Raw genomic sequence first — 570,915 nt, 5'->3', positions numbered from 1 at the left:
ATCCCACTCCACCCTATGACCCCCTTCTGACCCCATCCCATCCCCATCACCCCATGACTCCCACCGCAGTGACACAGCTCACTCTTGGGGTCCTGGCCAGGGTGACAACACACACAGGACCCTGCCTGGATCCCCCATTTTCCACCTGTTTTCCCCCTTCCCCACCTCCCATGGGAAGCGGTTCCCCTGCTGACAGCCACAGGGAGGTTTTGGGGTCCTGTGTGGGGTTGCGACCTGTCCTGGCCCTCAGTGCCGAGAGGGAGAATTCACCACGAGGGGCTGCTTGGGGTTGGGGGACCACAAGGATGCGGGGCTGGACCTCTTGGGATGTGCTGCAGCCACCCCAACACCGCTGGGGCTGCTCCCCCCCGCACCTATATGTCCCCTCCTCAGATGTTCAGTGGTGCCCAAGTCCCTGATTTTGGGGCATTTTGGTGCTGCCAGTCCCCAGGGCGGCTGGGAGCTCTGTCTGTAGGGCAGCACGCAGCTGGGTGTGTCCCCCCCCCCACGGCACCGCCATCTGGGCAGCCCCCGGCACCATCTGCAGGCAGCACCTCGCTGCTCGCCACCCCGCCGCGGCGCTCCCTGCCCCAGAAACCTGCCCCAGAAACCCGCTGCAGCTCCCGGCCACCTTCCCTGCAGCTCCTGGTAGGAGTGGGATCTCGGGAGAGGGTTTCGGGGCCAGCCACGGCTGTACTTTGCCCTGTGCTCAGCCTCCAGCATGTCCCGTGTCCGTGTCCGTACCACCTCCTCCTCCTTTGGTGCAGAAGGATTTGGCTTCCCAAGCCCTGGCCATGTGCAGAGACCGAGCTGCAGACAATTTGGGGTGGCTGACCGATCCCAATTCCCTGGGGGCTGCAGGACCTGGGCTGACATCCCCACGGGGCTTGGCAGGGCGGCGAGTGCCAGGGCTGCTGCGGCACCCCGACATCCTGGGCATGGGGCCCAACGGGGCCAGCTGTGCCCTGGAGAGCTGGGCTGCTCACTTAAGGTAAAAAAGGGAGGAAAATGGCAAAGTTAGAGCCAAGAAGCAGAAGTTTCTGCTTTGGACACGGCGTCACTCGAGGAGATGAGCAGTGGAGAAGCAAGTGGCCAAGCCGGCACCGTTCCCCCGTGCGCTGGGAGCTGTGTCCGTGGGGAAGGGGGGCTACTGAGGGGCTACCGGGGGCCAGATGGAGGTGCCAAAAAACTTCAAGATGGCCCAGAGGTGGGGTGGGGAGACTCGCCTCTCCCCACAAAGCTGCTCCTGGGGAGATCCTCCCCGTCGGCACCGCCGCGTGCAGCGAGACGCGGCAGCCTCGTTTACTCCGCGACTTCAGGGGGCCCGAGTTACCCGAGCACGAAATTTCTGAACGGAGCACACGGGGAAATTGCTTATTCACACTTGAATAACTTAAAAATGGCTGAGCAAATTTTGCTTAAACTTTCCCCGAGAACTTCCCTCGGAGCCAAGCCGCGCCTGGCAAATTTCAGCCCCAAAAGGGATTTAGTGCAGAAAAGGACGAGGAACTGGAGCTGGGGGGGAGAGCACGGGCGCGGGGAGGATGCTGGCTGTGACCCCCTCTCCCCATGTATGCTGTAATTAATGAGCTCCCATGGGGCTGGTGCCTTTGAGTGGCTTCTCCCCAGGGTGCAGGAGGGTGCTGTGGTCCCAGGTGGGGGCTGAGGATTTTGGGGCATGGCCCGCAGCGGGGCTGGCAGCTGGACGAGCCGAGGGTCCCTGATCTCCGCCTCTGCATCACAGCCGGAGGGTGCCGGCCTCAGGAGCAGCACTGGCAGGGCTCCTCGTGCTGCACAATAGGAAATAACTGTGGTGGCTGCGTGGAATTTGCTGGCGGAGGCTGGCTCTGCTGTGCCAGCCGCCCGAGTGACGCAACGACACCGCGCCGAGGACAGCGGTGCCGCGGTCCCCGGGTGCCAGGCACGCTGTCACCGCTGGCAGAGGCGCACCCGTGGGTGTGTGGAGAAGCCCGGGCATCTGCCAGCCCCGTGTCATCCCCGTGCCCGTGTCGCTGGCCCTCCTGTCCCTGCTGGCGTGGGCTGAACGAGGCCCCGGAGGTGCACGCGGGCTGGAGCTGCACGCCCTGCCCTGGTGCGCCCAACCGCCGGCACTCGCTTCATTTGCATGGAGCAACCTCAGCTCCGAGTTAATAAGGAGAAGGCGATTAGGGAACAATTATTCCTCTTTTCTCAGAAGATCTAAGGGGCACCAAATGAAAAGCGCCCGGCAGGAGTTTTAAAACAAACAGACGGGCGTACATTCCTCGCCACGCGGCCAGCCCGGGGAGGGCACCGCCAGGAGATAGCGTGGCTGCCAGGAGCGAGTGCGTGCTTGAAGGGGAGGCAGTGGGGGGGAGAAAACCCTGCCTGAGCCCCCCGTAACTGGGAAGAGGGGGGCTGTGGGAAGCCGGGCTGAGAGCATCATCCCCGTTTTGGGGCCAGGTGATGCACAGTGGGGTGACACGAGCTGCGCTGGGGTCCCCTTTGCGCCGTTCCCATCACAAGTGGCACCTCCATGCGGCTGCCCCGGGGTTCCCACTGCCACCCCCAGCACCCCGGGGGGGCCCCGTTCCCAGGGCAGGGAGGGCCGCCCCGTGCCAGCTCGCCCAGCCGGCGTCTCCCGCCGGGTCAGGGCCGGCTCCAGCCTGTCTCCTTCCCAGGCTGCCTGGGTGCTCGCCCCTCCGGGCGCTCCTCCCCGTGCCGTGCGGCGCTGCCCGCGGGGTGGATGGGGCGGGATGAGGTGCTATGGGGTGCTATGGGACACAATGGGGTGCTGTGGGGTGGGATGGGGCAGCCGGCACTGCTGGTGGCAGCCCGGTTTAGAGGCCGTCTCCCGCCGCTCCCCATCCCCACTTCAAAACCCTCTCCCGTCCCACCCACATCCACCACCCCGCACCTCTGGCAAGCTTCAGGATGCAGTTAAACACTTCAGCACTTAAAATTTCAGGTGCTAATTGCTTAGTAATGAAAACTTTAATCACAGGGCAATTAAAACCTTAAGTAGCTGTGGGAGATCCATTCCATGTCAACAAAGAAGAGCACTCGCTCTCCCTCACCGCCCCCAGCACCGGGGGCCAGCCGCCGGTCCCCAGCAGCCCCCACCCGGGCACCCCAAATTGCCCCCAGCCCACAGAGAGCAGGAGGTGGCTGAGGAACTTCCAGTCACCGCCGTAAAAAAAAAAACCAACAACTTAAAACCCCATCTAATTTCGGATTAAGCGCCATATGAAAGGGTTTTGTTATTTTAAATCTCCTACTTTCCAAATTCCCAGGATTAAAATTCTCGGCGTTTATTTTAACCGCATACATTTGCAGACAAATCGCTGCTCCCCGCGCAAGGAGTTGGAAGCAGGCTTAGGAGGCGAAGCCCAGCCGCAAGCTCCGGGCGTTGGAATTGCTGCAAGCGCTCGCGAGCCCGCTTCGCCGGCACACGCTGGCGGCACAGCCCCGCCACATTTCCTGCACGGGGGAAAAGGGCTGAGCCCTCCAAGGGCTGGGAGCATCACGGGGAGGAAGGGGGGCTGCCAACCTGGCTCCGGAGCTGGGCGCCGTGCGGAGGATGAGCCCTTGGGAAGTCCCAGCAGGGTTGGTGCGTAATGGGGCCGCGCAGAGCAGTGGGGCGCACACTGCGGGGTTCCCGGTGCCGCTGTCCCCTTCTGTATGGTGGTGCTGGGAAATGCTACAGCAGAAAAAAATAAATATTGTGTTGGTTCCCTGTGCCCCCTCCCTGCTGCTCTGCACACCAGGCGTGAAAGGGAAAGGAGCCACCAGGCCTTGTGTGGCTCCTCCAAGGCAGCACGGCACCGGGGGACCCAGGGGAGAAGGCTGCGGGGTGGGGGCCCAGCCCCAGCTGCCAGGGGGTGTGCGAAACGTGGGCGCCTGCGGGCAGCAGCGTGCCCCCCGCTATCAAACGCAGCATCAGCGTCTGGCAAATGTCACACCCAGCCGGGAGGTCGCTTCCCTCCTCTCTCCCCTCGCCCCTTCCCTGCTGCCAGCGCCCACGCAGCCTCCCAGCCCTGCCTCAGGACCCCCTCAGCCCCCTGCTCCCAAGGTGATTTGGGGCCAGGGGCAGCCCATGGGGCGGGGGGGGCTTCTGGGCCCCACACCCACGGTGTGACCCCTCTCCCTCCCCACACCAGCCCTGGGGGTACCCGGCCCTGCCCCGCATCCCACCTGGAGCATCCCTCGCCCGAAGCCGCTCCGGATGCTGCGCCTCCCGTCACCATGGCAACCCCCATCCTCGCCGGGTTGCCATGGCTCCCCGGCCCCGGCGCTTCGGGTCCCCAGGGGCTGCCCCAGCACAGGGATGCTCCACAGGGCCTGGGACCACCGGGGTGAGCCGGGGCCAGGCCAAGGGCTGGAGGCTCCTTGGTGCCACCAGGGACAGGCTCGGTGACCACCCAGCAGCTTGGGGGGCTGGCGGGGATGGAGTCACCTGCTGGCATCACTCAGGGCAGGATGATTGCATCACTTTGTGGGCCACTTCCCAAACTTGTCTCCTTTCTGCCTGGGGTTTCTGTGCTCTGTGCAGCCCCCCTGGCCCCGCAGGTCGTGGCAGTGGGCAGGCACACCTTGTGTTGGTGGCACGGGGCACACACGAGCCCTGCCCTGCATGCTGCCACCCCCTGCCCGCTGTCCTCTCGATAAACCAGCTCACCCCTGCGTGCAGCGTGGACTCAATGTTTGGGAAACCTCAGCACGGGGCTCCCGGGGCTGCACTTGCTGCACCGGGGTTGCGGCTGCGCTCAGCAGCAGCGCGAGGAGCCGGAGGGCTCCAGGCGAGCTGCGCTAAATAAACACAGCAACCGTGAGAAAAAGGCAGCCAGGAATAAATAGTTGAACAAAATAATAAGCCGAAGGAATAAACAAAGCGGGGACTTGCCCGGGCACGGCCCGAGCCTCCGACTTAACGCTTCCAAGCCGGGCTCCAGCCCAGCCCCAGCTCCCCGCGGGCGGTGGAGCCCAGCCCGCTGGCAGCGCCCCGCCGGGCGCACCCCGGCCCCCCTCTGGCCAAAGGGATCCCCCTGCTGCTGCCTCCCTGGGGGCACCATGAGGATGCAGGGGGCCGGGCTCCCCCACATTGCTTGGGGAGGTGCCAAGGAGCCCATCCTGATGGGGTTGCGTCTTCTTCCCCCGTTTTTGGCTGGGCAGGGCTGAGCCCAGGCTTTGCCATCGCTTCCCAACGGGGCTGGATCCAGCCCCAGACCTGCTTTGCCGTTGCCCTTTCTCACACTGGGGTCAAGGCAGCCATGTGGCCTCCATCCCAAATCTCCCCAGGGAACCCCACAGCCTGGAGGGAGGGAGCGGGGCGCACCAGGGGATGCAGGGGCTTGGGGCGCAGCACCCTGTCCCCCCCCACCACAAAGCTCCTTTCAAGCTCTCCGCGGGGCCCTGACACTTCACCTCCCTCCCTCGCAAGACGGCACCCAGCCGTGCACGGGCAGGGAACAAAGGGACGCGGGTTAAAGTAGCTAGTTATTTTAAGAGCCTGCACTGGCAGTAATGGGCAAAAAAGAAGGAGAAAAAAAAAAAAAAAGAAAACCAGAATAAGCGACAAAAGAGCGCTCCCCATACATACTTTCACAGCAGTGCTCTGCTGCGTTCAGTGTAAAATCTGTGGCAGGCAGTGGGGGGAAGAAAATACACTCAGATAAAAGGAAAACGATGCAAATCAAATCCAGTGCATCAGCCCTGGGGAGGGCCGGCCAGCAGCGTGGCACCGGGGTGTCCGCACGGAGCAGACGGGCTCTCGGGCAGGGTGGTTCTGCACGAACTTTGTTGGGTGTGGGTTCCCCAGCACTCAGCACATGGGTTCGGCTCCCCAACCTGGATGGATGAGCACAGGACACCCCTCTGTCCCCTGGCACAGGGCTGGAGGTTGCCAAGCGAGCGCCGTTTGATCTTTGCCTCCGCGTGTCAGGAGCCTGGCTTCTCCCGGCCGCTTCCCCAACTGGAGGCTGCGAGTCCAGGGCTTGCTGCAGAGAGACCAACAACATCAGCCTTGTGAGAGCCATCTTCCTAAAAAGAGCCAGGCACAGCTCTGCTCTCTCCACCACGTGCCTGCCTCTCCCACCGCGGGAGCCATCCCCATCGCTGGCAGCAGCAAGCGCCTTTGCTAGACCGAAAGCTACCAGGGCTGGCTCTTTGCGCTTCCCTGCACCTTTATATTGGGGAAAGAAAAAAAGAAAAAGCAGCCGTGAGGAATGCAGGAGGCTTTCCTTCCACAGCCTGTGGCTGGGTGACCCCCCTGTGGCCCTGGCTGCCACCCCCGTGGCAGGACGAGGAGGGGATGGGGCGCAGGAGGATGCGCCTGCCCCATGCCTGCCTGCCAAGGGAGAGGCATCAGGGAAAGCAGGCGGGCAGAGGCACCCATCCTGCATCTGCACCCGGTGTCTGCACATTATTCTTGGTCCTGAAATGTCCCCAGGCCAAGAGTTGGTGGCCCCGGTGCTGGATCCTGGAGGGTGGCTGGAGAAGTGCCCTTGCTCGCCCCTTGTGGAGTCCTGAATCTCCTCCACACCGTGCCCAGCACCATCCTCACCTCACCAGCCTCAATGTGTGGGCTGGTCCCATGCAGGATGGGGACAGGGACTGGGGAGGGGACACTCACCTTGGCACCTGCAGAGCCCCCCGATGGTATCCTGAAGGCAAAGGACCGGAGGGTCCGGGACACACAGCACCCCTGCGCAGGATTTGGGGACAGACCCCCAGGGTGCTGCAGGTGCAGCCACGGATGCCCCACGTCCCCCTCAGCCCCTTGGCCTCCAGCAGAGCATTCGGGAGGGAGGTCAAGCATTTTCTTCTCTCTCCCCCCTCCCTCTCCAAGATGAAGAATTTAATTTTAGTTTTTACAGCTCCTCCTAGGTGGATAAATCCCTTCCTGGCGAGTCCAAGCCCTGGAAAATCTTGTGAATCTAACGCTGGCCCTTCTGGCAGTTACTGCAGCAATTCCTGTTTCTCTCCAGCCGCACTCTGTAAAGTTTTATAGTTTCCTGGTTGTAGCTGCGAGGCCCCAGCCGTGCCGAGGAGGGTGGCGGGGGGAGCGCAGGAAGCGGGAGGCCGCGGAGCTGCGGCCAGGTGGGACGGCCCCGGCACGCTCAGCCACGAGCACCGGGTCCCTTGTGGGCTTCTCCAGGTGGCACCGACCTCTGTGCAGGACCTCAGCCTGTCGTGGCTGTCACCCCGTCCCCAGCAGGATGCAGCCAGTGCCACGAAGGTGCCGTGGGATGCTCCGGGGAACGCCGCCCGGTGCCTGCCTGGGGAGCGCGGCACAGCCGCCGGCGTCGCAGCCCGCTGGGTGCGAGCGGGGCCCCGTGGTGGGAGCCGGCGCTCCTGCGAGACTGCTCCCTAATGAAAGGCAGCTTGCTATCTGCTTTCTATCAGCTCCACGCTGCTCCAGCGCCCGGGGGGATGAAGAACATCGAGGGCAAGCCGTGCCACGGCACCGCGCATCGCCTCGCTCCGCTCCCGCCACTCGTGTGCGCGTCCCTGGAGGGGTGAGGTGGCACTTACCAGGTGGCAGAACAGGGCACGGCGGTGCTCCTGCTGGGAATGACTCCATCCAACCGTGGGACATCGTATTTTTCCAGCCAAGTGATGGAAGAGCTCACTGCCTGTGCCCCCCGCAGCACGAGACCTGCCCGCCCAGCGCACCGCTACCTCTGGTGGGAATGTTGCCCATGGCACCTCGCTCCCCTGGGAAGCTGGGACCTAACAGCCTCCAAATCACTCTTTTTTTTTTTTTTCTTTTCCCCCCCAGGCTTTGCTAGATATAGTAGTTTTGATGGAAAATTGTACCCACCTGCCAGGTCAGGGGTGACAGGACAGCAGGGAGCTGCTCCGCGCGCCGCCACAGTTGAAAATCCCGGTCGGTGTCGGGCTATATTAGGAAAGCAATGGGGAAGGCGAGCGCGAATATTATAATGCCAGCAGCTCCATTAAAGCTCACGGTCTGCCTTTGAGTGCTGAAGTCGCCGTGCTCCGTTCCGGCTGCTGTGCCTCCAAAAGGATGCGGCAAAAATAGCCCAGAGACAGGCGGTGAGCGTGCCTGGCAGGGAAGTGTGATTTCTGTGGGAAAAGGAGAGGATTAGCGCAGAGAGGCGAAAAAAGAGAGGGGAAATGACAGTGGTGTGTAGGTGTAGAGCCCCACACCACGGGGGCATCCCACAGGAGCCACGGGATCACTGCACGGAGCTGCAGGAATTGTGGCATCGCTGCTGCTGACCCCGCGCCAGGGCTTTCCGGCACATCCCCAGGCTCGGATTCATCACCTGGGGACCAGAGGGTGCTGTGGTTTTAGGGGCACCCCTGGGTGCTGGGGCACGAGCAGGACGTGGGGATGAGGATGCTGCCACACAGGGAAACCTCTGCCAGGCTTCCTGCAGCAGCCAGCACGGGATGTCCCCGTCCCCACCGCCAGCGCCGCGGGACGTCACGGGTCACCGAGCAGCAGCGGGACCTCCCTCACCCCTCACGCCCTTCCCAGAAGTGAGGGGAGGGGGGGAGGCAGCGAGGGGGGCTGTAAACCCTGCATTACCGCTAATTAAGCACTTGGCTGTCACGGCGGCTTCCCAACACGCCCGTCTCTCTGACACTTTTACTATTTGGGGAAATGGCGTCTCGGGCCTTTGATGAACTCGCTATGAAGTTGAAAGGAGCTCGTGGCGCGGTGCCAGGGCCTTCTGCAATTGTCTGTGGGATCGGGATGGGAAATGACCCATTTATTAAAAAAAAAAAAAAAAAAAAAAAAAAAAAGGCAAGGTGATAAATCAGAGCTGGGAACCCAGAGCTGCTGACCCCACAGCTGGGGGGCAGGATATGCCGGGCCAGGCTCTGACGCACCCATGGGTGCCCTTGCCCAGACCAGCGGGCACAGGTACCCCATGCTGGGGTCCACCTACTTGTGCCCTCCTCTCCATGGAAGCCAGCACCCCCATCCCAGCCCCTATAGCCCCCAAACCCCTCCATCCACCTTTCCTGCCAGCGGTGACCCCGTGCCCCTGCCCGGTGCCACCATAAGGCAGTGCTCTCCCTGCATCCCAGCCTCAGCTCTCCCTAACACTACCAACGCGTGCGTGCGTGCACATACACAGATATGTATTCATTTTCTCCCCCCTGCATTGTGTTTCTCATCAATTATTCACCTCTCATGAAATAGGAATGAAAACAGATTGCAAGATGCTGGCCGCGGTCTTGGAGGAAGGAAACCAGCCCGAGGGTTTCCCACAACAGCTCCTGGGCTCGGGGCGAGACGCGGCACCTGGCCACCAGGCACCCGGTGTCAGGGCGCCCCCGAGAACGAGACCCCAATTTGAGGGAGGCTCCGGAGCCCCTCGGGGTGGTTTCCTGTATTCCTGCAGCTCCTTCCTGAGCATTCTCCCTGTTTCCCCACACCCCTGGGCACATTCCCATCCTCTCCCCCACCTCCTCCCCTGGGGCACGCACCCCCACCAGCCCCGGTGCCGCAGCCCCACACTGCACTTGCCTTTTAAGATAGCCCTGTTCTTTCCCCTTTTCACCTTGATATTTTAACATCTGCTCCCTCTCTTCCATTTTTAAGAGCTTGTCAGGAAGGCAGGGCAGGAGCAGGTCCCTATTTGTGACTTTTCAGCCTCTGACCACGCTGCCCTGTGCCCATCCTTGCCCTCCCCGTGCTGCTTTGCGCAGCGGTACCGCGATGTTCCCACCGCCTCGCTCCATGCTCCCTGCCCATTGTAATCTTTTCTTTGCTCTTTTGACCATCAGCATATATTGAATAAGGGCTCTTAATTGAGCTGTCTGCATTGACATGTTGGGCTTGTACTTAGTGGCTATAATTAATTTAGGACAATATATGTGAATTATCTTGATTAGTCTATCCAAATGCATCATCTTGCACGGGCCCATGGTGAATGTCATATATCTTTGTGCAATCCATTCCTGCCGCGGCGGAGTCCTCCAGCCTTAACTAACCTAAATATGTCACGTTTTTTGCTAACACGCTGCCTTCTCCACATCATTAATGAGCGTAATAAACCACGCCGACGCGAACCCTCAGCCGCCGGCTTGGCCCCATGATAACCTCTCACCAGGGCGAGCACCGACGCTGCTCCTGCAGGCAGGAGGTGGGAACTGGGACCTGGGGAGGTGGGACCACGCTGGGCAATGCTGGGATGGGGGCAGATCCATGTGGGGGATGCCGCTGAGAGCTCCCCCACCTCGCTATGGGGTCAGTCCGTGGAGAAGCCAGCCCAGGGGGGCAGCACGGGGACTTTTGGCTGCGTGGCGGCACCTCCACATCTCTCACCAATTTCCTTGTGGGATCTTTCCACAGCCAAGGAAAGGCACCGGGGGGTCTGCTCCAGCTTGGGATGCCCCAGTAGTGCTGGGAGGTGGCCGAGCTGTTTCCAGGTGGGTGCTCAGAGGGCCAAAGCCAAGCCTCCTGCCCCAGCCCCAGGAGTGCCGGCTGTGGATCCACCACCGGGCAGGTTGCACACAGCAGGCGTGCAGCAGCTTGACACAGAGGAGCTGGTGCTGGCTCCAGGGCAGGCCTTTTTTTTTTTTTAAATAAAAAAAGAGGCTGTGCACATCGCCGCCGAGGCCTCCTTTGATAGCTGCACTACAAACGCGCACACAAACAAACAAACCAACCCGTCAGATATCACCGAGGCAGAAAAAAAAAATAAAAATACAATTACAGGGCTCAGGTTTCCAGGATCAATCTCACCCTCGTGCTTTGCAGACACCTGAAGCCGGGAGCTGGTTAAGGCTGCATCCATCTGCGGGTCGCTTTGGATCGCCCAGGTGGTGCAGAGGCATTCACCCAGTGCAATGTGCTCGGAGATGGAGGAGAACAAGTGGCCCCAGCACCCGTCCGTGCAGAGGGGAGATGTGGCACACGAGCCCTGACCTTGCCCAAACAACCACAAGCGGTCGGATCCTGTTTGGGACAGCCCGAGCAGCACTGGGGAGATGTTTAGGCTAAGTCCTCGGCATTCAGCCCCAGGAATTTAACCCCGCTGGTTCTGATTATGGCTCGACAAGTTCAGTTTCCATCCCAGACCACCGTTTTTGCCCACTTAAGAGCGCTCATGGTCACCTCTGACCCCCCGGCAAGGTTTATTGCTGCAGCCCACAAGGAAGCAGCCGCATCGGCGGCCTCATAAACCTCAGGGCCACGGAGGGCTGGTCCCAGCAAATAAAACCCCTGCAGATGCCCTCAGCCCCCGTGCACTCCCTGGGGTCCCCTAGGGCCACCCAGTGGCCCCTGCCCCTCGCAGGACCTCCCGTGGGCACCCGGAGCGGTGCCACTCGATGGCACGGTGCCCAGGGAGCCACGAGGGAGGCTCACCCAACCATCAGGAGCAGGGTGGGGACAAAGTGACCCCCGTACTCCCATGGGGACACCCCTCACCTGTGTGGGACCAGGGGGGCACTGCTCACAGCGGGTTTGGTTCAGCCATGCGTAGGTTGGGTGCTGTTCCCCACTCCACGTGTACCTTAATCACAGCCACGGGAAAGCTCTCTGCTGGGCAGGCTGCAGCCCTCCTCCTCCTCCTGGTGTTTGTCCCAGTTGCCAACACCTAGAGGAGAACAGAGGGGAGATAACCTGAGGGTGGGCAAGCCCCTTCCCCACTCTGGGCGTCCCACAGCTGACCCTACTTGCACCCTTTTGGTTGCAAACCTCCCCAGGAGGATCCCAGCTGAGCCACATTCCCCCCCTCCCCTGCTGCTCCCCATCCCCATGGGCACAGGACAGGGACGCTCTGGGGGCACGGGTGGCCCTGGGGACCCTCTCCCCAGGGACCCAGCGCTGGCACTGACACTCGAGACACTTCAAAAGGACGCAGCCAAAGCCCCCGGGAGCAGACTGCCTGCGAGGCTGCTGGCGCCGTCCCCAGACGGGCTCCTCGGCTGCGCGGGTCCGAGGAGGGCTGCGAACGCTCTCCTTTCTATTTACATTACCAGGAATGCATAAAACGGGGAGGGGGGAGGCTGGGGAGGGGGGGTATTGGCTGATTGTTCCCAGGATCCCCTTGTCAGAAACCCCTCCCTGCTCCGTTAGTGTCTCTTGATATATGGCTTGCATTAGGGGATGAAAGTGAGGCATAGCTTGGGGTTTTGGCACGACAAACCCCATTAAACTCTCTCTGGGAAAATGAGTCCAAAAAAGCGTTTCGGGGGGTTGAGTCACTGACGGAGCTGCGAGAGGTATTTATACACGCGGGGCCCGCGCCTCCAACAGCCCAGCCCCAGTCCCAGATGGGGCAGGCGTGGGGATGGGGGCACGCAGCGGCCCTGGGGACCCCACCTCACCTGCCACAACCCTTAATAGCAAGGCAGACCCCTCCATCCCTCCAGGGTGCTGACCCCAAACCCAGGCACCCCACCACCAAGTGGAAATTTGGGGCTGGGGGTTTCCTGGGTGGGCCGGGAGGGGACTTCGCTTTGAAGTCAGGGTGAGGTTTGGGGGCAGGAGCTGCTGGATAAGCCTCTCCCTGCCCCACAGCTGGGAAAGCTGAGCCATGCGGGGAGGAGGAAGAGGAGGAGGAGGAAGGTCAGCGCAGCCCCCAGCCCTTTTGCAAGTCCCTGCCAGCACAGAGGGGTGCAGAGCACAGCCACCTGCCTGCAGCGCCCTGGCCACCTCGCAGGTGATGTGCTGCAGGGCGAGGGGTGGCCAAAAAAAACAGCCAAAAAATCCCCACAGAGGCCAAGCAGGGGTCAAAGCAGCAGCAGGGGCAGCTGAGCACAGCGTGGGGAAACACAAAGCCCAAAGCAGCAGCAGGAGGAGCAGAGGACCCCGGTTCCCCTCCTGCCCTGCGGCTCACCCAGAGCTGCAGCCGTGCCAATGCTCGTGGCCGGTTTCCCTATGAAGGGACCAGGAATTTGCTGGGGAATGGGGTGATGGCACAGCGGGGGGGAGGCACAGCATCTGCCTTCATGGTGAGCAGCACAGAAAGCTGTGGGTGAGCCCTGGTCCCCCCGCTCTGCCACCCTGGTACCCAAAGGGGCTCGGAGCACACTGCCCGGTGCCATGGCACGGCACAGCCTTGGAGAGGAGGGGGCAGCCATCAAAAAGGAGAAGCGAGGCCCTGGAAGATGTCCAGCTCTCTTTTAATTAACCTGAACAAGCCAGAGCTTAAGTTTCCGAGCCAAGCCAGAGTCTCCCCATTAGGAGAAGCCTGCAGTACCTTGCAGTAATTTAATAACTCCTCTTCAGAACTCTCTAATAGCAGCGCTGCGGAACGGCTCCAAACCCTCTGGTCTCCCTGCCTTCCCGCAATCAGGTTACCTTTATTGCTTCATGCTAATATTAACAGAGATACCAGCGCTAATGCCTCACCTCAAGCTCAGCTGGCGGGGAAGGGTCTGGCACGGCCAAGGAGGAAACCAAGCGGCACATGGTGTGGACAGGCTGGCTCCTCGGCACCCCCAAACACAAGCTGTAATCCTGCAGGGCTGGAAAATGCCCAAACTCCCAGCTGGGGGCATTGCCCCTGCTGCTTATAAGGGTCCCCAGCCCCTCATTGCCTGCAGGTGGCTGCTGTGGGGCTCTGGTCTCTGCCCCTGAATCACCCAGCTGGGGCTGATGTCCCACAGGGGCTGCCCCAGCCCTGCCTGGTTTGCCCTGATTTTGGGAGGGGGCTGTGTTTTGGGTGCCTCTGGCACCGCCAGCCTGCTGGCCTGGGTGGCAAGGGGCAAAGCTGTCCCCGATGCCACAAGCACAAGGCTGCCCTGGGGACAGCAAGTTGGAGGGGGTCATGCAGGGCCCCTGATGCTGCCAGTGTGGGGTCCTGCCAGAGCAGCAACGTTCTGCTTTATGGGATGGGAAACTGCTGCCCATGGGATGCAGACAGCCTGTTATGGTGCACAGGGGCAGGATGGGCTGCTCGGGGGCACGGCTGGCACAGGGCATGCTCCAAAACCCACTGGTGGCTGCCTGTCCCCATGTGGTGATCCCTCGGGCATCTCCCCGCCTCGCTCCCCAAACCCAGCACGGAGCTGAGTGTTGGTGTGAGCTCTCAGCCGCTGCTAATACCTTCTTTGCTATTTTTAGTCCATCAGCACCGTGCCGTTGGTTTCAGCATTATTTTTTTTTTTCATTTTCCCCAGTAAATTCCAAATCTCTTCCCTCTTTCGCCTTCTATTCCGGGATCCTGCCTGTACCGTTCCTCTTTGATCTGCAGTGATGCCAAGAGTGTTTTGAAACTAAGTATAGCGCATCCCTCGAATTTCTTGCACCTAGCAGAGCAGTAATATCCTCAAAGAGCTCTGGCTGAACACCTGGCCCTCCTCGGCCCTGTCCTCAGCCTGGTCCTGGGCATCCTCCCCGCCCCAGCGCTCAGCGGGCACGTGGCCCAGGCTGTGCCTTGCTGCCAGGGTCTGGAAGTTGCTGTCAGTCTTATTTTACAGATCAGAGGCTGAAAAGGGCAGCTAGGAGCAAAGAGGGCTAATGTTGCCTTTTTTTTTTTTTTTTTCCCCAAAGTCGCCTGAATGCAGCCTCTAATTCTGCAGCTGCAAAACGATTGCGGATAAAAATAATAGTATTTAGGACCTCAAAATCACCCATTTCCCAACGCAGCCAGGTAACCAGACGGCTAAGTTCTGTCGTTTGCGACTCGCAGCGGATTGCAAGGGCAAAGATCTGAAGGCTGCTCTTAAATTCGTCCCCAAAATGTCTAGCGCTCAGTACACAAATACTGTAACAAATTAATGTCAGATGCTACCCTCGGTATAATTAGACGGGATTTAGAGTGGCAGAGCCAGCAAATTGCTACAATTTACATGAAGCCTCTACCCAGAATCCTGCACCAACCACTGGTTCGTCGCCACTAAAAATTAATTAATGGCTTGGAGGCTACCCAGGGCTCAGTCTGTTGGGCCACGATGATCCCGGGTGAGATCGGGGGAACTTTGCACTGCTCAGCCCCAGGTTTGGTTCCCGAGGGTGCACGTGGCCACGTGGAGCCTGGGCTGTGCCAGCTCCTCGGGGTGCCCGCGAGGCCACAGGTCGCAGCGTGCTGGTTAACAAATCCTTTTCTTCCTTTCCCAAACACGCAGTATGAATTAAAAATAAAAATAAATAAAAAAAAATCCCTCGCTCCCCAGTTGTCATTAAAGGATAAAACTGATCTGGGCTATCTACGCCAAGCTCTCGCAGCGCCGGGTGCGCGAGCGGTGTGGGTCTGCTGCAAAATGGAACCAGCTCGTAGCCCCACATTTCAGGAAATGTCTCATCCAACTAACCTCATATTTTTCCCACAAACTCCCCTCGAGCTGTAAAGCACATCTGGATAATTTTAGGCAGAAAGGGATTTTCCCAGAAAGTTGGAGGGGGAGGGCAGGGGAGGAGAGGGGCTGCCTATATTTGGAAACCTCTTTTAAGCGCGGAGACCCCGTCGTGGCTCAGCCTCGCGGGGAGATGCTGAGCGCTGCGGCCCGGCGTCGAGGATGGATGGAGACTCGTGCCTGGGAGCAGTTCTTGCCACAGGTGGGTTTTGCTCCCCACACCTGTTTTTCTGGGAAAAATAAAAATGTGGGGGAAGGAACCCCATGAAACCTGGAGATTTGGTCCGGCGGCACTGGGGCAGCGCGGCACACGGCATTGCTCGAAAGCAACACAATGGTGAAAAAAAAAAACAACCAACAATAAAAAAACCTTCAAAACGTTTCTAAAAGACAAAAAGCCCTGAAGGCCCCCGGGCCAGCCAAGCAGAGCTTGGCGGAGCCAGCATTAAGGGTAAGAGGAGGCAGCTCATCAAGGCCTTATTAGCACAGGAACTGCAGAGCGCAAATTAATGCGATAGACTCCGGCTCGTCCCAGCCATACGGGAGAGCGCCGCGTGCACAGCTACACCGAGCGGTTTAATCAACTCGGAAGGCAATTTGTTCTCTCCCTGTTTATAACCTTGACAAGCTAGCGGGTTATTTTTAAGCACACCAGCAAGTGCTCCCTCCTCCAAAGGCAATTCCCAGCCCCTTGCTGGCCGCACACAAACCACCGCCGAGCCGGTAAGCGGCCACTGCCCCAAATCCCCCTCCGACTGCCTGTCCTGCTGCCCCTTAGCTCCAGCCACTTCTGCAAACATCCTGGGGCCAAGGGCAGGCAGCGAGGTCGGATCCTGTCCTGGAGGAATCAGCGGGGAAATCCCAGGGGCTGTAGGGTGGTGGGAGCAGGAAGGAGGCACGGGGTGGAGGCTGCTGGAGCTGCTCAAACGCATCCAGCACAGCTTGTGCAGCCCTGGGTCAGGTCTCACCACCGTGGGCACAGCCCAGTGCCACAGGGCAACGTGACATGCTGATGCTATTGCCCTGGGTGCGTGCTCTCACCCCATTTGCCTTGCTTTTTCTTACAGGGAAGGTCAGAGCAGCTGAGCCAGGCTGAAAAATCTGCAAGCGTACAGCGCGCTAAGTGAGGAAGGCACGATGCTTCCCCTGAGGGCGGGCGAGTAATTGAGGGGAACCGTGTTTTAGTGACATTGCTCTCTCTGCCTAATCCCTTCCCCCCAGGAGGGCTGTCCCCGTGCCTGGAGCTGGCTGGGAAGGGGGGCTGGAGGAGATGGCAGGAAGGATGCACAGCCCCACTCCGCAGCACCAGCTCTCTGCCACCCAGCCCAGTTTTTTGGCATTTGTGTGATCTCCCCATGGAGGAAACCAGATGATGGGAAAGCCTGGACCCCGTTTTTTTTGTTGGTTCACCATAGCAGGAGCTCAAGGTCACCCGGGCACCGCTGTTGGAGCGTGGACCCAGGTTTGGACCAACGCAGCATCCCTCCTCACTGCATCCCTCCCTGCCCTGTGCTCGCCCTGCACTTCTCTGCTGCCCCCCCCTTGGCACCACGGTGCTCATCCTTCTTTCTAGAGGCAAACTGGATGGCTACAGTCAGAAAGCAGCGACCTGGCAAGCCGAGAGCAGGCACAGCTGCCTCTGAAGTGCTCCGTGTCCTAGGGCGCCGGGTGGTGTTTGCTTTGGCCAGCCGCTGCCCTGCGCTGCGCCAGCAGCTGCTTGGCTTTGCTACCGATAAGGCGATTAGCAGCAAATTGGTTAATGCCTTCCCCGAGAGCAGCACGCACGGCCACCCCGTGCTCGGGTCACCAGGGGGGCTGGAGAGGGCCTGGGGGGGACACGGAGCCGTGGGCACCAAGCGGGGCTTTGGGGTGACAAAGCCGAGCAGGGAGCGGGCACCCTCCTTGTTTTTATTTGTATTTTTAAAGAAAACAAACCAAACGAACGGGAAAATGGCTTGGGGTTTGGGTCTGCCTGCTGGTTTTCAAGGCAGGGGATTCCCCGTTCTTCTGCCCCAGCGATGCTAAGGTTCAGCGCCTGTGCTTCCAGCTGATTTAAAGCAACGCTCGAGTTTATAGAGAATTAGTGAGATGAAGGAACATTATTTTTCTTTATTAGGTTAAAGGGTAAGTAAATACAATCAATCTAGTCATGTATCACACGATGTCAGCAGCTTCCCACCTCAGCCAGAAAATTACTGGCTCCTAAGTGGATTGTGGAATTACATTCATAACTGCAAAACCCACATCTACACGTACGCGTTTCAGGGAAGAAGCGAAGGGTCACCGCATCACATCATCATCACAAACACGTTACCTCTGGGCCGACTCAATCAGCAGCCAAAGCCGGGCCGTGGGGGAACCGGAGGGAGATGCCACCCATGCAGATGTGGCACCAGAGCCCAGCCTGGCCCCGCAGAGCAGCCCTGAGGCTGGCGATCCTCCTGCTGCAGGAGGGCACGGGGCACAGCCACCTCTGATGGGAGCTGTGGGATGGCCCAGGAGGGTCTGGGTTTGCAGTCTGAACTTCCAAGGGAAGGCACCTCCTTGTCCCCCGTCCCTCAGCTGCCCACATCCTGCTCCCCTCTCCATCCCTGCTCAGCCCCAGTGGCCCATGGCCAGTTGGGAGCGATGGGAGCAGGGCTAGAGTGCTGGATTCCCTGTCCGACAGGATGAGAGCTTTCCTCTTGGTGTTCAGCGGCCACAGGAGAGGGGCAGTTTGTACGGTGCCAGGCTGTTGGCATGGCTAAATGTAGACCTGTGGTCCCCTCACACAGGCAGGAACAAGGACAGGACTGGATCACTCCCCTCAGCACCACCAGGCTGGGGTTCTGCAGCTCCATGGCCCCAACTTTGTCTCCTCGTCACATCAGAGAGACAAACCCCAAGGCAAAATCCTTACGTGACGCTCATCAAGGTCCCTCGGGCTGCAAGAGCACGAGGAGGGAGGTGACCTGGGCAAGCTGCGCTGTCCTTGTGCACAAGGCTATTCCCTCCCCAAAGCACAGCAGCATCCAAAATCCACCGGTGAGCAGGGCAGGTGGTGATGCTGCCCTGAGCCACGGCAGCTGGTGGCCAGGAGAGGAACGGGGGTGACGTGTGCCCAGCCTCAGCAGGTGGGGACGATGCATGCAGCTCCTGCACCATCACACCTCCATCGTGCGCTGCTCCCAGGGCAGTTCTCCACCCATCTGCTGCGAAGAAACAGGAAGAAAGGGTGAGGGATGGTGAGATTAAGCAGGACCCGCTGCTGGATGCTGGTCGTGTTCTCTGTGTTTGCTCACACTTGCTGCTAGCAGCTCGAGCGCACCAACACAAGGCGATGGTGCCCAGCCCAACGTGCCAGGGGCACACGCAGAAGGGGCCACAGGCAGCACAGCCCCCGGCTGGAAGCAGGACCTCCTCCTCCTGAACTTTCGGTCAACCCGCCACACCCCAAATACCCTTAAATAAACCCCCCAAAAACGGCGCCTGGTTTGGCATCGGGGCACAGGCACACGGCGAGCTCGTGGCACCAGAGGCTGCCGGCGCCCGTGCTGCCTCCGTGCAGCTGGAGCCCGCGCCGATTGATCTCCCTCCTGAATTCTGAATGAACCAACTTTCTCCCAGAATAAATAACAATCGCATGAAAGTTATTTTAGGGCTGGTCTCAGTCGTCGGAGTTTCCGCGCCTGCCGAGGCCCATCACATTGTTTTCTGCTGCTTTCCTTGGCACGGCCCCAACCCAGGGTTCAGAAGTTATTACTATAAAAGTCAAATTGCTTTGAGAGGGGAGGCAGGGTCGGGAGAGAGCGGGAATGGGACTGCTGGAGGGGCTCCAGCCTGGGATGGCTGAGAGCTGTGCAGGGTCGGAGCCGTCCCCGCCGCTCTCGGGAGCCCCGTGCCTGGCCCTGGGCCAGCGGCAACGCATGGCTCCGGGTGTAGGGACACACGGCACGGCCGCTGCTCGGGGTCCTGGGGGGCCCCAGGCTTGTAGCCCAGCTCCTGGCCCCTTGAGAGCCCCTTCCCCTCCTGCCCTCACTCCCAAGCCCCTCCAACCTGTCCCTTGGTGTAGCACTGGTTAGTTCTCCACCGACAGCACAAATCTCTTTCCTGCCTTGGCACCGAGCGCTGCCTCAAGCCCCGAGGCACGCACGTTTTATTTCCCTCCTGAAACATCCTGTTCCAGCGTTTGCCACTGAGGCTCTGGTTAAATCCTGGCCATCCCGAAAACAAGCGTCCCGCCCCTCCGAGCAGCGTGCTTGGCTGCAGGAAACCTCGTGGCGAGGCACCAGCCCTGTCCCACAGCGAGCAGCTTCTCCCTCCGTGCTGCAGGACCTCAGGGGTGACCATGGCACGGGGCATCCCCATGGCTTTGGGGGGCTGCTGCTCTCCCACTTCACTATCTCTACTCACTTTCAACCTCGACTTTATGCTTTTTTTTTTTTTTTTTCCTTTCTCAAAATAATTTCCAGCAAACAACCACGCTGATGCATCCGTGCGACCTCACTGGGACGCAGCCTGGTCTCTCCTTCCCTCCAGACCACGTTATTTTTATTATTCCCATTACTTCAGGCCGACATCACAGCAATGACCAGGAGGCCTCCACTGTGCCAGCCCCTCCATCCCTCACCGCAAGCTGCCCGCCCCGGGCTCCCAGCCCGAAATCAGCACCGTGAAGCCCCTCTCACAGCCTGGAGACGAGACGCAGCGCCGCTTTGATACCTGCAGCTGCTGCGCCTGGAGCAAAATCATCAAACACGGGTACTCACTCAGCAAGAGGAAGCAGAGGCCGGCAGCGCTGGGGACAGCGAGCAGCAAGAGTCACCCAGGAGAGCTCCGTGACAGCAGGATGAGACCTGTGGGGAGGACACCGTGGTGGCAGGGATGGTCCCCTGGTGAAGGGATGCTCCGTGGGCACCGCAGGGACGCGATTTGGATACCGTAGGGATGCCCCATGGGTATCACAGGGATGCCCCGTGGGCACCACAAAGCCCTTGCAGGCTCCATCGCACCAGGGGGCGGCCGCAGAGGGGGTGGAAGGAAGAAACCAGAGTCTCAGGACTCAGATTTTGAGCAGAGCCCGTGGGGTGCAGGCTTCCAGGGCCATTTTCACCCAGCGAATGTTGCAATTAATTTGCGAAGGAAGTGGCTCAGCATTAGGAAACCCCGCGGGCAGACCCCGCACCCGGGGGCGCACGGTGCATTATTTTCTCATTTAAAAATGATCGCAGGCGGGCAGGGGAGGGGAGGGAAGGGCTGGGGCTGCTCCCCCCGGGCTGGCACTAACAGGGAGCCGGGGGGGCCAGGATGGGGGGAGGTGGCTCTGGAGGGGCAGGCGCGTTTGGAGGGAGAGGGAGCAGAAATTAACCTTGGAAAGCGTTCAAATTAGGCTGTGTAATAAGAGAACCACTTCTCTGGGTAAATTTGTTAGGATTAGGGCTCACTGAGCTGTTGAGGAGAATTCGGCGTGGCTCAGAGCCAGCACAAAATGAAGCTCCTGGCTTGGTCGGCTGCGGGAAAGTCCAGGCTAATGGGCTTTGGTTCAAACTTTGATAGGAAAAAAATCCAGGAACAAAGGCACTAATTCTTCCAAAAGCCCCAAAATCTCAGTTTATACATTTCTGTTTATGTTCATTCATAATAGATATACACAGCTGTTCTTATCATTCATATTCAAATTCCATATGCATCTTTAGCATTTATTACTCCTGCCTTAAAATGATAAAAAATAAAAAAAAGGAAGGAAAAAAAAGAGAAGAGGAGCCCCGTGGAAGATAAAACCCAACCTGCCTCTCAGCATCTCTGGGTCCGAGCTGTGACTCCCTGTCCTTGCACCAGGATTGGGGGCCGGAGAGGATCCCACTGCCAGCCCGGCTGCTCCCATGGTTTTGGGATGTGTTTGGGGCTTTTTGTTGCCACTCGTAGCTTTTGCTGGCTGGTGGGTGCTGGTGTGTCTGAGCACAGCACCCAGAACACCTGCGAGGACACCAAGTTTCTGTAACTGTCCCGACTGTCCAGCAGCTGTAAGCTAAAAAAAAATATTAAAATATTTGTGGTTTCACTTCATTTGGTCTTTTTGTTTTAAAAGGTTTTCTGTCCAGCGGTCTGGAGGCTCTCTTCACTTCCTTTATTTATCCCTGGACTCCAGGCTAAAGAACAAAAGAAGACATTTAAATCTGGATATCTCACAGGATATTTGCATCTTTAAACACTTACTTCTCGATCCCCAAAGGTTGCTCTAACAGACAAACCGAGTGCTGTTGCTAAAGCTCATTAGCACGAGCGAGCAGCGGGGACGCAGACACTGCAGACACTCCAAGCATTGTCATTAGGTTTCAGAGTTAATCCTGCTGAGAAGTTCCCGTCTAACTGGAGCTGTTGCTCTGCGCTGTAAACCCGAGGAAAGGGCACTGCTGGCTTCTCCTCCCATCTCTCCCACCTGCATCTGGTTGAAATATCCTTTTTTTCGGGGTCTCCTCTCTTACCTACGGCTGCAGAGCGCAGCGGAGGAGCCTGCAGGGAGGAGGACAGGGTGGTGCCAGCACCTGCCCTGAGCCACCCCATCACCCAGAGCACAGATTTAGTGTCTGGACGGGGACACTGCCCCACACCTGTGTGTCCCCTCCTTGCACAGCCCCACTAGATGTCTGAGCCATGATGGGAGGCACCGTCCCAGGGCCAAGGGACCCCCTCTGGGCTGCGCAGGGGGGTGGAACCCGGGATCACCCGGCCGCCTTTCATTTAACAAACAAACACACCAGGACCTGGAAGCAATAAATCCAGAGCCTGGACTACAAAACCAAACACGGAGGCAGCTCCCCCTTCAAACCTCTCTCTCCCTGCTGCGAGGGAGAGGAAGATGATGGCCACACAGCCAGCCAGGGGACACGGACACCATTCCCTCCTGCAACCCCTCCTGGCTGTGGGAATCCCGGTGAGCAGCTGGGAGGCTTTGACGTGGCACAATTGGGGTGCTCTGAACACAAACGTGGCCTCAGACAGCTCGCAGCACTGATTATTTTGGGTCACCATAGCAGGGATGTGCAGGGCATCCTCATGAGCCCCAGGGTGAGTGGGGCTCCCTCGCTCCTCCCCACCCCAAACCTGTGCTGGAGGAGGACAGCAGCGAGGCCATACAACCCATGATGGGAAATACAAGGTGTTAGCGGGGATCCCTGGTGTGAGTCCCGATCCCCGAGGCTTCTCTTTGGCCCCTGTCCCCCTCCCTGCCCTCTCCAGCCCCTCTCACCTGGCTGCAGCCTGTGCGGGGTCTCCGCTCGCAGCCGGGGAAGCCGCAGCCGCTTCTGCTGGCAGCCTGGGATCCGCCTGCTCCTTCCAGCAGCCGGGCAAGCCGCTGTTTGTAAAACAAAGGTGGAGACATCAAATGGAAAGGGTGAGTCAGAGAAAAAGTTCAAAAAAAAAAAAAGAAAAAAGAAAAAAGGGGGGAGCGCAGGGAGCGGGCTCGCAGCCGCCGGCAGGCAGGGAGCTGCCGCGCTCCCACCTGCCCGCAGCACGGCCCCGCTTCAACGCGGGGAGATCCAGCAGGCAGAGAGGAGCAGGGCTTAGCGGGAGGGGAGATGGCTGCCGATAAGCCAACGTGTGAACTCCCGGCTTTAAATTAACTAATGGCTTCAGATGATGCCGATAGTCTGCAGGGGATGGGGAGGAGTGATTTATGGGGGAAGATTAAGCGGACTAATTAGGGCAGCCTCACCGCTTCGGAGCTTCCCAGCCCGGCCGGGGCTGTGTGAGGGAGGACGTCCCGTGCCCATGCAGCCGACGCAGGAGGGCGGCCGGTCCCCAGGCAGCTCCTGACCCCAAAACCACCCTCATCTCCACAAGGTTTTGGGCACGTGCTCACCATCAGGATGCTGCCACGTGCTTTACCCAGGAGGCACAGGATGGGGGACCTCGACTCCCCCAAAACAGGATGGTTTCTGCAGGGGGTACAAGCTCAGCAGTATTGTACCACGGCTCTGCCAGCTCCCAGCTGTGTGCACCAGCATAACCAGTGGCTCCCAGTGGCCGGGCAGGCACTGAGCTCCAGCAGCGTGGCACTGCCGCACCGCTCGCACGTGTGACGAGCTGCTGCAGTCTCAGGCAGGAGAGCTTTTCATCGCCTTATGGGAAAGCGCCTGCAGTTCCCTTTTTCCAGGAGTCCTGGATATAATAAAAAGGCCTCCTCGGGCTTCAAAGCGGGAGGATTTTCACTGCTTCCTGGGCCGAGAACAAAGCAGCATTGAGCACGGCCAGCAGCCCTTGTCTCTGCCCCTTGATGTGCATCAGCTACCCCGACCCCGGGGCTCGGCGACAGCACGGAGAGCTGGGGCTGCAGGGCACTGCGAGGTGGCACGGATGGAGGTGGGTTCACGCGGAGCTGGAGCACTTTGGGATGGATTTGTCTCCCCCAAATCGCCCAGGTTTGACCAGAAGTGTCCAGGACAAGCGGCTCCGTGGGTTTCTCCCTGCCCGGAGCTGCCGGTGTCACCGCCACAGCCGCCGGCGCGGTACCTGCCAGACAAAGGGCTGCCGATGCAGTGAGTAATGCGATTTTCAGCAGGGATTGTGTGCATGACTGTGTAAATAACACAGTTAGAGGTACCATGAAACCAGCTGTTTTCATGTTAAAATGGAAATTTAATAGAGTAACAAGCGGGGGTTGCTGGGGATGCAGCACGTGCTGCCTGCAGGAGCACACACGAGCCCACAGCTCAGCACCGGGGCACGAGATCCCGGCCCCATCACACCTCAGGGTGGGGGGGGGCTTCCCCCTGCTCCAGGCGCCCACGTGGAGCCAGAGCCCTGGGTTTATGCTGCTCCCCCCAGCACTGTGATACGCCGGGGATGGACAGGCAGCCGGGGACATTTCCCAGACCCCTTCTGCAGAACAGAAGTCCCTTGTCACTGCTATCAGCACGGGGCTCCTGCAGGGTGGGGGACAGGATGCTCTGAGCCTGTACCCAGCCTCCCCCTGGAGCTGCTGGGCTCTCCCCGCCTCTGAGCACTGCAGGAAGAAAAGGGGGCCTGCCTGCAGACCCCCCTGGCCTCCAGGTGAGGACCCCTCCTGCCGGGCTGCTCCCCCCATCTTGCTCTGACGTGAACACAAAGCAAGTTGTGGGGCTGAGCCCCAAGAGCCCCTGCTGCGTCCAGCCGCTCTCCATCCCGTGCCACCAGCCCACGCTGCCATCCCGCACCAGTTTCCCCGGTAACAGGAGGCCTTCACATTTGCACGGAGCCGGAGGCAGGAAAGTTCATATAGAAAGGAAAAAGAAAAAAATAAAGGAGAAGAAAAAAAAATCAGGAGGAAACAATCTGCATAGCTCGCTGCAAAACCCACCTGGGGGAGCTTCCTCTCCCAGCACCCTTCCAGGTGGCACCGGTGTGGCTCCGTGCAGGGAAAGGTGGAGCTGGGGACAGATTTATCGAGGGGCCCCGGTGGCACCGTCCTGTTCCTGGCTGCTCCCCTCCGCAGCACGGGCTCAGCATTACCAGCACCGCTCCGCCAAGGCCGCCCGGGACCTGCTCGAGCAATGCCAAACGTCACTCGCAAGCAATTACTCACTGCACAATATTTTCGTTTCCCCAAACCATTAATGAATTATTTAGGCATCTCCAGCGGTCGCAGCGAGGCTGATGAAGCACCGCTCCCCCTGGGCTGGCAGCGGGGGCAGCCTCGGTGCTTGCTGGGGAGTGGGAAGCAGATTTTGGGAGAGCATCCCAGCGCTCTGCACCCGAGCATGGCCGTGGCACCACAGGGCTCGCCACTACGCTGCTGGGAAAAATAAGGCTGCCTCTCCCTGCGTGGGCTGCCCCGGACAGAAGTGGGAGCTTTTTTTTTTTTTTTTCCCAGAGCTGGAGGAGCGGCGTTCACCTGCTCCATCCCCACTGCCTCCCCCGGTGCTTCCCTCCCCCCGCAGCCCCAGCTCGACGTGCTCCAGGCACCTGGCTGATGCCAAAACCGCGGAGACAGTCAGCGCTGATTTGTAGCGAGGGAAGGTAATCCGCGGCTGGAACAAAACAGCAGGGCAAGGCACGGGCGAGCCTTGGCTATCTGCTAACGAACACAGGGCTGGGGTGTCTGGGGCCGTGCTTGGTTTTGGAGAATGCCTCTGCTGTGGCGAGCAGGGCGCAGCGGCCCCGGTGCACGGGAGCTCTGCTCGCTGCTGATGTTGGCTGTGGAGGCTGGCTGGGGGAGCGCCAACCCCAAACAAAGCAACCCGCCAGCAGGCAGCAGGGCTCGAGGTGCCTTATCGACTCCGACCGGCTTCCCGGCAGCCCAAACACCTGCGCCGAGGCCCTGCAGCATCCCGTGCTGTAGCTAACGTGCGCGCCGATGCAGCTCTCCCTGAGCTCTGGGCACAAAGCTGCTCCCGAGTCCGGGCGCTGGGCACGCAGCGAGTCCTCCTTCCTACTGCAAGAAGGGATTTTAAAACCTACAGATAAGCACATGGGGATGAAAGCGCTAAGAGAACTTCAGAGGAGCACTGGAGTCCCTTTCTAAAATTACCCTTCCCTGCTGGAAAAGCACACAACGAGCAAGAAATAGTCCCTCTGCAGAGGTGGACACAACGCCCCGTGTTTAGAGCATATGGGAACGGTGACGGCAGAGCTGGTGACCCGGCGTCACCCCGTTTGTGCCAGGAAGCTGTCTGAGAGCTAAAGATGACTGCGTTTTAAAGCCCAAATCCCCGTTAAGGGCCGGGAAGCCCCGTTCCAATCTCTCCCTTTCCTGTTGGCTTTGCAGGTTGCTGGCGCAGAGGGGAAAATCCTGGCCCCACAGAATGACAGAGGAGGCCCCGGGGCTTTCAGCTCATCCGTAAAGCCTCCCCTCCCTCCTCCTCCCTCCGCTCTCACGCCGAGTTTACAACCTCCGCCTCAAATGCGGCTCCAGGCTCATCCTGGCCAGGCTCCAGGCTGCACGGGGCAGGGGCAGCCTCGATGGCCACCGCAGCCCCCCTGGGGCCCCCACACCGCTCACCCCAGGTCTCGCAGCCTCCGTGCCTTCGCCCCAGCCTGGCTTCCACGTGGCTCCAATTACCTCTGCGGAGGGAGATGCGGCAGCACTGCCCTCCTGCCGCTTCCGACAGCAACCCGCCAGGGCAAATCGCCCCTCGCAGCACCCTGCTGATCCCCGAGGATCTGCTCCAAGCCACCAGCTGCTTCCAAATCCCAAACATCCGACCCCTCCTGCTCCTGGCCTCGGGGCTCTCCCCAGCCTGCCCACCCTGCAGCATCCCCAGCACTCCTGGTCCTGCCTCCAGCTGTCCCCATACCCACAAGGATCCAGAGCTGGTCTGAGACAAAGATTCGCCCCTCTGGAGGTTTTTCTGGTGTTTCCTGTCCCCGTGCAGCCTCCCTGGCCACCCCTCCAGCAGCAGGGGGCTGAGCCCCATGCCCAACCACCCCAGGAAAACGCTCAGCCCCTTGCGCCTGCCGCTGAATCCAGAGGAGCACCTCGCCTGGGCTTGATTGTTTGAGCAATTAGGCCTTTTCCGCAGCGTATGGCTGTGCCCTCGCTGGTTTTTCTGATGTTACAGTGATGAAAGCCGAGATGAGACCCAGAGGGGAGGACCCCCCTGCAAGAAGCAGGGGGAGCGCAGCCATCGCCACATCTCCGCCTCCCCCCGTCCCCAGCTCCGCGCATGCAGCGGGGGCCTCCTGGCCACGGCGCCTCCAACCAGAGGAACGCCTTTCCGTGTGTGTCAGGGGCTGCTCTCCTCATGTTTATTTCCCTTTGCAGCGTGGGCAATTTCCCCTTCCCACACAGGCAGCGGCGGCCCCGTGGCCGTACTGGAGGGGCTGGGGCCGTCCCTTTCCCTGCGTGCCGGCGGGGATGGTCTGGGATGGGCGAGAGCGGCCGTACCTCGGCATGCAGCGCACCGCCTCGCCTGCAGGAAACATATGTCACCAGTTAAACAGATCGTGAAAGCTTCAATCACTTCCTTATGGCGCACCAACAGCCGGCATCCCCAGCCCCACGCTCTCCCCTCTCCCATCGCCGGGTCCGGTGCTCGCCCCGGTGTGGGGATACCGGGGTCCCTGCCCCAAGAAATGGGGTGGCCCCACGCAGCCTGGAGAGGAGCTGGAGGTGAATATCCAGGAGGAAAAGCAGGTTTTTGGCCCTGCTTTGTGGCCTCCCCATGAGGAAGCTGGGGGCTGTGGTTGGGTCCCCCCTCCCCGCCCCGTGCACCCCACCCCAGGGGCTGGCGCTGGCGGCCGGGCCGGCTGCCCAAGGGGGTGGGTGTCGAGGAGACGATGCCTCATCACCACGGCTCTGCTCTCCCCGTGGGCTGGAGGTTGCTTTTTTTGGAAGGGAGGCAAGCAGGAGAGCTCACGTGGGCTGCAGCGATGAGACCGGTGGCGGCCGCCGACGCCGCTGTGATTGCGGAGCGTGTGCCAAAGAGCTCGCCTGGCCTCCACCACCATCCTGCCTGGCCTGGGGGCTCCCCCGGCCTCCCCACAGCACCTCTCCACCAGGACAGAGGGAGTTACTTGACAATAACACCTTCCTTATGCGCCTGGAACAGCCAGCCAAAATCCCAGGCCTTTCCTGGTCTTGCGTTTCAGCGAACTCCCGGCACCCTGATGAAAGGGCGGGACGAGAAGTCCGTGTTATTTCTGCAAATGCAAATACCTGCAGAGAGCCCCGCCTGCTGCAGGCACCGCGGAGGATGTGGGCAGGCTGGTGCCGTGTCTGCGTGTCTCTCACCCATCCCGAGCTCTGCGCATCCAGCTGTCACCACCCCGAGCCCAGGACTGCTCCTCCACCTCGGGTTTCGAAGCTGCTCTGCTCCTGCCCCAAGCAGCAGGAGGAGTCTCGCAGCCCTCTCCCACCCCTGCTCATCCAGCCTGCACCCTCCCATGTCACAGGGCAGGATGAGGACCCAGTGGAGTGGTCTTATGGGGTTGTCCCATCCCTGCCCCAGCACCACGTGGGATGAGTGCAGCCCCTGGGGACACAGCTGGGACACCCACGGGGCACCCCACACAGATATCACCAAGGGCAGGCTCCCAGTGCCTTGCCTCCAAAAACCTTTTGGGGTTGGGACCATCCCTCCCTCCTCACCCACCCACCCACAGCTCCCATCCCCCCAAATTTACCAACGCTTAAAAATATTTTACACCCCCCCGTAAAATCACACACGTTTAAAACCAGTTAGGGCCTGAAATATGCTTTAAGATGTTGTCCAATTTGTAAGCATCATAAAAACCTGAAATAAGTTATCTGGGAAATAACCACAAGGAAATTACAGACCCGACATGCAGCTGAGGAGCCGTGACCCTGCTGGAGCACCCAACTTGCCCTGCAACCACCACAACCAGCGGCTGACAGGGCTGCCGGGGCTTTCAGGGATGGGATTTTAGCCATCAAACAAGGCCATAACCCCGGAGAGCTTTACAGCAGTCGTTATGTGCCTCACCTCCCACCGCCAGAGCTTGGTTTTGCGCTGAGGGCACACTTGTCACCCACAGCACGGTCACCCTGCACCCTGCTGCAGCGGGGACCCCACGGGTACCAGGTGGTGCAGGAGCAAGGGATGAAGGGCACGGCACGGACCAGGTTTCCTGCTGCTCCTGGACCTGCCCATGAGCAGGGAAGGAAGCACAGCTCGTCCTGACAGGGGTTTTCCCCAAAACTGCTACCCAGATCTAGCCACGCAACAGGGGATCCTGCCCGTGCAAGCCTTTCCCGCCTCCTGCAGAGCCACACCAGGGCTCAGTCTCATCCTCTGAGCTTTATTAGCACAGACAAGGGTTGGTGAAGGAGGCTGCGGACCCTCAGCAGCACAAAGCACCAGCCAGCAGACAGGGGGGCTGCTACCTGCAGAGCCCCCTCCAATTCCTCTCTGCGATGCGCCGCCGCCTTCAACACCCCACCATTTTCTCCATCTTGCTTCACTTTCAGAAAATGAGAGCACCCTGCTCCATCTCTGCTTCCCCTGCACACCCCTTCTTCTTCCTGCCAGCCTCCACGGAGCCTCCATCCGCCTCCAGAAGGCAGAAACAGAGCAGAGCGGGACACCATGGGCTCCCGGCCACCCAGACCCTCAGCTCTCCCCCACCTCCAGGTGGCACGGAGCTGCACAAGAGGCCGCCGTGAAATTAAACCACTCGAGGAAGACGCAGAGCAGCACCCAGGAGCGAGCCAGCCCTGGCACGGCGGGAGAAGCCGGCCGCCTTCCCCGTGTTTGCGCTCCCCATCTGTCTCCAATGCAAGGCAGGAGCCCAGCATGGAAACCCGCTGATTCTTTCCAGAGCTGCAAAACGCAGCTTTTTTCATCCCAAGGACGCAGGCTGCTCTGCACGCTGCCCTCCTGCCTCCCCAAACTCCTACCAGATTTCACGCCCAGCCTTCAAAGGGAAGGAGCCCGAGCAGCATCCCTGGCAGGCGGCACCGTGGGGACCGGCCGAGCCCCTGGGTCCCCAGGGACCGTCGGGCCACCAGCCCCCGGGGCAGGGCGGCACGTTCCCAGCCCACAAAGGTGTTAACGAAGGCCGACTGAGCAGGCTTCGGCTGAGCTGCTGGCAGGGAATCAGAGAGCCCAGGTCTGTTCTGCTGCCAGGTTATCAGTGGATCCATCAAGCGATGCCTGCAAGACGCCAAATCTATCAGCTCTCCCATATGGATGCCATCCACGCCGAGCCATTTCCTGCCTAATCGGTATCAGGCCCGCTCCTCCCTCCCCAGCGCTGCTCTTAACAGCCTGCTGGAACTCTGCAAATGTTTTACAACAGGTAAAAAAAAGTAAAAAAACGCACCAAACACGTACCCTGTGCCCTAAACTGCCCCAAGGGCTTGGCTGGGCACCATCCCTACAACAACTGGGAAGCAGGATGACACCCTCGGGGCCCAGTGCTCCTTCACAGCCCGGATCTTCACTATGGCCCTACAAAAAGCCCTTGGGTGCTGGGGGTCTCACAGGCATCCCCCAGCAGGGATGCAGATGGGCTGGGACACGGGCTGGACCCTAAACCTCCCCAGCCAGGGCGTGCCATATTTACCCTGGAGTGCGCGGCACAGGGGAGGTTACCTTGCAAAGGTTTCTGTGCCTGATAGCCTGGGATTATTTTGGCTTTCATGTGGTCTCTAATGAAAGGGAGTCTGGAACAGATGCAGATTTGAAAGAAAAGAGGAGGAGGAGGAGGAAATTTCTTAGCATAGGGTTTCGGTTCCCCTGCCTATAAACAGTGCTGACAGCGAGAGGCGGCAGTGATAAACACCAAGATAAGATCCCAGCTAGACAGGTAATTTGGTGCAAGAGGTTTGTCTGGAGAAGCCCGGGCAGAAGTCGCCGCTCGCTGTTTGGAGCACACAAGGGCTGGAGCCCCAGCGGGGTGCGGTGCTGGGAGCTCCCCCCACGGCAGGGGGCTGGAGCCCCGGGGCCGATCGCCCCGCTTGGCGGCTGCCCAGGGCTCCCCCGAGCTCCCACCGCCCTCGGCGCTCCCCCGCCTCCCCAAAAGCATTTCACTTCCTCCTCTGATGAGCTGTCACATATTCTTAAAGTTAAATGTCTTCACAAGCGCTCGCTGTTCGGGGAAATAATTCCTCCTCTTTAAAGATTCATGGATATTGGTGTTGGAGAGAAAACAGCGTTTTCCCCTTTCTCGTGGTCAGAAATCACTGCGGGGTGGAATTGTTTCTGATAACAATAAATAGTGCCACGGCCCCGGGATCATTCCATCAGCAGCACAATTTCCACAGGTCTCAGGAAAGGGAGTGTAAATCCTACCGCCGTGAATAAGGAGTGTAAATGGTTCGGCGCAGGAGCAGCACGTATAAATTGTGCAGGACTTTATAAAAGCCGCAGAAATACAGCCCTGCCGCTCCGGCGGCGTAAACCTTACACAACAGCGAAAATGATTCATGGGCGCGAAGCGGCATTAATCACGCTGCGGCGGGTGGAACAGGTTCCTGCCCCGTACCTTAACAGAGCCAGAGCAGCTGCGGCCGGGATCTTATCGGCCCCATCCTCCTCCTCCTCCTCCTCTCGCCGTGGCGTGACTCGACCTGCCCGCATCGCCGGCGCGATGGGAACGGCAGGGGCAGGAGCTGCAGAAGCACGGATGAAGGTTTCTTTTCAACCCGCTGCAGCTAGCAGGGACAGCAGGGAGAGACCTATTATTTCCAGGTGATAACAATGAAGGATTTCTACAAAGAGAAACGCCAAAAAAAAAAATAATAATAATGAAAAAGAGTAGAGATTGCACCAGGCTGTCCAGCACAAAGCTGCTGGAGTTCAAAGGGAAACACCCAAAGGCTCCGGCGGCTCTTACTCGAGGAATGACCCAGCTGCCAACAAAAGAGCCCGCGATGGAAATTGCCTGCTCAACAGCAGACGTACGGGCGCGTCTCTTTTTAAGGCTGCTAGGATTGAATCGGCGGTTATAGATGAAGGTGCTCTAAGAAGCTGAATTTTAAAACACGTAAATTAACTAAGTAAGAGGGGGGCGATCCATCCCGGCTTCCTGAAAGGAAGTTCATGTCTCTAATCTACTAGGATGCTTTCTCCCGTCGTCAGAAGAGTGAAGTAAGGAGAACTACTTGACATAATGTGTTTGGGGTTTCAAAGCCCTCTGACAAGGTCCCTACGAGAGGCTATTAAAGAAATTAAGCGTTTGTAGAGCAAATGGAAAAAGTAATTCTAGAGGTCGGAAACAAAGAGGGAAATCAACGTGTGTTAATAACGGCGACATTGCAGAAGGGTACGGCATTAACGGGGAGGCTCCCCAAGTTTCTGTGCTCATACCGGTGGTTAAAGAGATGCATTAATGATCTGGAAAAGGAGAATGAAAAATGTCATGAGAAAATCTGGCAGAGGACCCAAATTACATAGAGTATTCAGAACAAGAGAAGACTACAGGGAACTTCAAAAGGACCGAAGGGAGCTTGATGAATGGGCCAGTCAATGGCAGATGAAATCCAAAGTAGACAAATGCAGAGCCATGCACGCTGCAAGGAACAATCCCAACTAATTCAAACAAAATGTGGAAACGCATAAGGAGCAGGATAGATAAGCAGTGGAAATACTGCAGCGCCGATACCTCGACACTGTGAGCCCCGCTTCCTTTGCCTTGAGCCCCCCGGCATCGACACATGGGCGGGGGAGACCCTGCCCCTCATCAGGTACAAAAAAAAGACTGAGAAGGTTTGAGACCGAGCAGCTCCTCCAGCAGGAATTGCAGAGCAAAAGCCCATTTTTGAGGGCTGGGATCGCCCTTGGAGAGGAGCCCTCGCTGTAACCCACAGGGAGAGCCCGGCCAGGCTCTCACCCAGCCCAACACCACCCCGAGAGGCAAACCCCACTCCTCCCTCCCCCGGGATCCACCATCCCCGAGGCCAGTGGCTCCCGCTGGTGGGAAGTCCCAGGCAGGGCCAGGCCTGACGGGATGCACCGGTCTGGTGAGGATGGAGCCGTGCCCGGCCCTGCTGCCATCTCCTCGGGCTCCTCCCCGGCACAGCTAAAAGCAGAGGAGGGAAGGAGGAGCTGAGGATGGCTTTGAGAGCCTCAGGGGAGCTCCACATGCAGGGGAGAGGGGCTGTAACACCAAGCAGGCAGCTCAGGGAGAACAGAGGCCTCGTGAAGAGCCGTGGCACAAAAGCAGTGGAAGCGGTGCTGAGGAGGCAGCGCGTGGGGAGAGCGTTGCTGCCGCACACAAACACGAGCCGAGATGCCCAAAGGGCCCCGCTGGGCTTCTCCCGGCCACTCGCAGCTTTGCCGATAGCTCCTTTTCCACAAATAAATCCAATATTTATTTCCAACAAGTGGCTGGCGGGAGGTAGAGGAAGGAAAGACACTTATTGAATAATTGTGCAACCCTCAAGAAAAGCCATAAATTACCCTGCTCTATCTGTCACTATAATTTCCAGCCGGAGTCCTAATGAATCTTTCCCAACAATAGTGTAAGGACAGGTCTGAAAATGTATTGAACCGGCTAAGCACTTGGGTAAGCAAAGCGGAGGCATTAATAACAGCCACGAGCCACCACAAGCCACAGCGGGACCGAGCATCCCAGGCCGCCTTTGCTCCGTGGCCTGGCACGGAGAGGGGCTGCCGGGGAGGTCACTGGCCTGCTCCTGCCCAAAATAGAGACCAGAGGCTCAACTGGTCCAAATTTTGTGGTAATTATAGGCGAGAAAACTTGGCAGCAGAAAGCCATTGCTCATGGAAAGCCGTGAGGTACTCCGCTGAATGGGCAGGAGGGAAACAAAAGCTTTGCTGGAGGCTGGGCTCGTAGTTTTAGCCCATAAAGACAGAGTGAGAGGTTTGTTATAAGAAAACCATGTCTCACCTCCAGGTTTCAGTCCAGCATATGGCAGATAAAAACAGGCAATTTTTTTTTTTTTAATAACAAAACACCATAAAAAAGTACTTCTGGAGACTGCTTCTCCAAAAAGCTTTTTTTTTATCCTTCCAACTCTCCCAGCAACCAGCATCACAGAAGGTTAAAAGCCGTTCAGATGGTGGCAAGCCCCAGCTCACACAGTCACCGTGCTCCAGACCAAGACCTTCACACTGCCTGCTTCTATTACTAACCTCAGTCCTTCAGAGAACGATGTGTGCTGTAATCTCCAGCTCCACCACCGAACCCAAGGCAAACGCTGCCAATTACCCACAGTTTCACAGGCCCCAGCCGCTCGCCCTGCAAGGCGCAGGCACACGGGCACAGCGATGCCCACGCACGGCCCTGGGGGGTCCCCAACAACCTCAGCTGGGTGCTGCCCTGCACCCCCCCGGCACACTGCATGTTTTCACTTCATATTTCACATTTGCACTCAGCTGCTGTTCCCACAGCGAGGATTTACTGCCGCTGGGCTTGCAGTCAGCCCTCCACCGCGTATCGCACGATGCCATCTACAAACAGCCAGAGAGGCTCTCGCTGGTGCTTACAGAACCCCCATTACTCTGATATCCAAGTACTCCACAAACATTAATGGATTTAAGCCTACAAAAGCTGGATGAGGCAGGGGAGAGTTATTACTCCTGTTTACAGACGAGCTGACCGGCTCACCCAAAATTCGCAGCACAGTCTGCAGCACAGCAGGCACCAGGAGGTGGTTTCTCCTCTCCCGGATTAGCATCCTAATACCGATTCCGCCCTCCCCTCCCAGTTCCCATGAACAGCCTTCCTCTGCAGAGATTTCGGCTTTTTTTTTTTTTTTTTTTTTTGCCTGCCCAGCCCCATCAGCAGGGCTCCAGAGGCACGGGGTAGGACGTGCCCCAGCGGGGAAGGGGCTCCCGCGGGAAGCCTTGGCCTCTCCGGAGCCGGCAGATTAACGTTTCAACCGGGCTCGGTGTGACATTTTCATTCGGTTTGACAAACTAAACGTTTGAGTTTGCAAATGTCAAAGTATTTCCATCAAAAATGTCGACAGCAAAGCCTGACATTTCTTAATCTTTTTTTTTGTTCCCCTTCTGTGAACATTTTTGATATTTCAGCTTCCTGTCTTGATCTGAGAGGGAAAACACATCGCAATTTTTGACCAGTTTGAGCAATTACATATCTTTAACCTAAGCCGGTAGCCAGGCCCTGGGAGCTGTTGCTGCCAGGAGGAGATACTGCTGGTAGCACCATGCAGCCCCTATCTCCACAGAGCAGTCCAGAGCCCCACGTCCCCCAGCGTGCCAAAAAGCAAGCTGCTGGAGCATCCACGCACATCCTACCAGCTCTCCAAACTCCATCCACAGCCGTGCTCGGCTTCCCTTGGATCATCCCGGACCACGTCCCCGGGGACCAGGGAAGGGGCTTCCCACCTCCTCCCGTGCATTAGTGAGAGGAGGAACAGGAAAGTCGATGCAGCAGAGCACGTACCATGCAGAAATCTATAGTCAGCTGCATTTTGATACAGTCCCCAAAGTACCTAATTATGCAGCTCAGATTTCTCCCTGCTCCTCATTCCGGTGATAGCTCACCCTGAATCTTTATCAGGCCTCCAGGCTCCGCAGACATAAAGGAGACATTTGCTTCTCCCATTTTCCCAGCAGGACACGAGAGCGAGGGTAGAAGGGCGATGTCCTGCTCCCGTCAGGCTTGCAGAAAGCGGTGTTGGGGTAGGCATCTGAGTGCACGTAACACCTCGATAAATGGCTGGCTTCCCTGAGGTGCCTGGGCTCTGGTGGGGAGGGTGGTATGGAGCCAAGCAGCTGTAGCAGCACAGGAACACGCTCCAAGGGGGTCTTAGAGGGATTTGGGAAAGGGAGAGCGTGCCTGAAAAATTGCAGCAGAGCAAGAGCTAATTGCCAAGATTAACAGGCTCCAACAAGTGAAGGGTGAGCACTTGAAGCATGAAGTGTCGACAGAGACGTGAGCCCACGCAGCCAGGACAGGCGGACACAGAGCAGGGCAGAGCTCTTTGGGAACTTTTTTCCCCTGAAGTGCCCCGGGGAGCACGGCTGAGCTGCTTTGCATCCACGTGGGCGGACTCGAGGGAGCGCAGAGCCGAAGAAGGGAACCACACCGCCCTGCACAGCACTGATTGCCCTGTGGTGGGTCCAGGACACACAAGTTGAGACCCTGATGGAGAAGCACCAGCAAGGAGCCATGCCCTGAGCCATGCCACAGCTCAGCCTGGCTGGTCCCCAACACCAGCGTTGCCCATGGTGCGTCCAAGTCCTAGAAATGCTACTTGAGGTTTGGGACTGGCCACCTAATGGAGGGGCTGGCCCAAGCCAGCAGGAGGGAGCAGACAGCAGGGCGCAGGTGGATGCCTGCCTGGAAAACTAGGGCCAGCTGCAAGAAAAATAAATAAAACCAGCCAGCTCTGAAGCTCAGCCAGCCCAGGGACACATTAACTGCACAGCCAGGAGAGTTGTGAAGTGGCTGCATGAATCAGACAGCTTAAGAGATGGATGAACACCGTGGCTGGGAGAATTTGTCAGTGCTTAAATTAAATGAGGATGGACATGGAGGTACTCCAGCTTTGGCAGAAACACCTGGGACTGCATACCTAGCACAAGGCACAGGATGGTGGTGAGCTGCAAGAGGAGAGGAACTGCCTAAGGGTGAAGGACAAAAGTGCTGCCATCGCCTATCTAGCTGCTAGCCAGGGTCGCACCCCAATCCAGGAGGCAGATCTGCAGCAAGATGCTGCTGGGAGGAGAGGGGAGATGGACAGGAGCAGCCTGGGAGCACGGGGCAGGTTGCAGAGCATACACTGGCCTCAAAACAGCAAAACTGGCAGCAAAGGTGTCTGGGGAAAAGCGGGGATGAGGAAGGAAAACCCAAAGGAGAAGCTGCAGGGAGTGTCTGCTCTGTGAAGCAGCACCAGCAGGAGTGCAGAAAGAAGTGCCTGGCCCTGCATGGAACAATAAAAGCTCCCAAACACCATTTTAAGGGATGGGCTCTGCTCACACAAGCCATAATTGTCATTAATGACCCACAGAAGAAACCTGCCACACGTCTTTCCAGTGGGAGCAGCACCTCTATGCCCCAGAGGTGAGGTGTCCACGGCCCTGCGATCCCACGGCCCTCCAATTTAAAATTCGAGAAAAAGGGAGAGAGAAACCCTTGCACATGGCTTGGTAAGGCGGGGGTGTGTTGGAGGATAATGATGAGACTCACACCAGATCCCAGAGAAAATAAGAGGTAAAGCAAAGCCTGGTTTCCCCAGCTGGCCTGCTGCACGGCGTGGGACACACGCTCCTCCTTACGAGCACATCCCCCCCAAATCAGGTTTGGGGCAGGCATGATTAATGAAAGAGAGAAAAAAAACTTCTAACAAATATTATTTGCAAACATATCATTCAGCCAGCTCCGTTTCTAGGTTACACAGCTGACAATTTTGTAATGCAGAAAGAGAAAAAGATCAAAACCAGCCGACATGTCAAGCAACATAAGCCACAGAAGACAAAACACAGGGAAAAAAGACCGGTTTTCAAAGAGGAAGGAGAAGGAAAACATTAAACCATGGGGCGCCCCGAGATCTCCACCAAAACCAGAGCTGTTTCCCTCTCTTCCGAGCAAAGTGATAAAAGTTTTCAGAGCTGTTTTCGGTGGTTGACACAGGGCAGCGAGCTCTCGCCTGGCCAAGTCACGGTGTGGTGCAAGCACTGGTTAACCACGGCCTGTCCTGGGGACATTTCGGGCTATTCGTGCACCAGAAACGGCTGGAATGAAGCAAAAAATGAGGTGAGGAGGAAAATCCCTGAGCATCACTGCAGATATACCCACAGATGTATCTGTACACTGTGCAGCAGCTTTTAGAGCCCAACCCAAACACCACAGGCTACACAAAGGGCAGGACAGAAAATGCTGCGGTATAAACCTGTCCTCACATCGGGGCCTGGTGCCTCTCCCAAAGATAGGCTTCAGCCAAACAAATTACGGAGCTCAACGCGGGGATAACCGGATGAAGTTTAATGGCCTGTAATGTGCAGGAGGTCAGGCTAAGCGATCTCCTCATTTCTTCTGGCCTTAAAGCCTGCGGACACGTGAATAAATCACGGGGATGCTTGCTTAGCTCCAGTGCCCAGCCTGGAACCAAGAAGCGACGCAGCCAGAGATGGGGCTGGGCTGCAAGGGGGGCCAAAAGATGGGAGAGAGAAGGCTCTGTCACCTTGCACACCCATGCACAGACAGGGAATTAAACCCCAAAGCCACTGATTAAATACTGTGATTTTCGCACAGGGTGCGACTGAGCTGGGAGCAGGCAGAGGGGAGGAATTGCCGGAGCCAAGCACTTTACAGGACTAAGGGACAAAAGGGACGATGCAGCTGTTTTTGGGGGAGCATCCCCCTTGGGACAGGGCTCCACAGGGGGCACAGCACAGCATTATTTCCCACCCCCGGGGGAAGAAGCCCCGCTGCCAAAGAGAGCATCCTCGGGCAGGCCGGGGCTGGCAGCAGCTGAAGGGTGGCAAAGGAGCGCCGATAAAACGTTACGGGGAATACGAAAGGATTTTCAAAGACGTCAGGGAAAAGGAGCGCTAGCGAGACAGAAGGATGATAATAAATGAGAAAGGGGCTGGGAGGAATGAAGAGCTTTAAAATGGCTGTTGCTGAATTGCTTCTTTAAATTACTCTTTAAGGCGATAACTAAAGAGAAGAGGCACGGTCAATTAGGAAGTAATGAAGACCTTGTAAATACACTTACTGATAAAAAGCACGTAGGGGAACGCTTGACAAACCGAACGTACACAAATCAGCCGGGGCGAGCAACATGCGTTTTGAATTATTAAGGGAATTCGCTAACAAACTTGGTGAGCCTCCGCCACTTAAAAACCCACCACCATCAACAACACAAAATCGCAGCCGGCCAGATTCAGAGCTGGCGTAACAAATCAATAGAGGGCTCGGGGGGGACTGGCGGGGAAGGAAATAAATACAAAGCGAAATTAGAAGGAAAAAAGGTGAGACTGAAAAAGGAGAATGACAATTAGTAGCCAGGAAATTAATTTCATCCACCAGGCACGGAACGACACAAAAATCAGGGATTAAGGAAAAGGCATTTGCTCGCTCCTGGAGGAGAGCAGAGCCACAAGTGATGAAGAAAAAGAATTTGTTAAGGGTGAACCACGGTGGTCAGACTGACAGGTACTTGGAGGGCACTGCTGCAGGAGGGACAGGCAAAACCCAGCAGCATTTCACCCTGAGCCTCGGGGAGCTTTCCTGGAGGAATTAAATTGCCGTGGAGCCCGCCCGGCAGTCTCAGGAGCCTGCACTAGGCCTGGTCCTGATGAGCATTAATGACCACAAAGATAAATGGCAAAGTAATTGCATTTACAGATGATGCTGAATTTAGGTCACGCTGAGACCAGAAGTGATGCAAAAGGAGCCAGGAAGTTCTGAAACATGGAGGGAAGCAGGAAAACAGCTGAAAAGGGGGCTTGAGGGAGGCGCCCGAAGCAGCAGCAGGTAATGGGGGGGAGCTGAGGCTCAGGACAGCCCAGGGGCAGCCCCAAGCCATGGTTTGGATGGGATTTCTGTGCACCTGCCCTGTGCTCCCAGCACCCCAAGAGGTATCAGGGCCCGCAGCCACATCGGGATGCGGGGTTTGCTGGGCAATTTGCAAGCATGAGAACATCACTCGCTGTCCCACCCAGAGGTTTTGGGGCAGAAAGGGTGGTTCTGGGGACCAGGAGCAAGCTAGAGCCCCAGGCAGCAGGGGCCAGCCAGGGCGATGCCTTACACCTCGGCCACCCCGTGCCATAGGGATGCTCTGGGAAAGGGCACAGACATTTGTCCTGCGTGGGAGGGAGCTGCCAGCCCCCGACAGCACAGGGAAACAGAAAGGAGCCCCGCAGGGCGGGTGTTATTTGGGAGAGCTGTCAGAGCCCGCACCGCCGGGGCACTGCTGCTTCTCATCCGCCTGATGGAAGCTGACGTTGTGTGAACCTTCCCGAGCAAACCCAAATTATTTTAATTTCTAAATCCAAACAGCTCCAATTATATCATTTCCCCTGTGCAAAGCCGGGTAATGCTCTCCCTCTGCTTCCCTGGCAGGGCTGGTGCAGCGGGCAGCACGGGGGGCTCAGGAGTTCGCATCCCCCCCCAGGCACAGACCCCGGCAGGTGGGGTGAGGGTTTAAACACACAGAGGGGACTCCCCCGGTTCAGTTTCACACATCTCAGAAAAAATCGGGCTTTTTGAAGAAGTCAGTGTCTGCCAGGTGAGCTCCTCTCCACAGCAGAGGTTTTTATTCACCCCCCTTTTTGCTCAGAGGCAGCCCGTGCACAGGCTCGGGGTGGGATCTCACTTGGAGGAGGAGCAACAGCCAAATTGTTAGTTACAGAAATAGAGGGGGAGAGAAAGAGCGAGTTGAGGAAACATTTCCTAAAGAGCCCTGATTAACTAATTAACTGAGTTTCTTCCTGCACCAGCCTTTCCCTCACAGCTTTGGTGCCATCCATTTGCAGAGGGTACACGCACTAACACTTAACATATCATAATTGTAATTATACACCTACAGCTGCTGTCAGTAATTTTTTTTTTTCCTCCCATAAGCAGCCCCCCCTCTTTTCCCTAGGGCTGTGAGTGCTCTTCTTCCACTGTACACCATTGCTTTACCTGCAGCCGAGCCACCCCCAGCCCCCAGTGCAACACCTTCATAACCAACCTGCTCTGGTGGGGACTGGCTGTCCCAGATGTCCCAGACCTTCTACAACACCAACCCTGGTGCCACCACTTTCTCCTCTAGCAGCTCTCCCTCCCTACTTTTTATCACCTCCCATCCCACCCCAGCACCACCTGGCTCAGCACCCTGCCTGGGCACACCTGGGGATGGGGGGGGCTCGTTTGTTCTTGCTCCCACCTTGAACCCCTCTGCAGCTGTCGGGGGAACCGCAGGAACCACAGCTCTGCAGCTCCAGCTCCCTCCTAGGCTTCACCACCACCACAGGACATTGCTCCAGTGTCCGAAATGCCCTCCCAAACCCTGCCATTTCTGGTTCAAATTCCCAGCCCCTTATCATATTACAAAGTAACCAGGGTGCTTCTGCACTCCTCCAAGCTTGGACACCTTTTATTCTCATTACAGGGGTCCGTGCCTCTTTCCCACTTCTCTATCTCCAAGTTAAAAGCTAATTAATTACTGTTGACTTTCCCAGCAGATGTTCTCGCTTCGGCGCCGGTAGGAAACGCGGTGATTTGTGACCCGCAGGGCTGGGATCGGGGGCGGTGAAGGAGTGGGGAGCAGAGCGTGGGGCTGCGGGAGGAAGCCGTGCCCGGCCAGCCCCACTGCTGGACCCGGAGAGAAAGTGGCTGCCTGTGAGAGCGGCACCGCTTGTTTTTCTTGGAAAGAAGCAAAATCCTCAGATAGGGGTAAAATCCTGATTCCACAGAAAATTAAGCAGTGTGGATTTCAGTCGGGTCTGGTCAGAGGTTTATTTCCCCTCGTACAAGAAACCTCTCATAAATCACTGCTCTCTCCAAGGGCTTTTCAAAGCGGTGATGCAAAACAGAGCTGCACTGTCCGCGGAAGGCTCGCCGGCCCCGAAGAGCGCCGGGGAAGTGGGAAGAGGCGGGCGGCCATCTCCACAGCTGCCTCCGCTGTCCCTGCTGCTTGTGAAATGCCAGCAAAGGGCGAGCAGGGATGAGGAATAAATGGATGCCGAGAGGAGGAGATGGGTGGCAGCGATGGGTCTGCATGCTGCGTGCCCCGTGGCAGGGATGTGGCAACAGTGCTTGCTGGAGGGGTGCCGTGGGGATGGTGGGCATGGGGATCCCAGTGGGCATGGGCATCCCGATGGGCTTGGACAGGTCCCGATGGGCATGGGCATCCCGATGGGCATGGGCATCTTGAGGGGCATGGGCATCCCGATGGGCATTGGCAGCTCCCAGCTGGGGCTGGCATCTCCACCGCTGCCTCTGCTCTGCCAGAGCCGTGTTGCAGCACCCTTTGGGGATGCAGGGCTCTGAAGTCCCTGCCAACAGGGTGCACGTCGAAGGCACTTCTACAAAAAAACGCTTCCAAAAACGCAGACGAGCAGCGAAGCTCCTGGCCTAACAGCCGTGGAAATCCCTCTGATGATTACAGTGACTTTCTAATATCAACAGAAACCTCTGTGCTAATGAAATGCACTGAAGCTAAGCAGCCGTGGAAATGCCAGTGTAAAGGAGAAAGGCCACCAAATGGGCACTAATGGAAACCCAAATCCCCAGAACTAACAGGCCGTGCTCGGAGGAGAATGTCAGGAGCAGGGCCCTCCTGTGCCATCACCCCGCGCGGTGCCGGGACCTCTCCTGCTTCCACTGCTCCTCCCTGGGGGACAGCGGGTGTTTGGATGAGCAGGAGCTCTGGGGACAGAAAGTGGGGAAAAAACAGGGGTTTGGCATTCAACACCAGCACTGCTGAGGTGCTTTTCCATCCCGGGAACTCCATGCCCTGCATGGCATGGGCCTTGTGTTTTCTCTGGCAGCAGCAGCAGGCTGGGCACACGGCTGCAATACCCCACTCTCTCCCCACCCCAGCTATCAGGACAGGCCAGGTGTCCTCGCTCAGCCCTGGAAATTGTGTCTTGCTGGGGAGGGAGAGGCAAACGACGGCCCCGGACCTGCTCAGGCTCTGTCCTTCCTCCCCTGCTCAGGCTGCAAAGGGCTGGTGGTTTGGGCAAGCAGGGTGCTGTGTGCTGGACTGCATCTGTCCCACTGCCCCCGCTAATTGCATTAAAAACCTCGTGTTAGGGTGATGATAAAGGCACAGGGACTGTCAGTGGGGACGCTCCCAGCTTGACTCATTGCAAAAAACGCCGCTGCTGATAGGGTCCCCTTTTAAATAACAAGCTTCGGATTCTTCTGGCTTTATAAAATTCCTTTTAAAAGAGAAATTACAAAAGCTCTTCGGTTGCTTTGATCATCTCTAAGTGTCCTTTCCAGTGAGGGAGAGAGAGAGAGACACCAGCTCGGGCAGACATTAGCTCTGCCCCTCGGAGGATGTGAGGCTGGCACCACTGCGGCCCCCGAAACACAGCCCGGGATGAAAACCTGGTGGAGGGAGAAGCCACCCCATAGACCGGCACCACAGGGCTTTGTTGGTGAGCTGCTGCACAAGGTCACTTCCAAAACCCTCCCCAGGAACAGCTTCCCTGCAGCCCCGCACCTCCTTCGGCTTAAAACCCGCGGCCCCACCAGTTCCAACTGGTTTGGCTTTTTTTGTCTGTGCACGGAGAGGCAGAATTTGTAGGGAGGGAGCGGCAGCTGGATATATCCTAATGAACCCTGATTCCTAGCAAAGCCTTTAATAGTATCTCTGTCTTGTGGTATCTTGCTTGAAAAATTAATTCAGCTTGGTTTGGATATGAGCCTTTTCACGGTGGCTGAGAACAGGCTGAAGGGTCGGGAACAAAAGGGAACAATAACATCTGAGCTGGAAGGCGCCGCGCAGCCCCAGCAAGGACCGATGTTGGGCCTGGCTTTATCTAACACCTCCAATTAATTATCTCGGCAAGGGAACAACCAGCACCCTAATTAAGCCTTCAGGTGACACTGCAGCGAACAGGCACCAGGCAGCGGGGAGGGAGCTGGGCGCTTCGGGAGGGGGGACCTGGGGCATAGCATTTTGTGGTGGGCTCATCCAATGTGTAAAAGTCTTCATACCCCAAAATCGACTCGATGCATGCTGTCGTGCCTTCAGGTCCCCATTGGAGCAGGAAAACCAAGCTGCCCAAGGCACGGGCAGCAGAAAAGTGCCTCCTTCTCCCTCCCGCTGCATCCAGCCCCTGCCATGGGGTGCGTTTGGTGCTCAGCGCAGACACAGCCACGGTCCTAACCAGCAGCTCCGGGGATGTTAACAAAGGGACCAAGCGCAGAAACTTCTGGACAAAAAGTTAATTAACTAAAAAAGCAAGGCTTCCAGAGGAAGTTACATAAACATCTGGGGGGAAAAAATAAACATGCGGAATATTTCCAAGAGTATTAGAGAGAGCCGTAAGTATTTCAGCCTAGAAATGAGAAGTTAATCTTGCAAACATAAAGATTTAAGTTCCTTTGCAGTTCATTCATTTTACAACAGAACCCCAGACATCTGAAAATGAAAATAAAACCCTCCAACAACAACCGTAACTCCAAGTCTTTCTTTTTCTTCTTTCCTGGTCGTCCTGTCCCTGGGTGAGCAGAGGTTGGGTGGAGGCAGCTCCTGGGAGGCTTTGCATGAATTGGGCTGTGAGGAGCGGGGCTGCATTGCTTGGGGACAATGAGCACCGCTGTCACCCTCTGTGCCATCTCCCCCCGGCTCTGCTGCTGCCCAGAGACCGAATTTTGCCTCTTGCAGGATGTTTTTAGTGCTCTGCAGCTAATAAAACAGCAGCCACCAATTCCCGCTTCCCTGCCTTTTTAGTGCTCGGGCTATCGTTCCCCTTTCACATCCTGTGTGTTTATTTTTCCCTACTGTTTAGATTAGCTTTAACTTTAGGTGGACGCCAGGCTTTTGTCAAGGAAAAAAGCAATCCCACGAGCAGTCAGATCTAACAGCCTCTCGCAACAGCCTCTAAATATTTCACGGCGCGAGGCTGCTCGGCTCGCAGGGCAGAGGCTCAGACCTTGGCTCATCCCCGCTCCCCGCCTCCTCCCACCTCCGCAGGCAGTCATGCCTGAGCACAAATACCCGCACCTTCCCTCGCTGCAAACACGGCCACAGCTCCCCGCCGGGACAAACTCCGGCCCCGGGGCGGCGAACCCGGCCTCCCCGTCCCTCGGCGGGGGGATCGGAGCACGAGGAGAACCGCTGCCTCCAATTAATCAAGAGCAAAGCCCCAGCGCAGCCAAGGAGAGCTCAGATTTATCTCCCGCCTGCCTGACTTGGCTCCTCTCCCCAAACATTTGGCAGCGGCGGCTGAGACGCGGCGGCTGGCGGAAACCCGCAGCGCGGCGGGGAGCGTCCGCCGGGGCTGGAGCCGGCGCGAGGAACCTGCTGAGGGTCCCCGCGGTGGGACGGGGACATGGGGGCACCCGGGGGCACGAGGCGCCCTGCCAGCCAGGGGAGGGATGGAGGGATCCGTGCCACGGGTGGAGATGGGTGAGAGAAAAAGGGAGAGCGGCGAGGGCAGAGCAGGGAGGAAGGAGAGGTGGAATAGGCGCCGGGAGCAGGGAGAGGTGAAGGAGCACGTGGGTTTGGTGCTGCCCGGGCAGGCCTGGCACGGTGAGCAAGCCGACACAGTCCGCTGCTCCATCCCCTGTGTGTGCCAAGAGAAACAGGATATTGCACGTCGTTTGTAAATGCAGCCGGGGCATCAAAGCTGCGCTCGCCTCCAGCCCTGCTCTCCGTCCCATCCTGCGGCTCTGGGGGAAGACCCCAGGGACAGGGCACTGCGGGATGGAGGGCACCGGGGTTTTGGAGGCTCCTTCGCTGCTGGAGCTGGCGGCACAGCAGGCAGGGCCCTCTGGGGCTGGGTGCCCAGGCCAGGCACAAGCTGTTGGGTGCCCTCCTGCACCGAGCCCGTGGGGAGCCGGAGCTGCCTTGGCCCCGCCACTTCAAAGCTGCGAAGGGAACATAATGATGTGCGAAACGCCGGGCTGCCAGGGCCCCGCGTCCGGCCCCGGCTTTCCTTTTAAGTAAATAATGCTGTCTAACGAGAGGGTTTAATTGTGTCACACTAATTCCACGTGAAAGGAGACAAGATTGAGCACGTGCGCAGTCACCGCGGGTGCAGGACCCCAGCCCGCGGCGTGTCCCCCGCACGGCGGTGGCCCGGTCACCGCTGTTCTGCCACGGGATTTTTCAGCCCGGCTGCATGCTGCTGAGACTGCTCTGGAGATAAGGGGCAAGCGGCGGAGCCGTCTGTGCATTCCTGTGTGCTTGCACATGGGAAGGCGGTGGAGAAGTCCTGGGTGCCCAACCCATGGGACATCCACATCCAGCACCAGGACTCGCAGTGCCCGGGGTACAGCCGTGTCCCCGGGGAGGGCAGGGTGCCCCCAACACAGCCCCAAGGCCGAGTAGAGCCACAAGCATCCCCCGGCTCCTGCCTCACAGCTTTTCCAGAGCAGCTAATATCCAAGCTGCTTTCATCTGCTTCTGTTTCTTAAACTGGATTAAAAGGAAAAAGAGCATGAAGAACAGAAACGCGTCCTCGCGACCGGCTCTCAGAGGAGCTGGCAAGGCTTCCTCGCTCCGTGGAAGAGCTGGGTGAGCAGGGAAATGGAGAACTTGCTGCTTGCCCTGCAGCCTGGCAGAGGGTGCAGCTAGAGCTGTGGGGCTCAGGATGCAGCCCCCTGAGCTGAGCTGTACAATTTGGGCAGCCTCTTCCAACACCAAAAATGTGCCGCTGCTGCTCTGGCTGCAGGTCCCCCGAGCTGCCCCCAAGCTGTGTCCAACCAAGCTGAGCTGGAGCAGCACATTGCTGCTCCACGACCAATAACCCCAGCAAAGGAGGGATAGCAAGGGATAACAGAGCACGGGATGTCCCCTGTGAGCCCCAGTCTCATGACAGGATGTTTTAGAGCAGCAATTCCCCACTCCCGCTCCCATGGCAGCATCACTCATCCCACCACATCCCCCTTGCACCACCACGCAATGCTCCTGGGTGGCTTCAGCCAGGATTATTTCTGAGGATTAGTGTCTGGTTGTTGTCTCCAGGCTGCCTGACCCCACTCCCCACACTCAGCTCCCGGTCCCCCAGCCTCCAGGCACGACCTCAGCCATCAGACATGCACGGCATGGAGCAAACACCTGTGCTCGCGGCGCTCCTGGCCCTGGCAGCCTCTTTCCAGGACATAAACCCTTGTTTTTTAAGGCTGTTTTCTCACCGGGCAGATGAAATAAAGCAATGATTAAAAGAAAAAGTAGGAAAATAAATCGCACCATGTGCAGTCGTTTGGACACCCCAGATGGCTTATCAGCGGGGTTTGACTTTCAGGTCTCCAGCACAGATGGCTGGGGGAAGAGCCACTGCCCTCTGTGGACAGCAGTCCTGGCCCCCCCCAGCCCCTGCCGTGCTGCTGCTCGGGGGTCAGGGCCATGGTGCAGCCCCAGGGGCTCACATTTCCCATCACGGTGTGGCCAGCAGAGGCTCCTCCTCGATGCCGTGTTGGCTTGAACATCGCACCCGCGCTTCTGTGTGCTACGTCTTGGGCAGCTCGTTTTGTACCCAGCGATGCCGAAAAATGATACGCAGCTGAGGCAGGCAGCAGGCCATGAAAAGATGCACTGGTTGGGCTCAGGCAGGGGGCACAGGGAGTTGCACCCAGGATTTAGGCTGCCGGTGGTCCCTGGGTGGTGTCAGTGCCACCCGAATGCAGTGAGGACTTGGGACAGTGCCTCCAGGACGGGTGGCGTGTGATGGTGGTGGCTCCCCTGAGGACGCACTGAGCAGGAGAGCAGCTGCCTTGCTGTGCTGTGAGCCGGGGCTGCGGTCCCATGCAGGGCGAGGTGGGAGGCCCTACAATTAATTAATTAATTAAGCAAAGGGCCAGCGGTTATTGCTGCAGGACAATGGGCATGGAAGGCACAACACCGTGCCATCCCGCTCCCCTGGGCGAGTGGCACCGGCCCCTCTGGATCGTGGTTTGGGGACACAGGGCAGGCCAGAGGTGGCTGGCAGCCACATGCACCCGGTGCTCACCCCCATCTCGCCCTCCCTGCCTCCTCCTCCTCCCAGATACAAGTTCTAATTTGGAGCAGAACCTCCTCGCAGCGCAGGCTGCATCTGTCTTTGCCTGCAACCGCCAGACACGTCGGCGCAGTGGCATCGGCACGAGAGAGCAGCAATAATCATTAGCGCTGGGACCGAGGGGACTCCGCGCTGGCAGTGATGTAGCATTTCCATTAGGAGCCTCATGCTGCTCTATTACTACGGCATTAGCAGCAGCAGCAGCAGCAGCAGCACCGCGGCAGCCGTGGGAGCGGGAGAGGATGCGGCTGCTGCGGGGAACAGCCCCGCAAACCGTCCCCACGTTGTCCCCAGGACACACGGTGACACCCGTGGCATGGGGGCGTGGGGTCTGTCCCCCATCACAGCCAGGTCACGCCATGGCACGGAGGGGTCTTTGGCGTTTGGGTTTGTTTTCCTTTTAGTTTTTATTTTTTTTGTACTCGGAGCTCTCTGGTTTTTATTGTAAAGCTCCAAACTTTCCCTCCCGGTTCCCTGCGTGCAACAACATTTCCAACCCTCCCCTCCTTGGAGACTCCCAAAGGCTCCAGGAAGAGGGAGGTTTGTGATAAACAGATGGGAAATGGGGAAAATAGTCAAACAAAGAGAGGAATGAGAAGGAGAAGAGAACAAGGTGCAGATTCCTGGCTGTTCGGGGTGGGAGGGGGAAGCGAGAGGATTATTACGTTAGGAGCAGCTTCAAACTCCCAATTCTCAGGGCACGAAACCTGCACAATTTAAAGTAGTCAAAACAAACCCTTTGCCGCTATTTATACTTTAGCTGCCTGCAGGCGGCAAAACCTTGACTCCATATTCCAGGCCTAATAGATTCCAGGTGTTTTCCAATAAACTCCCCTCCTCCAGCGAGAAGCCCCAACAAGCTCCCGGCACCTTTCGGCCCCTCCGAGCGGCCGGAGGGAAGGGGCAGCTCATCCCAAATCCCCATCTCCTCCTCCCCACGACATCGGGGTGACATCCCCTGCTGTCCCCTGCCCCGGCCGCAGCACAAAGGGTGAGATCCGAGCAGAGGGTCTCCTTTAGCGGGATGCTGCGGGGCACAGGCTTTCCCCTGGCACTGCCCGGCTGAGCGCCCCGCCAAGCCTCAGCCCTGCCCGCGGCACCGCTCGGGGAGGACGCGAGCACCCTGCCGAGCTGGAAACTCCCTGCTTCAAAGCAGCCCAGGAGAAGGGCTCGGCGCAACGCAGCTGAGCCGGTGGCACAGGTCCGGCAGAGGCTGCGCGCTGGCACGGCGGCGGCTCTGTTTTGTGCTTTGTGGGGGGCTGCGGGTGAGCCCTCCCCAACCAAAACCAGGCTGCTGCAGGCTCAGAGCCACCCAAACCTTCCCCTCTGTCCCCAGGTGTCCCTGTCCCTCGGTGCCTGCTTTTCAGCCCCTCTGCTCCGGAGAGGTCGGTGGCACAGCCCTGCTTCTGCTCGCCCCTCCTGCCTGGCTGACGGTGCCTTGAACAGAGCAGCTGCTGCTCCCCAGGTGTGTGCGCAGCTCCCCAGGCCCGTGTGCTTCAGGAATTGCTTGTCCGGGATCAGCTCAGCCCCAGGCACCTCGCCAGGGGTGCCCAGCTCTAGCAGGAGGAGCTGGAGCGCAGGCACAGGCAGCCAGCCACAGGCACGCCGCGCGCCCCGCTCTCCACCTCCGAGAGCAGCGTGTGTGAGAGCGCCGGGAACAGCTTTTGTTTTATTCATCTCTCAAAGCCAGAGGAGGCCGCAGGCATTAGCACTGCCTCGCACGTGGTGGGGAAAGCTCCCCCTCGGCTCCTGGATCAGGCGCAGGGAATTAGACCTCAGCATCTGAGCAACACCCACAGGTTTAGGGACCCCATCCCCGAAGGACCCACAGCATCTCCTTGCTGCAGCGGTTAATTCGGCTCCCAAATAAATATTTGTGTCTGAATTCATTTTTTTTTTCCCCTTTGAAACCTCCAGCTGTGGCATCCTGCTTTACCTGCTTAGCTGGAGAAGCCTCTGCTATCAGATATCTTCCCCTGGTGCAGCTCAGGTCTCCTCCCCTTTGATCAACTGATTGGGATCCTTAAATTTCTCACGGTAAGCAGGTCTGGCAGCTCGGCCCCGCCACGTACCTCAGCCTGTTCCCGATCCTGTTACTGCTTTCCAATACCCCTTGCAGGAACGAGGTCACCAGCACCGGGTCTGGAGCTCTCGGCAGCAAAACCTCCCCCTGCGAGGGAAGGATCGAGCCCCTCGGAGCCACATCGAGTGGAATAAATAAAATGCAGCCACAGAGACAAATAGTTTTCAGGCACTGTGTTGGCATTTTGGCCTGATGACTGATTAGTCTAAAATGGAGTCTCGTTACGGATTCATGGGTGTCGATCAGATCGGGTCGTTAGCTCCAGCACCCTGACCCGTGATCAGCAATCCGGAGCTGCTGGGGGTGGATTAAAGGCTCGGCTGGAGCAGGGAGCAGGCAGCGGGAGGTGGCAGGGCACGGGCAGGGAGGAAAAGCAGCGAGAGCAGGGTTAGGGAAGCCGTCGCCACCGTGATGAGGGGAGCGCAGCGCGGTCACCAAAGCTGCTGCAGCCCCAGCACGGATTTGCTCTGCGGCTGTCAGGGGAAGCCCAGCAAAGACAGCCCAAGGAGATGTTGCCTGTCATTTTGCTGTCATTTTCCTCAGGAACTTATCCCATGACATAGTGCCCGTCACTCCACAGCACCTTCCCCTCAAGCATCCCTCAGTGCCTTGGGCAGGGACCTGGGACACCTGCAGCAGTGTCACTTCACCCGAGGAGAAGGAGAAGCAGGCAGCAGACCTGTGTCCTGCTGGTGACAGCCCCCGGCAGGGCCAACTCGGTGCCTGGCTCCAGCCCTGGGGCCAGACCCTCCCCGCCAGCCCCGCGCCGCTGCCCAGGGGAGCCGCAGCCCCAGCGCCCGCCATCCGCTCTCCAGCTGTCGGATGTCCACTGATTAATTTGGCCTGGGATTAATTAAGGAGCAGCCAGAGCACGTGGTGCTGGCGGAGGGGCCGGGGTGACCCCTCCCTGCGGTGGCACGCTGGGGTCGGCGACCTCTGCGGCCACGGTCACCGCCAGCCAGGCTCTGACCCCACAACTACTGGGCTCATCTATAGTGCCATGGGGATGTGGCCACATTTGGCCACGCTACAGCCACGCTAGTGAGAGAGGTTTGGGGAACAAAAGCCAAGATTTTGGCAGAATTAGTAGTGATGCCAGACTCTGAGCAAAATCTGTAGCAGGATGTGCTGTGCTGTGCTCACAGGGCAGAAATGCAGGTGAAGCCCCCATGCTCTATGTGCTGGCACCCACCTGGCGGTGCTCAGCCTTTCCCTGCCTCCCCAGCAGGAGGACAGCACCCCTTTTTGTGCTCCCCCTGCAGCTGGGAGCTGCTGGAAGACGGATTTGTAGCCGTGGTGTTTCCAGGAGAAGCTGGCAGTGCCTCACTCATGGTGCAGGTGACCGCCCGTCCCCTGAGTGCTCTTGGCACAGCCTCATCCCCTGGGGGAGCACCCAGAGGGCTCAGACCCCATTGGGAACCCCATGCCCAGCTGCGAGGGGACACCAGCCACCAAGTGCCAAGCCCCTGGCCCTGTTTTCTCGGGGGCTCATGGCCATGGAGGGCCCACACTGCTGGTGGTCCCCAGCCCAGCGGGCAGCCCCCGCGGGGCGGCAGCGGGAGGTATCGCTTACAGGAGGCAGGCGCCCGCTCCTGCGCAGAGCCAGCGCCGCTCGGAAGGGAAGAAGGAAAAGAGGGGGAAAAACAAATCTCCACCATAGGGAAGATTTGCTCCGATTCCCCAGCTGGGGCGTTATTACCACTATTGCAAGAGATCCGTGTCAGAGTTTTACAAAGAAAAACTACCAGGAGAAATACATAACCTTTTCTTAACATCAGCAGCTCAATTAGCTAATGACAGCAAAGCATTCTCCAGTGTCACCAATCCCGCTCGCCAAGAGGAGGTGGGGGCGAGGGGGCTGCCGTGTATTTATACAGCTGCACCAGGCGCTTGGCTGGGGCTGGCTACTTGCTCTTTATCTCTGGAAGGATCTCGCCCTCCCTTCCACACGCGTGCGCGCACACATGCTTTCGAGAAGAAAGCTCCACTCTGCATGAGAAGGTTAACAAATACCAGACTGCCTCTAAAAATACCTCCCCAATCGATGCCTAGCGTAAGCCATCCCAGAATGCCAAAAGCTGCAAGAAAAGCCATTTGTTCCCCGTAGGATCGCCCCTCCCGGCTGCGGAGCCCACCGGGCGCTCCAAGCTCATCGCGGTCGTGTATCCATCCATCCCACCTGGCTGTCTCTAAAAGGCTGGTCCCTCTCCTGCTACTCAAACAAATGCCTCCGTATTAAAGCATTTGTCTGTGTCGATTGATTCAATATTGAGACGCGACTTGTAGCCACTTGTATCTAAATAGAATCTAAATTATTATTATGGCTCCATAGTCGCAGCTTCTTCAGCGTCGCCCCTCATCTTGCCAGCTCCGCTCTGCTCTAATTGCCTTCAGCGCACTGAAAACATGAGCACGTACAATTTGCAGGGAAGAAATTATCATCAAATCTCCTTTCAGATCTTGCTAAATGCTGTTGTGTTTATTCATTCACCCCGAGATTGCTCCCGGGGCAGATAGCAGCAGGCAGGCTAATAGCAGGCAGATAGCACGCGCTTCTGATCGGAGGCCAAGAGGAACAGGCGGCGGAGGGAAGCCCATGGCCGCGCGCACCGCAGGGGCAGCCCCGAGCTGCAGCTGGCAAGGGAAGGCCGGTGGGTTTAGCGAGTGGTGAGCACCCTCCAGCTCCATCCCCACGCACCGGTCATGGCCCCAGGGAGCTGTTTTTGGGGGGCGGGATGCAGAAACGCTGCAGCATCACCGCCACGGCGTGGCTTGCTGGCAGAGCATCTCTCCAGCCGGCGCTTGGCAGGCGCCCGGCGCGCCGGGCAGTGTTGGCAGCAGCCCCAGGAACGGGGCACCGGCCCAGGCTGCCCATAAATCATCCGCAGTGTGTGTGTCCCTGGGCTCTGACCTCGGCGGGGCCGAGATTAATGGACTATCCGTTTAACCCCACTAGCCCCTAACTAGCCGTGAAGCGCAGGAACAGCTTCCCAACGGCACCGGTGGGAACAGCCCCGCTCTGTGGGTGGCTGGCGCGGAGAGCCCCTCTGCTTCGGAGAGAAGCTGCCTGGGAAAGTCATTGTTTCCGAGCAGGGGGCAGCAGATCTGCCACTTTTCCCGTGTGCAGGACATTTTTCATAATTACGAGGAAGAGCTCAGTCACAACGGCTCAACACAGCTGCAATTAATACCCAGCCTGCTGCTGGCTCTCGCAGCCGGCCCCTGCTCCACCTTTGGTTAGGGAGGTGACGGCATCTCCCCATGGTGTCCCCGTGCTCATGGCACCAGATATGGGCCAGGAGCCCCTACAGACAGTGCCAGCCATCCCATGGGGGCACCCAGATTTCATGGGGAGATGGGAAGCAAACACACGTGGCTTCATCCCTGCACTCCAGCTTGCAATGAGCAGCTCCCCGTGTGCTGTCCCTGCCACCCTGCTGCACTTTACAGCAGGAAAAGGGATGGAGGGGAGAGAGGGGGTGTCCTCTCTTGGGGTTACTGCAAACCCCAAGGTGGGGAACCACAAAATTTTACCCAGTTTCAGCCTTCCTAGGCTCAGCTTGCAGCTCGTTTTCATTCTAGCTGAAACACCTTTGGGTTTTTGAGACCACTGCCCCAGCAACAGCTGAAAGCACTGATGGGGGTGAATGCAGCGCTGGGCAGGACATCAGCCCTGCTCCTGCAGATGAGGAACGGAGAGGAGCTGTGCTTAACGCCTCAGCTTCTTCCACAGCCTCTGAAACACCTGGAGCATCACATCCACATGGCATAGCCAGCATCCCTTGGGATGCAGGCAGTCAGGGGAGCAGGGCAGCTCCCTCCTGCGCACCCAGGGCTGCCCAGCTGGGAACACGCTGCTCAGTGTTTCAATATTGTTATACTGGAAAATGGAGAATAAATATGAATGAATTCAATATTAACCGTGCGAGATAGTATGCCGTATATTCACACGGTTAAGTAAAAGAGAGTAAATGGAAATCTTTATCACTATAGACTGCTGAATATTAATAGTTATTGTTTGAGTCGCTGCAGCGTGGAAAAGTCAATTATAACCTAAGTGTAAAAGCGTCCTGAATTATAGATAAACTAGGCAAGGAGAGAGACGAATCTTCACCACACAATACAAAAACCTTGATATAAGAAGAAATAAATGTGATAAGAACTTTAAAACAGTAACTGTCGAAACGCAGCAAATGATTCTTTGTATTATTTAATGCTGTGTATAAACCGGATTCTCTAAAGGGTTAAATGCCTGCATGTTAAACATTTGCTTTATTTCTGCAGCCTACACGGAGACACAGGCAATGGAGGGGAACTAACATGTTTGCATCTTCAGCAGGAAAGCCAGAATTTTCCAAACAGCTCTACACCCACAGCGGGGCTGGGGTTTTCCAGCACCCTTTTGAGGACCAAAACAAACGGTCAGGTTTCCGCGTGTTTCCAGGAACAGAGAGCAGAAAACACAAGGGCAAGCCTCCTGCCAGCCCCACAGCACACGATACCCGAGGAGCTCGGGGACGAGCCAGGCGATCCCATGGCCCTGCAAAGGGCCAGCATCCATCCGTCACCCCAAACGGAGCTTCCTACACCACATTAACCCCACGTGCGATCACTCCCAGGCGGTGCCAAGTGACCCATCCCTGGGTTACAGCAGGAATAACAAGAGCAGGTTTCCAGAGCAAGGAGGTTTGAGCCGACACCAAAGGCAGCACGCTTCCTAACCAACAATCCATCCCTCCCGCTCCCACCCCGGCCAACGCCGGGTCAGGATTTCGCAACCCTCATGGTTTAAACAAACATCTCCGCAGGCCGGCAGCCCACGGCCACATTGCTTGGCCCTGGCGGAGTTTATCCCTCGCCTCTCGTGCCCCAGCGCTGCTGTCCCGGAGGGGCAGGAGTGGCCGCTGCCCTCCCCGAGCCTGCCTGCGCTCACCCGGCCCCACTGCTGAGGTTGCACAACGATTTCCATTAGAAGCCATAATTAAGGTCAAAAAGTATTTCTATTACAACCCTGCTTTCCTCACTCGGAGCTTCCTGAAAAAAAAAAAAGAAAAAAAAAATCTCCTTTTGCTCTAATTTTTTCCATGCTCTGAGCCCGGAGGCAAATTGGGATTTAATGTTTAAATTAAGCCCATCGAGGAGCATCTGCAAGCCGCGCGTTGCCCTGCTCCCGCGACTGCTCCCCTCTCACGGCTGTGGAGCTGGGCTGCACGGCCAGCCTGGAGCAGTGTCCTGCTCCGGAACAGGGGCTTCCTTCCATCCGAGCCGAGCAGAAAGCTGATTAATATTAAGCTGATTAATATGGGGCCATTGTTTAGGGATACCCCACGGAGCGTTTATATTAATCCCACTCCTGCACTGCGCTGCGACACCGCACACCACACCCGCGTGCGGATATTAGTGCAGGCGCTTTGGAGAGCCTGAATATTAAAACCATTTAAAAATAATAACAGGCAGAGTGGTGGCCGCAGCCAAGATCCCAGCTGCCGCGGCCGAGGGAGCACGTCCCCTGCCATACAATGAGCTAACGTCTTCGCTCAACCCCCTTCACCTTCCGCAGCCAAAAGATGAACCAGCGCAGAAACAATTTTGTCTCGGAGAGGCGAGGGAGGCTTTGGTCTGGCAGATCCCCTGCGGCTCCGAGCAGGTCCCGCAGCGCTGAGGGGCAGGGGAAGCGCTGTGGGAAACATGCTGTCATCGCGGGCAGGCATTTGGGGAGATCCTATCGCGTCGGCAGGGACACGGGGCTCGCTGCAATTAGCGTAATTTCCTTGAGGAATCTAAGAAAACACCGGTTCCCCAAATCTGCTGAAATTCCTACCCTGCCAGAAATGCAGGTTAGCCGCAGCCACCCCGGCCGGCCGGCACCTCCAGAGCACCTCTGCTTGCAGACAGAACTTGTGACTCATTAAAGCAACAAATACGAACAAGATCGATATCGCCCTCCTGCACTACTCCGAGCACTATTGGCCTGCAAAAAATCATCTGATCCAAGCCGGGAAAGAGGGGAGCCCCGGGGAAACGGGCTCTGGCGCAAGACCCTCAGGTACTCTGCCCGTGCCGAGCAAACGTGAGGTTGTGCAGAGGCGCAGGGGCGTTTTTGGAGGGGTCTCTACCCAACGGTGGTTTCTCGCCCCAGGAGGCTGCTCAGGGGTCTCGGGCTGTGCGCAGGGACGGGGAGCAGGGCAGCCTGCTCTCGTGTGCATTAATCGCCTCCGTCTGCTCGCCATACGGGCTGCCGCCGCGGCCCCGGCAGGGAGAGGAATGCTTTTGTTTGCCGAGCGCACTTGGCAGCCGGAAGGGATCGCTGGAAAGCGAAGCGGGCACTTAACGAGCCGCGTCCTTCCAGGATAATTAAAGCGAGACCCAGAAAGCGAGGCTGCTCTCCGTGTGCCCGCAAAGCGGGCCAGACGCTGCCCTCGCCGCCCCTGAGCCGGGGGCTCCAGGGCGGGCAGAGGCTGTGGATGGCACCGGGGCTGCTGGTGGGCTCCTGCCCCGTCCCTGGCTATGTGAGCTCAGGGCTGAGCTGCCCCCAGCCCCGGGGAGCCGCAGAGAGACACCCCGGCCCATCACAGACCGACGGCAGCCGCCGTGCAACAAGCTCCCCCTTCCTCCTCCCCAGCCTTCCGACGCCGGGTCACCTTCAGTCAGGAGGAAAGCTGCATTTTTGGCAGCAGTCCCCAGAAAAAAAAAAAAAAAGGGAGAAGAGGCCCGAGTTTTGCTGCTGGCACGCTGCCTGTCCCCCGGCACGGCCGCTCATCCTCAGCAGCGGCCCAGCAGCCCCAGGACAGACTCACAGCCAGCTTTCACCCCGGCTTCCCCGGCACGCGTGTGCTGCCAGCAGACGAGTCTGTGGGACATACACAAAGCCACAAATCTCCCCCAAACCCCGCTGCATGAACCGTGTGGGTGCTGGTTTTGGTGAGCAGCTGAGGGCTGATCCAGCAGGCATCAGCATCCCCCTCTGTGCAGCATCCTTCCATGCAGCACCCCTTCCCCACGGGGCACCCCCTTTGCACGGGACACCCCCTCTGCATGGGATACCCCCTCCGAACAGGGCCAGCAGCCGCGGCAAGCAGGCTTGGCAGGACCCGTCGTGTCAGATCAGCATCTAATCACCGCACGGGGGGGAGCAGCCAAGCCGGGGACAGAGGGGTGAAAGGGCAATGGCTGATTCACAAACCACCCAGCCACCAGAACAAAATTCCCCTTCTAACAAGGCATGGAGCAAACAAATTATCTTTGTTGTTAGGAAATCTGTAAGCACTTATCGTTATAATTACCATCTGTGGTTTTGCGATTCAGGTAAAGTAGCAGCAGCAGCTCTGATACGGGTTAGGCGCAGCCCCGCGGGCTGCTAATCAAAACCAACCCGTTTGCCTTCAGGTTGAAGATGATGTCAAACTTGATTGAACGTCCACCTTTGATGGCTTTACCTGAGACCTAACAACATCTGCGTCTTACTCACAGTAGCTCTGAAAGGTGATACGTGTGGAGGAGCAAAGCCGCCTGCCATCCGCGCCCAGAAAGGGAGACGCGAGCTCCAACCAAAACATCAGAGCTTCAGGAATCAATAAAACGCTTTTTTTTTAAAAAAAAAATAATAATAATAAAAAAAAAAGTGTAAACAACAGAGTCTGAAGCCCAAAGAGTTGGTCAGAAGATTTATATGCAGCTTAGTTCAAATTTCTGTAATCTATTTAAATTAATAGCCACGTCCCATGCTAAATTGCTTCCAGAGACCAACAGCTTCCAGGTTATTTCATTCCTTGCAAGAGACGCGCAGAGGGGGACCTTGCTGCGGGCTCGGGGACATGGCACAACCCCTTCTCTGAAGGTTGAAGGGCACGCAAGGATGCGGTGGCAAGACGAAAAGGTCCCCATGAGCTGCCTCCTGGCAGAGGATCCTGATGGGAAGCAGGTCTGGGGTGTCTGCACCCAACTATTTGCTGCGTTCAGGCCACAGAAGCATCCTGTGCAGCCCCGTCCCCATCTAGGAGGGAGGCTGTCCTCCCCCTGCCCCATGCCGGGGTGTTATTTGGGGTTGCCCAACATTTTCCATGCTAAGATCCCCCACCCATTCCTAATAACCGCACCGGCGTTCAGCTGGCATTTTCAAAAATAAAAAGAAATCCCCCGGAGCGGAGGGCACAACCCAGGCTGGGAAGGTTTCCGCCAACTTGCAGATTGAGGTTCTGGAAAATGAAGATGGCCAAATTGAGAAACTGCCGCGGCCATTCCAAGGAGCAGCTCGGCTGCCTCCACGTTTGCGGCAGAGCGCTGCATCTCCCCGGGGAGCCGCAGCGATTTTCCCAGTGATAATTCTTCCGAGTTGTGCAATATTTCAAACTCCTGAAACACCCGTGCTAAGCCTGCGTTTGTTCGCTGGGGTCTCGGGGGGTTTGTCTGAGCAAGCCATATCCAAAATTAGGGGTGTGGGGGGGGGGGCTGAGCTCTCTGTTCTCACACCTTTTAGTGTGGGGGGACCTCGCGCTGCCTGATGTGCACCCTGCAGGGCACGAAGGAGGAGGAAAACCACATGGAAGCACAGGGAAAGGGAATAAGGTGTGGAAATGAGCCTGGGGAGGAGCGAGTGCTCATCAGCAGCTGCCCCAAGGACGGGGCTCAGCACCGGGGCTGGAGCACGGTGTCCTCAGCCCGCCGTGGGGCAGAGATGTTCTCCAGCAACACCTCGTGCTGGTGGCAGAAGGAAACATTTAAGTCCCCGGGAGCAAAACGCCTGGCTGCAGCTGGTGCAACCTGCACAAAATGGAGTGAGCTAGAGAGGATTGGGAGCTGTACCCGGTGTTCACCCTGAGCCTACTCGGTGCCTGCAAAAGGTGCTCACAGAAGTGATTTAGGAAGGCGGGAGCTTCCTCCTCCCTCTCGCCATCACACATTTGGTATTTCCACACGAAATCCCACCTGAGGAGGGGCAGATTTCCACCCATTCTCCCCACAGCATCCCGCTTTGGCAGAAACCAAGCCCCAGAGACCGACAGCCCCGAGAGCTGAGAGCTCTGAAATCTCCTGGAAAGCATTGCACAACCCAGCGCTGTTGCAACACGCTCGGGGTATAACAAACAAGGTGCTCGGCATACCTGCAATACCATCGCTCTGCCCCGCGCCACCGCCACCCACGTGCAGGACGCTTCCCTCGGCTGGCCTCAAGCTGCCTCCGAGCCTCCAACGTGAGGCCGAGAGCTGGGCCTCGCTGTCCTCCTGCTCCCCATCCCCATGGGGTCTCTGTTTGGGGAGGGAGGTAACAACCCGGGGACAATGGCACGGCGTGGATTTAGTGCAGCACAAGGCGCTCACCTGGGGGAAATGTTGGCTGAGGTTTCACCGACACGATTCCTCTGCTCTCATGCAAACGGTGGCCCAGCTCTCCCTGCACCCCCACCTGCCTGGGGGTGCTGGGGCTGGAGAAGCCCCGCATCCAAAACCATCCCTCTCCCCGTGCCGGGGAGCCGGCAGCCACAAGCACAACCGAGCTTCTTGCACGAGGACGGAGAGGTTCCCCCCTCCCGGCACAGCTGCTCTAAATAAACCACGTCCCGCTGATTATCATCTGAGGGCGATATTTTAACCGCAAACTATTATTGCTGCTCGCCCTTTGTGGAAGCAGGCAGGTGCAGGAGGCACTTGGCACTGGGGCAGAATCGATGGGCAGGGGGACGGAGGCACGGAGAAACGCCGCTGCTCTCCGCATCGGGGAACCTGGAGGTGTCCTGCAGGGACATCCCTCCTCACCTCCCTGTCCTCCCTCTCACACTTCCCAGGCTGATCCTGCTTCAGCTTCAGAGAAACCTTCGCCTCCTGCTTCTCTCCAGAGCAAATCCTTGCTTTTTCCCCTCCTGGGGGTGGGGGATGCAAACGCTCGACTTGCTCGGGATTTATCCTGCTCTAACCTGCGCCAGGCACCTCGGCGGAGGCAAGGCAGGTAAAGCAGATGCTTTGGCAGCCCGGCACATCGCTGTTAGCAATTTAAGGGGAAAAGGGAGGTTTTGGGGATGGACTGATGGATGGAGAGCGTGGTCTGGCAGCCGGTCAGCATCACGCTCCCGCTTCCACAGACCCAGACACCGGCAAGTTTGTTCCTGGAAATATTTGTGAAATGTAGGCAGCTCTTTTTAACAGCTCCCACATGACACAACTGAAAAAAAAAAAAAAAAAAAAGCCACCAGACTGTCAGAGTCTCCCTCAATCCAATATCGTCCTAATGCTGAGCAGCAGCAGCAGCACAGGAAGGTGGATTTGCAGCAAAGGCACAAGGCGAAGACACCAAATCCCCCGGGCTTTGGTCCCAGCTCCTCCACGTGCCTGCGCTCAGCCCCACCTCCTTGTGCCTCAGTTTCCCCTAATCCTCTCTCAGACATTTCTGGGCAACCCAGGGGATGAAGTTCAGCCCCCGGAGGAGCTGCTCCAGGGAGCACAATGGGGTGTGTGCTCCCAAAGCCCCTCTGCGCGCCGGGTGGCATCTCCCCGTTCAGCTCAGCCTCTCACAGCTCCCGTTTGGAGCTGCTGATACCTTGATGTTTCCAATATTTTGATACTGTAAAACAGCCCCATCTGATGTGGAGTCATTAATACATAATAAATGAGACCCTAGCATGGCGCTTTGACAGCCACAGTTTTTCAGAAGAAAACGACTCTTCTGAACAGATTTGAAAACCCAAACAAGCTTTCCTGGCAGCTGCCAGAGACGGGGATTTTTGGAGGTTTCGCCGGCTCGCGAGGCTTCCAGGGGTGCCTTTGCTGCGTTTGCCACGGAGCCATCTGCCTCCAAACCTCTTCAAAGGCACGAGCACATCGCCTGAGAAAAGGAGACCGAGCTGCACCATTTTCCCAGACTGAAATCTTCATCTATTGCCCAACACGCCTCCCAATGGCACCGCCCGGCTCGCAGCACCGAATTCCTGCCGTGCAGAAGGCGGCTCTGGTTTCAGCCCTCGCCTGCCTCCTGCAACCGGGGCTGGGGCAAACCCTGCCTCCTTCTCCTCCTCCTCCTCCTCCTCCTCTTCTTCCTCCGTGGGCACAAGGGCTTTTCTTGCCTTTCCCCTTGAGCATTTCCCAAGGGGCTCGGGGAGTGGGTGGGCGGCAGCATCACGGCTCGGAGGGGCCCCAGGGGGGTCAGGGTTGTTGTTTTTTTTCAGTGCATGGGATGAGGCCTGGGTTTGGTCTGCAGGCTGACACTTATTTTCGGCTCTTCCCCCCAGGCGAGCTCCTTGCGCAGCACAGACGTCGGGAAAGGCAGATCTTCCCGAATCATCTCACACCTGCTCCGCAAAGCTGCTCTCCATCCGACACACGCAGGCTGTTTGCAAGCTCTGCATATGTTTGCGTAACCTCGGGTTTTTGGCCGGAAACCAGGCTTTTCGGGAGGATTTCTCAGGCTTTCAAAACCTATCGTGGTGCCGGGGCCGTGAGTATGCGCGCGCTCACCGCACAACGTGACGGGGAAGGAGCCGCGGCTGGAGGGAAGGGGAGATGGGCCCGGCCAAGCTGCAAGAGCAGAGTTTTTGGGATCACACCTCGCTTTTTCCTCCCCGGAGATATTTTCTTTCAAACATCATAAAAAGGTATTGGATATTCTTTCAAAGATGCCCAGGAGAGCGAGCAGAAGGGAAGGCAGCCTGCACCGTGGCTCTGTGGATAACTGATTGCTTTGCTCATTTTGGTCTGACCCAGAACAAATATGTTTCATTTTTCCAATGAGCTGGTAAAAAAATACAGTCCCCTTACTTCTAGTTTACTTAGAGCTTGTTTTTTTTTTTTTCTTTTTTCTCATTTTATTCCCTTTTTAATACAGAGCAATTTCAGAACAAAAAGCCAAAATAGCAACTTGAAAATCACTTTTTAGTGTTTACTTATTCTTGTCAATACGATTTGCCCCGCTCGGCCTGATTCCACCAATCATTTCGGTCACCTTGGAAGACTTTTTGGACCCTTCCCTGCTGGCTGCAGCCACCCTGCCCAGCTGTGGTCCTGAGCACATCCCAGCCAGGATGCGATGGCACCGGGGCAGCAGCGCCAGCACCTCCCATCCCATCCCATCCCATCCCATCCCATCCCATCCCATCCCATCCCATCCCATCCCAGCATGCTGGGACTCGGCTCGCTGCTCGCCTCGACGCCGTTTCCCTAGCGAAAGACGCTCTCAGACTGCAGCAGAGACGCCGTTTGCCAAAATATTTGACAACACGAAGCGCTGCTTGGCGGGGCGCCAGGAGCCCCGTTTGAAAAGTGAAATTCGGCATGCTCCGGCCCCAGGAGCGGTTCCCACGCAGCCAGGGAGGGCGATGGCAGCGCCCGGGGCCATGGCAGAGGGCCCACCGCCTGCTTGCCACACCGAGGGTGGGCACCCCCGGGGCAGGGATGCGGTGGCCGTGCCTTGCAGGCTGCATCTCCCCTGCATGGGTTTCAGGGTGAGGGTGCTGCTAGGAGCCAGCCACCCCCCAGCAGGGCACGGAGAAGTGGGCTGAGATGGAGCACAGCTCCTGGGCAGCCTGCCCTCCTCCAGCACAGCTCCGTGCCCCAAAGCGGGCTGCGGCACAGCTGAGGCTCTGGGCTTGTTCAGTGCTCTGGGCATCCAGCACCAAAGCTCTCTGCTCGCTCACAGGTGGCTCGGGAGGGCTGAGCCAGGCTGGGAAACAGTCCTGGTGCCACATGGATTTGTGGGCCCCATCTGGGAGCCGTGCACCATCTGCCCTCCTCGCTGCAGCTTTCATGGGCCACCCACCCACCAAAAACAGGGGCTCAGCCAAGGAGCCGCAGCGTGCACGGGTGCAGCTGACCCGGCCAGAGAGCTGAGAAACACTGATTTTACAGGCAAAAGTGCCTGCTCCTTGCCTCAGCTTCTGTCCCTGCCGTCCCGTTTGCAGATGCTGGGGGAAACGTGAGGAGCAGGAGGCGAGGTTGCATGGGAAGAAAACCCCTCGCGTCACTAAAAAAAAAAGATGAGGTGGCTCCGAGTGGGAGCAGGGAGAAGAAAGGCCAGGGCACAGCGACACAGCTCGTTTGGCTTGTAACTCGGTCAGGATTTAATGCCGGGTAAATCTGACGGCGCACTCCTCGCTGCGTGGACCTCATCTTTCTTCCTGCGCCGTAAAGTGCTGAGCACACATCAGGGTGCTGTAAAACTAACCCAGAATAAAAAATAAGGTCTTCCAAGACGAAAGACTAATGCCTTCTGCTCCGCACAGGCAGAGGTGCACTACAGGTAGGCAGCGTATCTGGGAAGCTTCCCCGCCCTGCCTGCGCTTCCAAATCCTGCCCTGGCCACGCAGGGGGCTGGGGACACGTGGGGAGGCTGGGGCTGGGTCCTCTGCCATTTACTTCACCAATGCTTCACCCTTTTGCCAAAAAGGGAGAACAACAAAATCAAAGAGCAAGAGGCTGCAGGAAATACAGATAGCAAAGTGCTGGGCAGCATCCCCGGCAGCAGCAGCACGCGTCCAAGATCTCCAAATCCCGGTGCAGAAAGACGGCGCTTCTGGAAGGAGGTAGCGGGAGAGAGGAAAGTCTTCTCTGAGATCCCCGAAGCATTAATCCCAGATTTGAGCTATGAAGTAGAGCGTTAAGATGGAAAAAAGCCCAACCCTTTGCCAGTATGCTGATGTTCATGAAAAGAATAAATATCTGGAAGGAGACTGCCTGTTATTACTGGAATAACGCAATCACAAAGGAACACACCGCAAACAATTACAGTGGAACTAAGAGGGATGGACGCTGGCTCTGTACGCAATTAGGCACAGCTATGAGTCAGGGAAACGAACATTTTCTAGAAACACTGCACTTCTCCTCAGCACAGAAACCGCCTCCTGGATGGCAGGATAAAGTTTAAAGAAAAAAAAAATAATAAGAAAGAAAAAAGGGAGCAGAAATCTGCAGTATCATAACAGAAATCACAGATCAATGCGTTTGCCCTAGGAAATGAACAGATACACATCAGGACTTGGCAGCTGAAGGAGTCTCCCAAACGAAGCAGAAACAGCTCAAAAGGAAAGGAACAAAAACAGAAAGAGAGAGCGAGGGGGGGGGAGAGAGAGAGAGAGAGAGGGAAGGCGGCGCGGGCTCCGGAGCAGACACCATCAATCTGCACGCGCGGAGCAGGAGGCAGCGGTACCTGCCTCCCGGCCGGCCAGGGCTGCACACGCGAGGAGGGAGGACAAACAGGCCTGAGAAAATACAGACGATTTGCTTCCAAGGGCCTTTTCTTGCCAAAATTTACAGGCCTGCAGTTCTCAGTTAATAGATGGAGCTCCCCTTAGAGCTCCTAATGGAAGAGGCTGAAATGAAAACCACCCGCTCCCCGCGGGAGGAGGGGGGGCCAAGCGCACAGCCTGAGCGAATGTGTTCTGCATCATCTCTGCCGGGACAGGGCCCGGACACCTCATCACACGCCCCGAGATAACGAGCTATGTGGAAGTGGGAATGCGGATTTTTAAATTAAAAAAGAAGAAGAAACCGCCCAGCGCAGAGGGATAATCGCCGGGAAGAGCGCAAAGGAAAGTTTCCCCTGGGCAAAGCTGTGCAGTGGGCAGGGGATGCCCTGGGCAGGGGCTGTGGCCGTGCCCATGGCTGCAGCAGGGCATGTGCTGCCCATCCGCAGGGGCTACCTGGGCACGCACAGCACTTGCCCGGTGGCCACCCCAACGCGCTGGAATCGCCAGCTCTGTCCTGCTGGAGACCGCTGGCGGGGCTGTGCAGGCTGGCAGGCAGCAAACAGCACGGCGCCGCAAACAGGGGCTCCGACAGCTATTAAACACAACAGGCAGCAAACTCCTCAATCGATATTCTGGATGCGCGACCTAACCCTCACCATAAATCACTCCGATAACGCGGAGAGCGCAATCCTCGCGGACCCGGCGAGGTGCCGCGCAGCTCCGCGGGCAGCGCTCGGTGCAAGCCGTGCAATTAGCGGGGTGACGTGTTTGCAGCTCAGCCGCACGTGCCGTGTGGTGTCAGCCCCATCCCAAACAGCCCGACCCCAAAGAGCCCAGCAGCATCAGCTGCCTGCAGGTTTTGTGAGCCTCACGGCCGGTCCCGTCCCCAGCACCGCTGGGCAGCCGAGGGAAGGGGACAGGGATGGATGGAGCAGCCCAGCGCTCGGCTTCCAGCGGATAAAGTGGCCGTAAACCTGATTTATCTGCTAAGCCACAGGAGGGTAAGCGAGCTCCTGCCTAAGCAGGGACATCCAGCCCGTGCCCCAGGGAAAGTCCGGGTGTAACGCAGCAGCGAACCCGCTCGAGGGCACGCCGTACAGTAGAGAGGAGCCCACAACCCTACATACAGTACGGTGCGTGCATATTTAATGTATTTGCTTGGCAGATGGAATAACTTTGTTAACAGACTATTTAAATTCCTGAGGGGGTACCTGTAACTATTAGAAATTGATTTTATGAGCCTGTTATACAAACATCACTCTTCAAGGTCTAAAGCATATTGAAATTCTTCCTGTTCTCTCTCAAACAGATGGTGCTAGGAATTTTTCTGAACCTACTCGTATTCATAAATACTACCCTCCAATCCCTCTTGCAAGACAGAAACGATCCTAATTAGAATGGCGAGCCCTCACCATCTTTTCCTCATCACACAGTTCCCATAAAACCACTCCAGAATAGGAAGGTTTTGGCAAACCCTTCCCTAGGCGAGCAACTGCGAGTATTCCTGTACGGTTGTGTCACAATTAGAATAATAAATAATATTTAAAAAAAAGCACCCTGTGACAGATTAAAGGGCTTGCGGGACTGATTTCCAAGGAAAAAATTGAGGGGCTTGCTCTGTTGAGCTTGGCTGGGTGCAGCTGGGAGCATCGGGCTCAGGGAGCTGGGCAGGGGGCACTGGGGGCTTGCACCCCTCCGGGAGCTCACTTTTGGGGTTTTGCAGCATGAGGGCAGCTCGGAGCACCTCTGGGTGCAACCTGCATGAAGCTGCTCAGCAGGGCTTCAGCCAGCAGTGAGACGCTGCTCACTGCGAGATCTTTTAGGGCTGGCAACAGATTCATGTAACCCAGCAGGCAGATTTCTTGGGTGATGAAATTAATTTTGAACTCGGTGGAAGTGGAGGTAGTTGAGGGCTCCCATTCGGGGGACAGAAACAATGCGCCATGCGATAAGGTGCCCGGCCTCGCAGTGTGAATAGCAGCTCCGCAGCTCAGATAGGCCACCGGATATTTTTTTTATTCTGCTGCCATTCATGAACAACCCCGAGCTCAAATACGGTCATAAAGAGCATTCACTGAATGGAAAAAAAAAAAAAAAATCATTAAAAATTGCGGTCTCTTCCTGGACAACCCAGTAACAGAAAGTGCTAGCTACATTTGTCGAGTAAATTGCTTGCAGGGAATAGTTTTACTAGCTCTAAATGGGGTGGAATTAAGCAAAGGGAAACGAATGCCAAGCGCACAAATATTTCTGGGTGTGAGGTAGGAGGCGCGGACCAGCCCCTCCGGGGCCGTGCAGACCCCAACAAAAAGCTGTGCCCTGACCCCTGGCACATGGGCCTGCCGTGCACCCCACGGATTTTGGGCTGCTGGGCCTCAGCTTGGCACTTCCAGGTCTCAGCAGCAGAGGGCAGGGGCTGGCCACAGAGTCAGCATCTGGGGCCACCAGGCCGGGCAAGCGGGCAGGAGAAATTGGGGGACCCCTGACAGCAGCCTCAGCTGGGCATCCCCCATCAGTCCCAGATTTTGCTGGATTGCTCAGCTTTTGGGTGTCACTCACATGGAGAGGAGCAGAGCTTGCAGGAAGGCACCATCCTTATTTATTTCAGCTAAACAAAATGATCCTGGTGGTTCTCCCCTGCCCCAATGCCCCCAGTCCCTCCGGCTGGGCCCAGCCTAGGGTTAACCAGGGACACGCCGCGGCACCGGCAGCAGGCTGAGCTCTCCAACAGCTATTTGCTGAGCGCTCCGGGGAAGGCGAGGGAAGAGGGTCTCATTAAAAGAGAGGAAAAGCAAAAAAAAAATCCTCCAATGATTTGCTCTTTCCATCTGCTCTCCTATTTGGTCAGCTCATGCAGCGGGAGCTATCGTGGGCTGAGGGCTGCTCCCTGCTAAGTGGATGCTGTGAGGACATTTCATAAGCTCCACGCTCCGCAGAGATGCCTGGGTGACAGGGCTGTGCTCCTAGCAAGGCACAGAAAAAAAAAAAAATCTTAAAAATATTAAAATCAGGGACAACAGCAAGCACCACACTCCCAGACCCACTTCTGGAAGGCTCCTGACCCCAGCACCTCTAGGGCACGCCTGGGTGCGCCCGGTGAGGTACCCCAGGGACTCCCCATGCTTTGTCCCGTGGGTGGAAGGCATCTGCGAGGCTCCTGGGGAGAAACCTGGCGAAGAGAAGAGCCTGCCATGCCCCCGGGGTGATGGTGCATAGCAAATTACCGCAGACAGGAGGCTGTAATGCAATCCAGCAGCAGCAAGGCAAGCCAGCATCACTCCTGGCTGAGTGCACAAACGCGCGTGCCACGGAGCAGGGAGGTGACAAACCGTCCCTCTGCGGGGGGACACGGAGGTCCGGAGCCAGTGTAGTCCCCATCCCACCCTGCTGTCCCTGCAGGGACAGTGGGCACAGCCTGACACAGAGGCTGGGTGCAGAGGAGGCATTGCTCATTGCCTCAGGTAATTTGGGGTCTGCCCTGGCTGCCTCTCTGGGTAGCTCAGGTGGCTTTAGGGAGATGGAGAACCCACATAGCCAAGGCAAAAACTGGCAGGAGGGGGACTTGGATGCCCACAGTGGAAACATTTCAGGGGCTTCACATCCAAGAAACACCCTGTTTTGCAAAAACGACCCACCACAAGCCACATCCTGCCCGGCTGCCTCAAATATCTGGCTCACAGCCAGACAAAAGCAGGGCTGAAATGGTCAGTCTGGCCCCAAAGCTCATTTTTGCCCTGGCTGGGCAAGGAGACACGGCTGCAAGCTTAGCCCCATGGGCTGCCACCAGGTTTCCCCGAGCAAGGGTGGCTGGGGAAGACCATGCAAAGCCAGGGTAAAAGAAAACCTGGACCCCAAAACCTCCCCAAAACCAGGAGTGGTGGCAGGGGATGCAGCGTGCAGAGGGTGACCAAGATGAGAAGAGCACCCAGGCCCCTTCTGCATCAGCTCTGAGGCAGGGAGAGGCAAGCACGGAGCATTTCCATCACGCCGGCACGGCAATTACAGAATCAGCCAAATGGTTAAAGAGGCTGGAGGGTTTGATTTAAATAAATAATAATAATTTAGCTTCCAAATTGCTCCCACATTGAGGTGCTTCAGGCTTTGCGCAATGCAATAAAAGCCATCTCAAAAAAAAAATAAAAAATAACAACAACAAAAAGCATACTAAAATGTTATCAGAAAAACACTACTCATTAAAATTAACAATTAAAACAAATTAGAAAGGCTCTACTGACACGGAGGGGGAGGGAGAGCATCCAAACGAGGAAAAATGCCTGGTAATTTTTAGTCACTGATAAGTAAAATAATGGTCTCATTTAGTACTGATTACCTAGAATTATTTAATTTTACTTCAAATTATTCAATTTTTGGTTGAAGTTACCTAGTAATTTTTAATTACCGATACATAATGCAATGACGAATGGCTCTTATTTACCCCTGTCTGCACGGAGGAGTGCAGGAAATCAATAGGCATTCCTGGCAAATTATCCGGTGGCTGGCTGAAATGATAGCAGCCGTCCCCCATCAGCGGGAACTGCCGGGGCTGGGCACAGTGTCGGGAACACCCCGGGGTCTGTAGGAGAGAGGAGGAGTTGCCAGAGAAGCTTTGGGGCAGGCTGGAAGCCCCAACCTAGAGAGGCGGCTTTTGGGGGTATTTTTTGGGGAGCGATGGGATCGGGGCCGGGAGCAAAGGAGCCCACCCCTCTGTGCGCAGGAAAGCAGGATTCAGGCCATTTTTAGCAAAGAGCAGGCTCTGCCACAGATTCTTGGCTGTATCATTGATTTTTCCTCCTAATGGAAACAACCTGCAGGACTGAAAATATTTGCAAACTGCTCAGGTCAGAGGAGGGAACAGCAATAACAACACGGGCGGAGGGGAGGCTTTCCCAGGGCAAAGCCGTGCTGTGCCCCTTCCCCGACGTCTCTAGGATGTTTTCTTTTCCCCGGGCATGCTGCCGATCTTTTTATTTGTTTTTTGTCCTCAAGCAGCAGCAGCATTCCCTGGGTATTCGCCCCACGTGGACCAGCCTCATTTGTTAAAGAAATGAGGATGGAAGGGGTCAGAGGAAGAGGAAGCGACGCGGGGGCAGCAGGACGAGCGCCCCCGGCTCCATCCTTAAGCTGTGCGTGGCTCCAAAGGATCAAAACTCACCTCCTCACCTGCTGGAGAGCTGCCACGGCTTTTGTCAGAGCCAGGGCTGCTCCATCAGCATGCGGGGAGGCAGGGCCAGAGCTCAAAGTGGTCTCGATAAAGCGGTGGTGGAGCCAGGAAAAACAGGGGAGCGCTCAGCAGCACCAGCGCGCCTCGAGCCAGCAAACACCGGGGGCGGGGGGGATGCCTAAATAAATACAAGGGAAAGCTGGCGAGGTGGCTGCTCACAGAGCAGGGCTTGGGTTGTAATGAACACAGGCTGGACGCAAGGCAGGAGAGCTGCACTGCAGCAGAAAAAAAAAAAAAAAGATTAAAAAAAGAACATTGTTCTGAGATAAGAGCAGCATCTCGCCTCCAGCGTCCTCCCCAGCCCCGCTGCGGTCTCGGCGCAGAAGATGCCCAGCTCTGGGCACTGGTGTGTGGCAAAGGTGGGAAATAAACAACGAGAGCACGGCCGAGGATGGGGAGGTGTGCCAGAGGCCTGGCGAACCTGATCTGTTGGGAGATGCTGCGGGCACCCAGCTGCTGCAGGAGGGAGGCGTCTGCTCCCAGCAGGGAGCAAGAGGCTGGAGCTGCGCTGAGCAGAACCCCGGTTTTGGTGCAAGGAGAGGCTCTGCATAACAAATCCCTGGTTGAGGAGTCTGTCTCTGTCCCAGAGGGCTGTGAAAGCTCCAGCGAACACCCACCAGGAGCAGCTGGGACCAGGCTGAAGCCCCAGGAGCCACCGCCACTCCGCGCAGAGCTGGGGAGGGGATGGGGAGCATCCCCTCACCCATCCCCAAAGCTTCGGTCACATCAGCACCCACTCACCCTGCCCATCGCACCCGGGAGAGCTCAGCCACGTGGCAGAGCTGAGGGCTGTCAGTGGTTGCTCTTTTTTTTTTTTCCCATTATTTAAATGAAAGGAACAACTGTGAATCACATGGTAAAAATCCCTAGCTCTCCTCTCCAGCTTGCAGATAGGAGCCCTACGACTGTTCCTGTTGGAAATTCCCATCCATGCACTGGCAGGAAAGGATTGGGGTCTGTGCCAAAACACATTCATCCCTTTCCAAGACTTCCCTGAGCCCCCGTGCGCTCCCCTGGCCACCTTGGTGCCCGCCGAGGGCCTGACTCAGGCTCCCCCAACACCCACCAGGTGCCACCTCCATGTGGCTGGGATGTGCCTCCTGCCTCCTTCCCTGCACTGCACGGCCTCACCACACGCAGCGTGGTGTTTGGGGGCAGCCAGGCCACCACACTGCCCTTGGGTACACGACACCCAGGCCAGGGAGCCCTGCGCCAGGCTAAGTCACTGCAGCAGCTCCTGTCCCGTGGGGTTCAGGCACCTTACTGCAGCGGAGGTGCTGGAAAGAGTCAGCAGTGGAGGATTTTGAGCCATCAGGATTTTTTTTTAGGAGCCTGGAGACAAAGCTGGATAAAAAGGAGGAAGGCAGAGGCATTACCCACATGGTTTTATCTGATCTGGCACCAAAACCTGCTATTGCCTCCATTTCCCTGTCTTGAGGAGGATTTTTTTTTTTTTAAATGTACACAGCTACAAATCACTCCTTCCAGTTTAAGTGTCAAATTAAATCAAGACAAACGCTCCCCTGTTCCACACTTCCTCCAGCCCTCGGCTGGGCCCTGTGGCCCTTTCCCAAACCTCCCATCGCCTGGCACAGCCCCAAGCCCTCACCCCGGGGACACCTTCAGCCCCAGCTCCCCATCCCCTCCGCACGCCGTCCTGCAAGCCCTCTCCCCATCAAGGAAACCAAGGACTTTTTGCACAAGGGGGCTCGCTGTCAGGCTGCTAAATCTCATCCCCAGCAGACATCAGGGGAAGCTGGAGCTCCCCTCGGCACCCAGCTGGCTCCGCATCGGGGCCGGATGCTCGCGGGGATGCTTTGTGGCCACGGCTGAATCCGAAGGCAGAAAATGGGTGAGAAACTCATTTTTACACCAACGCGTGATTAATGCGTGGAACTCATCGCCCTAAGATACGGCGAGGCAGAGAGTTTTGTAAGATTTTAAAGAAGATCCGACATTTATGTGGCTAATAAAAGTTTCTGCAGCTCCATGAGTCAAGGTAGATAAAAGGAAGATGCCTAGAGGGGAGATAAGGCCATGTGCTTCGGAGCATGAGCTAATGACTAATAGCAAAAGACAAAGAAGAAAGCACCCCTGGGAGGCTGGGTTTTTCCTGTGTACCAGGTGTTTGCTTGTACCTTCTCTGAAGGTCCTGGCACATGTTACTGCAAGATAGGATCCGTGATGAGCTGCATCCCATGCTCGCCTCAGGACAGCAACTCCCCTCCTCCTCAATTTCTACGTGTTGTTTTGGTTTTAAATTAGACCCAGATCTCTTCAAGCCCCAAGAAGCCTTTATCATTAATCCTCCTGACACACGGCCTGACCACATGCACTGGAAAGCATCGCTCGGGGCTGGCCGGGCTCCAAGAAGAGGGGACCCGGCGCTGACTCTCGGGGGCCCCCCCGGATGCTGACACTGCAGGTTATTACACACACTCACAGTGCCCGCTCCGGCCACCCTCAGCCCAGCACCTCGTTGCATGGAAAACCTTTGTCTGAGCAAGAGCACGGGATTTCCCTCGCAGCCCTACGCCCCGCGCAGCACCGCTGCCGCACCAGGCACGCCGCTTCTCCCCCCTCCTCCTTTGAAGCCCCCTGCGTTTGCAGGCAGACGTGGAGCTGCTGTTGGCCGCCTGCCTGCGTGCGTTTCATGCCTCGCTCTCACATCCCGTACCTTTGCAGAGTTTACATGATCTCAGCCCAGTCCTCCCCCAGCTTGTCTGCGGGCTCTGTCCTGCCTCTCCGGTGCACACAGCTCCCTTTGTACATCCTCCAAGGTGCTCAGGTCAGGGCGAGACCTGCCCAGGACCTTTCCTTCCATCCAACCACCAGCTCTGGGGCTGCTTACACCCACCAGGAGCCTCACCTTGATGCTTGAGGACCCTCAGCTGTGAGGTGGACATCACTGCTGCTGATCGCTCCCCTTTGAGCTCACAAACACCCCTTTCAAGGCTGATTCCTCCCCAAAGACATCAAGCAACCGTTGTGTTTCCCCAGCTTGAGCTATGAGGAACCTGCAGGGCCTTTCCATTCCCACCCCAAAATCCTCACCCACCCCAGCTGGGGCACCCAGCTTGCACATCCCCATCCTCCAGGGATGCCCACCTCCTCGGGGCAGGAGGTGAGCGTGGCACGATGCAGCTCGCCCACCTGCAGCACCCTGACCCCACGCTCCCCACCACTCATCAGTGCCTCTCCTGGTGACATCCGTCATCTTCTGACAGAGCTTCAGCCTCCTTAATTTGAGGCCAAGAGATCTCTGGGGAAAAAACTGCTTGTTCTTGTAATTGCACATTTACACGGCAGCCCCAGCCAGGGCACACACACCCAGGAGTGGGGAGCCAAGTACCCAGCCTCAGAGGCCCCCAGCTCAAAATCTCCTCTCTGCAATCAACTGAGCAGCCACAGAGTAGCACTGACACTGCCTGGTTGAAGGACACAAGCACCAAAAAAAAGACAGAAACCCCCCAAAATAACGCCTTTACCTTATGCAGCTCACACCATCAGAAAAACCCAACCTGGTCGTGCCTGGTCCTTAAAAAGGCTCAGCTGGGGCTGGGAGGGGGGACACAGCTGGGGGCCGAGGGGCTGAGGAGTGCCAGGGTGGCTGGGTTGCCTGTAACCACAGGTGTTTGCAGTGAGCACAATGCTGATAGAGCAGAAAGATCCATGCGTATTAATTTGGGGTTTATTATAAAGCTCTTCTCCCCCTCCTGCTCTCTTAAAAAAAAAAAAAAAATAAAAAAAAATAAAAAAATAAACAAACACAAACACCATCAACAAAATAACCCAACATTTAGCTTCAAAGGCCACTCTGTGGGACCTCTGGGCACCCCACTCGTGGTCCCATGCGTGGCCGTGGCCTTGCTGCCCTCTTCAGGGCATCTCCACCCTGGGGCCGCGGCCCCTCGCGGGGCACGGGCTGGGGGAGGAAAGGCAGGAGCCGAGCTGGGGAGGACTTTCCACAGCACGATCCAGGAATTAAAAAAGCTGAACAGATTTTACGTATTAAGGCTACAACCCTTGAGTGAAACATTAATGACTATTTACTTGAGAGGCTGCGGGTGTTATGCTGGGAAGTTTTCCCCTCCGCAGATGCTTGGGGTAGCAGCAGCCGTGGGACCGTGGGGCTGTCCCCAGCGTGTCCCTGCCGTGGGGATGAATTACAGAGGGTGGTGAGGGCTGGGAGGAAACCTCCAGGTGTGTCTGTGGCTCTCCGTGCCATGGTCCCCATGACTTGCCACCAGCCAGCGTGGCACTGCCCAACCCATCCCTCCTCCCCATGGCATCCCTCCTGTGGGTGACCCTGGGGGAATTAGGCATTAATGGAGAAAAATACATCCCCTAATCAAAAAATTATATGATCAGGTTTGTGCCCTGTGAGCCCAGGAACCTGATGGGCTTTAAATCCTCACATTTAGCTCCTGACCATGGGGAGCAGCTCCCACTCTGCTGTTGGAGGGGAAAAGAGAGCTAGAGCCCTCTGCCAAATGGAGATAGCCCTGCTCCTCTGCTGGGGGGGATCTGCATGGCTTTTCCTGGGTGGGCGACAAACCCCAGGAACCCCAGGAACCCCAAGCCTCACATCTCTGCAGCATCCCCCCTCTGCCACCCCCGGACCCAGCCCCAACCTGGTTGGGGTACGGATGGAGGAAGTTGGACCCGGTTTGCAGGGGCCGTCCTGTGGTTTCCCCCATCCCAGGCAGCACTCCCGGATCTCCGACTCAGTGCATTGCTTGGGGGGAACTGGAAAACCCAGGCTCTGGGTCAGCAGATTTTTGCTGGGGGGAAAAAAAGAAAAGAAAAGGAGATGGTTTGGCTGGCTCTAGATGTGCTTCCTGCAGCGAGAAACTCCGAGAAATCCCAGGGGGGCTCAAGGAGCTATTCTGCACCAATTTTTGGATTGCTCTTCTCCATCCAGGGCTCTTCCCTTTCCACGCTGGTTCCCGTTGCCATCCATCCGTGTCGGTGGGCCGTGCCGGCCCCGCCACGCACCGTGGACCTGGTGACGTCTCCTGTGGTTTCCAAAGTTACGACCACCTGAAATTGTGTTTAGATGAGAATAGCAGCTTTCATTAACGTGTAACACGTCCCCTGTGTGCCCAGAAAGCTCGGAAAGCAGAAGAAAAATTAAAAGCCATAATGTATTTTTTATTCTTATTGATTTTTAAGCCTATCTCATTTTGGGGACCTGGCTCGTAATTTTTGAGCACTTGTGGGATAGCGTAAGTTCCCGTGGCCTCACGGTGGGATTGTACAAAGACTTTTCCCCGTGTTTTATTTTTCAGTAACCTTGATAGCTAAACCCAGTCTCGTGGAGAAACGATTTTAATATTCAGGCTGACAAAAATAATTACTTTTCAGCATCATGGGGCAAACCAACTGATGGGGCCGCAGAAAACTCCCTGTCACCGGAGCCAGCGCGGGCAGGCTGCTCGGGACAGCTCTCCACTGGTACCCGACCCCAAATCTCTCCTGTTTTTCCTTTTTGCCTACATTTATTGCACTGCCCTGTATTAAATGGGTGGGAAGGCTGGGGGCCCCAGGATTCAAGGACATCCCCTGCCGTGGTGTTGTGGCTCGGCCAGCTGTGCAGGTGAGGACGCAGGATCAGGGCACTCGCCATCAGCTCCACGTGCACAGCCCGGCTTGGGGAGCCGTGCTTTAATCAAGGCTTCGGGATCCTTCCTTCGGCTGCCCGGGGCGGGGGGGATTTTAACTCTAAACACATTAGCGTGCGAGATTGAAAGGTAAGGCGTCCTCCCGGGGCCGCCGAACAATGGAAAGGAGCCTGGCTTTCATTTGCACAAAGCACGCAGTGGGAATTTCCCTAATCAAATAAAAAGAAAATGAAAAACTCTCTCTCTCCAAAAGTTTAATTCTCTTAATTACATTAATTGGAGAAACGCAGGATCCTCCTTTGTGCGCGTTTCTGCTCTGCAGAGGAGGGGAGGCTGCAGGAAAGGGGCTGTTTGGGGGCCACCCCACACCCACCAGCAGCATCGAGTGGGGGCAGCGTGCGAAGGTCAGATGGGGACCGACACGGGGACGGAGAAGGCACAGCGGTGACGCCCTGTGCTTGTCCTCACCACAAAAAAAAAAAAGCACAGGGAAGTAATGCCTCCTCCACCTGGGGCTTGCCCCGCGCGACCCCTGCGCCGTCAGGCGACCCGCTCACGCCTGGAAAATGTAACGGGGAGTTTCTGCAGCCGCCGCCTGCTCCAGATTCCCGTCAGGTGTCGGAAGCGAGAAGCAAAGCAGAACCAAGCTGCAAAGCGATCCCCCCTCGCCCACCGCCTGCTCGGGGCATTGCGGTGGCTGGGGGCGGCACGTGGCGCCGGTGGGGCGGGCAGCGGGGCTGGGGTCCCCCAGCAGCCCCAGGTTACCCCCCCTGCCCCTCCAGGTGCTGCCCACCTGCGTGGCCCCAATTAGCACGTGGGCTCGTTTAACGCCTCTGCGGGGAGAGCGGGGAGGTGACATCATGGAGAGGGGTGGCGGGGACGGGGGGGCTGCTTCCATCCTGCTCCACACACCCGGATGGGACCCCCCGGCCCCCCAGTTCAACCCCACTGGTTTAACCCCTTTGCTGCCAGGGAGAAGCTGCAGAACCATCCTCTGTGGGGTCGGAGATGGGCGCTGCCCAGCCCCACTGCGCCACAGTGAGCCAAGCAGGGATGCTCATGAGGTGCCTTCACCGGGGAGACCAGCTCTCTGCAGCAGGGAGAGGATGAGCAGCAGCAGCATAAAAACATCGACAAGCCCTGAAAATGCTGATTTTCCAACACTGTTTGGAAACCAGTGCCTTCAGACATCTGGAGGGCTTTGTACTTGCCCCTACACCAGGCTGAAGCTAAAAAGCAGCCAGCCCCCCACACCGCTGCTCCGATTCCACAAAGAATTAATTAATAAAGGAGAAGCACTCATGGCTCTGCAAGGTGCCTTCCTCAAAGGGTCGCAGCCTGGGTCCTGGGCAGTTTTTTTGGGCACCCAAAGGGCTCCACAGGGGGTCAGCGTTTGGGTGAGCTGGAGAAGCCGAGCTCGGTGTGGGTGCAGCATCCCCTGCCACTGCCAGCTCCGCGGCGGTCAGCCAGGGGCCCTCTCCTCGCTGACACCGCAGCAGGAAAGGTGACGCTCTCCCGTATTTAATGCATAATGGGAAAAATCTGTGCTCGCTGTATACTCACTGAAAAAAAAAAAAATGTATGCAGAAGAAAGAAAATGGACACGGCCAGAACATTTGGCTGGATGTTTTCATTTGGTTACAAAAAAAAATAAAGGGGGAGGGGGGGGAAAGGAAAGAGCCACCTTTTCAAGGGGCTCACGTCTGGAAAATTCTAGCCCAAATGACATAAGAGCAATTGAAAATGGGGATTAGAAGGGAACAGAGCATGAAACCTCAAGGATGAGCCTCAGCACCCTGCCACAGCCCCACGGTGCTGCCCAGACCCCAGGGGGAGGTCAGCAGCAGGAGGCTCCCTCACTGCAGGAGGGGTCTGGGGGGTCCTCCAGGGCATCCCCCCTGCCTTTGGGAGCAGCAAGGAGCTGCCGTAAGGAGGCATAGGTGGCACGCTGCACAACCCTTCACCCAAATCCTTCACCTCCTTTTCTCTTCGCCCGTCTCAGGGCAGGGCTGAAGGCACGGCTCACGTGGAGCCAAGCGCGTTGAACTCTTTTTGTTCCGCGCTGGTTTAGCTCAGCCGGGGCAGCTTGCTGCCAGAAGTCTCCTAAGTGAATTTACTCCTGGCTTGCAGCGGGCTGCTCCGTGCCAAGAAATGCACAGGTGCAAATTAAATCAATATACCTGGCTCTCGGTCGATGGGAGGGTCTCCGTGGAAGGGTTTGCGCGGCTCTCCCCAGATTGGGGCTTTAAAGCCAGCCGAAGCCGGAGCGCTGCGGCTTCCGCTGCAAGCACACCGTGCGGCCGCGGGGCTTTCCCAGGCCAGTGCAGCTGCAGCCTCCTCTTAATGAGGGCCAAGGACACGGCGTGCAGCAGGGGAGCACTTGGTGCCTGGCTCCCGGGGGACAGGGACACGTCCCGAGCACCGGCAGCTCGCAGGGTCCCCTGCCTCCCACCCCCAGCTCTGCGCACAAGCTCTCCATCTGGTCAGGGTCGCAGCACCTGGGATCCCACCCCAGTGCAAAGCTGACCCGGCAGCACCAGCAAGCAGGAAGGTGTTCCTGTATGTGGGCAGGATGAGGCCAATCTGCCCCAGCTCCAGGCTGCTCCAGGTGGCCAGCGTTAGGTGAGGCTTGGCTGGGAAGGTGTGGCCGGCCCCATGCCCCTGGTCCCTGATTTTTCCTTCTGCTGCCACCCATGTCCTTCACGTGCCAGTCCTAATCCTCGATGAGGCAGCTGCAGGGCAGTTTGGTGCTTCCACAGAGCAGTGCTGGGGTGCGCTGGCACAGCTTCATCCTGGGGTGCTCAGCTGAACAGGACCCCATGGAGGTCCTGGGCACGGAGCGGGGAGACGCCCTGCGTCGGGGGAGCGTGCAGAGACCTCCGCTGGGAAGCAGCTCTTGGGCCAGGAGTCAATGAACCCAGCCACGGCCTCTCCACTGTTCATTTTATTGTTATCTGTGTTATTTACAGCCGCCCAGGCGGCGCCGGGACGGGACATTGCACCACCCAGGCAGAGCTGCACATCCCAGCACCGTCCCTGGCTGGGCAGCGTCGGAGGCACCCACATCAGAAACCCCCTCACGAGCACGGGGAGAAGGGCAGGATCGGTGGTGTTATTTTACTTAATTTATAACTAAATGCCCCCAGAAGAGTTTAGCCCTTATTACCGAGATGTAATGGCCTATTAAGGGAGCAACATTCCCTGGAAAGCCGCCCGGTGTCAGTGACTCCTTGCGGAGATAAGGACTTAATAATCACACGTGGAGCTATTTGGGGTGAGGACGCACGGAAACACGCAGCCTGCCCACGGCTGCGGCCCCACAGGAAGCAGCAGCGGCGTTCCCGACAACGGGAAGCCGGGCTGGGGGCTCTGCCGATGGAGGGGGAACCCCCCCACCACTTGTAAATCCCTAATTCCTCGCTAAATGCTTCGTAACAACAACACATGGAAAGTGCTGTCAGAAACCCCTCATTTTCTTTTACAGTAAAGTCATGCCCCGGGGCCAAAGAAAGGAGTAACAACAACAACAACAAAATTGCTCAATCACGGCTCAAAGCACCAATCTTCAGCATCTTTGCAGGTTCTTCGACCTGTTTTCCCACAGTCCTTGGGGCAGGGCGGAGAGCTCCAGCCCCGAGTGTCTCCTACCATTGCAATCAATTAGCTTCAAATGGTGTTTTCAGAAAAAGAGGTCCCTCCTCCCGCCCCCATTCCTCAGTGCATCATTCCTAAGTGCGATGGGCTCCTTCGCTTCCGAGTTTGTTATTGAACAGGGAACATTTTCTCAGCTAAAAGTGCGGCTGAGCGATAAGGCCCATGCAGGAACTGATAGAGACTTTGCAGATCGAATATGATGTTGTTTATTTGACTATGATGTATATTTAAAGGTCTCAGTTACAATTGGCCCCAGGCAATCTCTAATGAGCTGCAGCTGCCTGGACTCTCATTAGCTTTAATGACATCTTCTCAGTACATTTTTCTTGGGGTAAGACCTTGTCCTTTCTATGGTTGCGCGCACACTAAAACCAAGAGACATCTCACCCTAAAAGGGCAGCCAACTCAAAACAGTGGAGCAATGATAAATGATGCAAGTGCCCAGAAGAGACAAACCTTTCCTGGAAGAGTCATTGTTTATTTAAGGCAAACTAAATGTAATTTACTTTGGCACGCCTTAGAATTAGTCTGGGAGGTATTTGCGTAGAGGCTCAAAAAAATAGGTAACAAAGTCGCCGTGTGTGTTAGGCAAAGATCAATTTGCAATTTCCCTGATTTTTTGCCATTCGTCTTACTCAATGGGCAATGATCCGCGCTGCCGAGACCCGCTGCCCTCCGTGCAGAGGGAGCAGAGCAGCAGGGAGATCGGCTGGAGCAGGGCTGGTGGCACAAGCCAGGAGCACCAGCGGCAGCACCGCCGGCACCGCCGCGCTCAGCACCCCGGCACGGGCTGCACGCCCTCGGGGCTGGTGCCTCTGGTCCCTGCCCCGCTGTGCCGAGCGCCCTCCTCATTTTTTTGCTCAGCGGATGTCTTCTGGGGCTCTGCCCCTGCCGGAGCAGAGGCCTTATCCTGCCTCCATCTCTTCTTCTGAGAATTGAGGGAGCGGTCATTAATCATCCGAGCCGTCCCCTCCGTGGGTGCACAATGGCCTTCTTTATCCCGCGCTTCGACAGCCCTGACATGTACAATAACAATCAGGCTGGACGCATCTGTATTGCACCAAAGAGACTGGCTCAAAAGGTTCCTCTGCAACATTTCGGGTCATAGTTAAAATATATTGGTTTATTGTGAGGCGAGCGGTGCAGATCGTGTGGGAGATGCGTGCTGGTTTCTAGGTAGCGCTGCGGCATCTCGAAGCATCCTTCCCGCTGCGCTGCCACCCTGGCTCCTCCAGGCACGGAGCCTGCTGGGTGGGAAGGTGACGTGTGATTTTCCAGGGTGAGTTTCCATCGTGACCATTTTCTCAGGGACTGTTTCCAGTGGGGAACTTTGTCTCTTTCTCACTGAGCCACGCAGAGCTTAGGGACACCCCGTCCCAAAACGAGTGCTGCTGACAGCACGCGATGGGCAGCAAGGCACCACCCCTCCTACGCCAAAGCACCCGGCAGAGATCAGAGCGAGTTTGTATCTCCAGACTGATACCTCAAACCAGTCCTGCAGCCACAGCCAGACAGCCAGGGATTTCGCCCTCTTCGGTGAAGCAGGATGGAAATTTGCCCACGTGCTCCCAGCTGCGGACTTCTCGGGTGTGAGGACGGTTTGCAGGAGAGCAGCCCGACCTCGCGGCCGCAGATGTGCACCAAATGTCTGCGCTGCCCATGTGGAGGGGTGGGAGAGGAAAAGCCCAGGGCAGCAACCCCTGGGGAGCGGAGGGGAAGGGGGACTCCGAGGAGAGCAGGAACACAGGCTGGAAAGGCGGGGAGCCGCTTCACCCGTCCTTAGCAAGTTTAAAGCTGGGTTAGGAATTTCTAGGCCCTCCTTAAATTCCTGGGCTCCAAAACGCCTCTGAACTAGCAGAGGTATTTCTGGACAAGTTGCAGGAGCTACCAAATAACCAGGGAGCACTAAAAAAATAAAGAGAGGAGGGGGATGGGGGAAATAAAAACAGGAAGCAGGTGGGGTTTGCTTTTCCCTTTTTCTCCCCTCATTGTTTCCCTGCTTCTTGCAGGGGAAAGCTGTGTCTCCAAAGCTCAGCTTGAAAAGTTCTCCATGAAATAAAAAAACAACCGAGTTCACAAGCCCTGGGGGTCGGGGAGGGGCGCAGAGGAGCAGCGGGTCATTGCCCAGCTGCTTGGGGCTGGAACCCAAATGGGCTGCGTCCTACCCCAGCTCTGCCCTAAAAACAGTGCCCAAACCCCCAACCCTGTCCCCAGCTGCAGAGGAGCGATGGAGCTTCTCCAGCTCTTCTCCCACTGTCCAGCTCTGTGAAGCTGTCCCACAGCTGGACACAACATCCCCAGCACCAAGCAGACTGCGCCGAGGCCGGCGTGCACGCCTTGCCCTTTTGCTCTGCTCCAGGATCCTGTCCAGGATCCCGTGTTTCTGAAACACATCCTTGCTGCTGGCTGTCTGCCCTGGATTTTAGACATATATATTCATATATATTCTTTCTTTTTAATTTTCTGACGTTTCTAAGAAGCAATGCAGGAAAAAAAAAGAGAAGATTTTTTTTTTCTCCCTGATCACAGCACACAAAGAACTGGCGAGCACGCAGGCCCCGGCCCCAGCAGCTCGCCCTGGAAGCCGCGCCGTGCCGCGCCGATGGCAGCTGTTCAGGAGGGCTGCCTGGTGTTGTGAGACGTGTGCTGGGTGGTATCAACCCCTTGGCAGCTCCAGCAGGAAAAGCAGCTTTTCCCTCTGACATAAAGCGTGATCAAATCCAAACCTTTGTTATCTTCCCCCCCGGCCTCCCCTCCGCAGAGGAGCCAGGGGATGCGGGTGGTTTCGGGGGGCGCAGGCGATGCCGCCGGCTGCGGGCTGAGCTCCGACACATGCTTTCCATTTGGCCAGTTTTTGGTGCGGCGGTTTGATGTGCAATTAGGACGGGGTGAATTATTAGTTATAAATTTAGCCCCTTCTTCCTCCCCCACGTGTGAATTAGCTCTGATTTCCTTGCCGCGTTTCCATCGCTGGCAAATGTTGGCGGGGGTGAGCAGGTTTCGGGCTGCTCCCCCCGGCCACGTGGCATCGCCTCGCCGTGCCAAGCGGGGATGGCATCTTAAACACGGGGACAGCTTTTTAAACACGGGACAGCACACAACAAGGAGTGGGCAGAGGGGAGGAGGGTGGCTGAGGCAGAGCTACGCCAGCACCAGTTTGGGGGCTGCGAGCTCCTTCCCCCCAGTGCTAGCTGCGATGTTTCAGCTGGTGGGGACTCACGCCTGCACGAGCCCCTTCCTCCAGGTTGTCTTCCCCAGTCCTTCCCCAAACACAGCTCACGCTGCTGCAGAACTGGGCTCCGGCCCCAGGCCTTTCATTGTTTCCAAGGTCATTCGCTCTGCAGCGGGGCTGAAAAGCAGAATTGCCTTTCTTTCACTGTTTATGTCTACCAGATACATGCTGCTCGCTTTTTTTTTTTTCATTTGGATCCGTTTTCTGTGCTGTCCTGAGAGAAAGGAGCGAAGCAATTTTCTATTTACTGCAAAATTCCAAATGAGCAATTTTGAGGATCTGGAGATTGTCAGGGAGAGGTTACTGGACTGTGTACACGGAGGAGGAGGAGAGCAGAAGTGATAGGAGAAGCGCACGGAGCAGGAGCAGCGATGGCTAAAGCTTTTGCAGCCCCATTGCTGTCTCAAGAAACCTTTGCCTTAAACACCCAAGACTGGTAACTATTACGGGATGTGTGAGTAATTCCTAGATAATTTTTTAAGTATTTGGAAAAAAACAATGCATAATGAAAACATTACGCTATTGTCGTGATGCTGACACTCTTGGCCAGATCCTCAGCTGCTGTGAATCACGGCCTCTCCTTTGACTCGAGCAGAATTACGCCTTATTTGTCCCAGCTGAGGATGAAATGCGGCGGCCAGCCCGTGCACCGCCTTTGCCTGGCGGCTCGGAGCGTTGCTCTGCCGGGAGGGCTGGGTGGTTTGGCCGTGCTCTGCCCGTGGCCGTGCTCTGTAAGGTGAACAGAGCCAGGAGGGGAGCCCCGATCCTGGCTGCCCCAGGTCCGAGCCCATCGTGCCGGGCTTGGCGCAGCTCCCCCGGGGCAGCCGCGGTGCCAGCCCCCGGGCCGGCGCGTGGTGCTGAGCGGGGAAGCAGCCGGCTGGTGGGAGGGAGGTAAACAATAACTGGTTAGCAGTTTGCGCACATAGATTAATTTCTATATGTTTTTTTAGAACTGAGAATAATTTATTGTAATTACTGTTGGCTGAGTTTTGTTTGAAGAAGGCAGTGCCGTTTAAAAGGATTTTTGAAAGGCATTGAATTGGGAGGCAATTATTTAAAAAAAAAAAATGTTTAAGGATTATAAAAGTAATTACTGCCCTCAAGCCAGGATGTCTAATTATGTTAAACTGTGGCTTAAGACAGCACAACTTTCAGTCTCTTCCTTGGGTGGCTGGCGCTGCAGCAGCGCGCACGTGGCAGGGCTGGCGCTGGGCTGGGCGGCCACGGCAGGAGCAGGGACGTCCCCGCGTCCCCTCGGCAGCCACTCGTCCTTCAGAGAGACGCAGGGGATGAGCACAGGGCCACGAGGAAGCAGGGGAAATAGGGGGAAAGGGGAAAATCAGGAGGGCAATGGAACCAAGGGAGCGGGGGGCAGTCGCTTGCACCCCCATCACCGCAGCCTTGGGCACGATCTGGCCTGCCGCCTGCGGGGAGGAGCTGGCTCCTGCTTTGGGGAAAGGGCACGACGACCCCTCCAGGGCCTCTTCCTGCCCTGGTTTTCTCTGTTTTCCTATGGGAGCCCTTCACAAGCAGCAAAAGAGAAGTATGCGTTTATTTTTCGAGCTTGCCTTTTGACTCCAGCTCCCCTCTGTTCTTCTGCCAACGTGTGAGAAACAAGTTCAGGTTTAAAAGGCAACCTGAAATGTGCGTGCAGGCACAAAGCTGTTTTATTTTTATAACGCTGTGATTTATGGGCCAGCTTGGGGCAGGGGCGGGGAAGGGGGGGGGGGATTTCCCTCGTGATTTGGGATCGTTTGAAGGCTGCCCATCGCGAGACAAGCAGCCAGCACCCTCCGTGCCAGGGCAGGGGCAGGAGGGTGGCACAGCAGCAGGCACAAGCGGCAGAGCGCAAGGTCTCCGGTGGGCTGAGGTGGCCGGAGGCTGGTCAGGCATGCAGAAATCCCTTACAGAAATCCCCCCCCCTTCTCAGAGCCGCCCCTTCCAGCACCCAGCCCGCAGAGCACGGAGGAAGCGGTGCAGACGTCGCCGTGGCATCACACGGCTGATCACACATTGCAATTCTGAGTGCGTGTCACGGGGCTGATCCCGCTCACCCCACGCTCCCCTTCCCCGCCAGGCAGGCAGGGGCTGGGGGCGCTCCTCCAACAGCACATCTCAAACCAAATTCACCCCACTTAACCCAAACTGCCAGGCGCAATGACCCAGCAAAGGCTGTTCTGGAGGCAAGGCTGTGTCCCTGTGTCCCGCACAGCTCCGGCGGGCAGGATGCGTGCTCAGCCTGCGCTAATCGGGAGGGCTCAGGTGCCAGCAGCGGCTGCAGGCTCGGGAACTTTACCAAGCTGCAGGCTTAGCAAGGACCGGGGAGCGTGAAGAGGCACGGAGACACCGCAAGGATGAGGAATGCAGCGAGAGCCAGCAGAAAATGTCTGCTTTCTGGGAAGCAAGTGCACGGCTCGGGCAAGAGAGCAAACGAGGAGCAGCAGGGCAGTGCCCGGCATCCCGCAGGGCTGCCAGTGTCAGCGCTGCCTTTATCCTTTATCTCTGCTCCGCCACGCTACAGAGGGCAAGAGCAAGCTCAGTCCCGGCGTGGGATTGTCTTCAAGCACACAAAATTGTTTATCGTTATTATTATTATTACTAGCACTATTACTATCATTTTTCAGTCCCGCTGCCCGGTGTCTTTGGGTGATTTTCACCTTGCAGCCTGTCAGAAGGACTGGAGTGTTTTGTTTCTTTTTTTTTTTTTTTTTTTTCCTCCAAGGCACACATGGAAGCTGTTCTTGGTGGTTTGGGTCTTTTGTATTCTGCGGATTATAAAAGGTCTCTCCTGTAAGGAGTCTGGAAAAGGAAGAGCACTAATTATTATTAACTCTGCCAAAGCCAATAATATCCTTGGGTAATTATCGGTTTACCCAATTTTCCTGCGAGCCTACTGTGTAAATACTTCATTGTGAAGAGGCTATTATTTCCTCCCCGCTCCACCTAGCCGTGGCACTGATGATGGGTTCAGGCTGCTCCCTGCCATCGGGGCGGTGAATTTTGGCAGGCGCTCGCTGCCAATCGCCCATCCCAGCCATAAACCAGGACAGAGCCGATCGCCCCCTGTCCCCCCAGCCCAGCCCCGAGCTGGGGACCCAGAGCCACCTCCCGCCTGGTGGCACACACATTTTGGGGGCTGTGCGAGTGATGGGGCCGGCAGCTCTGGTGTCCCCGTGGCCGAGGTTGATCCGAGTGCTGCTCCCCTGCTGCCAGCAGGTGCGGTGGCGAGGCCGCGTGCGGTGCCGCCGGGCAGCCCGGCCGCCCTGCCTTTCATCGCCCCGCGTTTGTTTGGATTAGAGGCAGCTCTCTCGTGAATCCTTTGTTCGCTGTTTGTTATTCCACATGCACCGAGCGCTGCGCGTTCATCTTTATTAGCTCTAATTGCTTCCCCGATCTAATGGGATCTTGCTACTCGCATACAATTGAAAGGAAATGTATTCATTAAAACAATTCTCCTCCTAACTGTTGTGCAGCGCCGGTGCTGTCGGCGTGGCTCACGATGAACCTGGCCCTGCCCACCGTCGGCTGGGGCTCTGCCTGGACAGACCAGAACACAGGCAAGGCTTCGTTAAGGATTTTGGGTCAATGTGAGAGCCAGGCTGTGGGCCCAGGTGGCTCTGGGCGATGGTTGTGCTGTGGGGAGGGTCACCAAGCAGCTCAGCCGCTCACGGGCACATCCACACTCAGGCAACCAAGTGCCTGCCAGGGCTTGGCAGCCCCACGTGCGTGCGGGAGCTCCCCAGCCTCTTCCTGCTAGGGGAGGAATTCGATGAGAAAGTGGCAGAGAGAGGATGAAAGCGGGGATGCTGGAGAGAAACTGCGCAAGGAGAACGTCTCCGGTTGAAGCTGGCAATAAGGGACAGCTTCCAGCAGAAAATCAGCCGTCTTCCTAACAGCTTTGCTTCCTCCCTGGCACTCGGACCAACTTTTCCTCCTTATTTGTTTCCTCCCACTGCCGCTAGTTAGGCATCTTTAGGGAACTCTTTAATGACCCTCCTTCCTCCCGGCTGTTTACGCTCGCTCGCCCTGCCTGGCTGCAGTAGCCAAGCAACCTCCTGCCAGCGTGCTGCGAGCTCTGACCACGGCATCCCCTCACCACTCACACAATTAGCCCTTTGGTTTTCATCCGCCGTGTCCCACTCCCCTCCCGACCCCTCCAAAGGGCTGGTTCCTGCAGCACCGTCCCCTGAAATGAATCCCTTTCTACTAAAGACCCCTTCTCTGCGAGCTCTGCTCGGCCACACTCCCGGTTCCCTGTGAAAGCCACCTTCCTCCTCCTGGCATATTTATGTCATACTTTGTTAAGACCATCACGGAGGCCAGCGATGGAAAACTGGCAGTTTTAGGGCTTGCAGAGCTGTTTTACCAGAGATGGGCTGTACAGGAGCATATTGTCCTCGTGAGGGATGCCAACGTGCAGAAATTGTCCCCGTATCCAGGGCCAGGGCCGTGTCGCTGCGTGGCACGTTGCTGTCACCTCTGCGGGGTGGCTCTGTGGTCGATGAGCACACAGGATGCCCGTTTTGGCTCAGGGCAGCCCCAGATCCCCCCAGCGCAGGGACGGCCTCGCACACTTGCCGGAGCTGATCCCGGGCTGGGAGCTTCGTTTAAAATGCAAATGCCTCGGTGCTGCCTAGCAGCGCCGGCAGTAACGGGATGCGAGTTTGTGCCCACTAATAGCATCCTGCAGTACTTCTGAAGAAAGTGTCTGCTTTGTCTCCGCATTTGTCTGTCACGGAAGAACATTACCCAGGCCCAGGCTCCCATTCTATTAATACATTTGCTTAATTACGCTGTACAGAGAGAGTGCCAGGCTGGCAGACAGACTGCAGAAGCTCCGCTATCGCTGGAAGTGCTCTGCTGAAGAAGTGACATCACGGCCGGATGACATCGGCCCCGTGACACGCTCCTGCTCTCCCCCGGCTCACGAAACCCTTCTGCAGCCCCCTCTGGCCCCATCTGAGCAGTGCCCATAGCACAGACGGGGGCTGCTGTGCTGCCCCCCACCAAAAAGCCCTCACTGCACTCCCTGCTTGCCATCGGATCTGCCTGCGGGTTCTTATGGCGCTGCCCTGCCATCCAGCTCCCTCCCGTCCCCAGCAAGGGCTCTCCGTCTATCTGTGCTTCAGAAGTGCCTATCAAACCCCAAAGACAGCGCGTGAGCGAGACAGTAACCATCTGCCTCCAGGTCAAGTGGCCGTGACAGGCATCCGCTGGCCGCTGAGACGGTTCTGAGACTGCCTTCGCCGAGACTCCGGCTGACTGCAGATAGCGCTACCTGCTCCGTCGCTTTTGATTCCTCCTTGGGATGTACTTGCGAGCTGTCAGCTCCCTGAGTCACAGGGAAGGCGAGCATTCGGCTGAAATCTGTGCTCAGGCAGCACGAGAGCGATGGATGCTGTCAGTGGCGGAGGGGAGCTGTGAGCACAGTGCCAGGCTGGGGCACATTTCTCCCCGGCACGGGCAGCTTGCTCGCGCACACAGGGAAGGGGAGTCCCAGGAGGGCTCAGGCAGCACAGGGACGTGATTCAGCTGCTGGCTCCTGAAGACAGTGTGAGACCCCATCAGTAAATGCCCCATGAGATGCCTGAGAGGGATGGTGATGCCCCAAACTGTGGCCAGCGAGGGCAGCACTCCGTGCCCTGGCTCTGCCTGCCCGGTTTTTGAAGCATCACCATTTCCTTGGCCAAGCACCGGGGCAGCCTATGCCCAGCCCAGCAGCTTTCACCCCTACAAACCCCATGGCTGGGGCCATTGTTCCAGGTCCTGAGGGACACCGGAGGAGCTGCCAGGCTTGTAGGGGACGGCCGCAGGCTCTGGAAATGCCGGGCGGTGGCAGGACACCTTGTCCCCTGTTCCCAGACACGGAGGGTGGAGGGCAGGCACGCCAGAGCGAGGACAGCTCTTGCTCCGAAGAGAGAAAAATTAGATGATTATTTTTTGCCTCATTCTGCACGTAAAACTAACACTTCCTTTGAGGCAGTCCTCAAGGACTTCTCAGACCCTGACTTCATCAAAAAGGAGAAAATTTAAAAACCTAAGCCGTTCCAGCAGAGTTGGTCTCCTGAAGCTTATAAACACGAGCGAGGTTGGAGAAGGGCAGGAGAGATGGGGAATGGGGCCTGATCCTGCCAGGGGCAAGACAGGAGAAACCAGGGGGAGCAGGAAGAAGGCAAATATTAGCCAGGCAGGGGAGGAAAGGGGCATCGGGGGGAAAGGGGAGTCTGAGCCCTGTGGGGAGGGCTGCAAGCAACCGGCGGGCACACGGATCACAAGGCAACGTGGGATCAGAGGGGTGGGGACAGGCAGTGAGGTGAAGTGGGGGGACGGGGGTGGCACCCACGTTCTCAAGGCGGGCACCAGGCACCCCACAAACCCCTCCCTGCTCCCGCTGCTGTTGAAGCATCTCCCCCTCTCCCAGCAATGCGCAGACGTAGCAGTGGCTGATCCTCCTTCCTGCAGCATCTGTCGGAAACGTCTGCTGCGTCAAAGTCTTGGTGGTTTCTTTTTTTATATTTATATATATATATATTTTATTTTGGCTGCTAATGCATCTACTTTCTAAGCTTCGCTCCTTCTACAAACCTGCGTAGGATTTCGTTTGTGTTGCTTTACTATGTTTCACTGCATGCCTGTTCTTCCTACCCCTTGTCTGACACGCTCGCCCCCCACCTGCCCCCGGCAGCACGCGGCAATGCCTTGGCTGATGAACGCCGGCACTGGCGCTCGCAGATGCCTTGGGCTGGCCCCACTGCTCCTCTGCATCTCTCAGCATCCCCCAGATGAAATAATCCCCCCAAAGCTCGACAGGTTTCTGTGCCAGCAGCCCCGCTGCAGCTTAATTAACGCCCAGCTCCTGCTTGCTGCAGAGGCTTTCGCTTACCGACGGATTTCCCTAAGGCCAAATCAGCTGGAATGCTTCTTCACGCCCGCGCCTCCTCTGCCTTCCTGCTGGGAGCGGGTGCGTTTGGGGAAAACCTGGATTTAAGGCTCCTGCTGGGTACCAAGCAGGATGCCCCCACACCAGGGAGCAGCGAGGGATGGGAAACAGCGCTCCCGGCCCAGACCCTGGCTTTGCCCTCGGCTCAGTGCATCAGAAATGAGCTCTGGTACCTGCAGTGGGGGCTGCAAACGGCTGCGTGGCTGCTGCGTGGCTGGAGGTTGTACTTGTTCTCCAAAAAGATGTACAGCGAGGAATGGCTCTGAGGCTGGAGCAGGAGCAGGGAGAGCTTCCAGCAGCCAGGCTACCCAATTACCGTTTTTTTTTCTCTCCATCGAGCTTGACAATAACATTTGTGAGAAATTAAGAGAGGGCAAAGCTCTTCCCTGCTTACAGGAGGAATGAAAACCTCTCTGCCATAGGTTTCCAGATGTCATTTTATATTTTCTATAAAAGTTTATAGGGAACCCAGCTGGCCCCAGAGACGCTATCTGAGGAGCGAGCAGCAAATTGCCACTTGCAATCGCAGTCGCTCGAGCCCACGGTGCAGCTGGATGTCCCCATCCCTGTGCTGGCACGGAGTGCAGCCAGCACCATGCCGGCACCGCGCAGAGCCTGCACCGTGCGCCGGGCACCAGGCAGGAGGGGAACAGGGAGCAGGACCGGCGCCTTCTCACACTTTGTTTTGCATTTTCAGGAACACAAGTTGCCATAGGAACCAAAGCCCGGGCTCCTCATTAGCAGCCCTTGGTCTCGATGTCAGATTGAAGAAGTTGTTCCTTTGTGGTGCTGCGGGCTGCTGACACTGCTCCCGTCCCACTGCCTCCTGCCCGGCCAGGGGAGGGAGAGCCGTGCCTGGGGTGGCGGGACAGTGACATCCCCTGGTACCACGGCAGTGCCTTGCACCCCTCTCCGAACTCAAGAAGGCATCGGCCTTAATTTTCCCTCCAGCAGCACCACTGGAAGCACAAAGTGCTTCTGCTGTTGGCATCACCGTGCAGCACTACCACCGTGGCCAGCGTGCCCTTTTCACCCTCTCTCCAAAGAGGAACTACTTAAAGCATGGCATTGAACCTTTTTGTCTGTCCATCGAGGAGCTCCAAGCACTTCTCGTGCCTCCCAGGGCTCACAGCAAGGAGGAGAGGAGGGGCTGTGGGCAGCCTGTGCTCCTTGCCTGGGCAGCGAGCCTGGAAACGTGCCGTGGGGTGCTCAGCGAGGGGGAGGCTCACGCCAGGAGGGCCGGACCCGACCAAACGTCTGGAATTACATCAGCACGTGCATCGTTACCCTAGCGATGTAATGTCATCAGCTAATCCCCAAAGTGGAGTAATCTTCTGTCACTGGGACAACACCGAAGGAAAGCAAACCTGGACCACTACCTCCTCGTTTGCCCAGAACTACCTAATCCCAGAGAAGCAAGTTAATAACGCACAGCAGCTCGGTATCAGCTCGCTTTTATTAAACTCCTTGCATAACTCCTAGATTATTTTCATCCCTGCCAACTCAAGCTGCCCCGCTCAGAGCCAGCGAGAAAGGACACATCTGCAGGCGACGTTTTGTGAACAAACCTCAGGCTAAAACTCATTGCCCTCGCTCTCTGATGAATTGTTTCAAATAATGACAACATTGGTATAAAAACGAAAGGAAAACCTGGGCCAGACGCAAGCAACGTGTGTGCAGGCCAGGCTGGGGAGGACTGACTGGGAAGGGGAGCAAACATCCCTCGCAGGGTGCACCTCGGTCAGCGGATACCTGCTGCCATCCTGGCCAGCTCGCAAAGGAAATCGTCAGAGCAGAGCTGGGGATCCACAAACACAGGAGCACAGCCCCCCACAGACCGTAAATAAACACCTACAAGCGCGTGCACTCTTATTTTGCATGCCTGAAAGCTAGAAGTAATGTCTGATGCTCAGAAGAAAGGAAATATTTAGTTAAGAGAAAGAGAGAGCTGTAAGAAGGCAAGGCAAACACGGTATATTTATTTTTTATGGCATAAATGGAAAGCCCAAGCTTTCAGCTTCGCTGAATTATTTTACGGCGTATCTCTGGCAGAAATCGAAAAATCTGTTTGCATCCAGCCCCTCAATTATTGCACCTCGCTCTCCGCCGTGCCAAAATGACATCTTAAGAACTGGCAGAAAGCTTCGCCTCTGCTTCTCCCGTGCACACAGGAAGGCTGCTCCTCCCCGCTCAAAGGTGTTGGGAGATTTTGCAGCTTGGGTCAAAGCATGTTAATAAAGCAGTTGAGTCTCCATATGGTATTTTGGCACTAAAATGTCAGCTGCTTTTCAGACACTGTACTTTAATCATTTCAGACAGGCCCCTTTTAAATGGTTTGTTTAGTTTGCTTAGAGAATAATATTTGTTATTTGGTTTTTGGAATGACTAATAAATGAACTGTCTTTGCTCAGGGAGAATAATGCCACTTAAGCAAAACCTAGTACTGCAGTTCAGAGCTATTTAATAAGAAATACCTGTCAGTGTCAGAATATATTTACTCTACATTAGCTTTGAAGAATTGCAGAATTAGTTTTCCCCTTGCTAAGTTTACTTTATGTAAAATGTAACACATGAACTGTGAATATGTGGACAGCAAACAGACTGTATCAATGAATTCATCCTCCCCCGGAAAATGCTGACAGTGGCAAGAGAAACACCTCCGAACAGACAGAACTGACACCATCAAAAGCGAAACGTGACAGCTGCCAAGGATCCTTAGCCTCCTGCCTCCCCTCGCCTGCTTAAGAATCGGAATCGAATCCAAGGAAACACGCTGTAGTCTATTTATCCTCTTGTTTAATCCAAGGGGGGAAAGCATCAGCATAATTAAACGCTTTTAACCTCTCGGTTTTGATAACTCGCGATCGGGAGGCAGCGGAGGAGCTCCGCGGGGAGCCGAGCCTCCCCGACCTGCCGCGGCTCGCTCAGCCTCGCCCCAACGCCGCCGCCTCGCCCGGCCTCGCGCCCGGCCTCCCTCCGAGGGACCCACGGATGGCCCCCAGGACAATTCCAGGTCCCGGCGGCATCTGCTGCTCACCCTGAGGCAGGAGAGGCGAGGCAGAGGTCTCGTCCCACCGCGCCGTGCCACCCCGCTCCTGGTACCGACGCGGCGACGCGCTCGCTTTCACCGCCCAGGCACCGTCGCCGGCTCTCCAGCCATCTGGGGCAGCAAGCGGCGAGGCTGATGGTCGGCTGCGTGGAGAAGCGAGTTATTTGCTTAGAAACTGTCTCTGTGGCATCTTGACCATCTGGAAAGAATATGGAAATGAGACTTGTAGCGAGATGGAGCTCCTCGGTTGATAAATTAACCAGGCATCTCCAGAAGTAGGCGCAGCCGATAGAAGGCTGCATTTCCAAGCACGTACCAGCTTGCACACACGTATGTAGGTGTGAGCGTATGCAATTTCCCATCTCGCCCACACGTCTGGGTACCTAAGTCACACTCCCGCAAAGCTGCCCAGGTTTCTAAGCAAATAAAGCAAAACTTTCAGCCGTAAAATTCATGTGCGCTGGAACGAGGGCCAGACGGGGCTGGGCTGTAAAGGACCGGCTGCGGGTCCAGCACTGCACAGAGAGCAGGGCTGTGAGCACCCCGCTGTCCTGCGGGGGCTGAGCATCACAACTAGGGTGTGAGTGTGCCCCCCAGCACCCTAAAGTCCCCCCGAGGCTATGGCAGCAAGCGAGAGCCTGGTACAGAGGGGAAACAAAGCATGCAGCCTGGCACAGACGCAGGAACCTCTCAGCTCTCGTGCCAGCCCCTTACTAACCAAAATATCATGCTAGGCTGAAGTGGAGCTGGCTTCCTCGAGCGTGACTCATAGCGTTTGCTGACTGCCAGGAGAGTTCCCAGGAACTGGGGGCAGTGGGACAGAAATTACAGTCGGCCTCTGAGCACGGTAATTTGTGCCAGAGTTCAGTGGCTCCCCAGATCACCCCAAGAGAGGACAATTAGGGCTGGCTTCAAGCCAGACGCAGGTTGCTGGGAGCAGAGCACAGAGCCCCAAGTTAAGCACTGAGAGGAGGCAGCCAGCAGACTTGAGAGAAGGAGGTTGTGAAATAAGCAAGGTCCCTGAAACAGGCATCCTGCCTTTCAAATGCAAATGCCATCCCAAGGAAGGTGTTTTGCTCTGCCAGCCTCTGAGTGCTGACTTTTGATCATCTGAGCGGAGAAAACGCACCCAGGAGTGCTGGCACAGAGAAAGGCCTCTGAGGGCTGGGCTCGGAGCAGAGCGATGGCACGGGGAGATGTGCTCCCAGCGGCACACATTGGGCAAAACGCTGCTTTGTGCGTGCCAAGGGACCACGTGCATCCGCATGCCTCTGCCATGCCAAAATGCACGCGGCAAAAGGCTACCTCCTGCTAAGGAAGTGCCAAATTTCCCCATGTAGGTGGTGCACCTGGTACCTGTTCTCCCCTCAATGCCACATACAACCAGCGATGTACAACAGGGGTCAGCTGCTCCATCGCCACCTTCCTGGTGTCCCAACAAGACATTTTGCCTGATGCAAAGGTGGACGGACATCTGGCTGTCCAGCTCTAACCTGAACTTCTCATACCATGAAACACCAACGTGGGATCTAGACAAAGCAACAGCCTACCTTGCCAGCCCTGTGACAACCCCTCCGGGGGCATGGCTGCTGCTGAATTCCCAAATCATTTCTGAGCTCCACGCAGTCTCGCTCCATCTCATGGGTTCAGCACCTTCCCCCCAGCCCAGCACCTTTTTCCCATCACCTGTGGTCTTTTAACTGGGAATTATGGGCACCGTGGAGTTGGAGGTTGTCTCTGGTTGAGCCTACCAGCACAGGGCAGGGACTCCTGGTGAGGGGTTGCTGTGCCCGAGCTGTGCCAGTGGCCAGCAGACGAGTGGCTCCTTCCTTGAAGGCTCAGCCGAGTCTGACAGTCTCCTTCATGCTGGCATTAGTGATTTCTGTGTGTTGAGGGACAGCAGAAGAGCAGCAGCCAAGCATCTGTCTCCTGAGCCCATGGTGCAGACTGTTGAAGTTTTTAATGCTTTTATTGTTTTGGCCTCTACACATAGGAATTGCCTCAAGCTCAGGTGTGCCCAGATGCCTCAGAGAAACGCATGGGACCTCAGAGTGAGATTTACTGGCCACAATATTATGTAAACATTTACATACCTTAAAGTCTGTGATTGTTTTTTCTTAATTGACTGAAAAAAGGCAATGCATTAAAGCAAAACCAAAAGCTGGGAAACCGTCAGACGATTTCAGGTACTTGCGGTGCCAGCAGCGCTCAATGCCAGAGCTGGCAGGGACTCAGCCCTCTGACAGCCGAGCTGAAGCTCTTTTCCTGTGCTCGTGAGTACACCCATAGCTCGTTGCAGAAACCAAGAAATACAGGGAGACAAAACCCCTTTTACCGCGCATTCTACTCTCCAGCAGGAAATGTCTCCACCGGCTCCATCCCATGTCCTGTGCTGTGCCCGTGTCCGAGCACCGAGTCAGAGCAGAGCGAGGTGCTTTGCCATCACCACTGGTGTTTTCCCCAGCAAGGCAGTGTGGGTGGTGAGGCTTCCTGGGGCCAGCAGAGGAATCTCCCCGGCTGGTTCAGGTCCTTGGGCCCTCGACCACAGAAGGGCTCAGGCTCCCTTTCTGCCTTCCAGCGCCCTGAATGTTTTCAGGCATAGGCAAGGTCTGAGATGAGACCGTCTCCGCTTTCATCCCAGGATCACAGGCAGCAGTGCTCACTTGCGGAGGAACAAGGCCCTCTTTTTAGTTTTAACTCCCAAAGCATTTGGAGACTCTGTAAAGGCAGGAATTAACCTGTGTTTCTAGAAAGAGAGCAGAACATCTGATGCTTTTAAGCGGCGTTTTAGAGGCAGAGATGATCTTCAAAATGTTTTGACTTTCAGTTTTAAGAGAAACATTTTTCCTTTGAAATTAGCTTAATTAAAGGATCACAAAATTAATTAAAACTCAAAATGAAATGCAACGCTTTGCATCAGGTCGAATGAAATGTTTTAGCACGCTTTAAAAGGAAATCAGAGATGGTTTTCATTTCGATTAAAGAAACCCCCCTCTCCTCTCCTTCCCCAGGCTCTGGAAAGCATTTGGATCACACAGAACTGGAAAAAAAAAATACACAACAAAAAACAAATGAAAAATCCCTGACATCCAAACCCCCCTATTCCACTTCTGCTCATTGCAGCTTGCAGAGGTGAGTGGGTCTCCCTGCCCCGAAATGTTGGGGACCTGAGATTTGGATCCACTCATGCCTAGGCCCTGGCTGGGCTCGAGCCTGGGCTCTCACCAAGGGCTCTCCGTCCAGATGATGGCTTGAAGAGCTCCTCTAAAACAAGCAGCTTGTGTAAAATTAGCAGCAGACGCGGAGGGGAGCCCTTACCAGGGGGCAGAATTACCACTGCTGGCCCCAGGCGCTGCTGGTGCTGGCAGCCCCCTGCCACCCTCGATGACTGTCACCACCAGGCGCGGGGCCGCATCCTGCTGACCCACCCGTCTGTGCAAAGGCAGCCGGTCCCACGCCAGGAGCTGTCACACAAACGTCCCCCGCTTCCTCGCGCCAGGCCGTGGGCTGACACCTCTAACTTGCCGCTGTCACATAGGAGCTTTAAGTGCCTCCGATGCAGCCTTATCCTGCTGCCTGCCAGAGCTGCTGACTGAGCCGCACGTAGCTCTTGGCACCGGAAAATACGCTTTGCTCAGAGACCAAAAATTTCAGCTCGCTGTAAACATCAAGAGAGCGGCTTGCGATTAAGCCGTTGGGGTTTTACGGCATCCTGAGGATGTATAGCGCTATATAAGCGGTAACTATTTTTACTGTTGTTATTTATTACGTGGGGCTGGCTGGTGCCGGGGTCCGGGCCCCTTTGCACAGCAGGTGTTCCCATCACGAAACGCCGGTGTAATGCCGGCGAGCTTCGCACGAGCGGCATGAAAGCAGGTGGCTGCCGTGCTCCTGCTCCTTCCACAGGCTCCCGAAGGCAAGAGAAAAGAGGGGGGACACGTTTCATCCCTGGGGAGGGAGGTTAAGGCCAGACCCATAGAAGCATTCAGGTTGCCAAACACATTGGGGATAAGAGGTCTTTTGGGGTCACGCACCCTCCTCCCAAGACTGGATGTGCAGCAAAGACCAGCAGGAGAGCCAAGGCCAAACAGAGCTGGCAGCTTTGAGGAGAGAAGGGGCACAGTCCCAGCCTGGCAGCGGGTGCTCGGAGAGGCCTCCTGCCCAAAGGAACCCCGCACCGCTGCGTGCTGTCACCGCTCGGGGGGGAAGGCAGGACGAGGCTCCCCGCTCACGTTTAAGCATACAAAAACAAATAATAGAAAAAAAAAAAAAAGAAGAAGAAAAAGAAAAGTTAAAGCCGTCTGAAAACGCCTCCCTCTTTCCCAGAAGAGTGATAAAGGCTTTTTGGCAGAGCGAGGTGGTGTTTATTTTGGTTTTGTGTTGTGTTGCTGCTCTGACCCCCTCAGCTGTTGGAGCTGTTAGACGGCGAACCTGACAGCGTGATTGTTTTTACTGGACTGCGGCGCAGTTTTTAGCTTTGCAGGAGTGGTCTGGGAGCAGTTTGTGCTGATTGCTTCAGAGGGCTGCGACCGGGGCCCACGGCCCCGTCCTGCTCCGCACCCCGCGTCTCGGCCAGGCAGGGCCCGGCCCGCAGCTGGTTTGAATCATCGCGCTCTTCCCATTTCCCCGCGCAGGGCAGCGCTTGAAGATTTTCCTTTCTCTTCTGCTGAAATGTGACTCTAATTAGATGATAACAAGGCTCTGACATTTTCTAATTGTAATCCTATCCGTGCAAGGGGACGTTATTAAAACGATTAAAATTATTGATAAAGGGGAGGAAGGACACTCGGTCGGAGAACTCGATACTTGGCCTGCAGCACCAGGGGGGAGGACAGGCCTGGCTCCATCTCCGGGACAGGAGCACCCTGCACCCCAAGGGATCACCCGACTGGGCAGGGATGGGTGTGGGGAACCCCTGGTGACATTTCCCTGCTGGTTGGGACCGCTTCAAAAAGGGGGACGAGGTCAGCTGAACGAGCCTGCTGGGAATTCGCCCCATTTTGCCTGCACTGAGTAGCCACCCCATAGAGGGTGTAGGCCACAGGCAGGCCAGCTCACGGGACACAACACCATCCCCACAGGCTGAGCTCTTGTCACCACACCGACCCTCAGAAAAGGTGGTCTGGGGACAAAACGTGGTCCTAGCCTGCGGGGAGAACAAATGAGGAGCAGCTTCCTCAGGCATGAAGCTGCTAAGGAGATAGCTGGGCCCTGCTCCCTCCATGCCTGTACACACTAACGTATGAGTCCCAGTGCAAACATTTCCACTTCGCATTATGTGGCTTTTAGACACTCTTTCTGGAAGGTTTTAGCTGCATGAAAGACAGGAATTGGCATCTGGGGAGAAGCAATTGGGCTCTCATCTGCTCAGGTGAAATTAAAGGGAACCGTGCCCCTGTTCACAAGATGAGCTGGTTTATTTTTTTTTCACTTTTTAAAGCCAGGCCTCTCTCTGCAGGCACAAGTAAGAAACAGATGGGAAAAAGTCCTGCAGGCCTCAAGTTTCTACCAGGTAATGGTGAAGAGGGCAAGGTTTTAGCTTTACTGCCTTCAAAACCCTGCGAGGCAATGCAGCAGTTACATCTCATGAGGCAGGCATGCACACCCTACACCTTTTCCCCAAACCTGCCATCAGGCCCCACATACGGCAACGTGCCACAAGGCAGCAATGAGAAGCGAGGGGCATCCCAGCAAGGACCTACCTGGCAGTCCCCAAGCACCAGGGATGGACCCCTTGCTGTTCCCGATGGCATTGCTCCTGCAGGATCCCGTGGTTTTGTCCGGGGGATGCCTCAAGCCAGGCAGGGCTGATGTGGAACCAGGCAGGGAGCCGCATGGTGTGGCAGGAGGCAGATTCGAGCCAGTTTTCTTCTCCGGAAACCTCGGGGATCTCCCTTGGTGTTTCCCAGAATAACCCCACGGCTCCTCTAATTTCCTACAGCTGCTGCACACCAGCGCAGCAGCAGCCGGCGGCAGCACCCGCAGCGTCCCCAGCCCAGCCCTCAGAGGCAGCAGGGATGTCCCTGGTACATCCCCAGTGCCACAGCCCTGGGGGGTGGGGAAACCCTTACATCTGCAGGGAAAAGGCTCATTTTGTGATGCCAGAAGATAGCAATAACAATGTAAAGGGGATACAGAAACCCAGGCGTTGAATCCCATTAGCCCAGCCAGCCTGCAGGCTCTGACAGCAGCCGTCCCTGCTCCCTGAGGGCAGGGAAGATGCACAGCACTGCCATTCCCAACTCACACCTATCCCTGTGCTTCAGGATAAAACAGAGCAGGAATTTTCTGAGCAGCCAGTGACCACCAGACTGCCTGCCTGCAGCATCCACAGCCCTGCTCAGCGCGGCCTCCTCCACCTGAGAGGTGCAGAGACACTGCTGGGGGGCCAGCAGTCAGCACATGCCAGAGTACGAGGCATCTGAGACTTCTCTCCCCAGTATCTGTTCACACACAGGGTCTAACCACCAGTACACCGAGGACTGAAGACACCAGCGAGCTGCAGCACTTCTCAGAAAGTCCTTCAGTGCTTGCAAACCATTTGCAGACAACAATTTATTCATCCAATTTACACCTTATTTCTGTTCACAAGCAGATCATAGTCTCCATGAAATTGCTCATTGCTAGAAATTATGCAGCAAATATTTCAGTATACATATCTCCAGCAAATTGCCTGCAGCCAGTGCTATTTCCCTATTCACAGCCAGAAATCTGAGCTGTTTTGCTAGGACATACAGCTCCCATAGCATGGCTCGTTCCCTGTCACAGAGGTACGATGCTCTCCGATCCTGGCACCGACAGGCAGCACTCCTTAGCTTATAAATAAAAGCTCACAACAGAATCAACCTTACAGTGCAAATATTCATGATTATGAATTCGAAAATCACTTCCTATGAATAAGCCTGCACAGTTTGCATTAAAACATGCTGCTTCAGCATCATTCCTGCCAGTGTACATGTTTGCTAGAACAGCCACAGAGAGCAAACCCAAAAAGGTCACGAAGGGAAAGCGAACAAATTTATTGAGAAATTCAAACATATGTTTGGTGCTGGTTAAAAAAAAAAAAGCTGCAAAACCACAGATAGTGTCTCCATCACCCTTGGAGACTGCACTGTGCAGAGCTCGCTATGCAGGGACAGAGGTCTCAGCTAATTGAAAAATTGATTAATTTTTTATACCTAACAACTTCCATAATTTGAAGGTATTAATTTCTCTTAAAAATGTTGAAGATTTTTTGAAAAAGATTTAGAATTCGTATTGGAAACCTACAAAGGGGTTTTTAAGACGCTACCTTCTTATTTTAATAAAATGTAGTTTAGATTTTTTTTTTCCTGGAAATATCTTCATTAAATACAAGAGGAACTAAAGGGCATGCTAATATAATTCACAGACGATACTAAATTAGGATATATTGTACACGGCAGTGCGGACTGAGAAATAATACAAAGGGCCCCAGAGAGATTGGAAACCTGGGTAGAAAATAAATGAGATTCAATTTGGAAAAATGCCGTCGATGCCTCTAGGGAAAATAATTTGAAACACACGGAAACCTGGGAAGCAGGAATGGCTAACAGGGAGTTTAAAACAATAACAGAGAGAAAATTGGTCTGCAAAGCATTACGGACCCCCTCTAACGCCCGCTGGAGTCAGCGGAGGTTCCTGCTGGCTGCAGCGAGGCCTGGGGCCACGGAGGTGCCTTGCACCATGCTGATGGCAGAGGAAGCAGCAGAAGCGTCCCCAAGGACGGGCTCACCAACCGGGGCAGCCCTGGGCCAAATCCATGCGGAGGTGACCAGGCAGGGGATCAGAGAAGGGGAGTCACAGCTTGACCCCTTCTGCCCAGGAGGACAAGCCTCAGCAGCAGTGCTGGAGGCTCACCAGCCTCGCCTTCCCCACAGTTTTCTCCTATAGACATATATAGTTTGGCTACCAACTCTGTCCCTGCTAATTGCAGCAGGCGTTTGGACGTGTCCCTCTGAAATCACCATTAGAAAGATGCTTTATGGAAGAAATTCCTGATCCAAGCAAGGAATTGGCAGAACTGAAGGCCAAATGCAAATGCTCTGCTGAGCTGGGCCTGTAATGCCGGGGCACCCCGTGGGATGGATCATGACCTTGCTCAAGGCCCCTAATTCCCCTTCCCTCCACAAACACGTGCTTCCCCATCTCATTTTTGAGAAAACGAGGTGGGGAGGACTAAGCGTGAGTTTTGGCAGGGGAATGACGGGTTGCCCAGCTTTCAGCTTCACAAAGCAGGAGGGCAAACCACTGCTGGCAGGGAGGAGAAAGCACATCAGGGACAAGAGGGAGGCCTGGAGGGCTGTGGGATGGCCGAAACACAGCGGCCCCAACCCTCAGGGCTGCACCCAGCCAGCCAACTTGCAGGATGAGGACTGATCTTTTATTATTATTTGTGAAAGGGTTGGTACCATCTCCCCAGGGCACTCGCAGCTCTGCTCACCTGCCTTCTGTATTTCAAGAAGCCATCTAAGCCTATATATTCCAGATGATAAACTCTACCTAGTCATTTTCTCCTTTCCATTAAAATCATCTACACCACAAGAACTTAAAACAAAAATCAATTTCAGAGGAAACAAAGAGGAGCAGACCAAGGACTCCTACTTTCCACTGCTGTTTTTCAGCTTCTAAAAGGCACACTCCACTTATGAACCTGGGTATTGCATATATATATTTTAAAAGCTAGCAGTGCAAACACTTGTTACGGTATCCATCATTTATTCTTGACCTTACAAAAAACAGAGCTTGTCAGGTAACAGCATTTCTGACATTTTGAAGATGTTTTTTTTCACCTTTGGGACAGAAATAAAATCTTAAAACATTTTGTTGAATGAGCTTTCAGAAGCGTGGCTTTGGAGACACCTAACGAAAGGCAAGTTTTTTTCTAGATAAGGTTGAAATTACCTAAGACTTCCCAACGACCCAAAAAACTCTAAGGGAAGAGATCATTTCCTCAAAGCTTTCCAAATTAAATGCAATTGTTCCCTTCCCTGGATGAAAACTCCTGCACTGGGGTGGGGGTGACGATGGTTTTGATGGTCCTCCCCAGAGCCCCTCGCAGGCTCTTGGAGACATTCATCTCAGATCAGAGGGAACTTGTTTACTCTTTTCCAGGACTATTGATTTTTAGCCACATCCCTGAAGCAGCTTATATCTAGCTCTCACAAGAGGGGTCCTTAGGAATTAAAGATACGAACATGAGACTCGCTCTTGAAGTCCCTGGGAAACACCAGTGAGGAGGTTTGAAAAGGCATTTTCCTGCACTCGAGGACTGCCACAACACACTGACTTGCTAATCAACATCGAGCTTCAGCCAGCAAATATTTAAGGGAGAAACAAGGAGATCTTGGGAGCTGTGCCACGAATAGCACAGCAGCAACCAACTCGCAGCCTCCACTGTCTTCTCTCAGGTCACTGACAACTAGATTTTTCTTTTTTGAAGGCCTAACAAAGTGATTTGAATCAAACATTTGCATCCCTTTTTTAAAAAAAAAATATCCTGTTTCTAATTTTGAATGCAACAGCATGCATCAAAGCAAAGAATGAAATGTAATGAATTACCTAAATCAATGGAGATATGCTGCTTTCACTCAGTCTTCAGGGTGTCAGGGATGTGAGATTTTTAATGGGTTGCATAATCAGAAAGGAAGCATCCTTAACTTTATAATACAGCTAGCAGTCAGTGTCAGTCTTTAGACTGGAACAAGGCATGAATTTTTATAGTTGAATGCAAGTATTTACACATTTTATCATGCAGAAAGCTCATCTCCTCCACCAGTTTCCAGTCCAGCCATTAAGTGCAAGGCAAGGGGATTTCCACCCAGCCCAGCTCTGGACTGGGGAACCAGGGAGTCTTCCTGCCCTTGCTCTCCCAGGAAATGCAAGTCCCTGGGCAAGGATGAGAGCTACGATTTCTAGACTCGTGGAAGAAAAGAAAAGCCACACAAACCATTTCAAAAAGCTGTAGGCACCCAACCAGTAAACACACACCTCTGGTCTCTCACGTGAGTGATTTTTGGAAATCCTCTTCACAGCTACGGAGTTTCCAGATACCTGATGAAATGTGTCCTGTTGTGAGCAGAATCTGTCATGTTCACTGCCTTCTAGTCAATCACTTAGAAATGCAAAACGTGGTTTGACAAGCTTCATTTCTGAATTTACCCAGTTTTAAAGTATTGTGTATATTTTAATTGCATGCCCATCTTCATCTGAGCGCAGTTCAACAAAATGCAGCCTAAAAACCATCTAAATGTAATATTCACATTTTGAAAGTGAAAAAGCTAAGGTTTTCTATACAAAAATTGAGCTATGTAATTGCTTAAACGAGCATTCCTTTACCATATCATCCTCCCTAGTACGAAGTAGTGCCATATTTAATGCAAGCAGCTATATTTGGTTACAAATCATATTTTAGCAATTATACTACACAGCAAGAATGAACAACTCTGTAGTTTTTAATAAAATGCACATGAGAAACAGGATCTTTAATTTACATTTATTTTTATCTTGCTCGTTCATGAAAAGTCATGTTCAAAACCTACTTTGCCTTGTCTTTTCATCAGAGCAAAGCAGGGCTATGTGTGAGCTCGGCATGGCTCTGCTGGCACCCCAGCACCAGGCGACACACGACTTTCGGCCCAGCTCAGGACTGAGCTGCATCAGGAGCTCCAAACTCAGATGTTACACTTCCACAGCTTGCCAAGGGGAGAGAGCACCAATATCACAAGCTGAGAAGCCCTCTGGAATTTAGGGCCGGGAGGTACTTACACACAGCCGTTGGGAAGCGGTGCTACCACCCTCCTCGAGGGGAGCACACCCTGCTACCCGTTGCCTCCAGCAGGTTTGGCACTTGGCAGCCTGGCAGGTTTCTGCAGCTTCGCACATGACGGGACCTGGCACCTACACCTCGCAGAGACCTTGCTGTCCTATGGGCGAACCACGCAGTCCTGATACAACAGGCCCCTGAAGTCAAAATTCCTCTTTAATGCCTACCGAAGGCTCCAATTAATTCTCACTGGCAACAGACAGGCATCTTAAATTCACTGTGCTTCAGCCCTTAATTGACGGGTCTGATCATTAAGGCTAAGAGGAGGAGGAGGGAGGGAAAGAGGCAGGCAAGGGCTGAAGAATGCAAGATGACAGGGCTACCTGGGGAACAAACGAACAAATTTCCATCAAAACCGCCTTGCATCCGCCTTGCATCTCCTCCTGCCTCGGCGGTTCGTCAGATGCCGGAAAGGATCCCTGCATCAACGCGCTTAGCTCCTGCTTGAGGACAGGCAAGCCTCCTCCAGCTACCCCACGCAGCCAGTACATTAACATTTTTTAGTGAAGATGATAAACCTGGAGCAGATCAGTAACTCGAGAAGGGCATTGACTTACGCATTAGGGACTGCGGAGCAGAGCTGGCTATCAGCAGCAAGGTCAGGAGGTGCAGCATTTTCCCAAAGCGCTCCTTGAAATTCTCCAAGCCAAAGCCTTCCCCAGACCCAGATCTGCCACAACTGGGACGAGGACGCTGCAGACCTCTGTCAACCTGAGAAATCCCATCAGTGAAGTAGATGGAAAAAGGATACAAGGGCAAAGCCATCGCAGTGCAGTTCACTTTCTGTCCACTGCGTGGATTAGCATAATTAATGAAGTATTTAGAAACTTTTAGACTAGGAGGCAATGCCACCTAGTGAAGAGGAGCAGGACGGCATGTGACAGACAGGGGACATCCCCAAAGGGCTGGTGACGGGGTGGGTGTTGAGGCAGCAAGCTCCCACTGGTGCCCCTGGGCTCAGCACCAAGGCCCAGCAGCACAGGCATCTGGCACTGGTGCCTGTATTAACCCAGGCATCCTACCCTACCCCACCCCACCATCTGCACCCCTACGCCCGGCAGCTACACAAACACAAGTTCAAAGACATTTTAACCGATGAATAATTTAAAGAAAAATGCGTTTTCAGTAGGCCTTGAATTTAAATTTTCCTTCAACGAGGCCTTTTAAAGCCAGAAAATATACAGCTCAAAAATGACAGATGGCTTTAAAATTAGAGATCAGATTATACAGGAATTTATAAAGGTATTGCAGAGAAAAAGCAGCCCTGAATGGTACTAAATTTAGGCTAAAGCCCAAGCAGACACCAGCAATTAAATCAAAATTCCAAAAACTTCATGGCCCAGAGGCTGTCACAGCGCTTGGCAGTGGCTGACAGCCACAGCACAGCCCAACTGCCTAGCAGAGGGCAACTGGTTCCCATTGCTCTGAACCATTTTCCATTAAAAGATCCAAACTGAGCGCAAGTCAGACTCTCCACACAAGATATTTGATGCAGCAGTTTTTGGGGACTTTTTTTTTTTTTCTTTCCCCTAAACGAATTCCTGGTTCTGTTTAGTTATTTGCAAAACCATGTCAAGTTATGAGCCTATGACCACAAATCAGACAGAAGTAGCTACTGATGTGGTTTCTCCCCCACTACCACCAGCATTTGCCATGGTAATACAGAGCTATAAAAATAACAGTCATGATCTATAGTAAGGCAGCAGTTTGATCAGACTAAAGACTTCTGGTATGCAAGACTCCTCTACCAAAAAATGTTTCGGTCAATTTGTAAAATTGATGGGACTCCGGAGTAATCATGCCGGAGCCAAACACTTACATGTTTGATACAGAGGGATTTTCAGTGGATTTGATGGAGGGTGGAAGGAAGGGCGGTGTTTGCTTTAACGTACACATTCTTTTTGCAAGTGTGGTGCAGATTTTGCTGAGAAACGTGCAGGAACACAAGGACCAACGTGGCAGGCGACACGCAACCAGAAGACACCGTGCCTCGGTCAAGCCGTGCGCAGGGAGCCGGCGCGCAGAGCGCACGCTGCTGTGACGGTGCTTGCGTGACATCTGGTGGTCAAAAAGTACCCCAGGAGGAGCCGTGGGACTCACCGCTACACCCAGGTACCCCGCAGAGCCACAGGAAAGGCCAACAGCCCTGCCAGGAACTACGCTGGCACCCAGGTGTTCAGTTTCTAATGGATTTTCTGGTAAAATAATCAAGTAGTGATTTGGGGGAACTGAACACGTATGCTCCCTGGTTTCTAAAGAGCACCGATCCACTCCAATTACACCCCCAGCCCCTTCTAAAGACAAGCAAGTGTCTAAAAGAATGCTAGGTGGCCATAAATTTAAGGCATTGCTTTTCATTAGCCTAAAGCTTTTAGGCATTTTTAAGCTATATTTAGGTTCTAAAGGAAAAAAAAAAAAAAGTTCATCTGAACTGTGATCCAGCAGAGGACAAAACCACAAACTCTGCCAAAAATCAAGCCCTGAAGTCTGTTCTTTGCCCTTTAATAGCAGCACTTAAAGGTTGCCTCCTTATACTAATTGTGTGAGAAACAGAAGCACTTCAGTACACAGCACTGAAAGCAGATCTACAAAGACAGGTTCCTGAAAGAGAAAAGAACATACTTATTGAAGGTACACACTCGAAAACTTCTCTGTACCTCAGACTCCTTTGTTTTAAAACAAACAAAACAGAAAACCCAAAGAAGCCAGCAACTGAAAGGTGAGCTGGAGTCAACCTCATCTGTAAGAGCCTTCAGGCAGCCCTGCTGCTTGCAGCGGAGCCGGAGCACGCCTCTCTGCCTTTCAATAGGCCGGAGCTGTCAGAGAAGCTGAGGATAAATTGTCAAGTCCCGACCGTCCTAAACAAACGTGATGCTCAGCTGAATGCTGCAGTTTCTTCTTTAGCTGCAGTTGCTGCCTGCATTAAGTTGATCTAAAATGCACGGGCTCGAAGCAAGACGTACCCTCCTCTGTGCACAGCAGAGCAATTGTCCCTGCAGCAGGCATCTCTTCCCCACATTTCTCTCTCCTTAATCCCAAAGGTTTCCATAAACAAGGCAGCTCCTTGTCTGTATCAAGCTCATGTACCATAAACATGACCTGACCTACATTATCCAGTTAAATACATCTTATTTAAAGCTCAGTTTCTCCCCTGCCCTTCAGCCCCTGACACATTTAACGCAATGCAGTGCAAACAGATTTGCGATCCCTTCTCCTCCCAGCCACTTCCCCAAGCTGCCTGGAAGGAGGCTCAGGTAACCCAAGCATTAGGTAAGGTCTAGAACTGCAAGAAAGTCCCACGTCAGGAGAGATGAGATACCAGCAAAGCTGAAGGCAAACACAGAAATTAACAACAACGACAAAAAAAGCTTGTCAGAGTTTCAGGCAGGGGTGGGAGCTGCTTTGCACATGTCCTGCTTACATGCGTTCAGAGCAAACAAGTCAGTTCATTTCTCAAGATATTTCACTCCGTTTACAACAGCTTTTAGCTCTGCAGTTTGTAATATTACACGCTCTGAAAAGTAAATCCAATCCCCAAATTCTTCTAGTTGGTTACTCATAAAATCCATTAAGTTCAGGCGCAAGCAAACCAGACTCATCTCTTTCCCTCCCAATGCCTATTACATATAAATAGTAATTATTGTTCCTGGCAAGGCTCTAGTGTCTCTTATGATTTTGTACTTTAATGATCTGATTTCTTAGCACTTTCCAATGAAAGAATATATTTAACAAGCATCCATGTTTCCTCCTCCATGATAGGATTTTTAAATTATGAACGTAATAAAGACAATGATGTTGCCAGTCTCATGATTAATAGCTTAAAGAGTCATTCACTAAGCCTTCATTCCCCCCATTATCACAAATTCACAAGCTGTATGGCTTTGTAAAATTCAGTGAAGACAAGATTTAACTCCGTAGTTACATAGCTAAATCAACAAGCAATACCAGAAGGGCGTTAATTTAGTTTGATCTAGAAAAGCAATTTAAATCCTACCTGTTCTGTTGACAGATCTGTGTTTTTTTAAATGCCACCTTAGTAGAAAGTGTCTAATGCAAGATTTCCACCCTTATTTATGCAATATGTGACATCTCCAATCTTGTACGCTGTCACAGCTCAAACCACAGTAAGCTATATCACCGCGATGCTGCGGAGCAAAGAGCATCATTAGCGTACAGTTCAGAGTTATTGAACTAATAAACTGGAGAGGCTTCTCCTAATACAACAGGGATCCCAAAACAAGCTGCTACAAACATTCCCTCAACCATCACACCAGTTGCTTTTAAAATTAAAATGAAACCAAACTGCTGAAAGAAAATAGGGTTTATGGTAAAACTCAGTTTTATTACTTCACAGGAACATGGGCTTCATTTGATGCAAGAACACACCCACAAAACACAGATGTTGCTCGAAGGAGTTCGGTCTACGTCACTTCCAAAGGTTTAAGTTTTCACATTAACTTGAATAAATGCTACAGGAGATAATGCCAATCAAACCTCTGAGGAAATAAAGATAGGCTGAACATTATGCCAGAGATGCAACTCAAGGCATCAACTCTTCACAAGCCTGTCTGGCTCAGCGATCAGTGCAAGCGAAACATTCAAGATATCACCTTCACACTCAAAAGGACCAGGTAAGAATGGAGCAACAGCACATTAAACAGCACAAAGGTCCATCCTCCATTCTGCAATATCTAAAGGCTTAGCAATCGGTATTTCTCTGCCCTGCAGAATCAAGGCCACATTTTCAATTTTTGTTTGATTTATATCAGCTGCACAGTCATTCTAAGCTATAGATTAAAGCAAACAAAATGGAAACTAATCATTTATTTCCAATTGTGTTTAAGGTTTATTACAACTCAGGTAGCTTGAATTTGTCATGCATGAGATGGAGCCTTCACCAGTTCTGGGACTATTTGTATAATTCAGCACAGCGAGACAATCTCTTCCGAACAAGTCATGAAATTTAAGCATTAGCCAAACCAGTTCAGAGTGATTTATGAAATTCTGAATATCACATTAATGGAATAGCTAACAGCCATAACTACATCCACATAAATATGCCTCTCATAATAAAAACACTCTACATAGTTCTGAATGTTTTAAGAAATGGTAAAATGACTGCAGATTATGGAGCCCATCTCCTTCAAGGCATCAAAGACATTCTCAAGGAGGAGTTAATTAGTCCAGTTTCACAAGATACACCATTACAGAGTCTGAGATTCTGACGGCCTGTGATTAATTTCCACCCTACACCAACATACTTTGCTTACATTAGCTCTGTTTTCAATTTCCCCTCCTTTTTTCAGAGGCCTCTCACTGGTGTATTCACAGTTGGAGACTCGAGTTCAACTTCTCTGTACTGCCCCATAACCAACTGGAACACTTGTCGGCAAACCTCTAGATGACAAGGAAGCACACAAGAAGTACTTTCCAACATGCGTCTTTCCCCACCCTGTTCCCCGACTCACAAGGCAGCAGATTCAAATGCAAGCCCCCCTCCCCTCACACGATCTGGTGCACATATGCACTTGCTTCAAAGCATCCCTACTCCTGCTAAACACAAAGTTCACAGAAATACCGTGCTTTTATTGCTGCCACTGATAAAGGGATCGGGATTAAAGACTCTCACGTTGAGAAGACAGATTCCTACCAACCAGTTGTAGGCACCAAGTGTCAGGAAAGGACTCTATGTGGTCCAGAGCTCCACCGTATTCCCACACAATGAAAAATGTCCACGCACATGACATCTTTCATGAAAACTAAGGGGCTTCCTTGGAGGCACTGACACTCCCAGGCCAGCACACTGGCACTGCACATCTTTCAAACTTCCTTACCAACATTTTAAGTTCTGAACATAAAGGCAACTCACTTCTGCAGTTCCCTTTTGCAGGGAGTCTTGCTTGAGGACACAGCTTCACTTGCATGCATCCAAAGTTGGCACTGCTTTCCTGCCTCTTCCTGGCCAACCCATCCTCCCTCTTTGCTCATCTGGTATAAACATTCAGTGAAAAGTTTCACTGGGGCAAGTCCTCTGTCCTCTGGGCCTTTTGGCTTAGTTTTAACCCAGATCAGTTGTGCTGGTCTCACCACACTGCAGCATGAGCATTTGTGCCATTCATGTGATAGTGCGGAGAGAAGATGAGAATGGCAGCACTACCCTAAATGCTCAAGCCTAGCACACGAGACACTGCATCCCAAGCTTCAATTTTCATTGAAGTCACCCTCCACTGCTCCCAGACACTCACCCCAACAAGGTGCTGCCGTTTGTATAAGGCAACGCTTTGGAGAAACACACAGAAACCATGTGCTGTGGGGCCCTCTGCACGATACGATAGGCAAACCTATCCTTGGCCAGGCCAGGTCTTATTTATTTTTTATTTTTTTAATTTTAATTAATAAATTCCCTGATTAAGTTATCTAACCAAGAGCTAAAGGCCTTCCTCACCTTGCTAAACCAAGCCAGTCCTTGCCAGCTGCCAACCAAGGGAAGTGGGAACACACAAGGATACTGCAGAACCTCCTTCTCCAGCACAACTCAGCACGCACATGCTTCCATCCCCTGGCCTGACTGCTCTTGGCACTCCCTCATTTCTCCCTGCTCCCTCTGACAACCTAGGAGGGATTTGCACCTGGCTTTGCTCAATCCCGAATTAATCTGCAAGACAGGGAAGTCAACATGGTCTTCTTTTGTCAGAAGTCAGAGCTATGGACAGACACCGAGTCAAAGTGAATCTGTGCAACAGATGACGTTGAGCACTTAGAACAGTTTTCCCCTGGGCTCACTTCCTCAACTGGCCCAAAAACACAGCGAAGGCATTTGCTGCTGTAGCAGTCCCATACAGCAGCCTCTTCAGACAAAACGGGCTTTCTTCACACCACAGCTTAGAGATCAAGGCAAAAAAACAAAAGTCTCAAGATCCACTGTTCTCACTTATCCCTGCTCAGTGTAACAATACGGCAAAGTTCAGCGTTGGATTTACAGCCTCCATCCCCTCTGGAGCAGAACAATTTTTTTGTGTTCCTACCCACCACAAGTGCTATTATTCCCAAGCATGAGCGCTACTGAACGCAAACGAAGCTAGGGATGCTTGAGACAATCAAATAGCAGATGCAAGAGAAATGAATTAATTTATATTTGAATAAAGGAAAAAGCCAATGGGAGGTTAAAGACAACAAGATAGAAGGGAATTCATTTGAAGACAGAGCTGAAGGGAGATGCAAAATGGTACATTTCATTTCATATTGCGGAACTGAAAAATGACTCAAAGCCATCTGAGATTTAAACAGTTACAGCCAAGGATTTTATCTTAGTATCTTATCTGAGCTGTGCCTCTTCAGGGCCAGGTTTATAATTCTCCTTAATACACACACCATGGAGACTTCTGCAGCATATAGGAACATACTATCAATCTGACTGAACACCTTTGCACTTTTTATTATACAGACAAGGGCTGAAGCTTTCTTTTTGTGCAAGGGCTGCTTTTTATCTGTAGCGACAGGCTGATAATGACAGCTGGTTAAGTGTTAACAGAACAAACTTTATTAGCTACTTTAGCTATTTAAAAAAGAGGTCTCCAGAAATTAAATCTGTAGATGTTCAGCCACCCTAAAAATCATGTAGATGTTCAGCCACCCTAAAAAGTGGTAATTCGGTACTATACGGCCACATCAGGGACAACAGAATACTCAAATAGGTTCCAGCTGTTCTTTTTATGGCATTGAGTTTTTTTGATACATTCAAAGCATTATTGCATCAGAAAACATATCATGCATCTTTATGTTTCCAGACAAATTCACCTGTATTCGTCAATTTCTAGCTACATCTCAAAGGTGCACCAAATCTACAGTTTTATGGTTTAGTTGCATGCTTTGCCTATATGCATGCTGAGATAATAAATATTAAATACAGGAAAGAACATAAAAGAACCAAACTGACATAAGGAATATTATACGGCAACTCTTATGTTCTGCCAGTTAAAGAGCTTGTCAAAAAATTGAGGTAACAACAGTGGCCACACCACTCAGCTGAGAATCGCTCAAAATTCACGGAAGTTTTCAGAAATTCAAGTACACAAACACCAGCTGCAACTTGTCAGAAATGCCAGAGAAATTAGGTTGGCTGCATTTTATTAGTCTATTAGCTGGCGTTCACACAGCTCCTTGTAAATCCTTTTTCTCACTCGGGGCATATCTTCCTGGGAGAACTGAAAAGGCTGGTCTAAGGCGAGGCACTTGCAGTACTGAGGAAAAGGAAAAGGCTTGATTGAAAAAAGGACATTTACAATGTGAACAATACAGGCTACTGATTACTTTTTAAAAAGCAGTTCTCTTACCTGGAGCACAAAAACCCCACAGTCACTGTCATTTTTCTGTTGTGGAATGCACTGAAGGAAAACAAACATGAATAGACGTGTTAGATCCTTACCCATCCTTTAATTCTTTAAGTCCTGCTTCAAGTCCAAAAGCAGATTCTACGAAACAATGAAGTACATTGTTCCCAGAACCAACTGTTCTGCAGCAGCAGGAACTGGCGTTATTACTTATTCTGATCCCAACTTCTGCAAGGTGACACTCAACACCATGTTAGAACAACACCTAACATTCAGAAAAACATATCGTATAGGCCTGAAAACAAATTACAAATCTTTCTTTCAAGTTTATTTTCTTTTAGCAACCTATGCAGAACAGCTTCTCAATTAGTTTAAATAAATGTTTGTACAGCACTATCTGCTTTACACAGGATTGAACTGTAACAGCAAAGTCACACAGGTCTAGAGGAAGATTATTCTCGGCATCCATGCTACCGACAAGTGGCTTTCCTCCCCCTGCCACACCAAAGGTTCTCAAAGAACACAAAGGGCAGCACGCTGTCAGACAACAGGACTCCGCGAGGCAGTCTCAAATGATAATTTTCAACCTTTGTCACTTCGCCAGACATGCTGAATTCTGATATACAGGGCTAAGAAGTCCCACTTGCTAGTGCTGCTACGCCTCTGGAACATGAAGGGGAAAAATAATGGTTTTTCTCAACTCCCAAATCTTCCGGCTTACAGACTGCAGGAGGACAAACCCTGGCTGCACAGGGTGCGGGTGAGTGTGGAAGGGAATCGTTCTATCATCGTAGCAGCATCTAAAAATAATCCTGTGTAAAGAGGGAGTTGTTGGGAGTGTCTAGTGTGCAATGACCTGTTTTATATCTTCAGAGCCATTATGGGATGGCTACGCAAATCACATACTCCCTCATTTACACTACACACAAGTTATTCCCTTTTATTGCTGCCAGACTTTGTTTACTTGTGATCAAATGTAATGTGCTACAAACAGCCCTGGAGACCAAAGCTCTCTATCCATAACAAATATAAAATATAGGCAGCAGCAGCATTCGCCTGTTCCCTCCCTCACCAAATCCCATCCATTTAGCATAGTTCAGAACAGTCCTTTTGGGAGGAGTTAGGAAGCTGAGTCTCCAGCTCACTCTGTCCTTGACCTTCCTCCAACATCGGCACTGGCTACAGGTTTTGCTGCACAGATATTTAACTGACCAGAGATCAAGCTCAGATCACCAAGTCACTTGCAGAAAGTATTAAAGACCTGGAGGGAGTTGAATGAGTGACAGAGCTTTAATTCCCATGTGTAACCACCCGTGTAGCTCCTACCATCTTCCTTGTAGTCAGCATGAAACAATTCACTACTTATAAAAAATATATGGGTTTAGAAGCAATCTCCTAAAATCTGCCAGAAAGCCAGACTTCAGGACTCGAGGGGCTGCCATTTACCTTTGTCACAGCAGTCTGCCAACCCTGAAGAAACTCGGGGCGATTCTTCTCTTTTGCTTCAGTCAGCAAATACTTTCGAATGTTCTTTATAAAGGAAAGGGAAAAAACAAACAATAACCCACTATTATTCACCAGCTAAAAAACAGGAGGGAGACACTGACATCTTTGTTGGCATCCTTTTGACAATGAGGACAAACTTCAGGTATCATTACACATTAGGAGCTCAGCTCAGATCTGAAGACAAAGAGATCAGCACCTTCTAACTCCAAGGCTTGTTCTGGTCCATCAAGGGAGACTTTAACATCCCTCTGCCCCACTGCACGCTGGCATACTTAATCTTGGGGTAGCTGTGGCACTTGTACACAAAGTCAGAGTGCTCTCAGACATGCAGAGCTGCACCGTGCAGTCCCACACATGCTGTCTCTCGACTTACTCAGCTGACACCAAGGCCTATATTTTCAGGATGATAGCCTTTTCCTGCCCAAATTTCGGTACAAAAAGCTTTGAGTTCTGCAGCTAATCAGCAAAGCCCCAGGGAATGTTTTAGTGACATACAGGAAAAAATAGTCTGACACGAGAGAAGGAAGCAAGACAAATGAGCCTCTGGTCTTGGGTTAAGCAAATCCTTCTCCTTCTCTGTAAACAGGCTGGTGGTTTATAGCACAATTTAAACACACTCCAGCACACTGAGGTTCACCTTAATGGGTGGACCACAGAGGAATTTTGGGTATTGACCCCCTACTCCCCAGAAAGGGCAAGAAGAAAAGTGTTTCATGTTCGTAAGACAATTAAGTCAATTAAGTGCAAATGCCTTGCCCTGAGAGGGATGGGAGAGGCCACATTGCAAGGCCACGGGAGAAACTGCAGGGCTGCTGAGAGGGCCTCCTGGTTTACGCAGCACGTTCAGAAGCTAGAGAGCAGGAGGTCTCTCACTCCCCGAACAAACATCAGCTTCACCTTCAGCAAATGCCAGAAGGAAGCTCGTATCTTCATTCAGAAGTCCGAGCTGGGAACTCTCCCGGGTACAATAATTACTACTCTGCTGTAAGCCAACAACTACACACAGTTAAAAATAGAGGGCTGCTACATCAAACAAGCAATTAAGTCGACAAAATTAGCTTTTGTAAGAGGGTCATTACAATTCGCTAGTCCCAGCAAAAACTTCCTGACTGTTCTTCACAAGAAAGACTGATATTTTAACTCCAGCGTTCAGGTAGTAGCTTCAAAAGGTTGCAGGTTTATAATCAGAGGTACTCACCCTGTACTCGTGCGGACAGAGGAAAAAGGCAACACACTGTTAATAGCACAGTAACACATAAACCCCACTGGGCAGCACTATAGCATCTTCAGTCCTGTTCTCTCACCTAGGCAACCTCCTCCAAAAAAGGACCCCAGTTTGTCATTTCCTAAAGGCAAGCCCTTTTGCAGTTTAAAGAACTGCTCTTACTCTCCTCCTGACTACCTGCTTACCCACGGCCCTCGGCTTCAAGCTCCTGCTTTTGGTGGGAGTGACAAGACAGAGCAGTAAGAGGTGTGTGGACTACACAGTCAGGCTATTTACGCAATATGCAATCTGACTTCAACTCCCTGGTGTGGATTCATTCTAGGACCCCCCAAATCTGTGCTTCAGATTCCTCCTCTGCAGAGCAAGCTGATTCTCATTTCACAGACAACAGGACAGCAGACGTACTGCATTGAAAGTTTAAGAGAGAAAAGGAAAAGGGGGGTTGTTGGTTTAAGCAAACAGTTCAAACTTTGCCAACAGCTGCCACTCTTACCTCTACACAAAACTTAAAATGAATGCCTTGGGAATCATAAAATGAAATGATTCGACTGGGGATGTTCACAGTAATGAGGGACCAGTGGACTTCCAGGTGAATAGGAATTAACAGGAGAGTCTTTTTGAACAAGTCCACCTGGCAAGAAGAACAATACACATTAGAGACAATTCCAGAGGCACAACACAGCAAAGCATGCGATGAATCATACCCAGATCTCCTACCCACCCACCACCCCCTAACTGAAGCTCTTCAGTTCTCTTCCAGTACATTCCTCATGTTTCTCTCACACACAACTTATGAGCAGACACAAAAATAGTTAGAGCACAGAAAGTAGCTAAGGAGCACTGTACAGTACCAGAGCTAGTCACCACTGTGTTTGTGGCAAAAAGTCTGCTCACATTACGCTTCAACAACTGCGTTCAAGTGGGATTGCTTTTGAGTAACAATGGGAACACAGCTGAGACTCAATAGGGGTTGGTCACATATCTCGGTAACGGCATTCCTGCAGCATGAATCCCACTGGCTTCACGAGATCTGCATCCCGGGTAGGTGACACATTGTGCAGCTGTGCTGACAAGCATCCCACAAACCCAGCAGGCTGGTGGAGCTCGACTCCCTCTGCCGTGAGGCAGGCTCTGCGCCTGGTCTGAGGAACGCAGGAGAGGAGTGCTCTGGTGAGCAGAGGAAGGGAGGGGGAGAAGACAAAGTAGATCCATGCCTGCTTGAACTTCATGCCGTAGCAGATGTACCGTGGCCAAAGGCAGGCAAATGAGGGAGAAGGTCTTAAAGTACAGAACAAGCAGATCAGATACAACACCCCCCGTGTCTGTGAGGCAGATGAGCCCTTATGCTTTTGGAAGCCAGTCAAGACAGGGCCTTTCATGATCTTCCTTCTCCCAGCTCCTCTCTAAATGGTTGTCTAATTGCTGGGTTTTTGGTGGTATAGTACAGAAAATAAGCAGAAATAGAATACTGAATTAAATTAACTCACCCTGTGGAAAGATTGCCTTTTTTTTTTAAAGCACCGTGCAATTTGAACAGTACATAATTGCTGCACACTGGTACAAGGCAGGTCATTTGTAGGAAAGAAAAGTGTATTTTTTGAGTAGCAGCAGGAGGCAGAAGGCAGAAAAAGGTCTGAGCATTCACAGCAGTTACCAGCAGAGCCTTGCTCCCAACAGTGTGCTGATTGTCACAAGCATCCCTGCTCCCACCTACAGCAACTGCTTCCTGACCACACCACAGCACGCTCGGTACACAACGATCCATCATCCTCAGAGAGGAGAAGGAGATGTGAGCCAGCAGCAAGCCCGGCCCTCAAAGGAAAGCTGGAAGAAGACAGATGAACTACACCTTCTGTGATGTACAGCAACAGCAGAGCTCGGCTAAGCTCAAGAGTCCTCAAGTGGCCCTAGCTGAAGGATTGCTGCAGGCGTGCAAACCTGCAGCAGGAGAGTGGAAACAGGCAGCCAAGAGCTGGAAGAGTCTTTAATGAAGAGCCGGTGTACAGAAATGATGGTGGCAACCTGGAGTCGTGCCAGCGAGACAGCGCAGCGCCAGGTAGCTGACATAACAGCAGATCAGAGCAGGAGCATCAGTGTGCTCAGCAGCCAGGACAGACACGAGCAGGAGCTGTGGAAGCACAGCAGCTACAGGCAGAGGAGCACGTCCTTCTGGGCTCTGGCTGCCTGTGTCCCAGAAGAGCACGTTTATAGAGCCCGGAACAGTGCTCTTGCGTGTTTGAAAAGCAGAAACAAGTTCTCCTTAATTGCACATTGCAGGATGAGGCAGTCTACTTGAATCCTTCCAAGGGAAACTCTCTAGCTCTTGTCCTTGCTTTAGAGAGTCCTCAGAAATTCAAGTATGAACGTCTTTAAGTAACTGTCCTGCTCTCATCTGGTCCCTCTTCAGCTGCAACATGAACACAGGCTCTGGTTCTGGAACCTACCTTCACTTCCTGGGTTTTAGACTGCTAGAGAGAACGTTTTTTTTTTAATCCTGCAGTAATAAGTACCAATATTCAGTGTCCCTTTAAAGAGGTTTTAATAAATTATATGAATAGATTTTATATTTGGATAATGAGTTCATCTCTACCATTTCACAGATGTGTGCTATTTAAGAGCTCCTGCAGAAAGATCATACATTCAAGCGTGGTCCTTGATTAGTCTTGCCTCATCTCCCACATTAGAAAGGACAAATGTTCACAGAAAAGAGTGCTGCTCTTTGTATTAGCTACCCCAGAAAATATTACAACCCTTGATATGGTGTGGGTTCCGGAAAGCAAGGCAAATTCTGTCCTCGTTATGAAAACGACAGTATGGCTTATTAATTATTGGTCTCTATTTTCTGCTAATACCTGCATATGTTACTCAGGAGTAAAAATTTTATTTTAACCAAACAATCCGAGCTTGAGATAAATGGAAGAAGCAAAATTAAGTTTGCTCTCCAGTAGATTAGTGTACCTGGCACTGTCAGGAGCAGTAAAAGATATTTCTTGCAGCTAAATTAACAGCTTGCATGAACATACACAAAGAGATAACCTACCACCGAAGATGAAGCTATTCAAAGTACAGTTTCACAACGTAAGCAAGCCAACTTGAACAGTATCACCCTACTGAGTCTAGTGACCACAGCTCGCTTTGTACAGCTCCTTTCCAAACCCATCCTTTCCAGATAACACATTGCTCCCAGTTTCAAGTTAGTGATTCAACCCATCCCCAAAACCACAGCATTGACAACATGGAGTTAAACGATACCTTTTTAGTCCATCGTTTTACCCCATTATATCCTTTGGTAACGAGCTGTCTATGAAAAAAGCTGTTAAAGAAATGAACCTAAAAAAGAGAGAGAGGAGGAATGAGCACAGAAATCTTCATGCACAGTCATTCCCCCTCCCCCAGGAGAATTTATATAAAACAACTTGCAATGAGGCATTATTTAATGCAGGTTTTTGAAACAGAACCCCAGTAGGGACAAACAGAGGCTTTGCCAAGCCTAAACTATCGCTGTTCTTCAGCAGACAAAGAAAGCAAGCCTTCTTTCCCCATAATATATGATGTGAGTCATTGCAGCATTTGTATTTACACTTTGATATCTCCAGGCATATCATGTTTAATTTTTTTTTGTTTGGGATGGGACCGGGAGTAAAACACCAGGACAAGGAGTTAGTTTTTGTTGTTCTTTGCAGGGATTAAGGAAGAGATCATTGGGCTGGCAAAATGGGGGTGGTGAAAAAGGGAGTAACTTTGGCTTCTAGTTGCTGGAAGCTCTGAGACTCAAAAAAAAAAAAAGAAATCAAAATAAATTTCATCAAAACAGTTATGAGATTTAATCCAACAACATGGTCATTTGTATTCAACTACTATGACCAGCTCCAGACTTCAGACAAAAACTATATTGTGCTATTTAAAAGCATTTTTAAGTTAAACCACATCTGTTTTTTGAGTAACTAAAAACCTACGTTTATGGAAAAAAAAAAAGCAGACTTATGTTAAAAACAATTATTTAGCTCCAGGTTAACACTGTTATCCCCCATGCTTAGCTTCTTGCAATTACAGGAATGGATTAATACAAATGCAAAACTGCAACATCTGTTTTTGATAATTCTGCTAGTGTAGAGGTGGTAGAAGACTTGAGTTATTACTTTAAAAAAGTTAGAAAATTCAGCATCTGAAAATGCAGGCTAACAGCCATTAGCTATGCCAGCAGACTTCAAAACCACATTCTGAGGTACCAGCACAAAATCTCCCATGAGGATTTCAATTATGCACTATGAAGAAAAAGCAGACACAAGCAAACAGATACAATCTCCAATACCACAACCCTAGCGCACGCTCAGGAAGTACAGAGAATACTAATGAAGAATCACCATCACCACCAATCAAAGCAGCAACGCTCTTTCTTCTGAGCTTGAAGATTTTAAGCGTTGGGTTCTGCAGAGCTCATCTAAAAATGGCTTTGTTTGGCTCTTCCTTTGTGGTCTCACCTGAAAATTGTTCAGCTCTACCAGTAAACAGATGGCTTTTTATAATTGCCGCTGCCGCAAATTTAGTGACAGAAGAGGGGGTTGTTGTTTTCTTTTCCTTTTTTTTTTTTTTTTTTTTTTTAAGTGCCACCAACAGTTAGACACTGCCGGTGGATAGCAGTAAACACTCTGCTGAGGATGCACAAACCAGCAAGTGCTGCACGGAGCCACTCTGTGTCCGTTCCCCTTCAGCAAGCAGACGGCAGAAGCAGTTTGAGCCGCTGTGGCCCCCACAACTGCGGGGTGGATGTGCGCAGCGCATGTGCGTGGCTCAGATTCCATCGTTCATGGTCTGTCATCTCAGCAGAAATCTGTATTTAGTGGAAATTTCAGCTAAAACACCGGACTGGTGAACAAGGGCATGGATAAAGTGCTTTAGAAGCAGACAAGATGGAGACAGAAACCTTCAGGGGAGCAAGGACTGTGGGATGGGAGCAAACGGGGCACCTGCCTTCCACTGCAGGTCAGTAACATCAGGCTAGCACGGAGACCACCTGCAGAGCTAATGCAACAGATTCCTGAAACGAGTGGCAGCACTGAAAACTGTTTTAGTGCAGGGAAGGAAGAAAATTTGAACAACAGATAACAACAAATTGTAATGGAACCACTCAGACCATCACTGAGCTAAATCTCGATCCTGTACCTGAAATATTCAGCCCTTCCCTCTCAATCTCTCATTAGGCACATTCATGTAAAAACAAAAACCCTCACCTTTTCAGGGACTGCATCCATTATGAGTTCACCATACATGTTAATTATCTGCAAGAGTTAGTAAATATTTGAGTTTGTACAGAACAACTTCGTAAAACCCAAATTCACAAGTTCCCATAAAAAGCAGGGCCTTCCCCACTTAAAGCAGCAATAAGGAGCTGAGCAATTACAGTAACATTCTGCTGCAGTCTGAAGGACAAGCGCTCTGGAACTAATAGTGGTCTGCCCAGAGAGAGACTCTGTAACTGGCTGCTTGAAGTCTGCTTCAATCTGAAATGCAGTTTAATTCAATTTAAGTGTACCAGTGCATGCCCTGGGAACTACAGCCTTCTTGGGTTTTTGGCTGGGGGCCAGCTTGCTGCTTCACTCTGCTGTTCTGCTTTTCTACTATTGAGCTTGGGGCCGGGGGGAGACCCTAAAACACATGTGGGTAGCCATTATTTTCTCAAAATAGTGCGGTATCATTTCTGCAAAAGGAAGCAGCTTAGCTGTGACACCTCCTGTCTTCCAGGCTTGTAACCACGATTACTGCACTCGCCCTTATAAAAGCTGCTCCCCATGTTCTTTAATTTCTCAAGTAAGGGGAGCAGACCTATAATGTAGAAGGTGAGCAACTGACACCCTGACATAAAAGGGCTAAAAAAGGGGTAAAGAACCACGTAAACACCGAGCATCTCTGACCTGGTCATTCAGCCAGTTCTGGCCTTCCAGTGTAGCTAAATCGTCCATATCTAGCATGTGCTTATTATAGAAGACCCGGAAATTGCAAGTGGAGGTTTTTGGATGTTTTTCCCGATACTTCATGATTTCCCTGGTGATAAAAGGTTTTCTAAAACAGGATTGAAGAGGCAGAAAAAAGTAAGTCAATGTCAAGGTCATATCAAACAAACTTCTAATCCTTAAGGTGTTAGACACGGAGCACGCGGTAGCAATGCAAGCAATTTGTCCTTTATAAAGTCAAGAACGTGATACTGCTACACACCTATGGGAGAAATCTTCATTAAAGACTTCTTTTAATCTTCCCATGACATCTTTTTCACAGAGTGGAACTAAACTGCCATACTTCTTCATAACTTCATCTAGGAATCCTTTAAATACACCAGAAAAATGAAAGCACAAACATGTGAAAAAGAAAAAAAAGAAAAAAAAATGCAAGCTCTGATAAAGTAGTCACTCCCTCCTAGTATGAGCAGCAATGGTTCTGCACCCAACCAACAGACAGCATCGCACATGGTAAGTATATGTTAAAAAAGGGAAAGAAACAAGCTCAAATTGGCAACATAAATAACAGCGGGATTGGGGGGAGGAGGACAAAAATAAAGAGGCAGAAATCTGATCATTCAGCTTTTAGAGGAAAAGATCAGACCCCATTCATGCCACATACACACATATCTACATCAAACTAATTATACCAGTACTATGAAGAGAATCCAGCCCACTGCCTGTTTCAATTAGCATCTTAAATAATTTTACCACAACATGAAGAGCTATCAGTTTCTGCAACAGTTCTCATTGAAAAGCCAGTCCCTTCTCCTTATGGCATGCAGAATTACTTTCCTCAAATGCTAACAGCCCTGGTCTGCAGAGTGTTTGCAGGGTTCAGCTCCCCTGACACCAGCATTACAAACAGGAGGGACACCAGCCAGACCCCAGCAAGGCTAACTCATTCACCCCAGTGTCCTAGTGCCCTTGTTTGGGAAAGCACTGGACAACCCTAACACCAATACTAAAAGATATTAGCTGGAAATTAACCAAGAGATGAATACTGGACTTTTTTTTCCCCAAAAAAACCCTCAAACCCAACAACTAGGAAATAAATTTATCTTTTTTTTCCCCTCAGACAATACTAGAACAGCGGAGACACAAATCCCACCCAAGCATCCAAAACTAATTTTAGAATGAAAGAGAACAGAGAGCAGGATTTCAACACTTACTAGTGAAGAAGGGAATAAAAGACCAAGTTCTGCAGCTCTCTGAAAATGAACTTCCAAATGCAGCAGAGAATATGTGTTGCATGTACAGAGGGAAAGCTGGATGTGAGAACAGAGCCCAGGGAAATTGCACTAGCCCAAATTCCAGTACCCTTCTCGGGCCTGGGTGTGAGGGATAGGGTATCCCTGGGTGCTGCAGTACGTGCCTAGTTCTCTACTTACTAAGACTCTAAGGATATTTCCTGGAAACTTTCAAAGATCAGGATGGGAAGAAGCAAGATGAGAAACACCTGACAGAAAGAACTGCCAGGAGAACAGCAGTGAGGGAAGAACAAAAAAGAAAGGAGAGAGACCAAGACCAAAACACAGAGAGGCAGGAAAAGCAGTGGAGATAGAGCAAAAACTACACCTGGAGGCGTTACAGAAGGAAGGGAGGCTTGAAGGCTGAGAGCAGGCAACAAGAAAGCATCCTTCACGAGGAGATACCCTTCCCTGCAACTCTGCCACTCACTTACCTACAACTTTTATCCATTACATCTTAGTAGACTGTGACAGGAAGGGTATTTCTCACTGATTAGAAGTCTACATAAAAAGATGCACGGGACTTTTAAGTGTACATAGTTCTCTTAATACATAAAACATTAAAAAGCTGTTTGTTCATACTCACAAAAAGGATTGTTCTCATAGTTACAACTCAGAGTAGCAGAGCTCTAGGAGACCTCTAATTCTGACCTCATTTGAGCTGGTGTAACTGTGAGTAACTCAAGGAGGAAAATATGGAGTTCAGCTCTGATACAAGACCATACAATCATTGCAAAGAGGATTTACCAGAGGCCTGTTTGATACCTAACAGTACCTCAGAACGCACTAAATGCTGCTGCCCATTAACATCCATGGTCAGCTGCTACACAGGAATTCAAAACTCAAGAGCATCTACCCTAGAATGGCTGCCATGATCTTTTAGGTATGCAGTTAATTCTTAAAAACACTCCCAAACACACAAAGGAATTATGTACAGTTATATCAAAACTACAATATTTTGCAAGTTTTCAGCTGGGAGGACTAAGAAGTATGAACGTGTAGATAACACAGACCTGGTGTCAGCCCTCAGAGAAGAGCCCCCAGCTGTGAGGAAAATGGGAACCTACTTCCATTGAGAAGCTAGGTAAGAATTCTCTTAAAATTGTCAAAGAGTGAAAAAGTATAGTGCATTTGCTGGCTTTTTTGTTTCCTTCTTTTTGTTTTTCTGAAGCTATTCAGGCCTCCCACAAACAGGAACACGATGGCCTATCAGACCCCAAAACTTTAACCTTGAACTACCCTGATACAAGCTGGGTTCTTGACTGTTACAGAAGGACAACATCCCTTTTTCTGCTGGACAACCTTCAGAACTCCGTTGCAGAAGTGGTCTGCTTGCTGCGGTACCACAGTTTTTCCTCAGTTTTTTACACAATGCCTGGTCCTCGCTGGATCACGTGAAGTCAGTCACAGAGAAAACACATCCCACACTAACTTGCAGGTAAGGAAAGCTAAATCATGTTCTGAGGTCCAAAGTGTCCTTCTTCGCATTGTGCTTTAGGGATTCACTTGCACATTTGCAGGGGAGGGAAAGGCAGAGTGCTAGGCAAGGATAAAAAGGAGGGCAGAAAAATGAGAGCACGTCAAACTTGAAGCAGTCCCTTTAACACTAGCTGACACTAGCTGCAGGTTTGTGGGAATTTACAAAGCCTGCTTCTCCAAAGGAGGACTTCAGGCATCAGAAGCCTGCTGAACTTGAACACTGTACTAAAGGTAGTAGGTGGCACATCACCTTACTTTGCTACTCCTTACTATGTGCATAGTATGCTGGTATACATAGCTAAGACACCAATTGCTATTTTTACCATGATCCACGTTAGAAACTATCAAATACTGCATGCTCAGCACTGCCTAAAAAAATCCCAAAGCCTTTATACTAAGCCTCTGCTCCAGAGAGGCTAGTTCTGCCTTTTTAGAAAAATGTTCTTTAAGAAGATTCATTCAACCTACTTCACAAACAATCATGGGGAAAACCACTTGACAATGACCAATACTTGGCTCTTAAAACCTGGGTTAATGAAATTACATGAGTTAGTTTCAGACAGAGCAAAAGGTAAGTGAAAAACACCAGAAGGAAGTATTAGAACACTAAGGGTTTTCAAATACCAAGTTAGGAATAATAATTAACAACCATTAAAAAAAAAAATTGGAAGTTTCAATCCTGTATCATCTTCTGAAACCACATGATAAGAGACATGTAAAGTGTCTACCAACGATTTTCCACAAAGATTCCAATTCAATTACATTGCATTCTCTAAATGAAAAGCAGAGGCATTATCCACCTATCCCTCACAAACAGCTTATCAGATAAGCATTAATTTGGCCTTCATGCAGTTCTCCCCTCTAAAGCCTCATTTCATTGAGCGTTATGCTAAGTGCCTTTTACAATGCAAAACAAGGATCTATTTCAATAAAGGAATTAAAGCAACATGTGAACTCCACGAGGCATCCAGCAGTTTTCAGCAACTCCCGGGAGCCCAAAGATGTGTAAAAGGTATACCACAAAGCCACGTTGCCAACTGCTCGTCGGCCACCCCAGAAGCTTTCTGACTGTTCCTTTTGCCTCCCTTCTGAGTTCCTGATTTCAGTCCTGTGCTTTCCGGGGAAGGCTCCTCAAGAGGACTTTTACAGTACGGGTGATCGAGTAACTTTGCACTAAAAACGTCCAGGTTTAAGGAGCCCTCCACTTCCATTTGGCTAGAGTTGTCCTCATTTTGTGCCAGCTCCATGGAGGAAGGTCCATTTGCAAAATTGTCACTGACAGCAGAATCCTGCAAGGAGGACTGCAGCAGCAGCAGTCCTTCCACACCTATAATTTCACTTGGCTCTGCATCATCTTGACCCAAAACAGCCATTTCCTTGCCTGTCACAGAGATCAACGTGTCAGAGGAACGATCCTCTGCCAGAACCTCAGCCGTCTCCACACCAGGCAAGGTCCCTGCCTCCGGGGAGGCTCCAGCAGGCGGTGCGGGCAGCACAGCAGCAGCATCCTGCCCCGCGGATCCCGGCTCCTCAGAACCCAGCTCAGCACACGGCAACGCGTCCTGTGCACAGCAGGTCTCAGGTGCACGTACTTCCTTCTCCTCGCCTGCAGATTTGGGTGTATTATTGTTCATATCTGATAGGCTGTACCGGTTCCAAAGACGGTCACTTTTAGATTTCCAGTAGGAAAACCAACTACACAATCCGCCTTCGAAATCCCGCTGGAACGTCTCTCGATGGTCCCTTGTAACTTTCTCCACCCACCTCGGCTTGATTTTTCTCAGTTTGCAGGTTTTGCCTCTTGCTCGAAGTTCTGGGGATTTTCTAATTCTATACCGAAATTTAACCATAGAAAGTTTCTTATGCATCATAAATAAAGATCTCTTTTTTACAGTATTATGGCTAAATTTGGACCTCTTTCTGGTTGTCAAGGGGCCACAAGTTCCATTCCACTCCTTTTGCAACAGCATTTCCTTTTATAGTTGTTGAAAACTACCAGGACTGTGTTGCCCACACCATTATTGCTTTCTTCCACGCTATATACAGAGCCACCTTTCTTTACAGGTAATTCAGCACCATGCTGTGTACCACATGAGACATAATGGATATTGCCAGAGATGCTATTAAGAGTAGCGCCAGTTTCTAATTCTTTGTTCAAGGGATCTTCACTCTGAAAGGATTCATTGTTGAGTTTTCTTACCGCTTCTCCAGACGGGCTTTCAGCTCTCTGATAGGGACAGGATCTTTCTGCCCTTGGTATTTTTGTAAGGAAAGCTCTATGGGTCTACAGCAGGTTTTTGATAAATTTCTGCATTTAGATGCACATCAGGAGCCAACCTGCTTGGGAGCTCAAGAGCCTTCCTTTTGCACTGCAGGCTTCCATACAGTTTGTCGTGATTTAAGCTCACAATTAGCTGAGCACTCTGTCTTTTCTTCTTAGCTAGGAAAAATGGCCTTTGGAAGCAGCATTTCCCAAGCTCCCCAAATCCAGTGGTGCACCTTCTAGACTGGGCCAGCAACTGACTTCTTTTCAGAAGCAAATTTCTTCTGTGTTTTTTCATTTTTCTGCTGCATTATGATCTTGAAAATCAGCTGAAAGAATAAGGGAAATGAATTCAGAGTTATCTGGACTGTAACATAATAGCAAAACACCCAGGCACATTCCTCAGGCAACAAGCCTATCTAAAATTCCACCCGTCCTCCAAACACTGTCCCACGTTCCCGAGGACATTCTCACTCACAGCAAAAGAGGGAAAAAAAAAAAAAAAAGGCAATAATTTCAATGGCTCATGTGTAAACAGCCTCTCCTCATTTACCTTCCCTTGAGGTAAAGCAATAAAGAGGTAATCCCCACCCAGCCCACACTCCCAAATGTAATTTCTGACTCTGGCCTGAGGTTAAGCCTCGTTCAGTACCCACGTTGCAGAGCAGGCACAATTAACTAACTTTCCTCAAAAGGCTTTTCCAAAATACAATTCTGAAGTCCACGTTAGCCAACAAGTGCGTGCAGGTACCTGACTCCATCCCCTTGCACAAACGCTGACTTGTGCAACAAAAGCCAGCAGCACTCTGAGGACACTTGGCACACTCACACAAATCCTTCCCATAAGGGACCGGCAGGGTCCGTGCTGCCACCCCAGAAATTCTCCTGCTCTGACTCCACGAAGAAGGGCACAGCTCCCTCTTTGAAGTGGTTCTTCGGTGTTTACAGGAACAGCACGCTCCAGCAGACAGCAAAGCCATCAGCTGCTACAGCCGGGTGTATCTCTGCACTAACCAAGCAGAACTCCAGTTAATCACCTTAAAATACCCTTCCCAATAAAAACCCGCGTCTCGGCGTGTGCAGTAAGGATCTATCTCCCACTGCACGGGAGCGTAAAGCCTGCAAGGCAATATATATTCATCCTCCCTGCACGGCACCCAGTTAATAGGCTAAAAGCATTAACTCGAAGGTGGAAGTATCCCGAAGGGGAAGGCATCAGCCAGACACGCTATGGGATGGTGCATGCGAGCTGCTGCAGCCCAACCAAGTACATCGTGTCCTGTATTTTAGTACAGTTTGTGTTTTTCTCAAGTCCAGAAATGGACTTTGCCCTCCCCTCCTCTAACCCCCTGATGCTGACTTGCAGACTGTTATTACAAGTTTTTTCCATAGCCACATCTACCTCAAGCATGACATGCATGTGCTGTCTAGCTGAGAAGAAAGCAGCTTATCCATGGAAATAAAGCGTTAACACTTGGACTTAGAGGTGAATAGGAATGCCAGGCACCTGCAAAAACAGGTATTTAAAGTCAAGCTTGAGAAGCTCTTCATTTTTTCACCCTACTAATCTCATATGTAAACAGGAGGTGACAATTTTTTAGTTTGTTTATTTTTGTGGAGGGGTGGGAGGGTAACAGGAAGGCCATGGGGATAAAGGACATCATTTAGGACTCAGGTGAGGCATTCCCACCACACAAAGCAGTCAGGAGTCGCTACCTGCAACTTCATGCAGAAGCAGGCTACCTCTGCTGACAGTGATGTGATGTGCAGGACCTGGTGTGCACAGCTTCACAGTGTGAATGCTGCAATGGTGCCTAGCTCTTTTGTAACCCTGCTAATCACCACACAATTTCGTTATCATAGAAAAAATCAGGACATAACATTCCATCCAGCCCATTTTCTCACACTTGCTCTTCGAGCACTTGCTTATTACTCCACATCAGATCCAGTTCACGCCTGCCTTTACGCCACGAACTCCACACATCTGCCAATCGTGCACGTTACCTACAAAACATTCGAGTTGCCCCAGCGAGCACCCACCAAACCACGTTCTTGTGAGGACAGCTTATTCCAGTCACACTTCCCAGGTGAAGCAAACCAACCCAGTGAGATCACTGCGAACCCAACAGCGCCACGTATACGAGGGGCTCCTGCTGGCGCCGTGAGTCTCGAGCACTCCAGGAAGAGCCCAGCACATGGAGGTGCCCGTGCCACGGCTTCTCAGTCTCAGTAACACGTGCACTCACCCAGTAACATACCTGCTGGTTTTTAAGAACACTCTTGAAGGGTTTGGGGTCTCTGCATCCTTCCTTTGTCTCTCACAGCGGAGTCCAATGAGAAGCATCCCCTCCAGACACCACCTCAGATGCAGAGGCAGGCTGAGCAGCTGCTGGCTTTCTGGGCAGCTCGGGGATTACTCAGGGCCGAAATGCCTACAGCTGCCATTGTTTTACCCATGTGGGAAAAATACTCGGCTAGATCCTAGCAAAGATAAGCCCTGGCAACAAAAAGAACCTGAGGCAAACTTGCATTGTGAGGCAACAGTGGTGCCACAGGTTCAGTGCAATCAATTGCAAAAGCAATCGAAATGGCTCATTTATGTATTAGTGTCACGAAATCGAGCCTTAAATTGCAACAAAGACAGACCTCAGGGAAGCTCCTCTGCCCACCTGTTCCTCTGCTTCGCGTTATGACTGAGATTGTTAAAGAAATGCTTGACATTACAGCTCAGATGATTAAAAACATTTCATGCTTCTCTGTGATGCAGACACCAATTTCTCTACATTTAAAGCTGTGTGAAAAAGATTCTGCCTAAAAACAGGGAGAAGAGTCTGATTATGCCATTTTACACAAGCAAACTTTTCCTGCCATCCCGTCTCCTTTTTCAAACACAATCAATGTGGAGTTTGGATTCCTTTAAAGCAAGGGCCTCCGAGGAGCAGTTAATCCCAGTCCTAGGAGCTGAAACAGTTCACTTTGCTAATAGCTGTATTACTTCGAGTGACAAAAGATAATCCATCCGCAAATATTTCATTAAAAGGTGCTGCTTGACGAACATACTTTCTGTCAGTGCTACGAGAGTACTACTGATTTTACTTGGCAATGTAAACCAGCAAGGCAAAAGCACAGCTTCAAAGCGCTCTGCTAGGAAAGAAACTGAAACAAACGATGCAAGACCCAAAACAAAGCAAGCACCTCCTGAAGTTTAAGGACCTGAAGAAGTCACTTCTTTGCCTCATACACTGGCACAGGTGAAGAACCTCAGAATTCAGGACCCTTTCACCATCAGATGAGTCATTTGGCTAGGAAAAGCCACACCTTCGCTACACAGGGATGCTGCCAAGTCCATACCAGCAGAGTCTCAAATCCAGAAAATCCCCAGCTGTGTATCTTCCAAAGACAATAAGTGTAAGAAATTGACTGTCGTTAGTCCTCACCCTTTCAGCTGTGCCTGGCATACCATCTGCAAATGATTAACTGTAAAAAGGCACAATCTCTTTTGCACTACATGAGGACAATCCCGAACAGCTCCAGCTCTGTACCGATGGTGGACTCTGGTTACACACGTGCCCTGCACTCACAACTTTTAAAAACAGACTTGGGAGCCCCTCAGTACTTCAGTTTTCAGAACAGAGAATTATCCCAAAAGCTCTTGGTAAGCTACAAGAGAGCATAACTTTATGTCAACGTGACATAAAACTGGCCTAAAGCTCCCTGAACACCTGCACAAAGCGGGATGAAAGGCCCTTGATCCTACACTCGGTAACACAGATCCGTGTTACATTTTCATGAGAGCAATTAACAGCACACTCCATTTGCAACTTATATGGTTGCAGCCTCGAGTGAAATCAGATACTGGGAAGGATCCTACACGTTCACATCCTTCGGCAGTTTTAAACCTGTTGCAGTTTAACTACTAATTAATCCTTGGCAGTTTTAGAAAGTCCAGGTTTTACCTAAAAGGCACAAACACAAACAGGAAAGGCAGCCCCAGGCAGTGCTGCTCCCAGCCCTCTAACCAAAGGCTTCTCGCTGCCACCTGAAGCAGCAGAGCAGGGGAACCTTCTGTCCGTGCACACAGCTCCAGCAGCACAGCTACGAGGGGTGTAGGTGGCAGCGAGCACCAGAACGAGGCACGTGTAGCAGGTAACTCGGTCACAGGCAGCTCGCTAACTCCTGGTATTGCTATTCAAAGCATAGACAACAATTCAGAGTGTAGGCTTGTTTTGAAGAGCATCAGTAAGGTAAACAAGGCCAACAGCCTTGGGCGCGCTGCTTTGCGTGGGTACGAGTAACTCAGGCACCGCCTGCTGCCACAGGAGGCTGCAGCTCCTTCAGGCACTCCGCGAGCCCAGCTTTTCCCCGGGGAGATGTGGGGCAGGCTCTCAAGGACAGGCAATGAGCAGGAAGGAGAGCAGCCGGAGCTAGAGAGCTGCGCAAGGTGCCCTCCCTCCCCCACCGGCATCCAGCGCTGGAAAGAGAGAGAGGAAGCTGGGCAGAGCGTCTCTCGAAACCACGGCGAGGCCAGAAGTGAGCTGGTACGGTCAGGAAGCCTGAAATGGCTCAGTTACCACACGCAGAAGCAATGTGGGTTCACAGCACTGGGAACTATCCCCTCCCCGCTTTCTGTTCTGACCCGCTCAGCACATTTCGGTGACTGCTATCCAAACAGTCAGTTTTGTCCCAGAGGTGAAACGAGCTCCGGGGTAACACTCTTTGACAAAACCTAACGTATTAACGCAGGGCTGTGCAGAAGTTGCCAAAGTCCAAGCTGACCAGCTCCTGGTGGGGCAGGGCAGGGCGTGGATGGAGCTGGTGACCTGTTGTCACAGGCAGCCACCGCAAGGCTTCAGTGCTCACCGTTGGTTTGGTCTCTTCCCTTCCCTGAACCACAGCTTTCGGGAACTACCCCACAATCTCACCCAATTGGCTACACACCTGCTAAATTTATTCCTGGCAAGATTTTTTTTTCAGTTTATTTATGGCAACATCCTCCTTTAGGCAAAACTAGATTAGCGGAGATACGCATGTCAGATAAAGTAGCACTTAAGAGCAATACCGTCAAAACCCAGGATGATGAAAGAGCAAAATTAAAGAGTCCAAGGTTACTTTTGCACAAACAAGGCATGAGGACGTTTTTCATCTTCAGTTTTCAGGTGGATTTTAATGAAACATCACTCAAACCTTGTCCTCTCCTTCCTGAACACCCCTGCAAAGCAGGAGCACAGCAGCGGCTGAAATAAACCCACCAGGCTTTTTCACCCGAGCCTCGTGAAGGGGATGGGAACTGGAATTTCAGCCAAGGTCCCGGCACGTGTGTGGGGTCTCCCTGACTTTTTCCCCAAGCCTCTCCTTAAAACACACGCACATCTTTGCCAGTGTTAAAGACATCTCCCCCCGGCTTGGTGAAGAAAATGAATTTTTAGCGATGCACGGACAGGTAAGAGCGAAGGTGAGGCTTCTCCCAAGGGCGACCGGCTCCTCCTCACAGCTCCAAGCCTGGGCTGTGGACCAGAGCGGGTTTGCTGAGGCGATGGCGGCGGGGAGGGCAGGGCTGAAACTGAAGCCCGGGGGCAGGGGCCGTGCCCAGGGGCTGCCGAGGGGCCGCTACGGGATGAAACAGCCTCACCCCGAGCCCCGTCCCGCAGCCGCCCTCCTCCCCCAGCGCCCCGAGGGCTCTGCCGGGCCTCCGCCTCCCTCCCCCCCAGCACCGCGGGGCCGGCCCCAGCGCCGCGAACCCAGCGGGGCTGAGCCGCTCCGGGCTCCCCGCAGCCCGGCCTCGCCTCACCTCTGCCCGCCGGTGCCTCCCGCCGCATCCCGGCCTCCGCCACCAAGGCCTCGGCTCCCGGCTCCTGGCTCCGCTCCGCCCCGCCGGGCCCGAGCGCCCTGCGCCGGCGCCGCCGCGTCAGCCCTGCGACGGGGCGGGGGGCACGGGCGGCCGGGGAGCACCGCGCCTGCGCCCGGCCGCTGGGGCCGGGACCGGGAACAGGAACGGGGCCGGTTGGGGACCGGGAGGGACCGGGTAGGGCCCCTCAGGAAGGGCCCGGGCCCAGGTGGGGCCGCGGCCGCCTCACTCCCTGCCGCAGCTGAGGGCGGCGCTGCTGGAGGGACGCGGCCTGCAGGGTGTCCCCTCCTCAGCAGGACGCCTTAGGCGCCTTTTTTTCTTAATAATCATTGAGGTCGTCATCCTCAATGTGCTTGTGAAAAATAAAATAAAACACCATAATTTAGCGTTCTCTTATAGTTAACTCCCATCACACCATAACTTGATTCCCTTGTAGTTACACCTATTACACTGCTGAGTTTCCTTGTAGTTACTCCCACCACACCATAATTTGAGGAGTTCTCTCTCTTGTAGTTCTTCCCACCACACCGTAACATCAGGAGTTTCCTTGTAGTTACTCCCATCACACCATAACTTGATCCCCTTGTAGTTACACCTATCACACCGTTGAGTTCCTTTGTAGTTACTCCCACCACACCATAACATCAAGAGTTTCCTTGTAGTTACTCCCACCACACCATAATTTGAGGAGTTCTCTCTTTCGTAGTTCCTCCCACCACACCATAACATCAGGAGTCCCCTTGTAGCTCCTCCAGCCCTAGCAGCCTGACAAAAGTACCCAGCCTGCAACCACAGATCCTTCCCCTGGCTGTGGTGGGGGCGGTGGGATTTGTGCCCTTTCCTGGGCGCCTGCTGTGGGGCACTTCACATCTCTGCATCCCGCTTCCCCTTCCTGAAGAACGGGGAAGAACATACTGCCTGTTTTGGCTGCTGTGCTGTGTTATGAGATGTCATGAAAGCTGGAGGTGCACCAAAGCCATTTTTGCTGCTGGGCGGAGGAAGGTTGCACTTCCTCTCACTCCTCTCACTGGGTAGTCCCTTTGAGGAGAAGCTGAAGGAATTTCACCAAAAAAAAAAAAAAAGAAAAAGAAAAAGCACTGAAGCAGGGAAAATTGGGAAACAGCCACGATGCATCATTTTTGCTAAAAGTCTGTAGAACGTGAACTATTTTGTGATCATGCAGTATCCATTATGCTGTGCATTCCTCCAGGAATTGCAGTATCCAGGCCATGGGTTGTGAAATTCTATAACAAAGAAATAAAAAAAAAAGGGATATGGAAGACAATGCGGTAACGCACCAAACAGAACAGAACAGTCAGTGCCAGACTGAGAGTTGCTGGCTTTTATTTGTTTGTTTGAAAAAATGTCCAGGCCAGCTCTCTCATTAAATACCGTGCTTTCCTAAGCAACCATTTGCTCTTCCTGTACAGTAAATCCAGCCAGAGATGGGCTAAGCATTTTCAGAGCACCAGGATGAGTCCTCTGGCCTTTATGAAACACACAGTAAACTGGGTGCACAATGCAAGACTCAGGCTGTGAAGGTAAAACAGGAATATAATAAATGGAAAGAGGATTCCTCCCCCAACCCATCGCAGTGCTGCTGTGTTCTCTGGCTCTCTAATAGCACCTCTGCACTTGAGTCGTGGCCTGACCCAGGCGATCATTAGTACCGTCTACTTCAGGCACTTGAGGCACATAAATGAGAGCCCAAGTTCATGAGATCCTCTTAAAAATCATGATTTGACTTTCTAATTTTTTTCTTCTTTTACAAGCCTTCTGGTTTTGCTTGTGAGGATCAGTCTTATCAGGTTTCTGCTTCCTCCCTGTCCACGAGGGCTAGTAGCAGATCTTTAAAAACTGGAAGCTGAGATTCTCAGATGAGTAAACACTGTAAACTGCGCGCTGTAAACACTGAGGCTTTAAGGAATGCATGAAAGACATGAGACTTGTGAAAATTAATAAATAAATAAAAGGCAGACTTGGCAATGTTGACAGAAAGGACTGAATACCAACTGCATTACTGCAACATTTTTGTGGCCAAACTTGCAGCCTCAATGTTTTAATGATGGGAGACTTTACTGCATTTAACAGAAGCCTGGATTTGATTCTCTCAGAATAAAAGGGCCTTTGAACACTTTGTAAATGCAGCTTCCTGGCTTCATTGATCACTGACACAAACACCAGAACTAAATCTCCTACTTCTTGAGCTAAAGCACCAATCTTGCTAATTTGGGCAGCAGTGAGCCTGGATAGGAAGCAGCTGCTGGAAAAAGGCATGTAGCATGAGTTGAACCAGTTAGCTGCCATGCGTGTCGTGTAGCCAAGCAAGAATACAGCCAAGGTAAATCTTCATATAACCATGTTTTATTTGGAGGCTGCTAACAGTCAGTCTGAATTCACAAAAGAATGCAAACAGCCACATCAGGAAACTCAGCAAAAGACTGTTCAAACTGGTGGGGTTTTAGAAGGAAAACGAAAATTTTCTTTGTTGTCACTGCCTCCTTTTCCACTTCTGAATAGGAATAAAGTTAAGGACCACTCTTGCACATTCCATAGCTTCAAGTTGCGATGGAAAGACCATACTGGCAGAAATACCCATACATCTCAGCACATACTTGACAATAGAGACATTGGAAGGATTGTTCTTAAATTACAACAAAGCAAAAAAGCTTTTAAAAAAGGTACATTCACAGCAAGCAAACTCTAAACTGAATGCAGCTATGGACAACAGAGCATTGGCTACTCCTTGAGCCATGCTCTGGGAAGTCTGAAGTTTCTCCAGACTTTTCGATGTTAATCCTGTATCATAGCAATACAAGAGGTGTGAAGGAAGCGATACTGAAACAGAAATAACCCAGACTCCTCTGTGAGGAAACATCTTCACAACATAATCTTGTCTTTGTGCTTTCAGCCCCTGCCCAGTTGCTGAAGAGATTTTCGAGCAGTCGGAACAGCTCTGTCCCTGCTGCTGGCTCCCCCGCGGCCACCTCACATGCTCGTCCTCTGCCCTGTTTGCTCAGCTTGCCCTTCCTGTCAAGGACGAGTGCACAGCAGCTCCTGATAAAAAAAGATCACTTCAGCATATCTCAGAGGCAAATCTCCTACCATTCAAACAATGGCTTCTGTCTCACAGTTAACAAAAAGCAGTCTTTCCTTTTCCTTCAAATTAGTGGCTTAATAAAGCTTAAGCTCTCTGTCACTATCCATGTATTACATTGACTGGCATTTTTGAAACACCAAGAGGGCCTTGGCTGTGATCCCACATCACCGTTTGATAGGTGCAAACTTTACCTAAGAGGCTGTGAAATTTCCAGCAGCTCATCTCACCTACATCCCGGTTACCTGACGCAAGGGCTGGCAACCTAATGTATGCAGTAAACTCTGACTCAGATCTCCGAAGTGACTGGGTTTAAAACAAACAAACAAAAAGCAACCAACCACCATCAACAACAAAAAAACACCACTGCTTTTTCAGAGCAGCCTCCTCATAGCTGGCTTCAATCTCAGTGTGTGCTCTGTGCCTGCACAATTAATTCAAGGGAACTTCTGGCCGATGTGTGGGTGAGGGGATCTCTGACATTTCTATCATTGCAGGGTGAATGTTTCAGTTCCTCTTCTGTGACCATAACCCAATTATGTAAATACAGTTAGATTTTAGAGTAGAAAACCACTCTCACTTGTACATTTACTCTAATTTTGAATATCTGTACTTTCATAGTTACAACACTGACAAGGATTCCAGAGGGAAGGATAATCTTCTTGAAGGAGAAAGGAAGCTTAGTGATCAAGGATGACATGCATTAACACTGCTCCACAACAACCTCCTAGCCTGAACCTCCCATACCTGGCATTTCAGGACACTGCTTCACCCCACAACAGCCACCAGCACTTGTCAGTTGGAGGCTATTGCCTCTGTTGTCCAGGCTGTAGGGCAGAAAATACTTCTGTTCCTAGTCCACCTTACATACAAGTCAGAACAGCTTGGGCCACCTCCATCAGCTGCCCAGCATTGTGCTGAAGAATGAAGAGCCACAGCCCATCAGCTCAGCTGTGGATCTCTGAGTGCCCTCAAACAGGTGGGAGCTGTAAATGGGAGCAGTAAAGCTCCAAACCTTTCTTGCTGCTTGCAAAGCGAACAAGTTTCCACACCTGGTGCTTTTCAGATCTCACTCTACAGGACATGGACAGGGCTGCTTCCCTGCCCTGCAGGCATGTTTTGAAAACAAGTGGATTGAAGTCAACAGGCCCTAGAGATAACTGTAAAAGGGACTGTGCAAGTGAAAGAAAGGCGCCCTTAACAGAGTGTTTAGCTTCCGACTTGAATACTCCGTAATTATATCTTGCTGTTTGCCTGCACTGCACAGACCAGAGCTCACTGAGACCGTGGATAAACTATATTTAAACTCGCTCTTGCAGGTACCACAGGCAGTGTTGTCATGGCACCAAACCAGCGCAGGCTGCAGAGCCCACTTGTGAAACAGAAGCTGTGCAGGTGACTGCGCTGCGCTCTAGCTCACCAGGGCTGCTGCTCAGCTAACTCAAAGCTAGTCCCAGGTTCACTTCTACGTGTTTAGTTAGGCAGCGAAACCAGCTGGCAAGTTTGTTGCCTTCAGTCGCTCTTTTTCACTCCAGTACCTCTGCTCTCTCCCACCACCCCAAAGTTGTGCCAATACAACTGGAAAGCTCATTGGAAAATGAATGCTTCGGTTGATATACATGGCAGGGGGAAGCAATACCCAACAGTTCCCCTCTGGAGTTGCACAGGGACCACCGGAGGCCGGGGTAGGCAGGTCAAGGCTGGAAGGGCAGGACAGGAATCCAAACACCCTTTAACATGCACAAGTGATGCGAGTCCAAATGGTGTTGCAGAAGGAGTAAGTGTGGTTTCTTGTAGCCAACTGCCAGTATTCTTCATTAAAACATTTTGGTTGTGTTCTCTCTGAGGGCAAGATCTGGAAGACGGCTGCCTCCTGGAAGCAGTGCCGATGCACAGCACCCCACTGGTACATTTTGTCTTTTGCTTGGCAGCCAAGCATTTCTTTTGATGCTGTGTTGCCTTTCACTCATATCAGATTGTGAGGGGTTGTTTCATCAGAAACAAGAGTGAAATGGAATAAGGAATAAATTAGAAACAGGACAAAGCTGTTACTGAATTTCTTAGAACTTGAAGGAACAAGAGGCAAAAACCTCCTGCAGCAGAAATTTGATTATCAGCTTCCCCAAATGATACCATTACTGTAATTGCTAAACACTTTCTAAAGCAGTATATAGCTACAGTCATTGCAGCACTGGAGTCGTCCATGAAGAAGGATGAAGAACATGCAGTGTAGGACAGAAATGGGGACATTATTGTCACTGAAAATCATCATTATCAGGAGAGGCTGAAGAAGCTGAGACTATCTCTAATGAGGAAGAAAAGCGCTATAGGGACCTTCCTACATATTTTAAGATCAGTGGAATGGAATTGTGTTTATGCATTTTTCTTAGCCTGAAAGAATTTTAAACAACTGGGAGAGAGTAAGATGAAATGGGGAGTTCAAATGGAAATCCACAAGGATATCCATCTTTCCCAGTGTCGCATCAAGACACTGATGCAATGTCATCTGGAGCTGGTCTGTTATATCTAAGGCTTTTTGAAGCATAATGAACTTAGCTTTTTCAAATTAGTACTGACAAACAAAATAGCTGACTTATCTCTATTCAAAAATTACTCCATGGAAAGAAAATGTAAGCAATTTAGTAGGAGACTTGGCACTTACAGAAAATGTTTGTTATGACAAATTTGTTATTCAGACATCTCTCCATTTTCTGAGTTGAAGTCACAAGTAAAAGGGAAATGCTTCAACACAATCTAGAGGCCACTCCACCTTGGAAACTATCATCTCATAGAGGTGGGCATCATTTGATCTGCATATTTCAAGAGATGCAGCGGAAGACCAGACATCAGCTCATTCTATGTCTTTGATTTATTTGAAGCCAGGCAGACAGCATCCTAACCACATGGAAGGATGTAAAAGCGTTCAGGGATCATGATGATTTTGATTTCTAACCCTATCCTAAAATGCATTTCCATACGCCCTCCCCAGCCTGTTGCCATCTTTAGATTAAATATGGATATCCTCTTCCCATGGTGTCGCGTTAAAGGGGTGTAGCTGATTAACCGTTACGGGCCCGGTTGGATTCAGAGTACTGAACCAGTCGGACATTCACCAAAACTGGGGGTCCGTTCGGACATTCACCAAAAACGTAATAACCACCTGGGGGTCCGTTCAGACATTCACCAACAATGCATTAACCGTCTGGGGGTCTGGTTAGATTCAGAACACTGAACTATCACGGATAACCACCCTCACCCTAGTTGCATTAATGAGAGCTATCACAATGCAATCAAGTATGGTTTATTAGAGCAACAGATAATCAGGTTCTTTTGGATTGCCGGTGATAGTGACTATCTGCAAAAGCAAGCTAGTATGCATGAAATACACAGGTGTTACAGGTGTTCTAGGTGTGGGTTCTAGGTGTGGGTTCTAGGTGTGGGTTCTAGGTGTGGGTTCTAGGTGTGGGGTTCTAGGTGTGGGTTCTAGGTGTGGGTTCTAGGTGTGGGTTCTAGGTGTGGGTTCTAGGTGTGGGGTTCTAGGTGTGGGGTTCTAGGTGTGGGTTCTAGGTGTGGGTTCTAGGTGTGGGTTCTAGGTGTGGGTTCTAGGTGTGGGTTCTAGGTGTGGGTTCTAGGTGTGGGGTTCTAGGTGTGGGTTCTAGGTGTGGGTTCTAGGTGTGGGTTCTAGGTGTGGGTTCTAGGTGTGGGGTTCTAGGTGTGGGGTTCTAGGTGTGGGTTCTAGGTGTGGGTTCTAGGTGTGGGTTCTAGGTGTGGGTTCTAGGTGTTCTAGGTGTGCAGCCTAGAAATAAACGCGTTAAAAGGATCAAAGACTCTATAGAGATTTATAAGCAAATATTCAGATCTCACCCAAAGGCGTCCCAATGGGGGGGGAAGAGAGGCTCAGCCCGTCGACTGATCCCAGGAGTCAGGAGGTCCTAAGGATGTTGTATGTCCTTGGGATGGTATCTCCCCTGACGATGGTATCTTCCCCAACATCCCCTCTCTCTTGGGCCAATTTATATTATTTTCTATCTTTTAGGTGGAGCTTGAGTGGCTCTAGTCAAGCATATCTTAGTTATGATTGGTGTAAAGTTTTCCCGTTTCCGTTTAAAGTAATAGGCTCCGAGAAATTCAGAGCGCATGCTCAGTGAGGGGTGGTCGCACCTTGGAGGCGGGTAGCTTTTGGGATGGAGGTGTGTTTTGGTATTATAATGATATTATAATGAGCAAAAAGTACACTAGGGTACAGCATTTGTCAAAACATGACAGGTCTTTGGCTTAGGGTGGCAAAAAGTGCAGCTTTGTGCACAATAACAATCGAGGCCCCACCTGATTACAGAGCCTAGCCGTGGTGTCTCCACTCCACTCTACGCTCCGTGGTGTTCCTTAGAGCTAGCACACCAAGTTTCCCCAGCGCGATAGCATCTAAGGTTGGGAGCCTAGGGAATGCTCAGATAATGCAGTTATGCCCTACCCTGAAAGCCTCTTCAATGCTGTACCTTTTCCTTAAAAGTGTGAATGTTAGTTTTATTTTCCTAGTTACTTGAGGCATTTACACCACACATGGCTCACCTGCACAAACAAACCTTTGTCTTCACACCTTCCCTGTAGTTGCTTGGGATTCTTGAAGGGCAGGTTCCTCTGCCTTTTATCATTACTCAGAAGTTCTCAAAATTTATTCCCATCAATCTGTCAAGGGAAGCATACTCAGATGAGAAATTTCAAGCTATACCTCCTTCCTTTTCCTCCTGCCTATCCTTCCTGGACAGTCTGTACATATAAACTAGCATTAACTAGCTGAAGCCTTCAAAATGCAAGTTCAAGTCTCTAATAAAACTTATCCCCTTCACTCTGAAGCTGAGTGAGTTGCAGAGCCTCCGGAAAGATAAGGAGACTGATGGAGTTTTTCAAACTATGCATCCCTTTGATCCCTTCTCCAGTATGAAAAAAAAATATTTAAAGTTCTCCATCCTGGATTTCATTACTCACAGAAAGACATGGAAGTGCAATTATTCCTTATTCATCAACAACTACCCACCAACCCTAGCTCCTAGCTAGACTGTTCTAGCTACTTTAAAACATGGTTTTGCAATTTCCATTTCCAGATTGCCCTGGCAGGTATGACTGTGACTTTGCAAACAGCTACAGCTGTGTGTGCTAATTGCTTTCCTCTAAATTATTTATGAGACTCTTTTGACGGATGGGAATTCTCAGAACAGCATGCGATAACCATTGGCAGTGGACTCCTGAACTAGTGGGAACTCCATCACCTGCCGAGGTGCAGAAAAGCCAGCTGTTAGCAGACACTGCGTCCCTGACAGCATGTGCACCGAACTGCAGGGTCAAGCTCTACCTGCTTTCATCTCCTTTTCCAATAACTGCTCAATGGGAAATTTATGTGTAAGCATTACATCTGCACGTAACGCACACCCTTTACTTTTGGGATTAGATCAGAGAATACCAGAGACTGCCTAATTTAGATAAGGCAGAATATAGAGTGTCAATGACCTGCAGAAGACAATCCATTTCAGTAAAGAGGGCTTTTCAAGCTCTGGTCCCAGATGCGGTAGGGGTCTGTAAAATGCAAGTAGGAAAGCTAGAAATCAATAGACTTCTATTCACCACATATGGGATAGCAGCTTTACCAGATTTTTTTTTTTACACAATACATCAACTGAAATAGAATAGCAAACACTACTACCACTGCTACAGAAAAGAGTACAAAATGTATATCACGAGCCACCACTTACCACTGCTTTTTTCCTGAAGGGCTTATCACTGCTGTCCAGCGAAAAACTATTCAAAAAGCTATGTCTAAAGGTAACCATAAGCCCTGTCAGTTAAATAAAAAAACTTCTGTTACAGAGACCAGTAAATTATATCAGTATTTTTCTCTTCCTCTACACATAAGAATAAGTGACAGGGTAGATGTAGTCCGCACCCAGGTTGGCTAGAAGAAGAACTTAATGACTTGAGTTGCAGGAGCATGACAAGGAGCAGCCAGAAGAATGAGGCAAACCAGCCTGTGTTAGAATTGCTGCTCACTATTGCTGTTTTTATTACCTTCCCAGGAGGATATAAATGTTGCTTGGTGAGCAACCAATGTGGCATCTTCATGAGCTTCACAGCTGTGTTTAAGAACTAAATTTAAGCAAGATCCCCAGCCAAACTGTAGGTGAAATTGTGTGACAGGTCTTTGCCTAAGCAGTATTTTACCCTGCCCTTCCCACAAATTTTCACCTCTGTGCTCATTTATTCTACATATTCCTGAAGATTCACACTGTTTTCTGTACAGAAGTCTACTGACCTCAGACACAAGGATACAGACAGGAGAGAGAGGACAACAAAGAGAGGCTGTGTTCTCCTTGGAGATCAGATGCCATTTCAGAGTCAGGTCAGGTATTCCTCAGGCACTGCTCAGTGCAGCACGGATAGAACCTGAATCACCATGGGAGATGTGCAGAGGATGGCACATCATAATCCAGCTGCACGTAAAGTCAGGAGGAGAGAGACAGGGCAGGATGTGTGGCTGTGCTAAGAACACCTGGAGTTTTTTTTTTGACTCCCTTTCTCCCATGCTGTGGAGCTTCGGCTGTGTCCCACCCAGTGGCTGGCACTTGGGATTTAAAATGTCCCAGCTTCTAAGCCTGCTCCCCCCAAAAGATGGGCCACATGGACTCCTCGTGCTCACAATGAAACAGCAGAATGGTGATAAGAAAACGAGTCCTCTGCAGAAGAAGAGGAAAGGGGGAGGAAGCTGATGTTCCCAGCCACTTATCACAGATGAAAAAGGAGACAGGACAGAAGGTATTTGTCTGGATCTGACACAGACTAACGGCATGGCACAGGTAAGGCTAGGAAGTCATTCATGCCTCATTTCACCCACCTGTAAATTATTCCTCCCCCTTCATCCCCACGGGTGTATCATTACGATTGCTCAATTAATTAGCAGTTTAAAAGAGCTCCAAGACATTCGATGGAAAAGAAGGAATTTTTTGTATTTCTGCTTCTCCAAAGTTGTATGCATAAACACTGATATTTATAAGTCCTTTGCTGAGGATAGAAAATTACTTCCAGTTTACAGATCAGAAAGTTATACCAAGGAAATCTTAAAGCACAGATTTTGAGAAATGGTTTCAAGTTGCCAGACACATCTTTTGAGTGCACAGCTACATACAGACATAGCTGCCCTTCCAGAGGGCCGAGCACACCCAGTCCTGAATGTGAACAGCCACAAGTGCGGGCATTCACCCGCTGAAGTTCATATGCTCGGGATTCCAAATTGAATATTTCAAACCCTATACCACTCTGGAAAACTGAAATGGGAACTTACCCAAGAAAACCTGAATGGCAAGTAGCACGCTGTGATGTCCTGTCCACCACATCACGGTGTACTTGTGTTTGGCTAGAGCTTCAGAAAAGCTTCTTGCCACTGAGGTACCAGAACAGGTGATCAGACTTTCAGAAGCATTTATCACCGAATGGCTTGGGTTGGAAAGGAACTTAAAGCTCATCTCATTCCACCCCCCTGCCATGGGCAGGGACACCTCCCACAAGCCCAGGTTGCTCAAAGCCCCATCCAGCCTGGCCTTCACCATTTCAGGGATGGGGCACCCACAGCTTCTCTGGGGAACCTGTTCCAGTGCCTTGCCACCCTCTGAGTGAAGAATTTCTTCCTTATGTCCAATCTAAACCTACCCTCCTTTAGTTTAAAGCCATTCTCCCTTGTCCTCTCACCACACCCCGTGACAAAGAGTCCCTCCCCAGCTTTCTGACAGGTTTGTGTCTCTCTTGTGCTGGGGGCCCCAGAGCTGAATGCAGCACTCCAGGTAGGGCCTCACAAGAGCAGAGAAGGAGAATCACCTCCCTCGATCTGCTAGCTATACTTCTTCTGAAGCAGCCCAGAACACGGTTGGCTTTCTGGGCTGCAAGCGCACGTTGCCAGCTTTTGTCGAGCTTTTCATCCATCAGTACCCCCAAGTCCCTCTCTGCAGGGCTGCTACCACATGTCTCTCCAAGCACAGCAAGCTGCAGAGGAATGTACCATGGGAGGGAGAGTTTCCCTGACCAAAACAATTAAAACGCTCACATAAAAATAGAATGCTGAAAGGAAATCTGCCCATTCTGCACCATTATTATTTTTAATAGAAAACCCAAGTTCCTGTCAAAAACAAGAGAATAGACAATTTCCAGCCAGCTTTAATGGCATGATCTTTTGAAATACTCAGCCATCTGTCACAGCAGGAGTGCTTGGTGTTCAGCCCTTCTGAAAAACTTGGCCCTTCTTTGGGAACACCGTGCTTTTCAAACTCTGCTGTTAGGCCCCTCCTAGGAACCGTTTCTTCCCTGAAAAGTACTGCTTTTTTTTGTGTCACTGTCCTCAGTGCAGTGAAACCTGCCGGTAAAACAGGTACAGATTAGCTTGAAGTGCAAAACTGGTAAATTGCTTCGAGTGAGCCCTAAATCCAAGGATGAGTGGGCAGGTTAAGTCCAGAATTAACTAAAATTACATTTAACATTGCTTATAAAAAGCATTGCAAAAGCCTCTTAGCAAATTTCCAGATGATAATTGCTCACTGAAAACTCCTTTTGCCTTAGAAGCATTTATTTCCTCCTCTCCTCTGATTCTTCCAGCCCTTTCTCCTCCCTCTCTCACGACTGTTGACACTCTTGTCCCAGGTTAAGAGGTAACAAAGCAATGAAACGAACCGCTGCTTACTCACAGAAGATTGTTAATAGCAGGACCCCAGTCTGGGATGGAAAATCAGCTTCCAAATAAGCCTCTCTGGGGGTTAATAAAATCTGCTATACAGACAGAAAAATTCTGCAGCAGGTGAATCATCTCGTACACAGGGATCAGGCAAACAGCGACAGCATGATGCACAGCACTACATTAAAACAGAAACACGGGCCCACTGTAAACACCTACATCTGGAACCTGTGGTGATTCCTCTTCACAGAACAAACATTTTACAGCAATGTTCTGAACAGAGCCCAGCGAAATTGAGCACCAACCTGGACATTTGCCCTTTCTCCTGCTACTGGTGCGTTAGAAGAACATGCTACAGGTCTTCATTTTAACAAATATAGATTAAGCTCCTTGTGGCTCCCTGGAATAGAGACAAAAACTGTGTTACTTTCAGTGGACCAAGACCTCTGACAAATCAACGAGATACATAAGAATGCTTTTTATTTCTTAAGTGGGCCAAGAGGCTTTGAAGCTACACTAATGCCTCCAGATAAAGGGCCACGCTATCCCTCCTGCTGCAACAGAAACCTCAGTGAAATCCTGGCTACATGAAAGTTAACAGCAAAATTCCCACCAGTTTTACTGTGAACAAGACTTCAGGCCATAAGTCTATTCTGTGGAGGATTTTCTACCAAATGTTTGAAAATGATTTTCTCCAACGGAAAAAAAAAAAAAAAAGAAAGAAAGAAAGAAAGAAAAAAAGTCAATTGTTTCATTGTATTTTCTTTAAAGAGCTGTAACCGAACATTTCATTTTTGATTGGGGTCAACCCTAGTTTAAAATTTCCAGTTCCCACACACATCCTCCCGAAGCAGTGGAGCTGCAGTGGCTGACACGTTCTGATGCTAAACTCAACTGACACATAATAGCCTGATAATGCCAGGCAATATGTTTTGAGCTCCCCATACCCACAAAAAAAAATAAATTCAGCATTTTGAGGTTCTTCTCCACCCTCCTCCCAAGCTTGGACAGAAATACATATGGAAATACTGGAATTTTTCAAAAAATTTTTAACTGTACTACAATTTGCATCGACAATGGCTACCACCTGGCTTGGCCCTACCAAAGTTAAGTTACTCTGCAATAATAAAACATAATTCGGAACAGAATTTGGCCTGCAGAACTCCACGTCCCAAGGAGCCCAACAAAACCTTCCCCTTGGCTCCACTCATTCCTTTTGAGGAAGGACCCAGCGGAAGGAAGGCAGCCAGTGTGACTGCCAGTTTTGCAGAGTCCATAAAACTCTTGGGAGCCATGACCCCAGCTCTCTGGCTCTTGGATTTCTAACAGAGGACTCTATTGAAAATGATCCTCTCTAGGGCTCCAAGATGTTCACCCCTAACCTTACTGAGTCACGAAAGAATATTCATAATAAAACAAGCACAGCAAACCTTCCCTTGCTACATCACAGCAATCTCAGAAGTTCCTGACATGTTTGAAGCTAATGGCCAATACCTTGTTCAGCAAAGTTTAAGCCTCAGGAACCGAACAGAACTTCAGCCCTTGCTTAAGTTTAAGCACAAGCTGAAATGCATTTCTGAATAGGAATAGCCCTAGGAATTATGCAAATGCTTAGACGAATCCAGGGCCAAATACGAATTACTTCAGAAGACAGAGAAGCAAGTAGTGCAATTTAATCATTTTTATCTCCCTACTAAGAATGCACAAGTTCTTACAGCTAATATTACAGCATCTTCGACTTGCCAGAAGCCAAATGACCTATTCTTTAACAGTCAAGCTCTCCTCATTTTCAAGCTGAAGATTAGTCCATTTATGCTGAACCGTGGCAGAGAATGACAATTCCATAATACACGGATTGAGTGCTGTTCCACTCACATGTTACATTACCCTGTCCTTACTTCCACTGCACTTTCACTCACAATTGACTATCACAGTAATAAGATGGTGCTGCTTCTAATCTCAAATTGTGTACTTCCTGGGATGCTGGCAATTCATTAGATACTCCCATAAATTGGCCCACTGGATCTGACCTTGAATCTGAATGCCAAAAAACCATGGTGATATAACTTACTCATATTAACAGCCTGCATTAAAGTCACAACGTGAACTGGAGACTTCCATAAAATGATGAATAAAGCGAACCTTCAGCAATATCACTGGAAAGGGCAGCCAGCACCTCCCCACAGACTATCAGCACTGTCCACAAGTGCTCCGAATAAACACGAAGGCTGATCGTGAAAATGCTCCACACATGACTAGTCCTTACTTCTGCAAATACTCTCACAGGCTTCAGCACTTTCAGGGTCAGATCCCACAGCTGTACCGCTAACAGACAGCGCAGTAAGTGCCAAACAGACAGAATCCAGTTTGCCCTCCTTGCAAAAATCTCAGTGAATCTGTAAAATAACCTCTGAGAATGTCATTGTTGAAAATGAATGCTTTAGAGTAGGATATCATGATCCCTCAAATACTAAAGGAAGTCCTTAATTTACTGTGATCCAAGCAGAAATACATAGGAGAAAGTGGAAAGGAAATAATAAATTCTGCTACTAAAGAGGCCTGGTGGTAATTACAGTAGAATTGCCACAATTGCAAGATATACAAAAGAGCTAGCTGAGAAAACATGCCCACTTAGACTGCACAACTCCGGGGACTGCTTGCTAACAAAATACAGAGTATTTTACTTCTAGGTCACTGATTTCAGTCTGGCATGAAAAGAGAAATGACTGAAAGTTAATGCCAGCTGACAGTGGTGTGAAAACAGTAGGGTGGATCTCAGCCCACTTCCTCGTAGATTGGAGGACACAACCCAACTATTTGTGATTAGTGAAAGTACTAAAGCTAAAGATTCAGGCTGTGATTCAATGGCACTGTAAATCCAGCTGTAGGGCTCTTAGGACAAGAAGCTGATGTGATACATACAATTCTGCTGATTCCAGCTCCCCCGAAAAGCTCTTGACGAGTTAACTCTGTACAAACAGGTGCTCCTGCGGATCAGATAGCGTTGGGCCTTTCACAGCCAGAAATAAAATTCAGGTTGCACGTGCCAACCGATTCAAGAGAAATATAGGTGTGTGCCTATAGCTCATCCACATCCAAACTGCCTGGTAGCGAGGATCGCTAGACCACAACCGCCAAGCTTCATCCTTCAGCGGCAGCAGGTGCAGGCTATGCTGAAATGGGCACGTCAGAACTATGCTGCTTTATTGCTGCTGGTCACTCTGGACTGGAGACAAATGAAGATGCTGTCTACACCTCCGTCTGCCCTATGAAAGGGTGGAGGGTGCCAGATGGTTAGCAAGTCACTCAGGACACATAAAGCCACACAGGCATTAAATAGCATAAATAGCGAGGCATTAAATGACACCATCCCTGCTGGCACCACATCCCTGCTCATCAGCGCTCCATTCATTTCAACACTTTAAAGAGAGCAGGGAAATAGGAGATTAGAGAGATGTGCTGCTGCCTTTGATAAGCCTGAAAATAGGAGCAATGTTTGTGTTAATCCTGTAGCAGTAATATAGAAAAGGCGCGATTAACTGCAGTTGCAGGAACAGTCTAGTGCAATCTGTTTTCCCACTGAATTCCTCCATGGAAAGATGGGTCACAGGGCACACCTGCAAAATGCATCGAGGCGTTTGTATCTGCACTGTGTCCACAGCCTGTGCTCCAACAGATGGTTGACCAAAGGATTTCTTGTCCTTTTATTTTGTGTGTGTGTTTTTTTTCTTTCCTGAGCACACAGGAGCAGAGCAAGCCCTCCTGCCAACAGTGTAGTGAATGGAGAGCATTCAGCAACAAAGGGGTGACCTTGATTAGTGTCTAATGAGTACAAACCAGTTGTTTCTCAGCACATAATGAGGTAGAAAAGTTGTGCTATGGTCTGCCAGAGTTCTGGATGTTGCTCTGAGGAATGCTGTCAAAGATGCTGTCTGCACAGTCTCTGCTTCAGGCAGCAGCTGATCCTTGGTTCTCCCACAGACACGGCATCTCCTGCTATGCTGCAAGCTCCCTCTTAGAGAAGCCTCTGTATTGCTCTTCACATAACATGCTGTCCTTTAATTGGCAGCACAAGTGTCAAGGCAGCTCCACCGGATTTGTATCCTGAGACAGAAAACGTTGATAGTTTTGCTTTTGATTCTTTATTTTCTTTCCTACTTCCCTTAAAAATGATGGTTGTATTCTGCACGCAGAATCTGCCCCTCCCTGCTGAAAACAATGGAGAAGGAATGAGCAGCACTGTAGATAAGAAAGAAGAAATTCTGGATCCGCTGATATCAATGGAAAATATCCTCAACAAGTTTTCCCCTTTCAGAACTCAACACCTTTGGGAAAGAAGTCAAAAGAGGCTGGATTCACTGCTGTGAAGGCTTGTGATATCAACTGTGGCTTGGAAAGGCAAAATCATCACAAAGGTGTTACTGAGAAAGGAGAGAGGTTAACAGGGGCACCGAATGTATCCATCAAGCCTCGGGACAAGGAAACATCGGTAATGTTAGCATCACATCCTGGCAATTGTAAATACTGAATAAAAGCAGATGGATGATGGAGAAGGAAAAAGCAGCACCTCTTCTCCACTACGTAACGAGAAATGGCGCAAGCGAGAAGGCTGCAGTCCCTCCACCACCCTTATCTGTGCCTGCAACACACAGCTGCGTTTCACTGAAACTGCAGAGAAAACCGCCCCCGTTCAGGCCGCAGTACGCACTCGCTGAGGCCACAGAGGAACAGAAATCACAAACTGAAGGCAGCAGTGCAGAAATGGAATAAAAGAAGGAGTTTCCACAGTAATAAAAAATCCAGCGCACTTGCAGGGCCAAAATATTTGGGGGGTCTGGGAAGAAAATTCACAATATTAAAAAAGGGAGTGGGAATCACAGACATGGAAGCCAAACGCACAGAGGGTTTGCAGTCTGCATGCAGTGGCGAGGGGTGTTGCAAATGGGTGGAAAGATTTTGTGCTCTTTGGAGCCCAGAAACCTACAGCCTGTACTTCCCTAAGTAACTCTGTGCTGTCTTTCCTCCCTTTCATCTATTTCAGATTTTACCTGGAGAGGAAAATGTTCCGTTGTTAGCATTAAAAAAGATGAAAAAAATGTAAAAGTATATTTAATTTTAAAAAGAATCTTCTCTGTAGCTGCATAATCAGTTAGAACTTGCTCGTGGTGTTTTGTCCATGTGCTAGGTTTCTGTAGGGATTCATTTGCATCTGCATAATCATCTAGTTTAATTATATGATGCCACAGGATATATGATACTGTGCGGACAAGTAAAGAGGCAAGGAGGTGAAGGTGGGGCAGAAAACAAAGCCACCGCATTTCCATCAGCAAAACTGACTGTGATGGGCACTCAAGTGCACAGGACGGGGGAGGGACAGTTGCACGAATATCCCCAAAATAAGCTCCTTCAATCCCTTGTGAGACACATTCTCTCTCTTCTGTCCTAGATCTTAAACCCAGCATCCTTACCTGCTCCAGGCTGTGGCAACGCGTTTCAAGCCAGTGCTGCCATCTTCTCCCAAGCACACTCCCAAGCCTCTACCATACCAGAAGCCCCCACCTCACCTCAGACCACTCCTAGACTCTACCCAAGATCCCCCCATTTCTCCACCCCTTATAATCATCATAGAATGACAAATAATCATTTATACATCTATAAGCACTGACATCATCTATACCAATGAGATCAGGAACTTTTGGCATTAGAAAAATCCCAGTTTGGTCTCTTCCCAACCCCAAACTGTCCCTGTTCCCGAGCCCCACAGCGCAGAGGGGACACAGAGCCAGGCTGCTTCGCATCAATCGCAGTGGAATCCAGCAGCAAGCAGGGGAGAGAGCAGGGGAATTTGACCTGTCTGCAATCAGATCTCTGAGCAGTGCATGCTGTTTATCATGCCAAGCCAGAGTCATGACTGCATCTTTCCCTGATAAATGCATCCCTTCTCTTCTCTCACTTTTCACTGTCAGCAACCGTTGTACTCTCCCAGCGCCTCTCCAGGGACCAACAAAGACAGCAGTATGGGCAGTGGCAGCATACATACGTGAGCCATTTTCCAGTCAACTTTCTGCTCCCAGATGTTCTGGCTCCCATAAGCTTATGCAGATTTTTAATGATGCTTTCTTAGATCTCTTCCTGGAGGTGAATCCCGGCACATGAAAACATCAGCGAGCCATGGGATCTGGTGGTGCTGCTGTCCCACCTGAGACTCTTAAAGGCGCTAGGAGGCAAAGATCGACCTGAAAAACAGAGCAAGGAACATGGAGGAGGTTGCAAAAAATGAAAATAACTCTAGCAGAAAGACAGACAGACCTACAGTGACATGACTGAGCCAAAACAACTGCCAAAACCTCGTATTTCCAAGGTTTGATTGTGTCAGCATTGCACATCCTAGCATTGTGAGTTCCACAATATCTGGATTTGTAACTTCAGAGGTTGTGTTACAGGCTTGGGTGGAAAAGACTTCAAATCTGGAACTGCATGGGATCAAACTTAGAGACAGATTGAGACCATCTCAGCTTTGGCTCCTCGGCATACATGAACACTTGTAATTAAAAGACAAAAGATGCACAGGGCAGAACTAAACAGCTTGAAAAACTGTGGTGGGTGACTTTTTTTTTTTTTTTTTTTTTTTTTACAATCTGTGTAAAGAATGATTTAATGCTACCAAGGTGAAAAGATGATCCTGCAAGAGGGTAAAATATATTAAACTGTGAAAACAGTGCTAACATGCTCCATAAAGAAAATACTCTGGGCAATTACCAACAGACAGGATATGGATAAGCAGTTTTCAAGAGGAAAGCCTCTCTATCTCATTAAACAGTTGCTTCACTCCTGCTTTTTTTCCATGTTCAACTCTTCACCTTTAATCTGCAATACCCAGCTATGCAGCACACACCAAGAATGCAAAGCTGACAAGCACAGGAGGGCCTCTCTTATCAGCTTAGGATAAAAGCAGGAGATCGAAAGGATGGATTGTCTGTGATTTTTCATTTCAGCCCGGGAGATACCTTATGCCCATCACCGACAGGCTAAAGATCTGCAGACCTGAAGATTCATTTACGTTTAAAGACCTGGAGGAATATTGGTAGAAGAGTAACAGGGGAACAGAGGAGAGGAAGGAGCGCCATGGTGTTCGTACCTCCACATCACGTGAAGGCGCAGGGCTGTTGCTGCCACGTGGCAGGGGCTGGGGACAGCCCAGCGAGGACTGAGCACACCCGGTGCTGGCTGGTGGCAGGGGTGGGCACAAACCAGTCAGCCCCTCCTCAGCACAGGGATGCTAAGAAAGGCATCTGGAGGAAGGCATAAAGTCTGCAGCAATAAAGCACCAGAAGTTTCCTCCTAATCTCAGCGGCTGCCTTACAGCCTGCACAAAGAGGATTTCGGCTTTTCCTGAGGCCAGCAGGTAACAGCAGAGCACTGCTGAGCCACGGCAGCAGGTTGGTACCCGGGAGAGGAGCACAGAGGCTCCCAGGCCCACGCTGTTCCTTGCTGTTTGAATAAAGCTCCTGACTAGAGCAAAGACAGCTTGGTCAGGGCCTTCCTTATCCTCCCCTCCCTGCTGTGATCACAGGGAGCTCCTGCTCCAGCCCTCTGATGTGTTGGCAGCCTCTCTAATTTAGAGGAGCTGTGATTTATGGCTCGGACAGAGCCTGTACTTAGGGACTACAAAGGTAGGGCTGGCCGGACCGGTAGAGCTGTGTCGTCCTGGTCCTTTGTATTGATCAAATGAGTGATGGAAGTGAGGAATTCAATTGCATTTGCTGTCTGTAAGGATCAGCTAAGGGATGGAGGGGTGGGGGAGGCCGGGATTTAATTACTCCTCACGCCCAGCACAGGCAGCCAGCAATATGACAATGACACTTGGCATGCTGGCAGGGGGACCCTCTCTCAAACACCTCCCTCTGCACCCCCCTCTCTTGGTGTAAAAGGGAGCAGAAACAAGAGTGAGAGAATTTTCCAAACGCTTTGTCTTGCTTTAATCATATACCATATCCTTCTCTTCATCTGGTCTCTAGGGGAACGTTATGGGCACAGGAACAAGAGAAATGAGGGGAAGTTTACGGTTGCCTAAATCTGAGCGAGAGAAGTGTTTGTGGCACGCAGCACATTGGAGCTCCCGCTATAAACTCACGGGCAGATTTCCAACGAGTAATAGGGAGCTGAATCCAAACATAATACTCAATGAAAGGCTTGAGCAACCTTTAATCAGACTCCTAATTGGTCTTTCCCTCTGTTTCGGCATTTGTCATGTAAGGAAACCAACAGCAGCTCCCAAATGAGCTTTTTAAAGCAACATTTAGGACATAATCAGGTCTCTTTGAAAAGGGACAGTTCTAAATTCAGCCATAAATGTTTGATACTATTGTCTACCACATTTAGCAAATGGTTTTAGTGGGGACCTGTATTTATCAAATTGCCACCTTCAAGACAAATGCTCGTAGGGAACACATTATGCTCTCTGTCTGCCTAGCCCTAATTCTGCTAATGAGGGCATGCCCCCTCCTTTCCAAAACGCCCCTTCTAAAACAGTGGTCCAATTTTTACATTACAGCCACGACTGCCTTTACTGACTGAGGAGCTGTCATTTAGATTCCTCCTATCAAGTCTAAATTCCCTTTCATCTAGGGTCTGTGTTATGTGATGGCAGCCGAGAGCAGTGACCTATGACTACGCTTGACTTCTTATCTCATGACATGTGGACTAACTTACAAATGCAGGTAATTAGTTAAAGATGTTTCATGACAAATTAGACTAATGGAATTGTAATGGTTAAATTAACGTCTTGGGGTCAGTTTTAAGGTCCCTTGTTAGGGGTGATAGTTCAAAATGCAAGCCGTCAGACTCTGGGAAGTATTCAGTTTCTTTTAATAAAGTGCTTCTTTTGCATGTGAAAAGCCAAGGACATAACTGCCGAGATAGGGCCTGATCCAAGGGAAACAATCTGGCTGGCAGTTTCAGGATAAGGCAGTCTCCCCAGTCCTGCCCCCAAACTTTGTCCTGTAGGCAAGATATGCAGTGGAGAAGAGCAGCAAGGATGACGAAGGATCAAAGCATGCAGCTTTGCACTGCTATGAACGCTAATCTCTCGCTCTCCCCTTGCACCTTTCAACTGAAAATTTCATCTGACATCCTTCTTCAGGGAGGAAGTTAATTTTGCAAAATCAAACAGTCCAACATAAATTAAACAGATAAATCATGTCCTGTTACCCGCATCCTTCCTCCAGGAGGAGCCTGTGAGGCTCTCCCTGTAGGCTCTTCTAACAATAGAGCTGCTTGTTAACTCCCGCACAATGCTAAGGACAAATGGGAAAGGAAGAGACAACAAAATGGAAAACATCACTCTGCAGTTTTGTCAGTCCCTGGTGAGCCCATGTCTCGAGCAGTGCATGTGATTCTGGTCATGCCATCTCAAAGACGTAGAGTTAAGAGAGGCAGCAAGAGCATCAGAGGTAGCAAATGGCTCCTAAACCTGAAGGGGTGTCATAGGCAAGGACTTGATTGCTTATCAGACAGCTCAACTTGGATGTGATTGAGATATTTAACAAGGAGCTGAATGGAGAAAGCAAACAGGGAATAATTACTCTTTGATCTTTATAACACCCAATAAAATTATCTGAAAGCATGCCTTAAAAAAAAAAAAAAAGGCAACCCTTTTTACACAATGGGTAGTGGAATGTGGAGGTCAATGTTTCAGTGTTAGAGAGTCCAAAGGAATAAATGGGTTCAAAAATTTAGATAAATCCAAGGAATCCACTGACAGCCATTAAATATGGCAGTCCAGATGCAGCGTGGTGCTCAGGAATTGCCTCCATGCAGTGTAGCAGAAGCTGGAAAGACCCATCAGAAAAAGTATTCTGGTCTTTGTGTCCCCTTTTGTGCTCTTTTCTTACTCTTCCAGTACCAGCACTCTCCGAGACAGGCCACCAGGCTGGACAGGGCTTTGTTCTGACTCAACAGGCTCACTATCATCAGCTGATCTTGAGTCTCTCCTCATTGCAAACAGAAAACTAATTAGTCACAGATAAGGTTAAGTCTACTTCCCTGCAAAGGCAGCCCTGACCTCTGATGGCCATCTAAAGGAACAGCGTGATTTTCAGGGAGACATCTCCATCTAAAGGAACAGCCCGATTTCAGGGCAGTGGCTCCCAGCCTGGGTTCCAGTGGTGATGAGGGGCACGGGCACGTACAGGGACATACATGTACATATGTATGTGACCAGGAGTGAGATGAGGTCCCTCATCACGCAGCCTCCATTTTTAGCTCAAAGCACACGCTTTGATCTTTCTTTTTCCAACATAAACACAGAGCAGAGTACACATTTAGACAGACAGTCCCTGCTGAAACAAGCTGCTCTACTCCCTGCCTGGGCAGAGAACAAGACAGCAAATGACACGAGGCAGCTGTTAGCTCTGCTGCTGAAACCACAGCCTTTGGATGTCATGGCAGAAAGCACGGTGCAAAGACCTTTACAGAACAGAATAACTCGGGTTTCTGTGTTCAGGAATCCTTCCAGAGCCAGCCCAAGTTGCTGTAGCAGCCATAGTACCCTGCACTGCTGCCTGCCTCTTGAAACTGGGATCAGTCTACTGAATTCACCTTAAAAAAAAAAAAAAAAAAGGTGGGTGGGGGAGAACCCATGGTAAAAGAATGGAGCCTACTATGACTTGGTACCTCTGCTTGGCCTTCTGCCTCTTTGCCAAATGTTGTCCTCCCCTGCCCCACACTGACGGCAGGCTGTATGAGGGAGGAGACTGCTGCCTCCTGCAGCCCAGCCAGAGCACCCAGCCGCAGCACGTCAGGCAACCCACAGGTGACTGGCCTCGGCTGAATCTCAGTTCAATCCCATAATACGCCCTGCTCACAGCCCTGTCTCCCTCCTTGGGGATCTACATAGCCCAGGAGAACGCCCTCCGTTGGGTACTTCGCAGGCCGGCAGCGGGCACTGCCTGAGTTCTAGGAGCTGATGACGGGGTCCCACGGGTGGTGCATTACCAGCCTGAAGCAGATGAAACAAATCCACTTGGGAGTCGTGGTGCTGGAGCTCGTGCTATGGCAGCTCATGCAGTCAGCTCTGGAGCTCCCAGAACATCAGCAAAATGTCACTGTCATTGCTCCTCTTCTCTCGCACCCACCGGAGGCACCCCGTCAGTACCCAGCAGGGACGGCTGCGCGAGGTGAGGTTCCTTCCACTTTCTCCCAGCACACGCATTGCAGAGTAACAAGCCGGTCTTTGTGCTTAAAAAGAAATTATCAGATTAACATCAAAGGAAAAAAAAAAAAAAAACAACACATTGTAATACAGTTATTACATTTCTTTTCAGGACAAAGACAGTAGTAGTGGAGAATGCAGGTATTTCGTGTGGATGTATGGTGTAAGATGTAAGATGTAAGGAGGAATAAGCTGAGACAAACAAACATCCACTCAGCGTCTTGACTTCCAGTGTCATTCATTTCCCTAATTCCTGGCACTTGTCATTCATGCCCTTTTCATATAAGCATCAGGACAAAATGACGGATGCAAACGCACCGATTTTCCTCCACAGACAAAACCCGGATTTAAGAGCTCATTAATAGAACATGCAGAATTCATTACATCGTGCGCTCTTGTAAATATGCATGCACACCATCTTTTTATATCATTTCATGTACATGAAATAGTAACAAGTAGTAAACATAAAAATATAAAACGAGAACCTCATGTTATTACTACACTACAGTTTTTGTGCTTTATGGGAGAGCTGTTAGTGCTAATAGCTAGAGGAGGATACACACAAGTCACTCCGAGTTTTGCGAGGACTAATTAAGTTCTGCTGGTTTCTCTTATAGCGATAGGACTACATGGACCTTGAGCTTAAGACAGAAGTGCATAACGCTTTATCTTCTACATAAGAAAGAGTAAATACCTCCCATTAGTGGAATAGTAACAGCTGTTAACTCTGCAGAGCATATATGTGTTATTTTGAAATGTCTGTAGGTAAAGAAGATATTTCAGCCTCAAGTATCCTTGTAAGTCACTCATGTAAGCTATATTTTGCAATAAGGTTGTAAAGTTAATGTTTGAACATTTTTGTCTCGGTATTACTATACAGAAGTGATAACAGTATGCAGTTATCAAACTAAGTATTAGGTAATACATATAACCAATAGATAAAATATAAAAAGTAATTTGAATAGTGAATACTATATCAAACATAATGTCTACCCTTAATTTTGCTTTGAGAGAGACAGAAAACAAGGCTATGCAAGTGTTTGCCTTTTTTAGAATACTCACTTAGCACTAGTAATAAATGATAATAAGCTGCTATCTTGTTTGCTTTGACTGCGCAAAGACACAGATATTTCCTAAAATAACTGGTACTTCCATGTAAGACAAAGATCATTGGAATCACAGAATCGCAGAACCAGTGGTTGGAGGGGGACCTCTGGAGATCCCCAGCCTACCAACCCGTTCAAAGCAGGACTGCTGCCAACACCAGACCGGGTCAGCCATGGCTTGGGCTGGCTGCATCTTAAAAATGCCCAAAGATGGAGATTTCACAGCCTCTTTGGCCATTCCAGTGCTACACTACCCTCATTATGAAGAAATCAAGGAAAACAAAGTTTCTTGAGAGTTGTACTATCTCCTGGAGACCAATAAAGGTCAACTAAGTTTAGTCTGATGACAGAGACTCTCCCTAAATGTCTTGTCTCACTGCTAGTTCTCACAGCTACAGCAAAACCCAATTACGGACAGCATGCGACTGGCTTATCACTGTTTTATCTCCACATTCCCAACAACATGCAATATTTCAATCTCTCACCAGTGAATGCATCCTCACAATAACCTTCTGATGGTTCTATCTGATGGGAGGAGAACTGAGGTGAACAGCAACTGTGTATTCAATTACAGAGCACATCCACAACAAAGCCAGGAGCTGAACCCAGACTTCCTACACGCTACCTAGCTGCTTTAACCACAGGACCACTCTGTTGCTACTCTGTCTTCCTTTTCCACAAGCTACCACAAATATAAGTTACAAAAGGCTGAAACAACCCTCTGTGGGCAGCATCAGTGGTGAGAGCAAACTGTTTAATAAAAAGGAAGTACGGAGATAATGGCATTTGTCAGGATCTGAAGTTTAGACTCTTTGCTACCTAAGAAAGAAGCACACTTGACAATCACTACAACCGTGGAGCTCACCTGGATCTCAATCTACCACTATTTGGCACCGTCTTCACCGAGATGAATCCCACGTTTCCTCCCAGAGAATGTAAAATGTGGGCTTTACTCACACACTGACTTCGAATTTCCCTAACAGTTCAAAGATCCCACAGGAGCTCTCAGAAAGGGTTTGATCTTTAAGGGAACATCTGAAAATGACAGGCAGGTGATGGGGATGGAAATGCAGCAGTAGGGGTGGCAGAAGCACGATTCATTGCAAATATTTACATGCCTAACGTGAACCAGTTGAAGCATCATTCACAGTCTTACCTGGAGAGCAAAAGAACAGCCAGGACTCTGTGCTCATTTCCTATCATTTTGTTTCCCATCATTGTTTTGTCGCGGTGTCAGCTCATGTAACAGCAGGAGCTGGGTTCGTGGAATCGGGATTTCCTCCTAAGAGTGGGACCACTCGAGCCCCTGCAGTGGAGCTATTCTGAACCTACAAACCCTCTTTGCGTTCATCTTGAGAGTGATAGCTGAAAGACACTGGATCCCATTACTATCTCTAAACACACAAGTCCCCTGTTAGCCAAGATCACACAGTGCCCCTTTTACCGCAGCAATGTAAACATTTACTGAGAGAAGACAGGGAAATATGATCTGACACAAGAAGATTAAGCTGTATGGGTTTTTCACAGGAAGCCAAGTTCTTTAGCTGTCACATAGAAGCCACAGAGTGACGCCTATTGTTTCTTAAAGAGTAATTACTTCTGATTGCTTCCGAGTACACTAATTTGTCTTAATACAGAATGACAGCATAACCCTGAGTAGTGGGTAACTACATCACTTTACCTGTGTACAGGTTTTCTGGGGCTGGCGAGTATGCTCACACTGCAGGAGCAGCACATCTTTCTGCAGGACGTTGTGCATCCACTCAGCAGCTCTGAGCCCGAGCAGAGGCAAAACCTGCCACCTCGCCCAGCTTAGCAGTGAGAAGGGAGCTCAGAAACTCACGGCTGGTCAGGCACGGGGCTGGCTCCACAGACAGCACCAGCACCACTGAGCGATACAGCAGAGGAGACCAAAACCAGGCAGTTCTTAGGAAGGGAACAGATGAAGAACAATAGGCCTGCAATTGGCCATTTTTCAACCTGCTCTTATTCTATTTTTATATACTTCATATATATACTACCACTGTCTGAATCCCTTCTTGCACATATGAAAAGCCTTTTGCTAATTCGACTGAAAAAATATTATTTGCAGTAGTTCGAGGGAGGCAGGAATAGAGAGGCAAAACTTGCTCCTTCACAAAATTGCTGGAAAGGTCAGAACACATCCTGGGCCCCAGTCTAAGTCCTAGTCCTCAGGGATGAGTTGCTACATCCCCATTTCACATGCTTGTTGCACAGCAAGAGGAACCTCTGCACTAATCGAAGGATCCTGCCTTGTCATTGCTTTGCGCTCTGTGCTGCAGTCAAGTAAGGAAAACATGGGGATTTGTCAAACTGGAAGCTGAACAAAACATTCAGGTTAGGTCACTCAGGGCACTTTGTTGTCATTATTTTCAAACATTTTGTTCCTATTTATTTTTTTCCTTTTTCATTTAATTTTTCTGGTCTCCATTTTCTGAAACCTCACAGTGGGAAGTAGCTTCAACTAATATAAAAACATGAAGATTTCTGTTTCCAAAATGCCAAAATACCCTGTCATGCACATTCTGACAAAGCAGCTCCATGCTTTGGCTGAGTTAAGAGTAGTGGGAAAGGATCCTGCTTTATGAATCATTTCAATTTTGACAAATTAGGATTTTTCCTAATTTTTAGTCTGTCAGCATGTCACAGTGATGCATCACAGTCAGTACAGCTACCAAGTAACTAAAATGTCAGCTTCCTACGCTGCCTAAGTGACCAAAGCACAGGGAAGCAGAGAAGAGGTCCCTATGATCTGTGCATAGAAATTTCTGGGACCATTATCTCCACTTTGTCGTCAAACCAAATTCTAAGTGCACTCAGTACAAGCACCCGTCCATTGTATAGCAGCCACGGTCTAACATGCCAAAAGCAAATGGCATTTCAGCGTCACTTCAGTTAGTTACTCTGAAAACTTTGCTAGAGTAGCAAAGAAAGTTGGCTGAAAGCCACATGAAATCATAAAAGGAATCTCATGTATAATTTTTAGTAAGAATCCATTGATCTAATTCTACCTAATACTAGAACATGAGATTTATTTTTCCTCTCGACATTAGAGAGTTGGCTGAATTTAAAAACAATAAAAATAAACATCCAAATGTGATGACTTCTTAAAATAAAGCATTGAAAATAAAATTATAGAAAAGTATTAAAAATAAATGTGTATTTCTTCTGGAAAACAGCATTTCCAGATTTGAATTATGCACTGTGAAATAAAAGAACATAATAAATGTCTCTCTTCATTTGTGTGGGCTTCATGATAAAAAGAACTGATGATAAATAGGCCAAGATTGAAAAAAAACAAGTGGATGCTACGGTTTGGAGGTCTTGTTTTGCTATAAAAGCCATAAAATAATAAATCAGCATTAACATAAACACATCTCCTCCTCTTCTCCAAATGAGTTAATTGTTTTATATTCTCAATAAAAATGTAATGTTACAGATGGCATTTCCTTTCCTTCAATCAAACCTAAGGTCATCCTATCGATGGCAGCAGAGTTCTCGGGGTAGCTTAGAGCCACCAGGTCCATTTAAATACCTAACTCTGGAAAGCGCCTTTCAATAAGATCTGTGACACCAGTTGCTGTTATTCAGTGTTTCCAAATACAGTCTCACCATAAAAGTTATTTACCGGCTTCTTACACTGCAGTTTATCACAACCTTCATTATTCCCTATAGGAGTCACAGTAAATCACCCAGCTGACAGCTCAAGCGATCCACTTCCCTGCCTACCGGTGCTTCTGAAATAATCAAGGCCCAAACCGCCTCCTATAAAGCTTCCATTTAATCAGTGCTGACATGCACCTTAGATTGCACTTCAGAAGGTGCCAGGAGCACCTCCAGGGTTTGTGGTTTATCCCCCAGCAGACAGGCGGCTGTTCTGCTGGCAGGCTGTGGTGATGAACCCGGCTAGTCACAGGGAAAGCACGGGGGGGATTGGTTTACCTCCCGAATCTGCTCTCACCTTTACAGCTCTGACCCAAGTACCCACTGGGGGGAAGAGCAGGGAGGCCGTGGTGCTACCTGGTTTTACCACAAGTGAGCAACAAGAGAAAAAACAAGGCTTTACGGGGCTGCCAGGTGGCCTTCAGGAGCAGGTTCTGCACCTGAGCCCCTGCCTGCACGTAACGTGCCTGCTCATTTGACTGTCCTGGGCAGAGGATGGATATTCTTTGCTGAGAAAAGCGGTGTCAGCAGAAACCAGTTTTCATCCAGACATAGTTTATGCAGTACGAGAAACTAGTTTGAAGTATATTGGCAAAGGCTCGCTGCTCTTCTGCCAATACAAGCCGTGTCTCCACGAGGGAGCTCTGCCCCCGCTGCTCCAGCAGTCAAGAAGCCCTGCGGACAGACTGACATACACACAAAGAAACTCCCCTGACTTCAGTGGCGCTAGTATGGATTTATCCTGATACAAGTGTGAAATAGATACTGGCCCTCCGCTCGTTCTTTGGCACTTGAAAGGTATCCTGAAGAACCACAAGAATCAGTGCCGTAAAAGCAGACAGAAAATATTAACACATCCGTCCTTACGCCCCATAAAAATCAACAATGCACTGAAGGAATAATCACTAAAAGTTTCAGGCAAAAAAAAATTTCTTTTGTTGAATGACTTTTGATAAAAAGTGAAGATTTCCCCCCAAAATCATTTTGTCAAGAATCCAATTTTCCACTGAAAAGCATGATAGACTATCCCTCACTGATGACAGTTGCCACAGCCAGTGTGCAACAGATGAATCGACGAAGCAAGAAAATAGCATGTTCTCCAATGGAACAAAAAGAACAGGCAGCATTGCCCCGGACACCATGCTAATATCAGTTTTTGATCTCACTACGGCAGTGTTTCCTGCGAGAGAAGTACAGCTGACATGGCGCGCCGCAGGCTGCTTTTCAACACCTTCACACTTGCTGCTCTCACTCAGAAAACTGTCGAGAGGGAAACCACCACATGCTGCAGCAGGATGAATTTTAATTCCAGTTTTATGAATTTGCATCGGAAAAAAAAAAAAAAGGGGAAGGACTGATGGAAATAGGCTTATCTGTTTGAGGAGGTATCGTCAGAAGATGTGACAGAGCAGGAAGAGTCACTTCTTCCAGCCCTTGTACAGAGGAGTGCTGTTTGCAGCAGAGAAACTTATCAAAACCAAACACATAAATCAAGATATATCAGGCTTTGGGAAATGGAAACAGACTTGCAGCAATACACACACAATTTGGAGCAGAAGACAAGGAAGAAGGGAATGTTTTGCACTGCACATATTCTGGTTTAGCTGAGGTACAAGCCAAAAGGCAAAGCTGAAAGAGACTGCAGGGTCAAAAGAACTGCAAAGAAAACCTGATCACCTCACAGGACTCCGAGTAATGCCCATGATGGTAAAGAAACAGAGGCAGGAAATATAGGTATTCTGTTGGTGTTTATTTTTTCTTGTTTGTATATTTGTGTATTTTTGTTCTACTAACTAAAAAGCATTTGTGTTTTAAAACCCTGTGCAAAGCTGGTGGGTTTTTTTTTGCAATGACATATCCCTGAATGCACAAACTGAGAAGTTCTGAATACCCACACGTCTGAGGCTGGGAAAATTTTTGCTCAAGTGTGAACGGAGACCTCATAGCAGGGCTGAGCCCAGACTTCAGAGCAGGCACTTAACACCCACAACGGCCAAAAAGTCAAGCCTCTCCCACAGCAGCCTAGGAGAGGTTTGAGGCAGAGAAGCTCTGCCAGTGCTCTGTGGGTGTGACAGAAGCATTTGAATATTTGAAGCGCACGAACATTTAAGCAGGCTTGACATACAACAAAGCCTTCTAGATTATGCACCAGAAAGACAGCACGAGGATTCAGCAAGCACCACGCAGCTGTGAATGAACGCGGCTGCCGCTGGTGTGGTGGCTGAACTCCTCAGATGGACGTGAACGACACGGATCACAAGGTAGCTGAAGGTTTTTCTCTCTGATTTGAAGGCTGTGGCAAGAAGTGCTTGACACAACTGTCGGATTATTCTCAGGTTTCGCCCGTTTTCTCTAACATAACTGCTTGCTCGGTTGCTTCCTACAAAATTTAGATTTGCACAGTCTTATAACCTGTTCCACCTGTTGACGACATCAATAAATTTAAATTGGTGACTGGCTCTTCAGAGCATCCTGGAGTCCAGTCCAGCTCCACCTGAAAGGAGTTGGTGCTTCTCCAGCGACACCACGGGGAGCTATGATGAGCTGAAAGGGAGGAAAGAGGTAGATCACTTGGTGGATCTGCTCTTAAAAAAAAAAGCTTTCTAATCCAGGGAAGGGTACAACTGTTACCTCAGCTTTGCAGATGGAAATTACACTTCAGTTTTGAACAGTTGTAAGCTGTGGTGTCTAACGTAGGTCTCAGCAGCAAATGGGCTTCTAGAGAAAATCTACATACAATAAAGATCTAAATGCTCAGAGGCAGACACTCAGAAGTGGCAAGCTGCCACAATTCCTCCTGAAACCAGCGGAGTTTTATGGCTGGAACTGAGTAAGGACTCCTTCCACAAAAGAACTTGCTGACAATAAATCAGCAGCAAGTGTTGCAATTACTGCCCCATGCAGCGTGGTGCTTTGCTTGATGCTCCCTCCGCAGCAAAGACATTCTATTGATGGCACTGCTCGCAGTGGCACTGGAAAAAAAATAAAATAAAAATAAAAACCCCTAACAAAACCAACTTAACAGCAGTTTTGGCGTTAGGAAAGATCCAGACAACTGCCAGTCTGCACTTCAATACGAGATCCTGACCAGGAGGAAAATGAGTCATGCAAAGTCTGGAGCAAGACATGGTATAATGCTTTCATATGGCCCCAGACACAATTATAATTCCTCCCATCAGCTCTTCCTGCTGACATCAGCTTTCGCATTGGTTTTGCCTAATAATTAGAAAAGTTCTTAGAACTTAACCAGAACATCATTGTTCCCATGGAAAACACCCCACTGCTCCTGTGATGGGAAATAGCTTTTTTCCTCTTTCTTTTTGAAAATTTTATTGCTGATCTGGCTAGGCCAGGCTCCAAGTCTAAGCTAGGTTTCAGCGTGCTTTCACAGTGCTGGCTTCACATCGGCATCTCCCACTGCTTCTGAAACCAGCCTGAGAAAATAAGCCTTTGTAGGGAGCAGGGAGAAATGTGTCAGGAAAGCAGAGCAGGGGAAAGGCTTCTTGCACTGTCCTCCCTGCCCCAGGTCCTGCCCTGTGGCTCCATCCTGCTGGGGAAGGAGGAATCCTGGTGCCACAGCAAACCCACATGATGGGGCCACGGAGACAGCCACGGAGAGGAAAAAAGGACAATTAACTAATGTCACTTGAGGTGGTGCGAGGTGCTGCTGGCCCCTGCTGCATGGCAAGCGGAGCAGTGAGCAGAGAGGGAGCAGGAGCCAGCAGACGTCTGGCAGCGCTCTATGAAGGAGCCCTGGCATGGGGGAGATGAGGGAGGGAGAGATGCCGTGAGGCCAGAGTGGATGGTATCCACCGTCAGGAGGCTGCCAGGAGGGAGTCCTGCAACCCCAGCCAGCCCTTTGGGGAGTGACTTGGGTCAGACTGCTCTGGGAGACCCCATCTCCCACCACACCCCCCCATCTCCATCTTTCCTTTTAACAATTTCAGCCATGAGGGGCTGGCACACTGCGACTGCTCAGATGAGCACCAGAGGCCAAGGTGCCCTTAGGGTGCAGAGCAGTGGCCCTATAACCACATCCTGTAACCCGGGGGGCTGTGCTCAAGCTGTGCTTGCCTCGGGTGATGGCAGGATTTGGCCCGTGCCTTCACAGGCAGGATTGTAATGCCAGAAACTCATGTGAGCTTCCAGCAGTAAGTTAGACAGTGTCTGTCAGTTAACTGTCCCATTTACTTCTGCATGATGTTATACGGATTTGGAGCCTAGAGCTCACAGCTTTAAGATGGTAATAACCCTTCTGCAGCTTAAAATAAAAAACAGTAAACCCAGTAAAGGACACAGTTAAGCAGTAAACCAGCTTAAATTCAGTATGTTTAATTTGCTTTTCTTGCCATCCATCATATCATCCTGGGAGAGCTGAAAGCATCTTATAATAATTTGAAAAGTGGGAATTTTCTGCACGGATACCTGCTTTAAAATAGATTTTTAATTCCTGCACTACAACAGTTTTACCAAATCACTCACTTTGCACACTGACCCTGTGCCGTCGCCAAGGGATAGTTGTTAATTTTTGTTTTAAGGGCTCAATTCTAGATTCTTCCAGCCAGACAAGCTGTGTTGCACTCCCAGCTGTTCCAGTGGAACGCACTTAGACCACATGCACACTGCAGACATCCACATGTATGCAAGGTTGCTCTGCAAAGCCAGAGCGCCGTGAGGAGGCACATCAAAGTGAGGAGCAGCACGGCCATGCGCCGCTTTAGCAGCCACCTTTGGGTAGTTACCTCCTTTGCCTCCTTCAGCAGTGAAATGACCCCTGACTGCTCATTCCTACCTCAGCCCCACAGCCTGCTGCAGACAGAGGTGGCCACTCGAGGGATGATGCTGTGTCACTCAAGTCACCCGGGGATGGGAACTCCTCCTGCTGGCATTGCTGACAGGTATTTCATACTGCAGAGTGCATTTATGTGCCTGTCTTAATGAAAAAAAAATGTTCCTAACTTGTAGTAACGTTGGGAAGGGACTCCTTTTCTGCTGTTCTCACCAACACGTAGGGTTGTTTTATCAACAATTTGTCTTGCATACACATTAGAGCCTTAGCAACTTAGCTAGCACATTACAACCTTTTTTTTTTCCTTTTTTCTTTTTTTTTTTTTTCTTCTGCATAGTAACAACTAACATCACCCTGTGGGCTAAATAATAAAAGTCAGAATGATTTCAGCTAAAGAGCTCGGGCTGCTATTGCTTACTCTAGTGTTACTTTTGTTGGTGTCTCTGAGAAGCTGATGTGAGTTTTAATTGAATACACACAAGAATGAACTCATGTTAACCGTACCCATCTATACAAAGTTGAAGGGGATTTCAGGGGCACCTAGACAAAAGATTTTAGCCCTCCGCATGGACAGCTACATAGTTTGACACATTGTTCCTGGGAATTGTGTGCTTGTTCTGTTGAGGGCTGGAAAGGAGTATTCCTTGCTGGGCCCTTTCACAGAGCAACAACCCTGATAGTGAGTCATCAGAAGAAACACCATTCTTCAAAGCGAAGTATAGTTTCCCGTTGTGAACACAAATTTTGCTTCTCATTTACTCAAGACATCAAAAACAAAAGTTAATTGTTATGAAGCGCCAAAGTAGCACCGATTGCCTGTAACTCAGCACCAAGGAGATCACATCACTTTATAATTAGCTCTCCCTGTCCTCCTGCTGAGAAGATGATGGTGCCTCAGTGCAGAAACTGAGGCACAGGCAGGCAGTGTGCTGCTGGAGACTACAGAGCAGAATCAGCAGAGCCCAGGAGTCCCAGCCCAGTATCGCTGCTGTCACCAAGGCTGAGGAGTCACTCTGGGATGCTGGGCAGAGGTGGTCTCTGCAGACCTGTGTGTGGTTACTGTCTCCAGTTACCTGCCACTGCCCCGCCACCAGGTAGCAGGACACACAGCCCCTAAGAGCTGATCATTTGAGCATTCCCAATCCCTATTAATCAAAACAAGACAGGTTTACCTAAAACGGCTTAAGTAAGAGCTCTTTGCTAACCCAGAGGATTTGAGTAGAAGCATCTTAAAGGCACTCCTCTGAACATCTCTGCAAACAATCTGGGGACGTGATAACATCTGGCAGGGAGACAGCAACAAACCGCTGGGAGAAGTCGGGGATGGGAGGAAAGCCTGGGAGACAATAACCTCCCTTTTTTTTTTAAAGTACAATTGCACCCAGAAACAGGTATCTGATCACAGCTTATCACAATAGCTGACCTGAACCACTTGGGCAAGAAAAGCCCCGTGGAGGAAAAGAGCACTTACTTGTTCTTAGGTAACTGAAGACTTCCTGTGGACCTCACACGAGGCCAGAATTTGGAGCCCTGAGCAGAGAAAACGCAGTTAACTAAGTCAGAAAACTCAGTTAAGTAAATTAGTATTTTTATTCAGGGCAGAAAAATACCCAAAAATTAAGTCTGATTTTCCCTTTAAGCTAAACTCAAACAAACCTCTCATACACCAGAGTAAGTATGTTCACAGAAATTTTCACCCAACCTTAAATTTCTGCATCAGCTTAATTCTCACACAGACAAGCCTTAGGTACCCTGTAGATATCATGTACTTTGCAACAAACAATATTGTCTTCCTCTACAAAAGTAGCATTGGTAAGCAGACAGACACAGTTCTAGCTTTGAACCTCAGTGTGCCATGGGAAAAGTATCGATCAATTGGGATCAATTTAAGAAGCAAAACAAAATAATAACCCGTGTAAACATGTCAGAAATCTGCCGTGTCTTCCTAACACTGGTGTTAGTCAAGAACAACCCAGTGGAAAACTGTAATTGTGTGCAGAATAAGGCCTTTATCAGTATTGAAAAAGGATGTTGTCCTGCTGAGGGGAGGTCAGGGAAGCTTCATCCAAGGCCAGGAGCTTTAACTGGCCCCAGCCACGCTACTAGATAAAGCTGGTTAACCAAGGTGATGAATGAGTCTGTGAGCTCTCCAGAGGCTGGCCACGTTGGCACCAAGCAGAGAGGTTATGAAGCCCGGCTATTGAAGTGCTCCAGGCTTGGTTTGCCCCTGAGATGACCGTGGCGATTAACGCTTTGTTTCTCCTGGCTTGGCAGTGCTCATTTTTTGGGCTGCTTCTGAAAGACGAAAAGGCGAAAGCACTGGACAGGCACTGACAGGATGTGGAGACGCAGCAAGGAGAGCCACGTTCCTTCATGGTGAAGGGAGCAAAGGGCTGTAACGTCCCTGGTGGCATGACCCGGGGTAGCTCTGGGGTCCTGCTGTGCCTGGTCACTCCACAGCTTCTCTGCCAGAGCAGACAGCAAGCTGAAATGCGCTGCTCTGCGTCGAGGGGAGTCGGCCTTAATGGGGAAAATGCCTGCGGAAGCACGAGAGGCAGCACCTCCGAGCTGCTCTTGGGAATGGAGCCACAGCAAGAACTTGGAGAGCCATGCTCCTAGGATGCAAAGATTGATTGGGGGGTCACTTGTCTACACATGGCAGTTCATACGAGGACATCTAAAATCTCTAGTCTGCAGAAAATCTCCAGTCTTAGGGGATGGCTCCTAACTCTGCTGAAAGCAATTCAATCACCGACTTCATCTCTCAGCTGCGTTAGCCCAGCCTGAGGCCCCGGCCCTCGGGTTGCTCCTCAATCAATACAGCTATCGATTCCAGCAGGAGCACTGGCTGCAGCAGATCAAATGCTAAGGAGTTCACAAGCTGCCAGGCTGATAAAGAGTTTCCCCGTGAAAAAGCGGCTCTCTTTGTTAGAGAAAATTACTCACTAATATTAACTGCTAGTGAACTAAGGGAGCACGGCCCCAGTTGGTGCAGATGATGGAAAGAAGTGATTTGTTAGAGCTGGTGGTACGGCAGCAGACTGGAGGGGAAACCTACAAGTGACATCAGGAGGGGGCAAACAGCACCCAGAGTGGTTTTGCTGCCTTCTGCACGTCTGCAGCGTGTCCTCAAGTGCTGGTTCAGAGACTAAGCTCGCATTCCTCTTCTGGCCTGAATCCTGCAAATCCTGGCACCCAAGAGTAGTCCCCCTGAGCGCTGTGAGACATCACAGCACACATAAAGCTAATAAAGCAGAAAATGTTTTCAGCAGCAGACCTTGAACTAGAAAGCATCCATTCCACCAACTTTCCAGTATGATGCATGCATTTAAAATAACCACTATTACACTTACACGGGGAGAACCGAAAAGTCTGCCTCAGATTGTAGCGATGTGCTTCTCAGGCTAAGAATGTGGCAGCGGGGAACTGATTCCTCCACACAGATTTTGCAATCTCTCCATCTCATTTGTGTTGCAGTCTTCATTTTTTAAAAAATCCTCAAGGATAAGAGAGTCATTAGCAGACTGCCATCAACCTCAACCAATTCCAATCTCAGCAGCTGAAAAACACCGAGAAGCTTTTTTTTCTCTTTTTTTTTTCTTTTTCAGGGGTTTCTCTCACCTTGACTTAGGCTTTGAATATCTTGGAGTAGGGAGCAGTCCTTTGAAGAGTTCAGAAAGTACATACTGATTTCAGACAGTGGTTGTAATGAGTATCATTAACTCCGGGATACTGCTGAACTTTGATTAATCTTTCCTCTGAAATAATCTTTCCACATTATTTATAAGACTAACATATGCCAGCAACATGTAACTGTTTTGAAATGTACATTTATGCTTTTCTCCTTTTAAATATGTTTTATGCCTAATAAATGGATCTGTAGGGCTTATAAAAATCAAGGACAACTCATATTTTCATAATATAGAAGCCTTGATCTTGCACAGATTTACACAGGTTGAAGATTAACCATCAAGTGGAATTCTGTCCCCAAATCTAACATTTTCGTGAAGGTAAGCCCTCACCTATACCTCACTGGGCACGTTTCTTTGTGATGTGAATGGTCCTTCGGATAGTTCTGCATAAAGTAGAGGATCAGGGTATTTAGAATGAGCGTTATTGTTAGTTAAACTCCAGCACTACTAATATTGCATAGTTTAATTGCATTCCGCACCCCAGGAGCTCAGAGCACCTCTTGCTCATGTCTCTGAATTAAGCTGCACAGCGTGCCTACAACATGGAAAGCTCCAGGGAGGCCTTATTGCAGCCTTTTGATACTTAAAAGGGGATTACAGGAAAGATGGAGAGAGACATTTTACCAGGGCTTGTAGTGATAGAGCAAGGGGTAATGGTTTTAAACTGAAGGACTGTAGATTTACATTAGATAGAGGAGGAAATTCTTGGCTCAGAGGGTGGTGAGGCCCTGGCACAGGCTGCCCAGAGAAGCTGTGGGTGCCCCATCCCTGGAGGTGCTCAAGGCCAGGCTGGATGGGTCCTGGGCAGACTGGGCTGGTGGGAGGTGTCCCTGCCCATGGACTAGGTGATTTTAAAGTCCTTTCCAACCCAACCCAACCCAGTCTGTGATTCTGTGCTTCTATGGCACCATATCTAATTCTGCTTCCTTTACAAGTGAAGAAACTGAAGCTGCTGAGAGGTCAAATAACGTTCCAGGGCTATGAAGGGAATCTGGAACAGGATCTTCAGGCATTTTTAAATATTGCCAGTGGCACAAGGTGTCTCATTTCTGAGAATTACAGTTTTGGAGAGGCCCTTCTCTTGAAAGCACCAAAAATCACCAGCGGAGAGTAGATGTGCAGGGAACATTCAAGAACATAACTCTGAAGTCCAAGGCAGAGGAGCACTGTGATTACAAATCCTAACAGAGCACACAGCTCTGAGGTTCAGAGCCAGTGGACAGCTTCTGAAAACTCTTGTGCAAGGCATCAAGAGAAATGAATAATCCACTGTGGCCTAAGAGCAGCTTTGAGCATTATTTGTCATTCCAGAAATACCAGGACCATGCATCACGTGTGCTGTGAGAAAAAAATGCCAGTGTGAAACAAAGTTCCTGAAGCCTTACCAAAGCGCTTTGCTGAGGCAGTCTCACGTGCTTTGTGCCATTTTCTTTCATAGCTAAGCTTATTTAGCAAAGTGCAAGTTGCACTTTATGCACAAGCCCACCTCCATCCAAAACCTTGAAGCACATCCTTAATGTAGAAGTGTTTGCACACGTTATTTTGTTCTGTACTGAGCTGGGGCTGGTTTCAGCACACGTGATACTCCCCACTGAAATCAGTTCATTTTTTGCATTCTGGTACAGAGAAACTGCTGAGGTTATAGAGAGACTCCTCTACAGATCTTTATAGGAGGAATTTTTATGAATTTATTGGGATCCTTAAACATGAGTTCAGTATATTATAAAACCCCATATATTCATTCTTTGAATCAGTTCCACTTCTCTTTGTAGAAAAGCCTGACTGAAGGATGCTCTCCAACATAAAAATAAACAGCAGCTCCACCAGGCTACCAAATAGATGAGATTCACGACGCAAACCTCTGAATGCTCAGTTATAGCTACACGCTGAATTTATACCTCCCGTCTGAAGGCTCACAGACTGGAGCCAGCACAATATGCTGTATTCCACCCATAAACGGCTTTAAAAGCCAGAGCTCACATCTTGAACAGCACCTGGCAAGGAGCTGGGAGATAATGCAGTCTGTGGTGCCTCACTACAATATCCCCTGTGCAAGAAACTCGGAAAACCAAGCGAACACCTCGTTCTGCTTATGCTGACATTTCTACACACAGCATTACACGCTTCCTTGAGATGGCAGTTCCCAATGAGCATAACAACATCCACATCCAAAAGGCGCAGGTTAAGTGTGTCCAAGAGCATCGTAAGCCGCGAGTCTTCATCAGGACGGCAGAAATCACTTTGTTCCTTCCCTCATTTCACAGTGATTCTTTTCTGTGTTAATAGGAAACCTTCTCTTTCGACTGATTTCCTTGGAGTGTCCTTAAGGTTCCTTTAAACTTCAAAATTACTAGGGAAATCTGGGGCTGCTAACATTACTCTGTAAGTCAGGAATCTGAGGGAGTTCATTCCTTGTGTTGGCAAGCCTTCAAACTATCTTGATTTTATCAGCTATAATTCATGTGTTGTTCACAGGACAAGGTTGTTTCTTTTGTATTATTTTGAGTCATCTCTGGAAAAAATCACCTCGCACTAAAATGCAATAAAATACGAGAAGAGATTATGACTTATTAAATTAAGCCAAAGCATACTCTGTATTTTGGGGTAGTACCATCCCTGGAGGGAAAGCAAATATGTTTTCAAACGACTTCTGCTTCCAATTAGGCAGCAAAACAAGTACCCAAATTTTCAAAGGAGCCTAACACACAAGGTGCACAACGAGTACAGGAAACAGAAAAAATCAGCCTGTGAGCAGCCCAACAGAAACTGCTGGGTGCTGACAGCTTCAGCCAAGCCTGTGAGCTGCACAATATGTTATTGGTGATTTTTTTTTTTTTTTTTGCTCCAGCCCTCCTGCTAGAGACTCTGCTTGCTCTGCATGTATTTTGCTACCTGGGTGAATCTGGAAGAAATGGTTAAGCGTTTTTCGTAGGCATCTTAATTCACACCTTTAAACAGCTTAAGAAGAAAATGACCTTCTGTCTGTTGGATCTGTGCCTTGTATCACTACGGGTCACTTATTTCAATTATTTAAGCCTGCAACATTGAATCCCCCACCACTGGAACAAACAAGGAGTTTAGTCATTGAATTTAACAGTGGCAGGATCAGACAAGTATTTCCATTCAGGCTCACAGGAAAATGAAGTAGGATAAAAACCTGTATTTATATATCAGTTAAGCACTCGGTGTCTCAGTATTGATAACCTTTAAAAATTATGTCAAATACACACAGCACGAGATGACTCAGCAGCTCCTAGATTTGCAGAACAGATGGAATATTGATGTCCCCACACGAGAGATTTCTATACACCTGCTTCTTGCTGAAGACACTGGTTCCAGTCACGGAAGCAAAGATTTTCTCTCCAAAGCTGGCTTTACTAATAATAAGTGTGAAATAAGGATATTTCTCAAGGGGATTTTCTAAATTTAAAATGCATTCTGCTTCTTAACACCTCCCATCCTGCTGAATGCTTTAGCCTACCACAGTCAAAGCGCAGTAATTAAGTGCAAGCGTAATTGTTACAACTGTCTCTGGCAGGACAAAAGCAACTGTCAGGGAACTGTCACATCTCCATACTGTCCTGCTTCCAGCCTGGAAGTGATGGTTGTAGGACCGAATTATTCCTCCCGATTCCCCACCCACCCCCACCCTCAGTTCCACTCCAGCGTATTTTAACTCGACTAGTGGTACCATGACAGACGTTAGTTACACTCCAGCTGAGTGTAAAATAAAAAAAAAAAAGGCAGGAGTATGCCACAATTCTCATTACACAACCACCAAAACATCTCACCCTGCCCCACCAATATTTGACTCCTCAATCCCTTTAGCTGCAATATTGGTTAAGAGCAGACACAGCGTGATGTCTGAGCGTGAGGCCAAGTGTTTGGTTTCCTTATGGATCTTGCATCCTCTGCTCGCTCACATGCAAAGCCATGGTCACCTCCACCCTAAAAATAAAACTATCACCCAGATTCTTTGACACTACTTCCCCTGATCTGTTTTGGTTCTGTGGCTTTATTTTCCTAATTTTCATTTGGAGATGTTGACTATGACATAAAACCAGGAATGATTTTCAAGGAGGAAATACCGTGGCTGGGATTTGATCACAGGGCATTTGAGACGTGCCAGTAAGGTTCCCTTCACCACCAGTGAGCTCTGCAGGGCTGCCCCTCTCCATCCCAGCCCCTTGGTGTTGGAGCTCTGCCAGCCCACCCAGGGGCAAGCACCACCTGAGAGGCTGCTGGTGCCTGCAGATTGCTGGGATTGTGGATGGAGATGGGGCTCGGGACTCCAGCAAGAAGTGCTTGCAGGCTGGTGTGCCCTCGGCTGGGAGCATCCAGTGTTTCAGGCAGCAGGATGGGGGGCAGATGCTCAGGACTGAAGGGATGCTCAATGCTAGAGGGGCTGCAGGCAGCATGGAAATCCAGGGCTGAGGGGACAAAGAGATAATTTAGCAAGGAGAGGAGAGCAAGGAGAGTCCTTTGGCAAGGAGCAAGGGACCCTTCCCACACATCCTCAGCTGGGCAGGTTCCTTACTGCCTTCTCCTTCCCCCTTTTTCCAGCCCCCAGCCCCTCCCAGGGGAAGCAGTGGTACACAACACCGACATTTGTGCCCTCCTCACGGTTTCAGGAATTCTGAAATGATCCTGCCTAATGAATCTCAGTGGTAGATAAAATCATCCATCCTTATTTCATTAGTTTTGCTGCTCGGAGAATGGCAGGCTAGTTTTTCCTGTAGCCTTTCTGAATTTCATACATTCTTTTAACTCTCAGTATTTATTTTCTCTCTGGAGTCTGAAGTAATCTGAGAGAGCAACAAGCCTCTGCACCGTTATAGGCCCCAGTTCCTCTATCAGCACAGCCCAAACACGCTTCTTATTGTGCTCCCCTCCGTAATGGAGACAGAGGCTTGCACAAGCTGCCTGGCAGAGACAGACTGATGGTACACCAGATAGGTACTTTCTGCCCAGGAAACAAGAAACGTTATTAGCCAGGGCACATTGAAGAGCAAAAATTGCTAGAATTTGACTAAACTTTGCTATTCTCGCTATTTAAGGTGACCTACAAAGACAAGGGAGGCTTTTGTTGCATGTATGCTTCACCGCCATGTGAAGGCAACTCTTGGGACAGAAGAGCTAGCACATTAGTGCGGATAAGGAAATACTGGTCAAGGGCAATTTGGTACAAGTCCTTCCCATATAAGTGCACTGAAATTTCTAACGTTCGCCCAGATTAAATGGGCATTACTTCAAGTCACGTTTGGAAACTCCCTGCCTACCAAATTGCCTGTCAGTTGGTCATTAATGGCAAAGTTCAAAAACATTTTCTGTAAGTCCAGTGAAATATTGTTTCAGAGCTTTGGTGCTTTACTCAATAAAAACAATTTTCTCATTTTTAAATGCCATGCCAAGTGTTCTAACAACTGTAGCTACAGATCATGTAACTGAAACCCTTCCTAATGTGAGCTTGAGAATTTTTACTAGCTCTAAAAACAGCTGGTCATGAATATACTAGTCAGAAAAGAATGCAAAACAAAACTAGTAAAAAAAGTGTTGATTGGTAGCTCTCTCACGGGTATATTTAACCATTTCTTTAATATGTTTTGCCTGTCTGGAAGTAAGGATATTTACATTATTTATTTCACAGCTATCTGGAAAAAAAAATCTAACGAAGTGCATTTGTTTCTGACAGATACTGCTAAACTGAAACCTGGTGTATGTTCTTAGACTAAAAGTTTATTAATTTTGACTGTTCTAGGAGGAAGCAAAACTCCTTGAAGACGAGTCCTAACCTCAAAAATGTTTTTGAATAGATTTCAGGGATCTGTCTTTTGCAGCTGTATATGTGCACACACACACACACATATGTGTGGGTACAGAAGAGAGGGTGCATATGTACAGAGAAAGCAGAGAGCCTGGCTGTGTTCACCCACTGAAGTGGATAAACATCCTTGCATGGTATATTTGCAATGGTATATTTGGTCAGACTCTGCAAGCCCAATCTGTTCTCTCCCACAATCTACAGGAACCTTTCATTGGTTTCATTGGGATTTGGACTGATGGCTAGCTTTGATTTTAAGCACTAAATTTTTTTGCCACACGTACCTGGATATATGTAATGGCTAGCACACAATACTGTAAGTGCTCGGTAATCTTAACTTCAAGGACAATACAAAAACATGCTCAAAACATCAGTCAACAGACACTGGCAAACTGGCTTTTACCACATCTCTGTCAATTACTGTGCACATAAATGGTGCATCTCTTCACAGTGCAAAGCTTTATTAGCCTACAGTGATAGACAGGCAAACAAAATATGCTTTTTGTTCCTATCACTGCCACAGAAAATATGCGTCTCATATTTTAATGAATAGTTGAAGGTTACTTTAAACTTATAAAACAGGCTATGAGAGAGAATCTGATATAAGCTCCCTGCCCAAAGGCTGGGCCAGCTATACTGAAACCATTCCTGGCCAAAACCAAAGCTATTCTTTAGCATTTTCATCCCTTTCTATTTATACTGTGCATGAATGTCGCTAGCTGGTTGCAACAGAACATAGTTCACCTTATCTCTGGAGAAGCAGAGGTGTCTAGCAGTTCATACTGGTTAGCAAGTATTGGGTTTACCTTTCAGTGGCTGCTGAAAGAAATTGTCATATTGCAGAGCTGATCTCTTGTATCAGCCCTTATTGCAAATTTCAGAGGGTACAGCTAAGAAGAGGACCTCACTGTTTGAAATCCAATAAGGAAATTGATTAGCACTAATGACCTTCAGCAAAGAGGTCAAGGGGAAAAATCCCTTTCAACTCCTCATCAGCTCTGAGCAAACGAGTGCCAGATCCCACACTTCCAGCTTAACGGCACCATGGAAACCGGTCCAGGTGAACTGCTACCCGTTACAAAAATCTGTGTCAATCACATGCAGGAGGATGGCAGAAACGCTCCCTGGGCTCCCCAGTGCAGCGAAACAATGTGACTTAATGACATTTGCAGGATCCTATATGCATAGGAAGGAGAGACCAGGACTTCCTTCAGAGATAATTAAGATCAAGAATGAAGACATCATTAGGGTAAAAAAAAAGGTTAAAGCAAGGAGTAAAAACCTATGCTGCTGCATTTCAGAAGTCTTCCACCCTGGCCTTTCATATCTCTGCAATAATTTTTCAGAGTGCTTCTCCAGTGCAGGCTAGAGAGAATTTTTTATGAACTCCTGAAAATAGATTTAAAATTCACAAAGTCTCATAACAACCGCTCTGCTTCCTGCCACTCTCCTGTATGGTCGTTTTTCAGCTGAGAACTCAGCAAAGCTCAACAGACTGACATATGGCCGTGACTGGGCTGCTAAACACCCTCTGATGTTGAGGAGATGATATTCTACAGCCTTTGGCTTGTATGATTTTTAGCGGATTCAGATCTAAGCCTCTTTTGGCCTTTCAAATCCATCAGAAAAATGCTGTTACCGGAGATGTCTTAGTACCATCTACTGTTGGTGAGTCGGTACTGCACCTTGACAAATCTGTGGGTTTTGTGCTTTTTGTGCTGCCGCTTATTTATCTTTCTAGGTTATTTATTTATCTTGTAAGGTAAGGCTAATAAAAATAGAGGCCACTTAAGCAGGGGTTGTGACACCGACACTCAGGATCTCACACGTGAACACGGCGTGTAGACAAAACACGGCCTGGCCCGAGAGAGCCGGGGAGATGGAATAAATCCATCGCGGTGTCTTGGGAACAACTTTCTCACCTCCCCAGCACATACTCACACAACAAATATGGTTCCAGCTCATGAATAGAGCAGAGAGTTATCTTTTATCACTAATTTAAGCTCGCTGAATCATCTGATTAGCTCTTTTCCATACAGAAATGGAGTGGCTAGGTCAGAACACTCTCTGGTAGAAATCAGCATAGCTCCAGGGACCTCCGCTCGGGTGGATCCGCGCCAATTAACGCTGCCTCGGGTACAGAGGTCCGATAAGTGAGCCTGTGCTGGGGATTAAGTCCCCAGCAAGAGCACAGAGACGGCCAACTTTTATCTGCTGCTGTTTGTGAGCAAAGGTGAAAAGATAGTTGGTCGAGCAAACCAAAATACTGGGCCGAAAGCCAACTGGTACAACAGCACTGACACCGGCAGTCACTCCGGGCCCATGTCTGTAAAATGGAGGCTGCAGGCCTGCCTTCCCCTGCGACTCGGAGCCATTGCACTTAGGTACATATCCTTACTGACACAGTACGTAAATCTGCCTTGCCATAGGGTCTGCATGGGGTATACACTCACGTGACTTTACATCCATTTGTTTTTTCCATCTGTGATGGCAGATCTTCGACGAGATTTTTTTTATCTGCATCTACCACCCCTCCTTTTGAAGGGATACATAGACAAATACCTAATAGCTCTGCAGTCACTGCACGCCGGCCTCCCACACAGGGGAGATGGAATTATCACCACATTGCCGTTCCCTGTCTCCACAACTTCTTTTTTTTTTTTAAAGATGGGTCTGATTAGGACTCTTTGCTCTAACGAGGGCTGTTGTTGGGCCTACAGGGACAGGCCTGTGCCTGGAGCTTCCAGATCACTGCACAACACAAACACGGGCTGAGGAAGCATGGGTGAACTGCTCTGCTTCAGACAGACAGACTGTACAATCTGTCCAGCTTTTAGTGACTAACAATGTCTGAAAGGATATACCATGCCACTAAGAAAAAAACAAAAGCTTTCTTTGCTCTTACTCACCCTTTTCTTCATTTCACGAGAATAAAAGAACTGTACTTCCCTAGTCTACTTGTGCATAAGGGACCCTAAGGGACTCTGTCCATCTTAGAAGCCTTTTCCTACACCCACATAGGCTGAAGCTCGGGAGGAGCAGCCAGTATATGGTGCTGCAGGTGTCATGCCAGTTCCTTCAACAGTAGCCTTCACACTTCCCTGTCTGCTGCTCCTCAAGACATCATCAGACACAGAATTTCTTTTCAGACGCCTCCTGCTGACAGTCCAATCATCCCAAAATCAGGCCAAATGCCCACATTTTCCTGTACCTTCATGTATGCTTCTGATGAGCTTACAGCACTAACTCCCCAACCACATGGCTCAGCTTTCCTCTTTTCTTTGTCAAATTTCATTCCACTTCTGTTACTCCTGTTCTCAAGGTCACCTGGCCCATCACATAGAATATCCTGATCCTCCTTATTCATGTACCCTCTAAATATTACAAGCAACTTGCATAAGTGCATTGCTACCTGTGTGCTGAAGATATTAATGAATATATTAAAGTAGGATCTGTTTTAAGACTAACCTGAGATAACCAGGAAACTTCACTATTAGCACTCCTCCAAGCTGGTATTATTCCTTCCTGTAGAGCATATTTTTGTCTGCCATTTAGCCAGAATTGTAACACATAAGTAATATCTTCAGTAATTCCCCATGTGGCAGCTATCAAACACTTCATTAAAACCTAGGACACCTACTACGTTTTCTCTGGCTATCAAAATGGAGCATCTTAAAAATAACAGTGTGACACGACCCAATGTTGGTAAAAACTTGTATTTTATTTCACTTTCCTCTTGTTCCCCTTCCCTCCCTCTCTCATGCTATTCCTTACATGCTACTGGTACAAATTCAGCAGCCCTGTGGTTTGTACTTTTAAATATTGTTAATTTTTATTTGCTGTTCTCCAACCACAAGCCCAATGTCCCATTTGTTAGATATGCCTGGGATAAACAATTTCACTTGTTCAGTCTCTTGGAGTTCTGGGTCAAAAAGCACCTTGTCCCCAAATCCTGCTTCCCCCCATGAAAGTGCACAGAGCTCTCCAGATTTTGCTGTGGTAATTTCTTTTCTACCTCTGCCAGTAGCTTTTATATTCTTCAGGGAAGGGGAATGCAGGCAGTTTGCTGCTAATTCCTGCTGCAGTCGGAGCAAGACTACAGCTTCTGATAAAATGAAAAGCCGCAGCAATAGGTTTGTGTACTACTCAAGGCAGGCTTATATGGCTCGGGACTGTCCGTGTATGGATCACAAAGTCCACCTGCACGTCTACAAAGATGTAGCTCTTCTCAAGACTCAGTCATCTAGTTGACTGAGCCTCAGGTCTGCTCAGCTAGTGAAGTGTCCTCACACCAGCCAGCTGGGATTCAAAGACTACAGATTTGTAGGGGCAGATCCTCATCCCCAGACAGGAAAACAAGCTTTGTTGCTTCCCCAGCACTCCAAGGCAAGACCCGTGCCATGGGCTGAGGATACCAGAAGTGTTCTCAGCCTTATAGTATTTCTTCCTTTCCAACCCTTTGTTTTCTTGCTAGCCTGGCAGTCTTTTTTTCACAAGAACCCCACAGTATTTTTCACCAGGCTCTTCCCTCCTCTGGAGGGGCTTCTAGGGCTCTCCCTTCTTATGTATTTATAATAATAAAAATAATAAAATATAAATAATAAATAAAAATTTAAACAAAAATAAAAAATAATTTATAATATCTAAACATAAGTCTTCCCTGAACCTCTCAAAGAAGATGGGGGTCAGCTGAAGGTGTATGTATGCATTAATGCTCCCTGACTCCAGTTAACTCTTTCATGGGCAGTTCAGGATTTTTGCACGTGGTCTCAAAAACGTACTAAAGAGTGAGCTGAAAGAGGCTGACCATGAACTTCTTGTTATTGCAACATAATGTGATGGTCTGGGTATTTACTAGAGAAAGAAAGCGCTTTGATGTTGACTTAAATGTTGTTCATTAACTTCTTTTCCATCTCTCATGTTTCAAACTATGTTGAAACACAGTATTTGTTCCCTTGGAGAACATGTTATGTAAACGTCTGATGAAAAGTAAATATTTTTTTAAAGGAACTGGTTATAACTGCTCCAGTCTGAAACGGCTACTATAAAGGAGCAAAGAAGGTCCCTCTTTTCTGACATCACTGTGTTTAGGTAGATAAATATGACAGCCATTAGGAACAGCTTCCAGGCAACCACTAATGTTAAACCTACTGAGGCACAGATGAATATATGGGGCTGTTTATCACCCCTTCTTCAATGACACATCACTGTATTTTTTTCAAAAGTCTTGCTTAGAAATCTCAATACTCAAATTCAGCCTTGCACCTAACACATTAGTCCATATATCACAAAACTTATATGAAGGCCAGGAAAAACACAATTCCAACGCTTAGCAGCCAACATTATTGCATGGTCTTAGAAGTTCTTCACGCTAAGGCAGTATTTTCACCCACAGGTCTCCAGATACATCACCGAACAGTCCCTCAGCTTCCCCTGCTTCACACGCAAAGAAAGTCAAGTTGAGAAGAGCTGGTGCTTCCAACCACCATTGTAGTGCTGGTGATATCCTTGCTTCGAGTCGGCGCTTTGCCCTGATGATCTCCGGAGACCCCTTCCAAACGAATTTTTATGATTCGGTGACTCAGTGGGCAGATTATCCAGGTTCCGGCTGGCCGCTGTCATTTCCCTTGTGCCAGCAGAGCCGCTCACTGGACCTCTGTGAGCCCAACTCATGGATTCGGTCTGCCAAAGCACTAACCTTACCATAATGAATGATTCATGTGCTGCTGGCACGGCTCCCTGCATCACTTCACCGCATGGCAAGATGAATGACAGAGGAATGCCAGGGAAAGGTGAGAGGCTGTGGCTAGGAACAGGGGATGGGACCTCCCCTACATCAGCCGACCGGCAACGTCAAGCCATGCCTTAGGGGCAGACGTGGGAATTGTGCCTGCTCCATTCTCCGTGCCTGCCCTGCTTTCCCCAACCTGTCACAGCGTCACAGATGTGGTTGAGCACCTCTGATGGACACCTGCCAGGCTGCCCTGAGCTTGCTGCGAGTGGGAAGCATTAGGCATGGTTCCTGGCATCGGTCCGCACGCACGGAACAGCGGCTGCAGAACACCTCGCAGTGGCAGCTTTTGCTAAATACCTGCTACCAGCCCCGTCTCCTCAGTCCTCTCACAACACGTTCACCACCTCACTGATGGTACAAAGCCCTGAATTCATGATATGCCTGTCTGGGACATGTGACTGGTATGGTTTTCACACAGCTTTTTAAACACTAAAAATTATAAGCATAGAGTTTGTCTACAGGTACAATGTGCTTAACCCCATACACAGCACCTCCCCTAGTTCCTAACTACCCAGAAGCATTTTTGTTTGTAGGCTCAGGTTCTTCAGCCCTAGTAGCTTCTCTTCAACACCATGGATGCCTTTCTTCTTCCATTTTAGGTCAGATTTCTTTGTCCTTTGTTACAGAGCAAACTCGAACATCTACTCTGGGAAAAGCTGCTTGCCCTTCCATCTCTCCTACCACAAGCTTCCTATATTCTGCAAGTGTATTTAACACTGCCTTGGTATGTTTTGCCTTTGATAATTTTCCAGTAAGTTGCCCCTTCCAACATGGCCAGACTGGTTTCCCAACTCAAGCCCTCTCCATAAATCCAAAAGCCAAAAACCTGAGTGCAATCTTTAGGTATAACTACCCCACATTGTCCTTAATCTGAGGGGACAGGCTCAATAGCCCTGCCAATAAATAAGAAATAGTTGTTTTAACATTAAGAAGCATACAAACAAACAAACCAACCAAACAAACAAAATCTACATCACTTCTGGGCTGGCCTTCCTACAAGCTCTTCCAACTTACTTAATTTCAGTGGAATTTAATGGGTTTTCCTACTTTTCACTCCCATAATTCTTTTCACAGACTTCAGTGGATGGGAAGTTTCAATGTGTGGTGTTTGAGATCAAAACTGTATGTAGTTCTTCAGTCCCTGTCTCACTCTACCGATGATACCAAACGGTCTGGCTCATTGCTCCAACACTTCTTCTACAAACACTGCTGCACCCCCTCCAGGGTTTTAGGTAAAGATAAACTGGATGGAGACAGAGTGGCAATTGAGAACGGAACCAGTTACTTAGGAAATAACCTAATGGGGGGGCCCTCCAGCTGCAGAATGAGTCCTTGGACTTGAATAGTGGAAGTCACTCCTGAATAAAGCATAGTACTGATGTGCTGGAGCCAAACACACCTTCTGGCAGAGACATGCTTCTTAAGCAATTAGTACTTTTCCTGGATTCATTTGGGGCAGCTTTGGGGTGAGTTACAGTTGATTTCAGAATGCAGAAAAGACCAAGGAGCGTATACTCTTTGGAAAGTGAGCTGTCTTCTCCTTACAAACATATATCAGTCCTAACACTGGGACCCAATTGTGGCTGAAGTCTGTAGGCCCTAATTTAGTTTATCAATTAGTGATGCAAGAAAAAGGACCCTGCCCCCCACATTACTGTTATAATAAAGAGCCAAAATTGTTCATTTTACACTGAGTGAAACTTTACTTTCAGCAAAACTGAATAGAAATTATTTAATCATTCACCCTCTATTTACCTTTGATATCAAAGCAAAGTTAACATAGGCAGCTTCATGATGCATGTAAAACAAATCCCACCAGAGACCATTCCAGGATTTTAGGGGAAATTATTTGTATCATTATTATTCTAATGGGCTGTCTGCAATTTGAGATCAAACCCAATACATTTTTCCCCCAGTATCTGCAATGAATTCCAAAATTATGCAGATGATTATTTTATTAGTGTGTACCCAGATGGTAGACTGCCAGACTCAGTTACTGTCATTGCATCTAGCTCTCTGTAACACAAGAATTACTGAGAAAACAGTGCATTTGGCCACTGGTTATATAAATTAAGACCAAATCAACAGTTACAAACTCAATTCAAACAAAATCAATAAAAGGTATGTGAACTATCAGATTAGCAACATTAGACATAATGTTAACAATAATCTTTTCAGTTAAGATGCCTAGCACAACACTCAAACGTGGGAAATGTCTGACTACTGTGCCATAGCGTCATTTCTCACTGACACTACTTAAAGTTACTTCTATCAAAGCAGTTCCTCTCTGGTCTTGCAATTTACTGTCCAGGTATACCATAGACCACAGCTGAAAGACAAGGATATAACTACAAACTACAGTAAAGAGGGAAAAATGCATATTCACTGCAAGAGATCATTTTTATACTGTAGCAATCAGGTCCATTTATGGCGTTTACCATACTAAAATGGCAATGGTGTTTATTCCAAGATTATATTTTGTATAAATGCAATGTTTGTCTCTTCCTGCCTCCAAGGGACAGTTACTCAGATACACTTTGTAAAACCATTTTGGATATGAAAAGCACTGAGTATAATACCGGCTGTGAGGATAAAGTACCCAGTGTATTGTAAGATTACTTATCAAATCACAAAGCCATAGAACTGCAGGGCTGCAAAGAACCTCCAGAGATGATGCTGTACAATGAGGCTGGATCAACCGTCTGGCATCCACGTGGGCTAATAAGCTCTTTGCAGCAGCCAGCTATCTGAGTCCCAGATATTTTAGCATCCATTCTCACCCTGAAATCTTTTCAGTTGCTGAGTATTCCCCTCCTTCTCTCCTTGCTTTGATTTCTTCCTTTGGGTGTCCATCTCAGCTTTCTGATCCCTTTCAGCAGCTGTGGACTCCTCTCTTCTGGCATCAGCACCAGCCCTTTGGGGGTAGCCACGTGGCCAACAAGGCTCAGACATATTTGCCCCTACTTGGCCTCCAGACAATACAGTATTTCAGACTTGCTGGGCACAAATACCAAGGATGGTCTTGGGTTTCCTTCCCCCACTAAATTTTGTGCCTTTCTCTTATCTCTTCAGCAAGTTGCCCACTGCACTCTGCTGGGGCACACAGACAGACAGATCACTGGGGAGGAAGGTGCTGGCAGAAGTCACCTGGCTAGCTCTGCTGGACTGTGACAGGTAAGCAGAGGACTGTGACAGTGTTTTCTGCTTAGAGAATTGTTCCTCATCTTCCTCAGGAAGAGGCAGAGAGCCAGCTCTGGCCCACAGAATGCCAGCTTAACCACAAGGGATAAGGCATGTTCCAGAAGTGTGAAAGCGTAATCCACAAGTGCAGAAGTCAGCAGCATATCAAGGAGGTGGCAACCTAAATACACCTTACACTGCTTCACAGATCTGTTCTCTATCTTGCCAGGCGTCGGTAGGAAGATTGTGCTATTGGATCTGGACGAGCTAGAAGCCAAGTGTTACATTAAAATCTGTATGCCACAGGAGGCTTGTGAACATAGGTCTTTTGTTGAAATGTTCTCTCTATACCGCATCTACAGATTTGGTTTAGCTTTACACCTAGGTTCTTCTGGCACAGCTGTTCGCATTAGGAAAGTCAAGCATGATGACAGATCTGATAGCCAGCACTGTCTGACGCAAACGTGGGAAGAAGGAAGCAAGAGAAATCAAAGAAGAAAAATGTGTCTCTCCATTAATACACAACAGCAAACAGTCTAGCCGTACTCTTGCTGAAAGGAATTTGATGTCTCGGTCAGTGCTTTGCCTAATGAGCTACCAACATCAATCTGTCATCATCTGTATTATTTGAAATGGCCTCTGCTGACACAAGGTATATTCATGTACTGGCCCTCCTGGGCACTTGAGAGTTCAAGTCCTGGCCAGTTTATACCACACCGAATGATAATGAAGGGTAACGGAATAATCATTGGCTTCCTTCTCTCAGGGGGAGGCAAGAATGTTGTTGTAGGGATCTCCCCCGGCCAAGAATGGCTTTTGATTACAGAACAGGGAATACCAATTATTTGCTTCTCTGTGTACAAAGAGTCTCCAGCAGTTCCTTGCAACAGTGCTTTAGCTCTCCATAGCACATGTAACGCATCTGTCCGTCTGTGCTGGCATTTCCCTGAGCCTGTCCTGAGTACCTGATTCTCAAGACCTTGCAGGGCTATATGGCAATTCAAGAGGCGAGCACTGACAATGGCTGGGAATTCCAAGCAGAGGGGATATGCTAGAGAGAAAGGCTGAGATGCCCACCAAAAAATGGTGTAGCCTCACCAACGTGGCTCTGAGGGTTATTTTTACCTGTGGGTGAGAACAAAAGTGGTGTTCTGCACTGGCCAGTTACAGCACACGTTGTAACTGGTAGAATTTAACACCGTTAGGTTCAGGATCTCTGGGCTGAATGTAAACAAAGCTACAGCTCGCTCTCCTTTGCCATTACAAGACTTAACAAATTCACAAGTGTATCAGGAAAAGGTGTTGATGTTCACCTCTTTATACAAACGTGACACTGGATGTAGTTTTTAATCAGCCCGTGATGCTTACATTCACATCTCCCTTTCTTCTAGGCACTAAGGAGAAGGTCACCTGGGCACCTGTGTCTGTTCAGAGCACCTCATGCTTATTGCTCTTGACAGCTTGGAGTCCAGGTCTGCTGTGAAACTGATGTATAAATTCAGCTAGGAAAGCTGTAAGTTTAACTACTTTGCTGTCACAAAAGTTATCCATACTTTATGTCTAACATGGAAAATTTCACATCCTTAAGAAATGTCTACATAATTTATTTCAAATTGCACTGACTCTGAAAGACCCACTTCCCCTATTGCACAAGAAGTTGTAATATACTGCCTCCATGCTATTAAATTAAAATGTCCACATTATGTTTCCTCTCCTAATCGTAGCTTTTTAGCTTTGTGGCTGGAAGGCTGCAGAAAGAGTGAATAAATGGATAACACGGACACACAGCAGTAAAAAAAACAACAACAAAAAAATTTCCTGATCACATGCCTCTCCAAAAATAAATAAGTTTAATTTAAAAAACAAAACAAAACAAAACAAAACACTCTTTTGCTTGTCAGAATTATGTAAACCTCACTGAGATATTGATTGTGTTCGTCATGCCCCCGAAGGAGTGTTCCAAGGTGAGAAAACATAGCAGTTTGCCACCCTCCCACCCGCCTCTCCCCAGTCCTGTAAGTGCATGGACCCTCCTCTCACTTATGCCAGCAAGCCCCCACAAGGAGACACACGCAGTGTTTCCAAACCAGTAGCTCGGTATAGGGAAGTAACAATTTCATGTTCTTAGAGGCAGCCCTCCTTTGTCTAACAAATAGCAAGCTAAAGACTGCCACAGCATAAGAATGAATGCACAGCTTTTCCTCCCAAACTCAGTGCAAAAAGCACTCACTTACAATGCCAAGAGTGAACTTGGTTTCTCACATCAAAAATATGTCATTGCAGCTGAGCATGTGGGAATCCAAGAGCACAGCAGGTTTCCCTAACACTTGCTACTAGATTTCAGGATTTAACTCAGCAAGGGAAGGTAACCTGTGGAGTTATCACATGGAGTTTTCCATCAAAGAGACTAGCAGCATCATAGGACATGACAGTCTCCAGACCAATTGTGAATTTACTTCTTCTAATGTTCCTGTAAGTAGAAGGAATTAATGTCGTGTGTTTCAATTTGCCTCTTTAAACTTGGGCTGTGTGTCTGTGGACACCCTGCTAACGCCAGGACTGCCACTGGTTCTCATGGTAAGTGGAGTTTAAATTCACTTAGGTTGGCATGCTTATCGCTGAGACAAGAAGAGGTCGGTCTGACCATAGGGCGTCTGTTTACTCAGAGAGAAATATTCTGTTTCTGCCACCAGATCCACTCCTGGCTCCTGCTGTTCAGCTCCACAGCCTCTTCCCAGGTATCTTGCTTTATTTGCTATGAGGCACTGATCAAGGTGAGCACCCGCAGAAGCTGGAAACCCAAACCAGCACAGGAATACAAAGCCAAATGAAAAACTTCAGTAACTGCTAATCTCTGATTTCACAGTTGCCTCCTATCCATCTCCAGCAAACTTTCCCACAGCCGTCACATTGCACAGGCCTGAAACTGAGAGAACCATGACATCCCTACTGAAGCAAAAGTACCCCGTTGTTAAGAGTTGCATGGCAACATAAATAACTCTGACCTTGATAAAAAGATAAAAAGTATAAAAATTAACGGCGGACTTGCATATCAGCATAGCATAACATAGGGTAAAAGTCATACAAGAGGCTTGAAAACCCTCATCTCAGAAAACTGCTGTTGTTACTGGCTGCAACATCAAAACACACAGCAGAGAAAATGCGGAAATGGAGAGGAAAATTTAAATCAATCAAAAACTTCGCTAAGACAAAACATCTTATATAAGCTTCCCACTGGGAAGAAAAGGAGAATAGACTCTCATGTAACAAATGCTAGTTATGTCACTTGATGTACTTCTGGAAGGCACTCAAGTATTTCAGTGGCACAGACAATAGAAGAGCAAAATAGAACAAGACAGAACAGAACAGAAATAGATTTGGTTGGCTTTGTCTGGGAGAGTTGGTCAAAAATTAGAACTTTCATTCCAGTAAAAATTTCAGAATTCTCAACAACTTTTCATGCTCTTTCAAAAAAGCAATACAGTTTCTGAAAGGAATCTCCAGCAAATAACGTTTATCTCAAACAATCAGTACTATTTCTGGAAAACCCAATTTCAACCCTCTCAGTCCTGCTACAACTCCAGTATTCCATGAATCTGTAAACTTTTACTGAATGGCATCTAGTTAGCCTGACTTTTGAATTCTTCTAATGTTTTGAATAGATCTTTTTACCCAGCAATACTGAAACATTTTACCAAAACCAGGGAGTTATTTCAGAACACAGGAGTAATGTGGGAAATAGCTATTATTTCCATTTCATAGTTAAGAGTGAGATAAACAAATCAAGATCAGCAAAGTTAAGTGAAAAGGAATCTCTGGGTGGGCACCAAAAACTAGGAGCTCTCAAATTAGATAGCACTGCTGCACATTTTACTTCTCACAGCAAGAAATTTCTGTAGGTTTTCATGCATTTTATTTTCAAATGCTGAATACGCTGTCATTAAAAAAGACAATAAAAGCTGCCTCGACAAGAGCAGTGACTTTAACTCTGTAACATCTTCCCTGCAGATGTTTTCTTGCCTTATGTGCAGGTTTCTGTAGGTGATGGCCATACAGGAGACAACCCTAATGTTCCAATATCTTGTGAACTCGATGATCCAAAAGTAATGTACTTAATCAAGTGTAAAGCAAGAGGTGATTAAGTTTTGCAGTACTGTACAATGCCTGACTGCTCAGAAATGCATCTTTTGATGTGGTGCAGAGAACTGGACCAGTTCTGTCTGCTGTACCAAAAAAATGATGTTTCAGTAATTTGAAAAAAAAAAAAAAAAAGAGAGCCTCAGAAATCCCCACAAGTGTTTAACTTTGATCTGAAGCCTTAAAAAGATTACATTTATCTGTTTGCTTGTTTAATTTGTTTGAATTTGATGCTCAGAAAGGTGCCAAGTTGACATCTTATGGAAGCAATTCTTTGCTTTTTTTCCAGATGACACCAAGCAGGGGCAGCGAGCTTCCAATCATCACTAGTTGTTCTAAGCACCCAACCAAAAAAAAAGGGGAAAGAAAAAAAAACACAATGCCATCAACTCACCTTTCCATTGCAGTTTATATGAATTATTAAGAACTGAGATTCAGTGGAGCCTCAACTCTTGAGCGTGGAATCAATACTGTATTTTATATAACAAGGGCAGTAAAGCCAGCTTGTTCTATTTCCATCACAGTGAAGCCCTGTCAAGTCTCCCATGCAACCTAATTTCACTAGGGCCAAAGTCTAACACTACTGACGTGAAAGGCTTGTTCACCTCAGCAGGGCCAAGATGCGACCTTCTGTCCAGGAGCCTGTGGAAGTCAGCTCACTTTCTTGGGCTGGAAGAACTATTCGTAGCCACTACGAAAAGCCAACTTTTTGCTATGCCCCAGACATGAAAGGATAGATCTGTACTGAACTCAAAGAGAAGTTGCTTCTGCAATTATTGCCTCTTGAGGGAGGGTGCCTAAAAAGGGCCAGCTGTGATGGGACACAGGCCTGCAAGGGAACTGACATCAACAATCTCCCTTCCAGAAGGGGATAATCAGGCAAATCTGTGCTAGGCTGTATCCAAACAGCAAAAGGCTCCTTTGTTGTATCACCTGTAGCCAAATTACCTGATTGCATTTTCAGATGCCATTTCCAAACGTAAAAAAACAAATACCCACTTCCTCACACATATCACAAGTCCCCCCAAAAAAGTGCTAGCTGCAAACCCCCTGCATTGCACTGAACATTAATAGGCATGCAGGCATATTTCTGATCCTCAGCATGCCAAAGAAGAAAGTTCAGACAGTCACCGAGAGGGGAAGGTCTTGAGGAAGCCTCCAGAGAAACTGCGATGAGGTTCAGTAGACTCCGAAGAATTTCCCTTTTATCCCGCTTGGTAAATGGAATATGGAATGTGAGTGACAAGGGAGAGGGAAGAAACAAGATAATAAATTCTGTTTGCTATTTGAGGTTTTAAAGTTGTTCTTTGAAAATGGACCCTGAAGTTGTCTGAGCTGATTTATATAATGTGTTTAGGAATACCTAGAGCTTGATTACAGAAATGTAATACATCCTACAGTATTTGCAACTCTGAAACGGAGCAGATGTAACCTAAGAAACTGAGCAATGACAACATTTAATTTATAAATCATGGTCCAAGTCCTTCACAGTTGTAATTATATGTCACTTAGGTGAAAACCAATTTCAGTCTGCACCTGTTGGAAATTTACCTCAATGCCTCATAGGAAAAAATGGAAAGACAGAATTTAAGGATTCACAGGTTAGAAATTGAACTATGGGTTAAAAATACAGAGTAAAATGCTAACTTCTAAATACATTTATCATGATTCAAAAGATACCCACAACAAACACTCAAAGGGTGATTTTGAGACACAAAAGCTTCATCGTTTAAGTGTTCCTGGTCAAAGTCAAGAAGACAAATGATCATCCACACAATAGAACAAATGCCAAACAACACCTGATTTCAAGCAAAGGGAAGAAATCAGTCATGCTCAGAGTATTTTTTTTTCCTGCAAGAGATAGAAAGAGACTTTCTTTTCCCCAGGAATCTCTTCAATATGCAAATCCTACTATCCAGAACTCACCTCATCCCACACATAAAAGAAGAAAATCATTCAATCTTTGCAGCTGAAGGAAATAATTTCACCTTTTTAATCTCTTCCAGATCTCCTTCATCACTTCATTTGTCCGACAGAACCATTCCTACTTATGCTGTTTTCAACGTTTCCAAATTCTAGTAGAAAGAGACATGACTCGACTTTTTTTCACCTTTTGTCTTTTAGTCCCCGTCACACTATCATACAAGCTGAGAAATATTTATCAAAAGTGAAAACTTCTAAATGTGCTGAAGTCCTATTCATCTCGAATTTGCAGCTAATTCCCGAACTCCTTGAAAATGACAACAGAGGTTCAGACACTTTAAAGCCAGAGGGGACCTTCACAATTCTCAGTCTGATCACCACCATAAAATGGATCAAAGAAACCCATGCCAAAATCCCCACAGGAAAAGAACTTTTCTCCGGATTGAGCTACAGTCTTTCTAGCTAGAGTCTATCTAGAGAAAAATACTAAGCTTTAATTAAAGACCATAAATGCTGAACACATCCTCGAAGCTATATTCTGCTCCGCAGACCATTGTTGTTTTCCAGTCATTGTTTTGTACACACAGACACTGTGAAACTAACTATAAAGGAGGGGTCCAGCCCTGCTAAGCTGCTCTCTGGCTGAATCACAGAATCTCTACCAGCAGCCTCACACGTCTCCCTTTCACTCTCTTTCTATACATAACTCTTGCATTTTCATTGCCGTATTTAAAAGTCATGTGAGGTGGCTGCTCCAGAGTAAAGCTAATCCACATTCTGGAAGTCCAGGCACAATTTAGGATGTGGGAGATTTGTACCTCATTTCCTACTTGCTGGAAGACTGGTTTAGCTTTTAAACTGTTATGGAGAGCCACCATGGCCTTCTCTGTTTTGAACCCTCTATCGGGGTGCCTTAGGTATGCTCAGAGTTCACCTGGCATACTAAAACTTGGGGGTTTATGGACTGCAGTATCCAGCTCATAGCACTCAAATGACCTTAGATGGAAAACAAACTTTGTTTTGTTTAGGTCAGCTGAGCAATGCAAAACCATAATAATACGTGCCTAACTGGATGGGGATTTTTTTTGGCACACATGTCTAGATTTAAGCAGCTAATTTTGATCTAAGTTCTTAAAAACAATTTTGTGCCCTTTTGGATCTTATATCAAATCCTCAAATCTGTACAACATATTCCATGAAAATTTCTCCAAAACACCTGCATTGCAGAATAAAATCTGAATATCTGAACAGGAATTACTGGGAATATTCAGATTAATCAGAGAAATAAAGAGCTGATGCAAAAGATTTAGAAGCTACATCTCATTTCCTATTCCAAATGAATTCAGTGACAAAAGCTGCTATATAATTAAATTCGCTTCTGAATGTGATCCTTAGAACCGATTCAAATCCTGTTTTCTCATTTATCATGGTTCTGATCTGCCAGTTTACACTGGTGTCTGGTGAGATCTGGTCCCTAACAAGATGTGTCTTGTTTACCACAAAGCTTAATCAGCCCTAGCATCTCTCCACATTTAACAGTAGGGATCCTCTTTCTCTTGCATGTACTGTACTTAGTTGGTATAGGAGCATGTAAAAATTATCTTAATTTTTTGCTGATGCTTTCTTCTTTTTAGCAGACTTCGCAATGTCCTACCTGATAAAATTTACTTTGGCCAATATTAATCAGTCAGACTGATGTCCTAACATTTACTTTTCTCTTTTGTTGTTTGCAATGCATTCTTGGAACCGGGACAAATATCAGACATGCACTCATGCAAAGTCTGTGGTATGTACTATATAAATGAGACCCCGGTTCCAGCTACCTAGCCACCATCTGAACAGTATACTTAGACCTTTACTTCGGAGAGGGATCGATTTTCTCTGGGTGCCATGAAGGCACTACTAGCTTTAATACTGCTTGTTCAGCTTCCAACTCACAGAGCTGTACCCGCAGCTTCCCCACCTCCCTTGGGCTGCGATGACCCAGAATCGGAAGCAGCAGCTGAAGTAGCTGTGAATTACATTAATGCCCAAAGCCACCACGGATACAAGTTTGCCTTGAACAGAATCGAGAAAGTCCGCGTGCTGCCGCAGGTAAGTGAGGAGACTGCAGGCTGAGCCCTGCGTTAAACTGGGAACGCTTGGAAATGACCAACGAGCCCTGCCAAGGGCCAGATCCTCACCTGCGGGGAATCAGCAGGGCTCTATTGATTTAAATGGTGCAATGCCACCTTGTAGCAGTTGAGAATTCAGGTCACTGGAATGCATCTCTCAAAGAGCAGAACAGAGGGGGGGAGAGAAACGTTAAGTTATTTTGGTACAACGCTAGAAAGGGCTCAGTTCACGAACGCAGCACGCCTGCTAGGGCAGATCACTCACAGTGCTGATTCATGAGCCCGGCAGCTAATCTGGAGAGAAACTGTGAGGATAATTCTCATGATGCAGGTAATATTTATTGGCTAAATGCATACCTACCGTAACTCCATGCTATTAGGGGTTTTGCAGTAGGTATGAATTTTACCTAATATCCCATTGAGCTGACAAGGAAGCTGAATGAAAGCAACCGTGGTTTGCAGTCTCATTTCCACTAAGATCTACTCACATCATTCTACCCATCTAGAAAGGCTGTAGAAATGGTCATGAATACAATGCATGCACACATTTAGAATCCTTGATTTTCTCAAAACATTGGAAAGGGCTGCAATTATTAACAAGAATGAAACTCCAGGGCTGTTTGCTACCTGACATGAGAGAGAAGATGTCATTTACAAGAGAATGAAGCAGTCATTAATGAGATTAGAAGTGTCCCCACGGTTACTTACACAAAAACACTGGTGACACTGCTTTGTTCCCATTTAATACTTTTACTCTAAAATAACTTCACTGGATTAAAAGGAATCACTCCTGACTCAAACCTCAGAGTCAATTTCAGTGCTATGGAGCCTCATTGTTGCCCTGCCATTCACATGTCTTACATTAGGGTTGAAAATGTTCAGGAACAACCATAAAAGATCCTTCAGTCCATAACAACATGAATATTGAGGCTGGAACTTAAGTGGTGGAATTCAGTGTAATTCCAATGGAGTAAATGGGACAGGCCAATGTGCACAAGTGTGTGGAGTTTACCTGGTACCGGGTTATAGATACAGAGTTTTTTCATCAACAAAACCAGCTATTGATTTTTTAAAACTACCCAACAAAATAAAATCAACTTAACTTATGAGAGCTGACCCACTATATGTAAACTGGACTTTCCAAAAATTATGGATCAGCTCTTTAGCTGGTAAAAAAATCAGTGGGATGTTGGTGGGACTATCTTGACTCACTACAGTTTAAAAACCAGCTCTTGTTAGTTATGAAGTTATACAGTAAGGACCTATTCAGGCACTCTATACCTGGAGCTACCCAACAACAGTCAGCAAGAGACCACAGCTCAGCCCCAGGGAAGAACTCGGGTGATGTTTTGAGAAGTAAATACCACTTTAAATACCACTTTTCTTGCCTTTTTCTCCCAGGGGCCAAATAATGAGATACTGTTTCTTGAACTTGACTTATTGGAGACCACGTGTCCCATTCTTAGCCCTACACCTCTTGCAAATTGCACAGTAAGGAGCTTCACAGAACACGTGAGTATCCAAAGCCTTACTACCTTGGTGCAAAAGTACAAGCTGAGTGTGTTGATGCTAGAGGCCAGTTATGATCAGTTAGATCATAAGGTGCAAACACAACCTTCCCTTGGCTACATGTGGGGTGTTAACTAGGGAAATTACGTCAAGTCTAGCCACCATTGACTGCAGCAGAGCTATTCCCTTCAGCCAGGGCTTTGCCCTCACAGCAATGCTCCGCTGGAATTTACTGGCCTCAGATATTTTGTTCTTATGCAAGTGTGATCCAGCTGTGAAAAGCTTTCCCTAAGCAAAGCACTGGAAGTGTTGTCTGACTACAGGCAGCTTTGCTTCCTAAGCAGAAAGCAGAGTGAGCAATTGACAATTTAAGCCTCCTGTTTCTAGAACGGGGCCCAATTCGCAGAGCTCATGACTAAATCCACCCCTGTATTCACCAGGGCTTGGATCCCATTTTCCATGCTGGGGGAGGTAACTAACTGTTCCCTCTTCCCAGCTTTGCCTTTGACATCTCCTCCCCTGCTGGATGCTGCATGCGAGCCAGCTCACACAAGGCAGCACAGTGCTGTTACCATGGCCACTGACCAGCCGAGATTACAGCGCGAGTGTTATCAAACAGCTCTGCAGAAGGTCTTAATTCATAAGGATTCATATTCTCTGCTCTTTATGAGAGAGGAACACGAACTAAACGTCTATAACCTAGATACCGCGGCACTTCTGATACTTCTGAGATCCAGATTAGGATCTGAATTTTGCTGCCCGGGTCTGCCTTTTACAAAATCACAGGCATCAGGACAGGCCTGCCAAGGTCTTTGCAATCAGGCTGATTCTGCAGGAACACTCAGCCAGGACCTGTTCTTTTGAATATAGCAATCGTTGCCTTTTTCAGAAATTCCTATCTGTACAATGTAACCCTTTGATTTTTGTCTCTCTCTAGGCAGTTGAGGGTGACTGTGATGTTAAACTGCAGAACTTGAATGGAAAGCTGTCTGTACTTGCTAGTAAATGCCACTCGCATGCAGGTAAAGATTGGGGTCTTTGTGTTTGAATCTAGAAGCTGGAGCATTGCTATAGCAGTTGTCACAGTTCACTAGCCCCTCTGATTCTAAAACACTGGCAAGTACTGTGTATAAATATAGCATAAAAGAAAAACAAAAATGGATTTCTAAGCCCAGCTGCTCTGGAAGTCGCTTCTTCTCTTCTATAATTTCACTTACCTACAAACCTGGCCCCCTCTCTTAGCTCCCCTTTAACAGCTAAGATATGCTGAGACTACCTCAGGAGCACTTCCCAGATTTGACCTAGAGATGGCTGGCACTGAAGCACTGAGGCTTTTCCTCAAGAATTTGTTTCTTTGTTGGTCTGAATTTACTCAAGTTTGTTGATTTTCAGAACCCCTTTGCCAGATTCTCCTTATTTACTAAATCTGACATTTTCAATATTGCCATGGGAAAGTGAAATCTGTTCTGCATGCTCTGCGTGAGAGCTCTTTGCTGGGTTTGTGATGTTTTCAGGAATGTTTTTAAAACTGATGAGTGAATGAAACACACTCTTGCAAACACAATTCCAATAAATTAAAACACTTTAATTTTTCCACTGTTTCTTGTGTGACCTGTGGCATCTTTTCATTGGTGCCATGGATAGTTTGCCAGAAAGAAAAATGATTAAAACCTGAGTAAGAGCATTTGAAATACGCTATTGAAGCCCACAAGACTTTTGCTTGCATGAAGACTTCAGGACTTGGAAAGCAAAAGTCGTGTGAAATACTGCCATCTATAGTTTGTGCTGAAAAAAAATCCTTGCGCTATAATTTGGGACAGATGGTGAAACAAACAGCGTTTTGCGTCACTGCATAGGTCTGTAGCGTCTTTCAAAGCAACCTCTGATGAGATTGAAACATAATCTGTTCCTACTGCAGACTCAGGTGAAGATGTTCTGCAGCTCTGTCCTGACTGCCCGCTTCTTGCGAGTCTCAACAACACCGAGGTGTTGGCAGCTGTAACTGCTGCCCTCAATGACCACAACAGCAAAACTCCTGATGCCTACCTCAGACTCCTTGAGATTGGAAGAGCCAGAATACAGGTAATTGCTAGAACTGAGTCTGCCCTTCCATGAAAATAGAGCATTTCTTCCATGGCGCTTGAGCAGTGGTAACTAGTTATGTTTGCAAACAGATCTGAATTTGCTTTAAATTGCCCTACTGAATTGCTCTTGATTTCCCAAGCATTTTGTGTCATCTTAGCCACAGGATTCCCTTCGACTTCTGTGGGAGATGCGGAGCTAGAAGTCACAACATTTGCCTTTTATCTTTCCCCAGCAGCTCTGCAGTTGCAAACACTGCAAAGTCAGTTAAACATTCTTCCTGTTTTATCAGGATCAGCCAGTGCACATGGTCTCTGTTGAGTTTGCTGTGGCTGCCACAAACTGCACAGCAGAAGAGGCTAAAGCTAATCTGGAGGCTTGTCAACTGCTTCCTGAGGATCAGTCTGTAAGTATGCCAGCACATCCATCCTGATCTCGCCAGCTCAGAGGTAGAAAAGAGGCATGCTGTGATGCACTTGCACTTGTACAGGAATAGACCTTTGTGAGAATGAAAGGAAGTGCAAGAGTTGTATACCACTATGATGCGCTTTTCAATACCTGCTTTCTAAAGCTATATCACACCTTTCTCTTCCCTCTGATGTATCTGGGTTGAATCCTAATGCATTTGAATGTATTTCAAAAAGGGTTGAGGATGACAGCACCCTTAACACAAAATATTTTTAATAATCAGCACATATATATATATATATATATATCATTTACTTTTCTTAATAAGTGCACCTGAGAAAATCAAGCTTCTTTGTAGAGGGCAGTACACAAACACAAAACAAAAGAGCAGACTGTTTTATCTTCCTACAATTAAAGTGCTGTCCGTATGTTTTGGTTTCATGCATGGGTTCTTGAGAACTATACTATACACTTAATCATGCTAAAATTCTTTTTCATTTGTTTGTTTTTTTCTGATGAAACGAAAGTGTCCTAGACAGATTCAGTGGATGGGAACCGTTTACCTAGGTTCCTACATATTCCTTCCCTCCCTCATATCCAGACACACAGTCTTATTCTAAAAGAATACAGGAGTTTCCCTTATTTGGTGGTTACACATTTGAACAGTTTGGCTTTTGTGTCTGACATGCTAAAAAGCAAACACTTTACTGCTCAGATAAAGCATGAGATGTAGCTATTCCTAAATGTACTGAAATTAAAAACTGTAATGCAGGTCTCCTCTATTTTCTCACTATTTTCTCTTGGCTCTATTATGCTTTGCCAGAATTTCGGTTTCTGCAGAGCAGCAATGGTAACACGGCCCAAAGAGGACCTCCGAGTAGACTGCGAGCTGTATGGACACCAGGTACCAAACCTCTGGATACTCCCTTCCTTTCCAAAGCATTCTCGCCTACCAGGACTGTTTGAAGCAATTGTCCTGAGTTTACCTCTTTCACTGTAGACTGCATCAGCTATCTGCAATAACTTAACAGTTTAACTTTGTATCCTAAAAAATAAGATAAGGTGGCTTCTGGTTGTCCTATTGATTTCTGTGCTAGAATTGTGTCACCTCTGTCATTCATGCTTAACGTGGTTTCTTTTCCTAACTATTTGGGAGCTTCACGTGTACAGTAAGGCAAAGGGAACCAAATTCTGTTCAGCTAAGTGGAAGGAGCAGACAGGTATAAAAAATAAAAGAGCAACTGTGGTAGATCAAATAACTGGAAGCTTTTGCTGCTCAGGTCCTTAGACCTGACTGAATCCAGGGACCCTGAGCTGCACAGCTATAGCAAGTGAGAAACCTGTGTGCACAGGACTGGAGTGGTCTCACAGAATCATCTAGGTTGGAAGAGACCTCCAAGATCACCTAGTCCAACCTCTGACCTAACACTAACAAGTCCTCCACTAAACCATATCACTAAGCTCTACACCTAAACATCTTTTAAAGACCTCCAGGTATTATACCCTGCAATTGGTTTGAGAAGAGTTAACTGGTCATTGAGCACTTCCTACAGACCAATGCTCTTGGAAACACAACAGTAATTAACTGTCTAGAAAGAAAGATGAAAGAAAGAATACAGGTTATAGGAGCAGCTCGGTTTGAGTGTTTCACTTGCCGCGTACATCACAGTGAACGTTCACATAAGCACAGAATTTGATGATACTACAAATGTGTTTCTGGTTTCCTGTGTGCGTGTGTGTGTGTTCAAACCAAATCAAAACTTTCCTGATGGTCAGAAGCATTTCGTACCTGGGCTGGGAGCCAGTGTCTAGTTAGGAGAAGGGTACCTAGTAAGGTATCGATCAATAAAATCCTAAAGTAAAATCCTAAAGATAATCCTAAGTAACCTACACAGTTACTGTACATGCAATAACTGTAACACACACACAAACTGTTTTTCTTTTCCAGCCTGGAGTTACCTTCTCTCACCCAGGCCAAGACACATCAGCAGGACTGGTACCCAGCCCTGGACAAGGCTTCACTAACCATAACCTCAGAGTTTCCCACCACAGCCCTGTTGCATCCGAATCCAGCTCTTCAGAGTTTCCGTCTTCTGTGCTTTCAGCAAAATCTGTAGCAAAGAGAGCAGCTCCAGAGGTTGCTCAGCATGATAAAGTACCTCGCCCAGTTGGCTTTGCGCTGCCTCCTCCTCCATGCCCTGGCAAGGTCCGCTATTTCAAGATATAGGCTGTGTTACAGCCATGCCAAGACAGCTAACTGAAGGATCGGCGTGCAGCAGCAGCATCAACACACGGAGCACAACACCAAGTGCAAACCGCTGAGAACTTGACTCTGGGCCCCACTGAGTTTCACCCTCCAGAGAACAGAGCCGAGGCCAGGATCTTTCAAAGGCCTGCTACAAAATGTAGGGGACTGAAACATACAGCAGTTGTTTCCTCTACATACAGGGATGCTCTAGGTAAAATACAGCAAAAATTGTTTCAATGAAACTGTTGAAAGAGCTATACAACAGTTGTAGCTTTGTGATAGAAACACCAGCCGAAAGATTACTTCACAATAAAATGTTCAACAAAAGTGCTTTGGTACCTTCTCCCTGTATATTTTTTCATTTAGATGTCAAGTATCTCCTTCATGGCATTATGAGTCATATTCTGGGCCTGATTTCAAAAACAGTAAGCTCCTGCATTCCTCATCAGCTTCCCTGGGATGTGTGGGTGCTGAGCGCTGCAGAAAATCAGGTCAGTCCTTTCTTTTGATCACACACCAACAGCACTAAAGAAGTGGCAGGAAAAAAATGTATTTTTCCCTTCCACCTGTAGTGTTTCCTAGCATGTACCTCCTTTTAGTACCCACCAGAAAAACCTCAATAATTTTGGATATGACATAAAGAATAATAGGAGCGTCGATGCCTACAAAAAGAACAAAGAATCAGGACACATTCATTGCTGCACAGGCGGAAAGCATCGATACTCCCAACCACGCACATGTGTCTTCTCTGTCCTGCTGCAGATACACAGGCACAATACGATCCTGGGGCACTGTACGCCTTGTGTGCCTCTGAGGGAAAACCAGCTCAAAGGAATAAAAATACAGTACAGACACACGACTCATGTAATAGGACCCAGACAGTGATGGCAATTTACCATTGTCCTAGCAGTCAGATCTTCCCTGTGTTTCTCACGTGTTACAGCCCAAATCTATTCTTGGTAGAGAAGTGAAAAGACACAGGGGCCAGAAGGATCTTTACCAGACTGGAATTGTGCAGGCCCAGGGGAGCAGTCTCAGAGACAGTCATGAATCTTTAACCAGGAACAGCACTTGCTACAAGATAATTACCATGCAGGCAGCAAAACCTGAGGAACACATGTCATTTCTGAACTGCTTCAAATAACCTAGTCTATTCTCTTAGTTACAACCTTCCAGTGTTCAGTAAGCAACACAACTAACATTTGTTCTTTGTGACAGTGCAACAGGTTCTGATACAGAAAGCTTCCGCTCTGCTGTGTCAATGGGGAAAGGAAAAGCCTTATGCATGTGTATCAGTGCTCACCTGGGTGTATGGAGGGGAAAAAAGGGAAAATCGGCCCCAACTCTGAGCCACAGCATAATGGGATGGCGGCACCCTGCCAACAAGATCTCCCCTGTAAGGCAGGGAGATCTCCCCAGCCCCGCTGCAGGAGACATGGTACAGAATGTAAAGAAATGGCTACTACTATCTGCGTTAGTGTAAATTCAGATCTGAATTACTGAGACTTCAGATACACAACACTGGGTTTCTAACTTCCCTGGAACAAAGAGTTTTCCTAGCTTTCGGATTTTTAAAGCTAGGATTCACCTTAATTAACCATACACATTGTCTTATATATAATGGAGTCGGTGCTACGCTATACCAGACAGCATTTTCCAGACTTAGTAAATTCTTTATCTGTTACCAGAAGCAGCAAGTTTATAAAAGGGATCCCTGCCTGTGGGGATCTCTGAACTCAAGGAACGCTGCATTTTCTTTTTGCAAGTTCCAACCACACAAAGCGAGGATATGTAGCAGAGCACCTGCAGCCTCCATGCTTCACAGATGTTCACTTACACCTGGCCTAGCTACTTTTTTTTTTTTTCTCCTAAAACATAAAAATAAATAAATAGTAGAATTGCTCTGTACTTTCTTGTGATTCCAGTTAGTAACTGCACATCATTTTTCCCCTTAACACTTCCCTCTTACAGACACATTTTCCATAACTGTTTTGAAGCAGTCAGTTTGCCTTCCCGAAGCACAGCCCTGTGTTCATGCACCTGGACCTCAGTAACGGATTCAGAATTTAGTAATAGATGTGCTGGGCAGGGAGCGCTATTAAATGGCAATACATAAAATTCAAATGACTCCTTTCTTGAAATGCAGCATGAATAGTTTTGTCAGGTCTGCTTCACTGACTGACAATGCTTTTCAGCTTTTTCAAACTCTGTTTTGCTGAAGCATATGTACTTCATATGCTGCTTTGCCCGGACATGCTCAGATTTCCCAGCTGTGTCCATGTTTCGAGGTCAGCTACTTGAACAGAGAATTTTTTTCCTTTCCAGTGGGAGGAAGAGCACAAAGAACAGAGTCAGGGATAACAATTCCTCATTATGAGAGGCACCGACACAGCCAGTACTAACTGGCACCCATCTCCATAGAAATGCCATGTACTGTAAGGATAAAGAAAATGAGTTATTATGCTGTAGCCGCAGGGGAAGCATTCCCAGGCACAAGGAACAATGTGAGTGCGTCTGCATTGCTGCTTCTGCTGTTCCTCTACTATGGCTACAGCAGCGTTTCTCAACATTCATCTCCTGTGTCCCTTCCCTCCGGGATACAGTCCGTACATCAGCCCTCACCCTCCGCCTGAAAAGCAGCTGGTGACACTTGCGGTGGCTCAGTCTCGCAGCCCTGTGTCCCTATCTGAGTTTTCTCTGTCTGTCACCAACCGAAGCCTTCCTGGAAGAGTTTCAGCCCCGGTGCTGTTGCAGGTCTTCCTGGCTGTATGTAAAACCCCACTCGGCTTTCTACAGACTTCCCCTGTGGCAGCTTTTGCTGTCTCACAGAGGAACATCCTTTGAGCATCGATGGGTTAAAAACATTAAATTCTTTGCAGTACCAACAATATATAAATTTAATAAGAAATCTTTACAATAGCGTTAAACAGAGATAATTTTGTCCTTCGCTAGCACGCCTCCCTCCTCACTCAATGTGTGTACAACCCTCAAACCTAAAGCTTCGTGGTGCTATCCAAGAAATCCCTGTGATCACAAAGCCTCCTGTGACCAAAAACGAGGACCAGGGAAATGGCTTCTCAGCCTCTGATGATCTTTCAAGGTGAAATACTGCAGGACTGTCCCTCTGTAGAACACCACCGACTTTTACTGGGATACTCCCCAAATAATGGTAGCTGTCATTTCTCCAGATCTTCAAGGTAAGAGGTGAGATTTGCACAGCTATTTCCACCCCTCTCACGCATGGAGCTCCTGGCAGGTTGGCCATGAGGCCCACCGCTGGCATTTCAAACCGAATTCTCTCCGGACAGCATTTTCCGTGACCCTTTTTCATCCATACTCAGCAAATCACTGGAGAACCAAGAGTGGCCACAGAGCAGTCTCTTAGCTAGCAAATCAACCTCCAAATTCAGCAGCGAGGGGAGAAGTTTGAGGAAGCAATAAAGCTGCAGAGCTGAGCGGGCGCTGTGTGACACGACGGGGGCAGCCGCTAAGCCAGGGAGAGGCTTCCCCCCGAGCTGCTGCCCTCAGCCACGTCAGGACGGTTTTATTTAATGCTGCTGAAAAGGAATGGAAGCAGGGCACTGAGCAGTGCTAAAATAATTAAAACAGTGACATTGCTGACCAATTTTCTTTGCTCCTCAGGCATCTAGCCACAGGCTTATGGTTCTCCTGTGGCTTCCTACGATTTAAACTGGAGTAGGCTGTGGCAGTGGTCAGAGGAGAGATGCCAGGGAGCTAAATATTAAGGAGGCAGGACTCTTCTCCTTGAGCTAGAAAGCTAAGGTCCTATATCATCTAGCCAAGACACAGTTAGGGAAAAGAAACCACAGTTCACAGAGAAATCTCTGGACTAAATCTGGCAGAGCTCTGCAGGGTGATGTGAACTGCAAACAACTGGATGTACATTTTCTTGATTCAAGGTACAAAAAGAATAATTTACAGGGAAAAAAAAAAAAAAAGAGGGAGAGATGGCATAAGAAGGAAGGCACTAGTTACATGACATCAAATGAAGTTCTCCCTCTAGTTTAAATTACACACTCCCTCTTCTTTAAAAATTTTTTTTTTCTTTTTTTTTTTTCTTTTTTTTTTTTCCCCTTTTAGATCTTCCCCTGGACCTTTGGCTTTGAGACTAGCATAATCAGCCCCAGGTCTGTAACTTTTTTACAAGCCACCTTCCTCTCCTCTCTCTGCATATAGCTTCAGACAATTCTTCATCATTAATTTTTGTTTTCAGGCCACAAAAATGCAGCAGCGTGCTAAAACTGGTGGGGAAGTCCATGTGCAATTAAACTACCGAAGGTGTAAAATCAGTCAGTTCCCTGCCCTGATCCTGTTTCCATTCAAATCATCAAGATCTTTGTCATCGTCTTACTTGGGAGAAAAACTGGATTATTGACATAACAGAGCTTGAGCCAGAGCTGTCCTCAGTGTAGGTTTATTTAAGCAATACTGGCTGCTTAAGAAAGCAGCTTTTTGTGTATATTCTTGTGCTTTGTGATGAGGTCAAAGTTATATGGTCTGCCCAACATAGTCTAAATTAGAGATGTAAAGCCCAAAGGAGAAAGCGCTCGCTGGTCTCAGAGGGAGCTACAACACTTTCATAAAACTTTGTAATCATTGACTTAGTGTTTGCTGTTGTCTCTGTAGGTTTAAAGGTGATGGTCAGTATGTAACAAAGACGGACCCGAGTTTATAAAGGGACGGGGCTCTGTTACAAAACTCTGCTATTTCACACAGCTGCTCCATACCAGCCTACCGTTCTGATCTGCTGCACCGGATTCCCAAGAAGAATGTTTTTACTTATTTCAGTGCTCTTTAGCATACAGGGGCTTTGCTCCTGGGCTGCCTCTCCTCCTGCCAGCAGAGTGCCAAACACATTGCTGTCCCCCACCTGTGATGACACCGCAGTAGAGGAGGCGGCAGATCTGGCCCTTCGCCAGATCAATGCTGACCGAAGAGAGGGCTACATCCTCCGCCTCTATCGCATCTTCAGTGTCAGAGAACATCCTCAGGTGAGTTATTTGCTTGCTCTCTATCTGTTTCTGTCCTGAAGAGCCCTGTGTCTATCACCATTCCCTAGCAGTAGTTATTTGAACTAGGAAATATTTCAAAAGGCAAATGTAAATTTACCTTCACAGGACTCCAGGGGCAATGCCAACTTTATGCACAGATGACTAGAAACAATTTCATCACCGCTGTGGGCAATTAGAGAGCAAAGCTCAGGCACGATTCTCTGCTGCCTGCCCCTGGTATAGCTCCAGGCATTGGTTCAAATTCGGCATGAAACACCATTGCTCCGATTTAGTTTCATATTCACCTTCCTCCCACACCTCCTCCCACTGCTTTGTGCAGCTGGAGTGCAAAGGCTATCCAGTCACTGCACATTTTGCACAAAGGATGTGAGCACTAACAGGCTGTGGTGGTTTTACCTTGCTAGGCAGCTGAGCTCCACCACAACGCATCCAGCTTGGGACCAGGGAATTCCTTCACAGTTTTCTAAATGACGACTCGCTCCACAAAAGAAATTCAGAACTAGCTCAAGTACAAAAATTACAAAGGGAATACCTGTGGAATATCACTCTCATAGCCTCAAATATCTTCTTTCCCCATGTGCACTTAATTTATTACTAATTAATGTTACAAAACCTGAATGGCACTAGCAAGGGACAACCTGAGACAAAGGCACAAACTCGTAAGGCACCATGGAAGCACACCGATAACATTCCCTGACATGCTTGCTCCCTTCTGGTAAACTTATCCGAAGGGCAAAGAGTTCTGAACCCTAAAAGAAACTGAGGCTTACTGCCAGATGCTTAAAGATCTGTACTGGTAAGGACATGACACTACAACCTGCTGCTCTCACAAGGACATGATTTCTGCAGACATGCTGTGACCTCCAGCAATGCACGATCTCACAGCTAAAGATACACACCTTGCTCTCTGTTCTCCCCCTTGCTTTGCTCAGGTGACAGAACAAAGCAAGTGGATCAGGTCTCTGAAGAGTTTTTGCCACGTAGGACAACTCCCCGTGAGTTGACCCAGCAGCCGCCCCACCAGCCACGGAGCTGGGCACCTCACCAGCCCTAGCACCAAGGGCGTACCAAGAGGGGAGCCCAGCACGTGGCCAGAACTCAGTCTGTCATGTCAGCCCCTAGCTAAAGGTGCCCTCTCGGGGTTATTTGCTACTGATAGTAATTAGAACAACCCTATGGCCACCGAGGCTGCAGCATGCTGGGTGCAGCCATGCTGCAAACCACTTGACTCGTCTCCTTGCTTCTCCCTTCACCTGTGCCAAGGCTATCTCAGCACAAGACAGCTCTGCGCCTTATTTGTCTATTTGGTCTGTTACTTAATTCCCTAGAGTCTTAACTTACCTCCTCAGGGCCTAGCTTGTTCCTTGTTTCCATGGGAGTTTAATTTACTCTTATTCTTATTTTTTTCATCTAATATGCTTATCCTACAAATTAGGTGTTTCGAGACACTGTGTAATAGCACACTAGACAATCTAAGCCCTTTGTCACATTTTTGCTGCAGCTGAACACAATACATAATAAGCAGTCAGCTATGTCAGGGATAATTACGGAGAGTAACAACTTTATGCAACCTTCTATGCCCCTCAAAAAAAATCAAGAAATCTTTTTTTCTTTTTTTTATCAGTCTTTTTTTTTTTTTTTTTTTTTTTTTTTTTTTTTACTTAGGATAAAAGCATTTTCAAAATGACTTCGAATTCTAATCTGCCCTTAAGCAACTTGTGGTTCAGTTTTGCTCTAATTGAAACTAATAAGCCATCTGCTATTAACTTATATGTAAGTAGGACAGAGCTTTTCTTTCATACAAGATACTCATGATTAACTTCAATGACAGACACTTAACCAAAATTACAAATCACGCCAGAATGCTCCATTTCTCTCCCTTGCACCAGAACTCCCTGCCACAAAGGCAACGCTGCGCTGCTGCCAAATCTCTTCTGGCTCCAAGGCTTCCCAGCACACGTGGCGGCGGCAATACTAGCATCAGCAGTATCAGAAGGGATCTTTTTGTCAATGCAGAGACGACATAAGTTTTTATTCAATACTAAGCAGAAATCAAAAGGCCCTTGCATAACGGTCTTTTTATGAAAATTAAAGTAAGGATAATGAAACCTTCAGAGAACTGCTGAGCTCTGAATAAACCCCAAATTATCCTTTCCCCAGTAGAGGATGATACATACTGAAGCAGGTAGACAAAAAGATGTGTAGATTTTATAATAACCTCATAATAACCAGCATATTAGAGCTGGTATTAAACAAGAGAGCTACAGGAAACAGGAAATACAGTTTGGTCCACCCTGGCTGCATTTAATACTTCCACAATCACCAAGCTTTTCAATCAGTCTTCATGATTCACTGGAGTAAATCCATCTAATGTCAAACATATTTGATTGTAAGAACATTTCTTTAATGTGACCTGTGTGCTTTTACCTCCAGAATACCCAAAAGACCAGTCTGAAAGCTCAAGTCACCAATCCCAACTTTGGGACTCCTTAAAGACACCACTTTCCTTGGCTATTACTTTCTCATTGCTAATGTAGGGATAGCCTTAATAATGTTTTTTTGTTTGTTTGTATGTTTGTTTTTTCCTCATAGAGGATATATTTAAAGTTACATCTTGAAATGTATGCTGCAGTACTCAAAAATAATTACACTTTCAGTAAATGGCAATGACTTTTTGATAAGTCTTCCTTTCAGTTTACCAATTTAACCTATATTAGCCAAAACCTTAAGGAGACCATGATCGTGGTAAGGAGACCAAGATCATGGCACTTAGGTGCACTGTATGTAAACAGAAAATTATGGTTTCTTCCTTCCAGAGAAGGACCTATACAGCCAGGTGTGGCGATACTGCCATGCAACTGTACACAGTGCTGCTGCACCTCAGCTTCACTCTTTGCCTAAATAGCTTTTTATCTTTTCAAGACTTTTAGACTGTCAAAAAGAAATCAAAACTGAAGTCAAAATGGTATGGATACAAACCCCAGACTTCTACAAGGCTCTTACACTGTCAAGTGTTTTCTTTTCTCCATAAACTAGTGAAATCAACCGCAAATGAATGAATGCTCCTCTCATTTATTTTGTTTTATTCCCCTCTTTAACAAAGAGATAGTCTCAGTCTGAACATGCACATAACACTCACGTGTACGTTCTTTAGATGCATAAATTACAGCTGGTCACTTTCCAGCTTTCCACTGCAGAAAATAAAACACGATCCTAATAAGCTGAACCAGGAGTTGCACCATGTAGCATTTTATTCCTCAGTACTAGATCATGTAATTGCTATATATATTGTGGTGTACTTTTAATCTTTCCTTGTCCCCTCCCCATGGAAACATGTTTGCCCAGATCTTAAGCCCTAATTGCTTTTTGCACCTATGCTGCAGTGAACTGAATAAAGGTTTCAGTGGACTTAAGCACTGGTTCAGAACATAATCACTGGACTGAAGATTTGAGTGAGTCTGGAACATCCATGTGTATATGCAAGGTGCCTCATAGCACTGTCTGGTATCTGAGAGAACATTTAGATCATCTGCATCATCACAGTCATTGTCTCTTTGCAGTGCAAAGCATTCATACTTGAAGAAGACACTACTCTAAAAAATAAGAGCTTTCTCTTTCTAATGCCTACTGGGAATGTTCCATGTCAGCAGATTATTATTATTTGTAGTAATTATTGCTGTATTCTTAATGCAGGCAAACTAGCCCGCCTTTCAAATCTAATCATAAAAATGCAGTTGACAATGAAAGCATCACCACATTTAGTTCTTGTTCTTGGGTTCTGGTTGGTCTGAGAATCAGAGGGATAAACTGACTCTAAAAGACTGTTTGTTCTTTCAGGTGTGACCAAGCCCATTCTCACAGGACCTGACACTCCTGATTAGCCTCCATTGAGAATTTGTCCCACACATTGTTCAGTTCTCAAGATTTTGTGTGCCTAACCTGTGTGTTTTGTGTTTTTCCAACTCTCCCTTTGATTCCTTCTTACCTCATTCTGTACAAAACTGGGATATGACCCTTTCTTTTTTTGTGCTCAGGAGATCACTGGTTCTGTCTTCTACCTCATTTTGGATGTAGTAGATACCGAATGCCATGTACTCAGCAAAAAATTGTGGAAGGACTGCACAGCCAGACCTGCTCATAAAACTGTAAGAATTTTATTTCATATTTAATCTCAGGTATGAGAATTACTCAGGTAGTACTGATGACAAGAAAATCCCTGCACAAGCACTTTTAGTAGGCAGCAGAGCTTAGTTAGAAAACCCATTTTTAAGGTTCAGAGTTTTCCTTTGTACTATCTAACCTATTTTTAGAATAGTAACATATATTCTATAAAATGAGAATTGCAAGTTACTTTTTGACCAGAACTAATAAGCAGATATATCTAAATAGCTATGATAGGACACTATGGTTTACTTTTACAGCAAACCTGTTAATATTTTGTTTTAACAACAGACTGTCAAGAAATAAATAAAAGAAACTCACCTTCATATAATGTGATTTTTATGTACTTTAATTCTACTTTTATTCCAATAACTTTGCAAAAATTGTACTAAAAAGAAAGTCCAGCAAAATGAGTTGCGAAGAAAGAAACTGATATAAGACTGTTGCTACCAGTGACCAAAATGATCCTGAACAAGTGAAAAATAAACTTAAAGAATGGAGGTTGACTAGAAGATGCCTTGCATATGGAAAAAAAAAAGAAAAAAAAAAAAGAAAAAAAAAGTTGCTGTAATTAAATTGTCCTAGACTGCTTCTAAAGTCAGTTACCATTTTTAAACTATAAAAAAAATAAATAAAATGGAAGAACAAAATAATTCAGCTCACTTCCACTTACAGCACTTTCAGCAGCAAAGGGCGCAAAGAACATATGGTCAAAATGGCTTCTATGAAGCCTAGAAATATATGTCTGAGAGGCCTTGATTATACATATGGCAATATTTAAGAAGCACTTGGAGGACACACATTTTCAAACACAAAGACACAACGGATATTAATAGGCCATCATTTTTTTTTGTCATAAAATCAGAGTTATTTGGTCTGCAAGGGTGGCATTACTGTGCCACAAGCTGGTTTAGCTTCACTCTTTCTTGCTTCACAGGGAAAAGGGGAAAGCTGGAAGACAGGTGACTGGTTCCAGACACTCCGGACTGGTCTCCAGCTTTAGGTTGTCTGGGTTCAGTATGTTGACCCAGCTACTGGTGTGGGGGGCTGCCTAGAAAAGCACTCTGTGGCACTTGGGCAGCTCTCAGCTGCCAGAAGAGTGGCTCTGCATAGCCCTCCTGCAGTCAAGCACTGCACCAGGATTACTCAGAATTATGCTGACACCAGGGGAAGACCTGGGCTTTTATTTCTAATGGGGTTATTCAGAAGAGAAATGTGCTCCATTCCCATTTGAGTAATAACACAACTTTCTTTTTGAAAATAATTTCATGACTGTAAGAAGAAAACTAACCGCTTGCTGTCTGGGTACTAGATGATCATTGCAAGGGCTGCAATATTTATTGTTTCTACGTGTTTATATTGCTTTAGGTTTATGGTCAATGTAAAGCAATTATCTACATTAATCAGTCAAGAAACATTGCTCATCTGAATACTTATGAGTGCGTTCTACAGCCAGGTACATCTTTATTTAATACGATCACTTTAAAAAAGGACTAGAAAAATAGTTTGCCATATAGCAATAGTTTAAATTTTAATTGTGATTATGGCAGCACAGCATTTCCATTAGCTTTCAACCGACCTAATTTTCTCAGGTCAGTGATCATAAGACCAGTGCAGTCCTGCAGCACAAAGCAGTGCAGAGAATAACTGTTTTCAGCGCTGGGAAACCCTGCAGAGAGCTTCTATGTGGGCTTTTACCCTCTGGTCCAGAAAGCATTTTTATGGGTTTGCGAAGGGCAGGCTAGAACAGCAAGCCTGTTCTTACTGTCAGTAGGCTCAACTTTTTTATGCAGTGTCTCTGCCTGCATCACAACATTTTTATGGGTCTGCACGTTAATAAAGATTCAAAAGTGTTAAATGAATCCAACCGCATAGTGTTACTCCAGGAGACAGGAGGGTAAGCGGGCTGGGTTGGGGGCACAGATGTGTTTGGAGTGACCTACACTGTCAACATGCTCTATGGTTCTTCTCCTTAATGACATTGTTTTGTTTGAATAAAAAGTTCCACCCAGATATATTTGGGCAGTATGTCCTGACTGCCCAGTTGATGACTGTCCAACTGAGCCCAAATATTTGGAGGCTGCTGTTCAAAGCCTTGGCAAGTTCAATGAAGAGAGTGAACAAACTCATTATTTCTCTGTCCTCAATGTCACAAGAGCTTCAATGCAGGTAAGCCAAAGCTCATATGACCTGCTTTAGCCTTCAGGAAGTATGAAACCTCTTATACTTCCTATGATTTGTTATGTTTCACAGACTGTGTAGAAGTTGTATATGTTTAGTACAGAGATTACTCCCATGGAGAATTCTGGGAAATCTGCATTAATCTAAGACTCTGACTCCATCTGTCGCAAAAAGAACACCTTTTTCACAAAGCTGAAGATACAGATTTGTGTTCCAAAGTTTAGCAAAGCTTCACTGTGAGCTCTTTTTTCCACTGAATTAATGACTCCCAATTAGAAAGTACTTAATAAAGCACAGTCATTCCTTCTAACACATACCTGTGATTCACTAAATGAGTTAAAGCATGGTTGAAAATTAATTTTAGGCTAACAGAGAATTAGTGATCACCTGGCTAAATACTGTTTACTACAGTAATATCCAGTCTCTCTAAAACTCATTATGTATAGATAGCAAGGTGGATTTCACTCTGTCTCAAACGGTTAGGTAGTATTAAAGTGCAGTATTTCATTGCTCCAATTTTCAAACCCAGGGGTACCTATATTTCAGGTGTGGAAAAAGCGATCTTCTTCATTAAAGCAGCCTGAAATGATCAACAAGATACTGAACCGAGTCCCTGGATATATAGTTCTATGTGGGTGCATACTTCTTATGAAAACCAAACTTGTTTGAACTATAGCTAAAGTGAGTCATTAGGATTGGGCATATGTAAGAAGTAAAAAATAACCAGGCAATAAAGTAGCACTGGCAAAAATCATTCTCCTGTAATACAGCTAACAGCAATACCCCAAATATAACCTGCTCCTTCCACACTTAGCAGGAGTTTTACATCCGTTTCAAGGGCTGTAGGACGTTTTCTCCTTCTTGACAGATGCACAAGGGCTAATTCAAACTGGTTTCTTATTAACAGTGGGTCATCGGTCCAGCATATTTTGTAGAGTTTGTAATTCAGGAGACATCCTGCTCCAAAAGTGACTCGATTGCTGACATCTCCAAGTGCAAGCCTCTTCCATCTGAATTAGCTGTAAGTATACACAACTGTTTTTCAGATAATATGGTTCCTTGGCAAATACTTGCCCTGTTGCTTTGGTTCTCTGCTGACAAGAATCACACCCCACAGGTCTTTCTATGGGTTGTAGCTTCAGCTTGCATGTATACAAATTACTTTAGAATAGAAAAAACATTTCAGTAAAAGCTCCAAATTCTTACCTAGAAGTCCATGAACAAAGAAAAAAAAACAAAACAACAACCAAACAAAAAAACACTGTCCAGAAAAGTGGGTAGCTTTACAAAAGAAACATTCTTAAGGCTTTCTTCCAAATAAACTGATACAGACAAAGAATCGCAAGCAATGTATAAAGAGCCTCTCCACACTACAATTGAGTTAGCTAGGGAAAACATTTAGGAACTACAGAAAATAAGTAAACAAACAAACAAACAAACAAACATAAGAGAAACTGAAAGACTAAATGGACATGCTGACAAGAGATTCTATTTCAAGTCCCATCTCAACTGAGATCCCAGACATGTTATCTACAGCCCAGCAAATATATAGTTGTTAGAAGAAACGTCTTGTCATGGATTCTTCCACTTGTATGATTTGAAATTGTTTTTGCCTAAGAAATATCATTATGTTCTATTACACCTTGCCTAAATGGGGATATTTTGCTAGCACACAACTTAAGCATGCTGTTGTAGTTGGATCTTAAGTAGCCAGCTCATTTTTACTCTTGTGCTACCTAGCCCTCCTTTGCAAACACAAAGCCTTTTTCAAATGCTGCCTTTCTTCGTAAGCTTGCCAATCCCAAAATAAAAGTGCCCAAGCTGCTTATCCCTTCAAATACATGTAGAAGCTATAACTACTCAGCCTTTCTTAATCATCTATTTTACAAGATAAGAGCTCAATATCAGTGCTACAATGTGAAAATAATACTTGCATTTTCTTCTTCCAGAAAATGGGTTTCTGCAAAGGCTCTGTAGTAAAAAGCGACTTGGAAGACAAACAATCTGTCACAGTATCTTGTGAAATCTACAGTCCTCAGGTATTTCTTAATCTAATCTTAATATTGTAAGACTAACACTCCTTTGGAAAACAAGAATCGAACTCTTGAAAGCCCAGCCATTTTTAAGTTTTCTTATTCACAAAGATATGGGCTTTGAGAAAGTGAAAAGGCCAAATCAGGAAGAAATCTCTCTTGTGATAAAGCAGACTGTTGCTAGGTGGATAAAAAGGTAAGAGAATAAGTGTAGAGTCAATCACACAGACTGTGTTTAGAACGCTCAACAAAGAAATCGTAATAAATAGCAAAGGGAATACAAAGTGTAATAACTGTGCAGTTACCCAGGATTCATAAGAGGTAGTTCCATCGGTCTATCCTTGGAGCTTCTGTTCTGCAGCTGGTCTCTGAAGACTGGAAATGCAGCAGATCCTTAGTATGAAGGGTGACCTTCATATCTGAAAAAAAAAAAAATTGTAACAGCTTCAATATAAGTGATGTTTATTGCCTGTTTTTCAGGATCCTGTCACTGAAGAAGAAAACCAACAAACTAACCAGCAACCTGGAGAATCCAGTCAGAATCAACAACTAGCTTCCCCTTCAGAAACCAATCCTTTCTCCTTACATCTAGAAAAAACAGTGGGCTGGGTTAAAATTCTTCCTCCTTCAACTGAGGATATCTCTCCCTATAACCTACCTGAAAGTCAAAAAGAACATGAAAATAGAAAGCCAGTTCCACCTACGGCTGTAGGATCTACATCCAGTCTGCCAGCCCCTGACGGAGAAAAGACTCAAGAAGACAAACCAGACTTGACGAAACCAGTCACTGCACCAATTATTCTCCCCTTCCCTGAAGAACTTTCTCTCTCAGAATCATGCCCAGGAGAAGCAAAGGAGAAAAATTCCATCCTACATCCTTTGCTGACTAGAAAGCCTGCCAACGTCTAGGCAGGAGCCAGTCCCCTTAACCACCTGCCACAAAGTGGCTACGTGGTCTTCCCATTTATGTAACATCTTTAAATAAACAAATTGCTTATCACAATCTTCATCTTTGGAGTTCTTAGTTCTCTTTGGAACAGCCCAGGCTGTGCTCTCACTGCGCTGACCCTGATCACCAGCAGCCAAACCTGTGGGATAGGGATGCTCTCAGGGCCCTTACACAGTTGCACTCTACATAACGGTGTATAAACAGGGAATATGACTTCCACACTGTTTAGCATTAAAAGCTAGTGGGTTTTTTTTATTACCTTATAGGTCAATCTCTTATAATTACCCTTATTATAACTATATAAATATTATATATAACATTATAATATATCACATCATCTTATTATACAATTCATATTATTATACGATACATATTCCATTGTATTTTATTATATAACCTTATAATTAATCCTATTTATTTCCCAAAGAGATCAAGGACAAAACTACATAGTTTGAACATAATCTTACTTTTACTTCTGCAGTTAATTTTGCAAGAATTGTACATTTTCTACTGTTTGTTCATAGTGTTTCTATTTCATCCATAAAAAATACATGAGCCCCTGTCAAGAAAATGATTGGTGTCACAGTGAACAGCACAGAACAAGAAGAGGAAAAAAAGAACAAACAATCTTTAAACAATAGATGACTCAGGGAATTATGTTATAAATTACCTAATTTGATGCCTTTCTTCAATATGACTGCCCATTTGAAAAATTAAACAGCATTGTAAGTAATGAATGGGGGTGGGATTTGGAACACAGTAATGATGTGAATATTATTTTTAACTGATGAGATGTATTTTACACGTCTTTGATTATTTACACAGCATTTATTTCACCTTTTTTTTTTCAACCCTCCAGAAGAAATTCTGAATTATTATAATGAAATATTATAAAGACATAAACAGAAGAAATACCCTACTGCATCAGAAGAGTGGTTGATCCAACCCAGTATTCTTCTCTCACTGTGGCAAAATGATTATGGTTAGGAGAAGCATATAAGCCTGCCCCCCTTCTGCAATCCATTCCCCTTCTACTTTTCTAGTATCCAGAATCATTGTACTAGGGATTTTAAAGAGTACTTCTCTGCTTAGACCTAGTATCCACTTGTACCAGCTTTCCAAGAACTTTTGGAACTTTTTTTGGTCCATGCTGTTGGAGCATGGACCTGCTGTCCATGTGTGGGAAGTGTGTCCGTGAACTTTTCTAAACCAGTTCTGACCCTGTTGATATTGTTTGTCTCCACATCGTTCTGTGGCAAAGAGTTCCGGAAGTTTACTACTACTACATAGAGACATACTATTTTTATCTGTTTTAAGCTGATTCACACCAGTGTTAAGTGCACATCACCATCATATTATAAGATACCACATTTGGCTTACAGAGAACTATTAAGTGAATTCTGAACTAACTATAAAAGAATGCCACTACTTTGGCTCTGGGCATTTTTGAATGTGATTTCTCAGATGACAGACATGCTAACAGTTGGCTTTCATTGAATAAGAATTAATTTAATGAGGATTAAGTATGATTGCCCACAATATTTCTTAGTGTTTTTCACAAAAATAAGCCAAAAAAAACCCTTCAAAGTCAAACATGTAAACCCAAGTCAATTATGCAGGTAGCACCTTTTTCTGTAAGAAGCTGATCCAATCTCTCACACCAATCTGGATTTGGAAAATTGATCTGAATCTGACTTTGTCATTTTGGGCTTACATTGACTTTTTGTATTTTCTTATTCAGAGGTTGAATTTTGTACTGAAACCTTAGCCACTCCCTGACAGTGTCATTACTGCCATTTAAGAAAGTCTTGAGCTATCCTAAATAAAACATTTTGAATAAAACAAGACAATATCTTCTCCTTTCTGCTTTGTAGAGAATACTGAGATATCCTGCGAAAGCTATGAATATTACTATGCACTGAATCATTTTAATAAATACTAAAAAATCAGCAATTCCCTAAGTAAGTCTTTTGAAAGCTACTACAGCCAAAGAGCACATAAAACTACTTAGACTGAGTGCAAAGTTAGATTTATATCACTTCATGCCATGCCTCAATTGTGTTGGTATTAAGCCAGTCAATCCTATTCTGTGTGCTGTTCTGAAAAGATGTAAAGCTGATGAAAGTCTGCTCAAAATTTTCCCAACCTGGAGGAGTAGCAGGTACTTACATAGAGGCTATAGACCACCTGCTTGCAAGGGCACATTGGGCTACAACCCTTCTCCAAATCTGAGTGACCTTGTTTCCCTTTCACTGGTTCTCTCCTCATTAAGGACCTGCAACAACAAGGATACGGATATAGCCATAATATGACCACAAATATCTCAGCGTATTTGTATTTCAGCTATTTTCATAGTAAACAAGAAACCAAGATTGCATAATACCTGCACACATAAACTGGACCATCCTACTTAGAGGCTCATCAGCATGTTGTTAGAAGCTAAATATTCTTCATAGTAAAACACAATTGCACAATGCCTGCTTAAAGAATCACAAACATACTCCCTTTGATGAATGGTCCAGAAAGCACTGTAAGGACTACTTTTCTCAAAATCTGCTCAATCACTATGTAATCATTTACCTACTGTTTGTAAACATTAATCCAGGGCCAAGGTAATAGCCTTGTGACACAACACTTAAATTTATATAAAACCATGCCCTTTTAGCATTCATTTACAACTTCTGCAGACCACTCTGATGTAAAGCAGAATACTGGCTTTATCAGGGCACGGGCAGTGGTGACCTAACACCACAAACAAAATGCTCTATCTAACTTCATTTTTTTTCCTAACACTACTGCAGTGCTATAATGCCCAAACCAAAACACGCCTTACACCTACAGACTGCAAGACCGCCGAAGCAGATGCAGGAGTGGCCCTGGATTTGGTCAACAGACATCGCAGAGAAGGTTATGTTTTTGGTTTGTTCCGTGTTGCTGATGCACACGAGCTACGTACAGTAAGTATCAATTAAAAAGCTGATTTATACAGGATGGTGATTTTAAAATAATGAGACAGATCATTAAAAGCTGATAATTATTGTTTTTAACAGAGCAATGCTGATGTAATTCAATGAATCAGCTGTGATTTATGTTATCACAGTATTAATTTGTGCATGATTTATTGTGTGTAAGCTTGATTTCAAAGGACGCTGACTGCCCTCTATTTCCTTGGCTGACCAGATGTTAGCATAGGAGATGCTCTGAACAGCTTTATATAATACTGGAAATTAATCTGTCTGCTCTGTTGTCAGGTCTCAAATGTTATGTTCGTAATTTATACTCAGAGGGTTTCTTCAATCTGTGAATGTTTAACATGAACTAGATCAATGTATACTTCATGACAGGTATTTTGTTTTGATCTTAATTTTGGAGATTGCTGGGTAACTGCAGAGAATGGAGAAAAGTTGAGGAAGACACAGGAGATGAAAATACCACTCTGCAAAAAGGGGAAGGGCTGGATAGAGAGCCTACATCAGTCATCCATTTCCCACTTCATAGGTTCTTTCCTATTGCTATTTCCTAGAGAGCATACATGAGCTTTTCTCAATCATTGCCTGCCTAAATGCCAAAGCAAATCAATAGCCAAAAAAGCAACAGAACACACAATTTCTTTAGCTATTAGATAAAAGAGATCAAGGAAACGCAAATTTACTGGTACACTTGGCTACCTTTTAACTGCTTGGGTTGTCAACAACAATCTACACGTCTGCAATGTTCATGAGCTGTATTACACACCTCACTACGGCAACGAAAAAAAAAAAAAGCTAGTTAAAAGCTAGTTTTGATGGAGCTGTTTAAAACTAACTGCCTGTTAAGAGGAGAAGAAGCTCAAAAAGAGACTGAAGATCCAGATTGCTACAAGTTTTCAGGTACATTTAAAAAAAAAAAAAATCAGAACATTCTGTTTTTCGAAGACTAGGACATGGGGAGTGATACTAATTGATTTTCATGCAATAGCCTGATGATTGAAGAGCTCATCTAGGATGCAAACAGTCTTCTCCAGCATAGAGAAATCACAAATTATTGGGATTTATAAAATAAAATAGTGATGCTCATTTATACAATAAAATATTCTCCCTTATGAGAGAACAACCATGTGGCTAGCAGGCAGGACAGGTGCCAGGAGAGCTACGGTTCTGGTTTCCTGCTTCTGCCACATGTGTCTTTGTGCAAATCACCTAGCCTTTAATTTTAAAATAGAGACATTGCTAAGCCATATGCACACTGCAAAACTAATGCTTAACATGACAGTGGTGGATACTTACTAATAAAAATATTACACTAGACTGCTGGAATTCTTTCCCAAGGTCTTGTTTATACAGAAACACTCTGAAAGAGGAATCTGAATGGATGAAATTTCATAAAACCTGAGGACGCTTATTCACAGTGAAGGGCTTTGCATCATTTTATCTAAATGATAAAATGAAATATGTCTGTTTTCATTCTGAATGTCCATACCGGGGTTGCTTGAAGTTTACATAATTCATTCCAAATGTGAATTGAGATTCCTTTCCCCACAGACAAATACCATACTGTTTCTGTGGACCACAGTTAATTCTTAATATCACATTCCATTACCCTGGCAGTCAAATCATTATTCCCTATCCTACTTGCTCCAGAAATAAAACATACTAGAAGAATTTCAGAGCTAAGGTTCCTGACTTTACAGAGATATTTCAGTTTTGTTGTATCGCTCCCTGAATAAACAGGGCAGGAAACAAAATTCTGAAGCGGCAACTGGTCACTAAGGTCATCTGAAGTGGATGTAGTTGTCAAACAGGCTGTCTAGACAACAGGTTTGCTAAGAGACCAATGTGCTCAATGTAAAAATCAGGAGGGAAGGAAAACTTTTCATCGTTAACATTTTCCACACGTGATGGACACCAGGTTAGTAACAGACTCTTCTCATAGGTTCTCTACAGAAGGTTAAGAGGTAACAGCCATAAGCTGCATGAAGGGAAATTCTGACTTGATATAAGGCCACACAAAAAAATCAGAGAGCAAACAGTTAAGTACTGGAACTGCCCGGAGAGGCTGTAGAACATCTGTCTTGATGATATATCGAACTCAGCTGGACAAGGTTGATCTAACTTTCATCTAATTTTGAACTTAGCTTTGCCTTGAATGAGTGGCTGCACAAGATGACCTCCAAAGATCCCTTCCTGCCTAAACCGTTCTATGATTCTGCCCTTTTCAGCTCAGAAAAAGTTCAATACAGAACTGGGGAAGCTACATTAAAGATGAAATTTACCTACTTATTAAAAAGTTTCTTTCAGACCAAGCTTCTTGTGTGTATACATATAATATATAATTAAAATAATATATATGAATTTTTTTATCTGTACTTCTCTTCCAGAGAAATTCATCAATTTTTTTCTTAACTTTGGATGTGCTGGAAACTGAATGCCCTGTAATATCTGGAAGACATTGGGAGTCTTGTGAATATGGTGACGTCTATTCCATGGCAAGTAACAGCACCCAGGCAGATTCATACGTCAATATTGCATTAATTTGATCTTCACCTGAACTGCCCAGAAATTCACGTGCTACTACATCCCTAAGTGAAGGCTAGGCTTTAATATGGCTCACTATAAAGTAACATCTATTGGATTCTAGAGTTGTAAAACATCAGCTAAAGGTTTGGAAAAGGGGTGACTCATCAAATAAAGCACAACTGTGTTTAATTAGTTGTCTTACAGGAGCTATACTCCATTTTTCCACTGCTGGTAACAGAACTTGAGAATAAATTGCTAACAACTAAAGGGCAATAGAAATGATTTTTTTTTAAACTCATATTCCTAGTTTATAAGCCAGAAATGCCTGTGTTATACCTAGTCAGTTGTATGTTGTAGTGTTTGTGCCATGACAATGTAAAAGACGAGCAGTGTCAGTACGCACAGGGTACACAGCAGTCCTTGTCCTTATTTGTTTCAGTACAATGATGCAGTCTGGGCTGGGAGCTACCTGTGCAAACTTTATTTAAATAGGAGAGTGCTGATACTACCACACAGGACAAAGCAGGAAGGCCATGAGGAGAGAAGAGAAAAGAAGTCATTTACTCTTTTTATTAAGAGAAAATGAATGTGAGAAAAGGTTCATCCACTCTTTGATAAAGATTTATATAACCTTTGAGTATCCTAAGTTCCCCTGCTAGCTACTATTATCTCACTGTAAATAAGTCTTAGAGTGACTGAGAAGGCTCTATTAGTTTTCCCTGGTCTCCTCAGTCAGGCAAACTGAAAATTAAAATAAAGTCTTTTGTTGGAGACTTGTACCTCAAAACAATCTTTGAATGGTACTAGATCAAACATTTCATTAACGGCCACATCTGTTATTCTTAGAAATGCTGAACATTAGGAGGAGGCATCGTTTCTACAATCAACTATATCCAATTAAATCCAATGCAAATAACATTATGGTCATATATTCTTTTTCCCCCTCAGGACTTTGGGCAATGTAAGATTATCATGCATACGAGCCAGCTGTTGAAGAAACCTCAACTACATGCATTTAATTGTACACTAAGTCCAGGTAAAAGAACAACTGTTGGAAGCTAACACACACCTCAAACCAATCTCATCTGTTTACAATTCAGATTTTAGATAATTCCAATGGTATGTTAAGAATGAGTAATAGAATTAAGAGTACCCAGCTCTTCTAAACTGACTTTATTGGTGTCAGATGGTATCATCACTCCAGCCCACCAAAACTTGATAATGAGCATCAGAAAAAATTGAACTTGGAAAGAATGCCCATTTCAGGGTTAAATTCTAAAGCCGAGCTAGAAGGTGTATAAGAATATACTTTTTCACAGTAGTCTTTTTTCACATGACAGGAGAAACCTGTATTTGTAGCATGAGAAATAGGTATTTTACCTCCAAGGAAACACTTGGTATTTCAGCTTCTTCTTATGAGGTCACATCAAAGATACATACACAGATTTTACTCCCTAGAGTATCTATTGCAACATGACTAACTTCTCTGTTTTTACAGTTCCTCCCAGTTTAATACAGTGCAAAGACTGTCTTGTAAAAGGTGAAGTCTTAGAAGTCACTGAGCAACATAAAGATACGGCTGCAAAGGCCCTGAAAAAATTCAACAGCGAGAGCAACCACACAAACTACTTCAGTGTCCTCAAAGTTGAAAAGGTTTTAAAGACGGTAAGTGGCATTTTGTCCTCGAACTACTTACAAATGACATTTTGGGAGCAGATCCAAAAACATAGGCCCAGAACTCAAATCCTTTTAGGATCAGAAATACTGCATGTAACCTCTCAGCATAAGTAATCTGCTTAAAATTGAAGGTCCTACTTCTGCAAAGTCTTATAAACTTAATTTAGGCATATGAAAGGAAAAGGATTTCTCATCTGCTGAAAACCATGGCAGTGGGATGGCATTCCAAATGCCTGCCTTCTTTGGGTGCATTTTTTTTTTATATTATTTATTTTTAATTTTGCATGCCTATTTACCTAACAAATTCCAACATACAAGAGTTTATTTACTACGAACCATAGTTCATCAAGATGTACAGTCATGTGTGTTACCACAGCCATACATCCTGGCAGATGAAGCCAGATAACTTTTTACTATTAGAATATTTAGCACATGGGTGCAACACTAAGTGGGACACATCCAGAATAATTTTGGCTGCTGCAGAACACAGCAGCACTCTGAGAGCTCTGAAGGATTGGAGGTAAATGTGTCTCTGTGCTGTACCTCCTGGGGAACTACTGGCTCTGGTAACTCCTCCATCTCTGAGTAATGTTGACACAAAGGCTTCCCTTTTAGTTTGGTTGTTTAGAAGCCTAACTCTTGCACCACCATTATTTTTTGCTGGTAGATACCGGAGACCTTCACCTAAACAGCACAGGATCGTTCTGTACAAGTGTATCAGTTCAGGACACCTCTGTTATGAGGTCCCACGGCCCCTTCCATAATACGTGTTGTTCCCAGAACCTGCCCAAATTACAGCGTGCCAATCCCACCTCCCTGCAGAAACTTTGCACAGAATCTTAACAGTGTTCTGCACTGTTGTCCCATGCAGGACGTATCCCTCCTCACACTCAGCCCATGGCTGTTTTCTATTTGCCTGGATTCCAGGATTTCTCCCAAACCATTTTGTTTTCATTTGTCTTCACACTTCTCTGTCTTTAGCTACAGTGAGAATCCCGATTGTACCACTAGATTTCAGTAGACTGTGTACCACCTAGAAACTATGAAGTTTGATTAAAAAGTATACCACAGAGTATGTGCAACTACTTGTAAAAATTCAGTTAAATCAGTGAAACTTGAGTGCACGCATGCTATGGACATCTTCAATGCAGACTTGAAATAAACTACTACTGCAGTTGAAACTTAAAGGGAAGCATCTCTTTATGGATTCTAGCAGGATCACAAAGGCCTTCTGTTCTTATGGAGCAATGCCTCCTCTATGAATAATGCTGCTGACATTAGAGAAAGCAACAACCTCAAAGAAACTGGCAGAATTTCATCCCAAATTAACATCAGCACTGTAGTACTATGCACTTCCATCACTGGAAGGGGGTGGTTGCCATTTTCATTGGAGCAGCTGTTCAATTTAGGGAGAAGACTCTAAGGACTCTACTTCCTAAAAACACAGGCTGTAAGAGATTTTATAATACACACATGCCAGACAACGAAACAAAGCAACCATCTCCTGGAACTCCTATAAAGGAGTGAGGAAAGCGAGGTATAAATAATCAAATCCATTTTTCTTACTGAATACGCATGTGTGTATGAACTTTTGAACAGCACAGGTAATGAATGCATGATGTAGACAGGATTTTGATGAGTATAGAGTATAGTTGCTTTTAAAATTACAGAAAAAAGAAAAACCACCTGTCACACTTTTTCTTTGACTTCTGTTTCAGACTGACTCCAATGAAGTTCTCACTTTAGGATTCTCTATAAGGGAGACCAACTGTTCCAAAGATGTGCAACAGACACAGGAGGCACTGGATTGTGACGTTCTGGATAACTGGCATGCTGTGAGTAAAGTCTTTGAATGAAAAATGATGGAAGGGGTAACACCAGGAAGATTTTATCACAATGATTCCAAACATTTCCTGTAAGCATGCACCCAAACTCAAAATTCAGAATCCAGCATATCAAAGTGCAGATCCCAATTTCACAGGTACTCCTTCTCTAAGGAGCCAATCTCAAATCCAAATGTAACTGGAGTTGCATATTTCAGATCTAGAGCTCAGGTCTTCTCTTTGGATCTGGCTTTCACCTTCAAATTGTGGCCATTCCCCTAGCAAATTATTCATGCTATCTTCATAAAAACATTTATACTAACATGACTGATAGATTTTGAATGAGATATATGTACTGTGCCATCCCAGTGAGCCCAGGATTACTTTTTTCTCCTCTGCTGCAGGGGAACATAGGGTGGAATAATTCAGGCCTATCTACAGATAATTATCAAAGTACTCTCTTCACCCGACCTTCCCTTTACAATGACAGTCAGCAGCAAATAAAGTACTAGGCAGCAGCAACAAACCAAAATAAATTATTCCACAGAAATGAAATGGAAGGAATGAAATAAAAATACGGAAAAAATAAAACCTGCAGAGCTGACGGGGTTTTTATGTAGATCCATTTCCTTCTCTGGCTCCTTATACTCCAGAAGACTGGAAAGGATTGTGAATAAATTGGTGGCAGAACTAAAAGCTCACTAGAATGAAGCACAAGCCAGATAGCCAGAGGTTTTGAATTCTGTTCTCAGTGCTGACACCACTGTTGTGTGTGTAAAATGCTATTACCATTTGTAATCACTCGTCATAATAGGCTACTAATGGCCCTAGCATGTACTAAGATAAAGCAGCTGCTAGAGAACGCATACACAGATTATTTTCTATCATTGATAGTAATGATCATGATATTTCTGTAATGACAACGTTTGTTATCATTTCTTGAGTTCTGTGCTCTTTCCACATGAACAGTTCTATGCATGATGACTGGACAGTCACTGTAAATGGGATGCTAAGGGAAGTAATGCTAAAAGATTACAACAAATTACTTCTCAAAAATAAATACAGAAAAAAGCTCTACATTGAGCTTCATCTCAAACAGCATAGCTATGCAGTGTCTGGTTTTGAGGACTTTGAGCAAAGTTTCTGAGTAGCCCAGTCTGAACAGATGTTTGACAGAAAAGAACAAAAATCAGCCTGTGTAGATATTAGTAAATGGCTAATTTTTACAGACATCAAAAGAGAAGTAAGCTGGAGAGTGGGGCAGCCCTCTAGACGCATATGAGGAAGTGGTCTTCACAGGCAAGAACACTCAAAAATTAAATATATTTTATTCATTTGTATCAAGTATCATTGGCCAGAAAGCTCAGGATCTAAGTTATATAAACATACTTAGGTATCAAAGGAAGTAGCATAACTTTTAAAACATTGACCTTTCAGTGGCTTCTATTATCTCCATCACCTGAACCCAGACGGGCATTGTTTTTTCTTTTGTTTTGCTCAGCAAAAGGGATTCTGCAAGGCACGAATCGCCAGTGATTCAGATGGTCCCGACAGAACAGATATAAGCTGTGAACTCTACCATCCCTGGGTATGTACTGAATTACTGAAACGTCTCTGGCTATTTCCTAATGCAGGCTATTGCAGCCTCAGTCCAGCCTGACAGAAGAAAGGTTGCAAAGGTTGTTTGTGCCCTGTTATTACTCCCCGGGTGTGATGCAGCATGCGAGGACGGACTGGCTTTTTGACTACTAGGTCAATCAGAGGATTAATTAGCATCGAGCTGTCCCCACTGCTTCATCTGAAAGTGTCTTCGCTCTAATCATACTCCTTAGTTAAAGTGAGTAGAGATTTACAAGTTCAAAGGGAATTTTAGAAGGCACGAGGAGGGGAAATGATCTTTATTATATGTGTTCTGTGTTCGGTCTCTTCTCCCAAGCACCAGGTGATAAGACGAGGAAACGGCCTCAGGTTGTGCCAGGGGAGGTTTAGGTTGGATATTAGGAAAAATTCCTTCACTGAAAGGGTTGTGAGGCTTTGGAACAGGCTGCTCAGGGAAGTGGTTGAGTCACCATCCCTGCAGGTATTCAAAGGAGGTGTAGCTGTGGTGCTCAGGGACATGCTTCAGCGGTGGGCTTGGCAGTGCTGGGTTAACAGTTGGACTCGATCTTAGAGGTCTTGTCCAACCTAAATGATTCTGTGATTCTGTAGTTGGTATTGCAGTGTATATTACAACAGCTAATCCAGTGTGGTTTTTATTTTGCTTTGATCCGCTACAGATTTTGCTCAGTTGGTTAGATCATTCCATTTTGTTATGGTATAGTATTTCCAGATGCTTTCCAGTAATTCAGCATTTTATCATCTACTCCTTCTCGTATATCCTGAAAAAAATGCAGCTTTTCTTTTCCTTACAAATCACTGGAACTGTAAATGTAAACCTATTAACTCCCACCTCTCTGTCACCACTTTCTTCTCTTAACATCTCACTTAATGCATCTCTCCCTGGTGTTTTTATAAACAGCAGCTTCACCATGGACACAGATGCGGACACTCACGCCCGGGTGGGCCACACAGACATCCCCACCATCATTTTGGTCACAGACATCGCCACAGGGACAGACGCCCACCACATTTTCAATCCAAACCTGAAGACGCTGAGCATAGCCATGGTTTCTACGGAGAACAGGAAGACAGCCACGAAGAATCTCCTCCCTACCATGGTAGACGACATAACCGCCCTCGCCCACCACACCACGGTCCTCCACCTCCTCCTCAAGAGGAACTAGGTCGTACCCCTTCTCCCTATGATGAACAACGTAGTTCTCTTCCCCAAGATGAAACAGAGCAGTCCCCTTCTCCTTCTCCCGATGATGAACAACATGGTCCTTCCCATGGTCTTCCTCCCCATCATGGACCCCACTGTCCTCCTCCTCATGGACCACATCACCCACATCCTCCTCACCACCATGGACCACACGGTCATCCCCATCATCATGGGCCACATCACCCACATCCTCCTCACCACCATGGACCACATGGTTCTCCTCCTCCCCCTCCTGATGGATCACATCACCCACATCCTCCTCACCACCATGGACCACATGGTTCTCCTCCTCCCCCTCCTGATGGATCACATCACCCACATCCTCCTCACCACCGTGGACCACACGGTCATCCCCACCATCATGGGCCACATCACCCACATCCTCCTCACCATCATGGACCACACTGTCCTCCTCCAGGACACCATCCTCATCCCCATCATCACCACCGACATCACTGCAACAAGACAGGCCCACCAGGAAAATACTTCCCCTTCCAGGTAACAGGAGCTATCTATCGCATTCCAGTTCTAAGCACGCAGGATTCTCTCACAGCTCCCAGTGCAAAATTTCGTGAGCTATCCCACCTGGGCCCTCAATCCCCCAGTACCGATGAAGGTACTTCCTTCACTGACCCGTATCTAGAGGAGATGCCAACAATTATAGATTTTCCAGATGACCGTTCACAATCAGAGTCATGCCCAGGAAAACCCAAACTTGATCTTCCCCAACTTTTGCCTTTGTTTCCATATAGCTCCATAGCACAAACTTCTTCTCCGTGACCCCAGAGAAAGTTCCTGACTTGAGGGCTGTAGGGCCAATGACAGGTGTACAATGAATGAAAATAGCATGTGGTGAAGGGGGAAAAGAATACAACATGCAAGGAGGAGACACGCTGAAAATAATGATTAATCCAAGCATTCCAACGTGCTTCTTGATCCCAGATATCTCAGACTCCCCTGTAACTGAAAGGTTCAATAGAATGTGCTTGGGTTCCAATCTCACCTGCGAATGATGCTCCTTTAGTTCTGTCAAAGAAAATTCACTAACACTGAAAGCTACCTATCTTCATTTCCTCATAATTCCTCATTATAATGTACTTCTCTGAGGACATCTGACCACCTACCATTAAAAATAAAAAAGATCCATGGTACTACATTCATTCACACTTTCTGAAGATCTAAAGAAAATAAAATCATGTAAGCTTTTTTTCTTGACAATTGTCTCTTTTGTCACTGGGGCTGTTTAGCTGCACAGTCAGCACCCGTGAGGCACAGTCTAGCATAAATTGACTAATTGTAGCTGGGTTACCAGGTTATCTAGGAAAGGGTTGAGACTAGTTAATGACTTGTGTTGTAACACTGCAGAGTGGCCTGCACAGGTGCTTTCGGTACTGCAGTTGCTGGTAGAGATATCAGAAATGCTGCATTCAAGGACAGCCCTTTCAAACAGTTCATAATTGCTCTCAGGGGAGGGGAAAAGCAGAAGCAGGTAACTCTTTCGGGTGAATGTCTTCTTTATCATTGAACACTTCCACTGGAAACTGAGTTGGGAGAAGCAGGAAGAAAGGGTACTGACATCTCTTTATACTGAAGCCCCCATCAAGATAAAGACTATTCAAACGTTCCTGGGACCCCAAAGAGTTAGTTCAGATCTGCTATATCACAGGCAAGAACATGGGGCTAATTAAAACGAACAAACCAAAAATTTTGCTCTTCAAAATAGCTTGTTAATAGCATGAAGTAAGATAAAGAGTGAGAGGTACATTGCAGAAAAAGAAACAAAATGGGGACAGCATTTTGTGTAACTGAGTAAAGGCCATCTATTTTTCTATAAACGCATTATAATGTGCAAACACCCACAAACACCCTTATTTATGGCATAGCTCATCCGCAAGGTCTCTGAAGTACAATTTCTTTAACCCAAACTTCTAGTGAGACCCAGGTAGAACGCAGGATCTGAGGCATTCCCGAAACGTGCACAGATTCAAAGCAGAGCTATCTGGGCTCTTCACTGCCAACAAGTGCCAGCCGTTCCCAGCCAGCTCTAATTCCAGCTCTGCCCAATACAGGCAACATTCCTTAAGCCCTTGTTCTTGGGCATCATTTTCCCACCTGTAATGATAACAAAACATTATGAAGACTGACTAAACCATGGTCCAGTGGTAGCCTCCACATGACGGCAAAGACAGTCACTTCCAAAAGCAGGGTGAAGGATGAGGGTTATCAGCCGCTGTTGAAGAGTTTTGTGACCTTTAATGATGTGCATCTGTCCAAAGACTTTTTTTTTCAGTTAAGTTCTGACTTCTCAGAACTATTTCAGTCTGAGCATTGAACACCTATAAAATTTACAGTGCTGTTGTCTAGATCTAGAACTTCATTACCTTTGCGACCTTCTTGGGTGTTTTATGTAAGCCCCCTAAAGCTCTTTGCAAGTAGCAGTTTTGGTGTTAAAATAAAGGCCAGAAAGCCACAAACACTGCTTTCTCCTTTGCTCAGGGGTCATTGTGCTCAGTCTAAACCTGTGTCCAGCTGCAGCCAGTTAGCTGTTATCTTGATGGCAGGTGGATAACCTTGGTGTCATTCTGGTGCCCACACAAAGTTTGTTTAGAGAAACTCAGAAGTTTATTTGCAGTATAAACAGGGCATGATGAGAACTAACCAACCCCAGCAACTGCTCATTCTGTTTACTTTGCTATTGGTCCTGAAAAATAGAAGAGGTAACTAAATCCTTGTCAGGCATTCCTTTTCCATTTGCTTTTTAACAAGCCTTCTCATTCAGGGGGCCTTTTTTTGTCCAGTTATGAAACCTTTCATTGTGCTAGCACTCTGCTGTAGTTTTATTTCTAGCAGAGCCACCCCTCTTCCATTTGAGTTTTTGGACTGTGATAACCCTGATGTCTTCGAAGCTGTTGACACAGCACTGAAGAAATATAATGGAGACAGCACTTCTGGTAATCAATTTGCTCTGTACATGGTGATGGAAGCCAAGAGAACAGTAAGTAGACTTCACAAAAAAAAACATGTTGGAATTGTTTATGCGCTCTTAATCAGATTTGTTCCGTCTTATTCACAAAATATAGCAAGTGTGACAGCAAAATGTCTTGCAAAAAAAGTTTAAAAAAATAAAAGAAATGGCTTGCATGGTGAGATATTTGTCACCATGACAAGCAGGGATGTTCTTATCAATGGAGCGGTGGTGCTGGTGAATTGCTTATTAATGCAAGGACTAGATAATAGGAAACTTATACTACTAATAAAATGCATCTTACTTGTCCATTCAGTTTTTTCCTTTCTTTGGGAATCTTACCTTTCTCTATCATCAGTAAGGTTCTTCAGATCAGTGGTTATTAAAAAAACCTGGATGTTATCTTGAATTGCTAGTGTCACGAATTTAAAAAAAAAAAAAAAAAGAAAAAAAAAAGACCTGATAAAGCTCAGCAATACTGTGAATACATTGTTTGTGATATTTGATTGATACTAGTCCTAAGTCAGAGATGTATCTAAAGGCACAAGGTGATATTTTAGTCAAACAGGGTGACAGCTAAAATTACAGAAGAAAAAAAGAACGAAACATGATCTTTTGCCTGGAGTCCTTCTGTACAGAGTTAATCTAACAAAGAGTATTTACCTCTGAGAGGCATACAAAAATGGTATTACCATAATAATGACAAGCATTACTTTACTTGAAAACAACATTAGCATTTTTTCTACTGAATTGGATTTTCAGATGCAAAACACAAGAAACCCAGTGTCAGAAAGAATATTTTGCACTCCAGAGTCACAAGGCACTTTTTTTTTTACCCAGATAGAAGTTGACCTCAGAAAGGGGACATGAATTGCTAAATGCCTTACAGGAAACCACCCACACCTCCTGGCACCTATCCTCTGGTTTCACTGTTTTCAAAGTGGGGAGATCATAGCCTGTAGTGACAAAGACTAAAGTCTGTCAAGCCCTTAGTATAATTAATATTAAACAAATGAATAATCCCACTGTTTTCACAGAACTACATGCATAAAGGCAGCCAAATGCAAACATCTTTATATCACAGCTGTAACACCAACTTCTTTCTTGCTTCCTTCTAGTAGGGCTATAACACCGCTTCCTCCTCCAAAGGACAGATGTTATTTTCAGTATTTTACCTTAATTAACGTTCTATGTTTAAGAATACATATTTATTGCAAGTATGATTCATCTTTCCTTCTCCCAATATACTGCCTTTTCTTAAAAGATGTGAGGTGGAAAAGAATTATTACTTTGAATCACTGATCAGACTGTGATGTTAAGAAAAAACAGAGAAAAGGAATCTACAAGAAAGCTTTCTTCATATTGTACATTCTTTTTTCTAAAAAGGGTATAGATTTTACTCATTGCTAGTCTCACAATCTTGAATGCATTAATTAAATAGCTGGTTATTACATATTCATGTACATTCATTATTGATAAGGTAATAAAACATAAAAGCTGACTGGTGGAAGACTGAACCTGCCCCAGTTAAAGACATAACTGTTCATAATAATAATGAAATAAACCAACAACAAATAACATGCAGAAACAATGTCTTTTCTCACGTGTTTCATTTATTCACTGAACTGATTTATTCCAGGTTTAGAAAACTGTAACAGACAACACAATTTGGCTCTTTAAATCCACATCCCAGACAGTATAATCTGATGCAGCTCCATAAATGTCAGTTTACACCTGCTGAGGATTAAGTCCATTATATTTTTAGAGACCCTTTCATCCTGTTTTACAGCCTGCAGCCATCACATCGCATACCTCTACTTAGGTATACTACAGAGGTGTAGCAATACACAACAGGAACTGAAAGAACACAAAATATAATTCTGTCTTCACCTACACCAGTGTAAATACTCCACCCATGTCAACTCAGCTTCTCTTTCTTGGTACCGCTTCATTATCCTTAAATGATACTGCTAGGAGAATTAATATTAAAGCACAGCAATTGCCTGTGTTTGAAATAGTACGCTAGCAGAGCATTTTTAGTGGCAGTAAATTACTAGGAACTTCTGGCTTTGTATGTCCTCTGAAGGAAGAACCACAAATATTGCAGTGTGTTAACGTTCCCTGTAGGCAATTCCCTGCTCTGTTTATGGCGAGGAGAAAATGCCCCCTACTTACTTACCAACATCAGAAATGCTTCCACTGATCAGGCCAAACTTTACTGAATAGTTTGTCTGTATTTCATCTTAGGGAATTCCTGAGGCCACCCCTAAGAGCAGCTCAGCCTTTAATGCCTATAGAAAAATTGCAAGTACAGCAAAAGGCTGGCTCCGGAGCCCCCCCTTGTCCCTTTTCCCCAATTTGGAAGGGCAGCATCAGTACCCTGTTACCTGATGTGAAGTACCCTGATGTGAAGGCAGGCTGGGCATTGCCAGGATAGGATAGTATTTACCCCTTAAAGCTCTTATCTTTTCACTGGTGTCCAGATTTATTACCGTGAAAATGATGACTTGTATATTGTTTTCTTCCAGGTAGGTCCTGACAAACAACTCCACGTGAAGTATCGAATACAAGAGACCACTTGTGCCGCTGAGGAGAACAAACCCTGGCAGGATTGTGATTACAAAGCATCTGCAGAAGCAGTAAGTGTCTAAACTTTTTAAAGGTTCTCTGTAGAGAAGCATCAGTATAATGGCCAGGACTGCAGTCTCCTGGGAAATAATATAGAATTAAACTTCAGTAGCTCTGTGGCTTTTGAGAGCTGATAGGACTAAAGTATAGAACTGTTTACAACCCTGAAGTTAACCACTAATATTTGTGAGTTTACCATTGAAATCCTAAATATCATCAGAAGGGATCATTTCAGAGCTTCACTATGAAGGCTCGCAATAAATCCACCAGAAGATACTTGCACAAGGAGAGCATGAGGGCTGTCAAACTCTCTGGTATTTGTGTCTGATGCAAACTTGCATAACCAAACTGTCTTCATATTGGCACCAACAAAACCACTGATATGGAAGCCACTGTGGCAGAACATTTACCAGAGGGTAGCTGGCAGTGCAAAGCCTGTCTGGCTCACGCTACTGCAGAGCACCTAGAGAGGAGGTGCAATCAGGCCCACGTAGCGTGCAGAAACGCTACCCATAGCCAGCAGGTCACTGCTATGTCACGCTGTACACATGCAAAGAAAGGGCTGAGTGACCACAGCATGTGAATCCGTGTGGAACGTCACGATCATTGTTGTATATATTGTATCAGCAGAGAGGAAATTGCTTAAATTATGTATTTACCTAGATTTATTTATGAGGATGTGTTCACTTCCTTTATTCTGACTGTAAATTCTTCGTTAATTAACACGCATCAACCATGATACAAAGCTATCTTCCAAATTACGTGCTCAGTTCATCCTCTGCTCTCCTCACAAACAACGAAACAGATCCTTTTCCAGGAACAAAACAGCAAATTTGACATAACTACAAATGTACATATCAACTTGTTTCCCAAACTGAACTTGCATCTGTCAGCTTTCCTCAACAGCTAGAGAAATATATAGCACAGTATTTTTCTTCATCAAGCAATCTTAAGACAAATGTTGTCATATGTATTTGCAGAAAACAGGAGAATGCACAGCTCAAGTTCACATTAATAATGTTGACGGAACAAGTAATGTTTCGCAAGATTGCCAAATTGTTCCAGGTACGTAATTGTTTGGGGACAGCATTCAAAAAGTATTTTGACAAATAAGAACGGGGAAAACATCGTACTGAGGCTTTCAGGAAATCTTCAAGGTAGGAGCTCCTCATCATTCAGCTCAGACACTCATAAATCATCTTGCATAAGCAACTACTTGTTAAAGGTAAAAATTTCACTCCACTTGTATGCATGTATAAGCTAAGTCAGCGAAGCAGAGGTAACTTCTGTCTGTGGAGACAACCTCATTACCTGGTGATCTAAAGTGGCATTTGGGTGCGTAGTAAGTTGCTTTAAACATTAGAATTATACCAAGTTGGATTAATTTGCTTTAGACCAAAAAGCACATCAGTAACCTAGAGATTAGATACCTCTTATCACACTTCAAATTTCTGTCCTTATTTATTCAAGTATGAAATTGGACCAGAAATGAATAGGGAAAAATTATGACAAAACTGTATCTTAATTTTCTCCAAACTAAAAGTGACAATTTCATTTCTGTTAAATCTTACCTAAAAAAAAAATCTAGTCCCAACTGCATTTTTTATTTAATAAATAATAAAATCCAGTAGGAATAGAAACAAGTAAGAGAGAAACTGTGGTATATTTTAGACCTTAATGAGTACTACATTTCTTGCCTATAAGACATTCATATATGACTATTATGTTCACAGAGTAATTTTATTTATCAAAAGCAAGTCACGTTGTTTGAAAGCTTTGCAACTGAGATCTTTATGTATCTATAACTAGCATTCGTGTAAGACAAATCCAAGCTAGTTTTAAAATATCTATCTAACTGGTAGCATTGAGCTAAGTACATATTAACTACAAAAATATTTACCGTGACTTCTGAAATGTTTGGCAGGTTATCTCTGGTTTTTGTTCCTTATTAACTTGTTTAAAGCTACCACATCTGTACCTACAATCAGTGCCTTTCTAGGAACCGCAGTACACACTAACTCCATGCTCTACTACTGCATAAAGGCCACTTGGTTTCAAATACATTTGTAAGGCAATGGTGACATCTAGTTGCCAACAAAAGGTGCATGAATCTCACAGACTGCATGGGAAATTAGCATTTGGATCTTTTAGTAAGCTAAAAAATCATGTATGGTTTATTTAAAAAAAAATAATCACATATTCAGCATAAGAAGCTCATCTTGTTACCACATTATAGCAACTGAAAAAAACATATACATTTGCTCAGCTTTTATAAAAATATGTAAAAATGTTGAGAACGTAGTCCTTTTAGAACTGGGTGTACTGTCTTATTATCTTCTTGGTGATTACTCCCTGAAAACAGCATCATTTTTCTGTAACATATATATATTGACCCTGGACTGGTTCCCTGGCTGGTTCCGAGCTGGCATAACTCCTTTAAAGCCAATTTTTGCCAGCCAAGGATCAGGCACACAAACTTTATTTCAATTCCACAGAGACCACACAATGTCCCACTTTGATTCCCAAGCTCACTGAATCATGAAATTAATTTATGTACTGAACTATAAAATTAATTTATGAAAATCCAATCCATGATTACCAGAAAGGAAAGAGAGTTAATAGGATTAGTAGAAGGAAACAGAATCCCCATCAAATTTGCCTATCGACAACCAAGTTGGTTAAGCCTGAGGGTAACACGAAGTGGTAACTGGGAGCCAAAGTGACTAGCAGGGAGAGTTCAGGCAACAAACATCTACAGTCCCTAAGAAGCTCAAAGTCAGGGCTGTTCACATGGCTGAGCCAAAACTCTCTTGTCCAAATCCCCCTCCTGAAATATTGTGAGCACAGGAAGCAGCCGCACACAGTAGGCGAGCTCTGAAGGACCTGAAGAACATCTCTTTTAGTTGTGACCTCCACTGATTTCTTCCCGAGTTGGATGAGGGATGACCCCTCCTTGGTGGTGCCAAAACTACCTGGAAGGTCCTTCAGAGATCTCATGGCTCCTGAACTCAATTACTCCTCTGAATTAAGTTTGCTGATGGATCCAAATAAGAAGCAAGCATCTAAATACAGTGAATGTCTTTGCAGGCCCTGGAACTGAAATCTGGGTTTTGCTGATAGCTCTTATTAAAAGCAGGACAGATTCTTGCTCATTGAACCTTCTCTTTCGTTCCCAGACATGAAAAATTTAAACCTGAGGCTTCTTTACACAAAGCCCTGCATGTTTTTGGTTTCTTTCTTTTCCAGTTCCGCCCAAGATAACGCATTCTCAGGCTGTTTGTCTTGGATGCTTTCATGATATAGCGAGCGACACCTTAAAAGTATCAGAAATTCTGAAGCGAGCCATTCAGAAGTTCAACAAGCACAGCAATGAAGTCAGCCTATTTAAACTTGTGGAAATCAAGGAAGCTAAAAGACAGGTCTGTACGGGACTTTTCTCTACATGTTAAAAAAAAAAAGAAAAAGGTATTTTGTTTGTTTTATGTATTCATTTCTGATTGTAGCGTGGTTTACATTTCTTAACAGAAGTGAATGGAATGCACACAGAGTGTAGACCATGTAAATAACTCCATTTGTAAGAAATCAAGAACTGTTAACCTACTGAATTTCCAGAGCTGTCAACTTTACAAACTGATTTTAAACACTTTCTCTGCAGCTGCAATTAACCAGTGTTCAGCACCAGTTTGTTTTTACTCAGTGCTGACACAGGCATCTTGTGTCATCTCAGATGTTCTCGAGTATTCCTCTTGGCCTCTCCCTGAAGCTCCAGCAGGAACAGGCCTCTCCTAGGGGCTGTGCCAGCCTGTGCAGATGTCTCAAATGCTCTACAGCCTCTCAAAGAGTAGCAGGCTACATTTTGGCAAAGCAATAGGATCTGTATGTCAGTAGCTGATATCCACTATAGGGTAGCTAAACCAAATAAAGGAAAAAATGTCTGTGAAAAACAAGAAGTCAGCATGTCACTGGCTGAAAGATTTCTGCACAGAGGAATATCTGCTTTGCAAGCAGTGAGTGCTCAGGTTGCAGAAATTCCTTGTTATCTAGTATTCCATGCAACGGTTATTTCCCCGTGAAAGGCTCTCTTGGTGTGATGTTGCTGGAAAGCAAAGCCTCTAATTTGTTTTTTAACTAGCTTATAATAACCTGACACCAGCTACAAACCATTTTCTTTGAAGGCGTACATATTTGCTTAGCCAAAAAGCATCTTCTAGTCTCATGTCAATTTGACCCATGATTTAATTCACAGTTCTCCCTTTATTTACTGATGGCAATGATCCTCTTAGCTGAAAGACAAGCTTACACAACACTTAAGCCATATGACCAAATGTCACAGAGACTGCAATTCAGCAGCTGGAAATTAAGCTATCAAGTAATTTCTGGCCAAGAGAGACTAGTCAGAGCCCTCTACTTTAACTGATCTGTGATGGAAAGCACCTATATTTGATTCTTATTTCCCTTTTTTTAATCCAATACTACCTGACACAACACTGTGACATGGAGACATTTCATGGGTGAGGATCAATAGCCACAGTGAGGGAAACAGAACTGCTTCCTGAAGAGAAAATTGAGAGAGGTCAAAAATCTGAACAAAAAAAAAGGAAAAGGGGAGAAAGCCCAAAGCAGACAGAATTACAAGTAGATGACAAATGCAGGACACTCAATAACAAACGGTGCCAGCAGTGTAAAGTTACATTATGCACGTACTATTTTACTATGTCACCTACTCAGGAACACGGGAACTGCCAAGCTGCGTTAGTGCAGTCATCCATCTAGAGCAACTTCCCGTCACTGGGAGTAATAAGGAACAGATTCTTGGGAGGAAAGTGCATGGAACCATGCATTACAGGGCTGCAGGCTTGCCAGAAGCAGGATCTGAACATAAACTGCATTTCTAATTACTACATGACTTTGTTTACTTCCTGTATCACAAGGACAACACTTTTTGGGTTTGTTTTTGCCATGATCACTGTATGGCTTGATGTGATTCTAAAAGGGTGGGGTTGTTTTCTTTGCTGACTTAATTTCATAGTTTAACTTCTGAGTTTGTATTAGTTTACATAACACATATCTCCTAAATATCTGTTCCAGGTGGTAGCTGGATGGAATTACGTAATCAAATATGAAATCAAGGAGACAAATTGCTCCAAGGCACAATTTCAAGAGTTAACTACAGAGTGCAAAACCATTTCTCAAGGCGTAAGTAATCTTCAAAACCTGTTTATCACAAAAATATCATCTTAAAAAATAATGGTTGAGATCTGACTCAAATACTTATTTATATGTATTTACAGCCTTACTTAGGTAATGAAGATTAAATCCAGGTTTATAGGTAACTGTCTATAAACTACAAGGCAGACATTTGCATGGATGACATTTTCAAGTATCTTAGCCCTAAGATCCTGAATCGCAACAGCCAGCTCAGTGCCTAGCATGGTGTTAGGATGGGTTTCTCCATGTGCACCACTTTACGTTTCTCTACGTTCATTTCCTTCTGCCAGATCAAACCCCTGTGCCACCCAGCTCTTAAATTCCTTTCTCTGTGAGACTGATCGTTAGCCCTATGCTGTTTTATGTATTTTAACTGGTTATTTATCCTTGCAAGGGCCTTTCCTTGTATTCTACAGTTAATTTGTTTCCTTTAGAGTCTTTGATAAGAGATTTCGTTGAAACTTCTCTGAAAACATAAGCATACATTATCAACAAGGCAGGTCTCTACCCACTTTTGTCGATCCTTTTGAAGAACTTTGACAAATCTACAAAATACAACCCTTGTCTACAACAATAAAACCGACTCCCTTTGATGTATTCATGCCCCTTAATTCTTTCCTTATTCTAATTTCAAATAATTTGAAGGGTACAGACATAAGTTTTATGGGTTTATGACATGTAAAAAAGAACAGGATCACATTTTTTTCTTCCAGTTAAATAAAAAAAATACCACGGCAATCTTAAGCACATCATCTACCACAATTCCCTTAGAGCACTGGGATGAATACAAGCAGACCCAGAAACTCGGTAGTGTTTGATTTAATAGTTGTGTAATCTTCCTTTTGGTTTTTACAGTTTGAGACAAATTCCAGTGAGTTCTCCATAAAACAGAATTCTGGTTTGTAAACCTCTCCCTTTCTTTGGAATACATACAAATAGTTTCTTCAGCTTCTCCTTTATGGTTTTATTTTCTCTGAGCGGTCCTTTTAAACCCTGACCACTTATTGGCTTTGCAAATTGTCTGTCAGGCTGCTTGCTCGCAGGATATCGAAGGAAGGATTTATCAGCAGTATGCTTGACTTTGTTAGCAAGAATCTATTAGGATGTGAGCTTGTTCATTATTTCTAAATAATGAGGACCTTTTTTTTTTTTATTTTATTCCAGCGTGTAGGTAAATGTGATGCCAAAGCTTATGAAAGCATTCAGGCAGAGATTGTAGACGTTGCAAGCCAGTGCAAGTTTCCAGGTATGTAATTGGTGCTATCAGTTCTGCGAGTTCTACAATTTCATTGTTTTTCACAGTCATAAAAAAGATAAAAATGCAAGTGATAAGAACAGATAATAACAAGAGAAAGCAATTAGTCTGAGATAAAATGGCACCGCCTCTTAATGAAGTATTACCATGGAATGTTTTTGACTTCTTACAACTATCTCATATGCAAATGAAAGTTTTATTTTATCATTTGTGTACTGACCTATTGCTATTACATGGAGCTGGCTGCTGACTTTCATTTAGCGATTAGCAGATACAAACTCAGAGTATTACTTCCTACAAAAATTGATTCCTTCTCTACCACAAACAGAACCAAGTTAAAATCACATTAAATAAGTAACTCCATCTAACCTTCCGAAGATCTCTAATGTATTATTTTGAAAGGCAAAGGAGCTGGGGACATTAAGATATTGTCCAAAATTGGTAATTCAGCTATCGATACTACCATTATTTATTCCATACTGCATAGTTTTACTTCAATTTCATACATTAGAGGTTGTCTTCTTTTCCCCCAGTAAGTAAGCTACTTAGAATTTTAAGTTCATTACAATCAACCCCCCAGATGGTTTCTTACTGTCACTTTTTCCTGTAGCCATCTATTTGGACACAGATTGTGACAGCTTCAGAGCTTTAGAACAGGGAGTACAGCATTACTCTATGCAGGAAGTGCTGCATTCTCACCCATTACCCATTGGTTTGCTTTTCTCCCATAAATTATGTTATTCTTCAACGCACCCATTCATTGCCAGTATCACGCACCACTTGTTTTCCCTGCTTCAGGTTCTTCCATACATGTAGCTGTTCCCTGCCTTTATTTGCTAGCTATCTGCAGTCAGTACACACAATTCTTGTTTTTCTGTTACGTATCCAACGTGACACTACGTGCTTTTTGAGATAGCCAAGATATAATAACGTTGACCATATAAAACACAAATCTATTTTGGCTTAATTTGATAGACTCAAATCTGAAGTTTGCCAGAAGGCAGGGGTTTAAGAATAACTGTTTTTCCCAGCCTATATCTATTTATGTTGAAACTTCTGTTCCTTAGATCTGAAATCTGTTGGTTTCTTGCAGCTGAAGACGTGGTAAATCCTCCCACTCTCATTTGTGCTGGTTGTCCAAGGGCTATCCCCAATGACAGTCCAGAACTGACAGAACTGCTGAAGGTTTCTATGGAGAAGTATAACTCAGAGACCAATGATGACTTCTACTATAAAGCTGGAGTAATAGAATCAGCAACAGTGCAGGTTGGGAGTCACTCTTCCTTTTAGAACTGATTCTCCATATGCCACAGAAATGAAGAACAGACCCGGCAGTGTTACTGGTCTGAGCTGAGTGTTAGCTAACGTTAATATTTCAATTTCAAATAATGTTTATCTTTATATTTTGATATGCGTGGTAACTGAGGGATCTATACACTTTTTCTGGTGAAATTTAATCCACCTTGGCTTGGATTGAAACATCTCCAGTCCTTGATTTTTTTTTTTTTAAACATAATTGCTGCCTATCAGATTTCTGTATCAGTACCCCTTTTAATCAGCCTTTGTGACACTCCACAGAATTTTTAAAAGTAGAAAAGATTTACTAGGCAAAACTACTCACTTGATCCACAACACTGATACTCCGTATGTTATTTTAGGCATCATCTACAGTAGCTATAAGCTCCAAGAAATGGGGCTTCCCAATTCCCCTCATAAATCTGTTATTTCATACACTAATTCTGCTGCTAATAATACTCTAACTAGGCTCACAAGAAAACATCTGTGCATAACGAGACACACAGATAAATGCAGCTAAACAACAAGAAACCAAGAGGATAATACTGGTCAGCATTTCTGTTTGCCTACTTTACTGTCCAAACATAGCAAAATAGAAGTTTAGGAAAGAATTGAAGATAAAACAGTGAAGAAGTTCAGAAAATACTTTCTTAAGATCTTGTCATGAGCATGAGCAGTACCACTGGAGACACGCACTAGAAGCGTACGTAAGTTTTTCCAAATAACTTATCTTACTAATAACAATTCTGCCTTTTCATCATTTAAACGTTTTTCCTTCTCATGTTTCACATCATGATCAATATTAACACACATAATTTTTAACAAGGGACTTAAAAAGACAATTTCATGTTTCTCCTGCTGTCTCTAAAGCAAGATACATTATCTCAGGCTGTGTAAAAATACTAAGACAGCTTGTACCAGGCACACTCTTGAAACAATGAGGTTTCTCTCCTTAATTCATTTGGCAAAAGCATTTATATTCAACTGAGCCTGTTCACCACGCACTTCATTTTACTAACATTCAACTCTTCTTACATCATATTTGGCTCCCCGCAATAGTGTCTCTAATGATTTCATTTGTTATTAATAAATTACGACAGGCATCCAATAAAACAAAGCCAAAACTGTGGGCCCGATATTCTGACCTCTCTCTCCCTCCTACAGTTACTATGCTGGAATTTCTGAGAATGGGAACTGGAATAAATACGTGAGTTGATTAGAAGCAGACAGGTTTGCTGTCAAATATTTTAATATCATTCTTAACATATGTTGTCCCAGGGGTCAGGTCGTATAGACTACAAGTAGTATAAGCTTGTAGAAAGCCATCTTTTCTCTGAACCCTTTTCAATAAAAATGCCTTTACCACAGAAAGCCTTCTTGCTGATTTTTCAGGTGGTTGCAGGACAAAACTACCATCTAATATTTAGAGCCCAAAAGACGAACTGTTCAAAGAATGAGTTTGAAAAGCTTCATGAAAACTGTGAAGCCACAACCAACAGTGTAAGTAATGAGGGTGTTGCCAATTGTAATGTTCCTAATGGACAAATTCATTTGCACAGGAACTGGTAAGCACACAAAGTAAACTCGCATCTGATCCTGATTCCTGTTACCTCTCCCAGTAAATTTTTGCTTCAACAAGGCTACCTTCCAGTGTTTGTTAACTCCAAACCAGTGACAATGGCAGTAAAACGTGAAGCTTAAACTGAGTCACTCCAACTCCAGTATTGTAGTGCTCACTGTAAAGCAAAAGGGACTTTACTATGATACTAAAGAATCAAAGAAAGGAGGTTATTGCAGTAAGAAATGACTGCAATGCTCCTGAACCTGTGGCACTTTCAGCTGAGGAAAGCAGGAGATTTTAGTGTTACTGGTGCACAAAGGAATTATGCTTCTGGAGTACGTGTTGCTGATAATTTGAAAATCTGTTCCAGACAATGGAAAGTAATGTTGATGGGCCTGGAAAACATTGGTCCAGGAGCTATTTGGGAAAGAAAAGCCTTATTTCCACTTCTTTTTCCCACCATCTGAACAGTGCTTACCTCCGAGAGTTAAAACTGTTAGTACAGCTGGCGTTACCTAGAAAAAAAAAATTGCTTCTCCTTCCTCCTCCCCAATTTCCTGAAATTTTAGTAGAGGTAATACGATCATCAAACAATATTTGTTAGGAATATCTTGAAGATTAAATAATGCTCCAAAAGTGCTGGGCATGAACAGCCCAGTCTTTTAAGATCCGATCTCCAATCCAAAGCTGATGCATCCTATAACCTCAAAAAGCTAAGCAGTTATCTGTCTCAATACAGACCTCTCCATCAGTAAGACAGATTTCATTGATATCCAAGTAAAATTTCTAGTATTTTAAAGTATTATTAAAAATTAATATTTTTGTGTGCACTCCTCTTTTCTGTTGTTGCCTTAAGATTTTGTTTTGTTTTGTTTTGTCAACAGCCACTATTGTTCTGTGATGCACAAATTTATGTGGTCCCATGGGAGAATAAAACCTCTGCCAAGGTTAACTGCTCTGAAGGCCAGCCAATGGTATGATTACTTATGATAATTGGTAATGAAGAGAATAGAACAAAGACTTTAAAGTATTTCCCCATGCCAAATGATCCCCTACTTTGTACCAAAAATAAAGGAATTCATTGTTCTTTTAAAGACCTCAGCAATGCCACACTTTCCCTCTCACCCCCTAACCTCAGCAGCTTGTGACATCAAAGTCAGTTTTGCCACAACATGAGACAATGGACAACACAGTGATTACAGGAATACAAAAGAAAGACAACAGGGCAGTGAGAATACTGTCCATTGACTGCTCCTATGCATTATCACTTAAGTTATGAAGTATTAAGCCCCATCAACTTCTTTGAATTATTATTTGTAATTCATTGCCAAAAATGTATTTGATTGCAGGTTTTTGTTTGTTTTTAAATAAATCCAGGGATCCCCATGCTCCCTGATCAAGAAGACATACTGAGCAAAGTGAAACTAATTAACCTGCATTCATATTCAGCAACTTCACTCTGCTCAGAACCTTCATCACTATCTATTCATTCATTATATATCAACTAATAAATGGCTCTCTTTTGTTTCCATTAAAATATTGTAGCCTTAACATCTTTCAAATTTAGCTCTTACTAAACAACCCTGATTTGCAGTTAGATAAGTAAGGATCAGACACTTTGTTTCAGAAACAAAACTCATGTTTTCACCAGGCATTCAGTCTTTCCCCAAGAAATTCCCCAAGTCTGAAGCTATTGCTCTTGTTCATGTAACGAACACAGCTGATACTGCAATGTTTTTCAGAGTACACTTCTACGAAGGCCTCCAGGATTCACTCCTTTCCGAAGCTTTGCTGCGCTACCACAGATGGATCAAGCTCCATCATCTGATAGAAATGAAGAAGAAAGTCAAGCACCTGGCAAAGTAACAAAAGATGATGGAGAGCAGCAAGAAGGTGAAGGTGAACACGGCCATAAACATGGGCATAAACACGAGCATAAACATGGGCATAAGGACGGGCATAAGCATGGGCATGGGTTTAAAAAGGATGATGAGTCTGCCAGAAGGCACAGGCAGGAAACTGACTGTGGGCACAGAAGCAGCCACGGGTGTAAGCATCGAAAAAACAGTAAAAATGGTAAACATAAACATCCCAAATCTGAATCTTCTGAGGAATCCAGTGAAGGGGTTTTTAATCAAAAGGAAACCTTCCTATCACTCAATGCTGAAACAGCATCAGAGCCGGTTAACTCAGAGGTTGCAAGAAAGGAAACTGGTACTCCTGCAGAACCAGTAGATCTTCCTGATGGGTTGCCAGATCGCCTGGAATCTCCTCTCCCCAGATGTCCTGGAACCCCCTGGAAAACAATTATGGACCCACCACTTCCTTCTAGCTTTCCCCGAGAATTCACAAATGAGGATCTCTTGCCTTCTGCTGTAGATAATATCAGTCCTACAACAGAAACCTCAGCGCCTCCCCAAAATGAAGAGACGAGCTTTGATCTTTCAGATGCTTTACCATAGGTCAAGTATCGGTGGATCCTCTCTAGAAGGGATACAGAGAAAAACAGAAAATTATTGCCTTTTGAGATTTATAAGATCTAAGAGGCAAAAGCTCCTGTTGTTTTAGCTAAGATACTCAAGTAGGTCACCAGCACTTCTGGGGACCTAAGACCATATATAAGTACTTTGAGTTTGCATATCTTTTGCATATTTGACAAAAACATAAATCAGGCATGGCACCAATGATTCAGAACCAGTCTAGCAAAGGGACCAGGCAAGTCAACAGCCTGCTGCTGTAGAAGTTACAACCATGATTATCTCGCCTGCCTCACATTGCTGGAAGCACACAGTCAACCACTGAATCACTTCTCACTATATTAGGTTTAAAACAATTACACAAAAAATTTGGAAACTACATGAAAAATCTCAGTATGTGTGAGACAAAAGCAAGCTAACGTAGTGCCAGGATGCTTTTCTTAGATATCTGAAATAATGTTGCTCTAATTTCCTGAAGTGTATCTTTTAAAAAACAAAATAAAATAAAGGAGCCTGTTTCACCTGTCAGTTTCTTGAATCGAAGTAACATTGCCAGCAGTCCATCACTAGCAGGCTGTTCTGCTGAATAAGGTAATGGGGAAAGCTGAGAGAATCCGCAATAAAGCCGTTCTGTTATTCTCTGTGCATAGTATGTTAACTGCACAGCACTGCTGAGTGCGATTTTCAGGTGGCAGAGGTGCACAAACATTACAGATCGGATGACAGAACCACAAACACTTCAGTTATCTAAAATTTGTCTACCTTCTTCCACTATGAGTGTGCTTAATTTAGAATAGAAAACTTAGCCCAGTCTTTGAATATCTATCAAAGTCTGAGATTTTGGTGGAATATGTTAACTAAAAAGCAAATATTTCCAACAAATTAAAATGCATTTTCACTGTGTATGGATCCAATAACTCAGCTGAAAAAATCACCCCACAATAAATAGACCAATAAATGATTTAATGCCAGATCAGTTCACCAGTTAGAACCACTATGCAGTCACACAAAAAGTTATTGAAAAGGTCAGGTGCTACAAATGGTAACTGGAAACTGGAGGTAAAAGCAAAAGGGGAAAAAAAAGGCAAAGAGTCTTCTGCAGGAGGGTATTTCTAATCATGACAGTTCAGACCCCTACAAATCACAGAACTGAACTCATACTTTCTGCATCTAAATGTTCCCTGACATCGTAAACACACTTCCCCTCTCCTGGGCCTGGTTCCTCCAGATGTAAACAGACGTGTTTACACAAACAATTTTTCTTTTTTTTTTTTCCCCCTCTAATTAATTGCATTAAAAGCCACACTAAAATGGTATTTAAGAAGTCATGATAGTCATAATTAAAAAACATCACTCTGAATATAAATTCAGTCTGGTTACATCTAAACTTTTGTTTAATACAGTTTAATTGGCCACCTTATAGGTGTATCTTAGATAATTATCTGTCAAGACAGGTGATATATGATCAGAAATGCTTACGAACTCCAAGAACTATTGCTAATCTGATCCTGCAATTTTTTCATTCATTCCTTTCCTTGCAGGATAAAAAGCGAAGTCTATCTTTTTTTCTTTTAGCACATGACAAGTACTGAATTTATAGAGTTATAGAAAGGAAAGTCTTGACAGTTATGTTGGTTTATTCTTTTTTTTTTTTTTTCCTGAATATTGACTGGGATAACTCTGGCTATAACTGGCATATGCTATACTATTAAAAAGAGTGTAAGTTCTGAACAGTTTTTCTTTAAGAATGAGAAGACAGAGCCTTGGCATGTTCTCCCTACTGAGCCTTGGATACATGGCCACAAGTCGTGAAGCAGAGATTGAGTTGTCAGAGCAGGATAATATAAACCTGGACTCTTCACTGCCTTCACTGAATTTAGCATAGTGATAACGAGAGGTTCCATTAATGTTTAATACAAAGAAGTCAGCTTCAGTTTTGACTTCTTGTTTTTATAATGTACAAAAATCATTACTTGAAAAAAAAAAAATCATTCTGGACTAAAAATCAGTGCACAAGTCTAAACATTTTGAAACAGTATGTTCTGACAGTTTGAGGATGGAACATTCCAATTCTCACTGACATGCTCCCACAGAAGGTTTTAATTGTGACAGAACAGTACTTTCTAATGGAAAAATATGCTGTCAGAAAATTACTGACCCGGCTTGTTTCAGACCTGCTGCTGAGAAGCTCTGCAAAACTACCAGTTTCTCCTACTGTTGCTGTCACTGGAGCTCTCTTCATCCAGTGCACTCCAACGCTTAACAAGTGCTTTTCTCCTCGGCCAGCAGATGGCAGATTTTCTGCTGCAGTAAAGTCCCTGATCCCCAAATGCGATCCCCAAATTAGGGTTTTGTGCTTGCCAGGAAAGGCTCAACATTCAGCGTCTCTTCTGTGTTAGTAACACTGCAAATCAAACACCACATCTGTGCTACCAGGATTAAACATTAAGCTCAATCAAATGCGCATAAAAAGCTCGCCAGTCACTTATCATGTGCAAGGTGTAAGAATAATGCTGTAATTTCATGAATATAAAAATTAAAAATAATAGATAGTCCTGCATCAGAAAAAATGCATTGTGCCTGATGTAAACAACTGGACATGGGAGTCTAGGGTGTGAAAATATGTCTGAATTAAGCCTGTTCGTGATACTGCTGAGAACCAGAGCCACCTGATGGCCATTTTGCTACTCTCTTCTCTCTTGTTCATTACATCTGCGGCAATGAGACAAAAATACGTATTTTAACCGACAAGAAAAAATCCCAGCTTTACTTTCAGTGGCCTGCTGGGGTTTTGCTATAATTCAGACGTGACCTTTTAATCACAATCTGCAATTCCAGTCATCCTCTACTGCTATGTTCCCATCGTGTAACTAGCCAGGGGAGAGAGATGTGCAGGCACCTAACAATAGAAAATTGTGGGAATTAACAGTGAATACTGGAATGTGATGAGATGTAAGAACCTACTTCTTTCATTTTTTTCTTAAGTCTCCCAGCCAGCAAGATAATTGCTCCCAATTCAGAAATTACAGCTCTGAGGATAAAATGGGTCTAAGTGGGTAGACAATTAGGAATGGCAACATGACATGGTCACTGATGTATAGACAGAGCCATACCAAATCTGAAGTTCAGATTCCTCGAGTATTCTTAAAATATACGTATATATATATATATGGAGACAGATATTTTCAGTTCCACAACCAGCTACTCACACACGACTCTAGATTCTGCCGTGTTTACAAAAACGAGATTTGTATAATTCAGCTTCCACAGCTTTAATTATGCTTTAAGCAAAGTTGTCTTGGTAAAATGCAATTAATAGCAATGTTTCTACTGCATTCTAAAGTAAGCGGAAGGCTGCTTTAAGGAGGAAAGAGTGGAAGTTTTCCTAATTGGGTAAGGCATCTTGCTACAATGAATACTAAAATTACTGCTGCTACTGAACTGGTTTCAATCTGCTGCTCAGTGAAAACTCAAACATAAGCTCTGAAGGAGTAACTCGTCTCAGTATGTAATAACAGATCACAGAAACCTGATCTTGTGATCCCTTCTGCCACAAATGCCAGATCACACATTGCTGAGCTGTGATTTCAAGACCAGATATTAAACTGATGGTTTCACACCGTGAACTACCAACCTTGCTGTTTCAGTTCAAAGTGAGTCACAAAGAATTCCTGACAGAATCCAGATGCATGCAAAAGAAGTACATTTGTTGTAAAACTGATACCCAAAACATCTTTTATGAGAAGTCACTGTACAAATACGGTGGATGACCCTCCATCTTCCACTGCAAACACTCATTAAAGGAGACCTAGTACACCACTTCCCTTGAAATGAAAGAATAGTCCTGTGAACAAAAAACAAGGGAGTGAACAAATAAAACTGAGTCAGGCAGGGAATGAGTGAGGGTATACCTTTTACCCAGGGAAAGCATTTTTAAATTAAACTTAGATTACCACAGGAAAAAAAACAGTTGGGGTAGATAACAACGGAGTACTACTGAAATGTAATGGCCATCAACAAAACATGGGATCCATAGCACAATGAAAGAAATATTTTTATCTACATGCCCAAAACACTACTGTTCAGTGCCTTGAAAAATCCACCAGACACATGTAAAGAAATTTAAATGATAAAGGAACATTGTTTCTCTCTAACCCTTAAGCATTTCAGCAGAAGTGAATTCAAAGTTGCCATTCAACTTAATAGGAAAAAAAGATTAATCCCATAAAGCATCACAGAAAAGGAAATCTACTATAGCTGAATTCACTTCATTCCTATGTGCCAGCTGTTCTACTAGCTCTGTATTAACTAAAATAGTAGTAATGCTTACCAAAAATAATAATAACAATAATCAAGGGATGTAATGCAACATAACACAACTTCCCAGGAATCAATCCAGTATTGACAAAATGCTCCATAAAGAAAAAGAAGAATCAGTTCCAGAAGGTGTCTAGCTGTCATAAGACTGTTTAAATAATCAGTCCGAATTCCCCCAAACTGAAAAATCTTGTTTAAGCACATAGGCCTAATTTTAAATTGTGCTGAGAAACCAGTACTCCCATTAACTTTAAATAGCTTTGTAAGTGCTCAGCATGTCTAAAAATCAAGCCTTGGAGCGCTCAGCTAGTGCCTTTGGTGTAGAAACACTATTACTTGAAAGGGAGTTGGACACTGAATAGTGCAGGACCTCCTTGCACAACAGAAAAAGGTGATTATGGGCAGCATTAACTCTCAAAAACAGCTCATGCATTTAGAAATGTTTTGGGAACTGGTGCAGGCCCTGGCAATAATCACAGAGGCACTAGTGGCTTAATTGCTTTTTTTTCCTGGCTCAAATACAGAAATTAGAGTGTTCTGGGCAATGTTTTGTCATACTTCCTTCTTCTCTTGACCATTCCCACAAAATAAACCAAATTGAAGAAGCAGAAAAACAAGCACAAAGTACAAGATCTCCTTTTTCCTCAGAGTTCCGTACAAATGTGCAGACAGATTAACAGACTTATAAACAACCCTTTGTTTAGGTTACCTTTAGATAAAGTCCCTTTTCTACCAAAAGACAACCAAGAAGACTTGGAAATTTCCTCTAAAGCTGATAGATTGGTTAGTTGTAGTTTACACAGTCTAGCACAGGAGTAGCTTCAACAAGGCAGTTGTAATGCACCTGCACTTCGTTTTGCACACTGGACACAGCTGATCAGCCACAACATGTGTGTAGCAGCGCTGCTGCAGCTCTTCTCTTTTTCAGTGTAAATACGTACTTTAGTTCCAGTTGATGGTGGCAATAAATATACAAACTATGTGCAAGAGATAATTACCTGCAACATACGAGAATAATCTGTCAATTAGCAACATGACTGCTTCTGGCTACCTGTTTTTGGCAACACAGCCTACATTAAGTTGATCTAAGACTGCAACAATAACTTTCCGCTAATATTTATCTACAACAACTAAATTTTATCTGTATAAGGATCATCCATTCCTTCTTGAATAGTTACCCAACACACAGGGTTTTATTATATGGGGTCATACTTGACTGAAGCATCATCTCAGATCTCTGAAGAACCCAAACCAATTTGGTCCACAAGGTGAGTGAACTTTCCTGAAATGCAAAGCCTAATGCTCTGTGGAACTCAGATATATACAAAATTATTCACTCCAGATATAAGATATGAGCAACTGTTTGGAGCAGAAGATAACTAAACCCTTGTCACCTGGATTACCACAATCATGGATTTAGCCTTGACTTCTATGTGCTGGCTCAAGAGACCTATGCAAAACTGAACAGGATGTCATCAACCACTGACTGCAGTGGGGACTACAGTAAGTAAAAAGAATGGTTCCAAAGACTGCAGATAAGCTGTCTGCAGCTTATGACACTGACAAAATGAGTGTGACTCACAAAATGAGTCTGACTCCTAAAAAAATACACTTACACATCCAATTCCTCATGACATACCTTTGAAATGGCAACTGATGTATTCATGATCAATATAGCTATCCCAGTGTCATTCACAGCTGAGAAATGCCATGTATAAATGCTATAATCTCAAGGAATAACAATTTCACAGTGAGAGACTGTACTGCTAACAAAATTCAGAATCCCAATTGTACTTTTATTTATTTACAACCTGAACTGATGAATCTTGATCAAGCTAACAGGCTGCTATCAGAGAAATTCACTCTAACTCAACCTTCAAACAAAATTTCAGGAGAAATGGTCAAGCATTTGATAAATGGCAATAAGTACAAAAATAAAAAAATTGCAAAGGAAAGGCTGCTCTATCCAAGCATACCCAGTAATACAGCAATCAGTTGGCTGAGCAATATCAACCTACTATTTTCAACATAACTAAGACACTCGGTGTTATTGCTGCCTTTAGTATCCCTCTAAGGTCCTGCTATGCAAACATGGCAGGTGTGCAGGGTTTGCTGGGCAGGGCACATTGGTTAAGTTATCTCAGAAAGAGACTGAGAGAATGAACACTGGAATGAAAGCAAAAAGCTGCAAGATCTGGCAGGCTAAACAGATGTAGAAACAGCGGCAGAGCTTTTGGGATGAGTGTTTAGTAGGTAATTCTGCAGAAAGCATGGAGAGTCTTGGCCTACATATCTCACCCTGTTCAAAAGTTTCCACAGAAAGCAGGTCTGGTGTCAGTTCTGCATTCAGAATTAAAGATTGATAAAATATCAATTTATCATAAGAATCTCACCTTAGAAAATATAATTGCACTTGCACTTTGAAAGGCCTCACAGTACTGCACAGCTGAATGTAACAACTGACATGTTTTAATACAGAGAGAATTCCTAAGTGTATGCTGAAATTTTTCAGCAATAGTTTTTCTTCTTCCTTATCTACCTGATTTTTATTTTTTTTACAGCTGTCTTTACCCAGGGAAACAATATTAATGCCAAAGCAGTGTCAAAAAGCAGGTATCTTGAAGCAGCAGTATTTTCTAACTGATAATCACTCTTCTCTCTCCTTTCTTTGCAGCATTTCCTCCCGAAAGCAAGGGAATGCGCTTGCTTGCTCATCACTCTTGCTACCCTAAACAACTGAGATAGCTTTGTTCTTCTGCACCAGCAGTTCTGCTCATGTACACTGAAACTGAATTTCCTTTTTTAGACAGCAAGGACACAGACTTTCTTCCTCTTCTCCCTCCCTCTGCCTCCCTTCCCCCTCCCTCCTACAGCCTTTGCTGTGCCCTCATCTTACCTTCAGCAGCAGAAGAAATCCATGCTGCAGTTTTTTTCTCGTTAGTAGCTCTATGGCAACAGCAGCTCTGAGGCAGCAGTCCTTGATGCTTCTCACTTTTCTCTCTCTCTCTCCTTCTGCATAAATATAAGCAGTTTGTTTTGCCCACTAAATTAACATAGACAATTCCAATGTGAGGTAAATTAACAAACACAATTCTGATCTGATTGATTTTAGAAAAAATATGTTCCCAAGGGTACAAAGTTGTATTCCTCAAAGAGCTGAATTCAATGCAAATGAATAATAGTAAAGGAAACCAGACAACTCCTTTTGTGTAATAAAGATAAGCTATGTAAATTCATCTCTGTGATACTCAGCTTTTTTTTGACAGAAATGTGAAAAAAATAAAAAAATCTAAGTTTAAAATGCACAAAACATTTTATCCAAATGAAGTCCAGAATGCTGTAAATATTTCGTAACTGAGTCTTTTTTTATTAATAACACATATATGAAAATCAGTGGTTTGCTTGTTAAATCCCTGCTAAAGCAAAAGGAATAATGTTATGCAAGATCCTGTAGTCTTGCAATCCATGGAAAAGTATATACGAGAATATATTTGGAAATGGTTAACACAAGCTACAGAAGACAAATGAGCAAGCAAAGTAAAAGCACCAGTAACTGAGTGGTTATTGAATAGCTATAACATCCACTTGCTTTGAAATTAGGATTTTCCTAACTTTCCCTCTTTTAAATTAATCAGCAAAATGTGCTACAAATAAAGGCTGAATATGTTAGAAAAAAAAAAACAACTGCATAAGACTCAGAAACAGTTATTGCCAAAAGCTCTTAAAGTATCTAGCACAAGATAAAATGACTTTGAATAGCAGTACTTGTATTTTCTTTTCTTATTGCAAAATGCTAGTAAATTATAACTTAATCACTTTTCAGACACGCATGGAATAAAGAAATCAATATATTTCTGTAATTCGACATGAGCTCTCCTTTCTGTCTCCTGCTGAGCGAAGAACAAAGGTTTCTGGTCACTGCCAACGGCTGTGACAGAAATGCTGAACTGCATGCCCTGGATTAGTACAAGAAACACCACAGTAATTCCGAGCTAAAATAACGTGATCACCTGCATGCTGCCTGTGCTTGCATCAGTGGATCCTGGGAGAATCTGGGCAGCTGTTCTTGGGCGCAACCTGAAAATAAAAGAATGAATTGCACCTTACATGTTGATTTTTGCTGTATCTGGTGGTATTCAATCAGCACACAAAATAAAATGTAATAGCATTCTGCAATGGGTTACAGCACAAACAACTAGAATTAAGGACTGGCCTACAGATGCTTCACAACCCTACAAAGAAACCGCACAGAACAGAGTGGAAAAGTTACTAGATAGTTCCTTGGCAGCCCACTTGGCAACCTTACCCTCCTAGGCACGCATTTCAGATGCAATTATGACAATACCATGCATCTGTAATATTGTTAAAGACCTTGGAATATTTACACTTGTCTTCCAGAAAATCTCAGAAGGATTAACAAAACAAAAATGAATAAACAAATATCAATGTTTAACTTATTTTTTTAAACTTTCAGCCGGGTGGAACCTCAGCTCCCCACCCAGAATGATTGTGCTGTAGGGCTGAAGCACAGCACACAGAGCAATCTGCCTCAGCCTTAAACAGTTTACAGTCTAAGGGATACTTCTAAAACAGGAGATTATAATTCTCATTTTAAAGGCAGATGAAATAAGGGCACAAAGCTGAAACTACTCATCTACAATTTCATATTAATCTAGTACTGCTGACAGAAATAAAGCTCAGGGAATATGAGCTATGGTTACCTGCAGAAATGCATAGGTTCCATTTTCTTAAAAACATTAAAGCTCTGTAGAAAACTATCAGTTTGTCGAAATAAAGGTTTGCCTTGAGGCCCTACCTCTAACTACATAGCTCATTTTATTAATGGCAGTCTATTTATCTTTGTTGTTAACGTTTACATGTTGTAACAAGCTCTACAGACTGCAAAATGCTCCATTTTGGAGGTTAAAATGCTCTGCTACAGAAAGAAACAGAGACTTCAGCAGACACACTGGGCTGGATATGAACAGAAAGGGCTTCTGTTAAATAATAACGAAGTGATTTCTGTGATATCTTGCTCTTGCTGTTCAAAGATGTACGCATTTTAAATATTCTGACAACAAAAGGCTGTAAGATGCTCACAGCACAGCTTTCTGTGCGGTGCTGTATCAGCTCCCCACCTAGCCATTTTGCTGTCACGGATCTGTGATGGGCCCTCGTAATTTGCAGCACGGTGCCATCCTTCTGAAGAGCAGCGTGCCTGATGTTTTAAGGCAGAAATCAGGATGGGGAAAGAGAGTCATATGACGACTTCATTAAGCAGGGCACAGAGCACGCGGATGTCTATCTACAAATTCTGATCCTGGGAATATAGCCCTGTAAAATCAAGGAACTGCCTGGGCATTTTGGAGTTTTTCTCTTAGCTTGCATGCATTAGTTCCTCCTTGTAAGAACATAAAAAGCACTCTGTTTTGTGTTGGGTTTTAAATCGATGAGGAAAGATACTCAGAATTAAATACAGAGCATCGCTCAGCCTGTAGTGGGTGTTTCAAAAATGAAATGGCAGAAATCAGCTCAGAGATTAAAGATCTCAAGCATCATCAGTGGATTCCACATTGAACCACGAGAATAAACGATTTACATGGATGGTTTACTAGTATCAGAAGAAAATATGGTTTCTTTATAAAAACACATATTGTTAAATTTACCTTTTCCTCAGAAATTAAAACAGTTCTATTTGCAGACTGTCTCACAGAAGTATATGACATGCACTATTTCATGGTAGCGCAGACATCTTCCAATTGCCTTAAAAAACAAACGTAACCACAGGACTCTGCCAGGAGGTTATCAGCAGCTGCCACCTGTTAATCTGTCTAGCTTTCTTTGCTTTTGCAGGAGAAAGAACAAACTTTACCCCGAAAGAATGCACGCAGCTTCTATCAAAGACTGTGTGAGCCTCTTCTCGTTACCTATCTCCACATTTTTCAGACGTTTGCCCACATGTAACCTCTGAGGCAAATAACTCAGAGGTTACACATGTAACCTCTGAGGCAAAAAAAAAAAAGTTACTGCACTTTACAGAGGAAAAAAATGAAGTGCAAACTTCTCGTTCCAATAAAAGTCAACGGGAAGTCCCTAATAAATATTACCTGTTCAATTTTATTGCTAGAATGCCATGCTTGTGGTCACCCTGGGAGTCCTCTACATAACCAGAGAACAGAGTTAAGCTGATGCCACATCCTGGGCATGACTACAAGCCTTAACAACAGTAAGGAATAATGTAATCACTCGCTCAAGGACAGAATTCAAGACCTGGAACTATGAACATCGCGTTTCACAGCATGCAGAGGCCTGAATGACTGAGAAAAAACATAGAAAAATCTATTTTTCTGTTTCAAGTATTTGAGTTGGGAATACTCAGTAACATTACTGGCAACGAGAGGACTTAGGCTAAGAAACAAAGCATGCAAATCCGAAGCAGGAACACCCCTTGGAGACTTGTGCTTGAAGCAATTAGGGAACACAAGCCACAAACCGCCGTGCGCACGTTGCAGACAAGTGAGTCAGCTGGTCAGCAAAAGGTCCTGGCCACCCAGCATCCTCTGGGTGGGACAGATAAATGGACTAAAGCTGCCTAAATCCCACTGGCTTTCCATAGTGCTTGGCTCCTAATTCAGTTAAGCGTTTTTGACAGTGTTCCTTATTGGCCGAAAGCTTTGACTAGGAGAGAAAATTCCGTGTCTGGAAGTACTTTCAATTCACTCGGCATGGGCATCCTGGAGATTTCACAACAAAAGTCTGATTACAGCTACAAAGAATAGAAATATCTGTCAGAACAGAACAAAGTTGTAAAATGACTTTTTAAAAGGATGACAAAGCAAACCTAGCAGCCTAATGTGCTAACGTCACCAAAATGGGGATTTCAAATTACCCCAAGATACTAAAGAATACAAACCAGGCCTTATTCAGAACATTAAAATCACTGCATTTTATAAACTGCTGTTATTTAATTTGTTCAGATTGTAATTTCAGTGGAATGACGGAAAAAAACACATGAGTTAGCATTAATAAAGCCCTGTGACTGCAGTTAAATAACAAGCACGGGTCTCCTGGAATTCCAACCTTCTCTCTCGGCTGGAGACTTTCCAGAATCTCTGCTATCCACTCCTACATCCGAGGAAGCATGCTTTTGTTTAGGCAGGATCCTTTGGGAATGATGAATTGAAAAACATTACTTCTTGCTAACAACACCCTAACAAGTCATCTTGATCCTCAGCACAGCCTACACTGAATAAACTCTGTCTACAATCACTTTCTCTGCCCCACTAGTTGTGGGAATCACGAAATACATGGCATGAACTCCAGCAACGACTAGAGTTCAGTGCAGGAGAGGAACTTGGGGTCTTCCATGTTTCACGTGAAGTACATGGCAGTTTCATGGTACGCTCAGATCACGGTATGAGATTTCTAAAAGGAGATCTCTGAAATTTCCTAATGCAAACTGCGACATTGCCAGAACACTGACGAGCAGGGACTGCTCAACTAGAGCTCAGTTTCAGGAGGTGTTGACTCCTACTGCTGTCTTTAGATACACGATTCTTTACTTCGATCTGCATGAATAATGACTGGAAACCCAGCTGCTAAACCAGCTAGTCCATCTGTTACCCCATATTAATAAATGCATAATTATTATGCTCATTCCCACCAAAGATCTCATGATTCACCAAGATTGTCTTTTGTCTTCTACTGAAGTGTGCACGCATAAATGTGGCCATGGATCCTAATAATAGTAGCACAGACTAAACTAGCATTTAGTATCTTTTTGGTATCACTTCTGCCTGATGATAACATGAACCTGGTCCTTGAGGAACAAGCTTTCAGTTGAGACTGTTTTAGAAAGCTTAATAAAATTAACGCCAAGGGATACAACAAATCTCAGCATCAATCCAAGATTTTGTCAGTGACAAAATCTGACCTTCAGACACATTTATGACACTTCATGGTTAGAACCCAGGCAGAGCATGGCTACCACCAGGCTAAAAATACACAAACTAGATACGAGATCACAAGCAAATTCGCCGTTTGCACTACTGTAATCAAAGAGGTATTTCTCAAACAGTGTATTCAGGAACACAGCCTTTAAGAGTATACAATGTCCCAAAATTTTCCTTTGCTACAGTTAGACCAGGTCTGTTACATTCTAGTCGTGGCTGACAATCCTGGATTTTTACTGTAGTGTCTCACACAAAGAGGACAGGTTCAGCTTTGCTTATCTGAAGTTAATGAAACAGAAGTCCTTCCTCTTTTCATTTGGTGAAACGAGTCAATGATTTTCACTGGAGGAAACACTGGATTCCTTTCTCTGTACCTACTGATGTTGAACATTCATATGAATTTCATGTTGAACATTCATATGAATTATTGAATAAAGAAATCTTGGCACTGGATTGAGAGACTCCCAGATGCTGTTACTACAGATATTAAATAACAAAAACAATTTAAAAATGTGTCCCTTGATTGAAGCTAATGGTAAAAAAACATTTTCTTCATTTTATTTTTGAATGGGATGAAGTTTGGAGACCACACCTGATGTCAAGTGGAATAAAACAAGACTTATAGCAAATCAGAGTTTATCCTTAATTTTCCATAATTATCCTTAAAGAAAGCTGTGAAAACCTTGTTATTCTAAAATTAACTTCTGTGAAAACAGAATGTTCGAAGTGGTTTGAATACGTAAGTAATCTGAAGTAATCTGATGCTAATTTGTCTACAGGAAAAGATAAATCAGGTATCGGAGATGATGGCTTAAATGTTTATTAAAAAGGCATTTAAAATCTGTTGAAGATGATGGATTGCCTTCCTAAGTTTCCCAGATGCCAATAAATCTTTTTCACTCAGTTTTGCAAAGAAAGTAAGGCCTAATAAAATATTTTAAAGTATCTACATTCTACGGGTTTTTTAATAACTGCTCAGAGTTCTTAATAAAAATACTCAGTAGTATTAGTTCTTCAGTGTAGACTGAATGTCATTTTTAATGGGAAATTTAACTGTGCTAGCCCTAAGTTTTTCAGGCCCTTTTTGCAGCTCATCCTGGTGCTTTTACAACCAGACGTTTATGGGGCCAGGCAAACTGCTGTCATGTAGGAAGGTCTCCAGTCACTGTCACAGGGCTGCCACAATTGCAAAACCAAGCAATATCCTCAGTCCTTTCCATCCCTCAGTCCTTTCCGTCCAGCGTGGGGGGGGCAAAACTTGCGATTTTTACGGTGGGTCAACAGCGAAGCTGCGTTTATATAATTTCACTTGGATATTGGCAAGTGCGATGTTATTTTTACAGATAACGTTGCCCCAGCTGATGCTACCATGGGAAGAGCTATTGTAATTTAGTCTCTCGGAGATTATCTTTACAGATATTCTAGACATTTCTAGACAATTTACAATGTTCTAGACAAGTAAAGGGGTCGAGTTTTTCAAGCACCGACTCCATTTGTTCATATATAATCACTATGGAAACGAATTCTAGAAGTGACTCATGTAAAACCCATTACAGTTGGTACAAATTATTGCTTACAACTTACTTTATTTGCCTACATTAGAAATATCGATGAACATATTATCGCAGAACCTGGTAAGTGTATTGAAACCTTTTTTTTTTTCCCTTAAAACAGTACGCAAGCAATGGGCAGGATCCCTGATTCCATCGAACCAGTTGGCAGAGGGATATTTTCCTCGCTGCCTTCCTTTGGGTTGTGTTGACCTCCAACTCTTGACAAGTTTTTCAGGGGCATTGCTATCTGGGGAATGGCCGCAGGTAGCGGTGCCGCACTTCGAGCAGCGCCCTGTGGACCCATCCAGCTCAATCCCCACAAACACTCACCAAAGAAGCCTTCATCCCATTTAAAAAAATATATATATAATCCATTTTTAACCCCCCGGGATGGATTTATCTCCTCAGAGCCCGGCAGAGGAGGCCCCGCCGCCCTGCCTCACGTTACCTCAGCGCCACCATTTTGCCTTCCTCACCTCCCGGCCCTTCCCGCCGCAGCTCCCGCTCCCCCCGGCGCTGCCCCCATCCTGCGGGGAGGCCCCCACCCAACCTCACCCCATCCCCACCACCGCCACCCCTCAGCGGGCGAAAAGGGAGAATTTGGGGCTCTCTTTGCACAACGGTGTGGGCGGGGGTCGCTTCTGCATGTGAGGAGCAAGAAGAGAGCCCAAGGAAGCCCCCCACCCCCGCATCGCGCCCATTTCCATGCAGATTTACCAAAAAAAAAAAAAAAAGACACGTTTTTTATCATGGTTGTTATGTTTTTTATTTAAAAATAACACCGCAGTGGTGAGGAACCGCACCAGCCCCACTCGCCGCCCCTCAGCCCGGCTCCGCGCCCCCCCCCCCATTTTCGGCGCTGCAGCAGGGGCCGGGATGGGAAACCCCGTGCGAAGGGGGGGGGGAGGCGGAGCGGGAGGAAGGAGTGCGGAGCCGTCACCCCACCAGTGCTGCAATATCCTGCCGCGCTCTGAGGAGAGGGGGAGAAAAAGTAGTCCCTGTCTCCGCCGGCTTCGCGGCCCCGAGGGGCTCCAGAACCCCCTCGGAGCAGCTCAGGCAGCGCGTTCAGGGGGATCTCTAGCGAAGGGGCCTCGGTTTGGGGGGGATTCGTGGGGTTTTGGCTGTGGCGTGAGGTGTATATCCATGCGCAGCGCGAGGCGCAACGAGTCCGGCCGCGGGGCGGGTATATAAAGCGGCCGCCGCGGAAGCTTTGCCTTTTCAGTTGAGGACAGCGCTCGTGATCGGAACATGTCAGGCGGCTCCGCGGACTATAGCAGGTATGGCGCGGCGGGCAGAGGCCCCGAGCCTTTTTTTCCCCCGTCAGGGAGCTCCATAGCCTGAGCGGAGGCGCAGGGGGGGAAGAAGCGCAGGGGATCGTTGAGGGGGGCGCTCCAACGAGCGCTCTGCGGCGAGACGGCGCCCGGTGCCCTGCCCCCACAGCTTCTAGATGCTTCCATCCCGCCTCCCCCTGACTTCACAAGGGATCTAGTTCTTTCCCTCAGGGTTCGCGTTCTCGCTGTAGATTCCCTTAGCAACCACACATGCCGAAAAAGGGCTATTTTTATTTTCTTTAACCTAACCGTGCCGCTTTATAATTATAACAGAGGAGCGCTTTGTTACGTTTTTTCTTCCTTTTTTATTAATAAACGCCACCCCTCCCGTAGTTCTGCCATCGGTTCGCCCCAAACCCTGAGGGCCCTGCGGCGGGCGAGTCCATTTTTTTTTTTACCTCAGAGGAGGAGGGAAGACGAAAGGGAAGGGGGGGGGTGCGGCCCTCTGGGCGCTCGCCCGGCGCCTTCCTCCGCCCGCTTTGCGCAACCCCAGGGGTGGAGCTCTCGCGAGACTTGGTGACGCGGGCGGAGGGGGGGGGGGGAAAGAACCGCAGCGCCCCCCCCTACCCCCCCCCGCTCCCGCCCGGCGCTGCGGCGCCGCCATTTCCCCGCGCGGCTGCCTCGGGAGGGGGGCGCTGCAAAGGGGGGCGGGCGGGGGCCTGGCTTCGCTGCACCCCCTCCCACCACCAGCCTGAAATGCGGCGGGGTGTGAGGGCTCGGATCGTCCCGGATTGTCTCGTATCACGTTACCGGCTGCGGGGAGGTGGGCTGCGGATCGCGGGCGGTGGGGAGAGCAGCAGGCTTAGGCCGTTGGCAGAGCATCAGAGCACCTGCTGGAATGATCTGTCACGGGGTCCAGCGTGCAGACGCAGCTCTTGGCAGCCCAGGGGGGTGAGCTCCCTTCTGCATGTTGTGCTAACCAACCGCTTGTTCTCTTCCCTGGCAGAGACCATGGCGGCCCCGAGGGAATGGAGCCCGATGGTGTCATTGAGGTGAGCACATGACCTCGCGGAAGGACTTGAGCGTTGATGCAGAGGGATGGTGAATGCAATAACGTATTTTTTTCTTCATTGCAGAGCAATTGGAATGAGATTGTTGACAATTTTGATGATATGAATTTAAAAGAATCCCTTCTAAGGGGCATTTATGCTTATGGTTTTGAAAAGCCTTCAGCTATTCAGCAGAGAGCTATTATTCCATGCATCAAAGGTATGCAAACAGTTCATGTGCTATTACTAATATCAGATAACAAGGGAAATATTAAAAAAAAAAAAGCATATGCTAATAGCTTTTTGTATTGATGCCTGTTGTTAATCTTTATTGAACAAGTGAGATGATGGTACACCATCTTTCGGGGCTGACCTGAAATGGAGAGAACTTGTTAATGCTGATCACTTATTTCAAAAGGAATACAATAAAACAAAATATGAATCGCCTATGTGGGAACAGTAAATGTGTATCCTACTTTTTTTAGGGTATGATGTGATTGCTCAAGCTCAGTCAGGTACTGGCAAGACAGCCACATTTGCTATTTCCATCCTGCAGCAGTTGGAGATTGATCTCAAGGAGACCCAAGCACTAGTATTGGCCCCTACCAGAGAACTGGCTCAACAGGTATTGATAGTGTAGCTAAAAAACAAAAGCTACTTGTGTGTTGCATAGGTTTCAGGTTTCACAACTGTGAGATGATAAACTGACTTCTTAAGGGGCTGTTAACCAATATCCATTCAGAACCCTCTTTATGTTGAGTAATGGGGAAATGAAACTGGCTTCTGTCCCACAAGTTCTCTGCAGGCTTAAAAAGTCAAATTGCGCTGCATGTGGAGGGTGTGCTGGGGCAGAGTTGCAGGAACCAGCTCCTATGCTGCATGTAGTTCTGAGGGAGCATCTCCAAAAAAAAAAAAACCAAAAAACAACACCTTACTCAAGTACAGTGTTCTGAGTGGAAACCAAGACTTTGGAAGCTATTTGAACTTGCGTGCAGTTGTGCAACGTGGAAACTGCAGTGCGCATGTAGTCACTTCATTGTTCTTGTAATCCGTGATGTCTTTTCAACTTAATGTTATATTGCATGCTTACTTCACCCTCAAGGCTTAGTGTTCTATTTTAGTAAGTGGAAGTGCCTGAACAAAGCTTGTAGGATACTTTAGTTTTAGCACTAATATAAATCAGTAATGCTGGCTTTTATCCTCTGACTGATGGTACAGTCACTCTTTTACTCTGAAGACATTTGTGAGATGAGACTTCAAAGCCTGGCATATAGCAGCACACTTCTACACTCTGTAGGAGCTTCCTGCAAGTACTTTACATGCATGTATTCACAGTACAAAGTCCGAGTTTGCTTTGCAGGCCTTCCATGCATCTACTTAGCTAGGAAGAGTTGCTTGTTAACAACTAACTAGTAAGGGTGACCTGAAGACCAATTTAAATATTTAACAAGCAGTTGGGCAAAATCAGTAGCAAGTCTTCTGTAGTCATTAGCGATGTGTAATCATTGTCTAGCCCATAGTCCATAAGCAACAGTGATAAAGGACTGATGGTAGCAGTAGCTGCTGCTAATGGATGGCTTTTATCTCCTAGATTCAAAAGGTAATTCTGGCCCTTGGAGACTATATGGGAGCAACATGCCATGCTTGTATTGGTGGCACAAATGTTCGCAATGAAATGCAGAAGCTTCAGGCTGAAGCTCCACACATTGTGGTTGGAACTCCAGGGCGTGTGTTTGATATGTTAAACAGACGCTACCTTTGTAAGTATGAGTTGAACTTTGCTTTTGATGAGAAATCATTAGTGTAAATTTTACTTCTGTAAAGAGCTGAAGTAATGGATTTGCTGTCACCCTAGACAGATGGTATGGGACTACTCAGTCCCAAGGGAGAGTAACATTAGCAAAAGTACTTAATGTATTCTTAAAACTTCATGAACTGTTCTCCTTTTTTTCTTAGCACCTAAATGGATCAAAATGTTTGTTCTGGATGAAGCTGATGAAATGTTGAGCCGAGGATTTAAGGATCAAATTTATGAGATTTTCCAGAAATTGAGCACAAACATCCAGGTAAAAAAAAAGGCATGATTGAAATGGTGGCTTCAGACTTGGTCACAAGTAACTGACAACTGAGTTTCTGTCCTTGTCTAAATTAAAGCTGTTGTGTGCTGTCCTGTCTGCCTTGGCTTTGCAGAAGGTCAGGACCTGTGTTTTAAGATAATGGTGATGATAGTCACTGATTTAAAGGTTGATTTCAGTGTTCTGAGGGTGATGAACCTGAAACTAATATCTGTTGTATGTGCTGACATGGAGTAAATGTTCTCTAGGTTGTGCTGCTGTCGGCTACGATGCCAATGGATGTGTTGGAAGTGACCAAAAAGTTCATGAGAGATCCCATTCGTATTCTGGTGAAGAAGGAAGAACTGACACTGGAGGGTATCAAGCAATTCTACATTAACGTTGAAAGAGAGGTTGGTATGAGTTGTGCTTCTGCTTAGGAGAGTTAAGAAACTTTTTTTTTTCTACCTTCTTGTTAAAGCACTGTGCTAAAATTGCAGAAACTGAGGCTCAGCTTTGGTTTCTGCAATAATGCTAGTAGAGTACATGCAAGAAGAAGAAAAACGATGCACTGGATCGAAAACGACTAGGGTGGACCTCTTTCTTAATGTCCAGTGTCCTGTGTCCTAAGATTTGGTGCAACAGTTCATGCAGAAACTTTACCTCACATATTCCTCTGGTTATGTTAATTATAAATGCATGTTAGGGCATGCCCTAATTTGACCATGACCTCAGTTTTTATTCCTGTTATTTTTGTTCTGTTCAGGAGTGGAAGCTGGATACTCTCTGTGATCTGTATGAGACCCTGACCATTACACAGGCTGTTATCTTCCTGAACACAAGGAGAAAAGTGGACTGGCTTACAGAGAAAATGCATGCCAGAGACTTCACTGTCTCAGCTCTGGTAAGAACTGATACTTAAACAACTTCTGCAATGACATGTACATAGCTCAATCCCTAATGAGCTATGCTTAAGTTAAAGCAGGAAAAGTTATGATATAGCTGTGTGGTGCTGTATTATCGTTCCCCCTGCTAAAAGAAAAATGTTTCCTTCTATCCCTACCTGCTTCGTTCCCACAGCAGGTAGGGACGCTGGGTTTCATACATCCTTTTGTTCTGAGAGGATAGTCCAATCTGGAATACTGAAACTGATAACTAGAACTGTAATAATTCTAATTCTTTTTAACTCTACAGCATGGTGACATGGACCAGAAGGAGCGGGATGTTATCATGAGAGAGTTTAGGTCAGGATCAAGCCGTGTCTTGATCACTACTGACTTGCTGGTGAGTGTCGTCTCTTAGTGAACATGCTCTAGTTTTAATCTGGTGCCAAAAGCTTCATAACTCAGTGAAGGTTCTTGTAGCCTGAACTATCTGGAGCCTTTTGGAAGAGCAAAGACTATGCTCCACTATGGACTACACAGTTGTAGTTCATCACTAACAAATTAGTCAACAAAATCAGGAGATGAAAAATGTAACCAAAGGTCTGTGACAATTGTTAAAGCTTTCATATTGCTTTCCAGGCTCGTGGCATTGATGTGCAGCAAGTTTCTTTGGTTATAAACTATGACCTGCCGACCAATCGTGAAAACTACATTCACAGGTTAGTTCACTCTGCCCTCTAGTCAGTATATTACACCAAGTGCTGTGTTCTCGACAGAAATCAGCACAGAGCCTCACCTATTTCACTGTTAGTCGTTTTTGTTGATGGGAGTGTTATCCATCCATGTATACAGTAACTGCTAACAACAAAAACTAGCAGAAAGTAAACTCTTTGGCGTAACAAAAAGCCCTGACTTGCATAAATATGGTCCTGCAATGAGGGAGGAGCAGAACTTTCAGACAATTAAAAAAAAAAGCAGTGGGAAAACTTAGATGGATAAAGTGTTCAGCAGTGGCTAAACCATGCATTGCTGAGATTTAGGGAAACTGCCAGCTGCTGAACTACATTTTTCTCTAGGTTGCAGAGTGTGATGACAGAAGCTATTATTGGAAGTTATTACTGGCATAGCATCTTGAAAGCAGGGTTGTTAGCTGGCTCTGTAGGTCCCAGCTAATCTTCAGGTGCTGCTGCTCAGTCACTGGCCCTTAACGCTTTCAAACTAGTAGTACAAAACTCTTCATTCCTGGAAGTCTGTGTTCGTGTTGTATGTGCCTTGTTTGCTCTTGGTGGCTCCTTTCACAGTGGCATTCTTTCCTCTGTGGTGTGTGTCTTCTGGTAGCAACTGCGTTTTTTTCCCTAGGTTTAGTTAACTGCCTGTAGTGACTGTCCCTAAATTAAGTAAACTGTGCTTTGTTACTTGATGTAAAAAAATACAGGAGTCGATAGCAGCAGTTGATGACACAAGATGGTGCTCAGAAACGGCGTTGACGTAATTTAGGACGTGGATTCGTAAGCGGCACAGTTTGAATAAAGAGCGAGTCGGTATTTATATATTTCTTTTGTCATGATTATTTGCTAAGTTTTGTGAGCCATTTTTGTGTGTTTAGCTCGTAATGACTAGGTGCTGCATTGTGCAGTTGCAGGAAGATAGAACTGATGGTGGGTGTAACTAAATCGTAACCGATAGTGTTTGACAGCCTTGTGTTTCCAAGCAGTGAGCTTGTTTGTACAAAAATACTAAGTTTTCCCACTGGAAACAGTTTTACTGAATTTTAATTCAGAAATCATGTGCTGTTCTGTGCTACTGGATGCAATTGGATTAATGCAGGAACAGCCTGATCTTTTTGGAAGATGTTACCTTTTATATGCCATGTGCTTGGGATTGGATGCATGTGGTATGGGGTTTTAATCCTCATGGAGGGGAGGGAGACAGCTAGGGCTTCATACCACAGTACCAACCATTAAATAAAGATCTTATTTTGCAGCCAAAAGAGTAACCTTTTCTGCTCTGCTACTCTCCATAGGATGGACACTTCTTCTGTACTGTTGGCACTAACTGCTAGTTTTTCTTAACCAGATGTGACAATGGTTAGCAGCTAGTCGTGTACACGGCATAACTGGCCGCTGGCAGATAAAAGATCAGCAGTTAATGAGTGGATCGTTTAAAATATTTAAAAAGTGAATTGAGTAGTTAACTTGTGTGTAAATGTGTTCTCTGTTCTGTGCAGAATTGGCCGAGGTGGTCGCTTTGGCAGGAAAGGCGTGGCTATAAATTTTGTCACTGAAGAGGACAAGAGGATTCTGCGAGACATTGAGACATTCTACAATACTACAGTGGAGGAGATGCCCATGAATGTGGCTGATCTCATTTAATCCCTGGGGAGGAGATGGTTTGAATGCAGTGCTCGCTGTTGCTGAATAGGCGATTCACAACGTGCATTGTGCTTCTTTCTTTGGGGATATATTGAATCTTGTCTCAATGCTCATAACGGATCAGAAATACAGATTTTTGATAAGCGAAGCGACTTTTTGTCGTGAGCTCTTGTGGGGAAAGCCACTGGCTTTATCCACTTTAGGGTTAGACTGTTGGGGTTGGGTGGAAAGTCATGGGGTCTGTAAATTTTTTCTTTATTAGAAATTTATTTCCTAGTTCCATAGAAGTGGTTGTATTAGATGTTCTTTATCATTTAATAATTTACTTATGGACTAAAAGATATAAGTGCTGTATAAAATCAGCCAATTATGTTAAACTAGCCTACCTTCCTTTATTGTATGTACTTATACTTCAGATTGAATTGGAAAGGCCTTTCAAAATCTAAACTTTTATAAGAGCATTAAAATGCATTTGTTTGATATGTATTTATTCAATAAAGTATTTAATTAGTGGTAAGTGTGATCTGGACCCTGTTGCTAAGCCCCAGCAAGCAAGCAATCATACTATTGTCTTAGTTAGGGTTAAACCCAGTAAAATTTGCCATATTGCACATGTCTTAATGAAGTTTGAATGTTCAATAAAATACTTCTATATTCACTTAAATTGTAAATGGTTCTTGGGGGGAGGGGGGGGCTTGCTTATTAAGGGAGTGAGTGCATGTCAGTGCTTGCAGCCTGGCTTTCCTTTTTTAACTGGGAGGGCTTCAGCTCTTGCAGTTGCAAGGGACCTGGGATTTCTGTACAGTAACCTATGTGCTGAGCATAAAGGGCTGGAGTCTCCTTAGCTTTGACAAAGCACCACTCCACCCCAGCATGCCTACCACTGACCTACCCTTTCACTAGGAAGTGACTAAACCTGTCATTTATGAACTTATATGAAAACAAAAGTACTCCAGCATAAGCATTTTCATCTGCTGAGCAGTAATTTTATTGCAAAAACTATACAAAAAGGGTACATGGGGACCTGCTAGCAGAAGCACAGCCACCCTGAAACAGCTCCAAAGAAGCACAGCCACCCTGAAACAGCTCCAAGTTGCTGCCAGCTCCTGCTGGAGGAGTTAGGTGTTCTGTGTCAGCTGCTGCATCACGAGGGCACAGAGACTCATCAACTGCAAGTACTCATCAGCACCGTCTGCCAGGCATTTGTCCACTTCCTGCAGATGGAGAGAAGTTTAAACCCTTTAAAAATGGTGCTGCTGGAGCCAGCTGTCTCATACCACAGGAGTGAGACAGCTCACCACATCACAAGTTTGCAGTTTAACCAGCACCAGCCTCTCCAGCAGTCACACCACACACCCATCTTAATTTTCCCTCCCCATTTGTATCAAAAAAAGCCCACCCACAAACCTGCTTGAGCATCATTAAAGTAATATGGCAAATCATTTAGTTTGACTAGACCTCACTTCCTTCTCAGGAAGTTTCTCAGAACAAAAATTGAGAAATTTATATTATAACAGGAAATAGAATGAAAAAACAGAGTAAAGTACAGAGAGAAAGAAAATAAATTAACCAATGGAGACTGGAAAAGATAAATTATTAAAGAGAACTCAAGCTACAGACTTACTGCAAGCTTCTCAACTATGATAGATTTCTGCTTGTCACTGAAATCGTCACTCTCCACAACAATATCATGAAGCTGGTTTACAAGCTGACTGACAGCATACCCTTCATTTATGAGGTTCTGTGGCAGGGTAGAAGAAAATGGAAGGAATTCAGCAGCAGAAACACCACAATGAGGAAAAACAACCTGAAAAATTCTGTCTAAACTGAAAGACCGTCCTGGAACCTTTTATGGAACTCTTGAGTGTTAGAGGGCAAGTCGGTGGTTTCCATAGAGTCCAGCCTGACAGTGACCCTAAGCAAGCACCTAGGAAAGACCAGGAGAACACAGCAGACATACAGCAGTAAGTTTGCCTCAATATTCTCCCAGCTTCTGACAATTTATGTCTGAGGGATTTTGTTAGCTAGAGCCATTTTAAGCAGTTAGCCACCTCCAGTGAACCTGCCCAATCTCACTCTAAAATTAGGAAAGCTTAGCATCCACAGAATCACGTGGCACAGCTTCACAGCCTTCACATTTTAAAGTGCAGCCAACTGTGATTTATCTTCTTCATCTGGTAGTGACTAGTTACAGACATACAGAGCACTGGAGGGCCAAACTTTTTAAATAAAATAAAAACCACAGCAATTAAAGATATCTGGGGTTTGTTCATTTTCTTAATCAGTAGTGCCCAGTAGCAGTAAATATTGGGAAGAGTATTCCATGAAGCCATGTAAGTAGACAGAAATTTATGAAAATAAAAAAGTGCAATCTAGTGCACAAGATACACCCATGCCCTTTTACAGCTTTATGCAGACCCTTCTCATCTAACACGGTCTCTGTGTAACTAAGAAGGTGACTAGTTCAGAGACCAGAAGATGCAATTTTAATGTTCTGTGCTAAGTGTCTCACTAGTAATTCTCAGCTTATTTCAGTGTAACAGCTCCACATGACAGCAGTATAGCTCAGGAGAAAGTCAGTCACACTGGTAGCAAATCTCACTTGTAGCTTTCATAACTCTCCCTCAGAAGGGAAAGACCAGCAGCATACTGACTGACTGGCAAAAGACAGCTTCGTGAACGGGGCCTCCCAACTGACCTGAGGCCACATGTTCCTCAGCTGCAACGCAGTAACAAACAATCCACAGGGCAGTGACCTAGAAAAACACTCAGCCTGAAGCACTAAGGGGACTGTACCTTTGCCACTGTTTCCAGTCTCTCAAATGAACCACTCTGGCAGGCAGACAGCAGTCCATCCATTGTTTCTTTAGGGATGACCTGTAACAAATTACATTGCTTACTTTCAACTTTGTACACTTAGAAGTCAGTCACAACTGAAGTCAAATCAGTATTTCATTCCTCTACGCTGGGAAACACTTTCAAGAGATTGTCTAAGACAGACCAGCTTTTTTTTTTTTTTTTTTGTTTTGTTTTGTTTTTTTAATACAACTGAGAGTTAGGCTTTAATATTTGTCTTACATTGGTGATATTAAAGAGCTGTATTATGACAGTGAATTGTCGAAGTCACGTTCACAAATCAAAATTCACTATCACTTATTTGGGACACTAACTGGAGGACTTATTTAAATAGGCAATGCTTTCTGCACCATGCTGTGCCTAAGCAAAACAGCAAATTAATTTTCTCTGCAGTGATGCACCAGGGACATAATTTTTTTTTAAAAAAGCACCTAATGCAACAAGATCAGTCAATAGATCAGAAGAGAAAAAAGTTGACAGATGCCATTATTTAGCTTAGAGCAGGGAAGCACTGCTGACATTCTCACCCCTCTACTCATCATCGTTCCTGTCGGTTGAGTGTCTGTGGACAGTTTGATTTCAAAGCTTCTTTATGAAACATGGACAGTAGCAATTGCCTCTATTTCCACTCCATTCAAGTGAAAGCCTTTCAACATTTACAATTGGCTGTGACGGTAACACCTTCAAGGGAAGAATGTCCTTCCCTAAAGCCCATTTACTTGTCCAGTTCCTCAGCTCCATCAGTCTTTAAAAACCTGGGAGACTGTGTCAGTACCCTACTAGCAATGGTAACAAGCATAAAACCATTTATTTGTAATCAAACCTTGACCAAAGGCAGATAAAGGTAGCAACTATACTTAGCACACAAACACTTTTCAGACTTGTTACAGGAGAGGCTGTAAAGCATCACTTACCCCAGCAATTTCAGTGACTATATTCTCTGTGATCTCCTTCCCTCCCATTAAGCGAGTGGCACTTTGAAGAAAAGTAATGGCTTTTCTTAAGTCCCCTTCTGACACTTTAACAAGGTAAGAGACTGCCTGAAAGAGAATTTGAGAAAATGCAATGTGTATACTGGATTTTAATTAACAGTGAAAGCACAACTTTCTCAGCAAACTGATTTTAGAACATCAGGTAATGCCTGAAGCAGATGGTCAGAGACAGACACAATGCACAAGTTACAATGCAACCTTTCTGCTATTATAAATGCTACCTCAGGTCTAATGCAAACCGCAGCTCTCAGGACTAGGATTTCACGTTACAAATGTGTCACCAAACAGTTCTCAAGTTACTTGGTCTCATAGCTGAAATGAGACTTGGGATAGCAGTGCACAACTGTGCTATGATCCACACCATTTTACCCACGCTTGTATTTGTATTGTAACTGTGGTAACTTTTAAGTTACTCTCTGACGAGTGAGGCAATGGATTCAGATGGGGGCAAAGTTATATTCAGTGGAGTAAATTACACCAAGTTCTATCTCAGCCTCTTTTTACATGCTGAAGTACAAGTTCTGAACTTTCTTTTGTACTTGAACAATACAAAGGAATAAAAATTATCTAATAGCATACCTATTTTGTCATTACACACGTCTACCAGCCTTAAAACCTCATGGTGATAACCAAATCTTGGTCAGCTGGAAATGTAATCCAGGAAGAATGAGCACCGGATACATTATGAATTATATAAAGTTGCAAGTGTTGCAAGATACATGCTGGCAATTTCAGAACGAAATACTGATTTAATGCAAGTACACTGAGTACAGAACAAAAAGCCCTACAGTTATTCTCTAATTTGCTCTGGTGGATATTTCTCTGATTTTAGGAAGACTTTTACAATTTCATCCTCACCTGTGTAAGGAGAATATTATCCAAATGATTTTATATACTGTATATAGTGCAATTGAAAAGTCTAGAAAAGTATGCTGACTTAGTCCCTTTCACTGCAATGCAATTATGCACCGGATTAAGCAATAAAATTACTTGGCAGCCACTCAGGTACCTCACTACTGATTTTCACATTTTCCTTCTCAGAAACGTCCAATAGCCTCTGCTGCTGGATTTTGTCTGACAAAGGTTTGAAGCGGAATTTGGAGCATCGAGACGTTAAAGGTTCAATTATTCTGAAAGACAGAAAAATAAGTGCTTGCCAAATGATTACACAGCCACATTCATACAGATGAAGTTATTGCAATAGGCAAGGGTAACATAACCTTAAGACTGCAACACTAAAAACCAAAAGTTGAAACCTAAACAAAATAAAAAGAAGTACTGAACAGGAAGAGCAACAAGTCCAAAAAAAGTAACAGGTTCCTCACATACCTGCTGATGTAGTTACAAATAAGGCAGAAACGTGTTGTTTTAGATTCTTTTTCCATTGTGCGTCTTAAGGCTGCCTGGGCTGCAGAAGTCATAGAATCTGCTTCATCCAGGATTACAATCTTAAAAGGAGGACAAGGCTTGCCACTGAAAGACAAGGAGACATGCATTCTTTAGATCAAGTTAAAAATATCACTGCAAATGGTGAGTCACATGTTACTCAATATTTTTACATAACAAATAGAACAAATTCAAACATTCAATTATTTATGATCATTTTTAGTTAAAGGACTAGTATTTGTAAAGGGCAAGGAAAGCAAACTGAGTTCCCATAGAAAGACTGGTACTTGAACACTACAGAATTCCTCTAAAATATGTACTCATGCTTTAAGTTTCTTCTAATAACTAACACAGCACTTTTTTTCAGGCTTCCTGCTTACCTGAACTTCAAAGAATATTACAACAGCCTAATTTCAGGACACAAGACTATCTCTTGCCATGTAGTCCTGGCATGCAGTTTCTTCTCGATACTTTCCTCAATCCATTTTTTACCACACACGACTTTCCCTTTACAGGGCTTCTCACCTAATACCAGACTCTTCAGCATCTTATGAAGTAGCACCCATCTTGCACGAGATGCTGCAAACTGAGCAACCTCAGCTGCAACCTGGTCTAGTGGGAAGTGCCATGCAGAGAGAGGATTGGAACAAGATTATCTTTAAGGTCCCTTCCAACCCAAGCTGTTCAATAATTCTATGGAACTAGAGGTACAAGAGAAGTAACATCCACCACAATTTACCCAAATAAAATTTTCTGTGGTTGTCAGGCAACCTTTTTGCAAAGACAACACATCGGTAAGTCCACAAGGCTCAGTCTTACCTTTTTGCCCTGCCTTGTTTGCTTGTGTAACATTAACATCACTAGTAAAAGTTATTCAAACTCTCAATATGAAACAACATGAACTCAAAGCCTAGCCAAAGCACTGCATTTGTTACAAACTTAAGACCAGTGCTGACCCATCTTTTATTAGAATTGTTATTATTTAGGTTAATTTTATAATCACATGCTTTGTCCTAAGCAAGAAACTCCATCCAAGAGATCCAGCCTGGATTCAGCACTTACTCTGAACGACTTCCAGATGCTGTTAGCTGAGCAAAAGCCTTCACTTTTTCCCGGATCACTTGTATTCCACGCTCATCGGAGGCATTTAACTCAAGGACTCTTTGTCGGAATAATTCAGGACTGCAAAATTGTTATTACAACATATTAGCTGTTAATGCTTGTAATGGTATGTTATAAAGTATATAGGCCAGAGGGCCTTTCTGAACTGCAGGTATTATTTTTGCTAGCATTACTGAAAAACATGCTTTGTTGAAATACAGTTGAGATAATTAAATGTTAGGTATGAATTTCCACTAGCTATTTCTACAATTGACTCCCACACTGAAGAAAACAACAAAGCATAAAATTACACCTGTTACAAGGAAAAAGTAGGAAGCTGGGTTTGTAAGCTCAGAGCACTATATTACGTGTCCTTCTGCTTATAAGCTGTTAGCAATGTAGAGAAAACAGTTAAATCCCCAGATGTGGTAACTGGCAGTGGTCTGCCACTGCAATACTACCAGAAAGTAAATATCTACAAAATATAATAGAGGTAGCAGTTAGCAGCACCTCTGATTTAAAAATAAAAATTAAATACAGGGGAATTTAAATTCCTAGAATTCAGATGGGCACAGAACACGGAGTTGTCTAGAAGTTATCCTCTCCAAAAAACTACATGAGACAAATATTAAAGACAAGGGAGAGAAAAGGTACCAGAGTCAACATTAGATGAGATCACACCATCAAACCACCTTCTCATCCATTTTTTGCTTATTGCCTACTCTGAAAGCACTACTCAAAACCATGCAGATGTTAGAATTCAGTTGGTTAGTGTACACAGAGTTCATAAAAACTATAACATACTGAATTTCAGTCTGATATTACTCAATGGTGCATAACAGAAAGATTACACAGACATTTTGTGAAGTGCCTCAAGATCTGTGTTTAGCTAACAGCTTACTGAATATACTATTAAAATTGGAATTCCTTTACAAAGTTCAGTAAGGCACACACAAGCCATTTTTTTTCATGCTCTTTTCTGCTAGGAACACATAGTTACAGAGACACAGGGTTACATGGCTGCTAGCCTCAAGGAAGTGTTGTTGCTAACAGCAATCAGGGATTGATGAGGGTCAAACAAGAAATATATTTCATTTTAGACCTGAACTAGAACATGAAGCTATTCCTGAACAAGAATTTAAAAGTATGAGAAAGTTTCCAGAAGTTATGTAAGAAAAGGCAACAACCACAGGCACGCAATTAGAAGACACGTGATAGTTGCTTATATCAAAGAACTTCAATTCCAGCTTACCCATAGAGTTCTCTGGCAGCTGCTAAAATAGTGGAAGTCTTTCCAGTTCCAGGTGGGCCATAGAACAACAGATTGGGAAGCTGGAACAGCAAGGCAGCATTAAAAAAAAAAAAACAAAAAACACAACACAACACAAAACAGGAAAACCTACTGAAAATCTGAGCACCTGATAGAAACTATACACTCCTCCTGCAAAACAATATCAAATTCTAGGTCACTGCCCGCGGTGCTCTAAAGGAGGATAAACAGTTGCTGTTTATAAGACTGCATGAACAAGCTGTTATTTGGTGGCACCATCACACCTTCTATCAAAATAGACACTTTGAAGTCATATTTTATTTTGATATATTGCCTCCAGGTCAAGTCCAAGATTACTAAAGCCTACAGAACTCACTGTTATAGATATGACTGCAGTGACATGCAAATTTATCCAAGGATGCCCTTCAGACAGTTTGCATGCAGTGCAGCTGCAATGAAATGTGTCATAGGTTAACTACCTCATACCTTCTCAGCTCTGCCTTTGCAAGCCATTCAGAGCATTCTCTGCTGCCTTAACTCCACTACAGTAAGTACAAGGTAGCTTGCGAATGTCAGCGCAATATTGCAGTGAGCGCAACGCAGACATATCCTGAGAGTAATCAGAGAGATGCTTGCAAAACCTGACAGGAATGCATAGCACTGGCAAATACTTTTCGACATCCACCCAAGAATTTTTCAAAGGAGGAAACCAGTGGCATTTCTCAAATAGATTAGGTTAACTGGTCTCTTGAATATTTTCATTAATAACCTTAGTATGAAAACCAGGAATGCATTATCAAAACATACCAACATGGGTAGATGAAAGAAACACAGCAAAGACTGCAGTAATAATTATAGAATAACAGTTAAAAGCACAAAGCATAAAAGCTCACAATTTGAGAGACAGTTAAATAAAAGTATCTGCTAGATGTCTGGAATTATCTGCTGGAAATAAAATAAAAGCTGCCTTGGTTTTGTCTGTCAGTCAGGGATGTGTTCTTGTGTTCCTGACCACTGTAACACAGCAGTCCTAAGAAGTTCACTTTCAACACAAATGCACAAGGGGCTAGCAAGACTCCACCTAGAAAGCCACACACAGTTCAGGTCATCCTCAGTCGAGGATGATGAATCTAAATTGGGAAAGGTGACCAGCAGAAAGGAGGGCTTATTTATAACAAATTACTTTTAAAAAAGTTAGCAAAACAAGAGCTGAGATGGAGCATCACTGATCTCCATAAATATATCAGTGCAACAACAGGGACAGAGAACTAAGTTGGCATAAAACCAAATTTCTGCAAATTAGTCATGACTAAAATTTGGATGAAAACAAGAAGCATAAGAGTAATAACTTTCTATACTAGTATTCCAAGTAGTCCCTCTTATCACTTATCTAGTTGCATTTTACAACAGCTGCCTTTGACAGTAGATGTTCCAGTTCTACATTCTTAGAACAAGAATCCACAAGTCCCCTCCAAACAACAGTAAAAAGACAAGCATCTCTGTCTGATTTATTTTCATCCTCTAATAAGCGTTCTACTTTTTAATAGTCAACTAAAGTTAGATTAAAGAATTTTATGCTCGATATAGCAAGCAATGCAGACAGAATCGGAACAGCAAAACCAAAGATATCTAAAGAGCAGCAAGAACTGCAGGAGCACATGATCCACAGTCAGAAAATAAAAGAGACAGGCCTTTTTGGCAACAGTATTCCATTTTAGCAACTAAGATAAGACACAGAACAGATGCAACTGTGTAGGCACTGGGAAAGTACGAGCAGTAGAATTTCAGTATTTTATAGTAAATAAAACCATTTCAAGTTTTGCCCTCTATCTGCTGATCGTTTGCTAGTTGGTTCCCTGGTTAATAAGTAAACAGTATTCAACATTAACACAAGGTTTTCTCCAAGTTTAATTAGACACCACAACATTATTGCCTCCCTGTGTCTTTTTAGGGATTTCTGTGAAGAAATGCTTACTGAATGACAGCTGATAATTCACCATGTTAGGTTAGCATACTGTAAGAGTAGATGTTTTGTGAAGCTGTGTGTTTGCAACACTCCTAGTTTCATGCCTCTGTGCTAAATCACAAAACATGCATTAGCAGGTAAGAAGCTTTAATAAGAATCTGTGCTTCCTAATTTCATTAAATCCATACTTTATTACTGTTTCAACCTCTTTTATGCTCACTTCTTGTTGAAGTTATCACCAGTATTTACATTGCCTTTCAACAAGCACGGCCTAATCCTTCATGTAACTCTGAGGCAATATTTTTAACAGGCTGTAACCTGATCTGTTACCCCCAGCAAGCTTGAAAAAATGGATAAGCAGGATACCTGCAGGCATCACCATATTTACGGCAGTTACTACATATAGCATAAACACCAAGTCCTTTTCTAGAAATTTCAGTAGGAGTGAGGATATAAATTGGAATCATAATCCTACCCCTAACTCTCTTCTCGGTAAGATAATCAAGTAACTGAAAGTTAAAGAATACTATAACATGTCAGTTTCTTTGCAAAAAGCAACATTGAATCAACAGTCCTGACAGGCAGAAATCAATTTCTCCATTTCAAAATCACCTGGACTCTGGTCTTTTCCATTTATAAGACAGATATTTGCTATTGAGATACGTCATGGTTTTTAAAAGACCTGCCCTATTTAGAAGTTCCCAAATACTTACAAAGAAGCTCAAAAATACTTACAAGACACTTAGCGTAGAACTGCCTCTCCAGTTCCAACAATAAAGTTTAAACAATGCTGTAAGTTTGTGTCATGTGCTTTGTCACAGCTGTTTCTTTGATCTCAACAAATCTCCAAAGTCAGAGAGAACTCCTGAAACAAGCGTCAGGTACTTCATTCCTTAAATTAAACTTTTGCTTTTGACAGAATGAGTTCTTTCAAGAACTAACAAAAATATCTACATTTTAAAAGCATCAAATATTTTGAACTACTTGCATGACTTTTTTCTCAAATGACTTGCAGAGTTTGGGTAGCTATGGTGAAATACAAAGCCTGTAACCACCTTACAGACAAGTTATAATTTGTCTTTTTCAACTCAGGAGGCAAAAAGTCAGCACAAGGTTCATCATCTGAGAAACACGGCTGATCCAGAAGCTGCATGGTTTTAAATAGCTGTTGCTCAAAATAGAACTTGACAACCCATCACCTAAGTGATGGTACAAGACAGATACATCCAGACAGAATAGGTGGGAATACCTCAGCTCTCCCTAGCTGTCAATAGTTCCTTACTAATTACCAGACCTACAAATACTAAAACACAGAAGTGTTGCTGCTGAAACCTGTATTTCTAACACTACAACATGACGTCACAAGGTCATGTTACAACATTCCTGAAGTAAATTAAATCTGGAGGCATGAACTAAACAAATCATAAAAGTCTTCCCCTGTTTTGTCATAACAGCTCACTTTAGCTCCCTACACTCCAACACAAAGCACTTAAGTCTTTGTACGTTCTGATTAAATGAACATTTTCGGATCAAACAGTCTCGAACTAGTCAAACCAGAATTGCAGAGCAAATTGTCTCAAGGTAAAACTTTTGAATAGCAGAGGCTACAAGTGCATATTGTGCATCAGAGTTCAATGCAAGCAAAGGAACGTCTGGAGTACTAGCTGATTACCAGTGTCTAGAAAACAAAGGCTCCTCCAGACTCGAAATTATTACCAGGATGTTTTCCAATTAAGCTTTTGCAGAAAAATTCCAAACTGCAACATAAAGCTGACAACTTTACAGTGAGCCCTGGAGACTGGGAACATCCGAAACACAACACTGCTCCCAACACAATACCAGGAAGTCCCTTGGCTATTCTGGAAGCGTTATCACTGCCCCACCAGCGAAGGGCAGGCAGTTTTCCTCAGCACTGGCTGGTTTCTATGCCGTGGCAGCCGTTATCACCGCACTCACATCGGCGCCTTCCAAGGACTTTTTGAGCACAGCGACCACTTCATCCTGGAAGGCGACTTCATCCACGTTCTTGGGGCGACTGAATACAGAGACACGAAACGCAATTCGTTATGGAACAGAAAGAAAAGATGGAATAAAGGGAAAAAAAAGCACACAAAACAGCCATTTCCCTTTCCGATGACACTGATACCAAAGAATTACAGCTGGGGCCAAAATCCCTGACAGGAAACCCGCCCGGTGCCCCTGCCCTGCCTCCTCTCAGGAAGCCGTTTGTCTCTGCCAACCGTGAACAGCGGCCCGAGCTCATTTTTAGAATCCCAGCCGTGTTTCAGGGCAATATTTTGCCACTTTTCGACCCAAAAGCCTTCTCCTGAGGAGAGAGAGCCCTTGAGGCGTCACCCCGGGTCCCCCCCGGCCCTTGCTATTTCTCCCTTACTATTTCTCCACCCAGGGCACGGGCCGGGGCTTTTTGCCCTCGCCGCTGCTCCCCGCCGCGCCCCTGTCCCTGGCGGCCGGTGGCTTGGTGCTGATGGCGGCGGGGCCCTTCAGGAAGGCCTGCATGGCCCCGGCTGCGCTCGGCAATCTTCGGCTCTCTTCGGCTCCGCTCGGCCCCGTTCGGTTCCACTCGGCCCCGTTCGGCTCCGTTCGGTCCGGCCGCCGCCGAGCCGAGCCGGTGACGTCACCGCCGCCCCGCCAGCCCCTCTCGGCCGCTTTCCCGCCAAGCCGCCCGTTCCTCCCGCCCACGGCCAATCACAGAGCCCGCGCCGCAGGCGGGCCCTGACGTCACGCCTCGCGACCAGGCGCCGCCCGCCGGCAGCGCCGCGCCTGCTCCGCTGAGGGAAGGGCCGGGCGCCATCTTGGCAGCTCCGGGCGCCATCTTGGTACCTCCCCTCAGGGCGGCCCCGGGGCGGGGCGGCCCTCCCGATTGCAGCTTCCTCAACAGAAATAAAGGAACAAAGCACAAATAAACGGCGCCGCGCCGCAAGTTGGCGGAGGAAGGCTTCTCCTGTCGCTATGTGAGAGCTGGTGCCAGGCCCCGGGGGGCTGAGGGGCGGCCTGAGGGGGGTCTCTGGAAGCGAGCCCAGGGCTGTGCCTCAGCCCTGTTCCAGCCGCCCGCAGTGCTTGTACGGCCTGCACTGCTCAAGCCTTCCCCGTCTGTTGTTGCCATGAGAGCAGCTCCCCCAGGTGTACGGATGCGGGGTTGTGTGTGCAAAAGTTACCAGTTTAGCCAAAAGGAATCTTTTTTAATTTCCCGTTTTCCCGTTATTATGAATAATCTACATCACAGGGAAAAAAAAAAAAAAAAGAAAAAGAAGAAAAAAAAAAAAACACGATTAAAAAATGATGAATGTGATTGATGCCTTCTCTCTAAAGAACTCCAAAGCATCCCAGCAGATGCGGCAGTCACGATGCACACCCACATTTCATCTTGTCCTCCCACTACCTACCTGTTCTATGTGTAAAAATTAAAGCAGTTGTGCTCCCTGCAGCTGCATACTGAGTGAGGCTGCTTCACTGATTCCCCTTGGCTGCTCCTGAGCACGAGGCACGGCCAGAGTGGCCTGGGCAGCCGCAGCAGGCATCGTCCAGAACAGAACCTGTGCAAGGGCAGAGTGGGCTGGAAGTGGTCTCCATGGCAACAGATGAACAGGCTTTGGAAAAGGGGATGCAGGAAAGAATTGAAGCTAGAAATAAATCATTCTGCTGGCAAGACAAGCCTGTAATCCTTGTTTGGGCAATTTAAATAAGCTGTTTCCTTTCATCTAGAATTCTATCATTGAAACATGCCTTGGCAGCAAGAGATGCCCATACACACAACTCCCGAAGTTGGCCTGATCCTGACAAAAATGCAATGCTGTTTTTTCCGACTCTGATTATATTTGATACTTCCAAGCAATGGTGACTTGGAAATGGTAAGGACATATAAGCAGCTAGAATTGATTAGTTTTCTTTCTGAAATTCTATAAAGCATTGTTATGTTTTTGAGGTTTAATTCCATTTTGTGGTTATTCTGTCCTCTCCTTAATGGGGCCACTTCAAATGTCTCTAGCACTTGAGGATTTTATCAACTATGTCTGAACCTCAGGTTCAGTTCCGCAAAGGAAGTTGCTGTCTGCTATATTAACATAACTTTTTATTTCATTACCTTAGCAAAAGAAAAAAATAATCCAGAAGGAAATAAGTGATCCCAAGCTATTCTCTCACTTTCTCTCACTTCTCCCTCCCTGTATAGATACAAGGACTGAAAATCACACTTGCTGAATTCTGCATTCATCTACACTCTAAAGGTGCAATAGATGAATCTCAAATGATTATGATGTCCTCTCATTTGCTTGTCTCCAGGCTTTCCCATGGTATGGATTTTTACTTGTGAGACTCATCTGTGCCCCTCAAATGCAGCCCGCTGAAACTGTCTACAGTCTAGCTAAACTGTCTTAAGACTAGTTTAGCTTTAAAATGCTAATCACTTGGTGCATAGTGAATTTGTTCTTTAAAGCACTCTAACATAATTGTCTGTGTATCTATAAAAACGCCAGACAGCTAGTAAAAAGCTTTAAAAAATATTTGGTTTTGTTTGTTTGTTTTTCCTCTTGAAGTGTGACAGAAACATATTCGGGGGATTTTACTTTTTTATCAGACTTCAAGAAGGAGAGATGAGCAGTAGGGGGGAGTCAATTTGAAGCAGCTTTGACACATACCATTTATAATGCTATTTATAAAATGTATTAAAAAGTATTAGACAATTTTAATTCATAAAGGCATAAAACCCAGGATGTGTTGGTATTTAGAAACTGTAATACCCCAGTGGCAGATGTCTCAATAGCGATACTGATTGCAAGCAACTTTCTTCATTCTCATCCTAGCCAGGTCCTCCAGCCACATTTGAGCCAAATACCTCAGGTCTAGTTTCACCACTGGTTCAAGTAGATCCGTCAGCTCAGTGAGATGATCCGATGCGTTGCACTACTACTACAGCAAACAGGAGGTAGGAGTAGGAACATAACGTGGGTAAGGAGGTGAAGAATGTGTATTTAGGTTGCAAGGAAGTTTTCTGGCAACTTGGATGGATCTAAATGGGAAGCCTGATCCCATTCCTTCCTAGTCCTCTTTTGCTGACATTTGCAGGTGTACAACCATGGAATGGAGGTTCAAGAGCTCATTGGCAGAAAAACTACGTAAAGGGCTAGGGAGAGAAGCAGGGAAGAATAACTGATGAGGGGGAGGACTTCTGTCTTTATAAATTATTCTGCCTGGTACCCTGGAGGCGTGTCGATGCATCCATCAGTGTAGAGCTGAAGCCAGTTAACACTAAAGCTTTCTGGGAAATAAGCCTGGGTTTTTATCTTATGACACTGAAAGTGGACAAGTGCCTTCCTTAAAATAAACTACATAATAAGATAATTTAGGAATTAATCTGATCCTAAAAATTCAGGATCACTGTTCAACAGCTTTACCAAAACTCAGGTTCTGCTTTTAAAGAGTAAAGATGCTAGAAATTATTTAAAGAAATGAATGCAATGCAAATAGCTATATACTGATTTTCTTAAAACTTTAACAGCAAACATGTATCTAATGACTTTCAGCATTAGAAGACGTATGTCAGAATTGTGTAAGCAGTGCAGAGCAGACTGAAATTGGCAATTTTCATTGTGCAAGCTGCATAGAGAAGAGAAGGTTCAAAGCAGGATGGCAAGAATGATAAAAGGTACGGATTGGCTTTTTTCGTGAAGAGAGTGTAACTAGGACAACATTTGGCTCCTCTCAGGAAACAGTGACTGATGGTTATGATCACTGTACTGAAAGTCATGGCTAAGATGGAGACTGTGAATAGGGAATTATTCATTCCTTCTCAAGGTGCAGGAACCAGAGGCCTGAAATTGAAGTATCAGGCTTTAGAGCTAAAATCAAAAGTATTTTTTTCACACAATGCAGATTTAAATTTGAACCTTGCCACCAAACTTCATGGCTATCAACAATATAAATAGATTCAAAGATAAGTAGAGAGATTCATGAAGAAATAGAGTATTAAATATAATCAGGCAAATGCAAACTGGAGCTCTGAGTGTCCAAGAACCACAGAGTACTGCAATTGAGAAAACGATTTCTGATGAGAAGGGAAGAAAAGGAGACAAGCAGAGAGCTTTGCTAAAACTAGCTTCTTCAGCAGACTCTTTTTCTTCAGAACAGATGTTAGAAGCAACTATGCTCCTTTTCTAGTGAAGTAGCTGAAACACAGCATCTGATCCAAAGCAGGTCAGGCTTTGCAGAAGCCTCTCCAAGAGGCTAAGTGTGAAGGCAGGGACCCAGGCACTACTGGGGGAACTGTGTGTGGAAGAACGAGTGAACATGCAAGTTTTGGCTGAGAACCACAGATTTGTTGTAGGAGCTGACTGGGAAGACAGTGAAAAGCCAAGAACAGACAGTGAAACGCTAGCAATGTGACCCGCTAAAAAGATAAGCAGGAGCACTGTTGGCTGAAGTGTTCCAAAAAGAACAAACATAAGAAAACTTGAGTGATATTGTCCTTTACTGAATGATTTAGCTTACAGAAAGGAAACAGCACTCTTTTGTGCCTTTGTAGATATGCATCAAAGAAGTATGGGACTTATTTACCTGTTTCTTCTTCTAATGGAATTGTACTGCACATCTGAAGTCCTGCCATAACCAGTCAGAAGTGGTGACAGCATAATTACCTTTCCTAATTGTGCCAACAGTGTTCCAGTTCTTCCCAGCCAGTAGTAGAGCCCTAGTCTTTGATATCAGAGAGTCTATAGATAAAAGTTAAGGGAGGAAAATTCATAATGCAAAGGTATTGCATGCTTGCAAATGTGAAAGTTGGGAAAGGGATTCTAAACTTTTCTGTTATTCCATCAGCTTTCCTTTTTTTTCTGGTATAAGGGAGTCCTCAGGGGCACTCTGAGCACCAGAAGTTAGTGATGTGGTTCTGGAGGGAAATTGCCTGAAAAACTGAGAGAAGGGTGAACCTATAAGGGTTATGTAGGACTTAGAAAGTTGAAATAATACAAATGAAGAAGATAGTTGCATGGCCGGATCTCATTTTTTTTAATGGCTTTTCTATCTCAGTTGTTTTTTAGAGATAAAAGAAAGGGATGTATAGTTATATAGGATGAAGAAGAAGGAAGATTAATCCATGATTTTTTTCAGTGAGACTTCCCCTTTCCATCTGGAGAGGCCACAGAATCTTGTAAACAGTTTTTGTTTGCAGTGTGCAATTTACTGTTTATTAAAGATGCTTACAATGCTTTTGGCCTCAGCTGTTTGATTCAGAATCTAATAAACGGCTGTTGATTTGTCAGGCTTTCACTCTGTGGAGAAATCAAGCTGTTGCCTGTCGGCCATCATTTTAATAGTGGAACTGTGGTGTTTGTACAGCCCCCAGCCCTGCTTTCTTGTAAGACTCATGCCTGAAATATAAATCATCATCCTCTGTACCTCTACCCCATATATATTAGCAAGGACTTTTATCCTACTGAGAGAAAGTCTGCGTTTGTAGTAGTCAAAGTGCTGGCTCAATTTCACAAATATGCTGAGCACCACAAATGGTTACCATCACAGTGATGGAGTAAGTTGCTTCAGCATCTTTGAGTCATTCCTTGAGTGATAGGTGCAGGGCTTCCATTGCTCTCGTCTCCAGGAGATCCCTATATTCAAGGCTTCTTTAATGCAGTCCCACTGATCTCAGTAGTGCAAAGAAATCATTCCATGACTGATAAAACTGGTGGAGTGTACTACCCCATGGCTGTGTCGCATAGCTCAAGCCTTCCCACCAAAATAACCCCAATCTCACCCTTTTGTTTATTATAACTCATGGCGTATGACAGCACACTCATCTCTGATTGAACCCACCCCACAGCGTAAGCTGAGCAAGGAGCAGTCCTTGCTGTGGCTGGCTGTAGGCTGCCGTGTGATGACTGGCTGTCTGGTATGTACATATTACTAGTGAGCCCATAAGATAGCCTCAAAACAGAATTAGCCAGCCCTCATTACATCCTTTCCCCTTTAGGGCTTTGTATGCCTTGCTAATTTCCAGTGAAACCTACAAGAACATGTTTTTGTTTCCAGAATTACATTGCAATCGATCAACGGGTTTGAAACTTATTGAAGACAACTGGAAAGCAGACTAACATAGCAAGAAGAAATAATAAGAGAAAAAGGATCTTAAAATAGCAAGTGTACTTGTGCCTGTAGTTACTGATACTGAATAACAATGTTGGTGTACGAGCATATGGTCTTAAAATAGCTGGGAATAATTTTAGCTAGAAATAATACAAAGGTTCCTAGCTATCCTTGATGTTCTTGAACAGCCTTGCTGTAGGAGTAGTGAGAGCAAACCACTCTCCACCACCATCTACATCTACACCACTTCTCAATGGAGTTTAATTCATTTATGAATGGGACTATATATACAGTGTCCTTGCCTGCAGAAAGTAAAAAAAAAAACAAAAACAAAAACAAAAAACCTGTAACAACAACAAAGTATGTCAAGTGCCTGGAAATGTGGTGACTTCTGTAGTCCTGTGTTCCTGCCTCCAATCTGTGACCCTGTGAAAGGAAAATAAAAATAAAGCATCCCAGATGTTTCAGACTCCTCCAGACATTATGGCTGGCTGTCAGTCTGCTTTGCTTATGCCTTTCTTTCTTGATGGCATCTCTTCCCTTGTTGAGGAAATCCTTTTCATGTTAGTCAAAATCTTTACAATTTGAACTTTACTCCCTAGATGGGCTCTGCTAGAAGGATGATCTCAGAACAAAATGCTCTTGCTGTGATGCCAAAATATTGGCCGGTGGGTGGCTATCTCAAGTCATCTTCCTCCTCCTCACTTGTTCTCAGGCAGACTCTCTCAGAAGCATGGAAGAAACCTCTTAGTATGGTTGGTCAATCATCCAAAAACAAGGACAACAGCACTGATACTCAGACTGCCTGGTAGGTCAGCCAACTGCTTATGGAATTTTCTCATCATAGAGCTAGATAAAAGCTTTTGCAACACCAGGACTGGCTCACTGATCGTGCTGTAAGATCTGATGTGCCCACAGGGGTATTTTACAGCTCTAACCTTGTACATACATGATGTCATGTTCTTTGGCATGTGTGGAAAAGGTGGACCCAAAAAAATCCTATAGATGGGTGGGGAAATCTGGAATAAGAGCTGGATCCATTCTGTGGGAACAGAGCAGATACTGCAGGCAGCTGCATGTTTCTCTGTCCTGTTTGTTTTAAGCATGTAATAAATTTTCCTGTTTCCAGAAACGTCTTGTGTGGAGCTTCATGTAGACTTCAAAGGAGAAGGTGCAACGAGGGAATGGAGACATACAAGTCTCTGGTGTGTCCTGGCCTTTCTCACTTCCTTGCCTGCCTCTCTTTTCTTCTTCTCAGATCTCAGCTGGGCAGTGCAGCCAGGAGAGCCGACAAAGCTTCTCAGGAGTTCTGCAGCCGTTTGTCCTACAGCAGCTGTACATCAGCACAAGGCTCAGCTGTGTCCCTGGCACCCTGAAGCAGTGGCCATGACCACAGGTGAGACATGCCTGATTCCCAGGGCTAATTCATTCACCCTTCTTGTAAACGGGCAGCTGGAGAGGGTCCCGTGGGCTCAGTCACACCAAGGGTGCAGGTACCCTGTCTGTGCAGCAAGGCACAAAGCCCCTGGCCACCCTGCCCCTAAAGGGCCCACTGACCAGCTGCCCCTCAGCCCCCCACCCTATACATGTGGGCAGCCCTGTTTGTCAGGCACCAGAGCGGGTAGGAAAAAGGACTGGGGGGACGTTGGGAGGTTTCACATGTGGACAGCCTGCAGGGCAGCTGGGCCCCAGGGGCTGGGGCACAGCACCAGAGGCTGCTGTGAGTGAGTGGTTCTCAACCGCCAGGCATGCCGGTGAGGAGAGCGTGGAACAGCAGCTGCCGCTGTTACAGCTCTGCTGCCAGCTCCACTCCTCCTGATGCCATTCCTACCTCCAGGATTTTTCCCTGACTCACAGCATCACCATCCAAAAGTCTCCCTGGAGGAAGGTATCTGCCTGCTGGTTTGTCTTTTTATCCTTTGCCTCATCCGCGGGAGAAGGCAGAAAAAAAGCCATAAGCAATCAGCTCGCCTCTTTTCTTTTTCCTTTTTCATTTCTCCCACCTCCGTTCCCTTCCTATTGTTAAGGGGGGTTAAATCCCCTTTGGGAAGGAGCTTTTTTAGGTCCATGCATGGAGGGCAGCAAATTGGAAGAGGTGAGCAGCCGGCAGAAGATGTGAGAGCTAGAAGGGCCGTGCTGTGGGAGTGGTCCTTGCTTTGTGTGCAAGCGAGGCAGTGAGTGTGCAGCCTCCCACTCTGGGCGCATCTTTTTTTGGATGCTGTGCAGTTCCCTGTGTGAAATGCTTTTTTGGTTAAAAGAAGAAGAGATGTCACATCAGGAGCTCACCCAGCGACTGACTACAGTTATCACCCATGTGGGTAAGACATCTTTATTTTTCTTCTCGCTACATTTGTGTAGATTTGGGGACCCTTTTCCCCGAGGAGGTGCTGATGTACAGGCAGGAAGCCTTTGTGTGACAATATCACACCTGTGAGTGAAACAGGAGCCATCAGCAGACTGCAAAACCCAGGGATTTGGGGCAATTACTTTTACTGATGGTTTGATTCGTTTTTCAAGCATGCAGTTTTCTGAAAAGTGGAAACAATAAAAGCAGCCTGTATTACCTGGGAGGTGATCTTTGTAAAATTCCCAAGCACAGTCCTTGCAGGGAGGTGTTGTAGAAAAGGAGGTGGTGGAAGGATGCTAAAGTCATGCTGGTATGCTTTGCTGTTAGTTGTGATAGTGGAATTGCAACCCATTCTCTTTCTATGTGCTGTTCTCAGAAAGCCTTTTTTTATTGCCATTGCTGTTTCAATGAAGGTGCTAGGGCAGGAGCCCAAAAGCTCTTCCCCCTGTTAGGCTTGATTATACTGTTTGCTAACCTTCAAATGGTAGTGAACAAAGGTAGGGCCCTACACTATACAGTGGCATTCTTACAAGTCTATGCTGGCTACCCAGCAGTGATGGCCAAACTACAGGGAAGAAAATAACCTGAAGCTAGCAAGACAGAAGATGCTGGAGATTAAAATGTCCACTGGTAAAAGCTTTTGGAACCCTTCCTTGTTACATGCAATGAGTTAAAGCAGCTTATGCCTGTGTTGTATCTTGTAAAGAGAATATTTTTAATTGAATTGCATGGGAGCAAATTTTATAGCTGTCATGTTGGTAATAGATTGTGTGTTGTGAATACCAAAGCTGTTGTACAGGTTTCTGAAATGTCTTTGCCTTTCCAAAATCTATATATGAAATAGAGCGTGCCCAAAATGCAGCTTTCAGAGAACACACAATTAAGATTTTAGATCAAAATTCTTCTTGGGCTTGATGCTAGCTGTAGCAGCTGAACTATGTTTAAGAAAGCAAATGCAATCAGTGGCTTGTCTAAAGAAATAGCACAAGAGCAGATTTAGACTGAATAAAATGCTTAAGACCAGGTGCCATTTTTCCAATCTCTTCTCCATGGATCAGTTTTTGTGGCCCTGATAACCTGTGCAGGGGCTTGGTGTGGAAGAGAGCGTGACTGTCAGGAAAGCACAGTCTCAGTCTTTTTGACCCAGTCAGTGGTGCCAACATGAGTTGCTTTGCAATTGTACAAATTCAGATAGACACAAAGTCGTAAGAATTCACATTTTTATTATGAAGACTTCAGCATGAGGCACATCTCATTTTTATTTTTTTTAGACAGAGTATTTCACTGGAGCCAAAGAGATTTGTATGTCTCCTGTTTTTCCTGTTAGACTCAATACGGATCTCCATCGTCCATATTGAGGACCCTCCGTGATGTCAGGGGGAATATGTTAGAGATAACAGCATTATGGTAGTATCTAGCAATGCAGAAAATCATGCTGTCTACTAGAAAGATGTTAATTAGCCTGTGTATTGTTCCTTGGCAAATGGAGAGGTTTCTGGGTCACGTGGCTGAGACTAGAGAGCCTCACTGGTTTCCTTGAGGTCAACCTCCAGGTCAGTCCTAGGGAGAGGAATGAAGACCACAGGTCTTGGTGTTGGTTTGTTTGTTTTCCCATTTCACACTGACAAGAGCCTCTTTCCCTATCTTCAAACAGGGAAGGACAATCTCACCATTTTCGCAGTCATTCAGGACCTAGAAATCTGACCCTGCTTGTGGGATCTGACTGCCTTTTTGTAGACAGTGCTCATTTGTTATCAAATCATGTAACTAGAAAAACAGTTGTACAAACGCGGAAGCAAGTAATGATGAAAAATTGTTATTGGTTGGAGGAAAAAAAATCTTCCAAACCCACTGATGATGCACCGTGTTTATGAATCACACCTTGTAACATGAATCTCCTTAGCTGAATCGGCAGTATCTTATTGAATCAGTAATTCCCGGGCAGCAGCTGGAGTCTCTTGAAAGTTCAGTGGGAATCTTTAAAGCTTAGATAAGTGAAAGGACTCTCATCCTTAGCAAACTGAGGGGATCCCTCACCATGAAGATCCTTTATAGTGTTTACTATTTTTACAGCGTCTGTCACCCTCTTGTTGGACCACTTGGACTAATGGCATTCAGTCTCTCTGTAACGCAGCCAACACTTGGTTGAGAGCACAGCTCTCAGATCTCATGATAGCAGGAGGGAGGAAACTTATTCACATTTAGAAAACAAACAAGACCTTTATGGGACCATTAAAAAGAAAGACTAGGTATATATTTACATTTTAAATAAAAACTTTGTGGGATCATTTTTTTTTTTTGTCTGTGTGAAGTAGATAACACACCAGTTTATTTATAATGTGTCAATAAGAGCGTCACAAGTTAATTGCCTGGAGCTCAACTATCTGTCCTGGGCAGAAGCTTTGATCCCTCATTAGCTGACTCATGTTGTGTTAGACAGTCCACGTGCTTGTTAAATGAGCCTCTTATCCTACTAGAGACTCCAGACAGGTATCTATCTTCTTAACCCAGTTTAAAATCAAATTGTTCAAGTTACCTACTTTTAAGTTATCTGTCCATAGTAGCTATCTTAACTTGGCACTTTTTTAGTACCATGCCCCCTGTGGCACATCTTTACACAGCGTCAAGCAATAGAGGACCAAAAGAAATCTCTTAAATAGCCCTGTGTTCCCTCAGCCTGTCTAGGATTATTCCTGATTGCCCTGGTGTGGGTGAGGTAATGGGGCCACCACAGGTGTCTAGGACAGGAGTGAGTTGTGAATGCTAGCAGGCTTTCTGCTTGCTACACAAGATGTAGCACAAAATGTCACCCAATCTTGTTATCAAAACTGCGTCAGAATTCTTTTTTTAGTTTAACCTACTTCCATTAAACTTGATTGGCAGGAGGTGTTGGGGAAATGCTCATCTCTTTTGAAAAAAAAGTGTCATTCAGGTAGGTGGGTAAGTGTCAGCTCTTCTGTGATGGGGAGGGAAGAAGCTTTGCTGGGTGACGTGCTTGGTGCTGACAGCAGGGGTGTTTGCACATGGGAATTGTACGGCTCATCCAGCTTGTGAAGCCCACCAGAATATGCTTTTGTGCACCCGCTACCCACCCACGCTTGGCAGTTGGTTCCCAGAAGTCTGATGCCAGCTTTGCTGCATGTGGCAATGTTCTGGGCACAGTTATGCACACGAACGTCTCCACCCAGTGCCCCATTTTCCACAGATTTTTATTCTTAAAATGATTTTATAATAATATGAAGCTGCCAGAATAGACATCAGCTGTCTGAAATGGAAACAGCAGAGCTCCTCTCTGTTACCAGCAAAGAATACTGCATTTGAGACGGGATTTTCTTCCCTGTAACTTCCAATTCAGTTATGAGAGCTCCTCATCTGCAAATGACAACTGTATCCATATGAGCTGTTTGTCAGCATCCCTGGTAGGGGAGGCACTGGTGTGAAATTGCAGAAAGCAGTACATTGCATAAATGACATAATAAAAAGAACACACATTCATGTCAGCTTTCATCTGGTTTTACAAACTCTCATTTGCCCAGTCTCCCATTTTACGAAATGAAAAACGAATTTAAGCAATTTGCAAGAGATCAAAAGGGAAATCAGTGGCAGAACTGGGTTTAGGATGGAAATCTCAGGATACACAATCACTTAGGATTCCTGTCTGTTAACCCCAGTAGGTCAATTCCTACCACTTTTGGCTTAACCACCAGCTCTGGGGAACAGTGTAAAATATCTCTGTATGTGGAGGGAAGCCGTGCTACAATTGGGGACAGGAGGTGAAGGACAACACTGCATCCACTTGACTGTATGAGAGGAATTTAGGTCAGCAGAATGGAATAACCCGAGCTGGCGATTGTCCAAGGCTGATGGCTAAGCATCACAAGTCACAGAATCTGTTTTATGCTGCAAAGCCACAAATAATCTAATATGTCACAGCTGAATAGACCATTGCAATGTTTCTCATCTGTGGCTATGTACAGAAAGGATACTTAAAAGAAATTTCTTAAGTAGTTACCTTCCAAGGTACCGTATCAAGTAGGCTTTCTGTTTCTTCTATGCAAAGGATTAAATCGAGGCAATGGAAATTCCCCTGCCCATGACAGAAAATTCTTCCCTTTGTTTTAGAGCATTCATGCATTTCAGGAATTCTTTTTGAGCCACTGGTCCTACAGCTCTTTTCTACTTTTAATTTTACAGCTCTTTTCTACTTTTAATTTTCTGGTGAGCACTGAGGGGTGACTGGTCTCTCCCAGTGACCCCCACACACCAGGTTTCTGTACCCAAAAGTAAGGTACAGGCTCAGAATATGCATCTATCACTGCATTCCCAATTAAACAGGACAGTAGCAAACTGCAGAAATGTGTTTGATAAATTTCCTTGGGGTCTCATGCTAATGAAGAGTGATCATTTGTAGTTCCTTTCCCCATTAACCTATGTTTATTAAAAATTGACCTTCTGCTATCGTATTACCCGCATCTTTCTCTCTGTATCTTAATCAAGCTTTTGAACCATTGGCAAATTTTGACCAAATTTGGTCATAAAATAGTAAGTTCGTACAAAATCTGAAAATATTGAGTGGAGAAAAAGATGCAAATACGGAGGAAAAGGCAAATCAACTCATTCTATCAGACCTCACAGAATCTACATGAGACAGTGAAAAGGGAGAAGGAAAAGTAATAATTTATTTTTGCTGGTTTTGCTGCTTAAAAAAGCTACTTGTTTACATTTTTGTTCCCAGATTGTGGTTATTAGTTTTGCCTCAATATGGCTTATTCTGTGCAGCTGTTTCAACTGGGAGCTGTTTAATAATGAACTGTTTAAAAGAGGTTTGTTAATGCTGCAGAGTTTGTGCCTAAAAGTGGAAATCACGCATCTACAGAAACTCGTGAAAAATGTGCAGATTTGTCTAGTGTACTCTCCAAAATGTAGAATACTGCAAGTACTTGTTTAAAGCTCACTTTCTAACCTGGGTGGTCAAGGCATACTGAGAAATAAAGACCGCGAGAAATTGCTACAAGCTGGGGATACAGACCACTGGTTTGGTTGTCTTAATTTCAAGCCAAAATATTTATGTGATAATTTTGCCTCATGTCTAGGGAGAGAGGTGATTAAAGAGCTTCCCAGAACCAATAGAATCAGCAGTCTATACTCTCTAATAGGCTCCCTCTCTTTTGGAACAGAACAGCTCAGAGGTGTTTCTTTTTCTACATTGTCTTTTACTTTAGTTGAATGCTTTTTTTTTTTTTTTTTTTTTTTTTTTTGTATGGGGTGTGATTCAGACTCCACCATCCTTAACAAAATTCAAGAGAATGTTAGCAAAATACTGTAATCCAGGTTTCTTACCACTAATTCTCTTACCAGCAATAAGCAGAGCCATGGACTAGAGCCCCACAGAACCAAAAGGCTGCTTATAACCCTAGCTATTTTCTCATTTATTGATATCCTCTCCCAAACTGGCTTTCATTCCCCCCAAACCCTGAGCTTTCATTCTTAAACCAGTAAGAGACCAGGATTCCGGGGAGGAAAGGGGATAGGAATAGCAACCATCCACCATCTGCTTGCTACAGGATTTTCACACTTTCTTCTTATGCATTTTGTAATGGCAACTGTTGGAGACAGGGTACTGAGCTGGATGGAGCTGAGGTGTGATCCAGTCTGTCAATCCGCAGGTCACTGTCTGTTTCAAAAGCTCCCAGATTGCTGCTGTTAAATCTAGTGCTGCTATAGTAGTCTTTCTCTGTCTTGTATTTTCCAGTCTACTTCAGCAATGGCTTGTAGGTGTTTGTTTCTTTGAGTGAGTGCATGGAGGGAGGAGTGTTTGACATGAAGAATTATTGAAGGAAAGCCAGATGGCAGAGTCTGGGTTTTGCTGTAGGTACCGGTGATGCCCATCACCCCTTCCACAGCTATGCATGGCAGGCACTTGGTTCATTGCATCCTTAGAAAGCTCTCTTGGGCTCTGTAATATGGCTGTTGGCATCTGCAAGGAGGTTGGGGCTCAAACAAGTTATTAAGTGAGACTGTACTGTTGCACTCAGCTCTTCTCCTGGCTTTCCTAGACCCACCTCTGTCTCAGGACTGTGTTTCCTGAGACAGTGTTAGCCCTCTGTGGTCATTCCAATATAGCAGAAAGGAGGAACTGTCAACTTCCAGACCAGGCCTTTGCAAATGCTACGTGGTGGTTTTCCATATTTTTTAAAAAATAAGTAATAGTAATAAAGAAGAACGTGGTAGCTTAGGTTGCAAGCAGGGGAAAAATGACATATTGCAGCATCATTCACTGAGCTACTCAGACTGTGGCACTTTCCTATCCTCTTAAACACATCAGAGCAACCCCAAGGGCAATCTGGAAGGAGAAGGCAGGGGAGACTCTCCAGGGGAAGGCAAGTATAGATGGTTTCCTCCTCTGTGAGCTCTCAGGTCAGGCACAATGACAGCAGCTGGTGCTGGCAGAAGTCACCGCTTGCTGACAGGGTAGGCAGTTGTGACCATTCTGCATTGCTTAGTCTCAATATTAAAAAGCAAATAGAGCCAAAGGAAGCCAGAGAGGAGCCCTTGTCTGTCCCCATTTCCATGTCATAGGGAAGCTCAGATGGCCTCAGTGTAAATTAAACTGCTGTGACATCAATTACAATTCCTGGCAGCTCATTAAATACAAGGGCCTTTTTCCACCTCTTGCCTCATCTTTTATTTAATTCCTTTTCTCGCCTTCCATATGGTGCCCATATCCAAGAGATCCCCTGAGAGGACATCTCTCCTGGGGTAATCAGTTCAGCACCCGGGAAGGTACTTGCATTACCACACCATCTCAGTGAGAGGAGAATAGGCTCTACGATTTCATTGCTGTTACTTCCTTCTCCCTTTTTCTGCACCATGTTGGAAGCCTCTCTTAGCCCCTGAGGAACGACTCAGCATTCAAACTAGGATGAACCCTTCTGGATGAGGTTTGGATGACTGCTAAAATCTTTTTGACAGCTGGTAGTTGGTATTAGCCCCTTTTGTATATCCCTTCCAGTTTTTCAGTGCCGTGCTTGTGTTCAAGGATTTGGTGGAAGATACACCACAAATATTTAATGTTAATGCTGATGCGTTGTAGCCCACTAACTGAGCCTCTCCTACCTTGCTTCAGAGTTCAGCACAGTAATGTCTGGATTTCCCCAGGTGGTCAGTGACTGGGAGAAATCTGAGTTCTCTACAGAGCTGCAAGCTCCTGGACACCTCAAAAATGCTGGAAAAAGATGTGAAAGGGATAGCATGGCACATGGCTCATTATTAGTCATTCATCTTTGGTGACTCAGAGGATCCAGAACAGCACACATGGCCAGAATTGAAACCAAGGAATGTGAGGGAGACAGGGCGAAGAAACTGCCAGCTCTTACATGCATAGATGGAAAAACATCACTAGTAAATACCTTAAGAGATCTGTAAGTCATGGCAGAAAGGGAGGTACTGCTGAGTTCAGAAATAATCTAAAAAAGCTTGTGGGTTCAGTGGAGGAAAGGATGGCAGGCTCTGCTTTGGCATGGGGACAGGTGTGGAGGGAGCAGTCAGGATGAGATCACAGCACCTTCAAGCCCCTCTGTCATGTAAACACAGCGTAGCTAACACGCGAGTCCAAAGGCATAGCGGCCTCTGGGGAACGACTGAGCTCATGGACTGGAAGCGAGCCACGTCCAGCATGTCAACTCCGGCTGGTGTAAATCTGACACAACGGCAGTGTGTTCAGGGGTGAACTACATCACCTCTGTGCACATCTTGTCATTTGCAGAGCAGCACTACAGAAGCCTGATGCCTTTTCAGGAAAAGACCCACAAATAATTCAGCATTAAGAACTAGTCCTTTCTCCTGTTTCTGTCAGAATATTCCTTGTGTGCTATAGAGAATGAAGCACTGACCTGAAACAGACAACCCCAAACTGCAGTGGACGCTAGGATTCGGTTTGCAAAGCTGCACACTGCTTTCCTGAGTTCATTTGGGGATCTTGGGTTAGTTCCTGTAAGATCTCAAGGAAAACCCAGCTGAGAGGATCTCGAGTCAGCTGCCCCGCGTCCATGAGTACAGGCTGTAAGCTCTGTGCTTCCCGTTACCTCCATCTGTGTCACACAGATCTTGGATGCAGACCAGCAGCTCTTATCCTGAGACTGTTTACGCACCCACCCGGATCACCCAATATACGCACACCCCAATAGTACTACTGCAGGGCTTGCATAGTATCAACCCATATATTAACACCATATGTTACAGGCTTCATACGAGAGGCTGCATCCGCCGCTTCCGCAGTGCAGGCTGTTGCCTAGGGCAACGGGATACAGGGGGGCTGCAAAGCGTTTCGCTATTGCTTTCTCTGCGTGACTGTGAGCTGTATGATTTCCAGCTTCCCCGAGGCAATGAATTCTCTATGGCTGGCCCTGGATACGAGAGCAGTTATCTGCTGTTCCAAGCCATATGTGCAAGCCAAACAATGCTAATGTGCGGCGTTTTGGTCTGCTAGCAACAGTTGCTGACAGAACCTGGCTCTCCTTGCTCAACACATGCGTTGAGCTCTGGGGATTTTAGAGTAGTTACTCCCAGTTAACATCGGAGAACCACTTCAAGATACCTGCAACGTGAAGAGGTGAAGAAAATCTAACGCCAGGAGTGGTATCTTTCAGTACTTCAGAAGACTGATTTAAATCCCCTTTAAATTCAGGGACCTCTGAGACAGCAGCCATTTTTCACTTTTTATGTGTAGAGGATTAGCCTACAGTTACTGGCATCTCCGAAATCATTGCCGTATCTATAGCTTAGTTAGGACTTTCCAAGGATGTGCAAGCACTAACAGACACGTACAGGGGGAAAGAACTGCAGCAAACACAAGCAGCTGTACTAGCAATAAGTAGAAAAGAGATCATCTGGATGTGCAAAGTTTGTGTATGTTCTCTATTGATTGTATATGTTACAACCTAAACACTTCAAATGCTTTTTTTTTTTCCTCCCCTCCATATGGACTCCATATTCTAACAGAATTGCTGTGGCTAGAATTAATATCAGGAGAGTTTGCCTCTTTTTGTCAATCAATAATCCTTCACATAACAAAGGAGAACTATAAATATTTCCCTCCTTGGGGTCTGAAGTTCACCATTGTCCATTGCACTTTGGTTTAGAGGTCTCCAAAGCCAATGCTTCATGTCTGAAGCGGTCGATACTGGTTTTTGCAGCATAAAAGCTGCAGCTGATGACATACATGGAAACCATCTTATTGATCTTGCAATATTCAGAGAAAAGGTTATTTCAAACAAAAATAGCAAAGGGTCTTACTATAATGCTGAGCTGTAATCAGATGAATAACTAATCAGAAAGCTCCCAGCAATTATATGCCGGTAATTGGTGGAGGAAGGTTGCTGGAAAAATCTGCTTCATCCTTATTATGGTGATTAGCTTATTCAGCACTAGTGTATGTGCTTTTTTTTTTTTTTTTTTAAATGATTTAAAGCTACTCTCACTGTTTCCATCTACTTCTGATATTTGCATTGTTATCAATATCTAGTCCCTTTCCACATTAAATCAGTAGAGGATTCACACTGAACTTAAAAGTCACACTTCAGTTGGAAGTAAATTTGTTGGTTTTTATTTTAGTAGGTCACAGATATCCTACTTCCTGGCTTTAGTTTTCAGATAGGGGAGTATGTAGTTTCAGCAATGTGCAATCATCATTCTGGAGGATGGTTAATTACACTCTGGTTACACAGCAGAGCCTTGTGCATCATTACATCTTGATTGAGAGAAAGCTAGCAGCCAAGCACACTTTGAGGAGCAATGCTGTTTGGACAAGAGCTATGAGGAGTCTCTCCTCATAGCTCTTGTTATTCCGTGCTCGCTCTACCACAGCATCTACAATACCAGCTGTGCCCAGGCCATGCTCTGCAGACATCCCGCTTTCCTTTTCAGAGCTGGGGGAGCAAAGTCTCCCCATGTCACCCATGGGAAGGAGGAATGAAACAACTGATAGTCCCCTGCCACCTCCTCTGTTCAAAAGCACCACAGTAGAGCTGCTGCCTGAGGTAGCAAGGGAATAGATTGATCTCAGGAACACAGCTGTGCTGGATCAGCCTTGTCCTCCTCCTGCAGAGGAGAGAGCACAGGAGGATAATTAGTACTAATTCATTCAACAACTTCTATTGCCACAAGTCCCTCAATGACAGGATCCACCTGCTTTGTCTTCCTTTCTCAGATCAGCTGAAAGGCAGGGGGTTACTGAGTTTGGCAGAGGAGCTTCAGCCTCACTCCCTCAAGCCCACTCTCCAGGAGATTTAATGGCACTGCAGGGCTTGGTACCCAGGAGTTGCTTTCTGTTGAGAGACCCTTTGTCCTGGGAGATTCAGAGGATAGCCCCCATCACTTGGGGAGGGGCCACTAGAGGACACAGAAGGGTGTAATCACTTTCCTGTACACAAACCCTGTAGGAGCAAGGCCATTTTACTGTTCATGCTGCGCTCAAAGAATGGTAGTCCAAAACATCTAGCCAACCCACTCTCCAGAACAAAAAGCCTGTGAGATGGATGCAGATCCTTTGAAAAGTTGGGTACACAAGTTCTTTAGTTTTTCATCTGAATTATATTAGACTAAAGAAGCATATCACTTCTTTACTGAAAGTTGTGTGTGTGTAATTTTGATGTCTAAGAAATATAGTTCAATAGTTCAAGTCAGTGATGCTGGTTTTCCTACTCAGAAGTAAACATATCCCTTCATTTTATCCCTAGAAGATAGAAGCATAAAACTAATCTTATAAGTGCTTTAGCAAAGGTAGTGATCTTATGTGAAACTTGATAACCTCAGTTACAGATTAAGCTACAAACTATAAGAGTCTTAAATGTTTAATAAGGAAACACCCAGATTAGGAAAATATTTTACAACAAAATAAGAGCAGAGTTGACAAGATCATCCTTACCTCCTAGAGGGTAGTCCTACGCTACCCAGACAAGGATGGTGACAGAGTTAAATGATAAAAATGACATAACATTAATCTAGTAAGTCTAAACTACAAGTCATAAACAGCAGAGAAAGTACCTGAAAACAACATTGTCCACAACACAAGGAGAAGAGGGACTGGGAGCCCTCTTAAATGGAGTCACTGGAGCACTGGGCAGAGCGATTGGGTGATGATTAGTGATTAGATGATTAATGCAGTCAGGCCCCTTGCTACATGCTGCTACTAATTGCAAAATACTTTCTCAGTACACCCTACACGCTCTAAAATACCTGTCACGTCCACTACCGGTGCTGTTATTTGGGATCAGTCAGACCTTGTGCCTGATTTTTAAACTTCTTGTTAGTGTTTTGTTTTTATTTCTGCTAATTAGCCCATTCTTAGCTGTTTCAGTTCAACTATCAGACCTGCTGCCTCTGAAAGAGTATGTAGTAGTAATTAGCCTGACACAAACAACAACTGCAAAACCTTAATGAGCAAGATGCTGTTTTAAAATACAGTGTTGAATCTGCAGATATTATCAGATAAAGTTGGAAAACGCTCTAATGTTCAAAGTTGCAAACAGGAGATAAATATTTATTGGTATGTCCCCATTTATCATCTAGCTTTACTGCAGTAATTGCAACTGAAATTAGACAAATTGTATGAATACCTTGGTCTTCAGTTCCCAGCTGAAGATTATTTTTCCTTGTGCTTCATTATTTGTATCAAGATTTTGAAGCTCCTGTGATGCTTCTGATGCAAGTAAATAAATACTGCTTTATTTTTTGTACAGCTAACAGTTGCTACTCTCGAACCAAATATATTTAAAATGAGGCAGACAGGTAAATATTTTGCAGAATCACATGAATTTATGCTACAAAGGAGCAACAATGAAAGGGTTAAAGAGGCAATGGCAGGGAAGGATTATTTCTCCACCTGAAGCAGGTATCAGTTAGGGGCAGGTGTTAGCACTAGACCTGGAGTGGAGAATGGTTACAGGGCCTGCTTAAAGGAGCTGTGGAAAGAGATATCAGCTGGAAGTAAAGAAATAATGAGGTAGGTTTTTAGGTAGAGAAAGAAGTACAAAAAGAGAGGATGGAAGGTAGGTGGGTGGGGGGGATGTCTATAGGGTACCTAAAGGCTATGTAGGAGGCTGGTTTGTGGTTTGTGGTTTGAAGCTTGTGTGCTGTGCTAGGGAGCTGAGTTGTGAGAACTCTAAAGTGTGCCTGCTGTGCAGTAGGTTGCAAGGATGTACAGGAGAATTGAAGGCTTTTGGGAAGCTGGAAGGCTGCCTTGGAGATATGGGGCTATGTAGGAGGCTGGAAATCCCTGTGCTGCTTGGTAGGCTCAAAGGCTGATCTGAATCTGGTGTTATCAGCTCATGGGACAAAGAGACTCAAGAAAAAAAAAAGTCTATTTATAAGAGATCCTAAGGATGAACACAGGGATGCAAGCAGTAACTAATGTTTATTTACCAAGGCATTAAGTAATTATATTTCCCTTTAGGTAAATAGTAATCTTGGGGAGTTGTTAACCTACAGCTTTCAGAGGTGCTGGGGCTCCAGGAGGCAGAAGAAAAATTAGGAACTATTCAAATATTAATGTATTTTAAGAGGAAGCAGTACTTCTACTGAGGTCTGCGTGTGGCTTTGCTCTGGGTTGTGGGGTCAGATGGCACAAAAATGCTCACAATAAGGAAAATCTCTGCTGGTTCTCTGCCCTGGTACAGCAGCAGATGCACTAGGAACTGGAATTCCCTCTTAAAGCAGCACAGCCTCTAGCAGACATGCTCACCTGCTCAAATATTCTCCATTTAGTGGTGCATACGTACAGGTAATGTGTGGTTTAACCTTCTCCACTGCCCATACGCAATGTGCCTCTGCCAATAATTAGAGCTGTGCTCTGAATACAACTGTCTAAGAAGGCAGCTCTGCTGCTGAGGTGGAGCTGGCAGATATTCCTGGTTTGTGGGTCCAGAGAGGTGGTACCAACACAAGCATGGGTGTTTGGTAACTCAGATCAAAAATGAACTTGCAGACAGACCTATTTTGGGGAGCAGGTAGGAGGATGGCATGCCACTATGTGCCTCCATCCACTCTGAGGTCACCTCAGGAGTCCTGGGTGTAGATCTGAGGTGGTTTTCTTCTTGGCAGCAGAGTACTCCTAACTGTGAGCCTGCTGCTTTGAGCTGCTTCCAAACCATTTTGGTGTTGCTTTTTTAAGCTGAATTTCTTTACATTTAAAGACTCCCTGTCAGCATAAACCAATTCAAAGGGCTCTCAAGCAAGTAGGAAATGTATATGTATATGCTTTCAGCATGTTCCTCCCCAGACTTTTGCTTTTGTGGTGCAAAGCTTTAAGCAAAATTCTTCCTGCTGCTTCCCCTGCCCCCAGCCCTTTTTCAAATGGTTCTCAGATGCGTTCTTAAATAAAACCTAAAATACATGTATTCTTAAACTGTCTTGCTTTATTGGCAATTAAATGGAAGATCATCTGCTTCATGAGGGTAGCAATCGCTCTGTGGTGCCAAAGTGCTCAGCTGAGAATCGCTGGAGAAGCACAAAGCACTACTTGATGCGATATTTCCTGAAGTGGGCTTATGTCTAGTGGGACTTGGGTCCATAAACAGATGTGTGGTTTAAATCTTTTTGAGTTAATAAGCGCTGGTCAGCAGAAAGTGTTTGCAGTGGGGTTTCCTGGCAGACTAAAGAGCAATTTCTTATCTCATCGGAACACTGTTCAGCTTTAGGCAATGCAAGCCCATCGTGCTGTTGCAGCCAGAAGCACTGTCCTTTCTGTGTTGGTTGGAGGATGCTGATGCTGAGTTGGCAGGGAAGGTCTCTGTGTGCTGTCCCTTGCCAGATGAGTTATCTCAAACAGCTGGGTGCTGCTTCTGAAGCTGACTTCTAGACCTCTTCTGCTCTCTGCGGACCTACCTGCTTGTTAGCTTATACAGTCCCCAGATAAATTTAGGCTTGTTACCAAAGGAAGTGAAGCTCATGCTTTGTCTGTGTATCCCAGCTGGCTTTTTTAGCAGCTCTTCCCTGATTTTGACATAGCATTGAAACTCCTGGTTTCCTGTAAACCTTGTGAGCATGGGTTGTGAGAGAGCAGCTCATTATTTTTGCCCTATTATTAGACATTACAGAACCAAGTTAGAGTAAGGTAATAAAAACCGGTGATTGTGCTGCTTGGGGAAGAGAGGAAGAGGGCTGGGAGCATGGTTGTGTGTGGTAGGGCAGTGTCTCTTGGAAAGCTCAGGAAATCACCCTGCAGATTGAGTCTTTCTGGAAACTTAAACCCGTCAGGCACTGGCAGGACAAACTCAGACTGAGTGTAGGTGTGTGAGTGTCCGGTTGTCTTCTGAGGCTGCCCAAGGGGGTGCACATGCAGGAGAGTGCTGCAGTTTCTCACTTGCAGGAGCCCAGCACTGAGAAATTAGTTAGAGATCTGTCCCCAGAGACCTGCCCCCAGTGTTTTAACAGCAGCCCTGATCTGGGGAAAGAATAAGAATGGGCACTTCATGGCTGCCAGACTGGTGCTTAGTTAGGGGGAGTAACTCTGTTCTGACTGGCACAGTCATGTCTGTTTCATCCTCTGTTCCTCAGCATTGCCCTAGGGAATGTGGAAGGAGTGTTTGTGTATCTGCCAGCTGAGAGCCCAATCAGTCAAAGCCTTGGTGTTCAGAAGAGTAAAGACAGGAGTTCGAGTTCCTTTCTCCCAGCGGGCTGCTCAGGTAACCACCGTGCACAGACATGCAAACAGGAAAAGATCAATTGTCCCTGAAGTCCAATATCCCACCCTACGTAGTAACTGATGTTAAGCATTAGAGAGACAGCAGTAATGTTGGATGTTCCTGCACTGTAATTTGTAATGTGAGAGGCTGTTTCTTCCTGTTCAGCTAACGTTTGGCAAGTGTCCAAAAGCCTTGAGTATCAACAGCCCTCGTGATTCTTGCAGAGCCTATTTTTATCCCCATGTCTTTATGGTTCTCCTTTTTCTGCTTTAAGTTGTGAATTACAACAGGAAAAAAAAATACTGCTTCCATCAGGGAATGTGCACAGCTGCTCCTTAGGGAAAGGAGGCGTCCTGGTGGTCTTGGCTGAATGGATCTAGCAGCTGTTCTGTGCTGCTGATGTTCCAGTGATTGATTGCAGGGAGGAAAAAGGTGAAGAGGGAAGAGAGGGGAGCAGTGCAGTGTTCTGGATGCTGGCAAGAGTCAGGGTTACTGTCACACTGGAGGTGATGTGGTGTGTCAGTGGCAAAGTACAGGGAGGAGAAAAACATGTTCATTTCTTAATATCCAGAGATTTTTCTCCTCCAGCATTCCCTTCCTACTGCTGTTGGAGGGCACAAAGACTGTGCCTGTGCATCTGCCTCTCACATTGTACTCTGTGTTGATGGCAGTGTGATCATGGTGTTAAGGAGCATGAGAGAATGGTTAGAAAACCAGGACTCTAATCCAGTGGGTATAGCACTGTTTTTTGTTTTGTTTTGGTTTCTTTTCTTTTTAAAGAGGCTGGTAAAAGGAAAATGAGTATCCCTGGATGTCCGCATGGTTCCAGCTTCAAGATGGCAATGAAGGTCTTTGGCAAGGATGTCTACTGATCTTAGCTGTGCTCACTCCAGGTTTGACAGCTCACATGGGAATAAACATGCACCAAGAGTGACAGAGTTCTTGTTTCCCACTGCTGAGAGTGACCAAAAATATTTTGCTTGTCAATTAGGAAGTCACTTTAAGCAGATCAGTGTAATGAGATTCTGAAGCCATATGGCACTGGAATTAGTGCCTTCTAGTGCAGTAACTGCATGCTGTAATTGCAGCGGTGCTGTATGCTGAAAGTAATTCCAACTGCACAGGTTTTTCTTCTACTCTTTCTTCTATCTTGTTAGGGTTTGAAACAATGCCTGAGATGTAGCCCTTGCTTTAAACTTAAAATAAATAATTAAGGGAATACTGGCTTTTTATTAGTTGGAATAAAATAAATGGAAGTTAACAGAAAACACAAGTTTCCTAGCTGAACAATGAAATGGGTTGTACCTGTAGCTGCATTGAGTGTTTGTTCTCTGAAAATGAACCTTCATTTCAAACCCCTGAAATCCCTTGTGGCTCATCAGGTTCATGGTCTCGATGGTGAGGAAGGAAGAAGGAAGGTCATTGAGGTATATATGAAAAGGAATAGCATATTCCAGCATAGTCAACAAAGAACAGTTCAAACTTCAGATAAAACATCAGGATAGTGTGAAGCTGGAGTTTCAGTAGCAAAATCTGAATTTTTCATTATCTTATATGCATATCAACCTAAATAGCAGCAATGGATTTAGATTTTCTCTCTCAGCCTTGCAATATACTGTGCCTTGGTGAGGGGAGCTGCTGATCTCCATGAATAAGATATCTCTTCTCAATCTCATTGTATTTTTTATTAATGTTTTTGAAATCATAGATGGACGGGAGAGGCAATCTAAGTCTTGTCTACTAAACCTGATTCCTACAAAGCTCCATTGAAAACAGACATCTATTTCCCCTCAGCTGTTCTAATGACTCTGTAAGCTGCGAACAGGAGGCTTTCTACGGTCTTTTCTAGCTGCCTCACTTACATGTGCAGCAGAGGCAGGCTTCTCTTCCCCCCCCCCCCTCCTCTGGCATATAAATACAGTTCCCAAACTCATTTTGAGTGAAGAGGCAAGAATTGAGATCCGCTGGGACCAACATTATTGAGATCCAGTGTGTTTGTTGCTTGTTCCGTGATTAACAGTGTTAATTATTGGAGCACTACCTTTGGGGGCAGGAGAGTATTATTCCACGAGGAAAAGATACAGGGTTTAAACACATTTAACTGATTTGACTTTAAATTTGTGACAATCCTCTGACTGCACAAGAAGATGCATGCTGTCATTACTGTATCCCTAACAAAAAAGCTCCAATTCCAAGGTGAGCTGGTATTTCCAACAGAATTAGGAACTCGTGCAATTCCTCTGGTTTGATAATGTCAGCTGAAGATACCTGGGTTTTCTTATTTCTCATGACACTTACGCTATTTACTTGCTTATTCATTGTCAGCCCAACCCAGATAGGGTTGCTAGGCAATGCTGGCAATTCATGAGCAGAAAATGTCCTCCTCCTTATTATTTTCAAATGTGCTTGTCTGGAGCAGCAGGAAAGAAACTCCCCTCCATTCTGTGGCAATCTCTGGAAACAACCCAAGGAAACGTGCCTGCTTCTCTTCTGTACCTGCTTCCTCTGCTGTGTTCTTTTGTGTTTAAAGAACAGTGATTTGCTTTCAGTCAGGCTGATAACCTTTCAGCTGAAGAGGGAAAATTGGGAAGAAGTTAATTATGAATGCTGAGCGCATAGTTGGTAACGTGCTACATAAAAGCATTCCTGCAAACCAGCCGTCACAGCATCTCCTGAGCACACACACTTGGCGCAGTACAGAGGAGGTAATCCTTTGGGTGGCAGCAAACAGTGCATCTCTCCATGCTCCAGTGTCAGAGGTTTCTGATAACCTCAGGAGAAGCTGGCCAAGCTTCTTGTGAAATGTGAATGAAATCAACGTACACAAGAATAAACAGATCTTTCTGTCCACTGATCCTAACTCATGCACCACAGCGCTCTGTCCCTGAGGTAAACCTTATGTGCCCTGGAGCCGAATGGTAAGCAGCTACAGTCAGCTTATTTTTTTTGTTCAGAGCTGGGTGGTGGCAGTGGCATGCCAGGCATCTGAACCACATATTTAGCAGTGGAAAGGATCAGTGTTTCCTAGGGAAAAAACAAGACTTAAATGATGTTTACCTACACTTCATAAGCTCTCACCTAGGCCAGGTTGCTTTTCACATCCCACTTGTAGCATCAAGCCTTCCCCCTTGGAACAGCGTGTTTCACTGAGCCTCCTGGTGCTAACCCACGTGGTGGGAACAGTATATGCAGGGGAAGCTGGCAGACAAACATCTCATCACAATGCTGAATTTTCCCCGCTGTACATCTATGTATGTGCAAGGTTGGAGTGCGGTTATTCTGTGTATGCATGCACACATGAATGTAGTGTCAGAAAAGCTTATTCTTCAAGGTATGTCACATTTGCCTTTGCAAGGACATCCTGAGCCCCTGAAACAGAAGAAAATATAAGCTGTACAGAGGATGGAACAAAGGCTTTAAGAAAAACACTGGGATACGTTTCCACTTCTCTTACTTCGTGATGACAATTTTTTTCTACAAATTCTGCCTTCTACGCTGCTGTTCTCCCCATCTGAAAAATATTGCAGTCCCCTGGGGATTTAATATGGAAGCTCTAATAAATATTTTACAAAGGAGAATGAATCGGGTCTCCCAACAGCACAGTATGCCATTGTCTTCACTCTGCAGGCAGGGTTTTGGCAAAGAGCAGGAGGGTGACCAGCTTTATGCCATGCAGCAAGCTTAGGGGAGGGAGCACAGATCTTTGAGAGCAAGGATCCCGTTATAGCTCTCTGTCAACAAAAAGAGAGGATTAGGGAGCTCAGACAGCTCCCTGGTTGGGGAGCACTGGAGCTGGTAGGGGAGGAGCAGCGCTGAGCTGACTTCTGTGCTTTAGCCACCAGGCATTCCTGCTTGTCCATGTAGTTAGCCACTATGTTAGTAGCAGCTTCATGTGAGGCGTTTTCTCCTGGGCACTTTTGTCCCCTGTTCCCTCTGTGTTAATTGAGCTCCTCCTTTTTCACTCTGTCTGTGGATCAGCTGTGATCTGAGGCAGTCAGGAGCTGAATACAGGGTGTAGCTGAGTAAGACACCAACAGGTGTTAGTGACTGAGGCAGAAGGTGGCACAGCCTTTCCTCATCTGCATGCAAGATCCTTGCAGCAAGCTTGTTCTGTGCCCAGGTCCCTTCAGCTGAGCTCTGGGTTGCAGCTTGGCTCTCATTTATGAAGTTCTTGTTGTATTCTTTGCACTGTCACCAATACTGGCCTTGTGCCTGGTTGTGCATCTCCTATGCAGTTCCCCCTGCCCCAGGGAAGGCTCCTTTTTATTTCACCACATCAGGACTGAGTGTTCTCTACACTCAGTTCCCTAAGTACTTGTTTCTTCACAGGGCTCTCCGATTAGTAATTATTATTACGGAAATCATTAAAAGTGGGGAAAAAAATCAAATATCCAGCACCTTCAAAGAAAGATTTCTAAATATATGTTCCAAGACCCAAATATTAATGTCAAACTCATGGATCCAACTTCTTTTTAAGAAAGGTTTGAATGAGGGTTGTACAGCTAGCAGAACATTTCTGCCAGCAATATTTCTGTTCTCCATTTGCTATTCTGTTCATTTAGATGATCAGATCTTGTGAGCAGGAACTGTACACAGCAGCAGAGGGCTCTTCTGTATAGTTGCAGCTTCCCAGCACCACTGCCAGGCATGAATAATTGGTTGAGCAGCTCTGCAGAGCAGTCTCCTTGCACTGTCCACGCTGAAATGCTGAAGCAGGAAAAAAAAAGTGTCAATAATGAGGAATCATAAGCCTTAAAGGGAGTGACAGTAATGAAGAAAAATGTTTTCTTAAGAACTTTGTGGATGTATTTGGTATGCCCTTTAAGGGGAGCATCCGGTGATATTGCAGTGTGCTTCTGGGATCTTCCACCTTCGTCGTCGTTTGTAGGATAGCTTTAAATTAATGATAAGGAAGCCATTCAGGGCATTGGCTGTGCCGAGGTTCACAGGTTTCATTCTGAACGAGAGAATGAAGTAAACTGATATTGAAAGCAAGGAGGGAGAAACAACCACAGTCAGTAAGCCTATAAAAGTCTTAGCCAATTGCAATGGCGAACATCCTGCTGGTGGGGATGACCTTGAATGAACTAAGTGGGATAAAGTCACCAGCCTGGACTGACGGCTGAAGAACCAGGCTGGATTCCAGCAAACAGCAGATTCCTGCTGAGTCTCCTGCGCTCTGGCAATGGCTTCTCGGTGTCAGAGATGTGGACAACAGGTGCCCAGGAACCCACCTTTCACTGCTGTCCGGATAACAGAAGGAGAAATGAAGTCTTACCATGATTTTATAGGAGGATGCATTAGACTGGAGCGTATGGCAAAGAAAGGTATGTGCAGCATCTTTAAAAGAAATAGCATCTTCTCCTAGTGGTATCTGCACTGCATTCCTGAGAGATTTGCAAAAGGGGCTTGTTTTTCTAATGCTTTCTCTGAGGAGCCAGTGGTAAACAATTTAAAGGGAACTGGCTGGATTTGGATATTAACTCTGGCATGACTGTATCATTTGGCTTGAATGTACATGTCTGGGGTATTTGCAGTGATTTAACCCAGACAAGGTTAAAAGGGGTGCTGGATTCTTTCTGAGTAAATGTTTATTTCACTCGGCTGTCAGTGAGATTTCTGTATATGTCTGGAGCAAGTATTCATTGCACATCTAAAATACCCTTTTGAAATGAATGTAAGGAGATGGGGCAGTGGGTTTCCTGCCATAGCTGACCCTGTCACACTGTGCTCCTAAGGTACTATGTAGAAGGTCAGTACCTTTTTCACTGTGACGCTTCTGTTTTCCCTGGACCATAACAGAAATCTGGACTGTCAAGCTTTTTGTGTTCTGCATGTTTCATGCTGAGTACAGGGTAATATTCTACTCCGAATAGGTTGCTAGTGTGAGATGCTGGTGTCCTGGCAATTTGTTCTAATTGCATGTTAATTCTGAAGTGATGTTAGCTGAAACCTATGCTGCTGACTATGCCAGCTATCAAGACTGCTGAATCATAGAGCAGTTTTTCTGTTTGTTGTCATTAAAGAGAGATCAACCAGAGGAACCCTTTGGTTTCATTTGTTCTATTAACTTGGATAAATACTTAGCAAACCTGAAATCCAGAAGTATAAAAAATGTTCACTAGTACATGATAAAAAAGATCCCCCCAAAACAGTCTAGTTGTACTTTCAAGTTGATTTCTTTATTATGATTTAGTTAGCTCTTCAGCAAAAGTGTTTCCAAATGGTCACGGGCTGAAGTTGTGAAGTATTTTGGTTCTTCTTTGATTACTCTTCGGAAACCTTTGTATCTGGGAATTGCATTCAGTCTGGGAAATCGAGACTGTTCTGCAGGAAAAGAAGGTGGACCAGAAGCAGGTGATCTGCTGGCAACTCCTGCTTGCAGCAAATCAGGCTTTGCAAATGCTTTCTTTAACAGGGCTCTAACACACAATGCCAGGGTTTGAAAACTGCAAAGCCAGCCCGTTTACCTCTGCTTCTGTTGGCCGTTTATCCGTGCTGACTTTTGGGCTCAGTGCCTACCTATGCATTGTTGGATTTGGCTGACCTTTCACTAACACGGATGTTTCCAGTTGCATTCTTTGTAACGAGGCATTCAGAGTTCACTCTGTAGCATGGCAGAAATGTCTGGCATCTTGAGTAAATAGCAAAATTCCTCGCTGTTCCTCCTGAAGCTTTGATCAGATCCTTCCAGGTTGCTTATGGCTCTGTGGGCCTACTGTAGCCACAGCTCAGGCATCTGCTGTTCCTTTTCTTCCTGTAGGTAGAGAGGGGAAGACACTGGGTTTGCCATGGTTACTGTTCCCAGGGAAACACCTTTCCTGCCTAATATGCTGAGAGATGACCTGGCGTAGTATTACAGGCGGAAATCCCTTGGAAAATTATTTTCTGGTAGAGAATGGGTAGTACATCAATGCAGTCTAAGCACGTTCCCATTTTGTGAGGCAGAAAACATCTTTTCTGCTTCTGTTTAAAATTCTACCGAAGAGGACATCTGAAGGGCAGAAGGTAGCTTGCTGTTAGGGATGAGGTGCCTTCAGCTGCATGAGCTGTGAAAGTACATCAGTGACAACTCTGCGTGTGGTGACCGTGTTGGAAGGGGACCGAGGAACTGGCAATGTGGCATAGGATTTTGCATTAACAACGTCCCCTGTGTTCCCTTTCTTCTGCTGTACCATGAAGTGTACCGTGACTCTGGCCAACGACCACTTACTGTGAACTGCGACTATTCTGTGAAGTTGAGACCAGTTCCTTTTGTGGTAGGTGCTGCATAAACCCAGGGAAGGAAAGACAATCTGTCCCAGAGAACCTGGGCTCTGCCTGCCCCATCTTGCTAGTCCCTTGCTACTAGCAGAGGCTTGTTGATAAGCTTTAGGGGTGTGCGTGTGCCTTTTTCTCAGGATGGCTGTGTTTGAACATAGTGACAGGATCATGGATCTCCTTTGCATATTCTGACTTGGCTCTAACTTGGGGAATCTTTTCTGCAATGCAAAGATCCAGATGGAGTATTGTTCAGGGCTGGTGTTTACTCAGTAATACTTGGGGCACTCTGAGGTACAAACTATTTTTCACATACAGACTGCAGCTGTGGAGCCCTGGGAATATTCTGTGGCAATTGTCTCTCTTGTACTAAATATCACAGCGAGAGGAAATGGAAGGCACAGGTAACTACAGTAGAAACAGAGGCCTCATGGTTGCAGTCAGGCCTGCAGCGACAGTCCTTTCCTGTGAGGTCACGGCTGAATATCTCTGTAGGCTTGAGTCTTACAAGGAGTGAACAGCCTTTCTGTTCACAGCTAGTGTCAGAAAAATGCTTTACTCTTTCTTTGGAATGATGCTCGTGAGCACAGTGATGCTTTGGTATTTGCTGAAGAAGTAATATCTTTTTATCTTTCTGTCTAATCTATTAACTACTAATAGCTCAATGATGAAAGGTCCCTTACAGCTTCTGTAGCTATGTCTTATTTCAGACCACATTCATCCTGATGAAACCAGAACTAAATCCCTGCGGGTACCCAGCTGTCTACTTGTATGCTTTTCCCTGGGTTAAATATCTGTGGTAAATGCAGCCACAGATAACCTACATTTGTTCAGCAATGCCAGCAGCGAGCAGTGCTGGGCTAACCCAGTATCTGGATCGCACGAGTTCAAGGCTTCCTTTGAATCCATGGGTCTTGTTTTGATGAGGGAAAGTGTGGTTGCAGTCTCCTGCTCATATAGAGAAGAAAATAGTGAATGCCTGCCAAAAGAGGTCACTGTGAGGGGGTAGCTGAAGGGCAGTTTCCCCGTGGCTAAGTGGTAACAGCGGAGAGCTCCACAGCTTGACAAAGAGGATGAGGGAAAGGAACCCTGACTCCCTCACAACAGGCAGAGGAAGGTTCTTGCTCTATGAGCTGGCCTACAGGATCTGAAGGCCCCTTTGGCATCTGATCTGCAAGTATTTTGAGCACCGGTACGTGACCCTGAGACTCTGGGAGCAGCAGTTCACAGGTGTGGTCCCTGAAAACCAAGGGGAAGTGGACCCCAGAAAGCCAGGGAAGAAATGCAGCAGTCCAGAGCTGATCCTCCTTGTAGTGCTCTCAGTTCCATGCTAGACATCTTGAAACTGAAAGTGAAGCGTAGCTCCTTGGCATGAAATGCAGCACTCTTGGACAGCATCTCATGGCTTTTCAGTAGTGACATGGCTTTCCATGTCACCCAGCTGCTGATTAATGTCCTTTATGTTTTAGGATCCCTCCTGCCAAAACAGTCCCCTCTGTCCCCAGACGCCCTTAGTAGCCTGCCTTGCTGTCAATGTTCAAGCCCTCCAGTATCTCACAAGGGACCTCATAGCTAATGGGCTTGACATGGATGGATGAGCATTGTTTCTGCATGCTGTGGAGCTTGAGGCTGCAGGCTACGTTTTTAACTGACTAAATGAATGTTTTTTAACTGTGCTTAAGGCTGGTGGCTGCATAAAACAGGGTAGTGAATCCACAGGCACCAAGGAGTACGTAGTTCATTGAGGCTATTCAGGATTTTGCAGATGGTGCAAAACCAGACAAGATCCTCTGTCAGTAACTTGAGAACCTATCTCTTGCACTAACGTATTTCTGATTTTGTTCTACCCTAGGGCACAGGAATGCCGCAGTTCTGACTGCCCAGCAATAATGGGTGCTTGCTCTGCCCTGCTGCTCTGTCTAAATTACTGCTGGAAATGAAAAGCAATCCTTCATGTCTATCTGTTCATGAAGACTGAAGTATTTGAAATGGGTTTAGAGCAGCTAAGGGTTTAAAGGCAGAAAAATGTCTCTTTAGTGCTTCCTACAGAAGGAAATCCCATCTTAATGAGGCCAGGCCAAAATTTCTTGTACTTCTTGAAGCACCTTTGCCTTCAGTGGTGAAATAAATGAGGAACACCTTCCTTTCCCCTGTGTCTGGCCCCCTCACAAAGGCACTAGTTACTGGGGAAAGTGACTGTATCATGTGAAGACAGAAATCTGCAGTGGAAGATATTTCAAAACCCACTGCGATCCAGCCACAGGGTCTCCTTGTACACTGCTCAGAATTTTTCTTGTTTTATTTGTATTCAATATCTATTTTCCTCTCATGTAAAATGCTACCTAGGGAACCTGGGATATTTTTTCATCTGGTTCTCGATGCAAAGGAAATAAATAAAATATTGTCTTCCACAGAGGTTTTTATAACAAATATTCTTATCTTTGATGCTTGTGTCTCTTCATTTCTTCAAAGCATGATATGTATCTTGCTTTGCTGCTAGTGAGTAGCACTGAATGCTGCTTACCTAATAAAAAAAAAAAAAAGTCCGGAAAATGGTAATGAAAATAGGGAAGGCAGAGCTTAATTTCCATTTAAAAAGTTTTGAGAGACAAGTACTACAGAGAAGATCAAGAGAACAAATTCTCAGAAGGCAAGTTAGAGTAGAAGCCTTCTGGGTACTTATATTTCTGTTCCTCCCAGGATAGCAGAACAAGAAATAACAAGAAATAAAATGGAAAAGCATTAAACATGGAGAGACAGATAGCTGTAATTGGTGATGTTTTGTTAACTTGCAGGGCTTATTACCACAAGATGATAGCTTAGTTTGCTTTTTTTTCTACTGCCTGAATTGTAGTCTAAGTTGGCTGGGAAGGAGACTTTAGGGAAAAATGGTGCTGAATACACAGGGAGGTCAGTCTGTGCAGGGTTTGGATCCTGGTTCAATGAGTCGAGCTCATTATCCAACTTCATCCAGATCTGCCACTTCAAGTGCCACTTCAAGTGCCACTTAAGGACCCTATTTTGCCGTGATATGTTCATCTTGGGTATGAATTCCGTTGCTGCTTTATTATCTGAATCTTTCTGTCGATTAGCCTGCCCAATGAGCTTTCTCAGATGTGGAGTTGTCTCCCTCCCTCCCAGGATATTATCTCACCGAACTACTGGTGCTCCAGTAGAAAAGAATGATAAATAAAGCTTTGCTGTATCAGCCTAGCTTCCTATCTATAAATACTTGGACTGTGCCAGGTGTCTTGTTCCACAGTTTTGATCCTAGTCGCTCATTCCATTTCTCAAGGGCAAAAAATCCTCCAGGCTTCTGCAGCAGACGAGAAACGTTGACCAAACACCTTTTTTTTCCACTTTTTTTTTTTTTTTTTTTTTTTTTTTCTAAGCCAGGATGTCTCAGCAATTCTGTTCTGCACAGAGGCTGCACCTTATTCATATTCAGGTCTTGTTCTTGTCTAAGTTATTAAACTGAGGATTGCAGAGTTCAGTCTTTGTCTAAACTCCCATCACCACCTTGATAGAGAGCCCCCACAGCAGCATACTTTAAGGAGCAAAGGTCTGTATGACTGAAGGTCTGATTATGAGATGCTGTGAATTAAGGGTCATCATCTGCTAGCAATGGGTAGAGCAGAGGTGACATGGGAAGAGCTAAAGGAATGGGATACCTATAATGTTCTCCTTTGAACCTGTGCATGTTGACTTCACTGCTGGGCTCAGGAAGGGAGATCTGCCAGTGAAAAGATGAAAGTGGTGGGAACTGTCATTTTTTTAACCCCAAAATGGAGAAGTCAATGGGTTGGAAGTTAAAGTGAGAGCTTTGAAACACAAGCCAATTTCTTTGTGTTAGGCCAGGTGCAGGGGAAGCAGTGGATTTGTAGTTGCCTAGAGTCTTTAACATAAGATTAAAGAGCTTTCTAAAATGCTGGTTTAATCCAATTTCTGTGAACTTCTTGTGTGTTCAACAAGTCAAACACAATGAACCTAGTGGTCCCTTCTGGTCCTACAGAGAAAAAATCTGGGAAGAGGATCTGAGTTAGAGACACTAGGGTATGAGCCAGTCCTCGTCATGCTTTCAGAGTGCCGTGCTTACAGGTGTGAACATATGAGCATGCAGGGTCAGATACTCAGTGTAATGAAACAAAGGATCAGGTCCTTGAATTTAAAATAAACTTCTCTTGGTATTGCAGATGTTTACCAGTAACACAAAATTGAAACATCAGTAAGTAGTACTCTACTCCATGTGTTGGTGGGACAATATTCATGTGGGACAAGATGTTGTTCTGCTGAAATAGGCAGGGCTAAGCCTTCTGAGCATAGCAAAAGCATCTTAGATGTGCACCTTTACTGGTTATGCAAATGAAAGATACCCAATACTTTTAATTCAAATTAAAGAAACTGAAAGTGTTTCCTGATAAATTTTCTTTTGCGCATGCCTGTGGGTTCAGTGAGGAATTCCTTGGTGCCCCTTTTCAGGTGAGTTCATTCCTCTCAATCTCTCCAGAGTCCTTCATGAGGTTATCAATTCATGCTCACCTGCCAGGTAGCATTTAGCCTTCTGACTCTCCTTCTAGCTCCCCAGCTGGATCAGTTACTTCATCTGCAGCATCTTTCCAGCCAGGACTAAGACATTTTTCTGAGCCTAACGACCTGGCACGCTTATCGACCAGTTCCATAGACTTGACACTTCCACAAGCCTTAGCAGCTTCCCCCACCTCTCTGCTCCTGGAGAGGAGCCTCTGCAGGCAGCTTACGGCTGCTGCCCGGGAGAGGGCAGTGCCTGACACCAGACCTTGGCTGTGCGGACCCAGCCTGGTTTGAGGCGCTCGTTGGAGAGGAGCTGGGGCTGGGGCTGCAGTTTGGTTCTTGTCCGTTCGCTGTGCTGAATCTCCCACCCACAGCCTCCCCTCCTGAGAGCAAAACACAGCTGGAATGAGAGGCAGCCTGATTGTAAAGCAGTTACACGAGAACGTCTGTATCAGTGTGGGAAGCAGAGTAATACTAGGTATGAGCTGCAGCTGGTAAATCCGTTTGTTTAGCACATGGTTTAGGAGAGGCTGCGGAAGGAAAGTGCAATGTGAAAACAAGCGATGCATCTTGCTGCTCTCCTCGTGTAGCTTTATCTGCTGAGCCTGGCTGTAACGCTGCAGCTGTCTTAAGCTCTTGTGTGTGTCTGGTACTCTAGCATGGTGATGCTCTACGTTGATCTGGCATTTATCTGTAACTGCGTACCAAATCCAGGTAGTTTTCTCATGCTGTGCCATGATCATTGCAATAACTTGTGTTGGTTGGCTTATAGGGGAATGATGGAAACCCTGGGTATGTTATCCTCAAGGTGGAGATCCCTGCTAGTAGCCTGACTGGACAGACAAATGTGGCCTGCTGTTTGTTTTGCAAGTAAGGGAAACCAACAGTGACCTGGATCCCTCTCCCTGTGCCTCAGTTTCCGTACCAGCAAAATGAATGACACTTGTCTCTTCTGAGCTGGGCTGACAGCAGGGCTTATAGAAAAACAAGAAGTTACGACTGCATCGTGCTTCCTGGGTGGCAACTCTGCTGCTGCACACCAGGTGAAGTGACCTGCATCTGAAGTTACTGAGCTGCTGGGTGGGTGATGGCACAGGGACAACATTTCTGATAAATCTGTTGCTAAAGCAATGAGCCAGTGCTGCTTCAGACAGGTCAGCTGCCACGTTACCATTGTCACACCAACGCGTGTTTCTTCAGGCACTACAAACTTGTGTCCTGGAGTATTTGTTGATCTGGTTGTTTAGAACCACTTACTCCCCTGCCCGAGTGCTAGCCTTGTGTTTCCAACTAAATCGATAGGTTTTGTGCAGTCTTTTCCTTTGTCTTTAAATAGCAGTACTACACTCTGGTGTGTGGGTGTGCCTTTGGGATAGTCCTCAGAGACAGCTATTCGCAGCCACACTTGGTTTCCCTTGGCCCTGAATACTCTAGTATTTAAAGTTATTTTAATGAGAGTACTTTCCATGCCTTAGCCTAGGCGAGTGAATTTGTTCTGTGTCTGTAGGGATGTACCTTTATTTGTCTGTGCTAAGCTGTGAGTGCCTCCAGAGCGTCTGAGGATCTGAGTGGAGAGCTCAGATCTGGGAGGGAAGAAGCCAGCTGTACCTTGAGGAGGGTTAAAGCCTGGGTATGGTGTGTCAGAGGTCTGTGCTGGGATTTGCATTGGAGCAGTTACTAAGCAATTTGTGCAGTCTCCTCCAGGAGAGCGTCAGCTCTTTGGTGCACCGCTGTTTAGATCCAGGACTGCTTCCCCAGAAGGCTGCCTCTCTCCATCCCTCCCCTCTGCCTTCTGTGAACTCATTGCCACAGCAGGACACCGGAGAAGCCAGCCTGGGACGCAAGGGAGGGCACGTGCTCGTGAGTGTGTATGGGTGCCTCTGTGGGGGAGACATCGCTCTTAGAAGCATTTCTATTACTTTTTCTAATGGGCATCTGAACTGAGATGGTGGTGACAGCTTGCAGAAGGCTGCTGGAGGGGTGGCTGGGTCTCTTTAGCCAGACAGCCTGGCTGTGAGCACTGTTTGTCCCATTACTCAGATACACGCTCAGAGTGCTGCTGGCAGGAGCAATGGCTGCTATGGCTCACTGTTTATCTCCGATGGCAGTAACCAGGGAAATATTTTTGGGCTAACTGGCCTCTCTTCAGGAGTGAGCAAGAAAACAATCCTTCAGCTCCTGAGCCGAGTGGTCCCTCATTAAAATAATTATATGGATAGTCTCTGAAATGATTTTGCTGGATGCAATAGTTCAGAGTTGAGCCAGTGACTAGAATTTTTTTAGGTTAACGTTTCAGCTGTGAAACTGTCTGCTGGCAAACTCTGGGGAGGAAGGAATGAAGTCTGCTATCCAGTCTGCTATCTCTCGATTAGCTTAGTGTCAAAGTAGTATAGTGAATGTATTTAACTTCGCAGTTTGCCACATGTGTTTTTTGTTATTCGTGATGGATTTTCACAGGACAGTGTGGAAATGTGAAACCGTCTTTTATTGAATTCTGTTCTCTGACCAGGAATTTGTGTTCCAGCAATCCAGTGTTGCTGTGAAGCATGCATTTTTTGGGAAGATGATGAATTAACTTTTGTCTGGCAAAATTTAGAAACTATCAAGAAGTGTTTACAGATGAGGGAGTAGACAAGGTGCTGGGTTGTGCTGCTGTAAATCTGGATTCAGTCCGTGAAGGTGTTACTGAGGTTAGACCTTGGCCTTGAATGTCTTTTAATTGTGGAAGTTTGTTTTCTGGGGAGCAGAATATAACTTCTATACGATATCCTTTGTGCTCTGTGAAAACAGGTAACATCTATTTCAAAACAATTATTTTGCTGTGCAAATGATGTGGAATGGTGGTTTTTTTGTTCTTTGCTGATTATGGATAGTCAATGATGTGGGAGATTTATTAATCACCAGCATCTCATGAATTTACAGCAATGTTGTATCAAGTGTCTTCAGAACAAGATGGGATATGAAGTCACCTAAAGTAAACAGGGATAGCATATGCTTTAGTAATTCTGCATTAGTTTTTAAAATTTAATTTTCTGGTGATCGTTAATCAAGCATTCATAGATGTGTGCATAAATGCATGATGTGTTCTGGCACTAAATAACTGTAGAAATCCTTGAAGTGTGTCACTCTCTGTACACTCCAAACAGCCAAACGCGAACATCAAAGGATTGTTTTTCAAGAAGTGGTTAATTGGAAAATGTGGCAAAATCAGTTTCTTCCCCCGGGGAAGTTTATGCCAACATTTTTTAAAGTTGGTTTAGAAAGCTGAAATAAACCCCAGAGGGTGTACATTAGCAGTAACAGCACCGCATATGGTAGCATCAGGGACCCGTCCTGCCTGAGTTCCTGAGCCTGCTCACCAATTTGACTCAAGTGAATAAGTGATTTTTAAACCATAAATTCTCCTGATTGAAAACCATCAAATTCACTGCTTCCAAGCCTTGGGATTCCCTGGGCTCAGACTCTAATTCTGTATCTGAATTTCCTGCCTCTCCTCTGTCATTTTAGATAAATACACGTTTAAACATTTAACGAAACAGACCTCTAAGTATGTGTACATTTCCTCTAGTTTCAGTGCAGCTGCACAGGGACTTAACTTTGCCTTAAGTGTGTGTCTGAGGGGTCTGCTGACCTGGCAACAACCAGGAAGCCTGGATCTAAAGCCTCTGATCCTGGGGGGAGTTCAGGTTTGGATCCAAAATTACTATGGTTCACTTGCATTTCCAATGTAAAGAAGGAGCGTGCTGGGCTCCTTGTGACTTGAAAAGCACTGCAAATCCTTAAAGTCCTTGCAGTTTGCTGCTGTTGTCATCTGAGGATAAACTAGAAATTGCCTTTTACATTGTGGCAATGTTGACCTGCAAATACGTGGGAATTTTAATTCTCCAGTGTCCCTACCTCCTTGATGCCTACCTTTCTGTAGTACTGTGGAAGGATAGGAGAAAGGATGGGATTTCCCTTCTGTTGATAGCTGGATTTTTAGTTCCTCCTAGAGCAAGCAATCTGTAGAACGTGTGGCCAGCTTGCACCAGGAACCAATCTCACTGCTACTCTCTTCAGGCTGGATGAATAAACAAACTATCAATGAGTAAACAGAGGGCACACATAGTGAGGAAGGGAAATAAATAGAATTAAAAAAAAAAAAAAAAAGGAAACCCAAAGCAAAAGCTTCTTTCTCTGATGTGACAGCCTATAAGTACTTTTTGGCCTTCAGGAAGGGAAACACTTTACTTAAAGGCTTGCACTGAAAATTCTGGTTGGATAGAGTATTTTTAAAACCCTTTAGGCTGCTTAAACCTTTTTGTTGATGACGTGCAAATTTGACTGTTTCCTTTTTATGCTTAATTCTTGAAATCTACCTTAGCTCTGATATACACTTTGCGAACTGTTTTTTTTTGTTCATGGCCTGAACTTGAGAGCGTTCAACTGTAGGTACTTCACAGCTTTCAGACTCTGGATTTGTGATCCTTTTTGGTAATTTTAAAGAAGAACGAGAATGCCTGACATTCAATGTCCTTTAACGCTCTTCAAATGAAAACTGTGGCCTTACGCTTAGTTCTGTCTGGCACTTCTCCCATCATAACAGCAATCTGATTTTTTCCCAAATCCACAGTTCTGATTTAATACTGTGAGGGTCAGCCTTGACTGAGCTTGTACGAAGTAGAAGGAGGCTGATGCACTCCACCAATTTTGCAGAGATTTTAATTCACTCCCAGCTGTCTGCCATCCCTCCTTCTCCCACAGTATGATAGAAACGTGAATTGCACAATTAGGCTGTCATTAGGAAGAGATGAACTTTGCTCTGGAAATTTGTAACCCATTATTCCAAGATTAGTGACTTCAGACGGGGGATTGAAGAACCCCCCCTCCTTTTCCAACAGAAGGCCAGGCAGTTGCAGCATTCAGCCACTAAAAACAAAGAAACCCCAGTGTCCTGCTATGGCTGCTTGCCTTGGGTTGTGTTTCGTGGAGCAGTAGGCGCTGCTGTGTCAAGCTGCTTGGCGCAATCCAATCTTTCACTCCAGCAGGTCATCTCAGCAACGCTGCTGGAAACCATTAGTTGCCATTAGCATATAAACTAGTTTCTGCTCCAAGAGGAGGGGACAAGATTATATTCAGTGGAGCTTTTAATCGGCTGCTGTTGGTGTAGCTCTGAAGGTGGCAGTCTGTGTGCTGTGCACCAGGCCTGCAGGAATGAATATAGCTGTGATGAGAAACAAAATAGAAAGTGTGTGTCGGGGGAAACCCAAGCATGTTTCATTGCACGGTGAAGAATTATGAGCGTAACTGAATGGCTTTCCTCTGCAAAACGGGATAGCACAATTGTAGCTACCCTCTCTCGAGATCAGGGAGGGAGGAGAAGCTGTCAGACGTGACTACAGCAGTTGCTTTTCTTTTTCGGCCCCCCTTGGTAGAAGCGCTTGGGAAACAGCAATGCAAGGCCTAATGCTTCTGCATGGAAACTGGTCTCAAGCAAACATTTGAGTGATCTCTGCTATGAACTGAACATACAACAGTTTAAGAGGAGCACCAAGAGTTGATAAACCGACTTGTTTCATTTTTTCCCCCTCTAGTATCACATCCTTATTCATATTTAAATTGTCCTGGCAAATTCAATTAACTCAAGTAATGAAGATCTGCATGGTATGCGTAAAGATTCAACCTTGATGACCTGTGTAGGGCGCTGGCATTGTTCCACAGAATACTGTTTGATCAATTCAACTTTATTCTTTTTTTTTAAATTTGAGAAGCTAAGTGTGGCTGTCTTGTCAATTAAAAAAAAATAAAAAAATAAAAATGAAGACCTCAGGAGTAACCAGACAGAAGCTAGGAAATGCTCAAAAACCTTGAGAACCGTGCTCCAGCCCCTTGGCTGGTGTACGCCTTGAGATGATGTGCAGCTTCATGGCTATGTGCATTTTTGGCAGAGGACAGGCCTGATCTGGAGCTATCAGGGGTTGCTAAATTTCTTCTGTGGATATTAACAAGGTACAAAGAAGCAAGACAATTGCTGTCAAACTCCGGTGACTTGTCGGCTTCCTTAACCTTTCCCATTGACTTTTGGGCCCCTGTGTAATGAATTAAAACATGCTAATAAGCTTTTCTGAAGCAGTCCATGAACCTGCAACTGTTAGGCTGGTGTGCTGATAGCGAGCTGGTAAAGCAGAATTTCTCAGCTGTGGTATATATCATAATAAAATGGCATGTTGCTTCTGCCTGAGAGGCTGAACACCACATCCTGAGTGCATGTGGCTTGCAGTACGCAGGCCAGAACAGCTACAGGGTCTCCTGGGATAAAGGCTAGTGGAAGAAATGAACTGCTTAATGCTCACTAATGCCAGGCAAAACGTCTTGGCTTTAAAACAAAACCAGACCTGTAGGATCATTTTGGTTTGCTTTTCAGATTTTTTTTTCCAGGTTTTTCCTTTAGTCCAAGATTAAAAACCATCTTTATCAGCCCCAGGTAATCATGTGTTTCCAAGGACTCAGACTTGATTGCTAACTCTGCGCTAACTCCTCGTCACCAAATCTATTTTACACCTTTCTCATCATCTGAAAGTCTTGCACAGAGTGCGGGTTTTACAGGAAATCCCACATGGCTTGCTGGAGAAAGTCTTGCCCAGTCAGGGGATTTGAAGAGACCCAACTGGCACTCTGCAGTTCTTGTTTCTATTACCTCATCTTACCCTTACACCACAAATTTCTTGTGGTAGAAAAAGGATCTTTAGAAACCAGAAATGAACTATTTTTAAAGCAAGCTACTAAAGCAGCTATATGGAGGGGGGAATTCTGCTCTTCTTGACTGTTTGATACTAGTGATGGCTTCATATTGGCAAACCTCAAAAGCAAACTGTTGGGCTGGCAGGCTGTCTTACCCTGGAAGAATAAGCAAGTTTGAGAGAGGCTGGAGATGGCAGCATGTTTTCTAGTTCATTTTTCCCTTCTGTTGAGCCTCCTTGTGATGGCCTCAGCCACTGTAGAAACCTTTGCTCCATTTATGCAACTGCTTGGTACAAGCTCAGCCTTGGCCACCCAAACCTGAGTATACCTGCCTACCTGTTGGACTTCACAGTTGTCACAATATCTTTGCATTTTCCAGATGCTGAAATCAACAGTGGTTTCTTCAGCAGATGCTCCAGGGTATCTGAGTTCTGAGGGTCCATAGTTTAAATATTTTAAATTAAAATTTAAATTAAAATTAAAATTTTCTTTTCCTATTTCATATTTTTTGTATTTAGTCTTAACAACCCTCTTCTCGTCTGCCTCCATCTTGCTGCCAACTTGTGCTCTGACAAAGACGGCTCCGTTACTACTGCAGTGATTCAGGAGCATTTCAAGTAGAATGCGCAAAGGGTAACAGAGCTCTGCGGCCAAAGATCTGGAGACACTTGTCAGTACCTCTCGAGAACTGCATTCATACGTTACAGGCCCTTTTTGTTAGGGGTTCCTTGGGTGTCATATTTATCTGACTCTAAACACAGCCATCATCGTGCTGTTCTTAAGCAGCTAGTGGAGAAATCTGGCTCGTAGTGTTCTTGGCTTCGTAATAAATAACCTTGTATATTTAAAGGTTTTGTTTTGCCTTTCCTTAAACTCCAAGCATGTCCAGAGTAGGACCTGTGAGGGAAACAACAGAGTAAAAAAAAAAAAGGAAAAACTTAATGAGTTACTGTTATTTTGTTTGCTTTGCTTGTTTGTTTTCTTAGAAGATGGTGTGTTTTTGTGGCTGTTGGCTGATCTATCTATGCTGCCACCATATAGTTAATAAATCTATCCCTTCCTGCTCAGTGCACTTTCCTTTGAGAAGCTCAGAACATTACTGAAATGAGGCCCATTAACTCTGATTCATTACTCTGCTCTTCCAGTTGCTCTTAGCCACCTGTAAGAACCGCAAGAGCTGACAATATGCTGCATAAACAGGATGGAAATGAGGATACCACATTAAAAACATAACTCATTTCAGTCTGACTTTTCCCCTCTTTAGTTCCAAGAGATGACTTGTAGAATCCACTCCCTTGAGATTTTTTTTCCTATTTCTTGCAATTACTTCCTTGTTTAGTATATCACCCCACATCTATACCGCTTCTCTTCATGTGGTCTCACCCTCTGCCTAGGAGAAGGCAATGACACTTCCTCCCCAGTTACTTCTCGACATTAATGAAATGTTTGAAAGTTGTATGAGTCCGAAGAATTAGGGAATGGACACAAAGATCCACACTGTATGTAATTTTAAACTAAATTCCTAGTTCTGGAAAGGATCAGAATGGATGTCTGAAAGTAGGATAGTGACAGTATTTTGGGCGATAGACTAGGATGCAGGAGAAGCAATTTCTAACCTTTCTGACCTCCCTGTCTCTTTCTGGATGGTGTATTTTAAACCAGGTTCCCCAAAGTATGTCAGTGCATGCCTTCACATCAGTGAAGATCTTGATGCTTAAACACAGCAGCAATTTGCCTTTAGTCTGCTCTCTGATTGATCTGTGTCCTCCTTCCTTCCTTCCACCTGTTGCCCGGGTGTTTCAGACAGCTTAGTACGGAGGCAGCTCTACAAAGCCAGGACTGGCTGTTATCTGCAGCAGTAAAGTGGCTGAAGGCCCAGTTGTAACAGGTACTATTGCAACATAAACCTGGATACTGCCAGTTAAGATAGCAGATATTCCCGAGTAAAAAATGTTGCTTGTCTAGACTGTGCTGAAGAGCAGGGAGAAGAGTTACCTGTTCCAGTAAGTACCTGCTACTGAGAGACATCAAAGTAGCTCAATGCAGATTATACTTGCTGGACACTGTATAGATCACACAGAAACTACACATGTGCAAATATCCTCATTATTTCTCTCCAGCTGCTTGTCAAGCTATTTTTAATTTGTTAGTGCTTGCTTAAAAAGAACAGGCTTTGTTTTCATGTGAAGAAAGCTTCACAGCCCCTTATTTCCTCCTTTTACTGTATACTCGCTTGTAGCGGAAAAAGCATCAGCAAAGGAAACTGTTCTGGGTTGGTTGGTTACACAAAGTCCTTAAGAAGAGACCAGGGAGTTCGGAGTGGGATGTAGCTCTCTATCTGAAATAGACTTTACCTTTTGAAAGACTGAAAAGCTGCTTTACATGGTGGCCCATATTCAGTAGCTTAATATGGAACATAAATTAGTAAGGGACAGTCTGTCAGCTTGAGCAAATCTGTGACGAACTCCGGCAAGTCTATTGGAGCTGGTTTATGAAATGCTCTGAAATCAAATGGCAATAGAACAGTAAGTAGGCTGAAGGTGAGACTGTAAGAATTGTGAACTTATCCATGACAGTCATACCATATCTGCACCAACAGTCAAGCTAGACTATTTGAGTGTCATCTTCATTTTGCTGGGTTCTTGGAGGATGTAAAACTTACCATTAAGGTTTTATTAACTCATTGAAGATTTCTGCTTTCCTTACACAGATGAAATCATGCAGCAGGAGATACGACCGCTGGTTGCAGTGGATATAATAGAACAGCTTCACAGGCAGTTTGCTATCTTGTCAGGTAAGAATTTTCTAGTAATTACGTTCTGGGATTCTCTTGGAAATGTGCTGGAATGTGTCGTGCTGACTGTCACTCTTCAGCTCTGCACAGCAGTTGCAAAAGCATTTTTATATTGCCAGTGAAAAGGGCCGTTATAATCAGACCCTCACAGTGCATGGAACTGATAAGTGCCAGCTTGCTGTGCTTGTTTTTCTTAAGGCGATTGAATTTTCTGTGTTCTCCACAATGGTAAGAAATTAAATAAAACTTTCAGTACATATATTTCCACAATGTCCAAGCTTGTTGTTTATGGGAAAAGTTCTGGTTTATCAGGGAGTTATTCATGACCTCCCCCTCTTCCTCATCTGCCTTTGTTTTAGAAATGATTCATTTCTATAGTGTAAGGTTCTAATCTTTTAAAGATTTGATTATACCATATTCTTTTGTTTGCCTGAACTTTGCAATTGCACAAAGTGACGCAGTTCCTGCCCAAAAGAAATAGTTGATACTGAAATATTTGCCAAATTATTTAACATATTTTAACAGAAAAGAAATATTTAACATATTTAACAGAAGAGAAATCCTTGTCTTGGTCCTAGAGTGGCTTCTGCTGTAGACTTTGTGGCCTCTGGCAACATCTTTTGTCTCTTTCTGTCTGTTCTGCAAATAAGGAAACTAAGAATTTTCTTTCCTTCTTCCCTGTAGAGACACAGTGAGGTATCATTAGTTTGCACAAAACACTTAGATGGTCACAGTAAGGTATTCTTGGACAGCCTGTCCCTCCCCTACTTGATGGAGAGGACCATTGGATGTGCAGTGCAGAGAGTACACAGACCTGGCTCTGCAAATGGTCAGCTCAGCAAGCCCAATCCTTGCTGCATCTTTGTCTTTTAAAGTATGCATTCCACCATTGTGTTCAGTGCAGGGTAACGAAGAAATAATAATATAGCATCTATGCTAAGACAATTTTTGTGGAGTAATGTTGCAGTGTTCCCTTTTGGCTTGTCAGGAAAAGCTGTGAGCCCCTTCCCATTTGTGCTAGTTGCTTAACTGCAAAAATGACTGAGTGGGAGATGACAATCCCCTAATCTGGGGCCTGTTGTCAAATCTGAAATCTGTTCTCATTTAGGCATAGCATAAATGAAGCAGTTCTCGAATCCCTTTTGTTAGTGCTAACTGACTTTAAAAATGTTCTAAATACAAGGAAGGAAATGGGAAAGACTAATCACTGTTCAACTCCTTTTGAGTACTCAATGACTTTTTTGCTTCAGTCTTCACTGGCAAGAGCAATTTTTTGTCCCTCAGCACAAGGACACGGATGTATTACAACAAGTCCAGAGGAGGTCCATGATGATGGTCAGAAGGCTGGAGCACTTCTCTGCAAACAGGCTGAGAGAGCTGGGGCTGTTCAGCTTGGTGAAGAGAAGGCTTTGGGGAGACCTTATAGTGACCTTTCAGTACCTATAGGGTACCTACAGGAAAGCTGGAGACGGACTCTGCCAGAGTGTGGTGATGAGAGAATGGTTTTAAAATAAAAAAGGGTAGATTTAGATCAGCTAATCATCTGAGGTCAGAGGCAATGCAATCATGATATTTCTGTGCAGTAAAGCAGAAAAGAGTGGAACAATTGAAATCTAAGGCTCTTTGTTTTCTCTGGACATGACTCACTAGAAACACTTTACTATTGCTGTGCTAAAACTTCTCAGAAGAGGATCTGACTGTCTTGTAGTCTCAGGACCACCTCATGGGAATTACGTAGCCAGCTAATAAGTTTAGCATTTGACACGGTCTAGTTATAATGAATTAGACACTGGCAGCCTCCTGCATGTCCTGGTTCTCTAGCTACCCAACTCTCCAAGGCTGTACTGTTCATGCCAAGAATAGGGAAATGCTTCCAAGGCTTTCTTGAACTGCTGTGGTCATGGAAAAGGCTGAAGTGCAATGTGATGAGCTCCTTAATCATGCAGTTGACTTTCGTCATCTCCTTTCTGTGCGCTGATGTCACCTTGCTTAGCTTGTGAGATCTAGCGGGAATGCTGGCTCTTGTGGTTAAATTCTAGTTTTGAAACCACCGCTGCCTCTTTCCTTTCCCTGACGACTGAGCTCCTAATTATGGGATTACAGCTGTGACAACACAGGAGTGCTTTGCACACATACGCAGCTATGTTTGTGTTTCCTGTAGCTCTTAAGAGAACTAGATTACAAGGATAGGTGGTACTGAGAAGCTGCCTATTCTAACATGAACCAATTTTTACTGAAGAATGAAGAGATACTGGTAAGATACTGTTCCTGTCCCACTGATAGACTAATAACCCACTGTACCAACCTGCTTTTGCAACTGCTCATGCCTTCTCTCTTTTTATCTGCACCTTCACAACCTGTTCTTCTCTCAAATTACTCTGTCAAAGAACCCAATCTGCCAGATGCAGCAATAAAAGATCCTGTTACTAAATCATGAATTTATTAGACGAACTGTCACGAAATGTGTTAGCAGAGATTCATTTTCCTTTTGTTCTGCTCTTCCTAAGCCAACGCACTTCAGTGCATTGGAGACTATATCTGAAAATGGTAACTGACTGTGAAGCCAGTTTATTTAATTTCTGAAGCCTGGAGGGCATTTGGCCATCTGCTTCCTGCTTGAACTGAGCCTTTTGGAAAACCTGGCCTGACCCTGCTGAAAGGACAATTTGGAGATTGTGGAAAAACCTAAGCCCAGGAAGTGTGATTCAACTTTAATGAGAAATTCAGCATTCATAGCCCTTAATCAACATGGAGAAACAAAATAAAAGCTATTCCAGAGCATGGAAAAAGCCAAACCTAACCAAGGCAGGGAAACTTCAGCCAAGGTATGACCGAATCCTTCATCTGTCTGACCCACAAGATGAACTGTGCTCGGCTCTGCTATGACTAAGGGAGCTCTCTGCATGTGGGCAGACACCAGCAGTTTGCCTGCACGTCAGCAAAATTTGAAAGAAAACTTTCCAATACTATCTGATGAGTTGGTGTCTGGGGCAGGCGGCAAGGTGTGCACTGTAAAATTGCAGACAAACTTCTGGAACTTCTGCTGGTAGCCTGGTTTTGTTTTCCCAAAGGATTCAGCATATTTGCTGATATCTGATATTACTAGATATTATTTTACATGTCTAGCTGCTCGTGTTACAAGAAGAGCTGCTTGATGTGGAATGGGACTTGAATGTATCACCTCAGCATCTAAACCGTGGCTCTGGTGCTTGGGCAGGAAGCATAGGTGGATTAGAAATGGGGAGTCATTGACTTCCTAGGATCCCAACTGTGTCCAGGAATTTGGCTTGCAGTTGTAAATGCTTGCTGCTTTTACATCAGTCCTACCAGCACGCAGCTCCAGCTGCGTGAGCTCTCAGAATACAGCCCTCACACCTCATTTGTCAATCACACCTTTCACACTGCAAAGCAAAATTAAACTTTCTCTGCTGTGATATCCTATTATCTGTCATGCATATTCCCCTGAATAAGCGTTCCCCTGAAACGCTTCACCTATTTTATGGCAACAGCCAAATTCCAGCCCTGTTTGTAACAGCTAGCTGGGCTGTACTGGCAGCTGAAAGATCTGTCACTGTGTCCTGTGATAAATTAATTTGGCTTAAGAACATGAAAAATATCTGATAGCACCTTGTAGTTGTTCCTGTGTTGTGCCCCTGAGCCCTGGGGAACTGGCACACGTGAGAGTGAGCCAAGGTCCTGTTGCCATGCCCTGCACTCCCCAAAGCTGTTTGTGCCATCTCTCCTGCTTTTCTTTCCCTTCCACATTAACTGTGTACTTCTGTCCTGTCACCTGGGCTCTTCCTGTCCCTTTGCCCTTAGGCCACAAGAGAAGAGGAAAAGCTGAGCGAGATGCTGGGGTGGAAAATAAGGAAAGTGCTCTGGAAGAGGAGAGAAGGGATGCTGATTTTTTGAGTGGCAAATCTGGCAGGAGGTCAAGCATGCTGTAATCTTTTCCACTTCATCCTTGCCTTTTTCCAGGCAGCTCTGCCTCTTGCTTTTCCAACTCCTGCTGATGTTGCCTGCCTCGAGTGCTCTAAGTTGTTGGGTTTCACCCACTTCTGTGTGACCCTGAATGGGAATGAGTTAACTGCTTACTGACAACCTACCTCTGATCGCATGTCAAGGCTTACCATCAGCATGCCCTTCCCCAAGCAACAGTGGGCTGGGAATAGGGACCAGCACGGCCCTTTAATACAATGAATTTGGGCTGGATTTGAGGGAGGATCCTGGCTGTCTGCAGGGTGTGAAAACAGAAAGGAGCTGGACCTCTGGTAGGAAACTGCTGGAGCTGATGGGTGGCATCGCGTTGTGTTTGGAGGCTGGGCGGGGAGCTCAGCTCTGCGTCAGGAGATGGCAGACGAAATCTGGGTGAGTTTCCTGTGCACACAAAGCTCAAGCTAGCTGTGACAGCAGCGTGGGTGTCACTGGGTGAGCAGCAGTGACCTGTGGGCAGCTGCCAGAGGATGGCCTGGCTGCCCTGAGGCAGGGTCAGAGGTGAGCCTGGCGTGAATGCAGCTGGAGGATAGCCCCGAGCCTCCCGTTCCTGCCAGCTGAGCCTCCAACTCTGATGGCTGCTGCTTGCAAGAGCCACTGCTACCAGCTGCTCTTTCCCTGGCCTGAAGCCAGCGTTTGGGGCTGCCAGAAGGTGTTGGAGGTGGCTGAGAGCTCGAAGAGTGCTGCAGGGTGGCATCTAATGGAGCCTGGAGGAGCTGCAAGCTGGCGAGGCAGAGGTCTGTGCATCGCATGGAGACAGCTGCCAGGCCTGGCTATGCTCATGAGCTCTCTCTTTCAGTGTATCTTTCTTTCTCCTCTAGACTGCACTGAACTCAAGTCCTTATACCTCACTCCTCCACATGCAGCCCTTTAGCTCAGCTTGTGCCTCTTGTTGCTTTGGCTTTCCATCAAGCAACTTTGCTCCTGGCAGTCCTTGCCCCCCTTATCTTTCTGCACAGACAGCACTGAATAGAGCGGACGTGCCCTGGCTAGCCCTAATGTAACTCTCCTAAGCTTTGTTCCCTGCTCACGTCTCACTTTGCTCAGCACTCCTTTGTAGTCTCCCTCCTCTTCCTTTACTTTCTACTTATAATGTCTTTTTCTTTTTTTAACCTTGTTCTGAAAGTGTTTTTTTTTTCTTCTTTTATTTTCTTTTGTCCTTCACTGGAGCTGTTGGAGCACATTCTGTCCTTGTCTGCCTTACTTATAATGAATTATAAAATGTTCTGGTCAGCAAACAGTCCTTTTTTCTCCACTAGTGATGCCCAGGAGCATGGGCTTCAGGCACAATCCCAGCAGGGTCAGTGACTATTCAGAGAGTCTTTGGGGTGAAATTCCTTGCACTTCGACCTAATGTCTGTGGAACTGATTGAAGGCTGTCCCCGTTGGTTTTTAGTTTGTGCCCTCTGCCCTGCCAAGGCATTGAGGAGCCAGTCAAGTATTTTAAGGATCAGAAGACATCTTGTGACAACTCCCTAGAAGGTAAGGGTGATGGTCTGGGGAAAGACATGGGGCTGCAGCCTGTCAGTTCTGCAGAAATTTGCATACTGCAGCAAATTTTGGTTTAGAGTCAGGGAAAAAAAATGGCATTAACATGTAGATGCATGGAACTGCTCTTGTAAAGACAAGAGAGCTTTCTAGACACCCTGGGTATATAAGTAGCTTCCACTCTATACCTTAACATCCACTCTTGTTACCTTGCTAAATAGATGGATACGTGGATAACAGATATGGATTGTTTTCCCTTGTAACCCAATTACTGCTTCAGGTTCAGATGTGGACATGAACAACACATTCTAACATTTTCATTATTACTTGCTGCCCAACAGTTTGGGCATTCCTTTTTTTCTCACTGTCATAATATTTAACAATTCTGCTTCACAAATCTACACCAAACTTCACCCTAAAAGTGAGTTTCTTATCTTTATTTGAAATACAAGATTTATGTATTCAAGAGCCTTTTGAGCATTCTTCTGTAGCAGTAAGTTCTACCTCCATCTCAGGCAATGAGGAGGAGCCCAAGAGATGTTAATCCAGCCTTTTAGTCAAATGCTCAGTCTGAAGCTGCTGCTGTGTGTTCTGCTAGGTTTCTTGCCAGGGGTGAAGGGAAGAAGAAAGCTTTCTGTCTGCCTGCATCCATTCCTTGGATGGCTTCTTATAGAGGATTCTGTGACAAAAATACACACCCACGTACTTACAGTGCCTCATCAACCTGCCTTATCTAATTCAGCAAAAAGGGGACAGAGAAGAGGAACACAAGTATGAATGTGGATGTAACAGAAAGAGAATATAAAAGGGAAACAAAGGACATAAGAAGTGCCATGTGAAACTTGTAGATCAGACAAATCTTGACTATGACTGCAGGTAAACTATCAGGTGCTTAAAGGAGAACATCTAGGGAAATCTTTATCTCGTCCTTCAGAGGCAAATATTGCTGCTTCAACCCAGATTAGTCCAGGTAGCTACATTTCCCACATATAAAGAGCATCTTCACGTTTCTGAAATACATGAATGGGAAAGCATGGTGCCCAGGAATCATGTATTAAATACCTGGTAGTGCCTGCAACGCTGCAAGAAGAGACAGAGCAGCCAAGCATCCCGTTTGTGTTCCTGGCTGTTGCTGCTCACGTCCAGAAGATGTCACTAAGTATCTGTAACAAACCATCCTGACTGAGTGCTGGCCTGGTCTTTAGTTGCTGGTCTCTAGGCTACAGCAAACGGTCTGGGTCAAGGGGAAGTCTGACTAGATTGGCCTGACAGCATATTGCACATCAGTGCTGCTGGCAGGTAGTGCAGCTGGAGTGCCCCGAGGTCAGTATGCCAGGCACCATTCGCCTTCATCCCAGGCCAACGTGGAGGCCGTGCTCTGTTCATAATTTGAAATCAGTTTGGTGCATTGGGGTAATGAAGCTACAGCGAGTTAGAGTATCAAAAGGGAAGATCATAGAATCATAGAATGGTTTGGGTTGGAAAGGACCTTAAAGATCATCTAGTGCCAACCCCTCTGCCATAGGCAAGAACTTCCACCCGACCAGGTTGCCCAAAGCCCCATCCACCCTGGCGTTGAACACTTTTGGATGATTACAGAGCTCCTTTATGCCATGTATACAGGTTATGTGTGCTTTTCCGTGAGGGATATACCAGTGTTTCCCATTCAACTGAATATCGACCAGTCTGTCCCAAGGTATAAAATCACCCTCTAATCTATTTACAACCTTTCTTTCACAGGAGGAAGAGGGAAGGATGGAGCACCCATTATTACCTTCCCAGAATTTGCAGGATTCAGTGACATACCCGATGAGGATTTTCTGAACGTGGTCACATATCTAACCAGCATTCCCAGGTGAGCCTAAGTACAAATATCTGTTTATTTCCATCAGACCCTTCCTTCCTCAGTGTCTCACTGCTTTTAGTGGTGCTACCTGGATGTACCAGTGATTCTGTATCCATCCAGCTGGTGTGAAACTTTCCTATGTGCAGAGGGCCCGAGGTACCACTTGCATTATTTGCATGGGAAAGAAGAAGAAAGCTTCACACAGGACAGGTTTTCAGGGCTTTAACTGGATGGGAGAGGTGTGTAGATCTGGAGAGTGACAGTGAAGGGAGCAGATCAAAAGGGAGCTAAGACGGGCTATTTGTGATAACTCTCAGGGGCACTGGATATGACAAGTGGAGAGTTGTATCTGTTTCTAACACTTCCCAAGAAGCATACCAAGCTCTGACTGGACAGACTAGCTTTGCTTGAACAGTTATTAATACCTAATCTTAGTGGAAATGTATTTTGTCAATTTTGTCTTTGTGAGAATCCCTTTCCCTCTGCCCCAAGGGGAAAGTGAAAAAATTGTCATATAAATGTACCATTTATTTCATGATGCCCCACAAACCAGATCTTTCCAGGGCTGGAACTGCATAGGCTATATAGGCAGATGAGGGAAGTCATAAGTGCAGACAGCATGCTCTAAGCTCACCAGAGGTCAGACAGACCAGACTCAAGAAAGCTGGTAAACCTTCTTAGGAATGAGGATCCGTGACCTTGTAATTGGATTGTTTGTGGATGTGTCACACAAGCTGAGGGCAGTGTGTGGGTTGTGTCCTCAGAAACAAGACAAACTAAGAAGATCCATGCAGTCTGGGGCTGGAACAGGCATTTGCCACGATGCTATTGATGTCAGCAGCTCAGTGAGAATACATAGCAGCCTTCCTGTTATGAGTTGCACATTATAGATTATCAAATGCGCTTTGCATGTTATCAGGAAAGCTGTTATCAGGAGGATTGTAACTTTGTAAACCATATATCATCTTGTGCTTTTTGCTTCTAACGTCATTTAAAGTCAGTAGAAAGACTCCTCTTTGTCTTCTGTGATAGCTGAACTGTGTCCCCTGGTCTCTGCCCATAGATAAACATTTGGCGAATTGCACTTCCATACTTTGATTTTTCTGTCTTCTCCTTGAGGTCTAAGCAGCAGCCTGAGGTATTTATTGATACCAAATAAAACCATAGTATCTAAGCATCGTCTGTTGCTGCATTGTAAAAAGAGGGGGAACTGGGTTCTTGGATGTCTGAAAAGAAAATTAGCAACAAAGTAAAAGGCTGATGCAGTTGGTTAGGCTGTGGGAAGTGTAGGATCCTGGTCTGTGTATGCTATAGACTAGCCTTACCTCTGAGAAATGTTACAGTACAGTTATTTTTGTACTGTTTTTAAGAAACTGTTTTAAGGAATGAAAAATAAGAGAGAGATTGCTCTCGTGGAACAGCTACTAGCAAATCACTGAAGCAGGGTGGGAAAGAGAGGTGAGTGCCTTGTTGACAGGGTTCTGGCAAGCACGTTGTGCTTTCTGGTGCTTTGTTTACTGGGAGATTGCTCTACAGCTAGGATGTTTCCCTTGCTGTTTGCCTGCAGCTGTGTAAGTGGAGTGAAACAAACTCACTTCCACTGCTCTGAGGAAATAGGCTAAGGCATGGCTGCTGAATTACTTTTTGTTTATCCAAAAAGAGCTTAATATTTTTTCAGTCCCCTGATCCTGTCTCTGGACCATGGCTGTTTGTGCTAGGTAGAAGCACAGCAGCGATTTATTTTTTCCTGTGGTCTCATGTATAAAGGTGCTTAGAGGATAACGAGGGGAAAACGTGCCTCCTTCAAGTTTAGGTAAGAAGTTTTCCAGCTCCACCTACATGTATTCCCCATATAGAGTTGCCAAAGCAAGCTGAGAGAAACCACACACTGTGAGTTTAACGGCTTCATTGTTTCCCTCTGCTCTGTAGGGCCTTTGTTCTTCAAGGAGAAACTCTTCTGTATTTCTTCACTAGCTTCAGGACTGGGAGGATGACCAGCTTCAGGGTTAATAAAACAGCAATAATAGTTGAGAAAAACGCAAAGCTAGTTTGGCGATTCTTTGTATTTGGTATGCTGGTGGGTGATTTAAGGTAATGTTGGAGAGCTAGTACATTACATTGTCAACATGATGGGCAGAAAGATTTTATGATTCTTCAGCCTCCTCCTGAGGAACACCAGAGCAATGAGTGACGAATTAAATCTCAGAGCTTAGGAAGTCATGACAGCTCTGATATGCCAGTTTTACAGAAGATGAGGTACGTGTAAGTAGTATCTTCCGCTACAGACAAGTTCGCCAAAGCTTGTATTGAGGAAATTGTTCAGCTTGATTTAAACAACCTGTTCAAGGCCAGTGACAGGCTGGAATTTGAACCTACATTTACTGCATACCAGCACGTTGGTTTGACTCTGTTTCAATCATAGATCTCGCCATCAAGATATGAGTTATCCAAGGATTTTTCTAGACTTTGTTGCAGTGCTTTTAGAGAGATTGACTCTGCACTTCTTGAATTGCTATGAAACTTGCCAACCTTTGTGTAGAAGCTGAGGGACAAAGGTATTAATTTAGAAGGAGAAGAACCTGAGCGACAAGCTTTGGTTGTGATTTATGACATAATTATATGAAGTAAAATCTTTGTTTGCATAAGTAGTGCATCTGTTTGGGTGCAGCAGATCTTTGTTAATCTGCAGTTGGTTGATCCTTGCAAAAAGAGTGTATCCTTCCTACATCTCAGCAAGCAGTAAAGGGACTGCGTTTGTTATTTTTTTCAGTAGTACTGTACAGTGTGTACTATGATAGCTTTCCAGTTATTTGCTGCTAGTAGTTCACATTTTATTTTATTTTCTAGGAGAATGTCTAAGTATCAAAGAGACTAAGAGAAGAGAATAATCTCCAACTCTTGTGGAGTTACAAGGGATATTGCCATGAATCTGGTAACATGAAGTATCATTTGAAAAGCAGTTCACCCAGTTTAGCATAGAAAATACTTCTTTGCTCATAGCTCAGTGAACCAGACAAATCAGTATCATTTTTTCAGACAAATATAGAGAGAACATCTGTCGTTTGTAGTGTTTGTTTCTGTGTATCCTGCAGAATAAAGTTTGTGCTTGTTGTGCAGAGGTCTGTGATTGCAGATGACATCATTCAGCAAGTTAGTAACTTTCTAAGTCCCTCTGGAACAACTGGTCTTCTCTGCCCATATGACAAAACATTGAAAACACAGAGGTAGATAACAAGTGGTGTTATTTAGATGCACAAGCATTATCTCATCTTTGAAGTTACCAAGCAAATGTGCTTTATCAGCTGTGGTGTAATGCAGTATTGTGGGGTGAGCTCTAAGCAATCCCTGCACTTCTGTGTTTTAAAACATAAACTACTTTCCAAGGCAGAAGTTCAGCCCAGTAAGACTTCCACAATCTGCTTAATTTTCCATCTGCTTCAACATGTGGTCATGAGTGTCCCACAAAAGGGACCTACATACATAGACATGCCCAAATGTTAGTTAGCATTGTATTTGCAAATGCATTCCTCTGTGTGTGCATGCTTACAATAGATACCTGCAGAAAGCCCTTTTTTGCTCACTGTATTCCATAGCCAGAATTCCCTTCTCTTTCAGCTGACATGGATGAACTACTTTGGTGAATAGGTGCCCTTCTCTTCTTCCTAAAAGGTTAACAAATTCAGAGTCTCCTGGCCTCCTCAAATCAGTGTTCAAGGGCTAACCTGAATTCAGAGCTGAGGATGGAGCTCTGACTGCACACATTTCATTGAGGGAGAGGGAATTTGCCTGCTAGCCATGTCTAGGCAAGAATTAGATTTGGAGGCAAGCTTGATGTTTATCTGCTGTGCACGATTCTCTTCAAATCTCTCTGTTCAGAGAACTGGAGAAATCTCTGCACACATCCGTAACAAGGGTAGAGATATTACAGTACTGATAAAACACTGATTGTGTGCTTGTTTTTAAATGAACTCCCTTTCTCTGGACACACACATGCAAGTGGGGCTTCTCAGCTGAACGTCTGCTTGCACTGATGCAGTCATTTTGGCCTGGCCTCTTCCCATGGCTGTTTGCCTGCGCACGTCCTGTAGTGCCAAATGACATTCAGACCTCGGAATGGCCTTTCCTTTTGGTATGCTGACTGAAACAAGGTCACTTACTGACACTTTCTCTGTTTCCCTGGCTAAATTTAGGTCTTAAATCAGCCTCGCCTAGTCATAAAAAAAAAAAAAAAAAAGAGAGAGAGAGAGAGGAGAGAGATACCATTGGCTTAGCTCAGTGAAAACAGTTGATACCATCCTGAACATCAAGATGAAATGTGCGGAATAACGTTACAGAAGCTCAGGTCTAGCTTTGTGCCAGGGTTGCAGGCCCATTTTCTGTTGTCCAAAAGTAGCTCTCATGTTAAGATCCAATTTGTGTTGCATCCACTAGCCCATAGCAGTCAAGATTTATGAAGACATATCTGTGAACGGTGTCTTTACTGCTTGCCTTTGCCTAGTCTGCCACATGATTCTGAGTGATGTGCCCGTTCCCTCACATTTTCTTTAGAGATCTGCTTGGCTGCATTGCTTTTTAGCAACATGTGGTTTTCTCACCTTCTCTTTCTGCTCTTCCTCCTTCAGATTGTATTATTTTAAAAGTTTTTTATTCTCCATTTTTTCACGTGTTTCATCTCAGACAGTGCACTAAGTTCAGTGTTGGAGGTAGTACATACTGTAATAGCTACCAGAATTGTTTGCTTCGTGGCCCGGTTCTCATTTTACCTAAACAAATCTCTCAAATCTCATGCCTTGGCCTGCTCTTCATACTCATGCTCAGCTAGGGTTGTACCTGCACTGTTTGTGTAATATCTTTTGTGCATTCTGACCCGTGCCTTCCCCCTGAGCCCCGTGGGCCAAGCCCAGCTGGTTGGCAGGCTTGGTCTTTGCTAACCAGGGTTATTCTGCTTGGTCTCCCATGGGAGAGAAGTGTGGGCTGGGCTGCACACTAAGTGGAGTTCTGCTCTGCTTTGCTCTTTTCTCTATTTCAATCCAAGTATAACTCCAGTGTATCAGTATCCATTTCCACTTTCCCTTTCCCAGTCTGTCTCTTTAACTGGCCTGCGATGCCGTGTGATTTGCGGTGGCAACTGATGAGCAATATTTCTATTCCCATATGTGCATTATTCCCAGCCCTCCCCCATGACTGTTCTCGCCAAGCCCAATTTCATGAGAAAATTCCTTTGCTGCTTCTCTCTTGTATTTTCTTGTCTGAATCTATATTTCATAAGCCCTCATTCCTATTATCCATGAATTTATTTTTTGTTACTGCATCTGATGCCTGGATGCATTTGTGCTGTTACAACCCCCTGTGGCAGAAGAACATTTGAAAAAAATTAAGCGCTAGATCATGCAGATATACTGGAGAAAACAGGGAAAGTCCTTCATTTAAGCGATTTCTTCTCTGCATGTCTGAGGAACTTTTAAAGACGGGACTTAAGAGTTAGTTCTGAAGCACAGAGGCAAGTTTTGCTTGGCACAACCACTTTTGTGTTTGTTTAAACCACGGTTGTACTTGTTGCCTTTGGCAGATGCCATCATGTCAGTTACTTCCTTTGCAGCTTGCTTACCAAGGTGTGATTGTAAGGGTCTGACTCTGGATTCCTTTAGGCCTCCAGTCTTCCGTGTGCGCTCCTTTTAGAAAGCTTTTAGCCAGTCTCTCAGGCAGATGGGCAAAACAGGGCAATTTCTATGTGCAGGCAGCTTGTGTGAATGTGGTGCTTATGGATAGAATTACTTGTGGTTTAGCTACATCATAAATTTTACAAAGAACAGCTTTTTCTCATATTTATTAATTTGATATTAGGCAAATAATATTTTTCTTTAGACTAACGTCAGCATTTTGTTAACTTCAGCTAAACATGTCTACTCTGTTGGTCATTTTATTATAAATTGCTGGTTTTAATGGAGTTGCATCAGATTCGAACTTGATTTGTGTATCCAGTTATTGTGTGAGTGATATTCAGAAGCTGAAAATTGATTCTGAGTCTGAGCTATGAAGACCTAACTGGATGTTGATTGCAATAATACATTCTCTGTTTCCTTAGAGCAGAGGTCGTATTTTGGTGAGCCATGTGATTCATTCAAAATCGCCCTCTTACATTGCCATTTCCCTCCTGCTTTAACATGGTTCACAAAAATTGGCATGGCTGTCAAAACTGTATCAAGCCTAGTAAAGAGCCAGCTTTTTCCAAGGTTATCTAAACCTGTAGCTGTTGAAAACAGAATTACATCAACTTAATTCACCACAAGTCTCTCTATTTAACTTTGTTCTAAATAACAGAACAGATAGAATAATACACTCCACGTAACATGAATTTTGAACCATAACATTGTTCTCTTGGAATAACTGATCACGATTCGCATTTTTAGAATTTGGCTCTGGTTAACCAGATAGTTAGATCAGTATCAGTATTCCTTATAAGAGCAAAGAAACTCACGTGGGGTATGCATCTTGTGATTAGCCATTTCTGCGGGCGTTTCATGAACTGCTGGTGGAAGAACTAAACTAAAGAGTTTGTGCCTCAACAGGAGGCCAGGGAGTGTGCTGGGACTGTTCTGGGGAGATCTGGATTGTGACAAATGTCAGTGTTACTGGTATCAAATATTTGAAAACTTTTTTTTATAGATTAGTACTGGTGGATAGGTTGTATGAGAGTTTTCAAGTATTTGTGAGTATGATCCTGTCTTTAACAAGCCAAATTTCTGTGGACTCGATGGTCAGACAGCAGGCAGTGTTGACTGACTGGTCTTCTGTTCTCTAGGCCATGGAGCTGGGTGTTTCTATCTGACAGCTTCTCCATGGCTTCTCTGCCTTTTGGGGTGTTCATGTTCAGTAAAGGGAGAAACCGGGGCTGTTGTTGCTAGCACAGGGATCAGCAGAGCACCATGACCAGAGGGATGCAGCCCCGATGCTGAGGATCGGGGATTCGCACCACCCCAGCCTTTTGCCTGGTGTGGGATGATATCCCAGCAGGTATTAAATGGGAATAAGGAACCAAAAAACCTTTTTCCCATTTCTTCTGTCTCCCTTAAATTTAAATTCACCTGTCTTTCTTAAATGCATTTGCACCCTACAATCTCTAGCATTTGTTTTCTTTATAGAATCATAGAATTGTTTAGGCTGGAAAAGACCTCTGAGATCATCTGGTCCAACCTTTAACCTAGCACTGCCAAGCCCACCATCAAACCATGCCACTGAGCTTTACATCTACATGTTTTTTGAAGACCTCCAGGGACAGTGACTCAACTATTTCCTGGACAGCCTGTAACAGTACCTCACAACCCTTTCAGTGGTTTTCATTTAAGTTACTTTCTATAGTTACCTAAATGTTTTTTGGCAAATCATTAAACAAAAGAATATTTTTTGCACATGTATTACATGAGCAAAGGGGGAAAATGACATATTGCTTTGTGCTCCTTTTGAATTCCCAAACTCTGGGCAAGTTTACCCCAACTTTTGCTGTTTTCACCTGAGGCTTTCAATCCTCTTGCTTTAAAGAGTTAGCTAAACATTTGAGAATTCCTGGCACCCTATTTATGATGCAGCAACATCCATTGTCAAGGCAGGAGAGGAAGCCTGTCCGCAGAGGTGCTACATGGTATTCTGGGTGCTGAAGGTGAGTTGCCCGGGCCTTTCATGCTCACTAGACCTCCAAAGAAATTTTTGGTCTCAGTCAGCAGATGCAGTTTAATTAAAAAAAAAAGCAACGCAAATTTGTGGGTAGTTTAAGAAACCCACAGATTTAGATTTTTGTAACTACTTTCTCACACCCTTTCTGTAACAATCTGCAATACACAATTTTTTTCGGTGCCTTCCTCTGAATCTTTTTTCCAAAAATCTTCAGAAAATATATAGCATACTGGATTCATTCATTTATTTATTTATTTATTTATTTATTATGTATGAAGGCTGAAGGGGGTGTCTAATAACTTGAATTAATTTGGAGAAAAAGCAAGGTCTGACATTTTTGCCTTCAGTATAGCACAATGTAATTTGTGATCCTGAATTATTTGTATCACCTAGATTTGGCAGCAAAGTAGCATAGCAGCTGAGAGATTCAGCAAATAAAATATTCATGTTTTGTGTAAGCTGGTAGCCTTATGCTAGGACGAGAAAAAATCCTGGCTTTTGTATTAAAGTGAATTTCTGCCAAATATTCATTCTTTCCACTGTACATTGCACTTTTGTAATGGGCTTGGAGGGTGATCCGATGGAGGCTGAGTTTTGCTGCTGTACACTTCGTTGGAATGGGAGTATCTTCATGTAACCCAACAGATTTATTTAATCTGTTTTGCAGTCTGGAGGCTGCCAGCATCGGGTTCATCATCATCATAGACAGACGACGGGACAAATGGAGTGCAGTCAAGGCATCCCTGACACGGATAGCAGTAAGTACATGCTTTTGTTATTTACCTTCTAGAAAGCAAAATTATCTGATGTGCCTTTTACACAGGATACAGTCTCATGTACTCATTTTTAGTTTCTATTTTTTGGCTATGGATACAGATTCTATCCTGTCCCGAAACTCATGAGTTTCTCATGAGAGAAAGGAAGCTGCAGTAACAGAAAACACAGCCTTGTTTACTGCTGAATTTAGGACAAATTCCTCATGTGCTGGTTGACTGCAGTATGAATTCTAGTAATATGAAGTTGTTTCCAGAAGAGTCTAACAGAGGATCCTTTCTGTGCATTGTGAGGGGTGACTACATGGCCTGTCTGTGAACTAAACAGATCCCAGTGGATTTGTGTTTGTGTGGTAGTAAGTGATCTCAGAAACTATTAATAGCTCATTGTATCTCATTTGTGAAAGTGGGAGTTCAGGCACTTTTTCTGAAAAAAATACTAATACTAATACTAATAAAAGCAGCTGTTTTTATACATCTTTTAAGTGAACATGTGCTGTGTGAGGAGCAAGTGCTTAGAGGTTTAGGATGAAGGGACAACCAAGGTTACTTTAAATTACTTCAAGAGTTTTAGATAATTGTTTTTCATTCTTAGTTCTCTTTAGCTGCCGTCTTCTTGTTCTTCTTCTTTTAACGCTGATGAGCACAGAGGAGAGGAGTGTGTGAGAGGTGTAGGCTAGGTGTTGCAGACAGGACTATGACTGCTGAATGTGTTGAGTGCCTGCACGTAGGAAAAACAAATGAGATTAAAAAGATTAAAACCTTTCCAGAGTGAGAAGGCAGGTCAGTCTGGGAAATTCATTTGTGCCACCTGCTTCTTTCACCAAGTCCAACATGGGTAGCCAGTTTTGTAGGTTAAAAAAAAAAAAAGGGTGGGGGGGTTATAGGGAGACCTAAGGTGTGTTAGTGCAAAGGAGGCTTGCTGTGTTTCAGACCTGAGAGGAGGAAGGGTGAAGGTACTAGTGCAGAAACTTCAGAGGTCTGTGCTAAATCCCTTCCAGAAAGCAATATATGGCTGGGCAGTAAAATCCACAGTATTTCCATTGGCTTTGGATACTGACATTGGAGTTGTGCAGAATGGACAGCTGATATCATTAGCAGCTGGACTGGCCAAGTTTCAATGTCCTCCCTGGTTTACCCCCTTTAGGAAACACTTGGCTGAAAATTGCCTTGGCTTCCCTACAAGGCAGAGTTTTGCCTTCTAATAATTTTATGGTTTTTGCAGGGAGCATTTCCAGGAAACCTGCAGCTGGTGTTTGTCCTGCGGCCCTCCCGCTTTATCCAAAGGACAATCGCTGACATTGGCATTAAACTCTATCGAGATGACTTTAAAATGAAGGTACCGGTAAGCATACATTTTTTTTGTCCATGTGTTCTTATCTGCATGCCTGCAGTGCCTTAGGTGTCTGCATCTTCTCATGACCCAATAATTAAAATTTGATTACAAGTGGCAACTGGGGCTGTGATTTGGTCTGTGTGGTGTATACAAGGTCAACAAAACCTAAACAGAAAACAGAATGAGATCAAACAAGCTTTGAGAGGCACGTAGGCACATTTACAACTGACTCCATTGTCTGGATCAGATAAGTTATTTTTTATTTCATTCCAGTGATAGATATATGCAGGGAAAAAGCAGAACCTATTTGTATGTGTAACAATGGTTTGTTTAAATTGTGTTTGTGGGATTATCTACTATCAATTGAAGGAATGCCAAAGAGTTAATTCCCGGTGAATGCCTCACAGGATTTTAATGGACATGTTCCCATGTGAAGGATCAGTCCAGCTACAGAATGTAACTCAGGTTAAGCAGTGACATCTTAACTCGGTGGAGCTGTTCCCCCGATGTAGGCAGAGGTAGATCTTGCTCCAGTGACAAGAGTACACTAGTGGTGAGCACTAAAGAGAAGTGAAAGGCTAGGGCTACTACTGCGCTATGGACTGCTGACAATCTCGTAGTGCCCTGTTAAGAGCCTACATGGCATTGCTTATTTTTAATGCTTTTCATGATCTCCACCCCTTCAAGATTCAAAGCATGCTTTTTACTGCTTTTTCTATATACTTGGCATACGTTCAGGTTGATGAGAATGTGATCTGAAGAAGGTTACCAATCCTGAAAGAGTTTTACATTATACTATGATAGCTCTTTTTGGAGTTGTTCCCAGCTGCACGCTTGCCTGTGGTTTCAAAGTGTTTTATAAATAAACATGAATGATGATTATTGCTGGTATTTCGTCCTGGAACTGACTCACGCTGTGTTCCACAATGACTTTACTGGAGTGATTTCATATGATTGTTTGGGATTTTGCTTGTGGTTTTAAATCGTTTTGCAAAAGACCCATGATTGCGCTCCAACAATTTCTACCTTTGTCAGTACCTAGGTTTGAAGTTCATGCACTTCCTGCTTCTGCTGTAGTAGGACACAGCAGACTGTTTATTACAGTGCATACAGAAAAGAAGCCATGAACATTCGCTTTGTTACTGTGGGTTAATTTTTCACACTGACTGTAGTTTGGCAGGGGTGGCATTTTGGTGATTAATATGCAAAATTGATGTTAAAATATGTGTTTGATTACAAAACAAAATCTTTTCATTTTATATCACTTTAAAATTGGATGTTCCTGTACTTAGTAAGCCAGAATGTGTTACCATAGCAACTGTTGTACCAGAAACTGCAGCCTACAAAAGGAGAACATCAAGAAATAGCATTTTCTAGCAATTCAGCATCTTCTCTACTTTTAGCAATTTATTGCATGACAGAGTGGCATTTCAAATCCAATTTTAAACTATCACTGTTGGAAGAGGAGTTAATTGTAGGCAGGGATCAGGCACTGCATTAAGTATTAAATATTAGCATACCTTTCCTACAGGTAGAAAAATCAAGATGAGTTTAGTTGAGGGTCTTTTTGGACATTCAAAATTTGAGCCATCTTTGGTATGTCCACATAGCTTTTAGAGACCAGTCCTAGAAAAACTAAGAGCATGATGTGCTTTATGCCTCCTTCCCACATACCTGCAGATAGCCTTATATATATGCTGCCTACATCTGCCTGATGCTGTAATAAATTGCTTAGTGCTGTGCTAGGGGTCTCCTAAGTTCTCTGGGGTCTGCCATGATCTCTGTAGGGGCCTCTTGGCTGAGTTTGCAGCCCATCCTAAAAATAAGTAAATAAATCTGGGCATATATAGCTCAATTTCAGAGCAGATGAAGTTACTGAGAGTGGCCGTATCTATTTGGCACCCTTGAAAAGGCTTGAACAGGAGCATTAAAAAGTAGCTTCAAGAACATGATGTGCATTTGTTAAGGAGTTTATCTGAGCTATCAGACTGCAAATATGTTCAATAAAGTAGATATTCTGGGTGAAATCACCACTGGATTGAGCAGCTGCCTGGGGAGCAGCTCTGCTGCAGGACCTGGGGACTTGGTAGACAGCGAGTCGTACGTGAGGCAGTAGTGTGCGATGGCAGCAACACAAGCTATCAGCATCCTTTATTTACAATATCAGCATTAGCAGGAGCATAGCCAGTAGATAGAGACCAATGATTGTCCCCCTTTAGTTGGTTCTCATTAGGTTGCATCTGCAGCTAGTTTTGGTAACAAGAAAGTTGTTAATCTGGAGTGAGCTCAGTGAAGGGCCATCAAGCAGGCCAGGGCCTGGAGCATCTCCTCTATAAGAAGATAATAAAAGAGCTGGGGTTGTATAGTTTGGAAAAGGAAAGGCTTGGTGAGGGTTAACATAGTGTGATTGCAGCTTTCCAATCCCTCTAAGCAGGTTACTGAGAGCATCCAGGTGGTGTATGACAGGAGGACAAGAGAGAGCTGACAAAGCGAACAAAGGCAGTACTAACTTGATATAAGAAACATCATTTTCACCATGGGGATAATCAGGCAGTTGAACAGACTGCCCAAAGAGACTGCACAGTCTCAGTCTTTGGAGGTTTTTAAGACCCAGCTGGATAAAGTCCTGAGCAACCTGGTTTGATCTCATATCTGACCTAGCTTTGAAAAGAAGTTATTCTAGAGACAACCTGAATTATTCTAGGATGATTCTGTAAAAAAAAAAAAAAAGATCAACCAAAAGCCTGTCCAGGCTTGTTTCAAGGCTTTTCTTAGAGCCCTTATTCAACCTGAAATATATGCCTTCCACACAGCTGGGCTCATCTCCCTGTCTACAGCATGCTTAACATGCTCCATTGGAATTAATGTGTGCTAACAGGCATAGCCAGTTGTCCTTTCTTCAAACTGCAGGACAAAATAATACATTTAACATATTAAAGTCAAAGGCTTAAAATTTCTAGTTATTTGTTCTCAACATCTTGTTTTTCTGGTGCTGAAGTCATGGTGTATTTTCTAGCTGGTAGAACAACAGGGCCTAATTAAGTATGTTATTTGTGTAACCACTTGTGGTGCAAGATTTACAGTGGTAGCCAAAAGGTAATACTGCTTACCAGAAGATGCTTTTGCTTTCATTAAGCAGGTTGAGTAGTAGGGAGACTGTTTAGAGTAAGAAAATGGATCCTAAGAACAATGATTGAAAGGGCTCGTTATTTCTCTCAGTCCGCTGTGTTTGCATTTGTTTCAGATCATCATGTTAAATTCCGTCTCTGATCTGCACGGCTATATTGACAAAAGTCAGCTGACCCGGGAGCTGGGAGGAACCCTGGAGTATGGCCACAGTCAGTGGATACATCACCGAACCGTGAGTTTTGGTGTTGTTCTTACACATCTACCCCCACAAATGTCCAGGTGACAAATGTAGAGCAACCATTAGGTAGGAACTCTTCAGCTGCATTTCAGCCTACACATTTTACTAGGGATTTGTGGAAAGAGGGATTCCATGACTCAAACAGAGAAGGGTAAGTTCCCCTAAAGCTTGTAGCAAAAGTAGTAGTTGACCTGTACTAGGGTCTACGGTGTCATAACATTATTATTCAGCAAGGCCCTTGGGCACATTCTTATCTTTTGGATAACTGATGGATTCAGAGGCCTGCAGCTCATGGTCAAAATGGCACATATGCTGTAACAGTGTTCTGAATGAAAGGTCAGGATTCTCACTTTAATGAGCAATTATATCCATGTTTTTAAGAGAAGAAAACACTCAAGACATTTGATTTTATTTCCCTTTGTTTTCATTTCTGTGCTATGTAAACATTTGTTCCAGATGTCTCTTATTTTGAGTAACTTGAGAATAATTAATAATTGTAGGAAAGCAGAAAGACTGTTTATTGTGTTGCCGTTAGGAAACTTGTTACAGGTTTGATTATTTGTTCCATTGTGGGTTGGTTAATGTATCTCAGTGGCTGCTTCAAAACAATGTAAACATTTCATTACAATTCCCAGAAAAGGTGGTGGTTTACAAAAAACAGACCCCAATCTTTGTCAGATAATCAGCCAAAATGTTGTCCCATCCTCTCTACATGGAAAGGTGCAAAGCTCAGTCCTCATCCTGGAAACTGAATTAATTTCCCTGAGGGAGTGTGCAAATGCTTGCATGAGTCTTTGTGGGTCTGCTAGCAAGAGTGGTATGTTAGAGCTCGCATCTAAGTAGCCCCAGTATTTTGCTGTGTTCTGAGCAGCCTGGGATTTGGGTTTGTTGTTGTTGACCCACAGCTAGATCTAGCATTCGGAAAAAGCTTTTCTGAGATAGCTTGGAAGTCAACGTTGATCATTGTTAACTTTTTGTTGTTGTTGTTCTAAATCGGACTTCAGTATTTTCTGTGTAATAAATCACAACTCTTGTAAAGTTGGATCACTTTTGTCACTTTCCTGCTACCATTTGCTGTGCTTTGCTGTGCTTATAAGATTAAATTTTACTTTTCTTGAAATCCATCAAATGTTTCAGGCATTTAAATAAGCAAACATGAATTCTGAGTTACTTCTAACACCGGCTTGCTAGGTTTGCTGAAAACAGTGAGGAAAACCTTGAGATAGAATGTGAACAAGCCTACAGGTTAAAAGTATCAAAAATATGAAACTGTCCTTGTAGGAGGCATGACTGAAGGAATCATCCATGTGATATTTCAAACCACTAAAGGCTTGAAAAAAATGGGGAAGGGGGCTAAGATGAGGCACAGGCAGGAAAGTCTGTATTAATTATGAGGGACAGAATATTGCCTAAGAGAGTATTGTGAGTGGGAACGTATAGTTTGGTAAAATACGCAAATAAAAGTGAGCCAAGATTTGAGATGAGTGTGGCTGTGTAACCTAAGATCTTTTGGTTACGTTTATTTCAATAGCTTTTTACCAAGCACAGAGACTTGAAGACAAAACCACAGTCACGCTTTAGGAATATGAAGCCATTTATTGCTCATATGCATGGCAATGAGTGGGGACAACCATGCTACTACTTGAGGTACTGACGAGCTTGTGGTGCCTGGTGTAGTCAGCCAGGTAATCTGCTGGATAAGAGGTTTGTCATCAGGGAAGTGTTGGCCTGAGTGGCACCTTGAAAAAGCCTGACCTTCAGTCTTGCTGATGCAGTGTCTTCATCCCCTTTACTGTTTCTCGTAGTACTCTCATATCTTGTCCTGCCAGGGTTTTGTTTTGTTTCATTTTCTGAATCAGGTTTAAGCTGTTGCTAAAAAGTATTGATTTAGCAATCTTACAACATTGCTCTTCGTTTCTGCTTTCTTGAATGGCTAGGAGCCTGTGAGCTTTCTTGCTCACAGAGTACATTTTAGGCTCTTAGTAAAGAGCTCTTTGTCATGGATGGCTTTGTCTGTGTTGCAGTCAGAAGTGTGGCATTTTAGCCAACTGTAATACACTAATTTCATTGCTGAGAACAGCAGGCTACAGCTGATAAGCACTGAGCCAGAGCATATGTCAGTGTACTGCTTCTGCTGAACATGGACATGAATTTATGGGGGAGGAAAAAAAAAAGGCTATGAACACTGCTAGCATTGCCTCATCTGGAGCCTGCTTTAAGATCACATGATGTGGAATGTAATTTCTGCACCTTTTGAACAACAATCTACCTCCAGTTTGTTTTCCACAGAGCACACCACGTAATTTTAACCCTTGTGGTTGCAAATGAGGATTTCCCATCATTGCTGGAGAAGGGAATACAACTTGCAAAAACTATATAATGTTTAACCGGGTGTAAGAGCATCCCCAGTGCTACTGAGTGACTCAAAATATTGTGTGGATTAGGTCAAAAAGTGTAAAGAACAAATCTGTGCGGAACAATACAGTCTTTCTTTATCCCTAAAGAAACTGGGGCATGATCACGAAAAAACTTGTAGTCACTTGCTACAAGGTACAAAGGTTTTAATCATATGTCATAAGTCTGAACTATTCTAGTATTCTAGTTTGAAAAGGCAGCATTCTTATTAAGCCTTTCTCACTTTCACTTCACTTTCTTCAATAAAACCACAAAATTTGGATGAGTTTTGTGTTAGTGCACCCAAGAAGCAGTAATGCTCCAATGAATTTACGCATTTTAAATATATTTGTAGTAAGTCATTCTTCAATTTGTGGGAGGGATGGGAGGGAGTGACTGGAATACATTAAGTACAGATAGGCAGGATGGAGATGCACAGTTTGAGAAGTCAAAGAGGAGACGGATTGCTGCTAAGTGAACAATGGCTGTATAAAAATAAAAGTAAAAAGGCTTTGGCTTATGTCCTTTTGGTGTCTCTTCAACTTAAATGAAGCCTTAATTAAAATCTTTAAACACCACAGAAATTCCCAGCAAGCATGGGCAGAGGATCTGAAGTTCCAGACTGGGCTTTGAAGTTGATGTCCTCTGTGGTTTCATTATGTCATTAAGCTCTGGAAGTTCTCCATCTGGTTCATGGATATGGTGATACTTTGTAGGCCTTTGAAAAGATCCTTTGTGACACAGAATTTAATCTGTAACTTGTAACAGATCTTCTCAAAACCAGCAGCATTGCCCCCTTTACAGGCATTGCAGCACAGTGTCTGACGAGCTAAACACAGCTGACATGCAGTAAATAAGCAGTCTGTGACTTTATGCTCCTGCTTTTCCAGGCTATTGAAAACTTTGCAATGACAGTGAAAACAACAGCACAGATGCTGCAGACCTTTGGAACGGACTTAGCAGAGACAGAACTTCCCAACGATGTGCAGTGCACAGAAGAGCTCCTGTCTGCACACACTGACCATCACAGCAAGCTGAAGGTGAATGTTGTCTCGTGACAGCTCCATTTGTGTAATAAGTGGGTTTTGATTTAACATTTTTTTCTGCCATTATTTTGGGAATGCAGCTATGAAAAAGGACTGCACAGCTTCAGGAGTGATAGAACAGGATATTGTTCTATCCTGCTCTGTTGCAGTTGACATGAACTATGTTATCTCCAAAGATTTGGTGGTGTTCCTTTGTGCAGTCTCCTTCGGTGCTGGTAACAGGGGAGGACCATGAATCCCTGCTTTATGAGAAAGTAGTAAAGGTTTTGTTTCACAGGCATCCCCTGATGACTTAAAAATGGATTTCAGAACATCTAGAACATTTTCAGAGATCTATGCAAGATGTGTGTGGTGGAGACTCCTCAGCTGACATTAATTTTTGATCATCATTGTCCTTTTCATTGCTCATCTTTCATGCTAGGAAGATACCTTCTTCTGTGGTTGACTCCTTGATAGCTGTCATACCATGACTTAGCATGTCACAGTTTGAGGAAATCCCATTAAGAAGCACAATGTCTCAGCAGCGTCTCAGCTGACTGAACAATTGGTAGCATACATTTGATTTGTGTTAGAGTATTTTATTCTGAAAGTTACCCAGTCAAAAATGCAATCTGTTCAGAAGTTATGCAATGTTCCTTTTCTCAGAAATATATCTACTGTTCATAGTGAATAGATTTAGTCTCTGCATTCCTAGAAAGATATGTCGTCATTGTGAAGCACTTATATTCTGTTCCAAGTATTCAATACCTACAAAAGTAACCTCCCTTAGCATTACTATGTTGTCTACCTAAGAGATGGAACTGTTGTTAGCATAAATATATACTTTTCTTGTTTCCCCCCTCAGGATGAGCTGAAACTAGCTGTGAAGCAGGGGGCCACCCTACTGACATGTATTAGGGAGCCAGTCACCCGAAGTGCCAACAGCAAACTCAGTCCGGATGAACTAGAAAATGTGGCAACAGTGGAAAGGTTAGTGAAGCTTGATTACCTTGGGCAAGTTGGTAACTTATTCCTAAGAAATGCAAATGTAATTTATGTCCTCATTTAAATGGCATAAATATACAGGCTATAAATTCCAACTGATTCAGTCACTCAAGGTTTATTGGATACATAAGTCAGAGAAGGGAATGTCTTTGAGGAATTTACTTGATTAAACTGGCAGTGAAAGTTCAAACAAGTCCTGAATTTCATGGTAATTCTTGGTTGGACCACTACCTACCTGGTGGAGGATTTAATGTGGAACATATTTTCCCTATTACATCCTCCAAATACCTGTGCCTAGTTAGAAAGTGGCATCTGGATCCATGTGAGATGAAAGAGTATATGCTTGTGTATTTCTGTGGAAACGCTGGGGGAGGGAGGAACAGATAAAGATGATAGTCTGAAACCTTCACAGATGTATATAAAGAGAGAAATCTCTGTTCCTTCCTACAATGCTAGTTATTACCATAATGATTTTATTTACTATGTACAAGTTTCTGCTGTTCCATATGATGCAGTAGAAAGAGAAATGTTATGCTAGTGTTTCAGCATATCTGCATTCAGCAGGAACAAAGCTGCCAAAAGTAAAGTTGATATTTTTCACTGAATACTTTAAAATCCTTTAATCAGTCATTCTGAAGAAATTTACAAATTCAGCTTGAATTCAGCAACTAGCTTTGATTAAAAACACATTTTTCAGGGATAGATTGAAAACAGGACTTGTTTTTGAGAGGAATAGGAAAGAACTATTGGTGTTTGCCCCAATTACTTCATAGTTCCAACACTGCATTTGTAGAAGATCAGGCCTGGTTTCCTGCCTGCCTGAAGAATGCCAACTATTGAAAAATAGGATATTCAGAGAAAACTTCATTTTCTTTCTTTTCCTTTTTTTTTTCTTTTTTTTGTTTTTCTTTTTCCTTTTTTTTTTTTTTTTTCTTTCTTCCCTGTTTAAACTGTTCTACTTTGTAATATACTCAATAGGTCATAGAGATTGTGAGGATGACTCATAATCTGGTGTTTGACACTTCACTCAAAATGTGGGACACTTGATACTGATTTTTTTTTTTTTTTGGTGAATAAGTGTTTCATTATTTCCATGAAATGAAACATTGTCAGTGGGAGGCATTATGAGCCTCTAATCCATTGTGTTTAGGAGAGATGCATTAGGAAAAATGATTCAACTATTGCTTATTTCTTATGGCAAAAAAAAAAAAAAGAAAATGAACAACAAGTTGTACAGTTCTGCTTTAAGCATTCTTAAAATTAATAATTGCATTGTATTCAATCTACATCGGCCTGAGGTGAATTATCTTTGAAGATTAGATGGAAGCTCGGGAGTGACAGCTACTTCTGGCTGCCAGCACATGGACCAGGTCTGTATTCCAGTTGCAGGTTAGGAGGCAGGGCTACAACTGCCACAGTAGATCCATGTAGCTATCAGTCATCATCACACTTCTGCCTGTACCACTTCAATTTTTGTTCTCTTTTTCTCAAGGGAAAACTGATGCAGAACCTTGTTCTGCTTCATACATAGGTGTAGGTTCCCCACCGTCTCCAAACCCTGTTTTTTGCAATCAGTTGGTGTAACTTAAAGGAAAAGAATTGTAGTAAATTAAGTGCTTTTCACTCTAATTTCTTAACAGGTTGTTGGCTCAGTTGGATGAAACAGAAAAGGCTTTTGATCAATTTTGGACCAAGCATCATCTAAAACTAGAACAGTGCTTGCAGCTTCGACACTTTGAACATGATTTTAGAGAGGTATTTCATTGGTTGATTTTGTCTAGTCTTCTCTGGTAAATAAGGTCAAACTGCTTATATGTAGAAGTATAATGGCATTCCTAAAAAAAGAGACTGGGAGAGAAGCCATTCGTTATAAAAAATGAAATTAATATTCAGAAATCTTGGTAATTATCTGATATTTTACAGCATTAGGCCAAACTGTGAAACACCAGCTTCATGCTAAATGATTTATGTGTGATCTTACCAAATATCACTTTTTCTATGATGCTAATTGTCCAACTCCACTGATGTCAATTGAAAAGAAAAATGGAAAGCCCAGCTGTCAGCTCAAAGGACAAAGTAATACAAATCTTGGAGTAATATAGGCTCTAGAGTTATGGATCTTCAAAACTGCGTGTCTCAATAAATAACAAGAACCAGGGACAGCTCTTTAGAGAATAGTTGTTTGTTGCCTGGTATTTTCCATTTTGAAAGCCATTTATAACAAGATGAAAGACTAAACTTGAAATGCAAACTCTTCTAAAAGATGGAGATAAATGTTTAGAACTCATAGATTTGTTATAATTTTATGATCATCTTGTGATGGGTACGCTTTTTTTTGTCGTGTTTGTTTTAGGTAAAACTGACATTGGATAATCTAATGGAAGCACAAGCAGGTTTTTCTGACATTGGAGACAGTGTCACTCGAGTAGAGCACCTCCTAAGGGAACAGAAACAACTGGAAGAGAAAGGACAGGTTTGTGCTCAATATTGTATTCCAGCTGATCATCTAGATGTTTCTCTGTCACTATTGTTCTGTGACACTTACTCTCTTCTCATGGGTCATTATTTTAAACTGTGAAACTCTGATCCTAATTTCCAGAAACCAAGGTTGTTCAAATTCAGTAGTTCTGTTTTGTTACCTGGAAATCTAGAATCAGTTGAAATACCTGCGTTTCAAACCAAGACAAGTTAGGGCCATCTTTGGTATTTGAAAAACTTGGAAGACGTAACAGGTTCCCTTGGCCAGATACCATTTAAGATCATTCTGTTCAAGCTTATAGCAGTTTCAGGAACACCCATGCCTTCTGATAAACATGGTTTTTTTTTGTTGTTGTTGTTTGTTTTTTCAGACGTTTGAACTTTGCAATTGCATCAGTTGGTCACCTATATATAATATGCATCACAGTTAGTATTATTAGAAAGCATTGAACAAATGAGTAAGCTGAATCAGAGGAGGGTGCACATGAACAAAAGCAAAAACTGGTGATGATCTGATGATCTTTTTTAAGCACAGGATTAAGATTTAGAAATGCTGTCATCTTTGCCCATCTGTTCTGTAGAAATCTAAAGAAATTTAAGTTACTGTAACTTACATTTTCCTTCCGTTGTCCCTTCTTGTTGTGTGCTGTTAGGTGATATTTTAATTATGATCTATTCACAGCATATGTGTTAAAGCACTAAATATTTTTGTATTTGACACATTATCACAGACAGCTTTTGTACTCCAATGAAGCAAATAACCAATAATAATGGATGTAGTTTGAACTCATCCCATGAAATGGGAAAAAATCTTCTGTACCTATAAATATTCAGCAAAGAGCTGATGGTTAATAGCTGAAAATAGAGAAAATGTTTCAGTGCCATAAACAGTTTAAATTCACTCTGACTTTGCCTTGCAAAAGTCTCGGGACCTTCACACTCCTGAGCAGTGGTTTTAAAAGTTGCCACACCTGTTATCACAACCTGTTATCTTCTGCCCCTCTGTGAAGATGTGATGTCCTGCTCTTCTGAGAATTTGTAATCTGTAGCTCTACAGATATGAGCTCAGCTGACAAAGCCTGAGATAACAAGATTTATCATAGAAATTTGCTCTGGTTCATTCTCCATATTGTGCTGCTCTACTAATCTTTAACTTGGGTTAAGCATGTGGTAGAATATTTTTTTATTCTATGTATGATCTACAGATCATACGTGCTCTGTATGATTTTGAGACTGTTTAAGTACTCACCTCTGAATTTAGGCTATGGAGGCAGGAAGAACAATAGTAAGAAATAATCACTAACACGTTGGTCTTCAATGCAAATTGAAAAACAAGTCAGCTAGATGAATATCCCAAACCTTTAGCTCCAGGCTACAGCACAGATTACAGAGATAGTTTATCTTTACTAAATGTGTAATTTTAAGGTCTAACTTTGGATAGTTTCTCATTAATTTCACAGGAACCATTGGAGAAAGCCCAGACTCTAGCTCTCCATGGAGAACAGCTCATCCAAAACAACCATTATGCAGTCGATTCCATTAGACCAAAGTGTGTTGAACTCAGGCGTATTTGTGATGACTTTACCAATGAGACCAAGAAAAAGTACGATATTTTGGGAAAGTCTCTTGAGCTGCATCAACAGTTAGATAAGGTGAGTGAGCCTTTTTAGAGAACAGCACTAATGACGGTTCTACTGAAAATGAATGTTTTTATAAGCACGGGTACAAAGACTTACTACTTTTTCCTCCATTTCATTCAGAAACTATTACCATAAAAACTGGAGCAGTAGCTTCTCATAATTATGATCTTAAAATGATGAATAGTAGGTTACTAAAAAAAAAAGAATAGAACTAGGCCTAAATTTGAAACAAGAAACAAATGTGTAAAAATATGCTTAAAAATAAACAGCTTACTACTTGTTCTTTTTATTTATCCCACTTCATATGATCTGAGTAGAATAGAAAGCTACATGTAAATGCTCTGAGAATGTTTACATGCTATTTCAGCCTAATTCCTAAGAGGAAGTACCAGAAATTCATCTTGAAAACCTGCTTTGGAGTATTTTTAACTGAGTGTAATAGGCCTAAGAAGTTTTGGGGAGTTTTGATACAGATCAAATATTAATCTGGGGTTTTGAATTATTTTGTGACTGAACACTGAAATGAGGTAGTACAGCTGAAAGATTTGATTTGCAGCAACCACAGTAACACTCTTCCTCCTCAGAATATTATTATGTGTTACTGAACCATCCATCTATCCCATGAGAGCTGAATTTAATTTGCTATTGTTCTGTATCTATGGTGGGATGTATTTTGACCAGGACCATGCTATGAAGTAAACATTCATTCAGCAACATGGTAGGGCAAATCTGTATTTCATGGGGTGGTAGAAGCAACACTTCATAATACGGACTGTCGGTGATGTTGGGGTCCTTGTTGTCTGATTTTTTTTAAAGGCAAGCAAATGGTGTGAAGCTGGAATCTACCTCTTAGCTTCCCAAGCTGTGGACAAGTGCCAGTCACAAGAGGGAGCTGAAACCGCACTCGTTGAAATTGAAAAGTTCCTGGCAACAGCTAAGGAACACCAGCTTTCTAACCCGAAGGAGTTCTACAATCAGTTTGACATGATCCTCACCCCTGAAATAAAGGTAAAACCTCTCAAATGCATATGCACTCAGTTCAAATTTCAAAATACCAATTGCTTTCTACATGAGAGAGTACCAGACTATATCTCTGGGCATGCTCAAATATGCCTCTTTTGCTACAGCAAAAGGATACAGAGGTGAGCACATACGGCAATAAGTTTTATTTATATGAGCAGTCCTATAACCACACATACTTCAGGGTAGAGCTAGAAAATTTAATGAGTCACCAAGTCCTACTCCATGAAATATAGATCTGTGCAGAATGCATGGGCTGGGTTGGGTTAAGCTACAACATGATCTTTATCTCTAATACACCCAGTCTGAGTAACAGAAGTCATCTCAACTTGCTTAGTCCAGCACTGACAACCATCTGCTGTTTGCCTTTTCTTTGCCTAGGCCAATGCCCAAAGAATTCTACAAAAACTAGAAGATGTACAAGAAATGTTTGACAAGAGGCAAGTGAGTCTGAAGAAACTGGCAGCCAAACAGACCCGGCCAGTACAACCTGTTGCCCCACACCCTGAATCTTCCCCAAAGAGAGCATCACCAAAGACTACGAGACCAGCAGGAGTAGGTAGGCCATGAACAGCTGCTTTCAGATACACACCAGTGTTTTTCTTGCATAGTCATGCTTTAGTTTTTGTCTTCAGAATGAAAACTTGTATTTGATGTTCAGTATCAACCTTGTAGGCCCAGAAAATTAAAACAAATGTGAAACAATCTATCACTAAAAGCATATAAGCAAGGGTGAACCAAAAAAAAAATAAATAAAAATCAGGCTCTTTTTCTTAGGTCTAATCTACAGAGCATATTTCTATACTGTTTCTCATTATGTCATATATTGCTAATTTTTCCCTGAAAATGAAAACCAGGTTAGTCACTGCAAAGTATGTAAAGTATGCATGAGGAACTCTTTTAAATTGCACATACAGTGGTACGAATATTTGGCTTTAAAAGATCACAATCCCTCCAGTTTCAATTAGATACTGCAAAAAGCTTTATGCATCGTTGGTGACATTGACTCATTGGTGTGATTTTTCTGTTCTTTTGTTTTTCCCTCCACATAACTATTTAGTCACTTTCTAGAGTTGTCCTCTGCTAACTAAAAAAAATTGAATACTGCTTCTGGTTGGAATTTACAGAAAGTTCCTGATTTGAGGTTAGCATGTTTAAGCAAGGTACCTATTTTCTGCAAAAGGAACGTGGGTGAAGCAACTTGAAACTGTGCATCTTGGAGGCCAGCCACATTGTACCTGGTGGCAGGAAGGGGTTAACCTTTTCAGCAGAGATAGTTATAAAAATTTAAAGAAAAGAACTTCAGGGCTTTTTAACAGGGAACCTTTAGCTAAAAGTCTTGGGAAAAAACTACTAATTAGCATTAAGAGCATACATGTACAGCAAGCTTTGATTTTTCATCAGGAAGATTAGGCAGGCCAGTAGCCTGACCATTTTGCTTTCTAGGCATACTGTCAAAAGCTCATACAAATGTCCCTGTTGTTTTCCTCTGGTCCCCAACATTCATCCTTTCCCAATGCCAGTTTGACATCTTTACTTCTTTCCCCAAAACCTTGCTAGCTGTGGTCTTAACATGCAATTACTACCTCAAGTTTCATTTTCATTGTTGCCTTAAAGCAAGCTGAAACCACAATGCCTTTGAAGAGGTCTTGCTCTGATACCTCCATCTGCTAGCAATGTGTTCCACTCTTGCACCGTTGTTGGCAGTCAGTTAGCTGCATGAATTTTTAAGTCTTTGAAAATTCAAAGAACTGACAGTAAAAAAGTAGTAGTTAGTTTTCCATTGTGTAAGTTAGTAGAATGTAGAGAGTTCTGGAGATCACCTAGCCCAATCAACTCCTCAGAGCAGCACTAACTTTAAAATTCTTCAGGCCACTAGTGCTAAAGCAAAGACAGTTGCTGAAAAATGACATTATGGGACCAGTAGGTCTAAGCTAGTTAGTCCTTGTTAGTGGCAGTAGAGTTTTAGAATGGCTTTCACCAGTTGTGAAACTGCACCTTCAGGCTAAAAGCTAGTCTCGCATTTCTATTTATGCATGCAATCTCTGCGTTTCTTAAACTTCTTTCTTGTCATTTTAAAGCACTTGCAGATTTTTTCCATTTTTGATATAAATAGAACCTTTAATATAGTCACTAGTACAGAAATGACAATACTTTAAGTGTTGATTGTTGTTCATACACCCCATCCAATACTCTCAGCTACTTTACAGAGAACCATGACATGTTCCCTTGCTCTGATCCTTGCATTGCTGTTCAGTCTTATATAACACAGTACAGGAGATAACTGCGTGGTAAGGATTACTTAGCTTCTGATGTCCTGTTGTGAATTAATAGATAGATGATACTCAATTTGAAAAGTTACTCCAGTCATCCTCTGTGGTGATGCAAAGTGTGACCCAGGCCTGTTCAGAAATTCATAAGTAGACTGTATCATCTCATTCGGTTTCTTTTTGTGCCTCAAGATGATTGACATAGAGAAATGTACAAAGAAACAGAAGTCCCCGGCTTTCTACAGCTTATCCTAGGACTTAAAAACGTTTACTTTAACTGCCACGAGCAGTATATGTATATTTACATGGAATCACAGAATAGAATCATAGAAACATTAAGGTTGGAAAAGACCTCCAAGATCATCTGGTCCAACCATCCCCCTACCACCACTATCACCCACTAAACCATGTCCCTAAGCACCAGGTCCAACCTTTCCTCTTAAATACTCCCACAATGGTGTACCACTTCCCTTGGCAACCTGTTTCAATGCCTAACTGCTATTTTTGAGAAGAAATGTCTCCTAAATTCCAACCTCAGCCTCCCCTGGCACAACTTGAGGCCATTCCCTCTTGTCCTATTGCTAGTTATCTGCGAGAAGAGGCTGACCCCCAGCTTCCCACACCTTCCTTTAAGGTAGTTGTAGAGAGCAATAAGGTCTTCCCTGAGCCTCCTCTTCTCCAAATAAACAACCACACTCCTTACCCACTCCTCATAAGAATATATATACCGTATAATAGCATCACTTGGGTCTTACCCAATTGTTCACTACAAAGAATCATTCTTTGAATTTCCTGAGTGCCATTTCCCACAGAATGCCAAGGCACTTTGCAAATGCTATGTTACTGGTAAGTATTTTCATCTCCCTTTTGCAGAAAGAGAACTGAAGCACAGATCAACTAAGTGATTCACCAAAGTGTTTCTCAGTCTGAGTCTGAGATGTGGCTGAGAACAGAAACTGGCACTAGGTTGTTTCGGTTTGTCCCGGCAGGCAGCTAAGCACCACACAGCAATTCACTCACCCTCTCCTCAGACAGCGTGGGATGGGGGAGAGAATCAGGAAAAAGAAAGTAAAAGCATTGTGGGTTGAGACAGATAGTTTAATAAGACAGAAAAGAAATAGAAATAGAAATGATAATAGTAGTAGTAGTAGAAATAATAATAATAATATGTACAAAGCAAGCGATGTGCAATGCAACTGCTCACCACCTGCTGACTAATGCCCAGGCTGTCCCCAGGCAGCCTCTCCCATCCCCCCGGCCAGTCTTCCATATTAATTGTTCAGCATGATGTTTTATGGTACGGAATATCCCTTTGGCCAGCTGTTCTGGGTCTGTCCCCTCCCAGCTCCTCGTGAGCCCCCAGCCTCCTTGCCTGCGGGGTGGTGTGAGAAGCTGAAAGGTTCTGGGCTTAATGCAAGCACTGCTCTGCAACAATTAAAACATCAGCGTGTTATCAACATTATTCTCATCATCCTAAATCCAAAGCACAGCACGATACCAGCCACTAATTAATTAATAATAAGAAAGGTACCCCATTTAATTGTTAATATTAAATGAGTCCTACTCCAAGCCTAGAAAATGAGGCTGTGATATTCTGTTCTTCTTGAATCTGCCCTCTGTAGGAATTTCCTCTGTGCCATTTCTTCACATTCACAGGATCAGCACAGAGGCAGCATTTACATATGGGTAGAATTTATTGAGAATCCTCTTGTAAAACAGAAAGAGGCTGAAAGCACCTTTTTGAAACAGATACCGTACTTCATTGTTATCCAGGACATATCTGAATATTTGTAAAAACTTGCAAAATGAAACAGGCAACAAGAAACTACCATGTTCCTAGGATGTGTAAACATAAACAGAAACAGAAAGCCAGAAAGAAAGGCGCTTGTCGCTAGGCAGCAGATCTAACAATACCACGGCAGCACTGCAATGCTTGTCTGTGAAAGCAAAGAAGTTACATTCATTCCAGAATAGATTTTGTTTTGTTTTGTTTTTGTTTGCTGACTCTCTATTTCCCTAACAAGGAGTGGTAGGGTAAATTCACCCCGATTCAGAGTGCTAATGGAAAAACGTTAACAGATGTGAAAGTTTAAGCGTGAAATATTCTGTCAATGTATCCGTGACACACTTCATTCTGCCTGTGCATATACGTAGATGCACACAAGCAAAGCTGATACCACGTATGAGAGAAAGGGCAGATTTCTATCAGGAAAATGATGGAGTTTATTTTGACTATGCATTTATGTCCTGTGGTGGCTCTTGGCAGAGTCTTAGCTCAATGAAGATCCACAGAAAGGCTGCACTTTAAACTTTCCCTCATGCAGGCTTGCCCCCAGTGCTTTAATTTGGGCCTGGGAATCCTGAGGCAAAACTTGAAATTCATCCCATTTTTCCTTGAAGCTTTTGGTTTCACAAAGAATTTGCAAATTTCACAAGGGCAGGCCTGTTCAACAGTGGTACTGGAATTATGATGCTCAACAACGACAACAAAAATCTACACCAGTCTATACCAGTTGCAATTAGTGCAAATTTTATAGGAGTCTGCTTAAATATCATTCACAAATCAACCCAGAAAAGACAGGAAGCTGCTGACCCTTTTATAACAAATGCCTTGAAAAATTTTAGTGGTATATATGGCATCTTATTTCAAGAAAAACTCTGTGCTCCCCGTGGAAGCTTGCATGAATTAAGCTTTCCCAAAGACTGTCTTACTTAGCTGGACATTTTCTTGGAAAACTTTAGTGGAAATGATTCAGCCACCTCAGTAATCAAGGCAGGGAAAAGCATTTTGTTTTAATCACCCTTGTAGCCAAAGATGAAACACAGCGGTGCCAAATGGTTTTGTCCCTTCTTGAAGCTTCCAGATTTGGTAGAATTTTAAAAACTTGGAAAAAAAATCTCAGCTCACACATGTTCATTATGGATTAACTTGCTACACTTTGGCTCCCAAAGTCTCATTTCTTTTGTTGTCAGCAAAAATGCCTGGAATCCAGAGACATGTTTCTCATCCCTCTGCACTTCTGGTTTCTTTAGAGTATGATCTCGTAGCAGTTTAAACCCTCCTTAATGAAGGGCTGTTTTGGGCTCTTGCTTGTCTCCTCTTTGCCCAACACAGCAATGTGTTTCTGACTGCTTGACGTCAGTACTTACAGTCACATAACCAGTGGTTGGATTTTTTTATTTATTTATTTTTGTTTCTTTTGGCTAGTTCAGCTCCTCATCATCCAGTGGAAAGAAATGCAGTGCTGACAAAAAAGAGGTGACAAAAGTGTGTGGCCGGAGGTTGGGAAGAAAGGGAGAACAGTACCAGCCCCAGCTCAGATGGGTTTCAACTGTTCTGGAGTCGTCTCTGAGACTGTGAGAGTTTACTGCTGTTTTTTCTCCTGCTGACGTGGGAGAAGCAGCAGTAGGTGTGAAGTTCTGACCCCATTAAAAACCCATGTGGGTGTTAACTTAGCATTTTGTTTGTTTGTTTGTTTATTAGAGGGGTGATTTTAATAACTAGTGCAACTACATAAAAAGATCTACGTTGAAGGGACAGTGAAAGACTGAAATCAGAATTGTTGGTCAAAGTGTGTGCTCTTAAACATGCAAAGTGGCGTATAGCAGTCAGTAATCTGAAAGATCAGTTCTAAAAATATCAAGTTGGTCTTCCTTATTAGTCTTTTCTCCTGTTACCTCTGAGAACTATCATGAAAACAACTCAGCGAATATTTATTAAGCACTTGAATTGTAAAAAGGAACCCAAAAAAATGTACTTTCAGAGCAGGGATTGGAATAGTTTATGGAGAGTAAGGCTCTAAGCCCCCGCTGAGAAATACAGATAAATCAAAATACTGAATAGCTGCTCATGAGTTCAGTGTTTTTTGTTTTTTTTTTTTTTTTTACTGAATGAGGCAATAGAATAAATCCTTAGGGAGGGGGAGAAAAAGTAGTAAATGTGCAATATACTTGTCAATGGTTGGAGCTAGATGCCTGAACAGAAAAGGGGAAAAATTAGCGTTGCAGGTGTAGCTTTACTTCTGTCATCTTTTCTCTTCTGATCACTATAAAATATTCATGGAGGGATTTCTTTGTGTGCAGCATGAATGTGAAATACAGGAGCAAAACCATCAAAATTTCTGTTAGCTCATTAAGCAAATAATATGTTTAGCAGCACATCACACATACAAAATCCATGACTCACCATATGGGTTTATTAGAAGGCCAGCTTGGAACATGAAATTCATACAGGGGGAATACAGCTGGAGGCTTTTCAGTCCTTTAAAGTATAAAAGCCAAACTGGTTCCATCTCATTTAAATGTGTACGACTGATCATTGGATCCCTTCCAGCATTCCTCGCAGTCACTAATGCATAACACTCTCTAACTAATAACATCTGGATAGGGGGATTAAAAGAGAATGTCTTGCAAGAGACTGGGGATGTGTGCAGGGAAGTGAAGCAGCAGAGAGATTAGCTGACTCAGAAAAAGACGATGAATGTGATTTTCATTAATGGCTCTTGGGAAAACACCAGTTTCTGTAGCTTAAGATATTTCTGTAAAGAGAAAGAGAAAAGGAAAAGATGCTTTCAATTTTGTGGCTTTAAGGCTGCTATCACATTTGGCCAAATCTGAGGAAACTAAGCAAGTGTGTCTTACAGAAAAATACTCCATTTACACAGGGCCTCACTCTCTGCTTCTTATATGGACAGATTTTCAGGAGGTTCAACAGCAATTTTGCTAGAGCAGAGAAGTATGGACTCTATTGCCTAAGAATGGAAAATACTTTCTATACAATACATGATGAACCTTAGATGCTTAGAAAAATGTTTCTTTAGCTGCCTTGGCATGCTGCTTTGTCATCAGCAGCATAGAAAAACACTCTTAAGTCATTAATTGTCTTCAAACCTGTCTTCCTGTGGGACAGCATTTGCTGCATGTCCCAATAAAACAGTTTAGCGCATTAGTCATTTCCATGCCTATTCTTGATGAAGGACTTTGAAGTATGTTTCAGCTCAATTTCAACCACTGGTAGCTGCCAGGCTTTGCTATTCTGTTGAAGAAACTTCCTTAAACTTTCCAATATGAAATCAATCTGAGGAAGTAACTGAGGAAGTAACAGGCCTGAAACGTGCACTGCCAAGTCTTCACGTCATCCAACATGGACTGATAAATAGGGGAAGATTTAGGGAAATTGGAAGATTTAGGGAAGAGGGGGATGGAAACTCCCTTAATTCTCTTCCCAGCTGCATGATAAGGCAATTGAAAAGACACAGGGTAGAAGAAATGTCAGCTTCTGGTATTATTGTTTACAAAACAAAGATGTTGACATTTTAGTTGTATATAATTTGGTGTTTCTATTTTTGTTGTTTGTTTTTTAAAATACATTAAAAGGAGAATTTAATGACAGGAACACTTGAAAATCTGTTACTCTCACACTTGCAACAATATTGTTATTTGCCTGACCCAGCAACTTACATAATTTCTTCTGCTATCCATATTTTGTTTTTACCATGACATGCACCCTCACTTGTATCAATTCAAGAAGATACCAAGAAGAAGGGAGAGCACTGTTTGCCTTGTACTTAACAACATGTACTGCGTACGCATTACCAGTTTAACACAACTAAAGATACAAACTACAACAAAGAAATTATTTCCTATTTAAGTCAAATGTATGAATTCCCTTCTCACCATTCATTCAAACACTTTTCTTTGAATGGCAGTCTCAGGACAAGTGGTTACACTGTTGAGGATGATTTTCTAGTAGCATTTGATGACTGCTATAAACTGTTTTTTCAGAGACTGCAAGGCTGAACCAACCTGACACAACAGCATATTCTGAAATCATTTTCCCAGAATCGCTGTCATTATATACACAGTCAGAGTGACTTGTTGAACACTTGTAGTGATTACTCCCTTGAGGCTTGTTCATGTGATGAAACCTTACAGGGAACAATTATAGTCTGACTTTTCCAACCTGCTACCGGAACAAAAATGTCCTTTCTTTGGGAAATCACAAAAGTAGCAAACCATGAGCTTAAATGCAATCAAAGTGAAAATTATCTAACTGTTGATACAACTGGCTAAAACTTACCTGAGCTATCCTAAAGATGGTTGCCAAGGAGGAAACCAAACCATGGTGGTCATTGCAGCATGAAACTACATGCCGATCTGAGGCACAGTGGAGGACTGAACAACGTAGCCCATTCCCTCATGCCAGTTGACCCTTCACAACTACAACCACAGTTCAGTTCTCTAAGCCAGCTGTCAGTTATCAAAGACATGGAAGGAACTTTGCTCATTGTTTTTATTAACATGTAGGACTTTGACTTTTAACATGAGTTTTCTAATGTTACTTTATTTTTGTCTCCTTCAGCTACCAACAGGAGGTCCACAGAAATTTCCTGCCCTCCAAAGTCCATCTCTGAGGCAGAGTTATCGAAAAAGAAAAGTATTAAGAAAACTAAAGGTGGAATTAAGGTATAAGTCTCTGTTTTGGGAATACTCCATGTTGTGAGAACTCAAAACAAAATTAGTGTTTACATATTTGTACTTATTTCAAAATAGAAGAAAAACATTTGCAAGCCCTCTGCAAAACATTTTTTACACTTCACACTGCAGTTTAAGTTACTAGATACCAGTGTTAAGATTTATGCTCATAAATGTGAGCAAACAGGTTACACTGAAGTAAAAATCACTTTCAGAGGATGAAAGGGGCAACGTAGAGAGACTGTCCAATGATGATACATTAAAAGTACCCTCCTTTATTATAGCACGAGCTATTTTGTTTCCCAAACTGAAATTTTATTCTAACTCATATGAAAGGTGTGTTATATTCAAGGTTTTAAAAAGTTATACAGTTTTCTTCATTGAAACATTTTCTAAGGTCATTCTATACCCAAAGGAGGAAAAATTAAACATTTAATACTTAGTATAAACAACCATCATTAACAACAAAATTCCATTGCTAACTGTTATTGCATGAGCAAGTAAGATTCAGGGAAATGCATTTTACTTTTGTGTCTCTGTGATGAGATTTGTTGCATCATTGTTTCTGCAGCAGAATTCTGCTCTGGACACTTTGAACATCCTTATCTGTCCTTCCCTAATCCCAAACCCTACAGCATTTAAGAGACTTGTCCTTACAGCAGAGAGTATTTTTATTTGAGCTGCAGCTTACCTGGGGATAATGAGATATGACAAAATAGCCCTCCTTGCTTATTTTAGATTATTTTAGAACTGGGGACAGAAGAATCCAGAAACTTCATTTATCTGCATTCTTTATAACTAAAATGAACTGCAGCTGCATCCTGAAACCTTTCGTTTGTCCAAGCTCACAGAAATGACCACTTCTAGAGACCAGACTTTTTCTCTCTGTTAAATTTAACACCTCCCTTGCCATATTTTAAATGCTTGTTTTTAAGACCATGTAAATACACCTTTACAAAGGGATAGAACCACAAAAGTTGTATTCTGAATGTTTCTATACTACAAATATTTCATAACTTTGCCAACATCCATTTTAGTTATGTTAGTCAAAAGACAAAATCAAAACATACACAGTGCCACTTAATCTTTTAAATGACATTCCTTTGCTGTAATTTTCTTGTCTTCCTGGCATGAAGATTCAAATTATTAGGGCAGCATATCATTAGAATAGCTTATCAAAATAGTCTACAACACACCAATTCATTTCAAGAGTTATTCTTGATTTTCAATTTGCACATCTAAGTCAATTATTTTTAACTTGTCAAATGACATACTAGACTGGTGATGTGTTTATTCTTGTAAAGAATTAAAGTTCTCTAAATAAAAGTATCAGTGATTAAGTATTTTCACATTGCGTGTGCTTTCCATTCAGATCGAAGTGATGCATGAAGCTAGTCAAGGCGGATCTAGCAGAGTCTTGGTGATGAGCGAAAGCGATGAGAACCTGTCAACAAGGAGGAGGTAAGGCTGTGTGCTTTAGTCATTATGTGACATAACTCCTTAGAATAAGCCTTGCTCATCTTTAGTAGTAAAGATCATCTCATGTTCAGGAAACTCTCATTTGACTATATGGCTTTGATACGCTTCTATTTTCAAGTAGAAGTTATAATAATCTTGTCTCCCTTTCTAGAAGGTCTTGAGAAAGATCATACTAATTACATAACCTGAACAACCAAATGCTCAAGTCATTTAGTTTAACAAGAAATACCAAGCAAACCCAGTTTTAGTTGAACTTCAGTGTCTCTAGGCCAAAGAGAATAATTTAAACCAAACTGCAACAAGCCCACAAAACAAACCCCACGCTCCTTACTACCTCTATTTCTTTTGTTTTCTTCAGTATAATTTAAATAATTTATATGTACATTATGCCTGTCTCACACGGGTACACACTAAAATTGCTTGATACAGGAGTACAAGTCTGAAAACGCTAGCTTGTTAATACACTGTGCTATACAAGTCAGAGACAGCAAAATGCAACGTCTCAATTTGTAGTAGGTTCAAAATAATCTTATATACTATGAAAATAATGTCTATCACTGGTTACCAAACTATCAGCTAGTTTTCAGAAAGTACAAGATGTGATTTGAATAGAATTTATTTAGGTAGATACACATCTCTACAGGAATGATTGCTTCAAGAGAACATATGATTTTGGAAGTTAATATTAACACTAGGTGAAGCTTCTAGTACTAGGCAGTTTTCCCACAACTTTAAACCTGGGAAATTGCTAAACAAATTTTTAAACTGCCTCCTTTCTTGAGGATTCCAATTTCACATTTCCACCCCCTCCCCCTCAAAAGATCTGGAGGTTTGGTTCACAGTAGAACAGACAGGAAGGATAGAAAAGAAGAAAAAAATCAGTTCAAAAGTCCTCTAAGAGAGTACTCAGAATGGCAATTAAGCATCAGAGCTGAGCTTGTCAGCTACAAAGAAAGCAACAAGAAACTCACCAGCTTTATTTTTTTTTTAAAAAAAGAAACAAGTCTGTTTATTCAAATCAAGTTTTACAAAACAATTGTATTTTGTGGTAAAGAGCAAAATTTAAGAATAAATATTGAACACTTTGTATAAAAATTAGTAATACCAAAGGGAAACTGATGCAAATCAAACAAACAGGTAAAAACAACTTTAGCATTAAACATGCTGTGCAACAATGTCATACTCTTAATGAGGCATAACCGACCATTCAGGCTGATAGTTTTATTTGTAGAAGTAAAACCTGACAGCCCAGCATTGGAGCACCAAGACAATTGTTAAAAGAGGTTCCAGTTAGAGGTGTCAAATGTTAAATCAGTGTTTAGAACCAGAGAGTAAGTTTTCTAACTTTTTTTTTTTTGAAAGGAGTGCCTTCATGCTTTCATTTTTATTCATAAGCAACTTCCTTTTTCACTGCAGCAGAAGAAAATGCATGCTACAAACATCAAGGTCCTTTTAAGTCTAAGAAACAATTCAAACTAAACTCAAACTAGCTATAAAACAAAAGTATTTCAATGGTCAAGTGACTTTCACATAATGGCAAACTGCATTTAAGCAGTGTTTTAGATGTTAGCTAAATCACTAACCTATAGAAGTTTAATCTACTTCCAACTCAGCTTGTGCAAGTGAAAACATTGCTGGAAGAAATTGTAGTCTTAGTAGTACACTTTGGTTATATAGAGCGTATGTAGACCCTCTTTCCCCTAAAGTGAATGGGGTGACTTTTTCAGTAGTGCAGTTTTGCTGTGCACCTCACTAATTTAAACAGCCCACAACAGGTCAGAGATCTGATGAAGTCTTTCTTTCAAGTACTGAATAATACTTCCTCTGTGTGTACCACCACACCCCTGCTAGAGCCAACAGATTGTAGAGCTAGGTTTGATGGTTTGCTGTGTTCTATTTCTTGTTTGTTTTAAAGCATCCTCAGATTATAATCTGAGTTTGTTTAGGCAAGGACATGGAGTTCCTGAACTACAGCTGTTGCAGTCTATTTTAATGCTGACAAGTGAGTTATTTGTAGGCTCTATATACCCAACATTTGAGTCCAGTTGGGGTTTTCCCCCCCCCCCCCCTCCTGGAAATCTACTTAGAGTTACATATTCCAATTAGTTCCAGTAGTTACCTAACATCCATCTGAAATAGCAGATTAAAGAACAGACAGCAAGCTCAGTGCTGTTTGTCTATGCTAGCATATACCATTAGCCATTCAAACCCTTAAAACAAAAGCAGCAGCATTTAAACAAAGTTTACCAGTTGCAGTTTAAAACTGCTGTGCCACATACATTGTTGTAAAGTTAGAAGACAAATTAAGTAATTCACTGCTCCACGTTGCTGTAGCAGCAAGAAACTTCAGGCAGAAGAGAAAAGGCTAGCTTTAGACATCTTAAAAAGCAAGTAGCATTGCTCCTGTATATAGTACATTTCTGGCAGATCCAAGAACTGTGACAGATAGTTGGTAATTTGCAAGCTTTGGGGTTATTTGTTATTGCTGTGCTGATAAACGTGACTCATTCAATCTTTCACAAGTAGTTTCATGACACTACCCACGCAAGAACTCATTCCAGCATCAAACCAGTTCACAAACAATATCTGACTGTACCTTGTGCAGTCTGTGTATCCACTCCAGGGAGAGCTACCACAGGCTTTGCAATTAGCAACTAAATAACCTGTACTGGAAACCTGTGAAGACACCATCAGTGAGATAATACAAGAAAAAACTGAAGAACCTTGTTTTTACAAAGTTTGTATGGCAGCGCAGTACAACTCATAACAACTGGAGTTTCAATACCACCTAGTTCTATCCAGATTTACAATGCACGGGTATTTTTGTTCCTCTACAGGTGATATTATTTAACTCTATTCAAGAGTTTTGTGGACACAGACTACCCTGAAGCTGTAAATAATCTCTTGTCTTTAGGAAAAACTTCAGGTTTAGTGATTTTCATTTGTGTACTGAGTTTGTGGTTCACCATCTCCCTGTCCCTTCACCGTGAAGTCAAAACCTCATGCAGAAAGTATTCTCCTTATTTAACAAATATAAGCAAGAAACTTTGCTCTTTCAAGTCAATAACAACTTCAACTATAAAATTCTAAAGGAATACAGCTATGACTTTTGCTTGCTTTTCACCTTTAGAACTATGAATATAGGACAACAGAAGAATTGTTAAAAGAAAATAGGCCTTAAATGCATTTAGTCTATTTGCTTATTAGAGATTGGATTAATTATATAGCTTCATTTTTTCAGAAGGCAGAGATTAACACAACCAGTTGTGTAAGTAACATTAGATTTTCTTCCTTTAAAGTTTACTTCTGATCTAAAGGGAGCTCATTTGTTACTTAAAAGAACCAAGTCAGAGGGCACTCAAACAGTTTTTCTTATGTCAAAAACTTAGAGAGCTTTGAGGAAAGAATTGTAGCAGGTCTTTACTTCTAGTACTGTTTGCTTCATGGAAAGTATACCTGGACCTGCATAATTGACAAACAGAAGTGCTGAGTACTTGTAACCAATTTACTTTGTTTTAGACTAGTACAATAGTCTCATTGACTCAGTTCTATTTTCCTCTTATTTTGAGAGGTCTACTCCATTTTGATATAGTTTTTTTTTTCTTTTTTGAACCATATGCCTTAGCTCACATTGCTTTTTAAAAAAAGCTTCAAGATGTACTGAATCAAGTTCAAAGTAAATGATATTTTCACCAAGCACTTCAAATTCTAGAAGCCCGTTATAGTTCATTTAATGATCATACAATCCAGACTCATCCTGTGAAGCATGTAAAAACAAAAAACACAACAGGCTACAATGTAGAAAGTTGCAGTACAATAGGAGAGCTATTCCAATAACAGTTTCTGAACAGAACTTGGGACCATCCTCCTCCCCCTCCCCTGGTTCATCCCCCAACCCCCACCCCAGCTATTCACATTTAAGTTCTACCCTCTTTTCACACTTACACATATTTTGAATAAACAGCTAAGAAGTTTGTTGTTCTGTTTTGGCTCAGTGGATCTTCAACACAGATATTCAAGTATTAAGAAAATGCAGCTGAACAGGGATATGTGTCCTCATAGAATAGTTTACAGAGAAGTACAATATTAACTATTCTGCAGTATACTCTACCCCAAAGCCCCGAGGAAATCTTTTTAACTTTGGGATCTGTAGCCTGCTTCCAGAGACGGTGAAGATCCTCTACATGTCCATGAGATGTCATCATTTTGTTGTAAATGCAGGGATGATATGGAGCCTTTCCTTCCCCAGAAAAAAATACATGGTATTGTGGTACAATTCCCATTTTATTGGCACAGAGGCCCATGAAGACATCGTCTATATAAAGACTTGTATTGAGAGTCAATGAAGCCTCGTATACTTTAGCTGCTACATCACTTGATATTACATATGCAGCTCCTGCTGTGTAGTCAGGATAAGAGGGCCACTGGTACATTTCATATGGAACATAGTATTTGCTAGTCTTGTCTCTTACGGGAGGGGATCCACGATGAACACGGCCAATCCAGAGGTCTTGAACACCCATTTGTGCTAGACTTTGGAGATAAGCAACAAGATTTGGCATATGGATAAATATATCATCATCTGCAGACATAATAAACCTGGCATGAGGACAGTAGGCATTCACCCAGCTAAACTGTAGAAGTAATTTAAGAGTAAGATTGTGAAAAGTATCCAAGAAATCTTGCTGAATCAAGTCATTGTATTTCTGGTCTTCCAAATATAGTTTTCTTTGCTGCAGATGATCTGAGGGTCGTCCTAAAGCAAACAGAGTTTTAATATTGGCATTAAGTTTAGACTGAACATATTTCTCATTACCCCAAGTTTGTCGAATCGCATTCCTCCGATGATGGTTTTCAGGAGAAGTCTTCACAAGCAACAGGAGAAGAACATCCTGCTGTTGACATTTTTCTTTGTGGTTGATCAAGTACTGGTAGCTTGATACTCTGTCCAGGTCTTCCCTGTTGACAGACAGGCTTTCATTCACAAAACTGTAGCTATTTATGAGGTATCTGTATGAATAGGACTTCATATGGCTTACAATGCGATTATCAAATGGTTCCCAAAAAAACATGAGACATAGTATGAAACAAGTGGCAAATAACTGCAAAAACTGGCATTTTCTGACTCTCCTAGGACTAACAAACATTCTGATGCAGTTCTTGTAATCCTTATTCCTGTTCAGGATCGGCGTTTTTAGAGTGCCCGTGTTTTAGCTTGAGAGCAGTGTCACCCCTTCAGGATAAGTGTCTACTGTAAGGCATGTTGTCTTTCATTCAGTATCCTTGTAAAGCCAGCTTCCTTCACAGATTTCACAAGTCATATTTCTCAAAAAGATTTTTCTTTTGTTGGAAGAGTACAGACAGTTTTGAAAGATGGGACTTGCAGATGAGTTTTTTCCCTTTGTGGCATCTTAAAGTGAACACTGGTTCTAATCAGATCTTCTTACATGCTGATTTTCTTCATGAAGATGAATACCTACGAAATGTAAGAAGAGGAGGGAGGAAAGTTTCAGTGAGTTGCTATTAACCCATCTGGTTTTATGTTCTGTCAGGGAGACCGACTTTACTGAGACATTCCCAATCACCACTCATCTACATAACCGCCCCCTCCCCTCAAAAACCGGCAACAAGCTAGGAGCTGTCAGTAGCCCAAAACTTCCCTGAGGTTAGGAAAGGAAAGGGGGAAGCTGATGCGGACGCTTCAGTTCTGACACAAGAAGCTCTTAGGAAAACCCACCGCCATTAACCAGATGAAAACATTTTGTTTAAAATTCTTTAAGCTGGGAAGCAAGCCACACACCATACAAATGACTGAGTTTACAAACTGTCTTTGGGCAGCCTGTTGAAGAGCAAGGCCCACACAGACACCAGTGACAGCTCCCCGGTGTCAGAGGGCTGGGCCCATCCCAACAGTCAGAGCTAGCTGCTAGGCCTCACCCCCCTCATCCCCACCACTGGTCCCTCAGGCAACCATTTTCCCCCTCACCACCACCCCACCTTGACCAGGCTCTCAGAGAGGATATCGGGGCCAACGGGGACTGCCCTCATTCCCACTTGGGAGAGGGACACGGGAGTGCAGGCAAAGCAGGGCTGTCGCCACCTCAGCTCCTCACAGCCAGCAGTAATGGCAGAGCCAGGCCACCAACCCTGTGGTGTTCTGAGGAGAATGGCGGGAAGGGTCCACTTTGCCCCCCTGACCACAGCCGGGGTAGCACCACACCAGCTTTGTCCAGTGCTGTCCTGCCCCAGCCATGGAGCCCCTGGTGGCCTGGCAGGCAGGGCATGGGTGCTGTTCTCCCAGCTCAACCCTATGGGCAGGCTTGTAGAAAGTAAGTGGCCATTTCAGCCTGCCAGAGCGTGACTGAAATGAGATATGAACAGAATTGTGCTCCAGTGACACTCATTACCAAACACTCCATGTATCATCCTAAAACCTGTACTTTCTAGCCAGTGGTGCAATAGAGACCATCTGCAACCAAGCTCAGGTGAAGACAGGTTATGCAGCAGGTTGCAGCCGCTGGGGCCAAAAACTCCTCCTCAGTTTGGCACCCCTGTCATAGCTACAGCTGCTAATATCAGGCAGCTACCATCACACGGCTATCCCCACAAATACCAGCTAGGGTTTTAGTGAAGAATCTAAAAACCACAAAGTCACGTAAGTCCAGCCTTTTTGCCTTGCAGTTTCTAAAAGTCAGTTCTTATGTAGGGGAGACGTGACTTCAGCTACACTAAACAAGAACATCCTAGAAGAGTAGCTACCTGTTCTTCCCGTAAAAACCCAGGGTGCGCTCTCAGAACCAGAAATGTAAGACTGACACACACTGGAAGTAAGGCACCCCATTAGCTAAGCACTTAGTGCAGGCAAACACAACCTCTGAAGCAAGAGAACATGAGCTATCGCTATTACATTAGAAGTTATGTGCAACACAAGTGTTTTGAGAGATTATTTTACCCATTTGGAGGTCTTGCAACTGGACGGTATTAGGAGAAACCAACTAGATAGCGATAGTAGAAGTTGATGCAATTTTATGGTGTAGTAATCTAATGCAGGGAGGAGGGCTGACTGCTCAAAATGGAAACCATGGACTGGTGTGGCTGAAGCTTGCAGACTGCAGTGCATAACAGAAAAGCTGTATAGGCAGTTTGGTGAATAACAGTCAGTCAGCACTTTTTATAGTATCAGTTTAAACCCATTTTATTTTGGAAACATTAAGTTAAACAATGCACCTCAGAGTTATAAACTCAGCAACTTTATAATAGAATGCTACTGCAGAGCTTACTCTTGTTTCAGATGAAATGAACTCAAACAAGGAACTGGACTGTCACAGAAACACAGAAATTTGTTAACTTCTTTTGGGGAAGTAGGCCTGAAAATATCCACTACTTCCTGAAAGTGGGGATAAGTTTTAGTTTTCCCCTCTGTCCTACATGCTTGCGTGTGCTTTTCTCCAGAAAGTCTACACTCTGCATGAAGTTGGCCAGTTAACACAAATGCTGCAGCATTGTAAACTGAACTGGGTGAGGCAAAGTGTACATCAACTTGTTGACATATATAGCAGGTGTCACAAAAAGGAAAGAAAAGTAGAGTTGCACTGTAAAGCCTTTGGCAATATCCAGTCATCAGCAAAGAGGAGGAAAAATAAAGGTGACTCAGCTTCAGTGGTTAGGTTGCCCACTGCCATCAGGATAGCTTAAAAACAGCTGACTGACTTTCTCAAGAAAGTAGAGGCAGCACAAGGTAAAGTACCTGTACTTATTTGGTTACTTCAGAAAGCCTAGTCACCACGTACAGCATTTTTGGATTGTGCTTTGATAACAGATTTTGGCAAAAGTCTACAACTACTCGTGTCATCTGGGCAAAGGGAGAAGTGAGAGAACAGTCAACACGACAAAGTATTAACTTGAGACTAATATTGAAGCTAACCTATGTAACAGTTGTTGCTACTAGGGAAGACTAAATACACTTCAGAAAAATCTCTACCAAAATATCTGTGCAAACAGCTTTAATTTACAGAGAAGATACAGCGGTGAGATTTTAGCGTAGATCAAGTCTCCTGCTCTCCCCTCCAAAAAGAGAGATGCTGGAAAGAAATTATTATTATTATTATTATTTTAATTCTTCAAGTTGTTCCTTGAAGAAAAAAAAACAAGCCCTACAATCAACTTACAGGCTGTAAGTTGAGCCTCATTTGATCTATTCCAGAGAAATTAAATCAGCATTTAGCAGAGAGAATTTAAGAACCCTCCTCAGAAACATATCCTTCATAAAACTTAAATGCAATTATAGATAAACAATACTGATGACATTTAAAGAGGCTTCCTTCTCCTCCACACTGTCTCCCTCAAAAAAAAAAAAAAAAAAAAAAAGAGCCCAGAGACACGCAAAGATACTGATACCCTAGAATCATCTTCACCAAAAGAACTTTATAGACATTCTCAATATTGATCCTTTGGATTAGTTATGCCCTCCTCCCCTTAACAGCTGCCTCAACCTGTACCCCACAAAAGCTATTTATTGACAATGGATTCTTAATTCTGAGGGGAAAAAAAAAGCCTTCTTCCTAGGAAGAGGAAACTGTGGGACAGAGATAAAACCATGCTTGACCGTCATTTTCCAGACCATAATTAAAGCGTTTTTGCCTCTTGGTGTGCATTCTCTTACTTGTGGCTTGGAAGCTTTTAGATGTACTCTGAGATTGGAGACAGACTGGGAGAATCATGCACCCAAACAGTTCCTGTAGCTGCCTTCCCTTCAGGTGTATCTAAAAATACAACTGTGTGGTCCTCCCCCAGTTGTAAGTACTTAAAGTTTTTTTTCACCCTGCAGCAATCCTACTTTTCCTAGATGGGTCTGTTTATTTAACCTGTTGGTATTACCATAAGCACAACTGTGTCATTTGAATGTAGCAACTGTTCGCAGCTCAGTACTTTGCATTCTGTAAATATGCTAGCTCCATTTTCATCCCAGAGAAGTATTACACAATAAAAAGTCTTTGTGATGATTTGTAGAGTGAACACTGAAAAGCAGATCCCTAGGGAGCTACTTTGAGTGTCCACAGAAGTCAGCATTTGAAAGAAGTTAGTATGAAGTCAATTTCAGGGTAGAAATAGAACAGTTTTGTTTTGGAAAGTCCAGTGAGGAGGCAGAGGAGGCTAAAGAAACAGACACCTCAGACATGAACACAGACACTTGTGGGAGGGACCCCAGAGAAAACTCTGACACAAGAGACTGCCCCACAAAAGAGATTCCCTACCACCACCCCGAGAGAAACCTAAACCCAAGAAGAGACTAGCTGAGACCGCCCAGAGGGAACATTCCCTCACCCCCAGCTACAAAGTTTGTGGTACAATACAAAGGCTGGGCTTCAATTCATCTGTAATCAATTTGACTCAGCACACCCCCAAAATACATCTGGTTTTAGAACAAAGATTATTTGATTATCAGGTATATTTCTATCTTGTGCAGAAGGAAAGAAACATAGTTTAGAACACAAACAACTTTCTCAAGCAATGCAGGATATTCTAACAAACACTTTAGAGCTTTTTATTTAAAAAAAAAAAAAAAACAAAAAAAAAACACAACAAAGACACTACCAACAGCTTGTAGCAACAGTCCCTTTCTCATCAACTCTTGCATGGTATTTGAATAGACTTAAGCTTGGTCATCCTACTGGAGATAGAAGGAACTGGTTACTTAAGGGGTGAATGAATGACAAGCCATTTCTCTGCTTAGTTACAGACAGACAGACTCAGCTCTTCAGATTAAGGATATTTCTAGCTACAGTCAATTTTGTTTCATCCAAATGCCAGCTTTGGTGCCCACATTATCCCTTTTATTTGGCTTGCAGCATATGACAGAAAGACCTCAAGGAAGCAGCAGCCCTTCAGCAAACTCAAATATTTATGAAGTTAAATGCTCATTCTAGGCTGTGCCAGAGAACAGCTAATTAGTTTAAGGGTGCAGTTCCATGCAATTGAACTCAATAAAAAGGTTACTGCTGCCAGCTGAGGATGGCCTTACACTCATTCTTTCTTCATCCCTGCCTCTGAAGCTTGTCTAGTTGCTCAGGAAATCAAGTTCAGCTCACTCCTAAATTCTTCCTCAAAAACCAACCTGTTGAAACAGTGAAGTAACAGCAAGCAATTTATTTAGGTCAGGCTGTATCTAGAGGCAAAACTGAAGTTACAACAGGACTCGGGGTTCTGTTTTGCAGAACCAAAGCATTACATTCATTGTTTCTGAAGCTTTCACTTTCACACAAGGCTTGGAAGTAGCCTTGTGTTACTACAAGAAACTTGAAATCCTGGGACAGGCTTCTGCACTGTAGTCGGGGCAGCCCTGTCACTCAACTACCCCAGATCAGCTTCTTTGATAGTGCTTGCTTGACATTGCTTTATCCTGCTAGACTTCCCATGTCACATGGACCCCAGCTGCAGCACCACTTCCCCTGAACTGCAGGAACATATCCAACAAGAGGGGACAGAAGCCAGACAGCGCAGGGACGAGGATTAGCACTGCCTGGATTTCAGTTCAGGCAGAATTGTCAAGCCTAGTATAAGAATGAGATGATCCTTAAAAGAATACACTGGATTTTCTTTAAGCTTTCAAAGTCTGAACCCTGTAGCTGCTGCCTAAACAGAGAACACAAATTTTGGCATGTTTGAGCCTTTTCATTGTTAGGTAGAATTTAAGTTTTGCAGTCCTTGGTTTCTGAGCAATTTAAGCAGTTATAATCCTTATGAAATTAAACTCCATCTCCAGCAGTATTTCTGTACTGCCTACACTAGAAGACCAAAGAAAATTTAGCCTTAACACATCAAATAAACATGTGTTCTGATGGCTTATCAGTTTCCCCTTCCTAGTAACTAGAGGCTAGGAAGGTATGTGCCTATGGTAATGGAAGCAAGGCCTGAGCTGATTTTGCTGCTCACAACTTCAGCTACAAGATTACACAACTCAGTTTTTCACCATTTTTTTCTTTTACCGGCATGTCTTCACAAGTCGTGTTATCTGGCATTTCTGCCCTGGCCTATATCCCTCTCCTTTGCTCCCTTGTATTTGAAGAGTTTGTACACTAACAAGTTGCATTGAGAGGATATTCAAGTTCCTCATATGAGCTGTACCAAGAAAGAAAACTGAACAGAAACAAGTCACACCCAACACTACAGTGACAGATGTTTTAGAAAAAACGTCATAAGGTCCTTAGCTGATCCTTCCTTCCTACAAGGAAGGATCCTACTTCCTCACAAGCTCCAAGACCGAAAGAAACATCCTCCAAAGAACACTTCAAGTAGTGTCAAAACCTCCCCTGCTACACTGTTCCGTACAAAAATAGTGAGAGATGGGAGTCAGTTTGGACAGTTATCACTTCAGAAAAAACGTCAAGAAGATAACAATCAAAAAGAAGCAGCACAGTGTTAGAAAGATGAAAGTGTAGAAAGACAGGTGATAAGTATTGCATCAATAAGGAACATAAATGCAGAAGTGACAAGGTTCAGTTTTGAAATCATTTAACCCATTATATGCAATTTCACGTGCAAGCTTTGCCTGCTCATTTTACAGTTTACCTACAACCAGGGTAGTTTCCTGGAATAGGCGAGTCAGCATTAAATGCTCTTTGTGCGTGCACTGAGGACTTCAGATTGAACAGAGACCCAATTAAGATGTCCAACATCTTCCTAAACCTGAACTTCTGTAGTTGCTCAGTCAAGAAGAAACCCTCTATTAAAAAATGCATTGAAGTACAGCACTCTCAAGGGGAACTTCATATCAGAGAAATAATACAGCAACACATAGGTAAAAAAAGTGAATCAAAAGCTGTAACCACTTGTTGCTTCTCATTGATCTGCAATGTTTGCAATTGCTGAGGCAATCTCTGAAGTGTTGGTTGGCAGAGAAATTCAAAAGGATGGCAAAGCATTAGATGGCTATTGAGTAAAGCATTTTAGCTCCTTCAGGGTTGGAAGCAAGACATATTGTAAGGACTGCCAGGAAACAGCTAATTGCCAGCAGAGGTTTAGTTCCTAGAGATATTTTATATGTGCTACAGCAATTGGGTGAAAAGGACAAGAATGATTTCTTCCATTTCCTCTAAAATGCAGCAGCATGCTTCCTAACTGCTATGAAATCTAAATGGAGGCATCTGCTAGAAGGTGGAGGGAGCCTTGCCTTCTTCTCAAGTTGCTTTCAGCAGGATCAGTTCCCCAGAACAGCTACTGTTCAGATAGCAGGAGAGGTATAGGACCACGCCTTTCAAGTACCAGTCTACAATGACTACGATTTTCAGTTGCTTTAACTTGCTAAAGCCAATGTAGACTATTCCCCAGACAAGCTAGAAGGGAGGATTGTTTCCAAGTATATTTCCAAGTATAAAAGCCTATAAAATATGAATGATTTAGTAGCTCAAGGGATTTTACATAAAATACACAAGCACCAACATGAAGTTCTGTGCTTTTGTGCTAGACTGAGCTAGTGAAAAGAGCTAGTTCTTTGCACTGCCTGTAAGGGTAATATTCTAAAGTTTCAGAGTCTGGCAGTTACATGATTGAGGCCACATGCCCTCATTTTCTGCAAAAGTTGATGAAGTATGTACCAACTTCCATGTAGGCAAGTCAGAGCTCCAAGAAAGCTCCAAAGGCTGTAACAGTACCTATAGTACAACCCAACACATGTTTTGGCAGATGGCAGCGATGAGCTCTAATACTATCCTGAGCAGCACTCTGCATTTACGTAAGCTCACTTTCATAGTGCTAGTATTTAAAAGATGTGCCAGACTGGAACACATTCCTTTTGAATCCCGTGTACTAAGGCAGAAGTATACACAAAACAGGCAGAGCACATTAGCTACACTTGTTAATAATATTACCCACCACCAGTGTGAATGGCAGAGCTTGAATTTCAAAACTACATAGGACATAGTATTTACACACCCCGATCTGTTCAGTATAAAAAGCCAAACTGTACTCGTTTAAATTCACAGATAAAAATCTGTAAGAGAACAAGCACTTCTGATAAGCATCAGTACCACGGAAAGTTAGAGCTGCCATTTCCTGTTAATGGTGGAGAAACATCTTTTTCATTCTACAAGGAAGACGAAAGCATACGCACACAGGACCGTCATTTTCTTGAAGAAAGAAAAATGACAGAAAGGAAAAGACAGTAAGAATTACCAGAAATACATGAACTGCTATTTCACATGTTTAATAGCCGTAAGTAGTGTGCAGGTTTCAAGAAAAGGTATCTTAATCTTAAGTTGAAGTTCAAGATATGGTCAGTAGAGTATATTGCAGCCAAGTTAGCGATGACTGCATGTGGAAACAAGTGCATCCTATTTATGCTCAGAGAGTAAGAAACTCAGTTGTTTGTAGTGGTGGTCAGCAAGATACTGCTTTGCTTATAATCCCTTACCTTACATGATTGACTGACTGCAATTACAACCAATTAAACACACCTTGTGACTTCAGATAACATAACTCTTCGTAAAGAAACTAACGCATCTGCAGCTTGTTTTTGTCTGAGTGCCAGTGCCCAATTACTCAATAACTGTTTGTAAAAGTGGTTTCCCCACTGTCACTTTTTTGTTTAGTTCTCATGATTGCTGTGTAGGTACCACTTCAGCAAATACTTTAAAAACTACCTCAAGCTAAGCAGCATCACAAAGGCTAGGTAAATACTGTATAAGCTTTCCAGTGCTACTGCTACAGGCACCAGTAACTATCCCACTGCACATTAAGCCATTTCCTTTTGCTAGTAGAACTTCTGTCAGTTAAATTTTTATAAGGAAGTAAGAGGAAAAGCAACATGGAGAGCTGTACTGATCAGTCAGTCTAGCCCAGTATCTTTCTTTTCAGTTTAAGACCTCATGTAGCCTCAAATTAAGAATAAATATGTAATTAATTCTGCCCACACTGATCAGAGATTTTCCTAAGCCACACAATTTTCCCCCACTTATCTGCTGGCTGTCCATACCACCAGCAGTAAACTTGACCAGCACCTGGTTTGAGTTTGTTTTTTAGGTCCCTTGCTGATTTGCAGGAAGGTCCATCTCCTACTGCTTGCTCTGGAACAGGAACAGCGAGACAGCTACCCAACTCCTGTAACTAGGGTCATGGGCCACCACAGTTACAGGGAGGGAATAAGTGTTTTTTAAAGCAGTTTTTAGTTGTAGGAAGGTCAAAACTGCTGTTAGTCCCCAGAAGAAACTGCAGAGAGAACAGAAGCCGTAGAGCTCCCCCCTCCTTCCCTAAAAGTTCTTCCACCACTACCACCCTTTCTATGGAGAGGATCTGCCATTTACCTGTATTAGTGAAAAACCCACCCGAGAGTCTTACTGAACATTAAGTGATAAGGGAAGAAAGACAATTGTTCGCCAGAAGAAAACAACCCCCACCAAAAAAAAAAACCAAAAAAACAACAAAAAAACCACCACCACAAAAACCTCACAAAGATGTGAATCTTTCAGAGCTCAAGTAGAAGTCTCACCTTTTGCAAGCCCAAGGTTCATTGCTGTTAGCAGTGCAAGGCTTACCCAACAGCTGCCAGGCCTTGCTGCATTCTGTAGCAGTTTTAACCCAGTACCTAACATAAGCAGCTAGGGTATCTGCCATGACAGACAACACGGGAAGCAGTTGAGAAAGGCAAACAAATTTGACAAAACCTCAGGCTTCACCCCATTGTGTGGACAGGAGGAGTAAGTTTTAAGCAGCTACTCTACACTGGCCTCCTCTCACCAAACAGCCTAGTAACAGAAAGTTGTTTTTTTTTTTTTAAAGCAGAATTAAAGCCATTGTAGGAGTCTAGTCTTACACAGAGACTGTCTAGTATCGCTCATACTCCTGCTTTCCTTTAAAATAAAAGTGAGCAATTTTATTCTCAGAACAATGGAAGCCCACCAAAAACAGGAAGAAAAACCTGCGTGTTACAGTGCTGAGCTTGGCTCCAGAACCCTCTTTTTGGTGTAGGAGAGAAACCAATTATCCTATTATGCAAAGAAAGTACTAGAAATATAATATAACCAGGAACACATCTTTCCCCTTTTTGTGTGCAGTTAACAGTCTTCCTGCTTCAGTAAGACTTTGGTCAGCACTTCTTATAGCCTCTAGAAAGCCCCCACCCTTCAATTCTATAGTAGATCATTTCTGGAACCTTATCTTAAAGCTTGCACAAGTAAATAACTGATTATTCCATATCACTTGGAAGATTATAAATACACTTGCTAAGCACTTGCAAGAACTGATAGGTACTGCAGTGTTCCCTTGGCTTCAGCAGAATCATGCCTTGTTCATGCTCACACCCTCCTGTTCACTGCTGTATGTAGATGTAAGCAACTCTTAAGCTGAAGAACAAGTGCTGTATTCTGCTTTGGGCTGAGAGAAGTGGAAGAGTTACTAGTGACCCCGTCCTGCTATTAATGGCTCTTGGATAATCGCATCTAATGGGTTCTTGTTTCATTAATAGGAAATTAATCTAGATCTAGTAAGCAGTTTGACTATATATTCTCCTTTTGTTTTACATTTGTGCTTCGTTTATTTCCTTGAGTTAATTCCAATTTGAGGTAGTTCAGCGTAAGTCTGCTAGCACTATTTACACTGCATTTGCACGTGTTGAAAGAGTACCTATATAGCTTTAATTTCAATAAAAATGTCAAATTTTAATTTTTGTTGCTGTATCTTGAATGACTAAGTTTTACTTTTATTGAAATTAAAGTTATGTAAGCAGCACCTGGAATTCAACCGAAAAGTCACCTTAACCATAGGGGAATTGTGTAGAAATAGCGACCTGACTTGACTCTCCATTTCTCATCAGTCCCAACTTCAGACTGCCATTCTGAGGGCATTCATGAATCCTCCAGTAGCATAATGAGAAATTTCCAAGTGATTTTAAAGTCGACTGCATAAACATGTTAGATGCATTATGTGAAGAGGTACGTGTAGTTTGAGGAAAAGCAAACTCCTGTCAGTTCACAGTCAAATATGCTTCATATCAGAAGCTTTTGTTTCTCTCCTGTATTGAATCTACTTTCCAATTTACAGACTCTTACACACATGTTGGGGGTCTCCATGCATGTTTGCTCCTCTCTGGCTTGCTTGAAACACCTCAGATTTGATGATAAAGTGGACGGAGAACCACCTCAAAAACTAAAGTAGCTGCAGATTGGCTGGAATAGCAGCAGCTCAAGGCTTTGTTGAAGCCTGCCTGCAAGATGGGTGGGATGAATTCCATTAATCCTCTCCCACTTCTGTGGTAACCAAGAAGAATTCTGGCCCTATATACAGCCCTTTCTGCCATGAAACAAGGCCAGAGACAGAACAGGAGACACTCATCTGCTTTTTGTTGTGAAATATGGGGAGCAGGAGCACTACAAGCCCACAGCAGAGAAGAACTGACACACACACTCCCACACACTTACGAGAAACGTGACAGTACAGCAGGCTGCAGCAAATGGAACTGCATCTGGCAGTTCCTCGTTTACTGTAGTTGAAGGGCCCTCTGAGACCTGCAAGCAGTCTGCTGGCCATCACAGGCCCTAGAACAGAAGACCATAAAGAATTCTTCAGGCCTAACTTCATGATTCAAACCAGATAAGCAAGGAGCTGTACTATCCTCCCAACACGTTTAGTAGGCAGTGAGATTTAAGACCACAGCCTTCGTAAATTAAATGAGGCGACTTGTGCATTTACATTTAGCCAGCAGTACTCATCTCTGCTCATGAGAAATAGATAGTAGGTCACACTATTTAATGATATCTAGAGTTAGTGAAAACACATGTTTATACACACACAACCCTCACACAAGACTAACACATGGCCAGGAATACGGCTGAAATGCATACTGCATCAGATTCAGAAGTGCTGCAAGGACCATTTAGTGAAACAAAATGAAGGAGAACCTAAAATAGAAGTCACTGCAAAACAGACTGAGAACACCAGTCTGTGAACTCTAAAAGGAAGGTACAAAGACAAGAGCTGAAGCATACATGACAGGGATGAACTTAAGGCAGAAGGAAACAAACAGAAAAACATTCATGAACGAGCCTGATTGTGCTAGAAAGTTGAACTTTGAAATAATGCAATAGAAAGTCCGTACCCCTAGTTACTGTAAATCACTTTATCTCATCTTAATGATACACTGGGATGTGTAATGATGTTCTAAGTGGCAAGTCCAAAGTGAAACACTAATTTTTCCTTAGTTAACCAATTCATGTAGAAGAAAAGCCATCCATCCATTTCATAGGCCATGAAAGAGCTGAGCAGAGGAAGGGGGAACCCCTCCATATATGACTAGTAGTGGGGTTAGGGGGAGAGTTGTGGAAATAAGAGCCATAAGTTTCCTACCCAAAGAGAAAAGAGAAAAGGGCGCTTTACCTCATTCAGTACAAACCACTTCTGCTCTTGTAAGAAATGAAACAGGTAGAACTTTAAAGTTTTAGGATGCAGCAGCAGAAGTAGCGTGAACAGAGACTGACTTACTGGGACAGCAGTAATCTGGGGCAGACAAAATTCTATTTAAGCAAGTTTCCTCAGCTCTCAATGGAGAAAACTAGCTAAAATATCTACCTTTTGTGATAAATCCTAGCACACCTCCCAACAATATGATCTGTGTTGATCAAAGAAGTTCTTTGTTTCAGAAGTTGTTTGTAAATCTCTGATGGACAGTTTGTCTTGCTGCACTGTGAAAGGTGACAGCACATCTTCAGAGCATGACAGTAGTCCTGGTAGTTCAGAGTGACCAAACACGTTTTATTCAAGTTTAAAACTACATCCAGCAGTATGTAGATGGTACCAGACAGTCAAGCTCAACCTCATGAAGCTGGTTCACAGCAAACAAACTTGTTCTTTGCTATGAGACAGGAATTCCTACAGCTTATGATATTAGCAAGATGTAGATATGTTTCCTCAACAGTCCTTCAAACTAAGTTGCTTTCCCTTACAACATTGCCTTCTTTCAAGGTCATCTGTCCTCAGGCCATTTGGAATCTTGTAGGTTTTCCAATTCATTTAGGCATCTAGCAGTGACATCTCCAAGCCACAGTTTTATCTATGTTAAGATCAGGCTACAAAACAACTCAGGCAACAGGTAAACTTCAGGGCTGGTAGAGGTTCACTCTAAAAAGATTCAATTCCAAAGCAAAGGAGTTGTTCCATCATATTTCTGTACCTTGTGGTAACTTTCCCACTGACTGTAGTCTTTAGGTCAAGAATCACCTTTCAAAGATCCTGCCATAGCACTTCCCCTTAATGCCAAGGGCATGTCCTATCCATGAAGCTTCTGAAAGAAGGAAAAACTCTAGCATCCCTGAGTGTTTTATTAGACCTTGAAGACTTGAGATTCATAGATCAGGACTACTCGAACAGACCTCATTTTGGGATCTGGACCACACTTCCAAGTGTTGCTGAGATCCCAGATACACAAGCATTTCCTGTATGAGCAAGGAATCTGTTTGTCACTTCTGGATAGCTTGACAGAGATGGACCACATTGCTTTATATTGGACTTTAAAGGTTGATTATTCAGCGGACCATGGTAGTAACTAACCAAAATAGCCTCACCCCAGATATTCAATGTCCTAGGAAGCTAAGGAGGATGCCTCACTATACTCTGCAAGCCATATAGAAGGAAGAACTAGTAGTGCCACACTAATTCATCACTTCTATTGCCAATTCCAAGGCCAGCAGACCTACTACAGGAACAAAGTCACAGTAAATTTTCCCAGTAAAAACCGCTCATTACTTGTGTCTACCCAAGCCCTTTCAGTAAGTGACATCTGCAACTTAAAGGATCACCTAAACAATTCTTCAGGCATAGATTGATAGCCACGGGAGATGAGGCAATGTTTAGTACATCCTAAATGCCATAACATTATAGGTAAAGAATAACACTGCTTATTTGAAAAGCCGGTGGCTTACGTATGCAATGACTTGCAGGATTTTCCACATGCTGCTCCCCAATCTGTAGGTGAATTACCATTCCTAGTTTCAGTACTTGCTACTCCAGTTTGGCCAGATGTCAGAGACACTGTCCCAACTACTGCTTTGGGCAGCATTAGTAACGAGCTTGCTTCTCAGTTTATGAAGAGAAAGAAAGCAGCAAGTGACACAGTTTTGAATCACTTAAAGGATGAGAACTAGTATAGCAGACACTGCTAGTAAATTTCAAAGCAGAAAAAAAAAATATCCACAAAGTCTTACCAGTGCAGGAGCCTGCATTTTCACTGAGATTACATTTCCATAGACATCAGATGATGGGCTTCCAGGAATCTTTGTCCTGAGCAGGACAAACAACCAGTAGCCCCTGTAACACCAGCACAACACCCAGCTCGGTGTGATGCTCCAGCCTTCTGGGTACACTGCTGGAATATTCCACGGCTGTTGTTCTCAACCGTGCTTTGCTATCTACTGCCCTGATCAACAGAAAAAGCTAGCATTCATACTGCCTTGGAGGACAACTATTTTCCCTTTTTCCAAAACATTTATCCATTTCTTAAGCACATCCTTTCCCTCTTCCAACTGCTAGGAGATAACCAACAACAAGATGCATCACACAAACTAGCTTGAAACATTTGCACACACTACTGCTGAGAGATCCTCAGGCATAAGCCCCAGCAGGCAAGAGATGAGGATGCTCCAGCACACAAGGGCTGCCCAAATCGAGTTCTCCACCTCCTCGTGCAGCCCAAAACCAACTTCAGGCTTTTTATCATTGCCCCACACAACGCAGAGTAGCTTACAGCAGAGCCAAGCCGGTCTCCCACCTCCAGACAGACTCCGAGACCTTCCTGGGGAGCGCTTCTAACAAAGCTGGCTGCCCTGAAGAGCTCAACCGCCTCCAGCGGGGTGCCCCTGCCCCCCCCCCCCCCGTGTCCTCCTCGGGGGCAGCCCCCAAGTCCCGGCCCCCCCGAGGAGGACCCCGGCCCCTGCTTGGGGTTTCAGCGCCCTCCCCAGCGGCTGCACGGAGCTCCGGGGGGGACAGGGCACCGCTTCCAGCCACGCCGGGAAACAAAGGAGGGAACCGGCCCGGCCCTTCCCGGCCGCCTCCCCGCCGGGGCGGGCACGCCTGCGGCCAGGGGAGGAGGAGAGAAAAAAAAAAAAAAAAAAAAAAAAGAAAAAGAGGGAAAAAGCAAAAACCAAAAGGTTTTAGAGCCGTACAGGCGGGCTGAGCACAAACGCGCTTCCTAACCGCGCTCGGTAAATCCCCCTTACTCTTAGGGCATTCTCTCAAGCCGATTATCTTCTCCGGAGCTCCCGCAAAAGAAGTTTGGGGAAGGGCGCCGAGGAGCGGCCACGGCGCTAATGAGGGCGTTAATGAGGCCGGGGAGGGCTCGGGGCTGCCCCAACCCCCCAACGCTGCAAACCGCGGCCGAGCAGAGCAGCTCCCAGCCGGATCGGCGAGTTTCTTGGGTGGGAAGGGCTGGGAAAGAAAGAGAAAAGGGCATAGGGAAAGAAAACGTGAAAAAAGAAGCCTTTTCCAGTAGGGAAAATAAGAATAAAAGCTAGTAATTGGGGGAAGGAGGGAAGCGGGAGGGGCTCCCGGGGCGGGGGAAAGCAGCGCGGCTTTGAATGGGCTGCGGGAGGGAGCGCATCGTGCCGGGACCGGGGGGACCCTGCGGGGATTTGAGGGACCCTGAGGGCTCCCCGGCTTTGTTTCGGGACATAAAGCAGGCAGACAGCGGGCAGAGATGAGGCTGAAAGGGATCTGCTAGGACGATGCATAAAAGGCGGTAGGAAACGCACTAAAGTTTGGGGCTCGTTTGCCACAGAAATGTGCCAGCCCGTAGTCCGGCGCCAAGCCGGCCTTAAGGGGTAAAAGCAAGGAGCTCACGGGGCCGGGCTGGAGCCGAAAACTTTGGGACAAAGCCGCCGGAAAATTTGGCTGATGCAGGGAACCGCGGCCAGGCGCCCCCTCCCAGGAGGAGCCCAGCCCTCGCCCTCCCTGCGGTCGGAGAGAAGCACTTAGGGAAACAGCAACTTCTCGCGGATTTTAACCGCCCGACTCCTCTCCTCGCCGCGGCCGGGGCTGAGAAGGGACCGAGCTGCCTGCTTTTGGCGAGGGGACGAGCTCAGGAACCGGGAAGGAGGGAGGAAAGACCCGCACCGACCTCGGGGGCTCACCCAGCGCAGCGGCCGGCAGCCTCCTCCTCGCCGCCTTTTCCTTCCTCGGGGAAGAGGACTCGCCCAGCCCGCTCCCGGGGCCGCCCCATTCACTCAGGATATAGGATCCCTCGGCTCCGGGAGCCAATGGGCTCCTCCTCCCCTCCTCCTCCTCCTCTTCTTCTCCTCCCCTTGTTCCTCAGCCGAGCCCCGGGGTTCCTCACCGTCTTTGCGAGTACCGCGCCCGGGGGTCAGCCGGAGGCGACCCCTGCTTCCTCTCTCCCGAGGCTCAAACCAGTTGCTTTTGTGGTCTGACGTCCCGATGGATCATATTTATACCTTAAAAGGGAGATGGGGAGTCACGGTGCAGGCGTAGCTGTCGCTGCTGTAAGGCTCCGAGAGCTCCGCGCCCTCCCATAGCCGGCTGCTGGGCGCGGAGGGCACGGAGCTGGCTGAGGCTCTGCACGGCTTGGCTGGGAACATTCAGGGCAGGAAGGAAAGAAGAGGGTTTCAGGGTTTGGTTATTATTATTTATTTTTCCCTCCTACCTTGGCGATTTCTTTGCGTCATCCTGAGGAGGATGCCCTTTTCTAAACTCTTCTGAGCCGTTTTTAGACAGACCGGATTTTCAGAGGCTGAAAACGTGCCTGTGCCTTGCAGTGCTTCAGGTTCAGTCAGTCTCTATAGACAGAGATTGGGAGTATTTAAAAACCAAGTGATGGTAAGCGTTAGGAACGTGCCTTCTTTAAAGTCTTTTGCAAACTTCTTATAAAGAGGAAAACTAGGTTAGAAGAAAAAAAGCTGTTTCAAATTAGGCTGGAAAGCTGCTCTAACATTGTGCCTCGTGGGCTTGAGGAGGCACTCTGAGATTTCTCAATGAACACAAATATCAGACGTGGGCTCATTGTGTATCTTCTATTCTCCCACAGACTGTGATTGATCGAATTATTCCTGACCTCATCATTGAGTTCATAGAAACTTAACTGTCGCATATTATGGCCATTAGTGTTTGCTGTCACTTCACAACCATAAATCTGACAACATCTCTGCGAGTGAGGAATTGTTTTCTTTGTACACACAGGAGAGACAATGAGAGATATGAATTCTGTTGTCAAGGGCACCAAACAAAAGTAGAGCAAGGGTAAAAACCAAGCAGGTTTTTTTTTTTTCCAATCCCACAGAAGGATGGGTTGCTTTGTAATATGGGTTTTGTTTGGGGAAACTTCAAGGGCTAAGGAGCTTTTCACTTGACCTCTCTTTTTTTCCTGCTCTATGTCTTAATATGAACCTTATAACAGCCTTCCCAGATTTCTCTTCATCTGCTTGATTCTACCCCAAGACAAAACAGAGTACTTTCCAGTTGTTGATTCACTGTAGCAGTAAAGGTTCATAGATTGTGTGTAAATTATGCATGTTATTTAAACAGTATTTAAATAATAGTAAAAGTAACCTAATAAACAAAGCATCATTCATTCTTCTTACCCAAGTGATAGTTGCTGACTTTCCTCCTAGTTCATAAAAGGCTTTTCATAAGTTTATCTTTCTTTCTTCCTTTCAGATGTCATCCCATTTGCACAGTTTTTCAGTAGTAAAACAGTATGGATGAGAAATTCTCAATGAGAGATATTTAAAAAACCCTAGGTTAACGATTTCTTGGCTGCTGATAGCAGTTTTTCCTGTTTTCCTCTTCAGTTGAATTTAGTAAGCCAGAGAGAAAAATAAAATAGCAGCTGGATTCTTCCTTCTGCAACTAAATGTGAAAAAATAAAACTACACAGCATGACTCACTTGTGCTTCGACCAAATATTCCTACGCGCATGCATTTTAAACTTAATATTTACTATGTATGAGGTCAGCTTGCCAAACAAAGTCACCAAGTATTCTCAAGTCAGATTCTTCCAAAGTCAAATGTTCCAAAGCCATTTAAAGCCAAAACATTTCTGTGTTACCTGTGTTCTTGATAACAGTTTCTACAAAACATCTTCAGGTAGTCACACTTTCAAAATCATGAAGTAGAAATATGTAATATACTTTTTAAATGCAAGGTGTGTATGGGGAAGTGTGATTCAGATATAATTACAAGCTTGCAAGAATAGGGTTTGTGGAAAGCAAAGTCAGGTTTTTAAATTAAAGAACAAAAGTGAGTGCTTCTGATCAGCACTATAAATAGACTTTGTTTGCTGTGATGGGGTTTGTTTAAAATTGTGTCCACTTCTCTTTTGAAAAGTGACATCCGCTCAGATCAACACCTTTTCACTTGTCCTCACTAATTTCCCATTTTGGTTGTTCTGATTTGTAAGAGGCCTTTCCATTAATGACATAAACAGACTTCAACCTGCTTCTGATCTGAAATTACACTGGGAGAGTGAATCACTCCAGGGATTTTATATAATAATAATAATAATAATAATAATAATAATAATAATAATGAAAACACACTTTCTCTATTTCTTGCCTTTTTTGTTGTTGTTGTTTTAAAGCAAAATTCCGTTTTGCCTCCTTACTCCAACAAAATATTCTTAGGGTCAGATCTTACATTGAGGTAAAAAGCCTATTTAGAAATAAAACTCAACCTCTTCCCTTTCCCCCCTGTTATTGGGGAAGACTTTTTCAGAATGTCACCCTAGCCATATCTGGTTTATTTTGACATGTGCTCTTACGGAGATGCATAACAGGATGCATATTTAAACCAACACCAAAGGAAACAGTACGCTGTTTTAAAAGACGCTTCACGGGTATTTTTGTCCAGGAAGTACCTACCTTGTTGGTTAACCGTATTCATGCACTTTGGCACTGCACACAGGCTCAGGTTGGCAGAGGTGTCTCGGGAGCAGAGGGCCTTATTGGCACAGGCACTGACACTGGAGAACTGGTGCAGAGGAGTGCAGCTGTGTGCTCGCAGGAACAGAATTTTATACCGGGTGGTTCCTCGTGTGCACACAGCCCTCTGCTGCAGCCAGCCTCAGCTCTAGTTGGAGACCTCTGGCCCTATTTCAGCATGTAGAATGGAAGTGGATGAAAATTTGATAAGATTCAACCGAACAAGGAGAAGCACAGAGGTGTTAGTTTTGGGGAATGAATTGAGTTTTCTGCAGATTTGTGCTTGGTTGTTTTGCCTTTGCTGTTTCCTACTGCTGGTGTGAACAGTGTGCTTTTAGCTATTCTTGCCCGGAGGGAGAGGCAGGTAGGAGGGAATTTCCCTGCAACCATTCTTTTCTAGAGAAGAAAAATTAACACAGAAGCCGGCTTACAATGAAGTTTTACAAGGAGGCTGGGATCGGAGGCTGCAGTTTGACAGTTGTGCACCTGATGAAGTTGCCCAGTGCTCATAGCGGTGCTGTGCAAAGTGCCTCTGATCCAGCTGCTGCCCCCCTCACCATGCAGACCCGTTCCAACAGGATGGACTGGCACCATCCAACAGCATCTCTGTGCCCCAGCAGCTGCAGCTCAGTATGCAGAGTCTGAGTCTGAGATTCCTGCGAGGAGATATTTAATCCATATAAAGAAGATTTTTGAATCCAGTTCTGTTCGACAAGCCAAACCGCTGCCTCCATTCAAAAATCATAATCCTGGACTCTCATTGCCTGATAGTAAATATCAGGTGCACTTTGTAGCTCTCTTGTTACTGTATTCTAATGAACAGCCCTTTGCTTTGCATTTTCAAATCTTTCTGTGTATCCATGAGATGTTTCCTGGATGAGAAATCTGACAGTCTTTCATAACCATGTGACTCTGAGTTTAGGCAGTAAGCATGAAATAGCTTTGGCAGTTGGATAAAATCACAAGGCAGGAAACCTTTGCGAGTTCATTCACAGGGAAGGCTGTAAAGGAGCCTGTATGGATGCTACTGTAGCAAAGCGCCTAAAGCTGATGGAGTCCTAACACCTGCACCCTTGGTATCATATATGCATTAACTACATCACTGTGATACTTTGTGACTTAGGCTCAAACCTTTGGGAAGTTGATTTAGTCAGATGTTTTGTGGCATCATTTTGTAAAAGGAAATCTGATTCATCCTTCTATTCTTATGATGATTTTGCAATCAGTTTAAGTTAATTTAGGATTGCTGCTGCTGTCCTTTCTTCATCTCTTTTTCCCCACACCCATCCCGTGTAGACCATTTGTATCCCTTGTACTGGGGCAGGCAGCTGTGCAGCCAGAATGACTTTTTTTTTGGTTAATTTTGGGTCAGGTCAACTCATCTTGCTCACCAGCTTACCCAAGTGTCAGTGCTGCTGTACAGACAGTGTCAAATGCAAGAGAGAGGAGAGGGCAGGACGGAGTGACTGGCAGCATGCAGAAGTGCTCAGTTGTTCCTCTACAGTTATGGGTAGGACAAACTGATCATGAAACTGTATCCAAACAGTTGCTATTGATCTCCATCAGATCTGAAATTGAATTTCCTGTAATTTTGGAATATTTTCTTGTTGATTGGCTTTGGAACACATTCATTCTTCACTTTTCTGGTCTACCTTGTATTTTCATGAGATGGCCCCCCAGATATTGCATGTGATGTTGGTGTTATCAGCGACTGGGTCACTGATGTGGCCTTGACAGTGATCGTTGTAAGCACAGCAACATGTGGATTGAAGCATTAGGTGTGCACTGTCTGTGGTGGGAGTTACAGTAGCATTACCGGTGGCTGATTTTCACTCGTGTCTATTTGTACTGAATAATAATTCAGGCTGGAAAATTGCAAGGTGTTGGTGGTTTTGTGTGCAGATGGGGCATGTCATGTAGGCAGCGTAATCCCTGCTTTCTGAATTAAAATCTCATCAGAGTGTAAGCTTTCACAGAGCTTGTATTGAGAGAGAATTAACTTTGTAAATATCCAGCTCTAGGGTTTGCAGTCTGATGTAGTACTTATGAGACTTAATGAATCAGCTTTAAGAATCTGGGAGAGCCTCAGCCATCACATATGCATGGAGCAGTTCTCTATACTTGCAAAACAGTCTCCAAGCATGTACTCTGTCCAGACTCATTGCTTATCTTCTGGTGGTGCACATAAAGTTTGCTTTACATGCTGAGGACATCTGTGGAGCAATCTGGCATCAATTCTTGGGCACAGCAGCAGCCAGCTGTCAAGGCATCTATGCAAACTCAAATTCCCAAGCATGCAACTTTGGGCCTATGCCTTGAGGTGTTTGTACCCTTAAATGACAGGTTCCAACTGCAGAGTTGGATGTGATTTAAACTGAAGACTCCTTTAAATTCAGTGTATCAGAATATCTAGGTCAGGCCCCCTCTCAGTGTTGTTGATCTAACGAGGACTGGGGAGCTTCTTTAATCAGCGTGCATCACTCTGAACATGGAAATGGCAAAGTATATCACGGAACCATCAGCTTGTGTGGGTGGGACAAGATAGCGCCTTTGGCCTTGGGTAAAGAATCAGGAGCTATTTTCAGAATGGGAATACCGTGCCAGAGACCTATTCTAAATCAGCAGTACCAAAGTTGCATTGACGTTAGGTCTGGGAATTGCTAAATTTAGGTGTGGGCTGATGTCAAAGATACTGGTTGCTCAGGGAGCACTGCTAAAAGCTTTGGTGTCCAAGTGCCTATTGTATCTTCAGAGCTGCATATGGCAGGAAGGAGGAGCCGAGATCCCTGGGTTTATCGGCTATTGGCCACAGATGCAGAGCCTCTACGGGAGGCAGAGATGAATGTGTTTCCCCTTTTGTATGGCAAAAATAGGATCTGTTGCACAGGCTTCCCTACAGTGTGTAAATGCAAGATGTAACAAATTTCACATGATAATATGATATTGACTTATATTGCAATTAAGATAAGGAAATTTTGTTAAGTGATTGAGACAAAAAAGCGTTACTGTAGACCCCCAACAGCTTGTCTTTTCAGTCTAATTTCTAGACTCACAAAAACTTAGAGCTGATAGAGGGGAGGAACTTGGAACCTACATTTTAAAAGAGAAACTGTTTTTTTTTACTTTATTGTAAGGCACAGAGAACTGTTTTATTTCACCAGACTTAATGAAAGAGCAGTCAGCAGGAGCAATTTCGTGAAGCCACTAGCCATTTCTTGTTTGCCGTCATCTCTTTCAGCCTTTACAAAATCTTTGTTTTCAGCGAAGTTTCCCTGTCAGGCAGATTGGCTCCAGCACTTACAACTCTAATTACAGCCTAAAGGGTTAGGAAGACCTTTGAAGTGAAGTGTATGCTGCCATGTAGGGAGATCTTGCTGCTGATAGAAATGTCTGTAGAATAGCAAGAGGAGACACATTCCTAGCATAGATCCAAATATTTCTGGGAACTGGGAAAATTATTATGAATGGGAGGGAAAAAAAATCTTGTTGCCATACAGGGGTTTCCTGAATGTTCTGGAGCCTTTCTGGAGACCTTGCATCCTTGCTCCTGAAGGATATGGAAGGCTGAAATGATTGGTCTCAACGTTCACGTGCTTTCTGACAAACTTTGCACTTAATCAAGTATCAAAGGAGGATAAGCAGCCCCTTCTGCTATTATCTCTCATACCTGCTTGCTGTTGGATACAAAGGTTATTTTAATACCCTTCAGAAATTCCAGGAATTCCTCAACTTGTTTTCTGTGCAGTTCTGCTGCCTGCTGGCTCTGGGCAGGCTCCTGGCATGCAGCTGGCCACAGGCCCACGCTGGGTGCTTGGTGTGTTTTAGGACCACAGCTATCCCCTTTCTTACCTGTGTCACAGGCAGTCGCTTTGGCTATCAGTTGGCCACTTGCTGTGCCTGTCCAGGACTCTGGAAAAACTAAAGATATGCTTTCTCCCACCCCTTGATCCATTTCAGGGCTTATCGAGTGTGTGCAAATGAAGGCTGCTTTGTGGGACTAGGGTTGGATACATCTTGTCTGAAGAAGCATACATGGGCCATAAGGTTTCAATGTTTGTTTTGCCCTTAACTGCTGCAAGGGATCTAGTAGGATGTATCAACTGTCCATTAAAACCTTGCTTTGCTCTCATCTAAGGTGCTGACAATCTTTGGCCTTTCTTTATTCTCATGATGAAGTCCTCCAACAAGTAAGAGGTAGCAGAGGCACAAGCCAGGGAGCTGGGGATGGAATTCAGCCCTGTTATCCCTGCTGTGATAGATGGGGAAGGAGAAGGAGAGGTGCTGGTATGCTCTTATACAGCGTCAGTTCAGCTGGTGCTGCTTACTCCTTAAAGGGCAGGACAGGAACTCTCCAGAGTAACAAATCACGGAAACTACCGAGGAGCACTCGTGCCTTTCAGGGAGGTGACAATTAGCTGGAGGCAGCATTTTTTCAAATTCTCCAGGCGGATCTGCCAAAGCACACCTCTCTATCCCTACCCACACCAACACCAGCTCCAATGAAACCTGTTTTTAAACGGATCAGAAGGTAAAGGTATGCAGTTCCTGTATGTCGTCAGTGAGCTCATGAAGGAGTGCTCATGCTGAGTCCTTCACGTTGTCATTTACAGTAGCACAAAGCCCAGGCTGTGTTGCCTAATCGGGGTGACGGTGACTTGCACCCACACTGGGCTGATGGAAATAATTGCACGGTTTGCAGGACAGCGGCAGAGAGGGCCACTGGAGATCACTCAGTGCTGTGAGCCTGTGATTCAATGGGGCAGGGATTTATTGGGCGCGCTGCTCAGTAAATCACCACTGACTTGACTTCCTGCATTTAACAGGCTGCTCATTAACCAAGGATATAATAACCGGGTTTGGAAGACTTATGGCACGTTCGTGTTCAGAATGCCATATTTACTTTTGAAAAATCACTTACATTTTTTGTGCAGCAGGCTTCTTTCCTCATGTGGGCCTAAAGAGGAATGCTGTTCTATGCAGGATCACTTTGTCGAGCAGATGCTCTGCACGCCCTCCAAAGTTTCTGTGTGTATCCAGATTATTCAATACAGTGTTGTTGATCTGTCTCCACAGTGTCTGGTTTGGAAGCACTGATGTTTTATTTGTATTTCTTGTTAATGAAATCTGTCTTCAGATTCTGTTCCCTGGTTAATAGTCCATGCTGGATGAACTAGTGTGGCCAGTCTTGTATGTATGGCATCTCACCTGAGCTAAAGCATGGCTGAATAAGGTTGCAGTGAACATGCTAGTGTTAGTTAAAATGCATTCAAAGCTCTGTTTGTCTGTTCTGAATCCCCTACTTGTACCCCCAGGCCAGAATTACTGCATGGATAGAGGACAGGGAGAGCTCTTACATCTGTGACAGCCCTGCCTGGAGCAGCGTGCTGCACCTCTGACTGTCACCATTGCAGTTGTACCTAGTCCCAGTTTATACCACAAACACTGATGGGGCAGAATAGTTAGAGACTTCCCTGGTAGGTCAGGATTGTGTAAGACCTCTGTCAGGCCCTGAGATGGATAAACCAAGCCTCCTATTATTCCAGGAAAAAAAAAAAAAAAAGCAGAAGAATGGCAGTCCTGGTGAACCCAAATACCTGTCTACCCCATTGTATTATCTTGGACCTTGGCCATTAGCAGCTGCTTAGGGAAAAAATAAGAAACAGGACAAATATTGGGTAATATCTTCTGCATCTTGTGCAATCTGCAATTGTGGGACTGTAAAGTGGCCCCTTCAACCACTTTCTCCATCTGGGATCTATCCCACAGTTCTCTAAAGCAGCTTCCTTTGGAAAATCTTCCAGCAGACAGCTCTCTCCCTCTTTCTCTAGGGTTGTTGTTAAATGCTGCAGGAGAACTTCCAGAGGTATTGTAGAGGGGATTGTCCAACGTCCAATGGACGTTGTGAAGAGCTGTAATTCCCAGTCTCTGCTCATTGTAGCATGGTAGCTGCAGGTGGTCTGATCCTTTCTTGTCCCTCTGCCCCAGGTTATTGACAGAGAGAAAGCATGACAAAAAAAACCACGATGTACTTGCTCCTCAGCCATGGCAATTCACAGCTTACATACTGATGTACCCGTGTCAAGAAGAGATTAACTAAAGCAGAACGTATGTTCCAGCTGCTCCCATAAACTCCATTTTGGATCTTCAGGATTTTCTTTCCTTCTTCCATTCTTAATTGTCATGTCATCCAGTGTATATCCAAGAGATCTACCAGGGTCTTCTGAGGTATCTCTCTGTCCAAGAGGTCCGTGGGCAGGAGAGCCACAGATTTTAAGTCTGACAGAATGCTGTGTGCTGTTACAGGGAGAAACAGATTTTGCAGGATGGAGTTTCCTTAGGGTCACATCTCAGACTGAAATACAAATCCCCATAGGACCTGGCAATCTTCATCAAATCCATCGCTTCCGTTCCAAGCATAATGTGGTGCACTTCTCTGCTCTGCCCTCTCCAACATAAGCATAGGAATGTCTGTAAAATCAATTACTATTCATTTTAATAATAGTAATAATAATTACTCTTTCTGCCCAAATGGCCTTCCAAAGTCTTGCAGAGCAAAGCTGTCGAGCAGATCTGCTAGGAGAATAAAAAACACTGGAACTTTTCCAGCAGTGGACCCTTCAGGGTAGTGTCTGTGTTTCCATTCTCATGAAGTGAGCAACAGTTTCATGTTTAGCTTCTCTATCCCAACTAAAGTAGCTCTGAAGGGCCCTTGCAGGGTCAGGATGAGAAAGAGACTACCACGGACGTGAGGGATGTCAGTCATAGCCCTAAAGAGGAAGTTCTGGAGTAAGAGAGTGGGGTGGTTCAGGAATCTGCACAGAGCAGAGTCACACGTACCTGCATCCTTCTCTGCCACACCAACTTATCTAGGATACCCCACCTGAGATTACACAATTTTGGAGAGAAGTTGGGGGCACATTTTAGGTTTGCTGGGAGCCTGAGCTATAGCAGTAGATAGGAGTTCTCACTATAAATAGTTCCTACAAAGCTTCTTTGAACCTACTTCTCTATTTAAATTTTTTGGTCATATCTCATTGAAAGTTTTGTGGTTTTAACAGTTTAAGTTTTTCTGCTATTAAAAGCTCTTTTCCAAATGCCACAGTTTACCACTCTGCGTGGGAAAGTCCGCAGCACTGTCAGCCTTTATCAACTTCTCGCTCAAGGAGGTCAATTGATATTTGGATATCATTATATCCTGTTTGCAAAGGAATGGAAAAAGTACACTGCAACACGTAAACAGTTTCTGTCTTAGAATTCAAGTTTACTATAAAAAAGCTTGTTAAATAGTTTTTGCGAAAGTCAGAAACTATTACATTTCTAGAGGTTTCTTAGCTGCTCTGTTTCAAACTTATAAGAAAAAAGCATCCCTGAAAGAAATGGCTGCTAAGAAATGGGAATCCCGCAAATTTCCCACAGCAGTAGGACACACAACAGCTAGAGTGCTCTGTCTTATCTTGTAAATAGTATCTGTGGCTGTATGTGCTAGTCCTTATGGGCTGAAAACACATAAGGGGTCATCTTAGCATGAGTATCTTAATAACCATCTTTTTAATTCCATGCAGATATTTATTTATATTTTTAAAAGCAGTAAGCTTCCTTTGCTGTCTGGTAAACTTGAGTGCCCATAATGACTCCAGTTTAGCACATCAAAGCCATTCTTAGGCAAGTGTAGTTACTAATTATTTTTTTCTCCACTGTCCTCAGTTTAAGTCCTTTATGCAATATACTTTGCCGCAGTAAATGAAAGATACAGATTTACTAGATCCACCTGGCCCTGAGAAACTGGAAGCTTTACAGTTCGTTGGATAATATATCTAGGGAATAATACTGAAATTTGCTTCATTTGAAGTTATTTTTATGGACTGTGTATAAATATTCAATCTCAAGCAAGTGAACAATGCTAAGAAACGACACGGATGTCTCTACGGTACAGGAGCAGACTGTTAACCCACAATGTTCCAGCTGATAACAATCTGATAAAATACGGTTTGCATGTGTGCATGCCACCCATTCAGAAGCTTTCCAGTAAAATTTAAGAGATATTCAAGCCTAATGCTACATAGCAGATACATTAGAAGCAAATCTAATTTATAAATTATTCACCTGCTTTTACCTAATTGATTACTCAGTGCTGAGCTATCGCAGAGCTAAATATATTTTGATCATCAAATAGAAATGGTGTAGCTGCAAGGTTAGAAGACTAAAACTACAGGTGAGATGGATGGGTAGTTCACAAGTACGAGTACTTGGCAAATATTTACACAGCTAGTTGGATGTTAATTTGGCCAGTAGTAATGAGCAGTCTGCAGCATCCGCATTGTCTAAAGCTCACTGAGATTTGTGTACAGAGCTGCATCATTTCAGTGTAGAAGCACAGCTAGGGTGAGAAACAACTCTTGCTTGACTTCTAGTCCTCTATTCATATTATTCATCTCTGTAGGTGATTTAATTAATTTGCCTCTCCACTAACAATGATGTTCTGGTTCCTATAATGTAGGTCAACTAATTTAGATATATAAAAATATTTCCCCAAGGTCATTTGTTTTGAGAACAATGAATGTGGGACAATTTCTTATATGCGACGAGATCAGACCATCTCACGAGAAACAAAATATTATAAATAGTGACTTTGGAGGTGAAATATATTTCTAACAAAGATACAGTCTTTCTGCTCAGAACCTCTGTAATAACATGAGCATTTGACTTTACATCACAGCAGAAAAGGGTCGTCTAGGCCGGCAAATACAACATCTTCACTAAAAGTCACTAATTTTCATGTGAGAGAGAGCATATTCCCTGAATCCCTTCTGCTTCTCTAAGTTAGTTGGGATTCATTTACAGTCTTGAAATATACTTTAAGTACAATCATTGTTCTTACAAGGCATTGCTCTCCTCCATTAAGAAAAAAAAAACACAAAACACACACACACAAAAAAATAAAAACCAAAAACCAAAAACGAACATGTCAGAGAACTCAGAAATGTTTTCTGTATCAAATAACAAACACAATGTTCTTACGTCCATAATGATCTTTTACTCCACTTTAGGAGGTAAAGTACTGCAACTGAGCGATTACTCAATTTTCACTTGAACTGTTGCACAATCTCAGCTGAAAATACTTGTCAGCTGGGAAAAGCACTTTAAGCACTGTGAGAAATGAAAGAAAAAAAAAACTCTTAAAAGCAATTAGGTACGTGGACTGGAAGTTTCCTCTACGCATCACTTCACACGTTGTCATTGTTTTATTCCGTATCACAGACATTGCTGGGGCAGTTTTAGATTAGACCAGTCAGAATTTCTAGCAGCAGCTTCTAATTGAAAACTGGATGTGCAGATTATTGCTGACTCTGTTTCCACTGAGGCAGTGACATTTTTGTCCTTTATTGCATACAAATAGATACCTTTGCAAAAATTATGATTTTGCTGTATTTTATTCACATTCAAGCAACTGGACAGCAGTTAATAATAGCCAGTACTGGGACAAAAGTGTCTTTATCAGTCTGCTTATTTTTGCAAGCCAGTACTATTTTCACTCTCACTTCTCTTCTGTTCAGATACATCCAATGTTGATGTTTATTCTAAATATATGTATCTGCTGCAGTGAAATACATTTCCATTCAGTCCTTTCTGCTGCTTTTGAACCCTCCGGTATTTAAAAAGCTAGCATTTCCAATTTAAGTAGATTTCTATCTAAACCAGATAGATTTATGACGTTATGTTTATTTAATTTTTGCTAATTTGATAGATTCTGCTGTTTCAGCTGTTGAAACTCTACACTCTAAACTGTAGGTGTCTAACTCAGGCATACATTAACTTTTCATCTTCCAGACACTGCATTTTTGCAGGACAGATATGGAATACCTATGCACAAGTGCCACTTTTGCTGGCTCTACATCACTCATGCAGATTTTGCTTGCAGATTTTCTGGAACATACTGATTGTGGAGCACCACTGAGGATGTTTGTTTGGGTTTTTCCCCCCTAAAGAAATCACTAGCTTAACTCTATTTGATGGCTCCACTTCTGCCTCTGGGAAAAGACTACTTTTGGGGACAGGCACTTGTGGTAGCAAATCCTAGCATAGAAAAAAGATTTGTGAATGGAAGTGAGCCAAAATTTGTTAGAAAAGAAGCGCAGTTATGGAAACAAAAATCCTGAATCAGTGTTACGTTGCCATCTGAGTAGGATGCACAAATAGTAACCATATGGGCAAAAAGTCATTGAAGTTTAGCCAGAGCAGATATTAATAGATTGTGGTAGTCTCCAGATATTATTTCTGCTTAGTGCTCCGTTATGTTTGATCGTTTTTTTTAAGGTAGCATGTAGCACAGCAGTGTGACAATCCGACAGTGCTCCTACCAGGACTATTGTGATACCAAACTGCAGAGTGGCCTGACAGAGCTGGGGAGCTTGGCAAGCTGTTCAATTACTTTTCATTTTGCTTTTGTTATTAGTGAAGAAGGAAGGAGGGAGAGTTACAAAAATGGAGCGGGCTGGTGTGCGTCATCTTTGCGGTAAGGTCCATCTCAGCACTGGTTGCTCTCAGTTTCCAGGAAAAGCTAGCTCTACACCAATTGACCACATTTTGTTCCATCAAGGCAACAGAGTGCAGGCGATACCTGTTGAGATTAGATTATACATTAACTGATTAGTTTTTATTAGTTTATTAGTTTATTTTTTTGCAACACGGCTAGTTGCTTGTACAGGCCAGAGCAATATAAATAGCAATGTTGGGTGTAAATGTCAGCACAGACAGATAAGGATATGACAGGTACAGAAATGCACTGCTAGAAGTAAAGGGTGCTAAGTAATACCAGCGTTTACCTCAGTTTTGAGGTTACACTTACGACCTCAGCTGAGAACAGCGGAGGCAGTGCCTCCACCATCCCGCCCCGCCTCAGCCTCCTTCTCCAAGTGTCTCCCCGCTGCAGCTCCTCCATTCTTACCCCTGCTGAGTAGAATCCTTTAGGCAACCAGATCTTTTTTCTTCGCTTTATCACGGCACAACTAACTTGATGGAGGTCAGAGAGAGCACAAAGTCGAAATAGTTTTCCTGTTCCTTTCTCCTTTCCTTGTTGTGCTGGCACTGTGGAGCCTCTCCAAGCAAGGCGCTGTGTCAGGAGGAAGCTGCCGGGCGCCTGCGGCCTAGCTCCGTGCGGGAGGTTCTGGGGGTGCTGCAGCACCTCAGGGGGTCCCGGCTGCCAGGGCAGGAGCAACCTGCCTGTAGGACACTGAGGAGAAATCACACCTGTGGGAAATGAGGTCTTTGTGTTTCCAAGGCCACGATGTTTCTTGAGAAATTCAGATCATTAATCAGAGAAATGTGGGTTAATTCCTTTTAACTATTTCCCGTAGCAAGAAGTTTTCTTTGATGGAGAATATCTGACAGCATCATATCACTGAGCCTGTTGTGATCTCTCCTTACCACAGCCACGTCCTAATCCTGCCAAATTAAGGTAGTGGCAAAGGTGTTGCCATCCAGGTGCCTTACCAGCTTGGTGGTAGCTAAACCCGCTGTGCTAGGACACACAGGATACCCCCTCCACAGGTGGAAAGTTGACCTTGCTCTCCCGAGCAGCATGTCACTGGACCACATCGTTGTTTCTCCACAGAAAAGCTAGTGGGTCAGGTATTGCTGGCGCCAGAATTTTCCACCTTTGGAACTCTTGTTGTTTGCTAAGTCTCCTAGCTAATTCTGGAAGAAGCAAGCATACTGTGCGTTCTCCTGTGGAATGAAGTTTTACTGGCAAAAATGACTCTGACAGACAGGACGTAGGGATTTCTCGGGCTCCACATAAGCCTTAGATCTTCAGGTCAGATGCCTGGTCCTTCAGCAACAGGGCTGAGATGACCTGTTGAATTGGGAATGATCCCAGCAAGGAACTGAAAAAGCTGACCTTGAACTTCAGCCAGCTCAGAGTTCGGTTGTCTTTGGATAGAAGCCATCCAAACCTCATGTCTGTGAAATGTCTGTGAAATGTCTCTGAAACAAAGGAACAATGGGTTGTGGAAGACCTAACCCCTTACCCACACATCCCAGTTGTACCTGGTTTTTCTCCACTTTGGGTCACTGAGGGGAGTGTTTGGGCCTTACCTGTAATCACAATGCCGAGGCCAGAGTCAAGGCCGCTCGCTGCTTCCTTCGAGACAGCCAAGCTCAACAAATCTGTTTACAGCATGCAAGTTCTCATTGACCAAACCATAAAGAGTCCCTTGGCACCAAGGGCAAGATTTCAAGTGGTCCTTTCTGGCTCCATCTTCTGCTTTTATGTTCCTCTGGAGGGGGAGGCAAATACCAAAGTGAATGGGATGTATGGGATGTATCAGTGCTGCATCTGCTGCTGCCTCCAAGGGAGCTGCCTGCTGATTCAAGCTAGTGAGCAGTGTGTGTGGCAGCACTGGAGGCTGGAAAAAAGCCCTTGCAATCTGGTAGAAATCTGTGTGAAACTTTGCTAAGTAATACGGACTTAAACACAGAAGAAAGAAAAAAAGTTGAATGAACTGTAGTTTTGGCAAACCTTTTGCTTTTCATTGACGTCAGAGGACCTACATTTAAAACTAAAGTACGGGCCTGTATCTGACCTGCCATTCAGTAGTTTATATTTGTTACTTTTCTGTTATGTTTTTTCATTCCTTCACTGATTCACCTTTCATTTAATTTCTGATTATTGACAGAAAGAATGTACTTTCTTATCAGTTAGAAAGACAATGGATTAGCAGCATTCATCATTATTTTTTATCTACAGTTCAATGCCCCATGTGTCTAGAAACAATGTGTGTTTACATTTGCAAAATCAGCTTTGTTCAAATATTAGACAATGTAAAGAGAACTTTTAATGCAGCTGGTCACCAGAAATTACTTCTAACTTAATCATACTTTTTGAGACCATGGAAGGGAAAAAAGGGATTTGAAAGAACTGCCTGTGACAATAGTTCTGTCAGCTGCTGCATAGTATTTCCCTTTAGCGTGATAACCCTACGGCAGGTGTGTTCTGAGTTACTCTCACTGTCCCATGACATCCTGGAAGAGATGGTGAACATTTCACATTTCACCCGTCATAGTTTGATGTAAGTCAGATTATGTTACTACCAGTTTTTGAGGCTGTTAGACCATCTCAAGTGTCATTAAATCCCCTGTGCTGTATGGCAAGCTCTCCACTTCATCATTTAGCAACCCAGCACACCCACACAGGTCAAAGTATCTCCTTTAAACCCTCTCAGCGCTTTCCCCCACAGCAGCAAGACCCACCTCTGTAACTTTTCAATTTCCCGTTGTTACATTGCATCCTTGTCAGGGCAATTCTAGGGCCCTTGCCTTAGTTCACAACTTCACGTTGTCAACAGGTTGATGAGAGAGCAATTCATGTGTCGCTAGGCGATTGCATGTGCAACAACCTTTGATGTTTGAGATTGCGCTGCTGTGGATATTATTTGGAGAGCAATTCAGGGAAGTTACTCGGAGTACTGGCACTACATGAGGCTGTTTTCTGATGGGCTTGTGCTGAGTCTTCCTGGTAGCTTGTGCTGAGTCTTCCTGATGGCTGCTCCAGCACTGGCCCTGTTACTGTACCCCCTACAACACCCTTACTCCCCAGGTTTTTAGCTTTGCCCATTACAGCACACCTGGTCCTGGATCTGTGTCCAACGTGTTGAGTCTGACACAATCCTGGCTGTTTGGAAGTCCCGGATAAATGGCTCTTTTTCATGTGGACATAATTTGTGGTTGGAAAAAAAAAAAAGTACAGTTCTGGAGGGGAAAAAATGAAAACACAATGAAAGCCTTACTCAGGCAGAAGGCCATCTGCCTGCATGTGGGAAGTATAGAGAAATGGTTACCCTGTATGTGCAGACTCGTGGCTTAGAGGTATGAGCATCACAGTGAAGCTCTTAAACTCTAACCAGGAGGGGATAAAGAATATTGTCATCACATTGTCTCTGCTTCAGTGTCATTGAAACTGAGATGACAAAATGGCCAATGACACCTCTGCAAGGAATGAAAGGGTTAGTTAGACAAGTCTTATATAACACTTAGAAAGATAATGCATTTACTTTTAGTAGAAATCAACATATATAATTAAGTTAATTTTTAAAAAATCTTCTTTAAAAATCCTGTTAAATTTTATGAGACCCCCCCTAACTATAATGGCTATATCTAAGATGTCCCACAGAACTTCCTCTAAAAAAGCATTCTTTATATGTGAACTTTTTTGATGCCCTGAATGGACACTTAGTCCTAAAACACTATGATCAGTAAAAAGAAAAGTTAAAAAAAAAAAAGAGAGAGAGAGAGATTTATAACACTAGAGATTGAAGAGCTGGTACTCTATGTTTAAATAGCAATGAGAAAATCATCTTTCATGGAAAGATGGGTAGTAAAATATTCCAAAGTCCTGTACTTTATTCACTAGATTACTCTGAGTTGTGCTTCCGACAGGCACTGCCACACTATTGTTTGTATATGTCACAGTTACCAGGAAACATTTGGACTAAAAATTTACTTTTCAGGTACAATTCTCAGCAAAGTGCTGGGTGGGGTCAGTCCTCATGCAACCTGTTAGGTAATAGAGGAAATAACATATAGAAATCTGTTTTGCAGGTAAATAAGCATATTTCCACAGTAAGAGGAGCTTTAAGATTAATTTATAACTTAGAAACATGAAGTTTCTCTGATGATCTTGTTACACCTACTCAGTTATATACATGTATATATACATATATATATACACACACATATTTTAAAGAATGCAGCAGCTCTTTGGAAATGTGCATTGTGAGAATTAAAAAAATGTCATGAAGTTCCAATTGCTGCAACATAAAGCTCGGTGAGAATATAATAATTCTAAGTCTTCAGAATCTGGAGAACAGACACAATAAACAGAATCAGAGCTTTTCTTAAAATAAATGTAGGTTAGAGCTGAAGGTGGCATTTGAAAACTTATAACCAATGGAACAACCATTTCAAACTCCCTGTCAAACCCATTCTCCAATTCATGAAATACGTGTGAGGCAGCAGTTCCTAGGTCCACCAAGGGAACCAAGAATGTAAGCACCCTTTCACTGAAGTGTGTTCAAAGTTAAAATATTTCTGTGTATCATTGCAAAGACCATAGCTGTGTGCACGGTTGTGATGTACCTGCAGTTTCTATGGCCACACTGTCATGCTAATGCAAATTCAGAGTTTGCGTGGGAAATTATACCCACATGCTTGTGTTTAGTGTCTCTATTAGTGGCTGCCTACCTGGGCAATTGAATCTACAATTTTCTCTGATGAATCTGATAGCCAGAGTGGCAAAAGTAATTTGAATTACATAGACAGAAGGAGGTAGTGACCACCAAACAACCGTCTGATCCAACAATTTTACACCGCTTGAGTTTGTGATGTAGCTGAGCTTGATGAAACAGAGCTTGATGAAACATGTTAGTTCTGTCTGAAGCCAATTTTTCATCTCTGTGAAATGGAAGTAGTTGACTCCAGAAACAAGTTGTGGATTGCCCTTCTGGTTTCTTTTCATTGCTGTGAGTTGTGGTAATGCTAGAACAGTAGCCATCTGCTCACCCCCTTTGCATCCGGACTGTGTGGTTAACTGCAATAGCTGTTGGAAGGAGAGGCAGATTTAACCAGAACACTTTTATTTGTTTCAGCCAGTTATAAAAGCAAGTTTTAATGTTTGTAAATCATTTTATTGGAAATTAGGCTATTGGCTATGCAATTCTCATGGAGGTGCATGGAAGTGACACATATATCTGCCTGACGAGGAGTAATCCAGTACTGCGAGTATGCCCCAAACACATTTCGAAACTTGGTATATGCAAATTCAGGGAAATATGAACTGGGCTTTTACATGAGTTAGACACCAACATGGCCTGGCTTTCCTGGAGCATGCATAGCCCCAGAGTGCAAAAGTGCTGCTTAGTTAGGAAGAGTGATATATTTTTTCCTCTATAGCTAGACATGACTGCTGTTCATAAATATCTTCATTCAAGATCAATGTGGAGGTTAACTGAGTCCATGCTCCTGGGGTGGGCAGTGTCCAGCCCTCACCCATTTCTCTGCCTTGTGGTAGGCACTGTATGATTTTGTCTTGACTTAGGCCATTATGGCAAGGTAGCTATGGAATCCTAATTACTTTATAACATTTTTTTTTTAACTCTAATTAGCTTTCATGTTTTCAGACTTCTGATACCAGCTGCCTGTTTTTGTAATACATTAAAGAAAGGAAGTCTAATCAGCAATTTTGTTTATTTTGTAAAAGAAAGCAAAACAGAAATGGAACATAGCCTTAGGAAATATAACATCACCTTGGGAAATAGAATCCAATTTTATTGACTATTGTTAGTTATTATTAGAAGAGGAAACCCTTTTAGTTTGCTTTGTGGGGCTTTTTAAATCTTTATTCAGGTGTACAAGTATAAAAATGAAAGAAACAAACAAAATGAAGTTTAAAATATACCGAAAAAATAATAATCTAAGAAATATTTAGGCTGTTAAAGCTTACCAACAAGGCACAGTATTGAAGTACGGAGAAATGACCTTTGAAAATGTCACAGAGTTTTTATTTTTATATTTCTTTTTATTTTTATTTATTTATTTTTGTGTAGATGAGTGCCTTAACACAGCAAACATACAAGGAATGCATTTTTTTCTTTCATGTGTGCTTTGTTAAACATTACAACTCTCCATCTTTCTTTTCTTTTAGCCACATAATCAATGAGCTGATAGAAACAGAACGAGTTTATGTAGAAGAACTTCAAAGTATAATAGAGGTAAGAAATTCTTCCGTAAATTCTTCTGGTGCTTAACCTCTAAGTCATTGCTGGGGTTGCATATCCTTCACGGGCTGAGCACTCTCACCTCCCACCTTGTGTTTATAGAACACAAGTTCTCTGTCAACAAGAGAGCTCAGCCTTGGAGATGGAAAGGAAGAAGCATGATTTGATCATTTGCCTCAGGGTTTAAAGGAAGAGGCACCTTCTTTGACCCCAGCCCACAGAATGATGACAATTGTGGAGTTCTCAAAGTTATGGGCAGAGGAATAGTTAGTAATGATCTGTGGGAGCTGACAGCTCTGATAACTGATGCATCACTCTGACATTAAAATCTGACGTCAGAATATTCTTGTCTCAAAATTTGTATTAAATAAAGACAATTTGGCTTCTACAAGAAACAGCCAAATAATCAAGCCAAATGCCACAGCTCAACAAATAAATCAAACTAACCTTTTTGTGAGGAAGCAGTGTGGCAGAAAGATAAGTGTTTATCAAACTTAGCAGTTTCTATCCCTACACATCCCAAATGGCTTTTGACTCCACAGAATGGGAGTCAAATGATGGCTAGGGCCATCATTTAATCTTTTTTGCTGATCCAGTAATCTGTCCATTTACAGTTAAGATTATGTTTGAACAGCTATCAGGTGTAAAAGCTCTAGGGAAAATTAGAAGCATCAGAAATTCATGAAGCAACAAAGAAGCTGGCACAGGAGAAGCCTTTGTGTGCTCTGTAGATAACCAAAAGTACATAGGCTTTGGGGCTTTTTAGTGTCTCAGACAGTATTTCTTCCTTGGTAAAAAATAGCCTGGTTTTATTTTCAACTCTCCTCTGCAGGGTTATGCTTCAGAAATGGACAATCCCAACTTAGTACATCTGATTCCATCTACGCTCCAGAACAAGAAGGAAATTCTTTTTGGGAACCTCCCGGAAATCTATGAATTCCACAACAGGCACGTGAGAACTGCTGGTTGTCCTGTGCTCCTGGTGCTGCTGACACTTCTAATCCCTTTATATAGGGTGCTTTGTTACACTCCTATGTACACAGGCAGGAAAAGTCGTCCTCACTTTGCCTCTGTGTGTGTCCTATAAAACCCATGTGTAGACAACACCCCTGAGATCATCAATTTCATCTCTTTGTGAAAGCTTATACCTTTTCATGCATTTTCTAGTGATTTCCCCTGGCATTATTAATTTTGAATGTCCCTAGTGGCAAGTATTTTATGACCTCCCTTGGTACACTGGTAAACGTCACAGGGCTAAGTCCTGATGTTCTTTCTCTGCCCAAGCGCCTCTGTGTTGAAATTTTCTTAGTTATTTGTCCTATATTTCTGGTATCACATCAGCAGAAGACATGATACTTTTGAGAGCACTTTTCTTAAGGAATTTTATCATTCACATGTTCTAAAACCTCTCCAGAAGCCTTGTCTGCACTGTGGACATTCATCAGCAAAACGTATACCTGATCTGGTGCCCATAACTACAGAATACTGAGTATGGACAAGATTAAACTCTTTTTGATCCCCTTCCAAAACATAAAACTTAAGGCCACTTATTTTAATTTCCTGCTTTTCTTAGCCCTGATTAAGTAAACCTGTCTGTAGTCAAGGTGAGAATTTAATTATATTGAATAATGATTGCCTGTAAGATGCAACAGTTGAACAAAATGAAAAACAAACAAACTTTTGCAAATTTAATTATTATACCAGAGCAACTTACACATAGTAGAAAAAATATTTTCCAATTTACATATCATTTTGAAAGAATGTCTTCTATTTTGACAATGTAATTCCCCTCCTGTTGCAAGCCTGGTCTTTCTTTTCCTAAAGGCTTAAGTGCATTGACTGCCAGTGACTGCATCGGTCTTTGGACTCCAGCCCACATTTTCATTGCTTGCTGATTAAACAACTGCATCTGACAGAGCTTTTTTGTCTTTTCTAGCTGCTCTGAAATATGCTTATAACCAAATGGGAAGCGGGTGTTTGGGTTACATATTGGAAATAAATCTCAACAGCCAGAGGAACCAGGTGTATGAGTTGCTTGTGAGCAGATGAAACCATGATAATATTGGTGATTTGGGCAGTCAGCTGTGAACCGTATCCCATTTTCTAAAATACATGTAATATATTTATTTGTGTGTCAGAGTTGTTGTTTCTCCCATTAAATCTTTTTACTACAAAAACATAGACTTTAATCTGGATTTATATGGAAGTTATGGAAGTTATTTATATGGAAGTTTATATGGCAGTGTGAATAGGATGTTCCATTATTGTTTGCTTTCCTTTCTTCTTTGCAGGATTTTCCTTAAGGAAATAGAAAATTGCATTGAAAATCCTGAGCTTCTTGCCCGATGCTTTTTAAAAAGAGTAAGTCAATCCTTTTGCGAGTTTGCATGAGTATCTATGGTCTTATCCTACAATGCTTACAGACTTACGCCTATCTTTTCACTCTGATTGCTTGTGCAAATGAGGGAAATTCATATAAGCAAATATTCACAAATTAATCCACTATTAATGGGTGTATATTTTGAAATCTGAACCTTTAGCTGGTTTATTATAGGACGGGATCTATTACCATTATTTTACCAATGTATTGTAAGCCCTGGTTAAAAAAAAGAAATGATCCAAGTGTTTGACCTGCCTGAATATACAACAGGCACCACCGTACAGTAAATAAGGAGAGAACAGTTAATGGCAGATTGCTCTCAGACTGCAGATATCTCTGTCTTCTCTCTTTTCTCTGCACCATTCAGGAAGCTTACTCCCCTGCAACCGGTTCAGTAGAGTCTACCACCTTCCTTGTGTGGTGAAACTCTACCAGCTCCATAAGCCTGGGGCTGATTCCTTTACGTGTTCGCATAATTCAACAACGAAGTGGGATTCTCCCCACTTGTATGAAGTGCTGAGGGTTAGCTGTTTGTTTAGAGTGAGCTCAGTTTATGAGAAGGCCCAAAGCCTCAGTTTATCATTCAAGTGGTGGCTTTAGTCAGATGCCTGTGCCTTTGCTTCCAGTGCTTGAGTTCTGCAGCAACCTCCTCTGGGAGCTCCTAGTCATGCCCCCATTAGCATGACTGTTTCCTGTGACATAACAAAAGGTGCTTGTTTGTCTAGCACTCGTTCAGAGTGCCCACTAATAAGAAAAACCTGTTTTAGAGGGTTGCTACAGCTTTCTTATACTCTGACAAAGCAGCTGCTAGAATAAGACCATGTGTGTCATATGGGAAAGGGAAGAGGAATGGAAAATGGGAAAATCTGTTCTGTTCTCTGTAGTCAGTGTACCTTTTGCTTCCACTGCACACTACATCTAGCATTTGCCACTTTTCTAGTGTACATGTTGATTTTTTTAAAAAAATACTTTTAAAGAAAGTTCAAATTCCATGTTTAAATGTTGCACCTTTTGTCTCTCTCTGTCAAAACAGCTGCTGAGCCCAGTTCTCCTCTCTATTCTACCAATGTAAAATCAGCATCACTAAAACTGTGCTTCAGGTGTCAGGTGAAAGAAAATCAGTCCCTCTTGTCATATTTGCTTATCAGCTTCCATTGGCTAGTCAAACCCCAAACGTTATGAATAAGAAGTTAAATTTTGTGTTTGCTTTTTCCCTATTTCAAATCTTGCGCTGAGAAGGCAGAAGCCTATCTCCTGAAAGGTCTGTGCTCACACAGAAGCACCTTTGATTCAAAGGCTTCCCCTCCTGTTCTGTTTTTAGAAGAAGCCACATAAAATCCAGAAAGTTGTTGTTTCTGTTGGACTGCCTTTAGGAGGCACAAACAAAAGCCTGGTTGTGTGCTTGTATTCCCCACAGTTTGGCAGCTTTTTGCGTCTTCCCACTGAGCAGAGGCTTCTGCCTTGCCCTGTGAGCTGTGACTGCGCTTGCCGTGGCACGGGGGTAACCGAAACAGCTGCTCTTCAAAGCCATGTCTGGTTCTGGGAGGAAATTCACGTTGCAGATTCACTTCTGTTTCTCCTTTGTCCCGGTGTAACCTTCCTGCCATCACAGTTTGGTGGGCCTGTAATTAGAAACAGACTGGTACTTTTTGAAGAATATTATCCTGTCTGATCACACTGGACCTTTCCGCCGTGATTCTAGAGCTGCTTGAAAGCGTTCCAAGAGCTGCAGTGGGATGCCCTGGTGCCTGGCTGAGACCCTCCATCCCCTCTGTGTCATTCCCCTCCTGTGTCCCCACCCATTCTCCCACCTCCACCAGTGCCACCTGGTCAGCTGGCACCAGAAATACAAACCCATCTTCTCAGGCGATGGCAGGAGCAGCACATGGAGTTCCAGCATATTTCACCTCTCTGACTTCTCTCCTGGAACACAGCAGCAAAATCAGGTGCAAGATGAAACAGAAATGCCCCTCTTGTCCTCCCTCACACTTTGCCTGATCTTGTTAGGGCATGATCATCAAGTGAACCAAACTGCAAGTAAGCCAGCTCAACTTCACCCCCGTGGTACCTGGGGTAAATACCATCGTGAAGGTACCTGACCTTGCTTAAAGCTCTGTGTGGCACAGACTGCACAGATTCTCAAAGATGGGGTGTGTGCTGAAATGCCTTGCAGGATGGATCTTGTAGCACTATATCAGCAATAAGATGAACGCTCTAGTTTGGTCTGCCAAAACTGGGGCTGGGAAGAAGGAAAGCTCACTAGACCAAAGCAACAATGCTTGGGAAGAATCGAAAGGTGTGTCAGACAGCTTACAAACATATGCCAGGTGAGGTGCCTGGCAGGAGTGACTCACTGTGGATTACCAGTTACTTATTCATATTGCAACCATAGAAAAAGAGAATAATTTGACAGGAATTGTGAAAGTACTGTAGCACCTGACCAGAAACCTTGGTGTTGGAGTCAAAGAGCTAAATTCTGATCTCAAAGAAAATATATTCATAAAGCAGCAGCCAAGTTCCATAAGTGGAACTGTGCATGTATGCCACAGAAATACACTGTGAGTTAAATCTTACTATGATTCCAGGGTGCAAGTTCATCATGGAAAGGAAAGTCATAACATGATGAGCATGGTGTGAAAGTACCAGTGGGAAGTCAGAACCTCTGAATATTGAAACAGGGATGTGTGAAACATTTAACGCTAGGATTTGAGTAACTAAATAATTCAGTATGTCTTGGAATTTTAGAGTCTGAGCCTAATAATTTTATCAGTAATGTTCTCTATTCCTTACACACACACTATTACAGAAATTAAAAACTGGATCTAAAGATGTAGGTATCAGCCTGAGCTGGTATCACTGATGCATGCAGCAGTAGATTGTGTTGGCACAGGGCAGTTCCACTAGGGCAGGTTACTGGTGAGTTGTTGATCATTTTACCTTTCCTTTATGTCAACCAGATACTTGTCTTTTTGCCCCTGCTCTTGACTGTCACTGTTTCTGTTCTTGCCCTGTCCAATTAGGTTTCTATGGGCCAGAAACAAATTGTAATGCTTGATTACCCTTTTTAATTTTTTTAATTTTGTGGGTTTTACCCCCTGCTAACTTTCCTCCAAGGCAACATGTACAAACAATCCTATTTAGGTGAAGAAAACTCTACGCTTCTTTTGAAACAGCACCATTACTATTCTATTAAGTTGCAGTGGAGCTTTTTGATTGCATAATCCTTGACACAGTGAGGTGTTGCATGGCACAGTTCTGCTTCTTTTATATCTGATTCATCAGGGTGACGCCAGTAAGGGCTATAGAAGAAAATATCAACAATACTGCTTTCTTCTAGTAACTATGAAAAAGAAAATGTTTTCCCTGTAGCAAGGGTAAGTAGGCACTGTCCAGTGGCCTGAAAGCACAGAGGAGAGAGCCAGGAATTCCTGGGCTTTATTTTTGGCACCAGTTCATTAACTGAGGTCATGCCCACCAGGCTAGGTGCAGAGATAAGAAGCTCCAAGCTGGTCAGGCACAGCCAGTCCTGCTCCATGGTGGTGTAGCTGCAGGCCTTCTGAGCTAGTTGGGCTCGTTGTTAGCAAGCTAACAATCTGGCAGAGGAACATCTGTCAGTCGGAATCCATCCATATAACCTAGGGAGCTTGAAATCTCCCTGGGCTTTCATAGCGATTGCCTTTGTTTTCACTGAAGTCAATGAAATATTGCTGTGGACTTCAGTGGGAGCACCTGGAGTGTAGTCAAAGGTAAATACAGGTCGAGAGAATCCACCACATCTAATTTGGATAGGACAGTTTAAGCAGTTCTCCCTGCCTAACCTAGAACAGCAAGACGAACTTGCCACTTACCATTCTGTGCCAGTAGCATTAAAAAAGAATTGCATTTCTAATTGTGTGTGTGTGTGTTTTTTTTTTGTTTGTTTTCAAATAATCAATCACCCTCTCAGCAATACAACAGTTTTGCAATTAGGCTATGTGCCTTTCAGTCTGCAGTCTTCTTGCTTTGTGCAAATAGTGAGAAAAAATCATTTTTTGGTGTATTTAATTTATGAAAGTAAAGAGCAGGTTTGGTAGCTTCGGTATATTTTTACATACAGACTTATGACCATGAATTAATTACTTCTGTGTGTTAGGATGGCAGGTAAGAAAAAGTATGACTCATGGCAGATGCTTTGTGGATCCTTTCTTCTTGCCTTACTTAAGCTCTCCTTTTCTTGCAGAAAGAGGACCTCCAAATATATGAAAAATACTGTCAAAACAAGCCAAGGTCTGAAGCTCTCTGGAGACAATGTGGAGACAGCATCTTTTTCCAGGTGGAATTGCATTTCAGACTAGCAGTGGGAGACCATCAAATGTGTTTTCCTTCTTCCTTTTCTTTAGAAAACTTAGAGAAAAAATAGAGATTTTTCTGCATGATCGTTATCCTGATGGCAGGTGCTCAGTATGTGTCAATGTGCTCTCTGCAGGAGTTTAGATAAAATAGTTCCTGGACAGGAGCCTAGTTCTTCAGGCTATAGCCAAACCAAAGAATTGCTGGCTTCTTTGCAAATCCCAGATGATTGCAATCTCATGAGCAAGGCACGCCAGATTTTGACACCAAGCTGAGCTTTTGATTAGCTCTCGTTTAGATATGTTTTCACTGTGGCAAAAGTAACCTGGAAACTCCTATGCAGATGAAACAAATTTCTCTCTCAATTAATTCACAGACATACTGATTTTAGATTACCAAATGATAATGATCTTGGTGTCTTGCCTGTGTTTCAAGGAGCAGTGATATTTTTCTTTCCTGTTATCTCTTACAGGAATGTCAACGTAAATTGGATCATAAGCTTTCACTAGATGCTTATCTTTTAAAGCCAGTCCAGAGAATCACCAAGTACCAGTTGCTATTAAAGGTCAGTTTTCCACAAGAGTGCAAAGGATTCCATTGCATAGCTTGTTTTACCTAAATAATTGCTTATCAGTGTTGTTGTCTGAAGGACTACCTGGAAATAAATCCTCTCTCACTTCTTCAACAAATACTTAGTAATGCTAAGTTGTAAAATGGTAACAGAGTCAAAGAAAGGACCTCCCTTTAAAGATAAGTACTTTTATTACTTCACTGGGAAAATGAAATAGCATACGTTATATAGCAAGTGTTTTATTATTTTAATTATCTTTAAACAGAAATTGAAAATGGTTTTATCGGGTCAGTGTGGTTTTACAGTTTGGAAACAGGAACTGATGCTCCAAATCCTGTCTCTAACATCCAACCCCATTTAACAGAACTCTTCCAGCTCTCTGAACCTACTGTTTACCCATAGTTGTGACTCAGATCTTTCAGAAGGATCCACTCCTTTTTGGTGCCTACATTTTGAAGACCCAATTAGGAACAAATTGTATGTAAATTTTCCACAGGATGTATATAGAAACCTCAGTTTTCATTTGGTTGGAACTGCGAGCGGTCCACACTTGAAATTTTGGCCTGAACGGAGCAACAGGAAATAGATACTCTCAGGCCAATTAAACTTTTTTAAGATGGTGGCTTAAGTTCCTGTCTTCATCTCCTCAGTTCTTAAACATAGCCAATGTTTGCTTCTCTTCCTTATGGGAAGGCAGTGAAGGCGAATTACATGCTGTTCTGAAGCATCTGGACTTAATGCAGTGCTCTGTACTGTCACAAAATCTAGTGTGAAATTTGCATTGAGGGTTTTAGGCTCTAATCTTTTTTGCTAATAGCTATCATGGCACTGGCTAAATTATGTCAGCTTGTGATGATCTGTCTGGTTATTCACTTGTGCAGTATTTCTGTGCCTTGTTACTGATTTTATGCAAAACTCTAGAATCCAGAAATTGAAGGAGGTTATTAAGAATGGTGCTGACACCAGTACCTTTGTATCAACTTAATCCAGAAATAAGTTTGGCTCCCTTTTTTGAAAGTATTTTTGAAAACATTTTTAAAACATTTTTTGAAGCTTTCTTCTTAAGGGAGAAAGGAGAAAATGTCAAGGTGTTCAGAAGAGTAAGAGTAAACCAGATTCTACTTCTAATTTGGAATATGACTGTAAATAAATGTAGGATTAAATCAAGGAGTAAAATTCTCAAGCAAAACGGGTTACAGCCATTGGAGCTGAAGCTGGTCAGACCAGTTTTGTACATAGGAACAAAGCTTTGGCAAGGACATTTCGTTTGTCAGGGATTATGAGATCTGTGAAGATGGTGCACTAAGTCCCTGGCAGCAGGAGATTTTAGGAGTGTAGGAAAATTGGAGTGTGAAAAAAGGGCAACAACTTTTGTGCCTTAACTGTGTGCCTTGGTGTGCAAGAGGCAGACTAATTTTAATTCTGATTGCAACCCTCGGGTTTCAATCAGTTCAGCTAATATTAAAACCTGTAGTCCCTCTATAAGGATGCAGATTACAGGGATCCATACTGGTCCTAGAAATTGTGCAACAGGTACCATAAGAGGCTTTTAGCCTCCAAACCCTGGTTGCCCAGATATCTGGGGACAGACTCCTGCTGTTTTGGGTTTGCAAAATCTACTTTTTTTTTGCAGTCCTGTCTCACAGGAGAACAAGTGCCTCTGTTTTTGGAATAAACAATTTCCAAATATGGCTGAAAATTATGTACCTGAATGAGAATCACCATGAAAATGATGAGGGAAAAATAACTGGAGTCTTGATTCATTGCTGGATATATTTCTGGGGCATGCTTTCTATTGGCATTGTGGCCAGTGTAGGGAAAGAAAACTAAATTTACTGTCCAGTTCTTAGTCACGTCCTATTGTTGTAACACTTTATTTCTTGGTTTCTTTACATTTTGCATTTCTGAACTCAAACTTGCATCCAACAAAACACTTTTTTTCATACCACTGACAGATGTATAGGGCACGGACAAGTCAATAGTGAATAATAATAATAATAAAAAAAAAAGTCTAACAGCTAATAAATTTATTCTTTCCACTGAATAGTGGATGCAGATTCCAAGCATCAAAATCATAGGTCACTGTAGGTGTCAATAGTCAATAATGCTACTTCTTTTGGTTACAGTCAAATTACTTTCTCCGTTCAGTGGTGGGAATCCTGATTGGCTTTGGTTTCAGATTCTGTGGTATAATCGTGGTATCTTCCAGGTCCTTTGAGATTCGTGACTTCTCAAGACAGTACCAACCACATGTGGATCTCTTAACCCTTTTTCCCCAGATACTTTTTTTTTCCCAGTCTGTTTCTGATTTCATGTTGATACTCATTGGCAAATAGTTCTTCCTATGCAATAAGGTAAAACAACAAACAAAACAGAAATTTGTGCATCTGAATAAGGTTCAAGCTCCTCTGTAGGCAGAGGATGTGTCTTTCAGGATTTGCATAAATTATATTCATTGGTTCCAGGAAGAGAACTAGGTCCTGAGCTATGACTAGAAATCTTCAAGTAAAAAACACATGTAGAAATAAGAAAAGTCATTCTCATAAGGAGCTCTGCCAGGCTAAGTAAATAGTTGGCCCTAAATACTTGGAACTCTAAATAGAATCTCTCTATGTGAAGTGATTACAGAAACGGAGCCCTCAAAAGGTATTATTTGTTACTTTCCTTGTTTTGGGCACATGTAGTTTAACTTGTCCAGTTTTATTTCTTGTCCAAGAGGATGGAAGATAGAATGACTTCCATCATTTCAAGCAGAATATAATATTTAAATATTTTTTTTCTAGATGTCAGCATTGCTCTGTGAAATGACTGTCCCTTAAAAAAGATTGTCAACATTTGCAGATGTAGATCTGTAATTCATAGTGAAGAGGTAGAGAATAAGAAGTGGGAAGGATTTATGGTAATCTTTCTTACTTCCTCCACCAAAAAGTTAACATCTGAAAAAGATGTTTCATAGATTAAAAAAGCTTCACATAATTTAGGGAAGAGAGATTTGTGAGATGATTTGACCACAGTTTAATCATCTATACAGGAACCGACTTCTTCCCATTCAGACTTTATCTAGCAGACAAGAGCTTGTTAAGACCTAATGACTGGAACATCAAGTCTGACAAACTCAGACTAGAAAATAATTTATATTCTTAGTAGTGGGGATACATATCTCCTGGAACAAATTGCGAAGGGAAACAGTAAGTTCTGTAACACCAGAAATCATTGTATTAAGTTTGAGGTTTTTTTTATAGGAGGTATGGAGTAAAAAGACAGGATGTAATTCTGTGATGTGCAAAAGATCATTGTAAATGTATCAAAATGGTCCTATCTCATCTTTAATGAACCCATAAAAGTTGAAAATATGAAAAAGCTCAAAGTGTCCATCCTCAATGACAATCCTGGCAAATGTCCTGTTTTATTTTATCCTACATGTCTGCTAATCTGTCTATGCAGCACAAACTTCAGGGAGGATTGTGTTATGGTGGCTTCAGGTATAAGAACTTTTCAAGTATTTTTTTTCATCTTTTTTTAATCAGGAAATGCTGAAGTGTAGCAAGAATTCAGAGGGTACTGCTGAACTGGAAGAGGCCCTGGCTACAGTGCTTGATATCATCAAGTCAGTAAATGACTCCATGCACCAGATAGCTATCACAGGATATGAGGTATTATTTATTGTTGTTCTTACTGTTGTTCTTAGTGTTGTCTTGATCCACACAATGTTCATGTCATCACTGATCATACTGTGCCCATGGCTGGTACACTTTGCAGGAACCTGTGACACATTCTTGAAGGATGCCTCTCAGTGGCACGTTGTAGTGACCAGAAAGACATGTTAACTTCTCTGTCAACATGGGGATGGATGATGAATGTGGGGAGGAAGCAGTACAAATGCAATCCATATGAGTAATCACACACAAAACTCATTTGTAGGTGAGAGGCAGCAAGCGTGACTGACGTAACTTAAGAAATTTGCTGGAACTGTCTATGACCCCAATGCAAGTCAAACATTTCCAAATCTTTTGCTCTTAGGGAGGAAAATTTGGCTTCCATTTAAAGTGGGTAATAGAATCCACCCCAGTGACTGGCAAATTCATTATCTGAAATGTGAAATAACAGTCACAGTACAAATAAAAGGCCATGAATGTATATATCTCTCTACTGAAGCTCCGCTAAAGTCATATGACTTGCAACATCCAGTACTGCCTTCAGAAAATGAACCCTAGAGTGAGAAGTGGAAGTGATTGACGTGTAAAAGAGAAACATGTCTGGTGAAATGAGGCCTGAGGGTGATGTGATTGCCCATTTTGAAATAGCTGCAGGGTGAAAATGTCAAGGAAAAACACACAGAACAGCCTGGTTGAAAGAACTATTATATCAGAGTAACGGGGTTTAGTCTGAGCACCAGAAAAACAGCATTCTGTGCAGAATGTGACTGCCAGAAGATATGCACAGTCTGTACTGACTGTGTCTGGGTGGCAAGACTTATTTTGTGTTTTGCAGGATGGAGTGCCTTCAGGAATTTTAATTTCTATATTTCTCCCTTTTGTTCAAGTGCATCTGCACCTGGTAGCTGAACAAATAATGCCCATTAGATCAGCATTATTTTATAAATGAATTTAAGTGCATGCTTAGCTATTCATTGTAGATCCACTGCTGTACACAGTTGGAGGTGCTCCTGTGGGTTGTGCATTATATTTAAAATGAGGAAATGAGTTCTTATCCTGCAGTATCTGTACTGAGTTGAATGTGATCTGGTGGCCACCTTGTTTTATTAGTAAACACATAGACTAGCTGTAGTTCCTGTGGATTAGAGAAACACCACAGGTTCTAAGCACAGTTTAGGTCTCCCAAACCTGAGAAACTTAAGTAAAGCGTATACTTTACTCCAGTCCTCTGTACGGCTACAAGCTGCACCAAGTTGATTATGCATGGTTGCATGGATTACAAGTTGATCCATGGGGTCTTGCACTATGTCTTCACACTGAGAGCTGGGTTTAGATTAATAATATAGCATGAAAATTTCCTTCTCTGTTTAAATTAGCAGTATCTTGTTGATAAATTTTCCATCTAATCTTCATTTTTTTCCAGTTTTTCTTCATGTAGGAGAAGCCTACTATATTCAAATTTGTTGGCTGGATAGATATAGTTTGTCGGTTTTTTAATTTCTCCAACAAGCAAGGTCAAATCCAGCACCTGGCTATTTCTGCCATTGAAAATTCTTAAAGAATTTTTTATTAATAGGAATTCTTTACAAGAATTCTTAAATAATTCTTTAAAAATAGTCCCTTTTCCCCTTCTACTTTTGGATTTGTCAGACTTCCATGAAATGCCAGGCAGTAGCCCCAGTACTAGTAGACATTTACCTCTGCTTTATTGCGTGGACTGAAAGATGTGAAAAGGTGCAGCACGGTTGGATGTGTAGCCCAATGCTGACAGCATTCCTGAGATGGTTTGTTACATGATTATTAAATGGGGTGAAAGTGTAAAAGTACACGAATCCAAAACTTTCTTCTCCCCATTACCCCAATCCCTGGTGCTCAGGTCTGATGCCAAATCAACACCTCCCATTGCTCACAAAGCCACACCCCACCTTGTGGAGTCTACAATGCCCACACAGGCATGGTAGAAATACTAAAACACCTTTCAGAGATGGATATTATGCCAGTGGAAAAGCAGGTTTTGTGGCAGCTGATGAATGCTCCTAATTGCATAGGCAATTCTGTTTCTTGGAGCTGTGCACATCCAGTCTTGAGGAGCTGAACTCTTATGTAAGAAATTGTCAATATGGAAGGTTTGGGCTTTTTTTTTTTTTTTTTTTTCAAAGCCACTAAAAGTGTAAAGTAAAGCTTGGAGAGCAGAACTTTCAGAGATGTTTCCTACAATCATCCTAATAAATCTTCATGTATTCAAAAGGTTTATTTGTATTCAATTTGGCCTGGGTAGTTTGTCCATTAGCTATGCAGCACTTGAGCCATTCATACATCTCTCTTATCTTCCATAAGCATGAAATGCAGTGTATTGTTCTGACAGGAAATAATTATATCTGAGATAATGATGAAATCATTCACCTTAAATAAACTTTCTTTAGGACAAAATATCACTGTCCACTAGCACAAGTTCCCAGGAATGGTGTCCTCCTTTCTGTATTTCTGCCCACACTGAAGACAAGAGTCCAGGTTTTGTAGGCTAGTATTCAAAGTCTTTTGTAGAATTGCTGCAAACTGCCATCCCCATTCATCCTCTTTCTCTCTGCAGTTGTGGCCTCCCACTTCTGTTGCTATAATCCCAATCCTAGACCCAAGACTGAAGAGGCATAGCTATCACAAAAGTTGAACTGAGCTTCGGGATCTCAGTGCTGTATTAAACAGTGGCTGGAGTGACAGGAGGCTCTCAACACTGTAAATAAATAAATAAATAAATAAAAGGAAATGCGTATTTTTGATTTAGCTTTCTGTTTCATCAAAACCTTCTTTCCGCAGGTTTGTGGTTTACACCAGCCTGCACACGTAGATGCAAACATACAGTCCTGTATGCAGGAAAACCAAACTCTCTAACTCTGTGTATTAGAAATGGCAAATGGTTATATTATAGAAATGACTGAGTCTTTTGGAGAGTCTCATAGTATCCTGATATGAAGTGGAGAAGTACCTCAACAAACCCTCATTTTGCAGTTGGGTCTAGGTTAGAAGAAGGGGAGCATGAGAGAGACCAATTTGCACTCCGTGCTTTAAGAAATCACTCCCACTCAGAGCCAACATCTTTACCTTATAATCAACAGAACATAACAATGCTGAAAATATGTCCTTTAATAATGAACCAAGCTTATTCCCTAAACTACTTATACAAAGCACTCCCAGAAAAACTTGCCATTAGCATAATTATACTCATCATTAGTTCTAAAGCCCATTACCATGTAGATGCTGCCATGTCCTCTATCCACATATTACTATGCTCTTTAGTAATGAACTGAGCTATACTTGTTTGTGCTGCTGGCATCTGAGCCAAATATCATTTACATCCATTGAAGTGTTTCCCCATAAGTGGTCCTGTCCTCAGACAATGGCTTTAACTCAGAAAGCTCTGGTTCCTGCTTATAGTTTCACTCTCCCTCAGATACTTTTAGGGCTCTTTGGTGCATTTACTCGCTTTTTGCCCAAGGCTGTAGAGAGTTGCGTAGCTTGCAGACGGTGAGCTAAGAAACAATTGTCAAAGCTTTTAAATGCTGTTTTGCAACAGGAGGGAATTACATACCTACATACCTCTGAGCACCAGTCTGTCTCCAGACATCTAAATGTCTTTACAGTTCTTGTCCAGGGATGCATACATCAGAAGCTCACAGCAGAGAAGAAACTGAACCTGGATCTTTCAGAGCTAAGGCATTTGTTTGGATATCTGGACTGCATTGGTCTTCATACTGCTTTGGGATCAGGAGTTGTGAAACCCAATTCTTGTCAGAAAAAGACACTTCTGTGGTCATCAGAGGACAAACAGTGTGTCAGATCTAAAGAGGTCCTGAGACAGACCTTAGACACTAACTGTGAATGGGGAGACAAATGGAATTATGGACATAGAAAACAGTGGGTTAATGGTGATAGGAAGAAACCACACAGGTTTAGGCCGCAGATATGAGCAGATGGGCTTGCAGATGTAACACGTCTGCTCTTCCATACAAGGAATGCCTAGGCACATGCCTCTGCCTGGAAACTTAATCAACACTAGAGGAAAGGACTGTGCTTGAAATTGCCCTAGTTTGAACATAATGTAGGCTCTCTTGTTTCCTTGCCTGCTAGGGGGATGTTAGTGAGCTTGGTAAGCTGCTGATGCAAGGTTCCTTCAACGTGTGGACTGACCACAAGAAGGGTCACAACAAGGTGAAAGACTTGGCTAGATTCAAACCGATGCAGAGACACCTGTTCCTCTACACCAAGATGCTGCTTTTCTGCAAGAAACGAGAGGAGAACACAGATGGTCATGAGAAGACGGCTTCGTACAGCTTTAAAAATTCATTAAAGGTAATAAATGTGGTAACGGGAAAGGGGGAAAAATAAATCTGGTTCTCAAAATACAGGGAGGTTTCCACGTGGAGCTGAAGAATGTAGCCATATCTGGAGCTATCTCGCAACCATGAGTAAATGGAAGCTCCTGTTTTAGTTTCAATTTGGAGACAGATCCAGCCATATGTCTTGCAATTCCAGATGTTGGTTTTGCAACTCACTGCAAACTGGCACCTTGTGTGTTCCTGCCTAGTGTCCCTTAGAGAGGAGCATGGCTGCATGGACTCAGAACTCTGTTCTGCCTATAGGCAGAACAAATCACTGACAGTAAATTGAAAACCTCAAACTGAAATTTTCTATAGGTGGACAAGAGTCAACATAGTGTTGAAAACCAACCAGCAGTATGAAGCGAACAAAGCAAAGTGAATAAACCCATGGTCAGATAGTAACCAGTGTTACTTTTGAGCATATTTGTTAATTGTTATTTTATTTTGCCTGTGACAATCAAGATGATGAGTGATAAATCATAAATTGAGAAATACATGTTCTAAATTTTTGTTTTTAATGACTCCCTAAGGTGCAGAAATGAATGCCGTCTTTTAAAAATGCATCTCAGGGGAGACAGAATTTAAAGACTGTTGACATTTTCCAGAGTCCAGCTTCTTCTTTTCTATTTTCAAACAGATGAGCACTGTGGGCATTACAGAAAATGTAAAAGGAGATAACAAGAAGTTTGAGATCTGGTATAACGGCAGGGAAGAAGTCTATATCATTCAGGTAACAACAATCCTTTATTTCTAAGGACTATGTTTCCTTTTAATAGAATTTCTTTTAAGGAAGTTTTCAGTGTTGTGACTTTAATTGTCCTGTACAGTCATTCTGGTGGTACTAAAATTACCAATATGTCATTGTGGAAATACAACTTTGGGCAAAAAAAGAAAGCAAAGTAATAGAAAATTATTTAGTGAGTTGGACAGAAAGGCAAAGACTGGACCTTAGGTTTATGGTAGCCATTCCATCTCAAAGAGTGGCCTTTGCTTTCTTTTGATCTTAAAAGGGTTGATTCCTAGGTGAAACCAAGAACAAATGTAGGTCAAGGCATCCAAGGAACTGACAACATTCTTTAACTAGATCTGCTTTGTCTTTTCCTTTTGTATTCTCAGGCATCTTCTGTTGAGCTGAAAAACACTTGGATTTCAGAGATTCGCAAAGTCCTGACAGGACAACTGGAGGCATGCAGAGGTAAGACACAGCTGATCTGATGATATTGCTTTCCTTCTGTAGCTGTGTGTGACATCGTGGAGCTGTTCTAGCATTGTCCAGTACTACCAGTGAAATTAACAAGAACAGATCTTCTATGCAAGGATGAGTTGGGAGATTGCAGCATTGCTGGGATTTAAACCCATGTGTATGAATAATTATTCCACTCACAATTAGTCTGAGGAACATGATTTCTGTCTGTTCTCCCTCTCAAGTGCAACATTAGAAACATCCATTTACATCAGCATGTCAGGAGATGGGGTCCCGTTCTTCACTCTGTGCCTTCTCAAGACTGACACAAAAGATCTCCTTCCACACAAATGAAAGCACACAGCAACTGTTCCCATTCTTTGCTTTACTTTTTGATTGATTTTTTTTCCCTGTATATGGGAAAGTATGAGGGCAGCGATTGTTTTAAATATGACTATCAGTCAGTTATCCCATCTCCTCTCCTCTCCTCTCCTCTTCTTTCCTCTTTTTGATTTCTTTCTTTTACGCAAGTAAGGAAGCAACTTACACGATTCAGAGAAATTTCTTTTAACTTTTTTTTTTTTTTTTTTTTTAACAGAAGCAAGTCAATTACACCAAAGAATCACTGAGAGTGTATACCATGCACCGATGAATTCCTCCAATATAACCAGGTAACTACAGCTATCATGGCATATCAGGAAGATGTCTTTTTTGCGCCTTTGTGCCTTTGCAGGACATAAATTCTTAGTGTTCTGTTTAGCTTCCAGGGTACAAACTTACTAAATTGTCTTCGTATTCTTCAAAGGCATGTAAAGGCAAATAAGGGTTTTGCTCATGGGGAAACTCAAAATTGCAATGCAGAATTCATTTCAAAGATCATCATTTGATTTTTCAAAAGAACCATATGCTCCCAATTAACTTGAAGTTTAGATATTGGAACATTTTCAGGATGTTAAATGGAGCTGTCAGCAAATCTTTGTAATGACCCAATTGCTGGGCAAGTTTAATATGTGAATTGGCATGGCATAACCACTGTAAATGTTTCCTTGTGATCGCTTTAGCAGGACAAACTAAACCAAGAGATCCCAGGTAACACAGCCAGTCTTTGAGAGCTGTGCAATTCAATGCAAGAAATTTTAAACAGATGCAGTTCTGTTAATTCTGCATTACATTCTCTCTAGGCTTGGTTATATTTCAGAGATGCTTTGTTTGGAGTTTAAGCTGAAAAGGTTTAAGGTGAAAATCTTTCAGCAAAACCACCCTTGAGATAGAAGGAAAAAATTGTTCCAGTAATCACAAAAAGGTTTCAAATCAATCCAGATGTATATCCCTCTCACAAGGCTATTAAAGTGAGAATTTTCAAAGTAGAAATTATAGACAAAATATGACAGCAGGAAATTAATTAACTCCAGGAGGAAAGGCCATGTGATTAGATAGTTATCCTACAGTGGATTAAACCAGAGAAAAAACGAAATGCTTGTCCTCACTCTACCAACCCCCCCAGAGAAAGAGAGGTTAGATGCTTCCACTCCAAATGCTGGGTTGTTTTAAAGGACAGGAAAATATGGTAAGACTTCATGAGAGAGCAAAACACGAAGTACCATTGCATGTCTTACTGACTGTTGTAAGCTGAAGCCACCTTGATCTTCTGTAAGGTGTCTTTGAGAGGAGCAAGGGCAGAGGAACTGCAGCGTGAGATGCCTCTGCAGTGGCTGATGAGAAACAGTGGATTCTTCAGGCTGTGGAGCTCCTTCTGCAGCCTGTTTTGGGAAGCTGGGTGGAGGCAAGGTGAGGAAGGAAGAAGCTAGGCTTTGTGACAGCCACCTGCCTGCGCATAGTCTGTGTTTGTGACTGGCATGACTAAGCAGTGCCAGTTGTGAAAGGTGCTGTTATTTAGCCAGTGGAAGGTAGTATTAGCCAAACAGCAGCCAGCATCATCAGTGCTCTGCCAGAAGTTGGAGGCTAATTAATTAGTGAGATGTTATCTAAACATTGAAACACCCTCTCCTGGGTTGCCCTTGTGTAAAAGGCTATTGCTTGTTGGGAATTATCAAACCTGTACTGTCACACTGGGGAAATCTTTTTGCAGAAAATTCCAACCCCATCCCCAAGCCACATCCATTCACTGACAGTCCTTTTTATTTGTTTATATGCTGTGGCAACACTTGGGAATGTAATTCCATGAGCTAAGCCAGGGCTGGGCTGACTCAGAACTGGAGCTGGGGTCTCTGCAAAATAAACACTTAGAGCTGGAGCCTTTGATCCAGGTGGTTATCACATGTCCCTAAGTCTGCTCAGTCTGTTTAAAATCTCTCTCTGTAAATTCTTCCCCAAAGTTTCACTGTTTAATCCTGAAATGAGATGTCCTGTGGTATCTATTGCTGCTGTATCCCTCTGAAGGGATGGTTGCTGCATTTTAGTGATAATGAAATGATCCCTTTTTATTGTTTTCTAATCTATTAAACATAAACAGCTTAAATAGAATATTTTTCTAATGGTTTAACTCTCTGATTTCTTGGAAATAACTGATTAAGTCACACATCCATGTAAAAATATCCTGTGCACACAGATAGACACTAGGAATTTTACTGCAGATTCTGTTTCAAAGAAGCTGGTGTGTTTTCTTCCTGTCTTTCTCGCAGCTGTAAATCTTTAACTCTGTCAGCTGCATGTTTCATAGATATCTCAGCCTAGATGAGAAGGAACAGAGAAAAAAGAATAAGGAAATGTGAGTGTGCTTTGGATTTGTTCCCGTATTTATTTTGAGCACCATTTTGTATCTGACATCAGGCTGCAAAATCATATTTTGATTTAGTGCAGGAGGTAACAGAGACCTCCATTAATGTTCCATCAGAAACAGGTCAGAGGTTCAAATACAAAGCAGTCCCATGCTGTACTTATGTACGCTTGTACTTATAAAAGGTACATGTATTCATGGATCTCCAAATGTTTTGAAGATTTTAATGATAACTTGGACTTTCCCTTACAGCAAGACAGACACCATGAACATTAAGAAGAAAAGTTCATATGTTAACTGTAAACAGCAATGTAATCACTGATACATGTTAGTAATGAGCATTTTGGGACAGAGTATTTCAAGTGTGTAGAAATAATGACATGGGCGGAACATCCAGTCTGCCAAAGATAACAGTCAAACACACAAACTAAACCACCAGGCACTTGCAAAAAAAAGAGGATAAGAACCTTGCAGCTCTAATGCCCTACAAACCTGTGGCAGGGGGCTCATTCCCATTACAGATGGCAAAGTACTTGTGCAAATCAGGCAAGAAAGATCCCCTGGTCTGTGGTTCAGTTGTATATAGGTATATCCCACTTGGATTCATGTTTTCAAAGAAGAAACAGAAGTTGGGAGATCCTGGAGCCAATGGAAACCGTATGTTTCTCTACACATGCTATGACCTCTACATGACCATCCAGTACACATTTCTCTCCTGGGGTCAAATACATTCACGCCTCAAAGAACAGAGAACTGGGGTCCTCTTTTCTAACCCAGTTTCTCACCTCTTCCTTCCAAATCTGCTGGACTTGTAAAAGGAGGAAGGAGGCAAGGGCCAGAATAGCTTCTTCCACCATACATGCCTGCACAGATGCAGAGTTTTATAGAACACAGTTTTAAAACCTGCCTTTTACTCCATAAATTATAGTTTCAACATCTGATCGTAACAAAGAATGCTTAGTGCTAATATCTGAGTGCTCCATTGGGTATTAAGCAGGAATGTTACTATTTTTGTATTTCTTTTGTCCAAAGGTATAGCAGGAAGTCATCAAACATATATGAAAACAAATCCGAGACATCAAATGTGGAAGCGTCTAACAATAAAAACAGGAATTCCAGTCCCAATGCCAGACAAAAGAGAGGTAGGAGTTCTGAGACAGAGCTTTTTGCTTCCAAAGGGTAATATTTTTATTTTTGCAAGCTCATTTCTAGAGTTTGATGACGATACTCAGAATGCGTGTTGTTTAAGTTCAACATCAAAAATCAGTGCTACAAACCTGAGCAAAACTTCACTAATACCAAAAAGTGTTACCAGGTTAGGAATTTTTAAGTCTGAGTTTTGCTGCATCACAGTGCTCTCTATGTTTGTTTATTTATTTATTTTTAAGTATGACTTTGGAGGTATAGTATGTGTATTTTAACCCTCTATATCCTGGATAAGTTGGTTTCTAAACATATTTAATTTTAAGGTTGTCCATGAACTTTCCTAACAAATTTCCTTACTTTATGTCAGAGATTCTCTTGCCTCCTCTGGGTATAAGTTTCCCACTAGTGTATATTAAGTAAATGCACATGCACTCACCGAAAATCCCTCCATTATTTGAGGGCGTAAATACAATAGATATATTCTATACAGTGCAGGTTTAAAAGAACATTGAAAAGAAGCTGGATCTCCTCTGGCAGTAGCAGGAACACCACTTTCTCTTTTAGATACTATTTTGAAATGCTGAAGCACAGCATTTTATTTTTTTTAATCCCTTTATTAATAGAGATGGTCAAAAAATATTGAATAGTTTTTCTTTGAAGAGTAGGCTATGTGTCAAAAGATTTTCATCACAATAGGTTTTCATCAGCAGCAAAAGTTATGGATTCTTCATAAAAGAATGCAATTTCATAAATTAAAAACCTGTTTCACTTTTTTTTTTTTTAATGTGAAATATTTTAAAATTTAAGAAAATGGAAAAGCAGAAAAGCAATCTTTAATTTTAAACTCATAAACCCTAGCTTTTAAAATTTTCTGGGGAAATTATTGGTGTTTTTTAACTGGTCCAACTTGTACATGAATGTGGGAGCTGGGATCACCCTGTATGCTGATTTTCACTCTGTCTTCTGTTTTCCCATGAGCAGTTCCTTAGCGCTCTCACTGTAATTTCTTTCTTCCTCACTGCTAGCTCAGCTGAGAGCCACCTCATGCTCTGGTATGTGGCTGCTCCTGCAGGGCTGAGCAGTGAGTCACTTCTCTCTGTGGGATTCAGGGTGTGTGCGTGCATTCTGCCCTGCAAAACACACTGTGGAGAGAGCCAACGGAAGAGCTATCTGGTTTTAGATGTCTCACTTTAATTTAAAACTTTAATATGTGTCCCTGTGAGGCACCAGCGCCTCTAGCTGGGACTCTGCAGGGGCTGAATTCAGTCATTTTAAGGATGTACAGTTAGGTCCTACCCATAAAGGTGCATAGGAATTGTTCTGTGACTAGGGCTGTGCTGGTCTGCAGTACACATGCTGTGCTCTGCTAAAATTGTCTCTTTTGTGCCACCTACTGACTGTATCGCTCCCAATAGCTATGTAGTTAATGTGAATTTTCAAATGTTTTCTTTCAGAAGTACGGAGTGTGTGTGTGAGTGTGTGTGAGCTGCTACTGGCAAGGTGTATCAGCTTCATCACTGTTATGGCTAAGTGCATGTGATTATGTGTTGTCCACGTATAAAACAGTCATTTGTGTGGACCTGATTGGTAAATTCAATGACGTGAAGCTATATGGGAGTCAAGTCCTACAAGAACCTCTGGAGATCAGCCAGTCCAAGCACCCTGCTCAAAGCAGGGTCAACTGGAGCAAGTTGCTCTGAACTGAGTATGTCCAAGGGTGGAGATTCCACAACCTTCCAAGGCACAAAGTCCCAGTATTTAACCTTGACAGTAGAAAAGTATTTTCATATTTTTAAATTGAATTTCCTGTATTTTTTCCCTGTATTATTCCATTTGTTGCTGCTTGCCTCTTGTTCTGTCACTGAGCTCCACTGAGAAACATCTGGCCCTGTCTTCCTTACTCACTCTCACCAGGAATTTATATACATTCATAAGCCCCCCTCTCAGCCTTTTCTTCTCCAGGCTGAACAATCCCATTTCCTCTCTCCTCATATATCCGCTACTTCAGTCCCTTAATCATATTCATTGCCCTTCAGTGAATTCACTCAGGTTTGTTGATGTCTCTCCTGCACTGGGGAGCTCAGCACCAGACTCACGGGGCTCACCTGTGCTGAGCTGGAGGAAGCATCACCTCCTTGGACCTTGGCAGGGTTCATCCTAATGCAGCCCTGAAGGCTCTTGGCTGTCATTGCCACGAGTGCACATTGCTGGCTTATGTTCAGCTTGTTGCCCAGCTAGACCCAGTCCTTATGTTTGGAGGTGTTTTTCAGGATGATTTGGTATACCTGCAGACTGAAGGAAAAAGTTTGAAATAACTCAGGTGGAGACAGTATGACACTAGAAACCAGTCTTTAATGACTGGCTAGTGCTGGAATGCTGTGAGGACTTGTGAAATCCTAAATGAGAGAGGATTCACTAAGTGAAGTGATATAATCCACAGCTGAACAGCTGGCATCCCCCCCCAGCCCTGCCCTTTCCTCATGATGCTGTGATGATCAAGTACTATGGATTTTCTTGTTGTACACAAATGGGAAGAAAATGTATTTTATATACCTGTTTCTGGTTTATTTATAAGCTAATCCAGAGTGGTCCAAACTTCAGCCTGCAGGGCATTGTACCAGGCCCATGGTAGTTTTACAGGTATTGCCTAGCAGTGGGAGCACTCACGGCAGGGAATGGATCTGAGGCCAACAGAGGCAGTCCAAAAGCTGAGCGCTTCCCAGTGCACCTGTGTGCAGCCCCACAGCTGAAGCTGTCACCTGGTAGCACTTCCTCACCAGATGCATTTGACATGCAGATGACCAAACTGACATTAAAAAAAAAAAAAAAAGTACTGTTAAAATCTGTTCATCTCACACCCACCTATGTGTGCAGGCACTTTGGATGATGAATTATTTTGGCTGCAGATCAGGATGTGATAGGATGCACTTTCTTTTGGAAACACAGCTTCTCTGTCTGTTGCTTGTCTGTCAGTTTGGATTCACTGTCTCTTTGTGTTCCCTTTGTATTTCTGGTCTTCATTTGTGCCTCTAATGGTTTTAACTGGACAGTGTATGGAATGAAGAGGAGAAAGCTAGTGGTCAATCCCAAGACAGAGAACCAGGCAGCTGACACATGGCTTTTCTGCTGCTTTTTTGCCATAAACCTCTCTGTGTTACCTGCCCACGTGAAGAAAGAGACAGATACATGATTTGGCAGGAATGCAGAGATCAGGGGATTTGATCTAGGCCCACCTCTTTCCTGCAATGTGAGTAACTGTGTATCTTTGAAACCCAGAGTCCCAGGACCTAGATCCATCTGTGACTCCTCTCGATAAATGTGAGTGTCAGGCAGCATGGCTGGCTTTTTCACGCAGGAGCCTGGCATGTAAGCTTTGATGGCATGGCCCTGCTTACATCCCAGCTAACCACTGATTGAGAGCATTACTATCTGCCAGCTTTGGAGGCTGTTAGAAAGACTTCAGCAGGTAAGGCTGAGCATAGCAGCTACAGGGGCTGATCCTGGCAGACTCCGCGGTGCTGGTACTGGCTAGCAAAAGTGTGATTGCTCACAATGCTGCTGTCTGTGCATGTCTTGTGCTGCAAGGCTTCTCTTATTTCTCCCTACAGCCTTGCTGTTCCAACCATAGTGACATGTTTTCCTAGTCAAAGGTACTAGATCCTTTTCAATGAGCTTGCTGCTAAACTGTATTTTCCTTTGATGAGAGCTACATCCCATCACCTGTTTTTCTTTTTTTGTTTGTTTGTTTGTTGCTCTCCATTGAAACTCAGTGAGCCTAACTCAGCCTGGGGGCTCTGTTTAGCTCAGCTGATTTAATCACCCTGACCTCATGTCACCTTTCTAATTGATTAGCTCTTGCTCAGGCTTGAACTGAATCAAAAAAAAATCTCTATTTTCAGTTGTCATCCAGTGCTAACCTTTCCTTTCCCATAAGCTGAATGGCTGACCCTTCCTTCCTTATTTCTCTTCCCTCTCCCTCTCTCTCCTAGTTGATGCTTCCACCAGCCTTAACCTTGAGCGCACAGCGCTTGCTAGAAAGCGATTCACATTGCAAGGTCTTTCCAACCGCAGAGCTCCACCCAAAGGTAAAATCACCACATGCAGCATTTGGTCTCTGGCCATCTGTCTCCTGCACTCCCACAATGTTCTCTCCATCACATAGTGCCATCCATCACTATTTCCTAGAGTGCTGCCGCATCCCACCCAAATGCGCCTGTCTGATACGCATTTATGACTCCTCCAAGACCTTGTTACCAGTAATGGCTCTCATGGCAGTGTTGGCAAGGCAAGCTTTAAGTTGAGTGGTTGGATCTTTTCATAGTGCACAGTGCAAGTAAGGTTTGTTTCTTTTTTTTTTTTTTTCCAAGGGCCAAAGTGCGAAGATCTTTTTTAGACAACCTAACTTCTTTCAGCAATTTACTGGCTTGTAAGGAAGAGTGTCATCTTTGTGTTGTGTTGCACTAGGTTTTCATGTGTTAAATCATTCATTGGCTGGAGCCTTTGGTTTATCAAATATTGCTCAGCCATGACCTAGTGGTAAGACGGAGGAACTGGGATTTAGAAGATCTGGAGTTTGTAGTCATTTCTACCAAATTGTGTTGTATGACACTCTAAAATGATGTGAGTCTTTGTGCATAGATGTTTAGAAGACACTTAATATCCATGAGTAGAGAGCATTGCATGTTCCTGACTGTACTAGGAAGAGACCTTAGAGGAAAGAAAGAGATGTGAATAGAAATGAAATTGAATGACCGTATGCACAATCACTCTGAAAATATAAGGTAATTATTCTTTTAATTGTTATTATATTGCTTTTCCCTTGCTCTGAAAAATATTTCTTATGTGAGACAAAGGGCTAGTATGCACTGATGAGGAGGGTCAGCATCAAAGGAGGAAGAAGTAAGATAGAAGAGTAAAAAGAAAAATACAGAGGAGTTATAGTAAAATGTTACAAAAAGAGAATACGACAAGAGCTAGGGCAGCTGTAAGATTATGGCTGCAAGGATAAGGCAGTAAGATTGGTAAACCACATCAACGTTCTGAAAACGCAAAAAAAAAGAGTGGTTTTCAGATCCTCTGACTTGGGGAGATCAATCACAATATGCAGATCTGCCAAGTGCAGGATAACACTGTAATTCAGGGGAGTTCAGATCTGCATTTTTGGTTTGGGTTTCCGTCTCCTTTTTATCTGAAGTTGTGTCGTCATGTGAGATGTCTTGTGTTTTGTCCAGTATTTCCATGTTCCAGAGAGCAAGGCACACTTCAGAAGAGTTCATACCCGTCAGGTGTAGCCACTGTCGGCTCAAAGACTTGCTGGCTCTGGTTACTTGAGGTTCCTGTGACAAACCTCCCCTACGCAACAGCCCATGTTTGCTGATTTCCCTTTGTCGTGCTGTTCAGTTATTAATCTGGCCTAAAGGAAACCACTTGGCAAATGGCCTCAACGTTTTGCAAAGTGTGGTCATTTCTGTAGGCAATGTTGTGACAAAAACCATGCCAGCACTGACTGGCTGCCAGCATAACTGGCTGTTATAGCAGATTGGAAACGGTGAGAAGGTAATGGGGAAGTTACTGCAGTAACCTTGTCCTGCTTTTGACCCTTTTGTGTAAAGATTCATTACTGGCCCTGGCAGAAGATGGCATGCTGAGCTCAGCTTACTGTGGTTTGGACCCATTGTGTCTGTTCATGGCCAGAACACATAAAAGGGAAAGTCTGAACAACAAAATGATGAGTCTAACCGGGGGAAAACAAGATTGCCAAATGGATGCTTGAAGCATTGCTGAACTGTCTGCTTGAGGTAGATATCATGGAGAAGAAGACTTTGTATAGAAGCACCATGGTGTTTTGGCGAAGGAAATGCTGATGTGTGGAGGAGAAGCCTCACCAGCCTCCGCTCCATCAGTATGGAGAACCCCAAGTCTCATACCAGAACTGGCACCAAATACAAAAACCCACACTTGCAGCACTTTGCATTTCCCTTCTCGCAGCATTAGCTGTCATGGCTTGTGGAGCCAAGCTCCAGTTTCTCAGAACTGGCACAGGGTCTTCAAGAGCTGCAAGAAGCAGTGTAAATGTAACCAAATCCTACGAGTACAAAGTGAAGTTTTCTTTGCATTTTAATAAGGGCGGTCACAGCAGCCTACATTTGGAATAATTCTGTATTAATCATCACTGAGGGCAGAGCTTAACCTCTCATTTTAATTCAGCCTTAGGAGGCATAAATAAGGATATACTTGAACATGTGTGCTTATCGATATCAATTTACTGCTATCGATATGTGAGTAAGGAGCTGCATTAATGCTTACAGGAGTTACAGACTTTTTACAAAGGCAGAAGTACAGTTAAAAATGCACTGAGATTTTACAGAGCTAATACGGTTCCCTGATGTTTTGGCATAACAAACATTGCAGAAATTGCTGTTTGACCACTCATGCTAATTTCTGCTCCACTGGAAACAGACAGTGAATGTGACATTTATGAGGCGGAACTATGGAAAAAAACAGTGTAAAGAGAAATGTTGTGTGACTCAACACTAAAATAGGGAGATGTGAGGATGACAAGTGTGAAAGAGAATTTTAAGATTCCTGAAACACAAATCTTCATAGTAATATAGTTTTGCAGAGCATATTTAAAACTGAAGTTTAAAATCACATGACATTTCTTTTACTCCAGTGCTGTTTGACACATAACCATGGGAAAAAAAAAAAAAAAAAAAAAAAAAAAAAAAAGAAAGAAAGAAAAAAGAAGATACAATAAGAGAAAAGAAAGCGATTGGAATAGAAGAGTCTCTCTGAATCATAGTCACTGACTGGAAACATCTAGGCTAAGATTCAGCAAAGATATACGCATGTTCTACAAAGAGCTTTCTGTGATATAATTCTTGACCTGCCCCAGGAAAATCTTCAATGAAAATAGAACGATTTATTTTTTACAGAAATCTTTCTTTGATATTTTAAAAAATCAAAACATGAAAATCACAAATAATTTTTAACAATCTTCAAAGCTTCAACAGAATATTTAAAACCAGTTCTAATGCCATTTTCAGCTGAAGCTGTGTCCTGGTATAGTTAATTGTTCAAGGATCTTACTGAAACTGAGATCTGAAGGCTAGGAATAGCTTTACTCATGTCTCAAAGAAAATACTCACTTGAGTAATGCATCACATGGGCTTGGACTGTTTGCAGCAGAAGAGACTGAAATTTTAATCCTGAAATATTTGTAAGCAAGCAACTTTTTCTCCCAAGTGTTGCTGCTGTAGTTGGTAGGTGCAAGAGCCATGTTACTGTGCTTCTGGATGTGTAGATGCAACCTCCTAAGAGCTGCTTAAAGACGAGAAAGTGTTTTGAAACATTATGGGCTCACTGAAGCTAGTGGTTAGTCCATTTATACCTTTGATCTGTTTATGAACTATTTTGAGAAAAAATGCGGCTCACATCTCACAGTGAAATCTTAGAAAGTTGTGTGTTTATTCCCAAACAGCCTTTGGGAAAAGGCATGATTTGAATTGGAATAAACAAACAAACAAAAAAAACTCTCTGGTGACTTCATATTTCTGAGCTGATTTACACCCGTAAGGAGAGGACATTCCCACAGCGAACTCACAGAAATGACAAACGTGAATTCTAAACTGTTTGTGTTTGGTTTGCAATGTATTTCAGGCCAGTCATCACAGAACAAGCAGCTCAGTGTCTAAATAATCTGAAGTTCATCCGCAGACACACACCCCGCTCTAACCATCATCCTCATCTCTGTGTTTTGTAGCTGTACTTAGACTACTTGGTTGCTACAACATTAACTGGCTAAAACATTAAGTTTCCCTTCGGCAGCATTAAGATTGGCTCAATTGGAATTGCTTTGAAAATATGTTTATATAAACTCTTTTCTGTGCTTTTCACTTTGTAGAAAGTATCTCTCCTGGCTGTTTTAGGGAGCAACCTACCTTTTATTTACCCTTTTCCAGCTGCTGCTTTGCTTTGGACATCTTTTAACCTCAGTGCTTATTAACCTCTAATCCTGCCCTGCATTGCATCTATTCTCCCAGATCCAGAATCTAAGGAAAGAGAAGTTACCCGTCGCTTTTCCCTAGCCTCCTCCATCAGCACCACAGCTAACGCATCTGCTGTGACCAAAGGTACCGTCATGCTGCTTGCTTAGCTACCCTTCTCCCTCCCTGCTGTCTGATTCATTTGCTGCCAAAAACTGTTCACAGAGTGAGTTATCAAGCTCAGTTTTTACAAATGCATGCGGTTGCAGTAGAAGAAGAATCAGGACAAGTATAACACCTGTAGGGAGGCAGGCCAAGACATCTGAACTTTGTGTCAAGGTGTACTCCCATTTCTCAGCTTCAAGGAGTGGTGATGATTTCATTGGAAACTCTATTTGCTTTTGGCTGTTTTGGGTTAGTTTTCCAACTTCCCCATGCATTTAATTTAGACAAAATTCAACAGAAATTATTTTTCCATTTCCTTAAAGCTGCTTAGGAATTGTAGATTTCAAGAAAGATAGGTTGTGCTCTTTGAGTAGCAATAATCAATAAGAAAGCTTGAAATCGAATCAAAAATAGAGTAGCAATTAGTGCCAGTTTTAAGCATATTTAGTGTAATTACAGTTATGATTAGAATACTTTCAGAGTGGCAGGAAGTGAAAGTATGGTGGAGTTTATAAGGAGAAGGATGTGATGTGACCACTCTATATAAATACTTCTTTGCCAACCTCTTTAGACAATATTTCAGCATTACCACATGAAAATTACAGGCACAGCGTGGGAAAAGAGGTTCTTATAGTGTCCAGTCTTTGTCATCAGCTTCAGATATATATGGTCAATTATTAGGTAATGGGAAAACTGATAACCTACAAAATTACTTCCTAATGTAGGGAATAGAAAGAAGCACATACATAGAAAGAAAATGGGCAAACTAGGGTTGTTCTGTAGTGTGATTTATTAAGAGAGTGTGTATGAATTACAGTGAAATTCAAACTTTGTTAAGGGTTGGGTAAAAGAAAAAAGTCATAGGATCCTGTCTACCATTGGGCTGTTGGAATTTTCTTGGGAGGATGAGAAAACTACTTTTGTAATCATTTTAAAAGCCAGAAAACAAAACCAGTGCTTTCCAATTAAGCATTTTATTCACAGCATATGCTTCAAAAAATGTTTAGCTTAGCTCCATCACATCATAAGCTCTCTACATGTGTAGTCAGGACACAGGAGAAGCACTGTCCATGGAGCTGTGAAGGATGCCCTCCAATTCTGTGGGACTTAAGTGTTGGCTTTTTTCAGCCTTTCCCTGCCAGCCTTATAGGAAGCTGAGATTGTGAGTCTCCCTGCATTAGTGCCATCTCCTGGACAAGAGTGAGATAAACCATCTGTGAATCCTGTTTGGAAGCAGATACATTTATTGTGTCTTAATGTCTTTTGCAAAAAGAGGCCCGTTTCCTATTCACACCACAGAAGTGTTTGTCTTCACCACTTAGAACTTAGGGGATGGTAATTTTTCTGGGCAACATGGAAAGTATTAGGCAGGTCATGGTTCTAGGTAATGGGAAAGCAAGTTTCTCTTTTAACAGTATTTACAGCCTTGTGACTCTGCAAACTTCACACAGGTCCCCTTGTTCCTGCAGTTAAAGTCAAGAGACATGAAATAAAGAGTGACCCAACTCCCTTGGGGTTTGAAGGTATGAGTATTTCCATCCTGCATGAAAACCTGTTTGGCAATCTTTTGATATTATTCACCCAATTCACATCTCATCGCTGCTGGTGGATGACACTGGACTCCATGTAGGCATTCAGGGTTTGGTGTCACTTTATCTGTTTAACTGTGATAAACAAAACATGTCACCTCTTTTCTTGTCACCTGCACTCATGCCATATTTATGAGCTTTTACCTAGAGATGGGCCTAAATTAAAACCTCAATTATCTGCCTATTTTGGGAAATAATGCTCTAGACTATGATCTGGATCTGGGTTTTTTACCCAGCTTCTACCTTACACTGTGGAGCGGGAGGAGAGTTTAGCAGCAGGGATCCAAGGGGCTACTTTTCACCTTCACTTGCAGTCTGGCCACTTGCATCCCTCTTCCCTTGTTGGGCTTTGCACCTAATAAGAGGAGCAAGAGCCACATGCATGAAGATCACAAAAGAGGCTAGACTACATCAATATCCATTTAAGGTGCAGTGTTTCATTTCAGTCAAGCAGAATTTCCACCTGTTTGTTGCAGCAGGTTCATCAATTACTGTTTAATAAACAATACCAAAAAAGTTAAACTGGGAAGTGATTCTCCAACTACTGGAAGATCGCCAACTTCCAATGCCAACTTTTCCCCTTGCACAAGAATCTTCCAGAGCACATTGCTCTGTGGGACACAAGCAGTCAGGTACCCCCGTTGTAGGAGAGGGAGAAGAGAGACATAGGCTGAGGAATCCTTTCTTGTAATTGTGTTGCTCTGCACAAAACCCTGGTAGAAAGGACAGATGGCCAGGCCAGTGATGGAATTGTTAACACATCAGAGCTATCTGCTCTGTCGCTCCCAGGAGACAGCAAAGGAGGAGACTGAAATAGAGAGGCTGGAAGAAGTTCAGAGGCAGCGGATGAAATAGTGGTTTTGCTGTTTGCAGAATATTTCCTCATGCTTGTGACACCTGGCACTAAGTTTGGAATTAATCTGGCACTCAGCATCATTTTCCCAAACTGCACTGATTATAGCTCACTTTTCTCCATGATAGACACTTTTCTCAGCATATCACTTGGTTGCAGAGGCAGGAGGTATTTCAAGGTGCAAGTACTAGTGATAGGACTCCAGAGCAGAGTTGATCCTCACTGGTTAAAGAATATGGTCCTACTGCATAAGAGCCCTTGCCAGACTGAGTTTCTTTAAGCAGGAAACAATGAGCATTGTCATCCCTTTACTGGAAGATGTTACTGCTGTTGCCAGAGCTCTGACAGAGTTAACAATGTTAAGGATTTGATTTACTTAGATAAAAACTTCCCCCACAAAACCGCATTCTTCAAGAGTGCTGTCATTCAGTTCTGGCAGGGAAGAAGAGCCTCCCTGGTCCGTTTTCATTGCTGTATGGTTGAACATCAATCCCATATACCACCACCTACAGAATGATTTGAAAGCTGCAAGAAAAGTATGTTAAAAATGGGTGAGGAAGCTGTAGAGAAATAGAACACTGCACTGTACAGCAACTGCTTGCATTATTTCACATCGGTATTTGTTTGACTCATATGGCTGTTCTCTGTCATTCCCACGTTGTTCTTCTGAGGAATACTGCAGTAGTTTCACTCATTTGTGCTCATCAAATGTCTCCTCTTTTTATAACCATTGGATCCCAATCCACCTGTTTGTTTAAGAGACAACCAGTTGCAGAGGTGATACTGGAAGTCACTTTGTACTGGTTGTCTGGTCACTGTTTCACTTTTAAGACAAAAAATTATACTTCCTATCACAGATGCTTTTGAGAACACCATATTGGCCCAGACTAAATGTAATACTGGTTCCACCACAAGACCTGTACCTAGATCTGCTTCACAGACAGGTAAACAAAATTAAAACATTTACCATCATCTTGATTCGAGAGTGTAATGTAAGTTTACGACAACATTTATTCTCTTTAACTAAAAGATATTTTTCTTGTACAATGAACATTATTTTCCTTGAAAGCAATGAGAGAACAAGCTTGGATCAGTAGCAGTTATAGAAACAATGTCCCAGAATCTGGTTTCCTGCACTTCAGGCATAGCTGAAAATAATTCTTTGAACGGATGTCAGAGAGCTCAGAATTTGATCTGTGATATTTTATAGCTTGAATTAAGTACGTCTGAAATTATTGTAGCAATTTGTGTGCAAGAGGAAGATTGATGCATGTATTTGTAAGAAATTCTTGCTGCCTAGCTTTCTGCCTTGGATATATCCTTTGAATAACAGTGGCAAAAGATCACTGATGCTTTGTCTAAGTGAGAAGTTGTGTTTTGTTTTGTTTTCTTTTCTTTCTGGTATTTATAGCTTGACTTGCAAATTTGAACTAAAATTGCTATAGCAGTTTAAATCTAAACACCATCAACATGTTCTTGTACATACAGACAGCTGGTTGTGTTTTGCTGGTGTTATTCTACTGATAGAGGATACAGGGTCCAGTTCTAAATTCTGTGGGCTCTGTAACTGAAATCGTCTCTTTTATCTTGGTGTGAACACTCACAATGCAGCACATGAACGCCACTTCAGAGACTAGTTTATACCTTGAAAAATGTCACCTGGGTGACATAACCGTACTTGTAGGGTTATGACTGAGGATGCTGGTCTGGTGGAAGACAGTCGCTGTCTCTCGTAACTGAATTGTAATAGTCAGGGCAGCCACAACCTCTGGGCAACAGGAGGAAGGAGAAGGGGCTGCAGAGCTGCACAACCACACGTTCCACACACTTATTTATTCTTAAATAAAGATTAAAATTACTTTTATTCTTTAATTATTCTTTAAATATTCCTTATATTTAATTTAAACAATTATTTAAATAATTATTAATAACCTACCACCAGAGGTCTGGTTGCCTTGCACCTTGTTTATTCTTTCCCTTCCCTGCATTTTCAGCCTACTCCAGGGCACAGTCTTTTAAGTTGCTCAGATGGTAATATTACTTTGGGGTGTGATGGAGATAAGTCAACCAAAATTCAGTGGCTTTGATTTGTAGATAAATATGTGGAGGTAAGCTAGAAAATGAATGAGCGTGGTTTTCTGAAAATCATTTTGGCAGTCATAATTTGCTACAGTACTTGCTATACAGAAATATTCCTGACCTTGCTTATTGTACCTCATGAACTGAAGAGATTCAGTGATGGTAAACACAGAAGGTATTGATGCACATGTGCATCATGGCCACACAGTCCACCCTCCTACAAATGACAGCAACTGGTACAGGTGTTTTAGAGAGAGAATAATAGCTGCAATGTAATTTTTATGGCAAAATCAGGGAAGAAGCTGTAAAAAGGTATGAGTAATTCAGTACATGAAATAGCAGGAAGTGAACCTGTGACATTTATTTTTAAAAGACTGAGTCTGAAAGCAGCTAATGACCAATAGCTAACTCTTTTTGTTTTATCTCTTTCGAAAAGGTTGGCCCAGCAGGCAACTGCCATCTCTAGACACATTTGAAGATTTCGAAGCCATCCCCTCCAGCATGGATGAACTCTCCAACTCTTCAGACATGGAGGAAGAGACCAACCCTAACAACGTAATTCCTTTTTCAAATTAAAGTACAACCTTTCACAGTACAACCTTTTCTTCTCTAAGGATCAAGATTTAGCCTACAACGTTTGTGTTCATACCTGCCTTAAATTCATGGATGTGTGGCAAGACAGAAGATGGGAGTTTGATCTGGCATGTTAAGGAATTATTCTAAGGCTATTTTATTGATAAGGATCGGTACCGTTAAAAGCCACCCTTACTTGTAAGCTGTAGCTTTACCTTTATTGCTAAATTACAAAAGTGGGAGAAAACACTGAACCCTCTAAAAATATAATTCCAGACTTTTCCAGGTAACATAAGCTGGTGTCACAAACTCAGTTTCTGTATCAGAATAATGTCTGGTTGGTTAATTCTGAAGCCTGGATGCACAGCACAGTTCTTTCCTGAGTTTTAATAATGTTTAATCATGGGCATGATAAAAATAATAGAAAGTGACACAATTCCCCAGGAGAGAAATATCTGCTAGCTTGAAATTCTTGATTGAGTGTTCAACCAAACTCACTTCCTGTTGCACAATGTTCTTTCCTCCATAATGACTATAATTCTGGTGCATTTTTTTGTTTATTTTAGGGGACCAATCTTTTTCGGGTAGAAGGAAGTTTTGACAGCTGTTTCCCAGATTCTCTTACACTTGAGGATGGAGATCTAGTGCAGTTTGTGCAGGAAGGAGAAAATGGACAATGGTAAGTACAGCAGAGAGACAATTTAACAGGTAGAATGTCTACAGTCTATTGGAAAAGATAGAAAATGTTCAGAAAAATGCCAAAGCATATTCAAACTCTGTCTGAATCCACTCAGTCCATTGACCAAAGTGTGAAAAGGCAGTGGTGAGCATGAGCATAGGAGCAGCTTTGTTTAATTCCACCTAGTTGACTTTCATCCCAAATGATTGTGACGTGAGGCTTGAGAGGATGGGAGTTTGCATGAAGGGAAATAAAGGAGAATATTTGGGATTTTGACACCTAGCCAGGACAGCTGTCAAAGGCCGCATCCTTTGATAGGATACATCCGTAGAATCTCATTGCCTTCCACCAAGCTGCAGCAGTGAACCAGAGAACACGTTTAGCTCCAAAGGCTTAGATATAAGGCTGTATCTCAGGCATGATTGATAAAGTGAGTGTTAGGAACAGACCTGGCAAGGTGTCTGAATTCTCCTTCCATGGCCAATTTGGAGGAAGATCTGATCTCCTTGAAGTGCTGGTATGGTCAGACCCCTCACTCAGAAGTGGCATTCAGCTGAGATGAGAACAAGTCCCACAGTGTGAAGCACTTTTTAGTAGTGAACTAAAACCATGCACCCTGGATGATCCTTTCAGGAGGGGAAATGGATGATTCAGTTTCTTTCAAATTCAGCTCTGAATTTGGTCCAGGGTCCCAAACACAGACCAAGGCCATTGCCTCCTTCTCACACAATCTGCTTACAAGTGAGCTTGTTCTGTGGTACTGAGTCACCATCTCAGGCTGCTGAGACTGGGGCAACAGATAACTGTAGGACTGCCCTGGGTAAAACACATGCTTTACACCTACTTGGTAACCATTACCTGCTTAGTTTAGGAAATAGCTGTGCAACACACGTCTCTAAGAAACACAACTCAGGGAAAGAGAATGTAAGGAAATGCACTGACTGTTCTCTGAGTTACAGGTTAGTGAAGAAACTGGTCTCTGAGAAAAGTGAATGGGTTCCTTCCAGTATACTGCAGCCAGCAGAGGGGGACAGTAACAACATAATTAAGAACAGCAATGCAGGTAACAGAGGAAATGTTTTACTGGTATTTAAAATCTCTTCTGTGTGTGTATGTGTGTGTGTGTACATCTGCTGAAAAAGGAAGTAATAAAAAGTACACTTCCTATATTAAAGTATTCAGCCTGAGTGTATGTCTGTGCTGCAGTCTCTGGTGACACAGCTGAGCTAGCCTGAAATTTGGTGCTTTGGGTGTCAGAGCTAGCTAGGCACAACAGCTTACCTTGGTCTAATTATTTTCCCCTTCTCAGAGGGAATTTGAATCTTCCACCAAATTCCTGTGACTACCAGTACCTGGGCTAGCTACTTTAGAGCTAATCCGAGTGTGTTACATGGCTGGGTATGTTGTAACTGTGGCATAGCTTTCATCCTAACACAGGTACCATTTGGATTTAGATCAGCATCAGGGCTGTGATTCTGGTCTAGGTTTGAAAATATTAAAATCTCATCAACTGTTAATGTTTTCATGATATTTCACTGCTGTCTACAAAGGCCAGAGAAAGGGCTGCAATGGTGAGATCTCACCCAAACAAACACTAAAACTCATTCTTTCTCCTTCAGCTTTTGTTCTGATCTAACACCCAAACAGGTTGCACTGGAAAAGCTGTATCTCAACGACTCTGCAGATCAAAGGTTTAAAATTTTAGATTAAATTTTGCCCATCCATAAGCATAATTTACTAAAATGTGCCCTGGTTTTCTGTTGGTAACAGAACAAAGCAAAATCTGGCACAGCCACTCTCTGGGGACCTGCAATAGAGAGCTGCCAGCAGCTATTTATTCTGAGTGATTAGTTTCCTTTGTTGATGTTTTTGTTGGGTTTGTTTTTGTTGGTGGTGGTTTTGGTCAGTTCATTAAAGTGGAGAAAACCCTTCTTGAAAGTTAACAGGATTCTTTGCTGTGGTTTAAAGGGAGTTTGGTAATTGCTGCTCCTCCACCTGCACAACAGGTCAGTTCTGTCTGCAGCCTCAGTGGCTTAACTATGGCTCTGATTACGTTAGCATGTCTGATGCTTTAAAAGAAAACCCAAACCATGCACATTACAGTTAATTACTTGCCAAAAGAGCCTCCCGTGCCTTTTTTTTTTTTTTTTAAATTGAAGGGAATAGGAGAACGGTAGAATTGTGATTATTTTACTTATTTTTTTATTTTATTTCAGGCTTTTAACAACCTCAAGACTGTAGATGGGAAATCCTTTAGACGTGTTGTAGTGACAATGCCCATGTCCTCCTTTTCAGACATGTACAATGATTCCTGCAGCACGGCCTCAGTAGAGTCAGACACCAAGGAGAGTGAGGTGGCCAAAAGCTTCCCAGCAGAACAGAGGGCTGGCAGCTGAATGGTAGGACCAGCCTTCCTCAGGACCCTATCCATCTCTTTGTTTATTTTGGGTGGACACTGGATCAAAGTTGCCTTTCTCACAAGCTCTGAGCTTCATAATTCTCTGAAACTTCATCAGCATGAACAGATGAGAACTGCGAGGTCTACCTGGCAAGCTGGGAAAAACAAACCCAAAAGGAACATGAACATCCAGACAACATCAAAAACCACCATCAGTATTAGAGGAGAAAAATGCTTCTTGCATTGTTTATCAAACTGTTTCAGAAGATGTGGCCTAAATTAGGTCGACAGCAGAGCTGGAGAGTTACTATGCACGCACCTTTTGGCAACTTTGCTTGAACACCGAGTTACTGCAGAGGGACACATACATGGTTTTGAGTTCTTGCTCTACTATGGGGTCGCCTGGAGGTTTTTCCATTTGCTTGCCTCAGTGGCTGTGCCTTCCCCGCCCTCCTTAATTCCAGCTGATACATCACAAATGTGCCCTTTTTGCTGATGGTAAACACCAAAACCATCACATTTTAGGTTGGTTGTGGAAAGGAAACTTATGACTTGGGCCATTGGAGAGGCTTCATGCAGCAATGACTTGACTACTTTTGCAATGGCACAGTGAACAACCTGCTGCACACAGAATTATTTTGGGATGATGCAGATGGCAACTCCTGGCCATGATGTGGAGGTGCAGTGCTTAGCCGGGAGGCAAGGATGTGTGACAGTTACTGTGACAAAGAACATGTTTGACTCTTTATACAATAGAAGTCATTCCTCTGCCCCTCTGCAGTCTGTGGTTGCTGGTTCACAATCCTTTGCATTTGGTGCCGAGAATTCAATTGAATGCCATTTAATGTCATATGTTTGAGTAGACTGCATGCTTTTTTTGTGTGCTGGGCTATGGAGTAGGAACATTTCACCCCCCACATGGAATATACTTAAGCATCACAAATAGGCAGTGAGCATTAGATGCTCCAATGAGTGGATAAAGTGTTGTAGTTAAATACTTATTTCCAAGACATTTGGTTAAAGGACTGTACCAAATCTCTGCCACATAAGGATGTAATGTACAATATAAAGTGATTACAGATTTTATTATTCCTATATAAGCCATTAGCTCATTTAGAGCAGCTGTTAAGGTGTGAAGGTATTTTGATGGTAATTGGGTCTTAGGTCCCACAAAAGCTGCTAGTACTTTAGTAAAAAATAGTATTGACCAAGGTTGCAAACAGGTAAAGATCAGACTGGAAAAAATGACCCTGGAAGCTCAAAACAGTGATTGGCTTTCAATATTAGAGATTTTTTGTTTATCTCTGAGAACAGTGATGCTCTATGTAAATAAGGGGACAAGATCACTAAAAAGGGAGAGAAAGCAAAACCAAATAGTACTCTTTAGTAGTTGAGCCTCTTAGCAAAACAGTAGGAGTCTGTAACATGCTTGCTATCTTCTTTGCAGGGACCTGAATGTTTTTCTTTGTGTCTCAGTGAAGGCTGGTATTGCAAATATCGTAGTGTGTGAGTCAGGATAGCTGCGAAGCAAGTAGATAGTCCCATTCAAGAAAGAGCTTTGAAGTAGGTAGGTAAAGGCTTATTCAGATTTTGTTTGCCTGTGAAGGCTTATTGGTTAATGATGAGTTGCACTGTGGTGGTGAATCCCCATAAATAATGTTTTTCTAACCCTCAGTTTCTAAACTCTCTGGTTTCTGATGTTTTCTGTTCATGACAAAAGGACTGTAACTTTTTGGTAGCTAGTTTTGTCCTACTGAGATAAGAGCTGGTACATTTTGTGCTGGTCATTTACCTTAAAAATGACATGTAGGCTCCCAGGAACATGATTCCTGCTAAAATCTGCTGAAGTTATGAGCACCTTGAGGGAAGAACTGACGCCTTTCAGTCCCCCAAGGAAACGTGCAGTGACATTTTCTTGTAGTGCAATTATTTAATCCTCTCCATAAAATTACTTCACTTTGGTTTCTATATTACTTTCAGTAATTCTTGCATGGCCTGATAACAGTGCTCCTGTCTACCCCTGCCCTATGCACAGGAGAGGAACAGGGAAGGGAGCTTTGATTGCACATTAGTAAGTAAGTATAGTAAGCTTTTGTGTGTGTGTGAGAGAGAGAGAGATGGGGGAGGGTTACCCTGTGTAAATGAAACTGCCAAAACTAGGATTTGTGACATTGCACACTCGTGGGAAGACCCAAACCTGCACTTTGTAGTTTCTGTGGAGGAATCTCATTCTAATGGTGACATGGCAGTGGGAAGTCTTTCTTTGAACTGGAGATTAAAAATCAGGTATTGACAGTCCTTTTCCTACCTCTGCTGTGTGCAGGGTGTCAGTGTGCTGCTCCTGTATCCCCTGGTGCCTCAGTATCTCCCTGTGAAATGGGAGGTATTGGATTTCCCTCATGTCCAACTCTGATGTTAAATTCTAGCATGTATGCAAAAACTGGGGACCTTTCGGGGAAAGCAAAGCATTCACATGCCCCACTGTGCCATACGTGAGTGTCAGCAGTGGCATCCTGTGGGGTACTCAAGAGCTGGAGCAGGGAAGAGGATTGCTGCAGAAGTGTCTCCCAGCTCACCATCCCATTTGATAACTGTAAAGGTATGGGCTGGATTATAACAATTCTTGTTCCTGCTTTGCTTTTGAAAGCATTTGTTTTTTATTTCAGAATCTCATGTTTTATCCTGTTGGACCAAAGTTTGAGTTACCCCTGCACCAGGAATGTCCCGAGGCTGGGAAGTGCCTCCCTGCCCCATGGCTGTGTGCAGCAGTGACACAGCACTCAGGTCTCAGCAGTCTTTGGGAGCTGGTTGTGCCACAGCTGTCCTCAGACTCACTGAACCTGAGCAGGGAGCCCACACCAGTTAGTTGTGTCTTTAATCTCTCTGTAGAACCAGAAAGCCAAAGGCAGCTGCCTGTTTCTGTCCCCGTGTCCCAGACTCAGACCATGCTGCAGCTGCTGCTGGGGAGTTCCCGGAGCCCTTTGCCTGGCTGATGTCTGTGATGCTCCTCAGACAGTGCGACACTGCTGGCTTTGCATTTTTAAAGAATAAATTTCAGTGAAGGTCAGGCTGACAAGTCTGTGGGCAGCCAACAAGGACTAACGTTCTGGCTTTGCTGATGCGACAGAGTGGGGTTTGATGACTTTTTTGTTGTTGTTGCTTTTATTAGTAGACAGGATAGTCTTTTAATTAGTGTATTTTTGTCAAGCAAGGTGATGATTAAGGGAATGACTCTCCGTGACTCTCCATGTACAGTTTGGAATATGATCTGCAAAGGTCCAGCAGCACCGATGCGTACATTAAGGTATAGTTGTCCTGTATGTAGGTCTTTGAGACTATCATTTTCAGATAGATGGACCCAAAAATGGTGGTTTCCAAAGATGGATTTCATTTCAGTGTTGTTTGGAGATAATATAGCAGTCATTTAGAAGTAGCCACAAAGTTTCAGCTGTGGAAAAGACAAGGCCCAAGGTAAATCTGTGCCATAGCAGCACGTGGCTGAGCACCATGCTCTTTTGGCTGTGGGTGGGCCATAGTCTCCTTCATTGCCAGAGGCAGTGACCAACAGACAGACGATTACCATGGTATCAGTCTTGCTGCGTTAGTAAACCAGGCCAGAATGTACCCAGGCATGATCCTCTCCTTCTTTCATTTTCTGACTCCACTGAATGGAGATTCAGACCAGTTATCGTTGTCTGCATCAGAAACGGCTCAGCCAAACCGTGTCTGAACATTGGTTCATCCTGCCAGTCACAACAAAGCTGCGTGTGTGTCTTATATCCTGGTTGTGTATGTGATGAAAAGCCATTTTATTATCCATCATTTTCTTAGGTTCTGAGATTTCAGACAGGATTGGGTATGAAAAAGGCCTTGTGCTTCCTTTCCAAAAATACTCAAAGCCTGGTTTCTAATATATATATGGTTAGAAATATTTAAGAATAGGGGGAGGAAAAAAAAAAAGAGCCAAATTGTGTATTTCTTCTTGCAGTTGGAGCTGAAATAGCTGCTAAGATTTCCTCTCCCCAGCTGAGAATTGGTACAGTTTGTTTTTCTTACATATTTTCCATGGTGTTGATAATGATGTATTTGTATATTGTGACTGATGAGAGATAATCAGACAGGGAAAAAGCACAGAATTACCTGTCCTTTTTTCCAGTCAAGACAGAATGTATGAATTTATTACAAGGAAAAAAAAAAAAAGTGTGCAAATGAACTTTCTGTAATAAGGCCATTCTGACCTATGTAGAACCACACTTTGTTTGAAATTTATAAAGATTATAACTGGTACAAAGCATTGTGGTTGGTGTCTCTGTATGAAGCAACAAGTCACATGAGCTTTCTGTTCAAAATAAATGTGTACTGGTAAAGGCCCATCCGCATAGCTGAAAAAAAACACCCAGCCATCCAATATAACTTTATTAGTGCAACATACATGTGTCACAAAAACACAAAGTGTTGTTTTAATTTTCCTTTGCCCCTCTCCCTTAGCCATGTTCCTGAATGTCTGGGACTCTTAGGAGAGTGCAAAGGTTCACCAAGACAGCTGAGAGTTTTGCATGCACATGCTGTAGTTATAGGGTGAGGAAGCTGTAGGGTAATTGTGCTGTAGTTAGCCCCAGGACGCCTGCTACCAGCGGTGTGTTGAGGAGGGCTAATTGATAAAAGCGTGTGTTGTGGATCATGCAGAAAGGCAAGGAGGTAAAAATGAGAATGCAGAAACACACTGCAAATAGAGCAAAATAAATTGGAACTAATTTTAATCAGCACCCAGACTTCTAGGGGCAAACTTCACCTCTCCTGAGTTTTCAAGTTATTGGCCCTGCCATGTTACTGCATTTTAATATTGATGTGAGGAAAAAAAAAAAAATAATCGAAAAAGAATCGGGACCATGCCAGATCCCAGACCCTTTCTCCTGTTCCACGAGTGTATTATCTCTTTCCTACAGCCATTAAGCTTTTTCTAGGGCATGTGGCTTTGCTTCCACCCACACCAAGCAGGCCCCATGGCAAGGGTGCAAGGCTGGAATCCGGCCGCACACACGGGCAGGTGTGATGCTCTGCTGCAGATCTCTGGCGTGTGGCTCCACATGCTAGGACCTGCCCATGCTGCTTCTGTCCTGGCTTGGCATGGCTCACAGAGGACGCCACAGGACATAGGTGAGTCACTGAGTTCTGCTGGGGAGTGGGTTTGGACACAATGCTAATGGTGAGCCACCTCGGGGATCCACCCTGACCACACTCAGTCCTTGGGCAGCAAAGTCTGCCGACAGTCCCCAGCTAGGACCAGAGCCCTTCTGGGTCTTTGCTCAGCCCTGTCTGTCTTTGAGCAGGCTCTCTGAGGAGGCAGCCGGAGATCACACCTCTCCCTTCTGTGCCTTAACCTCAGAGATGGAGTTAAAACCCTAAAGAAACTACTTTGTTAAAGCACATGGGGGAAGGTACAGGTTAGCTGGTCTTAATATGCTCCAGGTTATCCAAACTGGAGAGAGGAGCACAAGCTCTGTGTGGCCCCGCAGAGCCCCAGGACTCAGTTTCAGGGAGACCCTGTCCTCCCCTGTCCTAACCCAGCTGTCCTTTCTGTTTTCACTTTCTTTTCTAAACATCATTTATTTCCTTCTGCATTAGCTTACAGATGCGCAGCATTGCTCTCGCCCTCCCTCTCCACCTCCTTTCCACTCACGTGACTGAGCACTCTGCATCAAGTGAAACTTCGCAGCCCACAGGAAACCTCGACTCCTTTTGACCTGCTCCACGGTGAGAAGCAGCATTTCTCGGCCTTGCAACTGTGCTGACCATGGGAAGAAGCTCGCCGCAGCTCATCTTGCTTGCCTTTGCCTGTGGTAAGTCACGTCTACCAGCATTTCTATCCGAAAAGAGACACAGTATGCTGCTTTTATTTCTTTGCACTTAACAGACTGAAAACTTGAGGGAGTCTTGTTCATAACAGTAAGGGAGCTTTCAGTAAAGTCCCACCGGTGAGAAATAACTATAACTACATTTAATTGCAGCTGGTGTAGACTTAGTCTGATGTTTACCCTAATATTTTGCCTTGTGCTCTTTGGTGATTTAAACTCTGTGACAGAGTCAGCTCAAAATAGTATTAGAAGTAGGCTTTTTAAATTTTCTTAATTAAATATGATTCCCAGGCCAGTGGAAAGGACTGAAGGTCTTGAGTGAAACAAGCAAAAGAAAAACTAAAGAAACGTTGCCTGAGTTGTTCATTTGTCTGCACCGCGAGGCGCAGAGCGTGAGCAGGAAAGCAAGAGCGAGGCAGGGGGTTCAGGGAAGGCTGAGGCAGGCTGAGGCTTATCTGCCAACAAACCACATCAAAGTCACCGTTCAGTCCTGCTCTGTGAAAATCTGTGGAGCCAGCCTGGTGAAGGATGTGTCCCAGCATGTAAAGTCAGCCCTCAGCACCTGTAGCTGTACGAAATCTACTTGGTAGGGGTGGATGGAGAGTGATAGAAACTGTAACAGGCAAACATTCGTTTTGCTCGCTGGTGGGGCACTGGGTTTCTGTGGTGTGTTTTCCTGTCAACGTGCCAGGATCACACCAGTAACACCCCGTCCCCCTCCCAGCTCTGCTGTAGCACCACAGAGAGTGGGGCAGCAGCACAGGGTCTCGACCACAAACAGTTCCAACCATGTTTGCTCTGCTTTCCCACACCCGCTTTATAGCCACAGGCTGCTGAAGTAGCCCCAAAATCTGTACAAGGAAGGAGAGAAAAATCAGGCTCAGGGAAGTAACTCAGTGGTCAGCAAAGATATCTTTGGCCAGGAAGAACTTTTTCCTTGGCTGCTCTTCATCCGTTTTTGATCGTGCCTTTAGTAATTTGTTGTGATCTTTAGTTAATGCCCCAAAGTCGGGTCTTTCTGCACAGGTAGGAAATTAAAAACAATCAGAGTTGAAAAGAGGAAGATCTGATGGGTTGGAGGTTTAAGAAACCCCTCTTGTCTTTGAGGAAAACTCTCTCGGAGAGTACTGAAACCTCTCAGAAAATCTTGGTGTTTTTCCAGTTCCTCAACAGCTTGAACCAAAGAGCCTTTCCCGTAACTGTAGGAGCTGGGTCAGGTTTTTGTGTCTGTAACTATTACAAAATCTGCCAGCCAAATACAAGCATTTCCCTCGGGTAGCGTAAAGCAGAACAAACCTGCTGGGCTGCTGAGCAGTGGGAGTGTGTGGTTAGCAAGAAGGAGAAAAAAATCCCCAGCATGAGGTTCTCCCACCCACCCCATTACAGAATGTCAGGCTGAGACATTTTGCTACCAGGTCATAGCACTGAGCGCTCCTCTTCCTCTGTGGTGCCTGGAAGCAGAGCTGCTGTGTGCCTTTGCTGGCATTGACTCTCATCGATGAAACCTCCCATCACCACGACTTGAAAACAGGAGCTTCCAGGCCCAGATTAGGAACGAAGGAAAAAAGAAATGGAAACTAACAGCAGGATGCAGGGCTTCAATTAATTGTTGCTCTGTGGCTGCTTTTGACGGCCACGACCACTAGATGCAGAGAGCAATCCTTACCTATCCCTGAGAGGGCTTGCTGAGCCCATGTGGTCAAATGCCCTTTGAGAAGATGACCCATGCCAACGGGCAGCATGGCTGTGGCCCAGCAGAGGCTCCAAAATGCTGGGCAGAGCTGTAGGATGAGACATCTGGTAGGTCACCTGGTGAGCACAAGCCACAAGCTACTTCAAAGGCACTTCGGACTTTATCCCTCAGTGACCCCATGGGGCTGAATGTTTTTCTGATGAAAAATAGTTAGGTTGCAATGACCTTTAGGGGAAATATGAAATTTCCTTTAAAAACTAGGGGCAGCATCCAAGCATTAGGGAAATAATGTTTCTCCCCATGTCTATATGAGATTGTGTTATCTGGTCACTAACCGAAACAGATTGGTTAGGTAAAAACTGAGAAGTACTGACTATTTAAGGCATTGAAATTTAAATATGAGTTGTTTCATGAACTTAAAGGGGGGAAAAAAAAAGAGAAAATTGCAACTTCTTCTGTTTTATCTCTATTGTGCTAGTTCAAATTGGACCACCTGTACCTGGTACACAGCAACTGCTCTGGTTTTCCACTGGCCCTGTCGATGTGAGCATACAGAGAAGGAGAGAAGTTATCTGCTTTCCAGCTTTGCCATCAGATGTTGTAAAGTCTAGGGGAAAGTGAGAAAATTAACTAAAGTATAATTATTAATTATGGCATTTTTAGGTTCCTTCTGATAAAATTCAGTACCAGAGGGATCTGTTCTGCCAATTTTTTTGTGCTTTTTCAACTCTATGAAGTTGTATTATGGGAATTTATCTATGTCCTCCATCCAATTTAGGTGGTAAAACATTTAACTAGTACATCAAGGAATAGATTTATGCCCACGATTTATTACTTTTGGCTTGATCTTATCTTTTCAGTGTCTTGGTGCATACTCACAATCAAAGACTCAAACAGAAGAGTTGTGACCTTTATCTATTCTTACAATGTATATTTTCATCTTGTCTTCACTTCATTAGTTTTATTTAGGAAACAGATATTTTCTCTACAGTTCTGCAAGGGACACAATTCTGTAAATGTTACAAGTGTAATTTTGATGCTGTGACTATTTTTAGATGTGGTCCAAAAAGCCCCTGAATGCTGTATCTTGAAATTTGTTTCTTGTTACTGAAAGACCATCACTAACAGGGCTAATCTTCCCCATTTGGAATATCCCCTTGGGCATCTCCCATGAAGAACTTGGGGGTTCAGGCTGACATGGCTACACCAACAGCATAAATACATTTTTGGAATTTCCCTGTCTCCCAGACTGGTTTCCCAGACTATTCTGAATCATTATAACTATTATGCTTCCACTCTTCCTTCAAATAATAAAAAAAATGTATTTTCCCCATGTTTGTTTGTAAGTAACCAACCAGCCCTTCACTTGTTCCACCCAGATTTCCTTTTAAAAGTACAGGCTGTTAAAACAACACCCATAAGCCATAGAACTTCTTCTTTAGACCTTGATAATTTGCTCTTAGCAAATCTTGCTGCATTGCTGTCTGTGAGGGAATTAATGTGCTGTGTGGGGATTGTGCAAGATCGACTCACACTTCCAGCATCCTCTGGCTTCTTCAGCAGCAAAAGCAGCACGTGGGGAGCCAGGAACCAATGTGCTGCCACTGCAACAGTTATATTCAGAGGTGTGAAGGCTAGAAGAGTGGTGAGAAATTATGGGTTGTCCACTAGTGTGTCTGCTTGCACTCTCCTATCATGGCGGGAGCCAAAGGAAGAACAAAATCATATCACCCATTCAATGATAACAAAGTCAGTGCAGTTATGTTGCAGGTATCAACAAGACTGTTAAATGCAAAGGTTTCAGACTACTCATTTTTTTGCTCTTTTGCAGCATTTTCTTCCTGCTGTGCTGAAGTGGCACTGGTTGCCAAGCAGTCTCCACAAACCACATCCTTCCACCATGCAGTTACTTCTGCTCACCCACTTTCTCTTTATCATTCTTCGCCCCATCGAGGCACCACGGTTCAATCTAACAGCACAGACTCCATGAGCCATACAACTGTGCAGAGAACAGGCCAGCATCAGGTAACCACAACATCAGCCCCCTACGTGACAGCCCAGGCAGGAGCAGCCACCAGAAGAGCAGCTGGCCAGACATCTCCCACGGCAGTAACCACAACAGCAGCAAATGCAACTGCAGCTGGCCAGACTACAACCCAAGCAATGGAAACAATTACACCAACTGTGAAGAACACAACCGTATACTCCACGGCCCCAGCCAACCAAACCACAACGCACGCAAGCACAGCTACAAACACAACCATGAAGAATACAACATCAGAGAAGCAAATGACAACCACTGCCAGAACTTCTACAGCCAAGAAAATTATAAATCCCACCACAGCATCAACAAATCGAACAACAACTCCTAAAAGTCCAACAACCACAGCCATGCACAACATGACCACCGTTCATCCACGGATTCAAACAACCACCTCAACTAGTACAGTGACGGTGAGACCCACTCTTGCACCACAGCCTTCTCCCATCCCCACTGGCACATACACCCTTTCCAGTGGGAACAAGACCTGCATCAAAGCAGCGATGGGTTTGCAGCTGATGGTTCAAAACAAACAGAAGGTGAGGTGAAAGCACTACAGGGCTCAGCCTTGTAATTCCTATTTCTTCCTTTGCTGGAATTTATTCTACTGCTTTCAAAGCAAATTACAGAATTAGGTTGTATGATAAAAATAAGGGGTTTGCTACCAGACTAAGGCCTTTTCTGTGCCACAGCAGCTCAGCTGCTCTACTTTGGCTTGTATGATGATGTCTTTGGGATGTATGGATGCTTTTTTATGGCAGTGGTACCAATACTTAGGAGGGCAGAATAGGCTCCAGTGTTATTTCTATTTTCCAGAATAGGAGACTAGTTAAAAACTGAATTGACTTCAGTGTAGGGCTTGAAACTTCAAGTTGCAATGAAAGCAAGAAATTTTCAACTCACAGACTTGGATTCAGAGATAGGTTGTCTTGATGATGACATGTTGAGCTCTTAAGACCACAGAAACTGCCAGGCTGGATCAGAGCATGGATCTGGGAAGCTGAGACCTTCTCTCAGTGGTGACCCATGGTGGATAATTCAGCAAAAGATGTAAGAAAACTTGAAATTGTGGTTATAGCCTTCACAGTTAAAGTTTTGTAGCCTCCATTAATGTCGTATGTGGGGTTACATCCTCAGGCTCTGGAGCTCATACTCCTTGAGCCATCCCCACTGCAAATCCACATATTTTTTGCCTGGAGTCAGAATATTTCTAACATGGGATGAGTATCTAATATGGATGAAAGTATTTTTCACCCCTCGTCTGGTTTGAAGCCAGGCAGGAAGTGTTCTTCCCGACTTCACCAGACCACAGTGAGATTGTTATTGCGAAAGTTAGGTGTGTATGAGACCAAGGGAACTGAGGAGTGTATTAAGGGCCTCAGAGGTCTCCTTTCAGACCACAGCATGGGTTGCCAGAAGTTAGAGAGGAACAGCCCATGCCAAAGTCAATCTAACCACTGCCTGCCTCTGTCTCGATCTTTCCTCTGCCCTCAGGCGCAAGTTCCCACTGCTCCCTCTCTTTAAACTATTTCTGGTGCTCATCTAACCCTGTTCTAACTCATTTTAGTTCACTAAATGAGCAGAAAGCTCTTCTTTTCTGCCAGTTTAATGCATTGGGACAGCTTGGTGCTAGGGTTGGTTTACAAGCAGGGAAGGACCCTGGCAGCCAGCAATTAGGCCATGCTGGAGCCACCAGCCATCAGCCTGCTCATCCAGACACACAGAGCTTGTCTGGAAAAAATATATTTGTAAATCTCTGTGAGTTTCATACTCAATTTTCCCCTCCTCTCCTTAAGCAGCCTCAGAATGTCTCTTCTCTCCACAGAAGCGGATGGAGTACTTGACTGTCAACCCCAACGCGACGCGGATATCTGGAAGCTGTGGGACAGTGCAGTCCGTGCTGAACATCACCTTTAGTGGAGGGTTTATAAACTTTGTCTTTGTAAAGGTAATTCTTGCATTTAATGGGAAGAATGGTTTAGGTTTGAGGAGCTGGAACCCGGGCTGCCTCTGATCCTCTCCCAGCCACCGCAGTGACACAGGGTGTGCTGCAGGAAAAGGCATTTCATCCACATCACTGCTAGTTTTCCACATGTGCGTGAGGCACTATTATTCCTATCCTTCCCAGGGGGCTAGAATCATAGAACCATTATTAGTTCGGGCTGGAAGAGACCTGAGGCCACCTGGTCCAACCCCTGCTCAGAGCAGGGCTACCTTCAATGTTACATCAGGCCTTGCTTGTTTGAACTCTGAATTTTGAAAGGTTCTTGTGTGTAATAAACAGTAAGTACAGCGCCCTGAGATCCTTTGGTAGAAAGTGCTAAAGAATGGCCTTACAGCTACCCATTTGGCAATGCAAAGTCTAGATTAGCCCTAAGCAAAATCTTCCTGTCATATCTACAGAGATAAAAGTCTAGCTGGGGGGAAGGCCAGGTCTGCTGCTTGCATTGTAAGGGAACAGAGAGAATGGGTTTGGCACTGGAGCCCCAGGAACCCTGCACAGGAACAAGGTGTGTGTGCTGAGAGCTCCGACTCATGCTGTCAAGCTGTTCTTACAAAACAATGTCTGAGGGGCAACCTGAATGCATGTGGAGTTAGTCATATGCTTCCCATAAATGCTGCCCAGCCAAAAGCTGGCAGTGGTTGTTAAATCCGGAGGGCAACCTGTGTGGGTGTACGTGCCCAGGAGCCTGCATACAGCCAAGGGAGCTTGATTTCTTCTAGTTTCTGTGTGGAAAATTCCAAACAACTGGACTACGACAACTAAATTGTAGATAAGTGCCCTTAAAATGCACTGCACCAGGGAGACTTATAAGCATGCATGGAAACCTGGTCAAGAGAGAAGCTCACGCTTTCTTAATATGAAATGTCTTTTTGACATTGTGTCCATCGATACCAGTTTCTGTCTGGAACCATATCACATGCAGACAAGTCTTCAGCCTAAGCTACCACGTGTACTGCTGACACTATAACCACAGGAGACAAATGCCTAGTGTTCAGTCACGCTCTCTCCTTCAGGCATTTACACGTTTTGAGAGGCAGCGTGCAGTGCTGCAGGTGGTTTAGATCGATAATTGTCTTGGTTTTAGTTTATGGCAGGAAGATTTCTAAAAGCTGCAGACAGAAAGTGAGATGACAAATCAAGGAGCTGTCCTAAAACAAGGGATCAGTTCAGACCATGAGTGTTTGGTTTAAATGTATGCTTTCTGCAACAAGGGTGCCATTTTCTGTGTTATAAGGATCCTTAGAAAAAGTCTGGTGATTCAAGTACCCATAAAAATACCAGCTCATAGCAGTGCTAAGTAGAGTGATGTGAACCTTTGGGAACTACTTGACCTCGCTTGTCCTGAAAAAGGTCCTGAACTGGCACAGCATCAGGCAATCCACCCAAGATAAGCCTCAAGAGAGTGTCAGGGCTCGGCTTAGCTTTCTTTGAAATGTGAGGCAATAAGAAATCTTTTTGCTGCTGTCTCTGATGTGTTTGGTCCCCACAGTCTCTTCAGCTGCTACAGTGCTGGCTTTGAACCACGAGTGCTCCAAAGGAGGCACTTCTGGTTTTCAAGGGTGACAGAGGAGCTGGGCTGAGGCCACAGTGTGGCTGTGGGGAGGTGAGGAGCTGGCTCAGTACTTACCGCTGCTGGGTGCCTTTTGCAAAGAACTCCACAAAAGGAAATTTTGCAACTAACCCCCAGTACATGAAGTAGGAGCAGGTGTTTACCCCAAGAAAAGTCATTAGCTGTGTCCAAACACAGCTGCCAAAAAAAAGATATGATTTGACCTCTGTAAGTAGGAACAATGCTAAGAACCTCTTTCTTTCTTAAACTTCTTTCACAGTCCATCCTGCCAGTTTTAAAACTGCATGATATTAAAAGCGTTTGCCCAGGAGACATTCGTGTCTACTGCCATTTCGCATCCAGCTGCACTCAGCAGTCCCTGTGTGTTCACACCTGGAATTAAAGTCACTAATGGGGCTGCTGCATAAAGACTCCAGCACAGCTAGCAGGCAGAAGCCCCAGAGGCTATCTCTTGTGACAGTCCTGGGGAGGGCAGTGTTCAGGCTGCACTAGGGTTTTAGAGCATACACAGGCAGGACCCTTAGAGGAACTTTTACTCTATGCTGTAGTACCAGGTGCTTTCCATGTCAGCAGTCTGTAGGCATATGGAGTAAAGCCAGCCAGCACCAACAGTGTCAACAGGGTTGAAATAGCAGTAATTGCTTCCCTGTAGACACATCCAGGTTGCTGATTCCTCATTTGTAGTGACTGATGTTGGCAGACAAAGTAGAAAATAAGAGGTGCTAGCATGTAGAGATGAGCTCCTGGCTCTCTGCTTGTTGCTGACCTCTCCCAGAACAAAACATCAATGAACACCAAAGCACGGCTGCTTTTTGCAGTTTACTCACACAGAGGACATCTGTGCATAAAGTGCACTGCAGTGCAGGGAGTCCTAGGTACTTCTAAATGTATCAGCTTAGGTTATACAAGCCGTCAGCCTGCAGGTCAGCTTGCAATTCAGTGCAAGATTACCCGTGCAGGCATTGTAGGAACTTTACGTGAAAGCAAAACAGGTTGCTAAAACTAAACTGGTCTTATGACATGCCTTGTGCAATGTATAACATTTGCTTAACTCCCTCCTACTTTGGGTTACCACAAGTATCACACTAATGTCTAGCCTGAGCAGTGTGTGCAAAAAGCACAACTGCATGGTTCTGTTTCACCAACCTGAGCAGAACTGGTGATGTATCTGAGATTATTGCAATACACCAGCTTATCTAGCAAGGATTTGAAAAAGAAAAAGCAATATATCCAAGCAAGTTGGATCGGTCTCAAAGGTGATGCTTTAAAAATTGTTTCTTTGGGATTTTTTGTGTGGGCCCACTTCACTATTGTGATTGTTTTGTTCACAAATATAGGGACGGAGTAGGAATAATGATACTTCTTTTTCAGAAAGCTCCCATATACTATGCCAGTGCAATTGAGGCTGGATTACAGTTACCTTCTGAAGGTCAGTGATTTTATGCTTAAAGTTCATAGTGTTAATTTCCTATCAAACTATTCTGTGTGTGGGGTAGGCTTTCATATCTTTAAAACTCTGAATTTTGCCAATTATGCATTTATTAGGCTTTCAGTATGTCATTCATCTAAATATTATGTCATGCAAATGGAAGTGACCAGGCTGCAGTTCAATCAGAATCTTAAACTTGTCCTTTTGTCCTCAAAAACTTTGCCTTTCTTTTCACTACTCTTTCAGAATTGAGATTATTTTAGGCATAAATTTAAGGTCCAAAACAGTCCTTAGTCTTGAGAATAGCTTTTATCTGCCAGCACAGGAAAACGATGTGAAAAAAAAAAATAAATGGAATAACTTACTAGTGGTCAGGGCCAGCCTGAGTTTGACAGCCTGAGCTGTGACTGCTACTCATCCTCCATTTCATCTCTGAAAGAGGCTGTTTTAGCAGTGTTACTGTGCGTGCCCATTTCTCACTGTTTCCTCTTTATGGCCTCCAGGGGTACTTTACTATGTAGCCATACATGAGCAGCATTTTACAGCAAAGCTGGGGAATTCCTTTAAGTGTGCCAGCAAGCAAACCTTTGGCTTGGAGAAGACCTTTCAGCTACTCATTGTTAATATGCAGCTGCAGGCCTTTGATATTGTCGGTAATCAGTTTGGAAAAGGTAAGTAACCTGCAGACCTCTTCCACCTTCTGAGATCTAATCGTCAGCACTCAGCCTGAGGTATCTCCTTCTGCTAGATTTTCACCATATAAACCACTTCCCAACTACTCTAACCTGACTAACCTGTCTTACCCTTTTCCCAGTCATTTTCACCATGGTGCAATAGTTAGGGAAGATGGAAGAGTATCTTTCCCTCCCACATTAAATAATTTATCTTTCCCATTTTTATTAAAAATATTCAACTCTACAGCCACCATTTTATTCTAGAGCAAGCAGAGGTGTGCTCACCACCATTTCACTGGCTTCTTCCAACCCCTGATATGTAATACAGTTCAGTTCAAGGTCACTGCTCTCAATATAGCCAGATCTTAGCTGTTCTGAAAAGCTCTTGACACCCATGACATCCCACAGCTGCAGCAGTGAAACTGCCAACTAATAAGGGATATTTGTTAATGCAGGATGATACTTACAGAGCAGCTGTGTCTAGACATGATGAAATGTGCTCCCGAGGAGGAGCACAGTTGGCGTGCTCCCTAGTTCCAGAATTAAATGTGATGTTTTTTTCTGCAATTTGTCTGTTTTGCAGAAAGGCAAACGTATCTTATTTCTACTCGCTGGGAAGACAGAGACAGATCAATGCTGATTCCTCTAGTCCCTGGATTGCCTATTCTGGCACAATATATTGGGGCTTGTCACAGCTTCTTCCCTACACCAAACCTATGTTTCCTTCCAAAGGGAAATGGGATGTTGCCATCCGTGTTTCTTGTCAGGATGCAGCTGGGTGTGGGGTCCAGGGCTGCTGGGTGACCTTGGAACTTCCCATGTTTCACAGTATGGGTACTCTGTTTACTGCCTTACTTCTTATGAGGTGCATGAAAGATTCTACACAGAACAGAGATGGTCTCAGTAGTACCCTGACATCTCTTTCAAACAGCACATCTTTATGTTCCTGTGACTTTCTCTCAGGGTATTTCCATACAAGAATTCAGGTGGACAGATAGGCCTATCAGTAATCCAGCCCTTTACATGCACTAATAAAACATTCCCATCTTCTGCCATCTGACTTCCTTAATGCTTACAAAATATTGCCCCTGTATTCTTCTTAATTTAGATCTCTCTTTCGACTCCATTTATCTCTGTCTGACTCATTCTTTTGTTCAAAATTTTGGCTGCTTTTCTTATTCTAGAAGGAATAGAAAGGGAAACTACATCTGGAGCTTTTTTAAGATAAGGAAAGGTTTTTTTTTTTTTTTTTTTTACAAACTTTAAGTTTTTAAAACCCACACTGAGAATTCAATCTGTGCTCTCAGTCTTGTGAAGATTTTTTCACAGGATAAAACTGAACTGGGACAACTCATAGGAATCAAAGTCCCATCTGGTCCCCATATTCATGTTTGAATTTTTACAATGTATGAAATCAGATATGACTTTTGGTATGGCCTCACTTCTGGCAGAGGCAGCTTAGGAAGAGTCTCTCTCTTCAAGGTCAGGCTGATCTCTGCTAGGCAATACCATACACAAAATTAAACTAGTTTTGCTCTTAATCAAAGGGCTGAGAAAGCACGTACCATCTCTGAAAGAATTCTCTAGTGGCTGTGAAATAGTTATGACAGTGTTACATAAATCTGCTGTGTGTGTACATTTTGAGATACCAAATCCCCAGTGAAGGGAGGGTTCTATAAAGCAAGCACATCACCAGCCTGTAGGTTTCTTGAGACCTGTAGTTTCACTTCTGTTGATCTGGATTTGCTTATCATTAAAAGAGGAAGAAAGCACTGATGATCACTGGTTTCAAGTTGCTTACATTTCTGTAAAGACTGCAGCAGTGTTACATCTATAACTTGGTCTGTTTGAGTCTGAAAAACTGCAAGTGTCTTCTGAACTGCATTTCAGCAGATCAGAAAGAATTCCCAGTGTTCACAGCCCAAGGTTTTCCTCAAAGTAAAGTGAGTAAGGTTTTTGAGAACTTTTGAAAAAAGCTTGTATTCATTAATTTCTGGAATGCGAATGCATAGTCTACAAGCATGGTGTTCTGCTCTAACACATTCTTTGATCTCCTTTTACTTTCAGAAGAAGAATGTTTTCGTGATAAAACCAGGAAAGCAGTTCCCGTCGCTGTGGGCCTGAGCATACTGGGACTGTTGGTCATTGTGTTCATCACATTCCTGATTTCCAGAAAAAAGTCATACAGAGGATACGAACGTATATGAGGTGCCTTTGTACTTCCAGATGTGTGTGGCAAGTAGAGAAGTCCCAAGTTTTTGCTTCTACCTGGCAGTCTCGCTACCCTGGAGGCGTATTTTTAAGTGAAATGACACCATGTGTTTAAAGCTAATGCATGTTTCTGGGAGTGATTTTGTTAAGGTGGGAAGGAGAGGACTTATGCCATGTATTTTAGGCTATTCTTAGTGTCTAATTTAGATGTAGTCCAGATGACCAAATTTGAAAGAATAAATTCCTTATATTATCGACAAAGGAGGCAATTCAGACCACCTAAGTCAGATGATCAAAAATAGTTTAAAGCAGACAGTATCATTATCCACCATAAAATCAATTAGATTTTTCTTAAAAATAAAATAAAAAGTTAACAAGAACCCAGTTCTTAAAGATGGCATTCAGATTTCTTAGAAGAGATGAGTCCAGTAGTACAACCTTCCAGTGAGCAGAGCAGAGGTCCACAGCTACAGACAACCCTGTTAAATCAGAGTTCAGTACTAGCCTTGTGGGAGCATTGTGTTTGCTGAAGGCTCAGGGCAAGTTAAAGTATGACTTCCATTGATAAACAGATTCCCACTAGTCTTTTAAAATACCGGGGTTATAATTAGTAACTTCTTGTTGCTTCCTACTAAGCCTTTCAGAGGGACACAGTGGTAATACGTTAGTTACCCTCATGCTGAAGGCAGTATTTTTAGATTTTTTTCTAGCTGCAGCTGACTGCATGCAGATACGATGACTCAAAGAGGGTCTCTCTTAATGTGGGAAACATACCATTGCCACTGAAAATGCTGGGGATTAAGTAGCCAGCACTGTGGCAGACCTGCACAAGGTCCTTGAGCAAACAAATCCATCGAAGCTCTCTGTTTAGGGCTTCCGTGGGAACTAAAAGCCTGCACAGGCTTTGGGCAAACATTCTGCCCAAGAGTGAATGCTACCCAATGCACTTACAGTTGACCAGCCAGATTTTCATATGGAAATAGCTTGGAGTTGCTTTAAAGCACACTATTTGTAACACTCTGTAGTCTGTTTCCTGCTAAGCAAATGATGAAGGTTTGTAAGCAGTAATTGCTTATAAGAATAATTAAGTTCAGCTAGTGTTCTCTGTTGTCACACAAGATTTACAAAGCTAAACGTATGCACATAAACACACGTGTACACACACATACCGCATACAAATCTTACTTAGTAAGCAAAATGTAGTTTGCTTACTTCAGCAAACTACATGAAAATGATAAGAAATTATATATAAAAACATTTATAAAAGAGAAAATAATATTCTGTAAGAGCTCATTTCCTCCTTAGGGGTTAGAGCAATGTTAATGTTAAATGTTACTAACACAAGTTTTGCCTTGAAAAGGACTTTGGAATGGCACCCATTAAACAAAAGAAAGACTGAAGTTATCTGTAAAAATTCCTTGTTTGTTGTTAGTTTAATTTGGAAATAAGCAACATAGAAATGCTGGAAGATAGTTTGATTTCCATTAAGCAATGGCCCAAATCCTGAGCAGCTATGACTGGTAATGGATTTTCATGGGGTAAAACAGATGTCAAAACCTCGTGACTCTAATTTGCCCTAAGTATTTTTTAAAATAATTTTGATATTTTGCTAGTATTTAACCATTGAGAGTTTAGTTATTTAAACTGAGAAAGGAAAGAAATCCTTCCATTCCATGAACTCCTGGAAGGTGCTGGACCACATCAAGCAGGAAACACGTCTCAGCAGCCGCACCATTCCATAGTCGCCCTAACAGGTAGCTGTGTAATTAACAATCTCCAGAAATGTTCCCTTTGAGTCTGAATGAACCCATAAGTAAGAATGATGAAGACAATTTTGAAGCACTTTTGCACTTGGAGAAGAATAAGGCAGAACTCAGAACCACTTAAGAGCAAGGGACACAACTGACTACAATTAGAAGGTAAAGCAGCATATAGACACAGTAATTTGAATGCTCCAGTATTTCAATGATTATTTTGTAAAAGGCTCCAGCAATGTTGATATTACTTAACAAACTTTAGCTTATTTTAGCTCTTCCTCTTTTACCCTGTTAGGGGACACACAGCCCACTGACCTCAGTGTCTTTGTTCAGGCCCTGGGCTTAATAGGATCTCCCTAAATATCAGGGTGATCTTCCTGTTCATGGTTCCTCTCACATGAAAATCAGTGAGTTAACAGGAGATCTGGGTGCTGGGAACAAGTTCCTGTCTCTAAGAACTAAAGGTCTGGAAAGATTTGGGGAATTTTGAGACTGCTGCTTGTTTCTTCTGAACAAAGTGAAATGTCAAGTTTTGTTCATCTGATGAAGAAGTGAAGCTGTGGATTTTTCTGAGTTACTTGTTCCTAAGTAGAAGAGAACAGTTTCAATACTATTGAACTGTTGTTTAGAAAGCAGATTTTTTTTATATGGTATTAAAGGGGCTTTTTTTTGTTTTTGTTTTTAAAAACAATGTCATTGTTGAGGTGCACAGCAACTAAAGGAAAATATATGGAAGTGCTTCCAGTTGAAAATGAACCCCTGTGTGCAATACTTATGCTTGTGTTCTAAAACTGTGACATGTGGACATTTGAACAAGCATTGCCTTAAAAGCAGAGTTCCACACACAATCTGACCCAAAGCCATTCTGACTGGTGGTCAATAGGCATCTTTCCAACTCAAAACTAAATCCTATTTCACATGTTCTTTGGGGTTTTGGATTGTCTGATATATATGGTTTATTACTTTTGTTGATATGAATTTAGCATTTTCTTGTTATGCTCTGTACTGAAAAAAGCTCTTTATGTTAATATTAAATCTTTTAACATTTTCTAGCAAAAGGAGGCTAGAAAGGTGTTCTTAATGGTTGGTTGTGTTTAATCTTGTGACATCCTCTGGCATGTTTACCAGTGATGCAAAGATAATGCTTTTTTCCCCTATTTTTTTCTCACTTTCATGAATCAAACTGTTGGTATTGAGCAATGCTTAGATTCATGTTTTCATTTTTTTTTTATTGCTATTATTTGTTTGCTGTTTTTCTGAAGCTGCCTACAGTCCTTTCTGGGCTTGCCCTAAATGGCAGAGGTGACGTGCCCGTGTTCTAAACCCATGAAACAATTCCAAGTTCCCATGACACGCTGCCAACGTGCAGCCAGATGAGTCCAGTGGAGTTTGTGCTTTACAGCAGCTGAGGATCCATTGGACAAGTCCTTCCTGCATCAGATCCCAGTCCCCAGGGTGCAACCATTCCCCCACCTGCAGCCTGGCCTGAGTGCTGTCACCTCCTTCCCCGAGCACAAAACACACAGGCAGCCCAGTGCTCTGCTGCTCCTCTCACCCCAGGGCACGCCGCTCACGTGGTCTCTCGCACACCCAGGCTGGACACAAGAGCATCCCATAGGTACATGCTGTCATAGTTAGCCAAGCTGCCAAGGAGTTTATAAAAGTTTAATTGCTTTCAGTCATTTATTGCTCTCTGATATACAAAAACAACATTAAAAAAAAAAAGTCCAAATTAAAAACCAGCAGTTATTTCTTGTTGAGCAGAGGAAGGGAAATGTAGATTAGCTTCCTGAGTGTATGAAGAAGGTTTGGGTGATCTCTTCTAGCTTGCTGTAATATGTGGTTGCTAAAAATTACTTTGTTATGAGAAGTAAGATATGCTCATTATTTTTCTATTATTGGTATTTCTATAATAAAGACTGTATTTAGTCATTAGAGTGTGCATTTCTGTGCAATTGCTTTCTTTTGAGTGCTGTTCCACCTAAGCTGTTTAAAATAAAATTGCAGTCTAACAAACAGGCAGGGGCATATGGGCTTTGGACACAAGCCACAGACACAGATTTGCTTATATCCTAGCCATGACTCTGACAATGATTTTTTCTGTGGTTTGGGCATCTCATCTGACATTTCTATCTATGTGTCATCGGTATTAAAAAATAAATAAAATTGAACACAGTACGAAGTTTTCTGTTAATCCCCCCACAACTTCCTGTGTTGCTTTTTTTTATATGTCTACTTCTCGTTTTGATTGCTATTGGTCCAATAAACACAGACCATAACTCACAGCAGATGTAATGGATGTTTTTTTTAATTTGTGTTTAAACTCTTTTCACAGATAATAATCTTAGGAACTGTTCTGAGAGTCTTCGGAAGAGAATGCATCTTTTCAGTGTTCAGTTATGGAAAACAGAGGAAATAAATAGCTCGGAAAATACCAGATATTAATTCCTGAATTCAACAGTTTCTATGCCGTTCAAAGGAATTCCCCAACGAATGTGACTTTGCTGTGATTCTGCTGTTACGTCAATAACATAACAGCCACCTTAAAATAGCAAAGCCATGACACAGCTGTGAGAGGTAAACTGCTCAGCAAAAAGGGGCATATAGAAGTTCTTCAGATTGATCTTCAACGATTTTCCAGTGAAACTTGAAGCCAAGTTTGGCAAATAAGCACAGGCAGACCCCATTTTGGGTGCAGGTTCCCGTAACGTTTCACTGTCGGGAGGCTGCACGAAGTAGCTAGGCTGACTCAGAAAGAGAGGGGTGGGCAAAGAGATTGGGAAACAGGATAACTCCTTCACTCTGTGTGCAAGATAAGGCTCTGAAATGGCTGATTGAGTCTCACATGTCATGTTCTTCATATCTAAAGAAGCTAAGGTAGTTGGATGAATTGCAGTAAAGCAGATGTGGTAAAGATGGGAGGAGAAAAACTTATCTTTATGTTGCTGACAGCTGATGCATGGGACTTATCTATTAGAGAAGTGGCAACAAGGGCAGCAGAAAGAAAGAAACTTATCTCAGGGATAAAATGCCGTAATAATGACTGCTGGTTATCTCAGAAATCTCTCTTTCTTTACAAGGATTAATGGCAGATGGAAGAATAATCAACCATTTTTCTTTTTAAGGCAAAAAATAAATCTGTAAGTCACACCATGGACAGTTCTAGAAGCACAAAGCATTGGGATTCACTGAAGAAATGGCTTTGCATCACAGTGTCTAGGAGAGAAAAGTATTTAAAAAAAAAAAAACAAACACCAATTTGAGGAAAATAGCAAGGGTGAGTGGAGAAAGATTTCTATAAAGTTAATCCTCACTAGTAAACTAAGACACTTGAAAAGTACATGGATGGCGAAAGGACAAACTGAGCTTACCTCTCTGCCACTCATGATAAGAAAGATGTGAAATAAGTTTGTATCTGCAGTGTCTTCCCCAGGGAGACCAGGGCAGGAGGGGCTGGGGATTCCAGACAAAGGCTAAAGGTTATCTGGTGCATCCATGAAATGCACCTATATTTAGTGAGAGATATGCAGGGATTAATATATGCTCATATCACGAAGACTAAGTCCATGCATACAGCAAAAGACATGCTTCAAGCTAAAAGTTAATATGTGAAGGGAGCTAAGCAACTCTGAGCTAATCTTTTTCTTTCTCACACCAATAGCTCTGGCCATGCCAATAACTCAAGGCCATGCATGTCTGAAGCTCATGTTCCCAGCACCTGGGCTTTCCCAGCTAGCCACAAAATGTCACATAACCTTCATTTTACTTTTTCTGTAAGTTCTATTCCCTATGAAGTTGCTAGATCCCAAGTATTTTATTAAATTATTGTTTCATTGGCTCAGGTTCTTAACTCTTCCTTCAAAATTTTTAAAAGGAGTAAGTTGCATTCGCATGTGCAGAAATGTCATAAATGTTTTTTGGAGAAAATGGGAAGTGTTCAATCTGAGTCAGAAAATCTGTACAGATTAAAGACATGGATCTTGTTTTTGAACCTTGGCTTTGCTGGGGTTTTCCTATAGCCCATACCTTTCTAAAGAATATGATTAATGAGTCCAGCCAATGTTTCACCTTGTTTATCAAACCAGATGATCTTAGAGGTATTTTCTGACCTACATGATTCTATGAGTCAGTGTTTTTGCTGTGGGATTATTTTTTTATCACCCCAAGTAAAATGAATTCAAATTTCAAACAAATTATGTTGTTCACAATCTGCTCATAGAAAAAAAAATGGGGGGGGGGGGGGGGGAGAGATAAGTACTCAAATAAATAACATAAAGCAGCTTTCAAAATATACAACCTTCTACAATAAAAATTAAAATGTTACCAGCCCAACCTATTCAATACATCACTAGGTTCATGGCAGTGCCTCCATCTATGTACATGCACATTAAGCATATTGCTGGTGTCAGTGGGAAAATGGTTACTTTCTGCATTTTGGTTTTATTACATTGCCCTTTCAAATATCTGCATACTCAAACTGGTGATCCCACTTGACCTTGCACGCTCTAAAAGCCACACTGACAGGACACTTTCACCAAGAGCAGATTTGCAAAACAAATGTGCTTGCTACTTCTGTTAGTTTTACTGTTCAAAGTGTAAAATCCTCCACCACCTCTGATTTATGTATTGCAGAATATCCTTAGCTCTCTTAGTGTTTAATGGTAAACTACATAAAATGCTGCCATCTTGTGTTTAAAGACAAACATGCTGAAAATTTTGTTTAATCTGTATGTCAATAATACTGCCACTATTACAACTGATGGCTTGGGTGTTCCTGGGGAAAAGTGTGGTCCATTTGCTATTTAAATAGAGTAGAATAAATCAGCCAGAAGGGACGTACAATATAATCTAGTCCAACTGCCTGACCACATCAGGGCTAACCAAGAGTTGGAGTGTGTTATTAAGATCCCAATCCACATGCTTGCACAGACAAGCCTGGGGCATTGACTACCTCTCCAGGAAGCCTGTTCCAGTGTTTGACCACCCTCTTGGTAAAGACATTTCCCCTAATGTCCTGTCAGACCCCCCTGGTGCAGCTTTGTGCCATTCCCATGCACCTTGTCCTTGGTGATCAGGGAGCAGAGACCGGTGCCTGTCTCTGCACGTCCCCTCCTTGGGATGTGGCAGAGAGCAGTGAGGTTGGCTCCCAGCCTCCTCTCCAGAGAAGACAACCCAAGTGTCCTCAGCCTCCCCACACAGCTGTGCACTGCAGCCCTTCTACCAGCTTTGCTGCCCTCCTCTGGATGCTTTCAGGGACAATATTCGGGGTGAGGCCACACCAACGCTAAGCACAGCCAGAGAATTGCCTCTTTAGGCCGGCTGTACTGTGCTTCATGTACCCCAAGTGTGACTTGCCCTCCTGGCTGCCAGGGCAGCTGCTGGCTCTCACTGAGCCTGCTGCCACCAGCACCCCCAGGTCCCTTCCCAGGTCCCTTCCTGCTGAGCTGCTCTCCAGCCACTGCATCTCGCAGGCTGTGCCTGTGTCTGGCATTGCTCCATCCCATGCAGTACCTGGCGTTCGCTTTTGGTGAACATCAAGCCGTTGATATGGCTGTCCAATGTGCCAACATATCTAGATCCTCTGCAAGGCCTCTCCTTTCTCCAGAGAATCATTAGTAACTGTTAATACTTTGACTAAGTGCTACCGTTTTTTTCATTCCTCTACACAGCTAATTTTAATATCATGGTCATCTAAGAACTACACTGGAAATGTTTTATTGCAGTCTATCGGTATCACACTTTATCTGAACTTTTCTGTTAACCTGAGCTCTGTAAATCAGTGTGACTGCAGCAAGTGAGGTCACCTTGGTGATTCCAGCTTGTTTGCTCGCTGTGCTGTGAGTCTGCTAAACGTGGACAGTAACAGACCCGGCTGCAGCTCGCTGTGCCCTGGAGCCACACGGGGAGGTTTAAGCCCTGCACCAGGTCGCCTGCCACAAGGTGATGCCTGAGTGAGAGGTGGGGGCGAGAGGTGCCCCTTGTGCATTGTCTGTGGGGGCGGGACGTGTCTCACCCCTCTTTTCCACACAAATTGCTCAGTTTTGAGCCTGGTGGTCCTGCCTGGGCACAGGGACGCTGTGGTGGCAGGGAATCCCCGTGCCCTTCCCAGCCACCCCTCCTGTGTCACCACAACCGCGGGGCAGCCCCTGCTGCAGGCACACAGCTCAGAGCCCGGGCGTTCCTAAACGAACCCAAGCCTCCTCCTGCCGCCTGCTTCACCTCACATTTATCCCAGCTTTATTCCGCCACTTTATTGCCCACTTTCTCTGCCGCCTTCCCCACGTTTTTCCTCCCCGAGCGAGCCCCACGAGCCGCCCATCGCCTCAGCGAGCGCTCGGCGGCCCCTTCTGGGCGCCTCCCTCGGTGACCTCCGTCCTCCGGCTCCCCGCCCCGCCGGCCCCTCCTCGCCACCGCCCGCCTCAGCGGCAGCCACTCGGGGCCGGGCTGGCGCGCACACCCCCGCCCCGCCGGCCTCCGCGCTCGCCAACATGGCGCTGGTGCGGGGCCGCCGCTGCCTCTGGGCGCTGCAGCGTCAGTGAGTGCGGGCCGGGGCGGGCGGCGCGCGGCTCCCTCAGGCGGCGGCGCTCCCGCCCGGTTTCCCTCCTTCATCTCCTCCATCTCCTTCTCCTCGTTCTCCTCCCGGCCGTTAGCGGCTGCCGGCGGGGCGGGCGGCGGTTGGGGCTGGCGGAGGCGTCGCGGAGCCCAGGGGGCAGGGAGGAGGCGGGGAGGGGGCTCTGCGCCTTGGGAGGGGTACAGGAACCTCGGCTTCTGCTGTGGAAAAAAAAAAGCCCCCCCTAAAACAAACAAACCCAACAACCTCAAATTTAGCTTTAGCAACTGGTGTGGATTCCGTCAAACTGTCCTGGGCATTTGGGATTTGATAACTGTCATTGACTCCCCTACTGTAGCCACCCCTGTGCTGTCCGTAGGGGCAGAAGGAGCTGGTGACAATGACAGCTGTCTGTTAAAAGTTCAGGAAGCCATGTCCCAAGTTGCTGTCAAGGACGTCTTGCATCTATCTTTTTGTCCAGTATCATTTAAGAATTATTGGACTTGATCCAAGATTCCAAAATTGACCTATGTGTCAATTAAAACTGCTTCAAGAGTTCGCTTCAGCAGTTTCTTCCAGCCACTTAGTCGTCAATACCTGGTTTCTTTAGAGCTTTCAGTAATATTTGAGATTTAACTTTCCATTTCTGAAATGAAATTCAGATAGAAGAGTAGAACTCTACTCACAGGTAGAAGAGTTCTGTTATCAGTTTTCAAACTCTTCTTTCTTGACACCTTTCACATTCATCTTTTGTGCCTTCTGTCTCTATAAACAACTATTGCCTGTACAAGATTTTCTGTTTTGTGGTTATTTGTGTCTTCTTTCCCAAATACTTCACGTTGCCAACTCTGTATGAAGTGCCACACTCTTTTGTCCACCAAAGGACTTAGAGTAACCCACAGTAACTCTTCCACATTGAATGCTGCTCAGAAAGTGAAGGGGCAGTTTGTTGTTGCTGTTGTGTCTAAGGGGAAACCCTTCTACACAGAGATCTGATGAAGTTTGTCCACCCTTCCTTAGCATGTTGTGCTTGATTATGTTCTGTGTAAATAGTTATATAAGAAGCTTCAGAGTTGGGTTGGTGCTGTCTTTGCACCTGAAACTAGAAGCAGCTTCTTTACACACTTCTGTAACTATTCTGTTTGTTTCTGATTGTACAGGCAATGGAACCCAGCACAAAGACTTGTGAAATGTGTCTCCTCGACAGTAGGTATGTAATATGCTTTCTTTAGCTGCAAGGTTCAATTGCTTGTGTAACATGAATGGTTTTACAATTCGTGTTAGATTCAACTTACATGAAAATTACATTTTCTGTGACGTTTTCCTCTGAGACCTTTTCTGATATAGTTTGCAAAGTCAGTGTGAGAATTGTTTTTTAGGCATGTTAGTATTTAAGCAACATAAGAAAGAAAATAGTAAAATTTAGCAAGGTGATTTAAATGAACCCTGTTGTCATGAATAAACACTAAATGGTGAAAAAGAAATCAGAATTCTAAAATTGCGTTATTTCCAGCATTGTTTTTAATTATATATTTATTTTTAAAATTGCTTACTGTGCTTCATCCTTGTAAACAGGAGGTCACAACATAGGGAAGATTCTTATTGCAAACCGAGGAGAAATTGCATGCAGAGTGATGCGAACAGCGAAGAAAATGGGTGTGAAGTCTGTAGCAGTTTACAGTGAAGCAGACAAGAATTCCATGCATGTAGCAATGGTGAAGTATATTCATTATGTTTGTGACTGATTCTGCAAACGCTTCTGTATGGAACTAACATTCATTCAAAATGGTAGTTCTCCAAGTTTCTCCCATTTGAGGCCCTTTATGAAGAAAGGCAGTGATTTAAACTGTTGCATGCTAGGAGTCTGATAAACAATAAAATGAGCTGAGAAATTTGAAGTTAAAACTGCTTTTTATTGTCTAATAAACGATCTGTGTCATATCTATTTTTTCTGTAACAGGCAGATGAAGCATATTGCATTGGTCCTGCACCCTCACAGCAGAGTTACTTGGCCATGGAGAAAATCATAAACGTGGCCAAGGCCTCAGCAGTAGAGGTATGTTGATCATGACCTTAAATCTTTGGATACCTGCCTGCTCTTCAGTTTTTCGTATTTATACGTGATATTTGCATCTTGTGCTTCCTTAGCAGTATACTGAAGTTTCAGGGTTTTCTAAGCTAAACTAATATAAAAATAGGCTGGTAACATTATTCTATTTTAGGCTATTCATCCAGGTTATGGTTTCCTCTCAGAAAACACAGAGTTTGCAGAGTTGTGCAAGCAAGAGGGAATCATCTTCATAGGTCCGCCTTCATCTGCTATCAGAGATATGGGTATTAAGAGGTATCTATTTCTGATTTGTTACTTGGTTATGCAATCTACAGTTTGACAAGGCTAATTTTGTTACTAAAGGATCAGTTGCTGCATTTTTTTTATTCCTTCAGTTTTCATTGTCTTATTCTTATTGCTATCCTCAGAGGAATAAGCTCCAAATTTGCTATTGTGGGATTCCTATAGACATAGGAATTGTTCAGTTATTGGGATTTTAATAATTAAATACTTAACCGATTCTAGTTTTCCAGAACTGGGACCTTGCAGTATTATATAAGTAAGAGTTCAGGAGTCACGTTGTATCTCTTGCATACTGATCCCGAATGAATCGAAATGGTGGTGGTGGGAGAAACAAAACTCCCTATCATTAGAGGTTATTGTGGCTGATGTAAAATGGGGTTATAAATTTTATTCATCACAGAGAATTTTATTCTTAGTTACTTACCCTGGAAACATTTCTTTGGTCAATAAAGTATAAATCTAGGATATGGAAGTAATGTTACTACTAACACACAAACTGTGCAATATTAATTTCAGCAAATTAATTTTTTATCACTTGCTAATTACCTCTGTAATTTAACTAGTTTTGCATGCCTGTTTGAAGTAATTAATGTTATGCTCAAGTGTTTTATGTGGTGTGAATCCAGCCTGTATCATGAAAAGAGTTTTGTCTTTGTAGAACCTTAAATATTGTTTTAGTAAGGTATAGTGCGGTAATGCAAAAATAGTAGGTTTTGACTGCCATAACATGGGTCAAAAAATAAGAAAGAACAATAAGCCTGAATTGACCCCCACTTTTATCTGGAGAGATTGGAGAAAAAAATCCCTATTTGAAGCATTTGATTAATTACAGTAAAATGCTGTAGAACCCAATTCTGCAACCCGCACTGGTATCAGTGGAACTACTGTAAACAGAATTAACATGGGTAACATATACAGGTTTGGAGCTTAAAAGTAAGAGAAAAATATTATTTTAATTCTAAATATAAAACTATTCTGTCAAAGCACTTCCAAAGCTATAATGTCTGCTGCTGGCGTTCCTGTTGTTGAAGGTTATCACGGAGAAGATCAATCAGATGAATGTCTAAAAGACCATGCCAAGAGAATAGGATATCCGGTAATGATTAAAGCTGTTCGCGGAGGTGGAGGAAAGGTAAAGGAGCTAATGCAGATCTGTTTGTCACAGTGTGAAGTTGTCATGCCTCAGTTTCTAGTTTATTCTAAAAGGAATGTTTGAAAACACATTGGAAAAAAAATTCAGTTAGAATTTATTAATAATGTCCAGTACAGCACAATGAAATCTTACTGTCATTCACTGTGAAGCCAGGCAGAAAATAAGTAGCTGGAGTAAACTGGGAGAGTTTTGTTTATTTCAGTGGATTTCCATAATTCACATAAGCAGAAAAATTGTCATTCAGGTTTATCTGTGTGAAAGTAGGTGACACGAAATTGTTACCCAGTGATAGCCTCTGTGTCTTATTTTATTAACAGTTTTAAATGTTGAATAAAAACAATTAGAAATATACTTAACTATTTGGTGTCTAGATACTATTTAATGTATTGTGAATTCCCTGTTGAAATATGATTTTACTCTGAAATAATTATCTGCAAAAAACTGAATGACAGAATTCTTGTTATTTCTGTAATAGCTATAATTATTTTGTAATAAGATCAGGTTTTCTTTGCCAGTCTTTGATAATTTCTGTGATAGTTAAGAATCCAATTGGATTTGATATGCATGTATGTCAATGTATTGATAATATCTATTTATTGCACTTCTAGTGGCACTTTCAGTAGGATTTATAATAGGATTCACTTATTGGAAGTTAGTTGATGAGCAATTTGTATTGTTATCATTAAGTCCATTTCTTGCTGTTTTAGTCATGAACCTGTTTGTATGTGTCAAGGATTTTTACTGTGTACTGTATTCTTAGACGTTCAGATATGTTTTTTTCTTTGTGTGTGTGGTGTATTCTAGGGCATGAGAATTGCTCATTCAGAAAAGGAGTTTCTGGACCAACTAGAATCAGCAAGGAGAGAAGCAAAGAAGTCTTTCAATGATGATGCAATGCTGATTGAGAAATTTGTAGATAATCCAAGGTGAGAAACAGATGTTGTAATAAAAACAGCATAATATTTTACTGTTAAATAAACAGGTGTTTTAATAATACAGTGAAATTTCCATCTAGAAAGAATCACTTCATAATACTTCAACTACAGACTTGAGTAAACATGTTGTGGTGTTTCTGCTGCCCTCAGATGCCCTAAACTAGTTATTTATTCTTCTTCTAACAGAGGAAGTGATAGCCTTAAAACAGAAGTGATAGTCTATAGCTTGTCCTGACCTGTGAAACTGAACCCATTTGTTTTTTCTTATGAACTTTTGACAGAGGTCTTTTTGATGATCTTGCGTTTTACATCTTTCTTGAAGCAGCACTGTAAAGAAAGCATTCATTAGAAAAAAAGTGGGGGCTTGCTTATGCTGTCAGCTAGACATCAGAAAATCTCATTAAATTCTTAGGGAATTTGCCAGCACTGGAGGATTTACATGAATGGTGACAAGATTTCCTTAGTTTTATACAAAGAACAAAGTTCTGACACCTAATAGTTGTCCTCTGAAATGGTATGTCAAAATAAATAGGGTTATTCTGGAGTCAGGGTTGATGCTTCTTGTGAAGTTATATCAAATTCTGAAATTTATAGGAAAATAAATAAAAATGAAGTATTTCTACTTTTATTGTAACATAATAATTAGTATAGAGGTAGCAGCCTTTAAATATATGTCATGTTCATTTTAACCAATGAGGTTTCATTATCTAGCTGGCATTTAGGGTCCTATTTCCTTTAGGACCCTCATTTCTACATTTTTGGCTATTCAAGAGCAAACACCTAAACCTGTAAGAAATCCTACTGAAGAGTACAGGACTGTGTACAAGTTCGAAGTCTGTGTGGGTGAAGTCAGTTGCAGGCTTGGGGATTCAGTGAAATACACAATAACATCTATTATTATGAAACAGGCATGTTGAAGTCCAAGTGTTTGGTGACCAGCATGGCAATGCGGTCTATTTGTTTGAAAGAGACTGCAGCGTGCAAAGGAGACATCAGAAGATCATTGAAGAGGCACCAGGGGTGAGAAGAAAGTTCTTATATTTTCCTATTTTTTATAAAATGACATATTTTAAAGTAATTGCTAAGCCTGTGTAATTTATCAAACAGAGTAGTAATTTATTGGTAATTCTTACCACCTGTTTTAGTTTTGCTGTAGAAACTGTTCTACCTAAAAATAAAAAAAAAAAAAAAAGATGTTTAGGAAAGTGATTCTCAGGAAAAAAAAAATCACTTATTACAGTATTAATCACTTATTAAGTATTACAGTACAGTTTCTAAACGCTTCAAAATACTCATGCATAGTAGGTTTAATGTCACTGATATTTGTTATCTTATGCGTTACTGTTATTATTTACAGCCAGGAATTAATCCTCAAGTTCGAAAGAGACTTGGAGAAGCCGCTGTCAAAGCAGCTAAAGCAGTGAATTATGTAGGAGCAGGTAGGTCTGGAGGTGTGGATGCCCCAGCAATACCCTTTTATCTTATTAAGGCTCTGAATCTCAGGGCAAATTACATTTGATTGTTTTAGTGTACAACATGTCAGATATTTTTTGAGGTGGAAGCAAGTAATAGTTAATTCTCACATAGTTGTAAATTTATATGAGCATACCTGGTCTGTGCATAAGACCAGTGGCAGCAGAATAGAAAGAAAAATAATTTCAGAGCAGATGTTTCAATCAACAAGATTGTTTTTGGAAGGCGAGCATTGTGAATGTTAGTAAGTTTAAGCAAAGCAAAGGAAAATCACTTATCTTTCAGCTTACAAAGAATGAAACCTTCTCCTCAAATAGTAAAGACTTTTTTAAAAAAACAAACAATCAACACTGTCTTTAAAATCCATAGTATTTTCCAAATGAAAAATTACCTGTTAAAATTATGTGTCACTTCTTCTGTTTTCCCATTGCCTTGTTCAGATGCTTATTTAGAAAAAAAATAATGCATGCCCTCTGCTTACACATAGTGCTTTCAGCAGTCTCGATGTACTTTTCTAGACCTCTAATGAGATGTAGCTGTACTGCTGAAGGAGGAGAATGGTCACTAAATGGCATAGAATATGTAAATATGCAAGGAAACAACTCTTGTTTTCAGACCTCAGCTGTGTCACCCATAAAGATAATTCACATACAATTTAATGAGATTCATTGCATCTGTTTTAGAAATAATAGTCTTGTGACATAAATCAGTTATGTGTCTTAGATATCTGTCCTGAGAAAGCCTCATGAAACCTCAATTTTTTATTAAATACTTCAGGAACAGTGGAGTTTATTATGGACTCCCAGCATAACTTTTACTTCATGGAGATGAATACCAGACTGCAAGTAGAGCACCCTGTTACAGAGATGATCACTGGAACAGACTTGGTGGAGTGGCAGCTAAGGGTAAGTGATAATTGATTTCGGATGTAGAGTCCCTCTTCTCTGCTGAGTAGCGCTCTTTGGTATTGCCTATGAGAAACCAGATTGATTTTCAGGTACTTATGTCCCGTTCCACTAGTAGGGTAGAATTTTCTTTGTTGTGGAGAAACATCTCTAATTACGCTGATTGTAGAGTATTTTGTGGTTGCTCTCAATTCCAACAAATTCTTCCAATTTTGGAGAGAAAAACTTTCTCTCCATATATTTAGTGAAACTATAGAGGATGTGGAAAGTGGGACGATTAGGGTCCTGACCTTTCTCTTGCCATGATGAACAATTTCTTAAACTCTACTTTAAAGGTATCTCTGGCCCCAAATCATACTTTGATCAGGCCATGGAAGGAAGACTCTTCACAAAAACATGTCTGGTGTTCTGCCAGTATAGTTGCATTCTAAAATAAATGTATAGTTACGTGGGCTGGAAACAGGCTATTTCCTCACACACCCAGCATGCAGAGAGATTACTCACACATTTGAACAGGAAGTTTTGGACCTTAGGGAACTGGAAATTAAGAAAAATAATTCTATGTAGATAAATCAAAAAGTGAGGACAGCAGCACACATTGAGCTTAAATAGATAGGATGGTGGAGTGTTTCATGTAAGCAGAAAGAAAAATAAAATGCCAAATGTGGATGCAAAAAAGGAGGCTTTTGGCTTGCTGATCTAGGAGTGGAAGCTGAGCATTGAGGGCTGAGTTGGAGCAGAGGTCAAACAACACTAAGAAGAGAGAAGGTGAAGAAGTTTAGTGATCTTTGCATGCAAGTCAGAAGACAGAAAATGTCTGTCAAAACTTTGAGAGAGATTTTTTTTTTTGAATCTGTGTAGCACTGTTTGAGGACTAAGTCGTATTGGGTTGCCTCTGCTAAAAGCCATAGTTTGGTGAGCATGGGAAACCCCCAGTGCTTCAAATGAAGAAAAAATGTTGTTCAAGATTTTTAATAGGAACTGGTGTTTCCACTTGTAGATGGAGTTTGTGTTGCTTCTTGGTGAAGTGTCTCCTCTCTGTTGAACTGCAGCAGGTTTATTATTTTGCCCCTAAAAGCTGTTTTTTTTTTCAGTCTCAAACTGGCATGTTATTGGTGTTGTTGGTATTCCTGCATTTGTAATGAAAATTCCTTTGAGGAATAAAATGATATTTTCTTGCCTATTAAAGATTTTGTAAATTCGTAGAAATTACCCTAGAGAAACAATCATTTACATGTACAAGTCCCTCGGAATACAAAAGAATCAGCAGTATATGCCAGCAGTGTTGGCTGCCAGTAATCCATTTTATCGTCTGCTTTTAGAGCAGTTTTTCTCTCTAATAACATCTTGGTTGATCAACCTTTAACTTAAGCATTTAATTATTTTTGACATAACGAATTGGAAAAAAAAAAAGACTATTTTTCCATTATGTTTAAGCTGTGTGAAATACTATGAGGTCGATTTACAGTAATAATTCAAAATCCTTTGACTAGTGACTCAGAAAAAAGGAAGGAGTAAGTTCAGAATTAGCCATTTATGATTTAACACTTTTTTCTTCCTTGCCCTTTTTAAACGTGCTTTAATTGTTCATGTTTGGAAGAGGGATATTTAACCTTTTCATACATCGACACTCCAGAATATTGATCCTGCATTAAACACTTTTCAGGTTGCAGCTGGAGAGAAGATTCCCCTAAAGCAGGAAGAGATTCTGCTCCGAGGCCATGCGTTTGAAGCTAGAATATATGCTGAAGACCCTAATAATAACTTCATGCCAGGGGCTGGGCCACTGTTGCACTTGTCCACCCCACCACCTGATAGTTTCACCCGGATAGAAACTGGAGTCAGACAAGGTAAAACTAAAGGCAGTGGTATAGTTAGAAATATTTAACATCAAAAGCTTTTCATTATAAACATTTCCTGCTTTGGCCTAAATAAATTTGTCCCACAGGGTGTTGTTAAATACCAATCTCCACAGAATTATTCTCCTCATGCTTGTGTGTGTACAATCACTGGGTATTTTATTTACCTCTTTATTTTCTTTATACAAATTATTGTCTGCTGGATTATGCTGAATTTATTCTTATCACAATTTATTAGTCCTGCTAATTTGAATAATGTTACCTCTACAAAAGTCTGTCCTGAGGTTTTCCTTGGAACTGAAATGCCAGGTCACATCATTCAAGTTAATAAATATTCTTTAAGACCATAGAGAAATATGTCCATTACTTGTGTTAGAGAGTTTAATACCATATGCTATGCAGTATTATGTACGCCACCTTTCAGAAAATACGTTTGTAGTGTTACAGAATTTTTTTCATATATTTTAGGTGATGAGGTTTCTGTTCATTATGACCCAATGATTGCAAAGTTAGTTGTTTGGGCTGAGGATCGTCAAGCAGCACTGAGAAAGTTGCGATACAGCTTGCATCAATATAATGTAAGTAGGAAGAACCCAGTGTGATTTTAAATCTTTTAACTAATTTGAAGCTAACAGCTTGAACACCTTGAGCTAACAGCATACAGATAAAAAACTGCAACAAAGCAAAAGTGTTTTTTTAGAGGAAGATTGGATGGCCACTGCCATTTCAGATTCATATGTAATAAAACGTAGCATTTGAATTAATTACATTTTGTTTGTAAATTTTGTACTTTGTTGGTGTTGTATAAAGAAAGTTTCATCTATGCATAAGTTGAGCAGAAAGCTGTGCATTCATAACTTCGTTTCAATTTGGCAATATGCTTCTTTTTCTTGACAGATTGTAGGATTAAGCACTAATATTGATTTCTTACTGAGCCTGTCAGAACACCCACAGTTTGAGGCTGGAAATGTGCACACTAATTTCATTCCTCAACACTATGATGAACTGTTTCCAGCCAAAAAGGCGACACGACATGAAGTTGTGTGTCAGGCAGCTCTGGGACTCATACTGAAAGAGAAAATGGCAACAGATGCTTTTAGAGATCAGTCAGGTGGTAAGGATCATTCTTCTTTTCTTTCGTTTTGTTTTGCTTGACTGGATGAGACAGTGCTGTGACCTCATGTGTAATTATTTAATTTGTGTACTCCCTTTTTGCCTTACTTTGTGCCTGCTCATGGTTCTGCATTACAGCATTTGTCAGATATTTATGCACTCGACAGACAATAACTTTTGTTGAGAGACAGATATTGAATGTATCACCACTGTAATGTAGAGACTACTTCCCTAGGCACTTCAGATAAGCGCCTGTCTGAAAGACCTTGGGATTCCTAATCTGTGTCACTGTGTCCTTTTTGCTCTTTACAAGCACAGTGAGTATCTGTCACCGTTAGTCCTACAGTTGGACCAAGGTCTTCAGAGATAAAGACTGACTGGCTAGACTTGGTAGAGGCAGAGGGGTTTAATGGGATGAAAAGGACTACGTGTTTTATGTAGATTATACAGCCTCTGTTTATTCAGTCTTGAAGTTTGAATGATGGATTGTCACCATATATTGCAGCGATTCCCTGATCTTTAATGTGCAGTATAAATATGTAAGTTTAATAGGACAGTGATATTTGTGGTGTAAGTTGTAAATGTTGTAAGTTTTGCCAAACTGTAATAAAAGTAACATATCTGTGTGTTTTGTGTTTTAGATAAATTCTCACCATTTGCATCCAGCACTGGTAGAAGAATAAATATATGCTATACTAGAAAACTGTCTCTGCTGGATGGGGAAAATAGTAAGTGAATAAAAAAGTGGGTGTGGAGGAAGAGGTAATACTTGATAAAGTTATTTCAACTGGTGCTTGAAAATTCAGGTTAAGAAATAGCAGATGGAAGCAGTGTTGAGTTTTAAGCAATTGAAGCTGAGAAGGGAATTCACAAGGTTGTGTGTTTAATTATTAAATCTATGGCCTTAGATCTTGAAGAAATAAAAAACAAATTCAAATGGCACTAATGATGTTCATCATTTAAATGAGTAAGGTTGAGATTTTGGAAGAACTGAGTGCTGTTTTGTTTGACTTGGCTTAGGTGTGATAGTGTTCAGCAGTTCTTCCCCCTCAAGGATCTGTTTCCTGTCCAGGTAACTTAATATAGAGATTTCAGAGCATAACTTCAGATGGTCAGCTTTGAAAGACAAATTGTCTAGAATTCAGTGTGAAATCTGCAGCGTCTGCTAAGCTAATCTGAAAATACTTGTTCTTCTCTTAGTATTGGTAGGTCTATTTTTTATCAGAAAGATTAAGTGTAGTTTATATGGTTTTATTCTCTAGATCCTACAATTATATCTACTTACATATATTTTCCTTTATTGAACAGTTGTGGATGTAGCTGTAAGTTACGGTAAAGAAGGATCATACACCATGCAGGTAAAGTAGACTTTTTTCAGATATTTCATTAGAATCAGTTTCTTAGAGACTTTTTTGGTATCAACTGTTATTAAAGTTGCTTGATGATTAGGAGTCTGTTTTTGGTTCACGTGCAGCAGTTGTTGTAGACTTCAGTATTTTAGCCTTGGAGTCATACTCACTCCTTTCTTGGAGTCATAATGGTTTTTATCTTGAATTTGGCACCCCAAATGATTGCATGCTTGAGAATGCAGTCTCTCTGTAGATGAGTTTCTCATTTCTAATATTCAGAAAACGGAAATAATGAAAAGGAATCAGTGTTTATGAACTGCTGAAATTATATAGAGATCAGCATAGTATAAAAATAGTGAGAGAATTCTTGCACTTTCAGTTGTATATCCCCATGTCAGGTAATTCAAGGCTTTATACCCTTATTTTTTTGCAGATATGAATATTGAAATAACCCACATCCCTCAAATAACCCTTAGGTTATTTTGAGTGTATCGATTACATAAGTAATACAGGAAAGCTTTTACATTCTAGGCTTTTCCCATATAAGTAATGTCAGCAAAATATAAAGAGGGTGAAAAGGACATAAAGTGAGGCCTTTGTTGTGAGGTGAAGTGCTACTGTGGAGAATGTAGACTCCTAAGGAAGAATGCAGGTTGAGGTGGAAATGGGGGGAAGTTGGAGATAATGGTTGGAGAGGCAGAGCTGTGTGCCTCAGGAGCTGATCATGAAGAGGACAGTGCAACCAGAGTGCTACAAAACCTGCCCTGGGACCGATACCAAGAACACGTTGCTGGGCCAGGGAACTGGCAAGTGCTCATGGTGCTGCCCAGGATGTTGGTCTAACTTGCATCCCTGCTCAGGATACTCATCAAGCAAAGGATATTTTCTCGGGGATCAGTATCAGATAGGCAGTATCCATTCAATACGTGTGATAAGGTGGAAAATAGTTCAGTTGAAAATAGTGTGGGACTGTATAAATGTAGACTGAATTTTCTCTCTGCCTGTAACTTTATTGAAGAGTAGCAAGTCTCTGATTCCCAATATCATTCAGCAAGACTTGCAACTAAAAATATAAGTTAAACATAGCACACTTACATTCAAATTCTTACCGTCTTTTTATTCTGAAGCTGTGGCAGACAGCCAATTTCCATTGACCTAGATGAGAGGGTTACGTGCAAATAAATGACCTTTCCATTTGGTCTTTCTTTCGCTGTTTTGTTGTCTAATTAACACTGTTTCCTTTACTGATTTTCTCTGCTCTTTTATACATTTATGAAGAATGTGTCGATGATTTTCTATTAAAAATTTCCAAGAGTGAGAAACTTACTTTTGTAAAGCAAAGTGGAAACTTGTGAAATGAGGTGGTTAATATGGGTTTGAAGAAAAGTTAAGATGTTAGGACAAATTAAAAATACTGGGTTCAGATCCCATCACTAAACAGAAAATTCATTTTTGTTGTTGTTGTTCTTGAGAAATAACATACCTTTATATTTTGCTGACTGCTGTTCCATAGGTTATGATACAAACTGTCTTGGGGAGAGCGTATTATCTAGTCTGAGCTGACTGCAGTGGATACACAATACATTCTGTTAATCAAAAACTAAAGGATACATAAGATTTAAAAAGGTGATTAAAATATATCCAGAATTATCTATGAAGAAACACAGGTTATGAATATATACTATGAACACTAACTTCCGCTTTATTATTTTAGTGTCTGTGAAGGGTTAGGATTTGTCCTTAAAAAGTGTTTATCTTTCAGATTGAAGATAAAATGTTTGTGGTTTCTGGAGAGATTCTCAATGAAGGTGATTCAGTTTACTTGAGGTCTTCAGTAAATGGAACAGTGTGCAAGTCCAAATTGGTCATTTTGGACAACACCATTTATCTCTTCTTTCCGGTAAAGTACCTTTCATTTTTATAACGACTTTAAAGTTTTATACATGTAATTGAACAACATAAATTGCAATAGAATGTGGAAGAGAATCATAATTTAAATTTTTATATTGGCCCGTAATGCAGTGTCTTAGCAGCCTACCTACTCCTTATGCAAACAGCCTTTACTAATTTTCTAAAACTTCCTGTGCTGTTGCTGCATGAATAAGGAAGGTATGGATGTGGGACAAAGGTCCATGTAGAGCCTCGTTTTCACAGCTGTAGTTTCCTCCTCTCTGATCCTTCAGCAGCAACAGGCATGGATCTTGAGAACTTTGACATTGCAAAGCAGTCAGCATGCCCCCCGTCCTTGTGACCTGGCTTCAGTAGTCTGCAACCCAAAACAATTGACCTATTTGCTTTTGCATAAAGCTGCGTCTGTCCTGTCCCCATATATCAGCACACGTACTAGTAGTATTACATTATGTTGTTAACTCATGTCATTGATTTTATTTTCTGTAGGAAGGTAGTGCTCAGATTGGCCTTCCTGTACCCAAGTACTTATCTGCAGTGAGCTCAGCAGGGACGCAAGGTGGTGCCGTAGCACCCATGACAGGCACAGTTGAAAAGGTAATTATAATAATATGGGTAGAAAAATTAATTTGACACTATTATGTCAAAGTTCACTCTTCCAGCAATGGTGCATGGTTCTGTACTGCCAGGAAAGAATCAGGGCCAAAAATGTCAGTGCTGTGTGGCTCCTCCCAGTTAGATAAAGTCCTGTTTAGTCTGACTTTCCAGCAGCCACACAAGAGTCTTTTCAGTTTCTTTTTCTAGAGCTCAGGAAAGTATGAATATATAACTAATCCTACTGTTTGAATTTTTTGTTTGAATTTTTCCTTCATTGTAACTGTTTTCTAAGCCAGAGTTCCCTGAAATGCTATAGGCTGTTTGACCCGTTTCATCTAACCAAAGAAGGAGATGATAGATGTGCCTGTAAAAAAAACAAACCAAACCAAACCAAACAAACAAACAAACAAATATTAAGTTCTATTTTTAAGTTTGCTTTTTTTTTTCCTTTAACTCAGCAAGTCTTCCCTTTTCCACCATACAGAAAAATACAGAAAAGTTTCAGCAGAAGGGAGATTTCCAGGATACATAATTTTAGTAGTTAGGGGATTCTGCTAGTGATTAAAAAAAAAAAAAAAAAAAAAAAGACACGAACCCTTTGAGAGAGTGGAGCTCTAGAATCATAGAATATCCCAAGTTCTACGGGACCCACAAGGACCATTGAGCCCAACTCTTGGCTCCACAGTAGCAAGTGCTGTTGACATGCTTCTTAAACTTCGTCAGGCTTGGTGCTGTGACCACTGCATGGAGTTCAGGAAGCATTCTAAATCAGGGCTGCAGAAAAAATAGGTGGCTCCTGCAGTCTGCTCTCTGGATTTTGCAGAGTCTGGCTCCAGGAAGAGGTTCTGGACTTTGCATCTCAAAATAGAAGCTTCTTAAGCCCAGATGGAGTCGAATATACTTTGTCTCTTCTAGTGTTTCCTCTTTGAAACATAAATGGCTTCCTCATCAGCCTGTTGACTGGTATTGAACCTCTTTGTAAAACCTTTAACTCCCTTTGAGTATTATGTAGAGAACTCAAATACCCAATTCAACAATAATGAAGATATTATAAGGCTGTTCTGAAAAACCACAATTACTCAGTGGATTGTGCTAGCCAAGATTCAGCTGCTATTTTTTAATGGTGCAGATCAGACGTGCATGATTTTTTTTCCCAATTTGAATTGTAGGTGTTTGTGAAAGCAGGGGATGCGGTTCAAATTGGAGACCCTCTGATGGTTATGATTGCTATGAAAATGGAGGTGAGTAACATATAAAATGTTTTAATTACTGAGAAAATAGAAATATGGTCATACACAAATGAGTTTTGATTGCATTAATGAAGTGTTGTGCGGATTGTTGCTTGTACTTTATATGCTGTAAAACAAGTGTTGCGTCAGACTAGATTTTAGGGGATTACATTTGTTGTTAATATTAACAAATGATGATTATATAATCTGTGGCACTCTGCAGATGTTTTAACATTTGCTTGGTTACCATGTCAGCCCTTTTCATCCCTCCCCCAAGAAGCTAACAATCGTTTTATTTCTAGCATGAAACCGTCTAGGTCTATTTCTTGCTCTCTCTCCATGATAAAAGTGTATTTATTCTAATGCCTGCAGTAACTTAATGCAGAAATTCAGGTATTGGTGACTTTGTAAATATGCCCAAGTTTTTGTTTGTACATTTTTTTATTATTTGCATAAAAGCTTTACCATGAGCATAAGAAAAATTCTTTCTAATTGTCTACATGGCATTCAGTGGACTAGTATTTTGGCCATTATATGTTGTTACATTGCTTGGCCATGGCTAAAATTGCTTGAAGTATAGTTTTTGTAACCTGAACTTTTTGGATTTGGATTTATTAATTTATTTTACACTTCAGTTTGTGGTAGCAGAACAAATATTGCTGAGAAAATTTGCTTTTCCCTTAACAATGCCCCTTCAGAAACTGCACTAAAATTACATGAAATGCAACATCGCACACCAAGTTACACCCTCAGATTATTTGAGATTGAATACTAAATACTTGTGCCTTTCCAGATGATACCTCAGACTGCTAGCTGAGTTGTCTTTTTTTTTCCTGCAGTGCTTTTCAAAGTGTAAAATTTCAGAAACATTATTTAAATGAATTCTTGCTTAATGTGAGGATTTAACATTGTTAGTAAACATTTTGATGTTAGACTAACCCTATGTAGAAAACTACCAAGAATCAAAACTTAAATTGAAAACTAACTTGATAAAATAACAAATGAACAAGTTTGGGGGTCAGTATGAAAACACACTGTTCCTTCACTGTCACTAATAGTCATGTTTGTATTTCAGCTTGATTTGCCTAAAATCTTTTCAGTAAATACCTGTCTTGAGGTACAAAGAAATTTGTCTTTAGTAAATCTGTAGATTGGTCTTGGAACAAATCTAAAACTTCATTAGTATTTCTGCCTGCTATCTAGTGTAATAAAAAAAAAAAAAAAAGTATTAGTGAAGCATCATAATATTCAGCTATTTGTACTTCAAAATACAACATCATTTAGTATTTTTGTTCTTAGTATACTTATGAAAATATATATCGGTGAGGAAATAAAACTTGAAAAAGGGCTAGGATAACATTTTAAAAGAATGCTTAAAATAAATATAGAAGTGTCAGAGGAAGTAATGAAGTATGTCATGTTCTAATTGCTCCAAAGAGTAATATTAAGATTTTCTGGAGAGGGAAGGGAGAAAAAAAACGAACAAAAAACTACTACTCTGCTGGTTCACTATTGATCTGTTTCCATGCAGCATACCATAAGGGCTCCAAAGGCAGGAGTGATAAAAAAGGTTCATTTCCAAGAAGGTGCCCAGGCCAATAGACATGCTCCGCTAGTTGAATTCATGGATGAAGAGGCTGAATCAAAATAAAATTCAAGGAAGGTGCATTTTATTTTTTTTACTTCGCTGATACTCTCTCAGGAGAAGTTTTATTCACATTTTCAGTAAAGTGTTTTGTATAACGGATCGAGGAATTGGTTTCCTCTGCACTCCCTGCATAGTTGTACTGTAAATTATGCTGATTTTACTGAAAGCTTGGATATCACTATACTTTAATCGTGTATATAACTTGTGGACCTACATGATTGTTGTTCAGTGATTGTGGTTGCTTGTGAAAAGGCATTAGACTGGGAAAAGATATGGACTGCCTTAAGGATACGAGAGATTAGTAAGGACTGCATGTTATGGATAGCTAGGGTTCTTCTGCCTACTTTTTCATTCAAAGATGCCTATTTTCCCTGAGATGTGAGATTTTCTTCATTTGAAGGAAATCTGAAAGGTGATAATTATTTCACGAATGAATTTCTCTTGCAAAATTCCTGTTTGTGGCCTTGTCTTTTTGCCCAAATAGAGAATTGAGAATTATTTGTCACCAAGGATCCTTCTTGGTCATTTTTGGTGCATCTGTTTTCACATTTACCTCATGAGCAGTGAAAATTTGCATTTCAAAAATTATTTCAATATACTTTGAAATATGTGATAAAAAATAAAAATACGAAGTAATACTTGCTACACTAATCAAAGTTGGAATGTGACTGCTTTCAAAAGATAATATTTGATCTTTAAACATGAAGCAGAAGCACAGAAAGATAATAAGCTTATTTAATGCTTGGAAATTGTGCCAAAATAAAATACTGACTTTAAAATCCTCATTACTTTTCTCATATTGTTCATGTTCAAATATGTTACTTACCAATGGAGTGAAGTACCAAGGTCTTTATAAAAAATGAAATGTAACTGAGAATAATACACCTTTTTGCATCTGTAGTGTTGCAAAAGAGAAAATGGGAAGGTTTTTGATATGTAAAGAAAATATTTCTCAGACAGCATACTGATGGTTTACCATTTTTTTTAACTTGTTTAAAAACTGTCTCAAAAACAGGGGAACAGAGAAGAAAAAAAAAAAACCCACAATGAAATGCTTTAACTGTTACAAACTTTTTACTTGCAAAATTCTGGTTAAAGTGAAGTTCTGCTGGTCATATGCACTTTTGTTACATTGATACTGCACAAAGGAACAAATAGGTGTTGCAGTGATCCCAAATGCCTATTTGTATCTGTGCAAATAAATCCTTATTTCAGAGTTAAAATACAATGTCTTGGGCAATTTTCTGCTCTGATTCTGTAACTGTGCAGCCTTGCCTGCAATGCAGACAAAAACTGTAAAAAGTGAAATGGGTCTAGACGGTCTGTATATTAAAAGCATAAGAATACTGCTTTCCAGTTTACCTCGTAATCCAGTGGCCACTTAAAAAAGTAAAATCAAATGATCGTCTTTGGAGAGGATTGCCATGGTGATTTTTATTTACCACCAAATAAAAATTAAGCTGGATTTGGAATGTTTGTTTTCATTTTTCTCAATTTTGTCTTTTCCTTGGTTGCTTATGGAGAAATGTTTATGTATTAGTCAGCTGTACACATATCATGTCCTCATACCTGAGAAACCTGCAGATGACATTTAGGAAGCAATAATTAATCTAGACAGTTGTGATGGGTTTCACCACAGGTAAGTTTTGTGACTTGTTTTTATCTAAAAGTTCAATCTACATACAGAAATGTGAATTCAGTCCTGAAGAGACACTCCAGATTTACTTTATTTTTTTCCTGCTTGACATTGCTGTGTTTCTAGATCTGTTTTGCTACACTGAATCTGTAGCAGAATATTAAAACTCACAGCATGAGGTTCTCCGTCCACTCGGTCTGCACTGCTTGCTTCATCCAGCCAATGAACAAGAGCGTGTTCGTCAGAAGCTGACAAAATGTCTTCCTTGGGAACGACAGCAGACAAATCATTTATCATTTTAACAGTTTTAATTTTCCCTCGCTTTTGAAAATTAGCTATTTTATATATATATATATATATATATATATATATATATATATATATAGTTTTTTTCACTGACTTGGTTTTTCAAATAGTGGTGGTGTTATTTATTTTAGAATTTATGCCCTTCAAAACTTTTTTGCAGAAGTCAGTCAGAATTTGTACATTTGAAATGTGCTGTAATGCGATTTAATTTAATTTAGAGTATTATTTAAAGTAGGTTGTTCCTGCAATCTAGAATTTTAGTTTACAAAATCTGATTTTTTATTTATTACAAATTTGAAATGTGAAACATTTTCCTGTGTTATAAATGTGAGTTAGTAAGAGCCTTATGATAGTAACTTAGCTATAACGAAACAGTTGTCTGTGGAGCACTCGGTGGTTGAGTAAGAAAGAAAAAAATGGGTAATTGTTTAAAATGTAGTATTTTAGTGCTTCAGCTAAAAGGACGATCTCTGCCAGTTACTAGTTATCAATGTGCCTTTTGAGATAGCGCTGTAGTTGTGATAGAAGAGCCATGGGTACTGCAGAAACCATGAATTTGAAGTGATTCTAACTGTAGTGATGTACTCTGCTGCCAGAGGGAGAGGGAGCAGGTCAAGGGATATGTAGTTAGCAACTGTTGATAGCCTCCAGGAAAGAACAAGGCTGGTAGTGTTCCAGGCTACGGCTTGTGTGGGACAGCACCAGACTAATGCTCTCAGTAAGCTTATTGGTCAGTGTGTTTAATCAGGCATGTAACATCCTGCTTGGTAACCTGAATGTTAGCCATACCAAAATTACAGCCTGCATGAGCTGTCGTTATCCACCTGTGGGGATCTCTCGGTCTCTTCTGCTCTCACTCTCCTCAGCTGCTGTCAGCCACTATTCACAGAAGCTCCGATCACTTAGACCCAGTGTAGATCTGTACAGTGGAGCCTGAATTCATGCTGAGCTAGTGGTTAGGACACAGGGAGTGGAAAGCAGGAGAGCCAGGATTGTATTCTTATTTCAGCCACTGACTCACCATGTCTTCAGGCAAATCACTTAGTGCCTATTTGCCTTTGTTTCCTCTTATATAATGAGGATGAGGGTAATCAAAACGCTGTAAAATTTGTGGACACAAAGATTTATAAATAATTTTCCATGCTTGCTGGTAAAGTTGTAATGTTAGTTGTAGGCTTATTATTACTTGCAAGGTTATAATCTTTTACGTTTTATAGAGTAAATATTTATGCCAGTGAATTGTAAAAAGTTTCCAGTGTGTATTAACTTCTTTGTTCTAATTGTTTCAACTTCTTAGTGACCAGAAAATCTTAGATTCTGTCTTCAAGATGATTAAAAAATGAATACTGAAGTGCTTTTGGCAGGACACTCAGTCAGTGGTAAGGAAAAGAGTGCAGTTGATCTGAGGAGAGTATTCTGTTATTAAAGGAAATTAATCCCATTTTAAAGGACCTATCAACCAATGTGCTTATCACAGGTATATTCATTTCTGTTGATTATTCTTTCGTTCAGTCAGATCAGGAATTATTTGACTGTATTCTATCTGTTCTGTTTGCTAAAAGCTCAACAATGCTGAATATACTGTGTTTACTGGAACAGTCAGTGGCAGTGGATTAAAGTCTGAACACAGAGCTTTTACACAAGGTATGTTTTCAACAGATACCTAGAGTGCTTGTATAATTATATTCAAAATTTTTACACATGAATGATTCACAGATAAATATCACTTAATGTTTTTATGATACTGGAGTGTAGCCTCCTGCGTAAGAATTCCATTTAGAGAGTAATATACGCTACTGAGTGTTGTCCTAGAGAAAATGGAGAAAGTTGAATGTTGAGTTGAATTAATCATGTTGTGTTTCACTTCCACTTAAAACCAACCAACCAAACACATTCTATAAATTCATTAATGCAACATTAATGAAAAACCATGATGCAAAAAAATAAAATTATGTGGACTGATTGGATTTCATGTAAGAAAAAAGCCTGGGTTCTAAAAGCAGTGCAGTATCTTTTATGAGACACTTGATGTTAGGTTAAAACCTTGATTATACAGTGAATCCACTTTAAAATAAGCATGGATGTTCTGTTTGAATACCCCATATTTTTTGTTATAACAGTAATAAGTAAGTAAAACACATTTATATGTCTAATGTCCTACTGAGTTTTTGAAATGATAATGGTAGCTGGATTTTAGCTTTAATCTGTTGTCCTTATAAACAATTCTGGTGCCAAAAAGTTTCTCTTGAAATGATAATTGGTCTCTCTGTGAATGGCAGTCACTCTGCTCACTTGAGAAGTAGGGAAAGCAGGAGGTGTTAACATGTGTAGAGCCAGCAAGCTGCAAAGTGTCTGGTGAAAAGAGACTGCTGCTGAGAGCTGCACCCTGTTTTTGCCCCTTTGCGAACAGAAGAGACCCTGGCTGCAGCCAGAGACCCCACGCGTGTTCGCTGTCTTGTGCTCAGCATCCCAGAAACATAAGGCATAGCTCCTGCTCAGAGGTAAGTTGAGGTATAACATGAACTAGGAGAAAACAATTTTAAAATGGAACTTTTGTATACGTATGTAGTTAATGCTGTTCCCCTTGAGGTTCGCTCTACTGTATTGATGTTGATAGCTAGTCACAGGAATGTAGGTCACAGTTTGCCACTTAGATACCAGAAATTTAATGCTGGCTGGGTGTTCCCAAACTCTGGTTTTCTGTCATGACAGTGAGTAGAGTGGAAAAGGCTAAATGTGTATGACACATAAGACAGGAGGAAGAGTCGTCTTACACTCTTGCTTTGTGTATCTTTCTTACTCTTGCAAATTGCCTACCTCAAAGCTCAGCCTTCCATATATATAACTTAAATTACTGTTTCTTATTTGAAGAGCAAATGTGTGCCCTGAATTGGGATGATTTCTTTTTTTATGAAGGTGAACAATTAAAGGTGGCACAGATAGAAAATCCACGTGATAGGGAAACTCATAATGTGTCTCCTAGAGTCTTGAAATCACCCATTTCTAGTGAGGGTGATGGGCTGTTTACGGTTAAAAGGTACAGGTTTTAATCATAAGATCATAACTGTGATGGCACTGTCTGGCTTACAGCTTGGAAAATTCCAGACCATTCTGTTTACAGTGATCATGCCTTGTTTACAGAAGTTCTGAAATAAGAAACTGTCTGTATCTCTTATTGTCCTCTCAGTTTTTAGTTTATATTACTTACATGTTCCAAAATCATGGCATTTTACCTCAGTATTGCTACTTAGTTCCAAAAAATAAACAAGCCTTGCAGTCTGTTGCCTGTTAGGTGTCCTGGAATGTTGTATTTATACAGTCCTGCCAGGGTGCATGAGAAGTTTTCAGACTTTCCTAGGTCTTGGGTTCACTGACCTGACTGCTCTTCCTTTGTCACATGAACCTGTCCTGCTTCCTCCCAGAGATAGTGCCATGTGGAACCCAGGTCCTATCAATGCCTTGGACTGGGCATAATAACTTGTTAACCTCTGACGTAATGCAGGAAGGATGAAAAACTTGAAGGTGAACACCCTTCTCTGTGACCTGTTAACAACAATCTTCAGATATTGGCCATCTGCCAGTTTTCAGGTTAAATTGCGTAGACACCTACAGGAGGACTCACTGTTTGTTTCCTCTGTGCTTTATTTTAAATAAAAATAAATATACATACTCCAACTATATCCGTTGAACAGTGAGATAGGAGGAAACCATTCGGTCCAAACCTCTGAATGCTAAGAAACTTCATTTCTTTAGAGTGGCATTAAAAATACTTGTTCATGGGACTTTGTTCTCTTAGTTAAACATATGGTCAGTGTTTGCAGGAAAAGGGCCATAGCCATAAGCACTTTATGGCTACTCTACCAGTGTAAGATAAATGTGTGGTTTCACTTTCTAGAGCATAAAGAAGCTGACAAAAAGGTGTAGGGGTTAGAAAGACATTTCTAGGCCAAGCTGTTCCAGGATTGTGTTATCCTTCATGAAGCTTTGGGCCTGTTCCTTAGAAAGTGCTGTAAGTGGAAGTTCTCTAAAAGGGGATTACGCTAAATGGTTCTGCGTTGACTTAACATGAGACTGACTTCTCTGTCTGCTCAAGAAGAGAGTTCCTGTCAGTCAATGTAAAACAGAGCAATGTTATATTCAGAATTATTAATTGTGCACATCCACGTACAATGAGATCAAAACATCACTGACATGTCTCTGGGGTTTGTATGAGATAATAAAACACGATTGAATCACAACAGAACAAACCAAGTATGTCACCCTTACCATAAATTTGAGAAGTCGTCATGTTGCTGCGGTCACTGTGATTATACTGCATGCAGATTGCACAACTGATGATGTTTTCCCCTAGTCTGTATCACTGAATACGTGTCATGTTTACAAATAGCAGAGCTGTTTATCACTGGTCCGACTTGCTGTGCCATATTGGATGGAGTGGTACAAAAGTATGACATGTAACAAGCCCAGTTTAGACAACATATTCTGAGTATGTGCAAATACTCCTTTTGGCATCTGCCTCATAGTGTCTCTTGCTTTACAAAGATCTGTTTTTGCTCAGAAGCTTTAAGGGTGAGATTCAGACAGCACCCACATCACTGAAGTTCCCGATCTACTTCTGCAAGATGTAGAGCCAGACAGTAGGCACAGCAGCATAAATAGAATTGGGGAAACTGGACGGTGTCCTGAAGTGTATGCTGGGTGGAGTGCCATGTGTGGGGAGGATAACCCAGACAATGTAATCAAACTGGCTTAGGCACCAGATAGCCTGGCCGTGGTAGCCAAGAGCTCAGGGCAGGCTAATTTCCCTTTGATTCTGTCATTTAGACGTACCCAAGGAAGCACTCTGGAAGTAAGAGCAGCAGAACATGCTGCCCCACTATGATCAACAACAGAAGACTTAGGACTTAAGTGGCAGTAGGAAGCCATTTCTTTTCTCATAGAGAGTTTTACCTTATAATAGAAACTGGAAAAACAAACTGGAAACTGGAAAACAAACAAACAAAAAAACATTTCTAATGCATTTCACTTCTCTTTTCTTTCTATTTCATTTGCTTTTCACTGAATCATCTACTTTTTTTATGCCCTAAGAAGACCCTGCAAAGCAGGCAGAAACTCCCAGAAAACAAAGATGGTATGGTAGGAACAGTTCCTGGATATTAAAATATATTAAAGAACAACTTCCACCTGACCTGCAGCTAATTTAAAAATTGTTAATATGTAACCCAGACAGAAGATGAAAATAATGGATTTAACTAACAGTTGTAGCAATTGTGATTTTTTTCATGCAACGTTTTTAAACTAGACTTAATTTGAATGCATAAAATCAGGTCTTCTAGATAATACCCATGAGTCTAATGATGAAAGTAGCAACTTACTAAACCTTATGAACATTCTTGCATGTGAAGTTCCATGTGCTCTTAAATGTTTGTAACATCAGGCCTTCATTTGTAATGAGTTTAATCTAAAATTCATCTGAAAACAAAGCAAAGACCCACAGTGATTTCAGTAGCTTTTTTAGGACCCATACAAGAAAAAACTAGTTAATGTTCAGGACTTTATTCAGTGAACAAAAAAAGCAAAATGAAAAATCCTTTCAGAGTTGTAAATATCTTACATACAACTTGTTGAAAGCACAGGTAAAACAAAACACAGACGATGCGTCATCCTCCTCTTTCCCCCCAGTAAAAAACAAACTCCAACCAAACATCAAGAAACTCTGCAACACAGAAAATCAGCAAGAGTAATAGACACTAAAGAAAGAAGTCGTTTAAAAATCCTGTCTCTGTCCTGAGGAATCCACCACAACCACAGTTCATCTCTGATTATTGTTACACGTTGCAATAATTCTCAAGAAGTTCTGATTTGCATCTTCAGATTGCAGGCGGGCTGTCACAGCACATTATAGTGATGGCAATTAGCTATCTCCAGGAAATAAGTTTTCATGTTTGGCTTTGTCTCTTCTGCTGTGGTTCAGGTTGACTCTGCCCCTGTAGCGGCTGTTTACACTGGCCACTTTGTAGCCATCCTTGATTTCAAAAACAAGCTTTTCAGAAGGATTTCAGGTACCCAGGCAACTATAATCTCTTGGGAAAGCTGAATTCCCACTTGGCTCTGTATATCTAATATCATGACAACTCTTAGTTTTACTGTTTTGGCGCACCAGCATGATGGAACATCACAAGACAGTCCTGCTTTCTCCTCCAAATACTCTCAAAAAATTCTCTCTCCCAATATTGTTTTTACTCTTTATATTCCATCTAAGTTTAGATCTGATTTTCAGTGAGTGAAATATGTGAGAAGTGATTCAGACCCTTCTGGACAATAAATCATGTATGTAACCCCTGGATATCCATCACGAAGCAAAAAGAATTGGCTTTCTCAAGTGAAGTTTCCGTGGTGTGTGCGACCGTACCAGTCATGTAATGTAAATACAGAAGCTTACTTCCATAGTTCCCAGCTCAGCAGGAGATGCAAAAACAAAGATCAGATATCAACTCTTTGTCCTTCACGTCTAGGAGCTTGCCACCGCTGCGAGTTTTATCAGCAAATACTCTGCTTCCCCAAACCTCCTCAGCTGCCAGAAGTCTACGGTGGCTAGAAAAAGCTTCCCTGGGGGAAAAAACCAACAACCTAGAACTGTCTGGTGTACTGGTACAAACTGTGACTTAACCCTGACAACCTCTTTTGTTGATGTCTGTGCAGAAAAGGCTACAACTTTTGATGGCAACTTGTAAACAACAGCACCCAAAAGGGATCATGACCTTGAGACCTCGCAGAAGGATCTTGCAAGCATAGAGGTGGTCCCATCAGAAAATGCCTGTAAAGCTGCTGCCCTGAAATCCCACCTCTCCCAGCTCTCTGCGGCTACACAGCAAATGCTTTTAGCCTCCTTTGGAAGTGTGTTCTGGAAGGCCATAGGATGGTTTCCTGGTTTCTCACCCCAAAATGCAGGCTCTGCCATTAACCATGATTCAGCCACTGGTAATGCACACTCAGGTGCACGTTACAAAATCTGGCGTCGATGTTTCTGGCTGGAGTACTGAGCAGGCAGACTCACCCGTGCACAAAGCGGTACCAGAAGCGGTACCACTCTGCTCCTACCAACGAGGGCTCTGTGCAGATGCCAGTTTTTCCCTTGCTTTTCCCATTCCACCTCTCTTTACCCTTAACGCGCTCACATCGAGGGCTACCTCAGGGCACCCCTCAGGCGCTGCCTGCCCTCAGCCACCACCCCGGGGCTGACGGAGGAGGCTCCCCTCGCACCGTCCCAACGTCCTTTAGTCCATTTTTGATTATTTTTCGCCCCAACGCGCCCTTTTCCCCCTCAGGAACCGCGAGGCGGCGGGCGGGACCCCTCACCCCGCTAACCCCGTGGGCGAGCGGGGCCTTTCCCGCTCCTTTCCTCAGCCACCCCCGGCCCCTCAGCAGCTCCCCCCCCCCCCCATCCCGGGGCTTCCCCCGGCCCCTCACGGAGCCTCCCGGCCGGCCGGGCCCGGGGCCCCGCCGCACTGCGCATGAGCGGGAGGCGGCGGAAGGGCCCGTGAGGAGCCGGGAGCCGCCGCCGGAGGAAGCCGCCGCCGATCGCCGCCGCCGCCGCCCTCAGCGTCTGCCCGAGCCGGGAGGGAAGAGGCCCGCAGAGCCCCCACCATGGTGAGCGGCCTCCCCCCGCCGCCCCTCGGCTCCGGGCGCGGAGCCCAAGCGGCGCTGAGGGGGTAGGGGCAGCCGGGGCCTAGTCGCGGCGGGCCGGGGTGTCCCGGAGCTCCCGGCTCTCCTCCGCCCTCAGATTCTCTCCCTCAGGGCTCTGGGGCTCTCGGTCCTGCCGCTGAGGGGCCGGGGGCTGCTCCCGGGCTGCCAGGGCCTAGGTTGGGGGGCGCCGGGCTGAGGGGGAGGCCTCCGGCCCGCGGGGGTCCGGCAGCTTTGTGCGGGCCCCGAGCTCCGGCAGCAGAGGGAAAGGAGAGCGGGGGGGTTGTGAGGGAGCCCTGGGACAGGGCAGGGGGCTGCCACAGGGGGGCTCGGGGGGTTTTGGGGGCTGTGGGGGAGGCTCCGGGCCCGTTAAGCCTTGGGGAGCTGGTGGGGAACTTGGCCGCTCTGCTCCTTCTAGGGTTGGTCGGAGGGTTTCTGGGGAGTCGCTTTGTGTGGGTTTGGTGAGGTGCTTTTGGGGTAAGTGGTGTAAAAGAGGGCCTGGCTGTCCTGCATCTGCTGTGCATTGTCCTGTCCCTAACAGCGAAGGGCTTGTGTACTCGAAAATCACTTGACTTTCTCCTTTCCCCTCTGGAGGGAAACCACGCTGCTGCTATTTCTGTGTGCTCGAACAAAAGGTGATGATGTTCCCGAGCGTTAAATAAGGGATCCTCGCTGGCTTGTAGCATCCAGTGTCTTATGTACCTGAGGGAATGTATTTACAGTCGCACTTCTAGGCCTCTTCTGTATACAGAAGTTGTACAGCTTCAACTACATCTGTAGGCTTAAAGTAGCACAACTTTTCTGTAGAAGCTGCGTTGCCTTAGGAAAGGTGTAGGAGAGAGGCTGAGATCTACGCTGCACGTTTGTTGGTACAAAGATATCTTACGCAGCTAATATGATTCTGGCAAGCAGTGTTCAGAGTGTATAAAAAAAAAAAAAAGGACACCTCTAGCTGATGGGGTGATGTTGGCATGAAAGTTTGGTTAGCCAGGATTTAAATTAGTGGTGTGGTACGTAGACCTCTAATAAACCTGTCACTGTGTTACCAATATAATTTTTAATTGAATAGTTTTATGTAGATCTTCCTGTGAATTTTCTTAAGGGAGCTTGAAACTAAGGTTGAGTCTGTAGAGGTGTCTGACAGCAATTCCGCAGCTCTCGGGACTGTCCCAAATAACTGTTCCCTAGTAATGTTACACAACTTCTAACAAAGACTTTTTTCCCATAAAAATCACCTAGAGCTGTCTCACGGTGTATCTGGTGTGAGCATACAAAATAAATACACGGTTAATGTCTTGTGTGAACACTTATTTTTGGTTGGCTCTGTGGTTAGGGATATAAATTGAACAGCGCTGTTGTAAATGGCAATGTAACAAATATTATGGCAATATAACAACAGACACATCAAACTGAACAGCCTTTTGTGGGGAAATGTAGAATCCGATCTGCTTTGGCTTCTCAGAAATACTGAAGTGAAGAGCTAGCAGATAGGCTCCGTGGAACAATCCTGCCCAGAGAGATGTATTTATCAGACCTGAACGCTCTGGTCGTGGCCTCGAGCGGGCTGTTCGGCACTGTGTTTTCCAGGTCGTGCTTGTTGGCTCCAACACCTGGGTGAAAGGATGTCACAGGTACTGAAGCAGGGCTAAATGACAGGCTGCGGGTTTTATAGGTTATAAATATAGGTATGAAATGTTTCCAGTGTCCAAGGTTCTATACCTATGCCTGTTCCATCAAAATCCTCTATTTAGTAGGGGAAAGAGCAGGGAGGCTTCTTCCCAGGGATCTGAAGATCTCACCCAGAAGCACACGGTTGGACATCCCGTCCGCCTGCCCGCATGCACGGCTGCTCTGGCGAGTCCTTCCAGTGGCTGGGGCAGGTTCCTGGGGCCGGCTGCTCGTCCAGCACAGCTCGTCCCGTGCTGCCATTGAGGCTCCTGCAGTGGAGCTCTGGTTCTGGCTCACCTGAGCAGCGCTGCCCATTGGGGCGCTTCTGGAGCTGACAGCCCCATCAGTGTTCCTCCTGCCGCCGCTGTCAGGACAAAGTTTCCTGGTGTTGAGTTGTCTTTGTCCGACACCTGGAAGGGAGGCCGGCGTGGCAGCCTGTTAGGCTCGCTCTGGTGTTTTGGTTAACTTGAAAGGTGCTTTCCGTCCAGCTCGCAGCGCTCAGGTACGCTGCCCGGCGGGGTTCCCGGGGCCACTTGCAGCTGTGTGCCTCTCCTCCCCACGTTTCTATTCCATCTGAGCACCTCCCGTAACAGTGGTCACCTTTTGCCATGTCTGTTGTGTTGCTGCTTCAGCTCGGTTACTTCAGACAAGTAACGTGCCTGCCACTGCCGACAGGGTTGCTGGCAGCAAGTTGATCCAGCGTACCCTGAGCCATCTTCTGAGGAGGAGAGCTCCCAACTTTGCTGTTGTAAATGATTTAATGGATTTAGAACTGTGTGATACTCCAGGCAAGCATGCACCTATCTGTACCTTTATCCAGAGCCAAAAGCCAACCTTCCCTGTATTTACAGGATCTCTTATATTGTCCAGTTTGTGCTCTCCAACGAATATTTCTGTGCTGATAAATGCATCATTCCTTAAATACATTATTTCTTAGTGCAAACCTCAGGTGACAGGAAGTTGAAGTTCTTGTAATACTGAATTTTTAAGTGTCTGACACTGTCCTGTAATGTTATTGTACTTCATGACATTGTTATTTAGTGTTTCACCCAACGAGCTATTCTGCCTGGCTATTTTTTTTATGGTGCATATTCATGTCTGTAGTAGTTTGTTGATATTAAATGTTTGGTGTCGGTTCTCCTATAGTAAAACTTGTGGATTCTTGGCATCATGCTTAGGACCAAGCAGTCTGAGTGCTAGACAAGATGGTGCATGATCTTGTTTCCTCTCCCTGCTAACCAGAGAACCCTTTGAACTTGCACTGTAAAATCACTTTTAACTGGAGCCATGAAAAAATTGTTCGGGAATATGAACTACTCTGAGAACAAGGTGTGAAATTTATTATGTAGCTCTTGATATTTTACTCGTGTTTTATGGTGCCAATGCAAATTCAGGGTATGAAAACAGCTTCTAATGGGTGAACAGAGCTTCTAATCTGGAGCAGAGTTAAGAGTGCTGAACAACTGACAGCTTTTTTTAAGTTGAAAATGCCCAGATTTTTGGTGTTCCCTTTATCTTTCAGGTTAATGTCAATTGCCCTAAAACACCTACTGCTTTCCTCTGGGTAGCTGCCTGTTATTGCTCTTCTGTGCAACACTTTCAGCCTGTATGCAAGTACTGAAATCATTTTATCCACTAAACTTTAGAAGGTGTAAAAAGCAACTTTGATTTTCTGTTGCCTGTGATTTTCTCTTTGGATTTTGTATATCAACAGGCCTTGTAAATGTCGGTTTTGTTGTGTTCCACTGCAAACAAATGGATTTCAAGTCAGTTTCAAATAGCTTAAAAATCACTTTACAGTCTTCCTTTGCGTGCCCCTTTTTTGGGTAAAAAAACCTGCTGTAGAACATAAAAATTTAATTGAAGGACACGTTTATTTATATTATACAGAAAACACAGCTATTTAATTGTCTATGTTGTTAACTTGGATTTAACGTGTTTTTATGTATATATATGTCATTGAAATTGGATTAAAATCTAATTATGTGTATTCATAGCCTTCTGGCAGAAGTAAGTTGTAATTAACTTTTGTTTTCTTATCAAACAAAGAAAAACATTCCCGATTTTGCGTTTTAAGCTCTAGCCGCGGATTTGTCAAATCGAGGCAATAAACAGATTACTTGCAGGCATTTTGTACGTTCCTCTGGCTATAGTGCAACGTGGAGTGATTCAGACATAGCAGGAGGAATACTCTTCTGAGCACGTTTTGAGGAAGGAATATTCTTTGTGTGCACACAAAGACGCGGCAGAAGTGGTGGTCGTGGTCTGTAAGGTAACCGCGTGCACAGACCCGTGCCGTGCGTGGGCTGACGGTATTTGGCGTCTGACCCGATGTCACTGGGGTCCTTTGAAAGTGCGTGGATGCTTCCTGCAGCCAGGTATCTTGCTAGGGTTTGGAGGGGGTGAGGCTATTTTAGAAAAGGCTTTTACCTGTCACCTGCATGAGAACCAAAGAGTCTTTTCTTTGAGTCCAAACTGCGAGAAATGCGCAGCTGCCCCATCGTTCAATTCCTGTAGTTAGCAGGGAAACTAGCAAGAGGCAGATCCACTGAGCGTGGGGAAGGGGAAAAGCAGGGTTTGTCACTGAAAAGTGATACTGCAGATGCCTTTTTGGGGGCCATAAGGAATTTGGGGCAGGGATAGATCAAACTGATTGTACACTGCTTGTCTGGCAGCCACATATAGCCGTGAAGCCAAGTCCAAGAGCGGCGTTTCGGTAGGAATCCAAAGGCTCTCTCCAGCCCTAGCAGTGTGGGATGAAGGTTGTTTATGTTTCCCATGGACGTTATCCAGGGGAGTGGAGCCTTCGTACGGCTGCTTGTTATCCAGGAAACGGTGGTGACCGGTGTGTAGAGTTGATTTCTGAATGTGAGGTGGCTAAAAATTGAGTGTAGAAGATGAGGAAAAATAACCATGTAAGCAGAGTTGGCAGGTCACTTCCAGCGTTTGCTTTTGGCCTCGACTGGGAAAGCTTACTCCCCTAGTTGGAGGGAATTGCAGTCTGAGGCCAGAAAAGGGAAAAAAGACCAAAGTGTGGATTTTTTTTATTTTATTTTTTTATTGTTCACTGAAGTATCTAATAGTGGTCACAACCAAGGATGGGTTATTGAATTAGAATCATCAACTTCGGTGCTAGATGGGGAGAGGGAAGTGTTCACTTTAACATAGCATCAGAAGTTGCAAGGAAAGATAAAAATATTGTGGAGCTATGAATCTACATAATGTAGCTTTCAATTTAGAGAAGTTATTCCATGTTTCAAAGTTCACCTTCTGTCTCTTGTAACATCCGCATTGTAAAAGGCGGAATGGACACTGCACAAACCTGATTGAAGGTGAGCTGGTCCAAATTCTTCCTTTATCCCTTACCCCAAACGGTAGAACTTATTAGAAAATCTGTTGCGTTTTTTTTCTGTTGGTTTTCACTGGTGTATTTTAGCAAGAAATATATCTGTTAAATGCGATTCTGTCTTTCCTTTTAACTAGCATTAAAGTGGAGGTATTTTAAATGGGTTGCATTACGTTGCAGCGCACACAGTTGCAGTGTGAGGTGTTTGTTACCTGATGGCTACAAGATTAAAGGCTGGAGGTGCTTGTGGCTTTGCTCTTGCACACTTAAAACAGTAACAGACTGTTGGAGCTTGGCTGCTAGAAATAGCCCTTAAAAGTGCAGGAGGTTTGGAACCTGTTCCCGCCTGAAGTGTGGGTTTTTAATGGGATGAAAAAAGAGCTCCGAGAGGATAACAAAAACGGCAGCAATTCCATCTCTTGCTGTCCTATCATAGGCCTCCAAGGAGTTGTCCAGTTTCTTGGGATATGGAGAGTCTCATCCACCTTGGTAAGCTTCTGAGGGAGCATTCATCATAAAGGGCTTTGAGCTTCATTAAAAATAAAGTCATCTTTGACCAGTAAAGATAGAGGTATTCCAGAAAAAAATATACCCAAACAGTGTGATTTATTGCATCTTACAGTATTAGCAAATGCTGTGTGTGCTATTGCCTGTTATAAGCTGCTTGACTCTTGGCAAATTCAGTGTTCTTTTTTTGTTGTTGTTTTCAGAGGGTTTTATATTGTTCCTGTTCAACTGGGGAATCCCAGACACAGGAAGATCCTCATGCATATATAGGGTTAAACTTTTATCATAAACCCGAATCGATCTAATAAATTGCATACCATTTTTACGTGACAGCCCACAAAACCCACTACCTGTTGTGGTTTTCATTGTCCGTGATGAACCCTTGTAAGCCTCTTCCTTGACCTTTCTGTTGTGTGTCCTAGCTTTTAGACTTTATCCTTGCAGCAGTAGGACAGAGCAAAGCCTCTTTCTCGAGGTTTTACAGAATACTCGGTTTAAGAAGCGTTGTGCACCTTAGAAACTAATGATTAAAGGCACCAACTTTCTCCAAAAAAAAAAAAAAAAAGGGATGACCTGAGCTGCTTTTTTTCCTTTTTTCAAGTGTGACTGCCCCATAGTGCAGCTGAGCCTCCGGTGACGCAGCAGCCTGGCAGTGTGGAACTGATTTGGGGAAGCTGGTGATTGGTACAGAAAGTAAGACATGCGGCTGTTCCGTCTGCGTTTGGCATTCCATGCCGTGCTTTGCTTTAATTTGGCTGAATTTACAGAGCGATTTTGAAAACTGCAACTGCAAATTCATTTGTCGTTCCTGGAAGTCCTGCCACATGGCTTACTCAGCATCAGCTGTCTGACTTTGGTGAAGGTCTCAGCTTGGTCCTGCTTGGTGCTCAACGTCTGCCGTGAAGCACAAAGCCGGCCCCAGTTCCCAGCAGCGGGGCTGGAACCAGGCCTGAGAATTGGCCTTACAGAAGCATCTTCGTAGCTGAAGGTCCAGTGTGAGAAATGTGTTGGAGAGGCTGAAATAAAGAAGCAACGCATAGCTTTAGAAGTCATAGAGACCAGCACGGGTGTGTTGAAATCTGCAGTGGGAGTTGGAGATGCAGGGTTGCTTGATGGTGTCGTGGGTTTTAAGGCAACGTGCTTCTAGTGTGTTCAGGTGTTAGTGTAAACCCCATACTTTGCTCTTATGAACTGTAATGCGCTTGTTCACTGTCATCAGGCAGGAGAAATGATGTTGAGTTTTAGGGCAGATTAATTTGTGTTCTGTTGGTGAGCTTTTCTAATGGCAGTGTGATTGGACATGAATTGTTCTCTGGAATGAGGAGCTCTGGCTCATACTTCTGACCCGTTCTTTCTTTGGCTGAGGGTGGTTTATAGCTCCTAGAGATTGATATTTGCCTCTCTATCTTTCCTTTACCCCTGGAGAAAGAGCCGTGCACTTTGAAATGGCAAAAATGAAACGAATATGTAAATCTAGGTAGAATGCAAGGCAAAGTACATGTGAGATATTTGTGCCATGTAAGAAGCATGATCCGGATCTGAGAAGCCAGGTCAGGGCTGAATTTGGATGTAGTGCAAGAGCTGTAAGATGGCTTTCTCCTGATCAGCAGTTAGCTTCATGTAACTGATACCTTGGAAATACCACGTGTGCTTCTCCTCAGCAAAAATATCCCTGGGAATCTCCCTGCAGCAATAAATGTCGGGCAGCAAACTCCCCACTCGGTTTTGGGCTGGAGCAGGGCAGCTGGTCCTGGCCTGAGCCAAGGGCCGGATTCTGCAGCTCTCCCCAGCTAGCTGCTTCCCTGCCTACTGCAGGTGAAGTTCTGTGCCTTTTTTTCCTTTTTTTATAGCTTCAGTTGCTGCACCTGTGAAATGGAGACAATGCCTCCTCGCAGGAATGTTTGGCAAATCGTGTAGGTGGAGCTGAGCACCTTCAAAGTGAAAATTTCTCTAAATTGGTCTTTTAAGGTATTTCAGCGCGTAGCTCCCTGAAACATCTGAGCCAGCGCAGTGCCTTGCTGCCGCCTGGGGTTACCTGATCCCGGCAGTGTGGTCTCACAGCAATTCCTGCTGCCCCCAGTGGTTGTCCTCCAGTCTTTTGGGGTGCATGGTATTCACCCCACATCTCTGGGAGGCCGGTACTCTGGGGTGGGACGAGTGCCAGCCTCTCTGTCGGTGATGGTGAGCCCTGAAATGGCCTCTTCTGCACGAGGACTTCTTCCCTTTGAGTTGGTATTTGCTGTCTATGTTGAGTCAATTAATCTGTCAAGTATTTTGATAGCCACAGGCTTTACTTAAGCATTTAAATTACCCGTTCTTGGTAGGCGTACCATTTTGCCATTAAGAAAAAATGCTTTCTTTTTTTTTTTTTTCTTCTTAAAAATTGGTTTAAATACAGTCAGGTGTAAGCAGGGACACATTTGTGAATTTGCTATGCCCTCTGGTTCTCTCTCAAGATATGCAATAATAATACTCGTTTTTTAACTTCTTTGATTGCTTTGCCAGCGTGGTTTCTGTGATGATTCAGCTCAGTTTTGTTACCTTCATTCTAGGTATTTTACATGGTAAGTTTGAAACATACTGGTGTGCATTGCCTATGCAGCAGTAAGAATGCATCCCTCTTATGCATCCAAGAGGTTCTTTGATCTAACTGTACCAAAACACATAACAATCTGTTCGCATATAAAACAATATCTGTATCTTCTAATTTAGCAATTAAAAAAAAAAAAAAGTGCTGTTTTTAAGTGTCTGTTGCTAGAAAGAGCCTCAACTGCTGGGGAAAATTGTACTGATTTAAAAAAAAAAAAAAGTACTGAATTTTTTCCTTCTGATAAAACATTTCTAGTTTCGGTGTTGTCTGTTTTTGCTAGAACAAGTTGAAATCATCACAGAAGGATAAAGTGCGTCAGTTTATGGTCTTCACGCAATCTAGTGAAAAGACAGCGGTGAGTTGTCTGTCTCAGAATGACTGGAAGCTAGATGTTGCAACAGACAACTTTTTTCAAAATCCTGAACTTTATATACGAGAGAGCGTTAAAGGCTCGTTGGACAGAAAGAAATTAGAACAGCTATATAACAGATACAAAGGTGAGTACCCTGGGTCTTAAGCCCTATTTCCTGGTTGTATGTATTCTTAATTACGGTGTGTAAGGCAGAAGGGAAGTATACGTAGGTTTCTGCTTCGCAAGGTCTCTGCTTTGACTTATGCACTTTAAATATATGTCCAATTGTACAAGATTAGGGTTTGAAACTGGAATTGTCAGTACAGTGAGTAACTGTAATGGTCACTGTGGATTTTATGTGACTCTTTTGGGGGAAGCATTTCACTCAGGACTTGCTTCTGACAAAGGGTTGCATAACAGTGACAGATTCTACCTTAATTTTTATTCACCTGGTGCTTATTATCAGTGTTAAAAGAACAGTGTTCTGTTAGCAGAAAATGAAGTCTTTTTATTTATTTATACAGGCAGCGTTCAGCTGAGAGTATCCCACCACATACATTAAAGTGGATTCAGAACAGTAGAACAAATTCAGTGATTTAGCTCTAAGAGAAAAAGTTCTAAATTCTGTCAGTTTTTATGTGTGGACATAATCCAGATACCATTTTCCTCAAGTTTTCGTTGGCTTGTGTTAGCAGATTTTTGTTAGTGCACTTGAAACGTGAACATCTTACTTCCAGACAAGATGTAGATTGATTTCTTCATGGAAAGGCATGTGCCTGGCTGGAATTGGTAATGAGGCAACGTAACTTTACTCTTGGAATTTACCATGTCCAAACTCACGTGTGCTGGTGATGCCAGAAAATGCACAAAGCTCGTGTTGATTTAGTTGTTTATGTGGAGATTTGATTATTGTGTCAGTACAGCTTATGAATGGATGCCGCAGAATTGTTTATAAAGATACCCCAAATCTTACTAAAGATGCCAGTAAGTGTGCTGGTGGGAAAGGACTGCTCTTCTGTCTCTGGAATGAGTCAGAATATCATGCATGTTAGGAAGAAACCAAATCTTTGCTGTGCTTTTGTCTCTCAATAAAAATGACATAAGCTTCATTGTACGGGAAGCTTCATTGTTGAAACTTCCTCAAATGTTAAAGCTTAAGTATTGGAAGTACTAAACTAATTCTGTTTTTAAAAATACATGCTTTTAAGAGCTTATCCCAGAAATGATTTGAAAATGGTTTTCTCAAAGACTATTGTTGAATAAATCTAGTATTTCCAAAATCGCTTTTTTTTTCTTTTGATGCTTACTTTTATACCCCAAAGATCCTCAAGATGAAAATAAAATCGGTATAGATGGTATACAGCAGTTTTGTGATGATCTAGCTCTCGACCCAGCCAGCATTACTGTACTCATCATTGCATGGAAATTCCGAGCTGCAACACAGTGTGAATTTTCAAAGCTGGAGTTCATGGATGGAATGACTGAGTTAGGGTAAGTGTGCAGTATTAGAGACTGTCATGCCAGAAATTGGAACAGTTCTGCTCTGAGGAATTCAGAATCACATTGCCCTTTCAGACTTCGGAGGCTTTTCAGAGGCTAGCATCACTTGTCTGCCTCTGTAAAAATGCATCTACTGTCCGTGTGCTAGATGCTTAGTGACCAGCAAAAGGAAGGTGGGTTTGAGTGCTGCTTGCCTTGGTTGCGTGAGTTAGCTGCTGTAGAGTTATTCAAGTAGGCAAAGCAAGGTTGTTGGTCGGCAGTCCAGCATACCTGAGTTATCCCTGTGTAGTGTGAATATAATAATCTTTATCATGTTTTTCTAAAAATAGTGGAATAATAATTTTTATAATTCTATATAAAATTATGGAATCTGATCCATAAGCTAGTATGTGCAAATGGCAATGTGAAGAAAGAACAAAGAAATTAAGATGTTGTATAAATACAGACTAGCCTGATTTTGTTTGTTTGTTTGTTTTTGTTTTGAGAACTGTATTGTATTCCATGAAAATGTTATAAAAGACTTCTAAAGTTGTGTCTCTTACAGCAAAACGAATAACACACAAATAAACATGCTTTTTAAAATGCAGATGTGACAGCATAGAAAAACTAAAGGCTCAGATTCCTAAAATGGAACAAGAATTAAAAGAGCCGGGAAGATTTAAGGATTTTTATCAGTTTACTTTCAACTTCGCAAAGAATCCAGGACAGAAAGGTTTAGGTATGTATTCTTAATCATAAACATTTGTGCACAGATATGTGGAATGACTGATGAAAGCAGTAAGTGAAAGTATTACTGTGATCCCATGAGTCCGAAAGGTAACCTCTCTTGTGATAAAATACATGTTATTGTGAAAGATAGGAGTCAATGTCAGATTTTCAAGGTGATAGAAATATCTGTGTAATTAATATATTAGACTACAAAATTTTATGAGAGGGTTTATTCTCTTATGAAGAGTGTGTGAAATTCTCAGCACAATGGATTGCGGTCTAACATTAAAGGCATAATTACACCATTTGGAATTTGCAGTACTGAACAAATTAATTAAATTTTCACTTTTAGGGTAAATTTAAGCTGTAAAACTGATTTCCATATGAATGTACTTGTACAGTCCATCCGTGTAGCCAGATCTGAATCCTGCAAATAAATGAATGGGCTGATTCTTACTTTCTGTTGCTACAGTTGTGTAGACAGTAAATTGTGAGCAGGTGGAAGGTAAGTTACAGACAGAGTCAGTGTGCAACTGTTCACACCACAGAACTGATTACAGTTTCTTCAGATTACCATTGTGATGTTTGTATGTTATTCTTAATTTTTAAACAGCTTTAGACAGCAAGGAAAGCTTTTGTAAAATCCCTGTTAGGTGGTAAAAGTGAAATAATAAATTACAATGAGGTCATAAATAATTGATCAGTTCTAGTTATGTTTCTCAAGGCTTCAACATAAGCAGGACTGTTTGATGTAGTAATTATTTGCTATTTTCCTCTCCCCATTTCTAAGGTATTAAGAAGACTTGCATTATATTTCTGCTTTTTTTTCTGGTACCTTGTGCTATATAGAAATGAATCTTTTGAGCATCCCAGATGGAACAGACCTCAGTAAAAATGGTTTACCAGAAAAACTTAACTGCCTTGCTTTTCTTTCCCATTCATCAAAAAAGCTATTTGTGCAGGTTAAGCTCTAACAGCGATGAAGAGAAGTATTTCTCAGATCCAAATAGCACAAATATATATATATCATATGCACACAGGGTAAGGTTTTCAGTGTGGCTCCAGAAGTGATGTAGAACTAAGCATAAATCTGGATGTTTACCTACCTTTTTGGTGCCAATAAATGCATGGTTCTAGGCATGAATTTACAACAGGTCAGAATAATTCTGGAAACCCTGAAGCAAAAGAATATCAGGGAAGTGCAGTGCTGAAAAGTAAGTGCTCCTAGTTAGGCAATTAATTTTGTAGTGTCTAAATAGCGTCTTGTAGGCACTTGCAAATTGATTTTAATATATATTGGTCTCTGATCTTCTAAAAGTTGTGTAGTAGCTCAGGCACAGTTCTAGGAACATATGTCCTGTGCATAATTCCTTACTGCAGTGTAAATACTGTGGATGTTTTAAAAGTTCCTGTGATATCTGCATGTCACTTTAGAATACCCTTTAGCTGACGCTCATTGCAGACATTGTTTGCTTCTCCTGCATGCCTGTTTTGAGACTTCCATATTTGTTCCATACGTTTTTTTTCTGCGCTAGCAGATAATGAGAACGTTCCTGAGCGTTCTTTCAATTTTCTTAAGAAAATGTAAAATTAAATGCTTACTTTATTAAATATTTTGTGACTTCATAAAACATTCTAAAGCACGTAGCGTTGTCTGAATTATGTCTTTCCCCAGGAATAATATGGAAGTTGTATATAAGCATGTCAAAATGCACAGCTTGTTTATAATGTTTGTTCTACAATGTAGTCTAAATATGCAGAGATTTGATAACCTTGTATTTTTTGTTATGTCTACCATTACTGCATCACAAGTAAATAAAGCTTAGTTTTATGATCTGTTTCCTTGAGGAAATGATCAATTAAATCTGAACTCTGAATGTATTCGCTTTTAGAAATCCAGTAGTTTAAGTTGAAAGCTAAATCGTGAATTTTTATGTATGGATTCTTTGAAAAAGAGCTACGTAGCCTTTATGCTCTTGAACAAGTTGTCATTTTTGGATATTTAGTGATGCAGTGCATCTTCTGTTTAATTTAATGGAAACCCAACCTTAAGCCTTTAGTGTGAAATTACACCCCCTTGCCGCTGATTGAAAATCATCCACAAATTCTATTCATCAGTTTGGTCAGGAAGCATTATAATGTGTTTATGCTGTCAGAGAAGAACTTCTACTATCAAAGATACCAAACAATTCGGAATCTTCCCCAGCAGTCTTCTATGTTTCCTCCAGCAGTGTAGAGTTCAGTCTTTGTTTTGTTTGCTATTGGTTTCTCTTCTAAGGTCCACCTGCCTGGTTTGTTTGTTTGTTCTTAATAGATTAGGGGTTGGGAGAAAAGTGAATATGTTTTTTTTTGTTTGTTTGTTTGTTTTTCTCATGAGGTTCAGTTGCTCGTGTGCTTCTTCTCTCTTCTTCCACAAGAGGATTGTTTTTGGAAGAAGAGATTTAAGAGGCTGCAGCAAGATGTAAGAGCTTCTATGAAAAAGGAGGTCACTTAGCTAGGTAGCCTTTTGTAGTTACTTTAATTACTTGATGATGGATACTGAATTCAGGTAAGATCACAGCATTTTATTATACAGTACAGAGATCCTCTTTAATTCCTGGTAGTGGAGATCATGCTAGAGATCATGAGCTAGAGCTCATATACTTTTTTTTTTTTTGATCAACACGTTACTGTGTGTCACTAATAAACAGTAAGCACATGACATTTCAGCCTTTGGCAAGTACCATGGAGGCTTTTTTGTTTGTTTTCCCTCCTCATATGTTAGATTAACTAGTCTTCTCTCTAATTGCTGTGCTCTAACAGCTCCCACTGCTGACAGCAGCGTGCAGTTGCCTGATAGGCAGCATGTTCTTATTCCTGAACTCTGTCAGGTTGCTCAGTCACCCTGAGAAATGGATTCAAAACAAGCAAGAACTTCACAGCGGTCATTGAAATGCACAAAGTGAAACCCATCATCTGCTTATGCAATAATTAATACTTAAATAAAGAATATCTCAAAGGGAAACCTGTTGCAGAAATGAACTCTTGTCAAAGGCCATCTAACAAAGCCAGCAATGTTGCACTGAAAATGAAACCATAAATACAATTATTATTAAACTACCTTTTTATATGTATACAAGTAAAACAAAGCAGGTCATATTACAAAGTACTAAATTTTTGTCAAGTCAACAGTATATTTAAGACAAATATTTCACTGGATTGTATGTAAAGTATTGTTAGATAGCAAAAAGCATATGAAATTGTGTTTTGAACGTGTTGAATATGAATATGGGCAATTTTCAGTTCTGTATTCAGGTGACAGTTTCAAAATATGTAAAGTATTCACATAACAATTTGTTTATTTTGTAGAAGATTCACAAGTATATTTGCATCGTTCATCTTTTTACCCTTATGTATATGCAGTTCATCGTAGATACCTCTTGAGATGTATTGAAATGCAAATCTCTAAGAGTAATATATTTTAATATTACAGATTTAGAAATGGCCATTGCCTACTGGAATTTAGTACTTAACGGAAGATTTAAATTTCTAGACTTGTGGAACAAATTTTTGTTGGTAAGTTTTAAGTCTTTACATCAGTGGGACTGCAGTAATTTCAAAACCTGAAATATAAATATGTTTATATTTTTGAGTAGATGCAATGGACTGTTTTGTTACAGATCCCAGACGCTGCACTTCATAATGTATACAAAAAAAAGATGTGTTCTGGGGGTATGATTGTGTCCAAGACAGTAAAAGTGATTTTGTATATGTGTTCTTCATGCTTTTTTCTTGTATTTTCCATCCCTCCAAACAGGAGCATCATAAAAGATCAATACCTAAGGACACCTGGAACCTTCTTCTAGACTTTAGTACAATGATAGCAGATGATATGTCTAACTATGATGAAGAAGGTAAACGTTTCCCTTTATTTTCATTAACTTCTGCGTTATGCTATGTTTATTGCTGTGTATCCGGCACAGATATCTAATAGTGTAATTAGAGAACATCGCTGGTGATCTAATGCTCAGAGTTAGAGCTACTTTAAAACATGTTGTTATCTGTTTACTGTGGGTTTAGAAAAGAAATGCTGATGTTTTCTTAAATCCCTGTTTACTCTTTTTTCCTTCTTCATGAGCTCAGGTACTAACTCTTTCTTCTTGAGGAAAGACCCTCACATCTGTATTTAAAAACACGGATTCTCTGTCAGCGCAGTTTTTGGCATCTCCAACCAAGTAACTGATGTGTGGTCTATGCGTTTCCTTGTAGGGGTCCTCTGGTTATTGCATTTCTTAGTTTAGAATATTCTTGAAGTTTGATTGTTTTGGCTCAACATGAAGATTGGGCATGCGATAATACTAAAGTGAAACTGGCCACATGTAGGGGTTACAAAACATAAATAATTTTCTACAGCATGTGTTTCTTGTAAATTTTTGTATTGATTTTTTCGTCTTCTAGTCCATCTGCAGCCAAGAACTGCTAATTACCTTCAATGGTTGGAGGCAGATCAGTTGAGTGGAGGAAACTAAACTTCTTGATACTTCAGAACTGAGGGGAGCAAACTTCTACAATTTTAATAATTATGAACAGTTCTCATTCCCTTTTCATCAAGCGAATGGGCTGCTGCCCACGATAAGTCAACATAGTTTGGAAAGATTAAACGCAGAAAAGAATGTTCTAATGATTCGGAGTAAAAATCCTTTCAGGAAAAAAAACAACCCACCCACAATGTAACTTTCACATGATAACGGTGCACATGATCAAGAGAGTGGCATCTCTTTGGATATCACTGCCCGTAATATGAAAAATGTTCATATGCGTTTCAACTACCCCTTGATAAGGAATATGGAAGAGCATATATAGTATAATGCCAGTTTCATAGGGCATCGGCTACTGGGGTGCATTTTGTTTTTTGGGGTAAGGCTACCTATGTTGATTCTAACAGATGAGCATTGCATGCATGCAAGATCATATTGTGAGCTGTAAATGCTGTAGCATGCTGTGACATGCTGCTACTTAAGCATAGGCTCCTTCATACGATGTCGAGTGTTTGTTTTTTTGTTTTGTTTTGTTTTGTTTTGTTTTTTTAAAGCAGCTATTGCTGTCCTGGATACCAGGTTTGACTTATGGCTCCAGCAGCAGTAGTTTTTAAACTAGAACTTTTATTTTGGTTAGGAAGATGAAGGAGGTTATGAACCTTGAAAGGGTTCCGTATTAACTGGGTTTAAAGGAATGGAGAAATCTTGAGCCAGCTTTTAAATCTGAAGCAAGTAAATCAAATTAGTGTTTTGTTTTGTTTTGTTTTGCTTGAAACTAGTTAAGAATGGGAAGTAAATAACTTTATCTCTGAAGCTCTAAAAAGAAGTGCTTTGTTGATCTGATTTCTTATGTTCTGAGCCTTTTTTTTTTTTTTTTTCCTCTTTTAGGGGCATGGCCAGTTCTTATTGATGACTTTGTGGAATTTGCACGCCCTCAAATTGCTGGGACAAAAAGTACGACAGTGTAGCATTAAAGGACCCTTCTAGAGTGTACATAGTCTGTACAAATACCTGAAATGGAAAATTGCACAGTCAATTTCTGCTGGCTGGACTGAACTGAAGATCAATCCTCACAATGTGGCTGAGGGTTGAGACAAACCTTTAAGGATACATCTTGGACCATATCATATTTCATTCTTCTACTGGTGGTTTGGGCTTTTCTTCTAGTCTGGACCACTCTTGCCCGCTAAAATTCCAACATTGTGGATTTCATCATGGATTTTTTTTTCTTGTGTGTGGACCACCCTAGTTTCAGCTCCCATAAGTCCTAGAAGCTTTATAATTATTTTGAGGTTTCTGGTTTCACATAAAGCACAATGCTGGTCATCATCAGACAACTATTACATGGCATCTGAATTATACAGATCAACATCAAAACAATTTTTAAAAGAATCCTTAAATATACACTTGGGGCTAGTTGCAAAGACTATTGATAGCACTTCCTTTAAGAGTGATATATTTAAGTGTACTGGGTCTGATTTCTTTTTTTTGTTTGTTTTTTTCTTTTCCGGAAAACTACAGGTATCGTCTAAGTGAGTTTGAGCATCTGGTAAAAACAATTACAGAAAGAAACAAGAAAAACCGAGGTTGTTGATACTGGGCTATCTAGGTGCCTATCTGAATGGTTTGATTGTACATCAGCTGACTGTGAGAGCAGTTGAAGTACGACACAACTACTGTGCACTTACAGCACCCGCGTTTAATGTTCTAGTCGGCCTTCAGTGAGCATCATTTGGATGAACAGTGTGCGTAAGGGTAGAATCTAGTATGCTCTAGGTTATTATCTAAGAAAATAGATTTCATTACAGTTTTGAAATGCTTATCTGTCTGTCAAAGGAAGGCTTTTTCATTTCTGTGGAAATCTAAAACTTGAATATGATGAATTTGTGTCTTAAGTTTGCTACACAATGCAGTATTTTAAATTCAGACATTAAAATTTTATGCTTGAGGTATGAAGAATCAAATGGCCCTGATATAAAAAGAAGGTGGTGCGTTTGAAATGAAACTAGGTTTTGAAACCGTTATCCTGAGAAATAAGTTAAATCTTTACAACATACAGGTACTGCTGTTATAGATGACACCCGTTTTTAATTATTTTGTTGAGCTTTCCTTAAAAAGACATGTCACTGTGGTTGCCAAATATAGGAATGAAGAGTAAAGCGTTCCCAAACAGGCACAGATCAGATACAAAATACTACACTGGCTTAGTTTGCTTAAATTATTTTGTTGGTTCATCACTACTTCTCATTGTTTTACCGCATTTAACTAAAGCAAGTTCATTTTGTTCAAAAGAGGTTTTATCAGATGCTTTTTTATTTTTAATATTACAAGAGCTCGTGAGCTGCTTTTGCGCTAAACATGGTCTTTACTTCTCACTTAGTTATCTGTGAAGAGATCTGGTATCTTGAGATAAATACTACTCTGTAAAGCAAGCTGGAAACTACCAAGCTCCAGGGAAAAAAAAAAAAGACTATAGCTACAAATAGGGGTAGAGGTTTGAGTCCACGTGCTAAATAGTCCCACGGTAAGGCCAGAATTATTTCTGAAATGAGTAATTGGTACTTGCACTAAACAGCAGAACACTTCTATGCAGATGCTAAAAGTATTTTAGGAAAAAAATTGACTATTAAACTGCTAAAAATGCTTATTTCTGTTCTCTGAGGTTTGACCATGAGGCTAGCTTCCCCTTATAGCAGTGCCCTTTTAAGAAAAATCCAGCTGTGCGTTTATTTCAAGAATACATTTCCACAGAAACATTGCAGATTTTCTCCAGCTACTGGAATTGGCTATGCCAAAAAATGTGTGTTTTGCTGCTTTTCAGTATTTCCTTTCTAAATTCTGTGTAAATATAAATGGGGATTTGAAATTACGGGGTGGGTGTGTGTGTGGGGAAAAAGCTCTACAAGGTATCTATGCGTGCTGTTTTCTGTGTTGAGGGTTTTGGTACAGTTTCAGATTGATTTGTTCAAGTATGCTGTTTGGGAAGGAGAACTGACTTGGGTTTTTTTATCCCAATACAGACTTGTCCCTCAAAAAAAGTCTGAGATTGGGTAGTGGCATAATGCCGTGGTGTTTTAAAGACTATTCCTTTTGAATGCAAGATCTTTTCAACAAAATAGTGTTGTCATCAGTTTGGTACTACGTGCTTATAATTACTGTGTAATTATAAAGAAATACATAAAACTTTGACTAATTATGTTGCAGAAAAAGGTTATTTGTGCTATGATGGCATCTTAAGAATTTTTCAAAACAAAATTGAAAGAAACATTGATTTAACAGGGTGTTGTTCTAAGGACAAAATGCCTGGTTACAGAGAATATTTTGTACTGAAAAGTGCTCAGATGTGGCCATGTGTTTGTTTTTCCTTTATATATTTGTTTTGGTTTGTTTTTAAGAATGCAGACAGTTGCTTACTTGGATTGCTTTAATTCATAAGTGCTAATGTCCTCAATCTGATGATCTCCCCTTAATGGATCAATTTAATTTTGCCAAATGTCAGGAAAAAAAAAGGTAAACATCAAGTTTATAACCTGTTTTTATACATTAAATGTGTACAAAATTAGAAGTGCCCTGATATAAAACACTTAATCTCAAGATTATATTTAGTAAAAAGCATCATTTACATATCTCTGTAAGTTCAAATGTAACTTCTTACAATCCCTCTCATTACCAACAGAGGCAATAAAGCTCCAGTGAAATTGCCATGACTAAGTCTTCTCATGCATTGATTGTTTCAGCGCATTATTTGTGAGGCTGTCCTAGACCGTCCTTTTAACCAGGGGAAAAAAAAGTACGGAATACTTGACTCCTGCATGAAACATATATTCTATGGTGGGCAAGTCTTTTCTGGGGGAAAATAGTATAAGAACTGATGCAACATCTTGCCTGCTGCTTATGCTGAATGTTTACAGGTACAGAATGGAGCTGATCTGACCCAGCTATGCTGCATTAACATTACCTTGCATGCAATGGAAGACACCACACACACTGCATTTATTTAAATAAGTTGGGTTAAAGACTACAGTCCGTAAGTGACTTTTTTATTGCTCAACCTGTTAATACGTAAGTTATGAATTGCTTCAAAACTGTTTTACAATGAACTCCTTGCAGAGAACTCCTTATTTAAGAAAGATATAATTTTTTTAAGAATACATTTAATAAACTTTTGTCATTCACACTTTATTTAAATAATGGTGCTAGAAGTCTCTGGAGATTTTATTCGAGTTTGGTATACTGCCTGTGTTTTTTTAATACTTGCTGCTATTCAGTCCTTTGAGCTCTCAAAGACGTAACCAAACCATTTAGTTGTTGATGAAATTGTTATCTTACCTATCAGAAATAGGCTCTTGCTTTGTAATACTCAGCTGAATGGTTTGTTGACAACAGGGGACAGTAGCTGCATGAGTAAACTCCAAGAGTTTTGGTCCCTGAACAGACACCTGTCAGTCAAGCCCAAGTCTGGACACTTAAAAGGGGGGAGAAATTTACCTCCCTGCTGCTGGATGTTCTGCCAACAACCTACCCTCTATTTATTGCAGTTCCCAAGGTAATTTAAAAAATAAGTTGGCAAGTAAAATATTCAGATTAAGCTGTGTTTTAAACTCAATTCTATTGTCTGCAGAGTATAAAATGACAAACCTTTCTTCCATTAAAAGTTCAAAGGACAACTGGCAGGTGTCAGAACAACTCTTAAGTCAAATTAGGAAACTGTTCAAGAACCCAAGGCTGAGAGCACACATGTATGTGTATGTTGTGTGGGGAGAGGACAAGGCCACACTGTGTTGGCCAAGTGCACAGCTTATTTTGCTGCAGAAGAAATGGGCACGAAGCGCCTGGGGGAAGCCCATGGCTGAGCAACTCTCCGGGTAAGCTCCTTGTTGCACAGCTGGTGCCAGGTGGGAGGTGCGCTCACAACGCATGCACAGGTGGTGGGGCTGTACCAGCAGCTGGCACAGGGGTGTTGCTTCAGGGCCTCACAGCAGCTGGGGAGCCTGAACCCAGGGGCCAACCTGCTGAGCCTGGCAGCTGTGGAGGCGCAGTCCAGCCATGGCCAGCACAGCTCCTGAAGCAGCAGCAGTGGTCACTGTGGTCACTGCTCTGTTCACCTGAGTGCGGCGAGGGCTCTGGCTGTGACCTGCATGTATGTACGCAGGTATGTAATTAAAACAATGACCCAGCTAGAAGTGAAAGGTTTATTTAATAAATATAATTTCCATAAATCATTTTTTAAACAACTTCTACTGCCCGAGCTGTACAATAAACATTGACGCGCTGTCAGAGAATCAAAAAAAAAAAAAAGAACATGAGGCAGCCACAGTGTCAGAGGTCCCAAAAATCTTTGTACTTATTATTGCTAGTTTCCAGTTGTCAATGCCCCTTATTTGTCTAAAATTAAGGATCAACATTGTTAAAAGTGTACCATCAAATGTTCCTCACAAAGCTATAATTCAGATTTTTTTTCTTAAAAAAAATTTATCACACTCCCCTAACAGAACAGGAGTCTAGCTGGCTTGTTATTTTAAATTGTGCATAAGAACTGAAGTCTCCAATGTAACCATAACTGGAAATTTTAAAAATCTATTCTTTGCTGTAGTTAGCAAATGCCATCCTCTTTGTACCTGAAAACGATCCTCGTTTTAATCCATACAGTTGAGGAAAAAGGAAAATAGTTAGCTTTTATCTTTTAACTCATGGCAGAAATGCAGAAAGGCTAAGAATGACTGGACTTGGCTCATAAACAAACACTTCCCTTTAAATCTGCTGAGGAAAAATTAATCTACACCATAGCACATTTAGGTGTATTGTAGGGCTTCTTTCAGGCAAGTCACACTTTATGGTCTAAGCTACAGTATTTTTCGTCTCTTCCCGTTTAACATTACATAGACACCTTTTGCCCATGGCCCCTCAGATTTTTATTCTTGTCCATGCAGTTAGACAAACCAGAAAGAAACAACAACAACAAAAAAGTCTTATCTCTAATGATGACAATTTTATATACTTACTGTAAAACAACATAACATGGCAACAACTAGAGCAAGGTGAATACTTCAGTGATGAGAATATTCCTTTTAACGAAAGCCACAGAAGCTTGGGCAGCAGACAGGGTCTCTCTAAGTTATTTCTGGCATCTCTACGAGCAGTAGAAAAATCTGTGGAAAGCAGAAGCCTTGCAACTACTGATGCAAATGTCTGTCTAAGATGATCGATGGCAAGAGCTGATACAGCCACGCGCAGCCAATCTTTCCTCCTCCTGTTTATAAATTGAGTCATTCAAATACAGCTCAGAAACCAGACAAATCATGCCACTGGAAGCAAATAGCAGAGGCAAAGAACATACAAAACAACTGACAATAAAAGAATCACCAAAGAAAATCTGCAAAGAAGAAAGTCTAAATAGGAAATAATTTAGGAGAAAAATCTAAAATTAGTTTTTGTTTCCCTGACAAACGGTTCACTCAGCTCTAGGAATGTATTACCATTTTTAAAAAGTGTTTTGTGTAACAATGCAGCAGCAGGTGCAGTTACAATGGTGTCATAGCTATCAATTATTCTACAGCAAGAGACTAACATAGTCTAAAAAATGGTTATGCACGATTATGCACTTTTGGACCCTGAATTTCACCAACATCACTAATATTAATAAGTCTAGACACGTCAGATGAAACTTAAAAATAATTTAACTACTGACTGAACAGCTTTGAGACATTTCTAACACTAGAAAATGATTTTTTTTTCTCCAATATAGAAGTTAGTCATTAAAAAAAAGTGTTTGGAAGTATTACTAAAGGTTCCTGGTAAGAAATTATAGTTGCCTAATATTCATTCTAAGTTGCATAATCTTTTCTTAAATAATCTTTTGCATTAGAAAACAAATCATTATGAAAAGGTAAAGCTGAAGTTCTCAGCATTTTCTCCTTTGTGTTTTTTTGTACCCTCTTCCCCCATAGCCTTAGAAAACATATAGAATATATATATATATTTTTTTTTCCATCTTTTCACTGCGCCCTTTATAAAGCGTAAGTTTGGTAACTATGTTGGTAACTATAAACACCACCACCTCGCTTTTCACAGAACAGGAAAAAAAATGCTGAGAATTCAAATCAGTTATCAGGGTGGCAAATGGAGAAGGTGCTCCTTCAAAGACACTGCATAGTAAGGTGACAAACACCACTCTTATTTACTGGACTGTCTACTGTAGGCTTTCCTGCCATATGTTACGGATTTCAGGCCAAGAGATAATTCTACAATTTCTTCTCTATGGCCAATTCTTCCTCATCTGTTAATTCTAAATCAGAGAGATTAATTCTATCATTAAATTGAGTAAGTTGCATTTTGTTTAAACTTCTTTGTGAAGACTTCTACAGTGTACGCACTGCACAGTGAGTGTTTTATACATTTTAACTGTCAAAGGAATACACAGATTATTTCATCTTTCAGTAAAAGCAATTTCAAATTAGCTGTGATGTACTTACAAACACATGGTCAATTCCTCCCTTCAAAACAGCTGTCAGACCAAAACCTGTGGTCTTGTACGAACCAATTCTACACTCATTAAATGAGACATTACTGATTTAGATTTACTGCAAATAGAAAAATATACCTTGGCGGACAGATGGATTCTTAAATTCTTCCTGAATTGTTTAAATGCATGTTTCTTCGGTAACCTTACAAACACTGAGAAAAGGGAAAGTAGGGGGGAAAGGGAGAAGAGGAGATGGAAGGTTTTAAAGAAACACATAATGAACGTAAATTATTCTTCAAATACAGGGCTGTGCTTCTTTTGAGCAAATATAATTAACATATTTGTATGGTAAAAGCCAAAATCTATTTATGTACAGAGCTTGAACCAATCTAAATGCTTGGAGTGGGGTTGTTTATCAAAGCCTCTGACTTTCTGTACAAAGTTAACCACAGTTTATATTTCAATACACAATACGCTAACCACGCATACTGATGAGGTAATGAGGCCTAAGATGGTCAGACAAACCGACTGGATGCTATGGCTGACATGGACAAACAAATACTTCTGAGAAGTTCAACATGGTGGTTCAGACATAAAAGATACAGCTAAACAGCAGAGATCTGTTAGAATAATCTAAAACATTCTTATTTCCTGGATACTCATGGCAGCTAGAAGACTGGCTCAGAACAAGAAGTCATTAAGAACATCATTATTTGGAAAATAATTAATAGTATATATATGAAATGTAAATAAAGCTACAGGAGTAGATGAAATCCAAATATATATATATATAGCATATCTGCATAAAAATTTTCTCAGGGAAGGGAGAGGCAGCAAGGAGTTTAATGCATATCTGCACAGGAACCAGGTCTTGAAGTATATGCTGTTAGCAACATTGCATGTTAATGCCCATTACATGTGGTATGCGAGACTATGTTCAGTTATTTCTTAACCATCTGGACATTCAATGTAGGGATCTAGTATACAGCTAAAAGCTTCATGCACTGCACTTAGACAGTCAAAGGCATGATACAAATATGTACTATGAACACTAATTAAATACTTACTTATTTAAAAGGAAAATTTCCTGTTTCTTTCCTCATGTCATAACTTATTTATGGCTTCTAGTTGTGAACTGATCTTGGTCTAATACCAGCAGGATGAAAACCTCATATCTTGCATGTTCAAGTCACTACAAGTTCCAAAACAAGGTTGCAATGACAATGTACTAAAAAACATTGCCTTTAACAATGAAAACTTGAAAATCTAGTAGTGTCTGCAGCCTTCAGTTTAGAATGAAGCTGCCAGTCCTTAATGCAAAGATAAAGTTCCACGAGAACTGAACTAACACCAGTTAAAGCCATGAACTAGAAGAATTAATAGCAGACCTGTTTATAGGTTAAGGAACATCCAAAACATGACACAAGGAGAACTGGACCTCACCTGCAGCTCACTGAACTTGGGAGAATTTGGGATGATCGGAACAAGAGGGATTACACCCCTCCCTGGCCCCACTAGGACATCACATCAAGATGTTTCTGCCACAGAATTTGCTTGGGAGACAGCGCTTTAGCCAACAGCGAAAACTCATACAGCAGCTAATGCTGTTTTTGTCCATATTTAGGCTTAACTGAAGCTTAACAGGTTTGCATAGACACTACTTACAGGTGCTATTTACAGTCTGTTCAATTTACAGTTTATTCCATAAAGAATATATATATTTAATCTTTTGCTGTCTGACAAGGAAGATTTTTACAATATTGATGGGACTTCTTCAGTATCAGAGACTGACTCCAAACTGGATTCCCAAACAAGCATCCAGAAGCAGCAGCATTTTTACTGGCCTCTACCTGAAGCCTACCTAAGACAATGCTCTATTATATCTCTAGTGGCAGCACCTCCATTTTACCTCCCACGTTTAAGACAACTAGTAAGCTTAGCCATCTTAGCAGAATGAAGAGGCAAATGTTGCTACACAGCCCCAAACATCCAGACACACTTACACTGGTGAGAGAAGAGGGGAGGGGAAAAAAAAAGTACCTGCACGATGTACCATTCAAAGTTGCATCTGTGCAATCTGTTTTTATTGGCATACTTAGGTATCAAAACATTGCCACCAATGTCTCAGATCCTTTAGATATATGAAGATAATTAAGCATTAATTGCATCTTTGAAGTACAACATGACCAAATATAAATACATGAAAAAGAAAACATGCAAAGATTCCCCAACGATAAAAGAATTACTCATTCAAAAAATTTATGCTAGTGAGACACCTGCACAATACACAATTTCTTTCTCAATTTTCCATGTCAAATTCGTGAATTGTTATAACAAAACACAGAGCATTAGAAAAGATGACTGGCTTCTGAATTGTACTTCAAGAAAAGTGAACTGTTACACCCCTTACAATTCCAAATTACTGATCTGTAAACTAGCTGCTTTTCAGTGATGACTAACACATTGCTATTCATACACCACCATAAATATTTGAATTGTATTTCACTCTGAAAAGTATTGAGTGCTAATACACTGTAGTAACCACCCATGGAAATAACAAGAGTGATGTGAAAACCGTTAAGACAGCATCTGTAAGAAACAGGTTCAAAATGAGTGTGTGAGTGTGTGTATGTAAAGTGAACGGTCATCATGAAAAATGCAACTTTATTAAAGTTTCATTTTGCAAATTCAGTTCTATTGAATCGTTTGGATTTGGGAGAAGAAAGATTTTGTTGCTGTGTTACATCAGTGTCTCAAGTATCAAATACAAGATTCCAATCTGCTAACATGGTAACAAAAAAGATTAAATGGTCAGAGGTAAACGTATTCCTTACAAAAATTATTTAGCAACTTGTGGATATAATTAGAAAAACTATTGGAAGCAATTACAGTCCATATGACTGTTATGCTAGGCCACAAGACAAGCCACAGTTTGTCTTTAAGTCATGCTATAGTCCTGTCTAGGGCAGGGATGCAGCATTGAACTCACTTCAGAACCTACTATAGGTATGTGAGCACCACATGGCTTCCACATGGCATTTACAAATGTCCCTGTTAACAAGTGGATGAGTCCATTGTGGAGAGAGTCAAGATGCTTCTGTCGTTGGCATAGAAGGGATCCGATGAACTCCATGATCTAAAGTAACAATAAAAGAAAAGTTTGGCTGACTGGGAATTTAAAATCTAGAGGCAAGGCGCAAAGTCTATGAAAGCAAAGAAAAAATGTTAGGAGATGAGGCAAATGAAGCTCTTTAAAAGACTGATCTATTAGTTTTATGTAAAAAGCTGCAATTCATTTAAACGTTTGAAAGTACACTATAGTTAATAGAGCCAACTATTTAATTAAAAATTCCATGCCTGCTAGAAAGGTAATCTCAGCTACAGACATTTTCACTGCTTTAAACTGAAATGACCAGAAGTTTATATTTATTGGCCAGCTTTCCAACTAGTTTTAGTACTGTGCCTCACAAATGTCGCACATGTAAGTACAGGCACTTTGAACGCTACGGTTTGATTGCCTGAAGTCATTCTAGTAAAGCCTTGTGGTAAGCACAGCTAACCACAGCATGCCAGTAGATTGCTGTTCTAACATTAAACACCCGTGCTGTCTCAAGTTACGGGTGGGCAAAACCTTATCTGCAGCCATGAGTTTATTTCAACCCTTACTGTTAAATTTAAGTTAAAATTTAAGACATCGGGAAAAATATCTAACATGTTATGACTCTTGATTCAGAAGTGATCTTGCAACATCTCTCTCTCACGGATGGATTACTGCTTTTGGAGAAGAAACACTTTAGAGGGGCCGTTGTTTCTGGTTGAAAAATATTATATGACTGTACATGAAAAGCTGAAAAATAAAGGGTTGGAATGCAAGAAATCCAAGTATAACAAACTTATCCTCCAAATTTTCCTCTGTCAGAAATCTGCTGTTTCTTTAGAACTGTTACATGCAGTGCTACACAAGTACTACTAATGGCAGAGCCAACAACACATTAATGAGCCCTACTGTACAAGAATGTATGTGATCCAGCATTCCTAATATTTTAGTGACTGACAAACTGACAGACAATTTAATGGAACAGACAGACAAAAATGCATTTCATCATACTACACCACACATTTTATAGTGAATGAAACTATAGAAAATACTTCTTGAATATGTTTTACAAGCAGTAAGTACTGAATTCCTGTAGCCCTCTACTCCAAGCATTTGCACAACTTTGATTCATCAACGTTTCTATCAAAATTTGATACCGTATTTGATTTCATGTTCAGTTATCATATTTGACAGAGTATCAGGAGCACAAAATACAACACAATCTATCTACATCAATATTATTTAAAATTTTGCTCATCATTCCACAGCATGCTTACAATTTGCTGCTGTCTCCTGGTTGAATATGAAGCTGCTTTATATAGCATAAGTATGCAAGAGGCTGTCTAACTTGTGACTGTGTGATCTAAGACATCAGCTATTAAGCACAATGAAAGCAGCTCAAGAAAATTTACAAGCATTTTTAAATCACCAAATAGCTTTTCTAACTGTACCTTCAGGATTTCTTAACTTACACCTGCCATATGTGATCAAAGCAATTAGTACATTAAGAAATAAACAAAGACTTTCACATATTATAAGGCAAGTGTAAGGGAAGAATGTAAACAGTCTCGATTTTTAGACTAGGTTTTAAGTGATGTTGCTGTGGATGCAACTGAAGTCACTGGAGAAAAGACTGAAATAAAAAGTTTTCTTTGTAGTTCTACTTTACAGAAAATTAAGTGAAATGACAAAGTGGTTCAAAGAAATTTCAACCAGAGGCAAAAGCAAAAGCTACGGAGCTTCAAGCCCTAGTGCGGCACCACTATAGTTTTGCATAATCAATAAGCGTAATACTAACTTCGGTGTTCTAACAATTCAGAAGTTACTTAGCTAGCTGTAACTTCATTTGAAAATCACGAGGTAAGCAGACACGAAAGCTGAGAAAAAGCAATCTTCAAAAAATGCTTAATATTCTGTCAAATATGATTCATCTTCAATAAATATTTTTAAGTTAAAGAAAATCAAACTGCGTGAAAAAAGGAAACGGTAAAAGTGTAAATACATTGCAGAAACAGAATACCTACCTTGTAAAATTACACATTACTAAAGCAAATGTTAACCAAAAAATCTGCTCTATTTAGATAACAATAAATGAAAAAAATAGCACGAGAAATGTTTCATTTGTAAAGCACAGTTTTACAGAGAAGTGGTGAAAAAACACCAAAAAAAGAAACAAAATAACAAAAAAAGCCACAAGACCTTAGAGCAAATACCACCAAGATGTTGATTTTTAGACCAATTAAATGCTCATCTTGTAGATTAAGAATTCTATTAAATCGTTTATTTTACACATCATGCCCGCCTTCTATACAGCAAGAATTTAATTAAAAATGTACTTATCATAACAGTTCATTTTTCATATGGAATGAAACATTTTGCATAATCATACCCTAGATTTGTAGAAATGCTGAGTAAATTTCATAAGCAAGCCAAATGAGAAACCAACTGAAACCACAGACATGGCGTTCAACACAAGAGTTCAGAACGGGGATGTACTACATATCACGTCAATACCTAAAGGCAAAATCAGAACTGACAAAGCTTGTCAGTGAAAATTACCCACACGAGATTTCATACTGAACGAATGATATCATGACCTTTAACGAAAAGAGACAAAGTGTCAAATACAGAATGAGTTTCCTTGAAAATGCATGAAGTGCAACTTTTTCAGGTTTGCCTTTTGACCAATGAAGGACCATGGTATCATTCAGGGATTGAGATCACGATGTACAAAAGACCATTTGTATTTCTACCCCCAAATATTTCCGTGTTTGTAAGACAGCCCTCTCTATTTGGAAACGGGGAGATGGCACACGAGCAGATTTAGTAAGAGCTTTTTTCCCCTCACAGTTTTGCTCACTGCAAGAACAGTATCGCTCCTCAGAAGGATTTGATTACTGTAACGTGCTTTTATCCCACAGCGGTTTATTTTACATGTGGTTTGTGAAGGAAAAGATTTATTTAGCACATACTTTGGAATGGCACACATGATTTTGACAATAAACCTTCTAGAACTTAAAAAACGTTTAAAATTCTTAGAACCTGATGGCTCTGTTCTGTCAATTACACTGATTTTAGAAATAGATTATAAAAGTTATACTACAAAAATATTTAATCTCCATATCAATCAATGGCTGCAAGATTAAAGACTTTCCTTATAACAATAAAGTTATATTCAAGGAGGGGGTGTGAGCCTTTTCTATATCTTCAGGAGTAATTCAAGCTCCAAGGTAAATATTTGGAGGTTGTACATCAAGAACCAAGGGGAAAAGTCTTTTGACTTTACAAACAACTCCTGATTCGTGAAGGCAAAAAATCATAAAACAGGAGAATAAAAGCAGCAGCGAGGCTTGATTATCTAAAGAGAAGAATGTACAAAAAAAAATCAAGAGAAATTATGATAGATACAATGCAAGAACTACTAAGCCAAACTAAACATTTTAACAGAAATTTTTTGAAAACCGTTTTTCCCCCTCCCCATCCCAAAAGAAAGCACTCAAAAAGAAGAAAGAAACTTATCTTTGAGGATGAATAAAATACAATAAAGTGTTGCATTTCCTACTTAAATAAACAAAACCTGCAGCTGGTTTGTTAGACATCTATAGCTGCAGGCTCATCAGGTTCCAGTTTATAGGAGAATCGTCTGCAGCAAAGGCTATTGAGAGAAATTCCACACCTGTTGACCCGGGTTGGACTACATCTTCCCATTAGTCGTTCCAGCATTCTTCTAACAGATGTGCATGCTGTTTCCCCATCTGAGAAGCAGCACATGGAGTCCAAGCAGTTGATACCTGAACTTGTCTCAGTAAGCTGGAAGGATGAAACATAAAAAAAATAAATAAATAAAATTAGTATTTGTAAATTCTAGCAATAAAGATGTTATCAGAAATCACTTAGGAAAGGCAGGTTTTCTTGAAGTTAATGTGTTGAATATTTTTCAATCTTACTGAAGAACTACAATGCTGTTCACCATTTCCCTTCCCAAGGCCTATAAACATTATTATTTGATGTTCCCAAGGTTTAAAACACAGCCTCGCTGAGCATATGGAAACTGTATAACACCATTTGTGCTTAATGATAAAAATAAACTGGTTAGCAATTTTCTGTATTACAGCTATAATGAATTTCTGGAGCAGAGCATCATGCAGTTTAAACTGTCCAGCCTTGATTAACCTCAGTAGAGGTACAACAATTTATACAATCTGCAGGTGTATTTTTTAAGCAAAATCTATTAAGAGAAAGCTTCAAATCAAGGCTACGAAATAAAGTGCAGCAATGTGATTGTAAGTATTAATTATTCCTTAAGAAGCATAGAATGCAACTTCCAATAATAATTTAGATCCTATCACAACAGGATGTACACACATCTTTGCCTTTGCAAGGAACAAAAGCAAATCCCTAGTTTTATGAAAATCTCTAGATACGAATCAGACGGATGCTAAAAAGGTTTAGTCAAGCTTACGTCAGTACGAAGAGCAATTCAGCATTAGTATAACAAACTTCCTATTGTTCATTCTTAGCATAATGAGAAAAGGACATAAACAAAATGAAAGTTACATGGAGATGTATGCGTTAAAGGTAAATTCCATCTACTGCTGTACTCCCCCCCTATTATTTTTGAACACTAGTCAACTGCAACACAAGTGAAAAACAACTGAAACTTAGCACCATTGGATAGAGAATATTCAAATCTGATTTTAGCATTCTTTCCAAAAGGAAAAGCGGAGTGTAGGGATTCTTTCTGATTTTACTTAAAAAGTCTACATGAGAGCATCCTGTCAAACAACTGCCAAACATACAGGCTGATTTTAAGCACCCATTATTCTTACCTCACTCTCAGGCACCTGTGAATGAGGAAACCCATGAGAAGTCAGCTTAACCTATGGCAGGGCACAGCTCAGTTTTAAGAACGTTCCCCTTCTTTTCACCATGTGACTGAAAGTAAATGACTGTTGTCTGAAAGACTTTGGTTTCCAAACCCAATTTCTTTCATGCCACCCATTCTCGCCCGGTACTAACACCTCAGAGTTTCTCAGAGAACAGTTTCTCTGAGCAGACACATCGACTATGAGCAGACACATTCCTTCCTAATCCCCTAAAACCCAGGCAACTTGGACAGATTACAGCTTCCTAACAGAACAACTCCTTTTCCAGAATGAACAAGCAGCCAAAAGAAACAGGAGACTTTTGGAAATCCAAGAAATCCAAGTACAGTTCACAACTGTGCTGTCACAGAAGATACCATGACGAGGAACAGCATAATTTACAGCATTGCACTGAAAGCAAGTACAACCTTCACGGCAATTTCTTATTGTGCTGACAGAGTATTAGACAAGAAATTACACAGAGCAGAAGCAATTCCTAGCAGGAGGTCAGCAAGCAAGCTCCCTGCCACACCATGATCTTCACTGTTGTGTTAACAGCAAGACAAACTCTGAACATTCCTCCACTGAAGATTTCAAAAGTCCTGACACAGAGCAGTCCTTGACGTTATTAAAAGACTGGCATAAAGAAGAACCAGGAGTCATGCAAACTAGCTCTCAAGGAGGGAACCTTCAGTTCTGGATTTGGAGGCATGGTCACTCCTCTGCAGTAGAATCTCCTTCGTTCCTCTCAAGTTAGAGGCTAACTAAAAGCTGGGCTCATACTTGAACCATTATTTACGGAGAAGTTAATATTATCCTTTTAAAAAAACAATAGATCTGACCTTACGTAAGCCTGCACAAAACAGTTATGTTCTATCAAATTCACATCTAAGTGTAAAGTAACACTGGTCATGCATTAAGGACACAACATAAACTCTATTTTATGTGTACATATGTTGGGTATCACTGCCTGGAGAACATGGGTTTTAATATCTATGCCCACTGTATGGACGGAAGATATTTATATTATGCTAAAGAGCTCTTCCCACTTTTCTCTCTGTGGCAGAGAGTTACAATCATAGGTCTATAGCAAAGTAAAATATGGCATCGTAAGGCAGCAGAGCATAATCATCTCCAAAGACATGAAACATACCCTCAAGAGATAAAAGGGAGGTGAGCCAATGCTTACAAAATCAATACACACAGAGAAATATCCGGTATTATTCACATTTGGGCTGCAAACAGAGTCTTTTCAGAAGGTAAGATCTGGGATCACCATAACAGAACAGGTATTATAACAGATCATTTCATGTAATAAATGAAAAACATAGTTGAAATGCTGAATTAAAGAGTGATTTGGTTTGATAAAGAAAATCAGACCCACATACTGCGATACCCACATTTCTGGTATCTACGAGAAAACTTGCGTCTTGGAGATGGCTTCATGACTGTCTATAAAATGATATTTATAAATATATATACACACACAGTAGGGTAGAGTGGGAGTACTACCTAGTGAACGTAAGAACTGTCCTGTAGGCTAGATGGATCTAGCAGTTGCCTATTGTCCTCCCCTCTGTGCTTGCTTTCAGCAAAGTCACATGCTGAGCTGACTGAACCCTTATCTTCTTCCATCTAGAAGGACAGAAAAGCAACAGATCTTATAAAGCACCACGCTTGCATTGCTTTAAAACAGTTACCACATGAACCTTCATTTTACAGATTTGTTCTTGAGAGAACAGGGCACATTTACATGGAAGAGGCAATTTTTTCAAGTTAATTGGTAAAACACATGGTTTATCAGTGCACAAGTATTAGAAAAGTTTGGTCTTTTTGTGCACCACAGACTGCAGAAGGGGAAACTAAGTCTAACATTTATTTCAAATTTTCAGATTGAGGTTTAGTTGTCCTTTTCCAACAGGAAGGATCATTTCAATTTGTTCATCTTACTACAAGGTGTTCGATATGCGACACAACAGACATTTCAACCAAACATGTAATCACATTGAAATACGCAGTTGGGACTTTGCTGAACAGGAAATGTATTTAACCACGCACATCAAGGTACAAATATTGCAGGGTATTTTCCTGAGCCCAGGTGCTAACTACCAACGTGTCTGATGCCATATGGCCATTTAAGAAGGTATATGATAAAGCTATTGCTAATCCACAATTAAGTTGCAACTTAACTCCCTTTTCTAAAGCTCACTTCTGTTTTTTAATCCATAACACGCTGCGTAACAAAATGACAATTAGAAAGCTTTAGAATTTTAAAAAAATATGAGTACTGACATCTAACAACTTCATTGGTACTTATAATTTCAACATTTTTCTGTTTTTTTCTACTCTTCATTTCTTCAAATCAAGTAAACCTACAAATGCCATTTTTTTCAATTATTTCAAAATAATTAGAAAAAAGTATTTTCCAGTAAGTACACATGTACACTTTTGTTACTGAAAATCAGTATGAAAAGTCTACTCTCTCATTGATTCCCTCTTCCTATCATAGGTTCTGTGGATTAGCTCACAGACAAGCAAAACACTATGCTAATACAATATACAAACCTGTAAAGGAAGACAAAGTTTGTTCAAAGCTTAGCAAATTATGGTATTCTGATATATTTCACTACTGTACACTTGTACAGTTTTTTTGGAAGTTATGTGGTTTCTGTAAGGAATGTGTAAAAGGAACAGAAAACTCCCTGCTCTGACTTCTACACAGCTGGTCTAGATCACATATGATAGCTATTAGGAGAGGAATCCTATGTAACAGCAACTAGAGGAAAAAATACAGACAAGTAATGAAGGCCATAAAGACAGGGCCAGAAGTTATGGAGACAAGTAAAGAAAGCAGATCTCTACAGAGATGAAAGGAAAACAAGCCAACAACAGATTCATAGGAGGGCAGATGAAGAAAGAACAGGGTCTCATGCTAAGGTAAATGCTCCAGTTTAAGAGTCCTACATATATTATGCACTGACAACCTCCCCTGTAAATAAAAATCTTGTCTGTGCTTTTTGTTTCCCTGACACTGTGCACAACTGTAATACACTGTCAAAATGTAAAAGCCTCTATAAACAGTTAATTTAATCTCTGATTAGAATTAGAACACGTATCTGAACAACACGTCTTGCATGCAGATTAAGATTTCTGACAGTTCTTACAAAGCAGAGACATTAAACATTTAACACAAACCTCACACACAAAACTTTGTTTACAAAGGAAAAACAGAAATGAGATACAAGGGAGCCCAGTTAATAGCCCAAGATAGAATTCGACATGTTCCACTAACTAAAGACAGCTATAGAAGAAAAAGGAATTTTTTCAAATATTCAGTCATCCGTCTCTGGGTAAGCATAAAGCCTGCACCTGACCTGTGCTGTCGTATTTCCTTTTCATCCCAAGCTACAAAATGACATTATAGTTCAGAGGTAAGAGTTTAACAGGCATGCACAAGAGTGCATTTCTGCCTTACAGAAATCACAGGGATGTTTAGAAGACGCCAAGCTCTCAATTCTGTGTACACCACAAATGTTTTATAAACTTGAACATTTGTGGACACTTAAGCCTAACCACGCAAAATTTGATTACAACATCCCATATATTTTAATTTGCATTCATAAAAGGTGTTAGTATTCTGTTGATATACCATCGCTTTGGTATATCAACAGAACACTAAGCACATTCTCATAACATGGCATAGGTCAGTTAAACCTGGCACTATATTGCTTTTGAGGCTTTTAATACATATTTAACAAGTAACACAAAACCCCTATTAACCATTTTCCCCTTTCACTACTTTCGGTAAGAATCCACAGAGTAGCTTCTGAACTTCATCTGAAGACTAACAAAGAACTAGAGAAAGCCAAGTCCTAAGTTTACTAAAATTGAAGAGGTATCTTACTGCAGTTTTTGCCTCTGCTTTAAAGCTAGTAAGTGCTAAATTTAAAGAAAATAAAAACAAAACACAAAACAAAACAAAAAACAATGCCTCTCTGGGGTGTTTGGCAATCTAAATTGCAGAATTCCTGATGTGTTTTCACGGTGTGACAAATAACGGCTAAAACCTGTTAATAAGCCATCTGAGCAGAATAGCCACTTCAGATGTCTCCCTGCAAATATACTGCCCACTCTCAGAGCAAACAGAAAGCTTTTTCTTTTTGATTTTAATAGGGCTATAACTATTAATATCTTTTGATAAATATGTATTTATATATTAATATCTTTTGATATTAATAGTTATTGTTTCAATTAACTGATTTAAAAATACTCTAACCACTTCCAATGACAACTTCATCTCTTCTACTTTTCCTTATTAAAAAAATGTAAATTAGTGTCTCAAACCCCCCAAACATGGGTTGCTTGGTTCTCCTAGCATCCGTTCTCATGCTTTTAGACAACAGTTACCTACAAATTATGTAAAAGAAATCAGTTCTCTGCATTATTTCTTACCATATAATATAGACGTAGATAAGTGTGGGATAATACATTAAACAGATTAAGACATTATTGATGCATAAGAATGTTTCAGTCTTACAAGTGAGAATCATTGTTTGACAGCGTTTCATGTACTGAACTCTGCTACACATGTACACTTATCTTTTCTTGTATAATTTTCTAGAACTTTGTATAAAATGTATTTGAGAACATGTATCTGTAGCAGTCAAAATAAACAACACTCACTTCATATACGCACAAAACAAACACAAAAAGCCTTAGCTGCACAAGTGTACATATGCACCCAAATTTAAAACATTTTCTGCACTTTCAACACAAGTGAAAGCAAATTAAAATGGGCAAACAACTCGCAATAAACTGCTGCTTGAAATATATGGACCTTCCTGTCACGGCCTGATGAAGCTGAAATTATCCAACATGCAAAAAGCACTATTAATTTTGATCATGAAGAAATTAAAAGCATTTTAACCATGCTAGAAACTATAATTATTTAAAAATGGATGCAAGAAGAGCTAGGTCTATTCCAAAAGTAGAGCATCATGCTAGGGATATTTTTTCCTAAAAACAAAGCACGTCCAACATGCTACTTAGGAGAAGCATTTGGCTCAAAAACACAGAGCAAAGCCAAGAAATATACCAAACTTAATGTATCTGCACTATATTGCCCTCTCAACCCGCTAATATTCATGCCTCTTCCCATCTCTCTCAGCACTGGTTAGTTCACCTTCAGCATGCATAAGAGTTGATGAGGAACTATCCCTCCTACTCTACCTAATTTTGCTCAGCTGATTCCTTGCCCTGGACAATGGCTGCAGTGCGATGAACTCGTCACTTAAAGCAACTCTGTTGGAGTACATCTACAATTGGACAGAGAAGGGATGGAACATACATGTCAGTCAGTAGCAGCAGTAATTTTCTAAGAGAAAGACACAGGACAAGACATTGTTATAAAAGTGGTATGCACATTATATACAAACACAAGCCTAGTACCTTTAAGACAGTTCCTGGATCATCACGGCCAGTTATTGTTTGGGGGGACCATACCTGAGTGCACCTCAGCTTTCACACTAAGGACAAAGGCCTATACGCTTACACGTCTATACTTTACCTGACATCTTTATTCTGTATTACCTTGTTTCCTCAACAGTGCTGTGATTTACCACAAGATTTATATTTTGATTCAGATTTCCCTTACTGTCCAAGTCTTCCTACTTGCCATAGTTGGGAAAGAACAGAACTATAGTCAGAAATTACCCAGAACGGGGTAACAGACCAAAGGCAGAAGACCAAAGTCAAACATATGATGTATTGTCTTCACGGTCGGCAAGAAAGCTAGGAACACAGAAGAAAAACAAAACAAAACACAACCTAAACCAAAACAAACAACAACAAAAAAAAACCACACTGGCACCCTAAAAGGGAAAGGTAGATCTAACCAAGCTAATCCTGTGATAGAAGTCAACTCATGCTAGCCCATGGAAGACACAGATTTTTATTTTCCCTAAAGTCATTGTAGAACATAGAAAAATTACATTTAAAGTTTAACACCTTCTAAAGTGGTTCTCCATTATACTGGTTAAATTTAATGGCTTTCTTAGAAGTAATTTATCTAAGTGTAACATTTAACCGTGACTGTTGATACTATGACCTTACACCAATTAAAGGATTTAAAATTAAGTTGCTTACGTACTCAATAGAGTAATGTAGACACCTATAGATTGGGTTAATTCAGAGCGCTACAGTGCGTAATTCACACAAATAGCGTGCTCTTACTTTCTGGAAGAGTAAAATAATTGGAACAAGCATTTTCAGTCAAGAAAGCCATGTTAGTTTTACTCACAATTTTCAGGGGAATATTTTACAATCTAAATAATGGAGGGAAGAAGTAATTTAAATAGCTATGAATTTAAACATCAGTAACTAAATATTAGTTCATGTAACAATTTGTCTTGCTCTAATAAAAACTTAGGAACTGTAAACTAAACTTTTCTTCCCTCAACATGCAAATGCACCACTTTAGTCATACAATTAAAAATGAAAAATTAAAAATAATTCAGTTGCACAGAGGGTGCTTTAGGACACAAGTGTTCTCCAAACTCACTCTATTGGAAAGCTTGAGTCATTTCCTCTGCTTTGAAACTGAAAGAAAAATATTCACCTCAAATTTAAAATACATCTAATGAGGTATAATAATGAAAGAAGCATCCTGTTACTTCCTGAAAGTAAGTGTGGAAAATAAGTTGGTCACCTTGAATATATTCACTTATGTCTACTTGAAGAATAGCTTATGAAATTCTGTAGGGCCAATTGTCACATTAAAATGGGGAAAATCTCAACAAAATAAACCTCATAAAAGCCACAAACAGGTGACTTTTTGGAAATACATTTTTAACTGTGATTTTGCTATCAGACATGCAGAGAAACCGTCAAGTGGCTGCTGAAGAATTTTTGGTCAAATCACATTTTAAATACTTAAACTTTGCAGTGTCAGGAGCTAGTTTTCAGAAAAAGGCAGTGCTTTAGTAAACACAGACCTTGGCGTTGAAATGGCTGTCAAATGGCACTGCAGAATGAAGAAAAGGAAAATCAAGCTGTGCACAAAACAAAATTATCATGGCCATGAATTAAGCTATAGCCAAAAGGAATGTGTTAAATGTCCATCAAGATGATTTCTTAAAGGTAAGAAGCCTGACTGTGTCCTTGATACAAATGACTGTAATTGAAACAAACTGAACCTGATTTTTTTTTTGAATCAATTAAGAAAATAAGAGAATGAAATAAGGATTATATGGCAAAGGCTACAGGAAAAAGAGAAAAAAATGAGGGGTTTTGGTGTTTTAATGCAAGTGCTTTTTTTTTTTTTTTTTTTTTTTTTTTTTTAAGGGACATGAGAAACCTCAGCAACCATACTGATACACTGCCAAACAGAAATAGTTGATGTAAAGAAAGGAAATTGAAGTGTTCAATAAATATTGCTGTAAGTTTTTAAGGGGAAAAAAAAAAGAAGCTAAGTAAGTAAAAAAGAAGTTCTCTAAAATCAAACATGCAATCAGGATTCTTAGCAGGTCTATCTGAGCAGTTTTCTAAAAGCTAGTGGTTTTTTAAGAACAACCACTCGGATTAAAGCTTGGATTTCAGCTATTAAATTCCAGGAGTGGAAAATGCAGCTAGTATTCCAATTCTGAAAAGGGATTAATAGATATTTTGGCTAGCTACAGGTTTGTCAGCAGAACATCTCACATGGATGTTTTTAATCACAAATTAGAAGGGTAATATAATTCAAGTGAATAAAAAGGCACATACATCAAAGTAATTTAAAGATTAAATACTAAAGGTAACAACACTGATGTAATGTGGTTAAGAGTTCTGTGTACATAGCTCAATAAAATTTGGATTAAGCATCTAGGACACCACAAAAATCAATATGGCACACATTAAACAGACTAAAAACTGCCAACAGTTTTCAGAAGAGAACTGTATACGGGCTATCTTCATCAACTGGCTGCTTGTCTATTTACTGTCTTTTTTACTGCTATCTGACCTCTTGGCAATGACCTGGAAGAAAACAAGCTCTTGCAGATAAGAAAGATGCAGAAGATAACAGGTTATTGACCTATATTATTTAGTGAACTGAATACAGCTGAGGAACTTGTAGTTTCCATACTTGGCACTGATGTAAGCAGTGTTAGAATATTGTGTCTTGTGGTGATATACAAAATTTAAGACACTGAGGAGTGGTACAGATTACAGAAGTATAGATTACAAACTTTTTCTTTTTTTTTTTTTTTTTTCTCCTTCAAAAGTTCAAGTTCAATCTCTGTCAGATCAAATTAATTTGATCAGAAACCTAACTGTGAATAAAAAAGTCATTAACAGAAGAACTTACAGTTTATCAGAAAGGGTATACAAAGATAAGTGCTGAAAAATAAAACCAGAGAGGGTGACTGAGAATTGTGAGTCAAGACTTCTCTGTACTGCCACTAAAAAAGTAAAAACACTCAAATACAGAGGACACGTTTAACTAAAAGAGAGCTTAATTTCAACAAGAATGATTTCAAGGAGATTTTGTGGCCTGCTTCAGGCAAGAGAAAGATTCTATTATCGGTGTCTCTTTAGACCCCATCTATGAATTTAGGAAAATACCACATGGGTAATTATCTTTAATTATATAATCAGCAATCATTTACATGGCATATGTATAATATGAACAAGATTTAAGAAATACTAATTAAAACAAGTCCTACTAAAGTATTATTTAAAATTGTTTTCATCAACATTTTAAGAACTACTCAGTATTAATTACAGTTGAAGAAAGCTTCTAATACCTAGACAAACAAGTTCAGTTACCATTTTAAAGCAGGTATATATGATCCTCTTATGCAGTTGCAAACTGAGATGCAAAAGATTGAATGACCCCTCTATAAGTAAGTCTACTATTGTTAATATATTGATTACTTAAGCACAGAATGTCATTGCCTTGTAAAATGGTGTTCTCATTTTGGTAATGCTCAATTAAAATTTATCTTTAGAAATGAGAACGCTCATTTATACATTAAACATGACAGCAGTATAAGAGGACAACAAAATAACACAGGAAAGTAATTTGTTTTCAAGACAGATTTTAACAAATGCATTCTTTCACATATTGATCAAGCTGGATATAAAAGCATAACATTACCTGAGCTTTTTCAGTACTTGTTGGTTGTAGATGTCGGTACAGAACTTTCTTCACAACATCAAGAAACAAACAAGCAACTACTATGAGGATTATGGCAAACCAAGCAGAACCACTTGACAACAGTTGAACAAATACAAAGTACATATCCTGGGTATGTAAAAATGGCCTGAGAAGTTAAAAGAAGTGGTAATTATTATAAGGAACTTCTAGAAACAACAGTACAGTACAGGCAGGCTCAATTGTATCCTAAAATATGTCGAGCAACAAGTCTCACAGGATACAGAGGTACAACCATTTGCTGTCCAAGAACATTAGCAATCTCCTGGACCTGGCCTACAAAGAAACACCGAGGACAGAGGGTACCCAACTTCAGAGAAAAATGATCTGTTTTAAACTATGTTGCAGAAAATCACTCAATGTCCTATAGCTCCAAGCCCCCCAAACACAAGCGAAAATGTATCACTTTACTGATTTACCAGCATCATCATTTCTATTGCATTTGCCTTCTACACAAAACCTTCTGGGAACCCTATGTACTTTTCAAAAATAGAAATGCCTTTACAATCACAGGCTGTCAGAGACAAGTAATCCCTGTCCTTGAGCACATCACAGTTTAGCAACATGGTTCCCATTTCTAAAAGAATAGCAAAACGTAAATGGCCTCAGTAAGCTTAGAACTACATTTTTTCAACACCCGTCACAAAATTCAGAGCAACATGGTAAAACATAATACCTGTGTTCTTTCATGACTTCATTTATCACATGTGCTATAGAAAGGAAGAAAAAATAACTCACCAGATAATTCCCCCATAAAATAAGGAGAATATGAAATAAAATACAATGGATCCCCAAGTAACAAAATGGTTTATCCATGTCCAGAAGTGAGTTTCTAGTGCCATCTGAAACAAAGATAGCTTAAATAAATTTCATTTTTCTCCTCACACTTCACAGAAAATGACAAATACTGGTCTGAAATCATTTGACCATGCTTGTGAACTGCACTTGTGCTAAAACTAAATATTAACGTAACACACAAAAACATCTTGAGCACCTTTGAAACTAAAAATAATAACCTCTTCTCTGGAATTCTTAAGAATCAGTAACTTCCATATAACTTTTAAAACTATTTTAAATTATTGTTCAATTACATAGTTGCCTGTATATCAAAACACAGAGATTATGGTAACATACCTTCATCGTAACAGTTATAACCATAACGGTGAAGACCAAAGTACCAAATGTCCAGTTTCCAAACATCTAAGAAAGCGGCAAGGCAAAAATAAATTAGTATTAGTAATAAAAATGATCGGCCAAAGCATTCATGGAAAGTTAGAATTTTCTCAAGTCTGCTATACTAATAAAACGAATCTGTGGACAAAGCTTGCATCATGAAAAAGTAAGAACGATACAACACAAACCACTAGAAAAAATATAGCTTATCATAGGAGCAAAATTAACTTTCTACAAGTCATCTTCCTTCCCGGTTCAAAACAAGTCACCATAAAGGCTACATGAATGATGAAGAAAGCTCAGAATAATTACATGAAATGATAGAAAAATGAAGATACCAAATTGATCGATTAAATGTAAGCATCTGAACAAAAATAAATATCAGGTAGAAGGTGTTCACTTTAACATAACTGCAAAACACTTACAGTTTTAACATTTTCAGACAGTTTTCAACATGCAGCATCACCTGTAAGTTCACATTTTTCCCAAGCACAATTTTACAATTCAAAAATAATGGTGCCATTATAGTTTTCAAGGAAAATGATAAGGAAAAGACACTTTGTTTCAAGGCTAGTGATCACAAAATTAAGCTTCAATTCTAAAACGCTGTATCAGTTACTTTTGTATTCTTTTGCCCACATAAGTTAGACTATCAAAACTCTGAACAAGTTCTACAACAACGAAATCTCAGCTCTGACACCAAGCGGGGATGTGAGTTTGTATTCTCTCTACCCACATGCTACTCAAACGCCACTCTATACACATCCAACTACTCTGCTGTTGCAAGCAGTCCCAATACCGAAACCAAAGACTGCTTTTTCATTTATTCATTTTTCAATCAATACCATACTAAAAATGAACAAACCCTCACCTCACTATTTACCAGTAACAAACTAAGCAAGCAAGGACAAAGGGGCTACATGCAGACAGGCAAAGTCATCCTAGATTGGACTGGTTAGTACAGCACAGGGGCATGAAAAGGGTTTTGCACAGTTGTAGTCCTTGTTACAGAGCTCTGACAAAAAATAAAAATAAAAAAAAATCCCTACCACCTTATCAGAGATCTCACAACTGCTTTTCTCATCTTTATACGTGGGTGAAAAGTTAAGGCAGCTGTAAGTCTGGATTTACAGACAATTTTACAAATCTTTGTTGAAATGCATCTTGTGAAGCCTATTTTGGTGTAAAAGGTAAATATGAAGCATTTAACAGCATGCTTGCTATTAATTGCTGCAATAATAATCTTGAAATAAAATCACTGCTTCAGAGTGACCTGTGAAAGAAAGTGTCTTTGTTAACACTGTTCTAAAACGGTCACAGAGTTAGAATGAAAACATGAACAGATTCTTGCCACCATTTTATTTTTGAACACATTTACACTGTGGATGCTGCATCCTTTAATCCTGTGAAGTAACAGATACAATACTTTGTATCTCCTCCTCTTCTACGCTCTTACCATTTGCCTGTTAGGTTTCAATAGCTGACGACATGCACAGCATGAAAAAGGGGGGAGAAAAAAGAACTAAAAGATCAAGTTGTTGCGCAATGTGTTGATGTAAGCCTAACAAACCACCATCATTAAAAAATTATGTACTGTTCTATTCTGCTTTGCTCCAAACTTGGAACTCAGAATGAAAAATAAGGCTAATTGCTGGCTCATTGCCTTAGGATAGGATATATCACTGTATTGTATCACACGTTTGTGTCAAGTGATCACTTCTTGAGGACTATTACAAGAAAGCACTTCAACAGTATACAAGTTTCTCTTGCCCTTAACTTGTGGCTTTTTCAGGCACATACTACTTGCAACTTACTTTATGCCATAACCAATTCTACCAGTTCAAATAAACATCTTTTAGCAAGCCCACAGAAAGTAGAGTATCTCGAAATACATACTAAAGACTTTTTTTTAGGTCACATCACAGAAAATGTGAAAAGCCAGAGTGCATGTGAAAGCTGTACTTCAAAGATTCTCATTCAGTTGAGAGATTAGTTTGTACAAGAAACAATAAGAGAACCTTCTCCATAAAGACTGCACTAACACTTAGTTTAGTTTTACAGAATACAATCAGTTCCCTAAACTAAACAATTGTTATTATATACGATGTTAAAAAGCATCTTTCTGCTTTGTAGATGTTCACTAAGCAGTTTTGAAGTAAGGTGCATTGACAACTAAGACAGATGCTCAGAAATGCACTGACTCATAGCACAGAAGTACTTCATTAGATAAATACTGAAGGTCCTTTACCAACTCACAAGTCTTTCAAAGTCACACAGCTTGTAATAAATGACAGCAGAGGACATCCACACCTCAGTTATGAAAGACATTTTAGTCTGAAGCACAACAACATTAAGGTTCTTCTATAGCATCTCATGATGAAATAGGTACTCCAGAGAGCTGTTTCATTCCCCCTTTTATTGCTCTTTTCTCTGCAAGGATGCTAACAACCAGTTCACATGCTCTCTGATTTTAGTCACTCAGTCCAATTTTTGACCATTGCCTCCTCACCATTACATGGAAACCCTTTTCCATGCTAAGCTTCCTAAGGGAATGGGCACAAGCTATCATCAGCAGACCAGTGTGAATACAACATAAAGCTATTTTTAGACCAAGTGCTGTAACTGGCAAGACTACCAAAGGCTACATGAAAATCACCACACACCTCATGTTAGTAGTAAGAACAGCATAAGGCGTGATGCAAATGACTTTTGTATCACTATCCGTAACAGTTTTATGAGTAACCAAGATTCAGGTTGTTCTAAACTGGTCTGACGAGAAAGCAGAATTGTAAAGGCTTTCCAACCTTAATGAATCTAATGGTTTCATCTGAAGTGTTTTTTTGTTTGTTTGTTTGTTTTTTTAACATGACTTTTCCTCTCAACTTTGACATCATTAAAACACAAGAGTTCAAATCAGTATTTAATGATTTCATTAAATTATTGTCTTCAAAATATTGAGAACACACATGATGAATGGTAAAGCATCTTTGGTATTTATACAGTTAATAAAATCAAAAACATCTTAGATTTTTTCTGACATTTTTGAATTAAAAAAAAAATATATATTACAAAATATCACCAAAAAATACAATCAGGGAACAATCCTCATGACATTTTACCTGGCCATTTCCCAGCAGTGAAGTGTCTTCTCCCATTAGAAGATACGAGCCATAAAAGAAAATAAATGCATGAAAGAAGCCCAAGATCGTCCAGTAAAGAAATGGTTTATAGCCTAGATGAGCATTTTTACTGATGTCTCTGCAGAAATAAAGATTTCGGATTTCAGATTGTCTTTTTATAACCCATCAGCTATTCATACTACATAGCTGCTACTACTTTGAATAAATGTAACTTTCAACTGCACCAAGATATGCTTAATGAATGTCAACATATGAAAGAAAAATTATGTAAATTATGAGCAAAAAGAACTCAGAGATGACTCTGCTTATGCAGGGATCATCAACGTAAATTTTGTCTTATGGGTCAAATTCAAACTAGCACAAACTAGAATTCTCCTTACATGTGGAATTGTAAGAGAAGAAATAGCCAGATCTGATACTTGCCCATTATCCTGTCTAGGCGTCTTTCTTCAAGTGGTATGCAGTGCAACATTCTACCACTGGGAGGATATCTAATTCCACAGGAAAACAATTCCCCTCTTAGAAAAGCATTTTTGCAGTGATTCCTTAACTATTGTACCTTAGTTTTTCATTTTTCATGTTTGAGTATTTTTCACCTTCTCCAGGCAATGCAGGAGAAGGCTGTCAATCATATAAGTTGACCAAGTATTCAACTCTTCCAGTTTTAACATGACTAACATAAAAAGATACTTCTCTTTAAAATACTAATTTTGCTTAACTTTTAGGATGAAAACTGTAGGTGCAGTACTTCCTCTCGAGGATAATTATTGAAAATTGCATAAATTACAGATAAAAGGAATGCATAGTAGCAAGTTCAGACTTCTACAGATGTCACTGTTCTAAATGGTATGCTGCTGTTGCGATGTATGTAGGATATACATACCGATAGAGCACAGGTTTACTCTGTAATACATGCGGATGCACATGCTGTTCAAAAAGACTGTAGATGAGGACAGGCAAGGAAGTGAAACAAATATTGTACAAGGTCAGGTATACACTGTCATAGAGTGTCTGAAAATGGAAATAAAAATTATTTTGAGAAATGTGAAGAGTTGTTCATGTTTATTAAAATCAACAGCAGAAGCAAATCATTTAATCACACAATTTACTGAGTAGAAAAAAAGCTATATTTACATAATGATCTAGTAACATTGAGCTGTCAAACAGAAAAATTAATCTAGATTTTTATTGAATTTTACATCTGTGGTGCTTCCATGCACTCCACCTTTTCCATGAAACAATTAATTTGCCAATATCAGAAGAAAAGCATGCAGAAGAACTTTAAAACTTACAAACCTTTTAAAGTACTCTCAAAGTACATAAAGCTGCTAAAAGAAAGTTGTATTACGGTATATATGTGATTTTTACAGTCAACAGCATGAAACTTAAATTTACACTGAAGCAAAGAACCCTTTCCTGCTCCTACAGAAAATAGGTGAATAAAAAAAGTTGTATTCATCAAAATATGGTTATATATAATCACATATACATTTATTTTAATTATGGGAAACAAAAGCCCAGCAGTTAGTCAAGCAAACTTGAAACATACAGGCCAAAATATCCTGAACTTCACTAATGATTTATAATTTCTCTGGAGGAAAAGAAACAACAGCCATTTAACGAATGACACACCATTTTGACAGCATCTTTGCATCCAAACTGAACAAAAAGCTCTTACAGAGAGCTCAGTAAAAAAATCTTACACGTGCAACTTTCTTTTCATTCGTATGAATTGCCTAACAGTGAGAGATTCATTCATCAGCAGTACTAAGTGGAAAAAAAAATCACCAAATACACTCACTTTCGATGAGGAAAGAATATTTCATAGTTTTTTTTAGTTATTTACCCGAGATTCTCATACACAAGCTATAAGGCATCCTATACTTACTTGTTGTGAAAACAAACAGAAGAACTGATATAAAAATTGTGGTGTAATAAAGCACACATTCTGAAAAACAAGAAGTGAATGAAATAATTAATCCTTCAGTATATGCCTTACAGTTCCCCCCAAAAATTGCTAACTCTTGCAAACTAGTAAAAATACGTGGTTAGAAGACAAAAATGTGGCTAAGCGGCCAACGCTAGAATTCCAGATAAATTTAAATTAGAATACAATAGTTCAGTTGGAAGGGACCTACAAGGATCATCAAGTCCAACTGCCTGACCACTTCAGGGCTAACCAAAAGTTAAAGCACATTACTAAGGGCATTACCCAAACGCCTCTTAAACACTGACAGGCCTGGAGTGTTTACCACCTCAACTGTTTATCACCTGTTTCAATGTTTGACCACCCTCACGGCAAAGAAATTTTTCCTAATAGCAATAATAGCTAGTCTGATAGTGGGGTAGGGTTTTTGTTTTGTTTTTCACTTATGCCTGATGATCAACACACACACAAAAAAAAGCTATTAGTTTTGAGTTTTAAGCACTCCAGCCCAGGACTGAGCTCCCAGGCTTTCAAACACCAACTTTTCCCTCCAATATTTTTCTCATGCTCCCTGCTGCTCCAAGTCTATAAAACCCCAAGAGGCATCCAGAGATAACTTGGTTGCTGGTGCATATTTTCCTTGGACTGTTTCACCTCAGGATTTTTTTTAAGTCAAGGCTGGGACTGTTAAATTTCCTTAAGGTGAGCCTGCAGGCAAAGACCATGTTCTCTTCCCACATGCTTTCTCTGCAGGTCCTTCCCGCCCTCACCTATTTCCTGCTTTCTTTTTTCCTTTGAAAATAAATGTATTTAGTTAATTTTAAAAATCAGTAAACAAAAAGGTTGTACTTTTAACATCTTGGTAAAGAAGGCATTTAATTTCAAGCTAGCACTACTGCTTTCAGCAAGCAAACAATATCTGTCTCCCACACTAGGTGAACTCACTGAGGTATTTAAAACCTACTTCTAGTGGAAATACTAAGGAATTTCACAGTTAAAAACCTGCATTTGGTTTTTAACTGCATTTGGTTGTAGAAACATCAACAACAGAAAACATGTTTAAATGGGCTAATTTCATTTGTTCCCAACAAAAACGTTAAATCTAAAACAAATTTCTTGCTGGGAAATACATACATGTTTTTCTATGAAGTTCACTGTCACACACTGTGAACACTTACCTTATAAAAAAAGTACTGTACAAGGGTTGCTATTCTAATATAGTAAAAGTGTCCATGAACAAAAAGCAACTTGGAGAGGAATTTAAACCGTGCTATTGCATAGTCACTATTTCTTACAGCTTGTCTCCCTTCCTTGCCCATGATTCCTATAATATTTGGGAAACAAAGACAAAAGACAGGTTAAACATGATAAAAATGAATTGTTGTTATTTAAAAAAAACAACATACATGTGCATATATCTAACCTACATCTAAAGATGTAGTTCTCTTATTCTATACTTCAACATAACTAAAGGTTTGAAAAAGTGTCAAACTAAGGCATTACTCTTGAAGCAACCTAGGGAAAATGCTTGTTTAAGGATGATCCAATTAAAAAATCACAATAAACTATACTTAAAAATAGACAAATAACAACATACAAGCAAAACCAAGAAACTTCTCAAGAACTTTTCAATAATAAGAAGCAAACCTTTATCAAGCTATTATTAATCATCAATTCACATAATATGCTTTATTTTAGATGGGTTTTTCTTACAGTACTTTCTAGAAAGAACTTATGATGGATATTTAACAGCAGAGTGAAGACGTGCTGTTGTTACCTAAGCAATTTACTTAATAAAATGGACAGATAGCGCATTTCACTTCTCACAGCTGAATCAAAAATCAAATTGTTTTTTAAAATCTATTATTAAGATTAGGGTAAGTATATACAGAGAACACAAAATGCCCTTTTACAGGAAAAGAAATGTCTGATTTCCAGGAATCCAGAGACACTTAATTGTACTGATCATTTCTGAAAAAAGTATTCTAAAGGTTCCCTCTTACCCTCCACAGCAAAGACTTGTTAGCTCTGGCCAAAGTAGATGTAATATCTAACCAGCTATGAATTGGAACAGAAACTTGGATAATTTTATTAAAATTAGCTTTATTTAGTTGACAAATCAGCCATATAATAAAGTATCATCTGCTACTGGACCGTAACCTCCTCAGACAGGCTATGCCCACAGTCTTAAAAATCACTGCCACAACTGAATATTACTTACACATTTTTAATCAAAACGGCAACAGACTCAACAGCCTGTTGTACCAAGCTCTTATTTAAGAACCTTCAGCATTAATAATTTTGTTGGATGGTATTTGTTAAAGGAAACACCAAAACACTTCTTTTTTTGTGACAGTTATTCAGTTATATATATTGAAAATAAAATAAAATTTTGTATTGAGTTATACAACTCAGCAGAGAAGTTTAAAAAACGTTCACACTAGATAACAGAAAGTAAATAAACAGAAAAGTTAACTGAGAATCAGTAACAGCCTCTCAAGAAATGTAATGAAAGCCTTTACCACAGAGACAACCTAGACACAAATAGCAATTCTAGAATGATACAGACACGGTGCAAACATCAGAAGCATTGAACAAAGAAAGGTTTGAATGTAAAGTTTACACAGGAACTTAGGAACTGACAATGACCTCAGTAAGATATGTCCACTTCCAATGTCTGAAGCAGAGTACTTCTGAGATTCTGGTTAAGAGAATCTCTGTTGTTCTTAAGACAATGTTTAAGCATGACTTCTGATTATTGGCAGACTACACAGTAAATTTAAGACTGAAAAACAAACAGCCTTGCATTTAAAATTTCACCAAATCTCTGCAACAACAGATGACTCAGATTAATGCCTGATTATTCACAGGGGTAGAAGCATTAGAATTTTATCTGCTTATAAACACACTTCATCATCAAATTGTCTACTAAAATTTTCATCTTATTTGCCTTTATCTCTTGTGACAGAAGTAATTTACCTATGCCAACATGTGCTTCTTGTATCATGCTCACATCATTAGCACCATCACCAATTGCTAATGTTATAGGTTTTTCTGGAGATGTTTTCAACAGTCGCACTACCTGGAAAAAAAAAGGCAAAATCTTTTAGAATCGGACCATCTTTCTACAATAAAACAACCTGCTCTTTTTTGCATATCTAGCATCTCATACAAGGTAAAAAGCTGCCTTTTTATTTTTCTGCAAGGTAAAAAAACAAATTGGGCAATGCTGGCCTTTCAGAGGTTTAGCATTACTGGAAATACACAGGAAAATCCTCTAAAACATACAGCTAAGCTAAAAGTATAACATATTTTAAAATACTAGAATTGAGGTATGACTGAATATTAGTCACAAAAGAAGGAAGAGAAACAACATGAAAAGAGAACGTTTCAAAAAAGAAAGAAGGAATATTGTATCTATTTACAGCTTTGCTTTCTGGAATTGAAGAAAAATCACAAAATCTGAGTTTGAATTTTGTCTGATCTGTATTTGAGTAACATTAATTACGTGTGAAATAAAAATGGTCTTAGAGGAAGAGAGCATTAAGGCAAACTTCTCCTGAAGACCAGCCTCAGCTTCTCTTCCCTTCTACTTCCTCCTCAAACTTGGTTCATTTTTTATTTTTGATCTATAGAGCAGTGTATTTTTCTGTACAGCCTCATGAATCTTTCATCTAGCCTTTAGTTTGTGATGGAACATGCAATGCAAAACCGTACAGGTTATGCAGAAAGTCAATTTTTAATCAGCCTCTCGAGTATTCAGTAAAGCAGTAGCTTTCTTACTCCACTCCACCATGACAGTTTGACTCTCTTCTCCATCCATTTGCAAATTTTCACAACTACATATCAAAACTCTTGAGCTAACTACTCCAACTGAATTGAAGAAGGATTCAGTCACACAAAAGGCAACCAGAAACAAACCATCTCCAGAAATCCTTGCCTGTAAGACAGCATTATAAAAGTACTTACAAGACAAAGCTGACTATAACCTTACCTTTGCTTTCTGAAGGGGTGCCATGCGACAGCACAACACTGCAGAACAGTTTTTACAAACTTCCATGAACAGTTTTTCATGTTCCCTGAGTGCAAGAGAGAGGCTGGTCCCATCCACAACCAGTCCATGCTGAATAACATGGTCTTCCTTTATTCTATTCAGGGACAAAAAAGTTGATTTTCAATTGGTTAAATTTTGTCACAAACTATGCAATTGCCCATGCAATAAACAGAAGTTAACCTTTTAGACAGACTGCTTCTTTAAGTCTATTATAAAAGGGAAAAAATTAGCGGTAAGAAAAAAAAAAAGCATCTTCACATGTTAGGCAGAAAGTGATTGCCATAAAATTTGAAAATCAAAGAAAATGAAGTTAAGACCATCGCAGAGATAATGACATCTCGGGTACTTTACCTCTTGGCTAGCTGCCTCAGTTGCTCTGCGCATGTACTGTCTGATTTGTGCTGCACAAGTTCAAGGATGTTCATGGTTCTATGAAAGTGTCCACATGATAAACTGACACTAACAGCTGTTTCGTGCTTATCTCCAGTGAGAACCCACACTTTGATACCAGCCAATCTGAGTGCTTCTATCGTTTCTTGGACTTTCTCCTGCAGTCTAGAAACAAGAAAATCTTAAATAACCAATCGAATACTTTATAAAAAAGAACTCACACTGTAACATCACTGTCATGATGATTTAAGACCACATTTTAATATGTATCATTGGTAAACTACAGTAGTAGATGACATTCTCTTACAAGCAATACAATGAAGGCCTTCATAAAATAAAACCTGAACTTCAGTATTTCTAAGCGCTAAAAAATTTGTAATAAGCATATATTAATTTAAATTAAGCACTGTTACTGCATTTGAGAAGGTTTAGAACAGTTTGTAACAATTACTATCTGTACTGCATGAAAAACTAAGTTCTCCATTGTAAATTCCAACATATAGTACACTCTCTGAATTACAAGACATTCTGCTATATACACATTTCTGTGTATACTTTGTAAAGTAACTATACATCAAAGTTTTCCCAAGGAATTAGGTAGTATGCTTAACATACACTCAAATTATTCTAACTTTATTTCATATACATTAAATATCTCCTAATGAAGTTCATTTTTAAATTCTTATAACGACAAAATCAGTTTGTACAACATGTTTTCAGTGTTCCTCAATCCAAAAAGAGTGGTAAACACACTAAACAAAAGTAGCACAGAACTTCTGGCATTGGCAGGTCAGTTTTTTGCAGCACACATCGTAACACAGTAATAAATCCTAAGTTTGCTATGTTTTCAAACGTAGTTAGCAGAAACTCCATTGCATACTTGTCTTCTACTCCTGTAGCTCCAAGTAATTCCAGATCCCTTTCTATAAAGTTGAATACATCTGCTAATCTTTCTTCCCGTTGTTGCAAAGCAGTCCTAGCCTCATGAAGGCGTTTGCAAATTTCCTGGTATTCTTCTGGTGTGAATCTTCTATAGGCTACACACAGAGTTCTTAGTCCTTTCTGTGAGAAAATAAAAGACTACAATCAGAGTAGACTAGATTCCGGTCTAACAACACGTCACTTGCAATTTGTTCAAGTCACAGAATCTGTATCAGAAGAATTTTCTTCCAGTCAGCTGGGTGGCATGTCTACACTTACCAAAGCAAATTCATCCACGTGTACCCTTGTTTTGTCTATTTCTCCACTCTTACTACGAGGAAGAATAGAAGATTCTGCTCCCTTTGTGAATAAAAGCTTTTCTCCTAAAAAGTAAAATAGAGTAGAAATTAAGAATACATATTATTTAAGAAGTTCTTAATTGCAGCTGTGTTAACTTCTGATCACTTACCTGATGGACTCTCTACAATGACACTCATTCGTCTGCGATTCGGATCAAACTCCAAAACATGAAGCAACTTATACCTTTGTTTTGTTTTAATAGGAGAGAGATAGGAAAGAAAACATTTACAGAAATCAATTTTTACATATAATTACTTATTACTTACAACCGTAAATAGACACTTATCCTTGGAGCTTTTCCCAAAGTGTCATTTTATATAGAAACTTTACAATTAATACTCTGAGTTGAGTAGCAATCCCTGTTATCTGCATTTCTGAAATTGATTGGTTTTCATTACTTCATATATATAATTCTATTCCAGAAAGATAAAAGGTTCTACCGATAGGAATTTTATTTCCCGAATACTAGGCTTTGCATCTGGAGAGTACAATCATCTCCTACGTATTTCTTTATATTTTTATCATTACTCCAAGTGTAACTTTGAAAATCCCATTTTCTTTCTACACAGTCGAAAGAGTGCATTTTCCCTGATAAAACTTGGAAGTACTGGCTACTGACACACGTCATACAGAGAAGAGCTGTTATGACATAACGCAAATATACAATTAGCAATAATATTTCTACTAATATGGGGAAACTTTAAAGATGTAATTGGATTATACATGTGTTAGACTTGCCAGCACAGCTGATTCTGGGAATTTCTAGAGCTGAAAGCACATTATTAGAGTTGAATAAACAACCTAATACTTCTTTATTTATTAAGCTCTAGTAGAGTCCCAGTTTTGAGGAATGGGCAAAGATGCAAACCTGTTATAGAACTACGCAGAGTAACTGTGTAGAGTAACACGAAATTCTTGCATCTCAATTTCAATTGGAAAGGAGTAAGATGCAAGCTGTCTTGAAGACAATTAAGGGAAAAGCATTAAAGACAGTATGTTGGGGAAACACAAGGTTTTCTTATCAAGAAAGAGGATTAAGACAGAGACATGACATTTACCTTTACCATTGTTACGTTCTTCAAAAGAGAAAAGGATTTTTAAATTTATTTATTTATTTTTAAAAAGATTACCTTTCTGGTTTTCCAAGACTTTTTACTTCCATGCTGTCCCCGCTAGTTCCAGTAAATACTACTCCAACCCTAAAAGGAGAAGAAAATAGACATTTACTCGGCACTGTAGAAATGTACATATAATGCCTCTTGGTTACTAAATGGTAAAAAAAATAATAATAATAATAATAAAAAAAATAAAGGAGATACATGTTTGTGTTCTCTTTATACAGTACTTTAACAGCAACATATTCCGCCCACTTTAATTTCTCAAGGATTTCCCATAAACATTTCTAATCATACATTACGATATCCCTAGGTTTTCACGCATTTTGCTTTTGTATGTTTTCATAATAAATGAACAGTAACAGGTCTTGGGCTTTAGAGCTTCTCTGAGAAATTTTAAAGTTTGCTTTGAGTAAAAAAATCGCCTGCCCTAGTAGGCAATTTTTTCAGTACATAACTTTGGCATTAAAACTCACCGGCTTGCTGCTTCAACTAAAGCTTTCTCATCTGGTGAAGAAGCATAATACTCCAAAGGGGATGCTATTCCATTGGCATGCCAGGGACCATCAGCACCATCTGTTTGATCTGCATTGATCTGTACTGTATGACAAAGACAAACTGCTTTCAAGAAGAGTTCTTCCTCTTTCATCTGTAAGAAAGGAAAAAGGATTATTTGTAACATTTAGATATCAACCCAGTTTTGAACACATTTCAGAAAAAAAAGATGTTTAGAATTAAAAAAAAAAAAGTCAAGTATTCCTTGTCAAATAATCACATCTCTACCTACTTAATAAATATGAGGTGTTCAGTAACACTTAATAGCTTCAAACCATTCTGAAATTCATATTTTCATTTTAAGATTATTACATTTAATGCTAGTACTAGATCCTTTCTACCTAGAATGCCTAATGAGGGGAGAGTTGGGAGAGGAGGCAAGTAGGAGTCTTACCAAACTATGCATATTTCCATCTGGAGAATCTTCAGAAAACCCTTCTGGTGTTAGTTTACCATTGACCTCCTGGTACTTTATGCCATTAATGGAGCACTCCCGAAACTGCATCTCATTTTCAGTTAATGTACCGGTTTTGTCTGTAAACACATACTCTACCTTTTATAAAATAAAAAAAAAAAAAAACAGACGTGCAGTTGCATATACTTGCTGCTGTTGTTTGATCATGTAAGAATTTAGATTTCTGCCATAAAATCAGATATATTATTTTCAAGTTAATCAGATATTAATGCACTACTAATAAAAAGTCTACAATAATGATTTTTATTATTAAAAGAGAAGTAGAAAACGGCAGTTAAAATAAATAGAAGTTAAAAAGAAGATATACCTGTCCCAATTCCTCATTGAGGTCTGAAGTATTTACTTGTGCTCTCTGGTTTGTTTCTTCATGATAGAGGTCAAGATCCCAGCCAATAAAAAAAGATCCAAGAAATTTCTGCATCTCAACAGTCACATAAAGTGAAATAGGTATAATAAAATTGTAAAGTACCAGAAAAGCAAGGAAATCTGAAATAAATCTCAGAATCTATGAGAGAAAAAAGAAAATATAAAGATTACTGCAGTTATCAGGTAAAACACGGTTGATTAGGTATGTTTCAAGTGTATGAAAAATGACAAATAACTAGAGCCAGAGGAGACCAAGTTCCCAAGCTTAAATGAGAGATACAACAAATGCATTGACAATGCAGACATTTAGAGGTTACCTCAGCAGGTTGCCCTTCAAACTGGTGCAAGACTGCCTTAGGCAGTTTCAGTTCTCAAGTTCATTAGTTTTTGTCCTTTCTACTGAACACCAAGAGGGCTGCAAATTAATATTAACTGTAGTGGTGATTCTATACTCATACAGCTCTCTTGAAGGAGCTGGGACCAAACAACTTTCACGTTCCATCACATGGCACTGTTCGCAGGCTTTTCTAAGAAACCATACATGGTGAAGACAAGACCCAAACAACTGACATTCTGTACTATCACAGGCAAATATGCAATTATTCACTATTGGTTTACAACAGCAGAGTGACATAGATTTCTGTTTACTGGCATTCCCGATTGAAGTGGGTGTCCTAGACTACATGACAGGAAAGAGACTGAGTGGATTTCAGTGGCACAGATTTACTTTATGCCTCTCAAAATCCTTGCATTCAATACATATACTTCAAGCAAATGGCTATGTAATAAGATAGGAATTTCTTTCTTAGGTATGATAACCTTAAACTTTAAATGCAACATTACAGTCTCCTTGAAGGTCCCTCTTTCTCATTTGCACAACAAATTAGTTAAATTATACTTTTGAAAGACACCTATCACCACTTGAATAATGGAACAGAAAATAGAGACTAGAGAAACAAGGACAAATCCTTTTAACTTTAACAATAATATTGTGCCGGAGAACATTTTGGAGGTAGTGAGTATAAAGTAGTCAACAGTTTACTAAGGTAAATAATATCTGTTCTTCTAATTATGAAGTGTAGCTATAATTACTTAATAAGAGTCAGTATCAATGATAGAGGGATCTCTTAAGTCACAGAACCTGCTGAGTTTTTTGAGATCTTCAAAACTAACACATAAAAGATAGATAACTACCGAGAACAGTAATTCACGCAAGACAAGATATACTGAGAAGTGATAATGACTAAAGTTAGCAAGCATACTGAGAAATGCAAGATTGTGAAAGAACACAATAAGCAAGAGAGAAAAAAGACATGATAAAAGGAGAGTGGCATTGCAAAAAGATAGATGGCTCTGTATGCTCTTGAAGGCAAAGGGGATGAAAGGATTGCATAAATACTTATCCCATTATGTCTTCTGAATTGAAAAGGCTCCTTAAATTAAGAGCAAAAAAATTTACTTGACTGACTACTTCAACAGTTTAAAGTCCTTTAAGTGGGTGGAGGTATTAAAAAGAAAAGTGACTAAACAATCTGAAAGTTTGTGAATTCATTTAATGCTTTCCAGTAGTGATATTTTTAGGTAAGATTATTTTAGAATGCACTGAAAAGTTATCAATACAGCTATCAAAAATCTGAACTAACCATTTTAAATAAAACATGGCATTGACACAAAGATATTTTTCCAGTTAAACTACGAAGTTTACATTACACACTTCTGAGAAAATTGTCTATTACAAAGGAGTGCCAGTAAACTCTTCACTGTCCTGGAATTCGAAATATTCTCCAATTTCTTCTTTTTTCCTTTCCAAACAATTATGTACTAAATGTAAGTTTCACTCTGCTTGTGAAGCAGAACAGAAGTCTTCTAAGTTAGGATTTGGGCCTTTAAGCATATAAAGCAACTAGTGAACAGATTTAATTCTCAACTCCCTGGGAGACAGAGGGAGTATTAAACATCTGACACCACATCACATGTGGAAATTGGATTTCTAACTCTTTTGTGCTTTAAAAATACCCTCTACTTCTTAGAATTAGCTCCAGCCAGCTCCTGAACTGCTTTGGAAGAAAGCAGACACACAGAAATCAGGAATTAACCACAGTACAGGAAAGTACAGAATGATTACAAAACAAAACTAAAAAACGAATTAAAAAAACAATCATGCTTCTCAGAACTGCAGATTTAAGGAACACTTCAACATATCCCTTCAATTTCTACATAAAAGTGAGAAGGCAAGAAGGAGCCTGAGCAAAATTAGAGCCTTATGAAATTGTCTGAACAATTTCAGCATCACAGAACATCCAAAATGACTCAATTGTGAAATCACCGCAACAGAACATACACAGGAACAGCCATCTTCCTCCTGTTTTCATTTAAGGAATGAACAAAAGGCACCCAAAAGAACAGTAACCGCAACCAGAACACGAAATATCAGAAGTATGTTCTAACAAAACAAAATTTTCAAAAGCTTGGATTTTTCATTAAAGAAGTAGTCCACGAGTAACAGAGGTAAAATTTTTCTATGCAAGGGCAAGGCTAGGTACAACGAATGCTCTTTCAAAAAATATTGAGACAATACTACACACACTTACAAGTAACATGTGGTAGTTACACCTATGTCCAAGAATAGAGACTTAATAAATACTTCATTTGGTATCGAGTAGTTCAAAGTTCCTCAGATATGAAACTGGGTAGAACTACATTACCTTACTGCTGTTCCTTTCATGCTCTGTTTTTCCATTATACCAAGGCTCATCCCATTTTTCTTCAGCTTGCCATGCATACTTCAAAATAGTACTTAGAATGGCTTCAAAGAGGAGGATTATTAGATAAATAATCAAAAAGGAGTTCATAGACCTGGAACAAGGCCAAAAAGATGAAATTTCAGTTTATTTTGCTTCATTTATTGACAAGCTATAAACATAATGATCACTTTTTATTTATCTTTTTAATTAAAAAAAAACAAAAAAAAAACATCCTGTGTTTCAGAAGGATCCAAAGTTTCTGTATGACAAACAAGCAGCAGGAGTGACAAGAAATCCTACATCTGACTAATACACACTTTACATATAGCCAACAGGAAGACTAGATTAAGATGCAAGGATATACCCACAGCTGACTTGTGTCACACCTGCTGTCCAAAATTCCGGGGGATGACTTATCCTTCTTCTAGCCATTCCCTTCTTCCCTGACTATCTAGTAAGGCTGTGAAGGCAGTACAAAAAGCACTGTGGAAATCCAAGGCTGCAGCTTTTGTCCTCAGTTAGAAGAGCACTTCTTTGTCCATCCGATTATTTAACCCAGAACATGCTATACCAGGGTGACCTTTCAAACAGGTTTATATTCTGGAATGTTACAACCCTTTCCACCCCTAGCTTTGATGGCAATTTTTCTGGTGCACCTAATAGATCTGTCTGTATCTGGCTATAAAAGCATAATGAATTTCATGTTTGTAAAAGAATAGCAGGAGGTACTCTTTTTTTTTTTTTTTAAATAACTAGAAGAAAGGCAACATATCAAAACTCGTTTTCCTTTTAAAATAATTTGTTGAGTTCAATATATGCATTTTTATTATAGTAACATCTACCACAGATCTACAACAAGCAAAGTTTTTAAAAACCAAGCCTGCAACTTGTTCATTGTAAAACATATTTTAAAGGATATAGCCTAGGCAGATAGATGAAACAAAGCTATCTCCCTGTTGTATCAGATACTAGTATTCAGGACAAAGACTTGTATGTGATTAAGAATTCAGTCCATACTCTTTAAAGACGTGATGCAGTCTTACAATAGTGATGCAGAGACAGCAGAGGCTGCAACTGCTCTGAAAAACTGCTGTGAGAAGTGCTTCCAGCACTTAGTTCAAGACAGCATTTCACCTACAATTAAATGATTTCTACATCTCAGAAAAACAAAACAAACCTCCCAAACTAACTTTTCTTGCTTTAAACCTTCTTAACCTTAGGTATTTCAACTTTGTATACATGACTGAAAGAAACAATAAAGGATAGAATACCACAAAAATTATTTTATATTTATAGCTCTCTAATGAAGGCAAAGCAATTACTCTCTCTTCCCCTGCCTACAAACCAACAATGAGATCATCAGGATTCTAAAATGTATGAGAGAAGACTAAACAACATTTCTACAAGCAAGAAATATATGAGAAAATAAACATACTTTTCTACTGCTGACCGTTTCTGAGATTTACTCTTGTAATTTAATGCCATCTTTGTCTCCATACCTGTATACACTGCAACACCTGGGAATGAAGGAGGAAAAGGAGTTATAGATGATTTTCTGCATATATACAATTCATGGATTTTTTCACTTTGTTTAAGAGATGCAATTTAAAAATCAAGAGGTGCTATCACTTTTGTATTTACTTCAGTACAATGATGAGATGGTATTTCATAATTATTTGCAGTATTCTCCTATAGTAACAGTACTATTGAAATAATTTTAGCACCTATTAAAATGCTGTGCATTATTATGACTGTACTGCTCTTCAATATGTATTTTATGGAAATCAGAACAGTAAATCTCAGGAGAAAGTCTTGAACAGCGTAACAGCAACATCAGTCACTTAACCATTAAAGTTACATTACTCCTTTATCAAACCACTTCAAATATTTTCATAGAGTAGAGCTGGAACTTTATATCCTCAAAGATTCTTTAGCATAATAGCATTACTTTCATCTATAATCGTATCCCCTCAGGTCACCGTCAGCAAGATTATCACTATTTCTTCTGTGCAAGTAGAACTAAACTTCAGTTCATCAACACTTTTGAAGAACAGAACACTTTTTAAATATTTAAGTTTTTACAAACCAAATATTTCTTTAGTGTTTTTTAATCTTGCTCCACGAAGTAAGAGACTTTCAGGCCCAAGAGGTCTAAAAAGAAACAGATATATCAGAGTTTAAAAATGAGTTGTTCCATATTCTGTGGAATTTATGACATCATATACAAAAAGATTCAATGTCACCAGTAAAATCCCACTACAGTAACTCCAACACCACCCTCATTTTGCTGTGTTTTCAATCCTCTTTTTCCTTTTCTACACATTACCCACACATCTCCACAGAGCTCTCAGTTTCCTTTCGAAGCTTCTTAGGTCACCACATCTTGCCACCACTGTGTTCAATATCCCATAATTAGTGGCTAGCTACATGTACTAAATGTAGCTAGCCATTTAGTACATGTAGCTAGTACATGTAGCTAGTACAAATGGCTGGTTCACAGAGAGATGCAAGTTATTTGAAGAGCCAGTAGGCCAAATTCCTGTCAAGCTCACAATGCACCAGAAGTGCTATTTTAGATTTGGCTGTTTTACCTATCTTCTTCTATCTCTCTGTCAAACTGAAACTGTCTACTAGGTTCAAAAGAGATTCATACCAGTGAAAGAAAGGTAAAAACCTAGATGGACAGACAATATAACACAAGTTCTGGATCCTAGTGCAGATGTCTAAAATTTCACAGATTTTTTCTCCTCACATCTATCACCACAATAATACATTTATTTCATCAGTTCACCTAACTGTAAAAACTGCTCTGAAAATAAAAGTACAGCATATAACATTGTGATACGAAATGCATATTTTTGTTTATTCAACAGTGACTCTCTTTTCTGATACTCATAGTTTAGCTACCACCATCAATTCTTAACATTACTCTAATCTTATAAAATTTTACTTACCGTACTATTTCCTCAATTTGTTGACTTATAGTTATTCTTCCAACAAATCTGTGAAAGATGGCCACATGTCAGAAATATCTACATAAAGTCTCAAAAGTATAAAAATAAATTAAAAAAAAAAAAACTTCTCAAATAACAAAAAAAAAGATGTCACTAAAATTTCTCAAATACAAAACAATCAGTCTTTATCAACAAGACTGGTGAGTAGAGTTCAAATCTTTTTTTGAGCATAATCAAAAATGTGACCAACATATGGACACAAAATTTCATATGAACAGGCGTGCTACATAGGACTGAAATCTCCTGGCAGAATCATACAGAAATTACTTTCTTCAAACAGTTCACTGGCTACTTTTTTTTTTAAAAAAAAAACCATTAAAACAAATGTTAAACATTATGCTATGCATTCTGATTTTGTATTGAAATATTCATATTTAGCTTGTCACTTGCAATTTACAGTAAGTACGTAGGTATAACTGCTTACATTCATTATTAAAACTTGAAACATAAGCAGATGTCTGAAGCTATTTTAATCCCACCAAAATCCATATAATTCCTAATAATAAACACTTCATTAACAAATATTTTGCAACGAGTCCAAAATAAGTGGTACCTGTATAGATCTGCTTCTGGCTGGTGACATTCTATAACAGCTACAAGTTTGTCCAGGTTGGCAACAGACTGCAACACTGCTGTTTCTGGGACTGCAACATGTGTCTGTAAAACAGTATCCATTAACTTTATTATACAGAAATCAGAGGGGGATATCCACCAGGCTGAAATAAAAATGACTTCACTAACTACACTCTATTTCATATTAGTAACTCAGACCTTAAGATTTGTCTCTCCATCCAAACTTGCTGTAGTAACATGGCATGAACCATCCACTCGATCAGAAGATAGAAGCACCAGATCAACAGGAAAAGTCTCATCTTTGGCTACTCTCACAATGTCCCCCACCTAATGAAATGAACACAAATGAGAAGCAAACGAACTGTTTTAAAAGAGAAGAATTCATTTCAGCTTTATTATTGAATCATCATGAAACAGGCCACAATGATTAATAATGAAACAAGACCTTCAGCTTTTTTTCTGAAACACAATTTCCATTTGTCTCTAAGCACATACCCGAATGTTTTTAGATCTAGTTTTTACAAGTCCACCACTTCGAACAACATAAACTGGAGCACCGTTTACTTCATTGTCTGCTTTATGCCGTAGCCAGTCTTCGTAACCCTGTGGAAAACACATACAAATTTACTTTCCAAGCAAGAAACCTATAAAACATAATCATTTTTAAGTAAAAGTCCTTCAAAATGCCTGCTGTGTGGCCTTAATGCAGTTATGAATTTCTCTTCGTTTCAGTGTCAACCACAGTGTCAAACACTTGATTTCTACTTGTCCAAGTAGGTAAAGGCAAGCAAAGTAGCAAAAGTGCCAAAGAAACTTAACAGTTCTGTGCTCAGTTAAAACAGACATTTTTGCAGATGGCATTAAAAAAAAAAAAAAGGCACTCAGATCTACATGGATTAATCTACCCCAAAACAGGTAACAGTCACTCACAGTCCCTCTTATGGATCCCCTCCCCTCCTCTCTTTTGGAAGATAGATGCAAAGTAAAATTTGAGGAAGACTAAAATTACCTCCTCATGACATACCATGCGATTTTTCAAGCATAGTTACTGCCATTGCATAACCACGAAATCTTAAGATTGCTTGATTTTGTATATGACATTCACATACCTTTGCAAGAATTGAATTTTAAAAGGGAAATTAAGGAGCTTTTCTTTACCACATACTTGGCACCTCTTTAAGCACCCTTTATCCCATGCACACATGGAATGCTCAGAAATGTGAACTCAGAAGTATTTTTCCTCTCCTGTTTTCCTAAGAAATTAATACTTTTCTTAATTAATCTAATAATGTGATCACAAATAGCATGATTGCTTATCCCCATGTCTAGGTATTGTTTGAAAAGTCATAACAGTGAGCACAAGAAACAGATCAGTTTATGCAGGCAGTTCAGCTGTACTGTATCTTTCTGAAAAAAAAAAAAAAAGAAAGAACAGTGCTTAAATATGAGAATTTAAGCAAATACTACTGAACAGCTTTATATTCTGCCTCTTGCTCACTAAACATAGGCAAGATAAATAAGCAAGAGATGAGTGCGTGTGTACATTCAACTCAAATAACCAAAGCAGGCTCATATGGAGAGCACGTAAGCTGTCAGCTAGGAATTAGAAAAAGCTTTTTTAGTACAGAAAAAAAAACATTTTCTGACAGCTGATTCAGAAACTTACTTTTTTACACAGAATCAAATGACTCTTCAGCACTACTGTAAACTACCCTAAGAACTACATGACAATTTCGACAATACCTGAGTTTATTGCAAAATCACAGAAGATGTAAGAGGTGGTGCAAAATCTTTCATCCTGGCAAGACTCATGCAACTGATTTGCAATAATAGAGACATTTCCTAAAATGCTTTTCTGTATGTTTATACAATGTGAAAAAGAGTGAAAACTGCTTTCCTGGAAGTTTGCAGGCAGATGAGAGCCCTCTGAAACAGCAGGCATAAGCCCAGCTCATCCTACTACACTACAGACGTTGTATGAATGTCCTAGCACAAAGAGTACTGATAACGATGCAGTTTTGAGAACTCTGAGCCTTGACTAGAGTTTGGAAGGATGTTATCTGATGAATTTCATATGTTAAAATACAGTTCTGCACTTCTACCTTCATGGATCTACACTGTCACTGGCACAAATGAGAACAATACATACAGAACTATCTAGGCCTACAAACTCAAAAAAATGGAAATTTGTACACGCCAAATGCTTAAAATAATTAAAAAGTGTGCAGTAATAGCAGCTACAGAGATACTGGGGGGTCAGAATCCTGAAAACTCCTAAGACTCTTTATGTTTTTCATTCTGATTGGGAAAGAGTCAGCACCTACAGCTCCTTGTTAAAGGTGACTGACAGAAGAAAACATGAATTTAACTAAAATCCAGTAACCTTGGGGCATTTGTCTCATAAATCTGAGCAGCTGAGCAATATGGGCTTTTGGCAAAGAACTGAAATTTACCTTCTTTAGAAAGTACAGATTTCAGCTCTTTCTCCATCTGACACCTATTACCTGCAACACAAGGGTGACATCTCACACCAGGGAATTCTTAATAGCCAGCTTACTATAGACCATTGAAGTTCCTCCAAAATTACCTACTGCGGCATTTTTAAGAGAGAGGTCCTAATCCTCACTTCCAAATGTTGCAAAAATACTATTAAAAGAAAGATGCAGGAACATAGGAAATGTTACTTGACTGTACAAACAGAAAACAGAAATCCCTGAGATTGTATTCTTAATTCCTGCTAATATACCAGCATCAATGTACTTGAGACAAGGACAAAATTACAACAGGCTTGTAAATTACATTACCAGGTTTTTCATTCTTATTTTATTTGCGTATTTAATCAAAATCTGCAAAGTAGTTGTTTCTCATTCACCTGGCAAGCACGTAAACATCCATGTGTCTGAGCAGCCTGTTTGCTAAATATTTATGAACTTACTGAAATAGACCAAGTTCCTTAAAGTTTCTTAGAAAACACTAAAGAAAAGCAAACTTTTATTTTTATTTATTTTAGTTTGCCCCATCTCCTTAATTTCTCTGAGGACTGTGTACACGTCTTCAGAGGCATGAGGAAAAAGTGCTTTAGCTAACAAGTTCAACAAAATGACACAGCATGAGTTGCATCACTTTGCAGTCTTTATGTGCTTCTTCTGACCTAGGTGGAATTGCACTTCTGATAAGAAGAAGTTCCATTTCCTTGGCTGGGATTAAAATACATCTGAGTTCCAAGGTTTGCTAGGGGTACCATGTTAACTGGCCTCCTGAGAGAGTTCTTCCCTTCACTGCTAAACTTCTCAAACCCAGATACAATTAATACTTGTGGTTTCCCTTTTTATCTTTGTGGAGACAATTATCCCAATATAACTTTGTATCAAACCCATTTCCTGAATCTTTCAGAAGTGTTTTTTCCCCCTAAACACTTCTTCCTATACCACTTATGGTTTTAAGAAAATGGGAACTAGTTTGGAGAACGCACTGGGTACTTTCCTTCTGCGTTTCAACAGAAGATTTATATTTCTTCCTTGTTCAAGGGCAGCCTGTTGGAAAGAGCACACTGAATTGCCTTTCCAAGGTAACAGCTTGTGAATACTGTTTGCCTACTTTGCAGCAGGTAGAATAAACACAAGAACCTATTAGATCAGTTTAGGTAGTTCTGATAGCCCTTGCAGATAGATCTTAGTCAGAAAAGCTCATAATACTCAACAACTCATATGATTTGAATTTTCTAGTAGGAACGCCAGAATCTTTGTTCTTTGCTGTTGATGGTAGAACCCTTAAATTTCCCAATGCAAGACTTGATGTCAGGAGATGATAAGGCAATAGATTATCTTCTACTATTTTAGACTTACAAAAGCCCAACTCTTTTTAAAAATATAATACTTGCATCCTACTTGTACATTCAGTTTCAGTTCATACAGCTCTAAGGGATGTCTTCTATAGCCTACTTATGATGGCAGTTCTTGAACACATCTCTTGGGGGTGATGATAACAACTGGATATGGTTAGGGAACTCCACAGATATAAAACGCACAGCAACAAATGGAATGGTAATTCAAAGATTTCTACAGCCCCAATGATTCTCTCTGCCCCAAACAACATTCTATCTGGCTGACAGCTAGAGCTATTTTTTTTTTTTTTTTACTTTTGCCCCATTTCTGGGTGGTTTGGGGTCTTACTGGTGCAGAAGGCAAATTGAAATTCAAGCTGTAGCTCCATAAAAGTCTCCTGCTTAATTTTCAGTTGCTATGACTGCATATCTTCCCCAGCCAACACTGTCAAACCCTTTGAAGGGGCCAGTTCCTGAAAACTACTTGCCTGCAGAACAGATCATAGTTTCTATCCACATCACTGCTTTATTTATGTGCTTGTTTCTTTCTCTCTGTCCTCTCAGTTTAAGGGTTTAAAGAAAACAGACCTTTATTTTTAACATTATCCTTCTAGGGTCCGTAGGTCTTAGCAAGATCTACTACAGTGCTTAAAGAAGATTCCTATTACACTTATACTTAAAAATTTTTTTCTTATTTCAAGTGCTATAAAATACTCCAAAACGTTTTATGCAACTGAAGAAGAAGAAAACAAAACCAGAAGCTTCTCAAATTTGATCTTTTACCTGGTACAGGATTATAGTTAATGCATGTTTCATGGCATGAAATATACCGCCTGGGGCAAAAATTGCCTTTTAACTACTGACAAACATGGACTGCATCATTGCATCATCTACCCAAGCTCCTTTCTCAGTGTTATGTAGGGGGATTATTTTTAATATGTAGCGAGGTATGCCAAAAGAATAAGTGACGAGCTTTCAGAAAAGGTCTTATAAGAAGTGACATGTAAAGCTGAGACAAAAACGCTGTCTGACAGTCATTCACTGTCCATTTGAGGGTACTGTGGTGAGTCACCAAGTGCTTGACAACTAAGTAAAACGATCAAGTGTCTAACAAGGAGCATTAAATACACAAACTGTTTCTGAAGATGTCACTTTATTTTTTGTTTCTAAACATTATCTTGGTCAGACTTGGCTAACTTACTTAACTACAAGCTTCCTGCTACAAGATCTTTTCCCCTTTACCTGCTTTATGGCTGTCACAGTTATGACAAAGAATAATGGCAATCCACTGGTAATAGGACTGGTAGGGGTATCTATCATGAGCTAAAAGAGAAGAAAACGTGAAAATTAGCCCAAATTTGATTTTACAGTTTTACTTTCCAATGCTCCCTCCTCCCTCCCCCCCAAAAAAAGAAACAACAACAAAAAACAACAAAACCAGTGAAACAACATGAAAGATGTTTTCTAAATTAAAAGCTGTGAGGAATTTTACTGCACATTCTCCAGTATTTGTGGAGCAAAACTCAGTTCCTGACACCTAAATAGATGTCGATAATGCTACAAAGGTTCTGGGACATAGAACAGACAATCACGCTTCTAATGAATGTGCCAATTTTAAAACTTCTTACTAAAAGGTGTTTTCACCCTATAAAAATAAATTTAAAGTATTACAAATCAATGAAATTACATTTTGCAAAGCTCTTTCGACACTTTATACAAACAACTGCTCAACAGCACCATATGGTATAACAACCATCACTTTAGAAGTGAAGATGAATGTTAACAAACAGCCATTTCCAAGAGTTCAGTTATTAAGGAAACCCCCTTTCTTAGACTGCTCCTTTCACATTTCTCCAACATGCACATTTTACAATTTGTGCTACCATTGCTGTCATGCCAAAAGTGCAGTGTATACACTAAAATGCTGTGGGAGGGAGTGGGATGCTGGTGGATCTCCCCTGCTGCAGGAAAAAGACAACACAGTCAAGTGCTGAAAAGAAAATATACATGAGAGAGCTATTCAAAATCATGGACACTGATTTGGTTCACTTTACCTGAGACTTATGGCATTGCTTTGAGAACCATTAAAGAAGAAAAAAAGAAATTACACATGAAGCTTACTCTGTTAAGAACCAAGAACCTCATACAGAAAACATAACATGTTACAACACATGCATGATCTACCTTTTTCCCACTGACATGTAGACAATTTAGAAAACACAACAAAAGTCAGATTTTGCTTGCAATATTGTGTGTTCTTCAACTGCAGCATTGTAATTTCAGCTTGGCAGAATGTTGTCCAAGACAACCCATACTAAAAACACCTTATTTCTGGCTGCAAAGGCCTAACCATGGCATTTCTGCCATCTACAATATCTCCTCCTTTCTCAAGAGAGGCCCATACGTTAAAGTGGAGCAAGATTTCTGCCGGTGGAATCAGCATGGCAGCCTGCTCATTCCACCTATTTCACCAGAACACCATGAACCTTCGCCTCCTGCACGGATGGACGTGTATCCATCATATATCTGGTGTGGAGCATCACGCAACCAAAATGCAGTCTGCCACCATGTTTCTGGCATGCATATGTGACGTGGACAATGTGGACTGGATTGTGCTATACATTTAATCACACAATAACAACTTGCCACAGGCCTATTATCCCCAGTGGAATAAAATGGTAATAACAGACACTGCATCTTGGTCACAAGAGATTCATCATGGAATCTACTCTGTCATATGATAAATTTTTAAAGGCACATCTGCCTTGTAAGAAGAAAAAAAATACATATATTTAATAATGAAATTCCAGACGGGATTTGAATAAAAACAAAATAGTTCAATTTAACAGAAGAAAAACAAAGAGTAACAAAATTGACTACAGCTTTTTTCCTATTAGGTTTCCAAGGACACAGGCATATACACAAGACATCCCCCATACAAATTCACTTGAGTCACGAATTGAGACAAGAACGTGATTACACTGAAGAGAAGTTCTGATCCATATTTGTTCATGTGCATTGCATTTACATATTATTTCAATCTAAACTAACAATTGAAAGAAATGTGACTAAAATTGAATTAAATAGGTAAATTTGCATTAGGAAGAAATAAAAGCTTTAAAAACACAACACCATCCATGGTAACAGTAAGTAGCACTTCTGTTACATCTCCAGCATGCTCCCATCTTCCATGTGCTATGATACACTAAACAGTCTGAGGCAACACAAGAGTAAGAACAAAAGCAATATTACAGAATCACAGAATCTCTAGGTTGGAAGAGACCTCAAGATCATCGAGTCCAACCTCTGACCTAACACTAACAGTCCCCACTAAACCATATCCCTAAGTTCTACATCTAAACGTCTTTTGAAGACTTCCAGGGATGGTGACTCAACCACCTCCCTGGGCAGCCTGTTCCAATGTCTAACAACCCTTTCAGTAAAGAAATTCTTCCTAACATCTAACCTAAAACTCCCCTGGCGCTTTTTAACTAAAGGGAAATAAAAAGGGAAAGGGAAAAATAAAAAGAAGGGAGGGTATTCCTAAATATGAAGACAGAATGGGCAATGTGTTCTCTTAAACTAAGTTAGAACTATATAGCACTTACAGATTATGTAAGCAGAGAAGTTAAATTCATAAAACAGAAAATCAGTGGCAGAATTCACTACACAAATTGCAATTTCCAGCTTAATTTCTACAGCTATACTAAGTCTCAGTATTATCCACTTACCTGAACCAAAAATATGATCAGAAAATAAAAGTTGGCTACTCTTCTGAACTGCTCAAATAAGTTTTTTGGAACAAAATTCCACACTGTATACTGAAGGGGGAAAAAAAAGAGAGAGAATAGTAGTTACAACACACTGAACAGTTTTTCTGTGAAATTCACTTTTTCTCCCATCAAACTCTATTAATTTCTCATTTTCTATCTCCCCTCCCCAATCCTCATTCTGGTCTTGCCCTTCTCCCACACAGAACAGCTGTATTTAATCTCGTGGGCGTGCATGCAAGGATGAGTGGGTGAAGTGCAGCTACCAGGAAAGCGTCAGTACCAACTGCACTGCTTTTACAATCAAATTTTTAATTGTTCTCCTGTCAACTTGCATAGGAGCACCTGGAGTCATTTGGCTTCTTGCAGCCAGGGTATCAGAGAATAATTTCATTCTTGCAGCTATAACTTTCTCTCCTACACTCCAGTGACAAAACAACCCCGCCATAAATTCTGCTGATTCCAACCCAAGACCACACAAGGACGTCTGCAGTTGCAATCTGCAACTGCAATCCCTTACTTATAATTCAGCTGATTTATAAATCCCAACAACTAGCTTCACCCTTCCTTTAAAATCACATTCAGACATAGGCAACGCTAGTTTAAAGCCTACTTTCCTTCAGAAGGTCTGACTGAAATGCTTCATCACTCTATATTTAAGTGCTGAGGAGCAAGGGATGGGATGAGAGTAGGAGATAAACAACATAGAAAGTAGGAGATAACATAGGTTTTTCCTCAAAAAAAAAAAAAAAGTGCTTGTTTCATTTTGAAAATTGTATATGCACCATTGGACATAATACAAACATGCACATTTGCTATGCAATTTCTCATGTATCAAGTATTTTCCCTTACCTTGGATGATATGATTCTGTTGTCTGCAAATTTCTGAGGAACATAATGGCCATGCTGGGGAAAACGATTTGCTATATAAATAGTTCGTGTATCGCTTTGATGTGGTGGGTCAAAACCCTAAAACACAAAATAATAATAATAATAAGATGATGATCAAGAACAACTACTTTATTAACTATAGGGTTATTTTTTAAAAAATAGTTTTTTAATGGTTATTTTAAAAAAATCTGCTAACTTTGTTCTCAAAAATGATAGCCAAATGTCAAGCAGCAGCTTTATAATAGTGGCTTTGAATGGGAAAGAAAATTAATTCATAAATTCAAGTCTGCTACATCCAGAGAATTTTCAAAAAAAATCTCAATTTTGAGGTTGTGTATTCATTCTGGAAGAAGAAAAAAAATCATAAGCCTTGAGAAAGCTTAATGGAGAAAAGCAGCAGAAGTGGAAATGAAAACATATAAGTTACAAAAATCTTCATGGCTGTGCTCATAATAAACCTAACAGAACACAAGAAATAAAAGGTCAAAACAAACAAGTCATATTACTATACTGCAATAACTGGATTTTGTAAAGGTTCTCACCAGATCAAAAAAATATACACATCTGACCAGACAACAGTATTTTTCCCAAACAAATCCAATCTCCAAGAACAAGCAGTCCGTCTAGCCTCAAAATCAACTCTACCACCAATTCATACATTAGCAATGGTGCAAGCAAACACATTAAAATAAAGTATACTCAGAAATACTGCACAATACCTTTCTGTCAAAACAGGAGACCTCAGTGAGGTCTCTTGGAACCAAAGCCCTGTTTTAGGGCTAGTGTTCAGTATTTTCATCATTTGCCTATGTGTGCTGAAGGAGAATACACATTAAATTGAAACATGGCGCATAGTGCAACGTGACCTATACCTGAAAACATGACGTACAACACAAGGCTAACAACCTAACAAGCGAAGAGCAAACAATTAGGACCAGCTAGCCTACAGCAGAGGAAGCTCAGGATACGCTAGCACATCTTCCAATATATAGACGACTTCCACTGGGAAGAGGAGTTATCTGAAGGACAAGGAAGAATAGAAGCAGCCTTAAGTTGCCTTCTTACTTCAGGTACAGAAACTTATTAGGAAACCATTGTTTTTTCCCTTCTGATGGAAAGGAATAATTAAAGCCCAAAATAAGTCATGGGAGAAAGCTGCAATGTCTCCGTAACATAAGGGCTTACATCTAGGTCGCTCCAGCCTATCTTTACTCAAACCTGCCCTGGGGCTCCATGACTCAGAGCCTTCTCCAGCTCTTACCTGGAGAAGCAGGTGATGGTGAAAGACAAGACAGCCAGTACAACGTAATTCAGATAACAGGCCAAGAAAGTAACTAAAATAAAAAATATAAAGCTTTGAGGTGTGTTGCAAACTAGCAATTAATCTTGTTACTGTGAAGCTGTTCCCTCCACTGACTGTGTGGGAAGTCATGACTTTCAGCACGAGAGTCAGCCACTACTTATCTTTGGACTGACAGATATGATTTGTGCCATCTACAGAGTCCCCTTGTTCTTCCCTGGCAAGTGAAAGGACAAGTGATTGAACATGTGGAAAGGGCATTACAAGTTCCAGTGCTGGAAGCGAGGAACCTTTGCACTTGCATTGCTCCACCTGCGAAACCAGGCCCACACCTTGCTTCATTTCAAACAAAACCTGGTATTTCAGAGTATCCAACACAAGACACTTCTGCATCAATTAGCTCTGGAGGGTGATGAAGACTGAGCAAATTGAACTACACACAAAATGATCAGCATAACCAAGAATTTTCTTTAACCCCTGAAGTCTACTAACATAGGACATGAGCTATGTTCACTTTTACGATGGTGTCATTTTAAAGTAAAGGAATAATTAGAAAATCCTTTCAAACATGCAATTAGTGTATCTGTCACTATTAATACTGAAACATTCAGCTTCAGAAAGGTCCAGAAGTAAGAACGGAGGAAGAAAGGAAGGGAGATTTTTCCAAAGGGATTTGAAGGAGAATAAAGTTTATATGACAAGCGGTGGAAGGCTGCTCTAGTCACACGCTCTTGTTTAAAGATAAGAACGGGGCAGGAAAACAAAAGAGTAGATATGGGAAAGGACTGGAAAAGAATACAGGCTGCCAATAACAAAAGGAAGGAGCTGTTTACAACTTTGAGAAAATGAATATAAACATGAAAGCAAAATAAAAAAGTACGTGTTGAATGCTGACATAAAATTTGAGAGAACAATGTTTGTAGCAGAAGCAGTTTGGATATGACTTTAGTGACATTATTTCTAAATCAATACAGAAGATGCCACAATAAAATTGTTTTACAAGTAAGAAAAAAGCTGTGCTTAATCAGGACTAGGCACACAGCTTCTCTTCTATCTCAGAAAATGTCTGGCACTCACAAAATGCCAGATACTCTCACTTTGGAAAGTCATACTCCACAGCCTGCAAAGAAAATATGCATTTCAGAACAGACAAATGTGAAGCAGGGGAAAAACAGAAAGAGGAAAGCAAACCAACAGGCAGTCTTCTGATGGTGATAAATGGTAATCTCTGTGCTACTTAAAGTTATTAGAACAAATGAAAAATTTCAGTGACCTGGGTATCGCTGATTTTTTCCATGGTATTTATACACTCCTTGTAGGCCACTACCTGAGCACCTGAAGGTTGATGTATTTCCTGACATTTTTACTCTGAAGAGTAAGGACCTCAAAACAACTCAACCTCACTGCAGGAGCACTTTTCTCAGAGATATGTTTGCTTGAAGTAACCTGGTTCAAGGTGAGGAACATATTTTCCAAATCAAAATCTCAAGCCATATGAGTGCAACTGCACTTCGCACAGGTTTAACTCTGTTTTGTTGACGCTTATCACAGAGCAAGAGCTGCTCAATCAGATCTATTGCACTGACAATGCGGAAGCAAGGCAGGCTGAGGTCAGGAACCTCTTCAGGTGCCAGAGCTATGGCTGGAAAAGGACGCACCCATGACAACCTTAGTGGCTCGACCACAGCCACAGCAGGAAACAAGTGTCAGAGCTGGAAAGAGAACACGGATTTCCTAATTTCTATTTCCATAACTATGAAAAATGATTTGAAATTACCGATCCAACAACCCGCTCATTATGTACTTATCTAGTGAGAATTTCTCTTCCAGAGAAATTTTAATTATACATCTCTTCAAAGAAAATTCAACTTCTGCGCAGAATTTAATTGTTCAAGAAGTGAAATTCCTGTAACTTTTCTATCACTATGTGGCTTGCCACAGATCCTGCTCCTGCTACAAAACTGACCTGTAGTCCAAACTTCTGTCCTTCAAAGGGATCTGGGGTAGTATCTGTATGCAAGCCAGCAAGGAGATGCAGAAAGCCCAGCTTCCTAATTTCACTTACAAGAAGCTTCTTTCTCTCTTTCTAATAACATTATTAAGCTCAGCTTCAAAAACTAGGGTAACATGCCCTTGTCAAAGGATTTCTGCAGCTAAATAGTATGAGCAGGAAATCCTTAAATCAAGTTTTGAGTCTTGAATATAAAATAAAAAATCATAGCTGTCACTGATATCTTTCCAAGAGAAGTTACTTTTCCTGCATTTATTTAGTGAAGTGATTTCTACTTAAGGGCATAGACCACTGACTTTGAAATAAATAAAACAGAGTTTATTACAAAACATGATGTTTAAGGCTTCTTAATCAGGTGTATTACAGAAATCTGTAATAAAAACTTTTTTAAAAAAATCAATTGACCATAAGATTAAGTGAATTTAAAATAAAAACAAAAATGTATTTGACTCATCCTCCCCTTCACGCTGCAGCTTAAATCTAGATTTATTGGTTGACATTGAGCCACTCAGCTTTTTTTATTTTTTTTATTTTTTTTATTAAAGTAAACTTACACTAAGCATTATCTACCACTGGAATACAGCTCTCATATTTAATCTTCAGTACACACCAGCCTAATAGAAATCTTGCACCCAGATAAGCTTGACATATTTGTTTTTTGAAAATAACTTAAATGAACATAACTTACATATAACACAAGGATGTCTGAGTCAAGCTGATTTACAAAGCAGAAACCCAAAATCCTTTTTTTAGAAAAAGAGGAAAAATGTGATTCATGCCTTTTTAAAAATATATATATAAATTTGCAATGTCTCTAACCAAAGTCAAAGGCATTCTTACTGAATACTTCAGTAGTGATTTTCTCAGTGTTCTATAAGTTAGACAAAGGCATCCTCTGAGTAATAAATTAAGCACCTTTAAGCATAGAAAACATCCTTGGGAACTGAGGGTAAATTTCTGACTGTGATTTCATGCTATTTCTTTGATGAAAGAAACAGGCTCTGATAGCCGCCTCCCCTCTGCTCCCTGCATCTTGACTCCACCTTCCTGTTGTGCAGCCCTATGGTAAAACAGGACTGAAAAACTGACCCAACTGAAAACCCACCGTGTTCCCAACTGTTTTTTGTTTTTGTTTTAAATGGATCGATCCCCTAAAACAATCAATTGCATGGTCATGCCAATAGCTTGGCTGGTACGATATAAAGGTGCAGTGTGGAAGAAGAATTTTATATTGCTGCTGCTAAAGCATTAGTAGCACAAACAAGAAATTCAGTAACTGTAGAAACAAGTAGATTAAGCAAATGAGAAGAAGCACTATGAGAAAGAACTCTGCCATCCCTACACCTGCAAGCATAAGTGAAGTTAAAAAACAAAACCTTTCTCAGCCAACTTGGTAAAATATACTCTAGTGCACACTTATTTCTTAAATATCACAATTATAAAAGCCTAGCTTAGGCCAGCATGCCTTTACACCATCCCTGGCAGAAAACTACAGATCCTTCAGCTCGGATTAGTGACATAAGAGACCGACATAAAATAAATCAATTGCTGTTTCAAGCTCTGCAGTACATGCATCGATAGTTACAAGTCACCTGACAAGCAATTTTTGCTAATGATTCATCTACAGCTAGTATATTAACATAATCTCCTTGTGTTTTTTGATCATTCACATCTTTTACAGCAAGAAGAGGAAAACTATATTTGCCAAAACTACTACATAACCAGTTTTCAGTAAAGGGTTGAAAGGGTTCCACTTGAAAGAAGGAAGTCTCAGTTGGAGGATCTTCCTCCTTTCAGAAACCACGCTGAACACTGATAAGGAAATTAGTAGCTTCCCCAGATGCCCTTTGGCCACCCCGTGCTAGTTAATAGTACTAATAAACATCACAAAAGTCTGTCTCAGGAAGCCTTTTCCCTAGGAAGGTGACTGAATAACCATGGCTGCAGAAAACCCACGACATTTCCTGGCAGGCAGCCCAAAAGCTTTTTATTACACTGCTGCCAAGATAGAGTTTGATTAAAGGTGCTTTGAGGAAATGGGTTTTCTTGCTTTGGATTTTTTTTTTTTTAATATACACAGAATAATTTACCTTTGTCAGATAATACGATCTATTCACACTCCATGCACATTTTCAGAAGTCTGTGTAAATTTATACTCGAAACAGTAAGCCAACAATTCTTTCAGTCATACAGCTGGGCAGTAGTCAAACCAAATTTGTCATAGCAAAGGCTAGCATGAAGGAAGGAACAGCCTCTCACGGCAATTTTAAACACTGCTCGAACAACAGAAGTAGTGAACCAGCTGAAGCACCCTGAGGTTTATGTAGTCCCATGCAATTTGTTCCTACTCTGTTGAATACTACTCCAAAAAAGACAGAAAAGAGTCTTAAAAGTCATGCACCACTCATGCCACTTCCTCTTCCTGCTTACGATGTCTACAGTTGTTTAGCATACCTGATAACAACTCCTTTTGTAACTTCATAAAATATCTATACCCAGGCTACATTATGTTGTGAAAACAATGGAGGAAACAAGAAATAAAAGCAAGAAACATTCTTGCTGAGATATCAGGGAGCAAGAAACATTCCTTTCACAGAGTTAAAAAATGAAAACAAACTAGTGTTCCTCTGTTATTAATACCCCTCTCTCCTCCCATGGGTATTTGTGGGGTGTCACACATCCAACTCTACCAATATCCTTTAACTGCACATTCTGTGCTACTTGGACTGAGTGGCACGTTTAAAAAAAAAAAAATAGGCTCGTCTATATTGTTGCAGAGATGAAAAGGTGCTAGTAACAAGCAATGAATTAGGAAATCAGTAAAGTAGAGGAAAATGGCTGCAGTGACTTCTGGCAAGAATCAAACATACACATGACAAGGCAATCTGTACCAGAGATGACAAAACAAGAGACTTTACAATAGAAGTGCATTTAAAAGAGAAAGAAATTTAGCAACTATTTCCATTTTAAGAAGCAAGTCTTGATCTCAAGGAAATGGTCAGTGGTTTCCAAACTACTTTGCAAGGCTATTCAGGGCGCTCTACTTATTTTTAACCAGCCAACCAAACAAACAAAAACTGCATTACAGTGGTCAGAGGTCTGAGAGAAGTTGAGGCTTGGTGGTACCTGTGGTCCAAAACCTTTGGTCTTTTGCCATGATTCCCAAAGCAGCCCATTGTTCTGAAGATGTGGAAATGAAGATGCCTTTGAAGCTCCAACTACACAATTTTAATTTCAGAAATAACACTGATTTATTCTGCGGGCTAAAGCAATTTGTTATACTCATTCACAATATTATTGTCTACCCAGATGCATACAAATGATAGTAGGCAAGACTTCCTAACATGAAGGGTGTTTGGATACCCATAAAAGGCTACTATAGGGCATCTTATTTTATTAAAAGAATAAATAATAGTAATAAAAATAAAGAGACAATTGAGCTCTCAGAACTCAATTGACTCAAGCTGCTTTTAAGGATACAGCTTAAAAAATATTAAGTGCTTGGAACACACAAAGAGCTACAGCTCTGCAATACTCCATCACACAGAAATAGCAGTTAGCCTGCAAACTAAATCACGCTAACAGATATAGAACCACTACAGTAAATGAAACATTCAACACAAAAATCATTCATATACCTTGAATAACCATAGTATCTTTAAAAAATAATAAATGAAATTGTATTTTTTCTTTACAGTAACCGGATTCATTCAAGTCATTTAATATTGAAAGGCAAGGAAACGAAGTTCCTCTTATAAAACAAGACGTTCAACCGTGTGTCAGTTTGTAAACTTCATTTTTCACCTAAAATTAGATTGCAGTTTCAATCTTGCAGCTATATACATATACAAAAAGTACATCGGTCAATTCCATAATAGGACAAATTCAGAAGAATCCCAGATCTCTTCACTTGTTTGGATAGTATGAGCACTATTATCTTAAAAAGAAATGCTGGTTACCCACTGTTTTGAAGAGTCACTGACAAAACTATGTTTTAGAGGCAGGAAGGGTTCCTGTTCTGGGCTACTTGTGCAACCACTATCCCACATATCGGAAAGGACCCTGTTCAATATTTATATGAGTGCCAGTAGGCAATAGTTACTTACGCTTGTCAGCTCCTGCACTGTAAGTCCAATTCCTATTTTCCTTCAATATGAAAAAAAACATGAAAATTCTTCCCAAAAAAACTGCCTAGATAACAAACCTTAAGGCTTCTTCAAAATGTGTGTCAAAATTGTCCTGACAATTGCTCTGACGGCTGCTGCTCACCGCATTTCATGGGAAGAGAATTTAGTCCATAGGTAGAACTGTCTAGCTCTTCCTTTTAACATGCTTTGATAAAGTCTGCTCTGTAAGCATTACAGATTTGAGTCTACTCCATTCCTTTTATCAAATACCATTTTGAGTTTTAATTCCTTTTCAAATATGATTTATGACCTAAGTATCTGTTTAATGTACTGCTCTCAGACATGCCTGCAAACAACTTTATCCCTAAAGCCTGCTAAATCATAAGCTTCCTTTGTATTTTGCCACAATTATTTTTCCAAACAGACATTTAAATATCTGCAAAGGTCAGCACAGCTACATGCAAAACTAGAACAAAAAGGTGCATGGGGGATAATAAAGGAGCAAAAACAAAATGTAACAACGTATGACAAAAAATACTCTTTCGTATATAACATTTAAAACTTTTCCAGGCAAAAATATTTCAGAATGCAAACAAACAGCTTCCTGTTGTCTGTATCATTACCTCTCCTTTCCCATTTGAAGGGAAGTGCTCCTTTCCCATACTTATTTTTATTCTCAAAGTAAACAAGAAGAAAAAATCCTCTTATGGCACAGTACGTGGGAGGCCAAGTAATTGCAAGATTTCTTAAATCATGGTGTAGCTGTTGGTCCTACTTTCCATCTTTTCTACCACCATCTGTACTATTGCTGTTCTGTTTGGTTGTGTTTTTTTTTTTTTTCCTTTTAAACAGTAGGAAGTTGAAACGGGATTTGTATAAAAAAAAAGGTCTAGCAGCAAATATGTCACCTGTGTTTTGCTGGAAGAGATGACCTTGCATTCACAGAGGCATTTTGTCAGATCTATTTTGTTGTAGCTTTTAACTGCTGGCTTACAAGACTTCATGCTAGAAATTAAAGGATTTTTTTTAGTGGTATGTTGTAGATACCTTTTCCCCTGTGAAATAGTGGCAAATGCAGTCATGACAACAGAGGACACAACAACACCGTAAGGAAAAAACAGCTCACTAGTGAAGAGCACAAGTCCCAATTTTCAATGAAATATATGCACATTATTTTTTTAAAATTTATTTTTATAGCCTATAATTGCTGTGGAGTTGTAAAAAAATACGTCAAAAACCACAAGCAATTCTTAAAACAAACAAAAACAAACAAACAAAACCCACCCAAACACCTTCTTTGGTTCAACTCCTTAAATTCCTTAAAATGATTAATCTACAATAATACACGTATCAGCACAGAACCGAGACCAAGTGCTGTCCATCTCATGCAGAATGCAGATAACCGCAAGTTATTGGGAACACCATCTGCTTCTCTCAGAACACCTTAACGGATCCTAATATCTGGAAGGAAAGGGGAAAAAAAGTCCCAGACATACAGACCTCTAGCGCTAGTCTATTCAAGGACATCTCCCTTACCAGTAAAAGGAAGTTTTCATTAGAGCCTATCTAGGAGATGAACAAGAAAGCTCCTATTGATATCGTCCTTAGGGGACAAACAAAATGAAACAAGACCAAAACAAACACAAACAAAAGGCAACCAACACAAAACAGATGAAAACATTCTCTGCGATCGTCTCTCAGTGTGGGCTGGGCAGAGCTTTTGGACCAGATCACCTCCTGAGGCCCCTTCCAATTGGAATCCTCCACTAAGTCTTGAAATAAAGGCCTGGTAACTGCATTTTCCAGTTAAAAGGTGCTAATCCTATGGAATTAACCCATATTTTGTCTTTGACTTCTTGTCAAATATCAAAGCGGCATTTGCCTGAATGCATAATGTGAATGTTGCCAGTACACAACAGCACTCAGGCTCACAAATCACAGAAGAAAACACTCTGCCAAACACAGCAGAAGGCTGCTTCTCTCACACTGCCCTTTACAGAAGGGGAACCATGAAGGCACCTCAGGTTTTTCTCATGCAATGTCTTTTGCACATCATCGCACTCTTCCATAATTTATCAAGAGGCTCAAACTCCACAGAATAGCAACTAGAAGGGAAATCCATAGACCCTTGCGCACTTAACATGACTAACAGATCAAAATTACACAGCTAGGTTCATACGCACGTGACTGTTCTATCACAACTTTTGGAGACCTCCTTGCCAAACAATTAAAATTGTCATCGCCTTCTGTTGATGCCACTGCAACAGCCCTTACACTCCATGCACACCGCCAGGACATTTACACAGTCCAGACAGTGCCGTAAATCTATCCAACAAAGTGGTACAGAAAGTCACTGAGCGTTACAGCCACCTCTTCCTACTTCTGTTTTGCACCAGCACTGCAGAAACTTGACCAAGGAAGCTGCAATAATGCTTTGCTGTACACAGAGCTGCAATGTAGTCTAACGTATCAGATTTGGAAATGCAAGAAAAAATGTCCTATTCCTGAATATTAACAATGCTTCCTATCAACTGCTGTTTACTTGGCTGCTTTTTCCAAGCGGAGTTGGCTGTGCCTGTCGTGTTATGCAACACGCAGCAAATCCACATGCCCACTGTCTGCCTGAGGTCTCAAGGTAACACAGCTGGAACTCACGCATCTTTCAAATGCGTCCGGACATTTTACTCTTTTTCTAAAACAATTAATTATACTGCATTTATTTCTACATTTTTAATGACTAAAACCTAAGTACTTCCAACTCAACCAGATAGTGATATTGTAATATAATGTTATATTAGCTATAAAGTAGTACATTGTTAATGGCTTACTAGATATTTTACTTACTATGGGATGACATTAGATGAACAAAACCTGGTAATCTGTGGGTGGTGGTGGGTAGTTAATTGTTACTGAGGAAACAGAGCAGACTAATGGTGAAGCTACCAAAAATCCTGAAAATTTGTAAGCGAGACCCACACAGGCATTGAAGACTGAGTGATAGTATTACTGCCACCAAGCTTCGTTATACAGCAAATCACTGGAAGGACAAATACTACCTCAGAAAATTGTTTCAGACTGGTAAGGCAATAATGAAGATGAAGAGTCTTACATTCCCAGCACATCTCCTGTCTCAGAGGTACAGTCACTCCTTTATGTAGCAATACAGGCATGCATACATCTTCCCAGACTGAAGTACACTTAAAGAACATAGCTAAAATAATTTGAATTGCATACTAGGTCCTCTCATTACTTACTTCTGAGACTACCTGCTTCATTTTCCCTGCCCCCTTTTACAACTCACGAGAACAGAAGTTTTCAAGCACACAGCTATTCAGGACCATTTCATTAATTAGTGTATGAAATACTGTCCTCTTAAACAAGAAGTTGCAAAAGATTCATTGGTTTCATACAGAGAGTACTTAATAACTACCTAAAACCACCTTCAGCAAAATACCAGTGTCTTGCTACTTTCCAATGCTTCTTCCCACCAACGTTTTTCTTTTGTGTTACTACAACATCCAACTTAGATGACTCCCACATACACGCTTGGTTCCGATCCTCCCATATGGAAAGAACTCTTTTCAAATCCTGTTGCCACATCTAATGCAGGTAGAAATACACGCTCTAAAGAAATCCAATCCCACACATTCTTCTCTCTTCATGAGAAATAAGTCAGACAGATTTTGCCATCCCTTGATTCAAATAGTCTGGGTATTCCTTTAACTCCATAGCCATCCACACTACAAACAATCCTATTTCTGTCATCCCACTCTTCCTACTTGCATTAATCATTTTCTCAGCATCTTTCGCCAGGTTCTCAGCTTTTTGACATTCTTTTCTTAATAGAAAATAAACATCACAGTCATGTAAAGCAACAAGCATGTGTGATGTATGTTAAACCAATGACTATACACAGGGATGAAGTGTCTGAGCATCCCTCAGAAGAAACATACCTATCTTAGGCCATCTTTCAACTTAATGGGCTGTGAAACAAACAAGGAATTAACATCAAACAGCAACATGTATAGGAAGGAAAACAGCCAACCTGTATCTTCCCTATCGTTTTTTTCTTTATACAATATTTAAACCCTTGTTCAAGCATCTTATTATTCCTTCCTTCTACAACACTAACCCTTTCCTGTGCAAGTTTTAAGCAGTTATTTTCCCATCAAACAGTCTCCTTTAGAAGAAGAAAACCCTCTGACTGCCAATAGAATTGCTCATCTTGTTACACTCAAATTTTGATTTCTCTTAAGGCAAACATATTTCTGTAAAGCTGGTCAGTGTACTGACAGAAAGAAAAGCAAGCATGCGTGACACATGGATTCGGAGCACTGATGCAGTCCTTCTAGTCTCAAGTCCACAGAAGACAACATACTGCTGCTTTAACAACCATGCTCAAAAACCTCAAGCCACCTTCATGGCGAAAAAATGACAGCTGTATTATGCCGAACAAGCTTTATTCAGAAGAGCATGTGCACGATTGTAACAGAACAGAAAACTGCTGTCAGAGCTCGGATAGAGTAATTAATTTCCAGGTCAATAAACCTTGGTGTCACACCAACCCAGAGAGCACTCTCAAGCTGGCATTGAGACCGTCACCACAAGTTCTGTACTTCAGACACAGATCTCTAACAGTGCTGTGTTTTTTAAAGGACTATAAAGTAATTTTCAAACCCTCAGCGAATGTACTCAAAAGCTTTTGGCTTTGCTTTGGACCATGGTAGCGGAGATAGGGGAAGAATGGAAAAAACATAAATCAATTTTTATAAAAAGTGATGTAACAAATTAAATAAATCACTAGTGAGACAAATATATTTGCCACTAAAATATAAGAGCATAATTAACATAAGTTTTTGGACAAATCTGGGCAACATCTTTGATGTAAAGCAACTCTAACAAATATATATATATTTTAAAAAAAAGTTTGTAAATGGAGCTTTTAGCCATAATTTCTCTCCGTGAGGAAATACCAGAGAGGGGCAGGAAGCCAGCCAGCACTTCGATCACAACTGCCAAAGGCGATGCATCTCCCTGCCACGGCTGCACGGCTCTGCCCTGGCCACGCAGCACCCGCACGCCCAGCGGCACCCATGTGAAGCGAGGCAGCCTCTGACCGCAGCCGCTCTCGAGGGTTTTCCCCCTGAAAAGCCTCTCCTCTGTCACGTTTTGCTCCATTTCTCGTCACTTTCCAAGCCTCGAGCAGCCACTCTCCAGGGCTTTCCCCCCTGCACAGCCTCTTCGGTCACGTTTTGCTCCGTTTCTTGTCGCTTTCCAAGCCGTGCACACCCACAGCGCTGAGGCTGCCCGGCTCTCAGGTAGAAGTGCGACGCCGGCCCGGCAGGTGGAAAGCCTTTCACGATTTCGCAACGTGAAGGAGGAAGCGAGGAAAAGTGCCGGTGCAGCAAAAGGCCCCGTCATTCTTCCGTGAAAAGAAGTCTGGGGGGGAGCCCTCCCGAAGGGGCCCCCAGGTAAGGGAACGCGCTTTCCTCAGCGCCAGCGTGGTTTCAAGAGAAAAAAATAAAAATAAAGAACACCACCGAAAAATACCCTAACACCAGAACCTCCCCAAAAGCCCAGGATCTTGTTAAAATCGATGAGCGCGTTAAAAACCACAAGCAGCTGTGAGGGAGCCCGCAGCTCCGCCTTGCAGCCCCCCGTCCCCATCCCGGCAGGACCAGGACCCCTCCTTCAAGCTGCCGTCCCCAGCCCCGGCTTCTTCTCCTCACGAACCCCCCTCAGACCTCTCCTCACGGCCCCCCGGCACCTACCAGCTGCTGCCGGACCCACCGCCACATCCCCGGCGGCGCGGGTCGTGGCCCCCGCGGCGGGGCCCCCCGCTGGGCTGTCACCGCGCCCTCCGCTGTCGCCGCCTCAGGCCAGCCGCCCGCCGCGGCTCGTCCCCATGGCACGGGGGCCCGACGCCGATTAGGAGCGGCGCAGCCCCCTCGGCGCCCCGAGCCGCCGCCGCTGCTGCTGCCGCTGCCCCGCGGCCGCCATCTCAGGGCCGCCGCTGAGCCCCGGCGGCTGGCGGCGCTGCGGCCCGCCCTCGGGAAGTGACGCGCGCGGGAGGGCGCTGAGGGGAGGCAGGCGGGGAGGAAGGGGAGGCCGAGCCCGTACCCCCCAGCCTCGTTGTTTGTAACGAAGTGTGAAGAATACTCTGCGGCTTCGTCGTTTTTGTCTTTGTTTTCTTGTGAAAAAATAAGCGCGTGATGTACAATAAAGGCTTTGGAAAGGGGTTGTGTGTTTATGTAATCTCTGCCTGGTGATGGGTGTGTTGGCATCTCAAAGCGAGCTACGCGTGCTGGAAGGATTTGGCGCTTTCCTCTCCCTTTTTGTGATCCTGGTAGTACTGTGCTAAGCCACTCTTCGGTTAAAATCGGGTGGTGAAAGGTGTTGCTGCCTGGCAGTGATCTCTTCCACGGCTTCCATTTTGCTCTGAAAGAGCAACCACTTGTGAAAACAAAACTGTTCAGCCTCAAATGGTTCCGACACCGACACAGGCCTGCAGCCTCTAGGCCAGCATGCTAAGAATTAAAGGAGATTACTCTAAGCAGGAAAGACATGGGTATTTGTGACCCAATACTGTTGCCACTAAAGTCAGGGACAAATTTGACACTGACTCAAAGAAAAGTCTTGCTTAGTGTGAGGATCAGAATACCATTCCTCCCATCCACATTTGCTTCCAGCTAATTATGTCAGATAGTAACAAATCACCATCATATCTGTCATAGTACTTATGTAGTATTTAGTGTACAGTTTGAAATTTGGGATATAATTCAGCCTTTAAGATGGATGATATAACGTCTGAACAACTGAATCTTGTGGTGAATGCTTATCGTTTAAGCATCTGCATTTAATTAGAGAAGTGCCCTTAAACAGTAGGGAATAAGACTGTTTCTATCAGGCACTTATGAAAGCTAATGTTAGCAAAACTCCATATTAAATGCTAGCCATTATTTCAAAACATTTAAATACATCAAAGCTGAGTTTCAAACAGCTTGCACTACCCTATTCATCTAATGTGAAGTCTAAAATAACAGAGTGATTTCATAGCTGTGGCACACTGCCTGGAGGATGGCCTCCAGCCAAAGCTTGGCTGATACACTCACTGTTCTCCTGCTCCTCCTTGCTGATAAGATAAAAAACAGCATCCTGACCACAAGACTCTAAAAATCGCATGCCATTTCTCTGAAGTGTAAGTATATTTGCTGCTGTGTCCCTGCCAAATTTAAATTTGAGTTGCACTTTCTTCAAGCCTGTATTTCCACTGCTCACGGTTGCATTACGTAAAGCTACTTTGTGCTTCCTGTTCCACATTGCTGTAATAGTACTATTGCACTAGACAAAACCTGAAAGCAATTTATGAATGGTTTGAACTTCATGGTCTATATTTTTCATTTCAAAAATATATATTTTAGTGGATGAAAGTATATGGATAGGATGAAGCTATTTTGCTGTGTGCCACAGAAGACCCTGACCCCATTTCATTCCGATATATGGCAAAATTCTGTAAGAAGAGTATCCTTGCTTAGCACTCTTGCTAGTGAAACTTTGCGCCTTTTAAATTGTTCCAAAGCCCATGCTAGACATTTATGAAGTTTCATATCACCATTGAGAGGTAGTTTTCAGGAGAAAAAAAAGGGAAGCAGAACAGCCAACTTAGATATTGATGCACCAGTAACATTCCAGTACTTTTGAAATCAAAGGTCAACTGTCTTTAAGTAAAAAGGTTCCCATATCGGACACCCCACTTTAAAATGTTACCCTGACGTCTAACCTGAATGCACACAGATGTCTTATACAGAAAAAAAGCAACTGCAAAAGAAAAACATCACCTTCAGATTTGAAGATTAGGTTTAAACCATTGCTAAGGCTTTCTTGATTAGACTCCAAGATTTCCAGTTAAATATCCACAAGAGCGATGATTTCAGATGTTTGTTTAGCAAGATGAGGACACAAATGTTGTCTGATATAAAAATGTGTACACAAATATAGAAGCACACACAAACATTAGGTCCAGTAAGCTTTTAATTATATGTGCATGATTAATTCTTATGTAATCAATTGCACTATATCTAGGTTTATAAAATTAAACATTAGAAACCACAGAACCATTTCCTGAACATGCAAGCATGAACCTTACTCCCTGGGCTTTCTCTTGTGCATTCATATATTTCCATTATTCTTCAGTGGTGTTTGGGGGCTATTCTTCAGTGGGAGCTGGTGAAGTGTTGGCATGCTGTACAGCTCCATACAGTATGTAAGGTCATACAGTGATGTGCAACACTGATGGCAGAAGGTGAAT

The 570,915-nt window shown here is 43.8% G+C and overlaps 13 protein-coding genes, 6 long non-coding RNA genes and 3 other non-coding genes across 64 annotated transcripts; 13 read left to right on the top strand and 9 right to left on the bottom strand.

Moving 5' to 3' along the window:
* Positions 1-3,265: 3,265 nt before the first annotated feature.
* LOC140003171 (uncharacterized) lies at positions 3,266-13,445 on the bottom strand. Of its 4 annotated transcripts, XR_011811274.1 has the most exons (7): positions 13,322-13,445; positions 11,478-11,561; positions 7,802-8,067; positions 6,611-7,488; positions 4,174-6,160; positions 3,530-3,679; positions 3,266-3,459 (listed from the first exon to the last, which is right to left on the bottom strand). It is a non-coding gene; the product is annotated as an uncharacterized lncRNA (long non-coding RNA). The 4 variants fall into 4 exon arrangements; XR_011811273.1 differs by having other exon boundaries at positions 3,266-3,679; XR_011811275.1 differs by having other exon boundaries at positions 3,266-3,679; positions 5,579-6,160.
* Positions 13,446-17,351: 3,906 nt separating this feature from the next.
* Positions 17,352-40,375, bottom strand: LOC106018686 (uncharacterized). 6 transcript variants are annotated; one of them, XR_011811510.1, is made up of 7 exons: positions 40,301-40,375; positions 24,584-24,765; positions 22,961-23,757; positions 22,496-22,600; positions 21,463-21,634; positions 20,016-21,274; positions 17,352-18,458 (listed from the first exon to the last, which is right to left on the bottom strand). It is a non-coding gene; the product is annotated as an uncharacterized lncRNA (long non-coding RNA). The 6 variants fall into 6 exon arrangements; XR_011811506.1 differs by lacking the exon at positions 21,463-21,634 and having other exon boundaries at positions 20,016-21,395; XR_011811505.1 differs by lacking the exon at positions 21,463-21,634.
* A 33,027-nt stretch (positions 40,376-73,402) lies between these two features.
* SENP5 (SUMO specific peptidase 5) lies at positions 73,403-130,168 on the bottom strand. 6 transcript variants are annotated; one of them, XM_038183434.2, is made up of 11 exons: positions 129,937-130,088; positions 124,978-125,152; positions 122,904-124,477; positions 119,377-119,482; positions 119,076-119,223; positions 118,395-118,442; positions 116,416-116,493; positions 113,657-113,794; positions 111,879-111,962; positions 110,436-110,486; positions 73,403-73,803 (listed from the first exon to the last, which is right to left on the bottom strand). In XM_038183434.2, exons 3-11 carry the CDS (start codon positions 123,853-123,855, stop codon positions 73,645-73,647), a joined length of 1,764 nt encoding a protein of 587 aa, XP_038039362.1. In that variant the 5' UTR covers positions 123,856-124,477; positions 124,978-125,152; positions 129,937-130,088; the 3' UTR covers positions 73,403-73,644. The 6 variants fall into 6 exon arrangements, with proteins under 6 accessions (XP_038039362.1, XP_038039361.1, XP_038039360.1 ...); XM_038183433.2 differs by having other exon boundaries at positions 124,978-125,157; positions 129,937-130,085; XM_072042657.1 differs by lacking the exon at positions 73,403-73,803 and adding an exon at positions 109,214-110,342 and having other exon boundaries at positions 124,978-125,157; positions 129,937-130,084.
* A 2,167-nt stretch (positions 130,169-132,335) lies between these two features.
* Positions 132,336-134,234, bottom strand: LOC140003232 (uncharacterized). The gene is made up of 2 exons (XR_011811511.1): positions 133,838-134,234; positions 132,336-133,050 (listed from the first exon to the last, which is right to left on the bottom strand). It is a non-coding gene; the product is annotated as an uncharacterized lncRNA (long non-coding RNA).
* Positions 134,235-152,465: 18,231 nt separating this feature from the next.
* On the bottom strand, positions 152,466-253,413 carry LOC110353630 (uncharacterized). The gene is made up of 6 exons (XR_011811512.1): positions 253,330-253,413; positions 247,387-247,453; positions 246,273-246,388; positions 212,023-212,128; positions 209,210-209,323; positions 152,466-153,035 (listed from the first exon to the last, which is right to left on the bottom strand). It is a non-coding gene; the product is annotated as an uncharacterized lncRNA (long non-coding RNA).
* Positions 159,114-185,969, bottom strand: LOC106018674 (uncharacterized). The gene is made up of 3 exons (XR_001192923.5): positions 185,607-185,969; positions 160,431-160,771; positions 159,114-160,343 (listed from the first exon to the last, which is right to left on the bottom strand). It is a non-coding gene; the product is annotated as an uncharacterized lncRNA (long non-coding RNA).
* On the top strand, positions 188,951-195,826 carry AHSG (alpha 2-HS glycoprotein). The gene is made up of 7 exons (XM_005024653.6): positions 188,951-189,229; positions 190,651-190,761; positions 191,696-191,780; positions 192,677-192,840; positions 193,133-193,246; positions 194,072-194,152; positions 195,197-195,826. The coding sequence occupies exons 1-7, from the start codon at positions 189,026-189,028 to the stop codon at positions 195,473-195,475; spliced, it is 1,038 nt and encodes a 345-aa protein (XP_005024710.1). The 5' UTR covers positions 188,951-189,025; the 3' UTR covers positions 195,476-195,826.
* On the top strand, positions 200,193-209,913 carry FETUB (fetuin B). The gene is made up of 7 exons (XM_005024654.6): positions 200,193-200,508; positions 204,564-204,674; positions 206,059-206,146; positions 206,693-206,859; positions 207,779-207,892; positions 208,821-208,910; positions 209,385-209,913. Exons 1-7 carry the CDS (start codon positions 200,287-200,289, stop codon positions 209,811-209,813), a joined length of 1,221 nt encoding a protein of 406 aa, XP_005024711.4. The 5' UTR covers positions 200,193-200,286; the 3' UTR covers positions 209,814-209,913.
* Positions 212,520-222,875, top strand: HRG (histidine rich glycoprotein). The gene is made up of 7 exons (XM_027464447.3): positions 212,520-212,810; positions 215,210-215,317; positions 216,297-216,384; positions 216,847-217,013; positions 218,744-218,860; positions 220,350-220,436; positions 221,367-222,875. Exons 1-7 carry the CDS (start codon positions 212,613-212,615, stop codon positions 222,447-222,449), a joined length of 1,848 nt encoding a protein of 615 aa, XP_027320248.3. The 5' UTR covers positions 212,520-212,612; the 3' UTR covers positions 222,450-222,875.
* Positions 224,328-239,587, top strand: KNG1 (kininogen 1). Its single transcript, XM_005024656.6, has 10 exons — positions 224,328-224,664; positions 227,163-227,273; positions 228,243-228,327; positions 230,509-230,681; positions 232,351-232,458; positions 233,635-233,716; positions 234,819-234,991; positions 236,414-236,521; positions 237,467-237,556; positions 238,325-239,587. The coding sequence occupies exons 1-10, from the start codon at positions 224,470-224,472 to the stop codon at positions 239,042-239,044; spliced, it is 1,845 nt and encodes a 614-aa protein (XP_005024713.4). The 5' UTR covers positions 224,328-224,469; the 3' UTR covers positions 239,045-239,587.
* Positions 234,998-236,392, top strand: LOC140003190 (uncharacterized). The gene is made up of 2 exons (XR_011811390.1): positions 234,998-235,724; positions 236,122-236,392. It is a non-coding gene; the product is annotated as an uncharacterized lncRNA (long non-coding RNA).
* Positions 253,414-254,044: 631 nt separating the features above from the next.
* EIF4A2 (eukaryotic translation initiation factor 4A2) lies at positions 254,045-261,169 on the top strand. Of its 2 annotated transcripts, XR_011811457.1 has the most exons (12): positions 254,045-254,158; positions 255,159-255,204; positions 255,289-255,421; positions 255,687-255,826; positions 256,793-256,961; positions 257,158-257,267; positions 257,525-257,668; positions 258,022-258,159; positions 258,450-258,539; positions 258,779-258,858; positions 259,575-259,680; positions 260,367-261,169. XR_011811457.1 is itself a non-coding variant. In XM_005024657.6 (11 exons), exons 1-11 carry the CDS (start codon positions 254,130-254,132, stop codon positions 260,509-260,511), a joined length of 1,224 nt encoding a protein of 407 aa, XP_005024714.3. In that variant the 5' UTR covers positions 254,045-254,129; the 3' UTR covers positions 260,512-261,169. The 2 variants fall into 2 exon arrangements, 1 of the variants encoding a protein (XP_005024714.3); XM_005024657.6 differs by lacking the exon at positions 259,575-259,680.
* LOC113844653 (small nucleolar RNA SNORD2) lies at positions 255,539-255,609 on the top strand. Its single transcript, XR_003499367.1, has one exon. It is a non-coding gene; the product is annotated as a small nucleolar RNA SNORD2 (small nucleolar RNA).
* Positions 257,722-257,902, top strand: LOC113844651 (small nucleolar RNA SNORA81). Its single transcript, XR_003499365.1, has one exon. It is a non-coding gene; the product is annotated as a small nucleolar RNA SNORA81 (small nucleolar RNA).
* Positions 258,235-258,362, top strand: LOC113844643 (small nucleolar RNA SNORA63). The gene has a single exon (XR_003499357.1). It is a non-coding gene; the product is annotated as a small nucleolar RNA SNORA63 (small nucleolar RNA).
* Positions 261,170-261,588: 419 nt separating the features above from the next.
* Positions 261,589-272,813, bottom strand: RFC4 (replication factor C subunit 4). Its single transcript, XM_027464360.3, has 10 exons — positions 272,475-272,813; positions 272,039-272,117; positions 268,099-268,178; positions 266,808-266,927; positions 265,689-265,832; positions 265,369-265,489; positions 264,282-264,407; positions 263,308-263,388; positions 262,136-262,252; positions 261,589-261,725 (listed from the first exon to the last, which is right to left on the bottom strand). The coding sequence occupies exons 1-10, from the start codon at positions 272,597-272,599 to the stop codon at positions 261,630-261,632; spliced, it is 1,089 nt and encodes a 362-aa protein (XP_027320161.3). The 5' UTR covers positions 272,600-272,813; the 3' UTR covers positions 261,589-261,629.
* A 7,109-nt stretch (positions 272,814-279,922) lies between these two features.
* MCF2L2 (MCF.2 cell line derived transforming sequence-like 2) lies at positions 279,923-438,433 on the top strand. 5 transcript variants are annotated; one of them, XM_038183877.2, is made up of 36 exons: positions 279,923-280,064; positions 280,204-280,494; positions 316,425-316,508; positions 323,730-323,844; positions 332,174-332,264; positions 333,505-333,624; positions 336,860-336,976; positions 340,267-340,416; positions 341,267-341,391; positions 343,047-343,161; positions 343,760-343,879; positions 345,345-345,536; positions 346,341-346,532; positions 346,926-347,103; positions 355,176-355,279; positions 356,661-356,749; positions 397,370-397,436; positions 398,275-398,390; positions 399,734-399,803; positions 404,042-404,134; positions 404,624-404,716; positions 408,250-408,375; positions 412,504-412,725; positions 413,392-413,484; positions 413,871-413,949; positions 414,536-414,608; positions 417,707-417,816; positions 421,097-421,138; positions 421,810-421,905; positions 425,863-425,952; positions 427,422-427,493; positions 429,270-429,356; positions 430,928-431,046; positions 431,631-431,743; positions 432,703-432,806; positions 434,039-438,433. In XM_038183877.2, exons 2-36 carry the CDS (start codon positions 280,392-280,394, stop codon positions 434,137-434,139), a joined length of 3,861 nt encoding a protein of 1,286 aa, XP_038039805.1. In that variant the 5' UTR covers positions 279,923-280,064; positions 280,204-280,391; the 3' UTR covers positions 434,140-438,433. The 5 variants fall into 5 exon arrangements, with proteins under 5 accessions (XP_038039805.1, XP_038039803.1, XP_038039806.1 ...); XM_038183875.2 differs by lacking the exons at positions 279,923-280,064; positions 280,204-280,494 and adding an exon at positions 299,858-300,531; XM_038183881.2 differs by lacking the exons at positions 279,923-280,064; positions 280,204-280,494 and adding an exon at positions 308,515-308,854.
* B3GNT5 (UDP-GlcNAc:betaGal beta-1,3-N-acetylglucosaminyltransferase 5) lies at positions 358,826-378,419 on the bottom strand. Of its 13 annotated transcripts, none has more exons than XM_038183885.2 (3): positions 377,862-378,007; positions 376,966-377,173; positions 358,826-362,243 (listed from the first exon to the last, which is right to left on the bottom strand). In XM_038183885.2, exon 3 carries the CDS (start codon positions 361,912-361,914, stop codon positions 360,790-360,792), a length of 1,125 nt encoding a protein of 374 aa, XP_038039813.1. In that variant the 5' UTR covers positions 361,915-362,243; positions 376,966-377,173; positions 377,862-378,007; the 3' UTR covers positions 358,826-360,789. The 13 variants fall into 13 exon arrangements, with proteins under 13 accessions (XP_038039813.1, XP_038039814.1, XP_005024723.1 ...); XM_038183886.2 differs by having other exon boundaries at positions 377,875-377,983; XM_005024666.6 differs by lacking the exons at positions 376,966-377,173; positions 377,862-378,007 and adding an exon at positions 378,402-378,419.
* Positions 438,434-439,809: 1,376 nt separating the features above from the next.
* On the top strand, positions 439,810-455,661 carry LAMP3 (lysosomal associated membrane protein 3). Its single transcript, XM_005024672.6, has 6 exons — positions 439,810-439,981; positions 443,521-444,269; positions 445,556-445,678; positions 448,677-448,734; positions 449,238-449,405; positions 451,476-455,661. The coding sequence occupies exons 1-6, from the start codon at positions 439,936-439,938 to the stop codon at positions 451,613-451,615; spliced, it is 1,284 nt and encodes a 427-aa protein (XP_005024729.2). The 5' UTR covers positions 439,810-439,935; the 3' UTR covers positions 451,616-455,661.
* Positions 455,662-459,792: 4,131 nt separating this feature from the next.
* MCCC1 (methylcrotonyl-CoA carboxylase subunit 1) lies at positions 459,793-477,913 on the top strand. Its single transcript, XM_027464352.3, has 19 exons — positions 459,793-459,911; positions 461,087-461,136; positions 461,502-461,641; positions 461,887-461,982; positions 462,149-462,270; positions 463,264-463,411; positions 464,237-464,358; positions 465,276-465,387; positions 465,725-465,806; positions 466,618-466,745; positions 468,412-468,595; positions 469,073-469,182; positions 469,502-469,718; positions 470,359-470,445; positions 471,026-471,075; positions 472,829-472,966; positions 473,464-473,571; positions 474,741-474,812; positions 476,332-477,913. The coding sequence occupies exons 1-19, from the start codon at positions 459,865-459,867 to the stop codon at positions 476,449-476,451; spliced, it is 2,133 nt and encodes a 710-aa protein (XP_027320153.1). The 5' UTR covers positions 459,793-459,864; the 3' UTR covers positions 476,452-477,913.
* A 7,961-nt stretch (positions 477,914-485,874) lies between these two features.
* DCUN1D1 (defective in cullin neddylation 1 domain containing 1) lies at positions 485,875-504,968 on the top strand. 2 transcript variants are annotated; one of them, XM_027464672.3, is made up of 8 exons: positions 485,875-486,040; positions 494,465-494,681; positions 495,859-496,027; positions 496,624-496,754; positions 500,217-500,299; positions 500,541-500,637; positions 502,150-502,215; positions 502,783-504,968. In XM_027464672.3, the coding sequence occupies exons 1-8, from the start codon at positions 486,038-486,040 to the stop codon at positions 502,791-502,793; spliced, it is 777 nt and encodes a 258-aa protein (XP_027320473.1). In that variant the 5' UTR covers positions 485,875-486,037; the 3' UTR covers positions 502,794-504,968. The 2 variants fall into 2 exon arrangements, with proteins under 2 accessions (XP_027320473.1, XP_027320472.1); XM_027464671.3 differs by having other exon boundaries at positions 485,876-486,040; positions 502,150-504,968.
* A 1,471-nt stretch (positions 504,969-506,439) lies between these two features.
* Positions 506,440-568,906, bottom strand: ATP11B (ATPase phospholipid transporting 11B (putative)). Of its 12 annotated transcripts, XR_005268041.2 has the most exons (32): positions 568,379-568,906; positions 555,131-555,247; positions 554,240-554,329; positions 551,751-551,831; positions 547,181-547,288; positions 546,884-547,012; positions 546,666-546,769; positions 546,053-546,100; positions 545,185-545,249; positions 544,534-544,615; positions 543,060-543,210; positions 540,296-540,493; positions 539,908-540,066; positions 539,435-539,607; positions 538,974-539,042; positions 537,953-538,026; positions 537,763-537,866; positions 537,443-537,624; positions 536,524-536,727; positions 536,113-536,266; positions 535,098-535,200; positions 533,297-533,442; positions 532,080-532,139; positions 531,075-531,202; positions 530,171-530,309; positions 527,013-527,078; positions 526,617-526,720; positions 525,822-525,987; positions 521,915-522,000; positions 515,497-515,630; positions 508,862-508,935; positions 506,440-507,511 (listed from the first exon to the last, which is right to left on the bottom strand). XR_005268041.2 is itself a non-coding variant. In XM_038183904.2 (31 exons), the coding sequence occupies exons 1-30, from the start codon at positions 568,889-568,891 to the stop codon at positions 515,528-515,530; spliced, it is 3,906 nt and encodes a 1,301-aa protein (XP_038039832.2). In that variant the 5' UTR covers positions 568,892-568,906; the 3' UTR covers positions 506,440-508,935; positions 515,497-515,527. The 12 variants fall into 12 exon arrangements, 11 of the variants coding, with proteins under 11 accessions (XP_038039832.2, XP_038039834.2, XP_038039833.2 ...); XM_038183904.2 differs by having other exon boundaries at positions 506,440-508,935; XM_038183906.2 differs by lacking the exon at positions 521,915-522,000.
* Between the last annotated feature and the right edge of the window lie 2,009 nt (positions 568,907-570,915).

The sequence above is a fragment of the Anas platyrhynchos genome, chromosome 9 (genome assembly GCF_047663525.1).
Source record: "Anas platyrhynchos isolate ZD024472 breed Pekin duck chromosome 9, IASCAAS_PekinDuck_T2T, whole genome shotgun sequence".
Taxonomy (NCBI): Eukaryota; Metazoa; Chordata; class Aves; order Anseriformes; family Anatidae; genus Anas; species Anas platyrhynchos.
Note: the sequence above shows the minus strand (reverse complement) of the source record. Positions and strands in the feature narration are given on the sequence as shown.

Coding starts and splice junctions, on each gene's coding strand:
- RFC4 (XM_027464360.3), bottom strand. CDS start 272,599: ATGCAGGCCTTCCTGAAGGGCCCCGCCGCCATCAGCACCAAGCCACCG. Junction 264,408..265,368: donor ATGTGAAAATCAGTAGTGAG/GTACCTGAGTGG, acceptor ATTCTCTTTCAG/GCAGTCTCTTACCTTGTTAA. Junction 263,389..264,281: donor TAGTCACTGAAATTGCTGGG/GTAAGTGATGCT, acceptor AATTTGTTACAG/GTCATCCCTAAAGAAACAAT.
- AHSG (XM_005024653.6), top strand. CDS start 189,026: ATGAAGGCACTACTAGCTTTAATACTGCTTGTTCAGCTTCCAACTCAC. Junction 190,762..191,695: donor TAAGGAGCTTCACAGAACAC/GTGAGTATCCAA, acceptor GTCTCTCTCTAG/GCAGTTGAGGGTGACTGTGA. Junction 191,781..192,676: donor TAAATGCCACTCGCATGCAG/GTAAAGATTGGG, acceptor TTCCTACTGCAG/ACTCAGGTGAAGATGTTCTG.
- SENP5 (XM_038183432.2), bottom strand. CDS start 123,855: ATGCTGTTGCAAAAGGAGTGGAATGGAACTTGTGGCCCCTTGACAACC. Junction 116,494..118,394: donor TGGATGCAGTCCCTGAAAAG/GTGAGGGTTTTT, acceptor TCTCTTTTTTAG/GTTCATTTCTTTAACAGCTT. Junction 113,795..116,415: donor TAAAACGATGGACTAAAAAG/GTATCGTTTAAC, acceptor TCTTCTTGCCAG/GTGGACTTGTTCAAAAAGAC.
- MCF2L2 (XM_038183875.2), top strand. CDS start 300,390: ATGGCTTCTCGGTGTCAGAGATGTGGACAACAGGTGCCCAGGAACCCA. Junction 343,880..345,344: donor AACTGGAAGAGAAAGGACAG/GTTTGTGCTCAA, acceptor TTAATTTCACAG/GAACCATTGGAGAAAGCCCA. Junction 429,357..430,927: donor TAGATCTGCTTCACAGACAG/GTAAACAAAATT, acceptor TCTTTCGAAAAG/GTTGGCCCAGCAGGCAACTG.
- FETUB (XM_005024654.6), top strand. CDS start 200,287: ATGTTTTTACTTATTTCAGTGCTCTTTAGCATACAGGGGCTTTGCTCC. Junction 206,147..206,692: donor TGAGTGCGTTCTACAGCCAG/GTACATCTTTAT, acceptor TTGAATAAAAAG/TTCCACCCAGATATATTTGG. Junction 207,893..208,820: donor CTCTTCCATCTGAATTAGCT/GTAAGTATACAC, acceptor TTCTTCTTCCAG/AAAATGGGTTTCTGCAAAGG.
- EIF4A2 (XM_005024657.6), top strand. CDS start 254,130: ATGTCAGGCGGCTCCGCGGACTATAGCAG. Junction 254,159..255,158: donor GGCTCCGCGGACTATAGCAG/GTATGGCGCGGC, acceptor CTTCCCTGGCAG/AGACCATGGCGGCCCCGAGG. Junction 258,540..258,778: donor TGATCACTACTGACTTGCTG/GTGAGTGTCGTC, acceptor ATTGCTTTCCAG/GCTCGTGGCATTGATGTGCA.
- KNG1 (XM_005024656.6), top strand. CDS start 224,470: ATGAAACCTTTCATTGTGCTAGCACTCTGCTGTAGTTTTATTTCTAGC. Junction 224,665..227,162: donor TGATGGAAGCCAAGAGAACA/GTAAGTAGACTT, acceptor GTTTTCTTCCAG/GTAGGTCCTGACAAACAACT. Junction 228,328..230,508: donor AGATTGCCAAATTGTTCCAG/GTACGTAATTGT, acceptor TTTCTTTTCCAG/TTCCGCCCAAGATAACGCAT.
- HRG (XM_027464447.3), top strand. CDS start 212,613: ATGCTCTATCTAACTTCATTTTTTTTCCTAACACTACTGCAGTGCTAT. Junction 217,014..218,743: donor TTGAAAAGGTTTTAAAGACG/GTAAGTGGCATT, acceptor CTTCTGTTTCAG/ACTGACTCCAATGAAGTTCT. Junction 218,861..220,349: donor TTCTGGATAACTGGCATGCT/GTGAGTAAAGTC, acceptor TGTTTTGCTCAG/CAAAAGGGATTCTGCAAGGC.
- LAMP3 (XM_005024672.6), top strand. CDS start 439,936: ATGGGAAGAAGCTCGCCGCAGCTCATCTTGCTTGCCTTTGCCTGTG. Junction 439,982..443,520: donor CTTGCTTGCCTTTGCCTGTG/GTAAGTCACGTC, acceptor GCTCTTTTGCAG/CATTTTCTTCCTGCTGTGCT. Junction 444,270..445,555: donor TGGTTCAAAACAAACAGAAG/GTGAGGTGAAAG, acceptor TTCTCTCCACAG/AAGCGGATGGAGTACTTGAC.
- MCCC1 (XM_027464352.3), top strand. CDS start 459,865: ATGGCGCTGGTGCGGGGCCGCCGCTGCCTCTGGGCGCTGCAGCGTCA. Junction 462,271..463,263: donor AGAGATATGGGTATTAAGAG/GTATCTATTTCT, acceptor ATTCTGTCAAAG/CACTTCCAAAGCTATAATGT. Junction 469,183..469,501: donor ACAGCTTGCATCAATATAAT/GTAAGTAGGAAG, acceptor TTTTCTTGACAG/ATTGTAGGATTAAGCACTAA.
- B3GNT5 (XM_005024666.6), bottom strand. CDS start 361,914: ATGTTTGTTAGTCCTAGGAGAGTCAGAAAATGCCAGTTTTTGCAGTTA.
- DCUN1D1 (XM_027464671.3), top strand. Junction 496,755..500,216: donor TCCAGGACAGAAAGGTTTAG/GTATGTATTCTT, acceptor TTAATATTACAG/ATTTAGAAATGGCCATTGCC. Junction 500,638..502,149: donor GTCTAACTATGATGAAGAAG/GTAAACGTTTCC, acceptor TTCCTCTTTTAG/GGGCATGGCCAGTTCTTATT.
- ATP11B (XM_027464663.3), bottom strand. CDS start 568,891: ATGCCAACACACCCATCACCAGGCAGAGATTACATAAACACACAACCC. Junction 533,443..535,097: donor AGAAGCACATGTTGGCATAG/GTAAATTACTTC, acceptor CAAATATTATAG/GAATCATGGGCAAGGAAGGG. Junction 526,721..527,012: donor TTATAACTGTTACGATGAAG/GTATGTTACCAT, acceptor TCTTTGTTTCAG/ATGGCACTAGAAACTCACTT.